The sequence below is a fragment of the Pongo pygmaeus genome, chromosome 14 (assembly GCF_028885625.2).
Source record: "Pongo pygmaeus isolate AG05252 chromosome 14, NHGRI_mPonPyg2-v2.0_pri, whole genome shotgun sequence".
NCBI classification, from domain to species: domain Eukaryota; kingdom Metazoa; phylum Chordata; class Mammalia; order Primates; family Hominidae; genus Pongo; species Pongo pygmaeus.
This window is the reverse complement of record NC_072387.2, coordinates 53419764-53986617: the sequence shown is the minus strand read 5'-3', so window position 1 is coordinate 53986617 and position 566854 is coordinate 53419764. Positions and strand designations below refer to the sequence as shown.

Here is a 566854-nt window from a genome sequence, read left to right as displayed (position 1 = left end):
GCTTACAGCTGGGTAGTCTAGGTAGAATGTGTGGAGTGTATGATTTCCATATTGGCATGTTGACAATTTATGCCTCTTGGATCAAAACCAAAAGCATAAACTTTTCCAACATCCAGTAATTCCCCTACTAGAAAACTAATTTATGGAAACACATAAAAAATTCAAAGATGTGTGCATCCCAGACATCATTAATAGTATAAAATAACTGGAGACAACCTAAATGTCCAACATTGAAGAACTGGATCAGGAATTTGTGGTACAGGCCAGGCGCGGGGGCTCAGGCCTGTAATCTCAGCACTTTGGGAGGCCGAGGTGGGCAGATCACCTGAGGTCGGGAGTTTGAGACCAGCCTGGCCAACATGGTTGAACCCTGTCTCTACTAAAAGCACAAAAATTACCCAGGCATGGTGGTACATGCCTGTAATCAGCCTGAGAGGCTGAGGCAGGAGAATCTCCTGAACCCGGAAGGTGGAGGTTGCAGTGAGCAGAGATCTCACCACTGCATTCCGGTCTGGGCATCAAGTGAGACTCTGTCTCAAAATGTATAATAATAATAATTTGTAGTACAGACATGTAATTCTACTCTACCATTAAAATCATATTGTAGATTTGAGCAACAAAATAAATAATGATAGTATTGGATCATAATTTACAGAATAAAATAAATACTCATGAGTCCATACTGCTATAAATAAACGATTGAATAAATAAATGGTGGAGAAGAGACAATCTTCTACCTTACAGAAGAATTCCAATCAGTAAATGTAGAAAGAGTGAGAGAAATAAAAAATCATCATTAGGACACCACGGTAATAATTGTAGCAGGCAAGATCTAAGGATGAATGCTAAAACGATTGGGTGAAACTTAAAGGAGAAACAAATTTGCATAATCCCAAAGAATCTCCCTGAGATATCTATTAATAACAAGAGGGAATAGTAACTTCATCTATTAATAACAAGAGGGAATAGTAACTTCACAGAGGAGAAACTTGACAGACACCACCTTAACCAAGTGATCAAAGTCAATATCATGAAACTCCTGACAATATGGGTTGAAGACAGGATATAACTTCTGTGGTATTCTTGTCAAACATGCAAAATGTCGTTCGAATCATGAAAAAAGATCAAACAAACTCAAATTGAAGAGCATCCTACAAAACAACTGACCAGTATTCTTCAAAAGTGTCAATGTGTCATAAAAGACAAAGGAAAGACTAAGGAACCATTGCATTTTGGAGGCTAAGAAGACAAGATATCTCGATGCAATGTGAGATCCTGAAGTGGATATTAGGACAGAAAAAGGACATTTGTGGGGAAAATTATAGAATAAAATATAGAAAGTCACATAAGGTCTGTAGCTAGGTAATAGTTTTGTACCAATGTTCATTTCCTGGTTTTGATTACTATACATGGTTAGGTAAGATGATAACATTAGGAGAAGCAGGGTGAAGAACATACCTGAACTACTCTTGCAAGTTTTCTTAAGTCTAAAATTATCTCAAAATAGTGTTTAAAATCTCATGTTATAGAAAATATATATTTGTTTGGAGAAAATGGTTCTGATATAATTAAAGCAAATGAAGCAGTATATGATCCTGTTGGCCAAAAGGAACATTTCCAAAACACTGACAGATGGTTGGAATTACTGATAATTTTCTTCTTTTCTTTTCTTTCTTCCTTCCTTTTTCTTTTCTTTTTTTTTTTTTTTGTAATGAGTTTTGCATTTCAGAATAAGAATTTTTTTTAAATATTCAACCCAGCTTCAGAGCACTGTTTCCCCATCATCAATCCACCACTATTTTCTAAAGAAAGTAATCTTGTAGATATGTGTAGACATATGACACTATTTGCCTAAATGCCTAAAACATAAATTCTCTTCTTCAAACCAGAGTGATCTTTAGTTCCACAATTCTCAAAAATAAGATTAATTCCATTGAATTTTGTGATGTCAGCTCTTTACCAAACATTATCCTTCAAGGGCCAAATGTAAGCAACTTCTCTCCCAAATGTGTTGCTACTGGAGATTTTCCTAAATCCTTGATCACTCCACTTTCTTCTAAGCATTATTTTCAGTTCCTTTTTGAGACAGGATCTCACTCTGTCACCCGGGCTTGAGTGCAGTGGCACAATCATGGTTCACTGCAGCCTTGACCTCCCCAGCTCAAGGGATCCTCCTGCCTCAGTCTCTTGAGTAGCTGGGACTACAGGCGTGGGCCACCACACCCAGCTAATTTTTTGTATTTTTCATAGAAACAGGGCTTTGCCGTATTACCCGGCTGGTCTCGAACTCCTGGGTTCAAATGATCCGCCTGGCTCAGCTTCTCAAAGTGCTGGGATTGCAGGCATGAGCCACCTTGCCCGGCCAAAATATTTTTACCAACTGGTGATTCACGGTGCTAAAGGGATGCAAGGTAGGTCATGATACCCGTGGAAAACATTTGGGCCAAGGCGGGAGGTTTAATCAGGTCAAATGAGGGGAGAGGAAGGAAGACACAATGATGCCTGATCTATTCTTGAATGAGGAATTGAGGAAGCCAAGGAAGACAGCCATGCCTGGAGGATCCAGCAGTCACCAGCTGGCTTATGAAGGACATGAGAGGAGCCAATGGAACAGACTAACAGCAATTTTTATGGGGTATTTTAATTGTGTAGAACAGTAGCATAGAAGTATATACATTTAAACAACGCAGTGTTGCTCAAAATCTAGTGGAAAGTGTGGTATACAAGATGCTGAACCTTCTACTTCATTCTAGTTTTCTTTTCTGTATAAAGAAATATTGTCTAGTCCTCCACCACCACCCAAAAGTACAAATTTCCTATAATGGATTCACTGTTATTCTCTGTACTACAAGTCAAATTTCTTCCTGTTTCTAGGTGATGTTTAGCTTACTCCCAGAAGAACTGGACAACATGACGAATACAATTGCAGTTCTTAAAATATGTTTATTTAAGTATTGGTAATTGTTCCCATAAAACCACTGAAATTGATAGAATAAACATATACATTGAGTATATCTATACATGAAAGGTTTAAATATATATTCATATTGTGTTTGAGAGAGAGTGAGAAAGAGCAAGAGAATGAGAGACAAGATTGCATAAAATATCTTGGGAAAGGGACAAAGATAGTCAAAAGAGTCTTATCCCCAAATGATTAAGGTCCCCATATCATAGTAGATGATACCTTGTTTGTAAGATCTTATTCAGATTTCAGTTTTGTTTGTCAAAATAGCATGTCTATGCATAAAAGAAAAAAACAAAATAAATTTTTAAAAACAGATTTCAGTTTTGATCTCTTGATCACAACCCTGTGCATAAGCAGGGTAGGGGTTATTATTTTCCGTTTAAAGATAAGCAAATGAAACACAGGGAGATGAAGTGAGTTGTCAAAGACTTTTCAGAGGGTGAAGGAAAAGGACACTTTTTTGTGGCAGATGTTGATATGCTCTCTTTAGAGGGAAATTTGCCAACACCTATCAAAACAGAGGCTAGAGAAATGGAGAGTGAGACAGAGAGAAAGAAAGAGGGAGATAATATAGTCCTTGGATCCAGCCATTCAATCATTCTATCACTGGGAAATTATTCTAGAGAAATTCTTATTTATGCAAAAAAGTACATTTACAGGGCGGTTTTTAATGGAGAAAAATTGGACACAACCTAAATATACATCAATAGGGGCATAGTTTTGTTCCTGTTGCCAATTGCTGTATAAAAAACTAACCAGGCCAGGCGCAGTGGCTCATGCCTATAATCCCAGCAATTTGGGAGGCCGAGGCAGGCAGATCGCCTGAGGTCAGGAGTTCGAGACCAGCCTGGCCAACATGGTGAAACCCCGTCTCTACTAAAAATACAAAAATTAGCCAGGTGCAGTGGCAGGCGCCTGTAATCCCAGCTACTCGGGAGGCTGAGACAGGAGAATCACTTGAACCCAGGAGGCGGAGGTTGCAATGAGCTGAGATTACGCCATTGCACTCCAGCCTGGGCAACAAGAGTGAGACTTTGTCTCACACACACACCAAAAAAACTAATCCAAAAATTGTGTGCTTAACAATCACCATTTTATTATTATCTTATGATTTTGTGGGTCAGGAATTTCCAAAGGGCACGTTAGGAAAGATCTGTCTCTGCTCACAATGTCTGGAGCCACAGCTGCAATGACTCACATGGCCACAGGCTGGACAGCTGGAAACTGACTGTGGATCTCTACATCCTCACATAGACTCACAGCCTCTGTGTCTGCTGTCTCCAGGCAGTCTCTCAAGCATAAAGACCTCAGGGCATTTGGATTTCTTTCAAACCTGGCTCAAGATTTGAAGAGGCTGTTCCCAGAGTCTTCTTTTGACCTTCATAGAAGGTCACTTGTGCTGACAGAGAGAGAGAGAGAGACCGCCCAGATCCAAGAGAAGGGAAATTGACTCCACTTCTGAATGAGAGCAGCTGCAAACAACTCGTAACATTTTTAATCTACCACAAACCTGATACTTTACAACAATTAAAAGGAAGTATTTTGTGGTTTCTGCTTCTATGTAATCTGTGGATTACCTAAAGTCATGAGAAAATTTTCAAAAGTGATTAAAAAGTTATTTTGGTATAATGATGGTCTCACAAGTATACACATATCCCAAAATTGATCAAATTGTACATTTTAAATATGTAGTATATACATGCACATGCAATGTACTTCAGTTATACCTTAATAGAACTGAAAGGGAGGGGAGAATTGAGTATATCTGTAAGTACTGACATGGAAGAAAGTTCACCATATATTATTGAATTTAGAAAGCAAGTTACATCAAGTACCATACGAATGTAATTTTGTTCCCGGAACCAAGCCGGGTTCGGCTGCGTTTTCTTGAGGCCCAATAATGAGAAGCAGACAAACTAGGAAAGAAGGGAATTTATTGCTGTAACTGGATACAGGGAGAAAGCTGGAGATAATTCCACCAGAACAACTCAAAGTGTTACAATTTTCTTAGTGCTTATATAGGTTGGGATTATGTGCCTACATGCAGTATAGCATTCGCCTAAGTCTACTGGTAACTAATTTTGTTTCAACTCAAAGGTCAGAGGCAAAAAATGCTTGCTAAGTCTGATTAAAAGGGCCCCAGTACCTTCAAGGCCTGGCTACTGTGGTACCGGACTGATTATTTCTATCTTATCTCCTTTACAGCTTGGTCCGGAGAGCTGCCTTAGACTCTCCAATGAATCTATTCAAACAGCTGCCTCTGTTACCTTGACTTGTCTCAGATTCTGTTGACCCGAGACGGGTCCTGGCACTAGGAATGTGAGACTGTCTCTATTATTTTGACTTGCTCCAGGTTAGGGAGAAGCCTATGCAAGGCTCCTACTGACCATATGTTTCATTTCTAGCTAGGATGTCTGGGCACTGGTTTCCCTAGGTTTAACTACTAGCTCAGTGTTAAGGCAGTGCTGTGGATATCTGTCTGTAACTGGAGTGCTATGCAGACCTGTCTGTGTGATTGTCATGCAGGCCTGTGTGATTGTCAGGGAGAACTGGCCTGCCACAATTCCATTTCTGGTACAAAAACACAAACACACAGAGTAAAAAGGTCTGAAAAAAACACGTAGCAAATTGTTATTTGTAGTTAACCTCTTCGGGTTGGATTGGCAGAGCAGGTAGAAGGGAGTAGGACAAGGTCTTCCATATTTTAAAATTATTGAAAAAGGCCGGGCGCAGTGACTCACTCCTGTAATCCCAGCACCTTGGGAGGCCGAGGCAGGTGGATCACTTGAGGCCAAGAGTTCGAGACCAGTCTTGCCAATATGGTGAAACCCCATCTCTACTAAAAATAGAAAAAAACTAGCCAGACGAGGTGGCACACACCTGTAATCTCAGCTACTTGGGAGGCTGAGGCAAAAGAATTGCTTGAACTCGGGAGGTGGAGGCTGCAGTGAGCCAAGATCACACCAGTGCACTCCTGCCTGGGTGACAGAGCAAGACCCTGTCTAAAAAAAAAAAAAATTATTGAAAAAGGGTTGTTTTTTAAAAATGAATATTGAACTGAAGATCAGAGTGAATTCTAGTTCTAGCTCTGCTGCAACTAGCTCTGGTTATGTAAATTAACTTCCTATAAACATGTATAAAATGTACATATTTATAGCAATACTTTATATCCTATTAACACCTATTCAAACCCACACATATAGTCCCCGTGCCCCAACTCTCCTTCCAGGCTGAGGTCCAGGGCAGATGGCCCACAGTCTGCTCTGGGCCAGTGGGCACAGGCAGTCACCTGCAGAAGGGGAGCTTTCTTCTGCTCCATCCTTAAGCACATTAGACAAGGTGTGTTTTTGCTCTGCTAGGGCCCCTCTTTATGGTACCTACCTTGTGTTCTAGAGGACTGTTTTAACACATAATACTATAAAATGTTTGCAATTATTATTGCTGGACTAATGCCCCATACGGAATCATTGCCGTAAGAGGGAGACACCCAACTCATTTGAGCCAACACAAGTTATGGAGGCCTCTTCCTGCTCCTCCCTGGAGTCAAGGCAGGTGGAAACAGCTTCGTAGCAATTTTGACCGTTGTCTGGGTAAAGTCTGCAGGCTTTATTCAGGCTTTATAGCACAAACCAGTGCCTGGCTGTGTTCCCAAATGAAGGCTCTGATCTTTTAAGAGCAGAATTTGAGGCCAGGTGCAGTGGCTCACACCTGTAATCCTAGCACTCTGGGAGGCCGAGGTGGGCAGATTACCTGAGGTCGGGAGTTCGAGACCAGCCTGATCAACATGGAGAAATCCCGTCTCTACCAAAAATACAAAAAACTTAGCTGCACATGGAGGTGCATGCCTGTAATCTCCTTGCATATACCAATGCATAACTGTAGTGATAAATTTATAGTTTTTTTAAAAATTGTATTTTTTAAACAATCCTTAAAACTGAAAAATACTATTATTGGAATTAAAATAGATAGGTAAATAGTTGAAGGGAGAATTACAGTAAGTTGGAAAATAGATATAAAGACATTTCTCCAAATACAGCATAAGACAAGAAGATGGAAAATAGGAGGTTTAGCAACATGGAGGAGAGAATTAACAGATTGTATTTGGTTAGGGTCCCATCAAGAAACAGAATGTATATTGTTCAAATAAAGAGACTTTAGTAAAGGAAATAATTACAGAGGTGTGGGGAGAGTTAAGGAGACCAATAATAGATGTTGAGGCACTGTATTAGTCTGTTCTCACAATGCTATAAAGAACTACCTGAGACTGGGTAATTTATAAAGAAAAGAGGTTTAATTGGCTCATAGTTCTGCAGGCTGCACAGGAAGCATGGCTGGGGAGACCTCAGGAAACTTACAATCATGGTAGAAGGTGAAGGGGAAGCAAGCACATCTTCATTGGCCAGCAGGAGAGAGAGAGAGAGCAAAAGGGAGTTGCTACACACTTTTAACCAGATATCGTGAGAACTCTATCACGAGACAGCACTAGGGGGATGGTGCTAAACCATTAAAAACTACCCCCATGATCCAATCACCTCCCACCAGGCCCCATCTCCAACACTGGGGGATTACAATTCATCATAATATTTGGGTGGGCACATGGAACCAAGCCATATCAGGCACCTACAGACTTAGCAACAGTGGGAAACCATTACCACCTGTAGGGTTGAAGAGACAACGTTAGAAAATAGTGTTAGCAGAGCCCAATGAGAGTTGTAGCTGTGGGGGAACCACAGCTAGCGCCAGGGACATGGCAGTGAAGCAGGGAAAGCATGAAAAAATACCATTTTCTCTCTCTGCCTCCAATTTCCTGCTAGTATTTTTCATTGGCTAAATGCAATTGGAAGCCAGAAGGTAAGGGAATCTGAGTAATGCAGTCTCTGAGTCATGCAAGAAGCCAGCATCCAAAAACATAGAGCAGGGCACAGAAGTTATAGATCTGAGGGCAAATGGAGATTAACCATCTTGTCCTTGATCATGGATTCAAGATTTCCAGTCCTGGAAGTATATACACACTGGCTGGAGTGCTAAACACTTGGAAGATTTTCTTTTCCAACTATTTTTCAGTGACACTCATGACTGGGGCTGTCACAGTGTGGCAATTCATTTCTATCTGGTGCCTATATATTGTTCAGAACCATCAATAAATGATGCCTCAGTTTTTTCTTTCTCTGTTGACTGGCCATAGGGAAATGCCTATGATGCTACAGGTGTGGTCTGAGGGAAAGGCAGCAGTAGATATCTGAGCCTTGACTCATGCCTTCAGGAACTGTTTGAGCTTGACACTGTATATACCATACCACCTCCATTTGCTGACAGAGTGCTGTTGTGCACACCCAGTTCATGATCAGGTCCCAAAATCAAATGTCCAGTTTTTAACCAGGACCCGGTAACAAGAGCTATTTTTCAAAGAGAAAAAAGTTATTTGCAAAAGATAACATGGATTTGCTGCAAACCCCCAGAGGTCTGCACTGTGATTCTCCTATCAGGGCTGGCTGAAGGCTCCATACAGTGTCTCTATCTGCCTTGGACACTTTAGGCATATGTGCCATATGTGACAGAATATCTTGCACAACAGCCTGAACTTGCTGAAACCCTTCTCTTGCTCTGGGCCCCACTCAAAACCAGCAAACTTACAAATTCCTTCGTAAATGGGCCAGGGCAGCATGGTCAAATGTGCTATATATTACCTCCTAAGAGACCCATCAAGTTTTTTTTTTAACTCTTTCCTAGCATAGGAGTACATGATGCAGCAATTTGTTTTCATTTGAAGGAGATAACCAACATGCCTCAGGCCACTGAACTCCTAGAAATGTCACATGCTCAACATATTGTCCATATAATGGACTAGTTCTGCATTTTATGGGATGTTGTGATTATCAAGATTCCTGAAGCCTTGCTTATGACAGAACAGGAGAGTTGCCATAGACCTGAGCTCAAATCGTGAAGATGTACTGCTGTCTCTGCCATGTGAAAGCAAACACCTTCCAAAAGTGCCTGTAACCAATACAGCAGGAAAAAAAGTATATTTTACATAAATAGCTGCATCCCAGATGTCGAAAGCCATTTTGATTTACTCTAGTAAGAATAACACATTTGAAACGGCAGCAGCAATCAATTAAATATTGATAATAAGCAATGGAGAGATAACAGGAAATCACATAGAATATACCATTGTTTGCCAAATATTCTGGCTCCTTTCCTACTGAGGAATCATACTTCCTTAACCCCAGTCTTGTCCACGTGACTTTCAAATGAAATGTGAACAAAAGTGACATGCGTCGCCTTTAGACAGAAGATCTAAGAGCTGATGTGTGCTTTGCTATGATGTATTTTCCCTCTGCCATAAGACTAAGCAATGTTCCAAACAGAGGCTGATCCACAGCCTCCATCTGGAGTGAAGATAAAATGGAAAAGAGCTTCACTCAAGCTGCAGCAGACACATAGCAAGAATAAGAAGTTAACTTTTGTTGGCCAGGCGCGGTGGCTCATGCCTGCAATCCCAACACTTTGGGAGGCCAAGGTGGGAGGATCACTTGAGGTCAGGAGTTCGAGACCAGCCTGGCCAACATGGTAAAACACTGTCTCTGCTAAAAATACAAAAATTAGCCAGGTGTGGTGGGGAGCACCTGTAATCCCAGCTATTCAGGAGGCCAAGGCTGGAGAATCGCTTTTACTAGGGAGTCAGAGGTTGCGGTGAGCTGAGATCGTGCCACTGCACCCCAGCCTGGGCGACAGAGTGACACTTTTGTTGTATGCCACTGGGATTTTTGATGACGCTACCAAAGCCTAAAATAGCCTGACCCAACACATACAGTCTCAGAGATTAGCAACAGGTCAGAGTCAGTGTTCAGTGATCCTGAAACAGTCCCAAGTATTTTCCTCTCCCATGACAATGGCCATGGGTCTCTTAGGGCTTGAAGAATGATTTTTAGTATATATTGCAGCAATGTCAGTGGGCTCCAGGACTGCAAAATTGTTTAGCTCCTAGAACTGGGGGAAGGGCCATGACTATTATGGTGATCCAAATTAGAACTCTACTTACCTGATAATTTCTAATTATGTAGATCAACGTATATTTTAGTAGGCTATTTTATTCCTAGAGATACTACCAAAGACCCTCACAAGTCAAAAACATTCATTTTACCACTGTGGCCCTGCTGCCCATGAAAGTAACTGTGCCCACTGTGTCTCTGGTGTTAAACCCTGTCACCTGGTCTCTGAAATAAGGAAGGCCATTTAAAGAGTAGCATTTCTTATTGTCACCCCCAGCAGGGAGAGGATACCCACTGCAAAGCTCCTAAAGGGAAATGGAGCTCTCCTCCGCACATTTTTTTTTTTTTAAGAGAAGGTCTCACTCTGTCACCCAGGCTGGAGTGCACTGGCATGATCACAGCTCACTGTGGCCTTGACCTCCTGGGCTCAAGCCATCCTCCCACTTCAACCTCCTGAGTAGCTGGGACTAGAGGCATACACCACCATGCCTGGCTAATTTTTAAATTTTTTATAGAGACAGGGTCTCCCTACATTGCCCAGGCTGGTCTCAAACTCTTAGGCTCAAGTGATACTCTCGCCTTGGCCTCCCAAAGTGCTGGGATTACAGGCATGAGCCACCACACCCAGCCTGCACATTTCTTAAAACCTCATTAAAGGGAGTGTCCTCTGGACCCTGAGGGACACAGTCAAAGGATGAATTTTTTTTATAATCTTAGTGTGAAGGTCCACATATGATGCAAAATAACAATGGCTGCATCAATGTGATCCCAACTTGTTCCCACCAGGGTCAGGTGGCTAACTTCATAGGATATTCTACCTGGCTCTGTGTGCCCTCCTACCTAGTGGTGAACAGAGTGCTGGCAAATGTTTAACAACCAGCTCTCCAGAGCAAAAACAAAACAAAACAAAGGCCTGATTTGTAGCATCTGTCAGTATCTGCAGTATAAGCACTCCCACTGTGTCCGGAATTTATTTCTTCTGGTGGGTTCTTGGTCTCACAGAATTCAAGAATGAAGCCAGCCGGGCACGGTGGCTCACGCCTGTAATCCCAGCACTTTGGGAGGCTGAGGCGGGCGGATCACGAGGTAAGGAGATCGAGACCATCCTAGCTAACACGGTGAAACCCCGTCTCTACTAAAAATACAAAAAATTAGCCGGGTGTGGCGGTGGGTGCCTGTAGTCCCAGCTACTAGGGAGGCTGAGGCAGGAGAATGGCGTGAACCCGGGAGGCGGAGGTTGCAGGGAGCCGAGATCAGGCCACTGCACTCCAGCCTGGGCAACAGAGCAAGACTCCATCTCAAAAAAAAAAAAAAAAAAAAGAATAACGCCACGGACCTCGCAGTGAGTGTTACAGTTCTAAAAGGTGGAGTGTCTGGACTTGTTTGTTCCTCTCTGTGGGTTGGTGGTCTGGCTAAGGAAATGAAGCCCCCGACCCTTGCAGTTAATGCTACAGCTCTTCAAATTGCTGTGGACCCAAAGACCGAGCAGCAGCAAGATTTATTAATTAAGAGCAAAAGAACAAAGATCTCTCGGCGTTGAAGTGGACCCCAGTGGGTTGCTGCTGCTGGCTGGGGTGGCCAGCTTTTATTCCCTTTTTTGGCCCCTGTCCATGTCCTGCTGATTGGTCCATTTTACAGAGTGCTGATTGGTCCATTTTACAGAGTGCTGACTGGTCCATTTTTACAGAATGCTGATTGGTGCATTTACAATCCTCTAGCTAGACACAGAGTGCTGATTGGTGCATTTACAATCCTCTAGCTAGACAGAAAGTTCTCCAAGTCCCCACCCAACCCAGAAGCCCAGCTGGCTTCACTTCTCACCATCATGGCCAATATCAAGCTATCAACAATGTTAACCTGCAGCTGGGAAGATGTGCAATAGCACATTTTACAGTATTTCTACCAGACAGATACAACAGACAGAAATAACCTCAAGAGCACAGACACTAGTGAATAATTAGGAAGTGGTGAAGTTTATTTATTGCCTCTGTCTTTAATATAATGTATTTAACTATGTTTATATAACTTAATTGTTAATAATGTCTGTAACAACCTGCTCACAAAATTCCTGAAAGCGTGACAATCTGCTCTCATACGCTGCTGGACCAGTTCCAGCACGCCACTGTTCCTGCCCCAGTTGTGGGATCTGCTCTAACCTCCAGCTGCCCCACGCCTCAGCATACAGTTACAGCGAAGGCATGGTGGGCAAACTTCTGAGTTACATGGCCACACCAGTTTTTTGTTTGTTTGTTTTTGTATGTTTGTTTGTTTAGAGACAGAGTTTGCTCTGTCCTCCAGGCTGGAGTGCAGTGGCATAATCGTGGCTCACTGCAGCCTCAAACTCCTGGGATCAAGAGATCGTCCCACCTCAGCTTCCCAAGGGGCTGGGACTACAGGCACATACCAACACACCCAGTTAATTTTTAAAATTTTTTTTATTTTAAGACAGAGTCTCACTCTGTCGCCCAGGCTGGAGTGCAGTGGCACAGTCTCTGCTCACTGCAAGCTCTGCCTCCCGGGTTCATGCCATTCTCCTGCCTCAGCCTCCCAACTAGCTGGGACTACAGGTGCCCATCACCACGCCCGGCTAATTTTTTGTATTTTTAGTAGAGACGGGGATTCACCGCGTTAGCTAGAATAGTCTCGATCTCCTGACCTCGTGATCCGCCCACCTCGGCCTCCCAAAGTGCTGGGATTACAGGCGTGAGCCACTGCGCCCAGCCAATTTTTTAAAATTTTTTGAGGCCAGGAACAGCGGCTCCTGCCTGTAATCCCAGCACTTTGGGAGGCCGAAGCAGGAGGATCTCCTGAGCCTAGGAGTTCAAGACCTGCCTGGGCGATAAAGGGAGACCCCATTTCTACAAAAAATTTAAAAATTAGCAGGGTGTGGTGGTGCACGCCTGTAGTCCCAGCTACTCGGGAGGCTGGGGTGGGAGGATTACCTGAACTGGGAGGTGAAGGTTTCAGTGAGCTGAGATCACACCACTGCACTCCAATCTAGGTAAGAGACCTTGCCTCAAAAAAAAAAAATTGAGCTCCTGGGCTCAAGCAATCCTCCTGCCTTGGCCTCCCAAAGCACTGGGACTTTTACAGGCACCACCAGTTATTACAGAACTCAAAAGCAACTGTGCACTGGACCACTCTGTATTGTGTTCGGTGAGGCCGTGCCTGTGTATAGATACAGGAATGCTGAGGAACAGCACTGAAGAACAACCTAAACAGCAATCATCAACTGCTGGTGTTTGGCTTTGTTCCTCATATGAAAGGATTCGAAGCCCAGGGAGTAGGCTGGTTGAATGAAAAATATTTGCTTGACACGATAGTTGCTATTTCTAGATCAATTCAGGGAACTGTGGGAGCCTCTCACAAGCATGAAAAATCCAAGTATTCAGATAGAAGTTGGGGCTCTTATTTTCCAGCTTGGGCCTGTAGCAGGGCTACAAGGACATACAATGCTAAATCAATTAAAAACCAAAATCTACTCAAAACCATTTTTTCAAAAAAGTTCTGGAGATGGATGGTGGTGATGGTTGCACAGCAATGTGAATGTGCTTAATGTCACTGAACTGTACGCTTAAAAATGGTTAGGATGGTAAAGTTTTATGTTATGTATATTTTACAAGTAAAAAAATTTTTTCACCTCAGCCTGAACTGAACACTAGCTGACAGATGTTTTGATTTCTTTGACCATCAAGGAATCTTGGCCAAGCACGGTGGCTCACATCTGTAATCCCAACACTTTGGGAGGTCAAGATGGGCGGATCGCTTGAATCCAGGTGTTTGAGATCAGCCTGGGCAACATGACAAAACCCTGTTTCTAGTAAAAATACAAAAATTAACCAGGCTCAAGCCATGATCATGCACCATTGCACTCCAGCCTAGGCGACAGAGCAGGACCCTGTCTCAAAAAAAAAAAAAAAAAAGAAAGAAAGAAATTTCAGCAGGCTGAGATGGAACTCATTCTTCTCATGAAGAACATGGCAAGCATTATACAGAGGGGCCATAGTCTGGAAAGCAGGGGATGCTTACAGACATATAAGTTGTTTGCAGTGTTTTGCTCTTGGTACTCATGGTTCCACTATTTACATCAACCTTTTGAGAAACAGATTTATACACTGTCTTATATTTCCCTCCTTGCTACAGAATGAATGTACTTGTAACCTACCAAAAATTTACCCTGTCACATTTCCCCAGCTGCTGGTTTAAAAATAAATATCCTGGATTTAAAGCCAATTGTGTCTAACAGGTGCCACCATCCAAGTGAGGATTTCACTGTTCACAGGCAGTTGAGACACACCAGCAGCCGGCGGTTCTCACTGCTCTTCATATGCAGGCAACCATATGTGGGTAAGTCATTTAGTCTCTTAGGTAGGAGAACTGAGGTCAATCTCCCCACTTTTAGGGCTGTGAAACTGTTCTGTATGATACAATAATGGTGGATATGCATCACTGTACATTCGTCCAAATCCACAGAATGTACAACACCAAGAGTGAACCCTACTGTAAACTATGGACTCTGAGTGACAATGATGCATCAAATAGGTTCATCAGTTGTAATAAATGCACTTCTCTGGTGCAGAATGTTGATGATGGAGGAGACAGGGGTACATGGGAATCTCCGTACCTTCCATTCAATTTTGCTAAAACTACTCTAAAAAATAAAATTAAAGAAAAAAAAAGCTCCCCTCTTTCCCCAGTTTTACCATTTATTTATGCTTTGTGAAATGGAGTCTCACTCTTGACTCCCAGGCTGGAGTGCAGTGATAGCTCAATGCAACCTCCACCTCCCAGGTTCAAGAGATTCTCCTGCTTCAGCCTCCTGAGAGGCTGGGATTACAGGCGCATGGCACCATGCCCAGCTAATTTTTGTATTTTTAGTAGAGATGGGGTTTCACCATGTTGGCCAGGCCAGTCTCGAACTCCTGAACTCAAGTGATCTACCGTACCCAGCCCCCAATGTTAGTTTTTAAATAAACGACTATGTTTAATTCACATGCTAAAACAGGCACCTAGAGAATACTTTCAAGTAAAAAGATTAATGAACCCACTTCGCATTGAGTTAGCTGGTTGTTTTCTGCCAACCAGGTGTCCCTGTTTGGTCCACAGTTGACCAAGGATCCCTGCATCTGCCTCTAGCAACACCCAACACTGTATGAAGGGCTGAGGGGGTCTGACAGTTCACATCATTGACATCCTCCCACTGGTATTTCAAATGCCAAGCCAGCCCTCAAATCAAGTTCACTGGCCTCAACTGAGCTGCCAGGTATTTCATACATGGGGGTGGGGGGGGGGAAATCACACAGGTGCCAGGCAATGAGTAAGATTATCCCAGCAACTTCTCCATGCAGAGAGAAATGTCTGCAGCTGCAACACTATTTCTACTCCAGCCTTCCAGACTCCATGTAGTTTGCCTTTGTTTGAATGTTTCTATTTATCTGAAATAACCAGAAATCATTTTTATTATTATATATTACTCCAGTTTATTAAATAAATGAAACAAGGCTTATGCCACATATTCCAACAATGTTTAAATAAAGAGCTTGAAATATAAAGGCTTATGAAAACTTCATACTCTTTATATAATGCATACTATTTCTAGCACATGAATAAATATAAAGGACAGGAGCCACTTTTTATATTACGAATCCACAAAATTAAGCATCAATGATTACACAAATCCATAAGCACACAAACAAAAAATCCCATTGGTTATAAAAACTAGAATTCCTTTTGGCATATTTAAGAACACCCAAAGGTGGGTAGGGACTTATAGCCAGACCCCTGAAAACAAGGGGACCAAGTCTCCCAATTCCTTAAGTTGTTTCTTGGTTAGAAGCTTCAACAATTGCATTAACTCTTTAAAAAAAACAGAAAAAGCAGGTTAAGATCCTGTTCAATAAGGCACTTAATAAGTCTACACTGAAGAAATACTATGCTTTTATCTTAAATCGTGCTTAAGTTTTACCATGAGGTTTGAATTTCTTTCCACCTTGGTAGGAACATGTATGCAATTTGAACAAACTGGTAATAATGAATACTGTCTGACATTCGCTCTTTACACGGTCATTAAAATGAATTTGCTTCTACTGTTTTAAAAACTGTATGCACATTTGAAAAACTAAAATTTTTCTACATTAAAAAAAAGAGTGTTTGAAGAAAAGCAATCTTTAAACTCAAAGAACTCAAAAGTGAAAGCCTCTCTATAGAAAGTCTTTATAAAATCAATGGAATGTTTTGGAAAGAAGAAAAAATCCTGAGGTGTAGTTTAGAACAAGCAGCAAGGCCTGAATGAGCTCTGGGGTCCTCTGCTGCCCTCTACGGTTGCCCAGGGAGAGCTGGACTTTCATCTGAGTCTAAGCAATTAACAGGTAACCCTACCCCACTGCACCCCCCCCCCACCCCACCTTCTTTTATCCTCTCTTTTTGATGACTTTGTCTTAGCTCGCACTTTTGGAAATAATATTCAAAGGGACCATTCATTCATAAGGAAGGCAAGGGAAAAATGCATGGGAGGAAAAATTATCTGATCCTCCAAAAAACCCTGCAGTCCTTCTATTCTGTCTCAACAAAGAGACTGGCCAAACTGGGAATCTGGCCGCACTACTGTGGAAGGAGAATGCCCTGGAGCCCCAGCTAGCATGTATTTAATGTTGTTCTCAAAGGGGGAACTGAAGGGACCCAAATAAATATGTTCCCTGTCCTGTGGCTGCCTCCCAGAAGTGGAAGTTCTTGGGGTTCTCACAGTCATCTTTTATTTTGAAAAGACTAAGATGAAGACAAGAAGGAAGAGGGCTCTTCCTCTGAAGCAGGTTAGAGTAAAGAATAAGAAAATAGAAAAAGAAAAAAAGAAGAGGGAGAATGACTTATTGTGTCTATAGAAGGAAACAAAAAGGGAAAATATTACATACCACCTATCAGAAACTAGCTAAATAGATGCACTAAAGAAATCATTTTTAAAATTTCAAGCAGATATTTTCCATCCAAACTAAACAGGAAGTCCAAGACAGGCACAACATAAACTAAAGTAAAAATTGGAAACCTGGAAAAATCAACTCTTTGATTCACTACCAACATTTTGCTAAGGAAAATGTACTAAAGCCTGAACTTATACAGTATTCTTTCTTCAACAAGACCTTAACAAAGGGCTTCATTCACAATTACCATGAGAAGCCCATGATAACATGCCCTTCTTCTACATAGACTGTTTAGAGCTGTTCCACAGCATGACATAAACACATTTACCTTTCCAGTCAAGTAGCAGAAGCTACTATTTGTTCTTCATTTGACCCTCTACATCAATAGATGTTATTATCCCGATTTTACACATTGGGAAATATATATGCTTTGCTAAAAATCATAAAGCTAATTACTAACATGACCTAAGACAGAACCTAAGCTGCTTGAAAACACCCCCCAACAATACAGACCTTGCAACCTTCAAAGCCAACACATAACACCACCACAAATTTAGAGATTATTACTTTGTAACAATTTCTCACAAATGTCAAGTCTTCAAAGCTTAAAATCACTTATTATAAGTGGAAGATCCTGCCAAAATAGGAAATTATAAAGCAGTGCGATATTCCTAGGATCCATTTCCTGCACCGTTTATACCTGGGGTTGAACAGTCCAGGTCTCCATACATGAAATTTCTTCAGTTGACAAGGAGCAAAAGCTCCCAGAAATTCAGAAACCATAATACCTTCTCGGAGGCTCCATTCCATGGTTCCAATGAGCTTTTCTAGAGCAGTCTGATGTTCTCAGTCATGAGCTGAGATGCATCAGGAGCTACTCTCCCTGAATAAAACAATACATCGCTCCTGATTTTCTTGCAAGTTTTCTTTAGCAAGAAACATGCATTTCATATATTATCTTTGATGTTGAAGGGCGCTTCAATGGTAAAGACTAGTGTTTGGATGTTAGTTTATGCCATTAAACGTTTGATGAAGAACATCCAATGCCAAGACACAGCAATCTCAACTAACCCAGTCTTCATCTGTTGCTCACATCCCAGAATCTGTGATGAGCCAAGCAGTGAGAAGCAGAGTGAAACACAGGAAGCTTTGCTGTTTCAGAAGTTACCATTTTCAGAAAGATGTCTCATGCAGCCTTGACTTGTCACAAATCCAATTTCTTCAACTGCTCGTATGTCACAAAGAACTGTGGTTATAGGTTAAGGATGACACAGAAAATGCCATCTTCACAACTCCAGTGCATAACAACGGACTTACAAATGGCACACTTAATAAGAAATAGGTACAGGCAGACCCAGGCTATAGACATGATTAAACAAAAGGGGTTCCATCCTTAACCACGTCAAACTTTCTGCCCATAAGCCTTCCAGGGTCAACTTGGAACAGAAAGATCACAGCTGAGATATGCCTCTTCTGAGATGGCATCTACACTGATTAGCTTTTGTGGCTTTGCTGTGGTGGAAAAACTTTCCAGCACAGTAAGCTTTTGAGAGAAAGAGAGAGACAGTTAGCAAGCCCTGGGAAGCTCTCCTCAAAGGCTTCCACTATGCATCCTTCCTTGGGAGGCAGGAGCCGATGAAGACCAACAAGAGGACAGCAAAAGCCAGCATTCCTGCTTCATCACTCTGCCCTTCAGTGTCTAATTAACTGCCTCACGGGCACAGTGGCTTACGCCTGTAATCCCAGCACTTTGGGAGGCCAAGGGGCATGTCACTTGAGGTCAGGAGTTTGAGACCAGCCTGGCTGACATGGTGAAACCCCATCTCTACTAAAAATACAAAAATTAGCCAGGCGTGGTCGTATGTGCCTGTAATCCCAGCTACTCAGGAGGCCGAGGCAAGAGAATTGCTAGAACCCAGGAGGCGGAGGTGGCAGTGACCCGAGATCACGCCACTGTACTCCAGCCTGGGCGACAGAGTAAAGACTCAGTCTCAAAAACAAAAAAAAAGTTAACTGCCTTTCCTTTCCTGCCTCCCACTGTGGCACATAGGAAGCGTGCTAGCCTGACAAACAATTCCGGAGCTAATTCCTGTTTATCTTCAGGCACTTTCTAAGATAAGCATTCTAAGACACTGTTGCCAACCACATCCTTCCCTAGGTGGCTAGGGCTATAAAGCCAATCCTCCTCTCTCTCTCTCTGAAATCATAAATACCCTCAGCTTCTAGAACAGACTCTAACTAAACCTTTTTAGTAGTATCATTACTTTTGAATAATACCACCATCAAAGCAAGATTCAGTGTCTAGCACAGAGACTTTACACTTCCTAAAAAAGAAACAAAGTAGTGACTTCTTAGCATCAGAGGAACTCAAAATAATCAGAACCTACTTCTAAATTATAATTAATAACATGAGAGTTTATACAAATAGTATTCTTTAGCTATATCTTTTTTCAGATCTATTGCAACAGAAAAGGATACAATGATATTCCAAGGACCAAGTCTCAACCAGTTTGGCCAAAAGCCTTTATAGAGAGCAAAAAACCCTTCATTCTTCCATGTCTGTTAAAAGAAGAAAAAAAAGTTAACTTCCAAGTTTCTAATTATGCCAAATGCATTAATAATTAGGGTGCGGTGGCTCACGCCTTTAATCCCAGCACTTTGGGAGGCCAAGGCGGGCGGATCACCAGGTCAGGAGATCCAGACCATCCTGGCTAATGCAGTGAAACCCTGTCTCTACTAAAAATACAAAAAAAAAATTAGCCGGGCATGGTGGCGGGCGCCTGTAGTCCCAGCTACTCGGGAGGCTGAGGCAGGAGAATGGCATGAACCCGGGAGGCAGAGCTTGCAGTGAGCCAAGATCATGCCACTGCACTCCAGCCTGGGCGAGAAAGAGAGACTCCGTCTCAAAAAATAATAATAATAATAATAATTAGTGGCCAGACTGATTTATTTTTCTTAAAAATAAAATCCTGTTTGGAAGGACTGCCTAAGAAATCTTTGCTCTTCAGAGGCTTCTGTGTGGGTGGAAGACTAAGGCTCCATGCCCAACAACCCCACATAAAGGATTGAATGAACTCCACACAAAGGACATAAACAGTGTTGAATGAGTAAAAAATTAGATTTAATTCCAGTTAGGGTCTTTTGCTTCCGTGCCATGTGGGCTCCTGAACAGGTCACAAATAAAGAAGCAATAGTGGTAGAGATATCATTCAGAGTACCACTATTTCCCAAGTTGTCAGGTAGATGAATACGATAAGTGTCTTTGCTTCATTAAGGCAACACCTGAAGCGTAAAATGTGCTAGTGTCATGTCGGAAAACAGGAACCACAAAAGTGGCCCCTGTAGCCATAAAAAAGAAATCACATTCTTTGCAGCAACATGGATGGAGCTAGAGGCCATTATCCTGAGCAAACTAACACAGAAACAGAAAATCAAAAACCACATGTTCTCACTTTTAAGTGGGAGCTAAACAATGGGTACACACGGACATAAAGATAGAAATAACAGACACTGGGGACTCCTAAAGGGGAGAGGCTAGAGTTGAAAAATTATCTATCTGGTGTAATGCTCACTATTTGGGTAATGGGTACATTAGAAGCCCAATCTCCACCACTACGCATGTGCCTATGTAACAAACCTGCACATGTACCCCCCGAATCTAAAATACATTAAAACTTGAAAATAAGTAAATAAATAAATATCACCTTAAAAAAAAAAAAAAAAAGTGGCTCCTAATCTGACTACTGGCAATCTAGTGGCAGAGACAGGTGAAAACTTTCACCTACTCATAAAACAGTAGGCCCAATTATTTAAACTGAGAATTAAAGTAAGATTGATGTGTTCCTTTAACAGAGATGTCTGAATGAGGGATATTCATACTAGTTTGACTCAACAGGAAGAAAGTACATTTTGGAAGGAGACCCAGTTCTTTTATAATCACAGGAAATATTTCCTCACCTTTCACAGCAGAATGGAGGTATAAAGAAAACAACATTGTATTTATAAAAGTTAAGCATAGTGTGGCAAAAATGGTCTCCCATATGTACATCTCAGGGCTTTAAAGCATCATTCATCTTAGTTTTAGTAGCTTTCATAATTTAGTTACTTCTTAGATCAAAAAAATATATAATTCACAACCCTGCAGAGACAGACATTTGCTCTTACCTGTAACAAGCAATCCAGGGTTCCTGTGTAGCCAGAGCATCTGCCATCTCGAAGGACTCTCTGATTCATCATACGTGTCCTCACAACATCAACAGGGTTTGAGGCCAGGGCCCCTGCCAGACCACAGGTGAAGCTTGAGCTATAAAGACGCCATTAGAAAAAAAAAAAAAGTTAACCACCACTGAGCTACAACCACCATCAAAGGCAGAAAACAGCTTCTGCCCCAACTATGGGGTTTTCTTGTTTGTGGTTTTCGTGTTTTGTTTTGTTTTGTTTTTGAGACGAAGTCTTGCTCTGTTGCCCAGGCTGGAGTGCAAATGGTGTGACCTTGGCTTACTGCAACCTCTGCCTCCCAGGTTCAAGCGATTCTCCTGCCTCAGCCTCCCAAGTAGCTGCGATTTCAGGTGTACTCTACCACATCCAGCTAATTTTTTTTGTATTTTTAGTAGAGATGGGGTTTCGCCATGTTGGCCAGGCTGATCTCAGACTCCTGACCTCAAGTGATCTGCCCACCTCAGCCTCCCAAAGTGCTGGGATTACAGGCATGAGCCACCATGCCCAGCCCCAAAACTATGTTAAACTAACATGTATCAACATGAAACATGTCAAGAAGGGCCATATCTAGAGAGCTTGATAAACTGCTTACATATTAGCACCGATTATACTAGCTGATAAATCCCAGCCACAGCTAAGAATACCTGACATTCTAGAATGTCAAAGGATCATAAAACATAAAGGAAATCCTCCAAGGATGATATTTTCCATCTATTTACCTGTAAGTGGACATCAGAGTAATTCTAGCCATAGCATAATTATATCATTTCCTAGAGATCAAAGAAAAAGATTTCCTTACTATAATGCCCCCCAAAGGTCTTAGGTTCTGCTATATTTTCAGTCCCACAAGACTACCACAGACCATACTTTATATCAATTAACCCAGAGCAAGGTTTCTCCGCCTCAGCACTAGCTATATCCCTGGTCTGTCCCCACTAGATGTCAGTAGTATTCCCCCTGGTTGTGACAATCAGAACAGTCTCCACACATTGCCCACCAATGGATTATGTATGATTTTATTTATATATATATATATGATAATATATATGTATGATATATCCATACAATGTGATAATCTGCAGCTATTAAAAATAAATGAAGGCCAGGCCTGCAATGGCTGACACCTGTAATCCCAGCACTTTGGGAGGCTGAGGTGGGTGGCTCACTTAAGTCTAGGAGTTCGAGACCAGCCTGGGTGACGTGGCAAAACCTCAGCTCTACAAAAAATACAAAAATTAGCCGGGTGTGGTGGCATGCGCCGGCAGTCCCAGCTACTTGGAAGACTGAGGCAGGAGGATCACTTGAGCCCAGGAGGTAGAGGTTGCAGTGAGCCGAGATCACACCACTGCACTCCAGCCTGGGTAACACAGTGAGACCCTGTCTCACATAAATAAATAAATAAAGTCTGTAAGTACTGACATGAAGTCTGTAAGCACTCAAAGATATTTGGAATATGTTGTTAAGTCGTATTTTATTTTAGAGACAGGGTCTTTCTCTGTTGCCCAGGCTAGAGTTCCATCGCCCAATCAAGGCTCACTGCAGCCTCACCTTCCTGAGCTGAAGCAATCCTCCTGCCTCAGTCTCCCATGTTGCTGGGACCACAGCCATGCACCACCATGCCCAGCTAATTTTTTAATTTTTTGTAGAAATGGGGCCTCATTTTGTTGCCCAAGCTGGTCTTGAATTCCTAGGCTCAAGTGATCCTCCTGCCTCGGCCTCCCAAAGTCCTGGGATTACAGGCCTGAACTACTGTGCCCAGCCTGTTGTTAAATTTTAAGAAGCAAATAAAAGAATGTAAAATATGATCTTATTTGTGTAATAAAGTTCATATGATACACTTTCGTAGACATATTTGCATACACATAGAAAACGCCTGGAAGATACATATCAAACTGTTAACAACAGCTGCCTATGTAGAGGAATAAGGACTTCTACCTGGTCCTGCTTCACTTCTGCATTGCAACTTTTCAAATATGAGAATATAATACTTTTATAATAAACTTTCTTTAGAATTTCTATAATTTTTTAAAAAGCCATAAACATACAGGAAGTGAGTATACACAGTGTCTCCCATCAGGCCCGAGAGAATAAGATGCTTCTTGGTGATGTCATAGACCGGCAGCTCCACACCAACAACAATAGCAGCCCTCTGCGCAGTAAGGGACACACCCTGGGTAAAAATATTAACAATAAAAATAATTCTGATATGCCTCTGTAGAACAAGCCTTGCAAATGTGCAAAGGTTCTAATCCATAAACTATGATCAAGGTTTATCTTTTCCTCTGGGGAGGCAGAAATGTAGAGTGACAGAGTGGAAAAGATCACAGGGCAAGAACTCAAAAACTCTGAAGTCTAATTCTGATGCTGGCATTAACTATATGACCTTGGGCCAGACTTTGGCCAGGACAAGTCACCTCTCAGAGCCTCCAGTTTCCTTGTATGAACTGAGAGATCACACTGGATGATCTTTAGGGGCTATTCTATGAACTGACAAGTCATTAGAATACTAGGAAATAACACTCTACACCACATGCTTGCCTAATAACACAGACTTCAGTTACAAGCCATGAAACTGTATGCATCAAAACACCCAATGGAACTGTAACCTAAAATCCTTCTCCATAAGAATTTAAAAAAAAAAAAAAAAAAAAAAGGGCAAAAGACCAAACAACAACAAAAAAAGTGCTTATCCTTCACACAACATCTTATACATAAATTATTCAAAAGGAACTTTAAAAATCATGACATCGGCCAGGCGCAATGCCTCACAACTGTAATCCCAGCATTTTGGGAGGCCAAGGCAGGCAGATTACCTGAGGTCAGGAGTTCGAGACCAGCCTGACCAACACAGTGAAACCCCATCTCTACTAAAAATACAAAAATTAGCTGGGTGTGGTGGCGCATGCCTGTAATCCCAGTTACTCAGGAGGCTGAGGCAGGAGAATCACTTGAACTCAGGAGGTGGAGGTTGCAGTGAGCCGAGATTGTGCCACTGCACTCCAGCCTGAGCAACAGGGCAAGACTCCGTCTCAAAAAAAAAAAAAAAAAAAAATGACGTATTCCTTATATTCCCATTTTGTAGATAGGGAAATAAAGAAAGATATTTTCATGGGCAGAAGATGCTAGTCTTCTTCCCTTACTCCATTATGACACTTGGATTAAAATTAAGCGATAGAAATAGAACAAATAAATTCAAAAAAGGAAAAAGGAACCAAATAAATCAGTTTGATCCATCCTTCTGGCTTACTTTCCACAGTCCTCTTGTCCCCTCTTGCTGGTAAATGTTCATGAAGTTGCCTATCATTCCTCCTTGAATGGTGTTGCTTTGCGCTTGCATCCGAATCTAGAGATTATTTTAAAGACCAACATCAGAAAGAAACTACCACAATCCCACCCACAACCAATGTATACCTCTGAGAGCCAGTCTGTCAGTCAGTTGCTTAATAACCATTAGCAAGGAAAAAACTGTCATATAAATACTGCTATGATGCTACCTTAAAATGACTAAAACATATAAAAATTTATTCTTAGGAACTCTGAGATCTCCAAAAAGCATCTACGAGAGTCCAGAGTCCTACGTACAGCAGTTCATTAAATGTCAAAAAAGAAATTGATTTTTGTGAAGAAAGTCTTTCTAGAAGGATAGAAAACAGCATACTTCCCTACTACTATATAGGTGAGAGAAAAGTTAATTTCAAAGGTTTAATATAATTAATAAGTTATCTAGTGTACTTGGCAGCACTAAGCACAGGCAAGCATTGTTCTTAAATCAGCTGCTCCAAGCCACAACAGTCTCCAACCAGCTGAACCAAAAGGTATGCAGGCAAGCTAGCCAAGTGAGAGCCACATGATACCTGTTACACTCTGTTACACTTTAATTAGTGGAATCCACATGACCAAGATTCCAACATAAAAATAATGTTTGATGTAGCTCTTTGCATTTTTAAGAATGAAAAAAGATTTTTTACTACAAAATGTGTACCTTATTTTTGTTTAGGGAGCAAATACATTACCACTAACTTCTAAAAGAACTGTTATTGCCACACTAACATGGAAAAATAAACCAAGATACAGGAACTGCCTTCCCATAAGGCCTAAGATATAATTAAGAAATTAATAAGAGTGTGAATATTTTTCTCTAGCTCTCTTACCCCAACACTGGTAAACTTATGGCACAGATACCTTGTATTTCTTCCTTACCCACGAGGTCCCTTTGCTACAATGCATATATAACTGTAGTGTACCCAGAACACTGCAGATGGCTATAATGCTTGTCAGAATCCTCTATTAGATTGAAGACTCTCTGAGGGCAGGGTCCTTGTCTTACTCATATTTGGATTCTAACCATGGCGTATACCAACTGGTACCAGATAGAAGCATAGAATATTAGTTAAATAGTGGGGCAGAAAAAGAAAAGAGAGGAGATAGGAAAGGAATACTCTGTGAGGGTTCAAAAAGTCATGCCAAATTTTTATTGTATTTAATTAGTTGCTTCCAAAAAAGGATTTAAGGAAGCTCTATTCCTACTATTTTCAATAAGGTCACCTAATGTGTTATGTAATCTAATTGTAGTAATTAAATTTTTTCATCTGTATTTCCTGAAATAAAATTTAACAAAGAAGATGCAGGCCGGGCACAGTGGCTCACGCCTGTAATCCCAGAACTTTGGGAGGCCAAGGCGGGTGGATCATGAGGTCAGGAGTTCAAGACCAGCCTGGCCAAGATGGTGAAACCCCATCTCTACTAAAAATACAAAAATTAGCTAGGCACGGTGGCAGGTGCCTGTAATCCCAGCTACTCAGGTGGCTAAGGCAGAATTGCTTGAACCCAGGGGGGCGGAGGTTGCAGTGAGTCGACATCGTGCCACTGCACTCCAGCCTGGGCGACAGAGTGAGACTCCATCTCAAAAAAAAAAAAAAAAAAAAGATGGATTCAAAAATAGTCGTTAATGAGCAGCCTAGATTTGTGCAAAACTTGCAGTCCATCTATATTTAATGAACCAATAAAACAAGGAAGATTTTCCATGAAAAACGAAAATGAAATGCAGTCCAAGCCTAAATATTTTTTCTCCTCAATCACCAAAATCTTTGTCTCCAAAATGAGCTCTACTTTTGAGCTCATCTGTGTCCACCTCGTGGACATTTAAAAGTTAGTCTTCATGGCACTTAAATTATAAACAGATTCACATATACACAGATGTTACATTCACAGATTCCATTACCCGAATGTTGTTCTCAATAAGAAAATGTAGAATGTGCCTATAAGATATAGATAGCACAGCTTACTTTCAAAACATCAGTTGGATTAGCAATGGTTGAAGATATGACTCCAGAGAGAATTCCACATATCACATTTATTGGCAGAGTTTCATCTGTAAACAATGACACATTATTTGACTCTACATATTTAGAGTTCTTCCCGTGAGAAACTCAACTATAGGTCTAACTTATTTACACATTACTTGTTCACCTTAAGATTTAAAAACATATGCTTCAGGCCGGGCATGGTAGCTCACATCTGTAATCCCAGCACTTTGGGATACCAAGGCGGGTGGATCACTTGAGTTCAGGAGTTTGAGATCAGCCTGGCCAACATAGTGAAACCCCGTCTCTACTAAAAATACAAAAATTAGCCGGACATGGTGGCAGCTGCCTGTAATCCGAGCTACTTGGAAGCTGAGGCAGGAGAATCACTTGAACACAGAAGGTGCAGGCTGCAGTGAACCAAGACCACGCCACTGTACTCCAGCCTGGGCAACAGACCAAGACACCATCTCAAAAAAATAAAAGTATGCTTCATGAATCAAGTGATTTTAAAAGGATTAGAAATTTCACTAATGAAGGAATTTTGCTTTGCAAAATTTATTGATATCTAAATGTGATTTTTTTTTCTCTTGAGATAGGGTCTCACTCTGTTACCTAGGCTGGAGTGCAGTGACACAATCACAGCTCACTGCAGCCTCGACCTCCTGGACTCAGGTGATCCTCCCATCTCAGCCTCCCCAGTAGCTGGGACTATAGGCATGCACCTCCACGCCTGGCTAATATTTTGTATTTTTTGTAGAGATGTTGTTTGCCAAGGCTGGTCTGGAGCTCCTGGGCTCAAGTGATCCGCCCACCTCAGCCTCCCCAAAGCACTGGGATTACAGGCATGGCACCAGCCACTGCACCCAGCCCCAATTCACATTTATGTATAAATTCAGACCATCATAATTAAGATGAGCTATATCCTATATCTGTTAGGACAATAATCCCTGTGAGATAACATGATGACTTATTTGGCACAGAAAGTTTTTAAAGCACATCATATGTATTTAGTTTGAAATATCCTGAAGTATTTCCAAAGCATCTTAGCTCTTGTTTGCCACTCTCACATAATAGTGTCTGGTACTCATCCCATTCTGAAAAGAGATGAAGATGGACAGTTCTATGGATCAAAACAAAGCCACAGAACCAAAAAGCCAGAATATTAGCATTCAGTGTTGTTAATATTAAGAAATGTATTCACGGTTTTCCTGAAAAATTGGTGACAATTCATATGATTTTAGCAAATTTTAAGTTGGATGGAATGGTAACAACACATCCCCTGGTCTAGGCATTTTGAAGATGGGGACAACTAATTAAAATGTTTGCAGAGATGGTTCCTTTTCATTATTTCTCCCCTCAATTGATCTGATAACCAACTTGCTTTCAGCACAATTAACTAAGACTTTACACCTAGAGTTCTTGTAGCAGTAGGAAAGTCACAAATAAGCTGAAGAAAACCTGCTCCAGAACCACTTGAATAAAAAGACAAACAACCCACCTCCTGTCCACAGTGGAAAACAGATTCCCCACTCACCTTCTGGGCGTTCAACAAATAGTCGCTTCAAGCTCTGGTAAGTGCCTATCTTGATGGTGCCATAGGATGCCTGGCGTAACATCGCGGGGGCAATCCTGTTAAACCAATGTACAAAGGGACAAAAGCAATCTAAAAATCACTTAACATCGGCTAGGCAACCCACATGCAGAGTGCCATCCATAATCAAACTACGTTCTCTAAAACAATTTTTTTTTTTTGAGGCGGAGTTTCGCTCTGTCATCCAGGCTGGAGTGCAATGGCTTGATCTCAGCTCACTGCAACCTCTCCCTCCTGGGTTCAAGCGATTCTTCTGCCTCAGCCTCCCGAGTAGCTGGGAATACAGGCATCCACCACCACACCTGGCTAATTTTTGTATTTTTAGTAGAGATGGGGTTTCACCATGTTGGTCAGGCTGGTCTAGAACTCCTGACCTCAGGCCTCAGCCTCCCAAAGTGCTGGGATTACAGGCGTGAGCCGCCGCACCTGGCCTCTAAAACAATTTCTTAAAATTCAAAAGCCAACAAAAACACAGGTGGGTCCAGATGTGCAAATTATTAGCTCACTAAGTGAAAGCCTGGCCCCTCATATTTACTCTCAATGAAAATGTAAGTAAACAAGTTCAAGACAGAATCAGGAAAAACAAGCCTACTTTCCTCCATCCGACATGCCTGTCCTATTATCCTCTCCAAACCACAACCACGCTGTGGCATCAACACTCCCCAGCTGTCTTTCTGCATTTCCCCACTTCCTTCTTGAATTGCAGTCAGGGTTTCTGCTGCCCTCACCCTCAAAACTCCCCTCTTCAAGGTGACCAACTGACGTCTTTGTTGCTAAGTTAAATGAGGCTTTTCAAGTAGGATCTTGTATAAGCTCTTTGCAGTGTGTGCCACTGTTTACCCTTTGTCCTACTTGTAGCTGTCTCCTCCCTGTTCTGCTGTAGCATCACCCCCTCTGACTTCTTTTCTTTTCTCTACAGCATCCTACCTGTGTCTGCTGGGGTTCCCCAGAAATCCATCCTATGCTGCTTCTCTCCTTACTGTACATGCTCCCTGTGTGAGTTCACCTACTCCCAAGGCTTCAACTGCCATCTAAAGGCTGGCCAGGCACAGTGGCTCCTGCCTGTAATCCCAGCACTTTGGGAAGCCAGGGCAGGCAGATCACTTCAGCTCAGGAGTTTGAGACCAGCCTGGGCAACATGGCAAAACCCCATCTCTATAAAAAATATAAAAGTAGCGCCAGACACGGTGGCTCACACCTGTAATCCCAGCACTTTGGGAGGCCGAGACGGGTGGATCACTTGAGGTCAGGAGTTTAAGACCAGCCTAGCCAACATGGTAAAACCCCATCTCTACTAAAAATACAAAAAATTGGCCGGTTGTCATAGCTGGTGCCTGTAATCCCAGCTACTCGGGAGGCTGAGGCAGGAGAATTGCTTGAACCTGGGAGGCAGAGGTTGCAGTGAGCCTGGACAACCGAGTGAAACTCCATCTGAAAAAAAAAATTGTGTGTGTGTGTTTGTGTGTGTGCAGCTAGGTGCGGTGGCTTGTTGTGCCTATAGTTCCAGCTATGTAGGGGGCTGCAATGAGAGGATCACTTGAGCCTAGGAGGTAGAGGCTGCTGTAAGCCATTTTGTGCCACTGCACTCCAGCCTGGGCGACAAAGCAAGACCCTGTCTCAAAATAAATAAATGAAAAATAAAATAAAAGACTGATGACTCCAAATCCATGCTTCCAACATGGATCCAAAGACACATTTCCAATCTTCCTAGATTCTCAATTTAGATGTCCTGTGTATACCTTCAGATAGGGTCCCACACTGAACTACTTCTCTTCCTTCTCCAAACAATCATCTCTCCTCTTGTGTTTCCTAGACCAGGGCATGGAACCTCCAGCTACACACTGGCAAAAACCACCAATTGAAACATTAGCCTTGGCTCCTCCTTCCCTTCTACCCGCTTCATGTATGGAAACCCCATATTAGGTCACGTAGTGCTATCGGTCCTACACCCTAGTTTTCTAGCCTGTCTTCTTTTTCCTCATCTCCAAAACCAATACAGATCCTCATCTAGTCTTCCTACATGACAGCCCTGCTTGTAGTGCTCCCTGTCTCTTAATTCTTTCTCTCCATGGCAGGCAGGTGATGTTTACAATGTAAAGCTGATCAGGTCCATCCTCCTACTTGAACACTTTCAGTGGCTTCTGTCTGCCATAGATATAGCAAACTCAAATGCTGACAGGTACCAAAAAAGCAGATGCCATGAGTGAATGATCCAGGTTGGGTCGAACTGCACACACATATACTATGTGAGTGACAGAGGTTTTGTAAACCAGAGACAGTATCCTTCACCCCAGCTACTGTTGTCATAACTGAATGAATATGGGCCTAATGTTGATTTCTCTCGAGAAGATGGAGTCCCAGATTTTTATGTGCAATTTCTCATTTTTAAAATATTGGCTCAATTAAAAAAACAAAAACCTTTGGGGATTGGTGGATCCATGGCAGGGCTATGGGTCACCAGTTTGTGGTGTGGTATACTGGAGAAAATCAAGATGCTTAGCATGGCATGAGGCTGTCCACGTTCTGTTCCTGTAGGTATTCTGATATAGGTCTCACTCACTTTCCTATCCAGTGCCTACAGAATACTGTTCATTAAATACTGAAAGACTGGAAAGTAGTTCACTGCAACTCTTATCAACATCATATAATTTTCATTATGGCAAAAACCTCCTTAATTCAGAATATCTAAGAAAAAGAGCTATTTTCAAAGAGTGAAAAACTGAACAGAATGTTTTTAAACAAACATAATTTTTTATTGTTGTCTGTCTGTACTTGAATATAGTAAAACAGTTTCATCAAAACATCTGCTACATAATATATATGCTTAGAAATTAGAGTTGAAATTAAAAGTGAAAAATCTATCATGCTATTTGCTCTTTTCAAACACACCTCAAACTTTTTACTTGTGATCTGTGCAGTCTTGGTCTGAAGTCTATACCCATGTGAAACAGTGAACAGTGACACAGAAATGCACAAAGGCCCACTCACCCCGAGTAGAGTGCTTTCAGCCCTTCTTCTCTGCCTATCCTCACTAATGCGTGCAACATTCCTCGATATCTAATTTCCTTAAACTTTGCATCATTCGTCTGGCCTTGAATCTGGAGCCGTGTCTTGGTTAAATCAATTGGAAATGTACCTTAAAATTTAAAAAGAAATTCACTCAATAAAAAGAAATTCCACTAAATAAAGGAAACGTAGTGATATATTACTGAGGAAACATTCAGACTGCAATGTGAACTAAGAAAGTGATTAAGAAATGGCATTTGCAATCTTGTTTATATTTTTAAAAATTGAGGAATCAAAAGATTAATAAAACCCAAAAAATGCATAGATACATTTTCCTTTCTTTATCTTTTTATTTATACCTCATCTTATTCTACATAGGATTTGGGTAGGCTGCATTGTTGTAGAAAGCAGATACATGGTATGATTTACCTAAACAGGAAATCCATTGAAAAACATAAGTTACTATTCTGTATATAAGTGAAGGTTAAAATGGGGTTGAATGTGAACAAAGAGGTAAAAAAAAGTTATTTTCTAAAGGGGTTTTCCACTTGGGAGAGTGTTTTATAGTCTAAAATTAATCTGGTCAGGCACAGTGGCCCATGCCTGTAATCCCAGCACTTTGGGAGGCTGAGGTGGGCAGATCACCTGAGGTTAGGAGTTCCAGACCAACCTGGCCAACATGGTGAAACCCAGTCTCTACTAAAAATACAACAATTAGCTGGGCGTGGTGGCAGGCATCTGTAACCCCAGCTACTCAGGATGCTGAGGCAGGAGAATTGCTTGAACCCAGGAGGCAGAGGTTGCAGTGAGCCGAGATCACGCCACCATACTCCAGACTGGGTGACAGAGTGAGACTCTGCCTCCAAAATAAGATAAAATAAATCTGATAACGCAGATAAATATGTTAAATACTGTACCTAACAAATAGTCCACCCAAATATATAAAACCCATCCTCAGAATCATCCTTGATTCACTGTGTCAACGGGAAAGCCCACCAGCACACAGAGCCTAAGCTGGTGAGTGGGTGGTTACCATGGCTCATCCAGCTTACCCACCTTGGCCTCAATTCTCCCCAGTCCCACAGGGGCAGTATTGTATCCTTGGACAGCAGTGACTGAGCCCTGGAAGCAATGATGTGTCCCGAGCCAAGCACAGGGCATTCAACAGCTGCTCAATCAGTGTTTGTTGAATGAATGATTCCAGAGAATAAACAAACAGGATCTGATGTGGAACCCAACCGATGAGGAAGTCACAAATGGGAACTGGATAATGTGCATCATCAGAAAGTGACTAGATAACTACAGTCCATCTCATCTGGCTCAAGAAACACCCTTGAGCTTCTCAAACCTCTTTACAGCCAAACAGGTTAACAGTGGCAAAGCTGGGGAAAGGACAAGGAAAATGGACAGACGCAATCCAAAAATGATTCATAAAACTTGTGTTTGGGGCTGAGCATGGTGGCTCACACCTATAATCCCAGCACTTTGGGAGGCCGAGGCAGGTGGATCTCTTGAGCTTGGGAGTTGAGACCAGCCTGGGCAACATGGCAAAACTCCATCTCTAATAAAAATACAAGAATTAGCCGGGCGTGGTGGTGCACATCTGTAGTCTCACCTACTTGGGAGACCCGGGTGAGAGGACCGCTTGAGCACGGGAGGCAGAGGCTGGAGTGAGCCAAGATCAGACGATTGCACTCCAGCCTCAGCAACAGAACCAGACCCTGTCTCAAAACAAAAAAGTTTTAAAAACTTGTGTTTGGTCAATAGGATCAACTTTCCACTAAACTTCGAACCGTAAACTGCTAATAGCAGCCAAAATGACTATTTTGTCTTAAAAAGCATTACCAAAAGAAAACTTTTTTTTTTTTTGAGACTGGGTCTCACTCTGTCACCCAGGCTGGAGTGCAGTGGTGCACACACGGCTCACTGCAGCCTCGACCTCCTGGACTCAAGCAATCCTCCCACCCTCTACCTCCCGAGTAGCGGGGACTACAGACCTGTGCCACCACACCTGGCTAATTTTTTTTTTTTAATAGAGGCGAAGTTTCACTCTGTTGCCCAGGCTGGTGTCAAACTCCTGGACTCAAGAGATTCCCCTGCCTCAGCCTACTAAAGTGCTGAGATTATAGGCGTGAGCCACCACACCCAGCTAACAGACATTTTGAATTCTGAGACAAACATTTCATCATCTCACATTCTACACTTGAACTACATTGACATCAAACACCATCACACACAGCAGGCTACGTGATCCACCACCTCAGGTCCTTACCGCACTCAGCAGTGATGGAGGCCAGCCCCCCGTACACAAACGGCTTCCAGTTGAGTGCTGACATTTTCACACTGTCTCTTCTTTGATTTATAGAAACATTGCCTCCAACGCAGTTTTTCCTGGACACAACAATAAGATATTATAAAGCTGTAACTTCTCACACAGGCAGTTTCTTCTCCAAACTCTTCCCCTAGGTTTTATTTGGAGAGTGCTATCACCAAAACCCCCTGCAGCAATTCCCAAGGGGAGCCTCCCCTTAATAAAGCAAAGCTCCCCTTTTTCCTAAACCTCAAATCAACAATTTCCAATCTTACTTTATCAGTGGTCTTAATTTTTACTGTGACCTCAAGAAGTAATCAGCTACTTTGATACCTTGGTATGCGTGTATGTATTCAGTGTAGTGCAGCAGAAGTTGTTCTCTGGGAAGTCTATTTTATCTTAAATCTATTCTTCATGCAATAAGTATCTGCAGCGGGCATGATGGCTCACGCCTGTAATCCCAGCATTTTGAGAGGCCAAGGTAGGAGAATTGTTTCAGCCCAGGATTTCAAGACCAGCCTCGGCAACACAGTAAGACCCCGTGACCAAAAAAAAAAAAAAAAGTATTTGCTATTCGTTCACTGCTATCTTAGTGAGTCCTTACTGGGCGGGGCATCACATCCCTCAGGTGCTCTGCAGCAGACAAATGTTGCAAACTTGTGTCATAAGGTAAAATGACAATTACTTGAAATTACAAGCTACTTCTTTTTTTGTTTTTTTTTAAGACAGGGTCTCACCCTATCACAAAGACTAGAGTGTAGTGGCACAAACATGGCTCACCGCAGCCTCAGCCTCCTGGGCTCATGTGATCCTCCCACCTCAGCTTCCCAACTAGCTGGGACCACAGGCACACACCACCATGCCCGCCTAATTGTTTAATTTTTTGTAGACTGGTCTCTAACTCCTGAACTAAAGTAATCTTCCAGCCCTGGCCTCCCAAAGTGCTGGGAATAGAGGTGAGAGCCACTATGCCCAGCCACCACAGACTACTTGTAGTCTACATTCTATAACTATCGGCTCACTCCTCTTAGCTTTATTATGTTACCAGCTGTGGGGCAGCTTGGCATGAGGAAAGAGGCTGACTCTGGGGTCAGAGCCGCCCCACACCCTTCCTAGAGAAGTTCCTGCTAAACTGAGTCTCGGTTTTTTTCTTCGCCAACACCATCATCACCACAGCGGGCAACACAACCAATTAGGGGTACATCCATACTTTTATTCACTAAGTTAAATAAACGTCAAGCTGTAGGCCTATTGTGGGGATTAAGCCATATATATTTTAAAGACACTCACAAATGTTGCCCTCCATCTTCCTTTTCCGTAATAGGACCTTGCTCACTGTGACATGTACTCACATGCCACAGCTCAGGCCCTTCACATTCATGACATGTTCTGCAGTTTTATGTAATTAGAGCTGGTAAATGTGGCCTCACACCCATTAACAGGAGACTCATATGACTAATACTTTTGTATATATACTATCAACTATAGTTACTGTTGGTTTAAAATAAAATTTCTAACTTTTCAGTCAGTCATTATTGGCAAGCAATATGCCAACATGTTTACTTTGCCTGTGTTTAGGAATTTCCCAAGTCTCCTTTTCCCAGGAGAGGACTACCACAAGTCACCACTGCCCAGAATATCAGTTTCCAACACTAGGACCTCCCATAGAGCACCTTGAATAAATCTATTAATCATTATTCCTTGTTTATGGATACTAACCAAATTCATAGCAGTTACAAATGAGTAAAATAGAAGGTTCTGTAAGAATGAAACATGAAAACCACTGTATGTTTTTAGCTATTTCAGTACTAAGGAGCAAGCCCTCTCCCAAAAGACTCCTCTCATCTCCCTATTATCCTTGAAAATATTTAATAACTACACTTAAGTAATTCTTAGGCTTATTAAATTCATAACTCATATAATAATTAAGATTGTAAGAGACTGTAAGAACCTATTAATAATAAATCCAATAATTCATTTACCACCCAGTACTAACTTCCTCAACCCATCCTTAGACTTAGCTGATTGCAGATTAAAAAGCAAAACAAAGCCAGGTGTAGTGGCACACATCTGTAGTTCCTGAAAGGATGGCTTGAGCCTAGGAGTTCAAGACCAGCCTGGGCAACAGAGTCAGACTCCATTTCTTTTTTTTTTTGAGACAAAGTCTCATTCTTGTACCCCAGGCTGGAATGCAATGGCGCAATCTCAGCTCACTGCAACCTCCACCTCTCAGGTTCAAGTGATTCCCCTGCCTCAGCCTCCCAAGTAGCTGGGATCACAGGCATGCGCCACCATACTCAGCTAATTTTGTATTTTAATAGAGATAGGGTTTCGCCATGTTGGCCAGGCTGGTCTCGAACTCCTGACCTCAGGTAATCCACCTGCCTTGGCCTCCCAAAGTGCTGGGATTATAGGCGTTAGCCACTGTGCCTGGCCAGCTAGTTACGTTTTAAGGAGATTTGGCTACTTTTTCCTCTGTCGGTTTTGATATTAAGTTTTCAGTTGGTTAGGTTAAAATCCAGAGGCTCTGGGTTAATACTAATATGCAAATTCTCAACTAGAGCTAAAAATGTGATGGAATTGCTTCTTCATAGTTTTCAATCACATGGGATGAATCACATGCCCATTCATTCAGAAGTACCACCAATAAAACTTTTCTACAAATTAGTATCCACTCCTGGATCAGCATCCTATAAGCAAGTACTTCTATTCAATTACGATTTTTAAAAGTTAGCTAGTCAGGAGGTAAAAACAACTTTTTGGCCTTTCTCTTCCTTTCCAAAAGCTAGGACTAGATCCCTAAGCAGTTAATATTACTGGAACTTATCAAGTTAATGTTTGCTGAGTAAAAGAATAATTTGGCTTAAATACAAACCAGAGAGCCGCAGTACATGGGCAAACATCCAAATAAGGAAAAGGGGTCAGGTGCGGTGGCTCAAGTCAGTAATCCCAGCACTTTGGGAGGCCGAGGTGGGCGGATCACCTGAGGTCAGGAGTTCAAGACCACCTGGCCAACATGGCAAAACCCAGTCTCTGCTAAAAATACAAAACTCAGCCAGGCATGGTGGCGGGTGCCTGTAATTCCAGCTACTCAGGAGGTGGAGGCAGAAGAATCGCTTGAAACCGGGAGGCGGAAGTTGCAGTGAGCCAAGATCTGGACACTGCATTCCAGCCTGGGCAACAAAAGCGAAACTTTGCCTCAAAAAAAAAAAAAAAAACACACACACACACACACACAAATAGGAAAACCGTTCTAGTTAGGACTGGAATAAGTAAGTAGATGTCCACTAAGCTGTACTGGCCACAGCAAGCTGTGACAGGGCTATAGGTATCTTAGGCTGAAATCTCTGTTCAGTAAACTAACCCATTTCTTTGTTTTGGTGCTCTTTCTGAAGGGGAGTCTCCTGAAACACTTCCTTAAATTCCAAACACAGTTGTTTGGAAAAATCCCAACTAGATCTACAGAAGTCCCAAGGCTGACAAACCAAGACAGTTAGAGAGATTAATGTGTCCTTAGCAGTCAATAGTGTCTGGGCAGCATCTTGGGGAAGGAATTACAACTTTGCGGAAATTCCAGTGTTAGGCAGTGGCTGCAGGTCACTTCTGTATTTACAGTCCTCTTACAGCCATGTTCTCTAAGCCACGCTAAAACCCAGTAATTCCTTACTTCTCCTTGCTGCATTATGAACATAATACTAACACTAGCAGTCATCCCTGAATACCTGCTGTTAGGCATTGCTATATATTTTCCTCACAGTCCTATGAAAGACGTATCATTATCCACATCTCACAACTAAGCAAACAGCCTCAGAGAAGAAAAGTAACTTTCCCTAGACAAAGCTACCAAATACTCAAACTAAGGTGTCTCTGAAGGATCACATGACCCTTCCTCTAGGTAGTACTTTGCAGACATTATCTTCCAAAGGCTGTTAAAAAAATATTGATGGGTGGCAGGGCAGGGAATTCTATACATTCAGAATAAATATAGAATTTTCCGGCAGAGGAAATAAAAAATTTTATTTTTAAAAATGTTAGCTGTTGGCCGGGTGTGGTGGCTCCAGCCTGTAATCCCAACACTTTGGAAGGTGGAGGAGGGTGGATCACTTGAGGTCAGGAGTTCGAGACCAGCCTGGCCAACATGGTGAAACCCTGTCTCTACTAAAAATACAAAAATTAGCTGGGCACGGTGGCAGATGCCTGTAATCCCAGCTACTCGGGAGGCTGAGGCAGGAGAATCGCTTTGAACCCAGGAGGCGGAGGTTGCAGTGAGCCAAGATGGCACCACTGCACTCTGGCCTGAGTGACAGAGCGAGACTCCATCACAAAAAAAAGAAAGAAAAGAAATAAAGAAAGCTGTTGGTGACTGGCTGAATATTTTTTTTTTTTTTTGAGACTGAGTCTCGCTCTGTCACCCAGGCTGGAGTGCAGTGGCGCTATCTCAGCTCACTGCAACCTCTGCCTCCCGGGTTCAAGCGATTCTCCTGCCTCATCCTCCTGAGTAACTGGGATTACAGGCACGCACCACTACGTCCAGCTAATTTTTGTATTTTTGGTAGAGATGGGGTTTTACCATGTTGGTTAGGCTGGTCTCAAACTCCTGACCTTGTGATCTGCCTGCCTCTGACTCCCAAAGTGCTGGGATTACAGGCGTGAACCACAGCACCTGGTCCAAATTTTTTTTTTAAGTTAAAAACAAAACAGGCCAGGCACGGTGGCTCATGCCTGTAATCCTAGCACTTTGGGAGGCCAAGGCGGGTGGATCACCTGACGTCAGGAGTTCGAGACCAGCCTGGCCAACACGGTGAAATCGTGTCTCTATTAAAAATACAAAAATTAGCCAGGCATAGTGGTGGGCACCTGTAATTCTAGCTACTCGGGAGGCTGAGGCAAGAGAACTGCTTGAACCTGGGAAGCAGAGGTCGCAGTAAGCTGAGACCGCGCCACTGCACTCTGGCCTGGGCAACAAAAGTGAAACTCCATCTCAAATAAATAAATAAATATATAAATAAATACAAAAAAAGTGAAAAATACAAATTAAAAAAACAACAACAAAAATGTTAGCTGGGCTAGTCACACATACCTGTAATCCCAGCTACTTGGGAGGCTGAGGCTGGAGAATAGCTTGAGGCCAGGGGTTCAAGACCAGCCTGGGCAACAGAATGAGACGACCATCTCTACTAAAAAAATCCAAAACATTATCTAGGTATGGTGGTACGCGACTCTAGTCCCAGCTACTCCGCAGGCTGAGGTGGAAGGGGCACATAAGCCCAGGACTTCAAGGCTGCAGTGAGCTAAGATCACGACACTGCACTCTAGCAGCCTGGGTGACAGCGCAAGACCCTGTCCCAAATAATAAATAAAGGTTAAAAACAAGTTTTCTGAATGAAATTGTCTATACAAATTAAGAATTTCAAAGGATTCTCCCTACACTTAGGATATATGCTAAGTCACACATCCTGTCTACATTTTCTCTTATATGGTTGCTTAGTATTTATTTTCACCCACCTGACCTCATGTGTACAGCTGTAAAGGGAGGTAATTAAATATAATACTAGCTGTTCGTACTTTTGAATGCTTTCCAAGTTTCTCTTACTTATTTATTTAGAGGCGGAGTTTCGCTCTTATTGCCCAGGCTGGAGTACAATAGCATGATCTCGGCTCACTGCAACCTCCGTCTCCTGGATTCAAGCGATTCTCCTGTCTCAGCCTCCCGAGTAGCTAGAATTACAGGCATCCGTCACCACGCCCAGCTAATTTTGTATTTTTAGTAGAGATGGGGTTTCTCCATGTTGGCCAGGCTGGTCTCGAACTCCTGACCTCAGGTGATCCGCCCGCTTCGGCCTCCCAAAGTGCTGGGATTACAGGCCTGAGCCACCGCTCCCAGCCATTTCTCTTATTTAATTCTTGGTAAGTTCTTTCAGTTTTACTTCCTGTTTCCTTTTTAGCCTGAAGTCTTAAAACTGTAATCGCACAGCCTTTCATGTGCTCTCATACATTTATTGTTCCTTGCTGGACTGACTGCCCTTTCAATAATGCCCTTTCATGAACTTTTCCTATTTCCTATTCATTTTAAAGGTGCAGAAGGAAAACTAAGCTCATCACAGACTTACAAAAAGCCGGGTTTAAAAGAAATCTTCGAAATCATTATCGCGTTTCACGTTAATTAACTGAGCCCGCGGTCACAAAGCTTCGCAACGGCAAAGCCTAAAGCAAAATTCATGCCTTTCAACTTTCTCACTACCCAAGTAGGACCGCAAGCCGAATCCGCAGGGCAGTGCCAACATTGTTTTGCTACTCGCGCAGAACAAAAATGCTAATCACTGCAACTGCTTTACATGAAATTGCACCTAGAAAGACTTCAAAACCTAGAGGTACATTAACTTTCCAGGCAATTTCCTCCCAGCCTGTGTGCCACTAGCGATTCCGAATGTGGTGTGCCCCTCCCAGAGTGCGAAGCTCGCGGGCGCTCAGGCTGCCGTTTGAATGAACCCACGAGTGGGAGGGACGCACAAGCAGGGTTGCAAGCCCGGAGCTCGCGTGCAGACGCGCAGATGCCAGGACGGGCTTCGCACTCGGATCTGAATGACCCCGGAACAGGAATCACCCCACGCCAACAGCGATGGGGGCCCCGCGGCACCGTCCCGACCCAAAGAGGCAGCAGCCCGAGAAGCAGAGCCCTGTCCCCAGTCCCTGGAACCTCGCGCCCGGCCGAGCCCGGCCCGGCCTGCGAAGTGGAGAGCACAGGCAGCCCCAAACACGCCCGGTTGCAAAGGAGGCTCCTCGGAGATGGCAGCCCAGCCCTACCCCAGGCCCGGGTTCCAGGAGCCGCAGAGAAAGGGGGGCCGGCGGGAGGAGGCGCGGGCCAGGACTTACCAGACGGCAGCGGCCCCGCACCTCCTCCAACCCGGACTCAGTTGGAACAAGAACCGGAGGCTGCCGGAGAAAAGGAAAAAATGCCGTCGCGGGCGGGGCGGACCCAGGAGCCTGCACTCAGCCCCGCCCTGCCCCGCCCCGCCCGCGCAAACACGCGACCTCCTCAGCTCCCATTGGTTTCTGCCAGCACTAGCCACGCCCCTGACCGCTCCAGATGGGGACACGGAGCGCCCGGGCAGGTCCCAAGTGCCGCTCAGGATCTTCCCCTGCTGCTGCCTGAGGAGGAAGCTGCCCGGGACTCGGTGACACCTGATGTGGCCTCCGATATCGACTGGGAGGTGGAAGAGAAATTTGGGGAACGCATCGAGAACCGTGGAAAAGCAACCTTCTCAGGGGGCGGTTCTCTGTGCCCGCGTGAACCTTCACAGTTGGATGGAAGTAAACTTGCCCTTATTTTTTTATACCCCAGCTTTTAGCTTGAAAATATACAGATTAGCCGGGCATAACGGCGGGCGCTATAATCCCAGCTACTTGGGTGGCTGAGGCAGAAGAATCGATTGAACCTGGGAGGCGGAGGTTGCAGTGAGCAGAGAGCGTACCACTGCACTCCAGCCTGGGCAACAAAGCGAGACTCCGTCTCAAAAAAAAAAAAAAAAAAAAAAAAAGCCGGACCTGGTGGCGGGCGCCTGTAATCCCAGTTACTCCGGAGGCTGAAACAGGAGAATCGCTTGAACCCGGGAGGCGGAGGTTGCAGTGAGCCAAGATCGCGCCACTGCACTCCAGCCTGGGCGACAGAGTGATACTCCCTCTCAAAAAAAAAAAAAAGGAAATGTCCAAACAGAACAAAAAATTAAAAGAACCGTACTATGAGTAGAAACCTTTACATATATAATATATATAATATACATATATGTAAATATTTATTTATATATTAATATATAACATTTTTAACGGTATGGCAGTGTTTGTGTTCAAGTATACCCAGGTATATTTTTGTTTTGTTTTGTTTTTTAGACAAAGCCTCACTCTTGTTGCCCAGGCTGGAGTGCAATGGCGCCATCTCAGCTCACTGCAACCTCCGCCTCCCAGGTTCAAGTGATTCTGCTGCCTCAGCCTCCCGAGTAGCTGGGATTACAGGTGCCCATCACCACATCCGGCTAATTGTTGTATTTTTAGTAGAGATGGGGTTTCTCCATATTGGTCAGGCTGGTCTCGAACTCCCAACCTCAGGTGATCCGCCAGCCTCGACCTCCCAAAGTGCTGCGATTACAGGCGTGAGCCACCGCACCCGGCCATGAACTCATGATTTAAACATAAAACTGGGGCAGGTGCGGTGGCTCATGCCTGTAATCCCAGCATTTTGGGAGGCCAAGACGGGCGGATCACCTGAGGTCGGGAGTTCGAGACCAGCCTGACCAATGTGGAGAAAACCCATCTCTACTAAAAGTACAAAAATTAGCCAGACGTGGTGATGGACATCTGTAATCCCAGCTACTCGGGAGGCTGAGGCAGGAAAATCAGTTGAACCTGGGAGGTGGAGGTTGAGGTGAGCCGAGATCGCACCACTGCACTCCAGCTTGGGTGACAGAGCAAGAGAAAGAAAAGGAAAGGAAAGGAAGGAAAGGAAAGGAAGGGGAGGGGAGGGGAGGGGGGAGGGGGGGAGGGAGGGGGAGGGGGAGCAGTGGGGGAGGGGGAGGGGGAGGGGAAGGGGAAGGGGGAGGGGGAGGGGAAGGGGAAGAAAGGAAAGGGGAAAGGAGAAAGAGGGAGGAAGGAAGGAAGGGAGGAAGGAAAATGCATATGTATAAAACTTGCATCTATTGATGCAAAGTGCTACTCCAGGAATCTTTACATCCCTTGGTTCATTCAAGACAAAGAAATGTTATTGACATTTTACAGATGAGGGAACAGAGGTTTCATGAGATAACTGGCCTGTTACAGAACCAGGGCCCAGGGCCATCTCTCTCTTATTTCCTTCTCCTGTGTCTCCAGCTCAGGCCCCAGGTTGAGCTTAAACAATCTCTTTTCTGTGCTCCAACTTGGACTCTAGGTGAGTACCTGGATTTTTGGCCACACACTGTTTTGAAATCAATAAAATTTGGACCCGTTTGAAGTATCCCCTGAATTCTGGCCATAAAAACAAATACAATCCCCAGCCTGTGGGGGAAAGTCATTGGAATGCTTGCCTTTCTAAGGCAGGGAAATAAGTACATGACCCTTTCTATCTCTCTCTCACCTCACCAAGTCCTTTCCAGACTCATGACTGTGTGGCACTACATACAAAGTACTGGATTCCTCCCTTTCCTGTAGAGCTTTTGGACACCCAAACTCTACCATTACCCTAAGCCCCACCAGCCCATGCTAATACTCACATAATACTTAGAAATACACAGGAATGGCCAACCTTCAAGTATGAAGATCCCTGTGTGGGTTTTTTTGTGCTTTTGTTTTGTTTTGTTTTTCAAGACAGGGTCTCGCTCTGTCACCCAGGCTGGAGTGCAGTGGCCCAGTCACAGCTCACTGCAGCCTCGAACTCCTATACTCAAGCAGTCCTCCTGCCTCGGCCTCCCAAAGTGCTGGGAGTACAGGCATGAGCCACTATGCCTGGCCAAAGATCTTTTTGAAAGAAAACTGAATTTTTTAAAAATCTGGAGTCCCTATAAAATAGATGGTAGTATTTTCAGTGTCCATTATGAAAATGCATATTGAATTTGTGGGGCTCCTGCAGTAACCTTGGGTTCCTCCAAGGGTCTTGGCCCAGGGATTGGAAACTATTTCTCTAGGGAATAGTAACTTGGTTGCAGCAGCAACATAACCAGTTTAGAAACAAGAATAACAAAAAAAGGCCAGGTGTGGTGGCTCACGTCTATAATCCCAATACTTTGGGAGGCCAAAGCAGGTGGATCACCTGAGGTCAGGAGTACAAGACTAGCCTGGCCAACATGGCGAAACTCCATCTCCACTAAAAATACAAAAATTAGCCGGGCATGGTGCTGCCTGCCTATAGTTCCAGCTACTTGGGAGGCTGAGGCAGGAAAATTGCTGGAACCTGGGAAGCAGAGGTTGCAGTGAGTTGAGATCGTGCTACTGCACTTCAGCCTGGGCAACAGAGTGAGACTCCATCTCCAAAAAAAAAAAAAAAAAAAGAATAAAAAAAAGTGGTAAGTCCAGAAATATATCTATGAACTATTCAGTGCCAGTCCCTGTTGGAAGCAACTTCTTTTTCGTCTATTCTTTGCCTTCAACTTCCCCCCTATTTGGCTCTTTGTGCATGTTTTTTATCTGACTACAGTTAGCACACCCAGGTAGCAATATGGAAATGAAGACCTAGGTTCTACTTAATTCTGGCCACAACTTTATTAGCTCTCTGGCCTTGAGTTAATTAAAGTCCTCAGTTGCAAAATGGAAACAATACCCTCCCTACAGAATGTTAAATGAGGCAACGTGTGCAAAAACATACTTTGTAAAATGTAAATGCTGTAGAAATATCTTTGAATTCATCTGGCCATGGCACTCACCAGCTTAAAATTCTTCATTGGCTCCCCAGTGTCCTCAAGATTAAGGCCCCTGACCACGTGGTCCTTAGAGCCCTCCAGCCATAAGAACCCAGTTCCCTATCCTCCTCACCCATGCACTTGCCTCTCAATCCTACATTCTAAAGTCTGGCCATATAGGCACTTCTCAAGTAGCTGGACTTTTATTGCCATTTAGGCCTTAGTTTGTTCTAACAGCAAACTGTTAGAACAGTAAGATCCACACAGCCAAAAGCCCTCACTACACTCCCTTAGGTGGATGATGCCAATCTCTATGAGGAGCTGGGCAGCAGGAACCATTTTTTACCCACATCATGGTTTTCATCATCTTGGCAATTGTGTGTGCACTATATAGTGGCAATAAATAACAAATGCTTTGGAATCAACCACAATTTGATAAATGTTTGTTTAATTACATTAAACTACAGGAATGATGCAGATAATATGGACCTGCATCTTGTCAAGAATGAGTCTCGCAGATTTTTCTGGATGGTTGGTGTTTGCAGAATGAAAGGGCTCAGTCAGACCTTTTAGGGGTAACATTTGGTGGTTGGCGGAAGGAGGAGGTTGTATCTGACTGAGACATCTGGTCACCTCCTCTCCTTGGCAAAATGGAGCAGCAGTGAGCCATTGCTACTCCTAAGAAGAACACCTGGATAGGCCAGTGTTCCTAGCTGGTGTACTGGGAATGAGCCCATAAAATTCTTTATCATTATATTTTATTGCAGCGGTTCTCAATCTGAATCAGATTTTGCCCTCCAGGAGAAATTTGCAATGTCTGGAGTTTTTTGGTTGCCTCAACTAGACGCTTGCTACTGGCAAGTTGGTAGGGACCTGGGATGCTGCTAAACGTTCTCAACAATGCCCAGGAAGATGGCAATAGTACTGAAGTTTTAGAAATTCTGTTTTATAGGAATGTTGCTTTGGGCATTTGTTTTTCCTGGTTACAGGTGCTTTGTTGAGAATGCATCTTTTGTGTAAGTCACTGAATGGTTGTATAAAATACTCACAGCCCCCCAAACACAGGGATACTCCCTTTTACCTCTGCAACTTGGCACACACTGCATTGCACCTGCTGAGTTATTTCTCTTGCTAAGCCCTTCTCATCCATCAGGCCTCAGTTTGGACACCATGTCCTCCAGGAAGTCTCTCCTAATCTCTAAAAGCTGGGCAAAGTGGGTGCCTGCCCACTTGGTGCATCCATGCTGCTATGAGAATAGTTACCGCACTTTAAAAGAATGAGCAGTTTTCTTGACAGTCTTCCCATGAAACAGTAAGCTCATTGGGGTAGGGACTCAGTCTTGCTCACTACTGTATTCTTAGTGCTCAGCATAGCACCTGGCACTGTGGGCCCCCAATAAATATAAGAACATTTGGAGAGTCTCTATAATTTGAGAGTTGGCAGGAAGACAGAGGTCAGGATGGAGGCTTTTTCAAATTGTCTGTCCCTTCCCATTGATATTACCACAGTTGTAAGGCCTGCTCAAAAGTACTTCTGCTTCCTTAGATGTGTTCCAGTAGACACAATAGTAAGAATAACAGTGCAGGGAAGCTCATGTGAAGTCTGGTGAGCTGTACTTAGAAATCTGGTTTATTTAATTTTACGTTACTCTCTGCATTTATTTATTTTGATATCTTTTTAATTTTTATGCCCAAGGGCTAGCAAATTATGGTCCATGGACCAATTTATCCAGTTGCCTGTCTTGGTATAGCCCCAGAATTAAGAATAGTTTATATATATATATATATATATATATATATATATAATTATCCTCATAGGGAATCTCACAGATTACCTTGCAATTTCAATTTAAAATGTGCAATTGATTTTATACTTGTGACTTTAAATTGAAGGTATAAGAGAATTTGATAAAGTGTATACATTGTACTGATTGTATTAAGAGAATCTTGTTACAAGAGTGTCCGGTAAGGCTGTCAAGAGGTCTTCCTGAAGGTCTAATGACAGTTGCTTGTGCTACAAATGGTTGTTATAGGCTGTGCCATTTCCCCTTTTACCAAATGAACCCCAACAGGCTCAGGAAACGAGCCTCTTATATATATATATATAATTTATATATTATATATTATATATTATATATATCAATTATATATATTTAAAATATATATTATATTTAATATGTAATATATATTTATATATAATATATAACATATATTATATATTTATAATATATAATATATATTATATATATTTATTATATATTATAATTATATATTATATATAATATATATTATAATTATATATTTATAATATATATTTATATATATTTATCTATTATAAATATATATTTATAATATATATTTATATATTATATATATATATTTATAATATATATTATATATAATATATATTTATATATTATATATTATATATATTTATAATATATATTATATATAATATATATTTATAATATATATATTTATATATTATATATTATATATATTTATTATATATATTTATATATTATATATTATATATATTTATAATATATATTTTATATATTATAATTATATATATTTATAATATATATATTTATATATATTATATATTATATATATTTATAATATATATTTTATATATTATATATTATATATTTATAATATATATTTATATATTTATTATATATATTTATATATTATATTATATATATTTATTATATATATTTATATATAATATATATTATATATAATATAATATATATTTATATATTATATATTATATAAATTATATAATATATATTATATATTATATATTATATATAATATATATATTATATAAAATATATTATATAAATTATATTATATATATTATATATAATATTATATATAATATACTATATAATATATATTTATATATATTATATTATATATAATATACTATATAATATATATTTATATATATTATATATTATATATTATATATATTTATAATATATATTATATATTATATATTATATATATTTATAATATATATTATATATTATATATAATATATATTTATAATATATATTATATATTATATATTTATAATATATATTTATATATTTATTATATATATTTATATATTATATTATATATATTTATTATATATATTTATATATAATATATATTATATATAATATAATATATATTTATATATTATATATTATATAAATTATATAATATATATTATATATTATATATTATATATAATATATATATTATATAAAATATATTATATAAATTATATTATATATATTATATATAATATTATATATAATATACTATATAATATATATAAATATATATTATATTATATATAATATACTATATAATATATATTTATATATATTATATATTATATATTATATATATTTATAATATATATTATATATTATATATTATATATATTTATAATATATATTATATATTATATATAATATATATTTATAATATATTATTATATATTATATATAAATATAAATATATATTATAAATATAATATATATTATAAATATATAATATATATAATATATTTATATAATATATTATATAATATATATTTGTAAATGTATTATATATAATAAAAATTATATATAATAAAAATTATATATAATAATTATATATAATAAAAATTATATATAATAATTATATATAATAAAAATATATAATAAAAATTATATATAATAAAAATTATATATATAATAAAATTTTATATATAATAAAAATTATATATATATATATATAATTTTTTTTTTTTTTGAGACTGAGTCTCACTCTATTGCCCAGGCTGGAGTGCAGTGGTGCGATCTCGGCTCACTGTAATCTCCACCTCCTGAATTCAAGCAATTCTTGTGCCTAAGCCTCCAGAGTAGCTGGGATTACAGGTGCCCGCCAGCATGCCCAGCTAATTTTTGTATTTTTAGTAGAGACGGGGTTTCATCATGTTGGCCAGGCTGGTCTTGAACTCCTGACCTCAAGTGATCCGCCTGCCTCAGCCTCCCAAAGTGCTGGGATTACAGGCATGAGCCACTGCACCTGGCCAGTTTATATATATAATATATATACATATAAAATATATAATGTATATACTTTATATATACTTTTAAATATATAAATATATATTTTAAATATATTATAAATATATATATAAATTTAAATATATTTTTAAATGTATATTTTTTTTTGAGCTGGAGTCTCACTCTGTCACCAGGCTGGAGTGCAGTGGCACGATCTCAGCTCACTGCAACCTCCACTTCCCATGTTCAAGCGATTCTCCTGCCTCAGCCTCCTGAGTGGCTGGGACTACAGGCGTGTGCCACCATGCCCGGCTAATTTTTGTATTTTTAGTAGAGACGGGGTTTCACCATGTTGGCTAGGATGGTCTCAATCTCTTGACCTCGTGATCCACCCGCCTCGGCCTCCCAAAGTGCTGGGATTACAGGCGTGAGCCACCGCCCCCGGCCCAGTTTTTATATTTTTTAAGTGGCTACATTTTAAATCGTTATGTAAGTATCGACAGAATCTCAATTTTGCCTCCTGGGCCCTAAAGAGTAAAATCTTCACAATCTAGTTCTTTACAAAAAATGTTTGCTGATCCCTACGTGAACCTTTAGCAATATTTGCATTTAAATATTCCAGTCTGGTCTCAGCTGTGCCTTATCGTTTCCTGAGCCTGTTGGGGTTCATTTGGTAAAAGGGGAAATGGCACAGCCTATAACAGCCATTTGTAGCAGAAGCAACTGTCATGAGACCTTCAGGAAGACCTCCTGACAGCCTTACCGGACACTCTTGTAACAAGATTCTCTTAATACAATCAGTACAATGTATACACTTTGTCAAATTCTCTTACACCTTCAATTTAAAGTCACAAGTATAAAATCAATTGCACATTTTAAATTGAAATTGCAAGGTAATCTGTGAGATTCCCTACGAGGATAATTTCTTTCTTTACTATTACACTTCGCATGAATAGCAGACACACACAGATTGTCTTACACTTAATGGTTAGTACTAAAAATATTAGTACTATGGGTTTGATTTAGCTCGTCGTTTCTATATTTAACTCTAAACCTTCCGGAGTTACATGATCATATAACAACAGATTTACTCAGATGAGCTGGGTAATTGGATGATGAAAAAAAAAATCAGGACATTAATGAGATTGTTTATCTTGAAGAGATCTGAGACTGGGACCCAGGACTAGGGAGCTATACTAGGCTGGGTCCCAAAACTGATACCCCAAAACACAGTGCTTTGACATGCTGAACTGAAGAAGAGGCCACATCTCTCTGACTTTCCTCCCATCTTCCTATCTCTCAATCCTCTGTCTCTCCCGAAGCATAGGATGAAGTTGTTCTCTGAAGTTCTTTGTCTGCCTAAAGTCTGGATCCACCAAAAAAGAAAACAATTACCTCTGGTCCTTTCCTTAAGTTTTCATTAACTGAACTCATTGCAAGAAGAAAGACTGAACTTGGTCCATACACCTGGATAGATTTTGTCACAAACCACTGTTTGCTCATTGGGCCCAAAAGAGTTTGTCCCAGGCCATTGTATATTTCAATTCCATTGACTTCCCCTGAAAATCATTTACTGCCTTCCTAAATCATCCACATTTCCCCATCTCCCTTTCACTCAAGAAGAGGATATATAATCATCTGTACCCTACTGCATGGTGAGGAAATCACTCTGTGATTTTCCCCCATGTACATTAATAAATTTGCCTGGCATTTCTCCTATTAATCTGCCTTTTGTGAATTTATTTTCAGCGAGGATTCAGACAGCAAAAGATAAGTTTTCCCTTGGCCCCCTACAATTTTTTTTTCTTTTCTTTTCTTTTTGAGACAGATCTCATTCTGTCGCCCAGGCTGGAGTGCAGTGGCGCCATCTCGGCTCACTGCAACCTCCGCCTCACAGGTTCAAGCAATTCTCCTGCCTCAGCCTCCCGAGGAGCTGCAACTACAGGCATGTGTCACCACTCTGGCTAATTTTTGTATTTTTAGTAGAGACGGGGGTTTCACCATGTTGGCCAGGCTGATCTCAAACTCCTGACCTCAGGTGATCTGCCTGCCTCGGCCTCCCAAAGTGCTGGGATTACAGGCATGAGCCACCATGCCGGCCCCCTACAATTATTATATGCCCCATTTTTATAGAGAAGTTGTGTCTGATCCATCAGCAGGGACTTTGAGGAGGGTAAGCCTTTCTGTTGTAATTGAGTTTTGCTACCTTCATCCCTGGGCATTTTTTCTGCCAGTTATACTCTTCTCCAATTTGTTCATGTTATTTCTTTCTTTCTTTTTTTATTTATTTATTTTTTGAGACAGAGTCTTGCTCTGTCACCCAGGCTGGAGTGCAGTGGTGCAACCTCCATCTCCCAGGTTCAAGTGATTCTCCTGCCTCAGCCTCCCGAGCAGCTGGGACTACAGGCGCATGCCACCACACCCGGCTAATTTTTGTGTTTTTAGTAGAGACAGGGTTCCACCATACTGGCCAGGCTGATCTCGATCTCTTGACTTCGTGATCTGCCCACTTCAGCCTCCCAAAGTGCTGGGATTACAGGCATGAGCCACCAAGCCCAGCCTTCTTTTTAACTTTTTTTTTTTTTTTTTTTTTTGAGGCAGAGTCCAGCTCTGTCACCCAGGCTAGAGTGCAGTGGCATGATCTCTGCTCACTGCAACTTCTGCCTCCCAGGTTCAAGCGATTCTCCTGCCTCAGCCTCCTGAGTAGCTGGGATTACAGGTGCGCACCACCATGCCCGACTAATTTTTGTATTTTTAGTGGAGACAGGGTTTCACCATGTTGGTCAGGCTGGTCTTGAACTCCTGACCTCATGATCTGCCCGCCTCAGGCTCCCAAAGTGCTAGGATTACAGGCATGAGCCACCATACCCGACAGGTGCAAGCTCTTAAAGAATTGACCTCTTTCATGTATGTGTCCCCAAGAAAGCTAATGGAGGATATTCTTCCCCAGAACTAAGGAAGAAACTGAAAAATGGGGTTCAGGAAATAAGAGACCAGCAAAGGAGTTTGGGGAAAGGAATTCTCAAGATGACACTGAAAAGAATTCTCAGGACAGCTGGGCACAGGTGGCCCATGCCTGTAATCCCAGCACTTGGGAGGCTGAGGCAGGAGGATTGCATTTAAGCTCATGAGTTCAAAACCAGTCTGGGCAACACGGAGAGACCCTGTCTCTACAAAAAAAAATTTTTTTAATTAGCTGGGGATGGTGGGAAGTGCCTATAGTCCCAGCTACTCAGGAGGCCGAGGCAGGAAGATCACTTGGGCCCAGGAAGTTGAGGCTACAGTGAGCTGTGATTGCCCCACCGCACTCCAGCCTAGGCAATAGAGCGAGACCTTGTCTTAGAAAAAAAAAAAACCAGAAAGAAATCTCAGGACAACAGCAACCAGACCAGATTGGAGAAGGAGTACAAAGAGATCCTGGAAATACATTGCCAATAAAAAAAAAATGAAACTGATACATCACCTGATGTTGGTGAAAATATTGATACTTTATACTTCTAATGGAGAATTTTGAAGTGAATTAGAAATAGGTACCCAGAAAATGAAGCTAATTTTTTTTTTAATGAAGGCAACTGTCAATTCCAGGAAAAAACAGGGAGTGATATTTTTAAAAAGAAATATAATCATAGTATACTATACGGCACAGTTATGAATAACATTTACAAAGTCAGAGTAATTAATACCATATATTGATTTAACAAAAAATGTGACGTAATTATAATGAAATGATAGTGAGGAACTCTGTGTGTTTGTGTGAATATGTGCAAGTGTGTGTGAGGATGAGTGATAGGAGTAAAGAGTAAGTCTTTACTTAAAGTAAAGAGGATGTTTCTGTAGAGACATGATATCTCTATAGAGATGGCAAAAGAAGAAAAGAAATAACAAATAAAAACACCATAAGAAGCAACTGAAAGAGTTTAAAGTAGTTGCCTCTGGGCATTGGGGTTGAGTAATGGAGAAGGATGAAGCAGATAACTGTTCTTTTCATTGCAAAAGCCCTGTAGAATAATTTTATTTTTAAGAATATAGGGCCTGGCATGGTGGCTCATGCCTGTAATCCCAGCACTCTAAGAGGCCGAGACGGGTGGATCACTTGAGCTCAGGAGTTTGAAACCAGCCTGGGCAACATGGTGGAACTCCATCTGTACCAAAAAAATACAAAAATTAGCCAGACATGGTGGTGTGCCTGTAGTCCCAGCCACTTGGGAGGCTGAGGTGGGAGCATCACTTGAGCCCAGGAGGCAGAAGTTGCAGTGAGCCCAGATCATGCCACTGAACTTCAGCCTGGGTAACACAGTGAGACTATGAATGTGTATAACTTTGTTTTTTTTTTAAATTTAGTTTTATTAATGAAAGAAATATGCCTTAATGTTTCTTCTTGGCCACTGTCACTGGCTAGCCCTTCTCATTCTCTCTATAAATCTCTAAATAGTGGATGCCTCAGGGCTCTATCATGAGTCCTTTCTCTTCTGAAAGCATATACTCTACCCAATGGTCTCACCTAGTTCTAGGGCTGTAAACACCACCCGACAATTGCACACTTCTTTTGTTTTTGTTTTTGTTTGAGACAGAGTTTCGCTCTTGTTGCCCAGGCTGGAGTGCAATGGTGTGATCTTGGCTCACCGCAACCTCCACCTCCAGGGTTCAAGCGATTCTCCTGCCTCAGCCTCCCGAGTAGCTGGGATTACAATCATGCGCCACCACACCCGGCTAATTTTGTATTTTCAGTAGAGACAGGGTTTCTCCCTGTTGGCCAGGCTGTTCTCAAACTCCTGACCTCAGGTGATCTGCCCGCCTCGGCCTCCCAAAGTGCTGGGATTACAGGCATGAGCCACCGCACCTGGCCAACAATTGCACACTTCTATCTCTAGACCTGCTCTGTTTGCTACTCCAGACTCACATATCCAGTGGCCTATTTGACACCTTCTCTTAGATGTAACTAGGCAACTCAAACTTAGTACACCTAATAGAGCCTCCTACTTTTGTCCCCGAAGCTTGTTCCTTTTCTAGTCTTTCTTGTAGTAAATGTCACCATCAGCTATTTGAGCTCAAACCAAAAACCAAGATGTCATCTTTAATTTTTCCTTTGCCCTTATCAATATCCACCCTGTATGTCCTGCTGTCTCTGCCTTTAAAATGCATCTCAGGGCCGGGCGCAGTGACTCATACCTGTAATCCTGGCACTTTGGGAGGCCGAAGTCGGTGGGCTACTTGAGGTCAGGAGTATGAGACCAGCATGGCTAACATGGTGAAACCCCATCTCTACTAAAAATACAAAAATTAACTGGGCATGGTAGCACGCACCTGTAATCCCAGGTACTCGGGAGGCTGAGGCAGGAGAATCATTTGAACCCGGGAAGCGAAGGTTGCAGTGAGCCGAGATCGTATCTCTGCATTCTGGCCTGGGCAACAGAGTGAGACTCCGTTTAAAAAAAAAAAAAAAAAAAAAAAAAAAAGAGTTATTTATCCTCTTTATAATTCTCAGTTTCCTTAGAAGTAAAATAAATAGACATACTCATTTCAGATGGTTTTTTTAGTAAGAATTAAAGGAAATAAATGGAATAATTTAGAGTGCCCTGTGCATAAGAAACATTACTATCATTATTATTACCATCATCAGGATTATCATCATTCCACATGTCTCTTTCATCTTCTAAAGATCCACCACATGTAGGCAAAGCCAGTATCACTAAATAGTTGGGTATAAAATTAAAACCTTTAATACTTCTCAGTAGTTTTGTCCTGAGGTTTATACTCAGTACTTTCAATTAATTTGTATTGAACAATACAGTTTCAAAAATACGATATTAATAGCAACCTAATGGATACTTACTAATCATTATGGCCAGGTACATCTATAGGACACTAAAAAAAAAAAAAATCAATTCAACATGTTAAAAAAAATAATCAAGGCCGGGTGTGGTGGTTCGCACCTGTAATCCCAGCACTTTGAGAGGCCGAGACAGGCAGATCGCTTGAGCTCAGGAGTTTGAAACCAGACTTGGCAAGATGGCAAAACACAGTCTCTATCAAAAAAAAAAAAAAAAAAATTAGCTGGGCATGATGGCACACACCTGTAGACCTCAGCTACTCAGGAGGCTGAAGTGGGAGGATCACCTGAACCCGGGAAGGCTTAGGCTGCAGTGAGCCGTATCGTGCCACTGCACCCCTGGGCAACAGAATGAGACTCTGTCTCAAAAAAAAAAAAAAAAAAAAAATTCAATCTGAACCCTAACTGGAATTGCCTGTATTATTTTTTTTAGCCCATCATTTGGCTAAATATTTCACTCTCTAACTTTCTGAGTTGCTGTCACACAGGTACTGCCAAAGCAAACTATCAGACTTGTTTATCATGGGCAAAATTTAAAGGACAAATTGTGACCTCCAAGAGAAGAAATAAATGGCTCTTTTCATGAAAAAGAATTTAGGGAACTGTAAGTGATCTGGGGCACTTCATGCTGAGAGGTTCAAGTATAAAGGGTACTAAACAGGTGGCTCCCAGGGGTAATTTTAGCCAGAGTGTTCTGCAGTGTGGCTTTTCAGAGTGTCAGGGAGGACAGTGCCCCAGCCTGTCACTGCAGAAACTCCCTCAAACATTCAAGTACATTCACAGAATAACCAAGGAGAGCAAAGCCAGAACTGACACTGGTTTAGGAATTGGACAATTGAAAGTTGCATGACCCTGTGAGGGCTGTGTTCTCCGTTCTTGGAACTTGCCCTAAGAACAGACTGTCATGCTCCATTTTTGCCTCTGATAAAGAGCATACAGGAGTTTAGCACAAGGACTCTGAACATAACCATGACATTTCCATCTGGTAATAGTGGAAGGGTCAGGGAAGCTGGCCAAGGCCTGAGGCTGGTGAAAAAAGTCTGAGCTGTTCTGACGGGGCCACAGCCATTTATGTCCATGGCTTTCAAACTCGTTAAACTGTAACCCACATTAAGAAATGCATTTTACATCATAATCCAGTACACACATATACACACAAACACACTACTGAGACAAACATTTCCAGAAGGAATACTTACTGTATCTGTAATGCACTGTATTCTTTATTATTCTATTTTATTTTTTGTTCATACTGTTCATAACCAACTAAAATGAAAATCCAGTGTGAAAAAAATACTGATTATAAAATTCCAATCAGGCTGGGCGCAATGGCTCATGCCTGTAATCCCAGCACTTTGGGAGGCCGAGGCAGGCAGATCACCTGAGGTCAGGAGTTTGAGACCAGCCTGGCCAAGATGGTGAAACCCCATCTCTACTAAAAATACAAAAAATTAGTCGGGGGTGGTGGCACATGGCTGTAATCCCAGCTACTCGGGAGGCTGAGGCAGGAGAATTGCTTGAACCTATGAAGCAGAGGTTGCAGTAAGCCAAGATCACACCATTGCACTCTAACCTGGGCAACAAGAGTGAAAATCCATCTCAAAAAAAAAAAAAAAATCCAATCAAACCATACTCTTTGTTTTTTTGTTTCTTTGTGTTTTTGTTTTGTTTTGTTTTGAGTGCAATCCCAGCACTTTGGGAAGCCAAGGCAGGCAGATCACTTGAGGCTAGGAGTTCGAGACCAGCCTAGGCAACATGGTGAAACCCTGTCTGTACTAAAATTACAAAAATTAGCTGGGTGTGGTGGTACGTGCCTGTAATCCCAGCTACTCAGTAGGCTGAGGCAAGAAAATGGCTTGAACCTGGGAGGCGGAGGTTCCAGTGAGCCAAGATCGTGCCATCGCACTCCAGCCTGAGTTACAGAACAAGACTCTGTCTCAAAAAGCAATAAATAAATAAATAGGTGTTCAGGTTGAGCAGCAGCTGACCCTCTGACAACTCATCTTGAGGCCTTATGCTGTTGAAAAATTCCTCTCCCAATGAGTGAATCAAAGGAGAGCTTCTGTTTTTATGTCAGACACAGCCACCTGTGACCTTGAGAGTGACTCGGTTTGGTCATCATTTGTTTGTTTTTGTGTAAATTTAACTACTATCTAAATAGCCATAAAATGGTTAAACAATAAATCCTCAGTGAACACACAGGGTCTCACTGCAAATTCTGCAGCTGAGGGCTGGCAGACCATGGAAGAGCAAGGAGTTTCTGAGAATTGGGAGAGTTGCCCTGAGACATTTGGTCAGGAAGATACCTTTTCCTTGTGCAAAGTCAAGAAAGGCGTTTAGGTCCATAAACCTATAGCACCTGGGGCCAGTCTGGCAGGCAACGTTGACAGAGTCTTTTCAATACAGGAGACAAGATCATCCCCAAAACTCATGCACACTTGTTCAAAAACATATCTTTTGGAACCAGGTAAAGGTGATGGTTGCACAACACTGTAAACACACTAAATGTCACCACGTTGTACACTTTAAAACCCGTAAATGGGTTGGGCACAGTGACTCACGCCTATAATTCTAACACTTTGGGCAGCCATGGTGAGCAGATCGCTTGAGCTCAGGAATTGGAGACCAGCCTGGGCAACACAGCAAAACCCCATCTCAACAAAAAATACAAAAATTAGCTGGGCATGGTGGCACATGCCTGTAGTCCCAGCTACTCTGGACGCTGAGGTAGGAGGATCGCTTGAGCCCAGGAGGTCAATGCTGCAGTGAGCTGTGATGGCGCCACTGCACTCCAGCCTGAGTGACAGAAGAAGAGCCTGTCTCAACAAAACAAAACAGTTAAATGTTATGCAAATTTCACCTCTCTCTCTCTCTCCATATATATATATATATAGAAATAAATATAAATATATATATAGAAATAAATACAAATATATATATATATATATTTTTTTTTTGGAGACAGTCTCACTCTGTCGCCCAAGCTGGAGTGCAATGGCATGATCTCGGCTCACTGAAACCTCCACCTCCCAGGTTCAAGTGATTCTCCTACCTCAGTCTCTAGAGTAGCTGGGTTTACAGGCATGCGCCACCACACCAGGCTAATTTTTTGTATTTTTAGTAGAGACGGGTTTTACCATGTTGGACAGTCTGGTCTCGAACTTCTGACCTCAAGCAATCTGCCGGCCTCGGCCTCCAAAAGTGCCGAGATTACAAGCATGAGCCACCACGCCCAGCCTATCAATATTTTTAATTAAAAAAAAAATATATATATATATATACACACACACACCACCAAAGCAATACAAATGTGACCTTTTTGGTTATTATTTGTTCTGGTTTTCTGGCACCTTGCATAGTCAAGGCAGAAAGGTTTTAGGGATTTAATTTCAAGAAAATGAAGATAGAAAGATGAATGATTGTGTAAATAGTGAAATAGCTGTAATTTTTTTTTAAATGGGCTTTTCAGTTGCTGCTGCCACCAGGAGCCTTGTACTATCAGCCACGGTCAACCCCACGGTGTTCTTTGAGATCGCCATCGACGGCGAGCCCTTGGGCTGAGTCTCCTTTGAGCTGTTTGCAGACAAGTTTCCAAAGAGAGCAGAAAACTTTTGTGCTCTGAGCACCGGGAAGAAAGAATTTGGTTATAAGGGTCCCTGCTTTCACAGAATTATTCCAGGGTTTATGTGTCAGGGTGGTGACTTCACACGCCGTAATCGCACTGGTGGAAGTCCACCTACGAGGAGAAATTTGATGATGACAACTTCATTCTGAAGCATACAGGTCCTGGCATCTTGTCCATGGCAAATGCTGGACCCAACACAAATGGTCCCCAGTTTTTCATCTGCGCTGCCAAGACTGAGTGGTTGGATGGCAGGCATGTGGTCTTTGGCAAGGAGAAAGAAGGCCTGAATATTGCGAAGGCCATGGAGCGCTTTGGGTCCAGGAATGGCAAGACCAGCAAGAAGATCACCATTGCCAACTGTGTTTTATCTTAACCACCAGATCATTCCTTCTATAGCTCAGGAGAGCGTCCCTCCACCCCATTTGCTCACAGTATCCTAGAATCCTTGTGCTCTCGCTCAGTTCCCTTTGGGTTCCATGTTTTCCTTGTTCCCTTCCATGCCTAGCTGGATTGCAGAGTTAAGTTTATGATTATGAAATAAAAACGAACAACCAAAAAAAAAAAAGGCTATTTCGATACAGCTTAGCAGATAGCTTAGAGCCAGGGTCCAGGACTAGCCATTGTTTCATTACCTCCTCCAAAGCCCTGGGGAACCCACCTCACCCACAGTCCCCTCTGAGTGTGATCAACAGTGGTTACACATGATCCATCACCCAGTCACACAGATAGGCCAAGGGAGACATGGATAGAGGCCTGAGGTGGCCTTGAGAACTCTGCCCTATAGTGGCCCCTCTGCTGGATGGTGAAGGCTGTCCCACAGGAACTCTTGGGACATTTGACATAAGGCACGAGTGAAAATCTGCTGATACAGACAAAAGCAGTAGAGTCAGAGGCAAAATATCTGAGTCCCTGTCATGGTGGAGACCCAGAGCAGGAATCCACAGTTGCCCAGTTCTGAAGAGTCACTTGCCAGGTATTGTGATGGTGCCACCAGAGTTGCTATCAGAGCAATGGGGCTACAAGTACATCCCAGACTACGTCCTGTATGGCCTAACCACGTGGCCTGAGACAACTTCCTGTGTCCTTTATTTCCCTATGTAGCCTTATAACTGGCCTTCATTCATGGAAATAACATGAGGATGTGCCTGCTCCTTGAAACCCTGAAAAATCTAATTTACATCTAAATGCCACAAAAGGAAGCCACTGAAAAGATTCTGGCCACATCCTCCTTCCCTAATGAAGGATTGGTGGGGACTCTCTAGAAGCCATTGGTAGGGCAGCTTATTTCTAATCCTCCTCTGTTGTGCCAGCCTCCACTATGGAAGCTGAAAATGTTAAATACTTCTTTCCCAGCTGGGCGCAGTGGCTCACACCTGTAATCCCAGCACTTTGGGAGGCCAAGGCGGGAGGATCACGAGGTCAGGAGATGGAGACCATCCTGGACAACATGGTGAGACCCCATCTCTACTAAAAATACAAAATACAAAATACAAAAATTAGCTGGGCATGGTGGCATGTGCCTGTAATCCCAGTTACTCGGGAGGCTGAGGCAGGAGAATCACTTGAACCAGGGAGTCGGAGGTTGCGGTGACCCAAGATCGCACCACTGCACTCCAGCCTGGCAACAGAGTGAGACTCCATCTCACAAAAAACAAAACAAAACAAAAAATCTTCTTTCCCAGCCTTTTTTGCAGCTAAGCATGGCCAAGTGACAAGTTCTGTCCAACGAGACAAACATGAAACTCTTGGGCAGCATAAGGAGGAGTGTTTGAGAAAGGCTTTACTTCTGTACAAAGAGAACAGGCCCAGGAGCAGTGGTCACTGGCACTGCCCCTTCCCCATTCTCGTGCCTTGAATACAAACATGGTACCTGCAGCTGTGGCCACAATCGCACTCTCACAAAGTGACAAGCATGTTAACAAAAGGCCCGCATGCTAAGAAAGGCAGGACTGAAAGAGAGAAAGAGTCAGGGTCTGATTGACATTGTCAGGCAGCTAAACCAATGCCAGCAACTTTCTACCTCCAGGCTTCTTGTTTCTTGAGAAAAAGACCACTTTAACTTGGTATCACTGCTTATGGTTTTCCTAACTGATAACACTGTATATGTAAAACTAATAACAAAATGTGCATCATAGGCTGGGTGCAGTGGCTCACACTTGTAATCCCAGCACTTTGGGAGGCCGAGGCAGGTGGATCACTTCAGGCAAGAAGTTCGAGACCAGCCTGATCATCATGGTGAAACCCCATCTCTACTAAAAATAAAAAAATTAGCCAGGCATGGTGGTGGGTGCCTGTAATCCCAGCTACTCAGCTACTCAAAAAAAAAAAAAAACAAACACACAAACAAAAAAAAACACAGGAGACACCTCCTGAGATGGAAGCCACTGCACTCCAGCCTGGGATACAGAAAAAAAAAAGTATCATAGATTTATAACTTATTTAAGTAAACTTTTAAGCAAATCACGTTAGTGATTCTGCAGCAGGATTCAGTCACTCCGACTATTTCTTGTACAACCTCAAGTGGTTTTCTTTGGTGTTTTTTTGTTTTCTGAGACAGAGTCTCGCTCTGTCGCCCAGGCTGGAGTGCAGTGGTGCAATCTCAGCTCACTGCAACCTCTGCCTCCCCAGTTCAAGCGATTCTCCTGCCTCAGCCTCCTGAATAGCTGGGATTACAGGCATGCGCCACCACGCCCGGCTAGTTTTTGTATTTTTAGTAGAGACGGGGTTTCGCCATTTTGGCCAGGATGGTATCAAACTCCTGACCTCAGATGATCCACCCACCTCAGCCTCCCAAAGGGCTGGGATCACAGGCATGAGCCGCCACACCCGACCACAAGTTTTAAAACCACTTTGGGTTTTAAGGAGAGTCCTGTGAGGGCCTCTGCATATGCCAGTGTCCAGGCTCTGCAGACATGCCGGAAAGAGAATGCTTTCTGTTTGACTGTGCCTCCTCTTACACAGACACTACTCATGTGCGTTGTTGTGGATGGCTTCATGCAGTAAGGGTATAAAGACCTGACTCAAATACACAATTAAGTACACTTTATATTGCTCATGTGAAAGGGAGCTACTATAGAATCAAGGCAGCCCTGCATGAAATTGTTAGGGGATGATTTGCGACAATACAGATGGACCTAAAGGACATTATGCTAGGTGAAATGAGTCAGTCACAGAAGCTTACATGAGGACTTTAAAATAATCAAACTTAGAGAAGCAGAAAATACAATAGAGGTTGCCAGAGGATGGAGGAAATGGGGAGTTTTTCAATGGGTATGAAGCTACAGTTATATAAGATGATTAAGATCTAGACATCTGCTGTATAACATAGTGCCTATTGTTAACAATATACCATGTTGTGCACTTAAAAATGTGTTAAGAGGATAGATTTCATGTTAAGTGTTCTTCCTCGCATACACACACACAAAAAGGCAGACAAAGGGGCACAACGAAACTTTTGGAGATGATGAACTTATTTGTTACCTTGATTGTGGCGATGATATCATAGGTATACGTGCATTATAACCAAAGTCATCAAATTTTATACATTTAAATATGTGCAATTTTTATATCATTTATACTTCAATAAAGCTATCAAAAAATTAAAGCATTGTAAGTTAAAGAAAAAGAAAAGAAAAAGCTGGGCATGGTGGCTCACACTGTAAAACTATAATCCTAGCACCTTGGGGAGTCAAGGCGGGTGGATCGTTTGAGCCCAGGAGTTGGAGACCAGCCTGGGCAACGTGGTCAAACCCTGTCTCTACAAAAAAAAAAATAATAATAATACAAAAATTAGCTGGGCATGGTGGCACACACCATGTGGTCTCAGCTACTCAGGAGACTGAGGCAGGAGGATCACTTGAGGCCAGGAGGTTGAAGCTACAGTGAGCTGAGATCACACCACTGTACTCCACCTGAAAAAAAAAAAGGAAGAAAGAAAGGAAGAAAGACAGGAAGGAAGGAAGGAAAGGAAGGAAGGAAGGAAGGAAGGAACCCTGTACAGAATCTAATATGAACAACATGCATCATGTGAAAAAAATTAGGGGATGGTTGTTAGAGAAATACATAGCCACACATACATTAAATGTCTTCCCAAAATGCTCAATGTATTTATGACCTAAAGAGCTGATACTTAGCTAACTCACATAACAGGAGCTCTAAATAGAACAGACACTCAGCCAATGCCGGTTAACTAACAAATTCCTCTGCAGAACGGCAGCTCAAGAAGCAGATGCATTTCACCCTCGTGCTTATGTTGGCACCGATAACAATGTCCTGCTGGGTTTCTCTCCTCATCATGTCCTTCCCCACAGGTCAAGGCCAGTTCTCAGTTAATGGTTTGAGTCACAAGGACATGCAGTCCTCTTAGAGTGGACAAATGCCAAACCTGCTCTATCAATACCACAGAAGGGTTTTTCAATGGCTAGAGGTCTCTATATGACCAGGAACTCCTAGCCTTAATATAGACTTTCCAATAGCCTAGGAAAAATTCTACAACCAGAGATGCAAGTACTCACATTACCACCATCACCCTTTCACCTACTTACCTAAAAAGGGATAACTAGACCTTGGCTGGGGCTTATTGATATAGGCAACAGAGTGCCCTCTGTACCTTGACATTCAGTCTATTTCCCAGATGTAATGTAATGTCCACATAAATAAACAGAATGACTCTGTCCCCAAATATGTTTCCTCTAATCAAAGTTCACTGAAAAACAAAAACTAAGGATGATTTAACAAAATAGTTTGTATGTGGTGTTCATTGTCCTCTTTCCATTTATACTAAAAAGATAAGAAGGCTGAGTGCAGTGGCTCACGCTTGTAATCCCAGCACTTTGTGGGGCTAAGGCAGGTGGATCACCAGAGGTCAGAAGTTTGAGACCAGCCTGGCCAAGATAGTGAAACCCTGTCTCTACTAAAAATACAAAAATTAGCCGGGTGTGGTGGTGGGCACCTGTAGTCCCACCCATTCTGGAGGCTGACGCAGAAGAATCTCTTGAACCCAGGAGGCAGAGGTTGCAGTGAGCCAAGATTGCACCATCGCACTCCAGCCTGGGCAACAAAAGTGAAACTCTGTCTCAAAAAAAAAAAAAGAAAGAAAAGAAAAGAAAAAAAGAAAAGAAACTTGATAGAATGGTCAGATGGCTTTTTCAGTTGTTACGTTCAACAACTTTCAGTTGTTCAGTTTTTCAGTTGTTACTCCATCATACACATCATAGCATGATATGAGTGCTAAATAAATGTTAGGCAAGTTATCATCAGTAAAGCCAATCTGGAAATTTACAAGATTCAGCTGAGAATTGTTTCTTGTCCTCGGTTTCTGTGAGAATACCAGGGGAACACTAACAGGGCTCGTCCAAGATGAATGTCTCCAACTTTACACCTTATTACTTGCTCTCATGCACTAGTGCTTCACCTTAAAATGAATCATAACAGCAAGTTATCCAGCAAGAACGGGATGGGAGGTGAACTGTCTAGCTGTGGTGCTTCCACAGCCAGCCGCAGGAGGGGTGTAAAGAGATTCTCTTGCCTAGGACAATAGCATTTCTGATTGCTAATTTTGTCTGACTGTGGTTTACAAATTCAACTTCCTTTGAAGATATGCATTCACTTAATTCTCTGGCCCAGCAAACTAGAACAGAATTTCTAGCTACCAATGTGAATCCTGAATATTTGTTTCCTTTCGGGTTTAGTAAAGTAGAAAATGAAACAATAAGAGGAAATATGCCTAGAAAAAAACCTGATTAAATCTGTGGAGAGTGGTTGGTAAAAATGGAAACATTTCACATTTCACCAAAAATCTTACATGTTGCTGTGGAAAATAAATGTATTTTTTATTTAAATGCATGCATTTAACAATCACCGATTGATTGCCATGCTGGGTACAAAAGGTGGGGAAATGCCTTTGCATTTAGAGATTTACAGTCTGATGGAAGAGGAAAAAAAAATCCAAAATTATATAATGGCCTGGAAAGGTTCTTAGAAGTCTTCTTGGGAGAGGCTGGGCGTAGTGGCTCACGCCTGTAATCCCAGCACTTTGGGAGGCTGAGGCAGGTGGATCATGAAGTCAGGAGTTCAAGACCAGCCTGGCCAGGATGGTGAAACCCTGTTTCTACTAAAAATACAAAAAAAAAAAATTAGCTGGGTGTGGTGGCGGGTGCCTGTAATCCCAGCTACTTGGGAGGCTGAGGCAGGGGAATTGAGGCTTGAACCCAGGAGGTGGAGGTTGCAGTGAGCCGATATCGCACCATTGCACTCCAGCCTCGGCGACAGAGCAAGAAAAAAGAAGTCTTCCTAGGAGAGATGACACTTAAAAAAAAAAATAGGGCAAGGCATGGTGGCTCATACCTGTAATCCCAGCACTTTGGGAGGCCAAGGCGGGTAGATCACCTGAGGTTAGGAGTTTGAGACCAGCCTGGCCAACATGGTAAAACCCCGTCTCTACTAAAAATAAAAAAATTAGCTGGGCGTGGTGGCGCGCACCTGTAGTCCAGTTACTTGGGAGGCTGGGGCAGGAGAATCACTTGAACCCAGGAGGCGGAGGTTGCAGTGAGCCAAGATTATGCCACTGTACTCCAGCCTGGCGACAGAGCGAGACTCCGTCTCAAAAAAAAAAATAGAGACAGGGCCTCACTATATTTGCCAGGATGGTCTCAAACTCCTGGCCCCAAGCAATCCTCCCACCTTGGCTTCCCAAAATGCTGGCATTACAGGTGTAAGCCACCATGCTTGGTCAAGATGACACTTGAGTTGACCAAGTCTTGAAGCATTAATGTAGGTTTCCCAGTGCAAAAGCTAAATTACAATAGTGGGAATGGGGACAATAGATTCAAGAGAGATTAAGGAGGTAAAATCCATGGAATTTGACTGATCTGCTATGAAGGTGGAGGAGAGGTAATTGAGGCAAACATCTGGGTTCCTGGCTTGTGGCAAAAGGTGTCTGGTGGTACGTCTCACAGAGCAGAGACTGAAGGAACAGGGGCTATTTAGAAGTCAAGGTGATGGTTCTGTTTGAGACATGTTGGTCTAAGGTGTCCAAGAGTATTTATGTGTAAGAGTATAGGAGTCAATGTGCTATGTGCTGGGTCTGAGCTCAAGAAATATGTATGAGCTAGAAACAAATGTAGAGTCATTGAAGCTACACCAGCAGTAGCTAAATCTACGGCTCTGGATGAGGCTCCCAGGGGCAGTGAGATGAGCATTAGGTAGGGAGCCATATTAGGAGGTGCCAACATGGGGGCATGAGCCAGACAGCTGGGAGAGCAGGGCCTCCAAATCCCAGGAGGGAGTGGTCAACACATCACAAGCCAAAAGGACTGCTACAGACTGAATGTTTGTGTCCCCGGCTCCCCAAATTCATATGTTGAATTCCTGATCCCTAATGTAATAGTATTAGGAGGTGGGACCTTTGGGAGGTGCCGGCTTTGGGAGGTGCTATGGTTTGAATGTATGCATTCTTCTGAAGTTCTTAAGTAGGAGCCTAATATCCAATGTAGTATTATTATGAGGTGGGGTCTTTGGGGATGTGATTAAGTTATGAGTACTCTGCCCTCATGAATGGGACTCGTGCTCTTATAAAAGAAGTTAAAAGGAGTATCCTAATTCTTTTTACCCTTCCATCTTTTCCACCATGTGAGGACACAGTGTTTGTCCCCTCTGGAGTATGAGGCAAAAAGGCGCCATCTTGGAAGCAGAGAGCAGCCCTCACCAGACACAAAACCTGCCAGTGCCTTGATCTTGGACTCCCCAGTCTCCAGGACTGTGAGAAATAAATTTCTGTCATTTTTACATTACCCAGGTTGTGGTACTCTGTTATAGCAGCAGGGACAGTCAAAGGAGGTAATTAGATCCTGGGGATGAGGCCCTTATGATGAGATTAGTGTCCTTGTAAGAAGAGACAGGGCCAGGCACAGTGGCTCACACCTGTAATCCCAGCACTTTGGGAGGCTGAGGCAGGTGGATCACCTGAGGTCAGGAGTTTGAGACCAGCCTGGCCAACATGGTAAAAACGCATCTCTATTAAAAATACAAAAATCAGCCGGGTATGGTGGCATGCATCTGTAATCCCAGCTACTTGGGAGGCTAAGGCAGGAGAATCACTTGAACCCAGGAGGCGGAGGTTACAGTGAGCCAAGATCACACCACTGTACTCCAGCCTGGGCGACAGAGTGAGACTCCGCCAAAAAAAAAAGAGAGAGACAGGAGAGAGCTTGCTTCCTCTCTCTATTCTCTGCCAGATGAGAATACAACGAGAAAGCAGCTATCTGTGAACCAGGAAAAGGGCCTTTACCAAGAACCAGCCTTGGCATAAGCAGAAATAATAGACACTGGTGACTCCAAAAGGGAGGAGGTTGGGAGGGGAGTGAAGTTGAAAAATTACCTATCAGGAACCATGTTCACTATTTGAGTAATCGGTACATTAGAAACCCAATCCCCACTGGTATGCAGTATGTCCATGTAAGAAACATGCACATGTACCCCCTGAATTAAAACAAAATAAAAGAAAGAAAGAACCTGGCCGTGCTAGCACTCTGATTTCAGACTTCCAGCCTCCAAAACTGTGAAAAACAAATGTTTGTTGTTTAAGCCACCCAGTCTGTGGTAATTTGCTACAGTAACCTGATCTAAGACAGGACAAATAGGATAAACTTTGAAATGAAGGATACTGCCTTTTCTTCTGAGAAAGAAGTGAAGGGGAAAGGGGGATAAAGAGATGATTTGAAGAGGAAGAAAAGACAAACGATAGCATCAGCGACACATGGAAGAGGAGATTACTGAGGATCGTTTCTGGCACACAGTTGGTCAGGGGCTGAACGATAACACGTTTCCACAAAAGACAAGAAAGCATGGTAGAGATGAGGGCCAGCTCTGTCACCAACAAGCCAGGTGATCCTGGTGAGCCTGGGTGATGTCTATGTTTCCTTCTTCCTTTAAGATGGGGGACTCCCTTCCCACTCATGCTGAATACCTGATAGGTTCTTCCTGCCTGCTGTACAAACAAAATCAACTCACAGAGACCATAGCACTGCAGTAAAGAAATCATTTAATTGACCTGAGGCCAGCCACACCATGTGGGAAACAGATTATCTCTCAAATCAATCTTGTCCAAGGCCTGTATGTTAGGAGTTTTTCAAAGGTAGTTTGGGGGAAGAAGTGGGTGCTTACTGCTGATTGGTTGGGGGGTGCCATCATAGGGGTGTGGGAAATGGTCCTCCTGCATGCTGATTCGCTTTGGGTGGGGCCACAGGAATGGTTGGTGGGTCCAGGTGGAACCATCATCGGTGTTAGACATGCAAAAAACCTGAAAAGGCATCTCAAAAAGCCAGTCTTAGGTTCTACAGTAGTGATGTTATCTGCAGGAGGCATTGGGGAAGTTGCATATCTTGTGACTTTCAGAATGATGGGTTGCAATGGTTTATGTCTACACCTTAGCAGAATTCAGGCTCCTCTCCTCTGCCTAGCCTGGTGGTCTCTCAGTAGCTTTACATAGGCAGTTGAGTTTTGGGGAAGGTCTATTACTAAGTATCTCCCACAGTTAGCTTGGCCCAGTAAAAACTAAGGCAGCTTAAAGGCTATAGGCAAGAAGGGGGTTGGCTAGATTAGATCTCCCCCACTGCTATAATTCTCTCACTGTTATAATTTTTGCAAAGGTGATTTCACTGGCCCTCTCTCTACCAGCCTTCTCAAAGCCAAGGTAAGTCCTACTGAGCCCCAGGGAACCGAATCTTAACAGGTGCAGTGGTGGCTGGAGAACCAGTAGGTTCTCCTTACCTGCTGCCTAGATAGAGCTGATTTATTGAGACAGGGGAATTACAATGGAGAAAGAGTTTAATTCATGCAGAGCTGGCTGTATGGGAGACCTGAGTTTTATTATTACTTACATCATGCTCCCCGAAAACTCTGGGGTTAGGGTTTTTAAGGATAACTTGGCAGGTAGGGGACGAGGGAGTGGGGGAGTCCTGATTGGTCGGGTGGGAGATGAAATCACAGGGAGGGAGTTGAAGCTGTCCTCTTGCACTGAGTCAGTTCCTGGGTGGGGGCCACAAGACCAGATGAGCCCGATTACGGGTATGGGTGATGTCAGCTGATGCATCAGAATGCAAAATATCTCAAGCACTGATCTTAGGTTTTACAACAGTGATGTTATTCCTAGAAGCAACTTGAGGAGGTTCAGAATCTTGGAGCCTCAGGATGCATGACTCCTAAACTATAATTGTTTTTCTGTTTGTTTTTTTTTTGAGACAGAGTCTTGCTTGTCGCCCAGGCTGGAGTGCAGTGGCGTGATCTCGGCTTATTGAAACCTTCACCTCTTGGGTTCAAGCGATTCTCCTGCCTCAGCCTCCCGAGTAGCTGAGATTACTGGTGCCCGTCACCACACCTGGCTAATTTTTGTATTTTTAGTAGAGACGGGGTTTCAGCATGTTGGCCAGGCTGGTCACGAACTCTTGACTCAGGTGATCCACCTGCCTCGGCCTCCCAAAGTGCTGGGATGACAGGCATGAGCCGCCACACCCGGCCCTAAACCATAATTTCTAATCTTGTAGCTAATTTGTTAGTCCTACAAAAGTAGACTGGTCCGTAGGCAAGAAGGGAGTCTGTTTTGGGAAAGGGCTGTTATCATCTTTGCTTCAAAGTTAAAGTATAAACTAAGTTCCTCCCAAAGTTAGTTTGACCAGTAATGAACAAGGATAGCTTGGAGGTTAGAAGCAAGATGGAATCGGTTCGGTCAGATCTCTTTCACTGTCATAATTTCCTCAGTTACAATTTTTGCAAAGGCAGTTCAGTGGGACGAGATCTATTCACTTGAGTCTCCCACCCCTACAGGACCCTGCAGCTCCTGGTGTCCTGGTTGTAACAGGAAAAGCCATCCCACCTCAGCAGAGCCACTGACTCCCTCAGTTGGAACCCAGGGTGTCTGGGAGGTGATGTCACTGGTGCAGGTCCCATGGTTGTTGATCTCAACACTACAGAGGGGCTGAGTTCAAAGCGGCATCATTCCCACTCTGCTCCCAGCTTTTCATTACGTGCCCCAAGCTTGTCCCTGACCTTTATCTTGCACATCATGCCAGGTCTCAGCATAACAGAGACCTTTTCTGACAAGACAGTGAAAGTAATTGAGCTTATTTGGGAGAGCTCAGAGCTGCTCTGTTAAAAATTAACAACCTCTTAACAATTCCCTTTCATTTCATCTCTTAAAAGGCTCCTGGTCCAGCAGAACCGTTGGGAAGAAAAAATTCAAATGATTTACACACAGTCCCATAAATTCATCTTGGAGTTTTCACACGGTCATTTCCCACTTTCTTCCTTTAACTTGTTATTGAAGGCCCAGCTGTGAAAGGAAAATAAATCTCTGGACCCTCAAATCACTAAGCCAAAGGGAAAAGTCAAGCTGGGAACGGCTTAGGGCAAACCTGCCTCCCATTCTATTTCGAAAAAAGATAGCTACTAAGATAAATTCCTGTGGACAAAGGACAGACAGAACTCAAAGTCATCCCTCTGCTTACTGACATAAATGCATATCTGATTGCTTCCTTGGAAAGGCTCATCAGAAACTCAAAAGAACGCAATTGTTTGTCTCTTATCTACCTATGACCTGGAAGCCCCCTTCCCGATTCGAGTTGTCTCGCCTTTCAGGACTGAACCAGTGTACATCTTACATATATTGATTGATGTCTCATGTCTCCCGAAAATATATAAAACGAAGCTGTGCCCACCTTGGGCACATGTCAGGACCTCCTGAGGCTGTGACACAGACACGTCCTTTACCTTGGCACTTTCTAAATTGACTGAGAAACCAATATCTCAGATATTTGGAATTCACACAGTCAAACTTCCCACCCTCTAGAAAGGCTCAACAGGCTGGGCGCAGTGGCTCACACCTGTAATCCCAGCACTTTGGGAGGCTGAGACAGGCAGATCACGAGGTCAGGAGATCGAGACCATTCTGGCTAACACGGTGGAACCCCGTCTCTACTAAAAAATACGAAAAATTAGCCAGGCGTGGTGGCGGGCACCTATAGTCCCAGCTACTCGGGAGGCTGAGGCAGGAGAATGGCGTGAACCCAGGAGGCGGAGCTTGCAGGCTCAACAAATTGTTCACCAAGAAACCTAGGGCTTAGATGCCTAGAACCAAGTATGTTATCAATGAATGAATCTAACTCCATAAAAGGTTTTATTGATGCTATTATTCAGTAATTAATATTGACAATCAACCTATCTTGGTACATCTCTTGTATTATTTAACTTTAATAAGTTTATATCTCGTATCTCAAATCTAGTGTTGATATCATGTCGATGCTTCTCTTTCACATCAGTGAGCACAATATTTTTATTTTATTTTATTTTATTTTTGAGATAGGGTCTTGCTCTGTTGCCAAGGCTGGAGTGCAATGACACAATCATGGCTCACTGCAGCCTCATCCACCAGGCTCAAGCAATTCTTCCACCTCAGCCTCTCAAGTTGCTGGGACCACAGATGGGCACCACCACACCAGGCTAATTTTTCTTTTATTATTTGTGGAGATGAGGTCTTGCTATGTTGCCCAGGCTGGGCTCTTAACTCCTGGGCTAAAGTGGTCTTCCCACCTCAAAATGCTGAGGTTACGTGCATGAGCCACACTGCTCGCCCTGAGCACAATATTTTGTACATAATTGCTGTCCAATAATACTTGTTGTCTGACAAAGACTCTAGAATTTTGCCAAAGAGCTTCCTTTTCCTCAACTCCCTCCAGATTCATCCTGACCTTGCATCTGTTCATCCTCTGACCTTTAACATTACCCTCCAGTACAAGTTCTTACCTCCAGAAACACCCAGAGCAGTCAAGAGAAAACAGCAAGACTCCAGGAGGGCAATGAAATGGAATTAAGATTCCCTGGGAAAACATTCCAGATGACTGAAGAAAATACCTTGAGAATAATTCTTCCAAACTGAAAAAGTCCCAAGGCCAAATAGCTACTTTGTACAGTAAACTGAACCATGAGCCACTATTCATTAGGAGGTCCCTGACGTAAGTAGTTAGAGCTGACAGAGGCAATAAAATGCAAATGCCACTGTGGAATTCAACTTATGAGGCTATTTTTTTTAACTTTTCCAGGGACTTAGTAGAAAACAGAGATCATACAATTCTAAGACTTAACACCAAGCATTACACTACACCAAGTAAAATGTGACCTCAAGGAGGATTTTATAGGACAGCTTGGATGGACATACGTGTCTTTTCTTAAGTGTTGCTTTTGTTGATCACTCAAAATTAACCTTGGTAAGGGTCTGATTTTTCTTTTTTTTTTTTTTTTATGACAGAGTCTCACTCTGTTGCCCCGGCTGGAGTGTAGTGGTGCGATCTCAGCTCACTGCAAGCTCTGTCTCCCGGGTTCATGCCATTCTCCTGCCCAGCCTCCCAAGTAGCTGGGACTACAGGTGCCCACCACCACGCCCGGCTAATTTTTTTTTTTTTTTTTTTTTTTTGTATTTTTTTAGTAGAGACGGGGTTTCACTGTGTTAGCCAGGATGGTCTTGATCTCCTGACCTCATGATCCACCCGCCTCGGCCTCCCAAAGCGCTGCGATTACAGGCGTGAGCTACCACACCCAGCCAGAGTCCAATTTTTCTAACTTCTGAACTAGTTAGTCTGGTTGCCAAAAGTTCGTTTCTCTCCTTGAAGTCTGGGTATTTGGTAAAAAAGAAAAAAGAAAAAAAAAAAAAAGGTTGGTCCACTGATAAAGCTACTTATATTGTTATTAATTATAAAATTATACATACTCCATTTAAAATGTATTTAAGGCCTGGCATTGTGGCTCACGCCTGAAATCCCAGCACTTTGGGAGGCTGAGGCTAGTGGATCACTTGAGCCCAGGAGTTCAAGACCAGCCTGGGCAACATATTGAGACTGTCTCTTTTACGTAGTATAAATTTTTAAAAATAAAAAAATGTATCTCAGCAATTAATTCTTGGCCCACAGCACATATATTAATGTCTGTGTGCTATGTGTGTTACATATGGTAAACCAAAAAGTATCTGAGACAGGTCTCAATCAATTTGGAAGCTTATTTTGCCAAGGTTAAGAACATGCCTGGAAGAAATAAACACAGAATCACAGAAACAGTCTCTGGTATGTGTCTTTCTTCAGAGATGATTTTGAGGGCTTCAAATATTTACAGGGGGCGAGTGGGCTGGAGGGAAAAGAGGGAGGTTGTAGTCACATTACTGAATCCACATGTTGCAAGAGAAAAGGAGCAGGTAGGGGAATCGTCAATTACATATTTACCTGGCATCAGTAAATCAACATTTTACAGAAGATAAAGGGAACATAGAGTAGCTACCTGTGGAGGTATTTAACCTTTATCTGTAGCTGTCTCCTTAGGAACAAAAGAAAAGGCAGCTTCTTTTTTGTTGTTGTTTTGTTTTGTTTTGTTTTTTAGAGACAGAGTCTTGCTCTGTCACCCAGGCTGGAGTGCAGTGGCACCATCAGCTCACTGCAACCTCTGCCTCCCGTGTTCAAGCAATTCTCCTGCCTCAGTCTCCCGAGTAGCTGAGATTACAGGCACCCACCACCGCACCCAGCTAATTTTTGTATTTTTAGTAGCAATGGGGTTTCACCATGCTGGCCAGGCTGGTCTCAAACTCTTGACCTCGTGATCCGCCTGCCTCAGCCTCCCAAAGTGCTGGGATTACAGGTTTGAGCCACCACACCTGCCTCCCCACTCCTTTTTTTTTTTTTTTTTTTTTGAGACAGGGTCTCACTCTGTTGCCCAGGCTGGAGTGCAGTGACATGATCTCGGCTCACAAGTGAGCACCACCACACCCAGCTAATTTTTGTATTTTTTTAGTAGAGATAGATTGTTGCCCAGGCTGGTCTTGAACTCCTCGGCTCAAGTGATCGGCCCACCTCAGCCTCCCAAAGTGCTGAGATTAAAGCATGAGCCACCACGCCAGGTCTGAAAGGTGGCTTCTTGCATTACTCAGCTTTCAGCTTAATTTTTTTCTTTTGGCATAGTGAGTTGGGGTCCCGAGTGTTTACTTTCCTTTCACAATACTTTATTTTGTTTTATCCTTGTAACAAACCATGGAAGATAGGAATCATTACCCCCATTTTCCAGACATGGAAATTGAGGCTCAGGATGTAGATTTAACAAGCACCCTAATGATGATTCAATAACCTGTGTAGCTTTGCTTATTGGGAAAGAATGCTTTGAGCAGCAAATACAAATTTCCCATCTATTCCATATTATTCATTGAATATAAATAAAGTAGTATTCTGGGCCAGGCACAGTGGCTCACGCCTGTAATCCCAGCACTTTGGGAGGTCAAGGTGGGTGGATCACAAGGTCAGGAGTTCAAGACCAGCCTGACCAATATAGTGAAACCCTGTCTCTACTAAAAATACAAAAATTAGCCAGGCATGGTGGTGTGCGACTGTAGTCCCAGCTACTAGGGAGGCTGAGACAGGAGAATTGCTTGAACCCAGGAAGCGGAGGTTGCAGTGAGCTGAGATTGTACCACTGCACTCCAGCCTGGGCAACAGAGCGAGACTCTGTCTCAAAAAACAAACAAACAAAAACAACACAAGCTTACTCTCTTCTAGTTCTGGAGGTCTGAAGTCTGAAACCAGTTTCATTAAGCCAAAATCAAAGTGCTAGCAGGGCTGGTTCCTTTTGGAGGCTCTGAGAGGAGAAGCCATTCTTTGCCTTTTTCAGCTTCTAGTGACGTCCCAATCCCTTGGCTGTGGCTCCTTCCATCTTCAAAGTACGTCGCTCTCATCTTGGCCTCCATTGTCGCACTGTCATCTCCTTTTCTACAGGCAAATCTCCCTCTGCCTGTGTCTTATAAGGACTCTTGTGATGACATTTGCGGCCTACCCGTGTAATCCAGGATAACCTCCTCATCTCAAGATCCTTTACTTAATTTCATCTGTGAAGTGTCTTTCACTATATGAGTTAACACTCACAGGTTCCAGGCATTAGCACCTGGGCATCTTTAGGGGCCATTATCCAGCCTCCCACAGCCTATATAGTCTTTTTGCACCCATACATTCAAGCCCAAGTGTAACAACCTGGTTACCTCTCAAAGAGTTCTCTGGAGTAGGTTTCTACCACAGTATCAGGCCTTTATGTAAAAATGAAAGGCTAGGTTTACCACATAATTCATAGTTAATTTGAACAAACATTCTATCTCATCCTCTCATTGTTTAAATAAATGAAGCCTCTGAGAATTCAATTGTCTCTGGTCATCACAACACAAAACAGAGAATTCGACCAATGTGGACAATCAGATGCCCCGATTTTATCTGGCTAGGCTGTTTATTTTATGCAATCTCTTCTTCCTTTACTGCTGGCGGGGGGCCCAGCTGACTTTGAGACAATAACTTTTCATGGTTTCTAATTAGAAATTAGAGCTTAATGCACTAAACTGATATCATACATAATCTCCCTTATGACCCAATTTTAAGACTTACAGGAAATTCACTAGGCACCAAAAAGAAATTGAATGCAGATCAGCAGATTACCCAGTTGTCTAGATCTCATTTCCTCAATACTTTATTCTCAAAAAAATCTTATTCTTGATTTAGCCAATTTAAGTATGTAAAACGGGGGGAAAAATGTGATCACAGCCTAGTTTTAAGGCATTGATTTGATTGTGTTGTAAAAAATATATTCTTTTTTTTTTTTTTTTGAGACGGAGTCTTGCTCTGTCGCCCAGGCTGGAGTGCAGTGGCACATCTCCACTCACTGCAAGCTTATGCCATTCTCCTGCCTCAGCCTCCCAAGTAGCTGGGACTACAGACGCTTGCCACCACGCCCGGCTAATTTTGTGTGTGTGTGTTTTTAGTAGAGACGGGGTTTCACCATGTTAGCCAGGATGGTCTCGATCTCCTGACCTCGTGATCCACCCGCCTTGGCCTCCCAAAGTGCTGGGATTACAGGCATGAGCCACCAAGCCTGGCCAAAAAATGTATTCTTTCAGAAAGATAACATGTTTGTTCTTTCATTCAGTTGATATATATTTATTAATGTTATTGCTATGCCAGTGTCTTAGTCCATTCGTATTGCTATAAAGGAATACCTGAGGCTGGGGTGGTGCCATGTTGGCTAGAATGGTGCCATATTTTCTGGGATAGCACCATGCTGATTGGGGTGGCGCCATGTTAGCTGGGGTGGCACCCGCCTCAGCCTCCCAAGTAGCTGGGATTACAGGCACCTGCCACCATGCCTGGCTAATTTTTTGTATTTTTAGTAGAGACGGGGTTTTGTCATGTTGGCCAGGCTGGTCTAGAATTCCTGAACTCAGGTGATCCACCCACCCCAGCCTCCCAAAGTGCTGGGATTACAGGCAGGAGCCACCACGCCTGGCCCAGATTTCTTTTATCACGCTCCATAGGCTCAATAGCAGGAAACGTGTAGAGATTCCTGTTGGTGACTGGTCACCATATCATTTGGATGAGCTACAGACAGACCTTCAATTATCCTGTATCTTACTGTTTTGCTATCTCTCTACACTGCAGTTATATGGACATGTGTCACCTCTGCCCCACTATCCAGAAATATGGACTCCTTTGTGCAGGGCCAGATCTGTTCCCATGTGCATCCTCATCACCTGGCACCAGGCCTGCCCATGCTAAGCCTCCATAAAATTGTTGGACTAAAAGGTGACATAGGATACTCAACTTCTCCCAGCCATACGTCTTCATGAACCAAATGGCAGTGCAGAAAGGGAATGTTTGCAGTTTCAGTGGGCCTTTCTGAGGGCACTGCAGGGCACACCTCTCCCACCAGGCCCTTGGTGGATAGAGTCGTGGGAGGTGCAGAATGGGGTCTCTTCAGAAGACACTTCCAGAGCCCCTACCAACGGTGGCTCAGAAGGTCTGGTTTTCAATGAGTCCACTAGGGAAGTCCACGTGTGACTGATTCGACCTTGATGCTTCTACCTCGCCAACTTTCCATCTGACTGACTCAGACCTAATAGTAGGGTTCTAGGCTGCTCCATGAGCCAAATAAATTTTCTGCTCGTTATAAATGACTCAGTCTGTGGTCTTCTGTTATAGTAGCACAAAACAGACTAAGACACCATTCCAGAGATATGCAAATATTCAACTGTGAGTCTCCAAAAATGAGATGGCAACTTCAAGTTCAGCTCTGACAGAAGTGACAAGAATGTACACACAATGAGCATCCCACACATCTCCCACCTTCTGGGCACATGTGGCCCACATCTAGCCAGTCTCCCTGAGCCAGCGCGTTCCAAAGCTGTCTTTGGATCATTGCTTCTCCATGACAATTTTTGCCAGTTCTTCACTGGCCTGCAGCGTTCCTTTCAAGTAAATTCCTGACCTGTGGGGGACAATCTGGGCCCAGCGTGCACCCCTGGCCGCGAGGACCACATGGCCAGAGAAGCAGAAAGGAGGCTTCAGGCACGAGAATTTAGGTTCTTCAGCTGTCACAAGTGAAGAGCACCACTTGTATTTTTTATTACTACCTGCTATGGACTGAATTGTGTTCAGTTCATAACACATAGTAATAAAAATGTATAGGTCGAAGCCCTAATCCCCAGTATGATGGTATTTGGAGTTGCAGGGCGGGGGGCTTTGGGAAGTGATTAAGGATAAGGTCAAGAGAGTGGGGTCCTCATGATGGGATTAGTGGCTTTACACCAAGAGGAAGAGAGACCAGAGTTCTCTCTCTCCCTTCCCCGCCCTCCCCCCACCTCTTTCTCTTTCTCTCTCTGCAATGTGAGGACATAGCAAGAAGGTGCCATCTGCAAGACAAGTAGAGAGCATCCTCCCCAGAAACCACGCCTGCTGCACCTTGATCCTGGATTTTCCAGTAAGAAATAAATGTCTGGGCTGGGCACGGTGGCTCACACCTGTAATCCCAGCACTTTGGGAGGCTGAGGCAGGCAGATCACCTGAGGTCATGAGTTCAAGACCAGCAAACCCTGTCTCTACTAAAAATACAAAAATTAGCCAGGCATGGTGGCAGGTGCCTGCAATCCCAGCTACTTAGGAGGCTGAGGCAGAAGAATCACTCGAACCTGGGATGCGGAGGTTGCAGTGAGCTGAGATGGCACCACTGCACTCCAGCCTGGGCAACAGAGTGAGACACTGTCTCAAAAAAAAAAAAAAAAAAAAAAAAAAAAAAAAAAAAAAACAGGAAACTCACCCAGTGCCATTCCCTCCCTTCAAGTATTGACTCCTTTCTGAGATTCTGGCTTTTGATCTCTCTTAGTGACTTCAGGTAATTTTTCTGCACTCCAGAGTTTAGAGTTGTTATCTATAGGAGGTCATTCTGATAGGTTACCTGGCTACCACTGGAAGTGGTCCCTGTTGAGGATATGATGAGTAGACCAGCTGATTGCTCATCATTCACTTTCCTCACTTTCTTCCAGCCTCCCAGGAAGTTCATTCCTTTGCTATGAAAACAGAATTTGTCTACCTGAGAAGCCCCGTCCAAGCAGTGGTCATGCAGCTCACATGTCAATACAATTTAATAAATTAAGGGACCAGTTTGCTAAGTGGCCCAATCTTGAATTCAACCACTCTGAAATGCTAAGGATTAAGACTCCAGAGGGATGAAAACAGAGCCAACAGGCCTGTGTTAGGCCCAGTTCTTCCAGGAACCAGCAGTGTGACCTTGAACAAGTCACTGACCTTCTCTAAGCCAGCAACATACAACGAGACCGTCATACCCGCCACACCCCACCTGCCTCATGGGTTGATTACAAAGATCAAATGAAGTAACATATGGGAAGCGTTTTGTAGACTGTGTCTGACATTGTGATTCTACTGTGACTTCCTGAAGTTTAAAGACAGAATTCTAGTCCCCAGGGCTTGACACCATAGTAGGAGCTTATGTACACAGAAGAATGAAGGGAATGAGTCTGTCCAGATTCTTTTCCATACAGTGTCTAGTAAGATGTGTAAGAGAAATGGTCACTCAACTAAGTCCCAAAAGGAACAGGGTCTGCTTTTCTTTCTTTTAGAACCCAAAGCTGAAGTCATCTGTTTGTAAAATGCAGAATGAAATACAATCCTAATTAAGTTGTGTCACAAGACATGCTGCTCAGGAGCCCCCTGCCCCTTGGGAAGCCATCCACAGGAAACACGAGCCTGAGGTGACTGGGAAGGCCAGATGGTGTCACTTAATACAAAGGAGAAGGAAACTAGGCACGAACTACTGATAGACAGTTACTCTAAAGGGAACTGGGTTTTAATTTCAATGGAAATAGAGCCCTGAGAACTCACAGGGAAAGCAAAAGGCACGGAGCGGGAATGCGGAGGGGCACGGAGGCAGGAAAGCGGGGGGCACGGATGCGGGAAAGCGGGGGGCACGGATGCGGGAAAGCGGGGGGCACGGATGCGGGAAAGCAGAGGGCACGGATGCGGGAAAGCGGGGGGCACGGATGCGGGAAAGCGGGGGGCACGGATGCGGGAAAGCAGAGGGCACGGATGCGGGAAAGCGGGGGGCACGGATGCGGGAAAGCGGGGGGCACGGAGGCGGGAAAGCGGGGGGCACGGAGGCGGGAAAGCGGGGGGCACGGATGCGGGAAAGCGGGGGGCACGGAGGCGGGAAAGCGGGGGGCACGGATGTGAGAAAGAGGGGGGCACGGATGCGGGAAAGCGGGGGGCACGGATGCGGGAAAGCGGGGGGCACGGATGCGGGAAAACGAGGGGCACGGATTCAGGAAAGCACGTGGCAGGGATGCAGGAAAGTGGGGGACACGGATGCAGGAAAACGAGGGGCACGGATTCAGGAAAGCACTTGGCAGGGATACGGGAAAGTGGGGGGCATGGATGCAGGAAAGGGAGGGGCATGGATTCAGGAAAGTACGTGTCATGGATGCAGGCAAGCAAGGAGCAGGGCTGGAAGGAAATTGAGATGGGGGCCATCATTCAGTGTGCCCTGGCTCAGTGCCTCCTGTGTGAAATGAGTTAAATGGCACCCACCTCTTAAAGTTATGCAACTATTTTCCATATCCCCCATCCCCCAGACCTCTCTGCCTCTGTGACATTTGTCCTGAGAACAGGGAAAGTAGCTCCCTGTGTTCGTATGGCCTGGGCAGGGCCTTACAGCAGCTTGACCAACCTGCAGCTGCTCTCCCTGTCTCTCCAGATGCAGCCTTTCCAGTTGGTGCTGGCTTTAGTTCCTGCTTTCTCTCTCCACGGGCTAAGAAGCCGGCTCCCTCTCTGCCCAGCACATGCTACTGGCCTCTCTTTCATGGTGTTCCTTCCTTCCAGTTCTCTGAACACACCAAACTCATTCCTTGGGGTTTTTGATGGCTTGCTTTTTCCTCAGCCCAGTAAGTTCTTCTCACCTGGAGGTGCAGTCAGCGCTTTTTCATTGTCCAGATCACTGCTCAAATGTCACTTCCCTGGAGAGGACTTCTTGGACCCACCAGCCTCAGCTCCCTCTTCCCAGCCACTTTCTATCACATTCCTGCATTCTGGCTTCCTCAAAGCTCTTATCTCTATGGGAAATTATCTTGCTTATTTGTGTGGTTGTGATTGTCAGCATCTCTTCATCAGAATGCATGTTTGCTCACTGCTGTATCCCCTGTGCCTAAGACCCTAGGATCACAGGCCACTATAAAATGATAGTAATTCATTTAGCCAAAGTGATAATTCCAAAATTTCTTTCTTTCTTTTCTTTTCTTTTCTTATTTATTTATTTATTTTTGAGACGGGATCAGGCCCTGTCGCCCAGGCTGGAGTGCAGTGGCTTGATCTCGGCTCACTGCAGCCTCTGCCTCCCAGGCTCAAGCTATTCTTGTGTCTTGGCCCCCCGAGTAGCTGGGATTACAGGTGCATGCCACATGCCTGGCTAATTTCTGTATTTTTAGTAGAGACAGAGTTTCTCCATGTTGGCCAGGCTGGTCTCGAATTCCTGGCCTCAGGTGATCCTCCCACCTCAGCCTCCCAAAATGCTGGGTTACAGGCCTGAGCCACAGGGCCTGGCCTGGCTCTATCTTTACCATTAGCTCCATTTTACAAGTTGTCATGGGGGGTAGTACACAGAAGGATTGCGCAGCTAAAAAGCAACAGGGTTGGGAGTGGAAACCAGGTTTGTGTCCTCCTCTCTCCTTCGGCTCCCCAGTCGCTTTGGGGAGTTCCCACCAATGGTCACCAAACCTCCTGATCATCAAAATCAACAGGAAACATTTTCAAGAGGGTCCAGGGCCCGCCCGATTCCTATGGAACCAGAATCTTTGGGAGTGCCGCACAGAAATCCGTGTTTTTCAAAAGCTCTCCAGATCCCAGTACTCAGCGGGAACTTGGAAACCATGCACTTTACCGGGGTATGAAGCCACCCAGCAGCTGGAAAGCGTCCTAGGAATGCGCTGATGCCTCTGACTGTGGTCATTGGGAACGTCATTCCGCTCTCCCCTGCCCGGCGGCTGGAGCGGCGTGTTAGCAGCGCCCTCTGCCGGACATTCGGCGAAACCGTAACTGCAGCCCAACCCCCTTGGCAGGGTGTGTAGGGGCGTCAAGCCGCGCTCACCAGCCCCATTTGCAACGCAGCTCCCTACCGCTAAGTGGAGGTCAGTACTAAATAATACCCGCTGACTGAGAAAGTGCAAGGTCATCCGATTTTATTAATAGGCCGGGCGCGGTGGCTCACGCCCGTAATCCCAGCACTTTGGGAAGCCGACTCGAGAGGATCCCTGTAGCCCAAGAGTTTGAAGCCAACAAGATAGTATAATCCCCGTCTCGATCTTGTAGATAAACATTAAACAAAAAGAAAAAAAAAGGCCGGGCGCGGTGGCTCACGCCTGTAATCCCAGCACTTTAGGAGACCGAGGCAGGTGGATCACCTGAGGTCAGGAGTTTGAGACCAGCCTGGGCAACAGGGCAAAACCCAGTCTCTACTAAAAATACAAAAAATTAGCCGGGCGTGGTGGCAGGTGCCTGTAATCCCAGCTACTCTGGAGGTTGAGGCAGGAGAATTGCTTGAACCCGGGAGGCGGAGGTTGCAGCGAGCGGAGATCGTGCCATTGCATTCCAGCCTGGGCAACAGAATCAGACTGGCTCAAAAAAAAAAATTATATTAAAGAACAAACAAATTAAGAATTTACTTCTAATTAGAACACTCCATTCTAGCAAAACACACATAGGTTAAAAAGATGGGTACATACATGGTTTATCCAGTAGCTTTGGCCACCACTAGGTAGAGAGCTGCATCTCAGGAGTTTCCTACACTTCATTTATTCGTTTACTCATTCTTTTTCTCCCCAACAACTATTTATTGCATGCTTAGTAAATACCATGCACTCTTATGGCAGAGAACCAAAACAAAAAATTCTCCCCTCCTGAAGTGTATAGCCTAGTGATGGAGACACATAGTAAACAGATAAATATCTACTTACAATTGGAGGCCAGTGCTCTGAAGGAAAAGAGCTAGGTTTTGAGAGCTAGGTTTTGAGAGCTCCTCCTTGGAGCTGACCTGTAGCGAAGATCTGAAATTGAGATGGAATGAGCCAGGCAAAGCAGAAAGGGATTCCAGGTGGCTTCATGAGTTCTCAGATGAGGGACTGGGAGGAAGCCGGTGTGTGGCACTCAGGAGTAGCGGGGTGTGAACTGTGATGCGGTTAAGGAAGCAGGAGTTAACAATAAGCACCTGGGCCGGGCGTGGTGTCTCACGCCTGTAATCCCAGCACTTTGGGAGGCCAAGGCAGGTAGGTCACTTGAGCTTAGGAGCTGGAGACCAGCCTGGGCAACATGGCAAAACTCCGTCTCTACAAATAGTACAAAAACTAGCCGCGTATGGTGGTGTCGCCTGTAGTCCCACCTACTTGGGAAGCTGAGGTGGGAGGATTGCTTGAGACTGGGAGGCAGAGGATAGAGTGAGCCATGATTGGACCACTGCACTCCAGCCTGAGCGATAGAGTCAGACCCTGTCATGGGAAAAAAAAAAAAGAAAGAAAAACGGAAGAAAAAGATTTAAACCCAGGCAGTCCACATCAGCAGCCAGCCTCATACCTATCCACTCCTCACTGCCTTCTAGGCAGTGCTGAGTTTGAGCTTTATTTTAAGTACAATGAGATATTTGTAAGCTTTTAAGTGGGACTCTGCATGATCTTTTATGTTTTAACAAGATGGTGCTAGATGATTACAGACTTTAGGGAAAAAGAGTAGAAGGGCAAGACAGCAGGCTGAGACAAGGAGGAGAGCTGCAGAGGTGGGAGACAGTGCAAGGATTTAAAACAAGTGACAGGACTGGTGACAGATCAAGTGAGGTGGTGTTGGAAAGGAAGGTGTCAAACAAGGCACTTAGCTCAGGAAACTGGGTTCTGGCTGAGATGGAGCAGAGTGCAAGTTTAGGAGAGTCAGTAGAATTCAGATGTGCATACATTGAGTTAAATGAGATGCCGGTGATACGGCTAAAACCAAAACCAAGGAGGCTGTTGGATAAATCACCAGCATTTCAAACTTAAGGTGTATAAAGGTGAATTCTTCATTTACCTTATTCTGAAATTCAGAGACGTCCAGGCTCGAAATGGAAATGTATTTTTTTAAGCATTATGAGTGCTATTTAAGTCACTTATGGATGATACTATCTAGAGAGAACACATAAACACAGAAGAGTTCCAAGAATCAAACCCTAAGGAACTCCAACATTTGGAGGGTGGATCCAGAAAGAGAAGGCGGGAGAGAGGAGAGAAAGCCAGTGCCTGAGGGGAGCCACGAAGGACTCACAAGACAAACACAGCCTAGAACTGTGCTTACATTGTGCCCGGAAAAAGAAATAGACACCAGATTCCTGCTTCCTGTTTCCTTATGTGAACCCAAAGTATCCGAGACAGGTCTCAACCAATTTAGAAAGTTTATTTTGCCAAGGTTGAGGACACACGCCCGTGACACAGCCTCAGGAAGTTCTGACGACATGTGTCCAAGGTGGTCAGGGCACAGCTTGGTTTTATACATTTTAGGGAGACATGAGACATCAATCAATATGTGTAAGATGTACGTTGGTTTGGTCCAGGAAGGCGAGACAACTCGAGGTGAGGGACGGGGCTTCCAGGTCACAGGTGGATAAGAGACAAACAGTTGCATTCTTTTGAGTTTCTGATTAGCCCTTCCTTGTGGAATTAGGAATTTCTTTGTGGGCAAATTATGAGCAAGGTATGTAGCTTTTTTTTTTTTTTTAATCTTTGTAGCTCTCTTATTTAGGAAATAAAACGGGGGCAGGTTTGCCTGAAAGTTCTCAGCTTGACTCCTTGGCTTAGTGATTTTGGGTTCCTTGGAAAATGATTTATTTTCCATTCACACTTGTGGGAGGAAGTGGCCCAGATTCATGGAGTTTTGGTGTCAAAGTCTAGGCTGGTATAGGGGGAGCCCATGTGCTTGTCTAAGTTTATTCATTTGTCTACACTGGCAGGTGACAGGTGGCTGGGCACAGTGGCTCATGCCTGTAATCCCAGCACTTTCGGAGGCCGAGGCGGGTGGATCACTTGAGGTCAGGAGTTCGAGACCAGCCTAGCCGAGATAGTGAAACTCTGTCTCTACTAAAAATACAGAAAATACGGCCGGGCGCGGTGGCTCACGCCTGTAATCCCAGTACTTTGGGAGGCCGAGGGGGGTGGATCACGAGGTCAGGAGATCGAGACCATCCTGGCTAACATGGTGAAACCCCATCTCTACTAAATACACAAAAAATTAGCCGGGCGTGGTGGCAGGCGCCTGTAGTCCCAGCTACTCAGGAAGCTGAGGCAGAGAATTGCTTGAATCCAGTGGTGGGGGTTGCCCTGAGCCTAGATCATGCCACTGCACTCCAGCCTGGGTGACAGAGCAAGACTCCGTCTCAAAACAAAAACAAAAACAAAAAAAACAAAAAACAAAAAATTAGCCAGGCACATGCCCGTAGGCCTAGCTACTGGAGAGGCTGATGTGAAAGGATCACCTGAGCCTTCATCACTGCAGTGAGCTGTGATGACTGAACAGGGTGAGTCAGCTCGGGGGCAGGTGCCCACAAGCCTTTGAGAGAGGGAGTCCACTCTGAGGACGGGTGGGTGGGGCTCAGGCATTTTTAGTCATATTCTTGTTCTCATTTCCTGTTGTTGTTTTTTTTAATCTCTCTCTGCCACTTCCTTTGATTTCACCCATTTCTCCTCTTTCTACCTTATTATCTTCCCCCGCCAGAAAGCTAATTATGATTTTAGCAATCATTTGTCCCCATAATCCCATGATAATAAAATGTCCTTGTCCTCATCAATTAATATGCTGATTTAATTTTTTTTTTTGAGACGGTCTCCCTCTGTTGCCCAGGCTGGAGTGCAGTGGTGTGATCTTGGCTCCCTGAAACCTCTGCCTCCCGGGTTCAAGCGATTCTCCTGCCTCAGACTCCTGAGTAGCTGGGATTACAGGCACGTGCCACCACGCCCAACTAATTTTTGTATTTTTAGTAGAGACCAGGTTTGACCATGTTGGTCAGGCTGGTCTCGAACTCCTGACCTCGTGATCCGCCCACCTTGGCCTCCCAAAGTGCTGGGATTACAGGTGGGAGCCACTGCTCCCGGCCAGATTTTTTTCTTTCACATCTCTTTTGAGTGCGTGAAAATCACTGCCAGATATTTTTGTTTGTTTGTATTTATTCTGAGGCAGAGTCTTGCTCTGTCGCCCAGGCTGGAGTGCAGTGGTGCAATCTTGGCTCACTGCAACCTTCGCCTCCTGGGTTTGAGCGATTCTCCTGACTCAGCCTCCTGAGTAGCTGTGATTACAGGCGCCCACCACCACGCCAGTCTAATTTTTGTATTTTTAGTATAGACGGGGTTTCACCATGTTGGCCAGGCTCATCTTGAACTCCTGGCCTCCCAAAGTGCTGGGATTACAGGCATGAGCCACCACGCCTGGGCTGTTTGTTTGTTTGTTTTGAGACAGAGTCTTGCTCTGTCACCCAGGCTGGAGTGCAGTGGCGCGATCTTGACTCACGGCAACCTCCGCCTCCTGGGTTCAAGCGATTCTCCTGCTTCAGCCTCCCAAGTAGCTGGTACTACAGGCGCCCGCCACCACGTCCAGCTAATTTTTGTATTTTTAGTAGAGACAGGGTTTCACCACCATCTTGGCCAGGCTGGTCTCGAACTCCTGACCTCAGGTGATCCACCTGCTTCGGCCTCCCAAAGTGCTGGGATTACAGGCGTGAGCCACCGTGTTTGTTTTTTGAGATGGAGTCTCACTCTGTAGCCCAGGCTGGAGTGCAGTGGCACGATCTCGGCTCACTGCAACCTCAGCCTCCTGGGTTCAAGCGATTCTTCCACCTTAGCCTCCTGAGTAGCTGGAATTACAGGCACATGCCCCCACACCCGGCTAATTTTTGTATTTTTAGTAAAGGATGGGGTTTCACCATGTTGGCCAGGCTGGTCTCAAACTCCTGACCTCCAGTGATCCACCTGCCTCAGCCTCCCAAAGTGCTGGGATTACAGGGGTGAGCCACCGCATCTGGCCTACTGCCAGATTTGTTTTGTTTTTTTGTTTTTGTTTTTTGAGATGGAGTTTTGCTCTTGTTGCCAAGGCTGGAGTGCAATGGTGCAATCTTGGCTCACTGCAACCTCTGCCTCCCAGGTTCAAGCAATTCTCCTGCCTCAGCCTCCCGAGTAGCTGGGATTACAGGCATGTGCCACCATGCCCGGCTAATTTTGTATTTTTAGTAGAGACGGGATTTCTCCATGTTGGTCAGGCTGGTCTCGAACTCCCGACCTCAGGTGATCTACCCTCCTTGGACTCCCATACTGTTGGGATTACAGGTGTGAGTCACCATGCCGGGTCCGGATATGTTTAAGAGGATTTTGTCTCCATGGTGGGGAGAAGGGAAAGATGAATCCTCACCCTAAGGCCTAACAGTAGTTCAGGGAGGTACAATTCTATGCAGAATGGTCTCCAGTGTCTAGCCTGACAGGCCAGAAATACAGGTAGCTGACTCATTGGGGAAGTTCTACCGTTTAAAAGAAACTATCCTTTTCCTAATTATAAATGTATATTTTGTAGTAGAATTGGATTCCTGAAATTTTAATGAACTTGTGGATCCCCTGGGGGGCCTCGTGAGGTTTCAGTATCTGACTTGGGAGGGCTGTGGTGGGGTTGGGATGCCGCATTTCTAACAAGCTCTCTGGTGGTGGAGATCACTGGCAGACAAACCACACTGGGGACTATCAAAGATTTAGCAAACAAACAAAAAATAGCTAGGATTACAAAGCCAGCTGTAAATCTGCCTTCTCAAATGGGACATTGCTTTCCATTCCTCTCTCCACGCCGGACTAGCTCAGGGCTCCGGGCTTCCCTCTCCAATGTCACCCAGAGCATCGAGAGAGGGAACAGATAGAGATGAGGATGTAGAGTCGCTGGGGAGGCCAGAGGTTTGGAACGAGTGAGTATGGGGTGGGGAGAGGTGGCCAGGGAGGGAGAAAATCAGAGAGGAGTCTCGTCCTGCTGCTGCCTGAGATAACTGACGCTTTGCCTCCTCGCCTGAGATGAGTCAGGCACAGGGATCTGCAGGATGAAAGGGAGAATTGGGGCAAGAGCTCTGAGTGGGTGAGAAGCTGAGAAAACAGGTGAGGTGGACCAGACCCAGAAATCCACTTCTCCACCCTCCCCTCCAAGCCTAAGTCTGGAGAATGATAATCCAAGGGATGCCCCCTGCCAACCCCCCATCATCTCTCAGTGCTCTCCCTGGAAGGATGAAGAGAAAGCCCTGAACTTGCTTCTAGGGTGGGAAGCCTTGGTGCCTGAGACTTTCCACTCTAGGGTGTGTACGAGGCAATTCTTCCATTGCTATATAAGAAAAAATATCGGCTGGGCATGGTGGCTCATACCTGTAATCCCAGCACTTTGGGACGCCGAGGCAGGCGGATCACCCGAGGTCAGGAGTTCGAGACCAGCCTGACCAACATGGAGAAACCCGTCTCTACTGAAAATACAAAATTAGCCAGGTGTGGTGGTGTATGCCTGTAATCCCAGCTACTCGGGAGGCTGAGGCAGGAGAATTACTTGAACCCGGGAGGCAGAGGTTGCGGTGAGCCGAGATCACGCCATTGCACTCCAGCCTGGGAAACAAGAGTAAAACTCCATCTCAAAAAAAAAAAGAAAAAAAACCTGAGACTGGGTAATTTATAAAGAAAAGAGATTTAATTGGCTCATGGTTCTACAGGCTGTACAGGAAGCATGGTGCTGGCATCTGCTCAGCTTCTGATGAAGACTCAAGGATCTTTCAGTCATGGCAGAAGGCGAAGTGGGAGCAGGCATTTCACATGGAGAAAGCAGGAGCAGGTATTTCACACGGAGAAAGCAGAAGCAGGGAGGGGGAGAGGTGTCACATACTTTTACATGACCAGACTTTTCAATAACTTGCTTATTTTCGCAAAGAGAGCATATGCGGGTCACTAACACTGGCCCCCTGGTCCAAACACCTCCCACCAGGCCCCACCTGTAGCACCAGGTATTACATTCTGACAGGAGATTTGGGCGTGGACAAATATCCAGACTATATCGGGGGTAACCCCCTCCCACCACAACCCACACCTCCATGACCATGTCACAAAAACAACAAACCATACAGAAGAGCCAAGTGGAAAGATCAGGGTAAAAAATATAATACTGAAATACAGAACAGAATTAATGGAATAAATTGACACAGCCAAGAAAAGAATTAGCGAAAATGAAAGATCAACTTGAGAAATTCTGATAGAAAGGAAGGAAAAGATAAAAAAAAAAAAAAAAAACAAGGAAAATAACTTAAAAACTTAGAATCATGGAGGACAGAAACAGAAATGTTAATATCCAGGTAATAGGAGTTGCAGAAGGAAGGGGAAAATATGGAAGGGAGGTGATATTTGAAGGCAGAATGGAGATTAATTTCCCAGAATTAAAGAGAGATGAAAGACCTCAGACTGAGAAAACCCATAGAGGCCACAGGGGAGAGATGAGGAAAATCTGACATCTACACATACTATTGTGAATCCAAAAATATCAAAGACAAAGTCCTTAAAGTTTTCAGAGAAAAGGAGCAGATCATTGACAAAGACACCCCACTACACACACACAGCTTACTAAGTGAATATATATCAGAGGGTCCTTACACAGATGGGGGCAGGGAGAGAGGACAGCAGTGGGTGGGAGGGCTGAGGGGGGCTCCCAAGGAACGCCTACTTGCTGGCACCACGAGCAAACCCCAGGATACAGCAGTATCCTGGGAAGGGCCGTATGGAGTGGAAGGGCCACCTCCTTACAGACCAAGACCGCACTCTTGGCTATTCCTGACATCAGTACCTCCTGGGAAGGGTGAGTGCTTATCTTTTTTAAGTTAGCGAGTGCCCATGTGGAAATGTCTCAGAGGCTGCTAGCTGCTCAGACAAGGCCCTCACTGAGGGTTACCACTGACAGGAAGCTGGTCCTCAGCTTTGCAAGTCAGGGCCCTGAAAGAGGATCCACCTCTGGGTGATTGGCACTTACTCGGGAGGAGCTGGGGATGGGCTTGCCTCTAGAGAGCCCCCTTCTGCTGGTGGCCCGGGACACCTTCCTTTTACCCCCAGCCACTAGCCTTTGCTGATTGGGGTGGGGACAGGGAGGATGGAAAATGAACACTTGACCCAAGTGAAGTGGGTTTCCCCTTCCTGGGGCACTGAGAGTTGAGCCCGTGGACTGCTTTGAGCTGAGCAGAACATGAGAAATGGGACCAAGATGGCGCCATGGCAAATCAAACACTGAGGAAGCCAATAAACAGAAAAGACAGTGGAGCAGATTCATGAAGGGAAAAATGAAAAGGAAGAGTTCCTCTAGCTCCCAAGACAGACAGAGAGCATCCTCAGATTCTGAGGATTCTCTGCTTCGCTCATTCATCAGGAAAGAGATTTCCTCATCATGTACCATGTGCTAGGCACTATTCTAGACTCTGAAAATGCAGCACGGAACCAGGCAGCCAGAACCTCTGCCCTGTCAGAGCTCACCTTCTAGTGGAGGCAGAAAAGAGATAAATATACAAGCAGACCCACAAGAACATGACAGCCTGTAATAGCAGGGGCCGTGGAGCAGCCACTGCAAAGGGTGGTCAGAGAAGCCTCTCTGAAAAGGGAGGAGATGGATGGACTCTGGAGCAGCAGGAATGGAAACAGGAAGAGCTGTTAGTGAGGACAGAGGTCCAGGGAGCAGTGGTGACGACTTCATCAGAATGTTCAGCCAAGACGGCAAGAAAGGGATGGATTTTCAATACGTGTGAATGGTCTGAATGACAGGACTTGCTGAAAGCTCAAACGCGGAGGCAAGAAAGAGGGTCTATTCAAGGATGACTCCTAGGTTTGAAGCCTATGCAACCAGGAGGAATATAATGCATTTACTGAGATGGCGAAGTTTGGAGCAGGGGAGAGGATCGAGAGTTGAATTTTGAGATGCCTCTTTGACATCCAAGAAGGGACATCAAGTAGGCAAATAAGTATATGACTCTATAGCACTTGGAAGAAATCAGGGCTGGAGGTGGGAATCTGGGCGTCACCAGCACATTGACTCACACTGAAAACTTAAGGCCAGATGATGTCATCTAGGAAGGGTGTGGCATAGAAGACTCCCCACACAGAGGTCTGGGGCATTTCAAGGCACCTGGAGCAGAGCAGGCAGAAGAGTCTGAGAGGAGAGGCCAGTGAGGGAGGAGGCAAACCAGAGGATGTATTTCCAAAGGAAGAAGAAAGTGTCCATCCTGGCTAACACAGTGAAAACCCGTCTCTACTAAAAATGCAAAAAAAAATTAAAAAAAAATTAGCCGGGCATGGTGGCAGGCGTCTGCAGTCCCAGATACTCGGGAGGCTGAGGCAGGAGAATGGCGTGAACCCGGGAGGCGGGGCTCAAGATCGTGCCACTGCACTCCAGCTTGGGCGACAGAGTGAGACTCTGCCTCAAAAAAAAAAAAAAAAGAAGAAGAAGAAGAAGAAAGTGCCTCAAGCAAAAGGGTGTGGGCTGGGGCAGTGCTCACGCTTGTAATCCTTACACTTTGGGAGGCCAAGGCCGGCAGATAGCTTGAGGCCAGGAGTTTGAGACTAGCCTGACCAACATGGCAAAACCCCATCTCTACTAAAAATATAAAAGGTAGCCAAGCATGGTGGTGTGCGCCTGTAATCCCACCTACTCTGGAGGCTGAGGCAGGAGAACTGCATGAACCCTGGAGGCGAAGGTTGCAATGAGCCAAGATTATGCCATTGCACTCCAGCCTGGAGGACAAGAGCAAAACTCACTCTCAAAAAAAAAAAAAAAAAAAAAAAAAAAAAGAAGGAGAGGGAAGGGGAGAGGGGAAGGGGATGGGAGGGCAGAGGGGACGGGGACGGGGATGGGGAGGGGAGGGGAGGGAGTGGTTAACTGTGCCACATCCCCAACATTGATTCATCAGCAAATCTGACTTAGGGTCTCTACCTTCAAAATGCACCAGAATGATCAGATGTGGTGGCTCACACTTATAATCCCTGTGCTTCGGGAGGCGGAGGGGGAAGGATGAGGCCAGGAGTTCAAGACCAGCCTGGGCAACATAGCCAGACACCCAATCTCTGTTTTTATTTTAAAGCATAGGCCAGGTGTGGTGGCTCACGTCTGTAATCCCAGGACTTTGGGAGGCTGAGGCAGGCGGGTCACCTGAGGTCAGGAGGTCGAGATCAGCCTGACCAACATGGCGAAACCCCATCTCTACTAAAAATACAAAAATTAGCCGGGCGTGGTGGCACATGGCTCTACTCCCAGCTACTTGGGAGGCTGAGGCAGGAGAATCACTTGAACCCAGGATGCAGAGGTTGCAGTGAGCTGAGATCATGTCATTGCATTCCAGCGAAGTGGCTCATGCTTGTAATCCCAACACTTTGGGAGACCAAGGTGGGTGGATCACTTCAGCCCAGGAGTTCGAGACCACCCTGGGCCACATGGCAAAACCCCGTATCTACAAAAAAAACCAAAAAATTAGTTGGGTGTGGTGGCGCACACATGTAGTCCCAGCTACTCAGATGGCTGAGGTGGGAGGAACTCTCGAGCAGGAGAGGTGAGGGCTGCAGTGAGCCATGGTTATGCACCTGCACTCCAGCCTGGGCGACAAAGCAAGACTGTCTCAAAAGCAAAAAAAAAAAAAAAAAAAAAGAAATTAAGGAAATTTTGATACATGATACAAAAAGAAACAAATACTGCATGATTCTATGTGAATTATCTATAATAGGCAACTTGATGGATGCAGAAGGTAAAACAGAGGTTGTGGAGGGAGAGAAGGGCAGAATGGGGAGTTACTATTTAATGGGTACAGAGTTTCTGTTTCAGGTGATGAAAACCTTCTGGAAATGGATAGTAGTGGTGGTTACACAACATTGGGAATGTAACTAATGCCACTGAACTGTCCACTTAAAAATGGTTAAAATGGCAAACTTTTTGTTATCTAGATTTTACGACAAGTTTTAAAAACAGAAGAAAAAAGAAGGCAGAAGTTGCGGTGAGCCGAGATCTCGCCATTGCACTCCAGCCTGGGCAACAGAGCAAAACTCCATCTCAAAAAAAAAAAAAAAAAAAAAAAAAAAGTATTAATAGACATCAAATAAGAAAACATCAACAAAATTAAGTTATACAAATGTATTCCAGAAACTAGTCTTTTAATATGTCCTCCAGACAAACTGGAAACAACGCAGCTCCTTCCAATGGTTCATCATATGACTTAGTTGTTTAATAAAGCAAGAGGCTTAACACCAAAGAAGAGCGAATCTCCAGAACACGGGTTCTGCCTTGCGTGTAAGACCTGTACCAACTCAGTGATGTCCACCTTACCTCCTGGGCTGCGTCCTCCTGAGTGACAGTGAGTATTTGTGTGCAGATTTCACCTCTTGAGATTTAACATCAGTGGAAATGCCAAGACAGCAAACAGGATAAAGAGCACTCTGGTTCATTTTAAGAACTGAATCTTGGCCGGGCACGGTGGCTCACGCCTGTAATCCCAGCACTTTGGGAGGCCAAGGCAGGTGGGTCACCTGAGGTCAGGAGTTTGAGACCAGCCTGGCCCACATGTTGAAACCCCATCTCTACTAAAAATACAAAGTTAGCCAGGCCTGGTTCATAAACACTTAATATCATATGCAAAATTTTGTGGATATATGCATTTTTCTGAGGAAAAGGTCAATATCTTTTATCAGATTCTCAAAGTGGTGTAAGATCCAGATAAAATCAAGAAACTTGGGCCGGGCGTGGTGGCTCACGCCTATAATCCCAGCACTTTGGCAGGCCGAGGCGGGCGGATCACTAGGTCAGGAGATCGAGACCATCCTGGACAACACGGTGAAATCCCGTCTCTACTAAAAAAAAAACAAAAAATTAGCCGGGTGTGGTGGCGGGCGTCTGTAGTCCCAGCTACTCGGGAGGCTGAGGCAGGAGAATGGCGTGAACCCAGGAGGCAGAGCTTGTAGTGAGCCGAGATGGCGCCACCGTACTCCAGCCTGGGCGACAGAGTGAGACTCAGTCTCAAAACAAAAAAAGAAAAAGAAACTTGAAGGCAATCTATTTCAGAATGGTGTCACACTGGGCTTATTGAATTGAATGTCCATCATTTCCTGTCTGAGCTAACACAGGAACTGTGCTTTACATTCTCCTCTGCCTCCAACCTTAATGTGGCTTCTATTCCCAATGAGAAGCACATCCTTTTACAAATATCCTTGGCCATGAATTCAGGCCAGATACCACGTTTTTAAAGTGCCCAGGTTGAGCCCTGCTCGGCCAGCCCTAAGGACACAAACATTCATACAGCACGCCAAGGCAGAGGTCCTCTTCAAGCTGCCTCTGGTGACTTGAGTTAGGGCCCTGATACTTAAAGTCAGGACATTCTGATAATAGAAACTCTCATAGGTATCACTGGTAGAGAAAACTAAATGAGATCTCTGAGAAATTAAAATTATGATCCTGTAAAGCAATCAGCTGTAAAAGTGTTTGTTTGATGTATTCCTTGATGAGTGGCCAAACTGGGGTGTGTGTGTGTGTGTGTGTGTGTGTGTGTGTGTGTGTGTGTGAAGGTGTGAAGTCCCATACAGAGGATTCTGGGAAGAGGGCAACAGGCAGGGGTGGAGTCATTTTTGTTTTTTTGTTTGTTTTGTTTTTTTGTGTGTGTGTGACAGGGTCTCACTCTGTTGCCCAGGCTGGAGTGCAGTGGTGCAGTCTCGGCTCACTGCAACCTCCACCTCTCAGGCTCAAGTGATCCTCCCACCTCAGCCTCCCGAGTAGCTGGGACTACAGGTGTGTGCCACCATGCTTGGTTAATTTTTATATTTATTGTGGAGATGGGGTCTTGCCATGTTGCCCAGGCTGATCTTGAACTCCTGGGTTCAAATGATCCATCCACCTCAGCCACCCAAAGTGCTGAGATTACAGGCGTGAGCCACCGCGCCCAGTGAAAAGTGTGCCTGTAATCCCAGCTACTCAGGAGGCTGAGGCAGGAGAACTGCTTGAACCTGGGAGGCAGAGGTTGCAGTGAGCCGAGGTCACGCCACTATACTCCAGCCTGGGCAACAGAGCGAGACTCCATCTCAAAAAAAATAATAATAAAAAAAAGAAAGCTGCCAGGAAAGGAAGTGGTAATTCTCATTCCTTAAGAACATCTGTATGGTCATTTGAGCTCCTTGGCCAGAAAGTGCTTTGGAAATACCATGTGTCTCAAAATTCCTCTCTTAGTGAAACAAATGCCTTGTGAGATGATGTCCCATTGCTATAAAAAATTGTCTACTGTTTTTCTTTTTTGAGACAGAGTCTCACTTTGTCGCCCAGGCTGGAGTGCAGTAGCGTGATCTCGGCTCACTGCAACCTCCGCCTCCCGGGTTCAAGCAATTCTCCTGCCTCATCCTCCCTAGTAGCTGGGATTACAGACCCACACCACCACGCCTAATTTTTGTATTTTTAGTAGAGACAGGGTTTCACCATGTTGGCCAGGCTGGTCTCGAACTCCTGACCTCAGGTGATCTGCCTGCCTCGGCCTCTCAAAGTGCTGGGATTACAGGCGTGAGCCACCACAACTGTCCCTTGTTGTTGCTTTTATATGCTTGACTTCAGTCACTCCTCACAACTACTGTGAAAGTCACACCCCATTTTACAGGTGAGGAAACAGAGGCTTGCAGGCTTCGTAGTCATGTAGCTAGTAAGTGGTGGTTCTTTCCACCAGACCACACTGTCTTCCCCAAGAGGCATTTGTTAACCCTGTGCAGAGCCAGCCAAACCACAGGCCCCATGACTACTGGGAAGGTAAGGGCCAGGTTCTAGTTGACCAGAACTGGTGAAGAAACTAATCTTTGCTTACAGGGAGAAACCACAGCGCATCTGCTTCCTTTGAGCAAGTGAAGCAGACACAGGAAAAGAGGTCCTGGTGAAAACATGACTTTCAGAAGTTATATCTGAGCCTTCCAGGAAGAAGTGGCAATCAGAGCCATAAGCTTGAAGTGTGGCGAGGAATCAGAAGGGCTGGACTGGAAGCTGGCTTCCTTATCCGGCCATGGCCTCAGGAACAAGGCAGCTGTAGGCTGTCTCGACCCCGGTCAGCAACGTGGCCTTGGCAGACTGAACATGGAAGGTGATTTGGGGAGGGCCTGAATTTTCCAGCATGCCTCTCTCCATGCCCACCCAAATCCACATGGTCAAGAATGAGCTTGGCACTCCACCCTGATAGCTTTAAGGAGAAAGAGCAGGTGCCCTGAAATTTCCATTAGCCATACCAAACCTGTAGCTATACCTTACATCCATTAGGATGAGAAAGTTGTAAAATCTGTTTTGAAATTCATGCAAAATCCATACATGTTTGTTTTTATGCTACAGTGTTTTCTCTGTACTTCATTTTCTTTTGTTCTCTGGTCATGTTATTTTTGAAAATTTTCAGCTTTTGCTTTACAGAAGGAAAAGGAAAGGGATTTCTGCAGATCTAGGCCAAGGTAGCTGGGGAGATGAGAATACATCAGGGGCCAGATAAAGCTTTATCAAGGGTGGCCCCCAGTTCTTGAGCTGGGAAGAGTCTTTGAGGTTGAGGCAAGAGGAGGATGAAAACCCAGAACTGGAAGCTGAGAGCTTCATTGCTTTCCATAAGTCTGTCCCCACCTCTCTCCATTCAATAGGTGATGGTCTTCTAGCAACTTGTTAGCCACATAGCATTCATCTGCAGTAGGCCACATTCTGCTGTACAATGCTACAGTCATCTCAAAGACCACACCATGAGAAACATTGTGGTAGACATGTGGCATGTTAAAATGCTAACTAGGCTGGGCGCGGTGGCTCATGCCTGTAATCCCAGCACTTTGGGAGGCTGAGGCGGGTGGATCACGAGGTCAGGAGTTCAAGACCAGCCTGACCAACATGGTGAAACCCTATCTCTACTAAAAATACAAAAATTAGCCAGGTGTGGTGGCACACGCCTGCAATCCCAGCTACTCAGGAGACTGAGGCAGGAGAATCGCTTGAACCCGGGAGGCGGAGGTTGCAGTGAGCTGAGATCGCGCCACTGCACACCAGCCTGGGCGACAGAGTGAGACTCTGTCTCAAAATAATAATAATAATAACAATAATCATAATAAGGCCGAGCGCAGTAGCTCACACCTGTAATCCCAGCACTTAGGGAGGCCGAGGCTGGCGGAACACTTGAGGTCAGGAGTTCAAAATCAGCCAGGCCAACAAGGCGAAACCCTGTCTCTACTAAAAATACAAAAAAAGTAGCCAGGCATGGTGGTGTGTGCCTGTAATCTCAGCTATTCAGGAGGCTGAGGTGAGAGAATCCTTTGAACCCGGGAGGCGGAGGTTGCAGTGAGCCGAGATCGTGCTACTGCACTCAAGCCTGGGTGACAGAGCAGGACTCCGTCTCAAAATTAATAATAATAATAATAATAATAACTAATAATGGTCTTCATCTAATCTAAGACATTATCAATCATAAGAAGCATCATTATTTTATGTATCACTTAGAAAAAAATTCTGACAAGTAATCATGGCATGCCATAAGATGCATCCCAAGATGAGAAATCTTAAAATCTGAAAAACATGCATCTCAGAATTGGTAATATGCTGATGTTTTCAATTAGTCTTCAAGCCATTTTCCAATTACAGTGTTTTCTACTCAAGTTTGAAACCCCCCATAAAGGCAGAAATGAGCCTCTCTTCCCCTGAAACCTCCCATTAAGGCAGGAATGAGCCTCTCTTTCCCTGAATTCCTAGAGTTCTACAAAAGAAATGTTAAATCCTGGTACCTCCATTCATTTTAACTTTGCCTCTGGGGAGAAGGTGCAACCCTTCCTATGGACTTTGCTTGTACTACCTTTGTGATCTATCATATTCTGTTGTTTCTGGTAACCATTTACACGTATGACAATAGATTTTAAGTTCATCAAAGGCAGGGATGGTATTCTATATATTCCCAAGTTTTAAGACTGCATTTAAAAAAATATTTGGACCAGGTGCAGTGGATCACGCCTGTAATCCCAGCACTTTGGGAGGCTGAGGAGGGTGGATCACCTGAGGCCAGGAGTTCAAGACCAACCTGGCCAACATGGTGAAACCCCACCTCTACTAAAAACACAAAAATTACCCAGGTGTAGTGGCACGTGCCTGTAATCCTGGCTACTCGGGAGGCTGAGGTACTAGAATTGCTCGAAGCTGGGAGGCGGAGGTTGCAGTGAGCCGAGATTGTGCCACTGCACTCCAGCCTGGGCGACAGAGTGAGACTCCATCTCAAAAAAAAAAAAAAAAAAAAAAGATTTGAAATTCCATGAGTTCTCACTCTAGGTATTTCTTTTTTGTGTCCTGCCTTGTTTCAAACAGGATCGTATGTGGTTTACAGAGCTACACCTGATAGCACAGCAAGTAAAATACATACGAGGAAAATCCTCGGTATAAAAACTGAGGCCGGGCATGGTGGCTCACACCTGTAATCCCAGCACTTTGGGAGGCTGAGGCCGGTGGATCACTTGAGGTCAGGAGTATGAGACCAGCCTGGCCAACGTGGTGAAACCCTGTTTCTACTAAAAATACAAAAATTAGCCAGGTGTTGTGGTGCAAAGCTGTAATCCCAGCTATTTGGAAGGCTGAGGCAGGAGAATCACTTGAACCCAGGAGGCAGAGGTTGCAGTGAGCCGAGATTGTGCCACTGCACTCCAGTCTGGGTGACAGAGCGAGACTCCATCTAAAAAAAAAAACAAAAAGCAAAACAAAACAAAAAATTGAGAGGGTGCCGTGGTTCACACCTGTAATCCCAGTACATTGGGAGGCCGAGGTTGGCAGATTGCTTGAGCTCAGGAGATGGAGACCAGCCTGGGCAACATGGCAAAACCCTGACTCTACAAAAAAAAAAATTAGCCGAGCATGATGGTGCACGCCTATAGTCTCAGCTACTTGAGAGGCTGAGGTAGGAGTATTGCTTGAGCCTGGGAGGTAGAAGTTGCAGTGAGCCCAGATCACACCACTAAACTCCAGCCTGGGTGACAGAGGGAGACCCTGTCTCAAAACAAAACAAAAGAAAACAAAAGCAAAACAAATCAGGACAAAGGGGAAATGAAAGTGGTGAAACTGGGTGTAACCAGGAGTAAGCTGTAACATAAAAGCATTCTGTAAGATCCTGTTAACAGAAATAAGCCCAGATTTGGCTCTGAGCTTGCTAGCAGTCAAAGAGAGAAGGGAAACATGATCAGTTATAAGACTGGGTCCATATAATAAAAACTAATTGCTCAAAAGAATCAGCCGATGGTATACCCTGCTTGTGTGCACCTGGCTAGTGTGTATTCCTTAACCTTTCATTTATTTGCATATTTCCAGATCCTGACATGGGGTTTGTATTATGGTAGGCCAGTAATTCTCAGACTTTTCGTCTTGGAAGTCTTTTACACTTTTTAAAAACTTTTTTTTTTTTTAATTTTTTTGAGACAGGGTCTCACTCTGTCACCCAGGTTGGAGTACAGTAGCATGAACACAGCTCACTGCAACCTCAACCTCCCAGGCTTAAGCAATCCTCCCACCTCAGCCTCTCGAGTAGCTGGGACTACACATATGTACTTCCACACCTGCCTAATTTTCAAAATTTTTTTTATAGAGAGAGGGTCTCACTATGTTTCCCAGGCTGGTCTTGTTCTCAAACTCCCGGCCTTAAGTGATCCTCCCTCCTCAGCCTCCCAAAGTGCTGGGATATCAGGCATGAGCCACACAGTGCCCAGCCTTAAAAACAGTGGCTCACGCCTGTAATCCCAGAATTTTGGGAGGCCGAGGCAGGAGGATTGCTTTAGCCCAGGAGTTTGAGACCAGCCCAGACAATATACTAAGACCGTGTCTCTATTGAAAAAAAAAAAAAAAAAGATTGGCCAGGTGAGATGGCTTATGCCTGTAATCCCAGCACTTTGGGAGGCTGAGGCAGGTGGATCACCTGAGGTCGGAAGTTCAAGACCAGCCTGACCAACATGGAGAAACCCCGTCTTTACTAAAAATACAAAATTAGCCAGGTGCGGTGACTCACGCCTGTAATCCCGGCCTGTTGAGAGACCGAGGCAGGCGGATCACGAGGTCAGGAGATCGAGACCATCCTGGCAAACACGGTGAAACCCCACCTCTACTAAAAATACAAAAAAAAAAAAAAATTAGCTGCACGTGGTGGCGGGCGCCTCTATCCCAGCTCCTCGGGAGGCTGAGGCAGGAGGATGGCATGAACCCGGGAGGCGGAGCTTGCAGTGAGCCGAGATCGCGCCACTGCAGTCCAGCCTAGGCGACAGAGTGAGACTCCGTCTCAAAAAAAAAAAAAAAAAAAAAAAATACAAAATTAGCCGGGTATGGTGGCACATGCCTGTAATCCCAGCTACTCAGGAGGCTGAGGCAGGAGAATCATTTGAACCCAGGAGGTGGAGGTCGCAGTGAGCCGAGATCACGCCATTGCACACCAGTCTGGGCAACAAGAGAGAAACTCCGTCTCAAAAAACAAACAAGGCCGGGTGTGGTGGCTCACGCCTGTAATCCCAGCACTTTGGGAGGCCGAGGCGGGTGGATCACAAGGTCAGGAGATCAAGCCCATCCTGACTAACACAATGAAACCCCGTCTCTACTAAAAACACAAAAAATTAGCCAGGCGTGGTGGCGGGTGCCTGTAGTCCCAGCTACCTGGGAGGCTGAGGCAGGAGAATGGCGTGAACCTGGGAGGTGGAGCTTGCAGTGAGCTGAGATTGCACCACTGCACTCCAGCCTGGGCGACAGAGCAAGACTCCATCTCAAAAACAAACAAACAAACAAAAAAGAATTTACGGAGAGTCAGAAAGATAGCACAAAGAGTTCCCATATACCCTTCACCCACTTTGCCTAATGTTAACATTGTATACAACCATAGTACACTATGAAACTAAGAAACTAACATTGGTATAATACTGCTAACTAATTTGGATTTCACTGGCTTTTCCTACCAGTGTACTTTTTTTTTTTTTTTTGAGACGGAATCTCGCTGTGTCTCCCAGGCTGGAGTGCAATGGCAAGATCTCGGCTCACTGCAACCTCTGCCTCCTGGGTTCAAGTGATTCTTCTGCCTCAACCTCTGGAATAGCTGAGACAACAGGCGCACACCACCACACCCGGCTACCTTTTTTTTTTTGAGATGGAGTTTCACTCTTGTTGCCCAGGCTGGAGTGCAATGGCACCATCTCAGCTCGCTGCAACCTCCACCTTCCACGTTCAAGTGATTCTCCTGCCTCAGCTTCCCGAGTAGCTGAGATTACAGGTGCCCGCCACCATGCCCAGCTAATTTTTTGTATTTTTAGTAGAGACAGGGGTTTCACCATGTTGGCCAGGCTGGTCTTGAACTCCTGACCTCAGGTGATCCACCCGCCTCGGCCTCCCAAAGTGCTCAGATTACAGGTGTGAGCCACCGTGCCCGGCCAGTTCTTAACACTTTTAAAAATTACTGAGGCCTTTATTAGCCAGGAGTGGTGGTAGGTGCCTGTAATCCCAGCTACTCGGGAGGCTGAGACAGGAGAATCGCTTGAACCTGGGAGGTGGAGGTCGCAGTGAGCCGAGATCGTGCCACTGCACTCCAGCCTGGGCAATGGAGCGAGACTCTGTCTCAAAAAAAAAAAAAATTATTGAGGCCTTCAAAAGCTTTTGTTTATCTGAGTGATCCCTATTGGTACTTTAGTATCATATTAAATACTAAAATGAAGAGAAAATTAAAATATTTATTAACAATAATAAGCCCATTTCATGTTAATATAAATACACTTAAATGAAAATAGGTATATGTTCAAAATAAAGACTGAAAAGAGTGACATTGCTTTACATTTTTTCAAATATCTCTAACAGCTGAATTTTATACCTGCTTCTGCATTGAGTCTATTGCAATATCACACATCATGTAGCTTCTGGAAAATTCCATGGAACATTGTGAGAAAATAAGAGTGAAAAGGGCAAATAACATCTTGGTATTAATTATGAAAATAGTTTTGATGTAATAGACCCCTGAATAGGTCTCGGAGACCACGCTGAGAACCACGGCGGCAGGCAGATAGCGTGCTTAAAATGTTCGTTCAAATGTTTATATTTCCAAAGTCTTGTTTTTCTTAGTCTGGCTAATTTCTTTCAGACTCTGGCCCCATCAGCATTTGATGTGAGTGTGTATAAAACTGTGGCTGCGAGCCTGAGGCTCCCAAAGCCCGAGTCACGACTGCTCCACCTCCCCTGGCACAAGGAAGCGTTCGCTATTCTCTGAGTAAGCCAGGTGTGATGGTTCATGCCTGTAATCCCAGCACTTTGGGAGGCCCGAGGTGGGCGGGCAGATCTTTTGTGCCCAGGAGTTTGAGACCAGCCTGGGCAACATGGCGAAACCCCATCTCGACAAAAAAACAGAAAATTTAGTGGGGCGTGGTGGTGCACACCTGTGGTCTCAGCTACTCGGGAGGCTGAGGTGTGAGAATCACTTGAGCCCGGGAAGTCGAGGCTGCAGTAAGTCGTGATGGTGCCATTGCACTCCAGCGTGGGTCACAGAGTAAGACCCTGTCCCAAAAACAAAAGCAAAACAAAAACCGGGATAAGCATCACAGATCGACCTGAAAGCACTAATGTCCAGTCCCAAGAGCTGTCCCCTTCTCGTTCTCATCTTCCTCACCACAGGCTCACAGCAGGTTCATGGCCACCTGGAACAGATTGGGCCCCAAGAACAAAAGTATTTCCCCCCACCACTGCCAGCACATACAGGATAGTTACCCTAAGCGAACTCCTCCACAACCAAAAGGCCCAGGGATGGGTACCAGCTAACTCCACTTTCATCCTGCATATATTCTTAATAAACCCAGCTTAATTGTCCAGCCAGATTTCCTAAGGTATAGCTACTCTCTCTAACTTCAAAAGGAGATCCTGTAAGGAATCAACCATACTCCATTGTGAGAATCTGCTTTTCCTATGGCCTTGTTCCCCTTGTCACCTATCTGGGGAATCTGGAAGGACAAACTGACATGTGTAGCCTCTTCCTCTCCCTTTTTCCTGTTAGGAGCTGGCCTACCACTCCCTCCTCTACTTAGTAAGGTTTATAGGCCTGTCTGTCTCATTTTAGGGTTAAGTCTTATAAATTATTAGGAAGTCATTTGCTCACAGAGTCTCTGACCTCTGCCAGGTGCAGTGGCTCACACCTGTAATCCCAACTACTCCGGAGGCTGAGGCGGGAGGATTGCCTCAGCTCAGGAGTTCAAGACCAGCCTGGGAAAAATAGTGAGATCCTGTCTCAAAAAAATTGTTTTTTTCAAAAAAAAAATAATCTCTGCCCTGCAACCTAGCCTTTGTCAGTAGCAAAGGTGACATTTTAGTCTCCATCTGTTGCCTCCCTGTTCTTATAACTAAATTGCTTCAGAACCCTGGTGAGGAATAAGGGCGTCATTACAATGCCCCTCAAAGACCCCAACATGGTCATATAGGTAAGCATTAGCAATTTTAGGTCACTGCTGAGAACACAGTTACTAAAGGTGTTCTAAAGTTTAAAAATTTGCTTTGACTATTCTCTTCAGAAACTTTTAACACTCTTTTTGTTTGTTTGTTTGTCTGAGACACAGTCTTACTCTGTTGCCAAGGCTAGAGTACAGTGGCATGATCTCGGCTTACTGCAGCCTCCACCTCCCAGGTTCAAGTGATTCTCCTGCCTCAGCCTCCCAAGTAGCTGGGATTACAGGTGCCCGCCACCACAACCGGCCAATTTTTCTATTTTTAGTAAAGATAGGGTTTCACCATATTAGCCAGGCTGGTCTCGAACTCCTGACCTCAAGTGATCCACCTGCCTCAGCCTCCCAAAGTGCCAGGATTACAGGCACTTTCCCAGGATTACAGAGGATTACAGAAGATTACAGGCGTGAGCCATCGCACCCAGCCGAGAAACTTTTAACACTGTAGAGGAAGGAACTGATATTGTGATTGACTTTCGTCAGGGTTAGTTGCTATCGGCAGCTCTCTGAGGAAGAGGCTGTAATTTGCATGCTTAATCTCACATCTATTCCACTTTTCCTTCAGGGCAAGGCCTTGTTCATGTACATCTAGTAGGAGTGAACCTGATACATCGTGATTGCATCATATGTATTTGCTGAATGAATTAATAAAAAACTAATACTACTCAATTTCTTTTTTTTTTTTTTTTTGAGATGGAGTTTCGCTCTTGTTGCCCAGACTGGAATGCAATGGCATGATCTCGGCTCACCATAACCTCCACCTCTTGGATTCAAGTGATTCTCCTGCCTCAACCTCCCGAGTAGCTGGGATTACAGGCATGCACCAACACGCCCAGCTAATTTTTGTATTTTTAGTAGAGACGAGGTTTCTCCATGTTGGTCAGGCTGGTCTCGAACTCCTGACCTCAGGTGATCCGCCTGCCTCGGCCTCCCAAAGTGCTGGGATTACAGGTGTGAGCCACAGAGCCCAGCCTAATACTACTCAATTTTTATCAAACACTCTGGCACTGGTAGACAATCTCCTTTAGGGAAAGAACTGCTTTCAGGAAAATATTTTAATAAGCTACCTGTAATAAAAGTGAGAGGCCTTGAAGGAAGGAAAAAGAGAATATTTATGCTGCCTCTTTATGGGAAAACAAGAGGGATTTGTCACTTATTTTTTCCTACTGATGGGGAGTGGGGCTAAGGAGGAAAGAGAGACAAGAGCCAGTGAGCTGGTCTGAGTTGGGGACTGTGGGAAGTCATGGTGGGTGACTGATGATATTTTAAGCACAGGGACACTCAGAGTTTAATCTGAAGTTCCATTGCTGTGATGTAATACACTCCCTTCCCATGTGTCATCAGTGCTTATGACAATATAAACATCAGCAGAAATCTTGGGGACGGTTTGGGATTCTCTAGAGGGTATGTGCCAACGTTCTCTGCCCTTCAAGTCTTTGTTCTGAAGCAATACTTGTGGCAGATTGCTGGAAGAATATTCTGTCCATTACAGATCATGAAATAATTTTACCTGTGGATCAATCCAGACCTCAGAAAGCTGTAAGTTATGACTTCGTTAGAGAAGAAAGAAAGAAAAAAAGAAAGAAAGAAAGAAAGAGAAAGCAAGCAAGCAAGCAAGCAAGCAAGCAAGCAGGCAAGCAAGCAAGCAATCAGGCAAGCTGTGAGGCAGGAGCCCTTTGTTCCGCCTACTAGTAGACTTATTTTTACTGAATTGAATATGAAGGTTAGGCCTACACTGAAGAAAGTTATAAGAAATGGGCTGGGCACAGTGGCTCATGCCTGTAATCCCAGCAGTTTGGGAGGCCAAAGTGGGCAGATCACGAGGTCAGGAGATCGAGACCATCCTGGCTAACACAGTGAAACCCCATCTCTACTAAAAATACAAAAAATTAGCCAGGCGTGGTGGCACGTACCCTGTAATCCCAGCTACTTGGGAGGCTGAGACAGGAGAATCGCTTGAACTCGGGAGGCAGAGTTGCAGTGAGCCGAGATTGCACCACTGCACTCCAGCCTGGGTGTCAGAGCGAGACTCCATCTTAAAAAAAAAAAAAAAAAGAAAAGAAAAGTAAAAAGATATAAACCGGCCGGGTGTGGTGGCTCACGCCTGTAATCCCAGCACTTTGGGAGGCCAAGACGGGCAGATCATGAGGTCAGGAGTTCAAGACCAGCCTGACTAACACAGTGAAATCCTGTCTCTACTAAAAATATAAAAATTAGCTGGGTGTGGTGTCACATGCCTGTAATCCCAGGTACTCAGGAGGCTGAGGCAGGAGAATCGCTTGAACCTGGGAGGTAGAGGTTGCAGTAAGCCGAGATAGCGCCACTGCACTCCAGCCTGAGCGACAGAGCGAGACTTCATCACAAAAAAAAAAAAAAAAAAAAAAAAGAAAGAAATAAGCCATAGGAAACCCATTACTAAATTCACTGTAGGGGTTTCGTTGAGACTAAATCACATAATGAGGGCCCATGAGAGAAATGCCTTGTGTGAAGTCCACCTCTGACAACTGTGCAGGACTTGATGACACATCCTTTGATATCATCCTTACCCCTGGCTTCACGTTACTGTCTTATTTGTATTTTCGGTTTGCACCAATGGCCTCCTTAATGTTTGAGGGAGCTGTGCTACATAGAACTCTAAAAGCTGCTAGCAATAATTTTTCAAGCAAGGCAAAGCATAATGAAAAAAATTAATATGCTTTCCAAATTCTGTTATCTCTAATTCCCACCTCACTATGCTCTTCACTTAAAAACGTGGAAAGTAAAAAGATAATTTATCTTCCTCCTGCGGCATGTTGGCAAGCATTCACCCAGCCCCTCTTCACTACTCCCAAATAAGGACTTGCTGATATTTTTAGCAAAACAATTTATGGGTCTATTTTTCAAAAATCGAGCTAGTTCACCCCTGTGTGTGCTCGTGCACACACACACACTCACACTCACATACTGCTTGAGTGATCAGAAAACCCAGCCACACAATTTATTCATTTATTTTTAAAAGTAGAGGCGGGGTCTTACTACATTGCCCGAGCTGGTCTTGAAACCCTGGGCTCAAGTTATCCCTTTGCCTCAGCCTCCCAAAGTGCTGGGATTACAGGCGTGAGCCACTGCACCTGGCCAACAATTTATGCATGGCCCTCCCTTAGCTTGTTTCAGGTATATATGCTTATTTCTTTGGTGCATTTTCCTTATATATTGTTTATATATGATATAAATACTTCCGCATACTTTATTTGCATTATTATGTTTGGTATCTATGAGAAAAAGAATATTTTGGATATTAAATATGAAACATTATTGGATATTAAATTGAAACAATTAATGCTATAGTTCCCCTTTGACCACACACTTTTCCCCAGCTGCCTCCCAGAATTAGCCACTGTTACCAGTTTGATGCATAACCTTCTAGATTCTCATGTTTGCTTTTGTAAATATATACACATAGCTAGAGCAGTCTATTGGTTTTTGTCATGTGTATCTGGGTGTTAAATGAAGGAGTGATGTTCTACAACTTGCTTTTATGATTTAACTATGTCTTAGGCCACTTTTCCTCCTCCCAGGGAAGAGCTCTTCTCTATGTTTTTTTGTTTTTGTTTTTGTTTTTTGAGACGGAGTCTTACTGTGTCACCCAGGCTGGAGTGCAGTGGCATGATCTTGGTTCACTGCAACCTCCACTTCCCAGGTTCAAGGGATTCTTGTGCCTCAGCCTCCCGAGTAGCTGGGATTACAGACACACGCCACCAGGCTCAGCTAATTTTTTGTATTTTTAGTAGAGATAGGGTTTTGCCATGTCTCTACTCCTGACCTCGAGGCTGGTCTCGAACTCCTGACCTGAAGTGATTTTCCCACCCTGGAATCCCAAAGTGCTGGGATTACAGGTATGAGCCACCGCACCCAGCCATAGGCACTGTTTAATGCACTGGGAATACAACTGTGAGCAAAAAAACTCTCTCAACCTCCATGGCACTTACATTATCTGGAGGGGAGACAGAAAATAAAGTAAGTATAAGAAAATAACATGTTGGGGCTGGGCGTGGTGGCTCACACCTGTAATGTCAGCACTTTGGGAGGCCGAGGCGGGCAGATCACCTGAGGTCGGGAGCTCAAGACCAAAGGTCGGGAGCTCGAGACCAACCTGACCAACATGGAGAAACCTTGTCTCCCCTAAAAATACAAAATTAGCCGGGCGTGGTGGCGCATGCCTCTAATCCCAGCTACTTGGGAGGCTGAGGCAGGCTGACGCAGGAGAATCGCTTGAACCCAGGAGGTGGCGGTTTCGGTGAGCCAAGATTGTGCAACTGCACTCCAGCCTGGGTAATGAGCAAAACTCCATCTCAAAAAAAATAAAAAAAAAGAAATAACATGTTGGTTAGTTAGTCCCAAAAATAAATATTAGGGATAAACGGGGCCAGGCACAGTGGCTCACGCCTGTAATCCCAGCACTTTGGGAGGCCGAGGTGGGCGGATCACGAGGTCAGGAGATCGAGATCATCCTGGCTAACACGGGGAAACCACATTTCTACTAAAAATACAAAAAAATTAGCAGGGCGTGGTGGCGGGCGCCTGTAGTCCCAGCTACTCTGGAGCCCGAGGCAGAAGAATGGCGTGAATCCGGGAGGCGGAGCTTGCAGTGAGCCGAGATCCTGTCACTGCACTCCAGCCTGGGTGACAGAGCGAGACTCCGTCTCAAAAAAGAAAGAAAGAAAAGCCAGGCATGGTGGCTCATGCCTGTAATCTCAGCACTTTCAAAGGCCAAGGTGGGTGGATCACTTGAGGCCAGGAGTTCAAGACCAGCATGGCCAACATGGCAAAACCCTGACTTTACTAAAAATAGAAAAATTAGCCAGGCATGGTGGCACGTGTCTGTAGTCCCAGCTACTCGGGAGGCTGAGGAGGGAGGCGGAGGCTGCAGTGAGCTGTGATTGTGCCGCTTCACAGCCTGGGCAACAGAATGAGATCCCGTCTCAAAAGGAAAAAAAACAAAAACACAGAGATTTCCAAGAGGCAGGGATTGTAATTTTAAATATGATGGTCAAGAATAGCCTGTGGAGAGGGTGGCAATTTGAGCGAAGTCTATGCCTTTTGTTTCTTTTTTTTTTTTTGGAGATGGGAGTCTTGCTCTGTCGCCCAGGCTGGAGTGCAGTGGCACGATCTCAGCTCACTGCAAGCTCTGCTTCCCGGGTTCACGCCATTTTCCTGCCTCAGCTTCCCGAGTAGCTAGGACTATAGGCGCCCGCCACCACGCCTGGCTAATTTTTTGTACTTTTTAGTAGAGACGGGATTTCACCGTGTTGGCCAGGATGGTCTCGATCTCCTGACCTCGTGATCCACCCACCTCAGCCTCCTAAAGTGCTGGGATTACAGGCGTGAGCCACCGCACCGGGCCACCTTTTGTTTCTATAGACAGTAGCTTCTTTTTCAGAGGGAGAGAAAACTGAGGTGTTTTCAATGATTTTTTTTTTCATAGAGATGGGGTCTCGCTATGTTGCCCAGACTGGTCTCAAACTCTGCCTCAAGTGAGCCTCCCACCTAGGCCTGCCCAGGCTGGAGTGCAATGGCACAATCTAGGCTCACCGCAACCTCCACCTCCCGGGTTCAAGTGATTCTCCTGCCTCAGCCTCCCGACTAGCTGGGATTACAGGCGCCTGCCATCACGTCTAGGTAATATTTGTATTTTTAATAGAGACAGGGTCTCACCATGTTGGCCAGGCTGGTCTTGAACTCCAGACCTCAGGTGATCCACCTGCCTCGGCCTCCCAAAGTGCTAGGATTACAGGCATGAGCCACCACGCCCAGCCGGCTTTTTTTTTTTTTTTTTTTTTTTTTTTAACTAGTCAAGGACAGTAGTGAAAAAGGGAGGGAAGAAAAATAAATTTTCTGCAATTTCTGTTTTTTTTTTTTGAGACAGAGTCTCGCTCTGTCACCCAAGCTGGAGGGCAGTGGCGCAATCGCGACTCGTTGCAACCTCCACCTCCCAGGTTGAAGCAATTCTCAGGCCTCAACCACCCGAATAGCTGGAACCACAGGCGCCTACCACCATGCCTGGCTAATTTTATTATTTTTAGTAGAGACGAGGTTTCACCATGTTGGGCAGGCTGGTCTCAAACTCCTGACCTCAAGTGATCTGCCCAACTTCACTTCCCAAAGTGCTGGGCTCACAGGTACGAGCCAGCTCACCCAGCCTATTTTCAGCAATTTCTTTCCCGCCATGCAGCCCTCCTGCAGTTGCCTCAACTTACTTTCAAGACCTGACTGTTGAGCAGTTTCCTGCTAATAGAGGGTCAGAATGATCACACTTCTCTCAGCCCCTACACAGCAAGCCAGATCTCCACTTGGCTGTTTTCTCCTTCTGGCAAAAACTGTTCAAATGAGCTAGAGTCAAATATAAGCACTGACAAAACATTGGGGTCATTTAAAAAAATCATTTGCTGAAGTTGAACAGTTTATGGTGCCAAGTAATATATTTGAAAAGAAAATTTGCCCAAGTCAATGGATTTCAAAACACTTGACTTATATCCACAGGAAGAAATATATGTGGGATCTAGTACATTCATACATACATAAATCTAAAACATGGCTGGGAGTGGTGGCGCGTGCCTGTAATCCCAGCTACTCAGGGGGCTGAGGCAGGAGAATCACTTGAACCTGGGAGCCAGAGGTTGCAGTGAGCGGAGATGGTGCCACCGCACTCCAGCCTGGACAACAGAGCGAGATTCAGTCTCAAAAAATAATAAAATAAAATAAAAGTTTCACAAAATAATACTCATCTTTACTGTGATTTGCTTTATACGTGATTTTTCTTTTCTATTCTTATTTCATTTTAAATAAAGTTGTTCACTATTCACTAAACTGTTTCTCAACTGTCTGTTTATTCTCGTTGGTTGGGTGTTCCAAATCTTTTCTTTTCAGAGCCCGCAATTTTTTTTTTTTTACGTATTTATTGATCATTCTTGGGTGTTTCTCGGAGAGGGGGCTATAGCACAGTCATAGGATAATAGTGGAGAGAAGGTCAGCAGATAAACACATGAACAAAGGTCTCTGGTTTTCCTAGGCAGAGGTCCCTGTGGCCTTCTGGCCTTTCGCAGTGTTTGTGTCCCTGGGTACTTGAGATTAGGGAGTGGTGATGACTCTTAAGGAGCATGCTGCCTTCAAGCATCTGTTTAACAAAGCACATCTTGCACCACCCTTAATCCATTTAACCCTGAGTTGACACAGCACGTTTCAGAGGGCACGGAGCTGGGGGCAAGGCCATAGATCAACAGCATCCCAAGGCAGAAGAATTTCTCCTAGTACAGAACAAAATGGAGTCTCCTACACCTACTTCTTTCTACACAGACACAGTAACAATCTGATCTCTCTTTCTTTTCCCCACATTTCCCCCTTTTCTTTTCAACAAAACTGCCATTGTCATCATGGCCCGTTCTCGATGGTCGCTGTCTCTTCGGAACTGTTGGGTACACTTCCCAGACGGGGTGGCGGCCGGGCAGAGGCGCTCCTCACTTCCCAGATGGGGCGGCCGGAGCCCACAATTTTATCAATAAAATTTTTCTTGTTGTTTGTAGTTTGAGACAGAGTCTCACTCTGCCGCCCAGGCTGGAGTGCAGTGGCGCAATCTCGGCTCACTGCAACCTCCGCCTCCCAGGTTCAAGCGATTATCCTGCCTTAGCCTCCCGAGTAGCTGGGATTACACGCAACCGCCACCAGGCTCGGCTAATTTTTGTATTTTTAGTAGAGACGAGGTTTCACCATGTTGGCCAGGCTGGTCTCAAACTACTGACCTCAAGTGATCCACCTGCCTCAGCCTCCCAAAGTGCTGGGATTACAGGCGTGAGCCACTGCGCCCGGCCAAAGGCAAGATTTTAATCTAGGGTGCCATGACTCTTCAGTACTTTTTTTCACCACGACTATATCTTTATAAAACTTAAAGAAATGTTTCGACCTGAATATGAGATTGGGCAGTTGAGAGTAATGTTTGAGAGTACTGCATGGGTCAATGATAGTATTTCTGAATAGTTTGGAAATATTAAAACTGAGGAAAATAATTATACTTGCCGGGCGCAGTGGCTCACGCCCGTAATCCCAGCACTTTGGGAGGCCGAGGCGGGCGGATTGCCTGAGATCAGGAGTTTGAGACCAGCCAGGCTAACATGGTGAAACCCAGTCTCTACTAAAAATACAAAAAAATTGCCTGGGCGTGGTGGCAGGCGCCTGTAATCTCAGCTACTTAGGAGGCTGAGGCAGGAGAATCGCTTGAACTCAGGAGTCAGAGGTTCCAGTGAGCCGAGATCACGCCACTGCACTCCAGCCTGGGCGACAGAGCAAGACTCCGTCTGGGCCGGGCAGGGTAGAAAATAATTATACTGTAATAATCTGGAAAAAAAATGTTCACACAGTATTAATGTGTGATAATCATCTCATACATTCCAGAAATGAGGTTTCAGAGAGCCTTCACTGACCATGTGTCATATCCATTTATTTTGGGATCCCTTTCACCCCATTTTTAGCTTCCTCCCAGTTGCCCAATGTCCTCTGGAGTTTTCCATCCAAGATCTCCATCTTCTTTTTTTGGGGGTGGGGAGAACGGGGTTTCACTCTTGTTGCCCAGGCTGGAGTGCAATGGCGCGATCTCGGCTCACTGCAACCTCCGCTTCCCGGGTTCAAGCGATCCTCCTGCTTCAGCCTCCTGAGTAGCCGGGATTACAGGCGCGTGTCGGGATTACAGGTGTGAGCCACCGCGCCCAGTCCCCCCATCTTCTTAAAGGGGTTAATTTCTTGGCTCTTGCATTTTGACTTTTCCATCATTCCAATTGCCATCCTGTGTCCTGCTCTTTCCCAAGGGTTGCATTCTTACTCTGCTGAATGCTATATTATTGGATTTATGAACAATTGTTAATGTATTATAATTGTCTGATACTTTGATTTACCAGAATGAACACTTCTATGAATAAGACTGGATCGAACTTGTTCACAATTGGGATCTTCGTGCAAATCCTAGTTTTAAGGGATACAAAGCACAAAATATTTGCTAAATCGAACAAGTTTTCAGACTTCATACTGGCATATATCTTTGCCTTATGCCAAAGATGTGAGGATGTGACTAAAAATGAAAGTTTTGTTTTGTTATTGAGCCAAGGTCTTGCTCTGTCATCCAGGCTGGAGCAAAGTGTAACCTCATAGCTCAGTGTAACCTCCAACTCCCGGGCTCAAGTGATCCTCCAGCTCAGCCTCCCTAATAGCTGGGATTACAGGCAGGCACCACCGCACCCAGTTAATTTTTAATTTGTGTGCGTGTGTGTGTGTGTGTGTGTGTGTGTGTGTGTGTGTAGAGACAGGGTTTCAGTAGTTGCCTCCCAAAGTTCTGGGATTACAGGCATGAGCTACCATGCAGGACCTGTTTTGCTTTAATACTTAGTAATTAGGTGTAAAGTCCTTCAAAAAACAGGTGGGGCAGATGGGAAACTCCCTTTGTTTGTGTGACCCTCTAGCACCAGGGATAAAATTTGAACTTCATCTTAAAGCAACAACATACTTTTCCAAGACCAAGTGCGAAATAGTAAAAGGAAGAGCTAGCTCCGTAGCCGTCCGCCACAGAATGCCACAAGCTTTCAATTATGGGACAAAATTGGAACACATGGAAACCCTGAGCAGACTCCCGTGACATCTTCCCTCCTCTCCAAGTCCCTTCCTACAGACCCTGCGCCCCACACGATTATTCCCCAGGGGCCGAGCAGGACAACTTGGGTCCCACTACCCGGACTCAGCGGTGCCCCCACAAAAGCGTCCGAAAAACTCCAGCTGGGGCAGCCCTGAGGCAGATACTGAAAAGTTGTCAGAGGCCCTCGGGCAGTCCCAAGATCTCCCCCAGGCCAGAGGGCCTGACCCTCCCTAAATGCAACGTTCTTCTACATAGGTTGATACTCAGGTTGCCAGAAAAGGGTGGAACCTAGACTGGACGAGGCGCAGGGCGAAAGTTTAATTCCTCTTAAGCTCCACCCAGCTCCCAGCACCTCTCCAGGCGGCCCCGTGGGGTACGGCGGAGCCGGGTCTAACATACTCGGCTTCTCCCGCTCCACCCACCCAGGGCTAGGGAGCGCCCCGAGTGTTGGCCTCCTCCCACGCTGCGCGCGCACCTCCCCGCCCACACCCCCACCCGCTGGCGTGCCCCGTGGAACGGAGCCTTGTGTGTCCGCGTCAAGTCCCCGGATGCTCACCTCCCCGACTCGCCCCCGCTGTGGCCCCGCCCCCGCGCGGCTCTTCGTGCCACGTCACCGCCTGCGTCGCTTCCGGAGGCGCAGCGGACGATGACGTAGAGGGACGTGCCCTCTATATGAGGTTGGGGAGCGGCTGAGTCGGCCTTTTCCGCCCGCTCCCCCCTCCCCCCGAGTGCCGCTCCGGCTGCACCGCGCTCGCTTCGAGTTTCAGGCTCGTGCTAAAGCTAGCGCCGCCGTCGTCTCCCTTCAGTCGCCATCATGATTATCTACCGGGACCTCATCAGCCGTGAGTTCTCACTTCACTACCCTTACTGCCGCACACGGGGATCTGGGGTGCGGGTGGGGGCGGGGAAGGCGCAGCAGTCGCGGGCCTAGGGGACGCCGGCGGCCTTAGCCGAGCGCGGAGGGGTCGGTGCCCGGGGCTCGCGCCCGGCTCTGGTGCTCTCGGGAGGGGCAGATGCCGCGTGTGGCCGCCGGCGCGGGAAATGAGGGAAATGGCGGCGCCGGGCGCGCGGTGATGGGCGGCTCTGTGTATCCGGCAGACGATGAGATGTTCTCCGACATCTACAAGATCCGGGAGATCGCGGACGGGTTGTGCCTGGAGGTGGAGGGGAAGGTGAGTCGGTCGGGCCTGCGCGTGGGGGAGTCCGGGCCGAGCAGGCTCGGGTTTCCGCCGCTCCCCCGCCTGAGGTTGTGCAATCCTCCCCGCCGCCTCCTGGCGGAGGAGACGCTCTTTCCGGGCTTGGGTTTTTCTAGAAAACTGGAGGCGGAGCTGATCCTGGAAATAGGCCCGCCACCTCGGCGCCCATCCTCCTCCCGGGGTTGTCCGGGACATGATGCGTCCAGGAGCCCCGAGCCCTTTCGTGTTTGCCCTGTCCCTACTTATCAACCAGAGGCACCACGTGCCCGCAACTGGAAACAACTTTTTAATGACCCCATTTTTTGTTCCGGCCAACAGACAACTCTTTTAAGTTAGGCCGTTTTGAGAAATCCACGGGTCACAACTTTATTCCCAAAATGGTGCTTTTTTTATTTTCAGCAAGAACTAAGAATACGTCTTATCCGTGACCTATTGGCGTGGAAGGTGCTTTGGATGCGTTTGTGTCTTTTGCAACTATACTGCTTTTTCTTAATGGCAGATGGTCAGTAGGACAGAAGGTAACATTGATGACTCGCTCATTGGTGGAAATGCCTCCGCTGAAGGCCCCGAGGGCGAAGGTACCGAAAGCACAGTAATCACTGGTGTCGATATTGTCATGAACCATCACCTGCAGGAAACAAGTTTCACAAAAGAAGCCTACAAGAAGTACATCAAAGATTACATGAAATCGTAAGTGATACTGGCAGTACCTAGCTGATGTCTAGAATCTTACAGGATTTAAAGATTGGCTAACTTTTGAGGTTCTTTCGCAGTGGATATACTTTTGTGAAAGTCCTTGCTTTTTTATTAATGAGTTCACTGAAAAGAGTGGTTGCTTTTCTCTAATAGCATACTGAAGGCTGCAGTCTGTTTCCGTTTAGAATTAGAATAGTATTTTGAAAATAGTCAACAAGAAATGTAAACATTCTTGAAAGATACTTTCTGTGAACTAGTAATTTCTTAACAGCTGGTTGTCTTTTTCAGTGTTTTCTTTTTTTAAGCTTGGATATTTTTTACTTTAAAAATTGATTTTACTGAAAATTCAATACTTCAACCTGTTAATGAAATGTTGTTTTAGAATCAAAGGGAAACTTGAAGAACAGAGACCAGAAAGAGTAAAACCTTTTATGACAGGGGCTGCAGAACAAATCAAGCACATCCTTGCTAATTTCAAAAACTACCAGGTAAATACCTTAAGTATCTGGATCAAAGGATTGTACAATTTTAACTGCAAGAGCAAAAATTAAGTTGATTAATCTTCAATTCTATATTAGTATTCCAGGTGTAGAAAGTGGCTTTCCCAGCTCTCAGGTGTTTCCAAATCTTGTCTTCTGATTGAAAATTTGCTTCCCAGATGACATTTCTCAGTTTCTCTTTTCGTGAATTGCTTAACCACATAAGTGTTCTTTCAGTTTTCTGCTTACAATTCTAATGTGTCTCATTGCTACTGGTCCTCCTCCTAATGTATCTGAGCTTGTTAAGTCTACTTTTGAAAAATGTCAGTGGCTTTCCCTTTCCTCTGATTTTCCAGCTTCATGCATCCCCTGGCCATAAGATACTTCCAGACTGTATGATATATTCTATCACTGTCAGCCTATGTTCCCTGTGGGTGACTATATAAGCACGCTTTAGGGTTCGGGATTGTATTTAGGACTGAGAGAGTAAAGGTTTCCTGAAAGGCTAGTGTTCCTGGATTGCTCTGTACATTATTTTTCTATTTAGGTCACTATTAAGGTGCCTTAATCTAGTGAACAGATGTCTATGATAAGTGAGCATCAGAGCTTTTGGGTACTGGAGTTTTGATTTTTATGGTGGCCTAAACCTTCCCTTGTACTGTAGTTTGAGTGGCATGTATTTGTATGTAATGGTCTAATTCTAGGTATCTTGTTTGCTTCCCAAGTTCTTTATTGGTGAAAACATGAATCCAGATGGCATGGTTGCTCTATTGGACTACCGTGAGGATGGTGTGACCCCATATATGATTTTCTTTAAGGATGGTTTAGAAATGGAAAAATGTGTAAGTACAAGGGAGTGGGTTAAAATAAGTAATGTAAAAAAGATACTTTAGATGTGAGTTGCAATTGTTTTGTGACACTGAGATTGAGTTTTACAGCGTTCTGAAACATGGTTTTAGTTTTTGGGGATCAAGAGAATTGTGTTTCATATGTAAAAAGGCTTAGAATCTTATTTGTGGAAAACGTTGAGTGCAGATGGGGCATAATAAAGTACAGTTTAGGCTGAGCGTGGTGGCTCACACCGGTAATTTCAGCACTTGGGAGGCCGAGGTGGGTGGATCACCTGAGGTTGGGAGTTCGAGATCAGCCTGGCCAACATGGCGAAACCCTGTCTTTGCTAAAAATACAAAAATTAGCCAGGCATGGCAGCGGGCACCTGTAATCCCAGCTAATCGAGAGGCTGAGGCAGGAAAATCACTTAAACCTGGGAGGGGGGTTGCAGTGAGCAGAGATCCCACCACTGCACTCTAGTCTGGGCGACAGAGTGAGGTGCTGTCTCAAAAAAATACAGTAGAGTTTAAATGCTGAAGGAGATCAGAGAACACCATTGATCTTCCTCTAGATATGGCCTCACTTTCACTTCATAATTACGTTTTGCTGTATACGTATGGATCAGTATCACTTTGGTTTACTGATAACGGGCAGCTGATCATTGAAAAGCCTAGTGCAGTACTAGCTTTTAGTAAATAGAGCTGACTGCTGAACTGGCATGCAAATTGCTTTACTAATAATAAATAACTCGGTGTCTGCTATGGAAGGAACTGCTGGAAGCTGTACAGAAACAAAGGCATTCATTATCCTAGCTTTCATAGGCTTCTATATAAGTTAGGAAGAAGATAAACATAAAGCTATACTGAACAAGCAAGATTAGAGTCAACAGTAGACAGAAGTTACTTAGAACAGCATAAGATGACTTACCAAAGGGGTTATTCAGGCAGTATCTGAGGTTTTTGTTGGTAGAGCAGGGTGTGGGTGGTACATGCCACAGCCTTCTGGAAAATGAGCTATTGCTGATTTGGTAAGGGTGTTCTGCATCCACTGATAGACCTTGAACAATTTACTGTTGTTCTTTTGGTTTGCACTAGGATGCAAAAGAAAGAAATCCCTGCGCTTTCTGTCTGTCTTTGTGGCGGCCCAGATTGAATTGGGGAATACATCTATAGCCTAGAAATGTAGGCTGCATGTTAATGGCAATGTAACTTTTGCAGTGTAACGTTTGAAAAATATTAATGTAGTTTTTGTTTTTACAGTAACAAATTTGGCAATTATTTTGGATCTATCACCTGTCATCATAACTGGCTTCTGCTTGTCATCCACACAACACCAGGACTTAAGACAAATGGGACTGATGCCATCTTGAGCTCTTCATTTATTTTGACCGTGATTTATTTGGAGTGGAGGCATTGTTTTTAAGAAAAACATGTCATGTAGGTTGTCTAAAAATAAAATGCATTTAAACTCATTTGAGAGAATGCCTTTTAGTTTAATGCATATTTAAACTAAATTCATCCTGTAGTGTTCCTGGAGAAGCTAGAGCCTGGTTGTAGGCTACTACTCATCAATTAACTTCTACAGTGGAGACTACTTCTGGGACTGGAATATAAAAAAGAATCAGAGGTTTTGATTTTGAGTTGCAATAAAGGGAAAGACCATGCTTATAGCAGTGCCAACATCTGAAGTGTGGAGCCTTACCCATTTCATCACCTACAACGGAAGTAGTTAACTGGAAGAGATTACCAAGAGAATAAAAAGAGACTCATTCAGTGGAAGCAACTTTGTCTCAGCTTATTTCACATAAAGAGAGCCAAGTCTCTTGGGATGAATGTTAAACTCCCTGGTAACTAGAACAGGGACTGGCAAACTAGCCTGTCCGACCACCTGTTTTGTACACTTGAAGGTGGTTGGTTGCCGTTTTAAATGGTTGAGGGGAAAAGAATACCTTGTGGGATATGGAATTTAAGTTCGAGTCCAGTTTTATTGGAACGTGGCTATGCTCATTCATTTATGGATTGACCATGGCTGTTGTCAGGGCATGAGCAGAGTTGTGTCTAACAGACTAGAACCTGCAAGTTTGCCAGCCCCTGATTTAAAAGATGAAGGTACACAGAATGTGGGCTGGCTGGTGGGCAAAGGGGTAAAAATGTTCTCTATTTTGTATCTGAAAAGACGGCGTGTCTGAATAAGAAAATGCATCTATTTGACAGACCTGGAGCAGTTGCTATCTGCTGCTAAGGTTTCCGCCACAGATGCAAGAAAAACGTGTCCTTGCGCTTTCCGTCTGTCTAATTGTGGCAGCTGAGATTGAATAGAGGAATACAGGGGAAAAAAAAATCGGAAGAGAGTTTTTGAGGCAGGTCGGTCACCCAGGCTTGTAGTCCAGTGGGCACAAGCAACGCACTGCGTTCTCTGCATCCTGTGCTCAAGCCATCTTCCCACCTCAGCCTCACTAGTTGCTGGGACTGCAGGCATGCACCCCTATGGCCAGCTAATTTTTGTAGAGACTGAGTATCGCTTAGTTGCCCAGGGTGGTCTCAACTACTGGGCTCAAGGAGATCTGCCCACCTCAGCCTCCCAAAGTGCAGGCCCACCCTGGGAGGGGAATTTTCAAAAAGTGAGGTTTGGGAAATAGTCTCTACCAGCCTTACCTGGTTGATTACACTTGTAAAAGAAAAGATTAAAAGCAAGCCGGTGACTCTGGTCTGCTTGAACATGTGAATGTAGTGGTTTGAGCAATCTGAAGTTTGCCCTAGTGTCCAAAACCTGAGGCAGATACTAATGTTAACCCCCAGCCCCCTGTGATTGGAAACAAACCTAAATACGTATTGGAAACTTAATAGCAATTTTAACCATTCTGATAGTTTTTTTGTAGGGACTGGGTTATGCCATGTGGCGCAGGCTGGTCTGAAAACTCCTGGCCTCAAGTGATCCTTAAGCTTTGGCCTTCTAAAGTGTTGGGATTACAGGTGTGAGGCATTGCACCTGGCTTAGCATTCTGATTTGACATTGTAATGAAAAGTGTGAGTCTACAGGGGCTTTTGTCCTCTGAAATGATAGCAGGAAGGGAATTTTCAGGCAGTGGTCAAAGCTGGGGAAACCAGGATAGTGGAGAGGGCCTTGAGGTGAGAGATGGAAGCTAATTGGTGAACTAGCCTTGGAAGCCTGAAACAGACAAGTAGCAATTCAGAGGCTTTGTGGGCTCCACTGCTCCAACTTGTTTTGAAAATTTTCAGTTCCGCAGAAGAGCTATTTCCCCAGTTGTCCTTTCAGTGCTCTTAGCTGTTTTCCCAGCATCCAGATCCAATCAAGTTTGGGACATAGCATTTTATCATGTCTGTCTAAGCCAGAAGTGATCAACCCCAGCTGTTTACCTCACGGTAAACCTTTGAAGATTCCAGATAGAATCTTCTCAGACTTTGAAGACTGTCTCATTTTATATCTTTTTCTAGTTATTCCTAGGGTCAAGACGTTTCTGATGTCAGAAACTCGTAACATTTTGTCTTTGATGCTAAGTTTAACACAGGCATGCTTTAGTAGCCTGTGGGCCCTAGGGTTTGTTAACGTGTGGAGAACAACTGAGTGGAGCAAGAGGACTTTTCTAGGAAGGTCCTTGTAATGTGACATTTGAAAACAAATGAAAGTGTGGAAGTAGGCCATGTGGATATCAGGACAAACCATTCCAGGCCAAGACAACAGCAGTTAGTCTGGAGTGTGATGTGTTCTGGGAAAAAAGTGGCCACTTTGCTAACCCAAGAAGACAGGAAGGGTTGTAAAGCAGTGTGAGTGCACAAGGAAGGAAGACCAGACCTCAAGGAAACCACAGGCGCTCTGAGCAGAGGAGTTACATGATATGACTCAGATTTTTAAAGGATCACTTTGGCTGCCAGGTAGCAGGATAAAAGCATAGAATAATTGTGTATAATGTGTTTTTAAGGCAAAGATGATAGTGGCTTAGTCTAGGGTAGTAGACTGAGGTGGTAGGAAATGAAGATAGAGACAACAGGATATGCTGATGGGTGAGAGGATGGATTTAATGTTGATACAAGTATTTTGGTCTGAGCATTTGGAAGAAAGTTGGCACTGAGATGGGAAGTCGAGTTTAGTTTTGTTAGTTTTGGATGTGTTAAGTTTGAGATGCTGATTCTTCAGAGAAGTCTAAGCTGGAGAACTATATAGAGAGTGGAAAGATACCAATAGACATTGAAGGTCATGATACTGGATAAGGTCATTTGGAGAGAGGATAGACTGCATTCCAACATGAGATTGGTTGACAAAGAGAAACCAACAAAGGTAATTAAGAGGTGCTCCCACTGTACTTGTACTCAAAAGGCTGAGGTAGGATTGTTTGAGGCCAGCCTGGGCACCACAGGGAGACCCCATCTCTAAAATTTAGCCAGGAACCATGGCTCATGCCTGTAGCCCCAGGAATTTGGGAGGCTGAGAGGGGAGGATCGCTTGAGGTCAGGAGTTTGAGACCAGCCTGGGCAACATAGCGAGACCTAAAAAAATTAACTGCGCATCTGTAGTCCCAGCTACTCAGGCGGCTGAGCCGAGAGGATGGCTTGAGCCCGAGAGATTGAGGCTGCAGTGAGCTGTGATCATACCACTGTACTTCAGCCTGGGCGACAGTGAGACACTATCTCAAAAGTAAAAGTTTAAAAATTTTAAAAAAGAAAGAACTGCCCCTGAGGTAAGAACCAAGGGAGGGCCTCCCAGAGGTCAGGTGGAAAAAGTTTTAGGAAGGAGGAAGTAGTCAACAGGGTTACCTGTTGCAAAGTACTTAAGTAACATGAGGCCTGATACTGGTAAACTTGACTATCATTGGATTTCACTAGTGGGAAAGGAAGTCTAATTAAAATGCACTTGAGACTAACAGTTGCAGGCATGAAGTACAATACAGGTACATGGTTTTTTATTATGTGTGCATCTGCTTCAGTAATAGGTGTGAATTACTCATTTGGATCATTAGGAGTTTCAAAATCTAGTTAAATCACTAGATTTGTGTTATAAATTCTGTCATTCTGAACTGCAGGGATTGTCAGTAACTTAACTGCAAACTAAACTGGTGATAATTACGGTAAAATTGCAATAAATCTCAACCAACTTGAGAGAACACTCATAACAGCATCCTTAAGGTTATATGTGTGTGCACACAGGTGGAGTGGAGTGACTGGCTGGCAGCAGAATACTCAGTAAAATGGAACTAAAACCAGGAGGATTTACTAATTTACAACTAGTATAGTGATCAGTAATTTACAACTAGTAGGTCACTACTGAAGAGCTCCAGCTTTGTGGCAATTGGCATGTGTTTCTAGAGACTATCCGTAAGAACTGAGTGCAACTTGAGGTTTCTGGAAACATTTAATATTTCATTATTCCAAAGGAAAAGGCCTTGACTAAAGTGTTTTTAACATAAGCAAGTAAAGAAAAAGGTACCATAGCTAGGCAGTGGCTCATACCCGTAATCCCAACTACTTGGGAGGCTGAGGAGGGAGAATCGCTTGAGCCCAGGAGTTTGAGCTTGGAGCGAGTTAATGGCTGCAACACTGCACTCCAGCCTTGGTAACAGAGGGAGGTCTTGTCTCTTGAAAGAGAAAGGTACCACATACCTTCCATTGAATAAAAGTTGGCTGCTATGCTAGCCATCTCAATTAGCTACACTCTAAATGTGGAGCTTGCAGATAAGTTAAAAGTCATAATAATGCTGATAGTTTCTATTTACCCCACTGAAATCCTCCAAGTCTATCCCTTAATCAATGCAGCAATGATAAATCAGGCCCCTGTGCATGTCAGCAGTTCAAAACAGATTTTACTACTGTAGGGGCATATTTTTTAACTACCAGAACATTCCAGTTTATTTTTTGAGAGCCTGTAGATTTGTGTGGTTACACATAGTTTCATATAATTGAGCCTGGAAGTTGGCATTGAAGTTTCTTCCATATGCTGGGCCATGAGAACCTTTGGGATTGGATGTGGCTTTAGCTGGAGTCAATACAATTCAATGAGAGAAACGTCAGGTATGAGTTTAGGGGAAGATTCTTTCCAAAATAACCTGTGCAATGATGTTTCCCTCAATTACTTTCTCCTCCATTCATTTATATATGCATTCCACTCTTCTCTGAGTCCAGTGGTAGAGCAAGGAGCACAAACTAGGGAGAACACTGCAGTGCTGTTTTGTGTGTGAGTCACAATCTACAGACAAAGGAAAATTGAGACATCAAGGGACTCACTGGAGGGGCCCTCTGGGACACAAGCCACAATTATTAGTCAAGAGTTATAACACAGTATTTTAAATAATAGGACAGTAGAGCTACTAGCTACCATTTAGTCCTGAGTTTCTGAGTTTTTTGTTTTTTTGTGGGGGGAAGTCAGGGTCTTGCTATGTTGCTGGAACTAATTTCAAACTCCTGGCCTTAAGTGATCCTCCTGCCTTTGCCTCCCAAACTGCTGGGATTACAGGCATGAGCTACCACACCTAGTTACTAGAAATCTAGTTGTTGGCCAGATGTGGTGACTCACACCTGTAATCCCAGCACTTTGGGAGGCTGAGGCGGTCAGACCACTTGAGCTCATGAGTTTGAGACCAGCCTGGACAACATGGTGAAAGCCCATCTCTATAAAAAATAGAAAAAAAAAACTACTTGTATAGTTGTCGATTTTCTCCACATGTAAACGAAGCAGATAAGCCGTAGTTTATTATCAAATGCGGCTTGCACATGACCTCATCTAGAGCACAGGGTTATCAAATTATTCTACTGTTCCCTAAGCAGTTGGTAGAAAATTGGCATTTTCTGGACATCTATTCAGAACAGCTATACATGTAATTTCCTTTTCCTTGAGTATATTAATTTGGGAGTTATCCTTAAGAACTACCAATTCATCATGTAAGTCAAACACCCAAACTAGTATTCAATCTGGGGGTGGAAACTGGCAGTTAAAGAGGAAAATTCCTGCACATGAAATTAGAAAGAAAAAATGAATACCTCTTTTGACTACTTCAATGAAGAATGTGCATCAACAGATGGCAAGTATAAAATTGGAAGCTAAGCAAACTCAGATCTTGAGCGTGATGCACTGTAACCTTTTCATTATGTTCCTAGCACCCCATCCTTCCTAAGCCTCTCCCATTGTATTAGCTTGAAGGGACTCAATCCACAGTGGTGGATTTTGTCAGATGGAACACAGGCTGTGTGTTATTACCGTTGGTGACTGCCATTATATCAGCATGATGGTAACACCAACTGCTGGTATCTATTAAAAGTAAAAGTGACTAAGCTTTTGAAATTTGGTTAAGTAATGTGCAACCTGTTCTGTATTCCATAGACCAGGGAGGAGGAGGACTGGGTGTGAGTGTGAGAGCAGCAGAGATTTTCATGTAGGGGAGGAAAAATTGCTTTCCACACCCATTGCTAAGTTCATGACTGAGGCCCCTATAACAAAAGACAAATCGACAAAAGCAAAGCATACACTTTGTTTTGTTTTTATTTTTTGAGACAGTCTCGCTCTGTCGCCAGGCTGGAGTGCAGTGGCACGATCTCAGCTCACTGCAACCCCCACCTCCCGGGTTCAAGTGATTCTCCCACCTCAGCCTCCCAAGTTTCTGGGACTACAGGCACGCACCACCACGCCCAGCTAATTTTTGTATTTTTAGTAGAGACGGGTTTCACCATGTTGGACAGGACAGTCTTTATCTCTTGACCTCGTGATCCACCTGCCTCGGCCTCCCAAAGTCTGGGATTACAGGCGTGAGCCACCATGCCCAGCCAGCGTACACATTTTTAAAATGTTTTCTGTGACATGGGAGCCTTCATAAGGAAATGAGGCCCCAAAGAAACAGGTGAGCTTGTGTATTTTTCTGTTTTGGTTTAATGAAGAGTGAACAGTTGTGCAAAAGTATTGGACAAAGCGGATGATCTAATGGTAAACTGTGGGGAACTTAGCAAGTCCTGTTTGTTCAGATTCTTCTCTGTTTCTGTGTCTTCAGAGATGAGGATATTTATTCCCCCTGGGTATATGGAGGGTACGTCTCGAATGAGAGTCATTTCTTTCTTTCTTTCTTTCTTTGAGACGGTCTCACTATGTTGCCCAGGCTGAAGTGAAGTGGTGTGATCATAATTCCCTGTAGTCTCAAACTCCTATGCTCAAGAGATCCTCCCACCTCAGCCTCCCAAAGTGTTATGATTACAGGCGCAAGCCACTGTGCCAAGCCTACACCACACCTATTGAAACAGAATATTCAGCATTTAATATTTCGGGTTTTTTGTTTGTTTTTTGAGACAGAGTCTCACTCTGTCACCCAGGCTGGAGTGCAATGGTGCAATCTTGGCTCACTACAACCTCTGCCTCCTGGGTTCGAGTGATTCTCCCACCTCAGCCTCCTGAGTAGCTGGGATTACAGGTGCCCACCACCAAGCCTGGCTAATTTTTGTATTTTTAGTAGACACAGGGTTTCGCCATGTTGCCCAGGCTGGTCTTGAACTCCTGGTCTCAAGTGATCTGCCCGCCTCAGCCTCCCAAAGTGCTGGGATTACAGGCATGAGCCACCGTGCCCAGCCGGAATATCCAGCATTTTAAAAACCCTTCTGGGATTTCAGCTCCCTGCTGGGGATTGAGGAACCACTATTGTAGCAGGAACCATGGGAAGGAAATGAGCTCATGAGATAAAGGAAAACAGCTCAGGCGGCTGGCTTGTGGTTACTGCCCTCTTGCTAAAGCGACATATAAAGCGCCAGAGTGGAAAGGAATCTAATGCGCCTGTCCAGTGCTCAGCACCCTTGACTTCCATCCCTCTTAACCACAGTGCCGTGAAGGCCCTGCAGTTCCTCAGGTGTGGCTTGGCCTCGTTTTCCACATTGTATGTTAATGCAATAATTTTTTTTGTTCTTTGTTTTTTGAGACGGAATCTCGCTCTGTCGCCCAGGCTGGAGTGCAGTGGCGCGATCTGGGCTCACTGCAAGCTCCCCCTCCCAGGTTCACGCCATTCTCCTGCCTCAGCCTCCCGAGTACCTGGGACTACAGGTGCCTGCCACCACGCCCGGCTAATTTTTTGTGTTTTTAGTAGAGACGGGGTTTTACCATGTTAGCCAAGATGGTCTCGATCTCCTGACCTCCTGTTCCTTGCCCTCAGCCTCCCAAAGTGCTGGGATTACAGACGTGAGCCACCGCGCCCAGCCAATGCAATAATATTTTAATGCAGCCTAAACTGACATTTGCTTTTTTTGGGTAATATCAGACAGGAGTCTTGTCTTGAATTTCTGCCAGCTAAAACTTGTCTTCATGCTTGCTGCTGAAACCAGGTCTGCCCCATCCACACATTGCTGCTGTTGGATTTTGGACTCACACACAGGAACTTACACTGTGATACCTTTTTCTCACTTTGCATACCAGATGTCTCAGCATCTGATGTGTACTTTAGACATTTTCCTTCCTAATTCCTTTTTCTTTTTTTTTTTTTTTCATTCTATTTTAGCTTGGCTAAAACAAATAAAAGATAAGCATCTGCATCAATTTGGCAGACTTACAAGAAAAAAAGGCATTCTTTCCATTTTGGAAGAAGGCATGTGGAATTAGTACTATGCAGTGGTGGTATTTTGAAATCTGGGTTCTAATAAAAGCCCGACCACTTGCTGTAAGAACTCCAGCATCTTAACCTCTCTAAGCCTCAGTATCTCCATCTAGAAAACAGATACTCATACTTACCTCATCAGCTGATTTGGTAAGTAGAGGCTATCATAGGAGTGCCTTTACCATGAGAAATTCTTACAATACTGGTCTCTACTATGAATCAGTGCAAAATACAAGATGCCTGTTCACATTCTCGACTTTTGTGTAGCCTTGGGAAACTGCATCATGAATATGTTTTAAGGGCCGGGCGCAGTGGCTCACGCCTGTAATCCCAGCACTTTGGGAGGCCAAGGCGGGCGGATCACAAGATCAGGAGATTGAGACTATCCTGGCTAACACGGTGAAACCCTGTCTCTACTAAAAATACAAAAAAATTAGCCGGGCATGGTGGTGGGCGCCTGTAGTCCCAGCTACTCGGGAGGCTGAGGCAGGAGAATGGTGTGAACCCGGGAGGCAGAGCTTGCAGTGAGCCAAGATCGTGCCACTGCACTCCAGCCTGGGCAACAGAGTGAGACTCTGTCTCAAAAAAAAAAGAATATGTTTTAGGCCGGGCACAATGGCTCACGCCTGTAATCCCAACACTTTGGGAAGCCAAGGTGGGCGGATCACAAGGTCAGGAGTTTGAGACCAGCCTGACCAACATGGTAAAACTCGTCTCTACTAAAAATACAAAAATTAGCTGGGTGTGGTGAAAGGTGCCTGTGATCCCAGCTACTCGGGGGACTGCAGTGAGAGAATTGCTTGAATCCAGGGGGCAGAGGTTGCAGTGAGCCCAGATTGCACCACTGTACTCCAGCCTGGGCAACAGAGCAAGACGAGGTCTCAAAAAAAAAAATTTATCTATCCCTAGATTCTTCTTCAGGGTTGACAAGCAGTATGATGTCACTTTAAAATGGGCAACTCATACCTTCCCTGTACCACGTGAAACTTTGTGTGCCTATATTCTTTTTTTTTTCTTTTTCCCCAAACAAACATTGCAGGGTTGATCCTAGTCTTGAAAGTTCGGACCTTTCCTCTTGGCCTGTTTCTGGAAGAAATGCTCATGAGGTGGGTGAGAGGCGGATGATATCCTGCTGCTCTGGCCTCACCCTGGGGATGCCAGATGACAGCACCGCAGCATTTTCAATAGGTGACCTGCCTGGGAGGAGGAAGGAAAAATGTGCCCAAGGCCATTATGGAGAACAAACACCTATGCAGTTGGAGAATGCTAAAGACACCCAAGGGTGTTGTCCTCTCCCTCCTGAGAGAAGCTAAGAAGATCCAGGCTTAGAGTGCTACAGAAATAGAGATTTAGGATACAAAAAAAGGAAGGATTTCCTAACTACCACCAGGGCTATCAGGCACTGATATGACTTACTTGTGAACACAGTTGTATAGAATTGTTATGTGGCAAAGACAAAGATCATGCTGCAATGTCTTTCCTGTATCCCTTGGTGGAGGCAGTGGGCAGCATAAAAGTACAAGATGGCAAGTGGAATCTTTAACCTTGTGGTCTGGAGGCCGCACGATAGGGTTGCAGTGTATTTTCCTTCTCTACACGCTTGAGCCCTCATTCTGTTTTCTCACATTCACTCCATCCTAGTGTATTCTTGGATCCTGTCTCCCTCCCCTTGAGATTCTGGCTCTAACTAAAGTCAAATATCAGACCAACTTTACTTGTCTCATTAGACCAATCACAGGCAGATTCTTTATTTTTCTTCTTCTTTTTGAGACAGAGCCTTGCTCTGTTGCCCAGGCTGGAGTGCAGTAGCACAATTACAGCTCACTGCAGCCTGAAACTCCTGGGCTCCAGTGATCCTCCCTGCTCGGCCTCCCAAGCAGCTGGTATTATAGGTGCGCTGCACCACGCCTTGCTTAGTTTTTTTATTTTTAGTAGAGACGAGGTCTGCTATGTTGCCCAGGCCAGTCTCGAACTTCAGGGCTCAAATGATCCTCCTGCCTTGGTCTCCCAAAGTGCTGGGAATATAGGCATGAGCCACTGTGCCCAGCCTACATTTATTTTTACTTTTTTTTTTTTTAGAGTCTCACTTTGTTACCCAGGCTGGTGTGCAGTGGTGCAATCTTGGCACACTGCAGCCTCGACCTCCTGGGCTCAAGTGATCCTCCCACCTCAGCCCCCTAAGTAACTGGGACTACAGGTGTGCACCACCAGGCCCAGCTAATTTTTTTTTTTTTGTATTTTTTTGTAGAGACGGGGTTTTGCCATGTTGCCCAGGCTGGTCTTGATCCACTCACCTCGGCCTACCAAGGTGCCAGGATGACAGGTGTGAGCCACCCCACCTGGTTGGCTACATTTCTTTTTAGAGAGAAAAGATGGTTCATCAAACTTCAATATAGCCAGGTTGAAAATGTTTCAGACTGGCTGGGCACGGTGGCTCACACCTGTAATCCCAGCACTTTGGGAGGCTGAGGCGGGTGGATCACAAGGTCAGGAGTTGGAGACCATCCTGGCTAACACGGTGAAACCCCGTCTCTACTAAAAATACAAAAAATTAGCCGGGCGTGGTGGCAGGCGCCTGTAGTCCCAGCTACTTGAGAGGCTGAGGCAGGAGAATGGCGTGAACCTGGGAGGCGGAGCTTGCAGTGAGCCGAGATCGCACCACTGCACTCCAGCCTGGGTGACAGAGCAAGATTCCGTCTCAAAAAAAAAAGAGAAAAGAAAATGTTTCAGATTTGGGACATGTGATAAACTGGTTGCACTGATGGCCAAACAATCTCCTTGTATTTCTGCCTTTTGCAATGTGGCTTTGCAGCTGCTCCCACCAAGTGGGAAATCTACTTCCCCGTCCTTCACCACCAGCCCTGGGACTTGCTTTGACCGTGAGAATGCGACAGAAGTGTCGATGTGACAGTTCCAGGCCTAGGCTTCCAGGGGCCTTGAGCACTCCTCTCTCTCCAAACACTGCCTCCACTGGGAACACAATCCTGGACTAGCTGCTGGAAATGAGAGACTGGGTGAAGCAGGGATGAATCATTCCAGCTAAGGCCATCCTAGAACAGCCAGCTGCGCTGACAGCTGACAGCAGAGGCATGAGAAAGCCTACCCCAAACGATCCAAGACCAGAACTCCCCAGCTAATTAAACTCAGCCTACATTGCTGATCCCCAAAATCGTAAGCTAAACAAATGGTGGTTGTTTTAAGCCACTAAGTTTTGGGGTGGCTTTATGTAGCATAATTCTGGTAGTAGGTAACTGTTTCAGGAGAAGACAGGAATGGTTCTGATAATTAGAACCACAATGACTCCCATATTTATGTCACCAGCCAACACTTCTCTCCCTTGAGTTCCAGACCGAAGTATCCAGCCACCAACCCAACATTTCTATGATCAGAACCAAGCTCTTGATAACACCCTAAAATTTACTCCTTAGCCTATAGCCACAGTCTTTACTATTTTGATAAAATGAATAACTTTCTGTTTCCAGTTGCTTAGGCCTAATCCTTGCACTCATTTTTAAGATTTCTTTCTTTTACATTCCGTGTCCAATTTCTTAGCAAATCCTGTGGGCTCTGCCTTCAAAATATATTCAGAATCTGCTCACTTTTCACTAACTCTATGGCTACTACTCTGAGCCACGCCCCCACCATCTCTTGACTGGATTGTTCCAGCAGCCTCTTAACTTATTTCTGTTTCCAAGTTAATTAGGCACCTTGTATGTTACCTGGCAACCCTAATCAGGCATGCTTCCACTTCACAGCTTTTGCATCTGCCCAAATGCTCTTCCCAGATAGCTGCATAGCTCACTCTCTGACCACCTTTAAGTTTCTGTTCAGATGTTATCTTGTCAATATCAAGAGGCCTTCCTGGCCAGGCATGGTGGCTCATTCCTGTAATCCCAGCACTTTGGGAGGCCCAAAGTGGGTGGATCACTTGAGGTCAGGAGTTTGAGACCAGCCTGGCAAACATGGTGAAACCAGCTCTCTACTAAAATACAAAAATTTGCTGGGCATGGTGGCACGTGTCTGTAGTTCCAGCTACTCGGGAGGCTGAGGCACAGAGAATCACTGGGAGGCAGAGGCTGCAGTGCACCACGATCATGCCACTGTACTCCAGCCTGGGAGAGACAGTGAGACTCCATCTCAACAACAACAACAACAAAAAAAGGCCTCCTGGACCACCACATGTATTTATTTATTTAATTTTTTGAGACAGAGTCTCGCTGTGTCGCCTAGGCTGGAGTGCAGTGGTGCGATCTTGGCTCACTGCAACCTCTGCCTCCCGGGTTCAAGCAATTCTCCTGCCTCAGCTTTCTGAGTAGCTGGGATTACAGGTGCCCGCCACCATGTCTGGCGAATTTTTGTATTTTTAGTAGAGACAGTGTTTCACCATGTTGGCCAAGCTGGTCTTGAACTCCTGACCTTGTGATCTGCCCACCTCGGCCTCCCAAAGTGCTGAGATTAAAGATGTGAGCCACCGCTCCCGGCCCACTCAGCTAATTTTTGTATTTCTAATAGAGACGTGGTTTCACCATGCTGGCCAGGCTGGTCTTGAACTCCTGACCTCAGGTGATCTGCCAGCCTCGGCCTCCCAAAGTGGTGGGATTACAGGCGTGAGCCACCACACACAGCCAACCGCCATATTTAAACCTACCTTCCCATCATGGTATGCCCAACCCTCTTATTTATTTTTTTCTCCATGGCATTTATTACCATGTAACATACTATGTATTTTACTTACTTATTTGTCATCAATCTCAAGCCCAATCCCATGCAAGCTTCAAGAGGGTTTGGTTTTGCTCTATTTTGGTTTGCTCGCTGCTGTATCCTCAGTGTTTAAAACAGCTCCTGACACTTGGTAGGTGCTTGTGGTGGTTGATTTTCTGTGTCATCAGAAAATCTGGGCACCAGGGGGTGCCCAGATTAACTATTGTTTCTGGTTGTGTCTGTGAGGGTGTTTCCAGATAAGATGAGCATTTCTGGCGGTGGACTCAGTGGAGTAGATGGCCAGTGTGAGTGGGCAACATCTAATCCATTGAGGGCCTGAATGGAACAAAAAAACAGAGGAAGGAGGAGTTACTCTTATTGCTGCCCGCCCACCTGCTTGAGCTGGGACATTGGTATTTCCTGCCCTTGGAATGGCATTTATACCACCAGCTACCCTGGTTCCCAGGCCGTTGAGCTTGGACTGAATTACACCACCAGCTTTTCTGGGTCTCTAGCTTGCAGATGCCAGATCATGAGACTTCCTAGCACCCATAGTTATATGAGCCAATTTCTCAGTCACCTGAATGCCATATCCCCTTTTTCCATCTTAGTGAAACAGCTCTCTAACAGTTTATTGAGAAGCTACTTTTTTGTTTTGTTTTTTGAGACATTGCTTGTATAAAATATCCTTATTTTCTCCTTACACTTGATTATTTGACTAAATATGGAATTCAAGATTAGGAAAACTTATCAGAGTTTTGAGGGCCTTGCTTCATTGTCTTCCAGCTTCCAGTGTTGCTGTTGAGAAGTCTGATGCTATTGTAATCGTCAATTCTTTGCTTGTGACTTGCTTTTTTTTTTTTTTCTCTCGTCTCTGGAAGCTTTTAAGATCTCTGTTTCTGGTCCTGAAATTTCATCATGTTGTGCCTTAGTAGGTGTCTTTTTAAATTTCTTGTGATGGATACTTGCTCAGGCATTTCAACTTGAGAACACATTTTTCATTTCTTGGAAACTTTCTTGAAAAAAATTTGTTTCTGGTATTTGCATTTTCTCAGCTCTTACCTTCTGGATTCACTGTTAGCCAGATGTTGGGTCTTCTAGACCTACTCCTTGAGGGTGAAATTCAGCATAATCTGGGCATCACGTAGGCATCAGGCTCACCAAGGAAGCCAGTTTATGTCCAGGGCATCAGGAGGCTAATGCTTGACTGCAGCCTGTGCCAATACCTCTCTGCTGTTTCATGAATTAAATGAGAAGTGACGAGTAGGCCGGGTGCGGTGGCTCACGCCTGTAATCCCAGCACTTTGGGAGGCCGAGGCAGGTGGATCACGAGGTCAGGAGGTCGAGACCATCCTGGCTAACATAGTGAAACCCCATCTCTACTAAAAAATACAAAAACAAAATTAGCCAGGCGTGGTGGCGGGCGCCTGTAGTCCCAGCTACTCTGGAGGCTGAGGTAGGAGAATGGCGTGAACCTGGGAGGCGGAGCGTGCAGTGAGCTGAGATCGCGCCACTGCACTCCAGCTTGGGGGACAGAGCAAGACTCCATCTCAAAAAAAAAAAAAAAAGAAAAAAAAAAAGAGAAGCGACCACCTTGTTAACCCACTGTATTAGTCAGGGTTCTCCAGAGGGACAGAACTAATGGGATAGATGTATGAAAGGGAGTTTATTAGGGAGAATTGGCTCACACAATCACAAAGCGAAGTCCCGTGATAAGCCATCTGCAAGCTGGGGAAGAAAGAAGCCACTGGCGGCTCAGTCCAAGTCCAAAAGCCTCAAAAGCAGGAAAGCCAATAGTGCAGCCTTCAGTCTGTAGCCAAAGGCCCAAGAGCCCTGGCAAACCACTGGTCTAAATCCAAGAGTGCAAAGGCCAAAGAACCTGGAGTCTGATGTCCAAGGGTAGGAGAAATGGATAGAAGCATCCAGCACAGAAGAAAGATGAAAGCCAGAGGACTCCGAAAGCCAGCTTAGCCCACCTTCTTCCACCTGCTTTGCTCTAATAGCCCCACTGGCAGCCAACTGGATGGTGCCCACCTACATTGAGGGTGGGTCATCCTCTCCCTTTCCACTGACTCAAATGTCAATCTCCCCTGGCAACACCCTCACAGACACACCCAGAACAATACTTTACCAGCTATCTAGGCATCCCTCAATACAGTGAAGCTGCCATCTAATATTAACCATCAGACCCACCTTGTGAGCATGTGGGTATGTGTTGAAAGTCTGCAGGTTATGTTGAGAAGCTTTGTGAGGAACGAATACATGGAAGCTTCCGGGGGTTAAAGAAAATCAGAATACTGGCTGGGCACAGTGGCTCAGGCCTGTAATCCCAGCACTTTGGGAGGCCGAGGTGAGCGGATCACTTGAGGCCAAGAGTTCAAGACCAGCCTGTCCAATATGGTGAAACGCCATCTCTACTAAAAATACAAAACTTAGCCAAGTGTGGTGGTGCGCACCTGTAGTCTCAGCTACTCTGAGGCCCGCCTCAGCCTCTCAAAGTGCTGGGATTACAGGCGTGAGCCACTGCACCCAGCCTGTCTTTTTGTCTTGAGAATATGTCTGCATTCCTATTTCTTGGTGCATCCTGCACTGTCACCATAGGCCCTGGTGCATTCTGCCCTGCACATGCACCATGTGTATTGTAATAGCGAGGCAGCAAGGCACAGAACGAGGGTGTGTGTTATTACATAACATCACGTAAGCCCAAACCCTGCCACCCAACCCAGATGGGAGTTATTATACAGTGACATTTCCATGCAGTGTCTTGTAACATTAGACTTCCCTTTTCTTTCCTAGAATTCTTTAAAACACACTTCCCTTGTATATAAATAACTTCTTAAAATATTGGAAAGTAGCTATCCTGCCAGGTTATAGCAGGAGGTTAGCATAAGAAGAAAGCTTCAATTTCCCCCCCGATTATTTTATTCTTCATTTATTTAACAGCAGCCTAGACTTTAATCTGAGAATAGTACAAGGTTTGGGGAACACTGCAGGAGTCTGAAATCAATAGTGATGTCATTAAATTGCCACTTTAAATTCGCTTATCCTGGCTGCTGACACCCCTTCCACTCCCTGGGCAAACTACAAGCTTTTTAACAGCCAACATTTAGCGTGCTCTCTCTCTCTCTCCATAAACTAACCTAAACTATAAGAGAAAACTCTTGTCTTGCATTATTCTGACTCTAGTCCAGTGCTTTCCAAAGTATCTGTGGTAAAGGACTGGTTTTCTTTTCTTTCTTTATTTCTTTCGAGACAGAGTCTTGTTCTGTCACCCAGGCTGGAGTGCAGTGGCGCGATCTCGGCTCACTACAACCACTGCCTCCTAGGTTCAAGCGATTCTCCTGCCTCAGTCTCCTGAGTAGCTGGGATTACAGGCATGCACCACAACGTCTGGCTAATTTTTGTGTTTTTATGTTTTTAGTAGAGTCGGGGTTTCTCCATGTTGTCCAGGCTGGTCTCAAACTCTTGTCCTCAGTGATCCACCTGATTTGGCCTCCCAAAGTGCTGGGATTACAGGCGTGAGCCACCGCACCCAGTCTCAGGACTGGTTTCCTTTAAATTTTCAATCTGTTTGGACTGGTAACTTTTGTAAAATATAATAAATATGAATTACTATAAATGTAAGTTGGAAAGAAAAACATGCAAAATACAATTCCAAATAACTTTTTTTGTTATTACATTGTATTTTTAGATTCAATAAACAAAATTATTCTATCATATTGCCTGAAAAGCTCCCTTCCTTCCTTCCTTCCTTCCTTCCCTCTTTCCTTCTTTCTTTTTTTTTTGAGATGGGGTCTCGCTCTGCCGCCCAGGCTGGAGTGCAGTGGCATGATCTCAGCTGACTGCTGCCTCCTGGGTGCTGGGATCACAGATGTGAGCCACCTCACCCAGTTTCTAAATGTGTGCTCTCAATCTCTGTCCCACACTGTGGACCACATGTTGAGTCACTATGCTTTAGTTGATACTGGCCTGAACATTACATAGTTTTGAGTTCTGAACTTGCAGTCAAATACTTTCACTCTTCCCTTTTCACAACCTTGCAAACTTTTGGCCTTTCTCCTTCCTTCCTTCCTTCCTTCCTTCCTTCCTTCCTTCCTTCCTTCCTTCCTTCCTCCCCTTCCTTCCTCCCCTCCCCTCCTCTCTCTCTCTTTCTTTCTTTCGACAGTCTCGCTCTGTCACCCAGGCTGGAGTGCAGTGGTGCGATCTCAGCTCACTGCAACCTCTGCCTCCAAGGTTCAAGCATGCCTCAGCCTCCTGAGTGGTTGGAATTACAGGTGTGCACCACCACACCCAGCTAATTTTTTTTTTTTTTTTTTTTTTTTGAGATGGAGTCTTACTCTGTTGCCCAGGCTGGAGTGCAGTGGTGAAATCTCAGCTCGCTGCAACCTCTGCCTCCCGGGTTCATGCAATTCTTCTGCCTCAGCCTCTTGAGTAGCTGGTATTACAGGCACCTGCCACCACACTGGGCTAATTTTTGTATTCTTAGTAGAGACGAGGTTTCCCCATGTTGGCCAGGCTGGTCTTGAACTCCTGACCTCAGGTGATCCACCCACCTCTGCCTCCCAAAGTGCTGGGATTACAGGCGTGAGCCACCGTGCCTGGCCTGCATTTTTCTTTAGTAGAGACAGGGTTTCACTATGTTGGATAGGCTGGTCTCAAACTCCTGACCTCAAGTGATCCGCCCGCTTGGCCTCCCAAAGTGCTCGGATTACAGGCATGAGCCACCATACCTGGCCTGACCTGACTTGCAAAACCTTCACAATGTGCCCCAAACCTACTTTTTAAAAATCTGGGCCAGAAGGCCCAGTTTTCTTTTTCTTTTCTTTTCTTTTTTTTTTTTTTTGAGATGGAGTTTCACTCTTATTGCCCAGGCTGGAGTGCAGGGACTCGATCTCAGCTCACTGCAACCTCTGCCTCCCGGGTTCAAGTGATTCTCCTGCCTCAGCCTCCTGAGTAGCTAGGATTACTGGCACCTGCCACCACGCCCTGCTAGTTTTTGTATTTTTAGTAGAGACAGGATTTCACCATGTTGGTCAGGCTGGTCTCAAACTCCTGACTTTAGGCGATCCAGTCACCTCGGCCTCCCAAAGTGCTAGGATTACAGGCATGAGCCACCGCACCCAGCCTCTAGTTTTCTTTTTCTTTTCTTTTTTTTTTTTTTTAAAGATGGAGTCTCGCTCTGTCGCCCAGGCTGGAGTGCAGTGGCACCATCTCGGCTCACTGCAACCTCCACCTCCCAGGTTCAAGCAATTTTCCTGCCTCAGCCTCCCGAGTAGCTGGGATTACAGGCATGCGCCACCATGCCTGGCTAATTTTTGTGTTTTTAGTAGACACAGGGTTTCACCATGTTGGCCAGGCTGATCTTGAACTCCTGACCTCAAGTGATCTGTCCGCCTTGGCCTCCCAAAGTACTGGGATTACAGCCACTGTGCCTGGCCAATAAATGTTTGTTGAATAAAGGAACATAATTTATAAAGTTTGGAAAGGGTCAGCATATACGGTTTTTGAGAAAAGGAAATGGGTTAATGAACTGCAGAGAAGAAAGCTAAAGATGGGTACAGTCGCTCACTTGGGCCAACTGTATATGAAAAAAGACTAAGAACTTGTCTACCTTATATGATGTGAAGTGTTATTTTAAAGGTGCCAAGATCACCTGATTCTCTGTACCCCCAAAATAGCCCTCCCCTCATTGACCTACTTGCACACCTGAAATTCCATTATTAACTGTACATTCTTTTTTTTTCTTCTCTTTAGACACAGGGTCTTGCTTTGTTGCCCAGGCTGTAGTGCAGTGGTGCAATCATGGCTCACTGCAGCCTTGACCTTCCCTTGACCTTCAAGCAATCCTTTCACTTCAGCCTCCTGAGTAGCTGGGACTACAGGCATGCTTCACCGTGCCCAGCTAATTTTTTAATTTTTTTGTAGAGATGGAGTTTCACCATGTTGCCTAGGTTGGTCTCAAACTCCTGGGCTTATGCAATCTGTCCACTCTGACCTTCCAAAGTGTTAGGGTTACAGGTGTGAGCCACCAGGGCCCAGCTCTACGTATCCATTCCTACCTGGGTATTGAGTATCAATGATTGTTAATATCATAAAAAGAGAGACAACCAGGTATCCGTTACATACTTCCTGATGGAAGAACACACCACCAACTATGAAATGGCCTTGTCAAAAGATCAAACCTAAAGCTGATTGACATCCATATACCAAATTATGGCAACTGTAGGGACAGAAGGCATATTATATGACACTACAGTGATGCCATTGCTGAAGCCCTGACTGGGGAATTCTAAAGGACAAACAACTTGAGTTTGTTTTTGTTTTTAACAAATAAATCAAAAGAAAAAAGAAAGAGATAAATTCTAGATTAATAAGAGATTTAAAAGATCAACCAATCGCAATGTATAAATCTTATTTGTGTTACCGGAAAGGGGTCCCAATCCAGACTCCAAGAGAGGGTTTGTGGATCTTGTGGAAGAGAGAATTCAGGGCAAGTCTGTAGAGTAAAGTGAAAGTAAGTTTATTAGGAAAGGAAAGGAATAAGGAATGGCTACTCCATAGAGCAGCCCCAAGGGCTGCTGGTTGCCCATTTTTATGGTTATTTCTTGATTATTTGCTAAACAAGGGGTGGATTATTCATGCCTCCCCTTTTTAGACTATATAGGGTAACTGCCTGATGTTGCCGTGGCATTTGTAAACTGTCATGGCGCTGGTAGGAGTGTAGCAGTGACGACGACCAGGCGTCACTCTCATCGCCATCTTGGTTTTGGTGGGTTTTGGCCGGCGTCTTTACTGCAAGCTGTTTTATCAGCAAGGTCTTTATGACCTGTATCTTGTGTTGACCCCCCAGCTCATCCTGTGACTCAGAATGCCTTAACCTCCTGGGAATGAGGCCCAGCAGGACTTAGCCTTATTTTACCCAGCCTCTATTCAAGATGGAGTTGCTCTGGTTCAAAGACCTCTGACATTTGATCCTGATTGAAGCAAACTATAAAAAAAGAAATTTATGACATTGATGATATTATGGTTATTTTTTCTAGTCTTTTTTACCTTTAGTTTCTTTTTTTTTAACTTTTATTTTAGGTTTGGGGGTCCACATGCAGTTTTGTTATATAAGTAAACTCGTGTCACAGGGCTTCGTTGTATAGATTATTTCATCACGCAGGTACTAAGCCTTGTACCCAATAGTTATTTCTTCTGCTCTGAAGTCTTAATCTTTTAGAGAACATTATCTCTTAAGATTTGTTTTAAAATAATATAGCAAGGGAGAAGTGAGTGGTGAGATAGATGAAACCAAATGGGCTCTGATTGATAATATTGAGGCAGGAGGATGGGTACACAGGTTATTCTTGAAATTTTCCATAATTAGAAAAGTTAAAATTAAAAAAATAAAACAGACTGCCCCTCAGCCAAGTCTTCCGGGCTCCAAAGGGCCTTTTGAAAAACTGTCAGCCTTCGCGGTGGGTTAATATAGTAACAAATGATTAATCATTAACATTTTAGTCTGTGATGGTTTCCAGCAGCTTCACTGAAATGCCTGCCTTCCGCAGCCCAGCCTTTCACCCTTCAGCCCACCTCTCCAGCTTCTCCCTCCCTGAGACCCCTGCAGCCCCAACATACCCTCCACTTCTCTGCACCCAACCCCTTGCTGCTGGTGCCATTTTGCCTCCTGCAATGACCCCTCTGCCATCCTCGACCTGGCCGAGCCTGCTTATGTTTACCAATCCAGATAAATGCTGCTTCCTTCGTGAGAGCTTCCTCCTCCTCTTCCTCCTCCTCCTCTTTTCTCCCACTTTTCTTCCTCCCCCTACTTCCCTTCTTCCTCTCTCCTCCTCCCCCTCTTCCTCCTCTTCCTCTGTCAGAATCCATCACTCCCCCCAAAGAGCTCTGATTCTACTGCTCTTTCTATGTACTTAGCACCTTATGTTACATTTTCTTTCTTTCTTTCTTTCTTTTTTTTTCTGGAGGGCAATGGCGCGATCTCAACCTCTGCTTCCCGGGTTCAAGCGATTCTCCTGCCTCAGCCTCTCAAGTACCTGGGACTACAGACACATGCTGCCATGCCCAGATAGTTTTTTGCATTTTTAGTAGAGACGGGATTTCACCATGTTGGCCAAGCTGGTCTGGAACTCCTGACCTCAAGTGATCCTCCTGACTCGGCCTCCCAAAGAGCTGGGATTACAGGCGTGAGTCACGGCGCCTGGCCTTTATGTTACATTTTCACATAATAGTCTGGGTTTTTCATATAATATTCCAACTTAAATTAAGATGGACAGTTTTGGCAGATTAACTATTTGGGTTAATCTGTCTACTCTAATCTCAGTCAAGGCTGGACAACCTTCATTTAAAGGCACTTTGGCCTTTGGCCAGAGTTCAGCAGGCCACACTCAGGCTGGATGGGCTGCAGGGCTGCAAATTTGAAACAGCAACAGGTGCTGACAGGCCGAGCAGCTGGGGAGAGACTGGCACAAAGGAGTGCACATGCCCTGGCCCAAAGGCGCACCCACCTCCCAGCTACAGGGGACTGTGGACCCTAGGTTAAGGGCTCCTTTAAATATTCATTCTCGCACCTCATTTTGGATTCATTATTTTATATTCATTTCCTTAACCAGGGCTTCACAAATGGTATCAGTTTAGGCCCCAGAAAGCCTGGGCCCTGGGGCTGGGTGCGGTGGCTCATGCCTGTGATCCCAGCACTTTGGGAGGCCGAGACAGGTGGATCACTTGAGGCCAGGAGTTCGAGACCAAGCTGGCCAACATGGTGAAACCTCGTCTCTACTAAAAATATAAAAATTAGCTGGGCATGGTGGCGCACGCCTGTAATCCTAGCTACTCGGGAGGCTGAGGCATGAGAATTGCTTGAACCCGGGAGGCTGAGGTTGCATTGAGCCAAGATCGCACCACTACACTCCAGCCTGGGCGACAGAGTAAGACTCTGTCTCAAAAAAATTGAAAAAAAGAAAACCTGGGCCCTGCACCCTGGCTGCACGTTCCACCTTTTCTTGCTGATTTGGAGTTGAGCCCAATCTCTCCCCCACTGGGGAACAGTCCTTATATGTACGGTGACGGTCCCCTGACTAAAGTCTGCCATTCCACTTTAACAAGTGTCCGTAGTGACCTTCCCCTCAGCTCCCCTCCCCTCCCCTCCCGTCTCCTCTCCTTTCCTTTCCTTTCCTTCTTTTTGAGATGGAGTCTTCCTTTGTCGCCCAGGCTGGAGTGCAGTGGTGTCATCTTGGCTCACTGCAACCTCCGCCTCCTAGATTCAAGCGATTCTTCTGCCTCAGCCTCCTGAGTAGCTGGGATTACAGACATGTGACACTACACCCAGCTAATTTTTGTGTTTTTAGTAGAGACGGGGTTTCGCCATGTTGGCCAGGCTGGTCTCGAACACCTGACCTCAAGTGATCTGCCCACCTTGGCCTCCCAAAGTGCTGGCATGAGCCACCACGCCTGGCCATGAGTAATTTTTTCTGTAGCACACATCTGGCACGTCCCCTCTCCCTCACTCAGCTCCAATCGCTCAGGCCTCCCCAGTGCCCCTCAAACATCCCCCTCAACTCCTGACCTTATGCTCGCTCTGCCCTTGGAGCCCCATGTGGCTTACACTCTCATTTCTTTTTCTTTTTTCTTTTTTTTGAGATGGAGTCTTGCTCTGTCCACCAGGCTGGAGTGCAATGGCACAACCTCGGCTCACTGCAACCTCTGCCTCCTGGGTTCAAGCCATTCTCCTGCCTCAGACTCCCAGGTAGCTGGGACTACAGGCATGTGCCACCATGCCTAGCTAATTTTTTTTTTTTGTATTTTTAGTAGAGGTGGGGTTTCACCATGCTGGCCAGGCTGGTCTCGAACTCCTGACCTAATGATCCACCTGCCTTGGCTTTCCAACGTGTTGGGATTACAGGCGTGAGCCACTGTGCCCGGCCTACACTTTCATTTCTTAGGGTCTCTGCTCTCTTATCAGGAAGGCCTTTCCTAACCAACCATCTAAATAGCAGTGCCCGACACTCTATCCCGCCTCCCGACTGACATACCATTACCTTCTGATAGGTGAGACCCTGACTTGCTGTTACCGTAGCCCCCAACAGAATGACACCCATTAGAATAGAAGGACCATGAAAGCAGGGACAAGGGCTCTATTTTAGCTTTCACATTAAGAACACACTTTGTGGGTACTTCATTGTGGATACTTCATAAATATTTGCTTTATAAAGCACAAAACAAAAAATCAGATCAGAAAACAATATAGGCTTTAAAACCTAACAAGACCAGGCATGGTGGCTCACGCCTGTAATCCCAGAACTTCAGTAGGCAACATGGTGAAACCCCATCTCTACCAAAAATACAAAACAAACAAACAAACAAAAAAAAGCCGGGCATGGAGGTCATCACCTGTAGTCCCAACTACTAGAGAGGCTGGGGTGGGAGAATCGCTTGAACCTGGGAGACAGATGTAGTGAGGCAAGATCATGCCACTGCACCCCAGCCTGGGTGACAAAGTAAGACCCTGTCTCAAAAACAAAAAACAAACAAAAACATCTAACAAGAATGTTGGCATCAAGCAAAATGTTTCATCTGAAAATAAGAAATTCTGTGTATGGCCGGGTGGGGTGGTTCATGCCTGTAATCCCAACGCTTTGGGAGGCTGAGGCGGCAGATCACTTGAGGTCAAGAGTTCAAGACCAGCCTGGCCAACATGGTGAAACCCCCGTCTCTACTAAAAAAAAAAATAATAATAAGGCCGGGTGTGGTGGCTCACGCCTGTAATCCCAGCACTCTGGGAGGCTGAGGCCAGCAGATCACGAGGTCAAGAGATCGAGACTGTCCTGGCCAACATGGTGAAACCCTGTCTCTACTAAAATACAAAAATTAGCCGGGCGTGGTGTAGCGGTAGTCCCAGCTACTCGGGAGGCTAAGGCAGGAGAATTGCTTGAGCCTAGGAGGCAGAAGTTGCAGTGAGCCGAATCCCACCACTGCACTCCAGCCTGGGCGACCGAGAGAAACTCCGTCTCAAAAAATAACATAACAACATAACATAACATCACTTCACATCACATCACATCACAACACAACACAACACAACACAACACAACACAACACAACACAACACAACATAACACATAACATAACAAACATAACATAACATAACATAAATAAAATAAAATAAAATATAAGCAGGGCATGGTGGCACCCGCCTGTAATCGCAGCTACTCAGGAGACTCAGGGAGGAGAATCGCTTGAAACTGGAAGGCAGAGGCTGCAGTGAACCAAATCATGCCACTGCACTCCAGCCTGGGAGAAAGAATGAGACTCTGTCTCAAAAATGAAAAAGAAGGCCGGGCGCCATGGCTCACGCCTGTAATCCCAGCACTTTGGGAGGCCGTGTATCTTCAGTAGAGATAGGGTTTCACCATGTTGGCCAGGATGGTCTCGATCTCTTGACCTCGTGATCTGCCGGCCTCGGCCTCCCAAAGTGCTGGGATTACAGGCGCGAGCCAGCGCACCCGGCCTTATTTATTTTTTTTTTAGTAGAGACGGGGGTTTCACCATGTTAGCCAGGCTGGTCTTGAACTCCTGACCTCAAGTGATCTGCCGCCACAGCCTCCCAAAGTGCTGGGATTACAGGCGTGAATCACCCCACCAGGTCTGCAGGCGATGTTCTTCAGCCTCCCCCAACCTTCTAAACAGGGTAAAAGGCCCCTGGGGACTATCCCATTGCTGCTTGCCCCTAGGAGCCACACATTTCAAGACTTTTGGCTGGAAAGATAACCGTTTTTACGGTGATACTTCTAAGGTGTTTATCTGTGTGCTTTTTGGTGTAGTGTCAAATCTTATGGTAAACATGCGATGAACACATACAGACTTTTGGAGGGGACTTATGGCTTGGCTCCCTCTGCGGATCACCCTAGAGAAAATGCAAATATTACCGTTTAGAGCCGCACCCGCAGAGCTAGAAGAGTTTTCTGTGTGAGGACCGGGAGGGGCTGGAAAGTGCTGCGCCCAAAGACCCCCCGGCCTTTGTCTCTGGCGGGCGCGGCTGCCCTGCCCGCCCAGGACTCGCCCCTGCGCCCCCTCTGCGAGGCTGCGGAGAGCAGAGGAGGCCGGGCTCTGGCAGCAGGAACTGAAAGACAGCGAGCGCTCCCCGGACGCTGAGGTCCCTCCGCGCCAATCCTGGCCTCGCCTGCAGGGCGCGGACGCCGGGGCAGGCTCGTGGCGCCCGCTGCGGGGTCCCGGGGACCGCAGCTCGCTCCGCGCGGATGCTGCTCGGCAGGCGCCTCCTTTCTACCTTCTCCTCCACCGCCATTCAGACCAGAATGTACTCGAACATACCCAAATTAAAAAAAAAAAAGTAACTTATCAGCATTATCCATTTCCTCCTCCTCCTCCTCCTCAACCCTGTTTTCCGGGGACCATGACAAGAGGCAGCATTTCGTGATGACAGTGTGGGCCACTGCAGTCGTTGCTATTTTATAAGCCAAACGGCTGCTCGCTTTGCCCAGGGAACATAAAAATGACCACCTCTGCCCCTCAAAAAAAAAGACGCTTTGTGGTTTGCAGTCCGCACAGCTGAAGAGGCCCTGCCTCTGGCCTCCTCCCGCGCGCTCACAGCCGGGAGGTGTCGCCGGGAGGGGGCGCCCGCGCGCCAGAGGCTCTGAGATGCACTGAAGCGCCAACTTGTCTCTATTGGGAGCTGTTCAGGGAAGGAGAAAAAGAACAGGAGGAAGCAACCATAAAGAGCATGTTTGGGGGAACGGTCACGTTTCCTTCAGAGCCAGGAGAATGAGGCTGACATTTGTACAGGTGTAGTCTGGCGAAGAGCCCCAACGTGGTACGTTGCTTAGCGATGGAAGCCAAAGCGTTAATAAAAACCGTTAAGGTGAACGCTTACAATAAAAGACAGGTGGTACAAAGTCAATGGATGCTGCCGCATCTCATTATTGAAATTCCTGCTGGCTAAGTGGAAAGAGAGGCAGTCTTGCTTCCAAATTTGCCCTTGCAGAAAGATACCAAACATTCCGCTGGGGTTGGAAGTGGGGCTGTTGGTATATTAAGTCTGATGCGGTTATTATTGTGTAGGCATTCTGACATGGCCAAAGTTGTTAGCATGTGTTTACTATGAACGTATTCTTTCAGCAGTTAAGTAGGTAATGTGCAAAACACATGTGCATCATCACAGATTGTCTTCATTTAAAGTTCTTCATGTATGCATCTGCAGCCACCCTTTTGTATCTTCTTGTGAATACTTTGCCCTGTGACTGCCCTCTCCTACCCAAAAGACAGACAAAGGCAGGGAAGATGATGAAATAGTGGGTGCTAGGTGGGGAGGGTAAACAACTGATAGTTCCTACCTGAAATCTTGCCTCAGGGGCTTCTGAAACCAGCAAACATGAAAACAGGAGTTGAGTCAAGCATTGGTATTCTAGCTCTCAAGTGAAATTTAACAAATTTTGCAGCCACTTCTCTAAGGCTTCCCAGAATTAGACTGAGTGATGAAATTGTAATGGTTCTATTACAATTTGTACAATCAATCAATAACCATAACCCATTAGTTGCACCCTGCTAAGGTATAGATAAAATAAATGCGGTAAAGAATGAAAAATATCCCGGCCAGGGGCAGTGGCTCACGCCTATAATTCCAGCACTTTGGGAAGCCAAGCTGGGAGGATCGCTTGAGCCCAGAAGTTCGAGACCAGCCTGGGCAACAAAGGGAGACCCCATGTCTATTAAAAAATTAATACAATAAATAAAAAAGAAAAAAAGAAAAATATCTGCAACTGGCTAAAAAAAGTATGTAGGTACAGTTTTTCTTTTCGGAAATCATACTCCCAGCTGCTGCATCTACCGTGTATGTACAGAAAAGGGACTTCAGTAATTTAACTCATAGATGACTAACCTGTTTATAAAATAATTGTAATGTTTGGGTGGTGTAGTTCATCAGAAGGTCACCAGAGGGCGCCCAAGTTTGCTTCCCACAGAACCCCAGGGTAATTTGCAGTTCAAAAGGCTGGCACTCAGCTCAGCATGGTTTCAACACCTGGAGGTCCTGTTGCTGGAAAGCATTTTGGAAACACAGGACTGATAACTTCCGTTCCACTGGTATGAACTGGAAGATGGCTAGGCTAATGTTCACTGTTGGATTCGAAGTCTTGACCTTGTTTTCAGTTGTGTTTGGGGCTGCTTTGTAGGAAGGCCCGTCTCCCAGCTCTCAGCTTGTCTCCCACCCTCAGCATTTTTATAATGATAGTGCACAATGACAATCCCTGGAATAGTATAATTACAGCCTAGTGCATAGAGCAGTATGGATGAGGGGGATGTGTACATTCACAGAGAACAGTGAGTGAAATCAGCCCTACCTAATCAACAGAGCTTTGTCATATGTTCTTTTCTTTTTTCTTTTTTTTATTTTTTTTTGAGACGGAGTCTCACTCCATCACCAGGCTGGAGTGCAGTGGCGCGATCTCGGCTCACTGCAACCTCCGCTTCCCAGGTTCAAGCAATTGTCCTGCCTCAGCCTCCCGAGTAGCTGGGATTACAGGCGCGTGCCACCATGCCCAGCTAATTTTTCTATTTTTAGTAGAGACGGGGTTTCACCATGTTGGTCAGGCTGGTCTCAATCTCATGACTTCGTGATCCACCCACCTTGGCCTCCCAAAGTGCTGGGATTACAGGCACGAGCCATCGTGCCCGGCCTGTCATATGTTCTAAAGGTTAAAAATTCTTAATACGGGGACTACCTTTTATTTCAAATCCACATCTGAATCGCTTTCACCTTGTTTACTGTGAGTCACTGAATCAATTATCTACTGCTGTGTTACAAATAACCCCCAAATATAGTTAAGAATAATAAATACATATTATCTCAAAGTTTCTGTGGCTCAAGAATTCAAAGCCTCTTGGCTAGATGGTATGAGCCTGGGGTCTCTTTGATGAGGCTGCTATGAAATGGTGGCTGGGTCTGCAGTCATTTGAACACCTGACTGGGCTGAGTATCCACTTCCAGGATGTTCACTCACATGGCTGCTGGGAGGAGGCTTCAATTCCTCACCCCCTGGATCTCATCATTGGACCGTTTCAGTCTCTCCCACGATATGGTAGCTGCTTCCTCCAGAGTGAGAACTCCAATGGAAATACAGTGGAAGCCACAATATGGTTTATGATCTAGTTTTGGAAGCTGCACATCATTTCCTCAATGTCCTAATGGTTACATGGTTAGCCCTGGGACTGACTACCCAAGGTCATGAATACCAGGTGCTGGGGATCATAGGAGACCCTCTTGGAAGCTGGCTGGAGTGCAGTGGCGCAATCTCAGCTCACTGTAACCTCTGCCTCCCAGGTTCAAGTGATTCTCCTGCCTCAGTCTCCTGAGTAGTTGGGATTACAGGTGTCTGCCACCATGCCCAGCTAATTTTTATATTTTTAATAGAGATGGTGTTTCACCATGTTGGCCAGGCTGGTCTCGAACTCCTGACCTTAAGTGATCCGCCCACCTCAGCCTCCCAAAGTGCTGGGATTACAGGCATGAGCCACCGCACCTGGCCCAATTTACCTTATTTAATGGAATCATTCCTGTTTTAAGAATGCTAACATGAATCACTTTTTACACTTGATCTTAACCAAAAGGCCAAGAAATAATACATGAACCATTTTTTAAATGCATACCAGAAGTTTATTTTCCTCTGAGTACAAATTGCTCCCTCTTCTGTAGATCAGAAAATAATTTCTGAAGAGTTGTGTGTTGGGGGTGGGGAGAATGTCCTATCTTTAATAATATATACGTGTTATTAAACATATTTGTCTCTCACAACTGTAAAATTGATGTGTTAAGGAGAAGCTTTCCACCTTCTGGTTGGGAATGTTTTCCTCATTTCTTTCTGCAAGCAGACTTGCTAGCAAATGGCAAGTTATATCAAACAGTAAGAATCAATAAAAGTCATCAGGGAGTTACTGGATCACTTTGTTTTAAAATTAACAATCCCAAGCCCTTTTCTTGTATGACCTGACACTAGCCGACCCTAAAAGGGAACTGTGATGATTGTTTTATTCATTATTTCTTCAAAAATAAGAGCTCCAAGGCAGAAAGGTTTGAAGCAACCTCAGAATTGGAAAATGGCTGCGAACTCAAAGTTCTAACCTGCTGAGTGACCTTGGATGACATCAGAAACTTAAGAGAAGGGTTCTGACACTCACTCAGCAGCCTCCCTCCATTTCTGTCAACAGCAGAGGCAGCGCCCAGGCATCCTCCTGCCTTGGCCTCCCAAGTAGCTGGGATTCATATGGCTTTTGGAGTTAGAGAGATACGAATTTAAATTCTCCCTTCACTTCTCATTGGCTGTGTGACCCTGGATGTTTTATTTAACCTCTCTAAGGCTCAATTTACCCTTGTGGAATATAGGGATACTAGTATTTACCTTCCTGGGTAGTTGTGAGGTGATCTGTGTCAAGTATTATAGTTCCTGGGCCTCCTAGGTGGTCAACATTTGGAGGCTGTTATGGAAGGGGGAGGGGATGGAATGTGGCACCACAGTGATGTGCAGAGGGTGTCTATAAGCTGTTTCTCTCTAGGTGAGATCATGTAAAACATAACATGACATTCCATAGTATTTTTCTCTTTAGAAAACTGAATAAGCTTTCTGGGGAAAATCAGGGAAGTGAGAATGTGTGGTGTCCCAAATTTAGGTCCTCCACATGCTGGCATTTCAGGATTCCCAGAACCATGGCTGGGTTCCCACCTGCTCACCCAAAGCAAAGTCTGTTGGTGACAGATCCTGCCCACACAGAGAACTCTTAATCAAACATTTCATTTCCTCATTAAAAAAATGTGAACAAATAGGCAAGAATCACCAACAGAGCCTTCAGCACGAAAGAGAAAGACCAAGATGAACAAATAGAAAACAGATATAATGCAGGGTACAAAAGAGTACAACAAGACCACTAATTAGCATTCTAGAGAAATCTACAACAGTGGATCTATAAAAGAAGAACAAACATGATACTATAAAATAAGAAAAATCAGGCAGGTGACTAACACCTGTAATCCCAGCACTTTTGAGAGGCCAAGGTGGGAGGATCACTTGAGCTTAGGCGTTCGAGACCAACCTGGGCAACATATCAAGACCTTGGCTGGGCATGGTGGCTCACACTTGTAACCCCAGCACTTTGGGAGGCCAAGGCAGGCGGATCACTTGAGGTCAGGAGTTCAAGACCAGCCCGGCCACTATAGCGAAACCCTGTCTCTACTAAAAATACAAAAATTAGCCAGGCATGGTGGTACACACCTGTAATTCCAGCTACCCAGGAGGCTGAGGCAGGAGAATCGCTTGAATTTGGGAGGCAGAGGTTGCAGTGAGCCGATATCGCACCACTCCACTCCAGCCTGGGCAACAGAGCAAGACTCTATCTCAAACAACAACAACAACAAACAAACAAACAAACAAAAACAAAGACCTTGTCTCTACCAAAATAAAAACACTAGCTGGGCGTGGTGGCATGCACCTGTAGTCCCACCTACATGTGAGGCTGAGGTGGGAGAATTACTTGAGCTTGGGGAGGTAGAAGTTGCAGTGAGCTATGATCACGCCACTGCACTCCAACCTGGGCGACAGAGCAAGACCCTGTCTCAAATGAAAAAAAAAAGAAAAGAAAAGAAAAATAAATAAGAAGCAGCTGATTCCTTCATGAAGGAGTTGGTTCTAGAGCAAAATTGTTAAGAAAAAAATATAAAAAATAGAAACAGAGAGACTTTGAGCACATTTAAACTCTGAGAGAGAAGAAAACTTATTTAAAAAGTAAAAATCTGGTTTGGGCATGTTGGCTCACACCTGTAGTCCCAGCACTTTGGGAGGCTGAGGTGGGAGGATCGCTTGAGCCCAGAAGGTCACGACCAGCCTGAGCAACATAGCAAGGCCCCCATCTCTAAAAATAGAAAATAAAAATAATTTTTTTTTTTTTTTGAGACAAGGTCTCACTGTGTTGCCCAGGCTGGAGTGCAGTGGTACACTCTCGGCTCGCTGCAACCCCCATCTCCCAGGTTCAGGCAATTCTCGTGCTTCAGCCTCCAGAGTAGCTGGGACTACAGGCATGCACCACTACGTCTGGCTAATTTTTGTATTTTTTGTAGAGATGGTGGGGGTGGGGGTGGGTGGTGTTTCACCATGTTGCCCAGGCTGGTCTCAAACTCCAGACTTCAAGTGATCCACCTGCCTCGGCCTCCCAAAGTGTTGGGATTACAGGCTTAAGGAACTGCAACCGGCATAAAATAATTTTTTAAAAGTAAAAGTCTGACCTTGAATAGGTAGAAATAAACCTGTTTCATGTCAGAAAATTTTCTTTAAGTGTAGAGAAAGTTCACAGCACAGATATTGGAGGTGAAAATTTGTTAAACAGGAGTTGAAGAGGTTAGTAATCCCTAGTGTTTATAGAAACTTGGTTCCTCAGGAATTTTCACAGCAGATTTGCAAATGCCTTAGCTCCTAAAACTTGAGTAGAATCAGGATAGAACTCAGGCCTGAACATACCACGACTGAGGCTGCCTGATGATGCTGGCCTCTCTCTCAGGGACAGGGCCTCCTAAAATGGGTGTGGCCACACAAAGCGCAGGGATCTATGGGCAGAGGTGTTCCTTCCAGCATTGTTACAAAATGAAGCAGAACAGAACAAAACTGAAGTCTGGAAACAGCCTAAATGTGTATTAGGGGAACATTTAAATAAATTATGGTTTGTTCATATCATAAATCCTATGATGGCTGTTAAAAAAGATGAGGCTGGCTGGGCGCGGTTGGCTCACTCCTTTAATCCAGCACTTTGGGAGTCCAAAGCGGGTGGATCGTTTGAGGTCAGGAGTTTGAGACCAGCCTGGCCAACATAGTGAAACCCCATCTGTATTAAAAATACAAAAAAATAGTAACAGGGCATGGTGGCGCATGCCTGTGGTCCCAGCTACTGGGGAGGCTAAGGTGGGAGGATCACCTGAGCCCAGGAGGTGGAGGCTGCAGTGAGCTGAGATTGTGTCACTGCACTCCAGCCTGGGCCACAGAGTGAGGAGACCCTGTCTCCAAAAATAATAACAACAACATCATCATCACCAACAATCAACATCTATTTGATGGTTTCTGTTTACTACCAATCTCACTCCTCTGGCCCCCTCCCCCAGTTCCAAGAACTTTGTCATCTCCATCGCTAAGTCCAGACCTCTAGTCTGTAGTCCCACGTCTTCAACTTTAGAGACTGGACCGCAGTTTAAACTCATTATGTCCAAATGGAAACGGTCAGTGCTTCCCTGTATCAATTCATTGGAAATAAATAAAAATCCGTTTCATTTGGGATCTTTCTTCTCTATCTCACATACGCATTATTAACTCTGGTCATTTCTTCCTTCAGAACATCTTTGTTCTACCCTTCTTGTCTACTTCTACCTTAGTTCACAACATTGTTATTTATCGGTGTATTCATTTAGCAAGTATTTATTAAGCGTCTCTTGTGTGCCAAGCGCTGTGCTACCTAAAGGGGACAAACACTAATTCCAAGCTCTACCTCGGTAGGAGGAGCTCACAGTTTAATGGGCCTCCCCACGTGGTAGCACGGTGTCTCCCCTCCATCTTCCTGCTCTTGCACCCCTGCTGACCTGCCAGGCTTGGCCTGCACCTCTAGGCAGTTCCAATCACAATTCCCAAGGGCCTGTGAGTTTCAGCAGTGCTACTATTTCATAATTCTCACATTTTCCTATAACCTGTTACTCTAGTGCCATTTCCTAAAGAAGAAAATTTAAAATATCCGCAAGAATTCTCACGAGTCTCTTCCTACAGAGCATGTTTGCTAGCAGAGCGACACCACGGAGGAGGCAGGGTTCTAAAAGCATGGAGGATGCTGAGACTGGAGAAGACCATGTAGGAGACATGCTGTCACCAGGCCTGCAGGTTCTCTAAGCTCAGTACTTGCATCAAATCAGTCTCAATGGCTGGGCGCAGTGGCTCACGCCTGCAATCCCAGCACTTTGGGAGGCTGAGGCGGGCAGATCACTTGAGGTCAGGAGTTCAAGACCAGCCTGGCTAACATGGTGAAACCCCGTCTCTACTAAAAATAGGAAAATTAGCCAGGCGTGGTGGCAGGTGCCTGTAATCCCAGCTACTCGGGAGGCTGAGACAGGAGAACTGCTTGAACCAGGGAGGCAGAGGTTGCAGGGAGCCAAGATTGTGCCACTGCACTCCAGCCTCGGCAACAGAGGGAGACTTCGCCCCAAACAAACAAACAAACAAACAAACAAAAAATCAGTCTCAAGATGTGCTGTTCTGGAAGTACAAGCTGAGTTCTTTATTGGCAAGCCTTCATTAAGTTATATTGTAATGGAATCAGTAATCAACAAATGGGCCTATATACTATGTCTTTGCATTATTTATCCCTAATATTAAGGTCCATGGTGCAGATTTATTCTATTTTTTGCTTAGGCCTGTCTGAGTTTCCATCATTTGCAACTCAAGGGACCTGCGCTAATAAAAATAAATAACAACAGCTAATAGGTTTATCTTTACAACATCTATGTAACATGGTACTTTGGTTGTACCCTTTATAAGGAAGAAGAAACAAAAACTCAGAGAAGCTGTTCCCAAACAGCTGAAATTTGAGCCAGTGTTCCTGCCCCAGAGCCTACGTCCTTTTCACTAGAAGTCCTTTCATCTGTATAGGAAGTTTTAAGTAATCTCAATTTTTTTTTCTGAGAATAGGTGTGGTTCACATTGCTTGTACATGATAAACTGAAGTAGAGTGATTAGAAGTTATGTTTTCATTAAATTATTTCTAGTCTCTTTTTCTTTAGATCCTTTTAATTTCTTTCAAGTCATTGACATCGGGGCCTGAACTAAACAGTAATTTGGTGAGACCCCCCGACTTCTCTTTACACAGTCAAAAACCTTATGGTAATCACTAATAGCCCAGCCATCCATCCTTCCCTGTCCCCCGAGTCTAGAGGAAGGAGCTGTTTCTTCACCCATTATCAAGTCTCCTCGAAGCCAAGTGAGGGACCGTGTCAGCTATCAGAAAAAGTAAACAAAGCTCCTGCAGATCTGACTGACACAGTTTCTGAATTCCTTTTGCCAGATCCCAGAGAAAGATGCTTAGAAAGACAGCCCCCAGGCTGACCCTGCTGCTTGCTCTCAACTGTATGTAATGCTAATTTTCACCACCCAAGCTGGAGGTCAGTCAGAGTGACTTCAACTCACCCGCGGGGATTGTATTCGGCCCAATTTAAATTAATTTGGCAAGTCAGCCTTCATGCGCTGTGGCATTAACCACCCTCTCCAAGCCCAAAAGTAGATCCTGTGTAGGTGTAGCCTCCACTTTGAAAAATAACAGAGTTGTGCATTCATTTCAGCTGAGGAAGGAAGGCAGCAAATAGTTGTTTTCAAAATAAGGTTTATTCATCATTTAAAAAAAAAGATACAGGGCAAGACCCTGACTCAAAAAAAAAAAAAAAAAAGAACACATTCTCATATCAAGCTCGTAACGTATGACTACCCAACTGTTACAGAGTGAATGTTTGTGTCCCTTTTTTTTTTTTTTTTTTTTTTTTTTGGAGACAGAGTCTCGCTCTGTCGCCCAGGCTGGAGTGCAGTGGCACGATCTTGGCTCACTGCAACCTCCGCCTCCCAGGTTCAAGTGATTCTCCTGCCTCAGCCTCCTGAGTAGCTGAGATTACAGGTGCGTACCACCATGCCCAGCTAATTTTTGTATTTTTAGCAGAGACGGGGTTTTGCCATATTGGTCAGGCTGGTCTTGGAACTCCTGACCTCATGATCTGCCTGCCTCAGCCTCCCAAAGTGCTGGGATTACAGGCGTCAGCCACTGTGCCTGGCTGTTTGTGTCCCTTCTAAAATCCACGTTGAAATCCTCATCCCCAAGGTGATGGCATTAGGAGGTGGAGATTGGGTAGGTGATTACGTCATGAGGGTGAAGCCCTCATGAATGGGATTAGCGCCCTTATAAAAAAGACCCCAGACAGCTCTCTTTCCTTCTTTCTACCACATGAAGACACAAAGAAAAGGCAGTCTGTAACCCAAATAAGGACCCTCACCAGAACTGACTTCCAGCCTCTGGAACTGGGAGAAAAAATTCTGTTTATAAGCTGCCCAGTCTATGGCATTTTGTGAAAGCAACTCAAATGGGCTGAGACACCAGCTGCTGCACCAAAACAAAAATGTGCCTGGATTTCTCATTATCCTACAAAGTGAGGAGCTGCCAACTCAGAGACTTCTCCTTGTATGTCACAAATGCTAAGGTACAAAACCAGTAAGGAGAACCCTGAGCGTGATCCACCTTTATTTTGTTGCCAATACGCACTCTAAAGCATACCTAAGAGTGTGACTGAAGTGCTTGTCTTCCCGCGAGCGACCATGAAGAGGCACTTGCTTCAGCTACTCCCAGTGCTGTTATCGCCTGCAGAAATCACACCCTGAAGGGCAAAGAAATCGGAGCAGACACTGTAAGAGAAGGAACCAGGGGAACTATAATTTCAACCAATTGGACTGTTTTTTTTTTTTAAATTTTGAGATGGAGTCTCGCTCTGTCCCCCAGCCTGGAGTGCAGTGGCGCAATCTCAGCTCACTGCAACCTCCACCTCCCGAGTTCAAGCAATTCTCCTGCCTTAGCCGGCTTTTTTTTTTTTTTTTTTGACAGTTTCACTCCTGTCACCAAGGCTGGAGTGCAGTGGCGTGATCTCGGCTCACTGCAACCTCTGCCTCCAGTTCAAGCAATGCTCATGCCTCAGCCTCCCGAGAGGCTGGGATTACAGGCCCCCGCCACCACATCCGGCTGATTTTTTGTATTTTTAGTAGAGACGGGGTTTCACCATGTTGGCCAGGCTGGTCTTGAACTCCTGACTTCCAGTGATCCGCCCACCTTGGCCTCCCAAAGTGCTGGGATTACAGGCGTAAGCCACTGCACCTGGCCTGGACTGATATTTCGAAGGGTAAGTTATACACACGGGGGCAACAAATACTTTCTCCTTTCCATTTTTCCTATTGGGACATTCACCCCAAGGAGGGACACAATCAGGAAAACCTATAGTCAAGCAGTGGGAGGTCCAGGTCTGGCTGTGTAGGGGCTGACACAGCTGGTTTGCTGGCTCTGATGGCTTTGAGTGGGGTACAGTGGAGACATTTGAACACACAGGACTCTAAACTAGTTAGCAAGGGCCCCAGGGCCAATCAATATTTACCTTTTATTCCAAACTGGAGTTACTGTTTAGTGTGTTTGACAAAGACAACCTTCTTTACTCAGTATGAGATTTCTTTGGTCCCCGGCTTTTCATACCCGTTAATGGCTTTATGGCCATTTCCTGTGAGGTAGCTAGAAATGTGTGAAATGCAGGTTATCTTTACTACTGAGTGGCAGTAGCTCTGAAAACAGTCAATAATAAACACTTACTGAACATCTACTATGTGGCAGGCACTGAGTGAAGCCACTTTATACTATTCTCATACGCCCCTCCCACCGCTATTCTCATCCTTGGTTTTCAGGTGAGAGAGCAGGGAGGCCTCCTAAGGCTCACACTGTCAGAGGATTCATTCTCAAGTTCTCAGGGCAGGGTGCGTGGTGTGATGTGTAGGTGGGATGTCACCGTGCTTTTTCAGGAAATTCTTGAACTTTCCTACAAGCTGTTTGTTCATGGCCAGGAAAACCCCACCACCAAACAGCCGTTTTTATTAATTTTCTGGTTGAAAATGTTTTATGAGTGCAATGGTTTTCAGACCTGCTTGATCATCAGAAATAACTGTGGAGGCGTGGTATGGTGGCTTACGCCTGTAATCCCAGCACTTTGGGAGGCCGAGGCAGGAGGATCCCTTGAGCCCAGGAATTGGAGACCAGTCTGGGCAACACAGGGAGACCTTGTCTCTACAAAAAAAAAAAAAAAAAAAAAAAAATTAGCTGGACGTGGTAATCCATGCCTGTAGTCCCAGCTACTCAGGAGGCTGAGGTGGGAGGATTGCTTGAGCTTGGCAGGTTGAGGCAGCAGTGAGCCATGATTGCACCACTGCAGTTATGAGGGCCTTTCCCTCATAATTGTCACTGTTATCTTGAAATTCACTGGTGAACCTTTTTTTCAGTGCTCTCTTTAGTTGTGGAACTCAGACCTAGGCACAGGTTCTCACCAGAATGGAGTACGATGGAACCTCAGGGCTCATATTCTCAGAAGAGCATTCCCGAGGAGCTATCGCAGTCTGAGGATACCGTGGTCTTTTTCTGGAGTGCCCAGCTAGACACGAACCCTTCCTTGGGAATCACCCCAACCCCACAATTACAGCTCCTACTGGCTGTGAACACACATGTGCCCTCCTGCTTTCCTCTCTCTAACCCCTCTAGCCCCACTGACCTGACCCAAGAGGGACAACAATCAGATTGGTCTGGGAAACCTGGAAATGGGACCTAGAGTGAGTCAGCCAGTTATGGGGAGCTAAGCTGAGAAATCATGTAAAATTGAAGCCAGAGTTGGCACCATATCAAGACAAAGCACAGTGCACGCCAAGTTATGAGGGAACTCGAACTGCATGGACCCAGGGAAGCCAATCTGTAGAGAGCAGGATGCCGCAGATACACAGAGGCAGGCCACCAGCAAAGACCCTGCAGCCCAAGAAAGGGAGGGCCGGTCTCTGTGAGGACTATGCCTCCTACCTTTGAGCCACCTTGAATGGACTTTTTAAACTTGTGTTTTGTTTTTTCAGACAGGGTCTCAGTCACCCAGGCTAGAGTGCAGTGGTGTAATCTCAGCTCCCTGCAACCTCCACATCCTGGGTTCAAGTGATTCTCATGCCTCAGCCCCATGAGCAGCTGCAATTATAGGTGCCCAACACCACACCCGGCTAATATCTTGTATTTTTGGTAGAGATGGGGTTTCCCCATGTTGGCCAGACTGGTCTTGAACTCCTGGCCTCTAGTGATCCATCGTGCCTGGCTGGACTTTTTAGTCATGGTCTTGCTCTGTCGGCCAGACTAGAGTACAGTGGTGCAATCATAGCTCACTTTAATCTCCAACTCCTGGGCTCAAGTGATCCTCCCACCTCAGCCCCCAGAGTAGCTAGGACTACAGGTGTGTGCCACCACGCCCAGCTAATTTTTTATTTTCTTGTAAAGATGGGGTCTCACTATATTGCCCAGGCTGGTCTGGAACTCCTGGGCTCAACTGATCCTCCTGCTTCAGCCTCCCAAAATGCTGGGATTATAGGCATGAGGCACCGTGCCCAGCTTTGAATAAACTTCTCTTTCTTACAACTGAAAGGGCCTTGAGTAGGAGGGAACTGAGTAAGGATTAAGTGATAAAGACAAGCATTTTTGAGTGCGTGCAAAAGTGTGTGTAGAAGCAGGTGGGCCTGCAGCAGGGGGGAGGTGAGACTGTTGTGAAGCCAATGCAGGGAATGGTCTTTTCTGAGAACACGCACGCCTGTCTGGTGCCTGCCTCCTGTCCACAGTGGGATGTCCATGTTTAAAATTCAGTGTGGGTGTTGTAGCTGGGCCTCTGCCATGTGCAGAGCCTCTGGGTGAGAATAATAATACAGCAAACCCCTCTCCAGTCTTGAGCTGGGCGAGGCTGACAGGATCTTCAAACCACAGCAACATTAAAGATCATTTTCACCAATCTCCTGCCCAGTACAAAGATACCCTTTTCTTTGTACCCAGTACAAAGATACCAGCCTCACCTCAACCACTTTCCCCAAACCAGGACAAGTTTCTCCATCCCCAGTTACTGATGACAACAGCTGTTTAAAAACACCCAGCAAAAATAAATATCACATGTGATGCAGGGCGTGCAACCCCAGCTCTCACTTCCTGGCTTCTTTTCTAGTGCATGTGATGCCCTAGTCTTGATTGACACACTCATTTTTTTTTTTTTTCATGTGGCAATCAATCGAGCCCAACAGAAAGCATTGGTTTTTTTTTCTGTTAATTAAAATAATCCTGTTTTTTCTTTTCTGTCCTTTCCCAGTTGATTACTTGGTATCCATGTGCAACATCAGTTAAATCCAGCTTGAGAAATCAACATGTCGAGGTTCAATTTATTTAGCTTGCAGGCTAAGGTTTGTGGAGCTTGGGATGACTCTGTGTAGGTGGGTAACAGAATGTGATCTCAAAGCTGAGTGTTTCACGTTGTTAAGGTTTCACTTGCTGATGCTGTCTCAAGGTGATCAGGAGTTTTATTTTCGAAGTGGATAGGAAGATTGGTGAGTAATAAAGATTCACTACCTCCATGAGCTGTGCTTGAACAGAAAAGCCTCTAGCAGCTGTTGGTGCTGCTGTTTTCCGTGTGTAAGGCCCTGGGCCGAGGTGGCTGAGCCATGCCAACAGTACAGCATGGGGAGGGAAGCGGGCACCCACCCTCCTTTCAGATCCACGACTCCATCAGAAACAAGAAAGGAGACGTTGTGGGACTAGTAATTTAGCAAAAGCTTTGGCTCAAGCGGACTTGAATTCTAGCCTTAATTTTTTTCATTTGGGCCATGGCATGGTCAAGAACTTACCTTGGTTTTCTCTGCTTTTATTATTATTATTATTGTTTTTTGAGATGGAGTCTCACTTTGTCACCCAGGCTGGAGTGCAGTGGCACGATCTTGGCTCACTGCAACCCCTGCCTCCTGGGTTAAAGCAATTCTCTCAGCCTCCCAAATAGCTAGGATTACAGGCGCCTGCCACCACGCCCGGCTAATTTTTTCCTATTTTTAGTAGAGACTGGGTTTCACTGTATTAGCCGGATGGTCTCAATCTCCTGACCTTGTGATCTGCCCACCTCAGCCTCCCAAAGCGCTGGGATTACAGGCATGAGCCACGGCACCCGGCCTTCCCTGCTTTTAAATCAGTGTATCTCTTACCTTCCCTCCTTCAGTAGGAAAGTTACTCAAAATTGCTTTCTCAAACATTTGGTGAATCATCAAAGCAGAAATGGCTTCTCCTTCTTCAGTGACACTCATTTCCCAAATTTACCATAGGCATACATATGCCTCACTCCATGCGTGCATCCTCTTCCAGCTGACTTAATTCACAGCCTCCGTCACTGTACGGACCAAGCACTTTCTTCCATTTTGAGATGGAACTTACCTCTGTTGATTCCAGCAGAACCTGCAAGGACTCCAACTCTGTAAACAGATCCCAACCCACTTCTCTCCCCACTTTCCCTGACTGGAGCCACCTGCAGACTCCTGGGTTGTGGAGGACACAGGTGTGTGAAATTCAATCCATGTCTGTCCAATCACATCTATCCTCTCGCCCACCTTTAGTCCTCTGGGGAATGGTTCCTCCTTCATGTCAGAATTTCAGGTGTGCTTGAACCCAAATGTCCAATGGGGCACAAATAGAGCATTATGTATTTCTTGGAGAGGCCTTTAGTTTACCTTATAAAAGGCATGCTCTTCTTTTGGGCTTGATTTTCATATATATATATGAAATATATATATGTATATATGTGTATATATGTATATATGTATATATATGTATATATGTGTATATATATGTATATATGTGTGTGTATATATATATATGAAAATACCCAAAATCATTCACATATGTATTCTCATTGTAAAAATATACACACAAAGAAAATTCCCCTTGTTTTGCTTCCTATTCTAGTCTCCTCCCCAGAGGTGGCACTGTTAAGAGTTTGGTATGTTTCCTGTGTGTTTGTATATGTATAAGCTCATAAAGCAATAGATATTGTTTCATTTTTATTAATTTAAAGGGGGGTGCTTACTGTTAACATTGTTTTGAAACTTTTTACACTTAAGCATGTGGAACTCTTTCCCTGTCAGATACACTGATGTGCCCCCCTTTTTTTTTTTGGAGAGAGTCTTGTCCTGTCGCTCAGGCTGGAGTGCAATGGTGTGATCTCGGCTCACTGCAACCTCCGCCTCCCAGGTTCAAGCGATTCTCCTGCCTCAGCCTCACGAGTAGCTGAGATTACAGGCACGTGCCACCAAGCCCGGCTAATTTTTGTATTTTTAGTAGAGGCGGGGGGGGGGGGGGGGGGTGCGGTTCACCATGTTGGCCAGGCTGGTCTCGAACTCCTGACCTCAGGTGATCTGCCCACCTCGGCCTCCCAAAGTGCTGAGATTACAGGCGTGAGCCACCGCACCTGGCCACTGATGCGCCTTTTTAACTGTTGCAGACATTCCATGATACAGACAAGTCATACTTTATTTAACCTGTCCCTGTTCATTGACATTCATTTCCAGTTTCCATCCTATTTAATTTTCTAGAGTCAGTTTTACCGAGATATACTGTCGTGAAAGAAAATAAGTACCGAGGACTGCACTCACACCTGCTGAAGGTCAAACCACAGAATGTTCCAATAGACTTGGATAAACAACTGCAGTCAGCACTCGCAGCTGTCAACATCTCTCAGCTGGGAATAGCCTAGTTAACTAACCAATCAGAACAGGTTTGCCATTTAGGATTTCTGCCCAGCCAATGAACTGCCTCTGAAAACAGCGTTTTGTGGAAACTCCCTATAAAAATCCTCTACTGAGCTTGCCTTACAGGCTACTATTCAGGACTGCCTTGCTTCAGTGTACACAAATTGCAAATCTTTATTTCCCAAATAAAAGCTATTTCCCTCAACCTCTTTTTTTTTTTTTTTTTTGAGACGGAGTCTCTGTCACCCAGGCTGGAGTGCAGTGGCACCATCTTGGCTCGATGCAGCCTCTGCCTCCCATGTTCAAGTGATTCTCCTGCCTCAACCCCCCAAGTAGCCGGGATTACATGTGCATGTTACCACACCTAGCTAATTTTTGTATTTTTAGTAGAGACGGGGTTTTGCCATGTCGGCCAGGCTGGTCTGGAACTCCTGACCTCTGGTGATCCTCCTGACTGGGCCTCCCAAAGTGCTGGGATTATAGGCCTGAGCCACCGTACCCAGACACTCTTTTAGTTAACACTTTTATGCAGTAAAACTCACAATATTTAAGTTTTAACATAGGCAGTGTCATGTAGCTGCCACCACTATCAGGATTTCCACTGCCTGTGAAGTTCCCTTGTCTTTCTTTGTAGTCAGCCTCAGGCAAATACTGTCCTGTGTTTTTATCCCTCTGGTTTTGCCTTTTCCAGAATGCCACATACACGGAATACAGTACATACCACTAAGAGTCTGGTTTCTTTAAACCATTCCATTGTATGACTATACCACAGTTTGCTTTATCTAGTTACAAGTTGGTGGACATTTGGATGGTTTCCTGTTTTTGGTGATTAGAATTAAAGCTGCTATAAGCCAGGCGCAGTGGCTTACACCTGTAATCCCAGCACTTTGGGAGGCTGAGGCGGGTGGATCACGAGGTCAGGAGTTCAAGACCAGCCTGGCCAACTTGGTGAAACTCCATCTCTACTAAAAATACAAAAAAATGGCCAGGCGCGGTGGCTCACGCCTGTAATCCCAGCACTTTGGGAGGCCAAGGTGGGCGGATCACCTGAGGTTGGGAGTTCGAGACCAGCCTAACATGGAGGAACCCTGTCTCTACTAAAAATACAAAACTAGCCAGGCGTGGTGGCACATGCCTGTAATCCCAGCTACTCAGGAGGCTGAGGCAGGAGAATCGCTTGAGCCTGGGAGACACAGGTTGCGCTGAGCCGAGATTGTGCCATTGCACTCCAGCTTGGGCAACAAGAGCAAAACTCCATCCCAGAAAAACAAAACAAAACAAAACAAAACATTAGCCAGGTGTGGCGGTGGGCACCTGTAATCCCAGCTACTCGGGAGGCTGAGGCAGAGAATTGCTTGAATCTCGGAGGCAGAGGCTGCAGTGAGCCGAGATCGTGCCACTGCACTCCAGCCTGGGTGGCAGAGCGAGACTCCGTCTCAAAAAAAAAAAATTAGCTGGGTGTGGTGGCACATGTCTGTAATCCCAACTACTCGGGGGGCAAATCTGGAGAATCACTCGAACCCGGGAGGTGGAGGCTGCAGTAAACTGAGATTGTGCCACTGCACTCCAGCCTGGGTGACAAGAGTCAAACTCCGTATCAAAAATAAATAAATAAATAAATAAAGCTGCTATAAATCCTTCTATACAGGCTTTTGTGTGCACACATGTCTTCATTTCTCCTGGGTAAACATCTAGGAATGGGATTGCTGGGTTGTGTATGGTAGTGTGTTTAACTTTACAATAAACTGCCAAACTGTTTTCCAAAGAACCGGTATCCTTTTGCATTCCATGAACCATGTGTGCGTTCCAGTTGCTCTGCATGCTCGGTAGCACTTGACACTGTCAGGTTTCTAAAGTTTTAGCTATTCTGGCTGGGGGCGGTGGCTCACGCCTGTAATCCCAGCACTTTGGGAGGCCGAGGTGGGCGGATCATCTGAGGCCAGGAGTTCGAGACCAGCCTGGCCAAGATGGAAAAAAAAACCCATCTCAACTAAAAATACAAAAGTCAGCTGGGTGTGGTGAAGAACGCCTGTGATCCCAGCTACTTGGGAGGCTGGGGCAGGAGAATCGCTTGAACCAGGGAGGCAGAGGTTGCAGTGAGCCGAGATTGTGCCAGGGCACTCCAGCCTGGGTGACAGAGAGACATACTCCGTCTCAAAAACAAAACAAAACACCCCCCTTCCCCACCAAAAAAAAAAAAAAGTTTTAGCTATTCTGATAAGTATGCAGCATTCTTTTGCAGTTTTAATTTGCATTTCTCTAATGACCAATTATGCTGAGCAGCTTTTCATGTGCTTGTTCATCTATACCTTCTTGATGAAATGTATGTTCACATTTATTGCTTAATTTTTTTTTCTTTTTCCTATCTCGCCTGGATATTGCCTGTTTTAAAACTGAATTGTTTTATTATATTATTAAAATTTTAAGGGACCTTTATATAGTCTGGATACAAATCCTTTATATGTGTTTCACAAATATGTTCTCCTTTATATGAAGTTTCCCTTTTAGCATCACTGGTGAGAGAACATTATTTCTGAAGTGCTAATTGGCAGTTTCACGCCAGTCGTGTCTCTTGGAGGTCAACATCTGACAAATGTTGTCTGAACATATGGCTGAGCGAGTGCTCACAAATGTCTCAGCTGTGTCCTTGGGACAGGGGTGGAGGTAACTGGTAGTCCAGAGGGGAATCTGGGGGAGTAGGCAGGCTTGAAGGGACTTGGATAAGAGTTCATTTGGTAGCCTGCTACTATTCAATCATTTGTGCCTTTTCAAAAGTCCATCTTTTCTATGTCCACTAAGTTAACAAACATTCCTTAACAATGTATCAGGGAATTTTGACATGGTTAGGTTCATCCATTTCTCATTCTGTGTTTGCTGTGTTCTTGAACCCCTATGTCCACTCCCACAGGGTGTGCACACTAGGCTGTGATACCTTTGGGAGACCAACTACTCCAGATTTTTCACCTGCAAGTGGTAAGTCAGGCCAACTTCCGTTGGTGACCAGTTATCTCTACCTGAGGAAAAAGATAAGGAGATTCTCCACTTTGGCCTCAGCTCTTAGCTAGGTTCTTTCCAGCTAGGAGTTACTGAGCCTCCACCAAGAAGGTGAATCATTTGACCCCATTTAGCTCCTGCTCCTTATTTATCCTTATTAGAGCTTGCAGTGATGGAGAGTAAGTGATTGGGATCTCAAACTTCTAACACATAATTCTCTCAGGTTGTTCTGGACTGCTACTCTAATTAGACTATATTAAAGAAAAGTGTTCAGGGATGAATCAACAGGAAAAAGCCTGCTGCAAATAAAGGAGTCATTGAGTTGTTGGCATCAGTTTGCACCTGTGTGCAGAGCTGACGGAGGTTAGCCCTGCCTAACTCCTCATCCATTCTACTTGGGCCCAGGGTGAGATTACCTGATTCCAAGTTGCTCTATTAGACTGAGAATGTACTTAACTTGTCAAGTCACAATCCTTTACAATCTGATGTATCTGCAGGTACACCGAAAGTGTGTGCAGGTTCTCATTCAAACCACCTTGGGAAGTAAGGCTATTTGAATTGTCTTGCACTTGCTCTTTCTGTATTTCCTGCTCTTTGACTTTTATGAACTCCTAGACTTCTTTAAAACGCAGTTCAGATACCAACTCCTAAGAAGCTTTCCTGATTCTCCAAAAATGTAACTAGTTGTTTCATTCTCTGTGCTACCCCATATTTTATATAATAGCCAACCCTGATAAAGTACTTTTTATGTGCCATGGAGTGTTCCATATATGAGCATTAAATTGACATTTAATTTTCATCGCAATTCTATGAGGTAGACACTCTTTAACATTTCTGTTTCACAGACAAGTAAACAGGCACTGATGGTAGGCAACTTGTTCAAAGTCCCAAGCTTTGAATGTAGGTAGCTCTTAAAACATTCTCCCATATATTTCTACTGCTGCACTTAAGACACTATGCTGCCATTTATTTGCTTCCCAGTCTTCTTCAATACCACAGCTCCCTAAATGCAAGGACCTGTCTTATTTGTTTGTCTCTGTATCCCCATTACCTGGGAGTCTCAAGCTGATGGACTTCCTTTGTGCTCACTGGGCCATGGCAAAGACCCCCAGCTGTGACCACCCAAGCCAGCAATTTTCTCATGAGCCTGGCATTGGAGAGTCATTGAGTCTTGGATGGAAATAAATCAAATACACTGGCCATCTGTAGTAATTAATGGGAAGTATCTCCTCATTTGAATCTACAGCAAAGAAGGAACATCATTCCATAATAAGAAACTCTACAAAAGAAATAAACACTGGAAACGCAATCTCTAAAGGCAAAGCAACTGAGGCAGAATCCTGAAGCAATTATTTTTGGTTCAGGAAAGGTAACTCTTGAGACTTTGCCACCAGCATTTAGTGAGGAGTCATTGAACCCTAGGGAGGTGAATGATAGCTGTGGGCACTGAGCAGTGCAGCACCCATTATCTAACACATGGTGGCCAGGAGCCTATGTTCCACAGTGCCATTCTGGGATTTGATCTGCCTCCTGCCCTTGGCTAGACCTGACGCAGGTTCTACTGTATATTCTACTGTATGACCCAGGGTAGGTTCTTTAACCTTTCAGTGCCTCTGGACTCACATTGATAGAACACAGATAATAACAGAACCCAGATTACAGGGTGGCTGGGAGGATTAAATTAGTTATATGAGTTAAATGTTTAGCATGGTGCTGGACACACAGTAAGGGTCCAAGATACATGAGCTATTATTCTTCCTGCTTATTTAGTAAGACAGGCAGAGAACTGGTAGTATGTAAGGTCCATTATCACAGATATGTATCACCTCTACCCCTGTGCCTGGCACACAGTGGGCAGCAATGCTTTTTTGAGACAGAGTTTTGTTCTTGTTGCCCAGGCTGGAGTGCAATGGTGTGGTCTCAGCTCACCACAACCTCTGCCTCCTGGGTTCAAGCAATTCTCCTGCCTCAGCCTCCTGAGTAACTGGGATTACAGGCATGTGCCACCACGCCTGGCTAATTTTGTATTTTTAGTAGAGATGGGGTTTCTCCATGTTGGACAGGCTGATCTCGAACTCCCGACCTCAGGCGATCCGCCCACCTTGGCCTCCCAAAGTGCTGGCCACCGTGCCTGGCAGCAATGATTTTTCACTGAATAAATAAATGGCAAAGTGGTTGACAGGCTTTTGTTCAAGGAAATACACTGGAATGGTAATCAGAAGTAAAGCTTAAATGTCAAGAGGACCAGCCCAGTAAGCTCTTAATTCAACATTCTATTGAGATCGTTGTATTACAGACATCCACTGTGTGTTCATAATAGATCAGCCTGAGGCACTGTATAAATCCTTTTGTGTCTTAAGAATTATCAATGATTAAATTATATTCAATGAAGTTTTAAAATTAAGTATACGTTACTGCATTCAAATACTTGAAACACTGGAAATCCATGAAGAGCACAAGTGGCAACAATGAATTAACTAGAGTCTTCTCATGGAGAGCAACACTTCATTCGCACCTCTGTACCTACACGGTATTGTTACCCATCCACAGCTGCATTTCCCACTAGATTGTGAATGCTTATGTCTAGTGCTTTTGTATCTCTAGTGCCTGAGATACAGTCATGCTTAGTAAATACTTACCAAACAAATGGCCATTGTGTTTCATGACCAAACCACATTATAGTTTTTAGTCCAGAAACATATTCTTTTGGAGAACTTACACTTCTACAACACAATAAAAAAACTTATACCCTTGAGACCACTTAAATATAAGTTTCAACATTTAAAAATACGGTACACAAGAAAATCATTCTTGAAAGCCCTAATATTTTAGACCAAATGACTTAATAGAACCCAGTTAAACTGAAAGCTAACGCATCTGCAAAGTCCTTTTAAATTTACAGTTTCTAGGCCGGGCGCGGTGGCTCACGCCTGTAATCCCAGAACTTTGGGAGGCTGAGGCAGGTGGATCATGAGGTCAGGAGATCGAGACCATCCTGGCTAACACGGTGAAACCCCGTCTCTACTAAAAATACAAAAAATTAGCCAGGCATGGTGGCTGGTGCCTGTAGTCCCACCTACCTGGGGAGGCTGAGGCAGGAGAATAGTGTGAACCCGGAAGGCGGAGCTTGCAGTGAGCCGAGATGGTGCCACTGCACTCCAGCCTGGGCAACAGAGTGAGACTCCGTCTCAGAAAATAAAAATAAAAAAATAAAAATTTACACAGTTTGTAACACAATTAGATAAAAGCCCCTGCTTTTCTTTCTTTCTTTTTTTTTTTTTTTTAGATGGAGTCTCCCTCTGTTGCCCAGGCTGGAGTGCAGTGGCACAATTTTGGCTCACTGCAACCTGTAATCACACCTGTAATCCCAGCACTTTGGGAGGGCGAGGTGGGTGGATCACAAGGTCAAAAAATCAAGACCATCCTGGCTAACATGGTGAAACCCCGTCTCTACTAAAAAAAACAAAAATTAGCTGGGTGTGGTGGTGGGTGCCTGTAATCCCAGCTACTTGGGAGGGTGAGGCAGGGAATTGCTTGAACCCAGGAGGTGGAGGTTGCAGTGAGCCGAGACTGTGCCACTGCATTCCAGCCTGGGCGACAGAGTGATCCCGTCTCAAAAAAAAAAAAAAAAAAATGACATTAAGTCGGGCACAGCGGCTCATGTCTGCAATCCTAGCACTCTGGGAGGCTGAGGTAGGAGAATCAATTGAGCCCAGGAGTTCGAGACCAGCTTGGACAACACAGTGAGACCCCATCTCTACAAAAAACGTTTTAAAGAAGTAGCCAGGCATGGTAGTGCATGCCTGTAGTCCCAACTACCTGGGAGGCTGAGATGAGAGGATTGATTGAGCCCAGGAGTTTGAGACTGCAGTGAGCCATGATCCTGCCACTGCACTCCAGCCTGTGTGACATAGTGAGACACCATCTCTTTAAAAATAAAAAAGAAAATGATTTTAGGCTCAGGAACTTTCTCTGGACTCACGTCAGAGAAACTAATCTGAGCACTTTGGGAGGCCGAGGCAGGCAGATCACTCGAGGTTAGGAGTCCAGCTTGGCCAACATGGCGAAACCCCGTCTCTTCCAAAAATACAAAAATTAGCCAGGTGTGGTGGTGGGCACCTGTAATCCCAGCTACTCAGGAGGCTGAGGCAGGAGAATCACTTGAACCCAGGAGATGGAGGCTGCAGTGAGCCGAGACTGCACCACTGTACTCCAGCCCAGGCAACAAGAGTGAAACCCTGTGTCAGGAAAAAAAAAAAAAAAAAAAAAGAAAAAAGGGCAAACAAAATAAAAAAGAGAGCTACTTTATCATCTCCTGGACTGTCTCACACAAATGCTAGGGAAAATGGCCAATGTGGTGAAGGTGATCTGCAGCAGGTGATGTCTGCAGCTCCCCTCTCAGCTCAGCACCCCTCCCCTCAACACACTGCATTGGGAGCCTCAACCATGCAGAGGTCTAAATCAGAGTCCACTCTAAAGCTGCACTCTCTACAAGGTACTTTCTTTTGTGGCGGGATGGAGACTCGCTCTGTTGCCAGGTTGGGGTGCAGTGGCGTGATCTCGGCTCGCTGCAACCTCCGCTTCCTGGGTTCAAGTGATTCTCCTGCCTCAGCCTCCCAGGTAACTGGGACTACAGGCACGCACCACCATGCCCAGCTAATTTTTATATTTTTAGTAGAGACGGGGTTTCACCATGTTGGCCAGGATGGTCTCAATCTCTTGACCTTGTGATCCGCCCGCCTCGGCCTCCCAAAGCGCTGGGATTACTGGTGTGAGCCACCGTGCCGAGCCTCTACAAGGTATTTAAGTGTCACAGAGATTACATTGTTAGCGAAAGGATCTTGACTCTAAAGGTGGAAGTTTATTCTTCATCCTGTGGATAGGAGGAGTTTGGGTGTCAGGATTTAAGGAGGGTGGAAGTTTAGTCTTCATCCTGTGGATAGGAGGAGTTCGGGTGTCAGGATTCAAGGAGGGGTAACAAAGACAAACTCCCATTCCTTCACAATTTTGCTGGGATCAGCTCCATTTTCTTGGTTTGGAGGTGAGATGGGGTGGGGAGAGAGAATTCTGGGAAAGTAGACTCTGATTTTGGCCATGGGTAGAATTCCTCCAAAGAGGAACCAGTACTCACGATGGTATGCTAGGCAGGAAATGGTTCCACAAAATGGACATTACTTACCACTCAGCATTGTGAGGATCAAATGAGATAATATTTTAGACTACTTACCATACGATTAGGCATATACGGCCTGATAAGTGTTTACTATTATTTCACTGATATGTACCAACAATGATGAAAATAAGCTTCCAAAGAAATTTGCTCACAGACCATTAGAAACAGTTGTACTTGTGCTGAAATCCGTAAGAACTGCTCATGATATAAAAGAGTGCAATCTGTTCCCTGTTTAAAGATCTACCACTTTTATTTTTTATTTTTTTTTGGAGATGGAGTCTTGCTCTGTCACCCAGGCTGGAGTGCAGTGGTGCCATCTTGGCTCACTGAAACCTCCCAGGTTCAGGTGATTCTCCTGCCTCAGTCTCCCAAGTAGCTGGGATTACAGGCGTGCACCACCATGCCCAGCTGATTTTTCTATTTTTAGTAGAGACAGGGTTTTACCATGTTGGACAGGCTGGTCTTGAACTCCTGACCTCAGGTGATCTGCCCGCCTTGGCCTCCCAAAGTGTTGGGATTACAGGCGTGAGCCACTGCACCCAGCAGATCTATCACTTTAGAAGTTACTGTGGTACCTGGGTGCAGTGGCTCAGGCCTGTAATCCCAGCACTTTGGGAGGCTGAGGTGGGCAGATCACCTGAGGTCCAGAGTTCGAGACCAGCCTGACCAACATGGAGAAACCCTGTGTCTACTAAAAAATACAAAAAATTAGCTGGGCGTGGTGGCATATGTTTGTAATCCAAGCTACTTGGAAGGCTGAGGTAGGAGGATCGCTTGAACCTGGGAGGTGGAGGTTATGGTGAGCCAAGATTGCGCCATTGCACTCCAGCCTGGGCAACAAGAGCGAAACCGTCTCAAAAAAAAAAAAAAAAAAAAAAAAAAAAAAAAAAAAAAAAAAAAAGAAGTTACTATGGTAACATGTAATTTCAAATCTTTCCAATGCCCAGCAACTATATCTCCCCTCTCGCCCATCCAAGACGGAGTCTTGCTCTGTCACCCAGGCTGGAGTGTAGTGGCGAGATTTCGGCTCACTGCAACCTCCGCCTCCTGGGTTCAAGCAATTCTCCTGCTTCAGCCTCCCAAGTAGCTGGGTTACAGGTGCCTGCCACCGCACCTGGCTTATTTTTGTATTTTTAGTAGAGACGGGGTTTCATCATGTTGGCCAGGCTTTTCTCAAACTCCTGACCTCGTGATCTGCCTGCCTCAGCCTCCCAAAATGCTGGGATTACAGGCATGAGCCACCATGGCCAGCCACAACTATAATCTTATTAGATTTTGTCAGTTAAAGCATCCCCTCAGTGTGTGTATCAGTTGAGTTTAACAATATCATTTATTAAATATGGCCTTCCTTGCCGGAAGCAGTGGCTCACGCCTGTAATCCCAGCACTTTGGGAGGCCAAGGCAGGCGGATCATGAGAACAGGAGATTGAGACCATCCTGGTTAACATGGTGAAACCCTGTCTCTACTAAAAATACAAAAAAATTAGCTGGGTGTGGTGGCGGGTGCATGTAGTCCCAGTTACAAGGGAGGCTGAGGCAGGAGAATGGTGTGAACTCAGGAGGCAGAGCTTACAGTGAGACCAGATCGCGCCACTGCACTCCAGCCTGGGCGACAGAGCAAGAATCCGTCTCAAAAAAAAAAAAAAAAAAAAAAGGCCTTCCTGTCTTATGATGTGACATCTTACTAGAAGTGTGCATCTCCTTTATCTGTCTTCCTCTCACTCTCACAGTTTATAAGGGCTTAGGATTCCTACTTATTGATCTTTGTCAAAAGTCTGTTTGTCAGAGTAAGAGAGTCCTGAAATAAAGGAATAAGGGAACCTGGGTGGAAGGGAAAACCTCCTCCATGGCCAGCACCCACATTTTAACATTAAATAAGATAGCAATTTAAGCCAGGTGTGGTGGCTCACACCTGTAATCCCAGCACTTTGGGAGGCTGAGGTGGGCAGATCACTTGAGGTCAGGAGTTCAAGACCAGCCTGGCCAACATGGTGAAACCCTGTCTCTACTAAATATGGGAACATTAGCCGGGCATGGTGGCATGTGCCTGTAATCCCAGCTGCTTGGGAGGCTGAGGCAGAAGAATCGCTTGAACCTGGGAGACGGAGGTGGCAGTGAGCCAAGATCACACCACCACCGCACTCCAGCCTGGGCAACAGAGAGCAAGACTTTGTCTCAAACACAAACAAACAAACAAAAACGTAATCAGAAATGGCATCAGTCTAGCACCTAAATTATGTATCCTACTGAAGAGATAAGTGTTTAAGAGACTCAAGCTCACACAATCAGGTGTGCTGAGGTAACAGGCAACTAAAAGAAGCAGAAAAAACCAGTTTACAAAAACACCAAAGCACAGCTTCAAATAAGACACAGCTCTGCCCTGGGAACTCCTGTGGCACAGCCACTTCGTTCAATATGGCAGGCACTGTCCCCAAAACAAAAGACATCAGCAGAGGAGACACAGTCTGTTTCAGGGCAGTACCAAATATATAAAAAAACAAGGTTTTGGGGAAGATACATGCTATGAACCAAGCACATGGCAGGTATCCAGAATTCTCAGTTCTATATAGATTTATCAGACCATTATCCAGGGGCTTCCTGACACGGAGCTTCCAGTCATCAGGAACTAGAAGATGATGGGCATACCACATTTGGTGCCTGTACATAAGAAAATCTGAGGTGGGGTGGGGAATGGGAACACCCTCTTTACTCAGAATTTTATTTTTCAGTGTGTACACAAGAATAAAAATCTTAGTGCTGTAACAATCTCAGAATTCTAATGCTTTGCTGCTAAAAGCAAATAATATAAAAATTGTTTTTCTCAATGGATAGATATCTTCTTGCTTTAATTATATAACATTTTCTTCAATTTTTGGCATTGCTCCTTCCTTATTTTTATTATTTTTTCTCTTTTTTTTCCTGCAAACACTATGGCAACTTGGGCATTTGCTACCTCTTGGTTGCAGCATCTAGAAGCAGATGACAAAATGAAGGAGTGAAAAAACAACTTTTCCCTGTGCTTAGTTCACTTAAGCTTCTTTGTTTTGTTTGATGGTCTTGATAGTATGATTTTGGATTGCTTAATATATAATATTGTGTTCTGCTAGAAAAAACTAACATTTACGTGTATTGTTTTCATTTAAAAATTAACTAAAGAGAAAGAGAAAAGCAACATTTTAATGCCCCAGGAATTGAAACTAACCTTTTCTGTCTCGGCTGGACCCCTACGCCCCTCTTTTGATTTGCTGATATCATTTGCCATGTGATGGTCAATACATGTCTGCTGGGTAAGCAGTAAAATTCTGGGGGCAAGCCAGTTTTGAGAAGCTTATAATCTGACTGGGGGAGGCATATCTTGAAATTTTGGAAAGATATTTAATTTCTAATTATCTTAAAAGCAAATAAAAGAAACATCAATTGACCATGATTCTGCATATTTCTCATCTCAGCATCACTACGGTAAAATAAGCTAATGATGAACACTGCCATTTCACTACAAACTCTCTCCTTTTATTAATGTTGAGTATGAACATGAAACATCATCACCTGTTTAAATGAAAAACACTGCTTTGTTCTTTGACAATTTCAAAATAAGGAACTTTGGGTTTTTTTATTCCTTTTAAGAGTTTCTGTAGTAGACTTTTTTTCTTGCTATACAATTCTTCTTGGATCTGTATTACCTCAGCTCCTTAGATACGGCAAGGGTAGAGAGTCCTCATTTAAAAAACATTTCCTAATTGTACACATTAAAAGCTAATATTTAAGAAAAACCCTCTTAATCCTCCAACCCCTATTCCTATTGTGAATAATCTGGTTTAATACAAGTTAAGTCTATAAATAAATTTGTTCTTTCTCCTCAAAAAAACAGTTAAGAAACTTTACAAGAATTACAGGTTTAAAAAATTTGCCGAGAGAAATGAAAGTACTGTCACTTAACCCCTATTAACATACAGTGTTCAAGCCTTCCAGTATCAGCGCCTTTTGCATAGCATCGCCGCTAGTTGTTTCACTAGCATCCTGGCTAGGAGTCTTCTTAGTCACTCTTTTCTTCTCCTTGATAGTGTCTGTACTCTGGCTTCAGCTCCCATGTGTTTTTGTGGATCCCTTTTACATTCTGAACACCAATTTCTTTTAAGATTTCCTTCAGGTACACCTAAAACAAAAACAAAACCCCTAACAAATGAGATTATAAAGGCAGGGAACAAAACTTAAAATAAGATGATATGCCAAAGCACATATGCAAGCCATAAAAATTATGATCCTAAAAGCTCAGCAAGATTTCTCTATAAGGAGGTTCAATAAACTGCCTTTTGATTCTACATGTGCGACATGGTAACTGCACTAAATGTATGATCATGTGCATTAAAGGGGTTGAAAGCCCTGAATGCCAACAACTTAAAAGCTAAAACAAACAAACAAAAAAACCACAAAAAACACTAGATGAAATACATGAAAAAATTACTGGTCCTCACTCAATGTGACACGGTACACCAAAGGTAATCTGCCCTTGAGTTCAGTGGCCTCATGGACTCAGTTCACAGATTGAAACCAGTAGTTTCAGGAGCAATAGCATACATAAAAAATGAGTAACATTTTTGAGAATATTCTATCAAGCAAGCATATGACAGGTATTCAGAATTCTCAGTTCTAAGGTGAGTTCTCAAATTTGTTATTAGGCCACCCACTTATTTTTTCCTATGTGAGAAGGAGAGTTGTTATTTGTATTTACTACTATTTGTACTTTAGCCAAGCTTGCCAACACAGATAAGGGAGTAAGAAGTGATAATAACGCCGGGCTTGGTGGCTCACGCCTGTAATCTCAACACTTTGGGAGGCTGAAGTGGGCAGATCACCTAAGGTCAGGAGTTTGAGACCAGCCTGGCCAACATGGTGAAACCCTGTCTCTACTAAAAATACAAAAATTAGCCGGGCATGGTGGTGGGGACCTGTAATCCCAGCTACTAGGGAGGCTGAGGCAGGAGAATCACTTGAACCCAGGAGGCAGAGGTTGCAGTGAGCTGAGACTGTGCCATTGCACTGTAGCCTGGGCAACAACAGTGAAACTCTGTCTCAAAAAAAAAAAAAAAAGTGATAAGAAGACATCCCCTAAAACTATCAGGGATGCAGCCTTGTGTTTGGCTTCTCCAAAGAAAAGAGTCATATTATGGTGTTTTAGGTCCCTAAAAATTCAATAAACATTTACTAAATGATTACTATGGTCATGGAAATGATGGCTATGTTAAGTGTAATATGAAACTCCACCTTTGCTTGCCAATGCTGAAGGCCAAAAAGCATTCCACAATAAGCTGACCAATATAAATTACAGAATTTCCTTCTTGGAGAAGAAAGGAAAGATAATAATAATTATTATCATTATTATTTTGAGATGGAGTTTTGCTCTTGTTGCCCAAGCTGGAGTGCAGTGGCATGATCTCGGCTCTCTGCAACCTTTGCCTCCCAGGTTCAAGTGATTCTCCTGCCTCCTCCCAAGTAGCTGGGATTACAGGCGCATGCCACCACGCCCAGCTAATTTTTTGTATTTTTAGTAGAGATGGGGTTTCACCATGTTGGCCAGGCTGGTCTCGAACTCCTGTCCTCAGGTGATCCACCCACTTGGGCCTCCCAAAGTGCTGGGATTACAGGCCTGAGCCACCGTGCCCAGCCAAGATAATTATTTAAAAGCGACTCTTTGTTGTTGTTGCAGAACAAAGCAATCCAACAATAACTTGTGTGCGTGTGCTTCAAATAACTAGTTACGGTATGATGATGACTCTTCCCATTGATGGAAGATGTAATTTTTCTTACTGATTGAAATGAGGCATTAATAAGAAAAATGGCTGAGAAGCTCTTGTCTGTATATTTAAGGTAGTGCTTTTCTCTAGCATGGTGCTAGACTACCTGCATCAGAACCCTGTGGGGAGCTTGTTAAATAAGACACAGCTTGGGCCTACTGAATCAAAGTCTCTTGGGCTAGGCCCAGGAATCTGCATTTTAACAAGTGCCTAGGCGACTCATGTAATTATATGCTAAAGTTCCACCACATCTGGCTTAAGGTTCTTCCAGTTCTGATACTCTAGGATCTTTGAGTCCTTAGTGTGTTGCTTCGTTGTCTGAGCCTCATCATTGCTGGAGAGTACGTGTTACCAACATAATCTAATGCCACTTTACACTGACTGATATAATGCTCTAGAGTTCATGAAGTCCTTTTAGTTAGGGGTAGATTGTTACCTAGAAACATAATAGCTAATTAGTACTGGAACTATACAGAGGTTCCTTCAGGATGGCTTAGCTCTCTCATGGGCAGCCGGAAATTCCCATTCCAGCAGCCAAACCCCAGCAGATGGCAGCAATGAACCAAATGAGCCCTGGGTTCCCCCGAGGCTTGCCTGCCTCCCACACCTTATACAGTTGGCTTCACTAGCAGACCCGTGTGAATGAGTAAGCATAAAGGCTTGAGATATCCAGGTAATATAAAATGCAAGTCTGCCACCTGCTATTTCAAATTACATTTAAAAAACAGGACACTGTTCATAAACTACTTTCTAATTGAACAGGATTCATAAATGGAAAATGATTGGCTAGGCACAAATGATTCTCTGTTTAGGTGCCAAGAATGACATCTTTGTAAAATTCCAAAGAATGGTTTATTATGAGACTGGCTAAGAAGATGTTGCACAAACAACCATACAATTGTGGATGCACTGCAATGGGTCAAAAACGAAAAGAACAATTGCCAGGAGCATTTTAGTAGCTCCATAGAAAAGAAGCTCTCCTGACTTCAAGTCTAGTGTGCCCATTTATAATCTAGGCCCAGAAAATGAAAAGCCTAAAAAGGGTTAAACAAAAAAAATAAAGTCTGAAGTGTACAAATTCAGTTGTTTTCATGTCCACCCTCATTTTGGCAATCTAGTAGAACATACGAAATTCTTTTTATAAACGAAGGTGTCATTCTTTTTTCCTTGTAACAATAAGAATGGAATGAGATGACCATGTCAATTTCTCAAGCAACAAAATGCAATCAGGGTCACAACGTACTGTGATCAGGGGGTAGGGGACACAAACTTCCTGATTTTTAGGATGTTCTAAACTGCAACCTAAGACCATTTTACTCTAATCAAATAAATTAGCTTGGCAGGGAAGTAGGTACAAAACATTAGCAGAGAAAGTAGTAGTGACGATAGGGAAAAACAAGGTCTCTAAAGGGAAAATCTCTAAAGGGAAGACATGGACAGAGAACAGAAAGAGCACATGTCCTTCCTCTGTCTAAAATATTCTAATGACTTCCCTGTTTGGGCTACACATTAAATTCCAAACGCCTTTGTAGGCATCCACTCAGGTCTGCCTTCTCCCTTTAGCCTCATCTTCCAACACTCCCCCTTACACATACTTCCCATTTCTACATCTGCGTGCTTCTGAGTTTTTCCCATATGTTGTTTCCCTTCCTTGTAACGTTTATCTCCCTTCCTCAAATCTGGACCGCTCATTCTTTAAGACTAGGCTCAAATGTTACTTTCTCAGAGAAACTTTCTCTAACAGCCTTACCTTAGATTTACATTTCACACTGCACAATCTTCGATGGTAGCTCTTATTATATTATAATCCTTTATTTATATGCCTTGCTCTCCTCTTAAATCACATGCTCCTTTTGGCGGCGGGGGGGGGGGGGGGGCGGGCAGGGACAGAGTTTCACTCTTGTTGCCCAGGCTGGAGTGCAATGGCGTGATCTTGGCTCACCGCAACCTTCGCCTACTGGGTTCAAGTGATTCTCCTGCCTCAGCCTCCTGAGTAGCTGGGATTACAGGCATGTGCCACCACGCCAGGCTAATTTTGTATTTTTAGGAGAGATGGAATTTCTCCATGTTGGCCAGGCTGGTCTTGAACTCCTGGCCTCGTGATCCACCCGCCTCGGCCTCCCAAAGTGCTAGGATTACAGGCATGAGCCACCGCGCCCGGCCACATGCTCCTGTTACAGTGCCTGCGTGCACATCACAGAGATTCAGTATACTTATGCAAAGTGAATAAGGTGTGCTTAAGACTAACAAGGCAGCTAAGAGGACTGCTGGGTGGTGGGGGGGGATATTGCTAAGAAGGTCCATAAAAATAGACCATTCAAATTCTAGTTCATTTTTAGAACTCAAGCAGTGATCTAGTTTGAGAAACAAAAGTTTACTGACTAAACTGTACTACATGAATTTGAATATCATTTATTACTAAAATCTGCATTTTAGTGCTAAAATATTGTTGGTGACAAAGCCAACTGAAGAAGAGGTTTTAAAGGTTCTACCAGGATTGAAAATTACTTGGTAATCTTATTTCTCTTTTTAACATTCATATATTCACTCAAACATTTATTCCAGCACCTACAATGTGCCAGGTGGAATGATAGACACTCAGTCTTCTTCTCAGAGTTCACAGTTTAAGATTAGTGCAGAGGATGGGGGCAAAGAAAAAGGTATATTAGGCCGGGCATGATGGCTCACGCCTGTAATCCCAACACTTTGGGAGGCTGAGGCAGGTGGATCACCTGAGGTCAGGAATTCAAGACCAGCCGGCCAACATGGAGAAACCTCGTCTCTACTAAAATTACAAAAATTAGCTGGGTGTGGTGGCAGGCCCCTGTAGTCCCAGCTATTCAGGAGGCTGAGGCAGGATAATCACTTAAACCCAGGAGGCGGAGGTTGTGGTGAGCTGAGATCGCACCACTGTACTCCAGCATGGGCAACAGAGCAAGATTCCATCTCAAAAAAAAAAAAAAAAGAAAAAAGAAAAAGAAAAAGGCAAATTGGCAGGTAATCAGAAAATATAACAGAGGCATGTGTACAGGGTATTATGAGACCACTGAGAAGGGGCACCTAACACAGCCCGCATAGAGATGTTAGGTTCTTTGAGGATAGATATTTGATCATTCGATTTGAACAGCAATTCTGTGTAGAGATCTAGAGAAAGGAGTTCTCCTCTTACTTACTCTAAACACTGAGTGACTTTCCAATTAAATCTTTTGTCTAACCACCTGTATTTGAAACAGAGGATTCTACAACTGAGTAGATCGTTTTTATGTCACATAGGATTGGGGATATGTCTTATTACAGACTATGTGCCGAGCTGCAGCACAAGATCTGAATAAACTGGCTCAGGTCCAGAATTCTTCATCAAAAGGATGTGTGGGAGAGAATTTACGGCAAGTCTGAATGCAAAGAAATAAGGGATAGAATATCACAGCTTTCTTGGAAGGAAATAGCAAGGCACATACTTGACCAAAGAGGTGAAGTGATTAGGATGTTTGTTTGCATTTGTGGGTCAAGTTAAAACTGTGGTGGGCAAAAAGCCAAAAGTCCGTGGATCAACTTCCTAATTGGCCCCCAAGACTGAGACAAACCTATATAGAGTCGTAAGGCACAGTAGCCTATTATTTTAGTCTTCTGCTCCTTCCTTCCGTCCCTCCACCCCCTACCATTTCTCATATCATCTTTTCTTCTCCTGCTCTGTCAAACAAATGGAGGACTTAATCTGCATTTCATCTTATCAGGCATTTCAGTGATAAGCATAATAATAAATCAATTATATCTAAATTTGTAGATGTTCATTAAAAACATACACCTTTGACAGGGAGATGACTTATTGCTTTAAGTAAGTTAACTTAATGCTTTAAGTAAGTTAACAATATGACCCTGTTAGTCTTCTAGTCACAAAATCTTCCCAAAATGGTGAGACTGAATATGCAATATGCAAACTTACACTGATGATGGCACCGATTAATGCAGCCGACAAGGGGAAATGCATTATATGCTTTTTATAAAGTGATCCAACCACAAGAAGGGCATTATCGATTCTGTGATAATTTCAAAGTATCATTTCATCTTTACATGATTTTTGTGTGAACGACTGCAACTCCTTTAAGAGATATCAACAGAATGAAAACTTACTGATGAAGATGTTAGTGACTTCAAGGCAAAAAATTCTTCTGTTAAAATATAAACTACACATTAGGAAGAAACTGTGATCAAACGTGATATAGTTTGGATGTGTGTCCTCATCAAAATAACACATTGAAATATAACCCCCAGTGTTGGAGGTGAGGCCTGGTGAGAGGTGATTGGATCATGGGGATGGAACTCTCATGAATTAGCACCATCCCTCTGGGTACTGTCCTCGCCATAGTGAGTGAGTTCTCCCGCCATCTGGTTGTTTAAAAATGTGTAGCATGTCCTGCCTCACTCTCTCACTCCTGCTTTTGCCATGTGACATGCTTCCACCATGACTGTGAGTTTCCTGTGGCCTCCCCAGAAGCTGAGCAGATGCCAGCATCATACTTCCCATACAGCCTGCAGAACCACGAGCCAATTAAATCTCTTTTCTTCATAAATTACCCAGTCTTGGGTATTTTGTTATAGCAATGCAAGAATGGCCTAATACAGAAAATGCAACAGACATTTTCACTCATTTAGAGGGAAGGTGATGCTAGGAGACTTCTCTGAAACACAGACCATTTCTGCATTTTTCTTCTTTTCTCCTGGTTTCACTTCTCTTCCCCACTAGATCCCGCCTCCTATCTTCTACTCAGGGTCTCCACTCCTCCCTGCAAAAACTCTAAGCAGCACACAGATGGGTGATGAAATGCTCAGGGTGCAAACCCTACTCCACCTTCCCCCAGCCCTACTTTACTGCTTAATCCAAATCTTGAAAAAGCAATTATTGCGTTAATATTTGTGTGGTGGTAAATTATTTTACTTTAGTAACATCTCCTCTGTCCGGCACTGACAAATGCTTCACATGTTTGAATATTTCAGGTAAACAAAATTTACTTTCTTTAGGCTAAACCTTTTAACTTTGTTTAAAGACATGCTTCTAAACTGTATTAGGCCGGGCGCGGTGGCTCTTGCCTGTAATCTCAGCACTTTGGGAGGCCGAGGCGGGTGGATCACCTGAGGTCAGGAGCTGGAGACCAGCCCGGCCAACATGGCGAAATCCCTTCTCTATTAAAAAAAATACAAAAAATTGGCCAGGCGTGGTGTCAGGCACCTGTAATCCCAGCTACTTGGGAAGCTGAGGCAGGAGAACCACTTGAACTCGGGAGGCAGAGGTTGCAGTGAGCCGAGATCATGCCATTGCACCCCAGGATGGGCGATAAGAGCGAGACTCCATCTCAAAAAAAAAAAAAAAAAAAAAAGTCTACCAGTTCCTCAGAAGGCTAAACAAAGTTACCATGTGACCAAGCAATTCCACTCCCAAGAGATATGAAAACATATATTCATATGAAAATTTGTAGGCAAATGTTCATAGCAGCCTTATTCATAATAGCCCCAAAGTAGAAACAACGCAAATGTCCAACCCAAATGTACCAATGTATAAACAAAATATGGTATATACACACTATGATATATATTTGCAAATAAAAAGAAATGAAGTACAGTCAGCCTTCCATATTCTTGCATCACACGTCCATGGATTCAACTAATGGCAGATCAAAAATCTTCTGATTCTTTTCTTAATGCATTTGTACTGAACATATACAAACTTTTTTGGGTCACTATTCCCTAAGCAATATAGTATAACAATTATTTACATAGCATTTACGTTGTATTATATATTATAAATAATCTAAAGATTTAAAGTATACTGGAGGATGCATGTAGGTTATGTATTAAAAAAGATGCTGGAGAGGATGTGGAGAAATAGGAACACTTTTACACTGTTGGTGCGAGTGTAAAGTAGTTCAACCATTGTGGAAGACAGTGTGACGATTCCTCAAGGATCTAGAACTAGAAATACCATTTGACCCAGTGATCCCATTACTGGGTATATACCCAAAGGATTATAAATCATGCTGTTATAAAGACACATGCACACGTATGTTTACTGCAGCACTATTCACAATAGCAAAGACTTGGAACCAACCCAAATGTCCATCAATGATAGACTGGATTAAGAAAATGTGACACATATACACCATGGAATACTCTGCGGCCATAAAAAAGGATGAGTTCGTGTCCTTTGTAGGGACATGGATGCAGCTGGAAACCATCATTCTGAGCAAACTATCTCAAGGACAGAAAACCAAACACCGCATGTTCTCACTCATAGGTGGGAATTGAACAATGAGAACCCTTGGACACAGGAAGGGGAACAACACACATTGGGGCCTGTCGTGGGGTGGAGGGAGGGGGGAGGGATAGCATTAGGAGATATACCTAATGTAAATGATGAGTTAATGGGTGCAGCACAACAACATGGCACATGTATACATATGTAACAAACCTGCACATTGTGCACATGTACCCTAGAACTTAAAGTATAATAATAAAAAAAAAATACACCATTTTATATGCAGAACTTGATCATACTTGGATTTTGCTATTTGCAGAAGGTCCTGGAGCCAATCTCTCATACTGAGGACGGCTGTACTGATATGTGCCACAACATGGATAAAACATAAAAATATTATGTCTAAGTTAAAGAAGCCAGGTGTAAGAAATCACATATCCATATATATTAATATCCACAGAAAATCTACAGAGACAGAAAGTAACATTAGTGGTTCCCTGTGGGGGAGAGAAAGGAAATGGGGAAAAGACAGGAGTGACTAGTAATGGGTATGAAGTTTCTTTTTAGGGCGATGGAAATGTTCGAAAATTGATTATGGTGTTGGTTGCACAACTCTTATGAATATACTAAAGTCCACTGAACTATACCTTTTTTTTTTTTTTGAGACAGGGTCTCCCTCTGTCATTCAGGCTGGGGTACAGTGGCACGATCTGGGCTCACTGCAACCTCTGCCTCCCAAGTAGCTGGGGACTACAGGCACACGCCACCATGCCTGGCTAATTTTTGTGTTTTTTGTGGAGACGGGATTTTGCCATGTTGCCCAGGGCTGGTCTCGAACTCCTTGACTCAAGTGATCTGCCTGCTTTAGCTTCCCAAAGTGCTGGGGATTATAGGTACGAGCCAACACATCTGGCCTGAACTATACACTTTTAAGAAAGTATAATTTGGTCGGGCGCAGTGGCTCGTGCCTGTAATCCCAGCACTTTAGGTGGTCAAGGTGGGCGGATCATGAGGTCAGGAGATCAAGATAATCCTGGCTAATACAGTGAAACCCGGTCTCTACTAAAAATACAAAAAAATTAGCTAGGTGTGGTGGCATGTGCCTGTAATCCCAACGACTCAGGAGGCTGAGGCAGGAGAATCGCCTGAACCTGGGAGGCGGAGGTTGCAGTAAGCCGAGATTGCGTCACTGCACTCCAGCCTGGGTGACAGAGCGAGACTCCATCTCAAAAAAAAAAAAAAAAAAAAAAAAGTATAATTTGTACTAAAAATAAACGGTTTTAAATTGAGAGGAAAAAGGGAGGCTGCTTCAGCTTATAACAACAAATTAAGATGACTATTTTTATTATCCAATTATCTAGGTAATGTAATATATCCAATAAACAGTGGCTGGCTCTGTATGTTAATCTATAATTGAATTAGCTGTCTTGGGACATTTGAAAAAGAAGAAATGGTTCTGTAATGCTGCAATACAGAAGTGAAGAAGGCCAGTGCTGGCACTACAAGGTCCTCTGCCAGTTGGTTTATCCTCTGGTATCTGAATCCACCTGCTCAGAGAAATGGGAGGCTTCGAACACCAATCCAACACCACAGAATAATGTTTTCTTAAATGCAGAGCCCAACACAAAGAAAATTCTTTCTTTCCTGAGGGAAATTATTTCCATAGAGATGGCAAGCCTAAAACCAAGTCTTTCTAGCGTGTTCAGGAACTAAATGAAGAAACCAGCAGCAGACAGTTAATAAGCTTAAAAATTTTAGCTGGGCATGGTGGCGGGCGCCTGTAATCCCAGCTACTCAGGAGGCTGAGGCAGGAGAATCGCTTGAACCTGGGAGGCAGAGGTTGCAGTGAGCCGAGATTGCACCATTGCACTCCAGCCTGGGCCACAGAACAAGACTCCGTCTTAAAAAAAAAAAAAAAAAAAAATTTTACCGCTCTTTAAAATCAAGTGGGACTGGAAGGATGGTATGGAGATTTTATTGGTAAGGGCATTTTTCAGAAAATATAATTTTTGTGGCCTATTGCTTAATTAAAATTTCAATGTAAATTCTATATAAATAAATACCAAATTTTGTTTACTGGGTACCTATCTCAGATATTGCTCTTATCCATGTAATACCTTACATAAAATTCTGACTCATTTGTTTATATTACTAAATTCACCCCAAATTTCACCTCATTCAGGATGAGGTAAAAAACAAACAAGGGCCAAATGCTGTGGCTCATGCTTGCAATCTCAGCACTTCTGGAGGCTGAGGCAGGAGGACTGCTTGAGGCCAGGAGTTCAAGACCACAGCAAGCAACATAGTAAGATCCTGTCTCCACAAAAAAAATTTTAAAAAATTAGCCAGGTGTGGACTGGGCACGGTGGCTCACACCTGTAATCCCAGCACTTTGGGAGGCAGAGGCGGGTGGATCACGAGGTCAGGAGTTCAGGACCAGCCTGGCCAAGATGGTGAAACCCCGTCTCTACTAAAAAAAAATGAAAATTAGACAGGCGTGGTGGCGGGCGCCTATAATTCCAGGTACTCGGGAGGCTGAGGCAGAGAATTGCTTGAACTCGGGAGGTGGAGGTTGCAGTGAGCCGAGATTGTGCCACCGCACTCCAGCCTGGGCGACAGAGCGAGACTCCGTCTCAAAAAAAAAAAAAAAAAAAAAAATTAGCCAGGTGTGGTGGGGCATGCCTGTAGTCCTAACTACTCAAGAGGCTGAGGTGGGAGAACTGCTTGGGCCCAAAGGTTGAAGTGACAGTGAGCTATGATCATGCTATGAGCTATGGAGCTATGAGCACTCCAGCCTGGGTGGCAGAGCGAGACCTTATCTCTTTATTATTTATTTGAGACAGGGTCTCGCTCTGTCACCCATGCTGGAGTAGAGTGACACAATCTTGGCTTACTGCAACCTCCGCTTCCCGGGTTCAAGCAATTCTCCCAACCTCAGCCTCTGGAGTAGCTGGGACTACAGGTGTGCACCACCACTCCCAGCTAATTTTTGTATTTTTTTGTAGAGTTGGGGTTTCACCATGTTGTCCAGGCTGGTCTTGAACTCCTGAGCTCAAGCAATCCTCTCTCCTCGGCCTCTCAAAGTGCTGGGATTATTCACATGAACCACCTCACCTGTCCAGACACAGCTTTTTTTGTTTTTGTTTTTGTTTTTTATTTTAAAAAAGCCAAAACAAAACCATATAAGAAGTTAAAAGGGAAAATGTTACTGTTCCATAATAAAGTTGGTAGTAGATCACTGGTCCTTCTATTAGAATCACTATTCAAAAAGAAAGTATCAAAATTTTATAAATGTGTTTAAATTTCACCCACTTATAGTCAACATAGTTAGTAGTTTATTTTACATCATATTTCATATTCTAAAACTTTTAATTAAGGCTCTATTTCATAAGTTAACAAATAATTATTTATTAAAAGAGAAGTATTAAAGAGGGCTGTCATTAATATGCTCTGTTGGGAAATTGTCTTTTTTTAAATATAAAAAATTTATATTTAAAATATAAAAATATAAAAATTTAAAAATAAAAATTTCCAGCTATAGGAAAAAAGAAAAGATGAAAAAAGGAACCAAGTGAATATATGTCAGTGCAAAGCATTATAATAAAAACAGCAGTTATTAAGCAGCAGTAAATTTGGAAATAAGCTTCAAACATTAAAAATACCTATTTTTCCTTTTGGAGTAGAAACTGAACTAAGATAAAGCTTAAATTCTACCCTCTACATACCTGGCTTAGGATTAATGATGATGATTCTTAATAATATAGAAATTAGAAAGCAGCCTGCCTGATGGGCAGATCACCTGAGGTCAGGAGTTTGAGACCAGCCTGGCGAACATGGCAAAACTCCCATCTCTACTAAAAATACAAATATTAGCCAGGCATGGTGGTGCATGCCTGTAGTCCCAGCTACTCGGAGGGCTGAGGCAGGAGAATTTCTTGAACCCGGGAGGCGGAGGTTGCAGTGAGCTGAGATCGTGCCACTGCACTCAAGTCTGAGGACAGAGCTTAGATGGGTGTGGTGGTGGGTGCCTGTAATCCCAGCTACTCAGAAGGCTGAGGCAGAAGAATCGCTTGAACTAGGAGGCAGAGGTTGCAGTGATCCGAGATTGCACCACTGCACTCTAGCCTGGGTGACAGAGCAAGACTGTCTCAAAAATAAAATAAAATAAAATAAAATAAAAATAAACTTCTCTGAATCCTGACCTGAAATTGGGTAGGTGGTGCAAAAGGAAATTAAGAGGTCCAGTTATAATCAGCGATAGTTTTCTTTCTTTTTTTGAGATGGAGTCTTACTCTGTCGCTCAGGCTGGAGTGCAGTGGCGCAATCTCTGCTCACTGCAACCTCCGCCTCCCGGGTTCACACCATTCTCCTGCCTCAGCCTTCCGAGTAGCTGGGACTACAGGGGCTGGCCACCACACCTGGCTAATTTTTTATATTTTTAGTAGAGATGGGGTTTACCGTGTTAGCCAGGATGGTCTCGATCTCCTGACCTCGTGATCTGCCCGCCTCGGCCTCCCAAAGTGCTGGGATTACAGGCGTGAGCCACCGCGCCCGGCCAATCAGGGCTAGTTTTCAATGACACTTTTTAATACAAGTATGCTGTAGAGGAACACTGGTAAATGAATGCTGTTAGACAGAAAACGGAGTGTTGAAGCTCAGAGTGGTATTGGCAGTTTGGTGTTTCCAAGGGAGCAATTAGATAAAGTTTTTAATGGTTTGTATCTTCAAAGAAAATGCTATATATGCTTCTATCTGACAGATAAAATATGAAAAAAGCTAGACATAACTCATTCAAGGTTAAAAATCAGAGTATCAGGGAGAAATAATAGGCCTCCTGTAATCTTCTGTTTTTGAGGGGGAAAAAATCCAGAAGTTAAACCATATAAAAATACCTGCTATGGTTTGTATATCTGTCCCTTCTAACACTCATGTTAAACTTAATTCTCAATGTGGCAGTAGTAAGAATTGGGCCTTTGAGAGGTTGACTAGGTCATGGGGGTTCTGCCCATTCATAGATTAATGGGTTATCATGGGAGTGAAATTGGTGGCTTTATAAAAAGAGGAAGAGGAAGAGAGACCTGAGCTAGCACGCTCAGCCTCCTCACTAAGTGATGCAAAAAGCCTCTCACCAGACGTGGCCCTTTGATCCTGGACTTCTCAGCCTCCAAAATTTTAAGAAACAGATTATTTTGCTTTAAAAATTGCCCAGCTTCAGGTATTCTGTTGTAAGTAACAAAAAACAGACTAAGATAATATATCTTTGAATGGATACTATGTCCCTGACTTTATATCAGTTACCAAAGCTTGGCCTCCTTGATGAGTAACTTTCACTCTTTCTAGTTGCTTATGTAAGTCACATACTGGCAAACAAGAGAAAAAGACGGGCCCTAAGCAAAGTTTCTCTAGCCAATAATTTTGCTTATAGAAATGAAGGTTTTGGCCAGGAACGGTAGCTCATGTGTAATCTCAGCACTTTGGGAGGCTGAGGCATGTAGATCACCTGAGGTCAGGAGTTCAAGACCAGCCTGGCCAACATGGTGAAACCTCGTCTCTACTAAAAATCCAAAAATTAGCCAGGTGTCGTGGTGGGTGCCTATAATCCCAGCTACTCAGGAGGCTGATGCAGGAGAATCACTTGAACCTGGGAGGTAGAGGTTGCAGTGAGCAGAGATTGTGCCATTGCACTCCAGCCTGGGCAACAAGAGCAAAACTCCATCTCAAAAACAAACAAACAAAACCCCCCACCCCCCAAAATAAGTTATAATTTGCACATATTGGTAAATTTTATATTATTATATATGTTAAGTGAACTAAATATTAAATATATAAGTAATGTATTAAATGTATTTAAGTACCCTGTCTAGGACTATTTGGCTAAATGGTAGAGCTGGGACTTGAACTGAGATCTCATACTCCAAATCCAGATTCTTTCTATTATACCAGAACACCCCCTTTCCTGGACCATTGATCTTCATGCTAGAATAGATTCCTCAAGTCTCTTGGGTACTGATGACCATTAGTACAGATTCACTTATGTCCTGGAATCCTTTTAAAGGGGGATAGTTGCCTACTTGGGGGAGAGCTAGACTTTGGCAATTTTCTTTCCCAGTCAATGGACTGGAATCCATGCTGACCACTTCCTGCCCTCTCTTCTAGGTGGAGGTAACTACCTCTGGCCTACCCCCAGCCTGAGGAAGGCATTCCACACTTTCTTGGCACTGGCTCTTTCCCCCAACCTCAGTATAAATGACGTGAGAGGCCTGCCAAAATCCATCTGAAGAAAACATGGTGGCTCTTGGAGACTGAGGATTTTCTTTTTTCAAATAAATTCATGAGATATTTGCTGAATTTTTACCATCTTTTACACTATGGGGTATATGAATATTTAGGGATAGGAATATTTAGGGATAGGAATAGCATACAACTCTGGCTTCAATCTTATGCTTATTGAGGCAACTTAGTCTCTAAATAATAAAACTATTATTAAAAAAGTTTCGAGATCAGTGGCTTCTATGAGAATCTGATACGAACTATGGACGATATGTTCCCCAGAAAAATCCATACATTTTTGCATATTTTCAGGAAGTTAATGGATCCCCTAAAGTCCATCCACTGGTTAGGAATTAAGAAGCTCTGTTGTAAGAGATTCACTGAATACTACCATATAAAAAATATCTTAAGAACCAAAACCAAAAGACACACTAGTAATCCTTGTTCTTTGATGCAAAATGAACAAACCTTATATCCCACGTGAAGGCAAAGAAACTGCTTTCCCTAGTATCATCTGAATGCCCCTCTACAAGTGATTATTTTCCATATCTAATTTTCTGTGTTTAATTCCATGAGAATCTCCTGTCTGTTTTCAGAGTTTCTGGAATGGTCTTTTCATACAGATATATTTATATATATAAATACAAAGATAAATTTCATTAAAACCAGAAGAAACACAGCTTAGCTAATGAGTTATTCTATTTCAAAAAAAATTTTAATCTAGCTTAGAATGCTGTTTCTAAGGCTTTGATGCCAAAGGGAGTGAAGTCATTGGGATGAATTGATAATACTGCACCATGAGCACTTTCTTCTTATTAAAAAGTAAATCTTTTGGAATTTAAATTAATTTCTTAACAAAAAGTTAAGGGTTGATATATAATAGTAAAGAAATCTCTGCAGGAGAAACTGTATTATGAACATTAAAATTTCATAAATCATTTCCTAAAGCTTTGTATAAATAAAAAAAAATCAAGTCCTTTCACAAATAGGTTATTTGGTTATGTTAAGATGTTTTTTAAAATTGGTTATTGTTACATATTCTGAATCCAATAAATGGAGCAGCAAGAATCAACATATTCTTGAGTATACCGGCAGAGTAGACAAAATAGTAAAGGAAATGAGATAAAAGGGTTTCCATTCAATTTTCTTAAACCTATAAGTAAATACTCAATCTGATACTTTGGTGACATATGGTGGAGAAAGTTAAATGGAAAACAATGTGACTCAAAGACTAGAAAAAGAATTTGGATTTCTTATTGTTACCATCATTTTAAATGGATTATTAATGCAAATTACTAGTAAATGCACAAAAGCCTAGAGAAGAGATAAAAATGACTATTTATAAAACAAAGATAAACTTTCTAAAATACGAATTTGTTAAATTTGTCCTTAAAAATGGGGAACAGGCCAACCTAATCACAATCTCTGCAAGCATAATTTGAAAGTGCAGTTCAGCTCAGGTTTAAAAGGACCTACACAGATTCTAATTAAAAAAAAAAAAAAAAAAGTCCACAGAGAACAATTCACAAGACAGGGATAAACCCTCCCACAATGACAAAACAGTATAATTCTTTAACGAATGCGATTTTTCTATGAGGCATGTTTTCCAAAAAAAGGGAAGGAGTTAAGCTTTTTCAGAGGAAGATAGGGAAACAAAATAAAGACCAGAAATGGTATCAACAGATTTCAGGCTTAATGTCAAGAATAAATGAACATGAGGATAATTTCTTTTCTTCATAAATAATTATTCAGAGTACTAAAATGTAAAATAAAAGCTGATGTTACCAAAAAATGGCTGCATTAAGACATCTTTTCTGAGTGTTGTCATAAAATTAGTCATTAGCATAGGTAAATGTGAACTAAATCATGTATGACACACTTTCAGTAATGTCGTGTTAATGAAGGAGGGCATATTCAAAGGATCAGTATGAACATATACTTACCACAGGTTGTTTTGTGATGTCCACCAAGTCCTTAAGATTATAGTATTGATGTTTCTCAAAGGCTGAAAATAGCATGTCTAAAACATGTTGTTTATCAGCTCGAGCTCGCTTTCCGTCTTCTTTCTTTTTCCTTTCATATTCAATCTATATGCAAACAGCAAAGGAAATAAAAGCATCAATTCAACATGCTCACTCTGAAACACAGGCATTCTCTTTTTTTTTTTGAGACAGAGTTTTGTTCTTGTTGCCCAGGCTGGAGTGCAGTGGCATGATCTCAGCTCACTGCAACCTCCACCTCCTGGGTTCAAGCGATTCTCCTGCCTCAGCCTCTCGAGTAGCTGGGATTACAGGTGCCCACCACCACGCCTGGCTAATTTTTTGTATTTTTGGTAGAGACGGGGTTTCACCATGTTGGCCAGGCTGGCCTGGAACTCCTGACCTCAGGTGATCCACCCGCCTCAGCCTCCCAAAGTGTCGGGATAACAGGTGTGAGCCACCGCGCTTGCCCAAGCATTCTCTTTTGAGTCATCCATTAACGACTAGATTGTAAGTTTCGAGGCAGCAGGCCTCTGAACAGTAGTTCAGAACCTGGGACCTGTTACTCCTGGGGTCCCCATATCTTAAGGCTCTAAGTTAGTAATAATTCCAGTCACTTTCATTATCCCCAAAAGCTTTATGTAATGCATAATGTGTCCATTTCCCCCCCAAAAGGCCTTTTGCCAAAACTGTATCAATTCAGTGTGGTTAACTGGTTATCTTGTGTTGATCGAAAACTCTAACTTGCAGTGCTTTTGTTTTTGATTAACAGTAAAACGGTTTATCTAACAGATGCAGTTTCATAGGTAACATCTTTCAAACGTGGGGTTCTTGGAGGCAGGCAGATTATAGAACAGGTTCTTTATGGAGTGAAAAGTTTGGGAAGCATTGGTAAAAAGGAAAGGACATGGACCTTTTCTCATCCTGACCCTGTGCAACCTCCTTGAACCTGTTTCTCTTCCCATACAATAAAGTTAGTTTAACAAGAGAAAGGGGTAAGTATATACTTACCACCTCAGACACAAGCAAACCATTTTTCTGAAATTCACATTTAAAACTTCATGTGACCTCTAAATTCACCTGTATAATACATCTTTATTTTTTAACATGAAATAAAAAATACAGTATCTACTATCTAAATAAAAATGACACTTCAGGACCATGTGTTATGTTTATCCTGCAGTTTTGTGTACCTCCATGCATGCCAGCTTAAAAAGCAGTGGCACTAACCCAATGAAGAAGTTCCCTCCTACTGTTACCATCCTGGGACTGTTCAATTGTAAAACATCACCCTTTTTACTAAAAATATGCAAGTTCTGTTCTATTACTTAGTTAACTGAGATATTTGTTTGTTTCTTTTTAGGAACACTTCACTTGTATAAACCATCAAAAACTTGTTGAAGGGGCCAACCTGGTGAAGAAAGCATCAGTAGGTTGGGTGGAAACTGCCAGAGAAGAATGTCCTGTGCGTCAGCTGGAATAATTATAATCTGGGGACTAGCTTCGAAAACAATGGGATACATTTAAAAATTTACAAATAAATTATTCCACAAATAGCCTCAGGTAGTTAGGCTTACTCTATTTTAACAATAAAGATTTGTTATAAAAGGATAAAATTTAGTTTCTATTCATTTATTGATATTAAAACTAAAAATATGACTTATGAGAGACTGTCAAATTAGTGGTAAAAGGTAACTCTCACAACCTTGAGTATCTACTTTTCAATTAAATAAAGTTGGGAGTGAGACAAAGGGAAAGGACTCAATCATCTTCATTTTTTGATATGTACGAAATGGGAGTAAAACTCAAACTCCACTGAGCTTCAGCAGATTAAGCATGACTATATGCTAGGCACTGCGCTAAGATATGGAGAGAGTAAGACAGCTTTTTCTTTCTAAAATGGCTTTAAATGGATTAAAATGATTAGAGAGGGGAGGGCCTTGAGCGTTTTAAATGCAGTAATGGACAAAGAGCTACCTAGGACAAGATCACCATGCTAAAAAAAAATGCAAATGAATGACACAGATTGTATTGTTAGGGAAGACTGAAATCCAGCCAGTCTCAAATTTTTTTTTTTTTTTTTTGAGATGGTGTCTCACTTTGTTGCCCAGGCTGGAGTGCAGTGGTGCAATCTCGGCTCACCACAACCTCCACCTCTTGGGTTCAAGTGATTCTCCTGCCTCAGCCTCCCAAGTAGCTGGGATTACAGGTGCACACCACCATGCCCGGCTAATTTTTGTATTTTTAGTAAAGACAGGGTTTCACTATGTTGGCTAGGCTGGTCTCGAACTCCTAACCTCATGATCCGCCCGACTCAGCCTCCCAAAGTGCTGGGATTACAGGTGTTAGACACCACGCCTGGCCTCAGTCTCAAGTTAAATTCAGGAAATAGCAAAGAGAAGTGATGGTATACTCAGTTTCCACCTTCAGTAGGTTGTTTCTTGTGTAAAATGACTGGAGAAGCTAGGAAGCTTAACATGAAAAATGTTTTCAAATAAGCCCACTGGTAAAGTAAGATGACCTACTTTACAGAGGGCACACATTCTAGTTGGCTGTGGAGAGAAAACTTAAGTGTTGTTATCAAGTTGTCCCAACCCAGAGTCACGTATGTGTCAGATGCAAGACGACCTGAATCAAAGGTAAAAATTAATAAATTAGAAAAGAACTTTAAAATCAACACTAGGGATAAGAGTAAGGGTCAGATTAAGTTGTAATTAGTAACATTAATGAGTAGTAAGAAAATTACTGAATTCTACCCAGATTTTTCAAAAAATCATGGGGCCAGGCGCAGTGGCTCACGCCTGTAATCCCAGCAACTTTGGGAGGACAAAGTGGGTGGATCATTTGAGGTCAGGAGTTCAAGACCAGCACGGCCAAGTCACTGCTAAAAATACAAAAAAATTAGCTGGGCGTGGTGGCACACACCTGTATTCCCAGCTACTAGGGAGGCTGAGGCAGCAGAATTGCTTGAAGCCAGGAGACAGAGGTTGCAGTGAGCCAAGATCGTGCCACTACACTCCAGTCTCAGCAACAGAGTGACTCTGTCTCAAAAAAAAAAAAAATTCTTGGTTTAGATGTTTCAATCTCAAATTGAAGTTAATATTGGTGCTTTCTCTTTAAAATCAGAAAAACAGACTAAAAATATATGCTTATCTTTCTGTGTTAACATGTATATCACTGGTTCAGTTCCTGGGGGCACTGCAGCCTACCTCTACATTTGCCTAGTGAACAAAAACTGTTTTTTTTTTTTTTTTCCTGCCCAAAGTATTTGTTAATTGTTTACTTATCAAGACGAACTCTTTCTCAGCCTAGACATTCATGTTTCATAGTTCACGAACACAAGTCAGTGATGAACTTCCATGTGATTCAATCCAAGCAAATTCTTTATATTCCCAAACCACTTTGCACTCTGAAAGATACCAGCCTTCCTCATCTCCTCAATATCTTTCATGGAATCCTAATTTCGGAAGAAATCTGCATATGCCTTATTTCTTGGTTCAGCACAGCAAACTTACAGAGAGCTGCAACCCCCAGGGATGCAATGAATGCTCCAACAACATAAAACCTCAGATGCATGGCGTTTGGTTTCATCAAACCACTGGAAACCATGGTAGTTATTGTCCCTGACAGGCATATGTCAATCTTAAGTAATGAGATTCAGAAAATAAAATTAACTATATAGTTTATTCGAGCCCAAAGCTTGAGGATAGCCACCTGGAAGCACAGTTTCAAGGTACCCTGACTATACAATCTGTAGTAAACAAAAACTCTTAAAAAATGTAGTCTGTAAGCCGGGTGCGGTGGCTCACACCCATAATCCCAGCACTTGGGGAGGCCAAGGCGGGAAGATCACGAGGTCAGGAGATCGAGACCATCCTGGCTAACGTGGTGAAATCCCGTCTCTACTAAAAATACAAAAGATTAGCCGGGTATGGTGGCAGGCGCCTGTAGTCTCAGCTACTCGAGAGGCTGAGGCAGGAGAATGGTGTGAACCTGGGAGGCGGAGCTTGCAGTGAGCTGAGATCGCGCCACTGCACTCCAGCCTGGGTGACAGAGTGAGACTCCGTCTCAAAAAAAAAAAATTTAGTCTGAAAACCCAGACATACAAAATAATGATAGCAAGAACAAAACAGAAACATTCCTCACTAGAGAAATTTAAGTACTTTAAATTTAATCCTACATTTATTTAAATTTATTTAAAAATAAAAACAGAACATCTCTTTAATGTACTCAGGGACTGTATAACTATGGGATAATTTATAGAAGATTGTTTTAAAACAAAATTTATGGCCACACATGGTGGCTCACACCTGTAATCCCAGTGCTCTGGGAGGCCAAGGTGGGAGGATCACTTGAGACCAAGAGTTTGAGACCAGTCTGGGCAATAAAGTGAGACCCATCTCTACAAAATTAGCCATGAACGAGCCTGTAGTCCCAGCCACTCAGGAGGCTAAGGCAGGAGGATTACTTGAGCCCAAGAAGTTGAGGCTGCAGTGAGCTATGATCATGCCACTCATGCACTCTAGCCTAGGCAACAGAGTGAGATTCTAAGACAATAAATAAATAAATAACAAAATAAAGATTAGGCCGGGCGCAGTGGCTCACACCTGTTATCTCAGCACTTTGGGAGGCTGGGGTGGGTGGATCGCTTGAGCTTAGGAGTTCAAGACCAGCCTGGGCAACATGGCAAAACCCAGCCTCTACAAAAATTACAAAAATTAGCTGGGCGTGGTGGTACTCACCTATAGTCCCAGCTCCTTGGGAGGCTGAGGTGGGAGGGTCACTTGAGCCCAGGAGGCAGGGGCTGCAGTGAGCTGAGAATACACCAATGCACTCCAGCCTGGGCAACGGAGTGAGACACCGTCTCAAAAATAAATTAAAGATTTAACCAATACTGTACTACAAAAATATTATTGTTTTATTTTAATTAGTTAACTAATTTTAGAGATGGGATCTCATTCTGTCGCTCAGACTAGAGTGCAGTGGTGTGATCATAGCTCATTGCAGTCTCAACCTCCTGGGATCAAATTATTCTCCTACCTCAGCCTCCCAAGTAGCTGGAACTACAGGGGCATGACACCATACCCACGCAATTTTTAAAATTTTTTTGAAGAGATAGGGTCTGGCTATACTGCTGAGGTTGGTCTCAAACTCCTGGCCTCAAGTGATCTTCTAACCTTGACATCCTAAAGTGCTGGAATTACAGGCATGAGCCACTGCACCCAGCCAGTTAAATTTTTTTTTTTTTTGATAATGTCTAAGACAGGCTCATAATCCAAATTCTGCTCTGTGGTATCAGATAAGTAGTTCCAGTGTATGTGTAATTATCGAAGGGGATTTAAATAATTTCCATGGCCATTAAGTTATTAATAACTTATAGTTAGGACAAAACCAAGGTCACTGAGGTAATTTTTTAAAACTAAACAGTGCAGAAATGGTAATCTTAATACCATATTCACAACTTGACACTACGAATAAAATTAACTGTACAAATAAACTACCAATGATATGAACTATTCTATTTAGGAGAAAATTACAGTTTTGAGATAATGTTATTTCTTCTCTTTTTAGCTCTTTGCCTTTTGGGCATTCTGTTTCTCAGTGGAGCTCAGGCACTGTAAGGAAATGATATTAAAGCAGTCAGATATCTAACTTGTTGGCAGCCACTACAAATCTTAGTAAGACTGGAGTAGAAACAGCTTTTATATTGTGTGAATTTTAATTACCAATCTTCTATCCAATGATCACAGATCACTGCGCAACTGACTATATAGAAATAAATGTCAATTCAGAAAGTACTTTAGTCTTCAGTTACAAATTTTTACCAAAAAATCCATCATATACAATTAATTTTCACAACAGAGCACAAATTATTCTTTTTTTTGGTTTTTTTTTTGAGATGGAATCTTGCTGTGTCGCCCAGGCTGGAGTACAGTGATGCTATCTCGGCTCACTGCAACCTCCGCCTTCCGGGTTCAAGTGATTCTCCTGCCTCAGCCTCCCGAGTAGCTGGGACTACAGGCGCGTGCCACCACACCCAGCTAATTTTTTGTATTTTTAGTAGAGAAAGGGTTTCACCGTGTTAGCCAGGATGGTCCTGATCTCCTGATCTCATGATCTGCCCACTGCGGCTTCCCAAAGTGCTGGGATTATTGGCTTGAGCCACTGCACCCGGCCCCCAAACCTTTTTTTTTTTTGAGATGGGGTCTCACTCTATTGCTTAGGCTGGAGTGCAGTGGCGCAATCTCACCTCACTGCAGCCTCCGTCTCCCGTGTTCAAGTGATTCTCCTGCCACAGCCTCTTGAATAGCTGAGATTACAGGCGTGTGCAACCATGCCTGGCTAATTTTTGTATTTTTATTAGAGACAGGGTTTCACCACGTTGGCCAGGCTGGTCTCGAACTCCAGGAACTACAGGGGCATACCACCATACTCAGCCAATTTTTAAATTTTTTTTGAAGAGATAGGTCTGGCTATACTGCCCAGGCTGGTCTCAAACTCAAGGCTGGTCTCAAACTCAAGTGATCCACCTGCCTCAGCCTCCGAAAGTGCTGGGATTACAGGCGTGAGCCACCACGCCCAGCCTATTCTTGACTAAAATGCAACCAAATGTTGAAAATCCTTTGTGGATGTGGTATATATATGTTCAACCATCATTACTGAAACTGTAATCATTGACTAAAATTATAAATGCCATCCACTACCAATTAAAATTTATAATACAGACATCTATAAACTTCTAGATTACTGTTTGCAGAAATACTTTGTTTTGTCAAGGCAGTCTTTGTAAAGGCTTTTAACTTTTGAAGTGGGCATGACAGCTTTGAATATCACGGTTCTGCATGTTAAATCCTTATGAGATATTATTCCCCCTCCCCTCAACTAATGCTTCTATTAGTCTATTTCTTTAGAATTGGGCAGTCCTTTGTGTGCAAATTCAAATGGACAAAGCATGTAGTATACTTATACTATATATTATAACAGGCAAACATTACTGAAAAACCCTCATGATATAGTCCTACAAACATCCTTTTTATTTAGGAAAATTCAAATTTATGCATAGAACTTTAAAAGATCAACCACTCAAACCCCAAATCTTAGTTCTGCAGACTAACACAGTCGGCTGCCACACTGAAGGAAATAGAGCATATATGCATAAAAATGAATTTCCTTTCTAGTTCCTGGGGGTTTACCTCAACAACCAGTTTACTAAGTAAGCTTTTCTCTCTATTACCCATCTGAACACAGTTAAGGTTTTCGAGTTCTTTCTGGCCAAGAGCTTTTACCAGAAATAAGAAAAAAAAAAAAAAATGAGAGAGAGAAAACTTATTTTTTCAAACTGTGGGGCAGAAATTCTAACAAAAATAATAAATATTAATTCTTTTTAAAAGTTCTAGGTTTGGCTGGGCATGGTGGCTCACGCCTGTAATCCCAACACTTTGGGAGGCCGAGATGGGCGGATCACGAGGTCAGGAGATCAAGACCATCCTGGCTAACATGGTGAAACCCCATTTCTACTAAAAATACAAAAAAATTGGCAGGGCGTGGTGGTGGGAGCCTGTAGTCCCAGCTACTTGGGAGGCTGAAGCAGGAAAATGGCATGAATCCGGGAGGTGGAGCTTGCAGTGAGCCGAGATTGTGCCACTGCACTCCAGCCTGGGCAACAGGGCGAGACTCCGTCTCACACACACACACACACACAAAAAGTTCTAGGTGTGCTAGAAAGAGGTTTCCTTCTAAGTACCATTACTGAACACCCCACGCTCAACAGGAGATGGCAGAACTATAAAAAATTATCACCTCTTTGGTTCAGTGGCTGCATACTAGAATTACCCAAGAAGCTTAAAAACTTAAGATGGCTGGCCTCCCCATTAGATTAACCAAATCAGTTTTCTGAGGGTATTTTTCTGTTTTTTTTTTTTTTTTGAGATGGAGTTTCGTTCTTATTGCCCAGACTGGAGTGCAGTGGCACGACCTTGGCTCACTGCAACCTCTGCCTCCCGGGTTCAAGCAATACTCCTGCCTCAGCCTCCCAAGCAGCTGGGATTACAGGCATGTGCCACAATACCCAGCTAATTTTGTATTTTTAGTAGAGACGGGGTTTTACCAGGTTGGTCAGGCTGGTCTCGAACTTCTGACCTCAGGTAATCCACCTGCCTCGGCCTCCCAAAGTGCTGGGATTACAGGTGTGAGCCACCGCACCCGGCCTATTTTTCTTCTTTAAAAGCTTCCCACACCAGCATGGCACATGTATACATATGTAACTAACCTGCACATTGTGCACATGTACCCTAAAACTTATAATAATAATAAAAAATTAAAAATAAATAAATAAATAAAAATAAAAGCTTCCCAGGTGATTTTAGTATACAGCAACACCAAAAACAAATGTCTAGACAACAGAGGACATGATTCCTTATGAGAAGAAAAGGAATTCCTTATGAGAAAGTTTATAAGAGGCCATGAAATGCATAAAAGAATGCTATGAAATTTACATAGGCTAGATACGATGTTCACAAAGTCAACCAGAACACACATACAGAGTCACCCTTACTTGGATTCAAAGTTGGAGGGAGTTACGCATCAGCTGACTCTATACTTTGATTATACACCTTTGTGAGTAAAAAATTTAAAGCATGAACTATGCATATATCTCTTTATAAACTGGACAAACGTACTACTGTATTTATAAATAGATATAAGCATACACAAGATAAAAAATTTTAAAGGGATGAAAGAATATACATAATTTTAAGAGTAAGTTTTGTCAAAACTACAAAATACCTTTTCGTTTTGCTCTCAAAATACAGTGATTTGTCTTCATGTTCTGTATGCTTAGTTTTTAAATACATTGCACATCGTGATAGCTTTGTATCAGCAATAGCTAAGCTAATATAACAAGGTACAACACTCACAAAGGTCAAGGGCCACTTTGCCAGTTATTTTGCAACAAGTCTTCAACTCTAGCCTTGGTGGTAAAGGCAGGGCGGCAAGAGGTCTGCAGGCTACATTTCCAAGATTCCCTTGCTAGCGGGTTTCCAGCTGGGGTTCTGCCAATAGGAGAATGAAAGTGGGAGGGAGGCAGATTTTTCTTCTTTTTTTTTGTATTGCAGGAGCACCTCCCCAGCAGCTTCCTGATCTCTTCTCCCTTTTGCAACTCCAGCCCATCCATTTGGTATTCCTAAATCATTTGTAACCAACTCCCTACATTACATTCTTTTCTGCTTGGAATATCTAGAGTTGTTTTTGATTCCACCATACACACTAACTGAGTCATCATTAAAGACAGGGCATGACAAGCCATATTTAAAATGATACTGATAATTTCCTTTTTGGAAGGGCCAAGTTCTTTTCAGATCTGAATACGTCATCACTATTTGTCACCTCAAAGATTGACTGATAAACCATTTTTAGAAGCAAGAGATGTTCAGTTTTTTCACTTTCTTGTTCACATATGCTTGGTTTATTAGTATTATCTCTAATTGACAGTTTCTCTGCAGAAATCATTTGTTGAGACTGAGTTTAGTTAATAATAGATACTATAATCTGTAAATCTCTGAATTGAGCACCAATGCTAAAAAGCTGAAAGCAAATGAAAACATGAAGGCACAACGCTGAACCCCTCTGTCCTGTCCCATTTCCGCTCTTCTGCTGAAAAATGACCGACTAGCACAGGGGCTGCAAAAAGATGCCAGGGTCAATCTACATAGTATTTCTAAAGCTCAGTTTCTTTCCTTTATTAGGTGCCAAACAAGATAAATATAAGTTTTATAATAATATAAATATAATAACTTTCCCCCCCACCCAGTGGGCCCTCTTATAAACCATACTTTGACATCTCCGTTATTTCCCAATGTCTGCTTTCACTACTTCAAAAAATGGGGGAAATTTGATGTTCAAATGTTTGTAAATGCAGGATTAAACAAATTCCTAAAGCTTCCTAATCTTGAGTATATTAAAGTGAAGTGTCAATTTAAGAGGAGGATATAATCAGAAACTACAAGTTTTTTAAACACAGAATCCTTTTTACATGACCTTCTCACCTAGTTAATGTTACAAAAAATTTACTGTGGAAAATGCTGACCTATGTGAACTGATTCAAGTTTCAGATACTTAATGAAGATTTAAGGTATAGGAAATGCCACTTAGGGAAAAAAAACCTGACATGTCATATCCTAGTAAGAAGATGGTTTTCAGGGGTGCGATTTCAATGGAGTATTCTAAGAGATAAAAATAATCATATAATTCTTTTTGGCCCAGTAGATGGTTTCTGAATGACAAGTATGATAGACATTATACCCAGATAGTTTGTGAACTAAAAAGATAAATCTGAATTTAATTCTTAGAATAGCTCCAAGAACAAAATTGAATATTTTCTGTATATATATACAGGTAAATTCATCTATTTGCCATAGGTGGGTGAAAAAGCTGTGGGTAAATGCAAGGTAGTTTCTTTCTGACCAAATGTAGGAACATTGTTTTTCAAATACATATGCAATTTCCCAGTCCCTCTTTCACTTTTTTGTACAAATTTTTATTTTTATTTTTATTCTGAAAATTGCATTCAAAGAAGCTCAACTGTTAGAATGAAACACTGAGCTTCATGTTTATATAACTTTATCTGGCAAGACTTTCAAAACATTTCAACATTATATCAAGTTAAAATTTTTTATTAAAAGTCATTATGTTTCCTCTAAATCATTCTTGCTGACCTGTGTTCGTTTATGTTTCTCAATCTTTTAAAAGTCAATGTCCTCTTCTAATAAATAACAAAAATGTTATACTCTTTCTATAGTTGGTATTACACTACAATACTGAATATGTTTTTTAAAGCTATGCAGGTGCCTATCCTGGTTTACTCCCAAAAGAAATAATGATTAAACATTCAAATGCAATGTGGTAGATTATAGTCAATCTTTGTTTGTATGTAAAAATCTTAATAAAAGATTCATTACTATAATAACTCATTTTCACTATGACAACCTTAACAAAGGTTGATATCTTGAACTAAAATGTCACTTAATGTTAATTATCTTTATAGAGGGTGCTATAGCTTTATATACTAAGGAGTTCAGAATACAACATGTTTGTACTTACTTTATTCACTAGGGTTATGTATCTAAGACACGAAGTGGATATTTAAAAAGTACTTGTTTAAAGAAGGTAAATCTTAGACAATCAGTAGGGTACTATCATGGCTTTCTTCCCTGGCTTTCTTTCCTTTCCAATCTTCCCCTTCCCAACATAACTTTATTGCTTACCAACAATTCAGGCAATACGTGCTCACTGTGACAATTTCAACAATTGGAAAAGATTTTATAAAAAAGAAAATTAGGATAAAATCACTGTAGATCCTACCATCCAAAAATAATGACTTAAAATATTTATTTAATGAATCCTCAATTTGGGACACTTTTTTCCAATCTTTTCCTATCTTAAATAATAGAGAGAAACATTACTGTATATATATCATTGAGCACTGGTCTCACTATAATAAATTCCTAGACACAAAACTGCTAGGTCAAAGGATATATCCTTTTATAGTGCATTTGACATAAATTACCAAACTTCCCTCCAGAAAGGTAATAACTCTTACAGCCTATGAAAGTGCGGTCTTTCTTATACCCACTGTAATAAAAACATACACAAGGGTAGAAACCACAGAGAAGCCTGGCCCATAAAAGGATAAAAAAGCTGAGTCAGGAGCTACAGGAGCAGCACACCAATGAGGAAGAAAGGCAAAAAACAACTAAGATCTATACTGTTTTACAAAGTAGAATAGAATCTCTACACGTAGCTCCAGAAAACTGTACGTATTCCCATCCAAGAGTAGAAAAGACTACAATGGAAGAGGACAAAGACGTGGACTTTAATCTATTTATCTAAGTCAGAAGACAACAGAAAAATACCTCTTTTGGATCATCTGAAACCTTACCTGTCCTTTTCTTTAGTTTACTTTCCTCCTAAAGCATAACCAGAGGCTGTAAAATCAAAGCTTGGCTGGATGCAGTTGAACTTTTACCTGGTTTGTTTAACTCACATAGCGTAGCAATTTCAAAATGTGAATGTATTTATATGGGTCATGTGCACTCCAGTTCACACAGTCTCTAACACTGACTTTCTTAAATTTCATTGTTCCACTCATTTAAGATATCTACTTAGCCCTAGTGACATTTGCTACTTTCATATAAAATAACCATTCAAATATCATAAAGTAGTAGTTTGGTAGATGCTATCCTGTGTCACTTAATAAATGTTGATACTAAAGGTTAGTCTTTTTTTTTTTTTTTTTTGAGACAAAGTCTCACTCTTGTCCCCCAGGCTGGAGTGCCATGGTGTGATCTCCGCTCACTGCAACTTCTGCCTCCTGGGTTCAGGCGATTCTCCTGCCTCAGCCTCCCGAGTGGCTGGAATTAAAGGTGCCTGCCACCACTCCTGGCTAATTTTTGTATTTTTAGTAGAGATGGGGTTTCACCATGTTGGCCAGGCTGGTCTTGAACTCCTGACCTCAGGTGATCCACCTGCCTTGGCCTCTCAAAGTGCTGGGATTACAGGCGTGAGCCACTGCGCCCCGCCAAGGCTAGTCTTAAAGAAAATTTTCTTCCTAAACTCAGTATCAAAGGTAATCTTAAACAACGAAGTGGGATACAAAATCCCAACTGTTAATTGCTATTTGACTTAACTTGGGTATTTTATTTTCAGGAAACCATCACACTTATTACATTACAGATATTTCAAAACCCAAAACCCTTAGCTCTTTTAGCAACTGCTAATCACCAGCAGCAACATAAACAGTGGTTAGCAGTAGGGCTCCTAAGCTAGACTACCTGAGTTCAACACCTGGATTGATAAATTACTGGCTGCACCACCTCAGGTAAGCCAGTCTCTCTGCCTATTACCTTATCTGTTGTAGTTTCTTCATAGGGTTGGTATGAAGATTAAGTGTCATTACTTACGAAGCACGCAGACCAATACCGGGCACAAAGTATACATAATATGTATGCAATAAATGTGTATATTGTATAATACATATAGTACATATAAGATACACAACAATAAAAAATGTCTTGAAATATAAATATACAATACTTTCCCCTTATTGGCAGGAGATACGTTGCAAGACACCTCCCTGCCCCACTTGGTGCCTGAAATTGTGGATAGTACCAAACTCTATATATTATGGTTTTTCCTATACATACATATCTATGATAAAGTTTAATTTATAAATTAGGCACAGTAAGAGATTAACAAAAATAACCCATAATAAAATAGAATAACCATAACAATATACAGTAATAAGAGCCTGTGAATGTGGTCTCTCTCTCTCTCACTCTCTCAAAATATCTTGGTGTTCTGTACTCACTCTTCTTTTTTTTTTTTTTTTTTTTTTTGAGACAGTCTCGCTCTGTCACCCAGGTTGGAGTGCAGTGGCGTGATCTCGGCTCACTGCAAGCTCTGCCTCCCATTCTCCTGCCTCAGCCTCCCCAGCAGCTGGGACTACAGGCACACGCCGCCACGCCCGGCTAATTTTTGTATTTTTAGTAGAGACCGGGTTCACTGTGTTAGCCAGGATGGTCTCGATCTCCTGACCTTGTGATCCGCCTGCCTCTCGGCCTCCCAAAGTGCTGGGATTACAGGCATGAGCCACCGCGCCCAGCCTCTTCTTTCTTTTTATCATGTGTCGATAGATCTGTTAACCAAGAGGGCTACTAAGTGACTAATGGGTGGGTAGCATATACAATGTGGATATAATGGACAAAGGAATGACTCACATCATGGATGGGATGCAGCAAGATGGTGCTAGGTTTCATCATACTACTCAGAAGGTTGCACAACTTACAACTTTTGAATTGTTTATATCTGGAATTTTCCATTCAATATTTTTGACTGTAGTTGACTGTGGGTCACTGAAACTGCATAAAGTTTTGAAACCGTGGACAAGGGAGTACTACTGTACAGATGGTCCTCACTTTGCATGGTAGTATGAGACATTTAAAATGCCTATGAAAGCTGAAACCAGGCAAAGTGATCTTAATAATCAATGAGAAAAATTACCGCTGTTCCATGACCTTTAAAATTTCTTGTTAACACATTAAAAACTTTCTTATGGTTCATCACAAAGGTATAGAATAATTTTTAAAAATAGTAAAACTAATATTTAGTTAGTACACTGTAATTTAAAACATCAGCAACATTGAGAATTGAAGGGTTTTACTTCTTTGTAAAAATTTATCAAGGGTAGTTTAAACAGTGGTTGCCTTCTTTTTGTCATGATATAACTTGCAATGTAGAGTGAATATCTTTTCTATACTTTTAGCAAATTGTCATATTCCTTACTAAGTCCAGATCAGGTACTGTAATTCAAGCACCTGATGGCAAGGTGCGTAAATTCTCAGGTTCTTTGGAAACCTAAGACTCTACGATACAGAAAAGAATGAAGATATAAAAGAATGAAAAGAGACAAGCAGAAGACTTACATTGTATTGATGATTAGCAACAGGTTTGTAATTGGTTGTTACAACTTTGTCCAGCTGTTGTGACAGCCTCACAGGTTTGGAAGACTCTTCTATTTGCAATCTGAAAAAAATATATAAGGCATTATTAACACTCTTGTTTAGCAGAGTGAAATATGAAGAGTTATTATTTCTATAATTCTTATTCAGTGAAAACTAATATATAAAAAGGTAACCTCAGAGGATACACTAGCCTTAATACTTTAAAAATGCACTGAATATACGTGACTATAATGCAGAAACCAGTACACAAGCTAAATATACAAACTAACTCATTATAATGCCACAATGTACTTTTCACCCGCTTATTATATAGGCAAATCTTAACCACTAAAACCAAGAAGCTAATCAGCCTTAAATTTCTGGGGAAAAAAAATCTTCATGTAAAAATAAATCATCTTAAATTACATGTTCTAAAATCAATCAAGTTATTAATTCAAAATGTCTACTCAGCTGATAAAAGATAAAGGTAAATAAAGAGAGAATACATCAACACTCAAGGTTTACTGAACAGCACAGAGAGAGAACATTTCTATCATCACAGAAACCTCTATTAGACAGCACTGCTCTAGAACTACTGCAGGACACCATCTAAACTGATCCTGTCTCTACAAAAAATTAAGAAAAAAATATTAGCCAGGCACAGTGCCTGTAGTCCTAGCTACTCAGAAGGCTGAGGTGGTAGGATCACTTGAGCCTGGGAGGTCGAGGCCACAGTGAGTTGTGATTGCGCCACTGTACTCCAGCCTGGGCAACGGAGTGAGACCATGTCTCAGAAAATAAAATATAACTCAAAACACTGCTTTTGAAAATATATGCCACCATGTATAGTATATTATAAAACATAATAGTTGACTAGTACATGTATATTTAAGTAGCAATCTTAGGATATTTTGTTTTATATTAAGTATAGCAAGACTCATAATCATTTACTTATTTAGAAAATTAATTCACTTGGTATATCAGCACAGTAAATTTAAAAAACTGTTTTAAGGAAGGAAAAGTACAGCTTTCTAAGCCAACTATTTTTAATGATGCAAAAGTTATCATCTGTACCTTTTAAATTCATCAGCAAGATATCAAAATATAAGATTGTAATTTTTTAAGAAAATTGCCTAACATATCTAGTTAGATTACAATTGAAGAGTAAGTGTAAAACATAAGCATTTTTGGACAAAAGCTTATGTTTATTATTTACAGATCCTCACTGAGAAACTACTCAAGAATTTATTTCAGTAAGAAGGAAAATGAATCCAATAGGAAGCAGTGAGATGCAATGGTTACAGCAAAAAAATTGAAAACCATGTTAGAAAATTGCCTTTAATTAAAAAAAAAAAAGGCAGTTTTTTAAAAATGGTGAAACTAACATGAAAGATTGGGAAGAAAGAGATCAGACTGGATGCATTTTAAGTTTGTTTTCTAAATGTTCCACGATAAGTATTTATTACTTTTATAACCTGAAGAAGTACACTTTCTTAAAAAGAGAAGAAATACTATAATTTCTTGGATGGTTCATTTGAAAACCACAAAAATGCTGGCTATTCAAAAATAATACGAGTTTAACATTATGTATTATTTTATTTGAATGGGACTTTAAATTCTTTGGTTCAATAAAATAGAAATTAAAAACAATTTCCATTTTAAATTCCTTCAAAAGCAGAATTAAGTATAAAAGGTGTTTGTATAATGTTCCTATTATATTACTTCTGCTTATTTTCAGGTATATACTATCAAATTTCCGAGAAGAGATAAGATATCTACCAATTGCCTTTTCAATTTGAAATCTAAAAATGCCATAGGTTTTGTTTTTACCAAGATCCCCAAATTCAGTATACTTATTTCTGTATGGAAATGTAAATATTTAAATTTTTCCAGTTACATATAAATCCATACTAACCCTTTAAATATACAAGATTATTTACTTTATAAAGCACAAAAAGTTCTCTGGAAGTGTCTTTAGAAACTTACTGGATATGTAACCATAAATAATACTTACAATTATACTTTGCTTTTTATGTGCCACATAGAGTTTCTATGAACATGGATTAAATTTTCTTGCTAAGACTGAGAAATCAACTAGCTAGAGTCTAGAAGGGAGATGTGCAACCCAAGGATGGATTTAGATTAATGATTCTTTGATGGCCTCTTACTATTCTCGGGGTGCAGCACAAGTTCCTTCATAGGACTTTAAGACTCTTTGGGATCTAGTCCCTGCGTATCTCTCCAGTTCTCTCTACCATTCTCCCGTATCTGCCTCTGGCTGCAGCTGTGCCACAGCCAGACTCTGGAAGGAGCCTCTTGCTGTCAATCATCCAGCAAGTGTTTACTGGGTACCCACTTCTGCCAGAAACTGGGTTAGAGGCTGGAGACACAGCAGTAAAGACTTGCTCTAGTGGAAGACAAGCATTTAATACTATAATTAACTGCAGTACTGAAGATGAACCAGGGTGATGGAGGGATGGTAGGACAACTGACTGCATACTGATAAAAAGAAAAGATTAATCCCAAGGTGTGCATTTTGAGAGTAAACTGGAGCAGAGCTGCTCATGCTTATAAGAGATAAGGCGGGCTGGGTGTGGTGGCTCACACCTGTAATTTGGGAGGTGGAGGCAGGCAGATTACTTGAGGTCAGGAGTTCAAGACCAGCCTGGGCAACACAGTGAAACCCCGTCTCTATTAACAATACAAAAATGAACTGGGCATGGTGGTGCATGCCTGCAATCCCAGCTAGTCAGGAGGCTGAGGCACGAGAATCGCTTGAACCCAGAAAGCGGAGGATGCAGTGAGCCAACATCGTGCCACTGGACTCCAGCCTGGGTGACAGAGAGAGACTGTCTCAAAAAAAAAAAAAAAAAAAAAAAAGAGATAAGGCAAAAAGATTACGTGGAAATGATTCCTCCAAGGAAAGTCAAAGCTTCTAAGAGATAAACCTTTAGAGAGAGAAAAAAGATTGAAGACAGATATGGGAATGTTTACAAAGTGTCAGGACAGCTAAATGTGTTAACTTGGTGGGGGGTGGGAGTGGGTGGGAAACACAACTAAGTGTCAGCCTGTTTCTGAACACACCTGTGTCCTAATCTTAGCCCCCAATCCCCCTCTAATGCAATCAGCTCTCAGGGGTTTGGCCTCTCTAAATAGTAATCTGTTATGTTGCCGCTAAATTATCTTCCCTGTTTCAGCCATCTCCACGATTTGATCTTATGAGACATTCAAGGAAGGAGGCATGCACTAGCTCCTTCCTTCCATATTAAATGATTGTTCCCATTACTTCATCATTCGAAAATTCCTCAGGGTTTCAGTTTGTTTAGTGAAGTGCTTCTTTATAAACGGTAGCTTATTCTGGTCACACTCTTACACTTGAATTTATTTGTAGCCACTGCATCCAGACTCAGGTTTATGTAGCATACTTTCCTTTCAATTTTAATTCTACAATTCTAAAAGCCAATTTCATCACTCATACAGTGTCATGCAGTTTTTACCCTCAAAACAGAGGTTGCAGTGAGCTGAGATCGCGCCATTGCACTCCAGTCTGGGCAACAAGAGCAAAACTCCGTCACAAAAACCAAAAAAAACACCAAACAAAAACAAAAACAAAAAACAAAAAAAAAAAAAACAAAAAAACACAAAAAAAAACTTGGTGCAAATTCAGAATATAAATATATATTCTTCAAATGCCAGGACTAACCATGCCTTCTGGTGTTCCCCATAGACATAGAGAAAGTGCTTGGAAACATACAGTACATCTATAAAATAATTGCTATTCTAGTCATAAATCACACATATCTATTTGTCACAATGTAAGACTATAAAGTATCCAGTAACAAATTTAGTCAAGCTTGAACTAGTATTCATTCCAATGAAATAAAACTCCATTTATTTAAAAAAATCAGGCCAGGCACGGTGGCTCACACCTGTAATCTCAGCACTTTGGGAGGCTGAAGTGGGCGGATCATGAGGTCAGGAGTTCGAGACCAGCCTGGCCAACATGGTGAAACCCTGTCTCTATTAAAAATACAAAAATCAGCCAGGTGTGGTGACACGTGCCTGTAATCACACCTACTCAGGAGGCTGAGGCAGGAGAATCGCTTGAACCCAGGAGGTAGAGGTTGTGGTGAGCTGAGATCTCGCCACTGCACTCATGCCTGGACAACAGAGCGAGACTCCATCTCAAAAACAAATGAACAAACAACAACAACAACAAAAACTGCAATTTTAATTTTAGGTAACTTCAGAATGGTATTCTTGGAAATTCAAGTTGGTGAAGTTTGAAAGTAGTCCCTAAATTATTTGCCTGAGTTATAACATCAAAAACACCAAAATACTTGGGAAAAAAAAAACAAAAAAACAGGATACAGGTGGCCGGGCACAGTGGCTCACGAGGTCAGGAGATCGAGACCATCCTGGCCAACACGGTGAAACCTTGTCTCTACTGAAAATACAAAAAATTAGCCGGGTGTGGTGGCACACACCTGTATTCCCAGCTACTTGGGAGGCTGAGGCAAGAGAATTGCTTGAAACCAGGAGGCGGAGGTTGCAGTGAGCTGAGATCCGGCCACTGCACTCCAGCCTGGGTGACAGAGACTCCATCTCAAAAACAAAACAAACAAACAAACAAAAAAACCAGGTATCTGTCTAACAGAATAGCTTATATTCAGGAAGCTGAATTTAATTTAAGACAGTCTCTCTCTGTCTCCCAGGCTGGAGTGCAGTGGCGTGATACCAGCTCACTGCAACCTCTGCTTCCCAGGTTAAAGCGATTCTTGGGATTACAGGCATGCGCCACCACACCTGGCTAATTTTTATTTTATTTTTTGTATTTTTAATAGAGACAGGGTTTTGCAATGTTGGTCAGGCTGGTCTTGAACTCCTGTCCTCAAGTGATCTGCCCGCCTTAGCCTTCCAAAGAGCTGGGATTACAGGCGTGAGCCGCCGTGCCTAGCCAAGAAGCTTAACATTTTTTTTTTGAGACAGAGTCTTGATCTGTCGCCCAGGCTGGAGTGCAGTGGCGCAATCTCGGCTCACTGCAAGCTCCGCCTCCCGGGTTCACACCATTCTCCTGCCTCATCTTCCTGAGTAGCTGGGAATACAGGGGCCCGCCACCACGCCCGGCTAATTTTTTTGTATTTTTAGTAGAGACGGGGTTTCACTGTGTTAGCCAGGATGGTCTAGAGCTCCTGACCTCGTGATCTGCCCGCCTTGGCCTCCCAAAGTGCTGGGATTACAGGCGTGAGCCACCACGCCCAGCCAATGAAGCTTAATTTAAAAGTGAATTTACACAGAATAAAATCTAGGAAGGCAAGTAGGAAATATACAGGCTGTCGTAAGTATTTTAAATCCTAAGATTAATGAAAAATCAGAGAATTTTTAAGCAAGGAATTAAATTTGTGTTTTAAAAATGTTCCTCTGGCTACTATTTGCAGAATAGAATGGGGCAGAAACGGACATCACTGATTAGGAAAGCTACTGTACCAATCCAGAGGAAAGATAATATTCACTTGGAACAGGGTGATGGTAAAGGAGTGGGACTCAAGTTAAACAAATTTAGGAAATATTTTGAAAATAGATTCAATAGAAAGTGGTGCTTAAGTAAGATAAAGGAGAAATAAAGGCATCAAGAATAACTGGGCTCAAACAATATGATACCACCTTACTCCTGCAAGAACGGCTATAATTTAAAAAATAAAAAAATAGGCCGGGCGCGGTGGCTCACGCCTGTAATCCCAGCACTTTGGGAGGCCAAGGCGGGCAGATCACAAGGTCAGGAGATTGAGACCATCCTGGACAACACGGTGAAACCCCGTCTCTACTAAAAAAAATACAAAAAATTAGCCGGGCGTGGTGGTGGGCGCCTGCAGTCCCAGCTACTCGGGAGGCTGAGGCAGGAGAATGGCGTGAACCCGGGAGGCAGAGCTTGCAGTGAGCTGAGATCTGGCCACTGCATTCCAGCCTGGGAGACAGAGCGAGACTCCGTCTCAAAATAAATAAATAAATAAATAAAATAAATAAATAATAGATGTTGGCGTGGATGTGGTGAAAAGGGAATACTTTTTTATTTTTTTTGAGATGGAGTCTCACTAGTCGCGCAGGCTGGAGTACAGTGGCGCAGTCTGGGCTCACTGCAAGCTCCGCCTCCCAGGTTCACGCCATTCTCCTGCCTCAGCCTCCCCAGTAGCTGGGACTGCAGGCGCCTGCCACCACGCCCGGCTAATTTTTTGTATTTTTAGTAGATACAAAAAAGAGTGGATACAAAAAAGAGTGGACAAACAAAATGTGGTGTGTGTGTGTATATATATATATATATATATATATTTTCACACCATGGAATACTACTCAGCCATAAAAAGGAAGAAAATAATGGCACTTGCAGCAACCTCGGTGGAGTTGGAGACCGTTATTCTAAGTGAAGTATCTCAAAAATGGGAAACCAAACATCGTATGTTCTCACTTGTAAGTGGGAGCTAAACTATGCAAACTCATGAGAATGATACAATGACTTTTGGGGACGTGGTGGTGGGAGAGGTAAGGAAAGGGGGGATGAGGCGTAAAGACTATACATTGGGTACAGTGTACACTATTTGGGTGATGGGTGCATCAAAATCTCACAAATCACCACTAAAGAAATTATCCATGTAACCAAACACCACCTGTTCCTCAAAAACCTACTAAAAATTAAAAAAAAAAATTTTTTTAAAGAATAACTGGGCTCAGATTTCTGGCTTCAGCAACTATAACCTACGCAGGGTAGACAGACTACATCTCTGTAAAACTGTTTCCTATGGGATTCACCACATTTTACTTGAAAATTTGTAAATTATGTGTTCCATTTTCAGATGCAGAAAAATTATTCCAGTTGAAAATAAGAGAAGAAAAATTACCACCTTCTATTTTGAATTCTTAATGTTTTACATGAAGATATCAGTTTCTCTTTCTGTCTCACACTTACATTAAAATAGATACAAACATCTGATGTAGAAAGCTTCAAGAGTAACTCATTTCTCCGGACAAGAAATAAGGACCAGCTGGGCACGGTGGCTCATGCCTGTAATCCCAGCATTTTGGGAGGCCGAATCACTTGAGGTCAGGAGCTCGAGACCAGTCTGGCCAACATGATGAAACTCTGTCTCTACTAAAAATACAAAACATTAGCCAGGCATGGTGGCTCACATCTGTAATCCCAGCTACTCAGGAGGCTGAGGCAGGAGAATCGTTTGAACCCAGGAGGCGGAGGTTGCAGTGAGCCGAGATTGTGCCACTGCACTCCAGCCTGGGCAACAGAGTGAGACTGTCTCAAAAAAAGAGAAAAATAATGACTAACAATGACTATCATTGTATAACCTTGGTCATATAAAATTAAATAGCTTTGTTACTATTATAAGGAAACAGTCAAGATCAACTTCTTTCTTTCTATTATTATTATCTAAAGAGTAAGTTTTCGCTCATATTTTTTCCCATCAAAAAAACAAAACTCAAGGGCTACCTAGCATAGAAATACAACAAGAATAAAATGACAACTGTAACAAAAATAAAACATTTAAAGAACACTTACTATGTGCTGGAAACTGTGGTAAGAACTCTTCCTATATCATCTCAATATCATTTTTTCCTCATAGTAAGCAAAAACAAAACAAAATTGGATTTTTCTCTTTTCAATCTAGGGTTCATGCTATTAATCCTAACTCTATATGGTCCCATAAAAGGCCATATAACAGAATAAAAAAATCTAATAAAAACTTCACGGAACTTAGTTCAAAGTAATTTCTCCTTGACAGTCATCAGCCTCCCTACAACTAATACAATCTATACACACACAGAAAAAGCACATTCTCCTTTACAACACTGAAAAAAAGACTCCTAGTAACTCAGTGTCACTAAGTCACTGGGACATAACCATGGTTCATAATTACCCTTGTCAAAATTACAGTTGGGCCACTGTATATGCATATTGGGTATTTGCAGATTCAACCAACTGTGGATAGAAAATATTTGTTTAAAAAAACAAAAAACTGGCAGGGTGCAGTGGCTCATGCCTGTAATCCCAGCACTTTGGGAGGCCAAGGTGGGCGGATCACTTGAGGTCAGGAGTTTGAGACCAGCCTGGCCAACATGGTGAAACTGTGTGTCTACTAAAAATACAAAAATTAGCCGGGTGTGGTGGCAGCTGCCTGTAATCCCACCTACTCAGGAGGCTGAGGCAGAAGAATCGTTTGAACCCAGGAGGTGGAGGCTGCAGTGAGCCAAGATTGTGCCACTGCACTCCAGCCTGGGTGACAAAGCGAGACTCCGTCTCAAAAAACAAACAAACCCCCCCCCCCCCAAAAAAAAACAATAAAACAAAATGGATTGAAAAAAAAAAAACAGTATAACCACTACTTACACAGCATTTACATTGTGTTAGGTATTGTAAGTAATCAAGAGATGATTTAACATATCGGTTCCCCAACCTTTTTGGCACCAGGGACTGGTTTTGTGGAAGACAATTTTTTCACCAACAGCGTGGAGGGTGTGGCAGATGAAACTGTTCCATCCCAGATCATCAGGCATTAGTTAGATTCCCATAAGGAGCACGCAACCCAGATCTCTCGGAGTTGCAGTTTACAACAGGGCTCATGCTCCTTTGAGAATCTAATGCCACTGCTGATCAGACAGGAGGCGGAGCTCAGGCAGTAATGTTCACTTGCCCTCTGCTCACTCCTCCTGTTTGGCCTGGTTTCTAACAGGCATGGACCAGTATGCGGCCCAGGCGTTGAGGACCCCCTGATTTAAAGTACACAGAAGGATGGAGGTAGGTTATATGCAAATACAACACCATTTTATATAAGGGACTTGAGCATCTGAGAATTTTGGTATCTGAGGGAGTCCTGGAATCAATCCCTTGGGGATACCGAGAAACAACTGTACTTCATTATTACACTTTGTGAAAAGTTATGTACTATACTGAGAATTTAATTTGCAAATTACTGTGTATATTCTGAAAATACAAAATTCATGTAATAAAAATAATAGTAGCATATACATCCTCCAAGTATTTTATAGGATGAACACTGGTAAGACCTAACTAAACTAAAGAATGCCAAACAATCTAAACTGCTGGCAGATTTGGAAGAGAAATCTGTAAGTTTTAGTCAATAAATCCTCCATTTATCTCATTTGTAAGTACAGCATTTCTCACATAATAGCAACTCAATAAATATTCTTTAAGCAAATGAATAAATGACACCTTTATTAGACAATTAGATCACAAAGAAAAAGGCTGAGTCCTATATTAACAAATACTATAATTCTGCCTAATTTAATACATGTGGACTATTTTCATGTCTAAGCAAAAGCCCTAATACTGCCTTGCTATGCTAATCTCGTTATCAACGGAATTAAACAACTACAAAAACACTAAACAACAAATGTTTCCACCAGCAACTGTCAATGTAGAAGTCACTTAAAAACATAAATATATCACTTCAGCATTCATCTATCTTTTGTGCATTTGATTGCAATTTGTTATTTTTTAAAGGATAGGTTCTACAAAAGAATGTGTATTTTCTAAACATGTGTATTTCATTTTTGAAAGGGGGAGACGGAGGCTGACATTTGCAGGGTGAAACGAGGAAAACAGTTTTTATGGCAAGAAGCAGGAAGAGCAGTAGAGTTACTGAGACTGCCCGTGAGTGAGAGCACACACACTTGGCCCAAAGTCAAGTAAAAAAAAAAAAAAAAGAAAAAAAAAGAAGTGCCATCAGAAGACGCAGCTTGGAAGAAGACAGAAGGCCGGGAGAAAGGCCAGGTGAAGTAATAGGGTGAGGGTTGAGCTGATTTACTAATATGAAAAAGATATGAAGAAGCCTAGCTTTAAAACAGCACCTTTGTAGGAAGTTTCAATATTTTGGGAGTAAGATGCTTTTCAGAGGACTGCAATAGTAAGTATATGTCAATCTATTAGAAAGTGAATCTAAGTGGCAATGAGGAAATTTTAGGGCTTGGAATTAACAAGTAAATGTATTATATCCTTATCTGGCAGGGCTACTGAAGGGATTACAGATAGTAAATATTAAATTACTTGGGCAAGCATCTCTTACAAATATTTATTAATTATCTGTAAGCTTCATGAAAACAGGGACCATGATCATATGCCTAGGGCCCAGAACAGGCATGTAAAACCCAGTGCGTTGAATAAATAAATAAGGAGGAAAAAAGAAGAAAAGTCTCAGGCTCCATTTCATCAGAGAGGGTTATTTGGTTTTCAAATCATAAAGGCTTACAGTAATATATGCTAACATTTAGATTCAGCATTTAAAAGAATAGATATAAAATGCATTAAGGCTTGCTTTTCACTCTGTAGGAAATAGCCAATAAAGGAAAATACTCCATTATTGACCTGAACTGTCCAATATGGTAGCCACTAGCCATATGTGTCTATTTAAATTAATGTAAAATAAATAAAATTAAGAATTCGCCTCCTCAAGGACACTAGCCACATTTCAAGTGCTTAATTGCCACATGTAGCTAGTGGCTATCATACTGGACAACAAAGATACAACACACTTCTACCATTGCAGAAAATCTATTGGATGGTGGAAGAGAATCACAAACTCAAATGTCTGCAGGGGCCTGTCCAGTGCAGTAGAACATAAGAGAGAGAGGTTGGGGCTAGAGTGAACCAGAAAATAGAGAATATGCTCCACCCCAGGTGGGTAGCAAGTACTCAGCTCTAGCTGTTTATCACTCTGTAGGGATGTAGGCACAGTGTTTATTATCAGATCTTCTAACTATTTAAGAATGCATATATATATATATTTATTTATATATATTTATTTACTTTTTTTAAAGGCAAGGTCTCATTCTGTTGCCCAGGTTGGAGAGTGCAGTGGTCTGTGGTATGATCACGGCACACTGCAGCCTCATCCTCCTGGGCTCATTCGATCCTCCTGCCTCAGCTGCCCTAGTGGCTGGGATAAAAGGTGCATGCCACCACGCCCGACTAATTTTTTGTAATTTTTTTTTTTTTTTTTGTAATAACAGGGTTTTGCCATGTTGCCCAGCTGGTCTCAAACCCCTGAGCTCAAGTGATCCGCCCACCTGGGCCTCCCAAAAGTGCTGGGATTACAGGCATGAGCCACCATGCTCAGACAAGGATTTATAATTTTCTTTCCTTTTTTTGAGAGGTAGTTTCCCTCTTGTCACCTAGGCTGGAGTACAATGGCGCGATCTCAGCTCACTGCAACCTCCACATCCCAGGTTCAAGGGATTCTCCTGCTTCAGCCTCCTGAGTAGCTGGGATTACAGGTGCCCACCAACATGCCTGACTAATTTTTGTATTTTTGGTAGAGACAGGGTTTCGCCATGTTGGCCAGGCTGGTCTCAAACTCCTGACCTAAGGTGATCCAACCACCTTGGCCTCCCAAAGTGCTGGGATCACAGGTGTGAGCTGCTCTGCCCAGCCAGTAATTATAATTTTCTGTGAAATCACTTAACAAACATTGCTAACTAATTCAATTTTTAAAATGAGCAATTCTCCCATACCAAACCAAACCAACAAAAAACCCTTTCAAAACCAAAAAACATACACTAGCTATACCAGGCCACTAGTTGGCTGTCCTGATCTATATATATCTATATTCCAGGGGTTTTTAGTTTTAAACAAAGCAGCAATAAAGAGTTATTACTAGAAGCAGCAAAGTCATGACACAAATGGGAAATAACCACTGGCATCAAGACTACAGTCTTACGAAAGGAAAAGCAATTCCCTTCCCCTCTATCCCCATGCTCCCATCCTAAGGTGAATCCATGAGTTGGCTGATGGGCTCTCCTAGATTGTTCTTAGGAGAGTGCATGGCAGTTGGTGTTCAGGCTAAGAATTAAAAAAAAAAAAAATCCCTCTACATAATACAGAAATTGGATCATTTTTGATATGTAAAACTAGCATCTTCATAAGATTCAACCTAATAGCTCCCTCCTAGTGAAAGACTTAATACTGAGTTGAATTCTTCTATATGAGAATATAATTCAAATCCCTAATTAAGTCCCAGCAGAATTGTGACATGCCCATGACCATAAAGCTTGTAAGGGGCAGAGTGGGGGAAAAAAATTCAGGATTCCTTGTTTTGTGTTCATCACCTGTATCATAATTGCATCTTAGATATAATGAAGCAATGCAGGCATTTTTTAAAGCTTATTAAATATATACTATCCCAACTTAAAATATTTATAGCTATTTAAGAAAATATAATGTACACACTATGTCCATTATATGCCATAAAAATATGGCAGCTTACAGTTTCGGGTTATTTCTTATACATCTGATTCAAATGTGTTCTGAAGGGGCCTATGCCCAGTGAGGGAATGATGATTCACACTGGACTTTGTTTTCTCCAAAATTTTTGTTAGAAACAACAAGCACCCACAAGTTTTTGGTATGTGTTGACTAAGGTCAAATAGATGACAGACTAATGGAGTCTTTTTGTGCCTGTCTTGTTTTATTTTTTTAAATTACCGCCCAACTTCTGTTTTTCAAAGAAACACTGTAAGACTGTCAATCCACTGCCTAACTTTCACTTCTTTAGGAAGAGTATATCACCAGCATTCCAGAGAGTCACTATATTACCTCTGTTAGCTAGACAACATAAGATTTCCACTAAACAGTCCAAAATACAAATATCTCACCTTATGATCAGAACATTTCTACTATCTTACGTAGTTTCCTTATCTCTTAGATTCTTTCCTTTTGAAATCTCTTTATCTGGAACTTGAAGGTATGTTCAGGGGATACTTTCACCTTATAAGCAATGGCATTACTTCTAAGTCACCAGCACTCTGGTTGCAAGCAAGCACACAGATGCCCAAACTGGGTAGGGGCCAGGGAGGCAGGCAGCTCACCTAACAACTGCTTCTCATGAATCTGTGAGCAACAAGATACCTAAGACTGTACTGCGTGGAGATTTTGTCCAAATAATTATACATTTTGGTTACTTTCAATTTATTCACTGCAATATATTTTTTCTTTTCCTTTTTTTTTTTTTTTTTTTGAGATGGAATTTCACTCTTATTGCCCAGACTGGAGTGCAATGGCGCCATCTCGGCTCACCGCAACCTTTGCCTCCCAGGTTCAAGAGATTCTCCTGCCTCAGCCTCCCAAATAGCTGAGATTACAGGCATGCGCCACCACACCCGGCTAATTTTGTATTTTTAGTAGAGACGAGGTTTCTCCATGTTGGTCAGGCTGGTCTCGAACTCCCAACCTCAGGTGATCCGCCTGCCTCAGCCTCCCAAAGTGCTGGGATTACAGGCATGAGCCACCGTGCCCAACTATTTTTTTTTTTCTTTACTTCAAGTCAGGCGTGATGTGTCATGCTACTTTATGAAAGCAAACTGCTTTTCATCTCGAAAGTTCGGATTCCAAAATAAATGTGTGTGTGACAGGGAAGAGGAACAAGGGAGTGGGAAGAGGGAGGGGAGGCAGAAGGGACAGCATGTGATAGAAGAAACTCTTTACTGCTAATGCTTTTCCTGTTAATCAGGCAATCTAGACACTATTTTAGTACAGGCATAAAGCAGAAATATATGAGGGGAAAAAACGTTGAGCTGATCAGGGACCATTTATTACTCCTCAATACATGACCAAGTGGCTAATTCTTTCCATGATAGAAATAAAATCACCTTAAACTCCAATGGATGATGAATGAGAACATACTTGAGTTTCATTCTTTAAAAACTTTTCAGGCCGGGCGTGGTGGCTCACGCCTGTAATCCTAGCAGTTTGGGAGGCTGAGGTGAGTGGAGGTTGGGAGTTTAAGACCAGCCTGGCCAACATGGTGAAACCTCGTCTCTACTAAATATACAAAAAATTAGCTGAGTGCAGCGGCATGCACCTGTAATCCCAGCTACTCTGGAGGCTGAGGCAGGAGAATGGCTTGTACCTGGGAAGCGGAGGTTGCGGTGAGCTGAGATCACGCCACTGCACTCCAGCCTGGGCTACAGAGTGAGACTTCATCTCAAAAACAAACAAACAGAAACCTTTTCAAACTCCAACTCCAAATAAAGTGCCTAAATAATTTGATATGGTTCCCAGGAGTGGGGATGAAAGCTTGTCTATCAGAAGAACCAGTAATGTTTATAACTCAATATTAAAGAGAGCAAAAATGAAGTATCTTTTGTTTTCAATCCATGCCAGTAATTTTGCATTAAAAATCAGAGACTAAAGCAAATTTATGGCATACAGAATAGCCTTAAATAATACTTAGAGTAAAAGAATGTATCATGGTATGGCAGGTCTGAAACAAAGCTCTGGTTTTAAGTTACAGTTCCATCCCTAGGTGTGACCTTGGTCAAGTTATTCAACTTCTTTAGTCCTTTGGTGCTCTCATGGAAAACAATGAGAATTATAACAGAAATAAGTGAGATAACCTTTATAAAACACTTAGTAAATGGCCTGTCCCATAGTATGTATTCAGTATATTTTAGCTATTATTGTACATCTTATTATCACTCCAGTACCCATATTGAACAGAAATGTATGGGAGTTATTTGAATAAGCAAAATTTTTAATATTTATTTAGTTTACATATTGGATTTTAGAATCAAGACTTTTAAAATCCGTGTTCATCCTTTATGTATTCTGATAGGGGATATTTAGCTATATTAGATCAAAAAGTACTTTATCTCTTCTGATGTTTTCAAAGATTAAAAAAAATTCTTCCTAAATGTCATTCAGCTGCAGGTAAAACATGCAATGTTCATGGAAGTGCTAATTATAATCAATTATAATTTAACCACGGCACCAAAAAACATAAAAATATGGCAGTTTACAGCTTTGGGTAATTTCTTATATATCTGATTCAAAGAATTCACTGATCTTTAGGTATAATATTTTTTAGATTTAATCTTTTAGGGTACTCAAATCAATTTGTCATATGACTTTCAAACAGTAGTGAACAGAATGTCTGAGTTTAACAAAAGTAGAAAAAATCATTTCATTGGAACATCTCCTGAAATTATACAGATTACTCATGATAACCATTTTTTTAACTAGTCTCAAAAATTATTTTTCTCAATATTCCTCATCATATTAAAATATGACTCAAGAAGGTTATATAATTTTCTTCACAGGAGACAGGGTCACTTTCAGACAAACTGCATAGTGGGTGCAAATGAATAAAAAGTAACTGTTTTATTCCTCTTCTGCTCTTTATCATACCATAATTATCTTACTTAGACTAGTGTCCCCATTTTTCACTTCCTCAACCCTTTTGGTTGATTTTCTATACAGCTCTAGATTATTTCATATGCATTATTTTACCTCAACAGTCAAATAGGCTAATGCTTTTAGGGAACACTAAACAGTAACACTTAGGCACCTTTCCTCCCATAATCCCAAAAGATTAGATTTTTATACTCCACACTTATCTACACTGAGCCTCATAAACTTGTGTGTGTGTGTGTGTGTGTGTGTGTGTGTGTGGCAGGGGGTGAGGAATCAATTTAGAGAGCACTTAGCAATCTTCTTGACACCATCATTTCACTATACACAACTCAGGAGATTTCACTATCCATTTCTTCTCCCAGATTATTTTCATAAATATAAAGTCAGTTATGCCTAAGTACTAATTCTAGGGTCTCCTACAGCTTAAACTCTCCCATTTAGATAAATAAGTCATTCCTGCCTTTTGGTTCCTTGCCAACTCCCCATCTACAAGAGTCCACAGAGTCCCATGATGGTATGTATGACTCAGAGGAATTAATAGTTTAGGGGAACTGCAGGCCATAGACAGTGGGCCAGTTCAGTGTGATGTATTTGGGACTGCCAAGCCCTTGAATATTCTCAAGTCACATCATATACATTTTGATTAGAAATACTTGGGAAATGAATTCTTTCTCTAGAAAACAATTAAATGCATCTAAATAATGGCATCAGGCACAAGACTACTACAGTAAGACCTCCTTTCAGTCCCTCTTTTCTATTTTTGTAATTGGTTTTTGTACTTTTTGTGGTAAACAGTAAAGACTTACGGCAAAGGTTAATATAGAAAATAAAGTATCTGGCCATGCGCGGTGGCTCATCCCTGTAATCCCAGCGCTTTGGGAGGCTGAGGGGGGGCCGATCACCTGAGGTCAGGAGTTCGAGACCAGCATGGTCAACATGGTGAAACCCCATCTCTACTAAAAATAAAAAAAAATAAAATAAATAAAAGCCAGGTGTGGTAGTGGGTGCCTGTAATCCTAGCTACTCGGGAGGCTGAGGCAGGAGAATCACTTGAACCCGGGAGGCAGAGGCTGCAATGAGCTGAGATCACGCCACTGCACTGCAGCCTAGGCAACAGAGCGGGACTCTATCTCAGGAAAAAAAAAAAAAAAAAAAAAAGAAAGAAAGCATATGGACATAATTTCAAATTTTACTTCATCAAATCTCCATTTAATTTGCTAATTTCATTAGCATTTCAAACTGCTAATCAAACATTAGAAACAAAAAAAAAGATAAGTGCCTCCCACTACATATGTCCTTAAGAAGTCAGAAGAAAACTCAAGCCTATCCTGTGCCAAAATGATGAACTATAATGCATTACTTGTCAGAAAACGTAACAGCTTTTCCTTTTCATAAAGAATTGATATGTATTCATTAAGGATGAAGTTTGGTTTTGAGAATTTAGTCTCACAAATATTAATTTTTAAATAAAATTGTTTAAAAATTAAAAGAGAAACTGCTGGAAATTACCGGTAATATAATAAAATTAATTCAGTTTCATAACACTCACACTAATGTTTATAAGTTTACCATATTGAGAAAGTGTTGACAATAATTACTACTGTAAGATTTTCTATTTTCACAATGTTGTCAGTTCATGTTATTAGCCTTCTCAATAAACATTCAACTATGACCACCTTCTTTTTTTTTTTTTTTTTTTTGAGTTTCCCGCTCTTGTTGCCCAGACTGGAGTGCAATGGCACAATCTTGGCTCACTGCAAGCTCTGCCTCCTGGGTTCAAGCGATTCTCCCACCTCAGCCTCCCGAATAGCTGGGATTACAGGCATGCGCCACCATGCACGGCTAACTTTGTATTTTTAGTAGAGACGGGGTTGCTCCATGTTGGTCAGGCTGGTCTCAAACTCCCGATCTCAGGTGATTCGCCTGCCTCAGCCTCCCAAAGTGCTGGAATTACAGGCATGAGTCACCGCACCTGGCATGACCACCTTTTTGTAAGCTGCCCAAAGTGCATATTTACTAACTGATACATAGGTTTTTGGTCTGGTATAGTCTGATGAGGAATTATGCAACTCTGACACTAAGTTACCTGGCCAACATGCAAGTTTTTCTTTTATACTGAACCCATGGATAGATTAAGAACTTAATACATCATTTTAAAGCTTTAATAAAATAAATATTTTTGTTATTAGTAGGAAAAAGGCATTATAAAAATGTTTAAGCCAGTTTTTTTCCTAAATATATAAAATATCTGATTCCATTCAAACGATTTTGTTAAAAAGCTAGTCTTAGTACAAAAGCAATTAAACTTAGCATACAGGAAAAAGATTTGCGAACAAGATGCTTGTGAAAATAGTTGATGATTTACAAGTCTAGACTGTATATTATTTTATGTGCACTGCTAGCTCTATTTACAAACAACTTTATATTTCAGTTACTTATTTTATATCCTATAACAACTACAAAATGCAAGGGATATCAGATTATTCTTCACATAGCTCTGGTTAGTCACAGAATGACTATTATTATAGGACCAAAACAAATGTATAAAAATGTTTTCTGTATCATCAACATACATGGATGGTAAAAATTATAATACAGGCTATTAAAGCCATAATGCATGTTCAAGAAGTGATGGACAGAATCTGTTTTATTTTTTTAAGCTGTTAATATGATGATCTGGGTTGCTTATGGCCATCTTTGCAAATGTTGCTTTGGTAGACATCTTTATAGTGGGAGACGATGAGGTTGATTCATCAGTAGGAAAACATAAACTCCTATATTATTTTTTTCCAACTGTGGCAATGGTTTTGTTTTTCATTTTTGTTTTTGAGACAGAGACTCGCTCTGTTGCCCAGGCTGGAGTGCAGTGGCATGATCTCAGTTCACTGCAACCTCGGCCTCCTGGGCTCAAGTGATCCTCCCACTTCAGCCTCTTGAGTAGCTGGGACTACAGGTACACACCATTACACCCAGCTGACTTTTCTATATTTTGTAGAGATGGGGTTTGCCATGTTGCCCAGGCTGGCCTCAAACTCCCAGACTCAAGGAATCCTCCTGCCTTGGCCTCCCAAAGTGCTGGGATTATAGGTGTAGGCCACTATATCCAGCTAGCAATTGTTTTATATTAAGTTGTATTCTCCTGTTTCCTCTATGACTGGCTAAAAGTTCATTCACAGTGTTGCTAGCTGAGGCAAGGGCAAAATCTGTGTCCATGGAACAGTCTACAGTGATATGCTCAATTGACAACCAAACCTACAGCCTTGGTTTCCTAGTAATATCCATTCAACAACTGATTTAGGTAGGAATAAATGAAACATACATATCTGAATGAACACGTGCCCATGTTTCTTCTGGTTAATTATGAAATTAAGAAGGATTTGAGCCTGCTGTGTTTTTATACAGATCAAAATGAGAATACAGATGACTAAACGGAAGTGGACTTCTATGGATTTAATTCATTATTATTTTAAATTTTTTTTTTATATTGCAGAGATGGGGTCTCACGATGCTGCCCAGGCTAGAATGCAGTGGCTTTTCGCAGGCACAATCATAGCATATTACTGCCTCAAACTTCTGGGCTCAAGCCTCGGCATCCCCAGTAGCTGAGAATACAGGCATGTACCACTGTACTCAGCTTTGTAGATTTAATGCATGTACAAGGTAGAGCTTAAAATATGGAGTATGTTTCATAAAAGCAATTTAGATATAAAATGAACTTGGTAGTTTAAAGTGAGCCTTTACAAATTTTGTAACAGATGGTCAAGTGATCATCTTTACATCATTTAAGATTAGATCAGATTCTTGAAAATGTAAACACTATAACCGTGAACAGGCTACACTAACTTCTCCAAATAATGTCTATCAAAGAAAATGTATTTTCTGCAAAGTACACACTTACACTATGTGAAATCTGAAGGAGATACATTTAAAAAGTAAAAATATATTTATGTAACTGTTAGTTTCAGTAATGACTAAAGGAACTTATGGTGGGTGGGTAGAAGGGAATGAGGTAATGCAGTTCAAGAAAGCTGACCTAACAGAAATTATAGAATAAAGACTGGAAAAATTACTGTAATGGGAAGTATTTTTCTTTCTTTCTTTATTTTTTTCTGAGACAGGGTCTTGCTCGTCACCCAGGCTGGAGTGCAGTGGCGTGATCATAGCTCACTGTAGCCTCAACCTCCTGGACTCAAGTGATCCTCCTGCCTCAGCCTCCTGAGTAGCTGGGACTATAGGCACATGCCACCACACTCAGCTAATTTAAAAAAATTTTTATTTTTAGTGGAGATAAGATCTCACTGTGTTACCCAGGCTGGTGTTGAATTCCTGGGCTCAAGTGATCCTCCTGCCTCAGCCTCCCAAAGTGCTGAGATTATAGGCATAAGCAACCATGCCCAGCCAAGAAGTATTTTCAATTTTCACATTATACTAAAAACTGAAGTCTTAAAACCAGAATTATTTATTTAAAGCTAAGCACCCAAGATGATTAAGCAATCTCAATTTCTAACCCTCTGATCATCGACTTCTTTAACTCCTAAAAATGTTTAGGTTAGAAATTCAATAAGCTGCTTATGATGATGGAGGCCATGTTTCTCCAGCCAGCTACTCTGATATATATAAGTATGAATCATTTTTTCAAATTAAAATTTCTGTAATCCTATGACTATGTGATAAGTGCCAATGGAATACAATGGTGGGATCAAATAACTTCTATTCAGCAAATTTAAAAATACTATTCTGCAAAATTCCTGTTGCCTCTGAGTAGAAATCAGAATTATTAGCTGCATATCATGTCAAACTGCAGGAAGCTACCCAGGCATACACTAACCGAGACAATGTTGCTATGGTGACTAAGTAAATATAGCAAATGGCTACTTCATTAGTGACTCCATGAAACTTTAAATGCTACAAAAATAGATGGGAAATACCTGGCAGTATGTGGCTACTAATGTGAGCTGGAATTCAGAGAAAAATTCTTAAAAGAGAAGGTAGTTTTTAATATGCTGTTTGAAAATTAAGAAGAGGGATTCTTGTGCTAACTAGAGCCAAATCAAGCCAGGAAAAAAAAATGAGAGAAAGAGTAGTCACCCTTTCAAGGAAAAGACCTTCATTTACGACCAGCTGTGGTGCTGATACTGATGTTAAAGAGTGAAAGCCATTGGGAGTATCATTTAGGACTGCAAAAGAGGAAAGGAGGACTCCCTATTGATTCATTGCTCTGTGGACATGGTTTCAGGCCATATGGTCTCTCTCTCCATTGAGAGGATGAATAGGAGTGAGACAATTTCTGTACACATTTCAACTTTGAATAATTTAACTGTAAATTCAAGAATGAAAATAGGCCGGCGCAGTGGCTCATGCCTGTAATCCCAGCACTCTGGGAGGCCGAGGTGGGCAGATCATGAGGTCAGGAGTTCAAGACCAGCCTGGCCAATATGGTGAAACCCCATCTCTACTAAAAATACAAAAATTAGCTGGGCGTGGTGGCACACGCCTGTAGTCCCAGCTACTTGGGAGGCTGAGGGAGAAGAATCTCTTGAACCTGGGAGGCAGAGGTTGCAGTAAGCCAAGATTGTGCCACTGAACTCCAGCCTGGGTGACAGAGCGAGACTCCGTCTCAAAATAATAAATAAATAAATAAATAAATAGAAGAATAAGAACGAAAATTAAAAAATAAAAGCTGGATATGAACTTCTGTGATACAATGACAAACAATTAATACTAGAATTGAACCTGAAGAAGTTAAATTATCTAGCATTCTACATACTTCCACTCCAATCTTATAAAAAACAAAAGCTGCAAAAAAAAAACCCCCACAAAAGCTGCAAACTAAAAAAAACCCAAACCTAAACACTTCTGTCTTATCCTTATGAATTTACATTGTCACTAAGAACTTCTAGCTGACACCGTGTAGGAATTAACAAAAGATATTCTTACATTTTAGTAGATGGTAGTGGTATTGTGACCTTTTGATGTTACAACGGCACATAAATAAAAACCCTAGTTCAAAGTAAAGTTATAATTACATGACATGTAGCTAGTTATGTATAACATATCACTGTAAACAATTTTATCTAAAAATTGACAATATATAAGCAGTACTAGTTTTAGTTAGACTTTTCATAAAACTACCAGACTATTTTAAAAAAAGACTGGCAATATACTCAACTTTCTGACTTGTAGTAAATACAAGACAATGCTATGGTTATTTCTGTCATTGCTTTTATATGTGTAAACCCTGAGAGGAAAAGCCATGCTTACCAAGTACCTCAATGTATCCTCCCATATTTCTCCTATTAAAGTCCTTGTAATCCTGTCCACTTTACCCCAGTAACTTGTGCACACCACCACACAAAAGATTCTCCTCCAACCACCCTTTCCAGTATTTTCCAATACACCCTCTGCCTTTCCAGTACTTTGTATCTGAATGGCTTTCTCATCAGCATTGCTTAACTCCAGTACCAGTTAGTACTGGAGTTACCTCTCCTACCATCCTTTTTGTTAATTTTTTTTTTTTTTGAGATGGAGTCTTGCTCTGTTGCCCTGGCTGGAGTGCAGTGGTGCAATCTTGGCTCACTGCAACCTCCGCCTCACGGGTTTAAACGATTCTCCTTCCTCAGCCTCCGGAGTAGCTGGGATTACAGGTGTGTGCCACCATGTCTGGCTAATTTTTGTATTTTTAGTAGAGATAAGGTTTCACCATGTTGGCCAGGCTGGTCTCAAACTCCTGACCTCAAGTGATCTGCCCAACTTGGCCTCCCAAACTGCTGGGATTACAGGCGTGAGTCACCGTGCCAGGCCTCTCCTACCATACTTAAGCACCCTAACCACACATAGGTTGCCATTATTAAACTTTTACTCTATTTTTTTATGTATTCCACTTTCCTTGTTAAACTGAAAGTATGGGGGTGGGGGAGAGGAGAAAAGAGGAGGGTGTGACCTGTATCTATTAGTCCTTCTAAGTGTTCTGAATATTTCTCAAATAAAATGTAAGAGATGACAAAATGCATCCTTACATCACTACATTTTTTCTTCTGGCCAGGTTTCCTTTCTGTCGACAGCTCTCTAACATCTGGCCTTCACCATCTTTCCTACCTCACCTTTTTTCTTCACACTGGATTCTTCACAACCTCTCTAATTTCTATTAAATATTAATACATATTTATACTATCTTCTCATGAGCCTCCTTCTATCCCCAAAAAAAGCCTCTAATTTCAAACCAATATCACATCTCTACCATCTCCCAACAGCTTAAAGAGATAAGTATAATCACAGTGTGTAGGAAGAGCTGCCATGGAGAGACAAGTGAAGCACACGGGAAGAGGGGGCAGCTGCCTGGAGGAGGATAGGGAGGCTTTTCCGGAGGTGATGGCCTTGCTAGGAATTTGCTGTACAAAGAAGGCGGTGGTGGGAGGTGGGGGGAAGTAAGGGGCAAAAAAAGGGTGGTAAATTTCAGGAAGGGTGTGCAATCCACAGAAGCTCAAGAAGAGACAGTGAGAGAGAAAGTGAGTGAGGGGAGTGGAGGGGAAGGGAAGAGCCGGGTGCGGTGGCTCACTACTGTAATCCCAGCACTTCGGGAGGCCAAGGTGGGCAGATCACCTGAGGTCAGGAGTTCAAGACCAGCCTGGCCAACATGATGAAACCCTGTCTCTACTAAAAACTACAAAAATTAGCCAGGTGTGGTGGCAGGCACCTGTAATCCCAGCTACTCGAGAGGCTGAGGCAGAGTTCATTTAAAAATGAGGATTAGTTGGGTGTGGTGGCTCATGCCTGTAATCCCAACACTTCAGGAGGCCATGACGGGCAGATCATCTGAGGCTGGAAGTTCAAGACCAACCTGACCCACATGGAGAAACCCTGTCTTTACTTAAAATACAAAATTAGCTGGGCATGGCAGCACATGCCTGTAATCCCAGCTACTCGGGAGGATGAGGCAGGAGAATTGCTTGAAACCGGGAGGCGGAGGTTGCGGTGAGATGAGATCATGTCATTGCACTCCAGCCTGGGCAACAAGAGCGAAACTCCATCTCAAAAAAAAAAAAAAAAAAGATTAACTCTGGCAGCAATAAGGAGAATGAGGCGAGATAAGCAGAGACTAGTGTTTAGGGAGAACAATACCCAAGGGATGAGGAGAAGCTGCTCAGTGCCCGTCGGTTAAAGGGAAGAACGGTGTGTGAGCATGGTAAGCGGACAAATGCCACTGGTCTCAAGAGGTTTCTGGGGGGCCTAATCTAAGTCTGGCCCAGTGTCAGGTACTGCTCGAGAAATGAAAAGGAAAAAGCTACAACCTACTGGAGGGGGGGGCAAGACAGACTAGTATCTAAATGAAAGAGCTTCTGGAATGTCAAAGGATTCTTCATTGGTAATTCCTATAATTTGTCACCTTGTTTTCTAGCAACAAGAGTGAAACTCCGTCTCCAACAAAAAAAAAAAAAAAAAAAGATTAACTCTGGCAGCAATAAGGAGAATGAGGCAGGATAAGCAGAGACTGGTGTTTAGGGAGAACAATACCCAAGGGATGAGAAGAAGCTGCTCAGTGCCCGTCGGTTAAAGGGAAGAACGGTGTGTGAGCATGGTAAGCGGACAAATGCCACTGATCTCAAGAGGTTTCTGGAGGCCTAATGTAAGTCTGGCCCAGTGTCAGGTACTGCTCAAGAAATGAAAAGGAAAAAGCTACAACCTACTGGGGGCGGGGGCAAGACAGACTAGCAACCAAATGAAAGAGCTTCTGGAACGTCAAAGGATTCTTCATTGGTAATTCCTAGGATTTGTCACCTTGTTTTCTAGCCTTCAGTCCCCCTTCTTTGTATGGCAAACTCATCCCTTGGGCCATCACCTCCCCAGAAAATTTTTCCCTTATTCCCTGGGCATTTGTGCCATTTCCCCATGCACTTTACTCATCTCTCTACTGCAGAGGACTCAGGATTCCCACAGCCTCCAAAAAAGTGAGCAAGAGCATGGTGTTAAAGAAGGAAAAATTACCCAATATGTCATTTAATTACATTCCATTTAATACATTCAGAATGTCTGTCACCTATCAGGGACTACATTAACTACTGATCTATATTCCGTTTAAAATACATTAGTAAAAACTTTTAAAGAATTCTTCAATGAAAGCAAATAAAGGCAAGACTATCAGAGAGAAAGCCTAACTCAAGCAAAAGTTTTGCGATATTTGTTTTTTAAAAAAGTTTTGAGGTATAAGTGACATATAAGCTTTAGATAAAAGTATACAATTTGATGTTTTCACATACGTATATGTCTGTGAAATCATTTGCTATTCTTAGAAAAATTGTCCAGCCTTATAACTTAGGTTCTTCAATGCTGAATTTTGCTCTCCCTGTGGATAAACTGAAGCAGAATATATAAGTTACTATCTATCTCTGATCAATAACCTGGAAATTTTTATCTTACATTTTTAATTGAATATGAAAATATATATTTATATAAAACTCAATATGCTCTTCTAAATTTCATATGCTAATAAATACCTTTAAAATGTCAACATACTTTTGCAGGCAATATAATTATATACCTTAAAGAAAAAGAAGAAATTGAAAAATGAAATAATACAAATATACGAAAATAATTTTCCTATAATCCAGCTATATAATATTTTTTATTTTTGAGACAAGGTCTTACTCTGTTGCCCAGGCTGGAGTGTAGTGGCATGATCACAGCTCACTGCAGCTTTGACCTTCCAGGTTCAAGAGATCTCCCACCTCGGCCTCCTGTTTCTTCCCAGTAGCTGGGACTATAGGTGTGCACCACCATGACGAGCTTATTTTTAAATTTTTTGTAGAGACAGGGTCTTACCATGTTGCCCAGGCTTATATTTTTTAAAGAAACACATTTACAACAGCAACAAAACTATAAATACACAACCCTTACCAGAAAAAGGTTCAACCCTCTTAGAAGAAAACTATATACTGTAACTGAAAGATATAAAAGAAGGCGTGAATAGACAGCTGTGTTTTTGAATGGGAAGATTAAATATTCTAAGAAGTGAATTCTTCCCAACTAATTTTATAGATTTAGAGCAAAAAATTTTTACTGGAGATTTTTGAACCTGGGAAAAAAAAGTGTTCTAAAATTTGGACAAGGAAGACCAAACAGGTAAGAAGAATTAAGAAAAACATTTAAATAGAAGAACAATAATGGGGAATATAATATTCTAAGGCATTAAAATATATTAAGCTACAATAATCAAAATAGTATGTCTCTGATATAAGATTGGAATGATAGAAAGGAAAAAACTGCTTAGAAACAGACCCTATGATGTATAAGAATGATACTTTTAAAGTGCCATCTCAAACCTCTGAAGGAAAGGATTACTCAAATAAAGTGCTTACAAGAGGAAAAGGCCCACTCTCTAAGATATGGTGATGGGGAAAGTTACCAAAAAGAAAGTTAAGTTAAGAGACAGCTACACAAATTACAACCAATAGCATAAGTTTAGAGCTATAGTTACAACATGATACATAGCCTCAAATTTCCTTTTGGTTAGGTAATACAGTCACATGGTACTGAATTCGTATCATACAAAAGGATACAGGATTATAAATAAGTCTCCCCTACCCACCCAGACCTTCTCTTTGGGGGCAACCACTGACCCAATTTCTGGTGCATACTTCAAGATATTTTCTATGACACTGCTTTTTTTTTTTCCTGATATAATCACCATTTATTTTACTATCACAGCCCATAAAAGGAAGAAAACAGATGCATTTTTCCTAATTCCAACAGAATCTGCCAATTCTTTCATACTTGTTGAGTTAATTACAATAAGATTGATTATAAAGCTGATGAAGAAATTCAAATTGAACTTCCTGTAACAAACAATGAGGAAATAAAATTTATTGAAACAAATAAGTAAAACAGGCACCACTATCCCAATATTAAGGGTTATATGACAATAATCCATTGTAGCAAAATATCAAGATATAGCTGGGAAACTTCTTAAATGCATTTGAAGATACGGTCTATGACATTTCATTTTTAAAGAAGTACTTGGGTGGAAACATTTTGCCTTTGCTCTGGCTCTCTAATCACGGTTGTCTTTGGGAGACAGCTTGTCATAGGCCAATGTTATTCTTTTTTTTTTTTTTTTTGAGACAGAGTTTCACTCCTATTGCACAGGCTGGAGTGCAATGGCGCTACCTGGGCTCATTGCAATCTCCATGTCAAGCGATTCTCCTGCCTCAGCCTCTGAGTAGCTGGGACTACAGGCGTGTGCTACCATGATGCCCAGCCAACAGGCCAACATTATTCTTATAGGAAAGATTAATTATTGGTAGAGTGTTTAAGAAATAAGAAATGATATTTAAAGTCAACCAAAGCATTTATTCATTTTATCTCAACATGAGGGTCAAAAGGAAAAACAATAAGTGATTGATTTCAAAAACAGGGTTTTGAGATAGTTTAAATTACAGATGAAATGGCAATCAGGTCGAATATGACATTATATTGTTCTTGTCCATATATTATCCGAAAGTTGTACCTCCTTGTTAAGAATTCTTTATCTGCCAGACTACAGAATATATTTCTCAAAATATGTTCTAACGACCACCTACATCGGAATTGTCAGGCTGCCTATTAGCAATGCGTATTTCTAGTCCCAACTCAGACCTGTTGAGTCAAAATCTCTGGGGGCCAGGCCATGGAATCTGTAGTTTAGTGAAGGCCTCAGCTGATTTGTATACACACAAACATGAAAGTTTGAGAACAACTGGGTACTATGTTAGCCCCATAAATACAGAAATCCTGTCTTTCTTATTCACTGCAGGGACAGTGCCTAGCACAATGCCTGACAAAGATGGTATCCCACAAAACATGTTGGAGGCTTCATGAACATACATTGGGATTGACTGCAGAATATCTTGATATGTTGTCAACACTGAACTGATTTTGAAACTGCATGCTTCATCCATGATAGAGATTTGAATAAAAATCAGAAAAACAAGCTCTGGCAATCAACAGCTTAATAGAGTTCATTTACTTGCATGATTCACTTTCACAGCAAAACACTTGGAAAGATGTCAGGAAATTTAATTAGCAATACTTTATTATATATCTGAGTTTCAGATAGATGGTACAAGTGTATCACATTAACAACAAAGACCAAGTGACCCAAAGGGAGTGCTCCTCCAACTAAAATGAGATATTCTACATATTTTCTATTTTGTGATTTATTAAACGCAATGACATCTGCCCTAACTAGAATCAGAAAAGAAGAAGGGAAAAAAGGGCATCTCAGCAACCAAAACAGATGTCACAGGGCCAAACATGACAGCTCTGAACACTTGACTCACAGGCAAGCCCATCAGACCTTCACTCAGAGTCTATTCAGTCTTCTTTTACACACACTATTCATTCTAGTGGAATTTTTAAACTGGATTCTTTGCTCACAGGAAATTAAAAACACTAAATCAGAAGGAAGAGAGAGGCTGCAACAGACAGTAACACAATCAACATGACAAAATGATAGCTGATAAGAGGGGACTGAAGAACTACATATAACTCTCAAAGGACTTGCAAAGCAGAATACTCTGGGGCCATCTTGTAAAGGGGCAAATAATCCTACTCTTCTTGATGGTGTATGAAGGCATCGGCCACATAATCAAAAAATGGGTATTCATATGAAAAACTAAGTTACAGAGAAAGCTAGATTATGTTCTCAACAAACTCTTTATGAAGTATGGATATAGTTTAATATATAATATAGCTTAGAAAGGTATTCATTCATTAAAGTGAATTAAAATTTTTAAGTTACAAACTTTTAAAGGAGTTTAATAACTATTTTGAAAACTCAACTACTAGAAATAACTTACTCCTCTAGAGTTTCAAGAAGGGAAAATGGTATTAATGTACCAAACCAACAGAGATAATTTTCAAGACAAGACGTCCTTTAAGATTTTTAGTTATTTCTTTGTTAACATGCTTAGCAACAGTTCTTATTTTATGTATTTGAAGGACTGTATAGCACAGTACTGTCATTTATTCACCATTTAGAGCTGACATGGGGGATTACTTCTAGAAAAGTCATACTGCAGTATTCTATCAGTTATTTTCATCTTGAATAATTTTTTATGAAAAAGGAATATCTAAAGTTTTATATTTTAAAAATGTGCTACTGAAATGCGTTAATGATAACACAAATAGAAGTATAAACTGCTAGTAATTTAATGAACTACAATAAAACACCATATGGCATTCAATATAATTATGTAATAAGAATTGAAAATTCTGTGAACAATCGCATTTGGCCATCACCACACCCACTCCCTCCAAAATTGGTGTGCGTACCCGACAGGATTGGTAAACAACAGATTTATAAATTAATTTTATGTATTTCTTGTTCATATTAGCCTCATAAGGGGTGCATGCATGCGCACGTGTTTTGTTTCTCCTATACAACTGCATCATTTTGGATTACAAAAATCAACTTTTTTTTTTTTTTTTAATTGAGACAAGGTCTCCCTCTATTGCCTAGCCTGGAGGGCAGTGGCACCATCTCAGCTCACTGCAAACTCCTGCACCTCCTGGACTCAAGTGATCGGCCCACTTCAGCCTCAGGAGTAGCTGAGACTACAGGCATAGCTGGGACCATAGGTGTACACCACCCTCAGCTGCTTTTTTAAGGTTTTTATAGAGATGAAGTCTCTATAAAATTATTCAAGATGAAAATAACTGATAGAATACTGCACTATGACTTTTCTAGAAATAATCCCCCATGTCAGCCCAGAATGGTCTTGAACTCCTGGGCTCAAGCAATCCTCTTGCTTTGGTCTCCCAAAGGGCTGGAATTATAGGCATGAGCCACCATGCCCAGCCAAAATCAAGTCTTAAAAGCTAAAGGATCTAGCCATAGGTCATGAAGCAGGTTTAGTACTTATCTTTTTGAAACTACACAGGATGTTGCATGTCAAAGAACAAATTATCTACAGTGAACAACTCAAGGGCAGGAAAAATGTCTTATTCATCTTTTCATTCCTGAGTGTCTGTTATATAATAGATGTTCAAGGTTTACTGAATGGGTTTACATGCATTTCTGAAGCTTGGGCTGTAAAACCCTTGGTATTACAATATTGATTCTGAGGGAAAAAAAAATGTGCTCATCCTATAGTATTAACCTTAGTTCTAACAGGAAATGACATCTTTAATTCCTTATCCAAGCTAAAGTACAGTTATGTATCATGATATGTTATACCAAAGACATGCCATTTTAAAGAGAAGGGGGCTTCTTTCATTGAGATTCTAAAATTAACTTGGAATATATTAAATAAAAGTCAATTCAATTTTATAAGGACTCAACAAATAAAAAACTTAACAAGGGAAGGGCCCTTGTTAAATTCCCAAATAAATTTAACAAAATCCCAAAGGATTTTGTTTGTATTGTATGTATTCCTTTTGTTAACAGAAAAACACTCTGTTAACTTCAGATAAATCTCCTAAAATGAAAGGGGCTAAAAAGGTTATGATAAACATTGATTCGTGCAACGAATACTTACTGAGCACTATTATGTATGAGGCACCATGCTAGGTGGTGGAGATACAGTCAATATGTCATAATTAATTAATTAAGGTAGTCACACAATGGTAAGTGTTAAGAATACAATAAACCTGAGTAATGTCACAGCACATAATTAGGTGGTGGTGGTGGCGGTGGTGGCGGTGGTGGCGGCGGTGGGGAGAAGTCTATACTATTTCACCTAGCAGTGGTCGAGAAAGGCCCATCTGAGGAGGTTCCATATAAACTGAGAGAACTGCATGGTTGGAAGGGGGCTACCAGTTGAAGATCTGATGAAAGGTATGTGTTTAGGCAGAAACAAGGGCCCTGAGATGGGACTATTCTTGTTCTTTTTGACAGACAAAAGGTGGCAACTATGGCTGCTGTCTAATGAATGAGATGTGTAGTGGAAGAAGAGGTTGAAAAAGCTTCAGGATCAGATCAAAGTTCTGAAGGCCAGATGATGCAGGATTTGTACATTTTATTTTAACTGCAATAAGCAGGGAAGTGGTATGACTAGATCTACACTAATGAGTCTGACCTATGAGGGATGGTCCATGGGGGAAGGAAGGAGCTACTATTTAGGAGGTTACTGCAGTAGTGGAGGCAAGGCCAGCTTCATGGAGAGGGAGCCTATGCAGTCATACTGGACCCCCACTTGGAAGGGCCCTGAGCTTGATTTAATGCTCCACTGTCACTGATTTGATTTTTATTAAAATTTCAATAGTTTTGGGGGATACAGATGGTTTTTGGTTACATGGATAAGTCCTTCAGTGGTCTTTTTGAAATTTTTAATAATGTATGAACAAAAGGCCCCATATTTTCATTTTGCATTAGGTCCTGCAGATTATATAGTCAGTCCTGAACTTATATTCTGGAGCAAAAATGGCAGCTTAGATTAGTGTAGTAGGATTTAGGGTGTATTGTGTTGGTACAACTAACAGGACTTGGTCATTGACTAGATGTGTCTTGTCAAGAAAAGAAGAATCATGGATAACTCCCAGGTTTTTTACCTGAGAAACTGCGTAAAAAATGGGTAAGACTGGGGGCAGGGAGGACACTGCACTAGAGGTGGGCTAACAACCAAGAATTCAATTTTACGCATGTGAAGTTAAAACACGAAGGAGACATCCAAGTAGAGCTCTGAATGGTGTACATGAGTATAAAGCTCAGGAGAGAGGTCTAGAGGGGTCTAGGCCAGAGATACAAATTCTGGAGTTTCTCTCTCTCTATATGCACACAGACACAAACACACACACATACATTTTAAGCGGATGGGATCACTTATCAAGATAACGTCGGAGGCACAAAGTTCAGACGATAAGTAGGAGCCTACAAAGATGACTAAGGTCAGTAACCAAAGGAGGATAATTGTACCAAGGACAGAGCCCTGAAGGAGACCTAGGAACCCCCCTCGGAGTAAAATACACTCAATCAGTGACTCTTACTAGATCAAGTCTAGCCCGTTCAGTCTGACACAAAATACACTACCATAAGCCCAACTGACCAGACAATTCTATGTATTCCTTTTTCTGTCCATCTCTGCTTTACCAGGATGACCTCTACTAAGTTTCCCAGAACACTGCTATTGTTTTATCCCTTCCCTGGTTAGGCTGTGCCAGTCCTGCCTGGGAGCCCTCCCTCCAGTCTTTATCTAGTCAAAGTCTACTGATACTTATATGGTAGTATAAGTATGGAAAATACTTATATGATGAAGTTTGACTCCTGAAATCTAGTATTTACTGCCTGTGCCAACTTCTCACACAGCATAAAACAATACCCTAAATTATTAGTTACATTAAATTAGTATGATCAATTTTCCAAGAAACATAAGATCTGGTTGCTTTTTAATGTTACACTTCTTAGTATACACTAGATGCTCAGTAAACATCTGTTAAACAAATGAGTAATAAATGGCATTCTGAAGCTATGAAATATAGGGAAGTAACAAAAGCAGATAAATCAACTTGGCATGCAATAGCTTAAAAAAGAATGACTCATTGTGATCAAACCCTGGGCAGCCTGTAGGACACAAATGCATAAAACCAAATCACATGCTTTTCATTTCTTTCTTTATTTAACAAGTATTTATCACGCACCTACTAGGTGCCAGGTACTCTTCTATTCATGAGACACACACCCATAAATGAATCAGACAAAAAAGGTCTTTGCCCTAATGGAGCCGCGTTCTACTGGGAATACCGTTCATTGGCATATTTTGTTTTATGTAACCTCACTACTACGCCCATATATGTCATCCTTTCCCATTTTTCTGACATGTACTATTTTTCAGTTTGAAAAGTTTCTGCCTGAACATTATTAATTCCTTCCTTTGGGATTTCCTCAAATATATAACACATTAAAAGAAAAAGGTTTTAGACATTTTGAGGCTTTCAAGTCATAAAAACAAAAGTGTACAATATATGACAACAGAAATATCTGGGGTACATTATAGATTAGCAGATCTTCAAAACAGCACAACTACTAGTTCATTAAAACTACCCACACACAGCATTAGAGATTTCACATAAACTTCAGAAAAGTAAACTTCACAGACTTGTAAAATCATTTAATGTCCTACCTCTCCTGCAGAAATATGGAGCTTTGAAATTCAATTCAATCATGCTATCGAAGCTCACTTTTAAATTAAAAAATCAGAAATTAGATAAAAATTCCAAACTAAAAGAATGAGACCATTTTACATCTTATATGAATCTTGTATTTATTTTATAATGTAACAGAACCATGGTACTAACAATGTTGGTTTAAGTTGTGGGGCTTTGAAGGTCATTCAATAAGAGGGAGGAGAGAGAGAGTACCAGCTGCTACCTTCTCTTTTCCTACGAATAAGCCAGGCAACCTTTTGAAACTGAAAGCTGAAAGAGGTAGCTTGTCATCTGATTCCTTTGGAATCAATCAGATGTGGGTTCCAATTCCAGCTTTGCCATTTACAAATCATGACCTTGGGCAAATCACAACTTTTCTGTGATTCAATTTTCTTTTTTGTGAGAAAGGAAATGAGATTTTTTTAAGGATAGTCACTAAAAAGAACTTCTAATTCATATAATATGAAGCCATATAAAAGTGAGGGACTCACTATGCAGGCTGAACCATTCTAGCTGAAAGTCATTTCCTTTAAGCAGCCTTTTTTTTTAAAAAAACAAAACAAAAACCCAACATCTTCTCTTTCTCTACTTATAAACTCAAAGATTCCTTAAATAATTCAAGTTTTCTTTACAATACATCCCCCATAGCAACTGCATTACAGTCTCAAGCAAGACAGATAGAATGTAACACACTTAGGAGTCAGGTGTTCCTGTACTGTCAGTGACAAACTACTAGGAATATTTAAATCCTGATCATCCCAAAGTCTAAATTAGTTCTTCCTAATAGTAAGCTAAAGACTTGATTAACAGCATTTAACAATCCCAGACCATTTGGCACCCCATCAATTCAATTCCCTAAATGAGACCCTTTTTCTTGAACAAAGAACATGTGGTATCTTTCCTGCATTTCCAAATGTTTCAGAAAAATCAAAGACCAAGAATTGAAAATTCCAGTGCCTGCAAGGACAGGCAAGTTTATTTGAAATTACTTAAATTTTAAGTAAACTGGTAAGAAAACAGGACACATTGGCCTGCAGCAAACTGGAGGGTGCAGCCCCCTCCTAGATCAGCCTGTTTTATAGTGCACAATGATGTTGTGTTAAACGGGCACATTCACATGAGAGACGGCAATTACCGTGTCAATTTTCTGACAGATGGCAGTAATTTCTTGTTTAACAAAATCTGTAAATTACCACAATTTTCTGACAGATAAAAATAAAAACACTTGAGGACGGAGCACCTTTTTCTAATACGTACAAACGATGCCATATGGACTAGTCAGTGACCATCCTGCTCCTGCCTAAGGGAATTTGGTCACTTCTGTGGGTTACCTTCAGCACCCATTTTAAATCCTCAGAACAGATCTCTAACAAATGCAGCTAGGTCAGATCTGCCCATTTGGCCCACGAAGCAGAGATGGTTGTCCTGGTGACAAATCCTCCAGCAAACTAAAACGATTCCTTAATTTTGTGTTTGGGGCCAATCTATAAATGGTTTAATTTCAGTGAGTTCTCTTTCTTTCCCATGAGGAGAAAAAAATCTGCCTACTCAAATTACTTGAACAGGCAATCTAATGGCTTTTATTTCACACTTAGTAATAAAAGGTTTAAAACCAAATACCCAGTTTGACTTATGCCCATTCATTCTTAAAATATATCCAGAATTGACAGGCTAGAAAAGATCAGAACAAGATAAAAAGTAGACACCTAAAGACAGACATTGCTAAGGGGAGTGAAAACAGGAGATGCCTGGATAATAAAGACAAACTTTCCATACTTCATAGTTTTGCCCAAGGTTAACCCTGTTGATTTTCAACTGTGAGTGAACAAAGAGAAACTGTATGCTGAGGTATTTTTATTCTGCAAAGCTGTAAGGCTTTGTAGAAACACCACCACATGCCAATACTGCTTCTCAGGACTTATAATTTGAATTTTAAACAAGGTAACTAAAAAAGAATATCAATTCTGGAGATTCATTAACCAAGGTATAACTATAAATCCTTAACTTTAAAATGCTCATCTTTGGTTGCTCTACTAGTGTTAACTGAACATAAAGCTGTTAGAATGAAGATGAACAAGATACAGTCCCTGACCTCAAGGGGCTCACAATCTAGCACAGACAGAAACAAAAGTAATAAAAGTAAAATAAAAAGCAAAATGTGATTAATGGTTTATTTTAAAAAGCGTAGCAGGAGTTTGGTGGACATGGTACTTATTCTGTGTGAAGAGAAACGAGAGAAACGGTCAGGGAGATTTTCCATTTGAGCTGAATCTTTACTTTTTTTTTTTTTTTGAGATGGAGTCTCGCTCTGTCACCTAGGCTGGAGCGCGGTGGCGTCATCTCGGCTCACTGTAACCTCTGCCTCCCAGATTCAAGCAATTCTCTGCCTCAGTCTCCCGAGTAGCTGGGATTACAGGTGGCCACCACCATGCCCAGCTAATTTTTCTATTTTTAGTAGAGACGGGGTTTCACTCTCTTGGCCAGGCTGGTCTTGAACTCCTGACCTCATGATTCACCTGCCTCGGCCTCCCAAAGTGCTGGGATTACAGGTGTGAGCCACTGCGCCCAGCCCATTTGAGCTGTATCTTAAAGCAACCAAGAGCACTGCAGACATTTAGGGACATGAAAGCACTTGATGCACTTGGGGAAGAGTGAAAATGGCTGGCTTTGATATGGTGCACACCTGAGTTAAAATGGCAGCAGAATAAGATGAGCTCAGACCCCCACAAGGAACTTCCTGTTCTATAGCCTTAAAAACAAAAACAAACTTTGGGCCGGCACAGTGGTTCATGCCTGTAATCCCAGCACTTGGGGAGGCCGAAGTGGGTGGATCACTTGAGGTCAGGAGTTCGAGAGCAGCCTGGCCAACTTGGAGCAATCCTGTCTCCACTAAAAATGCAAAAAATTAGCCAGGTGTGGTGGCGTGTGCTTATAATCCCAGCTACTCTGGAGGCTGAGGCAGGAGAACTGCTTGAACCCAGGGCACAGAGGTTGGGGTGGGCTGAGATCACACGGCTGCACTCCAGCCTGGGTGACAGAGCAAGACTCTATCTCAAAAACAAAAAAACAAAAAAAACAAACACAAGACTTTGATTTAAAAAGATTTACAGCCCCACATATTAAAAATCATACATTTGGGTATGTCAGGAGAGTCACTAACCACAGAACACAAGAGAGCAGGCAGAAGAGATGGGGAATTCCAAAGAAAACAAGAGATGTTCAGGGTGAGACAACACTTAGCTACTGAAAAAACTCCTCCGCTCCCCCTATCTTAAAGTGAAAATATCAGAGATCACAAGAAGGAAATATACATATATACGTATAACCTTTGAGTTTTTAAAATTATTCCAGTGCTTTCTTTTTTTTCCTCTCGAGACAGGGTCTCGCTCTGTTGCCCAGGCGGGAGGGCAGTGGTGCAACCTCAGCTCACTGCAGCCTTGACCTCCAGGCTCAAGCCATCCTCCCACCTCAGCGTGCACCATCATGCTTGGCTAATTTTTGTTGTTGTTGTTGTAGGGATGGGGTTTCTCCATGTTGCCCAGGCTGGTCTCAAACTCCTGGGCTCAAGCCTCAGCCTCCCAAAGTGCCGGGATTACAAGTGTGAGCCACTGCACCAGGCCTCATTCTTTATACATATTCCCAAGAGCTTTTACAACCATTTGGAAGTCCTTGTTTCATCACAATAGTAAATCTTCAGGGGCAGTCTACAGCTCAAGGCTGTGAAAGAGACAGCTGCTATGGCTCTTCAGAGGAAAGAGGGTGATCTCTACCACTGAGTTTCCCTAAGGAGTCTTTCTTGAAACCAACAGTTTTAGTCTTTTTCTTTTGAGACAAAGTCCCGCCCTGTCACCCAAGTTGGCGTGCAGTGGTGCGATGGCTCACTGCAACCTTTGCCTCCTGGGTTCTAGTGATTCTCGTGCCTCAGCCTCCCGAGTAGTTGGGATTACAGGCACCCGCCACTACATCTGGCTAATTTTACTGTATTTTTACTAGGGACGGGTTTCACCATGTTGGCCAGGCTGGTCACAAACTCCTGACCTTAGGCGATCCACCCGCCACCTCAGCCTCCCAAAGTCCTGGGATTACTAGCATGAGCCATCACGCCCGGCTCAGTTTTAGTCTTTTAAAAAATTCTGGGTAAAACACCTTGCCTAGTTTTCTGTTATAGTTGTATCCCAAAAGTATTTTTATACTTTTATTACAACCATTTATAAAATGTTTTACATTATAAATTAGTGCATTTTAATGGAGGCATCTAGCTTCTTTGACAAAATCCTTCACTTTAAAATAGGTAATTAAAAAGGAGCATTTCGACCAAGCATGGTGCCTCACACCTGTAATCCCAGCACTTTGGGAGGCCATGGGTGGGCGGATCCCTTGAGCTCAGGAATTCCAGACCAGCTTGGGCAATATAGTGAAACTCCGGCTCTACAAAAAATACAAGAATTAGCTGGGCGTGGTGGTGAGTGCCTGCAGCCTCAGCTACTTCGGAGGCTGAGGTGGAAGGATCACTTGAACCCGGGAGATCAACGCTGCAGTGAGCTGTGATTTTATCATGCGCTCCTGCCTGGGTGACAAAGTAAGACCCTGTCTCAATTAAAAAAAAAAAAAAAAGAAAGGAAAAAAAAGAAAGAAAAAGCATTTCAAGGGGAAAGAATGTGAGAACAAGGATGGACTTATGGCAGAGACAGTTGCCTTCTTTAATTGGTTTAGTTCTTCAGAAGGACTTCTTGTTCCCTGAACTTTAAATTTTTTTATTTTAAAAAAAGAAAAGAAAACAGCTGGGTGTTTTATTTTTTTTAAAAAAAGAAAACAAAACAGCTGCGTGTGATGTCTCACGCTTGTAATCCCAACACTTTGGGAGGCTGAGTTGGGTGGATCACCTGAGGTCAGGAGTTTGAGACCAGCCTGGCCAACATGGCAAAACCCTCTCTCTAAAAATACAAACATTAGCTAGGCATAGTGGCAGTCGCCTGTAATCCCAGCTACTCAGGAGGCTGAAGCAGGAGAACTGCTTGAACCCGGGAGGTGGAGGTTGCAGTGAGCCAAGATCGTGCCATTGCACTCCAGCCTGGGCGACAAGAGCAAAACTCCGTCTTAAAAAAAAAAAAAAGACAAACAAAAAAACAAAAAAATTAAAAAAAAAATTCATCCAGAGTGGTTTGCTTTAATCTAGAATTTCTAGTATGAATTTTCTAACTGGCAGCACTTTCACTATTTGACTCTTATCTTTTATTTCTTGTTTTAGATTAGTATTTTCATTTACCTGAGCTACTTATATAGGGGATGACCATATGTCTCAGTTCATCTGGAACTGTTGTCTCAGTGTAGTATCCTCCCTGGTTAGTGCCTGCTTTCATTCTCAAAAGTATCCTGTTTTCAATGATAAATTATATGATCATCCTATTTATAATTCAGCTTATACTTCTTGGAACAGCAGTGTTTCTGATTTGGGGATATTTGCATTAAACTTAGCATACTTAACATCTGAAATCTGAAATGAGCACTTCTCAAAGCATTTACTCTGAACATCATGTCAGTGCTCAAGTAGTTTGGATTTTGAAATGATTTCAGATTTTTGGACTTAGGATATTCAACCTGTAACCCATTCAATAGTTGAGCTAGTATTTGAATGTTTTATAATCATATGGGAACCTGTGTTCCTGCAGGAGAAGGGTTTTCTTAGGTTTTTGAAAAAAATCCACAAACACTGGAATAAAAATAGAAACTTTTAAGACAAGTATTTTCAGATGAGTTAGTGACATAAACATACAGAAGTCAAAAAGCCATATGATTTCATATTTCTATGATTTTCCTATATGAAAATATGTTAGGATGATTGCCTTATATTTATGTTCCTTTATACTTAACAAAGTACAATATGAGTTATAGAGTGGGCACATAAGCCACCATTCAAAGACTAGGGAAAAGCTCAAGAGGCTGAAATAAAAGTTACACTTAAAACAATCCAAATTAAATCAGTTTAATACATAAGACATGATGTGATATTAAGTATATTTATATTTACCAATTCAAAATAATTTTTCTCCTAATATTCAGATTAATCCAAACTAATGTCAGATAAAGAAAAAGTAAGAGAAGTAGTAGAACACTTTTTTCTTCTCAATATGAAAAGTTAGGCTGTTACAATTTTAAGACTAGCAAACAAAATCATTAGGTTTTTATTTAGTTAGTTTTAGATTTTCTTGGTGGCTAACTGGAGTCTTGCAGGATTTTTTATTATATGAGGGGATCTGATGAAAGAAATCATTTCCTTCTTGGCCTGAATTTCATCGATTGAAGGTCATTTCTTGGGGTTAGTGTATGTATTTACTAGTATGTAAGTATGTATTTAATTTCCACCTTTATCTAAATGAATGACAGAATCTTACTAACTTACATTTGATGAATATGGTTATAATTCTCATAACATCTGGCTAATTTATCAGCCAAAATTTAACAGCAGAGAGCTGTAAGAATTACTAAAATTAAATTCCCGCTAAAATAAGACTAATCATTCTTAAATATCATTATTTATAAATGTTAAATACACTTTATGATAGTCATTTATGTTTCCAAGAATGTAGTTCAGCTGCTAGTTACTAAAATATAATACAGTAAAAACTCACTGATTAAAGAAAAGCGACTCATTGACTTAAGAATAGGTCTTTTTTGATGAAAAGGCTTTCTCTTCTAGTCCTCTATAAACAGAAGATTCATTTCTTTATATTTTGAAAAACAGATTTATTGTTGATGAAATGTTTTTATATTTATTTTGAAATCACTTTCTCCTTCTCAAAGCAAGGGACATGTGCTCACGTGTGCACAGAAATATGCATATACACAAAACTGAAAAATAAAGTCCAGGTTTCAAGTAAGTCCAAATAAAAAAATTATTAATAAAGAAGCTGAATGCTGATGATTCCCATATTTCTGTACCTACCTTTGCCATTTCTATTTCAATCCAATAAATACTTTTGGATATTTATACAAAAAAAAAAAAGAAAGGAAGGAAAGGAGACAGGGAGAATAAGAGGGAAAGAAGAAAGAAAAATAAAACTCATAGTCTCTGCTCTCATGAAGTTCATAATGTTGTAGAGGATACAACTATGAATTCCCAAAACACTGAAGAAGAATAAACATTTAAATATGTGGGAATGCAGAAAAGAGGAATAGAAGATCCTAAATGGGGTGGGGAGTAGAAACTATAAGGAGGTTTTGCTGAGTAAGTGATGCTGGGTTGGTTTTAAAGGCTCAGAAAGATCACGGTAGGAGGTAGATAAGAAATCCTAGGTAGAAGCTGGGGCCTCGTGGCTCATACCTGTAATCCCAGCACTTTGAGGGGCTGAGGCGGGTGGATCACAAGGTCAGGTGATTGAGACCATCTTGGCTAACACAGTGAAACCCCATCTCTACTAAAAATACAAAAAAATTAGCCGGGCGTGATGGCAGGTGCCTGTAGTCCCAGCTACTCCGGGAGGCTGAGGCAGAAGAATGGTGTGAACCCAGGAGGCAGAGCTTGCAGTGAGCCCAGATGGCGCCACTGCACTCCAGCCTGGGCGACGGAGTGAGACTCTGTCTCAAAATAATAATAATAATAATAATAATAATAATAATAATAATAATAATAATAATAATAATATAAATAAATAAATAAATAAATAAATAAAATTAGCCGGGTGTGGTGGCTCACACCTGTAACCCCAGCACATTGGGAGGCTGAGGCGGATGGATAACTTGAGGCCAGGAGTTAGAGACCAGCCTGGTCAAAAAGGTGAAACCCTGTCTCTACTAAAAACACAAAAATTAGCCAGGCATGGTGGCACATGCCTCTACTTCCAGCTACTCGGGAGGCTGAGGTGGGAGAATCACTTGGAGGTGGGAGGCGGAGGTTGTAGTGAGCCAAGATCGCACCACTGCACTCCAGCCTAGGCAACAGAGTGAGCCCGTCTCAACAACAAAAAAAAGAAACTACAAAAATTAGCCAGCCGTGCTGGAGGATGCCTGTAGTCCCAGCTACTTGGGAGGCTGAGGCAGAAGAATCGTTTGAACCTGGGAGGCAGAGGCTGGAGTGAGTGGAGATCGCTCCACTGCACTTAAGCCTGGGAAACAGAGCAAGCAAGACTTGTCTCAAAAAAAAGAGAGAAAGAGAGAGAGAAAGAAAGAAAAAGAGAGAAAGAGGGAAAGAGAGAGAGAGAAAGAGAAAGAAAGAGAGAAAGACAGAAAGAAATCAATCAATCAATCAATCAATCAATCAATCAATCAATCCTAGGTAGAAGATGCAGCATTTAAGCAGCAAAGGCATAAGATGGGAAAGTGCCAAGCATATGTGGGATAAGAACTTGTAGTGTGCTATAACTATATAATGCCTATGTAAAAGAGAATAGCTGAAAACGAAGACAAGTAAGACAAGAGCCAGATAATCAAAAAACTTGAATATGACTAAAAACTATGCAGTCAGAAGGAGGCCCTGAAAAATTGTGAGCATGTTTATGAAAAATCTAGGTATAGACTATCTCAGGCTTACCAATTCTGTTCTCAAACACTTCTACTTTAATGTTACCTACATCTGAAAACTGCCTTTCCATATTACATTCAATAGCACTACCACATTGCTATTCCTTTCCTCCATGACATTGTCTGTAAACAGATCCTTTAGGTAGCAGGCTAACTGTGTGTGTGTGTGCGCACATGTGGGGGTGTGTGGTATGTGTGTGTGTGTTTCTTCAGGTTCAAAGACTAAACTATCTGGAATAAGAATAGTATCTTACGATTCTTTAAAATTTTGAGCCTGGGCTGGCACGGTGGCTTACGCCTGTAATCCCAGCACTTTGGGAGGCCGAGGTGGGCGGATCACCTGAGGTCAGGAGTTCGAGACCAGCCTGACCAACACGGAGAAACCCATCTCTCCTAAAAATACAAAATTAGCCGGGCATGTTGGCACATGCCTGGAATACCAGCTACTTGGGAGGCTGAGGCAGGAGCATCGCTTGAACCCAGGAGGCGGAGGCTGTGGTGAGCTGAGATTGCACCATTGCACTCTAGCCTGGGCAACGAGAGCAAAACTCTGTCTCTCAAAAAAAAAAAAAAAATTTTTTTTTTTTAGTTTGGCCGGGTATGGTGGCTCATGCCTATAATCCCAGCACTTTGGGAGGCTGAGGTAGGAGGATCACTTGAGCCTAGGAGTTTGAGATCAGCCTGGGCAACATAGTGAGATCCTGTCTCTAAAAATAAATAAATAAATAAGTAAATATTTAAAAATAATTTCAAACCCATGTTGTTCACAGTTTAAAAAAAAAACAAAAAAATTTTTGAACCTCACCTTAGTGATAATGTTGGGTAATTGTAAATAAAATAATTCATGACTTAAATTAGTTTGCTATTTTGATAATTTATACCTTGGTACCATTCTTACAATTTTATGTATTTTCTGCTTCAAGTCTTTTATGTAAACTGCCAAATGGGATTAAATTATAACGGACACGGGGACTACAAAAACTTCCCTATCCCTCTCCTCTCATCAGTGTAAATTTTCCTTGCAATGCACAGGACAGCAGGGATCCAATCTGGGATATTCACAGCTAGGCCACAAGAGCCACCACCAACCAGAAGAATCTCCCATTCCACAACCAAAGAAGTCTGAAGCAAGTTCATTAAGTCCTATTGGCTCTACCTCCAGCTATCCTCAAAAGAGACTCTCATCTCCCTTCTGACTAGAACCACCTTGTTTAGTCATTGAGACATTTTGAACCTGGATTATTATATCTGCTTCAAGCTTATCTCCCAGCTTCTAATCTTTATACTATGGCCAGAATGATCTATTTAAAATACAAATCCCTTTAGATTCCACCGAGCTTAAAATTTTTCCATACCTCCTTAATAGTTATAACACTGTCCAAATTTCTTACGATAGTATCTAAGACTCTTTAACATTTTAAACCTCATCTTGTGCCATTCATTCACTCACCAAATATTTACTGACTAGCTACTATGTGGAATGAACTATTGTAGACAAGTGTGTGTATATAAATGAGTGAGCCAAATAGACATGCACAAAAAATAAAGTCAAAAAAGAAAAAAACAAACTTTGTTTTCATGGGAACTTAACTTGCAGGAGGGAAAACATGGCAATAAATATAAGTAAACTACATAGTTTAGTAGGAGGTGATGTGTGCTATGAAGAATATACAAGTATAGAAAGAGGTACGGTAGTCAAGGTAGGCTTCATGAAAACGTGGTATTTTGAGAAGAGACATGAAAGGGGTGAGGCGGCAAGCCATGCATTTATCTGGAGAAAGGCTGTTCCAGGCAGAAAAGAATGTCTGTGCAGAGGCTGCAGTGTGGATGTGTGCCTGGAGGGCTCATAGATTGTTAGGAGACAGGTGTGGTTGGAGCGGAATGAGTGGAGGGGAGGGAAGAAAAAGATGAGGATGGCAAGAAGGTGTAGACAGTGGTAGGATGATCACATAGGACCCTGTAGATCATTATTAAGGACTTAGATTTTATTCTGAGTAATATAGGAAGCACTGCAAGTAACACTTGAACAGACATGGCATGATCTGACTTAGATTTTAAAAGAACTTCCCTGGCTACTGTGCTGAGAAGAGACTACAGTGGGGCAAGGGTGGAAGCAGGAACTCTGGTAGGAGGCTACTGCAGTAATCCAGGTGAGAAATAATGGCAGTTCATGGGGGTGATCAGACTATGGATGTGTAATATTTTGAAGGGACAGTCAACAAGATTCTTCTGACACATTGGATGTGGGGTGTGAGAGGAGTCAAGAACTAAGACTAAACCAAGGTTTAACTAAAAACCAATATTTTTGGACTGAAAAAATGAGAGGACAGAGTTGGTATTAACTGAGACAAGAAAAGTGCTAGTAGAGCGGGTTTTGCGGGAAAGATCTGGAGTTCAGTTTTTTACAGATTTGAAATGTCTATCAGACATTCAACCCGGCTTTGGTATGTATGTTTGATGTTGAAGAAAGAGGTCTGGGCTGGAGCTTCTGCCATCCTCTCAAACAATTCCTCCATTCCAGGCTTACAGAACCACACACAGGTCCCTAAAGTCTTCCCCATGTCTTTGTGCATGTCTATTTTGAATGTTCTTACCCCATCTCTTTTCTCCATTTGGTCAAAAAAAGCTGTCTTCAAGACTTATGTCATCTATCATCTACTTCATGAAACTCACATGATCCTCCTGAACCACTTGTTTCTTTTTCTAAGTCACTTAAGTAAAGATTAAAATACAGTCATGCATGGCTTAACAACGGGGATACTTCATGAGAAATACATTGTTAAGCAATTTCACTGTTGTGCAAACATTATAGAGTGTACTTACACAAACCTAGATGGTATACTCTGCTACACATTACTGTAATGAATACTGTAGGCAACTGTAACACAATTTTAAGTATTTGTGTATCTAAACACAGAAAAGGAACAGAAAAAATACAGTACTGTAATCTTATGAGACCACTAAATGTCCTTATATAGTACATGACTATGTAACAGCTGATCTTTCAGCACACTTGAAAGGCTAAATAATTTTCACTTCTTTTTTGGTAGGAAAAAAGCAGCCATTTTATAAACACAGCAGATGACCTGCCTGATCTCATCATCAGAAATCTTTAGAACACTTTAAAGAAAATTACGGCCACAGAAAAAGATCTTGGTAAGCAGCTTGGTAACCAGATTTTGCATTTTTTCAATTTCAGTAGTTATATGAAGAGATAAATTTTCAAAAAGACTTCAAAAATGTACTACTATACATAAATTTTATAAGCTAAAAACAATAAAAGAAACATCTTCTACCTGTTTTCCAAAGCTATTCTCTGTTATAAATATTTTTCATTTTGATTGTCATTCTTTTATTTGCCCCAAGGACACATTTAAATTAGAGGAATTATTTGACAAGAGAACAAGTCTATGTCATTCTCAGGAGATAGAGTCTAATCTAATTGACAAAAGAAGGAAACTTTTAAAGATGATGCAAAATTTCGAGATGATCCAGCTCAACTGGCCTCCTATATAGATGAGAATGCTGATATCCAACAGGCCACTACCACTACTTCAGCAGTGTCTTCTCCACTACCGATTCAGTGTACCTACAATCTGTGACAATGGAAGGTCCACGAATGCAGAGATTTTTGTCTGCTTTGTTTACTGCTATTTCTCTCACTCCTAAGAAAGCACCTGGCAGATAGTAAGTCCTAAATGAATGAACAAAAAAAGTATAATTCTAAATCACATGGGGCTAAAACACATTAAAAATAAACTATGAAACAGGTATAATATATTTCCTCAGGACTTAAAAAATTGCTGACTCTTTGAACGTCATAAAATTTGGGGGTATCAAGAATTTGCAATCAGCAACTTTAAATACTAATTACAAAATGTTAACCACATAAAAAATTTAGGGGGCAGGGGAAGATCCTGAAACAAACTCTCTAACGAAGTGTACATGTTTATAAAAATTTCTCTATAGATCAAGAGAATAGGATGATATTCTGGCAACTACACTTGCTTTATACAGTACAATTTTTTTTCTTTTTTTTGAGACAAGGTCTCACTGGGTCACCCAGGCTGGAGTGCAGTGGCGTGATCTCAGCTCACTGCAGCCTTCACTTCCCAGGCCCAAGCAATCCTCACACCTCAGCCACGCCCAGCTAATTTTTCTATCTTTTTGTAGAGATAGGATATCACCATGTTGCCCAGGTTGGTCTCAAACTCCTGGGCTTGAATGATCTACCTACCTCAGCCTCCCAAAGTGCTGGGATTACAGGCATATGCCACCATGCCTGGCCCAGTTACAGTATTTTGGATACATATTTATTATGGAAAAATTACAGCCCTGGAAAATAAAATAGTACAAAGATCTTATTACATGTCTTTAAAGAATCAAAATTTATAAAGACAACTAGAAAATGTAGTTTAAAAACTTTGATTCCAGGGTGTATTAACAAAGTGGCTTAAAATACCTCAAATAAACAGCCCAGATACTGAAATTTCTTTAGTGCCAAAGAAACTGTTACTTGCTTTTAAAACCAAACAGCTTTTGAAGCAAACACTCAACAATACCACAGTTTTAATGCAGTCAACAGGCGATATAACACACGTATCTCAGTCCCCAAAGGGAAATATCAGGTATCATTCTGGAGTTACAAAACACCAACCTTTTTAATCGCATGTAGTTTTCACTGGCAGCTGGTCGGCACTCAGCTCTTTGTACCACTATTCCTTCCAATGACAGCTTATCTTGAATGGAAAAAAAAAAAAGGATTCAGAGATAATACTTATCATTTTCAAGACTGTATTTTGACACACTAAACACAGTAATATGACAATCAAATATAATTAATACCAAAAATCAAGAAAAAATCGTTAAGTTTTAGGAATCTCATTAGTCAGAATAGAGAGAAACGTTATTCTTGGCTTAGTAACAAACTGGGCTCCTGTCAGATTTGTTTATTAGGCTGCTGCGGCCCTTTGCCAGGAACAGCTTTTATACACTCTGCTCCTTCTAAATAAGGTAGCTTAAAAGGGCATAAAATCAAATTAAAGAGTATAAAGGCTATCGTCTTTGACAAAGAAGTAACTTCTGAAAACAGAGCTAGTCTGAACCACTAAATCAAAGACCGTGTGTGTGCGTGTGTGTGTGTGTGTGTGTGTGTTTGTGTATGTGAATAAAATTCTTGAGTACCTTGTGACTAGAACAGTCAGCCCAGAAAATACTGTGACACTGGGCAGGTCTACTGTCTGGGTTATACTGTGTACCAGTTCAGCCTGCCAGCTGCTCTGACTTCTGTTTTCCTGCAGAATTCTAAATCTGGGCATGTCAAAACAGAATCTTTAACTGCTATGAATATTTGTCCAAACAGAAAGGCAATTTCCCCTATCCTTAGTAATTCTTATAGTGACTCTGACATAAAACCTAGGAGAATCAGAAAAAGGAAACAAAGGCTAGCATCTATTGTGTGCCTACTGGCCACCAAGCATTGTGGTGTGGTCACTTGACAGACCTTACCTTATTATATAATACACACATAAATGTCTCATAATGGTACCAGCTTTATGATACCCTGGAAATGTATGACTGTGGTTAGAAACAGTTAAGGTTCAGTCATATTTCCACAAGAATTCACCTGGGTTTTAAGAAGAGACTCAGGAAATTCCCTGGCTCATGAGTAGTGCATTTATGATTCATCTTTTCAGAGAGAATTACTTCATTCCACTAACATTAGCAAAATGTCTGCTATGCAAAAGGCCCCATCTAGGCATTGTGGAATCAAGATGATTAAGACACAGTACTGTTTTCAAGAAGCATACAGTTCACTGGGGGGACAGATAAATTGATCAAAATGCAGAAAGTGTATAGAACCATGCCTACATATTTACACTAAAAAATCTTTTTTTAGTGATCTTTGGATGTCTCCAAAATCTAGGAGACTCTGTACGAACTAATTACAAGCACACTGTATATAATCAATGTATCCAGGGTCCCTTAATGCAACATATGCAACAAATTTCAAGAAGATGCAGAAAAAGCAATGATGAGAAGCATGACTACCTTATACCAAAATATGGCAGGAAGAAAATATTTTAAAAGCCATAATTATTTTATAGTAAAGTTTAAATTCTAAAAATAATTTCCTCTCATTAATGTCTTTAATAAAATTAAAATTTGAATTTTCTTAAAGCAAAAAGCTTATATTCAAGTTTGGCTCTTGCTGAAGCTGAAAGTTCTATCAAGAAAAATTCTTTAGTCATCACAACAATAGCAAGATTTGGGAAAATCTGATATATTAAATGTCTTAAATGCATAAGGAAAGTCCAATAAAGGAAGACAATTAATCCTTTAAAAAAATAAATCTAGGCCGGCCATGGTGGCTCACAGCTGTAATCCCAGCACTTCGGGAGGCCGAGGCAGGCAGATCACGAGGTCAGGAGATCGAGACCATCCTGGCCAACATGGCGAAACCCTGTCTCTACTAAAATATAAAAAATTAGCCGGGCATGGTGGCACGCACCTGTGGTCCCTGCTACTCAGGAGGCTGAGGCAAGGGAATCGCTTGGACCCAGGAGGCAAAGGTTGCAGTGAGCCAAGATAGTGCCATTGCACTCCAGCCTGGCAACAGAGCAAGACTCCGTCTCAAAAAACTAAAAAAAAAAAATAATAAATAAATAAACCTAGACTACTATCCCTGCAAATAATTTAGTCACATATCCACGTGTTTATTAATGTTGCAACTAAAAGAGCTACTGATATGGTCTGGCTCTGTGTCCCCAGCCAAATCTCATCTCAAATTCTAATCCCCACATGTCAAGGGAGGGAAGTGACTGGATCATGGGGCAGCTTCCCCTATGCTGTTCTCGTGATAATGAGTGAGTTCTCACGGCAGCCTTTTCCTGCGCTCTCACTTCTCCTTCCTGACACCTTGGTGCCTGCTTCCCCTTTGCTTTCCACCATGAATATAAGTTTCCTGAGGCCTCCTCAGGTATGCGGAACCGTGAGTCAATTAAACCTCTTTCCTTTATAAACTACCCAGTCTCAGGCATCTCTTTATAGCAGTGTGAAAACGGACTAATATAGCTACCTTTTACTAAGTGAATGCTCCCCACTTATTTAGCAGTACCTACTCCAGGTGGACAGGCTGAATTTAACTTTCAGTTAAAGGTTTGTGCTATCAACTTTCTCCATATGACGGCTCAAGGGTAGAAATCAGGTCCACAGCAACTGCCCATTACAACTTGGCCACCACTCTCCTCACTATTCTTCAGTCAAGGTCACTCACACAGAGCAATAACATTTACTTCCTCAAACCATAATTTTCTATCATATCTTCTTTTCAAACCTAAAATAGCTTTCAAATGCTACTCAAAGTGAACGGAAAAGTCTTCATCAGCAACGAATTTTCCCATCCACTGTATGTTCCTAAGTAACCTGACATCTCTGTTCACTTCCTTTCTCCCCTTCTCTTCTTAAATACATTTTTAAAAGGCCAATTTACTCCTGATGCAGCCCCCTAGGCATGATTTGCCTGCTCTCTTTTTAAAGCCTCATAGGAACACATTCTCTTATTCTTTCCACTAAACCACACTTCTTGTCTTTTTCAAAATACTGCTTAAGATTTCAAAGGAAAGGTATTAAATTTATTTTAAAAGTATTTAAAAGCACCCACTTGCACATTACTGTTGTTAATTATAGATCCTATTCATTAATACACAAACCTTTACTTAAAACTAGTTTGTTGACCCAGTTTAAAACACCATAAATACTTGAAAAATAATTCACTTTATTCTCACACATTTCTTAACTATTTACTGAGTGCCTACTATGTAAAAGACAATGCAAGAGCACATCAGGAATAACAAATGAAACACGGCTCCTACCCTCAAGGAGCGCAGACTTTCTCAAACGTTCTGTGGCATGTATTAGTTAAAAAGTACAGATGTGAACAGCTTGATTTAGCCATTCCACACATATACATATATCAAACCATCACGTTATATACCATAAATATACACAAATTTTACTTGTCAATTAAAAAATAAACTTAAAAAACCTAAATTTAAATGTTTTTAAAAGGAAAAATGTATAGAACCCCAAAAAACCTGTTTATAAGTTTTAACTGCTGGTATCTACCATATTAGAAACTAAAATTAAGAAATTTCTAGAGAATGAGAGTGAAACAATAAAAAAAGCCGTTAGCATTATTATAGAAATGGTCTTGACATCATTGATCCCTTGAAAGGATCTCCAGGACCCCTCTGCCCAGTGGTTCCCAGACCACATTTCGAGAGCTGCTTGTCTCGCAGGATAAGACAGGTATATAAATAATCTTAATACACCAGAAGCACTTTTGATACACCTCTACTTAACTCACCTCTAGATTAACAAAGGCTCTCAATAGCCTGCTATTAAATATAGCGACAGATGCCCACAGCTCACTATATACTAGTGGGTAATAGGTTAATCTCTAGTACTCCCACACACTGCTGCTCAAACGATGCTAGAGCTTATCTATATTAGTATAATAATTATGTAATCTGATTATATATTACAGAAGCCCATTAAATTACAAGTATGAGGGGAGTTTGGGGGGTGTTTCTATAAAAACTATGTAGAATGCTTTGGTAAGATGATATAAAGGTAAGTTGTAACACAATACTGTCAAATTAGGTACAGGTGAGATAACTGGAGACTGAAAGGGAAGCACAGGAGTCTAGAAAGAGTCTGCATTTAGATAGTTTCACAGTGTCTAAGTTCTTGCTCCTTTTCAAAGAAACCAAAATGGAAAATCTAAACTAAATCATGGGGCCAGGTGTAGTGGCTCACGCCTGTAATCCCAGAACTTTGGGAAGCCGAGGAGGGCAGATCACTTGAGGCCAGGAGTTTGAGACTAGCCCAGGCAACACAAGGAAACTGTGTCTCTACTAAAAATCCAAAAAAAATCCAAAACAAAAACAAAAAACAAAAGCTGGGCGTGGTGGTATGTGCCTGTAATCCTAGCTATTTGGGAGGCTAAAGCATGAGAATTGTTTGAACTCTGTAGGTAGAGGTTGCAATGAGCTGAGATCACATCACTGCACTCCAGCCTGGGTGACAGAGTGAGACTGAAAAACTAAATGATGGGTTTAATTTTTGAAAAACAAAGAAAGCAGATGGTCAGTCAGTATCCTATATTCAAAGCAAAGGCCCTGTCTTACATATATATCAGCAACTAAATGTACATTTATTTTATTTATTTTCTGAGATGATGTCTCACTCTGTCACCCAGGCTGGAGTACAGTGGTGCAATCTCAACTCACTGAAACCTCCGCCTCCCAGGTTCAAGCAATTCTCATGCCTCAGCCACCTGAGATGCTGGGATTACAGGCGTGCGCCACCATGCCCAGCTAATTTTTGTATTTTTAGTACAGCCAGGGTTTCACCATGGTGACCAGGCAGGTCTTGAACCCCTGACCTCACGTGATCTGCCCACCTCGGCCTCCCAAAGTGCTGGGATTACAGGCGTGAGCCACCGTGCCCAGCCAACTAAACGTACATTTATAAGTTTTAAGATAAAATGTTTAAGGCAGATAGGAACTGCATATTAATATCATTTTTATGATTTCCCATCTTTTAATGTAACTGACCAATTACTGGTTATTCCACATGTGCTGTAGGATTCTTCTCTCAAGTCGAGTATGTTAAAGGTCATAAAATAGAAACATACAAGAGTACTGGGATTAAACACACACGCACTTGCGCGCGCGCACACACACACACCCACTCAGATTATGTCTAGCTAGAGATCAAGAAGAGTTTTTTGTTTTGTTTTGTTTTGAGATGGAGTCTCGCTCTGTTGCCTAGACTGGAGTGCAGTGGCGCGATCTTGGCTCACCACAACCTCTGCCTCCTGGGTTCAAGCGATTCTCCTGCCTCTGCCTCCTGAGTAGCTGGGATTACAGGTACGCGCCACTGTGCCAGGCTAATTTTTGTTATTTTTAGTGGAGATGGGGTTTTGCCATGTTGGCCAGGCTGGTCTTGAACTCCTGACCTCTGGTGATCCACCCACCTCGGCCTCCCAAAGCACTAGCATAACAGGCGTGAGCCACCACGCCAGGCCAAGAAGAGTTTTGAAGAAAAAGCAATGATGGTGCTGGACCTTGAAAAATGGGTAGGATTTAGACTGGGGTGGGTGGGGGTAAGAAGGAAGAGCACTGAAAGTGGTGGGAATGGCCTCTATGTGTGTCTGTGCTTGCTCGCTCTTGTGCTTGAAATGTTCAACTAAGGGGCTCACACCACAAATTACTAGAAGGACATGGTCTTGCCAGCACTCTGCAGAGAAGCCACACAAACTCATCCTACCAAAGGCTTTGGAATGGCTCAATTCATATCTTTTCCTTGGCCATTTGCTCTTCTTTGGATTCTGGGAAATAGTATGGGATTCTTTCTAAGTTCTCCCCCGCACTCCTTTTTTGGCTAGATTGGTTTGTTGACTGGTTTCTGCTACTTGCAACCGAAAGAATCTTATTGAGTATGAACACATATCTTTGATGATGGTAATTTATTTATGTATATCCCACCACCTAAAATCAGAAAAAACTCGAGAGAAAATTTTAAAGGTTATGTATATAAAGCACATCCTATAAAAAGAACTGAAGGCTTCTAGTTATGATTCTGTCACTAAACAGCAGTGTTACTTTGAAGAAGTTATTTTACATCTCTGGGACTCAGCATCTATAATAATGATATTACTAGAATGTCTGAGATTTCTTCTAGGTCTCTTTCACTAAATAAAAATGCTAGCCTTCCTCTCCAACTGGGGATGTTTTCTTATCTCATTAGTGTTCATTTTGTTTGCTCTAGTACTTTCCAAAAGACCTAGATATAATTAAATTTTCTTTGAGTAGAAAGAGAATAACAAAATGTTAAGCTGCCCAAGGCTTGACAATATTTAAATTTGTGCTCTATGCTGGATTGTCCTGCCCTATATCTGAACTTGAGATACACTCTATGTCAAAGAACTGAGGAGAAATGATACTGGCACTTTTTAAAAAAAGTTAAGGGCATCCCTAGTTTGAACAAGTTAAAGGAATAAGCAAGCAGCAACACTGCTTATTAGCATTGGCATGTAGGTAATGAAATCAGGTATGTTAGGAAGTCTTAGGCATCAGGAAGTTACACTCATTCATTTCCACAAGACCTTCTGGATCCAGTTGAATGTGGAGGCCTTTAAGAGAACTTCCAGCTCCTGTAAAAACACAGACCAGAGGACTACCGACCAACATTTCAGGCTGATCCTCCAGACCTCGAAGTTACTCTCCTGACTCTTAATTACATCACACCTGTGTCGACACTCTCTGAGAAAAGACTGAAGAAATAATCTTTTCAAGAAGCAGGTACATTTAAAAGGTAAACCATTTTTAATATTCCTAGTAGTCTCCTTTCTTCTCATTTAAAATATGTTCCTAGAAGTTTTTTTGCCTGTGGTTCTCAGGTGAGGTCTACTAATAAAAGGTACTAGCATCTTAACAAACCAGTTAGGCAAACTTTCTATCCCTGTATTATTAAAAAGCTGCTCTTTATTCAAACTTGTGAAGTAATATTCTGATCTCTATTTGATCTTCAGGAATTTTGCCACGCATGGTGGCTCACATCTGTAATCCCAACACTTTGGGAGGATGAGGCAGGAGGATAGCTTGAGCCCAGCCTGGGCAACAAAGTGAGACCCAGTCTCCACAAAAAAATAAAAAAGTCGGCCAGGTATGGTGGGGTATGCCTGTGGCCCCAACTATATGGGAGGCTAAGGCAGGAGGATCACCTGGGCCCAGGAGGTTGAGGTTGCAATACACTCCAGCCTGGGTGACAGAGAAAGACCCTGTATCAAAAAATAAAATTTAATTTTATAAAAGTTATAAAATAATTTGCCTAATTTTAACATCAAGCAGCCACATTGTTTTGTCTCTCCCTCTCTCTCCTCCCTCTCTCTCTCTCATCTCCCTGCAAAATTCTTTCCCTCTTCCCTGTCTGTTAATTTTACTTTCTTGTGATACGGAGGGAATAGCTCACAGAGCTGCTTAAATATTTCATCAACTATAAGATGCTATCATTTGTAATATCAATCATTATTTTACGTGCCACCAAGACAAAATACTGCTGCTAAACTTTGACAAGCTAACGATATTAAGATGTACCTCAGTTACAGAAATGGCAAATATGAAAAAAATGTGTGATATGATAGAGTTCTCCATCCCTAATTTACAACTCCTCCCTACTCTGTAAGAAACCACATTTGCTGCCTTGAGCCATCACATCCTGTTCTCCTGTTCAGGTCCTCTTCTCTCTCCTCCACACCACCTCATCACTGAAGACACAAGGGGACGTTAAGCGATGAGAAAATCAGAAGGAACAGTGGCAGGCGCTAGCATATGGGAACAGAGACCCTCTTTAGTCATTTACTTCCTAACTGTAGTACCTTTACAAGACTTTTCAAAGTTATGCCCCTCATTTTGCGATTGTAGATAATGGTTATTAGCTTAAAATATCTTCTTACCAAAGAGAAAGTAAAATTGCATTTTGCCAAATAGCACTATAAAAATGAGTTCTGTACAATATTATAATTTTAATGTTCATTTGATGGCTTACATAAGTGCTATGCTCATCTGGTTACAATAGAATTTTCCAGTAAATAATAACGCACAGGTTATATTTCAAAAAAAAAAACTTCATTTTAAAAAACCTAAGGTATGACTTCTGCTTACAAAATTATAAAACACAGGTTTCCCTGAAATACTCATTTTCCAAAGTACATGTAAAACATGAATTAATATGATTTATAAATTGTCAAGATTGCCTCTGTAGTTAAAATCAATGAAATGTGGAATGGAATTTCACCTGAACTTCTGAGCTAGTCTGTTGTCTTTATTTGCGCTCCTTTTGACACATAGTGCCTTATGTTTTTCTACACTCCTCAAATGAGGCTAAAACATTTACCAATGTAGGCAATTTTCCTGGGTTTCCTTGAAGATGCAGTTCAACACTGCAAAATATTTACAGCTGTATTATTTGGACTGCAATGACATGTTCACATGACCTTCTGGCCAGAGGTTACATCCTATTAGTCCTAGGAAGGTTCAAGTACTTTGCACAGTTTGTGAGATACTGTGGTCAATTTACATAAAGTGGCTGCCATAGTACTTTTGTTAGTATAATACCAGTAGCAGACAACATTTAGAGCAGATAAATTTTATATTTCAAAATAGAACTAAAATTTGGACACTCAAAAAGAATTACATTAACATGGGAAAATCCTTGATTCTTAAAATATGTCAATAATTAGACAATGTAATTTTTATTTTTAACACATAAAAGAAGCCAACACAAAATATTCATACCTCAATATCAAAATGAATGTTTCTTACATTCAGTGCTATTGACAAGAGGCGATGAAACAAGTACATGTTAAAAAAAAAAGAAACTCAGCTTGTGAAAGGCAGAGGAAGGTCAAAACACAGATCAATAAACAAACAAACAAAAATGTGGGCAAGTCCAAGGCAGAGATATAGTGTCAGGTTTAAGTAAAAAATTGACAGCAGCTTCTCTAGCTTTTACTTTCTTTCTAAGGTAATGGGAACAAAATCCTTTTAAAAGACAAGCAGAGAAGCATGCAGCTGACAACAACCAAGATTTGATAGCAGGGGAGAATGTGGAGACAGAAGCTCCCTGTTCTTATCAAAGGCAGCTTCTGAAACCATCCCTTTTCCTTGAAGAGTGTTTGAATTTTACAGAGGAATGACCTGTTAAGTCTAGGAGAATTATCCTACTTTTTGTATCTTCCAGTCAGGAGAGAGAATCTCCTGGTAAGATTCCACTTCCTTCCATGGCATGGGAATATCTCTGGCATATAAATGGAGCAAGTTATATATTACAATGATGTCCTGCATCAATCACGGGATGAAAAAGACCTCATTTCCCACAAAGAGTTGGTAAAAAGATGGGAATTCCTGCTGGAATGAGTTCTGCCTTATGCAGACAGTAGGACATTAGCATTACCTCATAGTGGAAGGTTCTGCCAGAATTTAGTTAGGCATTGGACCCAATTAACTATAGGATATACTCATATTAAGGACCAGTTTAAATTCTCAAAGTTGGTTATGTATGATTAAAGATGTCTAAGACAGAGGTGATCTAACTCTAATAAAGAGTTAAGGTACTGAGTAGGAAACAGGACCCCAATCTTTCAAAATTTTATATGTTTTTGCCTGCAAAGGCAGATAAAATCTTCAAATCTAGTGGCCAAGTGGATCCAGGTAAGCTAATCTTTGACATGTGTGGTTTAAACCCTTCTGCTGAAACCACTAAATTGAGCAGTTCCAGTTTGTATCTGCAACGAGGCAGAGAAATATAGTCCCATGATCCAGGGATGTCTCCCTTGGTACAGGTACCGAAGCACCATTTTTATAGTTTTAAGGCTGTGGAGACCTTACTGATACTACCTTGGACAAGCAACACCCACTCGCCACTCCCTAGCAAGTAAATATAAATTTAGAATAGACTAAAAAGAGATAATCTGGCTTTCTCCTAAGGGGCATGTGTACCACCACAGGCAGCAATGATCAATGAACTCCTATAATTTCCATGAATTGCAGTCATCTTGCTTTGCTGGAGGTAATATGGAGTAACAGGCATACAGTGGGGCCTACTGGGTGCTTTTTTTTTTTTTTTTTTTTTGAGACAGGGTCTTACTGTGTTGCCCAGACTGGAGTGCAGTGGTGCTATCTCCACTCATTGCAACCTCCACCTCCCGGGCTCAGGCGATTCTCCTGCCTCAGCCTCCCAAGTAGCTGGGACTACAGACATATACCAACATACCCCAGCTAAATTTTTTTTTTTTTTTTTAATTTTTGGTAGACAAGGGATTTCCCTATACTGGCCAGGCTGGTCTCAAACTCCTGGCCTCAAGTGATCCACCCGCCTCAGCCTCCCAAAGTACTGGGATTACAGGCATAAGCCAACATGCCCAGCCTACATTTTTCTTCCTTAAGTCTGCAAGTTGGGCCAAAGAGGACACAAAAGTCCTATGGATTTGTATAAGCCAGGCACTAAGACAAGGCTTCAGTCACACTACTGTTGCCAGGCCATGGGTGGCAAAGAAATCACACATGTCAACTTTGCAGAAGAACACCAGAGTGAAGTCTAGAGTGAGAAAAAACAATCAAGGAGAAGAGGCACAAGATGGAATGGTTCAGGGTCTGTTCAGGCAAGCCTGCAGAAACGAGCACTTATCAGTGGTTTTGAAAACCTGGCAGCAGAAACCAGAAGTGAGTGAGTTACGAAGTGTAAGGTGGCCCTGGAGCGATGACTGAAGGTCAGCAGTCCCACTTCCAGCTGTCCTGACTCACTCCTGCCTTCTCATCACCTCATGGAAGCCTATCCTCCAACAGCAATAACATTGGGGCTTCCCATGAAGGCATCTATAGACAGGCCAACAGGGTGTAAGGAAGCAGACCCAGAGTACATAGTATCTATCCACATCACTTTATTTAAACAAGCAAGAACATGCTAGCACAGTCTCCATCACTATACTACAGTTATGTTGTACTAATTCTGGTATCCTGTAAAGTTCAAAAAAAGAGGACTATACCTATAAATGAAATTGTTATGTCTTTTTGATTTTGCTATTATATGATGCTACTCATGTGCAGTGACTATTTGTAATGGTAACACAAGAATTCCATGAATATACTTCCAAAGTTGTATCCCTTCTCCCTCAAAATCTATTCAGTATTTCTTAAAAAGTTGTATTGACAGAAAAGACTTAATCTAAAAAAGCAAAATCAAGACAAACATGAGATTGTGAGAATATAAGAGTAAGTCTTAAGTGCTGCAGGACTAAAGGAAGTTTTAGTCAAAATGTTGGCTTTGCTGTAAAGTCCGAGATAAAATACTAAAAATTCTCTGGAATGCAATTTTATCTTTGGTGAAATGAGGAAGCTGAATTTCATAGTCTCTAAGCAAAAACACAGCTCTAAAAACATTATGCCTTAGTTTTCTAGTTCGATTTCAACGAACTTTTGATCTCAATAATACATAAATGTTAACTTCAAGATCACTATAAGAATATAATTTTTTATACCTGAAAATCTAATATTGTTTAAAGAAAATAAGAAGTATGCATTTTAGAAGAATCTCTTCCAATATTCCTATGTCAACATACAGTTAAATAATTTTAAAATACTTTTAATGCAAGAGAAATATAAACTAAAGTCTAACTTTTAACAGCGTGGCCCAGCGCAGTGGCTCATGCCTGTAATCCCAGCACTCTGGGAGGCTGAGATGGGCAGATCACCTGAATCCAGGAGTTTGAGACCAGTCTGGGCAACATGGCAAAAACTTGTCTCTACAAAAATAAATTAAAAATTAAAACAAAAACAAAGAACAATGTAGTTTCCCAGAATAATTTAGCAGATAGGCCAAATAATAGTGTACTGGGGACAATGTTTACATTTCTTACCACTGAGCCTTTAAATGTTAGAAGTGAAAGCTCAGAACCCTAAATTGCTTTGGAAGGGAAGTTATAGGGGAAAGAGGAAAAAGATGTGAGAAGTGGAGGGTGACATCATTCACACTGTTCCAGCTCCCAAGTTGAAAAACAAGGTTAGGCTTTGGTGGTTTATTTTGCCCACTGTGAAACCAACAAACAAACAAGCAAGAAACAAACTAACTTACCCATGACACTATTTTGTAGTAGGTATTCTGAATCTAGATCTTTCCCCTATCTTCCTACGGCATATATATGCATACACATACACAGTCACAGTATTTTCTAAGCAGGCTCCAAGTGAAACAAGTTCAGGAATTTTCCACAGAAAATCTTAACCAAAAAAAGTAAGTGATTACTGTAAAGCCTGTCTATTTGATTTTTTTTTTACTTTTAGGGTAAATAAAATAATAAAAAATAAAAAATAAAAAAATTTCTTAACATCCTTTAACAAAGATCTCCAAACCAGAATCACATGCAAATCCAATTAAATTCAAGTGCAGTGTCACAAGTAGCAGGTTAAGTATTCTTATTTGTGTCTCAAAAATGACTACACTACTGTGAAATGTGTGACTTTTTCCGGGAAAGAAAATTGTATACACCTAGAATTTTCACCTTATGTTTCCTACTTAAATTTACTTTAAAAAGATGACACTAAATCAATATACATTATTTTCCAAAAGATGACAATATTATTCAATATTAAGCCTGCCTGATTAAAAAATAACTTAGGCATTTAGAAATAGTTAAACATTCACATTCGGATGAAGAATTAAACATTTGGATCTGCTTAACTGACAAGAGGAAATTCAATTTATTCTGAGTAACTCTTCTTACTTCAAAGGATAGACATGAAAATCCTTTCACAACAAATCCCTTCCCTGATACAGTTAAATGCAAATTCTCTTTTCCGTCTTACTCCAGAAAGCTCCTGCATACATAGGCTGATACGCCACCTACTGCAAAACCGAGCTGACAGCGCAGGCGATGCTGCCAGCGTTTCCATTCCATCACCAGACTGGGGCTGAATAAAGGCGTGCTTGTGTGGTAGTGTTTCTTTTTAAAAAATCTCAAAGCCAAGAAGAACAAGCTGAAATAGCATCTTCAAAAAATGGAGCGTAAAATAAACAGAAGAGAAAAAGAAAAGGAGTACGAAGGGAAAGACAACAGCCTGGAAGATACTGATCAAGGAAAGAACTGCAAATCCACACTGATGACCCTCAACGTTGGTGGATATCTATACATTACTCAAAAACAAACACTGACCAAGTACCCAGACACTTTCCTTGAAGGTATAGTAAATGGAAAAATCCTCTGCCCGTTTGATGCTGATGGTCATTATTTCATAGACAGGGATGGGCTCCTCTTCAGGCATGTCCTAAACTTCCTACGAAATGGAGAACTTCTATTGCCCGAAGGGTTTCGAGAAAATCAACTTCTTGCACAAGAAGCAGAATTCTTTCAGCTCAAGGGACTGGCAGAGGAAGTGAAATCCAGGTGGGAGAAAGAACAGCTAACACCCAGAGAGACTACTTTCTTGGAAATAACAGATAACCACGATCGTTCACAAGGATTAAGAATCTTCTGTAATGCTCCTGATTTCATATCAAAAATAAAGTCTCGCATTGTTCTGGTGTCCAAAAGCAGGCTGGATGGATTTCCAGAGGAGTTTTCAATATCGTCAAATATCATCCAATTTAAATACTTCATAAAGTCTGAAAATGGCACTCGACTTGTACTAAAGGAAGACAACACCTTTGTCTGTACCTTGGAAACTCTTAAGTTTGAGGCTATCATGATGGCTTTAAAGTGTGGCTTTAGACTGCTGACCAGCCTGGATTGTTCCAAAGGGTCAATTGTTCACAGCGATGCACTTCATTTTATCAAGTAATTACCTGTGTCACGAACAAAGGCAACAAGCATGCAGCCAGCAAGCTTCGGAAAACCACAGCATCAAAGGCATCCCAAATAACATTCCCAGCTAGCTCTGTACTACAGAGCCCTGCTACTAATCAATTACTGTGAGCTAACGGTATGTAAATTCTATCGCTAAAGATGTCCTTCCTCTGGGGTGTTCCTGCTGATCAGACTCTTCCACCTAAAATGAAAACAGTAACCTTCTATATACTGTAAATAAAGACTGAAAGCTTTTGCTATTTATTTGTCCTTAAGCTGTCTTTCAATCAGATTGTCTTGGGTATTTGCACAAAAAACAAAGCATGTACATTATCTATCGTTCATTTAAGTAAATGGTAATAAAATATTTTAAGGGGCTATTAATATTTAAAATCCTTTTCTACTATGGCAAAAATCTACAGAGAAACTGAACTGGCAAAATTAACCACCTGGAGCAAAACAGATGTGCAGATCTAACTAAAACAGAGCTATAGTGAAACAAAATGAGATTGTAAGAAGACATTAAAGCTATTGATTTGATTTTTCCATAGCAAGCACCAAAATCTTATATTCACAGTTCCTGTGTTTCATATTAGACTTATAGCTGAATTGGTATTTTGCTAAAAATTCCTAGAAAACTGCTTGATGACAATAAAAAGTAAATAAAAGCACTGCTACCTTCTTTGATTGTATTAATGATTATAATAAAAAGTTACATGTCACTTTAAAAGCAAAGAGTACCACTTGATGATTTTGCACAAAATTATGCATTGATGTAGTCAACCGGCAGGCTACAGTAACCCTGGCTGGTCCTGGAAGTGACAAAAACCAGCAAATTCAATTCTTTGCAGGCTGAGTTCCCACAAAGCATGGGTAACTTAGTCTCAATAAAGTATCTGTTATTAGAATAATAAAGGAGTTCATTTTCAGAATCACCCTAAGTATCTGTTCATTTTTCAAGCTCAAAAACATTAAATGAACATCACTAAACATTATTCTTATGAAAGAACTTTGATTGTTTTCAATACCTTTTTGGATGCTAAATCTCAGACTCAATGAGTTAACATTACTTCATGCCAAACAAAAAATTATTTTTAAAAATTACATTTTCCGTATGGCCGTGTCAATGAAGTAATCTACAAACTTAACTTTAAATGAGTGTATTTTGCCCCTGCAAAGTACAGCTAAATCATTTCACTTGTTCTTTAACTTCTAAGAACAAAATATATTTAAATTTGCTCCTTTAAAATTGAACGATTAAATCTGGTAACTAAATCTTAATTTTAATAATCTCAAGAAGATGTCTGAAAATCTTGACTGAGGTTACATAAATTAGCATATATGCCAAAAGTTTGATTACTCATCAAAACTTAGAATAAGTAAAGCTAATATTCATTTCCAGAACTATAACTGACTTCTAGTTATGTCTAATGTAATGTAAAAGTTGGCTGTATATACTAAAAGAAACCTTTTAAAATCTGTTCTACAAAAAAACTCCTTCAAAAATCACATTTAAAAACCAAATTCCACATTAGCTTCACAATATTTTTATATATACTAAGAAAAACAGATTTCTACTAAAACATTATCTTTTACATACTTTAAAACAGCTTAATCAAGACTGAACAAAACTATAAAAACAGGAAAACAATTGTAAAATTTATTTGAATAGCCACTATAATTGAACTGTTTATATGCCTCTCCAACTTAGGAGTTGACTTTCCTTGGCATTTGGACTTTGGTAATGAAAAAAAGGTAGTGATTTACTGTCAGAGCAAGATTTTCTCTTAAAAGATTTCATTACAGATAATAAAAATAACCCTGACATATCTTTTTACAGGAGATATAGCTGAACAGATCTCCTTAGAAACATTACAAGTAAGGTTTTTCATCAAATCCAAAGAGGAGAATTTAACTATCTTAACAAAGTTATTATTGATAGAAACCATTACAAATATCAGATTCATTTTTATGTAGCATCTTTTAGAACTTGTATCTGGACACATTTAATTCCTCCTCACACTTCTAATAAATCACAATGTTCTAAAACAATTTAGTAATCTAGAAGGAAATCTGACCAGACTGACCACCCTTGTAACTTTTTATAAATGTACCTTTTTAAATTCCAAATTACTTGTACTTGGATTTATATATTCAAATGCCTAAATATTGTACTCTAAGTATATAGAAAATATCTATATTTTAATGTTAGTATTTTCTAAATATATTCAGAAATACTTTCCATTCAAGAAACTCAAGAAATCATACAAAATGTCAATTATAAGTCAGAGTGAAGCTTTCAGAGTATTTCTGTTCCCAGTCACTGAAAAATTTATTTCTCAAATTTTTTCTTATAAGTAAATACTGTTCCAAAAAACAAATCACAAAGTGACTATCTTTCTCAAAAGTAAGGTAATAAAAAAGTAGGTTACTATAGTTGCCATGAGCCAAACATATATTCTCTTATATTTGGAATTACCCCATGCAGTGACTCTAGCACCATCCTTAAAATGTGAGAAGATTATGGCTTTTACTATACATATATATATATATATATATATATATTTTTTTTTTTTTTTTGGTATTTTTAGTAGAGACGGGGTTTCACCATGTTAGCCAGGATGATGGTGATATCCTGACCTCGTGATCTGCTCACCTCGGCCTCCCAAAGTGCTGTGATTACAGGCGTGAGCCACCACGCCTGGCCGGCTTTTACTATATTTTTGAAATGTATATATGGTGGTATACAGAACAAATGAAACAAGAGACTTTTCAAATAATTCAAGGAAGATGACTACCATGCCAGACTGAAGATGATGTTACTGAATCAGCTTATTCCGTTTTTTTTGTTTTTGTTTTTGTTTTTTAAAGAAAATTACTTGTATTTCAATTAGCCACGCGTGGTGGCATACACTTGTAATCCCAGCTACTTGGGAGGCTGAGGCGAGAGGATTGCTTAAACTGAGAGGTGGAGGTTGTGGTGAGCCAAGATCACACCACTGCACTCCAGCCTAGGTGACAGAGCGAGATTCTGTCTCAAAAAAAAACAAAAAAACAAACAAAAAAACCCCACAAAACTTATTCTTCAAATGTTACTTACTTTTAGGGTGATAATAAAAGCTAACATTTATTTAAGCATTTTACTACATACCGGATACCATGCTAGGAACATACATTCTCTCAATTAAACCTCAAACAATTCTAAGAAAGGTATTAATTATTCTTTCCTTTTTACTGATGAAGAAATGGAGACTTAGGGGGTTAAGTAACCTGCCCAAGATTACATAGTTATAAAGAGGTGGAACCAAGATTTGAAGCCCAGGTATACCAGTACCAGAGCCAACAGAAACCATGTCTGATTTTGCAAGCCACTTATATCCCTAACACCTAGAACGTGGCAGAAAACAGGCATTCACAAGGTAGGTGTTGAATACAGAATACCAAAACATAGGTTTGCCTCACTTGCTACAACCTTATAATGCAAGTATTCCTAAAACATTGAGTGAAAAACTGAATTTTAGAAAAGTAATATTTTTAATGTCATGTCATTTAAAAAACAGGTGAATCATATGTCTGTTGGCTGCATAAATGTCTTCTTTTGAGAAGTGTCTGTTCATATCCTTTGCCCACTATTTTATGGGGTTGTTTTTTTCTTGTAGATTTGTTTAAGTTCTTTGGAGATTCTGGGTATTACCTCTTTGTCAGATGGATAGATTGCAAAAATTTTCTCCCATTCTGTAGGTTGCCTGTTCACTCTGATGACAGTTTCTTTTGCTGTGCAGAAGCTCTTTAATTAGATCCCATTTATCTATTTTGGCTTTTGCTGCCATTGCTTTTGGTGTTTTAGTCATGAAGTCCTTGCCCATGCCTATGTCTTGAATGGTACTGCCTATGGTATTACCATTTGCAATACCATCCTGAATGGAATTGCACTCCATCCTGAATGGTATTGCAAATACCATTTTTAAAGTATAATTTTAAAGTATAAAATTGAGGAAGTCTACTAATTCTTAATTTGCAATCCATTGATTTTTGATTGCAAGTCAAAACCACAATGGCCTTTGCCCATGCCTATGTCCTGAATGGTATTGCAAATCAAAACCACAACGGCCTTTGCCCATGCCTATGTCCTGAATGGTATTGCAAATCAAAACCACAACGGCCTTTGCCCATGTCAATGTCCTCAATGGTATTGCAAATCAAAACCACAATGAGATACCATCTCACGCCAATTAGAATGGCAATCATTAAAAAGTCAGGAAGCAACAGATGCTGGAGAGGATGTGAAGAAATAGAAATGCTTTTACACTGTTGGTGCACGTGTAAATTAGTTCAACCACTGTGGAAGACAGTGTGGTGATTCCTCAAGGATCTAGAACTAGAAATACCATTTGACCCAGAGATCCCATTACTTGGTACATACCCAAAGGATTATAAATCTTGCTGCTATAAAGACACATGCACACGTATGTTTATTGCAGCACTATTCACAATAGCAAAGACTTGGAACCAACCCAGATGTCCATCATAACAGATTGGATAAAGAAAATGTGGCACATATACATGATGGAATATTATGCAGCCAAAAAAAGAGGAATGAGTTGATGTCCTTTGTAGGAACATGAATGAAGCTGGAAACCATCATTCTCGGCAAAATATCACAAGCACAGAAAACCAAACACCACATGTTCTCACTCATAAGTGGGAGTTGAACAATGAGAACACTTGGATACAGGGAGGGGAACATCATACACTGGGGCCTGTGCGGGGGTGGGGAGTCGGGGAGGGATAGCGTTAGGAGAAATACCTAACGTAAATGACAAGTTGATGGGCAAACCAACATGGCACATGTATGCCTATGTAACAAACCTGCACATTGTGCACATGTACCCTAGAACTTAAATTTAAAAAAAAAAAAAGTGAATAATCCATCTCACAACAGTAAAGAGTATCACAAATTTGTCTGCTGGTGAATCTAAGATTTTCACATATCAGGTTTGCTGAAAAATAGGTTAACTTTTTATGACTGTATAATCCACAGAACTGACATATTAGGAGAAAAAAGCACAGTGAAACACACATGGGCTCTGGAGTTAGACTTGGGTTCTAATTCCATTAACTTCCACTAACTTGCTTACATGATTATAAGCAAGATCCTTAACTTTTTAAAATTTCAACATCCTCACAGTAAAATAAGGATGATAATAACTATTTGATAGGGCTTTTGCAAGGTTTAAATTAAATTCTAAATTGTATGTAAGGTACTTCACCTTCATGAACTTTTGATAAAGCACTAATTATTATCTTGTCCAGTAAAAGGTATTTTCATGGCATAACCATGAACAGGTCTCCCCAAAATGCACATTTACATTAATTAGGCTTTCTACTTACACATGAATAGAATGGAGAACTTTTAACAAGCACATGTTTAATTCTGTGATGAAATACTACAAAACACAAGACTGTACTTTAAATTGCTATAGGCAAACATGGTTTTCATTCTATTCATTTAAAATAGATATGATAGGTTTCTTGGGACTTTTATTTTCTAGCTTCATGTCAAAATCTACAATAACAAAATAATCATAGCAGCTGTTTTGTCAGCAATATAAAATCAGTCGGGGCCAGGCACAGTGGCTCACACCCGTAATCCCAGCACTTTGGGAGGCCAAGGCGGGCGGATCACTTGAGGTCAGGAGTTCAAGACCAGCATGACCAACATGGTGAAACCCTGTCTCTACTAGAAATATAAACATTAGCTGGGCATGGTGGTGCGTGCCTGTAATCTGAGCTACTTGGGAGGCTGCGGCATGAGAATCGCTAGAACCCAGGAGGTGGTTATAGCAAGCTGAGATTGTGCTACTGCACTCCAGCCTGGGCAACAGAGTGAGACTCCCATCTCAAACAAATAAATAAAATCTGTAAGGAGTAATATATGTGATAATGCTATTTTAAAGACACGCCTATCTAATAAATTATGAATATTTTAAACAGCAATGCATATTAGTCAAGGTTATAATTACAGCATCTGAATCATAATTATCCTTGCTAATAAAGCAATGATGTAATATGGAGGACTATCCAAAACAGCATGCAACTTAGAAATCATTTATATTTAGCTTTAAAATATACAATGGCTTCTTCTGTAGCCGACTTATTGTCCTAATCATATTTTGCTTAAGATAATATTATAATTAATTTGTTTCTGTTAACAAACACCAAGGGAGTGGTGGTAAAGGAAAACAGGCTGGACAGAGAGAAATATTTAAGATGAATATAAAATATGGCTAAAAAAATTTATGAAGAGGTGCACTGTATTTCTACTTCTTCTCTTAACAAAGATACATAATGGTTCAATATTTTCTAGCAAACAAAAATCATGAACACATATAAGTTGTTATAAATGACCTCTATTTAATAAAACTTTTCTAACAATCCAGAAATGTACATTAAGCATTGTATAATAAAATACAGAAGTTCTAGTTTTATTTCAACCACCAGTTATATTAGAAAAGATACTGAATTGGATATTTAAAAATAAGACAATTAAAACATACCCCTTTTAAATTTTTAAAATATAAATTTAAAAAAATACATACTTTCATAGAGATGGAGTCTCACTTTGTTGCCCAGGCTGGTCTCAAACTCCTGGGCTCAAGCAATCCTCCTGCCTTGGTCTCCCAAAGTGCTGGGATTACAAGCGTGAGTCACCACGCCTCAGCAACATATCTCTTTGTAAATGTTTTTAAAACCTACTCCATATTATAAAATATAACACATTTAACCTAAAACCATGACAGGTTTTTCCAAAACCATAATTCCAGAATATTCAGTTGCATTTAGAAGCAAGTTTTAATAGTAATTTTATTTTAAAAACTAGTTAATTTTTGAAAATTCCTTTTTAAAAACAGGCTCAACTTTTCAAAAGTAATTTTGATTATTGTCCTTTAGAATGTTTAGCACATATGTTTTGACATTATTAAAGTATAAAATTGAGATAGTCTACTAATTCTTAATTTGCAACCCACTGATTTTTGCCTCGTTAAAACAGGTATTTATTAACTATTTTTAAGGTTCTTAAAAAATGTTGAGTGATACTAATTTTGACTTGATTTATCTTCTATCACTTAATGTTATTTTACAAAGAATTAGACCAATTATCATTTACATTAGGTATCACAGCATTTGGTAAATTTTTATTTATTTTTAAAACACTAAAAATAGGCTGGGCGGCCAGGTGGCCGGGTGCGGTGGCTCACGCCTGTAATCCCAGCACTTTGGGAGGCTGAGGTGGGCGAATCATGAGGTCAGGAGTTCGAGACCAGCTTGGCCAACATGATGAAACCCCGTCTCTACCAAAAATACAAAAAATTAGCAGGGCGTGGTGGTGGATGCCTGAAATCCCAGCTATTTGGGAGGCTGAGGCAGGAGAATCGTTTGAACCTGGGAGGTGGAGGTTGCAGTGAGCAGAGATTTACCTATTACACTCCAGTCTGGGTGATGGGGCCAGACTCTGTCTCAAAAAAAAATTAAAAAAAAAAAAAAAAATAGGCCAGGTGCCGGGGCTCACACCTGTAATCCCAGCACTTTGGGAGGCCAAGGTGGGCAGATCACTTGAGGTCAGGAGTTCAAGACCAGCCGGGCCAACATGGCAAAACCCCATCTCTACTAAAAATATAAAACTTAGCTGGGCATGGTGGCGCATGCCTGCAATCCCAGCTACTAGGGAGGCTGAGGCGCAAGAATCGCTTGAACCCAGGAGGCGGAGGTTGCAGTGAGCCGAGATCGTGCCACTGCACTCCAGCCTGGGCTACAGAATGAGACTCTGTCTCAAGAAAAAAAAAAAAAAACCATGTTAAAAATATGAATGAAGATACCATAATCCTATATCCTAACAAAATTATTTTGATTTTTGCATATTTTTTCTATCTACGCAAAGATATTTTAAGAGAAATCCATCTAGAAAGAAAAAAGAAAGACTGTGCATAGCTGTGTATGGAAATAATTACTAATAAAGGTGAGATAACTGGAGAGAAACACCAAACAGAAGAATCCAAAAGTCATAAATGATTTTTTAGTGCATTTTCTTTCTTTCTTAAAAAACAATCTTTAATTGATAAAATTTGTATACATTTATGGTATACAACATGTTTTGGAATATGTCTATATTGTGGAATGCCTAATCAAACTAATTAACATATATATTACCTTATATACTTAGTTTTGTGGTAAGAACACTTAAAAGTATATAATACGTTGTTATTGGGTATATTCACCATGTTGCACGATAACTAAAGGTCGTGGGTGATGGATTTATAAAACAACAAAACCAAAACTAAAACCAAACACAACCGCAGGCATTTACAACATGTGTAAGTCTACATGTGCTTACCATATGTATAAGTTTACAACATATTATAAGTTGGTGTTACAACACAGCCAAAATCTAACACATTGAGATTTAGAACATAAAATTCAGCTACTTTGAAAAGTGGAAGCAGGCTATATTAAAATACATTTTGGTTCCCAGTTGTATTTCCTTCTGCTTTTTCTTTGTGTCTTAAGGAAAATTTGGATTATCTGGATATCAGGCAGATTGTCCTTAATAAGAGACAAGAAAAAGGAGCTTCAAATATATTTCTTGCTGTTACAGAATACAACATTGTTAGGTATACTATAAAATTCACTAGGTGACAGGTATATAGAAAATAATGGGCTAAGCGGGGTGGCGCACCTACAATCCGAGCACTTTCAAAGGCCAAGGATGGAGGATCACTTGAGCCCAGGAGTTCAAGACCAGCCTAGGCAACATGGCAAAACCCTGTCTCCACAAAAAATACCAAAAAAAAAAAAAAAAAAAAAAAAAATAGTTGGGCGTGGTGGCCCACACCTATAGTTCCAGCTACTCAGGAGGCAGAGGTGGGAAGATCGCTTGAGCACAGGAGATTGGCTGCAGTGAGCCATGACTATGCCACTGCACTTCCTGCCTGGGCGACAGAGCGAGACCCTGTCAAAAAACAAAGAAAATAACAACCTTGTGCTTGTATAAAATATATACAAATTTGGCAGTTAACACTGAGGTGTTTAGTGAAGCAAAAGGCACCCTAAGTAAAATCCTTCCTAACTTTCCGAAGACTTTCCATTTAACTAAAGGATGTAATAAAAGAAAAAAGTTTAGGTAGAATCTTAATTCACTTTGTCTTTTTAAAAATGAATATGCATCAAACAGTGGTGTTTTAGCTCAAGGCAGTGGAAAAGAAAAGCAGGTGAGGATTTCACAATTAAAGGGAAAAAAGGCTAGCTACAGTGGCTCACATGGTAATCCCAGCACTTGGGGAGGTCGAGGTGGGAAGATTGCTTGAGCCCAAGAGTTCGAGGCTGCAGTGAGGTAGGATCATGCCACTGCACTCCAGCCTGGGTGACAGAGCAAGACCCTGTCTCAAAAAAAAAGGGGGGGAAATAAAATTAAAAAATACTTCACCAATCAACGCCACCCATGTTAAAAACTACTAATGAAGTAAAAAGCTAAAACCTCTTCTACAGAAACTAACGGTTCCCCAATAAGGGAACAGCTACACTCTATCTACCTCTTTCCTGCGAAGAAATCATCTATGGTTGTTTCCATACAGAAACAAGTTTCAGGTATTACAGCATTATAAAAAATCACTCTTCTGGGAAAGTATGTGAATGAGCCAAAAGAATAAGAGGCCAGGTGCAGTGGCTCACTTTGGGAGGTTGAGGCGGGCAGATCACTTGTCGGGAGTTCAAGACCAGCCTGGCCAACATGCTGAAACCCTGTCTCTTCTAAAAAAAATACAGTAATTAGCCAGGGTTGGTGGTGCACACTTGTAATCCCAGTTACTCAGGAGGCTGAGGCAGGACACCTGCTTGAGCCCGGGAGGAAGAGGTTGCAGTGAGCCAAGATTGTGCCACTGTACCCTAGCCTGGGTGACCAAGAAAGACTCTGTCTCAAAAAATAAAAAAAAAGAAAAAAGAAGTGGTAAATGCAGATAATCTGATCCTTTAACACAGGAAATCATTTCCCAGTGTTCTATGGCTGCAAAGTGTGGCCAAGTTATCAAGTTCTGACTAGTGGAATATAAGCAAAGTGACTTCTGGATATGCTCCTGCAAAGAATTAAAAAGTCCCTTTACCTTCCCCGTCTTGCCTCCCTTTTGGTGCCTGAGAGGTAGATATGACAGTAGTAACTCCAGCAGTCATTCTGGATCCCTCTGAGGATGGAAGCCACAGTTAAACAATGGCAAAGGCCTGCTGATGACCTTGGAAATGCCATAGCAGACAAGGACTTCTTACCTAGGAACTTCCCTTACAAGGGAAAACAATGTGCTTAAGTCACTGATATTTTGCTAGCGGAGTTAATTCTAACAGATAGAGGTAGGCAGTATTAACACTATTATTTTATAGATGAAGAAACAGGGATCCCCAGAGTTAAGCAATTTGCCTGCAGTCACACAGCAACCAAGCAACCTTCAAAGTGCAAAGCTCTTAACCACTATGTGATAATGCCTTCAGACCAGATCCTGGAACTCAGTAAGAGACTTACTTGACCAAGGACATGAACCTTGAAAATGGGCAAAATAATACTGAAGGAAGGGGGTGCCTCCACTCATTCATTAGTCTAGGTCAAGACCTAGTTAAAATAATGGAAGAAGTCACAGTTAACCAAAAGCGAACCCAGCCTGCCTGATGAGTGTGCTGCAAGAAAAAACTAGTACAGAGAATCCATTTCTGAGACTTGTGGGGCCTCAACCACAGAAAGAAAAAGGGGGACTGGCACGTGAGGGATAACCAGGAAAGAAGCCTCTGTGAGCTAGGCATATTTTCTTCATTCATGTACAGAATTATTAACAAATTAAACCTGAAGAATAGCTACCAATAGGGAACAACCAGCAAAATGATTTCTAAAAATGAACTAAAAATTCTTCCATGGGACCATCTAAGAAAAAAGTAGACTACCTTTAAGCAAATGGGAGGAGGGAGACTATTTTTACATCAAGTAAGCAAAGGAACGACTTCACAGATTTTTGAGATATAGTAAACTCTTGTACTGCCCTGCTCTGGAGATGGAGGAAGAGTATAAACATAGAGAGAGAAAGGCATAATTCTGTTTCCCCAAAGTACCAAGCAATTTTAAAAAACACTTAAGATCACAAAGCATCTTGAACGCTATTTTAGAGTCATCTGGGAAGGAGTGAAGTAAGAACACTGGGAAAGTGGCCGGGTGCAGTGATTCATACCTGTAATCCCAGCACTTTGGGAGGCCGAGGCAGGTGGATCACCTGAGGTAACAAAAGTTAGCCGGGCGTAGCAGTGGGCCTCTGTAATCCCAGCTACTCAGGAGGCTGGGGCAGGAGAATCGCTTGAGCCCGGGAGGCAGAGGCTGCAGTGAGCCGAGATTGCACCACTGTACTCCAGCCTGGGCAACAGAGCGAGACTGTCTCAACAAACAAACAAACAACACTAGGAAAGTGAAATGTAGTCTAAAAAACTAAACTGGTGGAAGCTGGAAGAGAGACATGGTCAAATTCTTAGAAATGGCAGGGTATGAAGAAGAAGGGGCTACATAAGGAGCTACGTCCAGAGACAGGGAGGAGTCTAAAGCTGTAGCCAGCAGGGCAGCCATTTGTTACCTAAGGAGCTAGCATTAGTCTCTCTAGTTTTCTAAATTAATAAGCTTGTGGTAGACTATTCAAACAATTAGGCATTTTCCCCAATACCATATCAACAGAAGCATCAAGAAAAGCTACCACTAGCTTTTTGTACACTTAAGCTAACATAATGTGCTCAAGCTCACAAAGTTTTTTAAAAATTAAAAAACAGATGAAAAGTAACCCAAAAGACAATGCTTTTGGATGAGACATTTTCTCAACCTAAACTCTCTCTCTAGCTTTCAAAAGTGACCCAAAGACAATACTAAGTTTTTCTGGCTTATATAGCCGAAATATGAAGATCACTTAAAAGCAATACTCACTCATTCACAGGTTAATAGATTTATTTTATATTTACTTCTAAATACATACTAATTGTCTTTGTATTATACAGCTTTATAAGATAAAATGTAAAGTTGCTGTTGTTTAAAACCTAAAAATTGTCTTTAAGAACATCAGAGAGAAATGTTCACATACAAGTAATTGACATGCTTAAAATGTTCTTGGTTATTCATTTAAGGAGTCCCTAAAGGATCTCTATTGACTAAGCTTTTTTACTCTGACTCATTATTTTACAGCAAAAGCAATGACTCCTTAAAATTACTGTGAAAAATAAAATTATATATTTCAAGGTGCCACTAGTTGAAATGTATGACCCTTTCCTTTTTTAAGGTAGCCAGCAAGAAGAAGAGAGGGAGGTATATGAAGGGAATTGATGCCATGATATCTGGATATCACTTTTGGTTTTTCCGGGTTTTTTTTTTTTTTTTTTTTTTTTGTCTTTTGAGACAGGGTCTCACTCTGTTGCCCGGGCTAGAGTGCAATGGTGTGATCTTGGCTTACTGCAACCTCCACCTCCTGGGTTCAGGCAATTCTCCTGCCTCAGCCTCCTGAATAGCTGGAACTACACTACCGGCACGCAGCACCATGCCTGGCTAATTTTTGTATTTTTTGGTAGAGACGGGGTTTCACTGTGCTGGCAGGCTGGTCTCGAACTCCTGGCCTCAAGTAATCCTCCCGCTTTGGTCTCCCAAAGTGCTGGGATTATAGGCATGACCCACCACGCCCGGATCACTTTTGTTTTTGGATGACTACATATGACAAAGACCACATCAGAGACTAGCAATTTACCAATACAAAAATATACTTCTTTTAAGGAAAAATCCATGCTTTCTTCAAGTCACTATACCCTTCTAAAGAAAACATTAGGACACAATGAAAAATTAATTAAATAAATTTTTATTGGATAAAAATTTATTAAAGCAACAAAGTAAGGTAACTTAGATGACTGACATGAAGTATGATAAACATGTAGAAATAAAAGTACAATTCATTTGGCTATAAACACACAAAACTTCAGAAAAACAAAATGAGCAATCTTTTCCTTATACAAGCAGTATGGGCCAAATTAGATCAGAGTTTATAGTTACAACAAAAATACTCACTTAAACATTTGCTGACCAGCCAAAACTCTGCTTTGAGGAAGATATATATACACACACATACACAAACGCATACTGAAAAAAATGAGAAAATTATAACTGTCTAACTAAAACAGACAAAAAATACACGAGTCTATAGTATAGACTAAAATTCTACAATGGACCTGAAAAGAAACTATGTATATTTTGTAAAGCTCACCTATGAGTGCTTTTTAAGAAAAGAGATGTAACAGTGAAATCTAGACAATATAGAATAAAAATAAATAATTCAAGAATAAGATGACATGATCAAAAGCCTAGAAGAAAGTACAAACTTATTTATAATTTATACTAAGGTTAAACAGCAGGGAAATTAGTTGTGGAATGTTAGTCTTTACAGCCTTGATGAAGTGATAACACAACTAAATAAAAATGAGAAGTTGTTTTGAGGATTATAATTTTCAAAATTTTCATAACAGAGAATCAACTGATTGTCAAAAAGTGAAAAACATGGAGTTTTTAAAAAAGGTAATATAATGACTCCGATCCTTTAATTCTTCACCCACATCTACACCCCCACCTCCCAACTTAAAAGAAACTCTTGGGAACTTGTATTTCTTGTGAAAAAGAGGCATTTATTTGATGTTAAGAAATTCCTTCAGTTCTTTTCATCTGTTATTTCGAGTAAATTAACTATGCTGGTCTATATTCTCTGTAATGGTGGGCTAACTTAATTTAGATAAAATCTCCCTCTGAAAACAATTAAAAAGCTTAATAAAATCTTAAAAGTATCAAAAAGACCACAAGATAGTAAGAAATTACAAGCCCCAAATACGGGGAAAACGAGATTCCCTGTGGTCATGAGCCAATGCAAGGAAAATGGGACTCTTTGTTTAGACAGCCTCCCAAGGCATGGGGGACATAAATCAAAGTCCAGTGCCTATACAAGGTAGAAAGTCTAACAGGAGTTCATTACCACAAAAAATTAAAATCCCAAAAGACTATACCTTCAGGGCAGTGATAAGAAGGAAATTTTAAAAGCTCCTGATAAATTAACTAGGGTGACCAAAAGTCCTAGTTTGCCACAGACAGTCTAGTTACACCCGAAGTATTGGCATGCTTAAAAACAGTGCTCCATTTTACTCTCAAAAAGATTCTACCTTGTAACCAGGTAAGCTACATGGTCACTGTAATGATCACCTAATTTCAATCCCTGGATACCCCATCAAAGAAATCTCAAGCTTTGAGCATGGTTTAATGTGATAATGGCAGACTATCTCTGAAGATGACTGAAAACAATCCCTTCCTTCCCTGTACTTGCACACTGCTAGTTTCATCAAGAGGTGGGGTCTATTTTATTTTCCCTCGCTTTGAATCTGAGCGGTTCCTGTGACTTGCTGTGACCAACAGATGCAGCTGAAGTGATGCTGCACCAGTTCCAAGCCCAGTCCTTAAGAGACTTAGCAGCTTTTGCTTTTGCTTTCTTGGAAAACAGCCACCACGTAAAGAAGCATGGGCTAGACCTACTAAATGACGAGAGCACTAAAGAGAGACCACAAAGGACAGAGCAAAGGTACCCCAACCCACATGCACCAAGTCTCAGGCAATAAGTGAAGCAGTCCTGGACACTGCACCCTAGCCAATTCCCCAGCTGAATGCAGATGCATGAGTAACTCCAGTCAACATCATGTGAACAGTGGAGCCCCCAGCTTAATCCAGCCAACTCACAGATTCATGGAAATACGACATCATTGTTGTTTTAAGCCCCCAGTTTGGTGGTGATTTGTTATAAATTACTGAAACAGCGGATCAAAACTGGTAGTGGTCTGTAGTGCTTGGGTGAGAGTAGGTACATAACTTTCATTTAAAGTCACATGTTTGGTAAATGGAATTTGAGGAGAAAAAGAAAAAAAGAAAAAAAATTTTAAGAAAGTCATGTTATTCCTATAAATAAATATAATGCCAAACGTGAAGCTTTGAAACTAGATTCCTTGACCAAGTACCAGTAAAAGCATCAACATAAAGGGACTCTAAAAGACTTCGGAGATTGGAATACTCAGATACACACTATAAAACAACTGGACTGTGATTAAAAAAAAAAAAAAAAAAGACAAACTCAGAAATACCTACAGGGAAAATTGTCACAGATTCAAAAAAGAACCACATAAGACATCTAGAAATAAAAAAAAATAATAATAATAAGCATAATTTAAACCTCACCGGACAAGTTTAATATCAGACTAGACACAAGTGAAGAAACCATTAGTGAGCTGGTATATAGGAAAAATAAATTTTCCAGAGTGTAGTACAAGCAGAAAAGGGGCAGAAAAATCATTAGAGAGACACAGAAGATATAAAGAAACTGTTGGCCATACGTTTAAAATATTTGTTTCATCAGAATCTCAGGAGGAGAGAAAAAAATAGAGGTAACATTTAAAGGGCAGGTGTCAGAAAGTTTTCCACAAATGAAGGAAGACAGCAATCAACAGACACAAGAAGCTCAATGAATCCCAGGCTGCTTAAATAAAGAGAAACCTACATGTAGACATATCACATTAAAAGCAAAGATAATCAAAAAAAATTTTATATACTCACAGGAAATAAAAAGACATTACCCTTAAAGCATCAGCAATAAAACTAACAGTAGAATTCTCCACAGAAAAGCAAGACTGTGGACTCTTTCAGCAATAAAACTAACAGTAGAATACTCCACAGAAAAGCAAGACTGTGGACTTTTTCCTTCTTCACAATTTTACGAATGAAAGATTCGTTTTTACTGTAGATCTTAGCAACCTCAACATATTTTTTTCCTTTTCTTATTAAGTTAGGAACTCTTACTTTTTCATTTAGAGGAGGCACTTTAAGGTTTCTTTTTGGCATATCTGAGTTGCCAGCATCACTACTCTCATACTTTGGGGTCATTATTAAGTAAAATAAGGGTCATTTGAACACATACACAGTGATATTAAGACTGTCTGATATCCAAGACAGTTACTAAGTGACTCATGGGCAGGTAGCATATACAGCATGGGTATGCTGGACAAAGGGAGGATTCACATCCCAGGCAGGATGAACTCAGATGGTCCGAGAGTTCATCATTCTACCCAGAACAATGTACAGTTTAAAACTTTTGTATTATTTCTGGAATTTTCCATTTAATATTTTTTGGACTTCAGTGGACCACAGGTAACTGAAACTGTAGATGGGAGGTGGTAGGGGGATGCAACTGTATAACTTTGAAACCAAAATAAGGCTAGAGGATATCGACCACTGGAGAAGAGAGCGAGCCTAAAAGCAGACCTGTACTTCAGTAAATAGTTGATTTATGGCAAAGCTGGTATTGTAGAACAGTGAGAAAAAGATGGTCTTTATTAAAAAAAATACATCATTCTCATTCATACGGAAAAAAAATACAATTTGACCCCTATATCTCACACCTACAGAAAAAACAATTCCAGGCTGGGCACAGTGGCTCACGCCTGTAATCCTAGCACCTTGAGAGGCTGAGGTGGGTGGATCACTTGAGGCCAGGAGTTCAAAACCAGCATGACCAACATGGTGAAACCCCGTCTCTACTAAAAATACAAAAAAAAATTAGCTAGGCATGGTGGCGGGCACCTATAATCCTGGCTACTCGGGAGGCTGAGGCAGGAGAATCGCTTGAACCTGGGAGACAGAGGTTGCAGTGAGCCAAGATTGCGCCACTGCACTCCAGCCTGGGTGGAGCGAGACTGTCCCCCCTTAAAAAAAAAAGAAGAAAAGAGAAAGAAAAAACAATTCCAGTTAAACCACAGTCCAAATGTGAAGAAAGACAATACAAAAAAGCTTAAGGAAGATGACAGAGGAAAATAACTTTATGATCTCAATTTCTTAAAGAGACACAAAAAGCACAAGCCACAAAGACAAGACTGACAAACTGGACTATTAAAGATAACTTCTGTTCATCAAAAAATACCTTTAAGAGAGTAAAAAGGGAAGCCACTGAATAAAAGGTATTTTAAAACCACATAACTAAGGGCTATACCCATAATATATAAAGAACTACAACTCAAAAAGAAAAAGACAACTCATAAAAAATGGACAAGAAATCTAAACAAGCATCTCTCAAAATAAGAAATCCAAATGTAAAACAAACACAAGGGTAACTTCATTTAAAAAAGAGACGCATGTCAAATCAAACCACAGTGAGAAATCACTACAAATTCACCATAACAGTTTTTTTATAAATATAATATCATTAGAGAGGAGTTAAAACAAAAAGAACTTACATACACTACTGATGGGAAGATAAACTAAGATGGCTTCTTTGGAAAACAGCTGGGCCTTATCAACTAGAATTGAAGATATGTATCCTGTGACCAAAGTCCACACTTAGAAATTATAGCAGTATTGTTAATAAGCTAAAAATTATAAACAACATAAATATTCACTAACAGTAAAAATGAGTAAACTGCAGTAAACAAATACTCTGGAATGCAACAAAGAAATGGAATGAACTACTGCTATATACAACGCGGATCAGTCTTAGAAAACAGTGCTCCATGACAACTGCAATAAAATATATACTAAGAGGAATAATTCAGGCAAAACCAAAATGCTACTAGATAGAATTTGGCAACTGGGCCAGGTGCGGTGGCTCATGCCTGTAATCCAACACTTTGGGAGGCCGAGGCAGGCGGATTACCTGATGTCGGGAGTTCAAGACCAGCCAGACCAACACGGAGAAACCCCATCTCTACTAAAAATACACACAATTAGCCAGGTGTGGCAGCACATGCCTGTAATCCCAGCTACTTAGGAGGCTGAGGCAGGATAATCACCTGAACCCAGGAGGCGGAGGTTGCGGTGAGCTGAGATAGTGCCATTGCACTCCAGCCTGGGCAAAAAGAGCGAAACTCCGTCTCAAAAAAAAAAAAAAGAAAAAAAGAATCAGGCAAATCCAAGAAGGAAGGAAGAGAACTGAAGAGTACATACATATTTGGATAAAGATACTGATGCTGTTTAAGATAATAACAAAAATGTTTTACAGGACATAAAACATACATAAAAAAGAACACTAAAAAATAGAACGACCATACAATCCAGCAATTCCACTACTGGGTGTATATCCAAGAGAAAGGAAATCAGTATGTTGAAGAGATATCTGCACTCCTATGTTTATTGCAGCACTATTCACAATAGCCAAGATATGGAATCAACTTACACGTCCAATAGATGAATGAATAAAGAAAATGTGGTATATATACACAATGTAATACTATTCAGCCACAAAAACCAATGAAATCCTGTCAAACAAGGCAACACGTATGAGCCTGGATGATAATACATGAAAGCTAAAAAAGCTGATTTCACAGAAGGAGATAGAATAGTGATTACTAGAGGCTGGAAAGTGTGAGGCATGATAAGGAGGGATTGGCTAACAGATGCAAAATTACAGCTATATAGGAGAAATAAGTTCTACTGTTCTATTGCACTGCAGGGTGACTATAGTTAACAATAATTTAGTGCATATTTTCAAAGAGCTGTAAGATTTTTAATATTTCCGACACAGAGAAATGATAAATGTTTGAGGTGACAGATATGTTAATTACTCTGATTTGATCATTATACATTGTACATACGTACCAAAATCATACTGTACCATAAATGTATACAATTATTGAGTGTTAAAGAAAAATCTCCCAGTGAGAAACCTGTTTGGATAAGGCCCTAGACCTCAATGAAGGCATCAACCTGTGGATCTTTCTCCCTCTCCTTCCCTCTGAAGTCCTCCCTGACCTCTGTGTATGGCCTCCAGGTATGTCATGTATCCAGGACCTGTAAGTAATAAAACTATTATTTCTTAAAAAAAAAAAAAGAAAAAGAAAACAGAAAACAGTGCTCCATGAAAAACTCATACCAAAAAAATGGTGCATATTCATTCTATTTATATAACACTAAAAAACAGGCAAAGTAAAATACATTACAGAGGAATAAAGGCTTAAATGCTAAAATTATAAAAGAAAAAGTTACTATCATTAATGTCAATGATGGTTTTCTCTGTGGATGAAGGAGTTGAGCTGTGATAAAGGAGGGATACCTGGCAGCTTCTGAGGGGCTGAACATGTTTTATTTCAGCTATTTCATGTTAATAACATCTTTTCTGTATGTGGCAGTGGTCACATTTTCAAGTTTTAAAAAAATTATCTATACTTTTACTTTTACTTTTAAAAATAGCTTCTCTGGAAAAGTTTGGTGGTTACATATTAAATTTAACTTGCAATTACCACATTACCCAGCAAATGCACTCTTGGGCATTAATCCCAAAGAAATGAAAACTTGCACTCACACAAAGATCTATACACAAATGTTCACAACAGCTTTATTTGTAGTAGCCAAAATCTGGGAACAACCCAGATATTCTTCAATGAGAGACTAGTTAGATGTACTGTGGCACATCCATACCATGGAATACTCAGCAATAGAAAGGAATCAACTAGTGATTCACATAAAACCTTGGACGAATCTCTAGAGAATTTATGCTGAGTGAAAAAAGCATTTATATAGTACTTGTTTACATAACAGTTATATGACACTTTTAAAAAGTGACAAAGTTGGCCGGGCACGGTGACTCACGCCTGTAATCCCAGCACTTTGGGAGGCCGAGGCGGGTGGATCACGAGGTCAGGAGATCGAGACCATCCTGGCTAACACCGTGAAACCCCATCTCTACTAAAAATACAAAAAATTAGCTGGGCGTGGTAGCGGGTGCCTGTAGTCCCAGCTACTCGGGAGGCTGAGGCAGGAGAATGGTGTGAACCCGGGAGGCGGAGCTTGCAGTGAGCCGAGATCACACCACTGCATTCCAGCCTGGGCGACAGAGCTAGAGTCCGTCTCAAAAAAAAAAAAAAATGACAAAGTTTTAAAAATACAGAACAGATCAGTCGTTTCCGGGGGCTAAGACAGGGTTGGGGAAAGAGGTGGGAAGTGGGGGTGGTTAGGAGGAAGGTGGCATGGTTATAAAAGGGTAACCTGAGGGATTCTTGTGGTGATAGAACTGTTCTGCATCTTGAGTGTGGTGATGAGTATATGAAACCACGTGACAAAACTGCATGAAACTAAACAACACACACACACACACACACACACACACAAGTAAGTACAAGTAAAACTAGAGAAATCTGAATGGGATCAGTGGACTATATCAATGTCAATATCAATGTCAGTGGTTTGTATAGTACCATGAATTGCAATATTACCACTGAGGAAAACTGAGTAAAGGGTACATCCAATCTCTTGGTATTATTTTTTACAACTACATGTGAATCTACAATTACCTCAAAATAAAAAACTTAATTAGAAAAATAGAACACATTTTTTCCTCTCTGTACACTTTTTTCTATATCTATGTATCTCTATATTGCATATTTTGTAATGCTGTCCACCAAATAATACTGTTAAGATGGCAATACTCTTCAAATAGATGTATAGATTCAATATGATCCCTACCAAAATCCCAGCTGGACTTTTTACTTTTTGCAAAAATTAAGGAACTGATCTTAAAATTCATATGCAAACTTGAGGGACTCAGAATAGGTCAACAATCAACAATCATGAAAAAAAAGAAAGGTGGAGGGTTGGAGGGTTCCTGCTTCCCAATTTCAAAACTTACTACAAAGCTACAGTCATCAATCAAGACTGTGTGGTACTGGCATGAGGATAGATACATTGAGTAATGGAATAGAACTGAGAGTCCATAAACAACTCCTGATCAACTAATTTTCAACAAAGGTGCCAAGAGAATTCAATGGGGGGAAAAATAGCCTTTTCAACAAACAGTGCTGGAAAAACTGGATAGCTGCATGGAAAAGAATAAAGTTGGCTTCCTATTTCGTACCATATACAAAATTAACTCAAAATGGATCAGAACCTAAATCAAAGAGCTAAGATGATAAAAATAAAAAAGAGACATTAGATTATATCAAAATTAAAAGTTCTGTACTCCAACGAATACCATCAGAAAAGTGAAAAAGACAACCTACAGAGTGGGAGAAAATATTTGCAAATCATATATCTGAATAAGGGATTTGTGTATATATATATTGAACTCTTACAACTCAATAATAAAAAGATAAACAACCCAGTTTAACAATAGGCAAAGAGTCTGGAATAGGTATTTGTCCAAATGAGATATACAAATGGCTAACAAGCACATGAAAAGATATTCAACATCAATCATCAGCTATCAGAGAAATACAAGTCAAAACCACGGGGAAACGCAAATGAAAATCACAATGAAATGCCACTGCACACCCACCCACTAGGTTGGCTATAATCAAAGGGACAGACAATAACAAGTGTTGGTGGGGATGTGGTGAAATTGGAAACCTCACACACTACATTCCACTCCTAGGTATATATACAAGAGAAATAAAAACTTAAGTTCCCACAAAAACTTGTATACAAATATTCATAGCAGCATCATTCACAATAGCCAAAAAAAACGGAAACAATCTAAACGTCCATCAACTGATGAATGGATAAACCATGAAATATTCAGACGATGGAATACTGTCTAGCAATGAAGCAGAATTAAGTACTGATACATGCTACAACATGAATGAGCCCTGGAAACATCATGCTAAGTAAAAAAAAAAGTCACAAAAGACCAAGTATTTTAGGATTCTATTTATATAAACTGTCCAGAATGGATAAATCTATAGAACCAGAAAGTAGACTATGGCGTGGGAGGTTGCCTATGGTGTGGGAGGTTGGGGTGAGCGTAACAGGTGACTACAAATAGGTGTGGGTTTCTTTTGAGGTGATGAAAATCTAAACCTGTGGTGATGGATGTACTAAAACCATTCACTTGTATACTTTAAATGGGTGAATTGTATGGTATGGGAATTTTCATCTCAATAAAGCTGTAATTTTTTAAAAGGCAATATAATGTAAATACTCCTTTTCATTTAAAATACCACTAAATAATATTAGGTTTACTTCTCTCCTAACTTCAGACAGAAAGAAAACTCTAAAGTGTCTCAATAGGGATCCTTCTTACTGATTGCAAAGGTACAAAATGGTATCAGAATGCTTGGCAACACCATGCAGAACCCTCAAATTACTTAAACCTGTTTCTTTTAAAGTTGAATTAAAGTCAAGATATGGTTTAAGGCCGGGTGCTGCAGCTCATGACTGTAATCCCAGCACTTTGGGAGGCCAAGGTGGGCGGATCACCAGTTCAAGACCAGCCTGGCCGACATGGCAAAATTCCATCTCTACTAAAAAATAGAAAAGTTAGCCAGGCCTGGTGGCATGCACCTGTAGTCCCAGCTACTCAGGAGGTTGAGGCAGGAGAATCGCTTGAACCTGGGAGGCGGAGGTTGCAGTGAGCCAAGATCAAGTTACTGCACTACAGCCTGGGTGACAGAGCAAGACTCTGTCTCAAAAAAAAAAAAAAAAAAAAAGGGTTCTAGACACTAGCATTTTCACGGCTATGTCACCTCATGCAAGCAACATTGCTTTCTCTCTACTAAATTGCTGCCTATTTAATTTCTGCTGCTGCCTGAGCCAACTGTCTGTTACCATTCTGACTGACCACCATGATCTTCCTCCACTCTCTCTGCTACCCTCCCAGTACGACAGACCACACTGCTACTACCTTCACTGGGCTTTCATTACAATCCCCCTCAGTCAGCTGGAAGCCACATCCTTTTCATTCCAACCCTTCTCTTGCATCTAGACTTCTCCAGTTCCTCCAGGAACCATTCTTCTGATCTCATGATGGTTGTCTCAGATACCACCTCCGATCCTTTCTCTGACTGCAGCCCCCTAGTCTTTCTTGTATGCAGATTCTCTATATTCTCCAGCTTTCAGGAACAACTACTTCAAAGCCACAGAACCTTTCCATTAGAATATAATTTACTCAGAAAGACAGTTTCAAGGGGAAAATATTCTGTGTACAGAGTACCTCACTAGCTGAAAAAAAAAGTCATTTGTTGGAGATGATTTCAAGACTGTAAAACTCATGAAAAGTAATTCAAATAAATTACCTGCATCACTGACTCAACTGACACTTTCCACAAAAGCTTTTATTTGCTTCTAAGCCTTGTCAGAAAAAAATTTTAAAAGATGTTAAGTGGGAGAAAGAAAAATTAATTGGAGCCCATGTAATGATAAATTTACCAGACTATGTGTCTTACAAAGATAACCAGTTTCAGCTGGGCACAGTGGCTCACACCTATAATCCCAACACTTTGGCAGGCCAAGGCAGGCGAGTTTGAGACCAGCCTGGCCAAGAAAATGAGACCCTGTCTCTACAAAAAACTTTTTAAAAAATTAGCTGGGTGTGGTGGTATATGCCTGTAGTCCCAGCTATTTGGGAGGATGGGGTGGGAAGATCGCTTGAGCCCAGAAGTTAGAGGTTGCAGTGAACTGAGATCGTAGCACTGCAGTCCAGCCTGGGTGACAGAGCAAGACCTTGTCTCTAAATAAATATATAAATAAATAAATAACCAGTCTCTTATTAAAAATAAAATAAAATAAAATAAAATAAACGTTGGAACTATAACTCTCTGGTTGGTTTGTGTTAAAAACCTAGTTCTTAAGAAGCTTAATATTTCTAATATTGCAACATTTCTAAACAATGCTGGTTGTGTCCATGTAAAACTTATGCTTGAAGGTTAAAAAATAGTAATCTACATTTAAAAGGGAATAAGTTACTGAAGATATGTAAAAAAATTAGTCTAGAAAATTTGATACTGGATCCATGAATTCAAAAATCGAAGCATAGCTGACAATGTTCTTTTGTTAGCTGGGTGGTGGTTACAGGGATGTGTTCACTTTGTGAGAAATCAACAGTATAAACTTATGATTTGTGCTGTTTTCTTAAATGTAGGTTATGTTTCAATTAAAATTTTAGTAACAAAAAAGCAAAACACAAGAAGAAAATCAATTTTTCTAAAAATCCTCAACTAGACTTCTTAGTTCAAAAAATTAAATCACACTGCATTAGTTTGCTAGGGCTGCCATAACAAATTTCCACAGACTGGGTGGCTTAAGCAACAGGAAGGTATTTTCTCATAGTACTGGGGGCTGAAGTCCAAGACTGAGGTGCCTACAACTTCGGTTTCTTCTAAGGCTCAGCTCCTGGGCTTGGAGATGGCCACTCACTTGCTGCCTCCTCACATGGTCATTCCTCTGTGCATGTGCACCCCCATTCTCTCCTGAGTGTCCAAATTTCCTTTTCTTATAAGGACACGAGTCAATTGCCACTGCCTCTTTTTAACTTCATCACCTCTTTAAAGGTCTTATCTCCAAATACAGTCACATTCTGAGGTACCTCGGGTTAGGGCTTCAACCTATGAATTTGGAGGGGGGACGGGCACGGTGGCTCACGCCTGTAATCCCAGCACTTTGGGAGGCCAAGGCAATCGGATCACTTGAGGTCAGGAGTTTGAAACCAACCTGGCCAACATGGAGAAATCCCAGCCTGGGCAACATGGCGAAACCAAGCAAGGAGGGAAGGAGGGAAAGAGGGAAGGAGGGAGGAAGGAGGGAAGGAGGGAAAGAGGGAAAGAAGGAAGGAGGGAAGGAGGGAGGGAAGGAGGGAAGGAGGGAAGGAAGGAAGGAGGGAGGGAGGGAGGGAAGGAAGGAGGGAGGGAGGGAAGGAAGGAAGGAAGGAGGGAGGGAGGGAAGGGGGAAGGAGGGAGGGAGAGAAGGAAGGAGGGAAGGTAGGAGGGTAGGAGGGAAGGAAGGAGGGAGGGAGGGAAGGGGGGAAGGAGGGAGGGAGAGAAGGAAGGAGAGAAGGTAGGAGGGAAGGAGGGAAGGAAAGAGGGAAAGAGGGAAGGAAAGAGGGAAGGAGGGAAGGAAAGAGGGAAGGAAGGAAGGAAGGAAGCCAGACAGCCAGGTGTGGTGGCACACACTTGCAGCTCCAGCTACTCAGGAGGCTGAGGTGGGGAAATCACTAGAGCCCCAGAGGTGGGGGGTGCCATGAGCTGAGATCGGGCACTGCACTACAGCCTGGGTGACAGAGTGAAACCCTGTCTCAAAAAAATAAATAAAGTTCAGGTAGTTTATTTGTCAGAAAACACTAAGGGTTGGAAAAAAGAGAGAGGAAGAAGAAACGAGCCTATAAAATGATTAGTGTAGAAAACCAGTACCAGCCGGATACTACTAAGGACAACTGTTGCTTAATATGTGCCTTAGTCACCCTACCTGAGGATTAAAGGAGCTGGGTGTTTATCCACTAACAACTCCTGGCAGATATTGGCTGAACGCCACTCCCAAAGTAAGTGTTAATATCCTGGCATTTCTGGCCTGCCCTCCAGGCAGCCAGAGTAGTTGGCAGCAAGAAAAGCTCTTAGGCAGACAAAGGTGCCCAGTTGTAGAAGTTGGCTAGTGTGCACAGTAATGGCAAGGCCTTGAGAGGCTATGGGTGAACACTGACAGCACCTGGGGCATCTATGCCACAGCCCCTAATCTATAGGAGTCTGTCCCAAACTTGTGAATGTAAAGACACATCAACCTTCACCTAGAAGCAGCAGAAAAGGGGTTGAGAAGTGCTCTAAACCAGACTTTTTTCTTTGCTAAACGGTACAGATCTTTCTCTCAAGAAAAGTCTAAGTATGACACATAACACATTATACAGTAAGGAAAAAAATGTGTCAAATCATCATAGTCATTAAGTTCTGCATGGTTATATAAAAGAAACTGAAGCTGTAAACAACACTGGGTGGTGTACTTTTTTTCCCTCTATCAACAGAAAATGCCACAACTTTCAACCATAAAATATTCTCAAGCAAGGTTCTTTTAGAGTGGGGGAAAAAAGTGAGGCTGGGTCTGGTGGCTCATGCCTGTAATTCCAGCACTTTGGGAGGTTTGGGAGGCCTGAGGTGGGAGGATCACTTGAGGTGAGGAGTTTGAAACCAGCCTGGCCAACATGGTGAAAGCCTATCGCTACTTAAAACACAAAAATCAGCTGGGGGGCCTGGCACGGTGGCTCACGCCTGTAATCCCAGCACTTTTGGGAGGCCCAGGCAGGCAGATCACGATGTCAAGAGATCAAGACCATCCTGGCCAACATGGTAGAACCCCGTCTCTACTAAAAATACAAAAAAATTAGCTGGGCGTGGTGGTGCACACCTGTAGTCCCAGCTACTTGGGAGGCTAAGGCAGGAGAATCGCTTGAACCTGGGAGGTGGAGGTTGCAGTGAGCTGAGATCGCACCACTGCACTCCAGCCTGGTGACACAGCAAGACTCTATCTCAAAAAATAAAAATAAAAATAAAAAAATAACTGGGTGAAATTAGCTGGGCGTGGTGGCAGGCGCCTGTAGTAACAGTTACTTGTGAGGCTGAGGCAGGGAGGCGGAGGTTGCAGTGAGCCGAGACTGCAACACTGCACTCCAGCCTGGGCAACAGAGCGAGACTCCATCTTTAAAAAACAAAACAACAACAACAAAAAAACAGTATAATAGTATGTATAGTATGTGTCTGTAGGGCTTTTTACCTTTTATTATTTTCAAATAGCTAATGATACAGTCTGCATAAGCAAGAATTTGTGGGCTGATACACACACATGAAGTTCTTTAGGAAAAAAAAAAAAAGACTTCAACTGAATTTCTTTTTAAACAGAGCAGTCTTTCAAAGTGTGCTGGCCACTACCAGAGTTTTGCTTCTGGGCAGGCCACAGCTGTCTAATAGCTGGTAGGAACATACAAGAATAAGGTTTTCTTTCAGAACTTAAGCATGTTTAATTAGTCATTTTTGTATTAAAGATATATAAACAGACCTAACTTTCAAGAGATTTTAAACTCAAGACAAATTTGGTTTCTCAATTATTGATCAATATTCCAGGTAAGAAATTCATACTCTAAATTGAGGCTTGTATACAAGTTGTATATTATGTCCCTACTGGGATATACCAATATAGTCCCTATTCATATTCACTCTATTACGTTAAATAACATTTTTTATTCCATTCATCATATGAATTCTCATACCACCTACTTCTATTTTACTTTAACTTTTATTTTAAAGCCGCCTATTCCCTAGAGTCTGGTCATAGCGGATGGACAAGATTTTCTTTCTAAACTTATCTGCTTGTTAACTTTAACTTGATGCAATCTGAAAACAATCCATATGATGCTCAGTGAACACAGCATTCGCACTTTCCCTAACACTGGCTCCAGTTTGACATCAGTACCTCAGTACTATTCTAGAAATAATTTTCTATTCTGTCATTTCCTTATCAGCCAAATCCCTCAAACGGTTCTGTAGAAAGACTGCATCATGTCTTCATAGTAATATGAATGACTTGACGAATTATATCTTCTCCAGGGGATGCTATAACCTATATAACTGCAATCCATGGTGACTTCTGATAGAGTTGGACCATAAACCAGAAAACAGAATGTATTTAAAAGGGAAAAAATATCAGAAAACACTGGAATTTAAGCATCACATAGTTCCCAGTGACTAGATCTACCATGATATTTTGGAATTGTTAATTTTTTTAGGTATCATAATGATCTTATGGTTATGTATTTTTCTAAAAAGGAATTTGTATGAAGAATGTACTGAAATAGCTGGGTGCAGTATTTCAGTACATTCTTTGGCTCACGCCTGTAATCCCAGCACTTTGGGAGGCTGACGCTGGCAGATCACCTGAGGTCAGGAGTTGGAGACAAGCCTGGCCAACATGGTGAAACCCCATCTCTACTAAAAACGCAAAAATTAACCAGGCGTAGGGGCAGGCGCCTGTAATCCCAGCTACTTGGGAGGCTGAGACAGGAGAATCGCTTGAACCCGGGAGGCAGAGGTTGCAGTGGGCCGAAATCACACCACTGCACTCCAGCCTGGGTGAGAAGATTGAAACTCCGTCTCAAAAAAAAAAAAAAAAAAGAACGTACTGAAGAATTTAAGGATGGAATGATATGTTCTCTGAGGTTTTCTTTAATATAATCCTGTGAGGTACACAAAGGCAGTGACTGGGATATAGCTGAAACAAGAATGACTATTTGCCATCTTCACAGGAAGATGAATGATAGGTATATGGAAGTTCACTGTACTATTTCTCTACTTTTGCATATGTTTTGAAATTTTCCAGAATGAAAAGGTTAAAAGCGGGGGCAGTGGGGGCGGCAGTGGAAAGAAAAGTTTATTTTCTTTCCTGGTAAGCTTTTATGATGAAAAATCCTACAAGTAAATCTTCTCTACTAATATACAGCTGAGAAATCAGTCACACTTCAATTTTATACTTCATTTTTCTCTTTGCTGTATATGAATCTTTAAATTTGAACTTAAAGAATTAAATTAAGCTTTAATTAAAATGGGTGAGGTAGAAGAGAAGATATCTTTCCAAATGTAAGAATTTTTAAAAGAGCAGTAAAACAACCATATGTATTGTTTAAAGTCATGTTTAAAACAACCGTATGTATTGCTCTTAGAATTTTCTTCAGTCAGGGCTGCTATAGAATAAAAATTGCTTTTGTGATAATCCCAAATTGTTTTAAAGAAGTAATCTGACAAACAGCTAGTGAAAAAATAGAGTGCTTAAGATTTTTTTTTTTTTTAATCAGGGTCTTCTGTTGCCCATGCTGGAGTGTAGTGGTGTGACTACAGCTCACTGCAGCCTCAACCTCCCTGGCTCAAGAGATCCTCCCACTTCAGCAATCCCGAGCAGCCAGGACTACAGGAACACACCAGCACACCACGCTTACTTTTGTATTGTTGTAGAGATGGAGTTTCACCGTGTTGCCCAGGCTGGTTTCAAACTTCTGAGCTCAGGTGATCTGCCCACCTCGGCCGGTCTCCCAAAGTACCAGGATTATAGACCTGAGCCACCGTGCCCAGCCAAGAATAAATTTTTTTAAAAATCAGTAAAGATAAAACTTCAAGAGTAATCTAAATTTCTTCTTTTTATTTTTATATAAAACAAAACACTAAAATAGCGTGTCCACAAAAATAGCTTCACCTATACTGGACCAAGGTTTCTCTACCCCAGCACTACTGACATTTTGGGCTGGATGATTCTTTGTTGTGGGCTGTACTGTGCATTGCAGGATGTTTAGCAGTGTACCTGATCACTAGAGTCGGCAGCATGTACCCACTGTGACAACCAAAAATGTTTCCAGATGCTGCCAGAAGATGCCCACTGCATTAGATAACATATAAATATACATCTAGAAAGTGGAGGTTAAAAATAATATTGATAATTTGCAAATAATGATTAGACAGACATAATTTTTGTTTCTTCAGGGCAAACCAAACAGACAATTTACAAAGGAATTGAGTTCAATAATAAGTGAAGAAACTACATGTCACTTTGATGTATCACTTTGATATATTTTGACTTTATCAAGTGATATATAGCCTTATAGAGCCTTAGGAGATAAAATTTACCAAGACTATGGCCAGGCATGGTGGCTCACGCCTGTAATTCCAGCAGTTTGGGAGGCCGAGGTGGGCAAATCACCTGAGGCCAGGAGTTCCAGACCAGCCTGGCCAACAAAGCGAAACCCTGTCTCTACTAAAAATACAAAAATTAGCCAGGCATGGTGGTGCACGCCTGTAATCCCAGTTACTCAGGAGGCTGAGGCAGGAGAATCACTTGAACACAGGAGGTGGGGGTTGCAGTGAGCTGAGATTGTGCTACGGTACTCCAGCCTGGGCGATAGAGCAAGACTCTGTCTCAAAGAAAAAAAAAAAAAAAAAAAAAAATATATATATATATATATTTTAGATCTATATCTAATGGATAATGGATATATATTATATATAAATATATATTTTCCATTCTATTTCTCCATTTTTTTCCATTCTATTCCACATATATATCAATATATAGATATCTATCTATATTTTTTCCATTCTATTTCTCTTTATTTCTTAATGTTGCCTAGTACCTCACAAATTGATTCTGCATCCACACTGTGTAAGTGCTCACCATAGCAAACAAAATAAGTGCTCAATAGGTTACCTGTATCTGTCTGCTTAATAAAGTAGCTATAGCGTAACAAAATCATTGCTTAATAAAGATGTAAACATTGTGTATCTATATGCCATAATTAAAACTTCCTTCAATTCTTCCAAAACAAATAGTTATGAGAATGTAAAATGGTTCTAGGCACTTTGTATCAGAGCCAATGTAATCAAGAACACAGTTCAAGTGTAGGTCTCTAATCCATTTTTTGGTAACCCTTCCTATTCTGCTGTGATGCAACTTTTTGTTGTATAGCCTTTTTACCAGCACTGGGTACCCCAAAAGTGGCACTAGTAATGCTGAGGGAGAAGGAACTACAATTTTTTTTTTTCAGACAGGGTCTCACTCTGTCACTGACACTGGAGTGCAGTGGCACAATCACAGCTCACTGTAGCCTCAACATCCCAGGCACAGGTGATCCTCCCACCTGAGTCTCCAAAATAGCTGAGACTACAGGTGCACGCCACCATACCCAGCTATCTTTTGTAGAGATAGCGTTTCACTCTTTTGTCCAGGATGGTCTCTAACTTCTGGGTTCAAGCAGTCCACTCACCCTGGCCTCCCAAAGTGCTGGGGTTACAGGCATGAGCCGCTACCTGGCCACCAGGGCTGCTACTTCTTTACTTGAAAACCTTCAGTAAATCGACATGTTTTATTGCTTTTTAAAGAAATAAGTCAGTTTTAAAGTCTTACCTTCTTTTCTTCTTTGTTCCAAGGGAATTACTATACTAGTGCTATCACCCTATCAGCAGACTACCTTTCTCTTTTTTTTTTGAGACTCTGTCTCACTCTGTTGCCCAGGCTGGAGCGCAGTAGCATAATCCCGGCTCACTGCAACCTCCACTTCCCGGGTTCAAGTGATTCTCATGCCTCAGCCTCCCAAGTAGCTGAGATTACAGGCATCTGCCACCACGCTGGACTAATTTTTGTATTTTTAGTAGAGACGGGGTTTCACCAAGTTGGCCGGGCTGGTCTTGAACTCCTGGCTGGAATTACAGATGTGCGCTGAGTAGCTGGGATTACAGATGCGGACCACCACACTTGGCTAATTTTTGTATTTTCAGTAGAGACGGGGTTTCGTCAGGTTGGCCAGGCTGATCTCATACTCCTGGCCTTAAGTGATCTGCCCACCCAAAGTCCTGAGATTACAGGCGTGAGCCACCACACCCGGCCCTCAACAGACTACATTTCTAAGTGATAAAAATACAAAGGCAACCAAATAACCTGTCTCTGTTTTTATAATGTAATGCTATACTGCAGAGAGAAAAATCAGTTACATGGCATTTTTTACATTTTAAATTTTGATAATGGTACCCTTATGCTCAAAGAACTAGAGAAAAAATCATGCTACTATAACCTTGAATGAGGTTTTTAAAAATAGTGGCAATAATGTTATTTGAAAAAGGCAAATGAAATTTTTTAAATTAAAATATTTTAAAATTACAATTGTTTCAATTCCTTAGTTTTAATACCTGGACTAAGTAATTTACTTTTTTTTTTTTTTTTTTTTTGAGACAGAGTCTCACTCTGTAGCCCAGGCTGGAGTGCAGTGGCGCTATCTCGGCTCACTGCAACCTCTGCCTCCTGGGTTCAAGCAATTCTCCTGCCTCAGCCTCCAGAACAGCTGGTGCTGCAAGTGCGCGCCACCATGCCTGGCTAATTTTTTTTATTTTTAGTAGAGATGGGGAATCACCATGTTGCCCACACTGAAGTAATTTACATTTTAATTGATTTTACTAAGGTTTGGTTTTACAAAGAAACCAAGTTCTTCCTAAGATCTTAAGTATACAATGAATCAAAACAAAGAATCAACTTTATAAACTGGAAGCTACAGAAAATCAAAAGGAAGAAAGAGAAATATGTTTGTATAGCCTGTCATTTTCTCCAGATATGACAAGAATTTCCTAAGTTCTTCCCAATTGTTTTATCAAATATGAAATGGACAGGTTTGATCAAAGCTGAGTATCACAAAATTTTAGGAATAGGCAAATACGACATACAATAAAAGTAAAAACTTGATGATGCTTTCTGACATTCTCCATAAAAATCATAACAAAGATATACAAAACTCGGGGGGAGGGATAGCATTAGGAGATATACCTAATGTAAATGACGAGTTAATGGGTGCAGCACACCAACATGGCACATGTATACATATGTAACAAACCTGCACGTTGTGCACATGTACCCTAGAACTTAAAGTACATAAAAAAAAAACTCTGAATAGAAAAAAAAACAAAAAAACAAAGATATACAGAAAACAGAGATCCTAAATAAAGATGTTTATTTAGTAGAATCACGATCCAAACTTCAATAAATTTGAGACCATAAAATTTAGGTGGAATTCATGAACACTGGAACTAAAAGTTTAGGTCACATTAATACATTCATAGCAATAAATAAAACTGAAGAAAAAAATGTGTCAATATTCCTTGCATAAATTAGAGATCAAGTCTTCTGAGAAAGAATACTCTAAATACTATTTCATATTCAAAGCACTGTCAGTGGCCGGGCGCAGTGGCTCACTCTTGTAATCCCAGCACTTTGGGAGGCCTAGGCGGGCAGATCACTTAAGGCCAGGAGACCAGCCTGGACAACACAGTAAAACCTCTACCAAAAATACAAAAATTAGCCGGGCATGGTGGCACATGCCTGTAACCCCAACTACAGCTACTCGGGAGGCTGAGGAATGAGAATCACCTGAACCCAGGAGGCAGAGGTTGCAGTAAGCCAAGATGGCGCCACTGCACTCCAACCTGGGCAACACAGTGAGACCTTGTCTCAAATACAACAACAAAAACACTGTCAGTGTGATTATTACAATACAGATGAAGAAGAAGAGAAACTATATTACCAAAATAACACAAGGGTGGCAAGGCCAAAACAATTTAAACATCTTTTATCCTTATACTCTACTGATCATTCGGTATTTCACTAGAAACCATGGGACTGAATTTTTAAGTTTCTCACTGATAATTACTTTTGATCATCTAATTTAGGTTAAAATTCCAGAAAAAAATTTAATTAATGTACTATAGAAATAGAAGAAAAAAGGCTTGTCAAGATATAACCTACACTAAAAAATCTCTACTCAAGCTAAACACTGGACTTCCACAATTGCTAGAAATTTGGAGCACATTGCCTAACACATCTCCAAGGAACTTGGTTGGTTTCCACCAGTTAAACTATAAAGATTTTGTTTTGAGAATTGCAGACTAGTCATAATGAGTCACAATAATACACACCAACTCCAGGACAACAGTTACCTCTAGCAAGTGAGGTAAGGGTTAGGGGGTGGGGGCGGGGGACGCGGAGAAATCTAAAATGTTTTCAAGCTTTAAAGAAATATGGCAAATGTCAACACTTATGAAATATAGCTGTTAGGCATAGGTTAAACTATTCACTATACTTTTCTGTAGGTTTGAAATATTTCATAATTAAAAAACTGGAGAATAAATCATCAGTTTTAATAAGTTTGTGATTCCAAACCTTAATATTATCCTACACTGAGGTTTCTTTTAATCCTCCTCATCCCATCCTCAGATTATTAAAGCTACCACATATTTATGAATGAATACCTGAATATGAAGAGTACAAACATTGTTTTTACAAATCTCTTTCTAGCCACTAAATAAAGGAACATTTTCTGCTATTAGGTTTAACTTTTCACAGAGCAGACCTGGCTCAGGCAGTTGGCAGTAAAATACAAAACTAAATCTCTGCAGTCAGCCACAACCTTGGTGGCAGTTCAGGAAATAAACACTAAACTCATATATTTTTGTTTCTGTTTGTTCCTCCTCACAAGTATAAGATTGTCAGAAGCTGGTATAATTCCAAATGTTCAACGGCAAGGCTGTTAGTCAAAGGAGTAAGCAAAAAACACAGCTCACTTACTCCTTCTGTAGGGCCTTTACTAGGGGAGTGAGAAAGAACCACTAGCTGCCAAAGTGAATGGGACTTGAAGATGGCTGCCCTGTGAAATGCAGTGATGAAAAGAGGCAAGCTAGAGTCACCACAGAGCATCTATCCAGGCAGACCTAGCAGGATTTCTATTACCTACTTAAAGAGACTGTTTTAACAATATATTTCTAAATATCAGGAAATAGGGGCTAGTCACACAATCTCTTAGAGCTTCTGTCATATCATCTGCAAAATGAAGATTTTTTAAAAGTCCCTCCCTCGTGGAGTTGTGAGGAGAATTAAATAAGATAGTAAATACAAAGACAGGTTATCCACCAACAGAAGTGTAATAAATACATACCTAAAAGAAATATTTTAAAAGTGGTTCAAATCTGGTTAAAAAAATATGTACTGCATTCATTTTTTTCTTTTTTCTTTTTGAGACAGAGTTTCGCTCTTGTTGCCCAGGCTGGAGTGCAATGGCGTGATCTCGGCTCACTGCAACCTCTGCCTTCTGGGTTCAAGTGATTCTCCTGCTTCAGCCTCCCGAATAGGTGGGATTACAGGTGCTCACCACCACACTCAGCTAATTTTTTGTATTTTTGGTAGGGATGGCGTTTCATCATGTTGGCCAGGCTGGTCTTGAACTCCTGACCTCAGGTGATCCGCCCACCTCGGCCTCCCAACGTGCTGGGATTATAGGCCTGAGCCACGGTGCCCGGCCCCTGTATTCTTAAAACAAACAATAAACACTGAAACAGGCATGCAATTCAATGATACGGATGAGGTTCCCCTAAGAAGCACTGGGGGGAGGAGTGTCTCCATTACGTAGGCCATCCCAATAAAAAGTGATCAACACTTCACCAGGTATTTTAAAATGGAGCTTGCAATCTTTTCACACTACAACACACTAAATTAGCATTCTTCAAAGTATGGTCTATAAATCCCTAGGGGTCCTCAAGATCATTTGGGTGTCCACAAGGTCAAAATATTTTCTTAAAATATTTAATTACCTTTTTCACTGTGTTGATACTTGCCGATAGTGCAAAAGCAACGGTGGGTAAGGCTACTGGTACCACCACAAATTGAGGCCAAATGGTACCAAAACTGTACCACTGTATTCTTCACCACCTAGCACTTGCAATTTTTTAAAAAGTCTGTTTCACTTCACAATGTCCTTGATGAACAGTAAAAACTGTTTTTATCAAATTTCAACCCTTGAGTACGCATCCCTTAACATCCTGTGACACCAAATGGCAAATGCACATGAAATACTTCTGCTGGACACTAACGTAAGATGATTGCCTCAAAGAAAAGCACAGTTGCAACTGTTTGAGTTGAGTGCTGAGCTAGCTACTTTTGTTGTGGAAGATCATTGTTACTTGAAAGAATGACTGACGGACAAAGCATAATTATTCAGATCTGGGTATCTGAAAGATATTTTTTCAAAAATCAATGAAAAAAGCCCATCCTTAAAAAAAAAAAAAAAAACAGCTGACAGGATTTGTTGTCATTAATAAAATTCAACTTTTTAAGTGAAAATTAAAGTCTGAAGAACTTGTACCTACCACCATAAACTTAACAGCTCCCCTATATTTAAAGACTTTTCTGATAAAATCAGTAGTGATGCTAATGAATGTAAATTTTTGATATTCCATAATGAAACGTGTCAACATTCAAAAGAACTACATAATTCAGGGAACCAATAGTCTCCAGATGATGGATGTATGATGCTACAAAATCATGTCTGGCTAAGAGATTCATTCCAAATACAAGACAGACCTGTGAATTTAATGTAAGAGTAGAAAAGGTTTGCTAATAGAGTTTCAGATTCTATACTGCAAGTGACCTTTAAGAAACCACCACTTGCAGAGTTTTAGTGCAGTAGCAAAAGAAGAATGTCCACAACTATCTGAAAATGCTACTAATTACTCCTCCCTTTTCCAACTATGTATTTATAAGAGGTAGATTTTCTTCAGATACTTCAACCAAAACAGCAGATCTTTATAGATTAAATACGGAAGTAGAGATGAAAATCCAGCTTGTCTTAAGCCAGACATTAATGATGCCTGCAAAATGGCACTCATCCCCCTATTTTTTTGGAAAATCGATTTTTAAATAAAAATGTTAGCACATAATGTATAAAGGAGCCCTGAGACCAAAAAGTTTAAGAAATGCTCCATTAAAGTGATAACAATAATTAAATTATGATAGATAAGGTAAATAAAGCCTCAGAAAGTCCCACTGCATATGCACCTGGTGACAATTCAGGAAACAGAGTGTAATTCATGTTTTAAACCAGTAACAAGAAAAAAAGTTCAATGAAAAAGTACTTTGAATGCTTATAAGCACACATATAAAGAAGGCTTAATTCAAACCTCTCAAAATCATATACCTGATATGATACTCCCCCCAAAATAAGGGAAATGCATCAAATTAATGTTTCCCATAAGCACCCAACAATCCAACTTAAAAATGAAAACATGGCCAGGCATGGTGGCCAACGCTTGTAATCCCAGAACTTGGGAGGCTGAGGCGGGCAGATTACCTGAGGGCAGGAGTTTGAGAACAGCCTAGGCAACATGGCAAAACCCCGTCTCTACTAAAAATACAAAAAATCAGCCAGGCGTGGTGGCGCATGTCTGTAGTCTGTAATTTTTTGTATTTTTAGTCATGTTGGCCAGGCTGATCTTGAACTCCTGACCTCAGGTGTATTCTGCTACTTGGAGTATTCTGCTACTCGGGAGGCTGAGGCAGGAGAATCACTTGAACCTGGGAGGCGGAGGTTGCAGTGAGCTGAGATCGCGCCACTGCGCTCCAGCCTTGGCGACATAGTGAGACTAAGTCTCAAAAAAAAGAAAGAAAAAAAAACACTTACCTTTATTTTTCATTTACTATACTTGCAGGACAGTACCATACAGGACAGATGATAAATTCTACAATTTCAGTCAAGTTTTCAAAAGACTGGTAATTTAGCATCTTCAAAGAGCATTACCATTGCTATACATTCTTCTTCAAATACAAACTAGTATGTTCTTAGTCATATGTGTAATTGGTACATGTTACCAAATTCAAGTTTGAAAGTAAATACGTACCATCAGTGAACTCAGCTGCTACTTTATCTGGGGAATATGTCCATGACAATATGTAGAGTGGCTAACCAAGTGTCACAGAATATGGTACTGAGCTAATCTGATTAGCCAAGAGAAAGTTTAAAAAATCATCTGTGCCAAAATATAATGAGCAAAAAATAAAGTGAGGAACAAAGGGATTTAACATTCGATTCTGAACCTCAAGTGTCTTAAGAAAACCACTTTGAATCAAGAATATCTGAAGGGAGACTAGCCATCTCTTGAGTAACTAAAACAAGCTATCCCACTTGAAAACCATTCTAAAAAGTACCATTAGAGTACTAGTAATTCTTAGGAGGAAATAAATGATTTCAACATGTTTGCTTTAATGAACCCATCACTCGGTGCTCAATCCCAAGCCACAGATGTGCTCAATGCTATACTAGGCACCATGGAGATAAACATGAGATACAGTCCTCTGCCCACAAGGTTTAATAACAGGACAAAACGAGCTAACCTACTACCATACAAGTCTAAATGAAGGAAGAATCAACAAAGGCTGGATCAGAAAGGGAAGGCTGATTATGACTATAGAAGACAAATCCCTGACAGAGGAAAAAGAAGGGGAAAAACAGAGGTCCCTGTGCAGGAAGGTATGGTAAAGGTGAGAGATTTCCGCAGATGGGGCTGGAAAAGGGCTGGGGATGATGGGTGGAGTTTTCAGAGGATTGCTTTGGATTAAGTGATGTATTAGTCTGTTTTCACACTGCTGATAATGACATACCCAAGACTGGGTAATTTATAAAGAAAAAGAGGTTTAACAGACTCAGTTCCACACGGCTGGGGAGGCCTCACAATTGTGGCAGAAGGCAAAAGGCATGTCTTACATGGCGGCAGACAAGACAGAATGAGAGCCAAGGGAAAGGGGAAACCCCTTATCAACCCATCAGATCTCACGAGGCTTATTCACTACCACAAGAACAGTATGGGGGAAGCTGCCTCCACGATTCAATTATCTCCCACCAGGTCCCTCTCACAACACGTGGGAATTATGGGAGCTAAAATTCAAGATGAGATTTGGGTGGGGACAGAGACAAACCATATCAAGTGGTATCCAGAAATGTGTATATGTGATTCCTACTACAGAAACGACAAAACGACCAAATAGGAGAATAAGAGGAGGCTAAGAATTATGATGGCCAAGGCAATAGAAGAATAATGTATCACTGGCAGAAACACGGATATATAGAGAATAAGGAAATGGATAAATGAATTTGATTTTCTATCTCCTGGTTTCAGGTAATAAATCCAAGTGGCAGACTGGGCACAGTGGCTCATGCCTATAATCCCAGCACTTTGGGAGGCCAAGGCAGGTGGACAGCTTTGCACGCAGGAGTTCGAGACCAGCCTGGGCAACATGGCGAAACCCTGTCTCTACAAAAAAAATACCAAAAAAATAAAAAACTAGCCAGGCATGGTGGCATGCGACTGTAGTTCCAGCTACTCGGGAGGCTGAGGTGGGAGGACTGCCTGAGCCCAGGAGGCAGAGGTTGCAGTGAGCTGAGATTGTGCCACTGCACTGCAGCCTGGGTGACAGGATGAGACCCATCTCCCCCCACCAAAAAAAGAATCCAAGTGGACTGTCTGTTAAGACAACTAAAGATATAAAGCTGGATATCAGGTGAGCGAGTAGATCTCTGTCACTGCTACCACTCTAATCCAAGCTTCTGTCATGTCCCCCCTGCATTACTATAACAGCCTCCTGGTTCCAGCCCTGCCCCGACTCCATGGTCTCTTCTCAACCTACCAGTCAGAGCAAGTCTTTAAGATGTAAATCAAATTATATCACTATTCTGCTTAAAACTCTCCAGTGACTTCCCACTTCACTAAAAGTAAAATCCAAAATACTTTTCATAGTTTAGAAATCTTTTCATGATCTGCCACCGCCAACACCCACCCTTCTTCCCTAGCCTAATTAGCCCACTACTCTTCCCCCTTGCTCATCTGCTTTATCCACACTGACCTCTTGGCCACTCCATGAACATGCCAGTCTTGTTCCCAACTTGGAGCATTTAGTCATTACTGTTCTCTGTCTGCCTTAAAAACTCCTAGCTGGCTAACTCACTCCACATGGCTACCCCTTTTGCCTCCTTCAAGACTGTTCAAATTTCACCTTCTCAATGAGGTCCCACCACCAACCTGATACTCCTGAGCCTACTTCTCACTTTATTCCTAGAAAATTTATCAACTTCTAGCCAGCAATATAATTTACTTATGTTTATTGTTATCTCCTCTTAGTAAAATGTAAGCACCACAAGGGCTGAGCCTTTGCTTGCTAAAGTATCCCAAGCCTAAAAGGGGGTCTGAAAAAACCAGGCACAAACATTAATTTATTGAATTAATGAACTGCTACAAAGGCATCAAAGATAATGAAAAATGAAAGCAAAAAAGTCACTGCATTATCAGCTCTAAGCCTGCCCATTTCTTTCAATATTTTCTAACTCAGTAATGGTTTCACTATCCCTCCAGATGCTCAGGCCAAAAAAAGCCTGGAAACCATTCTAGGCTTCTCAATCCTCCAATTTCCTTATAGCCGATTCATCACCAAAAGCTGTCAAAATAACCTCTAATTCTGGTCGACTTACCTGATGGCAAAAAAGATTTTTAAAAAATTACCTCTATTATCCCTTGAGTACGTTCTATATTTTCCACTCCCATTGCACCAATTCAAACTTTTTTCATCTCTAACCTAGACTATGACATCCACAACTAAGTTTTTTGCTTTAACGAATTTTTATTTAATGAATTTTTAGATAGCTATGACAGAGGATGACAGATAAAAGAATGCCAAGTGAAGAACTGGATCCTTGAAGGCTAGAAAAATGAATTTATCCTTACTATCTTTCATCCTATTCATATACTTCCAGGTCCAGCTCAAATATTATCTCCACTTCTGAAGCCAGTTCCCTCAGGCAAAGTACACATGCTTTTTTCCTCTTTGTACATAACTCCATTAGAGCATTTGTAGCATTTATTCACTTACCAGTTGCCTCAGTGCACAGGAGGCTAATCTTATTCTAGCACAGGGCTTAGCACCAAAAATATCTATTGAACAGATGAATGAACATTTTTGTCTAGAATTGGCAGTTATAAATAATAATATCTAAGAGCCAGACATGGTGGTGCATGCCTGTAGTCCCAGCTACTCAGGAGGCTGAGGTGGGAGGATCACTTGGGCCCAGAAGTTCAGCCTGGGCAACACAGTGAGACACTGCCTCTAAAAAAAAAAGAAGAAAATCTAACTTTGAATAAAAGTAGGAATGCCAAAGAGGATGCCAAAGGCAGAAAAAATAGAAATGATCTATAGTTACCAATAAATAGTAAATACAAATACTAAACTGAAGACCCAAGGCGGGGAAATATAAGGCCAAACACATGAGGTATTTCCACAGAGATAAGGGTAATGGATAAGCGAGCTCCATGAAAATAACAGAAAAATATTAATAGATCATTTTGAATTTCATAGAGGAAAGCAGAAGTGGAAGAAAGGGTAACCCAAAATAGCCCATAAAAATAAAATATATTCTCTCAGACAGGAACACCGAATTAGAAATAAATTGAGTTCATAAAATGTTGATGACATGCAGATTATTTTAATTAATGAGAAAACACTGTATAACTTAATCATTAGTCTCCTCTAATTCCCTCTCCCTAAAAGATACCCAAATGTGCCAAATTCGATCATTAGGAAAATGGGCTCAAAGGAGGCCTCTCAAAAACCAGCAAAATCACATTAATAGGAGTAAAGTTATTAAAACTAAAACTCCTGACACACTGAACTAAAATGTGGTTTCAAGTTTCCTTACAAACTCTACATTTTATAGACCTGTGCACTAATAAAAAGAAACGAAGAGCCCAGAAAAGCAGGTACAGTCCTATGCTTGATAGAAAATGTAGAAATATTCCAGATAATGCCTACCTCATTTATATTTCAATGTAAAATCAACAGCTTACTCCCTATAAAATGGCTTAGTCACTTATACTTTGGCAGGTTCATGACTAACCAAGGTTAAAACTAGGGTAGTGGTTCTGTAGCTTTTCTGGGCCACAGATTCCTCTGAGATGCCAATGAAAGCTCTGGTACCATCCTATAGAAAAGAATGCACATATACAACATACATCTAACATTTTAAATATGTCACAGCAGTCACAGAGCCCTTGCTACTATTTATGACTTCCAAGAGATCCAAGGAACCCACTCGTAGAACTGTTGCTTTAATGACTAGAAAGAGCAAATACCTAACTAAGACTCCTCAGAGGAGATAAACTACTAACAATTCTAGAGCTTTTTTCTTGGTCATGCAGGCGATTGAGAAACATTTAACATAAAAATCCCTACTGGCTGAATTCTACCAAGTGATATACATCCAGATTGAGCTAAAATGCATGCACTTGCCTTAAAATAAACTTAAAACCTAAAGTGTTTAAAAATAAGGTGTAATATTAACAACAACAGCTAATATTTGAGCATTCATTATATACTGAGCATTGTTCTAAGCATTTAAATGTATTCATATTTATATATAAATGTCAATGAATTATCCTCATTTCATAAATGAGGAAATTAAGGCACAGAAAGGTGCAAAGAGAATCAAGGAACAATGACTTGAAACAGAAATAATGAGGTTAAGAAGCAAAAAATTGTTATAGTGTATTACAACTAATAGCAACTTAGAACTGCATTTGTATTATCACAGTTCTACAAAGCAAGAACATACTGTCCAAGCCCCAGAATAAGGATGACAATCTTAATTCTCTTCCATATCCCTGCCAAGATAATCCTTATAAAACCACATTCCCTTTAGAGTACACTGTAGCCAGAAATGTGAACACGAAATGTTCAAAAAGAGCACAACACTAAAGTATTTTTAAAATGTAAAATGGAAGACTAATTTTGAGGCTAACAAATGTTAGCTTTCTAAATCACTGTCTTTGTAGAAGTACCAGAAATAAATCACGCTTTCAAAAAATTAGTCACTTAATAAGATGTAAAAAATCTGAAATAGGGTACTTTTTCCCACAAAAAAAAGTTCAAGTTTCTCTACCTCAAACTTTTATCAAGGCGAAGACTCCTTTTTACTATCTTGTTGCCATGCCTCTTCCACTCCAGGGACAATCACAAAAGTAGAGAAAACCTCATAGGTTCAACAGATCTTATTAAATCTCATCAATCAAAAGGAATAGAGTTGTTGAAACTAAAACTCTTTAACTCTTTTTTTTTTTGAGACTGAGTCTCCCTCTATCGCCCAGGCTGGAGTACAGTGGTGTGATCTTGGCTCACTTCTACCTCCACCTCCTGGGTTCAAGCGATTCTCCTGCCTCAGCTTCCTGAGTAGCTGGGATTACAGGCACCTGCCACCACGCCTGGCCAATTTTTTATTTTTAATAGAGACAGGGTTTCACCATGTTGGCCTGGTTGGTCTCGGACTCCTGGCCTCAGGTGATCTCCACCTTGGCCTCCCAAAGTGCTGGGATTATGGGCATGAGCCACCGTGCCCCGCCAAACCTAAAACTCTTAACATACTGAATTCAAATGTGCTTCTAATTTCAGACAAATTTCAGATTTTTAGATAGGCCTATACTATGCCCTGAACTATGTAGCATGCAATAAATATTTGTTGAAGGGTTGAATCTTCTCCAGTATAAAATGGATGTATTGAAGATACTGTTACTTTAACATTTTATGCCTCCCATACTACTACACTACTAATTATTAGAGCATCAGAAAACTGCAATGAAACCAACCTTCTACCTTCAACTATATAACTGAAGAGTTATAATTTACCATTTTGTTATACTGTACATCCAAGGAAAAAAAGAATAATTTTTTAGATCATTTTATGTAGCTATTGGTAATCTAAGATACCACAAAAAAAATTCGACCGGCCCGGTGGCTCATGCCTGTAATTCCAGCACTTTGGGAGGCCGAGGCAGGTGGATCACGAGGTCAGGATGATCGAGACCATCCTGGCTAACACGGTGAAATCCCGTCTCTATTAAAAATACAAAAAAATTAGCCGGGCATGGTGGCGGGCGCCTGTAGTCCCAGCTACTCAGGAGGCTGAGGCAGGAGAATGGTGTGAACCCGGTAGGCGGAGCCTGCAGTGAGCCGAGATCTCTCCACTGCACTCCAGCTGGGCGACAGAGCAAGACTCCGTCTCAAACTAACAACAACAAAAAAACTTACGAGGATGTTCCTTTTTTTAAACAATGGTGTTCTTAACATACTATAATTTCTTATAGCTTTCTTTGAAATGCTTGATGAAATACAACAAAATCACAAATGTTTTCTTTTGTCAATAAGCTTTTTGAACTAGATAGAAGAAAATTAGCTCCATTAAACTAAGGTGGCCTGTTGCTTTAACAGTATTCTAAACTCAGTGACAGATAAAAATCCCAAAACAAGGAAAATATACTCACACTGAGTGTGTGCAACAAGAAAGTTCTCTCTGTATTTAATTCACAAATGGAAACATTTGCTTCTGATTTATTGAACTGTTAAAATATCTCATTGCAAACACATACAATCTTAAAACCCTACGCAGAAACTTCTTGGAAGCCAATATCAACTAAAAGTTACCTCTATGCAATAAAAAGGCCCTCTTGGTATACAAAGCATACAAGATGAAAAATTCAGACTAAAATATTCCCTAATATCAAGCTGTATTTTTTAAGTACAACTCATACTTGCAGAATATCAATTTACTAAAACAAGTAAGGATGACCTTATCTTGGCAAAATTCAGAATACTGTTTCTTCAACATCTTAAAAGGCAGCTTGATGAACCACATTCTTCCATCTGCTTTGTTCTACATCTTCATATCCCAAATGGAAATTAAACCCTTCTCAAGTAATGGCCAACATTTCATAAATCACAAGAAAGTACACAGAGCAGAGAGGTAGCATAGTATGAATAACAGAGGTAGACAAAATGAGAGATGGAACAGTCTTGGTAATGACCTTAAAAAAGCAAACAGGAGGCTGGGCGCGGTGGCTCACACCTGTAATCCCAGCACTTTGGGAGGCCGAGGTGGGCAGATCACCTGAGGTAGGGAGTTAGAGACCAGCCTGACCAACATGGAGAAACCTCATCTCTACTAAAAATACACAATTAGCCGGGTGTGGTGGCGCATGCCTGTAATCCCAGCTACTCGGGGGGCTAAGGCAGGAGAATCACTTGAACCCAGGAGGTGGAGTTGGCGGTGAGCCGAGATCGTGCCATTGGACTCCAGCCCGGGCAACAAGAGCGAAACTCCATCGCAAAAAAAAAAAAAAAAAAGCAAACAGGAGTGTATGTTGAGACAGAAAATCTATACAACATGTACAGGAATCACATTAAATAATTCCATTCCCACTTACCTGATGAGCTCTCAGTAAATACTGTTAATGTCTGTCCTCCAACACTTTGCAAGACAAATGGATGTTCTCTAGGAGCACTGACTGAAGCCGGTTTTCCACCAATATCATGAATATTTGCAAGATCCTCATTCAAAGTAAATGACACCTAACAGACACATTAACCAGAGATTATAACAGACTTCTGTATTCAAATTATATATAAAAAAATTTTAGTTATAAATCAAATTGTTTTTAAATGTGTTTTCCAGTCATTTCATTAAACACTTTATTAAAAACTCCTTAATACTTGGTCATAAAAAGAGAATATAAACTGGACACATTGGTGCACACCTATAATCCCTGCTACTTGGGAGGCTGAGGCAAGAGGATTCCTTGGGCCAGGAGTTCCAGGCTGTAGCTCACTATGAACAGCCATTGCACTCTGACCTTGGCAACACAGCAAGACCCTGTCTCTTAAAAAAAACAAAAGGGAGAAAGACAATCTATTCCCATTTGTCAGAATAATGGGGCTAATAAAAAAATAACAAAATCACATCCTTTGCAGCAATGATGCAGCTGGAAGCCATTATCCTATGTGAATTAGTGCAGAAACAGAAAACCAAATACCACGTGTTCTCACTTACAAGTGGGAACTAAACATTGGATAGACACAGACCTAAAGATGGGAACAACAGACATTGGGGACTCCAAAAAGAGCGAGGCAGAGAGGAAACCAAGGGTTAAAAAACTACCTATTAGTTACCATGTTCACTATTTGGGTGAAAGAATAAATATCAGCCCAAATCTCAGCATCATGCAATATACCTATGTAACAAACCTATACAGGTACCCCCGAAATAAAATAAAAATTACTAAACATAAGAAAATAAAAAACAAAAACAAAAACAAATAGAATAATGGGGCTAATCTATTATTATAAAAAAAGACAGTTTTCATGTTTTCTCTGGTCTGTAGCTGAAGAAGTCTTTACAAAACAGGAGTAAGATTATTTTTTCCAGCTGGGCGCAGTGGTTCACACCTGTAATCCCAGCACCTTGAGAGGCCGAGGCGGGCTGATCACTTGAGGTCAGGGGATTGAGACCAGCCTGGCCAACACGGCAAAGCCCTGTCTCTACTAAAAATACAAAAATTAGCCGGGTGTGACAGAACGAGACTCCATCTCACAAAAAACAAAACAAAACAAAAAAAAAAAAGATGATTTTTTTCCCTAAAATCTCTGAGGTCTGAGGTCAAGGGATCATGTCTTACTATCTTGTATATCTTTAAGATCTAGCAGAGTGCCTGGCATATAGAAGGAAAATAATATTGCTGAATAAGTGAATATTTTAAGAATATTAAGAAAGCAATTATACTTCAGATGCGGGGGTATGAAGTGAACTATTTACTCTGAAAAGCTTAAACACTCCCATAAGCAGAGGATGTATTTATTTTGTAGGTCTTAATGACAACTGTATGAGTACATGGTATTATTTTTTAATGTTTTAACAAATACAACTCAACAGTTACAAGGATAGCTCAATAACAAGGTTTAGAATAAAAAGACATACATACTAGGTGTTCTTTCAAAATGCTTTTTATTATATACCAGATCTCCCCAAAAGAACATCACATTTTACACTAAACAGACTTATAAACAAAATTACTCATCTCCCAAGCATGTAGGAAGATCACGAAGTATTTATTAAACATCTCTACTATGTGGTAAGTACTGTAAATCACAAACTGGACTCAATGGGTCAGAATCTAAAGTTCTCAAAAAATCCATATCAAATGCCTTTGTCACACTGAAGTAATACTAATGTATTAGTAAAGTATTACAGAAGTTTTACTCAGTTTCATGGTACCAAGAGAGGGGAAATGTAGGTCAAAGAAGAAAAATGCTGAGAATGAACAACTAGAAAAGAGTCCATTCATTCACACAACGGTGGCATTTATACCTTTATGTGTTCCTAACCATCAGTCATGCACTTGATGTGGAGTTTTCCAAAATTCAAACACTCTTTTTTCACTATTATTAATGAAAAGATAGTCTCATATTTTAACTAAAATTTCCATATAAATAATCTTACCTCAGTCCTTCCTTGAGTCCTAAAGGAGAGGAAAAGAAATATTTAAAATTATTTAGATTTCATGTTGTTTTCAAACGTGAGTTAAAAGCTTAAAAAAAAAACCTTCATATTTACATAAAATATTACATTTACAGAGATTAACCAATATTTACCCTTGACTCCCCACAACTATCCCATTTACAATCTTATGGGAAAAATAAACTCACATTAGTCACACATCATTATTTTGGATATTATGAGTTTATGTCACTTAACACTATTATAACTTCTGCTAGTTCTATTTTGTGCAAATAATGATCTTATTACAATTCTTTTTTCTTTTTTACATTTTCTTTTTCCTTTTTTTTTTTTTTTTTGGAGACAGGGTCTCCCTCTATCAACCACAGTGGCCCAATCATGGCTCACTGCAGTCTTGACCTCCTAGGCTCAACTGATCCTCCCACCTCAGCCTCCCAAGTAGCTGGGTCTACAGGTGCATGCTTTCACACCCAGCTAACTTCTGTATTTTTTTTTTTTTTTGTAGAGACAAGGTCTCACCATGTTGTCCAGGCTGGTCTTGAACTCCTGGACCCAAACAATCCACCTGCCTCAGCCTCCCAAAGTGCTGGGATTACAGGTGTGAGCCACTACACCCAGCCTTATTACAATTCTTATCTTTATTTCTAAGCATTTTTGGCATTCAGCAGCATGTTAATATGTATACAGTATACATATCTGTATACATGTTAATATGTACACAGATCTATACAGTACTTCATCAAATTTTACTATTCATTTTATCTAGCTGAAGAGGTTTCATTTACCTAACAAAATCTTAAAGATCAAGTTATTACATTTAATAATTTAAATTACGAGCAATTTTCCTCTATTATAAAACAATATATGCCCACATATGAATATTTTTAATACAGACGAGCAAAAAATAAGTTTTAAAATAGCCACAATTCCATTGTTAACATCTTGGTGCAGTATCTTTCCACACTATTTTCTATATACTGTATTTGAATTACATTTTTAAATTTTAATTTTTTTTTACAAAGCAAAATCAATGTACATCCTATATAAGAACTTAATTTTTTAAAAGCATGTATTAAATACCTCTTACATGCAAAGTACTGAGTTAACCCTGTCCCAGCCAGCAGAAGGAATAAAAGGTACATCCATAAACTATAAAATGAGATAAATTTTAATGTTCAATTAAGGGAGCCGCAATGCACCAGGATCGGACAGGAAGAAGCCATTTCTTCCATTTTAAGAGTTGAGGAATGATCCAACAAAGAGGGAACTCTGAGCTCAGCCTTAAAGGGTACTAAGATTGCAATAAGTTGAAGTGGGGAAATACAGTACCAGAAGTGAGAGTTGAACAAAAGTCACAAAAGGGTCTGATCACAAATGAGTGATCAGATTTGGCTAAAAGGGAAAGGCAAAATAAGAAAGGGGAGGAGATAAACTCTAAAGCAAGTGGGGCTCAACCATAGAAGCTCTTGAATACCACAGTACAAAGTACAGACTTTATTCTTTGGGCAATGGAGATCTGTAGATATTGTTTGACCAAAAGAATAACAAGTACAAACATTCCCTACAGGAAACTTGCACTAGAAAATATATACAGAATAGACTAAAGGTGACTAGAGATAGGAAGACTCAATTAGAAAACCACTGTTTCTCCATAACATTCAGTTTGGTTCCAACCTGCCTTCATTCACTAGCTCAGTTAATCACTAATTCTATTATGAAGGGTCTACTATACCATCCACTATGCATTGTGCTAGGTACATAGTACAGTATTGAGTGTGGATCCTTGACCTCAAGGAAGTCTCAGTTTAATGAAAATAGACACGTCCAATCCATAAACAACTACAAATAAGACAGTTATATCTTGCCATAACAACAAAAACTTTATGGCAAAGGTATAGATCATAAATGTACCTGTCATGGAAATGCAAATTGTAAAGCCAGGAAAAGAAGTGAGTGAGGGATGAAATCGAAAACATGGGGGATTTCCAGGCTAAGGGAATAGCCCAAATAAAAAAAGCAGGTATCTAGCACATTCTTTCTGACACTAGTGAATGGCAGCCCAGAGTCAAATGGTAAAGAATCACTTAGGACAGACTAAGGATTCCAGATTTTTCCACAGATTTGTTTACTGTAGGACTTCTCAGTCTTTCATATATTAAAATGCAATGTCAATCTCTTTTTTGTTGAGGAAGTATCTTAAAACGAGACGAGAAAATTTTAAGATTTCACATAAAAATATGAATTTCCAGCTTCTCTTACAAGAATTAGAGATATGGCAAAGATTGGCCCCCAATTCAGCATGACAACAATACCCTCAACTTGCATTTTGAGGCAGGCACTAAATTCACCACAGTCCCTTCTCTAGCACTCCTGAATTTAGCTTCTAGAGCTCAATTTAACGTAACTGCCTTTAATTTAGCTACCCATGTAAGGCAGAGGTGCTGTAGACAAAACAAAGGAAAAGATGCAGAAGACACTTCCATAATGTTTACAGAATTCTACTGAGGCTAAGGCAAACACCCACATAGAAAGTAAAGAAAGCTTGAAGCAGCTAGTGGTAGAATGTACGGAAGAGATACATAGCAGGTCATTAAATTGTTAAAACTAAGAGAAGAGGAAATGACTGGAAGTGGGCAGCATAGGAAAAAAGATGAATTAAAGATCATGTTGACATTTTCAGTCTTGGTAACTAAATGCAATCAGGGAACACAGGAGGAGAGGACAACTTTATTTTCACACATATATAATTATAACAGCATCTTAACTGGAATGACAGATTGATGAGCTCTAGATGAGTTAATACTCTCTAGAAAAAAAAGCTAATCCTTGAAGACTTAACACTTATTTAAAAAGAATGACATATTCCCTTGTCTTGGTGTGTGAATGTATGAAGTACACATAAGCTTTTGTTATTCTACATTACAACTGTAATATACCCTTTGTATGATGACCTGTGCGCAAAATTTTAAATGCTAATTATTGTACAATACAGTGCTATCTTCAGAAATTAATGAAGTAAACATCTGGCCATCCTTTCATTAAATTTCTCAGAATGCTGTGCATTTTCTCCTTTACTACTCTGAGACTATTTCTCAATACCCCACGGCTACTTTTTTAGATTCCGGTCTCATTCCTTTTGCCTTTCTTAATTTGTATTAATCATGTCTTTCCTTTTTCTTACACTTTTAAAATACTTCTTGGATTTGGTACCAATGGGGCCTGGCTTTTCACTAACAGCCAGTAAGCAACACCTTTTCCAGGTTAAGAAAACCAATAAAACAATATCAATATTCAACTGTTGGCTCTTGTTGGTTTGGTTTGGTTTTCTTTTTGTGACAGGGTCTTGACCTGTCACTCAGGCTAGAGTGCAGTGGCATGATGATGGCTCACTGCAGCCTTGACCTCCTGGGCTGAAGTGATCCTCCCACCTCAGCCTCTGGAGTAGCTGAGACCACAGGCGCTCATTACCTTATCTAGCTAACATTTATTTTTATTTTTGTAGAGACAGGGTCTCACTATGTTGCCCCAGCTGGTTTTGAACTCCTAGACTCAAGTGATCCTCCTGCCTTGGCCTCGCAAAGTGCTGAGATTACAGATATAAGCCACCGTTATTCTTTTGGTCAAAAAAAAAAAAAAAATAGGAATTTAATTCCCATTCATACTTCCTCTAACTGAACAACTGAGCTCAAAAACCATTAGGTGAAGCCAAACAACGTTGGTATTTTCTTCAGAGTGGGTTGGATAGGTCATAGTCCAAATGGGGTGAAGAGGATGCCACTGGGGTGAAGCAGGCAAGCAGGGGCAAGGTATCAGAGCCCAGTCAGGTAAGGAGGGCATCACTATAAAGGAGTGGCTCAGTAAGAAATGTGTCAGAGCCTAGCAGGTGAGAGCATCCACATATAGGAGGACAACCTGAAACAGCATGCTGGACCCTTAGTGGGGTAAGGAGGCATTCCTATGGAGGAAGGGAGAAGCCTCAGAACAGGAATGAAAGCCTGAACAGGGTGAGGAGGGTGTCCCAGTGGAGGACAGCGAAAGTGGCAGTACACTGAGGGGAGCTACAGCCCAAGCAGGGTGAGTAGGGTATTCGCACATGGAGTTGGGAACGGACTGAACAAGTAAGAACAGAGGCCCAAACAAATAAGTAACTATATTAAGGACAACAGGAACCAGGTTTCTCACTTTTGGAAAAGAAGTACAAGTAAGAGAAGGAAGAAAACTGGAACAAAGCATGTGGTATTTTATTGGAACTGGATATATTAGTGCAAACTCATTTCAATATATGTAAATATAGAAATATAGATGTAAAGAGGGATGTGTGTGTGGGGGGGGGGTGTGTGAGTGTGTGTACATTTGCTCCCTAGCTCTGTTCACTGAGAAGGCCTTGGAAGCAGCAATAAGCATTTGGGGTATCCAGATCTTAGTTTCTAAATATCATTCTCCCCTAAATATCATTTAGTTTCTAAATATCATTCTCCCCTAAAAGGAACCATGGCCAACTCCTTGGAGAAATGGCTAACTCCAGGGCTTAGGCAGAAATATATAAGATGAGTCTAAAACACCTCTCTATGTCAAAAAAATAACAAGTGCTCAAAGAATGATGAAGACATGTCAAAAGAGCATAAATATTTTACCATTAATTTATCCTCATATATTAATCTTTCCATCACTCACCTATTACTTCCATGGGATAAGTTCCTAGCAGTTGATGGAATTAAAGAAACAAAGAGAAATTTACAGAATTGCTGGGTGAAAGGCATGAATATTTTGTTATTAATTTTTATAGCTTTCTCATTATCCCAGTCCCACTCTACTGGATGAGCTCATTTGTCTGTCTCTCTAGATAACGGCAGCATCAAGAACTGAATAAAATGCTTGAGCTGTGAGCTAACTGGCAGAGAAAATAGTGGGATTGTTATACTATGTTGTTTTGAGCAGGAATATGTGTGCATGTTGTGTAAGGTATACACAAACACATATATGTTGCCAGACCGCCTTTCAGAAAGTTTGTAACAAATTAAACTCCCATCATCATATCATCAGTATAACACTGTTCTAAACTCAGTTAATTTTATAACAGAAAAATTGTGTCCCATTAATTTTTTGTTTCCATACTTTTTATTATTAGTGGGTCCCCACATGACCCAGAATGTTAAACGTGTTTAGAAATAAAGCTAGAAATAAGCACTTTGGGAGGCCGAGGTGGGTGGATCACAAGGTCAGGAGATTGAGACCATCCTGGCTAACACAGTGAAACGCCGTCTCTACTAAAAATACAAAAAATTAGCTGGTTGTGGTGGCGAGCACCTGTATTCCCAGCTACTTGGGAGGCTGAGGCAGGAGAATGGTGTGAACCCACACCGAGATCGCACCACTGCACTCCAGCCTGGGCGACTGAGCGAGACTCTGTCTCAAAAAAAAAAAGAAATAAGCTAGAAATAAAAGTCTCAGGGAGAAGCCATATTATTAGTACAGGCTACGTGATTATCAATAAGATACAACATATATCAAACATTTGGACAACTGAAGTATTCTGAGGCAGGATGGTGATGTACAATCTAGAAGGTTGCCTTTAAAATTAAACAAGCTAAAGCAAAACTATAAACTAATTTTTTTTTTGAGACCGAGTTTTGCACTTGTTGCCCAAGCTGGAGTGCAATGATGAGATCTCCGCTCACTGAAACCTCCGCTCCCCCGGGTTCAAGCGATTCTCCTGCCTCAGCCTCCCGAGGAGCTGGGATTATAGTCATGCACCAACACATCTAGTTAATTTTTGTATTTTCAGTAGAGACGGGGTTTCACCACATTGGCCAGGCTGGTCTTGAACTCCTGACCTCAGGTGATCCACCTGCCTCAAGCCTCCCAAAGTGTTAGGATTACAGGTGTGAGCCACCGTGCCCAGACCAGCAAAACTATAAACTAATTAAAATGTGGCACACATCAGATGTCCAAAGATACAAAAATAATCCAGGTACATTGGTTTAGAAATATCATATAAATTGTTTGATAAAAATGGTCCAAATGTTACCAACTGTCAGAACAAGCTGTTATTCTCATCTTATTCACAACTGGACTCTCCTTTTTTCGAGTATTAAGACAGAACCAAATTCAGGAAGAGCTGCATTCCAAGCTGCATGTCTTTTCCCTCCTCTCTGCCTCTCCCAATCTCTCCACCCACAGCCCTGTCTTCTGGAATGAGCAGTCACGCCATACAGATCTCCTAGTTTCTGGCCTGCGCCACACAGCAAGCTGCTGCTGAGCTTCGGAAGATGTGGTAGGGCGGGGAGGTCCTCCCACACCACATTAGACACAATGCAGTATCTACTATCTGGCCTGTGTAGTATGCGTGGTTACGACAGCAGGAGAACTCTTATTAACTATGTATTTTACATGCATTTGAACCTATGAGGTATTAATATCATCTCCTCAGATGAGGAAACAGAGTAAACAGTTTACCCAAAGTCACATAGCTAGTAAGTGATAGGGTAAGGACTAAACCTCAGGCTAATTCCCAGGTCCATACTCATAACCAGTATGCCACACTGCCTTTCTAAAATCTTGGTTGTTTTCATTTTTTACCCAAATATACGTTTTTTTAAACCACAGGTAACCTATAACCTATAAACCTACAAACTTAGAAGTTAATCTGCCTCTAGGAATGAGTAGTTGATTCTACATTTAAAATATGTGAGTACAGTTTACCTGGTCTGCCCTACATCTTCTCTTAACAGCCCTAGACTTTCAAACGTTCCTTATAAGACATTAATTTTTTTTTCGGCTTTCTGATTATCCTAGTCTCACTCCACTGAATGATCTTATTCATCCATGTCTCTCTTTAAGTGCAGCACTAAGAACTGAACATAATGTTTTCACTGTGAGCTGACTGGCAAAGAAAGGAGTAGGATTATCATTCCACTTCATTCTAAACAACAGACATCTATCAATGGAGCCTTTTGTTTATAGGCTCATAAATTTGATGACTCATGTTGAGCTCAAAATCAACTAAAATCCTGATAACCTAGTCACGTGCACTGTAAGACATTCCCCACCCATCCTACACTTGTTTAATAGTGAATTTAGTTAATTCAGTAACAGCAATGAAAACTAAGTAAATTAGTAAAGTAAACAAGACAGCCTGGAGAATATAGCCAGGAGACCAACTAGGGAACAAGCTGTTTTCAAGCATTTTCATAGCAGTCTTAGGGTACTAATTACTATAAGTCTGTTCGCATCACTAGAAGTCTCTAGATCTTCTACAAGACTGATTATGTGTTACGTTAGGTAGAAAATCTGCTAGACCTGTTGCCTACATATAAAACATACAAACACGCACAATTTGCTCCTTATTTGTCTCTGATATTGGCATAGATAGAAACCACTAGATTCCCTTTTAAGAAATTCTGAGAGCCAGACGTGGTGGCTCATGCCTGTAATCCTAGCACTTTGGGAGGCCAAGGCAGGCAGATCACTTGAGGTCAGGAGTTCAAGACCAGCCTGGCCAAGATGGTGAAACCCTGTCTCTACTAAAAATAAAAAAAATTAGCCGGGCATGGTGGCAGGCGCCTGTAATCCCAGCTACTCAGGAGGCTGAGGCACGAGAATTGCTTGAACTCAGGAGGCGGAGGTTGCAGTGAGCCAAGATCACGCCACTGTGCTCCAGCCTGGGCAACAGAGCCAGACTCCGTCTCAAAAAAATAAATAAATAAATAAAAAACTAAAAAAAATGTTGGGCTTAGTTTTTCCTCAACTGTGGTTGAGGAAACTGATTTGAATGAAATAATTTCAACTCACTTCTACTGAGGTTTTACTTTCAAAAGAATTCAAGACTAAAATGAGAAAAACAAGGAATGTAAGTACCAGCCAGGTACTCTAGAGAAGAGATCAAGATGCAACAAAGTAAATCAAAGCCTTAGAACTACATATAAGAGAGAACAACAAAGAAAGCAAAATCAGACTTCTGTGCTATGTTCTGAAATTAGCAAAACTAAGCCTAAAGGGGTTAGAAAAATACCTCGCTCTGGTTAGTGGATTTAAAACATAACAATGTTTTAAAACTTTGTCCATATTAAACACCCAAAATGATTTTTGTATGGAGAGTAATCTGGAGGCTTACATACCAAGCAGTTACCCGTGGCCACCTCTAAAGCATGTGAATGGGGAAAACAGAGACCTTTTCATTTTGTAAAAATTTAAAAGGAAAAAAAACAAGGAAGTAAGTATTACTTATACACTAAAACACACACACATAGTATTTCTAAGGAACTTTGGTTGGATTCCTAGAGAAATCAAACAATGCCAGCTCATAAATCAGCCTAGTAATGCACAGAACAACTACCCACCGTCCTCACCCCTACCCCTACACACACATCTGCCAACATTTAGGACAACTATATTATCAAAACCAGGACACCCTGGAGAGTGGAAAAGGGGATGCTATTAATAATTGCATAGGGAAACACATAAACTGGGAGGGTTCCAGGCAAACCTGGAGGTTTAGCCACCCTATGGGGATTAGATGCAACTATGTGGACCATCTGTTTTAAACTAAGAAAAAAAAAGACCTTGACATTTTCTACCAAGCAAGGATTCATAAGGAAAAATTGCAGCATGCCCATTATTGCTTATTTAGCATGCTATCTTTAATATTTTACTTTAGTGATCAAAGTGGTACTTGAGATTTACATGGGTTTCTCTCAGCCTTGTTTCCTTTCACTCTTTTTCCTGTAATCTTTTCCCCCTGCTCCCAAAAAGAGATATTATATTTCTGAACCAGGTATTTTCTTTACATAGAGGTTTTCAGGAATGTATTATTCATGGTGGGACATGAATATTACATGGAAGGAGAACATTTGAGTTTACAAATATTTTAACAAATGCTAAGCTATTTAATGTTTTATAAACATTCTATGGGTTGGGAAGGCATTATTATCCACATTTTACAAACAAGAAGTGTAAGGCCCAAAGACAAACAACTATCAACAGCCATTCAGGACTAGAAGCCAGGTCTTGAGCTGTATTGTGAAGGCACTCCACAATACCATGAGGTTCATCATCTAAGTACTTTCTTTAGCCTGCCTTTCTTCAGTGACATACATTGCTGAGATTTTATCTTGGTTGTGGCTCCCATTTCAGTAAAACCTAATATAAAAAACTCTGAAGTTCATTACAGAACAGTAGCTAATTAGGTGCATTACAAAGAACTTCACATTGAGGGAAAAAAAACCCCGTAGATTTCAATATTATTTTTCTCTTTCAATAAAAGTATGACAACTCATAAAAATGTGATACATCTACAACTTTCCAGGAATATGTTCATCTTATAAACTTAAATATGCAAATAAATAACTATTTCCATATTATCTTAATGGATTCATATAAAAGCCCTGCAAAAAGGCAACTTTTAGAATAAGAAATCTAAAGTCAGAAGATTCAGTGACTTGTACAAAGTCTCACTCATAGTAAATGATTGAACTAGAACTAAGACATGCTGGAGTTTTCTGACCAATAAAAGGCCAGAATACAAGCCTGACTCCACTATGAACATATACTCAATCATTCCTTGAGAAAACGAGATATTACAGTTGGCCCCCTATATCTGAGTGGTCAATATTCGTGGAGTCAACCAACTGCAAACTGAAAATATTTTAAAAACTGGCTGGGCGTGGTGGTTCATGCCTGCAATGCCCACACTTTGGGGGCTGAGGAGGGAGGATCCCTTAAGCCCAGGAGTTTGAGACCAACCTAGGCAACACAGGGAGACTCTGCCTCTACAAAAAAAAAAAAAAAAAAAAAATTAGCTGGGCATGGCAGTGCTTGCCTGTAGTCCTGGGCAACAGAGTGAGACCCTGTTTCAAAAAAAAGAGAAAAACAAAATAGTAACAACTATTTACATAGTTTTTACACTGTATTAGTTATAGGTAATCTAGAGATGCTTTAAAGTATACAGAAGGATGTGTGTAGGTTATACGTAAATACTGTGCCATTTTACATAAAGGACTTGAGCATGGTAGATTTTGGTATGGGAGATGGGGCATGCCAGATACCAATCTCCTGCAGGCACTGAGGGACGACTGTACTTGTCCCCACCTAACTTTAGAACACAGTGTCTACTATGCCAAGCATTGTTCTAGACAATGGAGACATAGTAATCATCAAAACAAAAATCCTGACCTGGTAGAGTTTATAATTTAGTAGGCGATATGAACAACACACAAACAAATATACAGTATGTCAGATGGGTATAGTAGAAAGAGAATAAATAACAACACAAAAGAACAGTGAATAATAAGAGGGTAAGGGAGATAGAGCCTACAGGGTGCTATTTTACATATGGTGGCCAGAAAATACCTCAGTGAGCTGAAATTGTGAACAGAGACAGAAAAGAAATGTGGGAGCAAGGCATGGGGATTACCTAAAGGAAGAGTGTTCCAGAGAGAAAAAACAGAAGAATAACAATTATTAAGTTTGAGATGCTTCTGAAACATCTGAGGACACAGTCCAAACATCAATGACACAGTCAGAATTATGAACGTGGACAGAGAGAGAGGTGTGTAAATACATTTTTTGATTTTTACTTATTTTCAGTTGAAATGAACATTTATTGAGCCCATATTAAATGAGACACAGCTAAGAAATGCCCCTGCCCCATCCATGCACAATTCACACCACCCAACCCAGGATCAATGTCTTGCTGTTTCTCCTCAGCTGGGTACATCCTATATTTCACTAGTTTTCTACCATTATGCAATCTCCTATAGTGGAGTGACAGGCTTGTCTTAAAGCTCAGAATCTTCTTAGAAAGTAGTGGATAACAGAGTGATAGTCACAGCTAACAAAAAATTTGCTTTATTTAAACATGCGCTAAGATGGACTCATTGCTTCCTGTGAATCTGCTAAGCTTGTCTGTCACTCTAATCATGGGCTCTTTGGAATAAACAGCATTCATAATAATCTTCAGTCGCAGCCAGGCACAGTGGCTACCGCCTGTAATCCCAGCACTTTAGGAGGCCGAAGCGGGTGGCTCACTTGAGGTCAGGAGTTCAAGACCAGCTTGGCCAACATGGCGAAACCCCATCTCTACTAAAAATACAAAAATTAGCCAGGTATGGTGGTGCACATCTATAATCCCAGCTACTCAGGAGGCTGAGGCAGGAGAATCGCTTGAAACTGGGAGGCGGAGGATGCAGTGAGCCGAGATCACGCCACTGCACTCCAGCCTGGGTGACAGAGTAAGACACTGTCTCGAAAAATAATAATAATACTGATCTTCATTCACATCACAATCATCACTCACAAGCTCTCTGAAATGGATTATAATCAGCTGTGGCCTCAACAGCTTCTTCCACAAAGCTAGAGTTGGCTGACTCCATAACAGTAGAGAATTCCAGAGCCTGTGTGTTCTGTGGTTGGCTCTAGGTCAATAGTCAAGTCTAGGTTAATGGTTAAATCTTGGTCTGAGGTTAACTCTAGATCAGCGGTCAATTCTAGTAGGTCAGTGGTTGATTCTGGGAGTAGTGTGGAGAAAGTCACAGCCAGGGCATGGAACACAAAGAAAATCAGGACCTTCCTGAGCACGGTGCCTCCACGGAGGGCAGAAGCATCTTGAACTGTATATTTAAATACCACCTGGTACTTAAAGCCATGAGACCAAATGAGACCACCCAGGAAGTGAAAAGAGAGAAAAGGAAAGAACTAAGGACTGAGTCCTGGGGTCACGTAACATTTAGAGACAGAAGATGAGATGAGGCTTAGCAAGAAACTAAGAAGGAACAGCCAATGAGGGGAGAGGAGAAGAGATGTGTCCTAGAGTAAAGTGGGGAAAAAAAAAGTCTCAGGAAAAAAGTGATCAACTATGTCAAATTCCACTGAAGTTCAAGTAAGAGAGCTGCTAGTTGACTCTTGGATTTAGGAATGTGGACGTGGCAGATTATAGAAAAGGAACATGTGCTCGCCTCAGCAGCATATACTAAAATTGGAACAATACAGAGAGGATGAGCATGGCCCCTGCACAAGGATGACATGCGAATTCGGAAGTATTCCATATTTTGAAATAAATAAATAAATAAGGAGCACAAGTTTTTTTTTGCAGCAGCTTCCATCAAAAGGTGGAGTCTGTTTTCCCACAACTGAACCTGGGCTTGGCCATGTGAGCTGCTTTGGTCAAAAGGACTTTAGCAAACGTGACACAAGCACAGGCTTTCAAAGTGCTTGTGCACTGGGGCTTCCTTTCTCTTTTGCTACTAGAACTCTTTCACCATCATGTGAATGAGCTTGCTAGAGATGAAATAAATAGCTGTTGCCCCTGCTGATGTCAAATCTACCACCACACACAAGTGAGGACATCCTCGCCAGGAAGGCCACCCAGGCCAGCCCCAACCAGAATTGATCCATAGAATTATCAGCAAATAAAATGACTTTTGTTCTAAGCCACTAAGTTTTGGGATGGTTTGTTATGAAGCAAAAGCTAATTGATAAAGAGGAAGATACCAGTAACAGACAAGAGCTATTTCAATGGAATCATGGACATACGAATCTGAATGGAGTTGGTTAAGAATGAATGGAAAAAAAAAAAAAAAAAAAAAAGAATGAATGGATAGAAAGAATGGAACACAAGGCCTCCAGCTGACACTAGCTGAGCTTTAGAGGCTTTCCTTTCTAACAAGGCCATTTCCTCAACCAGAAAACTATATTGTTACACTGTTTTCTAGATACTCCCCACCCACTTCCAAAGCCCCTATAAGTAGGCCCAGTGGTACAGTGGCAAAGTCCTGCTGCAAGTACTTTCCTTGGTGCATCCAGTTATACCCAACCCAAGCACACCTGCTCATGGAGGCAGACAGGATGGAGGGGTGAAAGAACTACATTATCTGCTGCTTCACCGCTTTTAAGGTAAACCAATAAACTTGATATTATATTTATACCACCAATCACTAGGAGTGTGGGTGTGGGGATATGTGTGTATGTGCAAGGATGTCTCCTTACAGGGCACCTAACCATCTCCTGACAAGCCTTGACATGCTCATTACTTGTCATTTTCCAAGTAAACTCTCTGATCAGAAATTATAATCACTTTTAAAAGCATTTATAAAAATTTCAAAAATAGCTTTTTAAAATGTCAAGAATATGTAAATAACTTACTTGGCAATCCGCAGTTTCCCAACTTCACCTCTTCCAGAGGCTTTAGCCCATTGCTGTGACAAATATTTAGGAACCTAAAACAAAGTAAAACACTAATAAGTCTATTTTAGATGCTAACAGATCTTTTCAAACATAAAATGATATATTGCTTCTATTTTTATTTTCTGCCTCTAATAAGGCATCATTATCAAGTTATCACTGTATGTTTTACACTACATGAAATACTAAGACACGTAAAAAATGATTTTGGCTCTCAAAGAACTTAAAGTTAATCGAGGTGGCAACACAAAACTAACATAGGTCAAACAACCTAACAATAATAAAGCACCAACTTATCTTCCCAAATAAGTCCAATTAAAGGTCACAGAAGAGAAAGGCTACCAGAAAAGGCTTCTCAGAAGAGAACAGCACTCACTATAGTAACAGCATTATTTAGAAACACCACTGGGCTTAAGATTATTTCAAAAGTCAAGTTTTATTATGTAGAAAATTGTAACTTCGACTACTGTGAAGAAGAAGCTGCTAATATAAAAGGATTATTAAACAGCATAGCTAACATTTATATAATCCTGCCTTCCTGACACTGTTGTAAGCACTTTATATAGATTGACACATTTAATCCTCACATCTCTATGGAACAGGTACTATTACCCCCATTTTACAGATGATGAATTTGAGGCACTCAGGGACTATACAATTTACTCAAGGTTATACGATTAGTAAAGATGGAGACAGGATTCGAACCCAGGCAGTCTGCCTCCAGGGTCTGTGTTCTTAACCAATACACTATATTGTGTTGTAACTGGATACATGCAATAAGAAGGACTTTAATTCTCAAAAAGGAGAAGTGGATGATATATGCTGAATCCCTATTATATACCTTATCTCATTTCTTCTAAAAAGTAATTTGGACTCTGGAATCAGGGCATACCTTGAAAGCTATCCTATTATTAGGAGTAAATGAGATACATCAAGTATAAAGCATAATACCTTACACACTCAGGTAACAATTAATAACAATTAATAACAATTAGTAACAATTAATAACTCAGGTAGCAATTACTCAGTAAGTGTCAAGTGTCGTTATTTTTTCATGATAAATTTGGAGTGACAGTCCAGCTGCCAAAGCTAAGGAAAGAAATTCTACCTAGCAGTACTTCATGTGCAAAAAAACACGACTTGACCACTAGTCAAATAAATTGCAGTACCTTGGTGCAGCAAAAATTCAGGAACAGAAGGGTGAAAAGAAGCCCCTGATGGCATTTGTTCAATTATGTATGCACTCTTCATATTAGAAGTTACTGAACAGGGCTGGGCACGATGGCTCACGCCTGTAATCCCAGCACTTTGGAAGGCCAAGGCGAGCGGATCACGAGGTCATGAGTTCAAGACCAGCCTGACCAACATGGTGAAACCCCACCTCTACTAAGAATACAAAAATTAGCCGGGCATGGTCGTGCGTGCCTGTAATCCCAGCTACTCGGGAGGCTGAGGCAGGAGACTTGCTTGAACCTGGGAGGCGGAAGTTGCAGTGAGCCAAGATTGCAAGACTCCGTCTCGAAAAAATAAATAAATAAAGTTACTGAACAACTATTAAATATTATGGGTTCACGGGGTGTGGTGGCTCGCTCCTGTAATCCCAACACTTTGGGAGGCCAAGGCAGGCAGATCACTTGAGGTCAGGAGTTCTAGACCAGCCTGGCCATCATGGCGGAATCCCATCTCTACTAAAAATACAAAAATGAGCTGGGCGCAGGCACATGCCTGTGGTCCAAGCTACTTGGAAGACTAAGGCATGAGAATTGCTTGAACCCAGGAGGTGGAAGTTGCAGTGAGCTGAGATTACACCACTGCACTCCAGCCTGGGTGACAGAGACTCTTGTCTCAAAAAAAAAAAAAAAAAAGTTAGACAATATACTAGAGTCAGTCAGGTACCATGCGAAACATCCATTATCCCGTTTCATCCTTCCAATCACCCTGCAAAATCACATTCTCCTCATCCTACAGATGAGAAAACTGAGGTTCAGAGGGTTGAAATAACTCAGGTAGCCAGGATCAGATTCAAGACTCAACTCCAGACTGGTCTTCTGCTCTCTTCACTAGACCATACTCCCTCTCACAAGGGTATACGTGCTAAAGAAGAATATGTAATAGATCTAAGGGAAAGAGGATTTTGAAGATTCCATATCAACAAAACTTCCACTACACTGTACTCCATCCAAACAAGCTTAGAGGATTTGGCAAACTCCTTATGATGACTGTATCTACCCATTCGGTCTCCTTTAATTACAGGTGATAGAAAACCCACTTAAAGAGGATTTCATGTGCCAAATAACAAAAAATTCCAGAGGTAGCTTTAAGGTGGCTTCATTAAGGGCTCAAATGATGCCCTCAGGACTCTTTCACTATTTCTTATCTATCCCTCCCCCATGTTAACTTAGTTATTTGGCAGACCCCCACCTCAGGTAGCAAGATGGCAGAGGCAGCTCCTGAAGAGCACAAGTCTTCTTCCCAGAAGTCCCTAGCGAAAATTTGTCTTTCATGAAGCTGACAAGGGTGTGTGCCTTTCCTTGGACCTATCACTGTGCCCAGGGATGAGATACTTCACTGGCCAGCCTGAGTCAATGACATCTTTGGGGAAGGGTAGTCAATACCATTAAAATCACACAGATTGAAAAGTGGAAACAGTGGTTTCCACAAGCACAATCAAGATTCTGCAACAATGTAAAAGTAAATGGATACTGGTTAAAGAAGCAAATGTCCACGACATTATCTGCTAGATATACTATGAACTTCTCATTCTTAACAACAGTATCCCTTTCATAATCTGTATTTCAAGCAACCATCCTGAGCACCATCTCCTAAATTCCTAGCTGTCTCCTTATTACTTTTGTTGCGGAATCAGGAGGACCAGAGAGAGACCATGGGGTGTATACAGGAGGATATCTTTAATGAGTGCACTCAGACCCAGTGGACTTAACATCCAAAGACTGGGCCCAGAACAAAGACAGCACTTGACTTTTATACATACTTTAAAAAGGGGTGGGCTAGCTTCAAGCAGGCTTACAGTGGCGCAAATGCAGGGATACAGAGGCGGGACAAAGACAGTTAATCAAATTGTAACAGGTTCATAACTCAGGATTACACGTGACCGTTGCTATGCAGCCCAGATGTCCATTATCTAGGTTTGCCTAGTGCCTAGCATGGCTTATTCCATGGCCTTCACTATGGCGCCCAGGTGGCCTGCTCAGACGGTTTATGATCACTCCACTGCTTAGATAAAACAGAATACTTGAAGTCACCGGTTACAGAGAACGGAATTTATAAACTCATACCATAAAACAAAGGAAAATTTGTTTTTCTTCTCCCTATGTTGAGGGAGTGCTGGGAGAGTCTCCAGAGCACATTCCTTTGTGTCCTGGCTTCTTAGATAGATAGTATTATCAAGACTTTCCCTGGGTCTGGGCTGTGCCCGTTACTGTCTCTGGGACAAGTCAGCCTAATATAGGAAAGCTTATTTCTCTTTTTAATTTTATTTTTCTTTGTTTAATTTCCCGCCTCACTTTGACTCCCAACAATTCTTCTAACCCTTCAATTCGCTGACTCTAATTAACATCTTCTCACTGTCCCCCATCTGCTATGTCCTCGTTTCTCTCTTTAATGAAACTAGATTCCATGGCCCATCATTATAATCATTCTCTTGCCCCTATCTTCCTCCGTCATACTAGTGTGGCAAAACCTTAATCCTGATTAAAGCCAATCTCTACTTCTCTTTATTAATTTATAATTTATCTGTGGTTTTATTTTATTGTGTTATACCTCTTCTCTGCCACACTTGCACCTGAGCAGCTGAAGGAAAGCTCTCGATCATGCTAGCTGGTCTCACATTAAACACATGGCTACAAACATCAAGTGAGCCCTTAGTGACACCTGGCAACTTAACTACATCTCCCTAGTCAATTCGGTCCCTCACTCCTGATTATTCAAATGTTCTCTTTTCACTTCTGGAACCTAGAACACCTCTTCCTTCCTCCTCCCTCTGACTTCCTCTTCCACCGAGAAAAAGCAAACCATCAAATCTAAACTTCTACATCTACCACCTAGCCACAATTGGATCCTTTTACTTGCTTTACCCTCTTTAAACAATGGATAAACTATGGCCAGTCTCTCCACTTGTACACTGAATTTCTTTCCCTGTTATGTAACCAAGGACATCTTTCCTTCAAGTACACCCTTAGTATCTGTGACTCAGGGCAAAAGTGATGGGACTTCACTTCTGTAATTAGGTTACATAAGATTATGACTTCTGTCTTCTCTCATTGCTTTCTCAGTCTGCACACTCTGATTTAGAAATCTGCCATACCGAAGAGGCCGATGTGGCAAAAACAAAACAAAACAAAACAAAAAAACACTAATGACAAGCTTTAGCCAAGAGTCAGCTAGGAACTTGGACTCTTAAGTCCAACAACCCTGGAGGAACTGAATTCTACCAACCACATAAGCTTGGAAACAATATTTCCCCAGTCAAAACTTCAGATGAGAATCCAACCCTGGCTGACACCTTGACTATCGCCAGTGAGAGACTCTGAAGCAAAGGAGCCAACTAAGCCATGCCAGGAGTCCCAGCCCACAGAAACTGTGAAATAATAAATGCATATTGTTTTAAACTACTAAGTCCGTGGTAACAGGTTATATACCAATAGATAATTAATACATTAAGCAACAAGCACTCTTCTAAATGCTGTAAATATATTAATCATCTACTTCTCACACAATCCTATTAGTGTCTTCATTTTACAGATAAGGAAACTAAGGCATAGGGAGGCTTATAAATTTGCTCAAGAGCATGCACCTTGGAAAGGGCAGACTTAATAATCATTCCCACCCAGTATCTGATTTCTCTACCTTTTCTTTTTCTCTTTTTTTTTTTTTTTTTTTGAGACAGGGTCTCATTCTGTCACCCAGAGTGGATTTACAATTTTGGCTCACTGCAACCTCCACCTCCTGGGCTCCAACGATCCTCCCACCTCAGCCTCCCAAGTAGCTGAACTACAGGTGTGCACCACCATGCCCAGCTAAGTTTTGTATTTTTTGTGGAGATGAAATCTCACCACATTGCCCAGCCTGGTCTCAAACTTCTGGACTCAAGGGATCATCCCACCTCAGACTCCCAAGGTGCTGGGATTACAGGCATGAGCCACCGTGCCTGGTCCTCTGCCTCTCTTTATGGCAAAACTCCTTGAGAGAGTTCTCTATGTCAGCTGTCTACACTTACTCCTCTGCCACTTTGTTTTGAACTTACTCTAGATAGGCTTTCTTCCCTACCACGCCACTGAAACTGATCACAGGGTTATTAGGATCTCCAAATTGCCAAGTCAATGTTTAGTCCCCATCTCTCATACTTATCAACAATATTTGAGAATTATTTCCTATTCCTTCAAATACTTTATTCACTTGGCATCTGAGTAATCACATTCTCTAGATTTCTCCCTCTACTTCTCTGGACTCTCCTTTTTGGTCTCCACATCTAGATTCTCATCTTTCTGGCCTCTTAACTTCAGTGGGCACTGGATTCAGTCCTTGGATCCCCCCTCTTCTCTGTATACTCTTTTTTTTTTTTTTTTTCCTGAGACAGAGTTTCATTCTTGTTGCCCAGGCTGGAGTGCAACGGCGCGATCTCGGCTCACCACAACCTCTGCCTTCCGGGTTCAAGCGATTCTCCTGCCTCAGCTAATTTTGTATTTTAGCAGAGACGGGGTTTCTCCATGTTGATCAGGCTGGTCTCGAACTCCTGACCTCAGGTGATCCACCCACCTCGGCCTCCCAAAGTGCTGGGATTACAGGCGTGAGCCACCGCGCCCGGCCCTGTATACTCTCAATCTTATGTAACTTCATCCAGTCTCGTGGCTTTAAATACCATCTGTATGACAACTCTCAAACTTACAACAAGCTCAGGTTCTCCCCTAAAGTCTCAATTTATTTATCCAACTGCCTACTCAAACTCTCCATCTTAATATTCAGTAAGCATTTCAAACTTAAAATCTCCATACTAGAACTCATTTCTCCCTCGTAAACCTTGCTCCTGCTGCAATTTTCCGTATCTTAATAAAAGGCAACTCCATTCTTCCAAGCACTCAGGCTGAAACCTTGGAGTCATCCTGAATATTTTTAATCCAGTCAACTGATACATCCTGTCAACATCTTCAAATTATATCCAACTCCAGCCTTTTCTCACCAACTCAAGTTACTACTCTAGCCCAAGCCACCGTCATCTCTTGAATAATTATTATTTTAACAGCCTCCTGATTTCCTTGCTTCCACTTTTGCCCATGTACAGTTTATTCTCAATAAAGCAGCCAGAATGGTCATCTTAAAACCTAAGTCAGATGATACTGTTCTGCTCAAAACATTTCCATTTATTTAACAGACGTCTACATAGTGCTTACTATGTTTACCAGACACTTTTCTAAACACTTTACAAATATTACTACATTTAATCCTTATAACAGCCCTATCATCATTCTATTTTGCAACTGCAGAAACTGAAGCACCAAAAAGCTATTATTTGCCCAAAGTCTCACAATCACTAGCGGTGAAGCTAGGATTCTAACCTAAGCAGTCGACTCCACAGTCCACGATTTTAGTCACCATGCCATGCTGCCTCTCCATGGCTACTGGCTTCCCATCACACTCAGAAGAAAAATCCTATAATGTCTTAGGTGACCCAGTCCCCTGGATGATCCTATCCCATATCTTCAACTCCTACTCTCCCTCTCACCTTACTCAAACCACACAGACCTGTGAACATTTGCGGTGACATCCCATCTAAAGACCCATTTGCTGTTATTTCTGTCCAGAACACTCTTCCCATGGGTATCTGCAAGGGCAAGCGCATAAATTCTTTACGTCTCTGCTTAAAGACCATCTTATCAGTGAGGTCCTTTCCCGCCCTATTTAAAACAGCATCACCAGTTACTTTATAGATCCTTGACCTTGTTTTATTTTTCTTCAGAGCACTTATCATCTGCTTTAAATGTATTTGCTTATTGTCTATTCTCCCTCCTCATTAAAACGTAATCTAATTAGAACGTATCTGAATAGGCAGATATTGTAATTTTGTTTACTGTCATATCTCTAGCATCTAGAATAGAAGAATAGTTATTTTAATGACTGGATATTGAAGAAACACTAATGTAACAGCAATGATGGTCAATACTGGAATATACCTAGGATATATAATTTACTACACTTCATTTCATTCTCAGAGGGAAGTCTCAGTTCAGAGATCCACCTTAAAATAAGGGGGAAGGGCTGGGCATGGTGGCTCACGCCTATAATCCCAGCAGTTTGGGAGGCTGAGGTGGGTGGATCATTTGAGCACAGGTGTTCGAGACCAGCCTGGGCAACATTGCAAAACCCCAACTCTACAAAAAATACAAAAATTAGCCAGGTGTGGTGGTGTGTGCCTGTAGTCCCAACTACTCGGGAGGCTGAGGTGCGAGGATCGCCTAAGCCCAGGGAGGTCGACACCGCAGTGAACCATGATCGTGCCACTGCACTCCAGCCTGGGTGACAGTGTAAGACTCTGTCATAAATAAATAAATAAATAAATAGGAAGAGGACAAAATGCAAATAGTGGAGTAGGGCATTTTCTAACCTACTACTTTGCCCTAACTGCTATACTCTGAAATGCTCTTAAAGAGAACACAAGAATGTTTGGAAGCTTTGGAACTCTTAAATGAGATCATACTTCTTCAACATATTAACCAGATCAGGATTTTCTGTGATCAAACTACTGGGGACTACAATTTAGGCCTTCAAACAAGAAAGCACTTCAAGGGAAAGTAACTATATATCATACATTAAAGCAAATTTAAGAATCAAATTCAGTACAACAAATTATACCTAATACAAGCAATTGCCAACTTAAAAACATTGTGTCAGGCATGGTGGCTCACACCTATAATCTCAGCACTTTGGGAGGCTGAAGAGGGAGGATCACTTGAGCCCAGGAGTTCGAGACCACCCTGGGCAACATACAGGGACCCCATCTCTACAAAAAATTTAAAAATTATCTAGGCATAGTAGTACACACCTGTAATCCAAGGTACTTGGGAGGTTGAGGCAGAAGGATCGTTTGAGCCCAGGAGTTTGAGGCTACAGTGAATCATGATCACATGCCACTGCACTCCAGCCTGGGTGACAGAGCGAGACTCTTTCTCAAAAAATAAAATAAAATACAATTTTTTTTTTTTTTGAGACGGAGTCTCACTGTGTCACCCAGGCTGGAGTGCAATGGTGCGATCTCGGCTCACTGCAACCTCCGCCCCTCAGGTGCAAGCGATTCTCCTGCCTCAGCCTCCCGAGTAGTTGGGATTACAGGCACTCCCCACCACACCCACCTAATTTTTGTATTTTTAGTAGAGATGGGGTTTCACCATGTTGGTCAGGCTGGTCTCGAACTCCTGACCTCAGGATCCGCCCACCTCGGCCTCCCAAAGTGCTGCAATTACAGGCATGAGCCACCGTGCCCGGCTGCAAAAATAATTTTTTAAAAAGGCCAGGGGGGAGGCCGGGCGCGGTGGCTCACACCTGTAATCCCAGCACTTTGGGAGGCTGAGGCGGGTGGACCACGAGGTCAGGAGATCAAGACCATCCTAGCTAACATGGTGAAACCCCATCTCTACTAAAAATACAAAAAAATTAGCCGGGCATGGTGGCGGGCACCTGTAGTCTCAGCTACTCGGGAGGCTGAGGCAGGAGAATGACGTGAATCCAGGAGGCGGAGCTTGCAGTGAGTCGAGATCGCGCCACTGCACTCCAGCCTGGGTGACAGAGCAAGACTCCGTCTCAAAAAAAAAAAAATGCCAGGGGTGCCAGGCACAGTGGCTCATGCCTGTAATCCTAGCACTTTGGGAGGCTGAGGCGGGCAGATCACAAGGTCAGGAGTTCGAGTCCAGCCTGGCCAACATGGCAAAACCCCGTCTCTACCAAAAATACAAAAATTAGCTGGGCGTGGTGGCAGGCGCCTGTAATCCCAGCTACTCAGGAGACTGAGACACGAGAATCACTTGAACCCAGGAGGCGGAGGTTGTAGTGAGCCAAGATCGTGCCACTGCACGCCCAGCCTGGGCAACAAGAGCAAGACTCCATCTCCAAAAAAAAAAAAAAAGGCCAGGGATGGCAGCTCATGCCATAATCCCAACACTCTAGCACTTCGGAAGGCCAATGTGGGTGGACTGCTTGAGTCCAGGAATTTGAGATCAGCCTGGGCAACATGGTGAAACCCTGTCTCCACAAAAAGAAAAAAAATTAGCTGGGCTTGGTGACACATGCCTATATATAGTTCCAGCTACTCAGGAGGCTGAGGCAAGAGTATCACTGCAGCCCAGGAGGCAGAGGTTACAGTGAGCTGAATTCACAGCACTTCACTCCAGCCTGGGAGAGAGAGAGACCCTGTCTCAAAAAGAAAGACAAAAAAAAGAGCAGATTGTGTTCCAGAAGTTAATGGACAAAAACAAGTTTGCAGCTCATATTGCACTGTCTTCATTATTATAATAAAACTGTAGATTCCCAGGTAAGCCCACCAGCTTATTTAATTCAAAGGTTCTAAAATACTATACCCTTGCAATAAAAAAATAATAATAATAGCACATTAATTATATATAACTGTCTACACCATGAACTTACAGAAACTGGCTTCCCAGAAGTCCCGGCCTATTAAGTCTGAAAAGAGGGAGGGAGAGGAAGAAAAAAATGACAGTATATATGGTTTCAAGGCTCCAAACACCATTGTCAACATATCATTTACGAGGTATCTATGTTATTTCCACTATCTTACTCATTACTGAAAATCAGATGGAGACAAGGTAATAAATACAACAGGGTATGGTTGCTTAGATTTCCCAATACCAGAGAAAGCGACAGAAAATAACTCACTACAGCATAATTTCCTCAGGGAAACCTCCCTTGACTTCCTAGACCAGGACAAGTCCCTTGTTATTCACATGCACAGAACAATATTCCTTGCTTCAGTGTCCTTCTCTGAAAATAATTGTTTTTGCTAAGACCAATATTTGACTGATGTCTGTCTCCTATACTGGGCTATAAGTCGTAGTTTACACAGTATATACCATGTCCATTTTGTTCACTGTGACATACTCAGAGCCTAGCAATCACTGAAAGCTTGTGGGATGAATCAATCTGCCCACCCATTCACTCAAACTGGGCAGCATAAGAAAGTCGTTCTTGTCACTGGGCACGGTGGCTTACGCCTGTAATCCCAGCACTTTGGGAGGCCAAGGCAGGGGGATCACGAGGTCAGGAATTCGAGACCATCCTGGCTAACATGGTGAAACCCCGTCTCTACTAAAAATACAAAAATTAGCCAGGAGTGGTAGTGCATGCCTGTAATCCCAGCTACTCAGGAGGCTGAGGCAGGAGAATCGCTTGAAGCCGGGAGGCGGAGCTTGCAGTGAACCAAGATCACACCATTGTACTCCAGACTGGGCGACAGAGTGAAACTCCATCTCAAAAAAAAAAAAAAAAAGAAAGAAAGTCGTTCTTGCCTTTGAAGCCAAGGTGCTTCTTTGCCAACTTTGCTTCATCAAATACCCAGTTCCCCAACTGCTAGCCTCTAAAGCCCTGTTTCTCCCAGAAAATTAAAAGCACTGAAGTGGACACCATGATGTGACACCCAGATTCCCCCTTCAGCACTGAGGGCATTATTCCCACAGCTGCTGAGAGTGTGGCCAGCAGACAGCCCTCAGCTATTAGGCCTCTTTGAAATTGCCTCCACTAAAGAAAGACCCCTTGCTCAAGGTCACGCCCACTTACTGGGGCAAACCATATCCACTGACTGGCTGGGACAGAAGGACAGCTCTGGAGGGCTCCCTGTGGAATCGTCCTGGCTTTTCATTGAGACTGCCTTACATGCTCTACCCAATCTTGCTTAAATCCTTTTCCTTCCATACGTGCTGATCCCAAGAGTACTCGCTAATAAATCCCTGTCTCCATCTCAAAATCAGCTGCTCAGGGAACCCAATCTATGACACGCAGCATTTATTCCCATGTTTCCTTGAACTTCAAGATACAGAGCTGACAAGACCAAAGACATAAAAATGAAGTCCCCACCTCACCTCTGAATCTCTAGGGAGATAACCCATTGAACAGACACAAAGGGGGCTGGGCACAGTGGCTCACACCTGTCATCCCAGTACTTTGGGAGGCCGAGACGAGCAGATCATGAACAAGGTCAAGAGATCGAGACCATCCTGGCCAACACAGTGAAACCCCATCTCTACTAAAAATACAAAAATTAGCTGGGTGTGGTGGCCCGCGCCTGTAGTCCCAGCTACTCAGGAGGCTAAGGCAGGAGAATCGCTTGAACCTGCAAGGTGGAGGCTGCAGTGAGCCAAGACTGCGCCACTGCACTCCAGCCTGGCAAAAGGGTGACACTCCGTCTCAAAAAAAAAAAACAAAACAAAACAGGGAGACACAAAGGGGAAAAAAAATGTCTATGGCAAAGCTTTTCGCCTAACAAATTTGAATCACTATTTCCATGCTTAGGCAAGATAATTAACCTCCCTAACCTTAAATTTTATCATCTGAAAAATACAGATAATTAGTACCTACTTTATAGGTTTGCTTTGCAAAATACTCACTACACAAGAAATGTTAAGTTCCTTTTTCTCCTACTATCTGCAAGGCTTTAGGTTATCACCCATTCCAGTTTCATCTCTCCCTTGTATATAACTTTCTCTTTGGCCACCAACGTCCAGGTGCTTGCCTGTCTGTGAAAAAATGAAAGCTAGCCGGGAACGGTGGCTCACGCCTATAATCCCAGTACTTTGGGAGGCCAAGGTGGGTGGATCACTTGAAATCAGGAGTTCAAGACCACCTTGGCCAACATGGTGAAACCCTGTCTCGGCTGGGCACAGTGGCTCATGCCTGTAATCTCAGCACTTTGGGAGGCCAAGGCAGGCAGATCACAAGGTCAGGTGTTCGAGACCATCCTGGCCAACATAGTGAAACCCCATCTCTACTAAAGATACAAAAAATTAGCTGGGTGTGGTGGCGCATGCCTGTAATCCCAGCTATTTGGGAGGCTGAGGCAGGAGAATAGCTTGAACACGGGAGGCAAAGGTTACAGTGAGCCAAGACTGTGCCATTGCACACCAGCCTGGGTGACAGGGTGAGACTCCATCTCAAAAACAAAAACAAACTAACAAAAAAAATAAACCCCATCTCTACTAAAAATACAAAAATTAGTCAGGCATGGTGGTCAGGCTGGTCTGGAACTCCCGACCTCAGGTGATCCACCCCCCTCAGCCTCCCAAAGTGCTGCGATTACAAGCGTGAGCCACCACGCCTGGCCGTAAAAATAATTTTTTAAAAAGGCCAGTGGGGAGGCCGGGTGCAGTGGCTCACGCCTGTAATCCCAGCACTTCGGGAGGCAGAGGCGGGTGGATCACGAGATCAGGAGATTGAAACCATCCTGGCTAACATGGTGAAACCCCGTCTCTACTAAAAATACAAAAAATTAGCTGGGCATGGTAGCGGGCGCCTGTAGTCCCAGCTACTCAGGAGGCTGAGGCAGGAGAATCGCTTGAACCCAGGATGTGGAGCTTGCAGTGAGCCGAGAGCGCGCCACCTTAGATGCTGGGGCTGGCATTGCCCTCAACGACCACTTTGTCAAGCTCATTTCCTGGTAAGACAATGAATTTGGCTACAGCAACAGGGTGGGGGACCTCATGGCCCACAGGCCTCTAAGGAGTAAGACCCCTGGACCACCAGCCCCAGCGACAGAACAAGAGGAAGAGAGAGGCCCTCAATGCTGGGGAGTCCCTGCCATACTAAGTCACCAACCACACTAAGACTCTCCCCTCTTCACAGCTTCCATGCAGACCCCCTGTAGAGGGAGGGCCCTGCCTTGTCATGTGCCATCAATAAAGTCCCCTGTGCTCAGCCAAAAAAAATATATATATATTCAAAATTCCAGAAATAGCACTTCATTAGGTCAGAACAGTACAGGTCCTGGATATTTTGTTATTTTGGTAAACAATCTACTACTATATTTGTTTTTTCCTAAACACACTATTTATCCTCAGTCCTGCCCGCAGGTTTTGGTTTTTTTTTTTTTTTTTTAGATAGGGTTTCACTCTGTAACCCAGCCTGGAGTACAAGGGGTGTGATCTCAGCTCACTGCAGCCTCAACCTCCTAGGCTCAAGTGATCCTCCCACCTCAGCCTCTCAAGTAGCTGGGACTACAAGCGTACGCCACCATGCCCAGCTAACTTTTTATAGTTTTTGTAGATAAAGGGTTTTGCTATATTGCCCAGGCTGGTCTCAAACTCCTGGCCTCAAGCAATTCGCCCACCTCATCCTCCCAAAGTGCTGGGATTACAGACACGAGCCACTGCACCCGACCTTCCATAAGCTCTTCTTGAAAGCTTCTTTGGAGGTTCTAGCAGGGGAGTACAGCCATACATATATCCTTGGCTGAAGACCAGTCCTCCTCTATCCAGATGGTCATCCTCTTTGGTCATGTGTGCAGCTTCGGGAGGGACATACATGGAGCAGTGTGGGAGGAAGGGGACACCCGCCTAGCCAGCCAGATTAGCCAAATCAACCCTGGTGATTAATGTGGTGACAGATGTCCCAGCCAGATCACACTTACATCCTTTTTTTTTTTTTTTTTTTTTTTTGAGACAGGGTGTCACTCTGTCACCCAGGCAGGAGTGCATGCAATGGCACAATCTTGACTCACTGCAACCTCCAAATAGGCTCTTCTTAAACGTCACCTTCTTTATGATGTCTTCCCAGTTCTGGTGAAGCATTAATTTTTTTCCCGCTCAAAACTCTCAGAGATCTTGTATGTATAGTTCTTATTATATTTACTCAGTTCTATACCTGTCTAGTGATGGAATTAAACATGTACAGGATGATCTATAAACCCTGGGATATCCTAGGAAGAAACATTATTTAGCAACAAAGATCAGAACTCAAGGTATTATTTTTAATAGGAAATATTAATGGAAGGAGAAAAAACTTGAAATCAATATGTACTTCAATTCAAATTCTGATTAGATGAGAATGAAGATACACTTTCTAAGCAACAAATTACACTTTTTAAAAATTTATTTATTTTTTTGAGATGGAATTTTTGCTTTGCTGCCCAGGCTGGAGTGCAACGGAGCAATCCCGGCTCACTGCAACCTCCACCTCCCGGTTTCAAGCGATTCTTCTGCCTCAGCCTCCCAAGTAGCTGGGACTACAGGCACACACCACCACGACTGGCTAATTTCTGTATTTTTAGTAGAGATGGGGTTTCACCATATTGGCCAGGCTGGTCTCGAACTCTTGACCTCATGATCCACCCGCCTCGGCCTCCCAAAGTGCTGGGATTACAGGCATGAGCCACCACACCCAGCCCGATCCTGTGATAATTTTCTAATTGTGACTCTGGTTACCCTCCCCTCTAATTCGTACTGCACACTGCCAAACATTTTTTTTTTCCTGAATAAATATCTGGCATCTCTACCTCACTCAAATCCTCCAAAAAGTTCGTTACTTCCTTGTAAACTAAAGTTAGAACATCTCTGTTTCATGATATGACAATCTGAGTATATGGTCCCAATCTTCATCTACACAGATCTTCTGCTCTAGGTTCTCTCTGTTTTCCACAACACGCCATGCTGATTATATATTTTGAGTCTTGCATTTCTGTTCCATTCCCCATAGTATACACTGTGTCCACCCAAATCCTGTAAGGCAAACATTGAGCATTTACCATGCTCCTAGGACAATGGCACCATGCTCCTAGGACAATGGCACCATCTCAAGTCACACCATTTTTTCAAGCTTTTTCCTTCAGTCCGTAAGGGCGATCTCCTCCTTAGTGACTCTCCCCCAAGTAACATGCTGCTGGAGAGAGAAATGCCTATTTAATCCACCCTTTTAAGTCACACTGAGCTTGGAAATAAGTCAAATGAGTGCCACAGACTAAGGCGAGGGCTTAAGAATGAGAGGTCATCCATTTATTCCTCATCTATTTGTTGAGTAATTACCATGTGCCAAACACTATTCTGGGTATGACAGGCAAAGATCTTGTTCTCATAGAATGTGATTTTGTGTTGGAAAGATAGAGGTAACCAACTTTGAACATATGAACACAAAATCACTCTACACTGTGAAAAGTGCTTTGAAGAATGTAATACAGATCTGTCGTGTTAGCAAATGATCATAAGGGAGCTGTTTTAGGAAGGCCGACAAGAAAGACCTCTTAGATTTAATTGACGAGAACTCAGCCATGTGATAAAACAGTTAAAGCATTAAGAAATCAAAAGTCCTTACATTTTAAGTTTCAACGACTTTCAGGATCACATTTTGAATATGCTTAAGTATTATGAAACTCCCCTAGGAGAAAACACTCCCCAACACGAAACAATTAAGCACAAATAGTGCTCACTGTGAGCTAACCAAAATTGCTGTCTTCACATAAAACGTTTATTGACGGCCAGTTTCACGAGTCCCAATTCTGCTCTAAAAGAATACTCCAGTCCAATGACCTCTCCTGACCTCTCCTGTGAGAGTTCAGGGCTCTCTCGCCTCTTTTGAGAGCTTCATTAAGGACCATCAACCTAAGAGAACACTTTTAAGAGTAGGCAGGGACCAGACCTACTTTCTGGCCGAGAAAACTGTACAGAAAGTAGACATTCAACTACCTCACACAGGCTCATGGCTAAAACCAGTTTCACCAAGGGAAGATATAAGGAATTCTCCAGTCTGGGATAAAATGCACCGTCCAAATCTGGGGACACCAAGACAAGACTCCAGGAAAGCCGTGAGAAAGAGATCTAGTCCAGGCAGATTCAGACTAGTAACTGGCTGAAAGACACTTTGCGTCCCTAAACTAATTTCCTCATCTGCAAACAGATACAACAATGACTCCTGCCTCTCAAAATATGTGAAGCTCTAACGAGATAGCCGTAAAAGAACTTTAAGAGGCGCACGGAGCGGGATAGGTTCGAGTTACTTAAACTATACTTGTGTTAGGAGGAGCGCAAGTGGGAGACTCGCGAACATTACCTTGACTAGCCACACTCCTGTGTTCTGTTTGGCGCCGGTCAAGTCGAGTTCCCCGCGCTCAGCCATGGGTCTGTAGCCGGTGGAGGCGTGCGGGCTGTAGCAGCGACCCCAGGAGCCGCAGGACTGAGGAGCGCGCGTCCGGAGCAAAGGACAAGACGCGCTGACAGGCGAAGAGCCGGCGTTCCTTTACCTGCCAGAACACTGGGAACCGAGGAAAAGAGGAACACGCCGCCAGGAGCCGGGACTGCGCCTGCGCACTGCTACGTCAGTACGGCGCGCTGTTGCAGACAAACTTTCTGTTTCGGAAATTTCTTGGGTGGGCGTGGCTGTCAGCGTTGTCTGCCTCTGAGGGATTAAAACGTGGGGTGGGATGAGCTAAAACGTTAGCAATGTATTTAAAGACATGGTCAGCATAACTGAAGAAAAAGATTATCAGAACGGAAAAATGGGGTTCAAAGAGACGAAAGTTGTCAGAACATGTCCAACCCTAGCCCAAGAGAGAGAGACAATATTTGAAGGACAGGGTCAGGGTAGTAAATTGGCGTCCCTGGCCAACGTCATTAGCACAAATGGGCACTGGGATCAAACTTAGTAGCCCTGGGTATATTGAAAACATGCCGTTTCTAGACCTGAAAAAAAAAAGCCGTGTTTCAGCTCGGAGGCTGCCTGAGCTGTTCTGATTAAGCAAGCAGAGCACCTCAGTTTCCAAAACCCGGAGGTCTGCAACGAAACGAACAAGTAAGAGACAAACCTGATCGTTTCCTCCCCTGCTTAAACAGTTTTCTCTTTCTCTCATTGCCTCTAGAATAAAATTCAATCCTCCTGCTTCAACTGGGCCCTCTCAGTTTCATCCCTTTACACCTCCCACCATCACTCCACCATGCACCGAACCACACCAAACCCAGCAGACTTCCCTGAACACGTCAGAATCTTCGTCGGTCATTTCAGAGCCTCTGCACACTGGATTCCCTTCCCTCGGAAGCGCTATTTTACCCTTGCCCTCACTCTCACCCCTGTCCTTTGGTTGGCAAACTCCTACTTATGGTTCAAGACCAATGAAAATGTCACTTCCTATGAGATCTTTTGTCAACTTCCCTAGAAGAAATTAGTTTTTCTTCACATCACAGTGTGATACTTAGCACTCTGCACTATATTTGTTTACATATCTGCCTTTGCTTTCCAGACAATGAACTCCTCCTAGGCGGAAAGAGCTTTATTGAGGTATAATTGACAAATAAAAAATAGTGCTTTATTCATTTTATATCCACAATGTCTAGGACAGTGTTTAACACATTGTCAGGTTTCAGTAGGCTTTGGGTGAAAGAACATTCGCTGAAGAGAAACAAACAGTAAGGTATTGTTAAGAATGGCAAGTAATTTATTGAAGCACACATCAGAGCCTTGCACAAAATTGAGGAAATTTTATGTGTGTTCAGCATAGGGCCAGGAAAAGCTGTCAGAACTCTGTGGTTAGCTAGGAAAACTAATAGGAAAGATGGGAGAGACCAGGAGTGTGTTGAAGATTAAAGTTTCAGGCTAGGCTCAGTGGCTTAACCCTGTAACCCTAATTTTGGGAGACTGAGGTGGGAGGATTGTGTGTGCCCAGGAGTTCAAGGCTACAGTAAGTCATGATCGTGCCATGCACTCCAGCCTGGGTGACAGAGCAAGGTCCTGTCTCTAAAAAATAAATACTAAAAACAAAATTTTTTTCGCCAGGCGCAGTGGCTCACACCTGTAATCCCAACACTTTGGGAGACTGAGATGGGAAGATCACTTGAGGCTAGGAGTTCGAGACCAGCCTGGTCAACATAGCAAGAACCCTATCTCTAAAAAAAAAAAAAGAAAAACAAAAACAAAAAAAAAATTTAAGCAGAAAATGAAGGTGTCTTCTTGTGCAACAACTTGGAAAAGGGCCTTATGAAAACATATAAAGGGTAAGCAGATGAAGGGAACTGCTCTAAGCTTTAATCAAGTAGAAGGAATAAATTGAAATATGAGACCATGGGAGAAGACAAGCAAAGTCTAGAGCACCCCAGGAATGGACTTTAAAGATTGGAACCCTGGCTTTGGTCTCTGGGTCATGGGAGGCCTTAAAATGTGTATGTGGTGTGGGTATGTGTGTATGTGTGTGTACACAGAGATTGAGAGAGAAAAAAATGGCTGATGAAAGGGCTAGCGAAGAAAGGAAAAGTGGAGATTTAAAAATGATATATAGAAGAAAGAAAAAAACAACTTATTGAGCATCTCTTCCTTGTACGCTGTTGAACAAAGAGAAAGCTTCTCCTGTCTGTCCTTTTCAAACCCCTTCTAGCTTGAAGAGGGATGTTTACAGAACCCTGAGAGAAAAGGAGGGCATGGCCCCTGTGAACCAAATTCACAGATTTACTGTGGAGACCCTTAAGGTGATAGATACTACAGCCAAATCCCTCACCTTCCTAAGGACTCATTATATGCCAGATCCTCGGCTAGTTATTTTCTGAATTATCTCATTTAATCCTTATAACAATTTGCCAGAGTAGGTATTATTTTTCCTCAATATAGCCCTATATGTCATTAAACATATCAACATCTAAGAGCTGAGACCATATCCCAGGATGGGGCTCACAGAGCATAGGATGCAGAGGTCAGTGCCCCAGAAAAGGTAACACCAAAATTTTTTACTCCCTCAGATGATTAACTAGTCAAATTGTTATCAAAATTTTTAAAGTGCAAATGCAATTCTAGGACGGAGGGCCCAAGAACTCATTGCTGGCAGCAATTTTTCCAAAAAGTCTAGTAGTGCTTAGGCCAACTTGAAGCTCCATCTTTATCTAGGGCTTAGATTCTAGGTCAGACCTCAAGGCCACCCAACCTTCTTTGCTGCTTTTAGTTTTTTTTTTTTTAGATGGAGTCTTGCTCTGTCACCCAGGCTGGAATGTGCAATGGCATGATCACAGCTCACTACAGCCTTGACCTTTCAGGCTCAAGCTATCCTCCCACCTCAGCCTTCCAAGTAGCTGGGACTACAGGTGCACACCATCACACCCAGCTAATTTTTGCATTTTTTGTAGAGACGGGGTTTCACCATGTTGCCCAGGCTGCTCTTGAACTCCTGGACTCAAGCAATCCACCCACCTCAGCCTCTCAAAATGCTGGGATTACAGGCATGAGCTACCGTGCCCAGCCCCAACCTGCTTAATAGGCAGAACTACATTCTTTGTTGTGGGTCTTCTAGACTAGCTGCAGCAAGAAAAACCCGTAACACCACACCCACCACAAAACACGCTTCAGACTAGATGAGTGTTCTCAGCCTCTGGTTCCTGTACAAGTTGCATTAGAATTACCTGGGGGAAATGTGTTTTAAAATGAAGACATCTGAGCCCCAATCCAGGCAAACAAAATTAGACTTTCTGGAGGTGAGTCTAGAAATTGACACTTTTAGCAAGCTCCCAGAGTGTTTCTTAGGCACACCAAAATCTGAGAATCATTGTTCTAAATGATAGAGTTCTAATCGATAGATTTCTAATCGATATTTTTCTAATCAATATAGTTCGTTAGAACTGGGCCAGTTTCCAAAGTCTGAGACATGTGAAAAAGTTTACCAGAAAGCCTTACAGCTAGAATTCCCTCGTGCCTTGTTAATTCAGAACACCACAATTCTATCAGGTAGCTATTAGAGAATAAGCAGCAAAGCCATTAGGCGAGATGTTACAAGTGAATTGAGGGAATTAGAATGACTTTAACAGATAGCTGAGTTCACTTTCAGATTTTGTCCTTGTCTATCATACACAGGCCTGATCTCTCCAGGCCAGAGATTTTCTTTGTTCACACTTACTCAGAAACATTCTAGCAAGAGAAAGTATTACCTCCAGGGAGTTCATATAGGCAAAAAATGCTACTACCAGGTCTTTCTTAATAAACCAGACTCATTACCTATTGGTTACTAAGATAAACGTTGTCATTCAAAAATTACAAACGAATACGGCATTGTGGTAATTCATTCAATTTCCCTGACATTAGTGATGTAGTAGGTAGATAATTTTGCTTCAATATGACACCAAGGCTATAAAACTCCTTCTCTGAATTATCCCTGCCTTTCCCTTCAACCCTAACAGTTCCCTCCTTCATAGAATGCCCAAATTCCTGGGAGATCCCTTGTTTCCCCAGTTACACACAAACAAAAAGAAATACGTCCTAAAATAGTTTCCATATTGTTTAGTATAGAGAGAGAGCATGAGCTTTGGAGTCAAACTTTTTACTATTTTTTTTTTTTGAGACAGAGTCTTGCTCTATCACCCAGGTTGGAGTGTAGCAGCACTATCTTGGCTCATTGCAACCTCCACCTCCCAGGTTCCAGCAATTCTCATGCCTCAGCCTCTGAAATAGCTGGAACTACAGGCATGCACCACCATGCCCGGCTAACTTTTGTATTTTTAGTAGAGATGGAATTTTACCATGTTGGCCAGGCTGGTCTCAAACTCCTGACCTCAGGTGATCTGCCCACCTCTGCCTCCCAAAGTGCTGGGATTACAGGCGTGAGCCACTGCGTCTGGCCAGTCAAATATATTTCCAAGTGATACCTCTGCTGCATACCAGCCTAATTATGTTAATCTCTCAGCACCTGTTTCCTTGCTTATATAATGGAATTATTATACTCACTTTGTAGAGTTATTATGTCACTAAATTAGAAAACATATTAAAAGAATTTAACATTGTGATGTGGAAATTATTTTGTAACTGCATTAATTATATTGCAGTTATATATATTGCATTTATATAAATAATTGAAAGGAAACATAAAAGTTTTATTATAGGCAGCAGTATACTGGCAAATGTTTAACAGCTGGGCTCCCTAAACTCCCCTACCCCCAGGAAAGCCCTGATTTGTAGTGTTTGCCAATTTCCATGGTGTAAGTACTTCTGCAATAGCTGATTTCAAGCTGCCAAGAAGAGATCACTGAAGGCAAAGTTGGAAGAGATGCACTGTATATTGTATAGTATATAAACTCTATAGGCCAGGCGCAGTGGCTCACACCTGTAATCCCAGCACTTTGGGAGACCAAGGCGGGTGGATCACTTGAGTACAGGAGTTTGAGACCAGACTTGCCAAAATGGAGAAACCCCGTCTCTACTAAAAATACAAAAATTAACTGGGCGTGGTAGTACACCCCTGTAATACCAGCTACTCAGGAGGCTGAGGCACAAGAATCGCTTGAACCCAGAAGGTGGAGGCTGCAGTGAGCCAAGATCATGCCACTGCACCCCAGCCTGGGTGAGAGAGCGAGACTAAGTTTCAATAAATAAATAAATAAACTGTATAGTATTGTAATACATTGTATAGTATTTTCACTAGGTAGATACATTAAATATAACTTTAAGAGCATGGATAATAATAAAATACAGAAAAATAATTAGGAAGTGATGAGTATTAAGTGTTTATTACCTTTATGTTTAATATTATTTATTTCTTCAGCAGTGTTTTAGGAAAAGGAAGTAGCATCTGCAAACCCTGAGGAGGGAAGCTCCTGGCATGTTCGTATCTGTGGGAAAGAGAGGATGCCAGTGGGCAGGATATAGTGAAACTGTGGCAGTGCCATTGGCTGAAGAGGGAGGGAGTGGCTAGACCATGCAAGGCCTTGGAGACCTTGTACAAAGCAAATGTAAACTGGAAGGAGAATTTTTTTTTTTTTGAGATGGAGTCTCACTGTCGCCCAGGCTGGAGTGCAGTGGTGCGATCTTGGCTCACTGCAACCTCCGCCTCCCAGGTTCAAGCGATTCTCCTGCCTCAGCCTCCTAAGTAGCTGGGATTACCGGTGCATGCCACCACACCCGGCTAATTTTTTGTATTTTCAGTAGAGACGGGGTTTTACCATGTTGGTCAGGCTGGTCTCGAACTTTTGACCTTGTGATCCACCCGCTTCATCCTCCCAAAGTGCTGGGATTATAGGCATGAGCCACCATGCCTGGCCAACTGGAAGATTAATTTAAGCTTTTTTTTTTTTTTTTTGAGACGGAGTCTCGCTCTTTCACCCAGGTCGGAGTGCAGTGGTGCTATCTTGGCTCACTGCAAACTCTGCCTCCCAAGTTCACGCCATTCTCCTGCCTCAACCTCCCGAGTAGCTGGGACTACAGGCGCCCGCCACCACGCCCGGCTAATTTTTTGTATTTTTAGTAGAGACGGGGTTTCACCATGTTAGCCAGGATGGTCTCGATCTCCTGACCTCGTGATCCTCCCGCCTTGGCCTCCCAAAGTGCTGGAATTACAGGCGTGAGCCACCGCGCACTGTCAATTTAAGCTTGAATAGAAAATAATATTTACATTTTCAAAAGATCCCTGTAGTTGCTGTGGAAAAAATGGATTGGAGGAGACCAGAATGAAAACCAAGAGACCAGTTGAGACACTACTTTACTAATCCAAATGGAAAAGGATAGTGGTTTTGATTAGGAAAGTGGTAGTGAAGATGAAAGGAAGTAGATCAATTTGAAAATATCAGAGATAGGTTTAGGAGGCAGAATTGACAAGGCTTTGTAATTCTTTGCTGTATAGCAAAATAGGAACAGGACCATCTACCAAGTGATAACTCAGAACGAGAAAACAAAACAAAACATACACACACAGCATTGCTCCTTCTGGGAGATCAGACAAGACTCTGCATGTATTTTGCCTGATGGATGACCTGATTCCATTGAATTGCTTCTGTTCAGTGCCTTATGTCTGATGTGACATATGGCTGCTGTGGCCTGCAAGAAGCCTTCACTCTCAGTGAGTCACTTTAATTGCTCATTAGGTATTGCTGTGGGAATAAAGTGTTAAATAAAGCATGAGAGAATTCAATTTATCATTACTGTATTGAAATCCAATTTATTTTCATATGTAATTTACCAAAACATGTATATCATATTTTATATATTAAATAAAATTATAATTAGGAAACAGCACTGAAATACTTGATCAAAGTGCCCAAATAAAAACCACAAATAAGAATAAGCTCTAAAATACCATATTAAACAGACAGATCCTCACTAGTGTTCAGATTTCAAAGCCAGAGAAGCCATGTGTGCTGAATATCAATGAGCAATTGTGTCCACATTCCACTAAGGGCAAAAGCTAGGGGCTTCCTTTTTGATGGATTTCCTCCCCAAATACACAAGCATCAGGGGAGGACAGTTTTCACATCCAGGGGTAGGTGAAACTATTAGATAAATATCAATGGGTGGAGTCAAGGAATGTTCAGTTTAAGGACCCTTTCTATAGGTCGAGCTCTTGTCATAGTTTTGTCAACATAATTCACTTCCCTCGTGTGTAAACAACTGAGCCGACATGGTGGCTTTGCTGCATATAAAGCTGTTGGGGACTACGGTCCTTCCATCTCATTATTTTACCATCCCTGTGTGGTGCCCTTGTCTGCATGGGGGACCATAATGTCTGCATTTTTCAGCCAAAAGGAAAAGCAAAAGGATAAAAAGAGTGTATATGACTTTGATGACTTTGGCCTTTTTTCTTTTCTTTTTTCTTTTTTTTTTTTTTTTACAGTGTGTTTAGATTGGAAGCCAAATAAGGTCCATACATTGTAGTTGGTTTTGATGTCTCTTAGTCCTCTCCTTTCCTTTCTCCTTGCCTTCCCTCTGTTCCCCTTCTCTCTCCTCTCTCTCTCTGTTTCATACACCACTCTCTGTCATTGTTGTTGATGAAAAACTAATTTACTTGTCCTATACAGTTGTTGTGTGTTTTTTTTTTTTTTTTTTGAGACGGAGTCTTGCTCTGTTGCCAGGCTGGAGTGCAGTGGCACGATCTTGGCTCACTGCAACCTCCACCTCCCAGATTCAAGCGATTCTCCTGCCTCAGCCTCCCGAGTAGCTGGGACTACAGGCACGTGCCACCACACCCAGCTAATTTTTGTATTTTTAGTAGAGACGGGGTTTCACCATGTTGGCCAGGATGCTGTCGATCTCTTGACCTCATGATCTGCCTGCCTCGGCCTCCCAAAGTGCTGGGATTACAGGCGTGAGCCACCGCACCCAGCCCTGCTATACAGTTTTCTACATTCTAGAGTTTTCTGATTGCATCTCCAAGGTCTCATGTATGACGTTACTTCTTCCCTTGCTTTTTTTTTGTTGTTTTTCTTTTTTGAGATGGAGTCTCACTCTGTTACCAGGCTGGAGTGCAGGGACACAATCTCAGCTCACTGCAACCTCCGCCTCCTGGGTTCAAGAACTTCTCCTGCCTCAGCCTCCTGAGAAGCTGGGACTACAGGCATGAGCCACCACACCCAGCTAATTTTTGTATTTTTAGTAGAGATGGGGTTTCACCATGTTGGCCAGGCTGGTCTCGAACTCCTGACCTCAGGTGATCCGCCTGCCGTGGCCTCCCAAAGTGTTGGGATTAGATTACAGGTGTGAGCCATCACTCTCGGCCTTTTTTTTTTTTTTTTTTTTTTTTTTTTTCTTTTTTTTGAGACAGAGTCTCTCACTCTGTCGCCCAGGCTGCAGGGCAGTAGTGCGATCTCGACTCACTGCAACCTTTGCCTCCTAGGTTCAAGTGATTCTTGTGCCTCAGCCTCCCAAGTAGCTGGGACTACAGGCGCACACCACCAGGCCCACCTAATTTTTGTATTTTTGTTAGAGACTGGGGTTTCGTGATGTTGGCCAGGCTGTTCTTGAACTTCTGACCTCAAGTAATCCATCCACCCACCTTGGCCTCCCAAAGTGCTGGGATTACAGATGTGAATCTGCGCTCCTGACCTTCCCTTGAGTATTTTCTAAACATGGTAGGTAGATTTCAAGGTATGATAAGACTCAGGTCGGATTTTGGTGGAGGGGAAGACTATTTAAATGGTCTTGTGCACTTCTAGCATGAGATATATAACGTCTGGTTTTCTTTCTTTCTGTAATATTAGCAGCCATTGATGAATGTTGCCTAGACCCAGTAATTCATTAGGCATTGCAAAATTGTTATATTCTAATTCTGTCATTCCTTCTTTGTAGAAACTTCCTCATCATTTTCTCTATTAAATATAGCATTAAAAGTTGATTCTGGCACAGACCTGAGCAAAGGTAGTGTGACGTTTTCACACTGTGAATGTGAAGTAGTTGGTCAGCAAGTACTTGGATTCAAAAATGCATCCTTTCTCATTTTATATTAAGGAGAAAAAAAGAAAAAGGAAAAAAAAATGCACCCTGAGCAGTGTAAGAGTACCCCAGACAAATCAGCGCTCAATCCTCTACAATACTGATTCCCATGCTCACAATCCTCTTTGTCAACCTCCACCCCAAAGCCATTGTCTTTTGAGACGGAGTCTCACTCTGTCGCCCAGGCTGGAGTGCAGTGGTGCGATCTTGGCTCACTGCAACCTCTGCCTCCCGGGTTCCAGCGATTCTCCTGCCTCAGCCTCCTTAGCAGCTGGGATTACAGGTGTGTGCTACCACACCCAGCTAATTCAAAGCCATTGTCTTTTTTGTTTTATTTTTTTCCACAGCATCTTTTGATCACCCATCAAGAAAAGCCTTCATAGCCCATTAAAATTGAAGCTCCGAAATTCACAGTTGCTTGATTTCCTAGTTGCTTTTATTCCTAGATATAGTGGATTTCTACAGCATTTTCCTGGGAAGCAACCAGAAAGAAAGGTATGATCTTTCTTCTGGAGTGCCAGGAAACTGGTCTGTCTGTATATGTGTTCAACTCTGTGGATGTTAACACCTTGCTGGCTGGCCACCAAGTGAAGATAAACTGGCCTGGGTCACAAGTCTTTTTTCTGTGGCTAGTTGCCCAAGGTGGACACATCTCTGTAATGTCTCAGGACCAGTAAACTCAAGCTATGCTTGGAAGGACAGAATTGATCAAGATGGAATGAGTCCTGAGAGAAGACAGTAGTGATATTTCTGCTCCATCGCTATTTATTTTTCTGGCTTCAAGGTTCAGATTCAACCATGGCAGGAGAGAAAGCCCTTAGCAGTTTCTTATTTTATATTTTTTTGTTCCTATGTACCCCTCATTAATAAAATAATCAGCCGGGCATGGTGGCTCAATGCCTGTAATGCCAGCACTTTGGGAGGCCGAGGCGGGTGGATCACCTGAGGTCAGAAGTTCCAGACCAGCCTGGCCAACATGGTAAAACCCCGTCTCTACTAAATACACAAAAATTAGCCGGGTGTGGTGGCGGGCGCCTGTAATCCCAGCTACTCAGGAGGCTGAGGCAGGAGAATCGCTTGAACCCGGGAGGCAGAGGTTGCAGTGAGCCGGGATCATGCCATTGCGCTCCAGCCTGAGCAACAAGAGCGAATCTTCGTTCCAAAAAAAATAAAAAATTAAAATAAAAAAATAAAATAATCAGAATTTGCCCATTTCCTGAATCCGGACAGCATTATGTGAATCACATTTTAAAACTGATTATTGATCTTTTACAGTTCCTTCAGCTTTCAGAGACCTTGAGCAATGAATGTTATTTTGTGAAAGGGATGTTAATTGCTTCCCTGGGGTCAAACATCCTCTTTGTAAATCACAAATCCAATAGCCACAAAGAACCCAGACAAAAAATTGACCATTAGTTTTATGAGAGTTATAATTTAGCCTTTTAAATTTAATTCTAATGCAAATTTTTTTTCAGTATTTTTTTTCTTCTAACATCTTTAACATGAAATAATTACTGTGACTCTTTAGACTCAGCTTATTCATTATTTTGGTTAACTCTATGAGGCTACCTTCCAAGAATCTCTTCGCTCTGTGAAGAAAACATCTCTCTCTCACTCTTCTATTTTTTTTTTTTTTCATAAAGCATGTGTCTCTGATGATTTTCCAAAGGGTGCACCTAACATCCTTGATTTTCTGTATTGGTTGTGGTGGTGGGATTGCCAAATGGCAGAGAGACAAATACTAGGATAAAATTCCTCTCTATATCCAGACAGATTTAACCAATATCTTCTTGTGTGAGGCGGCAGACTAGAGTAAATATGTTGCACCTGCTATAGTACTATTTGAATTTAGATGAACTCTATATTATTTTAATTCCTCTAAGCAAGAAAAATGAGGACAGTAATACTTACGCTGAGAGAATGCTAGAACAAGCTGCTATTGGACCTGAGTTACTGCCTATCTTCCTGGGCAACTCCTTCTACTGCCATTGGATATGACCATCAGGTGGTTTCAAAATATGTCCCAATACATCTGACACTACTTTCTTGAAAATGTGAAGCCTAGTACACTCCCTTATGATGTGGGCTAGACCCCTGGTGATTCACTTCAAAGAAATAGAATGTGGTGAAAGTGAGGTTACAGGATTTCCACAGCTAGGTCATAAGGATAGCTTGTGCTCGTTCGTGCGCTCTCTCTCTCTCTGTCTAAGGAGATGATCTTTTTCTGGCTACTGCACTCCAGAGTGTCTTAAGGTGGTTTTACCTTAGACATTTTTTTTTTTTTTTCCGGTGGGGAAACAAGTTACAGATGGGGTGACTTTTATGGTTTGGGTTCTTTTGCAAGCAGGGAAAGTCTCAGTAATCTGAAGAGGAGAGGGTATTCTCTGTGGTTAGCTGGTTTCAGGGGGACAAACTGTTCTAAGCTTAACTAATTAACTGTAAACCAAAAAGTATCTGAGGTGAGTTTCAATCAATTTAGTTTATTTTGCCAAGGTTAAGGACATGCCTATTGCGCAGCCTCAGGAGGTCCTAACAACATGTGCCCAAAGTGATCGGGCTACAGCTTGGTTTTATACATTTTAGAAAGACATAGACATCAATCAATATGAGACAGCCGGGTGGGAGGGGTCCGGGAGGGGTCCCTGGCAAAACTCCAACCGGCCTGCGCACTGGGGTGGAGCTACAGAAGTTCACGCCGTTGGCAGCGGGGAGGAGCCTGGCCCCTCCTCTTCCTGTGTGGAACCTAAGATTCAAACTGCAAGGCGGGAAGCGTACTAGAGTAACTCGGACCTTGCGGAGAGTCCCTGTTCCCCCTTTTATTCCTTTTCACCCAATAACACCCCGTTTTACTCACCCTTCAAACCATCTGCACGCCTAAACTTTCGCGGCTGTGGGACAAGGAACCCCGTCTTTAGCTGAACTAAGGAAAGGTCCCACAACAAATCCATGTAAGATGTACATTGGTTTGGTCTAGAAAGGTGGAATAACAAGAAGTGGGGGCTTCTGGGTCATAGGCGGCCTCAAAGATTTTCTGATTGGCAATTGGTTGAAAGAGTTATTATCTAAAGACCTGGAATCCGTAGGAAGAACTATCTGGGGCCAAGTGTGGTGGCTCATGCCTGTAATCCCAGCATTTTGGGAGGCCGAGGCAAGAGGATTGCTTCAGCCAGAAGTTCTAGGCCAGCCTGGGCAACATAAGCAAGACCCTGTCTCTACAAATAAAAAAATTATTAGTTACTTGGGAAGCTGAAGTGAGAGGATCACTTGAGCCCAGGAAGTTGAAGCTGCCATGAGCCATGATCTTGCTGCTACCCTCTAAAAAAAAAAAAAAGAATAGAAAGAAAAGAAAATTTAAAAAAAGATAAGAGGTTATGAAGACCAAGGTTTTCTCTTTTTTTGAGATGCAGTCTTGCTTTGTCACCCTGGCTGGAATATAGTGGCCCAATCTCAGTTCACTGCAACCTCCGCCTCCCAGGTTCAAGCAATTCTCTTGCCTCAGTCTCCCTAGTAGCTGGGCTGCTTGAGTGTCAGTATGCTGGTCAGAAGAAGCACTCCTCCAGAATGAGTGAGGAGACATGGACAAACACAGACCCTTTCCCCTTTGCCTGAACCCACTGAACACATGCTCCAACATGGTCCTCCAACTTCCGGTTTTTTTGTCTCATGATAATGTAAACCAAAAATAAAATTCTATGCACCTCAACCTACTGATGCCTGCCCCCTGCCTCAGCCAAAGGCATTCCAAAGTAAACCTGAAAATCTAGTTCAGGTCGTGATTGGAAGGGGGTTGTCTGATATCCCTCATTTTACTTTCCTCCCTTTGAAATTCAGGCATAGCTAGGCAGTTTTAACATTACAGCAGAAATCTTAAGATTGAAGAAACAGACTTTTTGTAGCATTAAGACACCAAATTCCTGCCTGACTTTGGTATAACATCACATGACAGAGAGCAGGCCCTGAAAGAAATAAAAATATTTTACTCCAAAATGTATTTCTTTGACATATTTTGAAATGACCCTGCAAAGCTGCCTCTTGTGGGGAAAATCTACATTTTGTAAAAAAAAAAAAAAAAAAGGCCACTGTTGCTTTCCAAGTCTTTTTCCTGATCTAGGAGAGAATTCACTAAGAGTCTGGCACCTTTTCAGGTCTGATAAGAACTCTGAAACTTGCTACAGGGAGGCTTGATCTGCATCATAAAACCTTGGTCCTTGGTCTAGGACTGGATGAGGTGGCTCATGCCTATAATCCCAGCACTTTGGGAGGCTGAGGTGGGATCATTTGAGGTCAGGAGTTCAAGACCAGACTAGCCAAAATGGTGAAACCCCATCTCTAATAAAAATACAAAACTTAGCTGGGTGTGTTGGTGTGTGCCTGTAATCCCATGTACTTGGGTGGCTGAGACATGAGAATCTCTTGAACCCAGGAGGCAGAAGTTGTAGTGAGCTAAGATCATGCCACTGCACTCCAGCCTGGGCAACAAAGCAAGATTCTGTTTCAAAAAAAATTCTCATTTTAATCATACCCTTTGATAGAGGCAGGAAGCAGAGAAATTCTAGGCAGACATGTGGGTCCCTGGCACAACCCTACCTTTGAGGCCAAAAGCCTGAAATCTGCATCCAAAGTGAGAATGTCTATCCCCGTTTGCCGGCTCTCTTCCGATCGGTTCTTTCTGAATAATGTCTTTTTACTGATTGAATGTTGCCTTTTCTGAAACTACCTATGGCCCACCCCATGCCCCTATCCTGTGCCTATAAAGACCCCAGACTCAGTCAGTAGAGGGAGAGAAGTGGCTTGACTGGAGGGAGGTGACTTGCCTTCAGAGAGACAGATGGGCTTCAGAGGAGAGATGACTTAATTTCAGAGAGACGGCTTGACTACAAGGAAGAGCCGGCTGGAGACAGCCGGATTTCATGGGAAGATTACCTGCCTGTCTTGTCCCTTCTCTGGCTCCCCTCTCTGCTGAGAGCCATTTCCCATTGCCTAACACAATTCTCCACCTTCACAATCCTTCAAGTGTCTGGGCTATCTCATTCATCTTGGATGCCAAACAAGAGCTCGGGACCCACTGAATGTGGGTACCCAAAAAAGGCTGTCACACTGGCCCTTTGCGCTCACTGGCAGAGGGCAGCCACCCCACATGATGAGGCAAGGGGCTCACTGAGCTGATAACACACCGCTGTCCACAGATGGAAGAGCTAAAAGAACACTGTAACATGCCCTCTGGAGCTTCCGGGGTTGCAGGCACCCCAAACTGGGCACTGCTGCCAGGCCTGCATGCAGTCTGCTCCTGGCAGCACCCAAAGCAGCCATCCAGATCCTGCACTTGCTCACTCATGTGCTCCCTCCTGCAAGGAGTTGAGCGTGGCAGGCTAAGTAAATGGGGTACCCCCGTCGCAAGTCTGACAAACGGGTTGAGAAAAATCCTGCATCACCTTGGTAACTGGATAAGTCAGTTCACTTAGTTTACAATCTCCACATACTCATTTTTGATGCAATAAAGGCTGATTGTAACATAACCCAGTTTTAAAATCTCAAGTTTAATGAGTAAAACAAAATACACAACTGGTAAAGGCAGTTGTATATTTTTTTTAAACATGGGAATACTTAATGAGAAGTTTGAGCTAGGGATGGTGGCTCATGCCTGTAATTCCAGCGCTTTGGGAGGCCGAGGCAGGTGGATCATTTGAGGTCAGGAGTTCAAGACCAGCCTGGCCAGTGTGGTGAAACTCCATCTCTATATTTTTATATTTCATAAAATATAAAAGTTAGCTGGGCATGGTGGCACATGCCTGTAGTCCCAGCTACCTGGGAGGCTGAGGCAGAAGAATCATTTGAACCTGGGAGATGGAGGTTGCAGTGAGCTGAGATAGCGCCACTGCACTCCAGCCTGGGCGACAAAGTAAGACTCCATCTCAAAATAATAATAATAATAATAATAATAAAAAGAAGTTTGAAATGTGTGATTAGAACCTTGCTATTCAAAGTGTGGTGCCTGTGGCCGAGCATGATGGCTCACATCTGTAATCCGAGAACTTTGGGAGGCTGATGTGGGAGGATCACTTGAGGCCAGGGGTTCAACACTAGCCTTGGCAACATGGCTAGAGCCTGTCTCTACAAAAAAATAAAAAATTAGCCGGGTGTAGTAGCACATGCCTGTGGTCCCAGCTTCTTGAGCAGCTGAGGTGGGAGGATCCTTGAGCCCAGGAAGTCAAGGCTGTAGTGAGCCCTGAAGGCACCACTGCACCCCAGCCTGGACAATAGCGCAAGACCCTGTCTCAAAACAAAAAACCCCAAAAAGTGTAGTCCCAGGACTAACAATATTAAGTTATCTCAGCGCTTTATTAGAAATGTAGAATTTAGAGGCCCATCTCTGACCTACTGAAGTAGAATTTGCATTTTTTTTTTTTTTTTTTTTTTGAGATGAAGTCTCGATCTGTAGCCCAGGCTGGAGTGCAGTGGCACAATCTCGGCTCACCACAAGCTCTGCCTCCCGGGTTCATGCCATTCTCCTGGCTCAGCCTCTCAAGTAGCTGGGTCTACAGGCGCCCGCCACTACGCCTGGCTAATTTTTTGTATTTTTAGTAGAGACGGGGTTTCACTGTGTTGGCCGGGATGGTTTTGATCTCCTGACCTCGTGATCCACCCGCCGTGGCCTCCCAAAGTGCTGGGATTACAGGCGTGAGCCGCCGTGCCTGGCCAGAATCTGCATTTTAAAAATATCCCCAGGTGATTGCTGTGCATATGAAAGTCTGAGAAGCCTGGTTTAGAATTCTGGCTCCCCCAATTTCCTGTGAAACTGTAGGTACATCATTCATCGTTGTGACTCCAGATTTCCCATCTGTAAAATGGGAAAGAGTGATGCTTCACTCATGTACACATTCGATAATTACTGATTGAATATTCATTGCTCTGGGGATAGAGCAGCGAACAAGACAAATAGTTTTTCAGTCCTCTTCTAGCTCTAAAGTTTCACAGCTCTTTAATCTGATTCCTTGATATAATTATTTTTCCCTAGCCTTTCACTCCCTGCCGCACCTGCAGATCTCATGAGAGTACTTACCGCATCACGCAATTTTGCATAAGAAGACAGGTGCCAGAGAAAATGGGAGAAAACAACTCCCTCAAGATGGGAAACCCACTTAAAATTGGAGTAAGAGAATGAACACATACATTAAACGCCCACCGCTGCTGCCAGCTTGCTACAAATTCCCTCCATAAGGAGTCGAAGGTTCCTTGACTTGTCTTTCAAAATTGCTCCACAAATCATGGGAGATTTCACAGTATTTTACAAACAGCATGATTCTGACAGCTTGTCAGGCATCTACTGTTGTGTCTTTCTAGTTGTATCTCTAACAACAAACCCACAGGGCATGCTAGAAAAAGTGACAGAGGAGATTCAGCTATAATTATAAAGCCCAAACTTGCTGATATTTGCCACCAGCCAAGGGGCTTGAAACCTTTTTAAATTCGATTAATAGGCTATTAGGCAGAACAAAACAAAATGGGGAGGAGAATAAAAAGAAAATGGCCATCCTGGCCAACATGGTGAAACGCCATCTCTACTAAAAATACAAAAATTAGCTGGGTGTGGTGGTGCACGCCTGTAGTCCCAGCTACTCAGGAGGCTGAGGCAGAAGAATCACATGAATCCGGGAGGCAGAGGTTGCAGGGAGCTGAGATTGCACCACTGCACTCCAGCCTGGGTGACAGAGCTAGACTCCATCTCAAAAAAAAAAAAAAAAGGAAAGCAAAAAGAAAGAACTGCAATACCATCAGGACTAAACTCCGTTACTATTCAGTGGCACCAGGTACCTTGGGCCTTTGGTCTGGTGCCTTCATTTAGCAGCACCAGCTCTTTACAGCTCATTTAGAGCTGTAAAGGAAAAGCCGCAGCTATCATTTTAAAATGGCACTCTTTTCCATTCAGAGGTTAGATTTTCAAAGTGACTCTTTTCAAAAGCTTAAGGAAAAATTGATTTGTAAGACAAGACACTAGATTTTACAAAATTGCTCATTTATTGGCCCTTGAAAATAGTGTGACTCTTTTTTATGCATATGAGAAACAGGGCGCTATTCTGCCAGTAACATCTCTAGTCTTCTATATTTGCAGAAACGGGTTGAAACAACATGGTTCAGATTATTTGTTGGTAAAGAAATTTTGTTAATTAATTATACCACTGTGTATCTGTATTTTTAAGTCTTAATGAGTGCCCGACACATATTAATATCAAAAACATATCAATAAATATTTGGTAAATTAATAAATAAAATAGTGTTTGAAAGGCAACAGAAAATATAATTTAGACCCGCAACTGTCAAGGACTCAGCAGTTAGTTATATGACCAGTCACCACCTGCTTCTTCAGCAAGGCTGTTTTAATGAAAAAAAAAAAAAAAAGAAAGCCATTGATTTATATCCTTTAGTTCCACTTTGACCCCAGGACTGCTCAGTATTATGGTCTTTTAGGAGGCAAGCTCATTAAAAAGCAATGCAGGGTGAGGCAAACACATCACAGTCAAATGGCTATGTGACTGCAAAATCCTCCTGAACCAAACATTCACCTAATGAGCTCGGTTTGTGAGTTTTGAATTATAATGAATAACAGGCAGCGTCTGAAGCCCTAAAAAGCGTGTGTGTGTGTATGTGTGTGTGTGTGTAAGCAATGGCTTCTGAAGCACACCTTAACAAAGTATGTGCTTTAAAGAAGCCAGCTGAAGGTTTTATGTTCACTGCGTGCTCATTAGTAACTGGTCTCATTTCTGCTGTTTACTTCTTTTTTTTTTTTTTTTTTTAAAGAAATCATAAGGATACAATTAAAATCCCAGTGACTGGTGGTTTCTGCTAGAGGGATGAACAGTACCTGACCCCATGTGATCTGTTGCATGAATAGATCAGGATTTCATCTTCAGGCAACTTGATTTTGGATGGTTGCTAAGGAGACTATTGGCATCTCTGTGTCCTAGGTGCCCCATTGCTTGGAGAGAATAACAGCAGATTTTGCCTGTTATTTTCCCAGAGAGAAAACCTAAAAACTCATTAAGGCAGTCAACATTTTAAGATTTTGCTGGTCTCTTTAATGTTTTGAGTGTTTCTGGCCTTGGAGTGTAACTGGTGAACATGTTGGCATCTAAATGCGTATGCTTTCAGAAATGACAGTGCAGCTTTGTTACAGAAAAGAGGCGTAAGTAGTTAGCGTTTGGGTATCAAACTCTGTGACTCAGCTCGTGGCACAGGCCTGTATTTGTTTCTTTGTTTTCTTTTGTCAGAGTCAGGAGATCAAGATTAAATCCCAGCTTTTTTTGTTTTTCTTTTCTTTTCTTTTCTTTCTTTTTTTTTTTTTTGAGACAGAGTCTCACTCTGTTGCCCAGGCTGGAATGCGGTGGGGCAATCTCAGCTCACCGCAACCTCCCCCTCCTGGGTTCAAGCAATTCTCTTGCCTCAGCCTCCTGAGTAGCTGGGATTACAGGCATGCGCCACCACATGCAGCTGATTTTTGTATTTTTGGTAGAGATGGGGTTTCACCATGTTGGCCAGACTGGTCTTGAACTCCTGGCCTCAAGTGATCCACCCACCACAGCCTACCAAAAAGCTGAGATTACAGGTGTGAGCCACCGCACAGGGCACCAGCTTTTTTTCTAATAAGCAATATGGCAATATTGCTATGGATATAAGCAATAATATCCTCTTGACACTCAGTTTTCTTATCCTAAAAGCAGAAAAATAGTTAATGTCTCACAGTGTTGTTTGTGAGGATTAAAGATGATAGTGAGAACATGTCAAAAGCTACTCATAAATTACAAACAGCTGTCAGTTACTGCCCTAAGTGTGGTTCCCCTAGGGCACAGACTTTCAGGAAGTTACCCTCCAGCATGTTTATTAAGGAGTCCTAGGATCAGTGATCCTGGAAGGAAAAAGAAGGAAGCAGGATAAGTAGAGGAAGAAGCCGAAAGGTGAATAAATGCAGACCCAACAACAGACTCAGCTAACCCTACTGGTGGGCTCTGACGCTAGAATGGCCCTTCAGGATTGTCTTGAATAGAACAAACCTTTTTTTCTCCCTGCAACCCTACCCCCATTCATATGTTGAAGCCCTAATCCCCAGTGTAATGGTATTTGAAGATGGGGTCTTTGGGAGGTAATTAGCTTTAGATGAGGTCGTGACGATGGAACCTCCATGATGGGATTAGTGTCCTTATAGAAGAAGAAGAGACCAGAGTGCTCTGTCTCCACCATGTGAAGTCACAGTGAGGAGGCAGCTGTCCGCACACCAGGAAGAGAGCCTTCACCAGGACCCCAACCATCCTGGCACCCTGATCTTGGACTTGCAATTTGTTAAAAACCTGTTGCTAAGCCAGTGCACACCTGTGCAGATTATCTCCAACACCTGCCCTGCCAGCTTAACTTTGTCCCTTCCCTTGCTTTATGGAGGTAGAAACTATTTTCCAGAAAAATCGAAAGGGGAGAGACTCTGAATCAGAGGCTACAGGGCTCTGCAGAGGGCAGGAGTAAAGATCCAGACTGAAAGGAAGGGGTTTGCATGTGGAGCAGTGGCACGCTAGGGAGATTGCCCAGCTCCTCGCATGCCAGCAGCCACGTATAACATCCAGGCAGGGGCCCCAAGGTTCCTTTCCCGAAAAAAGGGGATATCCCCAGAGAACAGACTTCCTGATACTGGTTATCACTGTCATTTTTATAAGTCTTAAGATTTGATGAAAAAGAAAAGTTGTCATTTTAGTGAAACAACTTGACTGAGATTTTAGCAAACCAAATCAGGTCCCAGTTGCAAAATAGGCTGTTTAGGATGTGCTGAAGAGAAGGTGTTCAGGACAAATACTCTGAGGAAAAAAGACTAGAGTTGAAGAAATTACACCCTTTCTGTTTGGTCTGGGCCAATCATTGTAAATTTCCTGATATAACAGCCTATAATAAGGGACCTAACTGATTGGGTGATAGATTAGAGAATCACCCTGCAAGGGCCCCTCAGGCACTCTGTCCTCAGTCCTGAGATGTCAATGGTCAACCTGAATCCACAACCTTGGCCTGTCTGATAATAAACACTCCTTCTCTGGGTTAAATAATTAAAACTGTATCCTTAGGAAGAAATAAAAACTAAAATTATGCTGTAGATATGGAGAAGGATAAATAAACGTAGATGAAGGCCAGGCACAGTGGCTCACACCTGTAATCCCAGCACTTTGGGAGGCCAAGGTGGGCAGATCACTTGAGCCCAGGAGTTCAAGATCAGCCTAGGCAACATGGAAAAACCCCATCTCCACAAAAAATATAGAAAATTAGCTGGGCATGGTGGCACAAGCCTGTAGTCCAGCTACTCTGGAGGCTGAGATGGGAGAATCACCTGAGCCTGGGAAGTTGAGGCTGCAGTGAGCTGTGATCAAGCCATTGCACTCCAGCCAAGGTGACAAAAATAAAATAATTAAATAAAATAAAAACATAGATAAATAAACATAAATATAATTTTAAAAATAATTAAATCAGGCTGGGCACAGCGGCTCACCCCTGTAATCCCAGCACTTTGGTAGGCCAAGGCGGGTGGATCACCTGAGGTCAGGAGTTCGAGACCAGCCTGACCAATATGGTGAAAGCTGTCTCTACTAAAAATACAAAAATTAGCTGGGTGTGGTGGTGTGCACCTGTAATCCCAGCTACTCGGGAGGCTGAGACAGGAGAATTGCTTGAACCCGGGAGGTGGAGGTTGCAGTGAGCCGAGATGGTGCCATTGCACTCCAGCCTGGGCAACAGAGCAATCTTGGCTCACTAAAACCTCTGCCTCCTGGTTTCAAGCGATTCTCCTGCCTCAGCCTCCCAACTAGCTAGGATTACAGGCACCTGCCATCATGCCCGGCTAGTTTTGTATTTTTGGTATAAACGGGGTTTCACCATGTTGGCCAGGCTGGTCTCAAACTCCTGACCTCAGGTGATCCATCCGCCTTGGCCTCCCAGAGTTCTGGGATTACAGGCATGAGTCACCGTGCCTGGCCTCTGATCAGTTTTATAATCATTGAAATATATAAATGTTTTGCTTACTTTCAAAGTAATTACTACATTTAAAGAACATTTAAAGAAATCGAAGATATTAGACTTGCAAAAAAATTTAATTGACAATTTGCAATTAGTGTTTGCTTGGAGACAACTCATTTGTGAAATTAGGACTTTGATTAATTAGTGTCTAAGTAGTTTGTAAATAAAGGAACACTAATTGTTTACATATTAATAAATTCAGGATTAGACAAAGTATAAGTAGCAGTGAATATTCCTCTCTAAGAGGAAGATCCCCAGACAGTCCAACAAAATGAGGCTTTGAATAAACTTGTACACACAGAGTATCCAATCAACATTTTTTTTTTTTGAAACGGAGTCTTGCTATGTCACCCAGGCTGGAGTGCAGTGCCACAATTTCAGCCCACTGCAACCTCCACCTACTAGGTTCAAGTGATTCTCCTGCCTCAACCTCCCAAGTAGCTAGGACTACAGGTGCATGCCCCTGTGCCTGGCTAATTTTTGTATTTTTAGTAGAGACGGGGTCTCACTATATTGGCCAGGCTGGTCTCGAACTCCTAGCCTCAGGTGATCTGCCCACCTCAGCCTCCCGAAGTGCTAGGATTACAGGCATGAGCCACTGCGCCTGGCCCCAATCAACTTTTTTTTTTTTTTTACAGCTTTACTGAGGTATAAGTAATGAACAATAAGTTGCACACATTTAAATTGTATAATTTAATTAGTTTTTGCATACTTAAATACTTGTAAAACCAACTATCAAGATAACGAACATTTTGGCTTAGGCTCGAATGATTCCCTGTGCTCCTTTGTGATCCAATACTTCCTCCTTAACACCCCACCCCACAGCCCAGACAAAATTGGCCTGCTTCTGTCCCTATACATTAATCGTATTTTCTAGAATTTTACATGAACAGAATCACACAGTATGTACTCTTTTTGTCTTGCTTCTTTTAACTACTATAATTATTTTGAGATTCATTCATGTTGTAGCATATACAACAATTCATTCATTTTTTTTTTTTTTTTTTTTTTTTTTTTGAGTCAGGATCTCCCTCTGTTGCCAAGGCTGGAGTGCAGTGGTGCGATCACGGCTCACTGCAGCCTTGACCTCCCTGGGCTCAGGTGATCCTCCTTCCTCCTCAGCCTCCCAAGTAACTAATTTTTTTTTTTTCTTTTTTGTAGAGATGGGTTTTGTCATGTTGCCCATGGTCTGGAACTCCTGGGCTGGAATTCCTGGGCTCAAGCCGTCTGCCTGCCTTGCCCTCCCAAAGTCTGGGATTACAGATATGAGCTGCCACAGTCGGCCCATTCTTTTCTATTGCTGGGTAGTGTTCCATTATATGGATATACCACAATTTGTTTAACCATTCACCAGTTGATGGACACTTGGGATATTAGATATAAAGTGCTAATAACATTTATGTACAAGTCTTGGTGAACATATGCATTCATTTCTATTGAATAAATACTTTAGGATTGGAATGGCTGTGTCATAGGGTATGTATATGCATAACTTTTAAGAAACCGTCAAGCTGTTTTCCAAAGTGGTCGTTTCATTTTACATTCCTACCGACATAGTAAAAGAGTTTCAATTGCTCTATAGCCTTGCAACACTTGGTATAATCAGTCTGTTTCCTGCAAATTATTCTAGTGGGTGTTTAATTCTATTTCATTGTGGTTTTAATTTGTATTTTCCTAATGACTAATGATGTTGAACATTTTTTTGTGTGTACTTATTTGCCATTCATATATCTCTTGTGAATTGCTTGTTCAAATATTTTGCCAATTTCTTATTGGATTGTTTGTCTTGCATTATCGAGTTGTAAGAGTTCCTGGTATATTTTAGATACAAATCCTTCATCAGGTATGTGTTTTGTGACTATTATCTCTCAGTCTGTAGTTTTCATTTTCATTTTCTTTTCGTTTCTTTTTTTTTTTTTTTTTTTTTTTGAGGCGAAGTCTTGCTCTGTTTCCCAGGCTGGAGTGCAATGATGCGATCTTGGCTCACTGCAACCTCTGCCTCCCGGGTTCAAGCGATTCTCCTGCCTCAGCCTCCTAAGTAGCTGGGATTACAGGTGCCCACCACCACGCCCAGCTAATTTTTTTGTATTTTTAGTAGAGATGGAGTTTCACCATGTTGGCCAGGCTGGTCTCGAACTCCTGACCTCGTAATCTGCCCACCTCGGCCTCCCAAAGTGCTGGGATTATAGGCTTAAGCCACTGTGCCCGGCCTTGCATTTTCATTTTCTTAACAGTGTCTTTTGAAGAGCAAGTTTTAAATTTTCATTAAGTCCAATTTATCAAAACTTTATCTCATAATTCATGCTTTGTCTCTTCTTCAAGAAATATTTGCCTACACAGTATCATTAAAATTTTCTGGCAGGGTGTGGTGGCTCACACCTGTAATCTCAGCACTTTGTGAGGCAATGGAAGCAGGATTGCTTGAGCCTAGGAGTTCGAGACCAGACTGGAAACACAGGGAGACCCTTATCTAACTAAAATATAATTTAAAAATTAACCAGTTGTGGCTAATTACTTGGTTACTTGGTAGGCTAAGGTGGGAGGATTGCTTGAGCCTGGGAGGTCAAGGCTGCGGTGAGCTGTGATCATGCCACTGCATTTCAGCCTGGGTGACAGAGTGAGACCCTGTCTCAAGGGAAAAAAAAAATTTAAATGTTTCTCTTACATGTTCTTTTTAAGCTTTTTAACTATAATAGTTTTAACCCCTACATTAGGTACATGATTAAATTTTCTCAATTTTTTTTTCTTTGAGACAGTCTTGCTCTGTCACCCAGGCTGGAGTGCAATGGTGCGATCTGGACTGACCGCAACCTCCCCCTTCCAAGTTCAAGTGATTATCCTGCCTCAGGCTCCTGAGTAGCTGGGATCACAGGTGTGTGCCACCATGTCTGGCTAATTTTTGCGTGTGTGTGCGTTTTTAGTAGAGATGGGGTTTTACTATGTTGGCCAGGCTGGTCTCGAACTCCTGACCTCAGGTGATCCACCCACCTTGGCCTCCCAGAGTGCTGGGATTACAGGTGTGAGCCGCCATGCCCAGCCAAATTTTGTCAAAGTTTATTTATGGTGTTAGGTAAGGGTAAAGGTTCATTGTTTTTTGTGTTTGTTGAGTTGGTTGGTTTTTTGCATATGGCAAGTCTTTTGTTTCAGCATCATTAATTGAAAAGATTGTCTATTCTGCTATTGAATTGTCTTGATACTTTTATCAAAAATGAATTGACCAGGCTAGGTATGGTGGCTCACACCTGTAATCCCAGCACTTTGGGAGACTAAGGTGGGAGCAACATAGTGAGACCATGATTCTACAAAAAATCCAAGAGTTATGCATGGTGGCACACACCTGTGGTCCCAGCTACCGTCTAGGGAGGCTGAGGTGGGAGGATCATTTGAGCTTGGGAGATCCAAGCTACAGTGAGATGTGATCATGTCACTGTACTCCAGCCTGGCTGGGCAACAGAGCAAAACCATGTCTCAAAAGAAAAAAAAAAAAAGACTAGGTGAGGTGGCTTACTCAGGTAATCCCAGCACTTTGAAAGGCTGACGTGGGAGGATCGCTTGAGCTCAGGAGCTCGAGACTAGCTTGAGCAACAACCCCGTCTCTACAAAAAATACAAAAGTTAGCGTGCCTGTAGTTCCAGCTACTCAAGAGGTTGAGATGGGAGGATCATTTGAGACAGGGGCTGTAGTGAGTTGTGATCATGCCACTGCACTCCAGCCTGGGTGCTAGAGCAAGACCCTGTCTCCCAAAAAAATAAAAATCAAAAGACACAGGATCTCTATGCCGTCCTTGCTGGTTTTGAACTCCTGGGGTTGAGTGATCCTCCCACCTCAGCCTTCAAAGTAGCTCAGACTACAGATGTGCACCACTGCAGCCGGTAAGGCTTGTCACTTGGGAGGCACTCATTCTCAAGTGCATGCTCAGGATTTACCAGAATCTACCTCCCCAGTGGCTGGGTGGGTGGCCATCTATCACTCCTCTGTCTTCTCACTGTCTTTTTTTTTTCTTTTTTTTGAGACAAAGTCTTGCTCTGTTGCTCAGGCTGGAGGCAATGGCATGATCTTGGCTCACTGTGGCCTCTGCCTTCCAGGTTCAAGTGATGCTCGTGCCTCAGCCTCCTGAGTAGCTGGGATTATAGGCGCGCACCATGATGCCCAGCTAATTTTTGTGTTTTTAGTAGATATGGGGTTTCACTGTGTTGTCCAGGCTGGTCTCGAACTCCTGACCTCAAGTGATCCACCTGCCTCAGCCTCCCAAGTGCTGGGATGAGCCACGACGCCAAGTCTTTTTTTTTTCTTGAGACATGGTCTGGCTCTGTCACCAAGGCCGGAGTGCCGTGGTACGATCATAGCTCACTACAGCCTGGAATTCACTACACGTGATTTTCCTGCCTCAGCCTCCCGAGTAGCTGGGATTACAGGCCTGGGCCACTGCCTCACCCTTCTCACGGTCTTTATTCCTGCTTTCTCATGTTCTTCTCCTATGATGAGCTGAGGCACAATGGGAGACAAATGTGTTTCTTTTACAATTTACATAATTTTTTTGTTTTTAATTAAGTTTTGGGCATGGGTCTATCTTTTAAAGTTCTAATAGAGATTTCTTTATGTTTTGTGAGGCCAAATTTTAATTTGAAAGTACAAAATCAACTCGCTCACCTCAGAATTTTTTACATGCAAGAAAACCTCCAAAGGTTTTCATTTCATTTCACTGTTGTAAATAACAATCATTTATGATCCATGCATAATAAAGAACAGAAAAAGTATAAAGAAAAGAAGAAAGTGGTGGAAAAAATAAAGTATTCAAAATACATTTTATCATTACAAGTCCAATAAATTATACTGTTCATTGAAAAAAATTTCTATTTCCAAAGTTTAAGGACAGTGTTTTCTCAAGCAATTGTGTGAGGCTACATGTGCGTACTAAAATATTAGAAACAGAAGAGCAAAAATCCCCACAACTGTCTCAAGTCTGTTTCTGAAAATGTGCAGAAGCATTTTCAAGTGGTTCACAGAGCCTCTGTTTGCGAGATCGCTTCAATGAAATTGCTTTATCACAATCTACTTATCTCCAAGGCCAGGAGTTGAAAATAAGTCCTTACTTTAGTCAATTCTGATTAGAGTAGAAGTAAATTTCATACTGCAGTGGTAACATCCCCATCAGCCAAAGACTCTATTGGCTGTGCTAGAAAAAAAGTCTCGCTACTCTTCCAACTTCGCAGGAAATTGACCATTTAGTAACATTCATGTGCAGTGTGGTGAGGACAGACACAATCCAGGGGCTAACAATGTTGTTCTTTACTATATCAACTTTTAACATAGACCACCAAAATCTATCATAATAAATTTATAACAGTTATTGAGGCATTTTGATAAAATACCAACTTTATTCCTATATTTCAGAAATTCATTCTATGTATAGTAATACTTAGCCTTGATCTTGCCTTTGTTAAATAATTGATTTTCGCCAAGCACTATGGCTCAAACCTGAAATCCCAACACTTTGGGAGTCCCAGGCGGGTGGATCACTTGAGATCAGGAGTTCAAAACCAGCCTGACCAACATGATGAAACCCCGACTCTACTAAAAATATACAAAAATTAGCTAGGTGTGGTGCTGGGCACCTGTGGTCCCAGCTACTTGGGAGGCTGAGGCAGGAGAATTGCTTGAACCTTGGAGGTAGAGGTTGCAGTGAGCTGAGATTGCACCACTGCACTCCAGCCTAGGTGACAGAGCGAGACTCTGTCTCCAAAAAAAAAAAAAGGAAAAGAAAAAAGAATTGATTTTAACATTAACACTTGGCCACTAAGCATTCAGCCAATATCTGTACCTATTAACTCTATTAGTAGTATATTTTTTATGTATTAACATGAGTTTTCCTCTTTTCACCCCCACTCCCTTTTCGCTTACCATTTTGTATGTGTTGGTTTGGTTAATTTTCAATTTAGTCCACAGGTTGCAGTATATCAAGACGAAATTTGACTAATCTAGAAGAATTAAAAGTCTCCCAGAGGACTGCCAGGAACTCCTGTGACTTTGGGCTTCCCATTTTAAAGAGTAGGAGAGGGCTTTTTGTTTATACAGAAGGTAGTTGCTTTATGCAAAGCAGGTGTTTTGCTGTACAGAAATTGAAGTATATGGCTGGGGTGGTGGCTCACTCCTATAATCTCAGCACTTCAGGATGCTGGGAAAATTTTTTTTTTCTTTTGAGACGGAGTCTCACTCTGTTGCCTAGGCTGGAGTGCAGTGGTGCAACCTTGGTTCACTGCAACCTCTACCTCCCAGGTTCAGTGATTCTCCTGCCTCAGCCTCCCAAGTAGCTGGGATTACAGGCATGTGCCACCATGCCCAGCTGCTTTTTTGTGTTTTTAGTAGAGATGGGGTCTTAGCATGTTGGCCAGGCTGGTCTCAAACTCCTGACCTCAAGTGATCCACCCACCTCGGCCTCCCAAAGTGCTGGGATTACAGGCATGAGCCACCATGCCTGGACAAAAAAGAAGAAATTTAAATATAGGAAGAAACCTCAGAGATTGAGTAGCTACAGTTGTGAACTCTTGCAGATACTGACTGTCTCCATGTCCATTGCAACCATGGCTTTCTGCATGGCAAAGCCTGGAAAACTAAAAATGACATTCCCAGAATCCTCTGCAGCTAGGGGATAGAAGTATTTTGGGCTTCCCTGATTAGATAAACTCACATGAAGTTTTAATTTGGAATGAAAATTCTGGAGAAAGAGGCAGGCTATGAATCATCTCTTGGCTGGCACGGATGATGGCAAAGACGGCATAGTCAGACAGCAGCTGTGGTTGTGGTTTCCATAGTCCTTAATTTCCTACTTGTGGCAGGGGTAGCAGCTCTCTTGGCAGGCTAGTTTTTTAATTGGTGTGGTTTTGTTCTGTGAGTCCAGGTTTTTGCCCCTCGCAAAAGTTCTGTGAGCTCTTCAGTTCCCTCAATCAATGCCTTTATACTTAAATTAATGAGAGAGGATTCTGTTTTCAACTATTTGTGACTTCACCAATTCAATTTGTCTTGTAACATGCCAAGCCCTTAAGCTACATTAATTTAGTAATCACAAGACCAAGAGATAATTACTATTGTTTATTTCTATTTTTTTTTTTTTTTTTTTTTTTGAGATGGAGTTTCGCTCTTGTTGCCCAGGCTGGAGTGCAATGGCGCGATCTCCAGCTCACCGCAACCTCCTCCTCCTGGGTTCAAGCGATTCTCCTGCCTCAGCCTCCCAAGTAGCTGGGATTACAGGCATGTGCCACCACACCCGGCTAATTTTGTATTTTTAGTAGAGACGGGGTTTCTCCATGTTGATCAGGGTGGTCTCGAACTCCCAACCTCAGGCGATCTGCCCACCTCGGCCTCCCAAAGTGCTGGGATTACAGGCGTGAGCCACTGCACCTGGCTGTTTATTTCTCTCTTTTTTTTTTTTTAATAAAAAAAAGCAAAGTCTCACTCTGTTGCTCAGGTTGGAGTGCAGTGGTGCCATCAAGGCTCACTGCAATCTCTGCCTCCTGGGCTCAAGCAATCCTCCCACTGCAGCCGCCACATTTCCTGGGACTACAGGCACACGCCACCATGCTCGGCTAATTTTTGATTTTTTGGGGGAGAGATGGGGTCTTACTATATTTCCCAGGCTGGTCTCAGACTCCTGGGCTTAGATGATCCTCCTGTTTCCCAAAGTGTTGGGATTACAGACATGAGCCACCATGCCCAGCCTTTATTTCTGTTTTGCAGATGAGGAAACAACTTTTTGATTCTCTTCAAAAGATACAGAAGGGATATTGGAGAGTAACTTTTTATTATAGAAACTTGCCAAAGGCCAGGCGTGGTGGCTCACACCAGTAATCCTAGCACTTTGGGAGGCTGAGGCAGGAGGATCACTTGAGCTAAGGAGTTCGAAACCAGCCTGGGCAACATAGTGAGACCTTGTCTCTACAAAAAATTTAAAAAATTAGCCAGATGTGGTGGCACACATCTGTAATCCCAGCTACTTGAGTGGCTGAGGTGGGAGGATCACCTGAGCCTGGGAGGTCGAGGCTGCAGTGAGCTATGATCATACCACTGCACTCCAGCCTGAGTGACAGAGCAAGACCCTGTCTCAGAAAAAAAAAAAAAAAAAGAAAGAAAATTGCAAGAATAGTAGAAAGAACTTTTCACTTATATTCTCTAGTTGTAAATATTTTACCACATTGCTTTTTCTCCTCACATTTTTTTCTCACATTTTCTCTCTCATAATATCCACGAGTACATGTATCTCCCAGATATACATAGTATTTTGTATATGTTTTGTATGTAAACAAAATATGCATTGCAGACATGATGCAGACGTGATGCCCTTTGCCCTTAAATATTTCAGTGTATATTTTTCCTAAGAATGAGGATATTCACTTACATGACTACAGTGTAATAATCAAAATCACTAACTTGGCATTGATACAACACTATCTTCTAACCTACAGACTTTATATTTTGCCAATAATGTCCTTTGTAGCAAAAATGTTTAAATTTTTTTTCAGTCCAGGATGTAATCCAGACTTGTCCATTGTATTGTCAAGTTAATTTAGTCTCCCTTAATTGAAACAGTTCCTCGTCTCAGTCTTCCATGACCTTATCATTTTGAAGTATAAAAGCCAGTTACTTTATTTCATAGAATGTCTCTTAATCTGGGTTTGTCTGGTGTTTCTTGAGTAGATAGTTATATACATATCTTTTCCCCTGTGTGTAAAGTAGAAAGTAAAAATGTCCTCTTCTCCATCTCCCTTGCCATAAATCACTGTTGGTAACAATTTTACTTTTAGAACATTTTAGAGCCTGGGTGCAGTGGCTCACGCCTGTAATCCCAGCACTTTGGGAGGCTGAGGTGGGAGGATCATTTGAGCTAGGAGTTTGAGACCAGCTTGGGCAACATAATGAGACCCTGTCTCTACAAAACATAAAAGAACATTTTAGAATTTCAAAATGTTGCTTAAAAATGCATTTTTTGGGCTGCTCTGCCTATGGAGTAGCCATTCTTTATTTCTTTACTTTCTTAATAAACTTGCTTTCACTTTAAAATAAATAAATACATAAATAAAATAATAAATGTTGTGGCCAGGCACAGTGGCTCATGTGTGCAATCCCAGCACTTTGGGATGCTGAGGCAGGTAGATCACTTGAGGTCAGGAGTTCGAGACAACTTTGGCCAACATGGCGAAACCCTGCCTCTACTAAAAATACAAACATTAGCCTGGCATGGTGGAGCGCGCTTGTAGTCCCAGCTATTCCTGAGGCTGAGGCACGAGAATCACTTCATCCCAGGAGGCGGAGGTTGCAGTGAGCTGAGATTGCGCCACTGCACTCCAGCCTGGGCGACAGAGTGAGACTTTGTCCCCAGAAATAAATAAATAATTGTTCGTTTGTACAGCTGAAAGTTTAAGAATATGGCTGTAACAACGTATCACCTTAAAATCGATCATAATCCTTTTTTTTTTTTTTTTTTTGAGACGGAGTTTCGCTCTTGTTGCCCAGGCTAGAGTGCAATGGCACAGTCTCGGCTCACCGCAACCTCTGCCTCCCGGGTTCAAGCGATTCTCTTGCCTCAGCCTCCCGAGTAGCTGGGATTACAGGCACATGCCACCACGCCTGGCTAATTTTGTATTTTTTTTTAAAGTAGAGACAAGATTTCTCCATGTTGGTCAGGTTGGTCTCGAACTCCCGACCTCAAGTGATCTGCCCGCCTCAGCCTCCCAGAGTGCTGGGATTACAGGCGTGAGCCACTGCACCCAGCCACAATTCTTTAATATTATCTAATACCTCAGTCCACATTCAATTTATTTCCATTGTTCCGGAAATGTCTTTTATGGTTCATTTGTCCAAACCAGGATTCAATCCACAATTGGACATTTGTAACTGATTGCTATGTCCTCTAAACCTCTTTTGTCCCAGAATCTATGTTGAACAGTAAGAAACAGTATCATGTAAGGAAGGAAACACCAACCCCTGACATTGACTTTGGGATTCTGTCAAGAAGAAATGTTTGGGCCCAGCTCGGTGGCTCACGCCTGTAATCCCACCACCACTTCAGGAGGCCAAGGTGGGTGGATCACTTGAGGTCAGGAGTTCAAGACCAGCCTGGCCAACATGGTGAAACCTCATCTCTACTAAAAACACAAAAATTAGCTGGGTGTGTTGGTGTGATCTCTAATTCCAGCTCCTTGGGAGGTTGAGGCAGGAGAATTGCATGAACCTGAGGGGCAGAGGTTGCAGTGAGCTGAGATCATGCCACTGTACTGCAGCCTGGGCAGCAGACCAAGACTCCATCTCAAAATAAATAAATAAATAAATAAATAAATAAATAAATAAATAAATAAATAATAATAAGAAGAAGAAATGTTTGGCTGAGGTTCCAAGGTTCCAGAAGTCATTCTCATGCCAGGAGTGAGAGCCCTCACCACTGTAGACCAGGACAGGATTTCAGGTGACTCAGAACCTGGCTCTCTGAGCAATTCTCTGTGGCCTTGTCTAGTTACCCTAGGTCCTCAGCTTCTGCCTCATCAACTATAGCCAAGACTCAACTCTCTGAGCTCTGGTTTTCTTTTCGCAATGCCAGTAAGAAAGTACCTATTCCCAGCAGTTTCTAAGACAAAGGCACATTGGCTCAGGCCTGTAATCCCAGCATTTTCAGAGGCAGAGGCGGGAGGTTCACTAGAACCTAGGAGCTTGAGACCAGTCTGGGCAACATAGCAAGACCCCATCTCTACAAAAATGTTTTAAAAAAATTAGCTGGGGCTGGGCACAGTGGCTCATGCCTGTAATCCCAGCACTTTGGGAGGCCGAGGCAGGTGGATCACCTGAGGTCAGGAGTTCGAGACCAGCCTGGCCAACATGGTGAAACCCCATTTCTACTAAAAATATAAAAAATTAGCCAGGCGTGGTGGTGGGTGCCCAATCTCAGCTACTTGGGAGGAAGCATGAGAATCGCTTGAACCTGGGAGGTGGAGATTGCAGAGCTGAGATCACACCATTGCACTCCAGCCTAGGTGACACAGCAAGACTCTGTCTCAAAAAAAAAAAAAAAAAAAAAAGCTGGATGTGGAGGTACCTGTGGTCTGAGCTACTTGAGAGGCTGAGGTGAGAGGATTGCTTAAGCCCAGGAGGCTGAGGCTGCAGTGAGCTGTGTTCCACCACCACACTCCAGTCTGGATGAAAGATCCTATCTCAAAAAAAGAAAAAATGAAAGAAAGAAAAGAAAATGCTCATCATTTATCATATATAAAGTAGTAATACAAATATACTTCCCATAAAAAAATGTCTAAAAGCAAACAAGAAGAAAACTTCAAGCCACAAGGAATTGGATAATGAATGCTCTATTCACACACAAAGGAAGACAAGTCTGTAGTCTGAAGATGTTTTGATTTGTTTTTCAATTTTTTTCTTTCAATGTTTTCTATACAAATGGCAGTAAAAGGTGAGAATTGATTAAATTAGATACTTTAATTGGAAGCAATGGAATAACATTATATTTATAGATCTGAGTGGAGTGGGAGTGAATCTCCACCTATGATACAGGAAAACAAACACTAAACAACACTGCGTAAATGTTAGCTATGGTCTGAATATTTGTGGCCCCCACAGCTTCCTATATTGAAGCCTAATCCCCAGTGCAGTGGTGTTGGGAGGTTGGGTCTTTGGGTAGCAGAGCTCTCATGAATGAGATTAGTGCACTTATACAACAGGCCTGAAGGAGCTTGTTCACCTTTTCTCCCATGTGAGGATGAAGGAAGCAGGCCTTGTCCTTGAGGTAGAGGGCAAGCCCTCACCAGACACCAAATATGCTGGTGCCTTGATCTTGAACTTCCCAGCCTCCAGAACTTTTTTTTTTTTTTTTTGGAGATTGAGTCTTGATCTATCTCCCAGGCTGGGGTGCAGTGGCACGATCTCAGCTCACTGCAACCTCTGCCTCCCAGGTTCAAGCGATTCTTCTGCCTCAGCCTCCTGAGTAGCTGGGATTACAGGCGCGTGCCACCACACCCGGCTAATTTTTGTCTTTTTTTTTTTTTTTTAGTAGAGACAGGGTTTCACCATGTTGGTCAGGCTGGTCTTGAACTCTGACGTCGTGATCCGCCTGCCTCGGCCTCCGAAAGTGCTGGGATTACAGGCGTGAGCCACCGAATCTGGCCAATTTTTGCATTTTTAGTAGAGACGCGGTTTTGCCATGTTGGCCAGGCTGGTCTTGAACTCTTGACCTCAACTGATCCACCCGCCTTGGCCTCTCAAAGTGCTGGGATTATAGGCACGAGCCACTATGCCTGGCCAGAAATATATTTCTATTGTTTATAAATTACCCAGTCTAAAGTATTCTGTTACAGCAGCCCAAACAGATGAAAACAGCATTCTTTCATGTCAGTAAAATGCCCTGACTATTACTTCTAAAAAGGTCAGCTGGGTGTAGTGGCTCAGCCTGTAATCCCAGCGCTTTGGGAGGCTGAGGCAGGGACAGATTGGTTGACGTCAGGAGTTCGAGACCAGCCTGACCAACATGGTGAAACCTCGTCTCTACAAAAAATACAAAAATTAGCTGAGTATGGTGGTGCATGTTTGTAATCCCAGCTGCTTGGGAGGCTGAGGCAGGAGAACCACTTGAACCCAGGAGGCGGTGAGTGCATGTTATTAACAATCATGTTAATAAGCCTATCAATAAGTCATATTTAATGGTGACTAATGAACATTTGTACTGGGTTGAATAGCATGCCTCCAAAATTCATATTTACCCAAAACCTCAGAATGTGACATTACTTGGAAATAAGGTCTTCACTGATGTAACTAATTAAGTTAAAGTGAAGTCATACTGGATGAGGATGGGTCCTAATCCAATTAATGATGTCTTTGTTAGAAGAAGGAAATCTGGACACAGACACATTGGGAGAAGGCTGTGTGCTGATGAAGGCAGAGATTGGAGTGATGCATCTGCAAGTTGAGGAATGCCAGGGGTTGCCAGTAACCACAAGAAGTCAGGAAGGGGCAAGGAAACATCCTCCTTTATAGCCTTCAGAGAAGCACAGCCCTGCTGACACTTTTTTGTTTTGTTTTGTTTTGTTTGAAGCGGATTCTCACTCTGTTGCCCAGGCTGGAGTGCGGTGGCGCTATCTCAACTCACTGCAACCTCCGCCTCCCAGGTTCAAGCAATTCTCCTGCCTCAGCCTCCCGAGTAGCTGGAACTATAGGCGCATGCCAACACACCTGGCTAATTTTTTTATTTTTATTAGAGACGGGGTTTCACCATATTGGCCAGGCTGCTTTCAAACTCCTGACCTCGTGCTCCACCCTCCTCGGCCTCCCAGAGTGCTGGGATTACAGGTGTGAGCCACCGTGCCCGGCTCCCCTGCTGACACGTTGATTGGAATTTCTGGCCTCCAGAACTGTGAGGAAATACATGTCTATTGTTTTAAGCCATACATGTTTATGATAATTTGTTACAGCGGCCCTGGAAACTGAAAAAACATTGCAATGTCACATGCAACTGGGCTTTGGGGAGCTGACTCGTTGTAACCAGAACTCTCCAGCTGCTTTATAAACTTGAATTCAGTTTATTAATCTACAGTGGGAAATAGCTGGCAGGATAATAAGCATTCCCTCAGCGAATACCAACCTGGTTGACAGGCCTAAATTATAAATGAGAAAGAAGAAGGAACTAGTATTTATCAAACATCTGATATATTTCAAGTACCATATGTGTCACAAATACATATAAAATTACAACTGTGGTAAGAGATTTGAGGGGAGATATATTGTGGCACATAGTCGAGGGAAATTGGAATGTCAAGGAGATAAAAGATGAGGACTGTGGGGAATGGATTTGGAAGAATAACAGAAATTAAGAAAAGGAATGGGACACAGTGTGGGGGCAGGTGGTGGATGGCAAGTCCAAAAGCCGTACACATCCAAGGAACTGAAAGAAGGGCCAGGTGCATCAAGGAATGGGGTGGGGTAGTACAAGGTGAGGGAGGAGAGAAAGTTAAGGGTAACACATGCAAGGCCTCCTAGATGGTGTTAAGCTTTGTGTCTTTCTCCTAGGCACAATGAGGAGGTGTTAAATTTTACTCTACAAAGGAGTGACATGATTAGATTTGCAGTTTTGTTTCTTTTTATTTATCTACTGTTTTGAGACAGAGTCTTGTTCTGTTGCCCAGGCTGGAGTGCAGTGGTGCCATCTCGGCTCACTGCAACCTCCACCCCCCAGGTTCAAGCAATTCTCCTGCCTCAGCCTCCCAAGTAGCTGGGACTACAAGAGTGCACCATCATGCCTGGCTAATTTTTTTTTGTATTTTTAGTAGAGACAGGGTTTCACCATGCTGGTCAGGCTTGTCTTGAACTCCTGACCTGAAGTGATCCGCTTGCCTCGGTCTACCAAAATGCTGGGATTACAGGTGTGAGCCACCGAACCCGGCCTAGATTTGCAGTTTTGAAAGCATCACTCTGGCTGCAATGGGGACTACAAATTGGAGGGAGAGGGAGAGTCTGATGCCAGCTGAAGGCCCAGGGATTATGACTGAATACACCACACCCCAGCAGAGACTGCTATCCCCCATCACCTGCAACAGCCAGCAGGAGGTCAAGCCCCCTTTTCCCAGTGCCAGGAGGTCCTCCAAGCCACAGCCCTCACCATAGACCCAGATCTCCTCTTTGAGAGAACTAGAGCTGAATATTTGCCTGAATTAGCCAAGCAGAGAAAGAGTAACTAAAATGGTATTGAGATCATTGGATTGGTTTAAGACTGTGATATTGGACTACCTTTTTACTCTGGCTACTGCCCCAAATGATGAGAGTTCATAAGATGCAATCTGTAACAGGATATAATGGAGTAAGATTCTATTTATACACCTGAGTACAGTGTGAGTGAATTTACAACCCTGACAGGTGAATAATAAACACTCAACAATGTATTATAAACATACTTTCAGGTCAGAATATACTTACCTAAGGCATTCTCTAAAATGGCTGCAGTACTCCTTGCATGCCTGTCCTATTATTTAATCATTTTCTTATTAATTGGTAAGCAATCTCTCTGTGGTATTTTGCTATATTACACCAGTATATTGCATGTGTATTCATGTACATTTCTGAATGTACATTTAGGAATAGTCTTAAAAATTTTTTTTGAGTCAGGGTCTTGCTATGTTGCCCAGGCAGTGAGTGCAGTGGTGTGGTCACAGCTCACTACAGCCTCAACCTCCTGGGCTCAAGCGATCCTCCCACCTCAGCCTCCTAAGTAGCTGGGACCACAGGTAGATGCCATCATGCCCGGCTAATTTTTTATTTTTTGTAGAGACAGGGTCTTACTATGTTGCCCAGGCTGGTTTTAAATTCCTGGCTTCAAGCGATCCTCCTGCCTCGGCCTCCCAAAATGCTAGAATTACGGGTATGAGCCACCGTGCCTAGCCAGAATGGAGTCTTGATAGGAGGATTTCCAGGTCTAAGAGAAAGCATATTTAAACACTGACAGATGCTGGCAAATCAACTTCCTAAAAGATTCTTCTGATACATAACTCCATCAATAGTCAGGCTGTGTATTAACAACACTTGTTTCTGTCTGGGTATGGTACACATTAGATAACATTTCACACATTATTTAATTTTTTAAAGTTTATTTTTCTGATTATAAAATCTATATGTTTCAGGAAATGGGGAAAATTTCTTTCCCTTGCCTATCAAGGAAAGCACCGTAGGAGTCTGAATGAAATACCTGGAGAAGCTGCTTGTGGTGAGGGATAATTCTCACCTGTGAATGTTCCAGTGAATAGAGCTCTCCAAGGAGGATGGGCTTCTTGCCTTGCTGAGCTTGCGTTTCAAGATAAGCCCTGAGACACAACTGAATCTCCCCCATTACACAGGGGAAAATTTGAAGTTGGGAGGTGGGGTGAGGTGTCTGAGAAGAGGGCTCCAGAAGCCTGTGTCACCAAACCTGGGAAGGGGAAGGACCGAGAGGTAAATCCCGGACACACAGCAATAGAAAGGGATTTTTTTTTTTTTTTTTTTTTTTTGAGATGGAGTCTTGCTCTGTCACCCAGGCTGGAGTGCAGTGGCGTGATCTCGGCTCACTGCAATCTCTGCCTCCTGGGTTCAAGCCATTCTCCTGCCTCAGCCTCCCAAGTAACTGGGATTACAGGCACCCACCAACATGACCGGCTAATTTTTGTATTTCTAGTAGAGACAGGGTTTTGCCATGTTGGCCAAGCTGGTCTCAAACTCCTGACCTCAAGTGATCCACCCGCCTCGGGCTCCCAAAGTGCTGGGATTACAGGAGTGAGTCACCACGCCCAGCCTAGAAAGGGATTTTGGAAGCCAACACACCAGTTCCTAGAGTTCATTAAATTCCATTCTTTTTGTGTCAATTATACCTCAAATATGTATTTAACCTTTTATTAGAGATTTTGTGAGATGATTAATTCTGGCCTTCCTCCCAGGAAGGCAGCTGTACGGCTTTCATGAGTTGTTTCAACAGAGGGAGAAGAAGCCAGGAGAGCCAATTTCTGATGGCAAGTGTTAAAGAAGGTAAGGAGAGGTTGCTGCTGACGGATAACGCTGAGTGTCCTAAGGCTTGCTCTGGGTACTGTTTTAGGTAACAAATCTATAAGTCTGTTTTTACCCTCCTGTCAAAACTCAAGGGAACAAGTGTAAGGGGGAGGGGGATCACTTAGATGTGAGGCTGAGTTACAACTTTTAGCCACACCTTTGGGAAGGGACCTGGGAATCCTTGAAGACAGACCCTGCAGGGCTTAGGCATTGTGCCAAAGAGAAGGCTAAGGGCAGGTGGGTGTTACCAGAAAATGAAACAAGAACAATGGGAGAAACCCCATGGCAAGTGAGAACCACTGCGAAAGACACTGGGCAAGTTGAGAGCAAGAAGGGCCCCCTCTACCTGAGATGATCAGGGGGCCCTCATGGAGAACATAACACCTGAGTGAAGACTGAAAGATGAATAGCAGATCACTGGGAGGACAGAGTGTGGGAGGGTGGATTGGTTTCCTATGGCTGCCATAACAAACCGGGTGGGTCAGAGCAGCAGAAATTTATTCTCTGTTCTCTGTTCTGGAGGCTACAAGTCAAAATCAAAGTGTTAGCAGGGCCACGGTCCCTCTAGAAGAGACTCCATTCCTTGCCTGGTTCAGCTGCCAGGGGTTGCTGGCTTCCATGGCTTTGGCCCTCTCTGCCTCCATCTTCACATGGCCTTCTCCTCTTTTCCTCTATGTCTGTTTTCTTCTCCTTTGTCTTTTTTGTTTTTTTTTGAAACAGAGTCTCGCTCAGTCGCCAAGGCTGGAGTGCAATGGTGCAATCTTGGCTCACTGCAACCTCCACCTCCCGGGATCAAGCAATTTTCCCGCCTCAGACTCCCGAGTAGCTGGGATTACAGGCACCCGCCGTCGTGCCCGGCTACTTTTTGTACTTTTGTAGAGACGGGGTTTTACCATGTTGGCCAGGCTAGTCTTGAACTTCTGACCTCAGGTGATCCACCCGCCTTGGCCTCCCAAAGTGCTGGGATTACGGGCGTGAGCCACTGTGCCTGTGCCTGGCCTGATCCACCATGCCTGGCTGTCTGTCTTGTTGTTTTTTTTTTTTTTTTCAGATGCAGTCTTGGTCTGTCGTCCAGGCTGGAGTGCAATGGCGCAATCTTGGCTCACTGCAACCTCCACCTCCTGGGATCAAGCGATTTTCCCGCCTCAGACTCCCGAGTAGCTGGGATTACAGGCACCCGCCGTCGTGCCCGTCTACTTTTTGTACTTTTGTAGAGACGGGGTTTTACCATGTTGGCCAGGCTAGTCTTGAACTTCTGACCTCAGGTGATCCACCCGCCTTGGCCTCCCAAAGTACTGGGATTACAGGCGTGAGCCACTGTGCCTGTGCCTGGCCTGATCCACCACGCCTGGCTGTCTGTCTTGTTGTTTTTTTTTTTTTTTCCAGATGCAGTCTTGGTCTGTCGTCCAGGCTGGAGTGCAATGGCACTATCTTGGCTTACTGCAACCTCTGCCTCCTGGGTTCAAGCGATTCTCCTGTCTCAGCCTCCAGAGAAGCTGAGATTACAGGTGCCTGCCACCATGCCTGGCTAACTTTTTGTATTTTTAGTAGAGACTGGGCTTCACCATGTTGGCCAGGCTGGTCTTGAACTCCTGACCTCAGGTGATCCACCTGCCTTGGCCTCCCAAAGTGCTGGGATTACAGGCGTGAGCCACTGCATCTGGCCTTGTCTTTTCCTCTTCTGTCTCTTTAATGACATTTATCATTGGATTTAGTGTCCACCTAGGTAATTCAGGATGATCTCATGTCAAGACCCTTAAATTAATTCCATCAGGGAAGATCTACTTTCCAAATAGAGTCACATTCACAGGTGGCAGGGGTTAGGGTGTGAACACATCTTTTGGGTGATCACCATTCCATCTACTACAGAAGGTGCTCCATCCTGAGGATCTCTGGGACAGAACCCACTCTTCTTAACAAAAGGCCTTTGATGAATAGGTCTTTGATGATCACTGTCTTTCAAATCCCATCATCCCCATCTTCTCTGACTTCAAGGTGTGATTCTTTTATTTCCACAAATGAAAGGTGTTTTTTTTTTTCATGTCTCTCTGCTTCCATGCAGTTCCCCTTTCAGTTTTAATTAATCAAGTCAGATGCTAGAAGGGAAATCAATAGGATGAAGGGGTTGTTGGGAGCAGGTTTGCAGAATGAGAACAGACTTTCTGGTTCCAAATGTTCATATCTCAACAATAAAAGCTTCTTTTGGGCAATTTAGCTAAGCTCTGGAGGTCCTTTCACTATTTTGCCTGACTTTATGTAAGTAGCAGTTAGAGGGTTTATTTGTGTGAAATGTGAAAACTTCATCTCTGAAATTTGATTTCTGGTTTACTCATGAATAGCAGCTGCTCTCAAAAGTTGTTCACTTTTTGAGTAAATGATAAGTTTGCCTCTGAGCACATAAATATCCTAAAGGTTTATTTCATTTTGTGTCTCAAGAGAAGGAAGAGGAACAAAATGAGCTGGATATTCATGAGGTTGCAGATAACTTGTTTTGGACGCTCTCAGTAGACTGAGGAGCAGCGGTTGATGAAGAGAGATGTTGAATTTCAATGGGAGTCGTCAACATGAAGTGAATGACAAAGAGTCAGCCACAGATTAATGTATTCATATCCCTCTGTTATTGCCTCATTGCAATTGAAGCCTAAAGTAGATTATGAAAATATAAAAACAAATATCTTCCACCCTGGATTTCCTCCTGGCATGCTATGAAATTGTGGTGGGATATGGTTGACATTATGTAGATTTTACTATAATGGAGGGACTATAGTATGTAATGGAGTTTCCATGTGATAAAAATATAAGTCTATCAACACAAAGGCAGACATAAAGGGTATTGTTTATTAAAGATCTTAACCAGATCTGGGTGTGGTGGCTCACACTTATAAAATCCCAGCACTTTGGGAGGCAGAGGTGGGAAGATCGCTTGAGCCCAGGAGTTGGAGAACATCTTGGGCAACACAGCGAGACCCCGTCTCTACAAAAAGCAAAACACTAACAGACTAGGAGAAATTAAGGGGCAGAAAAGAAATAGAAGGCATCGTGTGCCAGACACATAGAAGATGTAGAATATCTAGTGCATAATCAAAGGGACCTGGTGAAGGAGTGACTGGGAAGCAGATCAAAGGAGGACCCTAGTCTATCACTCTTCTCTCACTCTGTCACGAAAACATAAATAAATAAAAATAAATAAATAAAATAAAAATACATTTTGTATTCCTCATTATGTAAGGGGACAAAAACTGCCCTTCTGCCTATGACAGGAGGAAATCTCAGTGGAAAAAGAAATGAAGAGATGCTTTCTGGCCTTCTATGTGCAGAAGGGACAAAGCTGTGCATGAAGAATCTAAATTGTCTTATGCTCCTGCCTACCACCAATGTATTGTTCTTGCTCTGTTTTTTCCCCTTTTATGAACCTTGACTATGCCTCAGCTACTTAGAATTGCATAATGAAATAAAGTTCTGCTCCAGCAACTGTCTGCCCATGAACTGTTGTGGTATTAGTTTAAACAAAGATGGACTATAAGAAGAGTTCACAAATGCATAGGTAGTATTATCACCATAGGGATATTATTGGCTAGTCAAAAGTAATGGGCTGTGAAACTTAATTGAAACCAGATGTTAGTAAATTACCTAAGTTTGGAAAAATGAGCACATACAGAGAGCATGTTACCTTAATAAGCGGATTAGAATGAAATGCTGGTATTCATACAGAAGAAGTACAGCACATTGAGAGCATCTTGCTTCAAGTATGGCTTGTTCATATCACTTACTTTCAGAGCATCTCCTACTCATGGTCCATAAACAAACTGCATGGTATTTGCAATATGCTAACTTTTCCCGTGAGGCATGATGAAGCTTCTTCGTGGACTCTTTGTTTATAGTGTCCTCTAACTATGCTGGGGTGAAGGTGCATGTTCTCCTTCTGTTCTGCAGGTGGTGAAGAGGAGGATTCTGTGAATAAACTGCATATTTACTGGCCAAGGGCAATGACTGCTTAACAACTTCTCTGATTTATCTGGGAGATATTTGCCAATAAATACAAACTAGGTTGAAGACTAGATTAAATCCAAGAAATAATTTTAATCACCGGAGACTATAGGTTTTAGTCATTTAACGTTGGTGGTTACACTAATGCTTTGTCCTCCGCATTGCTGTTGGATTTATTTTTGTAAACTGTACATGATATCATGACACTTCCATGCTCCAGAACCTTCGGTTTTCAAACCTTTCCTATTTTTCAAACCAAAGTTCAAAATGGCTGGCATACAAACCCTTGCACAATCTGACTCTATCAAATCTGCGTTTCTTTCCTCCATTTGGGATCCCAATATGGAATCTGTGCAGTAGTCACAACAGGGGTCCAGCCATTCCTGTTTTTGTTTTTGTTTTTGTTTTTGTTTTTATTTTTATTTTTGACACACTCTGTCGCCCAGTCTGGAGTTCAGTGGTCGGTTCACTGCAATCTCCGTCTCCTGGATTCAAGCGATTCTCCTGCCTCAACCTCCTGAGTAGCTGGGACTATAGGGGTGCACCACCATGCCCGGCTAATTTTTTTGTATTTTTAGTAGAGATAGTGTTTTACCATGTTGGGCAAGCTGGCCTCGAACTGCTGACCTCAAGTGGGAGGCCGGCCTTGGTCTCCCAAAGTGCTGGGGATTACAGGCATGAGCCACTGCGCTTGGTCCAGCCACTCCTGTTCTGATGCACATATTTTTTCTTCCTTGTTTGTAACTGTGGTGCTTCCTCTGTCTAGACTGCCCTGCCACTTCACATGGATCACTCCCCTGAGTCTTTTAAGAATCACTCCAAGTAGGTTGAGGGTGTAGACAAAATGACTGCACTTGGAAACCCAGATTTAGGGAGTGAGTCAAGATCCTTGTCCTTTGATCTGTACATGAATGTCAGTTTAATACTTGCATGGGTCATTTGCAAATAGATACCTGCCCAGCTATCAGGATTCCCTCTTTCGAGGGTTGCCACCTGGATCCATAGGTTACAGGAGTAGACCTCTGGCAGCTGAATTTGTTCCATATGATCCACAGTTTGGGGGGCAACTGCTTGACACTCTGTAGAATTCTTTTTTCGGGAAATTTTAAACTGGGACCTAGGAAGAATTAGGTCATACTCATCACATGGTTAGAACCACAACTTAACACATTTAACAAGTGTGAAGCAGTTGTCCTAACTGTGAACCTGCAGAAGATACAGAGTAAATAAGTTTATGGAGAGAGAAAAGTATAACAAATCCATACGGAGTAGAGATGAGAGATGGAGAAAGAGACCTAGAAGCTTCCTAGGTGTTAATTTTAGTTCCTTGGCTACATTCCTGTCTTTGGAGTCTATGAAATAACAATGTATCCTTATAATAAATCCTTGTCTTCTAATTTCTTTCCTTCTCACTTGCAGAGAATAGCATACTATGCTCACTTGACATGCAAGTCACTTCTCTTGGTTTTAACGAATTTTTCACTTTCATCTTTGACTCTTACTTTTTTTTTTTTTTTTTTTGAGACAGGGTTTTTGCTCTGTTGCCCAGGCTGGAGTGCAATGGTGGGATCTCAGCTCACTGCAACCTCCACCTCCTGGGTTCAAGTGAGTCTCCTGCCTCTGCCTCTCAAGTATCTGGGATTACAGGTGCTCGGCACCATGCCCGGCTAATTTTGTATTTTTAGTAGAGACGGTGTTTCACCATATTGGCTGGGCTGATCTCGAACTCCTGACCTCAGGTGATCCACCCACCTCAGCCTCCCAAAGTGATGGGATTACAGGTGTGAGCCACTGCACCCAGGTGATCTTTGACCCTTACTTTCTTTCCTGCAACCCCACTGCTGAACAGCATTCCGTTGTGTGATTGATTATAATACAAGTTATTTATTCATGTTCCTGGGGATGGACATTTGGGTTACTTCCTTTTTTTTTCCTTAGCTATTTTAAAGACAGCTACTAAGAACATTCTTGTATATGTCTACAATCGTACACAAGTACATTTTGCTAATCTTAGGGCATACTACTTGGAGTGGAATTGCTGAGTTGGAGGTTATGTAAATGTTCAAGTTTACAAGATAATGTCAAATTCTCTTCCAAAGTTGTAATGGTTTACATTTTTCTGCCATTATTAACAGCCTATAATAATAACTAATACTTAACATTTATCGCATGTCAGGCAGTCACCCACGTGTGGAGTTTTTGTTTGTTTTTTTGACACAGGTTCTCACTCTGTCACCCAGGCTGGAGTGCAGTGGCGTGATCACAGCTCACCACAGCCTCCACCTCCTGGGCTCAAGTGATCCTCCCATCTCAGCCTCCCAAGTAGCTGGGATTATAGGAATATGGTACCACACGTGGCTACTTTGTAGAGACAGAGTCTCATCATGCTGCCCAGGCTGATCTCAAATTCCTGTATTCAGTGGATCTGCCTGTGTTGGCCTCCCAAACTGTGGGACTATAGGTGTGAGGCACTGTGCCCAGCTCCATGTGGAGAGTTTGATGCTGCCCTACACTTGCATTCCTACGACAAACGCTATTTGAGCATGATGTACTTTTTTTTTTTTTTTTGAGACAGAGTCTTGCGCTTTAGCCCAAGCTGGAGTGAAGTGGTAAGATCTCGGCTCACTGCAACCTCCAGCCCTCCAGGTTCAAGTGATTCCCCTGCCTCAGCCTCCTGAGTAGCTGAGACTACAGGTACCTGCCACCACGCCCAGCCGATTTTTTTTTTTTTTTGAGATGGAGTCTTGCTCTGTCACCAGGCTGGAGTGCAGTGACTTGATCTTGGCTCACTGCAACCTCCACTTCCTGGGTTCAAGCAATTCTCCTGCCTCAGTCTTCTGAGTAGCTGGGACTACAGGTGGGCACGACCACGCCCAGCTAATTTTTGTATTTTTAGTAGAGTCGGGATTTCACCATGTTGGCCAGGATGGTCTTGATCTCTTGACCTTGTGATCTGCCTGCCTCGGCCTCCCAAAGTGCTGGGATTACAGGCGTGAGCCACCGCACTCAGCCTAATTTTTTTTTTAACTATGAAATATTTGTAACTTTCTGTTGGATTCAGCTGGTTAATATTTTATTTTGATTTGTACATCCGTGCTCACAAGTGCAAAGGACCCATAATTTCCTTTTCTTGTTCTGACACTGTCTGGGCTAGAAATCAAATTATCACAGCCTTAAGAAAGGAGGCTATCCTTCATTTTCTATTTTCTGGAATGCTTCACACATAAATGGTTATTTTCTGTCCTTGAAAATTGCCAACTCAATAGTAAAACCACTTTGAGCAGGCGCTTTTATGTTGGGAGTGAGGTTGGGGATGTTCTTGATAATCACGTCAATTACTTTAAATTATTAGTCTCTTCAAATGTCTTTTCTTTCTTGTATTAATTTTGGGATTTTATGATTTTTTCTTTTTTCAGAAATTTACCTCTTTTATGTAGATTGTCAGATAGTTGCTCATTTTATTTTATTTATTTATTTTTTGAGATGGAGTCTCACTCTGTTGCCAGGCTGGAGTGCAGTGGTGCGATCTCGGCTCACTGCAACCTCCGCCTCCTGGGTTCAAGCGATTCTCTTGCCTCAGCTTCTCGAGTAGCTGGGACTACAGACGCCGGCCACCACGCTCAGCTAATTTTTGTATTTTTAGTAGAGATGGGATTTCACCATGTTGGCCAGGATGGTCTTGATCTCTTGACCTTGTGATCCATCCACCTCCACCTCCCAAAGGGCTGTGATTACAGGCATGAGCCACTGCGCCCAGCCTCATTTTATTCTTTTATTGTTATGTTAAACTCTGTCATGTTTGCATGGTATTTATTTTTCCATTTCGTGATTTGGTGACTTCTTGTCTGCCGTTTTCTTCATTAGTTTTGTCAGTTCTTTTTTATAAAACAGCTTTAATTTTGTCAATGTTCTCTATTGTGTAATTGTTTTGGGTGTTCTCTTTAATTTCTGCCTTTATTTTTATGGATTTTTTTCTTCTATTTGTGACTTGTTACTTCTTTCTGATTTCTTTTCTTTTTCCTTTTTTTTTTTTTTTTTGAGATAGAGTCTCACTCTATTGCCCAGCTGGAGTGCAATGGTGCGATCTCGGCTCACTGTGATCCCCGCCTCTCAGGTTCAAGCAATTCTCCTGCCTCAGCCTCCTGAGTAGCTGGGATTACAGGCATGCACCACCATGCCTGGCTAATTTTTGTATTTTTAGTAGAGATGAGTTTCACCATGTTGGCCAGACTGGTCTTGAACTCCTGACCTTGTGATCTGCCCGCCTCGGCCTCCAAAGTTCCGGGATTACAGGCGTGAGCCACCGCTCCTGGCCTTGTTTTCTGATTTCTTACGTTCATTTGTTTTCAGGATTTGGTTTTTGCTTGTTTCTTTGTTTTCTTATCTTTCTGCTTGGAATCATTGTCCTCCAGACAGCTTCACAAATGTTCTTTCCCTCCTTCCAGATGTCATTTGAATGACACCCTCTCAGCCCTGCCTTCCCTGCCCACTCTATTTAAACTTCCCCCTCCACCTCCCTCTCCAGGCCCCTTCCCTGGGTTATTTTCTCTATAGCATTTGTGTGTGCATTTTACTTACTATTTATTGTCTATTTCCTCCCAGTAGAAGAATGCGAGTTCTTTTAATTTCAGTAAATTTATGGAATTGTTCAATCATGATTGTGTCTAGAACATTTTCATCACCCCAAACAGTTCGCTGTGCCCCTTTAGCATTAATTTCTGTTCTACTCCAGTCCTAGGCAACCACAGATCTGCGTCTGTCTCCATAAATTTGAGAGATAGGAATTTTGACTTGTTCACTTCTGTACCCCCAATATGTAGAATGCATCTGGCACATAATATGTGATCAATAAATATTTGTTAAGTGATTATTTCAAATAATCTATTTTTTTAACTGGGGGAAATTCAGCCCCCGATATTTCAACGTGGGTTCTTTTCTATTTCCCTAAGTGTTAGTTGGTCTGAGAAATAAAGGGAAAGAGTACAAAAGAGAGAAATTTTAAAGCCAGGTGTGGTGGCGGGCACCTGTAATCCCAGTTACTCGGGAGGCTGAGGCAGGAGAATCACTTGAACCTGGAAGGCAGAGGTTGTGGTGAGCCGAGATCGCACCATTGCACTCCAGCCTGGGCAACAAGAGCAAAACTCTGTCTCAGAAAAAAAAAAAATTTGTTTACCCATCTGTTTATCTCTGTGATTCTGTTCATGGATGCTTTATATATTTTGGAGCTGTTGTTGCTCATATGGTTTGGATCTGTGCCCCTGCCTAAATTTCATGTTGAATTGTAATCCCCAGTGTTGGAGGTGGGGCCTAGTGGGAGGTGATTGGATCATGGGGGTGGTTTCTAATGGTTTAGCACCATCCCCTAGTGCTGTCTTGTGATAGAGTTCTCACGAGATCTGGTTGTTTAAAAGTGTGTGGCACCTCCCCGCCCCCCTTTCCTCCTGCTCCAGCCATGTAAGATGTGCCTGCTTCCCCTTCACCTTCCATCATGATTGTAAGTTTCCCGAGGCCTCCCCAGCCACGCTTCCTGTACAGCTTGCAGAGCCTCTTTTCTTTATAAGCTACCCAGTCTCAGATATTTATAGCAGTGAAAGAACTAATACAGTTGCTGTATGTAATGTATTCATGATCTTTAAATCTTCCTGATCTATTGTTCCGTTTTTCAATATTTAATGTCCTCTTTATGATACTTTAACTTTGAATCCTATTTTTTCTAATATTGAAGTTGTGGTCTGTGTTATTTTGTCGTTTCTATGCCTTCATCTTTTTCTACCTTTTTATGTTTTACCTGTCTATATCCTTTTTGTTTTAAGTGGGTCTGTTGTTATATAGTTTACACATTACTAGATCTTGTTAATTTAAAAAAACTGAAAGTTTTTATCTTCAGACTGATGAATTCAACTTTTATTTCTCTCTGCTTTTTTGTCATTCATTTTTGCCACTTATTATATATATGTGTGTGTGTATATATATATATAGACACATATATATATGTTTTTTTTTGAGATGGAGTCTGGCTCTGTCATACAGGCTGGATTGCAGTGGTGCACGATCTTGGCTCACTTCAAACTCTGCCTCCCAGGTTCAAGCGATTCTTCTACCTCAGCCTCCTGAGTAGCTGGGACTACAGGCATGTGCCACCATGCCCGGCTAATTTTTGTAATTTTAGTAGAGACAGGGTTTTGCCTTGTTGGCCAGGCTGCTCTCAAACTCCTGACCTCAGGTGATCCACCTGCCTTGGCCTCCCAAAGTGCTGGGATTACAGGTGTGAGCCACCGGCCTTGCCTTATTTTATGTTTTTTATACTCTAATTTCCAGCTTTCTCTTCTTTCCAGCTTTCCACTAGGTAGATTGAATTAGGACCTTTAATTATGTTTATTGTTCCCTATCATTGTTTTAAATGGATTAAAATATTTATCTTCTCTGCATCTAAGACAAGTCTAACAGCATCGCCTCTGTCTCCAACCAACCCTGCTTCCCTTCCCCAACATGCTGGTATCATCTAACTTTAGTTCTGAATTGTAATCATCTGGAGACAGAACAGCACCCTCCCCCAGCCTGTCCCCAACACCAGATTCCAACCACTCTCTCTTTCTCCCTTGGAGGAAGGGGAGAAGAATTCTTGCAGCCTTTGCAGTTTCCTAGGTCCATACACTTTTTCTCTGTAGCATTTATTACCATCAGGCATCGTATATATTTTACTTATTTGTTATCTGTGTTTCCCTACTAGAACATAGGTGTTAAAAATTTATAGAATTGTTCAATCATAATCCAGTTTTCCTGGGGCAGGGCTGGGCTGGGAGAGGGGAGCCAGCAGCCTTTGCTAGTTTGCCGACTTCTAAAGTTCCATCTTTCTGCTTGGGCTATTGCTATGGTCTGCATGTTTATGTTTCCCCTAAATTTGTACTTTGAAACTCTAATCCCTAATGTAATGGTATTTGGAGATGGAGCCTGTGGGAGGTGATTAGGTCATGAGGGTGGAGCCCTTGTGATGGGATCAGTGCCCTTAAAAGAAGAGACATAAGAGGCTGAAATGGTGGCTTGCTCCTGTATTCTCCTGTAATCCCAGCACTTTGAGAGGCCAAGGTGAGAGGACTGCTTGAGCCCAGGAGTTTGAGAACAGCCTGGGCAATGTAGCGGTACCTCATCTCTACTGAAAAAAAAAAAAGAAAATAGCCAGGTATGGTGCCACGTGCCTGTGGTCTCAGTTCCTCGGGAGATTGAGCCCGAGAAGTTGAGGCTGCAGGGAGCCATGATCTCACCATTGCACTCCAGCCCGGGTGACAGAGTGAGACCCTGTCTCAAAAAAAAAAAAAAAAGAAAAAAAAAATTTACATGTTATACTCACATCCAGGAATATAAAAACAAAAAACAAACAAACAAACAAATAATAATAATAATAATAATAATAATAAAGAGGCTGGGCGCAGTGGCTCATGCCTGTAATCCCAGCACTTTGGGAGGCCTAGGCAGGTGGATCACCTGAGGTCGGGAGTTCGAGACCAGCCTGGCCAACATGATAACCTTGTCTCTACTAAAAATACAAAAAATTAGCTGGGCATGATGGCGGCTACCTGTAATCCCAGCTACTCAGGAGGCTGAGGCAGGAGAATCGTTTGAACTCAGGAGGCAGAGGTTGCAGTGAGCTGAGATCTCATCATTGCATCCCAGCCTGGGCAACAAGAGCAAAACTCCATCTCAGGAAAAAAAAAAAAAAGAAAAGAAACAAAAGAGCTTGCTTGTCTTTCTCTGCTCTCCACTGTGTAAGGGCCCAGCAAGAGGACAGCCATCTGCAGATCAGGAAGCAAGCCCTCACCAGATACTGGACCTGCCACAACCTTCATCTTTGGCTTCTCTGCCTCCAGACCTATGAGAATTAAATGTTGTTTAAGCCATCCAGCCTGTGGTATTTTTGTTATAGCAGCCTGAACCAAGATAGCTAGCTTGAGTTGGTTCTTGCTAATTTTATTTTATTTATTTATTTTTAAGACTGAGTCTCGCTCTGTCACCCAGGTTGGAGTGCAGTGGTGTGATCTCGGCTCACTGCAACCTCCGCCTCCTGGATTCAAGTGATTCTCCTGCCTCAGCCTCCTGAGTAGCTGGGACTAAAGGCGCCCACCACCGCTCTTAGCTAATGTTTGTATTTTTAGTAGAGATGGGGTTTCACCATGTTGGCCAGGCTGGTCTCAAACTCCTGACCTCCAGTGATCCACACGCCTTGGTCTCTCAAAGTGCTGGGATTATAGGCGTGTGCCACCACACCTTGCCTGCTCTTGCTATTCTTAGGCACAAGGTCCTAAGAAAATATGTCAATAATTGTGCTATGAGAATTAAATTGAATATTTTAACAGGGTAAACTATATACTGTTTAAAAAGGACCCTCTTTAGAAATACATAAAATACCACAATGCGGATGCAACCATCAAAATCCACAATGTGGGAAACTCTGTAGGACAAACTCTCCAGTTTTTTAAAAAAATTAATTTCATGAAGAAATAAGGAGAGGAAGAGGGAACCTATAGATTAAAAGAGACTTAACGGTATTGCATAAATAAGTAAATAAAATAGAGTAGCTATATCAACCAATTGTAATGATTTTTTAAAAATTAAAAATGATTATGAGTCGATTCAGGAAATTTGAATATTGACTGGATATTTGATGATTAACATCAAATATCAATAATTGTTAATTTAAGAAGTATAACGATATTATGGTTATGTTTTTAAAAAGATAATTCTCTTCCTATTTTATTTTATTTGTTTTTTGGGACGGAGTCTCGCTCTGTCGCCCAGGCTGGAGTGCAGTGGCACAATCTCGGCTCACTGCAAGCTCCGCCTCCTGGGTTCACGCCATTCTGCTGCCTCAGCCTCCCAAGTAGCTGGGATACAGGCGCCCGCCACCACGCCCGGCTAATTTTTTGTATTTTTAGTAGAGGCGGGGTTTCACCGTGTTAGCCAGGATAGTCTCAATCTTCTGACCTTGTGTTCCGCCCGCCTCAGCCTCCCGAGGTACTGGGATTACAGGCGTGAGCCACCGCGCCCAGCCTATCTTCCTATTTTAAAACAATTTTTCAGGCTGGGCGTGGTGGCTCATGCTTGTAATCCCAGCACTTTGGGAGGCCGAGATGGGAGGATCACCTGAGGCCAGGAGTTTGAGACCAGCCTGGCCAACATAGTGAAACCCCGTCTCTACTAAAAATAGAAAAATTAGCCAGGTGTGGTGGTGCATGCCTGTAATCCCAGCTATTCGGGAGGCTGAGGCAGGAGAATCACGGCAACCTGGGAGGCAGAGTTTGCAGTGAGCCAAAATCATGCCATTGCACTCCAGTCTGGGTGACAGAGTGAGACTCCGTCTCAAAAAAAAAAAAAAAATTCAGACAGTCTCACTCTGTGGCCCAGGCTGGAGTGCAGTGGGGTGATCGTGCCTCACTGTAGCCTCAAACTCCTGGGCTCAAGTGATCCTCCCACCTCAGCCTCCTGAGTAGCTGGGACCACAGGTGCAGGCCACTATGCCTGGCTAATTTTTAAATTATTTGTAGAGATGGGGTCTCCCTATGTTGCCCAGGCTAGCCTTGAACTCCTGGGCTCAAGCAATTCTCTCCTGCCTTGGCTTCCCAAAGTGCTGAGATTACAGGTGTGAGCCTCTGCGCCTGGTCAGAATTATCTTTTTGAAACATTTCAGATGAAATGATGTGTGGCCTGTGATACACTTTAAAGGAACTGGGGTTGGGTAATGGGTGGGAGTATAGATGAAGGAAGAATGGCCATGAATTAATAATTGCTGAATCTGGATGACAAGTAATTACATAGAAATTCATTATACTATTCCCTCTGCTTTTGTACATGTTTAAAATTTTCCATAATAAGTTTTTCTTTCAAAGTTCTTCTTTATAATTATTGACTTGGAGATGTAAAAAAATTAGTGAGAAAAGAAAATTGCAAAAACCACTTATGTAAAGATTATACTAATTGCTGTCATGGTCTAGTAGTGGAGAACGGCAAGTAAATACGCAATTAAAATACAATGCAATTAACTGCTATAATAGAAGTATCACAGGGTAGAATGTGTGTAGGTGAGGGTCACTCAACCCAGCCTGGAATATCACAGAAGGAGAAGGCTTTGGAGGACGGTATGCTGCCCAGGTTGAAAAAAAATACAGTCTGTTTGGCTTCCACAGTGACCGAGACCCAAGTGTACCTCCACCTACTACCAGCCTCTGTTTTAATCATTCTTTTTATGTCCTCTAAGATGCCTGTCCATCGAAAAACACAGTCTCTTAGTCTGTACCCTCTGCATCTCTCTGCCTCGAGACTTGCCTCTCTCTAGAGATACTGCCTTTCTGGTGGCCCTCCGAGAGGCTGTCCATGCTCCCATACCTGACTCTTTGTGGCTGTGGGCAGGCAGGAGATTGGCTTTGTCCCACCAGATACCATCTTTCTCCTGCCTCCTCAGCACCCTGCTTCTCTTTCTCCTCTTATGTCCTCAGCCACTTCACTACATTGGTTCTTTATTGTTCAACCGTGTTCAAGTTTCCTGCATCCTAAAAACAGGAACCCTGACTCTCCAGGGGCCACTTCTTTCCTTTAGTAACCACATCTCTCTCTTTCTCTTTACAGCCAATCTTCTTCAAAGAAGATAACTTACATGAAATGCACAAAGAAGTGAGCTCATTTCTATTCCTTCTTGAGTCAATGTTGGTAGTTTCAGTGTTTCTAGGAATCTGTCCATTTCATCTAAGTATTCTGTTATGCATATGCATATATGCCACATCTTCTTTATCCAATCATCCATTGATGGATGCTTAGGTTGATTCCATACCTTTGCTATTGTGAATCCTGCTGAGCTTGCAAATTAAATATATATATAATAAATTAATATATATATAATAATTATATATATATAATTATTTTATATATATATTATTGGATTGTCTCTTGTTCTCAAACTTATTTGGAGAGTCACTGTCATGTACTGATGGTCAATATGCATCAAATAAGGCTGCTATTATTGACACTGCCTCTTGTCATGAAAAGCACTCCTGAGACAATAGAGGTTTCAGGGCTATGAGCCACCTGGTCATAACAGAGCAGCACCTGCCAATTTGATCTTGTTGAAGGCACCAGGTTCATGGGCAGGAAGTCATCATGGAAGTACATAGTGCACTTTTTGTTGTACTTGGCAAGTATTCATTGACTACAGTCTTTAGCTGTTGGCGTATTTTATCTGCCCACCAAGGGAAATTTGTAATGAATGTACCCAGACTTCCAAGTAGACCCCCTTTTCTGATACTTTTACTTTAAAATACCCAAGGGAAGAAATTATGGACTTTTCTAGATCTTGGTCCACAGCTCCTCTCTGTAAAATTTATGGAATTTTGAAACTTTCTTCCCAATTTCCTAGAGTGGTGACACCTAAGTTCCGAGTAATTACTGAAAAAAGTTGAATTTGGATTTAAGGGTTTAACTTTCCTAGTCATTCTTTAGATAAGTAACACAGAAAAATCAATAAATGAAAGCTTGACAACAACGAAATTACAGTGAGGATCCTATGCACAGTGGTGGGAGGGTGGTGATAACCAACCATCTGGAAACATGGAGCGAGTGCCTGTGTCCCAAGTACTGACAGGAAAGGCACAAGAACAAAACATGGTTCCTGCCTTTGGATGGCTTATGATCTGGTGAAGAATGCATGTGGGCAGCAGAAGTTAGCTATTGAAGATAGCTCTCAATATACCTAGCCCCAAATGTACACACACTTTCTCCCACTTAGTAAACCAAAGAATAATCTAGGCATTGCTGTGAAGAGATTTTGAAGATGTAATTAAGGTCCCAAGTCAGTTGACTTTTAAGATAAAGAGATTTTATCTAGATGGGCCTGACCTCATCACATGAGCTCTTTAAATCTGTGTCTAGGTCTAGAGGTCTGAGACAGGGGAAGTCAAAACTTGAAAATGTGAGAGGGGGCCAGGTGTGGTGGCTCATGCCTATAATCCCAGCACTTTGGGAGGCCAAGGTGGGCGGATCACTTGAGGTCAGGAGTTCAAGATCGGCTCGGCCAACATGGCGAACTCTGTCTCTACTAAAAACACAAAAATTAGCTGGGCGTGGTGGCATTCGCCTGTAATCCCAGCTACTCAGGAGGCTGAGGCAGGAGAATCACTTGAACCTGGGAGACGGAGGTTGCAGTGAGCCGAGATCATGCCACTGCACTCCAGCCTGGGTGACAGAGTGAGATTCCATTTCAAAAAAAAAGAAAGAAGAAAAAAGAAAATGTGAGAGGGATTTAATGTGACGAAGACTCTTCATTGAAGATGGAGGGGTCATGTGGCCAAGAACGTGGGTGGCCCCTAGGAGATGAGAGTGGCCCCTGGCTAACAGCCAGAGAGGAAAGAAGGACCTCAGTTCTTCAACTTCAAAGAACTGCATCGAGCCAACAACCTGAATGAGCTTGGAAGAAGTTTTTTGTTTTTTGTTTTGTTTTGTTTTTGAGAGCTTCCAGCAAGAAATGTAGCTTGGCGAACATCTTGATATCAGCCAAATGAGACCATGAGCAGAGAACTCAGTTAAATCTGCCCAGACTTCTGGCCTATAGAACTGTGGGCTCCGAAATGAGTGTTGTTCTAAGCCACTAAGTTTGTGTAATTTGCTACAAAATAATAGAAAACTACTACATGCATGAAAACATAATACTATAAAAAAACTTTCATGTCAGACATGCTACTGTATTACAAGTGGAGCTGCCTCTATCTCTAGAGCGGGTTATATGTGCAGATAGTGTGAAGGAGTATGGAGGATTTTTTTTTTTTTTTTTTTTTTTAGATTGGGTGTCTATGTTATTTTGCCCAGGCTGGACTCAGCTCCTGGACTCAAGTGATCCTCTTGCTTCAGCTTCCTGAGGAGCTGGGACTAGAGGCATGCACTGCCGCACCCTCTGGAGGATATTTTTGAGAGTCTGTGTTTAGTAATTAAGAGCTCAGGCTTGAAGTCAAAATGAGCAGATTTAAACCCTGACTGCACCTCTTACAAGCTGCTTGATCATCTATAAACTACATAACATCTAGGAATATTGTGAAAGGTAAATAAAATGATGTTTACAGAACGCTTAGGTAGTGACTGCACAATACATATAAATATATATTTTAAAAAGAAACATTTGTGGTGCAATCATGCTCACTGCAGCCTCGACCTCCTGGGCTCAAGCCATCCTCCTACCTCAGCCTCCTGAGTAGCTGGGACTACAGGTGTGTGCCACCATGCCTGGCTTTTTAATTTTTTCTTTTTTTTGTAGAGACAGAATCTCACTATGTTGCCCGGGTTGGTCTCGAACTCCTGGACTCAAAGGATTCCCCCACCTCAGTCTCTGAAATTGCTGGGATTATAGGTCTGAGCTGCCGTACCCAACCAAAAACATTTAAGTGCCAAATTATTGTTGTTTGCTAGAATTTCCACCATATGGTCTTTAGAACACTCATCGTGAAAGATAGGCTGGGCATGGTGTTTCATGCCTGTAATCTCAGCAATTTGGGAGGCCGAGGTGGGAGGAACGCTTCAGCCCATGAGTTTGAGAACAGCCCGGGCAACGTGGTGAAACCCCATCTCCACAAAAAAATTTAAAAAAATTAGTCAGGTGTGGTGGCACACACCTGTAGTCCCATCTACTCTGGAGGCTGAGGTGGGAGGATTGCTTGGGCCTGGGATTTGAGGCTGCAGTCAGTGAGCTGTTAATTGTGCCATTGCACTGCAGCATGGGCAACAGAGTTAGACCCTGTCTTGAAAGAGAGAGAGAAAGAGAGGAAGAGAGAAAGAGAGAAAGAAAGAAAGAAAGAAGAAAGAGGAAGGAAGAGGAAGGAAGGAGGAAGGAAGGGAGAAAGAGAAAGAAAGAAAAAGAAAGAGAGAAAGAAAGAAAAAGAAAGAGAAAGAAAGAAAAAGAGAGACAGGGGCTAGGTGCAGTGGCTCACGCCTGTAATCCCAGCACTTTGGGAGGCCGAGGTGGGTGGATCACCTGAGGTCAGGAGTTCGAGACCAGCCTGGCCAACATGGCGAAACCCCATCTTTACTAAAAATACAAAAATTAGCTGGGTTTGGTGGCGCGTGCCTGTAATCCCAGCTATTCAGGAGGCTGAGGCAGAATTGCTTGAACCTGGGAGGTGGAGGTTGCAGTGAGCCGAGATTGCGCCACTTCACTCTAGCCAGGGCGACACAGTGAGACTCTATCTAAAGAAAAAAATAAATAAGAAGACAGTAAAATAAGGATTCTATAATGTAACTTGTTTGAGAAACATCACATACACTTCCCCTTTCAGGTTCTGTATTCACAGTGTTCCTTGATAAATTATAGGCTCTGAGATGTCCTGCAGTACAGAAACCTGTTGAACTTTGTTTAACTCAGTTATTTAACAAACTTGTTTGACCGCAGAACTCTTCTGTCTAGAAACATATATTGTCATCCAAGAGAATGATTTCTGTGGCCCTTACTTTACGAAACACAGATATGGACAATTCACTCCTTCATCCAACAAATCCTGAGCCCCTGCTTTGTCATAAGCACTCTGCTGGGCACTGACAGCAGGAGCCAGGGTTCCTGTTTCCTCCACACTCACACATGGGCTGGGGGGCCAGGCAATGCACGGGCAGTCCTCAGACACACCGTGAAAAACTGTGATGAGCACTGTGACAGAGAAGTATGGGGACAGGAGAGAATGCCATTTGGATTGAGAGAGGGTCAGGGAAGGCCTGTTTGATAAAGTGACATTTAAGCTGAAGATAGACAGAAGCCATTCAGGTAAAGAGTGGGAGAAGTGCATTGTAGGCTGAAGGACAGTGTGTGTGGTGCCTTCCAGAGTCCAAAAATAGAGCAAATGGGTGAATATTGATAATATTTATCAATATGAGAAGATTGGTGGAAAAGCAGATTTGAAGAGAAAGATCAAGAATTCAGTTTTGGACGTAATTACCTTGAGATGCTCATGAGAAATTTAAAAGATGTCAGAAGGTGGCCAGGTGCAGTGGCTCACACCTGTAATCCCAGCACTTTGGGAGGCCGAGGTGGGCGGATTGCCTGAGGTCAGGAGTTCGAGATCAGCCTGGCCAACATGGTGAAACCCCATCTCTGCTAAAACTACAAAAATTAGCCGGGCGTGGTGGCTGGCACCTGTAATCCCAGCTACTCAGGAGGCTGAGGCAGGAGAATCGCTTGAACCTGGGAGGCAGAGGTTGAAGTGAATTGAGATTGTGCCACTGCACTCAAGTCTGGGCAACAAGAGTGAGACTCCGTCTCAAAATAAATAAATAAATAAATAAATAAATAAATAAATAAAGTCAGAAGGCAATTGGATTTGGGAGTTTGGAGCTCAGAAAATATTAATAGATTTAGGCTAAATAGTTAAATTTTAATTTGCTGATGTTTCAATTAAGAATTACTAAAATTATAGTAACTGAAAAAAAACCACTAGTGGGTATTAGGAAGTTAATCACCAAATTCTGTGCCTCTTCTAAGCAGGAGAAAAATACCTGAGTTTGTCTTTAATTTAGTCTTTTAGATGGGGGGGGGGTCTCACTATGCTGCCCAGGCTGGTATTGAACTCCTGACCTCAAGCGATCCTCCCACGTCAGCCTCCTGAGCCTCTCAGATCACAGGCATGAGTCATCATGCTCAACTTAATTCAGTCCTATTTTCCTTAAAAAAGAACAAAGCATATTCTGGTGATTAATGCTCTTAAACCTCCTGGGAATCCCAGCTGGCAGCCATAATAGCTGTTCTAAAGGCAAAGAGGAAAAGTATTTGCTTAAAAGTGGAGTAATTAATGATGTGGGAAAATATTTTTCCTTCATTTGCTACTCAACATGGTAGATTTATATGGCGAAAGGTGGAGTATTATGGTTCCATATGAATACTATGAGGGGAAAATATGTGAGTTGATATGCCTGAGTTGTATGAAAATGTTTAGATGTGTCACAGATACGCTGCAAAAATCAAGATGGCATCTTAAAACATCTAGAGAATTCTCAATATAGGCTAGGCACGGTGACTCATGCCTGTAATCCCAGCACTTATGGAGGCTGAGGCTGGAGAATCACTTGAGTCCAGGGGTTCCAGACCAGCCTAGGCAACAATGTGAGACCTCATCACTACAAAAAATACAAAAACTTATCCAGGTGTGGTTGTGTGCACCTGTGGTCCCAGCTACTTGAGAGGCTGAGGTGAGAGAATCGTTTGAGCCTTGGGAGGTCGAGGCTGCAGTGAGCCGAGAAGCGCCACTGCACTCCAGCCTGGGTGACAGAGCAAGATCCTGACTCAAAATAAATAAATAAAAGAATAAAATAAATAACAAATAAGAAAGAAAATTTTCCACGTAAAACTCTTAGAAAATGATAACATCCATAAGACACTTTGGGCATCTAAGAATTGAGAAACTAAGGCTATTGAAAGGAGATGTGGCTGGGCAAGTTTTCCTGGTAACAAAGTAATGGTGGGAATATTTTGTGGGGGGGGGGGAAAGAACATGAGAATGTTAGAGCTAAAAACACTGGAGATGAGATACAACTGCTTGGATCACATCCTTCGTCAAGTTACTTCATATTCATCCTTGAGATCTGAGCTCAAATTCAAGGAAGCCTAACCCAATCGCCTGCTGCCCCCTTTTCTCCCAAGATCAGATGCCCATTACAGGCTCTCATGAACGCAGTCCTTCTTTCACAGAGCATAATACCATTATAATACACTCATTAACTGTATATAGGAGTAGGGGTTTCAGTTCACCTCAGGTGAGCAAGAAATATAACTTAATTTATATTTGAAGACCCCATTCAGCCAGGTGCGGTGGCTCACACCTGTAATTCCAGCACTTTGGGAAGCTAAGGCGGATCACGAGGTCAGGAGATCGAGATCATCCTGGCTAACACGGAGAAAGCTCATCTGTACTAAAAATACAAAAAATTAGCCAGGCGTGGTGGCGGGTGCCCGTAGTCCCAGCTACTCGGGAGTCTGAGGCAGGAGAATGGCGTGAACCTGGGAGGCAGAGCTTGCAGTGAGCCGAGATCGCACCACTGCACTCCAGCCTGGGAGACAGAGCCAGACTCCGTCTCAAAAAAAAAAAAAAAAAAAAAACTCATTCAACCATGGTGATAGAATCATAATTTCAGTCAATTTGGGAGTCCCAAAGGTTATTTTTTTGTTTTTTTGTTTTTTTGTTTTTTTTTCTGAGACAAGAGTCTCACTCTGTCGCCCAGGCTAGAGTTCAGTGGCATGATCTCTGCTCACTGCAACCTCTGCCTCCCGGGTTCAAGCGATTCTCACCTCAGCCTCCCAAGTAGCTGGGATTACAGGTGCATGCCACCACAGCCAGATAACTTTTGTATTTTTAGTAGAGATGGGGTTTCACCATGTTGGCCAGGCTGGTTTTGAACTCCTGACCTCAAGGGATTTGCCCACCTCAGCCTCCCAAAGTGCTGCGATTACAGGCATGAGCCACAGCGCCCAACCCCAAAAGTTTCTATAGTTAAGTAGGACTAAGCCTCTATAGTTGGAGTGAAGAGGAGAAGAGCGGAAGGTATTGGGGGTGCCCACCTTATCGTCAGCGTTACCTGTCTATAAAGCTGTCGGTTAAGATAATCTAAAGTCCTATATGGTTCTACTTAAGTACCTAGGCTATTGGACGCCATGGCCAGAGAGACCCTTGGAAAAGGCTTTTTACTGCTAACACCTCCTCTGAGCAGTGAACATGGCCTCACTATTTTTTTTTTTTTTTTTTTTTTTTTTTTTTTGGAGACAGGCTCTCGCTCTGTGGCATAGGCTGGAGTGCAGTGGCATGATGTTGGCTCACTGTGACCTCTACCTCCCAGGTTCCAGCGATCCTCCCACCTCAGTCTACCTAGTAGCCAGGACCACAGGCATATGCCACCATGCCTAGCTAATTTTTTGTATTTTTTGTAGAGACAGGGTTTCGCCATGTTGCTCAAGCTTTTTTATTTGGTAAGAGATGAGAGTCTCTTACCAAAAGAGATGAGACCAGCCCAGGCTGGTCGCAAACTCCTGGGCTCAAGAGATCTTCCTGCCTCGGCTTCCCAAATTGCTGTGATTACAGGTGTGAGCCAGTGTGTCTGGCCAGCCTCACTATTTAAATGGGGAGAACACAGAGAGAGGAAGGAAATAGCTAGAGAGAAAAAACAATGGTTAATATTTTAAAAATAGTAGGTCAAATATATATTTACTCTGTCTGGGAATGTGCGGTTAAAGTTATGTGAGAGGAATAATTTGCCAGTGTTTACTGGCTCTATAAGTCTAGTGTGGAAACTTAAACCTCTTTTAAAAATTTTTAAAATACCTCTTTTTCTTTTGAGACAAGGTCTCACTGTTTCCCAGGCTGGAGTGCAGTGACACAATCATGGCTCACTCGACTTCTCTGGGCTCAGGCTCCCACCTCAGCCTCCCAAGCAGCTAATTTTTTTTCCCGTATTTTTTGAGAGCTTGAATGGAGGTTCTGGTAGGGGAGTGCAGCTACTCATATACCCTTGACCGAAGACCAGTCCTCCTCTGTTGGGGATGGTCGCCCCCTTTGACTGAGCGCACAGCTTCCGGAGGGACGCACATGGAGCCGTGAGGGAGGACGGGGACACCCTCCTAGCCAGCCAGATTAGCCACATCAACCCTGGTGATCAGTAGGGTGACAGATATTGCAGCCAGATTGCCCTTACATCCCTTTTTTTGTATTTTTTGTAGAGACTGGGCCAGCTAATTTTTTGTTGTTATTTTTTGTAGAGATGGGGTCTCCATATGTTGCCCCACTGGTCTCAAACTCCTGCACTCAAGCGATCCGCCCACCTCAGCCTCTCAAAGTGCTGGGATTACAGGAGTGATCCACCGTGCCTGGCCAAAAATAGCTTTAAAATATTATCCAAAAAGTGGAGGCGACCCAAGTGTCCATTAACAGTTGAATGGATAAATAAAATAGTGTATGACTACAATGGGATTTTATTCAGCCTTCTAGAGGAAAGCTATTGTGACACACAGTTCAACATGAATAAACTTTGAGGACATTATGCTAAGTGACATAGCACAAAAAGACAAATACTGTGACTCCGCTTGTATGAGGTACCTAGAGTAGTCAGTTTCATAGGGATGGGAAAGACTGGTGGTTACTAGCAGGTGGAGAGAGAGGGTGGTGAGTTACCATTTAATGGGTACAGAGTTTCAGTTTTGCTAGATGAAAAGAGCTCTGTGGATGGATGGTGGTGATGGTTGTACTACAATGTGAATGTGCTTAATACCACTGAACTGTACATCTACAAATGATTAAGATAGTACAGTCTATGTGTATTTTACCCCAATTAAAATAATATTATCCGAAAGCATGCATAATTTGTTGTTCACTATTTTTTCCTTCTACTAGGCATTCTGTGAGAATGGGATCTTGTCCATCTTATTCCCTGGTATGTGCCCCACATCTAGTACAGTGCCTAGCACATAACGATAGCTGTATAGATATTTGCCAAACGAATAAATCATCCTAGGAGTGGGATTTGGGGGCAGAGGATTCTCCAGAAAAGCAATATCTCGTATAATTAATTACCTAGGAAACTTTGGCAGGGGACTGCATAATTTGCTACTGATAATATTCAGTTACCAAAGTGTTTGAGAATTTGTGAATATATCTTTTGATTAACTATGAAAGAGAGGAAAAATAGGTATCATATTACAAACCTGTAGTCGCATTGTTGATTACTTGGTCTCACGCAGAATAGGGCTTCTTTCTTTAAGTCTTTTAAAACAATGGGGATTTCTTTATTATACAATATTTATTGCATTTTTATATAGTAGCACAATTGTTTTACATTTTAGCCTGTAAGATTGACCTAAAATAAAACATTTCAGCCTTTTAATTTAATTATAGAAAATAGAAGCAAGAAAGGATGTAGCAGGGAAGAGGGGAAAATGGAGAATTGTACGAAGCCAGGGAGAAAAAAAGGATGATGTGAAGGAATCAAGCCATTGCAATTGAAGACAATGTTGATTAAAATTAAACATTCTTATGGCTTTTGACCCAGCAAGCTCACGCCTGGGAATCTATTTCACAGAGATAAAACCACTAGTTCACGTGGATGCTATTGCAGCATTATTTGTTGTGACAAAAAGCACAAAACAAAGCCCATGGCTGAATAATTTATGGCATACCAATATAATGAATTATTAATCAGCCATTAAAAACAATGAAATAAATCTAAACCAATGGATTTAAACAGATGTTTATGAGGTATAGTTGAATGAGAAAAGGAAGATGCAGAAAAGTGTATATAATATGTTCTCACTTTTTTTTTTTTTTAATGGAGTCTCACTCTGATGCCCAGGATGGAGTGCAGTGGCACAAATTTTGCTCACTGCAACCTCCGCCTTCTGGGTTCATGCAATTCTCCTGCCTCAGCCTCCCAAGTAGCTGGGATTACAGGCATGCACCACCACACCTGGCTAATTTTTTGTACTTTTAGTAGAGACAGGGTTTCACCATGTCGGCCAGGCTGGTCTTGAACTCCTAACCTCAAGTGATTCACCCACCTCGGCCTTCCAAAGTGCTGGGATTACAGGTGTGAGCCACTGTACCCAGCCACGTTCTCACTTTTATGAAGAAGAAAATGTCCAAACTCCCCATTTCTACACAAGATTTTGTAAGTATGGAGAAAAATACAGGAGTGTGCATACTTGGTTGGTGACCTGGCTTGTTGTGTGTGTTAGTAGAGCAATGGCTGCTGCTGGAGAGGAGAAAGGAGAAGAGAAGGGGGAAATCAAGCAGAAAAAAAAAGAGGAAGCATTGCGCCCAAATAGCCAATGATGTGCATCTATGTAAAATTATATGTGGCCAGGCACGGTGGCTCACGCCTGTAATCCCAGCACTTTGGGAGGCCGAAGCAGGTGGATCACTTAAGGTCAGGAGTTTCATACCAGCCTGGCCAACATGGCAAAACCCCATCTCCACTAAAAATACAAAAATTAGCCGGGCATGATGGTGCATGCCTGTAGTCCCAGCTACTTGGGAGACTGAGGCAGGAGAATTGCTTGAACCCGGGAGGTGGAGGTTGCAGTGAGCTGGGATCGTGCCACTGCACTCCAGCCTGGGCGACAGAGTGAGATTACGTCTCAAAAACAAAACAAAACAAAACAAAAAACAAATAAAATTATATGTGAAACAGAAAAAAAATAAGTTATGCAGAAAAGGCTAACTACTTGCTTCCTGATATCAGGAGGCTTCTCTTTAGCTTTGGTTCCACCAAACTTATAGCAGTGGGGTGGAACAGCCTTGAGTGATGCTGGCCTCCAAGAAAGATCAGGACTCTCCATCATGGTCAGCTTTCCTTTCTCCTGAGTGTGATGGGGCAGGGGTGAGGGCATGCTGGGAACCAAGTTACTTGTTAATAATAATAGAAACAAAGGTGGTCCTGAGGACCTTATCAGAGACTCTCAGGGGTAAAAACATAGATGGAAATGGAGTGAGAAGGAAAAAGTATGTCAAACATACAACGTGGCTGGGAACAGTGGCTCACACCTGTAATCCCAGCACTTTGGAAGGTCGAGGTGGGTGAATCACTTGAGGTTAGGAGTTCAAGACCAGCCTGGCCGACATGGTGAAACCCTGTCTCTACTAAAAGTACAAAAAATTAGCCAGGTGTGGTGGTGCATGCCTGTAATCCCAGCTACTTGGGAGGCTGAGGCAGGAGAATTGCATGAGTTGGAGGGCACCATATTCACTCTGGGATCTAGTACAGATCCAGGAAGTTAGCGCCACGTTCATCAAAGTGGTCTGCTATATGATCTGTGAAATGTAAGATGTATACGTAACATGTATAATAGAGAAGAGGCCCATGGTGTGGAAAACATCATGTGGTGGTCGTTCAGAGCTTGGATTCTGAGATCAAGTGGCTCTGGGCTCCAATCTGCATTTGCTAGATATAGGCTACTTTCATGAGACTCAGTACGGTGGCTTAAACAGGAAAGTCATGGCCAGGCGTGGTGGCTCACGCCTGTAATCCCAGCATTTTGGGATGCTGAGGCAGGTGGATCACTTGAGGCCAGGAGTTTGAGAGCAGCCTGGCCAACGTGGCAAAACCCTATCTCTACGAAAAATACAAAACTTAGGCTGGGTGCGGTGGCTCATGCCTGTAATCCCAGCATTTTGGGAGGCTGAGGTAGGTGGATTGCCTGAGGTCAGGAGTTCGAGACCAGCCTGGCCAACATGGCAAAAACCCGTCTCTACTAAAAATATGAAAAATTAGCCTGTGTGGTGGCAGGCACCTGTAATCCCAGCTACTCGAGAGGCTGAGGCAGGAGAATCACTTGTACCCAGGAGGTGGAGGTTGCAGTGAGCCGAGATCGTGTCACTGCACTCCAGCCTGGGTGATGAGAAACTCCGTTTCAAAAAACAAAACAAAAAACAAAACTTAGTCCGGCATGGTGGCACGCGCCTGTAATCCCAGCTACTTGGGAGGCTGAGGCAGGAGAATTGCTTGAACCTGGGAGGCAGAGGTTGCAGTGAGCCAAGATCACACCACTGCACTCCAGCCTGGGCGACAGAGACTCCGTCTCCAAACAACAACAACAACAACAACAACCACCACCACCAAACTAGGAAAGTCGTGCAGTTCTCAGGTTCACAATCCAGATAGTGAGTGGAGCTAGTCTGGTGGATTGATGGTGATGGACACCCAGGCTCCCTTTGTCCCTCTGCTCTCCTGTCCCTTATCAGTTCACCGTTACATTTGGCTTCAGGCTGTTGAAGGGAGAAACAGAAAAGAGGAGGCTCCCCTCCTTTCCTTCTAAGTGCTACACTCAGAAGTTGAATGCATGTCATTGGCCAGATTCCAGTCATGAGGCCACACCTAGCTGCAAGGAAGGCTGGGAGATGGGGTTTCGGACAAGCAGCCACCCAGCCAAAACTTCCAAGACTGAGTAAGACAGGAGTTGGCCTTAATCCCCAAATCACACAACAATAGCCTTATAAGCCTAAGAAGGAGTGGCAGCATGAACTCTGAAAGCATGTAACAGGGAGCCCTGATCCAGCCACAGGGGTTGGGGTAAGGAGGTTTAGGGAACTGACTTTTTCCAGAGGAAATGATTTTGAGCGGAGATCTGACAGAGGTCACTGGATGAGGAAAAGAAGAGGGTTCCAGAAGGAGGAACACTGCACAAAGGCCCCAAAATGGGAAGGACAAGGCATGTTTGAGGAATTGAAAAAAGGCTTAATTTAAGGAGAAGCATAGATGGGGTTTCTTCCCAAGGAATGGAGCCTGGCTAGTGAAAGATATTCCAACATGAGCACCAGCTCTCACAGATACCATTTGTTTTCTGTGGCTTGGAAACATCCCACGGTGGTTTGTCTGGCAGCCCAGAGAAAGCTGACATTGGTTTGAGAAGGTCTAATTATTCCTCGTCTAAGACTTGGGTAAATGAGTAAAGTCTTTGTGTGGGTTGCTTTAGAAGAATTTGGCAAAATTGTGCGCTTCGTTTGTGTTATTTATAATTTTAAGAAAGCATAGGAAACAGTCTTAGCATCTTGTCTATAATATATTGAAATGCAGTGGCTTTGAAAATCATTTGCCTTTTTGAATTAAAGGAACAGATCGGCAATTGAGTAATGGATCCACCCTGGGACGTGGGAGGTGAGAGCAAAAGTAGTTGTTGACTCATCTCCATGTATGTGTGGTAACACATGAAAATCAGTTTCATTACTTTATAGCTTCACCTCCTATTAAAGCCCTGTAAAGTGTGAGTCACAGGAAACTTGAGGTACTGGAATTTGAGACAGCCCAGTATAAAAATTCATGAAATCTTTCTGCACCACTTACTCTACTTTTAGTTATTGCAACTGGGTAATCATTTTTTTAAATTTTAATGTGCTTCTCCTTCGCTTTCCCAAGGACACAACCTGTACTTTAGCTGGCTCCAGGCGTCTGTCTGATTGGAGAAGATGCACATCTGTTATGGGAGGAAAGCCGAGAGAAAGACTGGGTAATTTCGAATTTTTGGCACTCAAAACCAGGATCAGGCAGCTGGCTTTCATCTTGAAGGTGGATTTTGCACTTCAGCATCTTTATCACACCCAGAAACCGGGGCCTGGCTCGGTTTAGGAAAGGGCAGTGCAGCGTAGAGAAGATACTCCTAAGGCGAGCTGCCAGAGAAGATGCAGAATGCCCAGTTAAATGTGAATTTTAGATAAACAATGAATAATTTGTTAGAATAAATATGTTCCAAATATTCCATGGAACATAATTACACTAAAAAATTTGCTGCTTATTTAAATATAACTGGGCATCTTGTATTTTTTTTTTTGATAGGGAGTCTCACTCTGTCACCCAGGCTGGAGTGCAGTGGCACAATCTCAGCTCACTGTAGCTTCCATCTCCTGGGTTCAAGCAATTCTCGTGCCTTAGCCTCCCAAGTAGCTGGGACCACAGGTGTGTGCCACCATGCCTGGCTAATTTTTTGTGTTTTTAGTAGAGATGAGGTTTCACCACGTTGGCCAAGTTGGTCTCGAACTCCTGAGCTCAAGCAACCTGCCTGCCTTGGCCTCCCAAAGTGCTGGGATTACAGACGTGAGCCACTGTGCCCGACCCGTATTTTTCTTTGTAAACCTGGCATTCCCACCCCTTAAGGCTAGGACAGCTGGATAGATAAGTACCACTCTATCTATAGTGGGAAAATAAACCAGGAGGGAAGAGTAGAGTGTGCTAGTCACACTGACAGGCCAACCTTGAAAGCCCCTTTCTCTATTTGAGCAGAACCCATTCCCACTAGAGAATCAGAAAGTACTAGATCTTGCTTTTCCAGCTCCTTGAGCACAACTGAAGGCCCATGCCAGTCAGGGACATCTTCCCTAACCTTGATTGATGAGAAATCAGGGATTTGGAAGAAGCAGGTGCGGTGCAGAGCAGATGACGGCAGTGACCGTAGCCACATTATTCATCCTGTGTTGTCAGTGGTGGAACCTGTGGGGTCTAGCACAGAAGTGTTTCTAAGGCTTTCTTGTGGGCAATTATTCCTGGCTGCAGAACCTCAGTGCCTGGCTCTGGGCCTCTCAGGTTCCTGAAAGCCATCTAATATCCTTCTGATAAATTCCTTTGCTCCTTAAGTCCAGCAGCGTCGGTTCTGTTCCTTGCACCTAAAAACTGAGTGATAAATGAAATAAAAGCCTTTTGAGGTGTGAGGAACTGTGGAGAGAACAAGAGGAGTGAGGTGGGAGAACAGAGTGAGCAGAAACGTGCCTGGAGAGCAGGTAGTATACAGTGAATCAGGGGAGGATAGGGGCCTTCTTACAGGACGCCCCTGTACCATCCTGCACTCACAGAGCCACTTGGGGAGGTTGCAGCCAATTTTGATTCATAAGGACCAGTTTCCATGCTGATTGTATGGTGCTTGTACTTTACTGGCTTTTAAGTATTTCAAATGACTCCGGGTGCACCCATTTCATCTTGGAGAGTCTCTGAGAGTTAGTTGTTTAAAGCTTCCCTTGATGCCAGTATGTTACAGATAAAATCTAGAGTTTAGCTGAGGAGATTGACATGGTGGAGGAGAAGTAGTTCCACAGCAAAGAACTGTGCAGTGAACAGCACTCATGCCAGGGTTGACTGTGTCTGGCACAGTGAACAGCACTCATGCCAGACTTCACTGTGTTAGGGGACCCAGTAAGTGTTCATAGTCCAGGCAGCACCACTGGGCCAGGTCAAGCTAAGTTAGACTAGGATAGCCCTGGACTTTCAGCCTCAAATGCCAGCCCTGCCAGGAGCACTCTGGAGGAAAGAGATGCTGCCTATGTTCTTGAAGTCCCCAACTCTTTTTGGCCATCATGAGGTTATAAAAACCGTAATCTTCCATGCTCCCTTAGGGAGAGAAGCAGATGGCAAGGTGGGCATAAGACACACACACGGACATAGGTGACCTACATGGATGGCCAAATTATTGTATTAAATATTTAGTCACTTCTGTGGCCCATGCCTGTAATCTCAATACTTTGGGAGGGTGAAGTGGGAGGATCTCTTGAGGCCAGGAGTTCAAGACCAGCCTACGTCACATAATGAGACCTCTGTCTCTACAAAAAATTTAAAACTAATTAGCTGGGTGTGGTGGCACATGCCTGTGGTCCAGCTGTTCGGGAGGCTGAGGTGGGAGGATTGATTAAGCCCAGGAGTTTGAGGCTGCAGTAAGCTATGATCAAAACACTGCACTCCATCCTAGGTGACAGCAAGACCCTGTCTCAAAAAAAAGAAAAGAAAAGAAAAGAAAAGAAAAAAATAGTTTACTTTCTGCACACCTGAATAATGACATGTATTAACCTTGGTGACCCTGGTTTCTCCACTTCTGAACCCACATCTTGTGCCCCAGCCATCATTCTCCAGACCCAGCACACGTCACCTGTGGGGCTCACGAAGCCGATGTTCTCATGTGGAGTTCGGGATAGTGGCTCAGCTGCTGCTGCTTGTGGCCCGGGAAAATCAATGGTTTCCAAGGTGCCTCAGCGTTGGAGCCTATGTCCTCCTTTTCATTCTGTTCCCTCACTGTGGAACTCTCTCTTCTACACTTGAAAAAACCCATTAGCCCCTCAAGAGCCAGACAGAATGTTATGACTGAGAAATTTCTTAAGACCTGCCTTCCCTTTCTAGACAGAATTAATTGCAGCCCTCTTTCCTTGCCCTTTGCGTTTGAAGGCTGTGTGGCTGTCTGCCTTGCTGGGCCAGGAGCATATAGAGGACAGAGACCACATGGTTTTCATTGTTCCACCCAGCTTCTGACATTGACCCAGCAAAGAGCTGGGCCCTGACAAATGTCAGCTGAGCTAATTGAATGAGTATTCTCCTTTGTCTTCTCCTATTTACCTACCCAGTCTCACTGAAATGGCCTTTAATTGTATTTGCCTTTGATCTAAATACTGGTAAGTGTTCATTCCTATCCATTTATTACAGCATTTAGTGCAATAGTTTGTGCGTCATAAGTGTGCACATGGTGGTTGATTTAATTGAACGTCTTGGTTTAATGCCTCCATTCACAGGATGTGACTTTGAAGAGACCTTAGAAATCATCTAGCACTAGCCAGGCGCGGTGGCTCACGCCTGTAATCCCAGCACTTTGGGAGGCCGAGGCGGGTGGATCACCTGAGGTCAGGAGTTTGAGACCAGCCTAGCCACCATGTGAAACCCCATCTCTCCTAAAAATACAAAAATTACCTGGGTGTGGCAGCGTGCGCCTGTGATCCCAGCTACTCGGGAGGCTGAGGCAGGATAATTGCTTGAATCTGGGAGGTGGAGGTTTCGGTGAGCCAAGATCACGCCACTGCATTCCAGCCTGGGCGACAGAGTGAGACTCTGTCTCAAAAAAAAAAAAAAAAAAGTCATCTAGTGTAACCGCTCACCTGGTCTGTGCATTGATGAGATCTGTATACCAACGAGTGTACGTCACACATGTGGGGATACTATCTCTACTCACTTGTTCTAACTTACGACACGGTCAGGTCTGTGTTCGGTTACAGAGGCGTTTGGTGTGTGCTTTCTGATGTTGATGGTGGTGACGATGATGGAAAGTGTTAGCTGCCAAGGCAGTTTCTCTGCTGTCTCCTTGATAACAATATTAATATCTAATATTTAGTAAATATCTACTGTTGTCGAGAAATTTTGTGGGGCACTGACGGGAAAAAAAATACAAGGACAACAAATAAGTAGTACGTGTCCTTGAAGAACTAGTAAGTCTAAGAAGGAAAATAGATGAGTCCAACAATTATAGCACAAGCAGAGAATTGTTAGATGAGAGTATGTCAAAGGCACAAGGAAAGCCAGGCCTGTGAGGGAATGGGCGGTGGCAAAGAGGAAGTAGAGAATACGGGGGAGGAGTCTGCCGGATGAACACCCTAGGGAAATGTTCCAGAAAGAAGGAATGGATGTGCCAAGTGGGGAGGTGTGAGAGACATGATTGGGGCCATTCCATCTGGCCCAGTACTGTAGCCACGGTGCTAGAAAGGCAGGGGTTAGGGAGGTGGCCAGACAACTGGTGAGGCTGGAGAGAGAGATGGGACTCAGGTCATATGCAAAGGAATTGGTTTCATTATGTTGGCATTAGGGATCTTTTGGTTTTGTGGAATGGAGTGAGATGCATTTTAGAAAGAAATCACTGGTATCCTTACGGTTGAGGCTTAAGGAAAAGGGAGACTGGTGAGGTGATTTTAATATTTTAGGAGAGAAAGGATGACTAAGACAGTGGTAGAGGGATCAGGACAAGGAACAGAAAGCTACACATGAGGGGTCATGGAGATGCCTGTCAGAGGGATGAAGGACTGGAGAATGACTTCAGATATTGTGACTTGGGCTTCTGGGTGGATGCAGTGTTGAGTTGAGGATGGGGAGTCCACAGATCACGCAGCTGAGATAGTCAATTGCCATTTTTATCCATTGATGTGAATTCAGAATGGAGGCTTAGTTGAAGATACAGACATGATACTGACAGTGCCCAGAGAGAGGAAGAGCAGGTTTAGGGTCCAGAAGCATACCCCAAAGTAAGGAATAGGCCATGAGGGAGGAGCCAATAAAGGAGACAGAGAAGGAAAATCCAGAGTGGAAGCACAGAAGAAGGTCAGGCCAAGGGAGGCGAAGGTTTTAAAGGGGAGAAAGTGATCAATAGAGTTAAATACTGCAGAGAAGAGTGGGACTGAGACTTTTAAAAAACCATTTATCATGAACCCGGGAGGCGGAGCTTGCAGTAAGCTGAGATCGCGCCACTGCACTCCAGCCTGGGCGACAGAGAGAGACTCTGTCTCAAAATAAATAAATAAATAAATAAATAAAAATAAAAAATAAAATAAAATAAATAAAAAGCCATTTATTTTAGCAACCTTGGGGGCCACCAGGAAAGCAACTGCAGTAAAGTGAGGAAGCCAGACCTCAGAGGGTGCAGCACCCATGGGACATGAAGGGGTGGAGACAAGCATAGACAACTCGAGCCAGGAACTTGGCTGTGGAGAGGAGAGAGGACAAGCAGAGAGACTCAAGTGGTGTTGAAAAAAGTAAGGTAGGGGCTGGGCGTGGTGGCCCATGCTTGTAATCCCAGCAGTTTGGGAGGCCGAGGTGGGCAGATCACTTGAGGTCAGGTGTTCGAGACCAGCCTGCACCACATGGTGAAACCCTGTCTCTACTAAAAATACAAAAATTAGCTAGTCATGGCAGCGGGTGCCTGTAATCCTAGCTACTTGGGGGAGGCTGAGGCATGAGAATTGCTTGAACCTGGGAAGGGGAAGTTGCAGTGAGCTGCACTCCAGCCTGAGTGACAGAGTGAGACTCTGTCTCAAAATAAATAAATAAATAAATAAATAAATAAAATCAACAAAATAAAATAAAAAAGTAAGGTAGGACATTTCAGTCAAGTTCAAGAATGGGGAAAAAATATATAAGGCAGGATGGGCTTGCACCTGCTGACATACTGAGAGGAAGGTGCTAAGTGAGAGGAAGGATTGGGGATCAGAAACAGAGGAGTAATTGAGGGAGCAAGGAACTTGAAATTGGGGTGGGAGGATTAGAGGAAGGCTGGTTTTTTCTTCTGAAACATGGACTAGGGGCTGATGAAGATGCAGGTTAGTGCAGGCAGATGTTGGCATTGAACAGGAGACATCTGAGGGAGTTCATTCATATCATTGGACTCTTAATTCACAGTGAACATTATCACTGGAGAAAGCCTGACTATTGAACAGTGGCTGAAAGTGCAGACTTTGGGGGCACTACTAGGGTTCAAATGCTTTTTCTGCCATTCTGTAGCTTATGACCTTGGGAAATTTCCCTAAACACCTTGTGCCTCAGTTTTCTCATCTGTGTAATGGAGATGACAATAATCCTCAATGGATTGTGGTAAGATTTAAATGAGTTAAAATATGTGAAGTGCTTAGAACAGTGTCTGGTATATAATAAGCCTCATATAACAACTGCTGTTGTCATCATTGTCTCCATCATTTTCTGCTGAGACAGACGGTTGTTTGTTTGTTGTTGTTTTGAGATAGGATCTCACTCTGTTACCCAGGCTGGAGTGCGAAGGTGCATTCTTGGCTCACTGCAACCTCCACCTCCCAGGCTCAAGTGCTCCTCCCACCTCAGCCTCCTGAGTAGCTGGGATTACAGGCACACTCAGCTAATTTTAAAATTTGTTTTGTAGAGATGGGTTCTCACTAGGTCTCACCCAGGCCGTCCTCAAATTCCTAGCTCAAGCGATCCTCCCACCTTGGCCCCGCAAAGTGCTGGGATTACACACATGAGCCACCATGCTCGGCTGGTTTTGAACGCATTGTTGGAAGTTGTAAACATTTAGACCTCCTGTTGAGTAAAATAGGAGAAAGAGCTAAGAACATGAAAGACTGCTGAGTGATATTGGGAAGTAAAGATAAAACCAGAAGATAAAACTTGGTAGCAATCTAAAGTTTCACAGTTGTGTGAAGTTGTCACTGAATAACCTAAAGACTGGTTTTATTTCCCCTTTATAGATGAGGAAACTTGAGGCTTAGGAAGGTTTAATAGCTTGTCTAGGGTGACACATGGGTAAGTGGCAGGCACAGGTGATTTGACACTGCTCTCTACCTTTTCACCACACTGGTGTTCAAAACACACAACAAAGCAGCTCCCCCGACAAACTGTCATCAAGGCCTTTGAACCTGTGGTTGCCGGAGGAGTGATGGGGTTGTAATGCACACAGGGAAAGAAGAAAAGAAATGGGACGGAGAGAATGGTCTGACTTTGTGAAGGACTTCTATGACATTGGAATAATGAGCATTTCCTTCAAAATGAAAGAAGTCTAGTTCTCATCTCACTTACTGAAAGCACAAACCCAAATTCTGTGAGATTCTGGTAAAGAAGCGTTCTGATAAATGGACCCTTTTATTCAGGATTTGCCTGGGCATTAAAGCTGCTAGGACAGACAATGTATATGAACTGGGATATATACAGATAATGTATATATCTGTATATACACCATATTATATAATGTATATGATGGGATCCAGTAGTGCCCAGCACACCAAGGTGATTTCAAGGTAATTAGCATGTGTCTGCTGAATGAATGACTGATTAAGTCATGACTCTGGAGGTGTGGTAAGAGGGTTGGGGAGAAAGATGTGGAGGATCCTTCAGAAATTAGTCTAACATAGGAAGCCCTACGAAAAGGCCTTCTCTCGAACATTTTAAAGCGTTAGCAGTAGCCAGAAATTACTTAAATGTCTGTAAAACACTCACCTAAACAATTGACATCACTTGACCATATTAACTAGGGCTAACAGTCCTTCTAATTGCCACAGCCCCACCAGCTTCTAGATGGTAATGGCCCAGCCGGTTTCAATGGGTCTCCATGGTTACACTCATGCTCTGGTTTCCATGGTTACATTTCCAGGTCTCTCATAGGAATTAGATATATATTTGAAATTTAAAAGGATTTTTTTTCTTTCTTGTCAGCCTACACAGAAATCTAGGGTTCAGAGGTCCAGGATGAAAGTTTCAGTGACCTCTTGGGAGGTTACCAAGGAGGAAATGGTAATATTTGTGACAGCTGTGATCTATCATGGAATAAGGAAGAGAGCACTCAATTGGGAAATACTGTGGAGCTAGAATGATAACCCAATATTTTATGAGCCTTAGTGTTTTGCTTAATTAGAGGAGGCGGAAAAACTGGGCTGAGAAAACAATACCCTATTGTTTGGATACGTGGCTCCCAGCGCTGGGAGTAGGATGTTGTCCAGAGGTGGGGGTGGGGGGTTTTCTATTGAAGTCTCTTTAAAATGATCATTTCTTTACCATAACAGTGTTGTGGCCTCCCTGCACTCATTCCTCCCTCAGTCCTCATTCAAATCATCTTTGTTGGTTTACTCGGCTAAAGCAGGTATCTGCTACAAGGTACCAGCCGGGGCAAGACTTAGTTGGCTCCGGCTTTTCTCCGCAGAGGGAGACAGGTGGAACTCTAGTGCCTCCTTGTGGAATCTCTAACATTTCCAGGTCTACCTCACCTAGAAAAGAACTCAAGTTTGTACTGTTAGGATTTAAGAAGTCTTTCTCCATTTCTTTTGATGTATCCATCCCTCCCTCCCTCCTACAAAGCAAAGTTCGCTGAGTATCTATTATATTTCAGCTAGGCCCTAGAAATAATACTAATAAAAAAGATAGGATATTGCCTTCACACAGTTCATAATCCGTTGCAAAACAAGTAAACAGCTCATAACAGTCCCAAGAGCTAATGGAAGAATGACAATGGGGTGACCTACTGGCTGGGAAAGCTGTGTAAGCTATCGAGCAAGAGGTTTGTTTGTTTTTTTTTTTTTTTGAGACGGAGTCTCACTATGTCTCCCAGGCTGGAGTGCAGTCGCACGATCTCGGCTCACTGCAAGCTCCGCCTCCCGGGTTCACGCCATTCTCCTGCCTCAGCCTCCCTAATAGCTGGGACTACAGGCGCGCGCCCGCCACCACGCCTGGCTATTTTTTTGTATTTTTAGTAGAGTCGGGGTTTCACCGTGTTAGCCAGGATGGTCTCGATCTCCTGACCTCGTGATCTGCCCGCCTCGGCCTCCCAAAGTGCTAGGATTACAGGCGTGAGCCACCGCGCCCGGTGCTAGAGAACATTTTTGAGCTGGGTGTTCAAGGATTGTGTCCCTCAAGGTTGAAAGATGAAATAATGCAATGTTTTATCAGTAGGGGGACTTTGTCATCAAAATAAACCAGAGAATAACATGTAGTAATTCCTGTCTTCATTTGGGTTCATATGCTTGCTACCTTCCAAACAGCTCTTCAGGCAGAAGCAGGTACACAGACAGTGCTGGTGGAAAACCCTGAGAAGCAGCTATCAGTATTAGACCACATACGAAAGCCTCTTCGGGACATTTGCAAGCATCCAGAGCGGAGATGATAGGCACCTCCTTGCAGGAACAGGCTCTTCACTGGGCAGGGGGAGGGAGGGAAGGGGTGTGAGGAGGGTGGCAGAAATGAATGACTTTAAGTAGGTGAGTAATGTCATCAAATTTGAATTTTACAGATTTGTTTCTATGGCATTACGTTCATAACCAAGTTCCAGAATGACTCTCCGGCCCTGGATTGGGCGACTTCGTTGTCTGTGCTTCTGATTCACAGAAAGAGGGAATATTAGGGGAAGAAGTTGGAACATGACAGCTACACTTACTGGTTTCTTGTGCCTTCTCCCAGAGATATTCTTTGCTTCTATAGGCAGATTTTGATTTAAAGCAAATATTGAATTCTCCTTTGGTCCTGCTGTGTGTGTTTGAAGTGCTCGCGGATCATCCAAGTGGAGAGAGCACCCAGTAGGCCCTTCTTACTTTTTTTTTTTTTTTTTTTAATGGTAACACATGATTCTACACTTCAGTATTCTTATTATATCTTGGAGATGGATATATAGAACTGACTCATTCTTTTAAATAGCAGTGTAGACTAGAGGTAGAATGGAGGTAACAATGTATTTAACCAGGCCCCTTTTAATGGGCTTTAAAAGCCACATCACCAGGTGTGGTGGCTCACGCCTGTAATCCTAGCACTTTGGGAGGCCAAGATGGGCAGATCACGAGGTCAGGAGTTCAAGACCAGCTTGACCAATGTGGTAAAACCCCGTCTCTACTAAAAATACAAAAATTAGCTGGGTGCGGTGGCGCGTGCTTGTAGTCCCAGCTACTCAGGCGGCTGAGACAGGAGAATTGCTTGAACCTGGGAGGCAGAGGTTGTGGTGAGCAAAGATCACACTACTGTAGGGAGACAGAGCGAGACTCCATCTAAAAAAGAAAAAAAACAAAAAAGCCACACCAGTTTATATTTGACCAGCAATGCATGAGAGAGCCAATTTCCCACCACCTGCTTCTGTGAATCGTGTTCAGATTCTTTGCCCATTTATCTATTAGCTTGCTGGTTTTTTTATTTTCTTATTTTTATCAGCTATTCAAATGCTAAGAACTTAGGCTTTTGTCTGTGATGTGAGTTGCAAATATTCATGTCTTTTGATTATGTTTTCTATGCAGAATTTTTCTTTAATATATACCAATTTATCAGTTTTATTTTTAAATTTATTTTTATCTTTATTTTTTGAGACGGAGTTTTGCTCTTGTTGCCCAGGCTGGAGTGCAATGGCATGATCTTGGCTCACTGCAACCTCTGCCTCCTGGGTTCAAGCGATTCTCCTGCCTCAGCCTCCTGAGTAGCTGGGATTACAGGCATGCGCCACCATGCCCTGCTAATTTTGTATTTTTAGTAAAGACGGGGTTTCTCCATGTTGGTCAGGCTGGTCTCGAACTCCTGACCTCAGGTGATCTACCTACTTTGGCCTCCCAAAGTGCTGGGATTACATGCGCAAGCCACCCTGCCCGGCCTATCAATGTGTTATTTTAGGCTTCTGGATGTTATGTTATTCTTAGAAAGTTCTTGCCAGTTTCAACATTACCAAAAAGACTTTTATTTTGTATCATATATATATATGATACAGTTGCAGTGGCTCCGCCTGTAAACCCAGCACTTTGGGAGGCCAATGCAGGTGGATCACTTGAGGTCAGGAGTTTGAGACCAGCCTGGGCAACATGGTGAAACTCTGTCTCTACTAAAAATACAAACATTAGCCAGGTGTGGTGGCATGCGCCTGTAATTCCAACTACTGGGGAGGCTGAAGCAGGAGAATTGCTTGAACCCGGGAGGCGGAGGTTGCAGTGAGTTGATATGGCGCCACTGCACTCCAGCCTGGGAAACAAAGCGAGACTCTGCCCCAGGGGAAAGAAAGGTTTAATCTATCTGGAGCTTATTTTGATTTACAGAGATCTAATGTATTTTTTTCCCCCACATGTCTACCCAGTAGTCTCAACACTATGTATTGAGTAATCTATTTTTTTCCCACTGATTTGAAATGCTATCTTTATATATATGTCTGTTTCAGAATTTTCTATGGCAGATGAGTCTTTTGTTTGTTTGTTTTCGGGTGGAGTTTCGCTCTTTTTGCCCAGACTAGAGTGCAATGGCATAATCTTGGCTCACTGCAACCTCCGCCTCCTGGATTCAAGTGATTCTCTTGCCTTAGCCTCCTGAATAGCTGCGATACAGGCGCCCACCACCACGCCCAGCTAATTTTGTATTTTTAGTAGAGATGGTGTTTCACCATGTTGGTCAGGCTGGTCTTGAACTCCTGACCTTAGATGATCCGCCCGCCTCTGCCTCCCAAAGTACTGGGATTACAGGCATGAGCCACTGTGCCTGGCCAGCAGATGAGCTTTAATTCCATCCAACCTTGTCCTTGAAGGAAGGTTCATTGTTTCTGTTGTTTTGTTTTTGAATGTGGGAAAGCCTTGAGCATGTTTGCATGTGGAGGGAGAAGAGCAAGTGGTCAGGGAGAGGTGCAGAAGAGACGCAGATGGGATCATGAAGGGAAGATGGGTTATGACAATTAGTGACAGATCCAAAGAGCTGACAGGTGTGCCTACCTCAGCAAGGGAGGAGGTAGGAGCTCTGCATTTTTCCAGGAGTTTTTGGTGTAATGTGAGGTAGCATCCCTTCCAGCTCACAAAGCCCTCTCTCCCAGTTTGTCAGTCCCCTCCTGGGCTGTCTTCTTCCCTACCTGCTCTGGAATTCATGTTAATCACTTCAGTGTTCCTAATGGGCATTCTACTCTCTTAAGTTCCCAGCCTGGATCAATGCTGCAACTCACCTTGGCACAGTTATGCTGACAGACATGTCACACTACTGTTTCTAACCCAGGCCAGGAACTTTAGCTCTGTTGTCTGCTTGTCTTTGTTTTGGTCCCTCTCACTTGGGCTGCAGTGTTTATTCCAAACCTTTAAGCACCCTCTGTCCCCGCAATTCCTTACTATCAGCAAATGACCTGTCTTGCATGGGTAGAATGCAGGCTCTCTGCCTGGTGTCTGTGGTTAGGATTCAGCAGGTTGAGAAACTGAAATTATATGTTAAAATTTGGGTAATTTTTTTTTTTTGAGACAAGATCTTGCTCTGTTGTCCAGGCTGGAGTGCAGTAGCATGGTCTTGGCTCACTGCAGCAGCGTGGTCTTGGCTCACTGCAGCCTCTGCTTCTGGGTCTCAAGTGATCCTTTCACCTTAGCTTCCCAAGTACCTGGGACCACAGGCATGCACCACCACCCTCAGGTAGTTTTATTTTATTTTATTTTTTTGTACAGACGAGGTCTCACTATATTGCCCAGGTTGGTCTCGAACTCCCAGGCTCAAGTGATCCTCCTGTCTTGGCCACCCAAAGTGCTGGGATTATAGGTGTGAGCCATGGCTCCCGGCCTAATGTGCCTTTTTGAGAGAAAAATATCTGTAGTTTTCAACAGATTCTCAACATCCTGAAAGGTTAAAAACCTCTACTTTAACAAATTGAATATGCCAGGTCTGATCTCCCTTAACTTTCTGGCCCTCTACCTCCAAGCTTATCACTGCCCATAACCATCTTTATCTGCTCTTCTCTGGGTTTGGAGGAGGTTGGGCCCCTCTCCCTGTTTATTCTGGGCCAACCCACTATACATCATCCCATAACTCTAGCCTTCCCGTTGGATCTGTTTTCTCTTTTAGTTACTCCAGCTCTCCCCTTCCATTGCTCCTTCTTTTCAAACTGGCTTCTCTCACTCCTAAATGTACACATAACAACAGCAGCAACAACACCCACAGGCCACTTTGTATTCCTCTCTCATTCTGTCTGTTTTCAGCTCATCCCTAGCCATTCCTAGTGCCTCCCCTCTGTGACCTCAATCAGCGTCCTGCGCATATCTCTGTTCTCTGCTCACCACATTGCATAATTAGAGCTATTTCTGTGTCTCTGTCTCTCCCATTAGACTGTGAAGCTGAGGACCATATCTTTTATATTTATCTCCAGACCAGTCTCACACATTGTGGAAGCTTGATAAATATTTGTAGACAAGAACTACTAATCAATTTAGTTGTTCTTCTCTAGATCTTCTTTTCTTACCATGTTTTTTTCTTGAGGTATCAAAACTAGAATAATAAACAGGTTTTTGTTTTTGTTTTTTGAGACGGAGTCTCGTTCTGTTGCCCAGGCTGGAGTGCAATGACACGATCTCAGCTCACTGCAACCTCTACCTCCTGGGTTCAAGTGATTCTCATGCCTCAGCCTCCTGAGTAGCTGGGATTACAGGCGTGAGCCACCATGCCCACCTAATTTTGTATTTTAGTAGAGATGAGGGTTTCACCATGTTGACTAGACTGGTCTCAAACTCCTGACCTCAGCCAATCCACCCACCTTGGCCTCCCAAAGTGCTGGGATTACAGGCGTGAGAAACTGCATCCGGCCAAGAAACAGTTTTCTAGATAGATCCACCATAGGTTTGTCCAAGTGTAGCACATTTTTTTTCTTTTGTATTTTTCTCTATTATCCAATATTCTACTAGCTTTTTTTTTGGCTATAGCTACCCACCCCCCCCCACCCTTTTTTTTGCATTATTACTGAGAACTCAAAACTCACACTCTAATAGGTATAATTTGTATTATTAAATGCCTAAATTAATGTCATTATCGCTCATACTGAAGTTCAACTGCTTACTAGGCAGTATAAACAAAGCTCATTTAGGAATATTTACCTATGTAAGAAAAAAAATACCTTCACCTTTTTTTTTTTTTTTTTTTGAGACAGAGCCTTGCTCTGTCACCCAGGCTGGAGTGCAGTGGCGTGATCTTGGCTCACTGCAACCTCCGCCTCCTGGGTTCAAGTGGTCCTCCTGCCTCTCAGCCTCCCGAGTAGCTGGGACTACAGGCACGTGTTACCATGTTTGGCTAATTTTTGTATTTTTGGTAGAGATGGGGTTTTGCCATGTTGGCCAGGCTGGTCTTGGACTCCTGACCTCAAGTGGTCCCCCCGCCTCTGTCTCCCAAAGTGCTGGGCTTACAGGTGGGAGCCACCACGACTGCCCTTCTATTCTCTTTAGAATAATACATTTACAAGTTATCTAATGGCCATGTATGGGAGGCCAGCAGAATTACAGCATCATATTTGATTGCTAATTATAAACAACAATTTATTAAATACCTACCTCTCTACAATGCTTTAAGAATTCCTTTTCGAACTACTCTATGTCTGGCTTTTTACTGATTGTAGTTTCTTCCTTCCTTTTTATGTTTTTGCCTACCCAGAATACATTATCTTCTTTTGGTAACAATACCTCCAGTTTCCTTTAGGGAACCATTACGGTGCACAGAGGCTAGAGAACTGCAGAGCAAGCTGAGGAATGCAGTGGCTTACCAGTGCCCTCAACTAATGATAATGGTTAGCTGGGAGCTGCTAACTCTAGGCCCCTTGGGCTTGAGGTGACGGCAAATCTGGTTTCGACTTTGGTTAACCTCTCTCCAAGCCTCCTGTCATTGGACATCTCATATCCAAGAGACATGATTAATTGGCAGAGTCAGGCAGGCTTCCTTGCTATTGATTGGGTTGGAGCTGGTAATCCTTCATATTTTTTTCATTTCTCTTTCTTCTTCTTTTTTTTTTTAGATGGAAAGGCTGAATAAATCATTTTGAATTGTACTGTGATTTATAAATTGCAGCAGAATGTGGTGAATAAACTTTGACAGCTCATTTCTCATCTACCTTGTTTGTGCTAAATGTACTTCTTGATGTCAGAGGATGTGATGGAAGCAAATCAGGAGGGAGGAGCAGGCATTTTAGAAACAATGCCATCTTACTGGGCGGCACCCACCCTGGCTGAGTCATCTCTGAAGCATGTCTATGTGTGCATGTGCCCCATCCCCTCTGCACATGAAAATTCATAACCATGAGACAGGACTAGCAGATATCTAATGAAAAGGGGGTTCACAATGGCCAGATGCTAACATTGGTAAACCTGAGATGAATGGACAGGTTAGGTGGGTGAGACCCCAGTTTGGTAAACACAATGTTGGTATTCTCATTAGAAAGCTGGTGGGAATCAAAGGTGAGACGGAGCCATAGCATCAGATGTTTTTGCCTTTATAGTATGTTAATCTTTGTTTCCAGTGATAACATTTCCACTTTCTTTTAGGGAACTACCCTGCCAAGTTTTTGTTCTAGGTGGTTTAGATAGAGTTTAACCCACCCTTTGGCTCCATGGGTGGAGATAGGAACTAGCCTGGGCTATCGGGTGTTTTATTTCCTGTCCATGTGATTGATTTAGGGTGAACAAGTGACCAAAAGTGGGCCAATCAGCATCAGTTCTTGGACTTTGGCAGGAAAGAGCAGCTTTCTTTTCACTGGTTGGTTAAGTTGGCAGAACGTCACTTCAGACATGCTGCTATCCAGCTTATCACTGTCCAGGAAGCCCACGTGAGGATGAAGTCCACACAAAGGAAGGCAGGCTGGGGAAGCGACAGAATCCTGTGACACATTTTGGGCACCCAGATCCAGCTGTGCCTAAAGACAGGGCTACAGTCTGGATTTTCATTACATGAGTGAATAAATCTTTATCTTCTTTTTTCTTTTTTTTTTTGCTTCTTTTTTTTCCTTTTAACTTGTTTTTGTTTTTTATTATTTTTATTTTTTAAAAAAATCTTTTATTTTTAATTAGTTTTTTGAGAAGGGGTCTCACTCTGTCGCCCAGGCTGGAGTCCAGTAGCGTCAACATGGCTCACTGCAGCCTTAACTTCCCGTCTCAGTCTCCCAAGTAGCTGAGACTACAGGCTCACACCACCATGTCCAGCTAATTTTTGTTTTTGTTTTTTTTTTGAGATGGAGTCTCACTCTGTTGTCCAGGCTGGAGTGCAGTGGTGCGATCTTGGCTCACTGCAACCTCCACCTCCCTGGTTCAAGTGATTCTTCTGCTCAGCCTCCCAAGTAGCTGGGACTACAGGTGCCCACCACCACGCCTGGCTAATTTTTTGTATTTTTAGTAGAGACAGGCTTTCACCATGTTAGCCAGGATGGTCTCAATCTCCTGACCTCGTGATCTGCCCACCTTGGCCTCCCAAAGTGTTGGGATTACAGGCGTGAGCCACCGCACCCGGCACCCAGCTAATTTTAAAAATTTTTTGTACAGATGTGGTCTCCTATGTTGCTAAGGCTGGTCTTGAACTCCTGGCCTCAAGCAGTCCTCCTGCCTTGGCCTCCCAAAGTGCCAGAATTACAGGTGTGAGCCACTGTGCCTGGCCACATGAGTGAATAAACTATCTTTTTTTGATTAAGCCTATTTGAGTTGAGTTGCTATCACTTGCTGCAAAGAGTCCCAATACAGGAATCTTCTGAGGTCATAAGAAATAAGTGAGCCTGTTTACCAGAGTTGTCTGAGTGCATCTAATAGCCAGGGAGCTACAATAACAACCATCATTTATTGCTGGACTTTGTGCTAATTATTTAAATATGTCATCTCATGTAATCCTGGTAACATCTTGTGAGTTATTATTGCCCCATTTAAGAGACAAAGAAATTACAGTTGAAATAGGTTAAGAAACTTTCTCAGGCTTACATAGCTAGTGTTTACATAGGACTTGACTGCAGGCTGCTGTCTCCAAAGTTTATACCATGGTTAACTGGCATGGTATAACTTCCATATGTTAGTCAGGGCTTAGTTGCAAACAAAGTAGTATACTCTGATTAGTTTAAGCTGACCCAGAAGTTATACAAGCAGGAATGTGTCCACCCACACTGCAGTGCTCCTCTAGAGAAGCCCCAGTCTCACAGTCACAGCAGTCGACACCACTGATGCTTGGGACTGGGTGCCAGACTTGCTGCCTCTGCTGCTGTTGAAGATCTGTCCACGTCCACTAACATGCCCATCAGAAGATGATTCTGGGAATGCCAACTTCTTCCCTTTTCTCTTGGAATACCAATTGCATGTGGGTGCATCTGATTGGCGGAGGCCAGGCCACATACTTGTGCTCTAGCAGCAAGGGAGCCTAGGAAAATGAGTTTTGCCTTCTATCTTTTGAATCAAGAGGCTCAGTGGCCACAATCTGACAACCATCCAACATCTTTGATTCTAGAAATCTTAATCTTGATTCTATTAATCTTAATGTTACATTCTAAACTGTGGTTTGACTGCAAACATTTTAAGCTTTAAGAACCTCTAGAAATGTCATGTTCAGACCAAACCAAGTTGGATTCTCATACTTCAGGGTATACAGAATCACCTGGGCAGCTTGCCCAAAATAGATGGCCCAACCATCTATTGGGCCCAACCCCAAACCTATAGATGGAATCAAAACTTCTGATTGGCTGGGCATGGTGGCTCACACCTGTAATTCCAGCACTCTGGGAGGCCGAGGTGGGCAGATGACTTAAGACCAGGAGTTTGAGACCAGCCTGGCAAACATGGTGAAACCCGTCTTTACTCAAAATACAAACAATAGCCTGGTGTGGTGGTGCATGCCTGTAGTCCCAGCTACTCAGGAGGCTGAGGCAGGAGAATCGCTTGAGCCTGGGAGGCAGAAGTTGCAGTGGGCCAAGATGTGCACCACTGCACTCCAGTCTGGGCAACAGAATGAGACTCTGTCTCCAAAAAAACAAAACAAAACAAACAAAATCCTCTGGAAGGTTAGGGCATCTATGTTTGTAATAAGCTCCCAGGGGACTCTGATTCACATCAAAGTTGGGAAGGCATTGATTTTGCTGACTATATTGGTCATCATTTTTGTTCAACTATCACCTTCCATTCACCTAAGCCTAGATATTACTCAGTTCTGGTAAATACTCAATAAAGATGCAGCCCCACTGTGTGTTCACATATGCTCACTGGAAATACTATAAATGTGATTTTAAAAAGCTCTTTATGATTTGCTGGTAGAAAGAAATATTCTGAAACCATCTTTTCATGCCATTTTCTTAGAGGCAACACAGTATAATGGATTGATTAACATCTTACAAACTGACAGGTTAAAAGATAGTTTTAAATCTTTATTGATAAACTGTCATTTGACTGCAAACATTTTAAACTTTAAGAATCTGTTTTCAAATATGACAATTTTATTAAGCAATATACAAGGCTGTTAGGGAAAAACATTAATTTAAATTCAGTTGAAGAGTAAATAACCACAATTTCTAGATTTATTTGCTGGTCAATATTAAATTAATTATGTCTGTATCTGTTATAAAAATTAGCAATCTTAGGCTGATGATAAATTGCTTTTGTTAAGTGTGTAGTGTGAATTAGGTATTATAGTATTATTTATCCTTAGGTGAGCAAAATGTGTTGCTTTCAGCCTTTACCTAAAAAGACAAAAATCATCATATTATATACATAAGCAACTTCATTTGTTCTTTTGTACCTAGTGATAAAAAAGGAACAAGTTTATTTTCATCTCAGAGCTCTGACTGTATGAAGATAAAACTAGGACTAAATACTTTATCATATAGCCTGTTTGGCCAACATCACCCCATCATAAAGAAAACAAATGGAAGTGCTTTAAAGGGCAGGACAGTGGTAAGTAATCAGAGATATGAAAATGAACTTTGAAATGTTTTTCAATATTCTTGAATAGGTTCTTGAAATTTGTCCAGGTCTCAAAACAATGATGCACCCTTGTAGATTTTATTATTTGTCTTTCATACCTGGTTCTGCAGAATTTTGTTGCTTTTTTTTTTTCTGTTTTATAGACGGTGTCTCTCTGTCTCCCTGGCTGGAGTGCAGTGGCACGTTCATAGCTCACTGCAGCCTTGAACTCTTGGGCTCAAGTGATCCTCCTGCCTTAGCTTCCTGAGTAGCTGGGACTACAGATGCATGTCATGCCACCATGCCCAGATAATTTTTAATTGTTATTTTTTTGTAGAGACAGGGTCATGCCATGTTGCCCAGGTTGGTCTTGAACTCCTGGCCCTCAAGTGATCCTCCTGCCTTGGCCTCTTGAAGTGCTGGGATTACAGATGTGAGCCACTGTGCCTGGCCTTTTGTTTCTTTTTAACATTCTACTGTTATCTTTTCTTTGTCAGCAAATACAGAAACTGGTACCTAAAAGTAAACTCAGTTGCTTCTCAAGTTAATACCTTAGCTGCCAAAGCACAGTTATCTAAGACCTCAAAGTAACATTAACTGGTTAATTCCCCCAAGGAAAATAGTCATAAGGTAGAGACCATCCTTTGCAGATCATCTATAGCCCACCAGTGCTCCCTTTTTGTGCTCCCTGCCTTTTCAATGTTCTGCATTCCTGAGGCATTCAGTCGTCTTATATGGCCCCAAGTCAGCCAGGGACAAGGAACTACAATCTGACTATTCCTCTTAGGGACTTATCTATTTTAAAAGGTGCTGAAGAGAGGGAAAAGTGCAATGAAACTGAATTCTCATTGGCAGTAGAATCTTGAGCACTGTAGCAGCTGGCTGGTAGATGTTTGAAGGGTGAATGCTTTTAGGCATTCACTCAACAGAAGTGACAATCCATTCTTCAAGAGGCAAGTATTGCTGGTACTGGTGTTTGTTGCTATGCAACGTAAAGTGATTATGTATTTAGGAATATATAATGGGAAAACAGAACATATAACAAAGGAGAGGGGATTGTTTATAGGAACACATGTAAGTGCAGTGGTTATTATTTTTTTAAATTTCTTTTTAGAGTCAGGGTTTCACCATATTGGCCAGGGTAGCCTCGAACTCCTGGCCTCAAGCAATCCTCCCACCTTGGCCCTCCAAAGTGCTGAGATTACAGGTGTGAGCTACTTGTCTGCCCATAAATGCAGTGGTTCTTAAACTTGAATTTACAAAGAATGGCCTGGGATAATTGTTAAAAGTGAAGATTCTCTGATGCTAACCCCAAAGATTCCTATTCAATAGGTTTGGGCCTGGAGATCTGCATTTAAATGAACTCCTAGGTGATTCTGATAGAAATAGTTTAAGGATTACAAATTAAGAGACAGACTGATCTACTGTATTTTTTAGTCCCTAAGTAAAAACATTCTGCTATGTCCGGAATTCTAGAGACTTGACTAATAATTGTTGAATTCATCTGGTGCTATTCAGTTCTTAAACAGAATGTAAATAACCCTCAATAATTAGGCCCAGGAGGAAACAAGTAATTTACAACAACTTCTTAAGAAAACAGCTATTCTTAAATATTTATGGTTTTGATGATAAAGTATAGGCTCAATGTTCAGTTCAATGTATTAATGTTCTGATAACTAATGACAGTTATTAGTGGAGTTACATACAGGGTGTTTGCAGAGCAAGGGCCTAAGAGTGAATTCAGACACATTTGGGCAATTCTGGAAGGCCAGCAGAGTAGACCTTTGGTGTAAGAACCATCTGGCCAACTCCAATGTCATGTTTATAACTTGGTTAAGAAGTATTCTCCATTGGAGGCCCGGGGTGGTGGCTCACGCCTGTAATCCCAGCACTTTGGGAGGCCAAGGCGGGTGAATCACCTCAGGTCAGAAGCTCAAGACCAGCCTGGCCAGGCAGGGCGCAGTGGCTCACGCCTGTAATCCCAGCACTTTGGGAGGCCGAGGCGGATGGATCACCAGGTCAGGAGATCGAGACCATCCTGGCTAACACGGTGAAATCCCGTCTCTACTAAAAATACAAAAAATTAGCCAGGCGTGGTGGCGGGCTCCTGTAGTCCCAGCTACTCGGGAGGCTGAGGCAGGAGAATGGCGTGAACCCGAGAGGCGGAGCTTGCAGTGAGCCGAGATGGCGCCACTGCACTCCAGCCTGGGCGACAGAGCGAGACTCCATCTCAAAAAAAAAAAAAAAAAAAAAAAAAAAAACCAGCCTGGCCAACATGGTGAAACCCCGTGTCTACTACAAATACAGAAATTAGCCGGGTGTGGTGGCGGGTGCCTGTAATCCCGGCTATCAGGAGGCTGAGGCAGGAGAATCACTTGAGCCTGGAAGGCGGAGGGTGCAGTGAGCGAAGATCGTGCCATTACACTCCAGTCTGGGCGACAGAGCAAGACTCTGTCTCAAAAAAAAAAAAAAATAAATAAATAAATAAATAAAAATAAAAATAAAAAGCTTCCTTTCACCTCCCAGGACTGGGCTAGATGTTCCTATATAGGCTCCATAGTATCAGTAGACACTATGAAGACCCAACCCTGATCCATCATATTTCTCACAATATACCCGCTACACTGGTGCAGTTCTTCAAACACCAAAGAACTAAAGCTTCAGGGCATTTGCATATGTGATCAGTCACTTTTCACACTGCTAGCTTTTCATTTTTTTAGGTTTCAGCTTAAATGACACATCTTCAGAGACTTCTTATCACCCTAACTAGATAGAATTCCCATCCTCAACTATTTGTTCTAGTCTCTCACTACCCTGTTTTCTAACACCTATCAACAATGTGCAATTACTTGATCTTTTTTACTCAGATATTTTTCTGCTCTCCCACTAGAATATAAAATCACAAATCAAGGAATCTGCTTTACTTATCTGTGAATACCCTATAAGTGACCAGCACAGAATCTTCTCCCAGGGAGGAAGACTATGCCTGCCTGGCTCACCATTGTGTTCTTAGCACCTAGCATACACTTGCATTTAATAAATGTTTATTGAATAAATGAACAAACATATAACTTCCTCAAGAAATACTTATTATAGGGAAATGATCTGAGAAAGCAAAGGCTCTCTTTTTGACCCTACATGTTCAGATTCCTATCATTCAATGCTTAGCTTTGATGTTGCAAAGCATCTCTTTTGGTCACTTTCAATTTGGGAGGTAGAGAGACCAAACCAAACCAAAGAAACTCATACTCAAACAATCCAGAAAACACCTACCCACTGTTACAGGTCCTGTGATAAGAAGAACAATGGAATCTTGGTTATAACCCAGTGTTACAGTGCTCTCAAGAACATTTCCAGTTTGTCTGTCTTGTGTTTCTAAATAAACAGATAATATCTGTATAGTTATATTAGGATAATGAAAACCTGGCAAGCGAGTTGGAGTTAAAGTTGTTGTTGTTGTTTTTTACAATAGCCTACAATGATCTGGTTGGCCGGAATAAACCTTTACAGAATATTCTCTTTACCAATACTGCCTGCTTCAGAAAAGCTAATAATGTTAAAACAAAAATAAATACTACAACTTCTCAGATATAGATAAAACTTTATTTATACATAAAAAATTACACTTTAGGAATTCTGTTCCTAAAAACATTCTCTTAGTAAAGCTCAAAATGAAAAGGTTGAAAGGGGCAGTGAACAGCTTTTTAACTGTGTACATACTGCAGTCACCAGCAATTTTTTAAGCTGCAAAAATCACCTCTTCTAAGTAGCATGAGCTTTTGAAACTGCAGACTTAAATCTCACGATGGCATCAAAAGCCAAAGCAAAATAAATCAATATTCTGAAATAGAAGACTTGGCTGTCGATGTTAATTGGGTGCTATCTCCAACCACTTTCCAACATGTTACTTCTTCCTCTTAGGTGTAACTCAACAAATAACTTTTTTCTAATAATACCTATCACTGCATGGAAAAAATGAAAAGAGAAGTGATAAGGGCCTCCTATTAGTAGTTTAATATTAACATTATCTACCCTCAATAAGAAACAAAAAATGTCATAATGTTTTAGGATAAAATTATTTATACAATAACCACTGATCTATTCTAAAGCATGTAAGCCTTGGTACCATGCCAATCTCAACCTCACTTCTTTTTTTTTTTTGGAGATGGAGTCTTACTCTGTCGCCCAGGCTGGAGTGCAGTGGCGCGATCCTGGCTCGCTGCAACCACTGCCTCCTGGGTTCAAACAATTCTTCTGCCTCAGCCTCCTGAGTAGCTGGGACTACAGGTGCATGCCGCCATGCCCAGCTAATTTTTTGTATTTCAGTAGAGACAAGGTTTCACCGTGTTGCCCAGGCTGGGTCTCGAACTCCTGAGCTCAGGCAATCTGCCTGCCTCAGCCTCCCAAAGTGCTAGAATTATAGGCGTGAGCCACCACACCTGGCCAATCTCAATCTCACTTCTAAATAAATTGTTAATTCAAAGAATCATTCAGGACAGGCGCGGTGGCTCACGCCTGTAATCCCAGCACTTTGGGAGGCCAAGGTGGGCGGATCACCTGAGGTCAGGAGTTCGAGACCAGCCTGACTAACATGGTGAAACCCCGTCTCTACTAAAAATACAAAAATTAGCCAGGCACGGTGGCAGGCGCCTGTAGTCCCAGCTACTCAGGAGGCTGAGGCAGAAGAATCGCTTGAACCCGGGAGGTGGAGGTTGCAGTGAGCCGAGATCACGCCACTGCACTCCAGCCTGGGCAGCAAGAGTGAGACTCCATCTCAAAAACAAAAAACAAAACAAAGAATCATTCAATGTTAAGATGATAAATTAAATATCAAGTGGTTGCTACATCTAAACAAGATTAAAAACTCTTAGATCAGGGCTTTTCTTTTTTCTTTTCTCTTTTTTTTTTTTAGAGCAAGACTTAATTTACTATGTTGTGCCTAATACAAAAAGGATTTCATTTACCTGGTAAGGCAGTCTTACTAGGGGTGTAGCCACCATCTCTCGTGTTTTGTTCACCCCTCCTTACTTCCCCACTTGCTAAACCCAATAACCCCAGCATTTACTTACCAGTAATGTGGTTACTATTTATAGAAGCATCTAAATCTATTGGAGATGACAATTTAGAGAGCTGGACAAAAATCATATAATTTCAAGTATAACAAACTTAAATGGCACATTCAACGGTAAGAACATTAAAAGTATCTGCTCTATTATATGAACTTAGTGTTGCTCTTTTTTTCTTCTTCATTTTTAAATTTCAAGAGGCCACATTCCTATGACACTTGGCCAAGAAATGTAGGAAATTAAAAAGTCCTTATTAAAATGTCTCCTGCCAGATGGAAAGGAGACGACTCAATTAGGCCTTTTGCATCTTTGGAAGTGGGGAAGGGATGAAATAAAGACACCTTTCCATCCTGTGCAATAACTACTTTGTCCTTTTGTTGTCAATATTCTTGTATTGGGATTAGTCTCTCTGTGGGGCAAAACAACCTCTGAAACTGGCCTTACATTTTGTTAAAATTATCCTCAGGTTGGCACAAAAGAGCATTAGCTCCAAGGCCAGTAAGGTAATAACTCCTGGAAGCATTAGGCGGAAAGCAGAAGTTTCTCTCCTTCATGCCAAGGTCATGGTCACTCCAAAGGGGAGGGATGAAACAGTAAATACATAATACAGAAATATCCCTATTCTCTTTAAATGAGGAAAACAAAGAAAAGTAAGTATTCAAAGATAACAATTTTACTTTAAAAAATACAAATTTCTCAAAAATATATGTTAAGAATTAACATAAGGAAGAGGAGCTAGAAAATACTTTTTCCTTTCATTGGGAAAAATTATAACAAAATTAAATTAATGCAATGGAGACATTCTTGTACAAAATTTTGTGTTCAGAAAATACTGCTCATTAAAAATGACATTTTTAGTCAAAAGGTAGCTCTGTTCAATTTTGAGTACACAAGAAGCTTTTTCAATTTGCTTAGGAGAATAATTCATCTATTTATTTATTTATTTATTTAGAGATGGAGTTTCACTCTTGTTGCCCAGGCTGGAGTGCAATGGTGTGATCTTGGCTCACTGCAACCTCCGCCTCCCAGGTTCAAGTGATTCTCCTGTTTCAGCCTCCTGAGTAGCAGGGATTACAAGCACCCGCCACCAGGCCCGACCAATTTTTATATTTTTAATAGAGACAGGATTTTACCATGTTGGTCAGGCTGGTCTTGAACTCCTGACCTCAGGTGATCCACCCACCTCAGCCTCCCAAAGTGCTGGGATTATAGGTGTGAGCCACTGTGCCCAGCTAATTCATCTTTTTAATAGCAATGCTCCTTTAGTTTGCTATGGTTTACACTGACGCTATGGAAAAAATATATTGTACTGCTATTATTAGAGGAAGAAGAATTTGTACCATCATAAACAGTATACTCAATTTTCATAAAGCTTACATGAACTGGGAATCAGAATCTTTTTCCATTAAAAATTTGTGTCTTGGCCAGGCGTGGTGACTCATGCCTGTAATCCCAGTACTTTGGGAGGCCGAGGCAGGTAGATCACCTGAGGTCTGGAGTTCGAGACCAGCCTGGAACAATATATAGTGAAACCCCATCTCTACTAAAAAATACAAAAATTAGCTGAGCGTGGTGGTGCACACCTGTAGTCCCAGCTACTTGGGACACTGAGGCAGGAGAATCGCTTGAACCCAGGAGGCGGAGGTTGCAGTAAGCCGAGATCACGCCACTCTACTCCAGCCTGGGTGACAGAGCAAGATTCCACCTCTCAAAAAAACAAAAATAAACAACAACAAAAATTTGTGTCTCATCAAAACTAGAATACTAGTGGAACAATTGGGATTAACCTGCAAGAAAATATAACTTATAGAATTGGCATTTATTTAACAATAGTTTAACAGTTTAAATAGAATTTCTCATCTTATAAATTTATCATCTTAAGAGGCAGTGCTTAAAGCATTACAAACATAATACTCCCAATTAGGGGGGTTATGATTATAAATTTTCCATTTCCATTTTTGTATTCAGGGATTATTAAATTTTTAAAAAAGGCTATTCATGATTGATATGACCCCCGTAAATTAGCTAAAAAAAAGAGATGACCCCGTAAATTAGCTACAAACTGTTAAGTACAGCATATAAATGAGTAAAGTAAAGTTGTCCCAAAGCAAAGTTCCAGGACTCAGAAAGCTTTGGTTGAGATCATAGAGATTGAGTCTTACAGATTTCACACTGCTAACAGTTAATGGTATATCTAATCCTGATTGCCTCCCCTAGAAATACTATTAAAGTTGGAAAAACCAAAATAGTTTTTCCTTAGCACATGAGATAACCCAGAGATCTTTCTGACTTAAAAACAATTAAAAAAATTAAATAACAAATAAAAAGCCCTGAGTGCTAAAACAAGCAAACTGATTACAAAACAGGCAAACCCCCATACCCTCTATTTTCAAGTAAATTTGTATTCACTGGCTGCAGTTTAAAGGGAAAAAACAACAAATTTCAAAGTCATGGATTTACAGGAAGGACTTGACACACTGACTCTAGCGCAGGTTAGGTATATTTCACGAGGCTGTCCAGGCTGTGGTAGGGATTTGGTGGTCAGTCCTGACCAGACCTTAGAGGGTACTTGTGAGACACCACAAAAATCAGGGGAAATGGAAGCCTCTTAAAATAATTATTTGAAGAAAAGCCCATAATTCCCCATACTTCCACAGAAGCTAAAGGCACATAGAATATTCTGTTCTACATAAAAAACGTTCGTTTTATGTTTCCACATGACCTTAAAAGAACACACAGAACAAGGTAAATTTGTATGTTTTTTAAGATTAAAGTAATCTCTAATCTTAAGAAGCCAAAAACAAAGAAATAAAGATGGACAAAGAGTATTCTTCAACTTTTCTTCATTGCACAGGGAAATCCCCCTGAGGTAAGAATAAGAAAACTCAGTAAGTTGGAAAATATTTCTAAATTTAACTATATTTTCCTCAAAAATCACATTTCAATATTGATACAGGTTTCATACAATTAAAAATCATGAAGATTTTAAGAAGCAACCTCAGCTTCTATGTAATTTCTTTTCTTCTCTTTTTCTTTCTTTTTTGAGACAGAGTCTCTCAATCTTGTCACCCAGGCTAGAGTGCAGTGGCACTATCTCGGCTCACTGTAACCTCCGCCTCCCGGGTTCAAGCAATTCTCCAGCCTCAGACTCCCAAGTAGCTGGGATTACAGGCGCATGCCACCACACCTGGCTAACTTTTTATATATATATATTTTTAGTAGAGACGGGGTTTCACCATGTTGTTCAGGCTGGTCTCGAACTCCCGACCTCAGGTGATCCACCCGCCTCAGCCTCCCAAAGTGCTAGGATTACAGGTGTGAGCCACTGGCCTCTTTTTTTTTTTTCTAAAGAGACGAGGTCTCACTTTGTTGCCCAGGCTGGAGTGCAATGGCACAATCACAGCTCACTGCTGCCTCGAATTCCTGGGCTCAAGGGATCCTCCCACCTCAGCCTGCTGACTAGCTGGGACTATAGGTGTGCTCCACTGCACCTGGCTAGTTTTTTGTAGATATGGGGTCTCACCATCTTAAGCAGGCTGGTCTCAAACTACTGGGCTCAAATGATCCTCTCACATTGGCCTACCAAAGTGTTGGGATTACAGGCGTGAGCCACTGCACCCAGCTTTATGTAATTTCTTAATTACCATTCTGAACCCTTGTCAGATTGGGCTATGGATGAATATTGGAATAGTTTTGAACCTTAACTTACAGGGGACCTTTCTAAGCAACAAACATTTCCTAGTTGGGATTTTGTTTAACATACAAACTACCAGCAAGCCTTTCTTCATCTTTAATAAAGCATGCATATTTACTCAAGTACCAAACCACACCTTCCTTTGCCATTTCTCATAAGCTGAATTTTTATTTTAGCATTTTTAATAGCAATGCCCTATTAGGTTATTATGAGGGATTTTTCCAGTAAGCCATATTTTTCATCCCACAAGGCTGACTTTTCAAAAATCACTGTTTACTTATAAAAAATATAAAATTTTTAATCTATTATAAAAGGAAATATATTTCAGCACAATTATTAAAGACAACAGAGTATTTAGAAAAGTTCACATTTATCAGTATTGAAATATACCTCACTGAAATATACTTACTTATAAAAACATATTGCCTTTGCCATGTGAAAATCTGGTGTTTAGTTCTCTAGATTTTTTTATTAGGGCTTTTTTCTGAGCTTCATCAAACCGATTAACCTTGAGATCTTTATCACGATCAAATGGTATTCTCTCTTGAGGCTTATTTTTGTCTTCAGCAGCCTTACTCTTTAACTTTTTATGATGTATGTCCATAAGAGATTCTGATCTTTTTGATTCCTGGAGAGAGCAGGAGAGCAGAAATAAAAACTATAGTTTGTATAGATTATTGACAGAATATGACCATGAAACGGAATAATGAGATAGTAATGGTGCACATTAAGGAGGGCTATTTACAAACCCCAATAGTTTTTTTTTTTTCCAAATCCAAGACAGCATTTATAAAGAAAATATGTAATGAAAAGCATTATGGTTATTTAAATACTAAACATCAGAGTACAAACCAAGAACAGAGGTGTGAAAGAAAGAGCAATCATATTGTCAGAGATGTGCTGGTCTTTGAAGGCTAAATGGATGGATAGGAAGGGAAGGCACTGTCAGGCTGAAGCAAAACCAAAGGTAAAAGAAAAGTAGTAAGAACACAGATGTGGCAAAATTCAAGGCCTGTGCAGCATATGTTGGCATGTTCCATAAGCTAAGATAATTTTTGTTCCTTTCAGTTTTCTGTCTTTCTCTTTTTCCCTTAATTCCCTCATTTTTTTTTCTTCTTAGCTAGGGTAGGTGTTCACATTTTCAGATGTATCTAGTAAGACAAGGTCTGAGCAAAAACAATTGATTTAATAAACTAGGGATTGATTACAGACCACTGAGTATTGACTAAGGTAAAGGAAAGAACAGTCCTGGATGGAAGGAGCAGGGAGGGAGATGGAAAAGGAGATGCAGGTAGTACAGACCAGCAGCCTTCAATCTGGGGTATATGTATCCCTGGGGGCTACAGAGAGTACAGTCTATGGAGTATGAAGCCATGGGTAATTTTAAGGTTATTTTTCCATGATTCTCTACTTCTTCATGTAGTCTTTCTTACAATTGATTTGGCCTAGACTACCTCTTGTGAAGATGCCATCCCTTTCATTAGAGCCCTTTCTCATTTAACAAAGGAGACTATAGAATATTGTTTAGGAAAGCAAAAGTCTTCAGGGTATGAGACAAAAAACCTAAAATACCAGTATGATTGAAACTTCCTTTAATCAAGAAACTGTAAACACAGGAGGGTTCTGTGTCCTTCTGTGTCTGAAACACATTTCTCCTAAGAGTGTAGTGTCCTTTAGAAATGGGTATTTTACCTTTTATTGAAATGTTCTGAATTCAGATATATTGAAGAGTGGGTAATGGAAGAAAAGACAATTTTTGCTTAACAACCATATCTCTTCCAGGCCCTTCCTACTGCCAAAGAATGTACTTGAGGGGGAAGGAGTGAAGAAAGCTCAGTAAAAGCAAAATAACAAGGCACTAGTAAAAAATGCTGAAAGTGACAGTATCTTATTTTATCCAGAAGGTAAAATGGCACCTAGATCAGAATTCAAAGTGTCATAGGAATGGTCATTAACACATTTATTTGAATGGAAAAAGTGAATCAGAAAGTAAGTCTGGTCTGGCTGATCTGACAACCAGAAATGACTTTGTCAATTAGATTATGTGACAGACACGTCTCATAAATTAACTGAACTCAATCTGGAGCCATAAGGTTTTAGCAGAATGTACAAAAGATACATTAGTAAATATGTATTTAAATTGACACTATTTACATTTTCCTATTTCTGCTCAGTATACTGGGTTAAGCTAAGTACTTTTTAAGTATTTTATAAATATTGATAAAGTCTTTAGAAACAAACTGATTAGCAAATCAAGTGCTTTCCAATTCTTTAGGTGCAACAAAATTGAAGGAGGTAAAAAAAAAAAAATCATCAAATATTGCTAAGAAAAATTAGGTAATCAAGGCTGGGCGCGGTGGTTCACGCCTGTAATCCCAGCACTTTGGGAGGCCAAGGTGGGTGGATCACCTGAGGTCGGGAGTTCGAGACCAGCCTGACCAACATGGAGAAACCCCTCTCTACTAAAAATAGAAAATTAGCCAGGCATGGTGGCGAATGCCTGTAAACCCAGCTACTCAGAGGCTGAGACAGAAGAATCGCCTGAACCCGGGAGGTGGAGGTTGCAGTAAGCCGAGATCGTGCCATTGCACTCCAGCCTGGGAAACGAGCAAAACTCTGTCTTAAAAAAAAAAAAAAAAAAAAAAAAAAAAAGATAATCAATACATGGAGCATGGAGAAATAAAACTTAAGTTCCAAATTCAGAAAAATCTGCATTGCAATGATGGTCCTGCTGCTTTCAACACTGGTAACAATGGGCAAGTAATTTAAGTCTCATTTCCCCAGCTGTAAAATGGTAGTAGTCATAATAATAATTTCTAAATATTTGAGGGAGGGAGGGAGGAGTAAAATGATCTAATGAATACAAAGGATTTAGTACAGTGTTGGCTATATAAGAAACAATAAATAAATGCTAAATGTTAGATATATTGAGCATTTACTATATCCTCACAACATCTCTGTAAATTAAATGTTGTTATTCTCATTATACAGACTTGGAAAGAATGAGAAAACTTATTAATAGGATCAATGTGGAAAAAGAAATCAAACGAGATCCTAATGACTTGACAGTTAAGAGGCTATTAATAATCGTTTTTGTAAATAGATCAATATGAGGTTTAAGAGAATAACTCAAATTGTTCAAAGAACTGAATGACATCACTATAACAAAATGGGTTCATTCTCATTTACTTCTTTATAAAAACCTGGTTTCTTAACTCTTAGAAGTATAAAAAAACACAATTGATGGTAAAATCTGTCTTAATTTTTTTTTCTTTCTATTTTTATTTCAATAGCTTTAGGGGTACAAGTGGTTTTTGGTTACATGGATGAATTGTACAGGGGGTGAAGTCTGAAGTTTCAGTGTACCAGTCAACCAAGTAGTATACATTGTATGAAACCTGTCTTATTTTTGCAATAAGTAACATTCATCCAAAGACCAGGAACTAACTAGAAAAAAAGTCTTTCACTAAAAGAGTAAATTAAATTTACGTTTTACTTTTTACAGAGTCTTGCTCTGTCACCAGGCTGGAGGGCAATGGCGGGATCTCAGTTCACTGCAAGCCTCCTGAGTTCAAGTGATTCTCCTGCCTCAGCCTCCTGAGTAGCTGGGATTATAGGTGCCCGCCACCACACCCAGCTAATTTTTGTATTTTTAGTAGAGAGGGGGTTTCACCATGTTGGCCAGACTGGTCTTGAACTCCTGACCTCATGATCTGCCCGCCTCGGCCTCCCAAAGTGCTGGGATTACAGGCATAAGCCACCATGCCCGGCCCTTATGATGAAAAACTTTAGATGTCAAATTTAAAAATACACAGTTTTAGGGCCAGGTACTGTGGCTCACACCTGTAATCCCAGCACTTTGGAAGGCCAAGGCGGGCAGATGACCTGAGGTCAGGAGTTCAACACCATCCTGGCTAACATAGTGAAACCCCATCTCTACTAAAAATACAAAAATTAGCTGGTATGGTGGCATGTGCCTGTAGTCCCAGCTATTCGGGAGTCTGAGGTAGGAGAATCACTTAAACCCAGGAGGTGGAGACTGCAGTAAGCCGAGATCGTGCCACTGCACTCCGGCCTGGGCAATGGAGCAGAGCGAGACTCAGTCTAAAAACACACACAGACACACACACACACACACACACACACACACACACACACACACACAGAGTTTTAGGGGATACCAAGCAAAAACACTTGAAGACTGCTGGTCTCCAGCACTGATGGGTTGAAAAGAAATACAGATTGCCTGTCCTATCATAAATTTAGTGAATCAAAACTGCCAACTGTGGGTCTCAGAAACCTTGCTTTTACCACCCAAGTTCTGATAGAGGTGATCCACGGGATGTGGAACCTACTTGTGGATCATTCTTTCTAGTAGTTTGGTATTAATAGGAGATAGGATGCCAATACAAAGGAGTGTAGTAAGGTGAATTTTAGGATGGAAAACCATATATGTAGCATTATATGTATGTATAAATGTAAAAAAGCTACACTATCAAAACTTGATCTTTTAGCTCCATTTCTCCACATTTCTCCTCCCTTCCCTTGCTTTCACATCTTTCCTTGCTAGTGAGATAATAACTCCTTAGTGAGGTAGTAATGATGAAGGCTGACAGGCTAACAAGAATTGGAAGGGGAAGGCCTAAATATATAACAAAGACCTGGAGAAAATAGAGAACAAAGTTTGAGCAGATGTGTGGAGATGTGAGAAAGAATGGAGTTGTAGGGATCTTACTACTTTACCTAAAGCCACTACTGAGGAAAATGATTTATAATGATGAGCAAAATTGTACATAAGGTAACAAAAAGCAAACAAAAATGGAGAAATAAAGATGTCAGGTTTCAATGTACTGATTCCTTATATTAGTAAATTAAACATCAATAGAGACAGAGGAATACATAAAATCACTGGACTATTATTATATAATCAATCCAAACAATTCAAGTGCTCAAATTCATGGTGATAAAAGAAATAAACTTTTATATCAGTTGTTTCAGGTGTACTACTGTTGGTCTGATTTAGGATAATTTGCACATTGTGACACACAGGACCAAACTAGTGCTAAAATATAATAAAATAATAAGTAACACCTAGAAGCAGTCAATTTACTGAAAATCAAAAGCTGAAAGCCAGTTGATGTAAGAGATTAATCTGCTAAATGACTAATTTGCTGACTTACCACATTTAATCATTTAACACAAATGTTTGCATTTTCTAACAATACACAATATTTAGAGCATTTTTTATTTATTAAAAAAAAGTCTTTTAGAGACAAGTCTTGCTCTGTGTAGACCCTGCAGTGGAGTGCGGTGGTGTGGTCATAGCTCACTGTAACCTCAAACTCCTAGGCTCAAGTGATCCTCCAACCTCAGCCTCCCAAGTAGCTGGGACTTTGAGTGTGTGCCACCAAACCTGACTAATTTTTCACCTTTTTATTTTGGTAGAGATGGGGTCTTGCTATACTACCCAGGCTGGTCTCTATCTCTTGGCCTCAGAAGATCCTCCCGTCTCAGTCTCCCCCAAAGTGCTGGGATTACATGTGTGAGTCACAATGGTTGGCCAAGAGCAATTCATTTTTGAATAAGATGGGTTTGTAACAGCTTTTGAAAACTAATGCCAAACTTCTACTTGATTGGCTTTTGTCTTCATTAAAGTATTTTAAAGACTGTTCGATTTATCAAAAGCTAAGGTTTCCAGAGTGGCTTAGTCTTAAGACTATATTAATACTTTGAATAGAAAGTATCTGGAATTTCAGCTTTCAGGGTTCAGATTAGAACCCTAATTTTTTGGATGCATTTTAAAGTAAACTGTAAACATCACTACATGTCCCCCTAAATACCTAAGCATGCATTTGAGTTCAATATTTGTTTTTCATATATACATATATATTTAAAATAAATATACATATGATAAAATGCATAAATATTAAGTGTATATTCAATGAGTTTTATAGTTCACATTCCAATCAAGATCTGGAAGCTTTCTATCACTTCAGGCATATGCTGTTTTCTAGTCAAATTCCACACCCCTATTCCGACTATTAGCATTCTGATTTTTTTCCCACCATAGATGCATTTTGCTTATTGGACAGCTCCATATAAACATAATAAGAAGTATGTACTTGCTTGTTTAAGATTTCTTTCACTCAGTATGACTTTGAGATTCATCCATGTTGTATTTATTTGTAATGTGTTCCTTTTTATTGGTGAGTAGTTTCATTTATACGACAGTTTGGTTTTCTTTCTCTTACTGATCAACATTTGAGCTGCTTACAGTATTTAACTATTATGAATAAAGCATCTATGAACATTCTTGGATAAGTTTTTTTGAGGCTATTAAGAATAACATGGTCAACTCTTTGTGTGGGTATGTTTTCATTTGTCTTAGGTAAATACCCAGGAGGAAAATAGCAGGGTACATGTCTGTTTAGTTTGATAAGAAATGCCAGTTTGGAAAAAGGCTTAGTTATTTATCTTCAGCCATTGGTCTTACATAACTCATTATGGCTCTAAATTTTCCCTCTAAATACCACTTCATATGGCATCTCACACATTGTGATATGTTGTATTTTTGTCATTCAGGTCTACATTTTTCTAACTTCCATTATCATTTTTTCTTTGATGCAAAGTTTAAATTTTGAGTTTTTCTGATTTCCAGTTTTTTTTTTAATCTTTTTTTTGAGACAAGGTCTCGCTCTGCCATCCAGATTGGAGTGCAGTGGCACAGCCATGGCTTGACTCAACCTATCTGTCCGCCTCAGCATCCCAAAGTGCTGGGACTATAGACATGAGCCACTACAACTGGCCAGAGTGGGTTTTTAAGTTATTCTGAATCCAAACTTCAATTCTTTGTGGTCAGATAATTTGGGTTGAATGAAGTAATTCCTTTGATTTTGTTGATATTTGACTTCTAAGCTGGTCAGTTTTCATAAATACTTCAAGTGGCTAAGTTTTTGGTCAATTTCCCAAAATGTTTTAAGCATGCTTCACTGTGGTACTGGTCAACATATATAAACTAAATCAAGCTAACTATATTTTAGAGCTTATGGAATTTTCTTTAATACACTGGGAACAGAAAATAACTTTCCTAAACACCTTTCAGGGACCAATGGGTTTAGTAATTTACATTTATTCTTTGAGCGGGGACATTTATCATTTTTTCTTTTTGTGCAGGCACCATCCAACATTTACCATTTTTTTTAAAGACAGAAGATAACAATACGCCAAATGAATACTGACTGTTTAGTTTATAAATTTAGATTGAACTACATTCAAAAAACATTTTTTCTCCCATATTTAAATATTTACATCCAACATTCCAAATCTGTTTATAATTTAAACATTTATAAATGGAAGATCTCCATGAGTGAGTAGGGGTCTTGCTTTCTCTCATCAAGTGCTACCTATCTCTAATAATTAGATTTCTGCTAATTTAATACGTAAAATGTGAATTGGAAATATTCATGAAAAACACAGAAGAATTTTATAAAAATATATATATATGTATGCAACATAGTGTATTTCAGGATAGATGTATAAAAAGTGTATGGTAAAGAGGTAGACATATAAAAGAAAGAGAAATAAGTAAAAGAGAAAAAAATAAACAGAGAACTAAAAGATAGGGGAAAAAAGGCTATATATTTTGTTTCTGGCTTCTTTTTTTTGAGACATTAGGCAGGGAGGCCTTCAAGTGATCCTCCCAACTCAGTTGGCTAATTAAAAAAAATTGTTTTTAGAAATAAGGTCTTGCTATGTTGCCCAAGCTGGCCTTGAACTCTTGGCCTCAAGTGATCCTCCTGCCTCAGCCTCCCAAGTAGCTGGGATTATAGGCAAGAGCCATCACACCTGGTTCTATATATCTTATTTTCTTACTTACATTGTATGAAGATACCTGCTCAGCCAGTCTCTTATCTCTTCCTGATAATATATGTTCTTCATCTTTCTTACTGGATGACTTCCTTGCTTCTTGTGTTTCCTGAGAAATGAACACAGATAACACATTACTGAATCATAAAATTAAAACAAAAAATAAATATCATTTTTACTTAGATTAAGTAACAAGAGACACAACTAAGCCAGGTTTGTGAAATCCCTTCTGATTAGAAAAATTAACATACTTGGCCAGGCATAGTGACCCATGTCTGTAATCCTAGCACTTTGGGAGGCCAAGATGGGTGAATCACCTGAGGTGAGGAGTTCGAGACACCAGCCTGGGCAACATGGTGAAACCTCATCTCTACTAAAAATATAAAAGTTAGCCGGGCATGGTGGCGGGCACCTGTAATCCCAGCTACTGGGGAGGCTAAGGCAGGAGAATCGCTTGAATCTGGGAGGCAGAGGTTGCAGTGAGCCAAAATTGTTCCACTGTACCCCAGCCTGGGAGACAGAGTGAGACTCGGTCTCAAAAAAAAAAAAAAAACAAAAAAAACAAAATATTAACATACTTGATAAGGGATCAGTTACTGCTCTAGTCTATATGATTTTCTTGAAAACAAGGAAAAAAAAAACCCACCCCACTCAATCAACGTATTTACTGAACTCAGGATGAGTTTGACTAACAGTGGTGAGATGTAGAAGTGAAAATAAGGCTTAAAAAGATATCCTACATTACTGTTTTCAAAAATAATAAAATCACCCTGGAGGGGGAAAAAAACAAAGAAAAGGAAATAAAAGGTGTACATTTTGAGAAAAAAAAAAAAGAAAAATTGTGTTTATTCACAGATCCTAGCACTGTGTAGCAAACTGTGGACTGTGTAGCAAACTCCAAAGAATTTACCAAAAAAACTCCTGGAACTACTAAGCAAGTATAGCAAAGCTGCAGGATACAAGATCAATATACAAAATATAGCAGCAAGAGGCTGGGTGTGGTAGCTCACGCCTGCAATCCTAGCACTTTGGGAGGCAGAGGCAGGCAGATTGCCTGAGCTCAGGAGTTCGAGACCACCCTGGGCAACATGGTGAAACCCTGTCTCTACTAAAATACAAAAAATTAGCTGGGCGTGGTGGCGAGTGTCTGTGGTCCCAGCTATTCGGGAGGCTGAGGCACAAGAACTGCTTGAACCTGGAAGGCAAAGGTTGCACTGAGCTGAGATGGTGCCACTGCACTCTAGCCTGGGCAACAGAGCAAGATTCTGTCTCAAAAAAAAAAAAAAAAAAAAAATATGTATTTTATATATATGTATTATATATGCATTTTATATATATGTATTATATATATATGTATTATATATGTATTATATATATGTATTATATATGTATTATATATGTATTATATATATATGTATCAGCAAGAAACAACTGGAATTTGAAACAAAACTATCATTTATATTAGCGCGCACACACACACACACACACACACACACACACACACACGCGCGAAGTGCCTAGTCTAACACATTTTAATTCGAAAAAATGTTACAGGAATATTCTAGAGCATATGCTCCCAAACAGGAATGGGGAAGGCCCATATAAAAACTACTGAAAACCACTGGTCTCTAAGCATATTCTTATATTGTTTTTATTTGCTTAGGTGGCCTCATGGACTAAAACAACACTGTATTTAATAAAGTAAGTTAAAAACATAAAAATAGCTCATTTCTACATTTTTCCAGAAAATAGATGTTTTACTTATAAAAAAAGAAAAGTGATGTTATGGTACAATGGAGATAAAAACCTAACCATTTAATATTAAGAGGTAGTAGATATTGTCAAGACTGGAAAGTGAGGACGTAACTGATCTATTCAATTAATGCATGTAAAACATTTTCATTACTTTCTAAAGAGCAATCTTCTTTTTTTTTTTTTTTAGATGGAGTCTTGCTCTGTCACCCAGGCTGGAGTGCAGTGGCACGATCTCGGCTCACTGCAAGCTCCGCCTCCTGGGTTCACACCATTCTCCTGTCTCAGCCTCCCGAGTAGCTGTGACTACAGGCGCCCGCCACCATGCCTGGCTAATTTTTTGTATTTTTAGTAGAGACAGGGTTTCACCATGTTAGCCAGGATGGTCTTGATCTCCTGACCTTGTGATCCGCCCACCTCAACCTCCTAAAGTGTTAGGATTACAGGCGTGAGCCACCGCGCCCAGACAAGAGCAATTTTCTTTTAGGCCATATTGGCTAAATTAATGTGAGAACAGTAGAGGTGTAAGAGGTATGCTGGAAAATCAAATATAAGAAGTAGGATGGAGTGGAGGGAACCTATCAAGAAGGAAATATGGCTAAGATCTGTTATAAAAATTAGTCATGAACTTTACATAGGATCAGAGACAACAGAAAATGAATAGCTCTGTGATACTATATAGTTTGTGAAATAAATATATGTGTGTGGTACTATATTCTGTAATGTAGTATTATATAAAATTTAAGACTTATTAATCCCTTTATGAGTCCACAGTAAATACTAAAAACATTTCAGCACAGAAAAGAATGACCAGGTCTAAAGAACTCAGTCACAGGGATTAAAATCTCTTAAGTTCAAACAATATAGCCTGGTTTCCATGTGTTCCATTATTCCATGATATTTTCCTCCAAGGAAGACTCCCTACATATCTGGCTGTAAGCTAGACATCTATTCATCTACAGTGAGCAACAGGATATAAAAAAGAACAAATAAATATGGACACAAATAAAAAGGCATATAAGCAAGGGAATTAATTGTCTTTTTGGAGACAATCTTACAGGCTAAATTATAAAAACTCCAATAAATAATTATTATTTCAAAACCAGCTAAGAAATAATAGGCATTCCAACACCACCCCTTTCAAGGTTTTTGTGGCTCTCTTGGATCCACATCCTTTGCTGCCTCTCTTGCCCCTATGTATGTTGGTTCACCTCACCTTCCTATTATAACTCTCAGATTCTCTTTAATCTTAGGACAAAAAAGAAATTATGTATAATGTTGCCCAATATGCAGGCAGGGTGCTCAAGTGTGGAGACTGAAATATGCCCTCCACACTTTAAGGGTACCACTGTTTATTTCACAGGCAATTCTCCACTAAAATGGAAAGTCCTTAAGGAGCTCTTGACTCTTTCTATCACCTGCAACCAAATACAATTCCTGACAAAACAGGAAAATTGATCATTACAGATTGAAAACAGAAATCCTGACAATTCTAGGTACTGATGAGTAATATAAACAGAGCTAGTGGAATGAACTAAGTGTGGAACTGCTTTAGTCAGAACTGATGAATTTATAATCATGAGGTGACAATTAGTCAAGCATTTGAGAATTGAATGGGATGTCTTACAGAAATTAAAACCTTTAGAGAGAGGCTGCGCACAGCGGCTCACGCCTGTAATCCCAGCACTTTGGGAGGACTGCTTGAGCCCAGGAGTTTGAGACTAGCCTGGACAACATAGCAAGGCCTTGTGTCTACAAAAATAAAAATTAAAAAAATTAGTTGTGTGCCTGTAGTCTCAGCTCCTCAGGAGGCTGAGGCAGGAGGATCACCTGAGCCCAGGAGGGTTGATCCTTTGAGGCTGCAGTGAGCTATGATTGCGCCACTGCAGTCCAACCTGGGTGACAGAGAGACCTTGTCTCTTAAAAAACAAACAGCCAAACAAAAAAAACAAAAAGAAAAAACCAAAACCCACAGATGGATTAAACTGAAGGAGTAGTACTGGGGATACTGGTTTAATTCCTAATATACAATGAAATATTTTGTAATAAACAGAAAAAGATTCAAGAAGAGAAAATTAAAAATAATGTATTTTATGCATACAGATTTTTGTTTTTTTGTTTTTTTTTTGAGATGGAGTCTTGCTCTGTTGCCCAGGCTGGAGTGCAGAGGTGCAATCTTGGCTCACTGCAACCTCTGCCTCCTGGGTTCGAGCGATTCTCCTGTCTCAGCTTCCCAAGTAGCTGGGATTATAGGCGCATGCCACTGCGCCCAGCTAATTTTTTTATTTTTAGTAGAGACAGGGTTTCACCATGTTGGCCAGGCTGGTCTAGAATTCCTGACTTCAGGTGATCCACCCTGCCTTGGCCTCGGAAAGTGCTAGGATTACAGGCGTGAGCCACTGCGGCCGGCTGGTATTTTTTGGATAACTTAATGTATTAATGACAGTGGTTCTTGTCTATCTTGACAGTAACATGAAGCTTTGTGCACCTGAGATATGGTCATTTTGAGAGAGATTCTCTAGGCACCATTTAATTTGCTAGTTAATCTGCAGCTTTGCTTTTTTTTTTCTAAAATATTTTAAAAGATATATGTTTATAAAGATAGTATGGTATAAAAAGACAAGGGAATCTGGAGCTAGAAAGGTCTAAAATGAAATTGTTTTTCATCACTTACTAGCTTTGTGACCCTAGAAACGTTGACCTCATAGAGGATAGTTTCTCCATCTATAAAATAAGGACATTATACCTATGTCTCAGAGTTTTCTTGAGGTTTAAATGAGACTGTTTATTGGGAAATAGTAAGTAAACAGCAAGCAATTCGTGTCACTTTCCTTCCTCATACTCTTCCTCCAGAGGAAAATCTGCATTATCCTTTTGGAATCATAATTTTAAAAAATAGTACCCTTAAATAATTTTGCATTATATCTTTTCAAAATCCAGCCAACATGAACAGAAATACATGAACAAACAAACAAAACCTCTCACCTTAGCTTTCCTTTCCCTATCAGCTGGAGTATCTGTCCAGACTGATCGATCTCCAGATGTGTCATCAGCTCTTCTCTTAAAAGTCCTTGGCCCAAGACCAAAGTCTTTCATTTCTGCAGGAAGTTCAGTCATCCATGACTCTCTTACAATGGGTTTAGATGAATCCTTTAAGAGAAAAAAAAATAACGCAGCATGGAAAGTATATATTGTGTATAAGATGAGTACATATATATGTACAAGCAACTGTGTCATGCAATTGAAGTTTTAAAGTTACTTAACAAACTCTAATATAAAGGATTGATGTTTTTGTCACATATATTTGTCATATACGTTACAAAGACTTTCATCCAATTTGTTATTTTTCTTTTAGAGTTTCTGGGTTCTAACTCCTAAATTAAAAAAAAATGTTATACATAAAAACAAAACATATTAAAAGTTATATAGTTTAGTGTTTATTTCCAAAATTCAGATTTTAAACCTATTTAGTGTATTTCTTAAAGTGTTTTTAAAACTTACATCATCTCCTTTGGTCAGTTTTTCTTTCATTCTCTGGGCCCTTTTTTCAAACTCTGTCGTTACATTATAGTTAACTGGTCCTTTTGCAGGCATTGGTCCAATAATATCCTCATCTTCACTGCTGTCTGTTTCCTTTTAAAACAAGACATTACCTTTAAACCAAGAGCAGAGCTACAGGTTATAAAAAATAATTCTAAATTACTTGCATTTAACTGAAACTTATTATCCATAAAAAATAAAAAAGTAAACAATGCATTGCTGGCTCATCACTGAACCATGAGGACTTTTTCCTCACCTTCCTCAAGTGCCTAGCACAGAGATGACAAATCCATGGTATGCAGACTCTCTCCCACCTCCCACCTCTCCTCCTGTGTCCATGACAGACCTCACTCTCTTCCTGAAGGACACAGATGTAGACTTAGAGCTCTTTTCAACATAGTACAATAATTAGACCATTATATACTGTCTTGTGGCTTACTCTAATACACACACACACAAACACACTCTTAATAACTATGGATTTTGGCATACACCTCATTTGATCTTTGTAACAAAACTGTAAAATGGCACTATTTCTGATTTCTTTTTTTTTTTTTGGAGGAAACTTAGGCTTAGAGTGTAATAAAACTATTATCTAAGAATCAAGTAGTCCAAGATCAAGGCCAGTATATTTTTTCTATGTATACAACAGCGGCCTCTCTATTGTTTTATCTCAACTGTTAGTGATTTAGCTTTAAGTGTTTCTAGCTCATATCTACAATAGAAAGCTTTCTGATGTTACAGACATTATGTTAAACATATTTATAACCCCCTACAGATATAAATATTTGGTGATGCAAAATGTTCAGATGTAAAAGCTATGATGAAATTTTAAAACCATGAGACATGAAAACAAAATAAAACACAAACTCTAAGAGTCATGGTACCAATACAGTATTAGTGGAATAAGCTAATGATAGTCTCACTTCCATCTTAATAAGAGATGGTTTAATAAAGGTAGAATTTCAGCATGTCCTGGTAGGATGATGCCTGCAATTTTTAGAAATAAGTATCACTTATGTTCAGGGGCAAACAAAAGCGGGGATGGAGAAGCAAACAGAAAATTAGGCCAAACACACTAAACTGAAAATCAGAAACAGAATAATATGCCCAATTCCTATCTATGGGTATTAAATTATCTTGGTGTCCTGGATGAGTTATTTCTTTTAATAAAAAAATGGTGCACATTTTATCCAGAATTACAATAGAAATTAGGTACCCTACCGGTTTATACTTTGGGCTGACTTTGTTGAAGGCCTCATTTGCCATTGTACTAGCCCTGTGACTTCAGGCATGTTATTTAACCTTTCTAAGCCCTGGTTTTCCTGTCTTTGACATGGGAATTATAATAGCTTCTACCAATAACTACTCTATTGCCAAGAGAAGCCTGCATTTTCTTTATCCTCTTTAAAGCCACACCCTTCTTAGGGAACTGGGGCCTTCTCTATCACCTGGGGAAAAATACTGGTAATTCTAGGCCAGTCACTAAAAAAAAGTAGTAACTATTGCATGGACATGTTTACAAAATATTACAAAGTAGTCACTTTAGTCTTATTCTTCTTGCTCAGCTGACTGGTTTAGGCATGGACACATGACACAATTCTTGTGAAATAAACACAAAAGGTCTGTAGGAAACTGGTAGAGGTTTTCCTTTCTCTATAAAAGAGGCACAGGGAAAGACCATTCCTCTTCTGTGTCTGGACACTGCCAGCTGCTTATAAGTCTTAGAACTTTGGCAGGCTTCTTGGTACGATGAAGGCAGTCAGCCTAAGTCTTAGAACTTTGGCAGGCTGCTTGGTACGATGAAGGCAGAATTAACATACTGTTAATTCTCTTATAGAGCAGGAAGGTAGAAAAACTGGAGCCTTTGATGATATCATGAGGCGAATGAATTAATCAAGCCTGGGATGATCTTACCTCTTGACCTCTTATTATGTATGAAACATATTTTCCTTATTTTGAGAATACAAAACATACATCACCAAGTAAATTAACCCATTTTCTAACTAAGTAGGTTAAGATAAAGTTCGATTTTGAGTTGGATTTTCTGTTATTTGTAGCTGAAGGCATTCAGCTGATACACTATCTCCCTGGATTGTTGTTTGGATTAAGTTAAGTTTATGCTGCTGTTGCAGTGTCTGGCTTGTGGTAAGTGCTCAAAAAATGTCAACCATTAATATTATTGTGTATGTCTTAATTTGGGGGTATATGCCAGGAATGAGGCTAAGAAAAGTCCATCTTTGAGAAACGAAAATCTCAAAACTGAAAAAGAAAGGTCTTTTGAAAAAGGTTCAATTAAAGGGAAATTATAAGGCAAACAATCAGAGCAAGAATACCTCACATATGGACCTACAGTGTAATCTCTGTCCCAGCCTGACCCTCACCTTCTACCAAAAGAAGCTAGGGAATGTAGAATGTGTACCACCTAGGAAATGATGTAAGCTACTCATTTGCTAACTAGGTAGGTTAGGACAAAATTCCAAGTGTGAGTAATGCTGAATTATGCTACTCCTTTGAAAATTTTTTTCCCCAATTTTTTATTTTGAAAAATTTTGAACCTATATAACAGTGCTAAGATGAGTGCAATAAACACCAATATGTCATCACTCAGCTTTACCAACTGAGTGGCACATTACATTTTAACACATTCATTTTTTTTTGGTTTGTTTTCTGTCCCTCTCCCCATGAGATAGACACACACACACTTTTTTTCAGAACCATTTGAAAGTAGGTTACAGATAGAATGACAAAGCTCTAGGCAAAAGTAAATTTCCTTGCCACCTTCCTAGGGACAGTGGGTTACATTTCTCTAGTCCTCTAGTCCCCTTGTCCTCCTTTTACAGACAGAGCAGAACTTTGAGGCTGCAGGTTTTATGCATGGTGCTCAATTCAATCTCCTCTGGCTGAGTGAGCCAGAAGCCAAGGCTCCTGTTCCCAGATTCTCTAGGGTTTATGACTGGGTTCTCTAAAATGACTGTGGTCCCCTGCTGTGTAAACCTGTGTCTGGCTTTGAATTCCCTCAATGTTGTTAGTATGTGTGGATTTTCCTTTCTTCCTTTTGAGCTTTGCTGTATTTTAAACTGGTTGTTATTTTATTTCTTCCCCTAGCACTCCTTTGTGTTCATGGCAGGGAAAGCCTAGCCTGACGATGTCATCTCAGTCTTCCATATGGCTGGAAGTCCTTCCTCTGGTAATTTTTTCTTCAACGCCCTTATTAGAAAGGAGTCCTCATACTTAGCCTAAATTCTTCAGTTACGCTCATGGCATCCATAGTGGAGGCAATAAGAACAATGGTAATAATGAGAGCTATTTTAAGTTGAATACTTGCTGATATGGTTTGGCTGTGTCCCCACCCAAATCTCATCTTGAATTGCAGTTCCCATAATCCCCTCGTGTTGGAGGGACCAGGTGGAGATAATTCAATCATGCGGTGGTTTCCCCCATCCTGTTCTTGTGATAGTGAGTTTGTTCTCACAAGATCTTATGGTTTCATCAGGGGCTTCCTCCTTCGCTGGGCACTCATTCCTCTCCTTGGTGCTGCCATGTGAAGATGGACGTGTTTGCTTCCCCTTCCACCATGATTGTAGGTTTCCTGAGGCCTCCCCAGCCATGCTAAACTGTGAGTCAATTAAACCTCTTTCCTTATAAATTACCCAGTCTTGGGTATGTCTTTATTAGCAGTGTGAAAATGGACTAATACAACTACTATTCTGATTTAATCCTTATAACAACCCTATGAGGTAAGTGTAATGACCTGCATGTTACTGCTCATGAAGCTAAGCGTACCCAAGCTAGGCTCAACGCAAAGCTTTGAACAGCTCTTACCTACTTTCCTCACCTTCTCTCTCACCATTCTCCCTGCATTCTCCATTCTAACCATACTGAACTTCTTTAACCCTAACTTTCATCCTCTCCACACTCTCTTTTGCCTTCAAATAAACCATCTGCTCTCTCTGGAACAATGTTCCTTGCCTTCTTTGCTGAGCTAGCTCCAATTCATCAAACTTCAGGTTAGTAGACATTCACTCAGATAAAAAGACCTTTTCTTTTTTTTTCTTTTTTCTTTTTGAGACAAGGTCTCGCTCTGTCACCCAGGCTGGAGTGCAGTGGCATGATCTCAGCTCACTGCAACCTCCACCTCCTGGGCTCAAGCCATCCTCCACCTCAGCTCCTAGGTAGCTGGCACCACAGGCATGTGCCACCGTGCCTAGCTAATTTTTTTGTATTTTTGGTAGAGATGCGGTTTTGCTATGTTGCCCCGGGTGGTCTTGAACTCCCGAGCTCAAGCAATCCACCCGCCTTGGCCTCCCAAAGTGTGGGATTACAGGCATGAACCACTGCACCTGGCTGAAAAAGACTTTTTCTCATTTTCAGATTACATTCCCCCATCATGGTTCCATTTATATTTTGTCTCATCTTTTGAATAATTGACAATGTTAGAAACTGATGTATGTATTCCCCACTACCTTGTAAGTGTGATGAGGGCAGGCACTGTGTTTGATTCATTCATTCATTCAACAAATACTTCTGAATATCTACTATGTATAAGGCACTGGTGATAAGATAAAAAAAGTCTCTGTTCTTATGGAGCCACATTCTAGCAGAAAGAGGCCAACAATAAACAAAAAGAAGCAGTAAAATTAATGGTATCTTCGGTGGTAATAAATACTATGGGGAAAATTAAAGAAGGGAAGAGGAGGTTAGCATATTTTAATTTGGAGGCCAGAGATGACTGTATTGGAAAGATAATATTCCAGCAAAAAACTGAAGGTCTAGGAGGCCAGCCACATAGATATGTAGGAGAAGACCATTTTGCATAGGCTTGGACAGCAGGCATAAAGGCTCAGGAGTAGGAACTGGCCTGCTGTATTTGAGGAGGAACAGCAAGGAGCCCAGTGTGGTCACATCAAAGCAAAAGATAAAATCAGAGTGCTAATGGAGGCCAGACTGTATAGGGCCCTAAAAGGACTTTGGTTTTGACTTAGGGAGAGGAGGAGTAATTTGGTGGTTTTGAGTGTTAGTGACATGATCTGACTTTGATCTGCCTTTGTTTCATCTGGACCCCTTCAGCTGTTGTGTTGAGAAGGGGTAGTAGATGAGAAAGGGCTACATAAAGCATGAAGACCAATAAAAGGGGTGAAATTTGATGGTTATTTGGACCAGGCTGGGAGCAGAAGTGGCTGAGTCCTGGATGTCTTATGAAGATAGGAACAAAATAATTTACTGACAGATTCATTTCTGTGACTATGTGCCTGCCACACTGCGGGTGTTCTATGAGCATTTGTTGAAAGAATAAGCAAATGACTCTGAAATTCATAATTTCAACCACTGCATTATACATCCTTTGAGTAACAACCTCAGTGTAACTGTTGAATTCTTAGTGGAGATAAACAGGAGTCTCTGGAATATATGAATTCATATATAGGAAGGCACTGCAGTATAACAGATTGAACAAGTGATTTAAAGTCATAAGAACTGGGTTTGTGCCATGGCTTTGATCAGTAAAAATTGTGTAATCTTGGGTAAGGTACCCAATTTTTTTGGTCTTTAGCATTTGTAAGGTGCAGATAATATCTATTTCATGAAACTGTGGAGAAGATAAAATAAGGTCCACATACGGGGAAAATGCATTACAAATTATAAAGTACTCTACAAATCTCAACTCTTGTTAAGGAGAAAAACAGCCTCTATACTTTATTCCAAAGTCATTTGGTCTATCTTTTCCTAAAATCACTTATCCACCAGTGCATTTTTTTATACACAGGTACTAGAGCTCAGTTAGGAGAAAGTAAATTTCAAGGTAAAGACCATTGTTAAAAAGCTCTTCAATCTTCTCTCCTAAAGGCCAAATCACAATCATTCCTTAAACTTTTCTTCATGTTCCATCCTTCTAACACCTTAAAGTCCCCCTTCAAAGATAAGAAGTATGAATAGGTAACACCCCGTCAACCCTGTTATTTTCCTAACAGAATCTCAGGTTTGTGAACAGCCTTTTATTTCATCTACTTATGTTACAATCTTAAATTAATCTGAATATAACTGAGTCTTACATTACAGTTGAGTCCAGTGGTTGTAGTAACTGCATGCATAAAGTTTGGAGTTTGTTACAACACATCTTATTCTTTCAATGATAACTTTCCAAACCTTAGAGTTGAAATGGGATGATGATACCTGTTGTCCTGGATCATCTCTGCCCTTGTCACTTTTCTGTGTAGATTTAATGAAACCAGGTGGCAATGCAGGACCTATTATGGGCCTGAAAAATAAAATGTACTTTTATCATTCTCCCTGACTTTAAAAAGCAGTTTTCAGAATAAAAGTTCACAAAAATAATAAAGGCAAATAGTGACAAATGTTGAAAATAAAAATTTTATTTAACACTTTATTTTTACTAGTATTACCTACTATCTTTCTGCTAGATGCCTTGGCTTTCCTTCAGTTTTGAGATTCATTATCCCGTGAAAGATACTTTAGGGGCATTATAATTATGGTCAGAACTACTGAAGTAGAAATTGAGTTCTTCTAAGGACATATATAGCATGTGCAGACAATGCCAGCAATCTGCAGTCTATACAACATGGCAGTATTAAAAATCTATACACTGTCCTCAGTAATGATGTGGAACTGTAGAAGAATGCAGCTAGTTCATTAAGACCCACAGAAAGGGAAAAGGGTACTGTGCTAACCACATTTCAAGCAGTGCATCTGTTTTCTTAAAACAATCCTGGTCAGTGAGTCACTCCACTTTTAAGATGAGCAAAATCATGTCCAAGATTAACACAATTAGTAAGTGGCTGAGCTAGAGTTTAAACCCTGGTCTACTTGATGTCAAAGCGTGTTTTCTTTCCAGCTGCCCTACTGCCACATAATGAGGCAACTGTCATCACTTCAAAAGAGAGACTTGCCTGAATACTGGGTCTTAAAAGGAGACAGCCTTACTTTATGAAGGAAAAAACTAAAAAGATAAAAATAAAAAAATGCTCTCTTTCACACTTTTAAGATTCTTCATCCTTGCTTTTGTACAAATGTTTTTTCCATAGTTGTCACTGTGCCAGTGTTACCAACCCAGATGGCACTGAAGTCCTAAGCTAAAATTTCCAGGTTGCACCATGTTCTATCAGAACCCCACAGACAGGCATCCTGGCAGGGGAAAAAACAGTACTGACAGTCAGAAAGTCTGGGTTCCCATCCTGACCATTTAATAATCTCTTGTCTTGATTCATGAAACTTCTTTGAGCAAAACAATTTGCTTATGAAAGACAGGGAAGTTTGGCACTGTTAAAAAGATAAAATTAGGTATCATTTATAAGCTATGAGTACAGCATAGGTTTTTTCTGAGTACAATTTTTAGCAATCTACAAATGCAATTATAGCTTAACTTTCTGGCCTCAGGGGATTGGTGGTGATAAAATTACTGGTATATAAAATCATAAAACATAGTAAAGGAATAAAACCATGGCATGTTATGATACTATAAAAGGTTTCTAACTCCAATATATAATGCCAGCTGTTTATTTTACACATATATTTTATTATTGCCAAAATAATATTCTGAAGAAAAAAATTGCTATACATTTAAGTAATGTGTTTTCTTAAAAGGAATGTTACATCCTAGGGGTCAGCAAACTTTCTATAAAGGGCTAGATAGTAACTCTTAGGCTTTGAGAGCCACATGTGGGTCTCTGTGGCATATCTGTCTTTGTTTCTTTAGCTACTCTCAAAAATGCAAAAATCATTTTTAGTTTGGGGACTGTAGATTGCCTATCCCTGTATATCTAAAACAACTAAAGTTAATGGAAGTTAGGAGCTGCCAAATGTGATTATAAACTTTGAATATAAAATAAAAAGCCTCTTCTGCTTGTTCTTGCATATTGGTATACAGTATTATGAATTATAAACAATTTGATGCGCAATCTTATATTTGGCATTTAAAAATTTTACAATTCTGGGAAGAAGACAGGAATAAATATTTACTATATACTTACTCTGTGCCAGGCTCCATATAAATTAAACACACACACACAAAGTCTAGGTATATAACTATGAAACCTCAATCATCACAATTCTGTAAAGTACATGCTGTTATCCTAGCTTACAGATAACAAATTTAAGATTCAGAGTAGTCCAATTATCTAATATGGCACATGGGGAATTGTTTCTTCTATTGATAAATAATTAAGAAAACAACTGAATTAAAAGTCAGAACACCAAGATTCTAGCTCTAGGTCTGTTACTATGTGTGTGACCTTATCTGTTTATAAAGTGGGGAGAGGGATGATCCACCTCATTTACCACAAAACACTTTTGTGAACATCAAATAACAGATGTGGAAGTTTTTTGTAAACTATGAAAGTGTCATAAACATGTAAATAATTATTTTTATTGTAGGAAACAACTTCTTTTCCCGGTGAATGACCCATTTCAAAATGTTGTATGAATATTTCAGTTAAAACATAATTTCAGACAATTCTTTAATTCATTAAAGATTCATTAGTTAAAATATTTAAAAAAAGACTAGCCTAAAATATTACACATTATCACCTTGGAGGAGAATCATCCTGCTTTTTAAATCCAGGAGGAAGGGCTGGTCCAAAAAACCCATCATCATCATCATCATCATCATCATCATCATTGTCATCATCCTGATTTTTCCTCTGTTTTCTGAAAACACAGTAGTATAACTTTATGCATATATGTCAAAATTTTTTTCACAAAAACACATTTTAATTTTTTTAAAAAAAGCATTAAATCTAGTTGTATAAACACTGCAACAATAAATTAATCTTGCCAAATAAAAACTGGATACTACGATAGTTGTTTTTGTTTTTTTATTTTTTGAGAGGAAGTCTTGCCTTGTTGCCCAGGCTGGAGTGCAGTGGCGTTGATGTTGGCTCACTGGAACCTCCCACTCCTAGGTTCAAGCAATTCTCCTGCCTCAGCCTCCCAAGTAGCTGGGATTATAGGCAAGCACCACCACGCCCAGCTAATTTTTGTATTTTTTAGTAGAGATGGGGTTTCACCATGTTGGCCAGGCTGGTCTCGAACTCCTGACCTCAAGTGATCTCCCCACCTTGGCCTTCCAAAGTGCTGGGATTACAGGTGAGCCACTGCACCTGGCCTATGACAATAGTTCGTAACTAGTCTTTTCCTGGAATTTATTTTTGGCCTAAAATACAGATTGGTTATTTCTTTACAGCAGTAATATATCACTATTCTATGTTTTCTGTGGTATTAAAGATTCCCCTCAATGAAGTTTCAAAGTCTATTGGTCAGACGTTTCTCAGTAAAAAGTTTATGACTGTGACTTTTATTCTCATTTAAGGAAGGGTTTTAAGTTGCTATTTCCACCTGATAATATTTAAAATGAATCAAAAAAGCTTGTTACTCAATAATAAACAAAGATTTGACTTCTCATTTACATAGACCCATAGTGGGTAAGGCCAGATTAGAAGAAAATCATTCAGCTGAGCACGGTGGCTCATGCCTGTAATCCCAGCACCTTAGGAGGCCGAGGCGGGCGGATCACTTGGGGTCAGGAGTTCAAGACCAGCCTGGCCAACATGGTGAAACCCTGTCTCTACTAAAAAATCCAAAAATTAGCCAGGTATGGTGGCACACACCTGTAGTTCCAGCTACTTGGGAGACTGAGACAGGAGAACCACTTGAACTTAGGAGGCAGAGGCTACAGTGAGCCAAAATCGTACCACCGGATTCCAGTCTGGGCTACAGAGTGAGACTTCGTCTCAAAAAAAAAAAAAAAAAAAAAGAAAACCATTAGTTTATTTAAAGAAAACATACACTGCATATATAATTTTAAGAAGAAATTCTATGGTTTATGTAGCCTATTTTGTCACTTCAATGACATCTTAAGAAAAATCATTTATGTAGGAATTTTATTGGCCGGTGTGGTGGCTCATGCTTGTAATCCCAGCACTTTGTGAGGCTGAGGCGGGCAGATCACTTGAGTCCAGGAGTTTGAGACCAGCCTGGGCAACATGATGACACCCATCTCTACAAAAAATACCAAAAAATCTACAAAAAATACAAAAATTTGCCGGGCGCCTGTGGTTCCAGCTTCTCAGAAGACTGAGGTGGGAGGATCGCTTGAGCTTGGGAGGCAGAGGCTGCCGTGAGCCAAGATCGTGCCACTTCACTCCAGCGTGTGCGCCAGAGTGAGCCCCTGTCTCAGGAAAAAAAAATATATATATTGAAATTCTAGATATCTCTATAGCTGCATACTACTAGGATAAATTTCTTTGTAAAAGGTATAGTTCAGGATGAAATGCCACACAAAATGATTTCTCCCTGTGCTGTATAAATGGAAATATGATATCCCCTTACTAGCTATCTGTTCCAGCCAACTTATACTAGCTCTGAAGTTTGGTCTATCATTTAATTTAATTTAATGACTGACCTTGCAGTTGGACCAGTGTCATCTTCTTCAGATTCTTGATTTCCTTCTTCGTACAAAGAACTACTGTCTTCATCGCTGTCTGATGAATCTGAACTACTGCTTTTATAATTAGGGGGCAGAGCTGGTCCTGCAACTAAAGAAGACTTGTTGTTTGTCATCACTAGCCACTACTGTTTCAATGAACCCTTCTAGCTGATATTTTCACTTTCTTTTCTGAAATAAACAGCACTGGCTGTCTATCATTTATTATTCACTTTAATCTCACTTGCTGTTGTTTGTGTACAGTGGTTTTGTCTTTCCAGCTCTAGGAAGGCAGAAATCATGTCTTACACAATCTCTTTTATGAGATTCATAAAAGCTTTGTTAATATCTGAACTTATAAACCCGAACTTATAGATATAGCAATAGCATGTAATTTCCTTGATAATGTGCAGTTTTTGCATTGGTTGGTGCATCTGCCAAAAAAACCCAAAAAAACCAAAAAACAAACAAAAAAAACTCCAACGGCTTCATGAATTTTTTTTTTCCTTACAGTTCACGGTAGAACCACTACTTTAAAAAAAAAAATCTTTCCTGGCATCCCCATATTTCTTGGTTAGTTTTCTTTTTGAGATGATTTTCCAAGCAGATATAAAATTAGAGTCACTCTAAGTTTTACTGCTTGCTAACAGAGACACAGGGAAGAGAATGAGGCTGCACTGTAATGGGGATGTTAGGGAGAGTGGTAAGGTCTTCTAGGTCCACTTATCAGAATGACTTGCTCTCACTTTACGTCTCGCAAAATTACAAATTACTACATGGTGTCACTGCAGTGTCATGATGTCACTGATGATGTCACACAGACACAACTGTCCAGGTTGATCCTAAACAGTGATGCTAAAAGGCTACTGTCATAGTTCCCAAGGTTGGATATTTATCAGACTCCCTAAAATATATATATTTTTAAAAGATTCACGGGCCCTTTTCTCAGGTATTCTAATCCAGTTGGCCTGGAGGAGGGCCTGGAAATATGATTTTCCTAAGAGTATTCTGGGTATGCCATTCATTCAATATTATAGTAATAGTAATATTTGTTATTACAAAAACTTAGGTGTAATAAATAAAAAACAAATAACATGGTTTGAGTTCTTAGGTGTTATGAATTGTTTTAAGAGACATACACATTATTCTATTTAATTCTGATAACAATCCTATAAGGGAGGTATTATTTCTATTTTACATATGAAGAAACTGAGGCCAAGAATTGTTAAATGACTTGCCTAACTTCATACAACTAAATAGTGGGACTGGGATATGAACTCAGGAGTCTGATTTCAAAGCCTATATCCTTAACCATTATACTAGCCAATACTCAACAGTCAGCAACCATCCATCCAACAACAGTTATTAAGTAAATACTTCTAGAGAAACAAACATTAAAAGAATTAAGATCAATTCAGATAATGTAAATGCTGCTATGAAAATAGGAAAAAGGTGACACTGTATATATGGGAGGGCAATTTTAAAGACAGTGGTAAGGCAAAAATCTCTCTGAGAAAAAGACATTTGAATGGAGACTTAAATGATGAGATGACAGAGGAACAGCCAGTGCAAAACTCCTATGCAGGGACCAAGCCTGATGTGCTTGAGGGACAAAAAGGCCAGTGTGGCTAAAGAAAAGCAAAATGATGAGATCAAGTTGGATGGTATAAAGGGGCCAGACTCTTGCTTTGGAGTCAGACTCTGTGCTTTGAATTCCAGGTTGGCCACTTACTAGCTGTGTGATTTGGATAAGTTACTTAACCTTCCTTTTATACTCTTGCTTTGTAAAATGAGATTAATAATAGTTTCAACCTCACAGGACTGTTGTGAAGATTACATCAGTTAATATATGCAAAGCACCTAACAAAGTCTTTGGCATATAGCAAGTGCTCAATAAATGCTAGTACAGGCTACAATAAGGAGTTTGGACTTCTCTTTCCCTTTCCCTTTCCCTTTTCTGTTCCCTTTCCCTAAGAGGCAAGATCTCACTATGTTGTCCAGGTTGAAGTACAGTGGCTATTCACAGGTGCCATCCCACTGCTGATCAGCACGAGAGTTTTCACATGCTTTGTTTCCGACCTGGGCTGGTTCACCCCTCCTTAGGGCAATCTGGTGGTCCTTCACTCCTGGAGGTCACCATACTGATGTTGAACTTAGTGTGTACACCAGATTGCATAGTGCACTATAGCCCAGAACTCCTGGACTCAAGCGATCCTCTTGCCTCAGCTTCCTGAGTACCTGGGACTACAGGCATGCACCACCACATCCAGCAGGAGTTTGGATTTTAATTACAACAGGCAGTCATTGGGAGGTTGTGGGTCAGGACAGACATGATATGAATTACCAAACAAACAAAAAACTGTCTGCTTGTGGACAATAGACAAGAGAGATCAGCAATAGGGGATATGCATTAGAAAGCTGATAAAAAATGGTTTGGGCCAGGTGTGGTGGCTCACGCCTGTAATCCCAGCACTTTGGGAGGCCAAGGTGGGCAGATCACCCGAGGTCAGGAGTTCGGGACCAGCCTGGGCAACATGGTGAAACCCTGTCTCTACTAAAAATACAAAATTAGCTGGGCGTGGTGGCGTGCGTCTGTAATCCCAGCTACTCGGGAGGCTGAGGCAGGTGAATTGCTTGAATCCCGGCAGTGGAGGTTGCAGTGAGCCGAGATCATGCCATTGCACTCCAGCCTGGGCGACAGAGCAATATTCCATCTAAAAAAAAAAAAGAAAAAAAAAAAGGTTTGATTTGCAACATACTCTGATGTAAGGGCAAAGAGGACTGCTAATTGTTTGGATGTTAGAGGTGAGAAGAAAAAAAAAGGAACCAAGCATAGGTCTTAGGTTTTGTGCCTGACTAGCTAGGCAGGTGAATGGCAATGCTATTCTCTAACATGGGGAAGGCTGGGAAGAAAATAGGCTGGGAGGGGAGAGTTGAGAGTTTGTTCTTCACATTTTAAGTTTCGTACAGCCTTAAAAATTTAGGTGGTGCTATCAGTGGTACTTGGGCATACTAGGGTGTATAGGGTGTATAAGTCCGTTCTCATGCTGCTATGAAGAAATACCTGAGACTGAGTAATTTATAAAGGAAAGAGGTTTAATTGAGCCACAGTTCAGCATGGTTGTGGAGGCCTCAGTAAACTTACAATTATGGTGGAAGGGGAAGCAAACACATCCTTCTTCACATGGCAGGAGAAAGGAGAAGTGCTGAGAGAAAGGGGGAAAAGCCCCTTACAAAACTATCAGATCTCATGAGAACTCACTCTCTATCACGAGAACAGCATGAGGGTAACCACCACCATGATTCAGTTACCTCCCACCGGGTCCCTCCCACAACATGTAGGGATTATGGAAACTATAATTCAAGATGAGATTTGGGTGGGGACACAGCCAAACATTATTACAGTGTAAAGCTCAGGGGAGAAACTAAGGCTAGTTTTGGAATCGTTGGCCTATTTCAAAAAAATTTTTCCTATCTCTCTTGGTGCATTACTATAGAACAGGCACATAACATGCCTTAGAAAAGAATAACTCTAAGGCATTCTGCATTACAGCAAAAAGGAAAACATCAAGCATCATGGATGGGATTCCTATCTCCAACTGCTGTTTAGGGTTTACTGAAGAAGACTTAATGTCTTAGTATGTAAGTGTTCCCCAATTATAAATAGAGACTCTATGTGACCTCTAACCTCATGTGTGACCCCATAGGAGTGATTGGCTCTTTTCATCTTCTTGATTCTAAGTACATTAAAGAGGGAAGATATGTTTTTTCCTCTTCTGCTTCTTTCTCTTCTTATATGTGACTGCTATCAATGTAATTTATCAATTGTATACTATTGGCCAATTTTGGATAAGTTTGTATCAAGAAAAAATTTTATTATTCTTTTATATATTTTAAGCAATTAGATGTGTAATATGGTCTAAATATGTGCTGTTCTTGGTATTATAACATACATACATACCTTTTATTTATTTATGTATTCATTCACTCATTTATTTATTTAGTGATGGGGTCTTGCTCTGTTGCCTGGCTTAGAAAGCAGTGATCATGGCTCACTGTAACCTTGAACTCCTGGCCTCAAGCGATCCTCCCATCTCAGCCTCCTGCATGGCTAGGACTACAGGTGTTTGCCACCATGCAGAAATAATTTTTAAATTTTATTTATTTTTTTGAGACCAGGGTCTCACTATGTTGTCCAGCTTGGTCTTGAACTCTTGGCCTCAAGTGATCTTCCTGCCTTGGCCTCCCAAAGCACTGGGATTATAGGCATGAGCCACCACACCTGGTGCTATTACAACTAAAAAGTTGCCTTGGATTTTTAAAGAAACAAATGGGATATACATTTTTTAAAAAGATAACAAGCAGATGAAGATAAAACTCATCTAAGAAAACCTGGCCTTCTAAAAATAATCACAGGAAAAATAGTATAAAAAAGTAACATTCAGCACATAGTACCATTAATTTCTATTTGAGTTGTTCAAAATAAACAACTATTTCATCATGAAATGACAGAATACTGAGATGGCGATATAAAAAAGAAAAAAAGGGGCCAGGCGCAGTGGCTCATGCCTGTAATCCCAGAACTTTGGGAGGACAAGGCAGGTGGATCATGAGGTCAAGAGATCAAGACCATCCTGGCCAACATGGTGAAACCCCATCTCTACTAAAAATACAAAAATTAGCCGGGCGTGGTGGCACATGCTTGTAGTCCCAGCTACTCGGGAGGCTGAGGCAGGAGAATCACTTGAACCCGGGAGGCGGAGGTTGCTGTGAGCCAAGATCACGCCACTGCACTCCAGTCTGGTGACAGAGCGAGACTCTGTCTTAAGAAAAAAGAGAAGAATATTAAAAGTGTCAGTCAGTATACGCCACAATACAGACCTCCTAATAAAAGTAAGGACATGTCTGGCTTCACTTTTTTATAGATATCCTTCTGAACTATGAATAATCTCAAAAAATTATTTTGGGAACATGTAATGAACTATTCCATATCTCTCCTAAAGCAGTGATGCTTGTCGTCATTAAGGAGGCTCTCCTATTGCAATGATAATTTTCCAAACAGATTATAAATTCCATGAGAACAGGAGTTATGCCTTCCTTATATTTCACTTATTTCCCTTTTCATATCACACAGAATTATGCATATAAAAAAATGAACTCAGTATAATACATAAAATCTCATTCCAGATCAGCATTAACAGATGAACATCCACAACTGATTTTGATGACTAGGAACGCTAACTTGAACCCCGATGAAATGAAATGTTACTCCTCCAAAACCAATTCTATTCTTCTCATTAGTAGACCTGTATTACAAAAAAATTATATGGTATTATGTTTTAGATTGCAACAATAAAATTTTGTGAAGTTTGCTTCCTTCTTGTTGTACACATACTTTCACAATAATCTTGATTTTGCCTACTGACCTGAAAAGTCAAAAGTACAGCTGTCCCTCAGTATTCTCGGGAGATTGGTTCCAGGACCAACTCCCCAGTTTGCAACTACCAAAATCTGTGGCTATGGCCTTGGTTCCACTTCCCTTGAATATTGTACTTTCAATCTAGAGTTGGTTGAATCTGAAGACTCAGAACCTGCAGATCTACAGGGTCAACTGTATTTACTATCTGGTCCTTTATAAGAAAAGTTTGCTGACCCCATGACATGGTTAAGTCATGCAAATATAAAGAAGGGGCACCCGACCCATCTTTTACAGGCAGTAGGTAGTTAACATCAAAGAATGTTTCCTAGAAGCAGTGATGTAGGGGTGGGACCTGAGTTAGCTGGGCAAAGAAGGTGGGGACTGGAGGAAGAGTAGTCCAGGCAGAAAGAAAAGCATCTGCAAAAGCCTGAAAGCAAAAGAGTCATCACATTTAGAAAACTGAAAGGTGTTCAGGATGCTTGGAACCAAGAGAGGATAGAAAGAGGGGCCAAATGTTGCTGTGAGGTCAAGGAAGGCTGGGACTGAAAAGGGAGCCTTGAATTGGTGAGGGTCTCAGTGCACTGGTGAGGGCAGAAATGCAATGGGTTAAGGAGAAAATGGAAGACCCAGAGACAGTGAGAAAGAAAAAGAGGCAGTTAGAGGGGGATATGAAGTAGAGTTTTCTTCAAAGATGGGAAAGAGTTGAATGTTTTGGTTAAATGCTAAGGGCAGGCGGCCCTAAGGACAGGGAAGGCAGTCAGAGTAAAAATGGAAGGATTAGCTTTAGAAGGAAGCAGTATACCTCTTCCATTGTTACCAAAGGGCAGACAAAAAGCTTGGCATGGATTTAGGAAAGTTTTTAGATATAGTAACAGAAAATTGAGGAAGTTCTCTTATGATGGCATCTACTTGTTCAATGAAGTAGACGGAAAAATAAAAGTTTTAGAAAGAAAGGGAAAGTTTTAAAAAGCCAAGGTTGCAGATTGGGGAAGAGGAGGGAGGTGAAGCCTGTGAGGATTACTGGACAGACCTATGGACCAGTTAGGGAACAGGCTATCTTTTAGCAGCATTAGCTTGTGGAGGCATGAGGTTTCTTCTAGTAGCATTAGGCAGCTTGGCTGTAGGCTCATAAGGGGTAAACACTTGCACTGATCCAGGGCTGGGCTTTTGTTAGATGGGTTTGGCAGAATACCCAATGGGATAAAGAAGTTGAGAGCACCAGCAAGAGAGTGGATGAATGGATGGACCATGGAGTCTAACAGGAGTAGGGATGTAAGCACTCCTCTCAGATGGAAGTACTTAGGGATAGAAGTACTTAGGGACGGAAGGCTCAATGAGGTTAAAAAACAAAAATAAAAAGCAAATGAAATGGGAGTAACTTGAGTGAGAACAATGAATGAATAAGGGGTTCTTGCTGAGAATGAGATTTGAATTTGAGTTTTTGGAGCTGGAGTAGGGTAGACTCCCTACTCCAGCTTAAAATGTAGGTGAAATTAGTGGAGGTGAAGGTCACTGTAGATAGTAGACTGGAGTTAGAGTCAAAATGGCCAAGGCTCCACTCAGCTTCCATAGAACAGCATATGGAGTGTGTGGACCGCTCTTGAGAAAATATTTGTACCCCAGGGTTTCTAATGACATGACTTCGGGGGACATTTCCCAGCAGTCAATTTTCAGAGTATTCAAATGAAGTTAACTTGTTCCATCTCAGACCTGTGTGCTCCCTCACTCCTCTTTACTCTGGTCATGCTTGTCAGATCTTTCTGGGACAGCAGAGTGTGAGGAACACAGGGCAGATAACAGACTGGATTCAGAAATCTTCACTTGAAGGTAATCCTGACACCTGCTACCACATGCATGAACCTTAAGGACATTATGCTAAGTGAAATAAGCCAGTCCAAAAAAAAAAAAGACAAATACTGTATGATTCCACTAAAATGATGTACTTAGAGTAGTCAAATTCATAGAGACAGAAAGTAGAATGGTGCTTGTCAGGAGCTGGAGGGGGGAATGAGGAGTTATTACTTAATGAGTACAGAGTTTCTGTTTTACAAGATGAAAAGAGATGTGGATATGGTGGTAATAGTTGCTCAGTCATCTGAATGTATTTAATGCCACTGAACTGTACATTTAAAGATGGTTAAGACGGTACATTTCATGTTATGTGTATTTTATCACAATTTTTAAAAACTGGAAAAAAAAAAAAAAAAAAGAGGCTGGGCACAGTGGCTCACACCTGTAATCCCAGCACTTTGGGAGGCTGAGGCGGATGGATCACTTGAGCCCAGGAGTTCGAGACCAGTCTGGCCAACATGGTGAAACCCCATCTCTACTAAAAATACAAAAATTAGCCAGGTGTGATGGTACATCCCCGTAATTTCAGCTAGTCAGGAGGCTGAAGCAGGAGAATCACTTGAACCAGGAGGCAGAGGTTGCAGTAAGCTGAGATCGTGCCACTGCACTCCAGCCTGGATGACAGTGAGACGCTGTTTAAAAAAAAAAAAAAATAATCTCCTTCCCAGCCAGCCATTAGGTTTCTTCCAGACTCCATATAAAGGATTATGGTTAGCTGCATTCATGCAGGTCCTGGCTTCCCCAACCCCCATAAATCCTGGGCCCCTCTTAAGGAATTTTTTTTTTTTGAGACAAGGTCTTGTTCTAACACTCAGGCTGGAGTGCAGGGGTGTGATCACAGCTCACTGCAACCTCAAACTCCTGGGCTCAAGCAATCCTCTTGCCTCAGCCCCCTGAGTAGTTGAGACTGCATGTGCATGCTACCATGCCTAGCTAATTTTTAAATTTTTAGTAGAGATGAGGTCTTACTATGTTGCCTAGGCTGTTCTTGAAGTCCTGGGCTCAAGCGATGCTTCCACCTTAGCCTCCCAAAGTGCTGGGATTATAGGCACGAGCCACTGCGCCTGACCAGGAATTTTTACTCTGTCCTCTACTTGGCCAAAAGGAATCTACTGAGTACCCAGTTTGTGCTGGGTACCCTGCTATATTGGGGATTACAGAGGCTTAGGACGTGATTCCTTTCCTCATGGTTTAGTGGGGCAAACCAGCAAACAATCCAGCACAGTAACTACAGATAGAGAAAGCCACGTGTGCTCCCATCCCTCACCACAAACACTGTGGTCTTGGCACCAGCAGGACCAGCAGTAGCAGCAGCAGCTGGGAGCTTGTCAGAAATGCAGAATCTCAGGCCTCACCCAGATCACCTGATCAGAGTTGGCATCTTAACAAGATCTCTGGGTAATCCATGTACATGTTCAAGTTTAAGCGGCACTGCTACAGAAGACAGAAATAGGGTGACCAATTGCGCTGGTTTGCTTGGGATTGAAGGGCTTCTTGGGATGTGGGATTTTTACTGCTGAAACTGGGACAGTCCCAGGGACTGAGGGGGTAATTTAGTCTTTGCTCCTGAACTTGGAATACATTAAAATCCTGTCAGGGGAGGAAAGAAGAGACTGGCTAGAACATTGAAAGATTTTTTTTAGAAGTTCATATCCTTTTTTAAAGATTCTGATAGGAACTCTCATTGGGAATCATTAAACAAAGATGTTAGATAAGCATCTAAGTTCTTATATAAAAACCTTCAGCCCATGGGTGGGAATATCATCACTTAAAAGAGAGAATAGGGTATAAAAAAAAAAGAGGGCTTAGGAGTCAGCTTTCAGAATCTTTAACACCTGAAGGTTTAATCGAAGATAAACTATTCGAGATGAAGAGGAGCTGCCCAAACAGAAGACAAAAATGAGGGGAGTATGGTATCACAGAAACCTAAAGAAGAGAAGGGGTGTGTGTGTTTAAAGATAGGGGCTTGCGTCTGGGTGCAGTGGCTCACGCCTGTAATCCCAGCACTTTGGGAGGCCAAGGCGGGATCACCTGAGGTCAGGAGTTCAAGACCCGCCTGACCAATATGGAGAAACTCCCTCTCTACTAAAAATACAAAATTAGTTGGGTGTGGTGGTGCATGCCTGTATCCCAGCTACTTAGGAGGCTGAGGCAGGAGAATAGCTTGAACCCAGGAGGCAGAGGTTGCGGTGAGCCGAGATCATGCTATTGCACTCCAGCCTGGGCAACAAGAGCAAAACTCCGTCTCAAAAAAAAAAAAAAGCTCTCTCTCCAATGCCTCACATTTCTAATTATCTAATGATATATATGATGTGATACTCTGAACAATGACCCTAAATCAACAGCAACAACAAAAAACCATGAATAAATAATTTCAAGAATACTTTTATTAAGAAAACCATGTATTTTGGAAAACTGTGTGACTTTATATTTATCACGTGAGGAGGCCCATAACACCTGAATCCCAAGATTAAGTTTTGTACTGAGCTCTGAAAACTAGCAAAATGAACGAAACTAAGGGATGGGAGGGAGCACTCAAACCGAGGGAACAACATGTATGAAGACTTTAAGGTAGGATGGGACATGGTAGGCAGCAGGAACAGAGAAGACCAGGTAATTCAATTCTCCTGCCTCAGCCTCCCGAGTAGCTGGGATTACAGGCATATACCACCACACCCAGCTAATTTTTGTAATTTTTTAGTAGAGACGAGGTTTCTCCATGTTGAGGCTGGTCTCGAACTCCTGACCTCAGGTGATCCGCCCGCCTTGGCCTCCCAAAGTGCTGGGATTATAGGCGTGAGCCACTGTGCCCGGCCACGAGAGAGCATTTTTTTTTTTAGAAATTAGACTCTAAATTCAAGTTTCTTTCTCTCTCTTTTTTTTTTTTTTTTGAGACAGGGTCTCACTTTATCACCCAGGCTGGAGTGCGTGGCATGATTGTAGCTTACTACAACCTCCAACTCCTGGGCTCATGCGATCCTCCCACCTCAGCCTCCCAAGTAGCTGGGACTACAGGCATGCACTACCTGTATTTTTTGTAGAGCTGGGGTTTTCCCACATTGCCCAGGCTGGTCTTGAACTCATGGGTTCAAGAATGCCTGCCTCAGCTTCCCAAAGTGCTGGAATTACAAGCGTAAACAACCATGCCTGACCCAAGTTTCTTAAACCTAGATGCCCAAGCCAATAAGCATATGAAAAGGTGCTCAACATCACTAATCCTTAAGGAAATGCAAATCAAAGCAATGAGATACCACTTCACACCCATTAGGATGACTATTATTAAAAAAAAAAAAAACAAAGACAAACAGAAATTAACAAGCACTGGGAGAGGATGTGGAGAAACTGAGACCCTTGTACAGTGCTAGTGGTAATGTAAAATGGTGCAGCTGCTGTAGACAACAGTATGCTAGTTCCTCAAATTTTTTTGTTTTTTTTGAGACGGAGTCTTGCTGTCACCCAGGCTGGAGTGCAGTGGCGCGATCTCGGCTCACTGCAACCTCTACCTCCCAGGTACAAGTGATTCTCATGCCTCAGCCTCCCCAGTAGCTGGGACTACAGGTCCCAGATCACCTGAATCAGAGTTGGCATCTTAACAAGATCTCTGGGTAATCCACCACGCCTGGCTAATTTTTGTATTTTCAGTAGAGATGAGGTTTCACCATGTTGGCCACGCTGGTCTTGACCTCTTGACCTCAGGTGACGTGACCTGCCTTGGCCTCCCAAAGTGCTGGGATTACAGGTGTGAGTCACTGTGCCTGGCCTCTCAAAATGTTGTAGAATTACCACATGGTCCAGCAATCCCATTTCTGGGTATACGACCAAAAGAAATGAAAGCAGGGACTTGAACAGATTATTTGTACACCCATGTTCATAACAGCATTATTCACAATAGCATACATAGCAACCCAAGGGTCCAGCAATAGATGAATAAACAAAATGTAGTCTATACAGTATATACATACACGGAATATTGTTGAGTCTTAAAAAGAAATTCTAATGTGCTACAATAAGTGAAACTTGAAAAAATTATGCTAAGTGAAATAAGCCAGTAACCAAAGGACAAATACTGTATGATTCCATTAAATGAAGTACCTAAAATAGTCCAATTAACAGAAAAAGAAAGTAGATGGTAGTTACCAGGAACTGGGTCAGAGGGGAGAACGGGGAGTTATTGTTTAATGTATATAGGTTTCAGTTTTGCAAGATGAAAATAGTTCTAGAGATGGATGGTGGTGATGACCACACAATGATGTGACTGTACCTAAGTGCCACTGAACTATATGCTTACAAATGGTTAATATGACAGATGTGTATATTTTACCAGAATAAACAAGAAAAAAAACTAGATGCATATATATGGTTGCCTGATTTATAAGGAAGGTGATAGTGGAGAAAGGATGGTCTGTTCAATAAATGGTGCCAGGATACCCTTACAGGGGCAAAAAATTTTCATCCCTATCTCACACCACAAACAAACATCAATTCCAGATGAATTGCAAATATAAATGTGAAAGCTGAAAGAATAATGCTTTTAGAAGAAAACACAGAACAGCTTTATAACCTTGGGGTGGGCAAAGATAGCTTAAATAGGATGCAAAAAATTCTACCATAAAAGAAAAAAATGAAAAGTCAGAATATATTAAAATTAAAAACTTATGTTAATCAAAACATACCAACATGAGTGAAAAAACAACCACAGAATTAGAGAAGACATTCTGATACACCTATCTGGAAAATGACTCATATCCAGACTATAAAAAGAACTCTATAAATCAATATGAAGACAGACAACTCAATGGAAAAACAAGCAAAAGACTGAACACAGCATGTATTCATACGGTCAAATAACACATGAAAAGGTGGTCAATTTCATTTGTCACCAGGGAAATACAAATTAAAACTACCATGAGATATTGCTACAAACCACCGGATTTAAAAGAGAAAAACTAAGTATTAGAATGTGGAACAACTAGAATTCTCATACATGCTGAGAACTTTGGTGACTTTGGAAGCTGGGAGTATCTACCATAAGACATATACTACAATGCATAGCAGCACATTTTATAACAGCCTCCAAATGGAAATTACTCAAATGTCCATCCAATGTAAAATGGATAAATTGCTGAACATTCATCCAATGGATGACTATATAGCAATGTAAAGAAACAACCTATAATAATTCTATTTGTTTAAAGACCAGATTATGAACTTCAACAATCTATAATAATGCTAATCTACATGACTGAATCTCACAAAGTAATGTAGTACCAAGATAGGAAGCCAGTTGCAAAAGAGAAAACATGCAAAACGAATCTGTGATGTTATAAATCAAGAAAGCAGTTACCCTTTGGTTGTAGGAGGGGTGGTGATGCAGGTAATAACTGGAAGATGGTCTAAGTGTAGCTTCTATGGTGTGATATAGTGGATGTGAAGGCCATTGGTACTGGCAAACTTCTTAAAAATCCAGATAGATGAAATAAAAATGATATAGGAAGATTTTTTGGCAACTGTTTTAGGTTCAGCCATCTAGGCGTTTATGAAGGGAATGGAATTATAGCAGGGGAGATTATGTGTTAAAAATGACACACTACATGTAAGATATTGTGCTTGACGAAGAGAAGTCATTCAACAAATACATACGAAGAATCTTTCTTTTTCTTTTTTTTTTTTTTGAGACGCAGTCTCACTCTGCCGCCAGGCTGGAATGCAGTGGCACAATCTCGGCTCACTGCAACCTCCACCTTCCAGGTTCAAGCAATTCTCCTGCCTCAGCATCCCAAGTAGCTGGGACTACAGGTACGTGCCACCATGCCTGGCTAATTTTTGTATTTTTAGTAGAGACAGGGTTTCACCATGTTGGCCAGAATGGTTTCGATCTCTCGACCTCGTGATCCTCCTGACCTAAGGTGATCTGCCCACCTCGGCCTCCCAAAGTGCTGGGATTACAGGCGTGAGCCACCATGCCTGGCCCCAAGAATCTTTTATGTGCCAGGCAGGTTGTAATACAACTCCTTCAAGTAGAGGGCAATATACACATTACACATGCACAGCCTTAAGTGCTGGGGGGAGTGGAGAACGAACACACAAAAGAAACAAACAGAAGAGAGTAGACAAAGATGTACTTGACATAAAAGCTGGTAGAATGATGGAAGCAAACCATAACAGAATTATCTATGCAGGAGATGGTGGTTGCTTATCTGCAAATCCTGTGTTGGTTTAAAATCAGGGAATATGGGCCGGGTGCAGCGGCTCGCGCCTGTAATCCCAGCCTGTAATCTGAGGTGGGCAGATCGCCTGAAGTTGGGAGTTGGAGACCAGCCTGGCCAACATGGGGAAACCCGGTCTCTACTAAAAATACAAAATTAAGTCGGGCGCAGTGGCATGTGCCTGTAATCTCAACTACTCAGGAGGCTGAGGCAGGAGAATTGCTTGAACCCGGGAGGTGGAGGTGGCAGTGAGCTGAGATTGCACCACTGCACGCCAGCCTGGGCGACAGAGTGAGACTCCGGCTCAAAAATAAATAAATAAATAAATAAAATAAAATGAAATAAAAAATAAAATAAAATCAGGGAATATGGTGAACCAGAAACAACACACACATAGGAACCCAACAAGCTAAATTGGTTAACCACACCTTTCATCAACGTTGGTCGAATGGAACCTTTCTTGCTAAAATAAAATCATTATTTTTTAATTAATTAATTAATTTTTTTTGGGACGGAGTCTCGCTCTGTTGCCCAGGCTGGAGTGCAATGGCACGATCTCAGCTCATTGCAACACCCACCTCCTGGGTTCAAGCGATTCTCCTGCCTCAGCCTCTTGAGTAGCTGGGATTATAGGCGCGTGCCACCACGCCCAGCTAATTTTTGTGTTTCTAGTAGAGATGGGTGTTTCACCATGTTGGCCAGGCTGGTCTCGAACTCCTAAACTCGTGATCCGCCCACCTCGGCCTCCCAAAGCGCTGGGTTCACAGGCGTGAGCCACCACACCTGGCCTTATTTTATTTTTTTAAAGCTATCTCCTACAGGAAGGAAAGCATAATTTTTCATATTTACTTTTATTTATTTATTTTTTGAGACTAACTCTCGTTCCGTCGCCCAGGCTGGAGCACAGTGGCACTCTCGGCTCACTGCAACCTCCGCCTCTTGGGTTCAAGCGATTCTCCTGCCTCAGCCTCCAGAGCAGCTGGGATTACAGGCGCCTGCCACCACGTCCGGCCAATTTTTGTATTTTTAGTAGAGATGGGGTTTCAACACGTTGGCCAGGCTGGTCTCGAACTCCCGAGTTCAAGTGATCCGCCCCGTCTCGGCCTCTCAAAGTGCTGAGATTACAGGCTTGTGCCACCTCGCCCAGCTGGAAAGCATAATTTTTAAAGTGGTTATGACAGAAATTAGATTGGAAAGGGGCCTGTAGTAGAAACATAGCCTCCGGGTAGACCAGGAAGAAAAATTAGATTCAGAAATGGCAGGGTTACTCTTTCAGCTTTACTCTTCTCCAACTGGGTTGTCGGTGCTAGTCTACAAATGTGAACAAACATTAAAGCAGATAGGTATGCATGTCGGAATCCGAGAAGCATTCGTTTCGTATAGACCAAGTGCCTGTTGCCTGTTCAGGCAGAAGACCATAGTGCAATGGTGGAGACAGATTATGTCCACAAATTATTCAAATACAGTGTACTAAATATGCAATGTAATTAGGAAAAAACCCGAGGGCAAAAAGAACGGCATGACAATGCTTCGGGGAATCTGGAAAGGTTTTATTGGTGGGACATTTAAGTTGGGCCTTGAAAGATGGGGAGAAGTTTGTCAGTTATGTTTAGAAATGCAACCAGAGGAAGCCCAGAAGCCTAGAGCGTTAAGGAACTGCGCAGCAACTGTCAGATGCAATAACAGAATGAGAGGCTAGGAAGGCAGGTCGGGGGCTGGAGAGAACAGGATCTGCAAGGTTCTCCTAATCAGAAGGCAATATGGCACAGAGGTTAGGAGAACCGCTTCCTTCTAAGTCGCGCTCCATCACTTGCTAGCAGTATGATCTAGACACTGACATGGGCTTGGGCGTACCCATTTGCAACATGGGAAAATAGTTTTTTTCTTATACGGCTTAAATGACTGAATGGGTATCAGTCAGTTAGGGCAGCGTGCAGCTCATATTAAGGCTAAATGAGAATGTATTGTCATCACGAAGCCAAACCATGCCAAAGCTCGTTTCTAGGAGGGTCCCCCAGCCTCCTCCCCCCTGCTACTGTTTGGGAAGAGAAAAGTTCTCTCGGGTCGGGCCGCGCCCACTTCCCACTCCTCCGCCCTCCTAGGCCTCCGACTTTCTTCAGCGAGCAGGGCCCGGCCAGGGAGGGGGTAGATGGGCCTGGTGGGCAGCGGAGACGCCGCCGCTTACCAGGGCTCGGGTCCCGCTCTTCGTCCTCCGCTGTTCCGCGGGCCTTGAAGCCGGGCGGCAGGGCCGGTCCGATCAGGTCTCTTGCCATCCGCGGTGGCGGACACTGGTCTCAGATATGTGTCTATCCACGAACGTCAAACCTATCCAAAAAGAATCCCGCGATCAGCAGCGAAGAATGGCAGGTTTCCCGGCGCCGACCAATGACGTAAAGCCTGTGGTTGGCTGAGCTGCGTAGCTCACGGTAAAGGAAGTGACGCCTAATGCTTGCTCCACAGTCGCGTGCTAGACTCTGGACCCGGCAGGTGGTATGGCTGAGCCGACTAGTGATTTCGCGACTCCTACCGGGTGGCGTGCGTCTCCCGAGCTGACTCCCGGGTTAGGGCCCCTGAGCGACCCTGCCCCGCCGCGGGACAGCTGGATGTTCTGGGCAATGCTGCCGCCACCACCACCGCTTACGTCCTCGCTTCCCGCAGCCGGGTCAAAGCCTTCCTCTGAGTCGCAGCCCCCCATGGAGGCCCAGTCTCTCCCCGGGGCTCCGCCTCCCTTCGACGCCCAGATTCTTCCTGGAGCGCAACCCCCCTTCGACGCCCAGTCCCCCCTTGATTCTCAGCCTCAACCCAGCGGCCAGCCTTGGAATTTCCATGCTTCCACATCGTGGTATTGGAGACAGTCTTCTGATAGGTTTCCTCGGCATCAGAAGTCCTTCACCCCTTCAGGTAGGCTATTTTTCCACGTGAGTCGACCCCTTTACCTTTTTCCCCCGTTCTTTCCTCTCCCCTTTCTCCGTTTCCTCTTTCCACGCTGCCTTGCCTCTGCACTCTTGGAGTCTGCTCATTAGTATCTCAAAACAAAGTGAGACCCCCGTCTCTACAAAAAAAATAAAATTAGCCAGGCATGGTGGCATGCCTGTGGTCCCAGATGCATGGGAAGCTGAGGCAGGAGGATTCCTTGAGCCCAGGAAGTCGAGGCTGCTGTATTAACTAAGTTTATATAATATTGTAAATCCTTTGTTCTCAAAATATGTCTGACTAGAATGTTTTCCTGTTGCCTGTTAATTCCATTTAGCAGTTATTTATTGAATTCCGACTATGTACCAGAATCTGGGTATATAGCAGTGAGCAGAACATACAAAAAATATTATGGACCTTAATATCTCTCGTGTAGGAAGACAGACAATAAGCAAAATAAAATATTGTGCATTAGAAGGTTATGAGTGCCGTGGAGAGAGATAAAACAAAGAAGAATGGTAAGTAGTGCAGGGTTTTCTTTTTTTTTTTTTGGAGACAGAGTGTCGCTCTGTCGCCCAGGCTGGAGTGAAGAGTAGCGCGATCTACTTCACTCCAGCCTGTGCAGTCTCTGCAGAGAGGCTCACTGCAACCTCTGCCTCCTGAGTTCAAGCAATTCTCATGCCTCAAACTCCCGAGTAGCTGGGACTACAGGCCCGCGCCACCACACTCGGCTAATTTATATTTTTAGTAGAGAGGGGGTTGCCCCGTGTTGGCCAAGCCTGTCTCAAACTCCTGAGCTCAGGCATCCGCCCGCCTCAGCCTCCCAAAGTGTTGGGATTACAGGCATGAGCCACCACGCCCGGCCAGGTAGTGCAGTTTTAAATGTCATTGTTAGTCATAAGGAAGGTGACATATAAGCGAAGACTTCAGGGAGGTGAGGGATCACAGCCATGCATACAACTGGGAGAATACGGGTACAGGCAGAAGGAACTGCAAGTGCAAAGGTCTTGAGGCTTAGAAGCTGTACATCAGAATGGGAACCAGTGTGGCTACAGAGGACTGAGTCTGGAGTATATAATTGTAGAAGATGGAGGAAGAGGGTAAGACCTGGTATGTCTTTGTAGATCGTGGGACTTTGACTTTTACTGTTGTGAGGTGGGTAGTACAGGAGATTGACATGATCTGATTTACGTTTTAAGAGGATTAATGTGTCTGTTGGTGGGAACTGACTGAAAGGGAAACTGCTTAGGAAGCTATTGTAGTTACTTTTCTAAACAAGAGATATTGGAGACTTGGACCAGGGTGAAGCCCAAGGGATGGTGAGAAGTAGTTGGATTCTAGATCTAGGGATACCTTGGAGCTCTTATGGGTTCAGTTACAGACCACTGCAGTAAAGCAAGTCACACAATTTTTTTTTTTGGTTTTCCAGTGCATGTAAAAGTTATGTTTTCCTGCAGATCATATGGAGCAAAAAAGGTATTTTTACATTATACCATAGTCTAGTAAGTGTGCAATACCATTATGTCTTAAAAAACAACTTACATACCTTGATTAAAAAATACTTTAGGCTGAGCAGGGTAGCTCACACCTATAATCTCGGCACTTTATTTATTTATTTTTTTAATTTGTTGAGACAGAGTCTCTGTTGCTCAGGCTGGAGTGCAATGGTGTGATCTTGGCTCACTGCAACCTCCACCTCCCAGGTTGAGGTGATTGTCCTGCCTCAGCCTCCCGAGTAGCTTGTCCCGAGACAAGGTTTCACCATGTTGGCCAGGCTGATCTCGAACTCCTGACCTCAAGTGATCCGTCCACCTTGGCCTTCGAAAGTGCTGGGATTACAAGCATGATCCACTGCACCCAGCCTAATCTTAGCACTTTGAGAGGCAGAGGCAAGAGGATTGCTTGAGCCCAGGAGTTTGAGACCTGCCTGGGCAACAAAGTGAGACCCCCAGCTACAAAAAAAAAAAAAATTAGCCAGGCCTGGTGGCATGCCTGTGGTCCCAGATGCGTGGGAGGCTGAGGCAGGAGGATTCCTTGAGCCCAGGAAGTCGAGGCTACTTTATCAACTAAGTTTATATAATATTATAAATCCTTTGTTGTCATTTCAACAGTGTTCACAGCATCTTCACCAGGAGTAGATTCCTTCTCAAAAAAGCACTTTCTTTCCTCATCCATAAGAAGCCACTCCTCATCCATTAAAGTTTTACCATGAGATTGCAGCAAATCAGTCACATCTTGTGGCTCCACTTCTTTTTTTTTTTTTTTTTCGAGATGGAGTCTTGCTCTGTTGCCCAGGCTGGAGTGCAGTGGCGCGATCTTGGCTGATTGCAAGCTCCGCCTCCCAGGTTCATGCCATTCTCCTGCCTCAGCCTCCCTAGCAGCTGGGACTACAGGCGCCCACCACCACGCCTGGCTGATTTTTTTGTATTTTTAGTAGAGATGGGGTTTCACCATGTTAGCCAGTATGGTCTCGATTGCCTGATCTCGTGATCCACCCACCTCAGCCTCCCAAAGTGTTGGGATTATAGGCGTGAGCCACTGCGCCTGGCCCCTCCACTTCTAATTCTAGTTCTCTTGCTGTTTCTACTACATCTGAGGTGACTTCCTCCACTGAAGTCTTGAACTCCTCAAAATCATCTATGAGGGTTGGAATTTTCTTCTTTCAACTCCTGTTAATGTTGATCTTTTGACCTCCTTCCATAAATCATGAATGTTCTTAATGGTGTCTTGAATAGTGAATCAAAACCTCCTTTCTAGAAGGTTTTTAATCTACTTTGCTCAGATCCATTGGAGGAATCACTATCTATGAATCACTGTGAATTTCTTTCAAGAATTTTCAGCCAGACACGGTGGCTCACAGCTGTAATCCCAGCACTTCAGGAGGCCAGAGCAGGAGGATGCCTTGAGCCCAGGAGTTTGAGGCTGCAATGAGCTATGACTGCACCTTTATATTCCAGCCTGGCTGACAGAGTGAGACCCTTTCTCAGTAGTTGCATTCACAACTTGGCTAGCCGTTTGGCACAAGAGGCCTGGCTTTTGGTTTGTATCAGCTTTCAACATGTCTTCCTCACTAAGCTTAATCATTTCTGGCTTTCGATTTAAAATGAGAGACATGCGACTCTTCCTTTTGCTTGAACACTTAGAGACCATGATAGGGTTATTAATTGGCCTACTTTTGAATATTGTGTCTCAGAGGATAGGGAGGCCTGAGGAGAGGGAGAGGAGAACCACCGGTTGGTAGAGCAATTAGAACATACACAGCATTTATAAAGTTCACCATCTTATATGGCCATGATTCATGGTGTCTCAAAACAATTACAGTAGTAGCATCAAAGATCACTGATCACAGATCAGTATAACAGATGTAATAAAAATGAAAAAGTTTGAAATATTTCGAGAATCACCAAAATGTGACACAGAGACAGCACATTGTTGTTGGAAAAATGGTGCTGATAGACCTGCTTGATGTAGGGTTGCCACAGACCCTTAGCTTGCAAAAAGCTGTGTAAAACAAAGTGCAGTGAAATGAGGTGTGCTTTTATACCTTAAAGGTGGGGACTGCATGATTTACTGAAAGGTAGGATATATGGGATGCAAGATAAAGAGGAGAGAAGGATAATTTAAAGTTTTTTTGCCAAACAATTGGAAGGATGGAGTTGCTATTAATTGAGATGGGTAAGAATGTGGATGGAGCAGATTTGGAAGGAAGTCCAGGAATTAAAGTTGGAATATATTTGTGTCAGGTAGAGATATTGAATAGGCTTTTAGCTATTAGTCTGTACTTTCAGGGGAGATTTGTGGCTGGAGCTATAAATTTGGGTGTTGACACATATAGATCATATTTCAAGCTACAAGATTGTTCACTTAAAACCATTCTCCAACTTTGCATAAAATTCAGTTCTGCATTAAACTGAATCCAAACAATTAGTGTTTTATTTATTTTTATTTTATTTAATTTATTTATTTTTTTAAATAGAGTCTCTCTCTGTCACCCAGGCTGGAGTGCAGTGGCACCATCTCGGCTCACTGCAACCTCCACCTCCTGGGTTCAAGGGATCCTTCTGCCTCAGCCTCCTGAGTAGCTGGGACTATAGGCACGCACTACCACACCTGGCTAATTTTTTGTATCTTTGGTAGAGACTGGGTTTCACCATGTTGACCAGGCTGGTCTCGAGCTCCTGACCTCAAGTGATCTGCCTGCCTTGGCCTCCCAAAGCACTGGGAATACAGGAATGAACCATCACACCTGGCCCAAACAGTTAGTGTTTATTGTATGGCAGATGCTGGAAATACAGACTTGGCTAAGTCAGATGAGATATGTTATAAGTATGAATCAAAATACAGTGTGACTAATGATAGAGGCATATAATAGCTGATTTCAGAATGTAGAGGAAATTGGGAAAAGCGTTTGGAAGAAGTGTCTTAGGAGATGTATAGAATTTGGGAAGAGATATTTCCTAGGTAGAGAAAGAGGTGTCAGTACAAGGCAAGTTCTGGAGATTGCAGGGTTCTGGTGTGACTGAAGCAGAGTATGTGAAAGGTATGGGGGAAGGGTAGGGTAAGAAAATAAATTAGAATCTCATGGAAGGTCTCTAGGAAGCTGTCTTAGTCCCTGTTGTGCTGCCATAACAGAGTATGACCTGTTGGGTAATATATAATGAACAGAAATTTATTTGGCTCATAGTTCCGGAGGTGAAGTCCAAGATCAAGGGGCTGTTGAGGACCTTTTTGCTGCATTGTGACATCAAGAAAGGCATCACATGGTGAGAGACAGTGGGAGAAGGTCAAACTCATCCTTTATTATTATTACTTTTTGAGACAGGGTCTTGTTCTGTGGCCCAGGCTGGAGTGCAGTGGCACATATATGGCTCACTGCAGCCTCAACCTGCTGGGCTCAAGTGATTCTCCCATCTCAGTCTCACAAGTAGCTGGGACTACAGGCCCACACACCACCAAGCTTGGCTAATTTTTGTATTTTTTGTAGAGACAGAGTTTCACCAGGCTGCTCAGGCTGATCTCAAACGCCTGGGCTCAAGTGGTCTGCCCACCTTGGCTTCCCCAAGTGTTGGAATTATAGACGTGAGCCATCATGCCAGCCCCTCCCTGAACCTTTTTTTTTTTTTTGAGACGGTGGGGGCCAGGTGCGGCGGCTCACGCCTGTAATCCCAGCACTTTGGGAGGCCGAGGCAGGTGGATCACTTGAGGTCAGGAGTTCGAGACCAGCCTGGCCAACATGGTGAAACCCTGTCTCTACTAAAAAATACAAAAATTACCTGAGCATGGTGGCACATGCCTGTAATCCCAGCTACTCGGGAGGCTGAGGCAGGAGAATCGCTTGAACCTGGGAAGCAGAGGTTGCAGTGAGCCAAGATTGTGCCACTGCACTCTAGGCTGGGCAACAAGAGTGAAACTCCATCTTCCCCCCCAAAAATAAATGAATAAATAAATAAGAGACAGGGTCAGCTGGGCATGGTGGCTCACGCCTGTAGTCCCAGGACTTTGGGAGGCCGAGGCAGGCAGATCGGTTGAGCCCAGGAGTGTGAGATCAGCCTGGGCAACATAGTGAGACCCCATCTCTATAAAAAGAATAATTTTTTAAAAAGAGACAGAGACAGGGTCTTGTGCTGTTGCCCAGACGGGAGTGTAGTGGCATGGTCATAGCTTACTGCAGCCTCAAACTCCTGAGCTCAAGTGATCCTCCCACCTCAGCCTCCACAGTAGCTAGGACTACAGGTGCATGCCATCATGCCAAGCTAATTTTTAAATTTTTTTGTAGAGATGGGGTCATGTGAGGTAACCCAGGCTGGTCCTGAACTCCTGGCCTTGAGCAGTCCTCCTGCCTCAGCCTCCCAAAGTGCTAGGATTATAGGCATGAGCCACCACGCCTGGCCCATATGCAAGTTTTTGAGCCAGGTTGTGACAGGATTGGAGAATTTTTTTTTTTTTGGTGTCAGTATGCAAGGTTTGTTGGAAGAGGGGTCTTAGGAACTGGAAGACAATATAGGAGTAATATGGTGGAAGATCAGAATTTCTGACTTGGGGCATGGTGATAAGAATGGAAAAGTAAAGTGGGATTTGAGAGGAGATATATTTCACAAGGTTCTGTTTTCCTGGTGCGAAATTGATGCTGAAAGAGCAGTGTTGGGGATTTTACTGGTTACATTTCTAATATTTGAAATAACCGAAGGAATTTCATCAGGTTAGGTTGTCCATTTCTGCACTTTGACGCCTAAAATTTCTGTGGACATATAATCACACCAGTCTTTCTTTGTTTGAAAAATAGTCCTTTGGTAGACTAATCTTAATCTTTGTTATTTTGTTTGAACTACTATTCTTCCTAGAAGGGTGGTTTACTAGTGTTTTTACTGAAATATTTGTAACGTGCTGTAGTAGATAAAATTTAATTATAATTTAAATAATTACATTGTTGCAAACATTTATGGATCTCTTTTTTTTTAGTTAAAAATTCTTATTATCCACGAAAGTATGATGCAGAATTCACAGACTTCAGCTTACCTCCCAGTAGAAAACAGAAAAAAAAGGTATTTGAAAGATGTTCTTGAATTTGACCCCTTGGTCCCTATGTTACTGTTTCATATCTTGCATTTCTGTCATGTCTTCAGTGTTTTGCTTTCAGTAGTGACACAGTGGAGCCTTGCTATAAAAAGGAATTTTATGGTTAAACATGAATATAGCAAATTGGGATTCAAAAATAATATTTACCTAATTTTTTTTTCTTTTCTGTGGTTTTAAAAATAGATATATATTTGATACTTTTATTTTACCTTATTTTTTTTGAGATGGAGTTTCACTCTGTCCCCCAGGCTGGAGTGCAGTGGTACGATCTTGGCTCACTGCAACCTCCGCCTCCTGGGTTCAAGCAATTCTCCTGCCTCAGCCTCCCAGAGTAGCTGGGACTGCAGGCACGCACCACCATACCTGGATAATTTTTGTAGTTTTAGTAGAGTTGGGGTTTTACTGTGTTGGACAGGCTAGTCTCAAACTCCTGACCTCAAGTGATCCGCCCACCTCCGCCTCCCAAAGTGCTGGGATTACAGGCGTGAGCCACCATGCCTGGCCATATAGTTGATACTTGAACTACGCAATAGTTAGGGGTGCAGTCAAAAGTTTGTGTGTAACTTTTGACTCCTAAAACTTAACTACTAATGGCCTACTGTTGACTGGAAGTCTTACCAATAACGTAAATAGTCGGTTAATATATAAATAGAATGGTGTCCACATATATTTTATACTTTCATGACATACTTAACTGTTTTTTTTTTTTTTTTTGATATTTCAAAGGCTATGTGGTTTATCTGTGAGTTTTTCCAAATTGTCACAAATCTCCAAAAAAATTTTCCAATATATTTATTGAAAAAAATACTTTTATAAGTGGACCCTTGCAGTTCAAACCTGTGTTGTTCAAGGGTCAGCTGTAGTTATTTTTTTTCTAAAAGATGAGCTGCTGTTTTTATTCTATTTATTTTCAAATCATTTCAACATATTCTGTACTGAGTCTTAATTAGATAACCAATTTGCAATCTGCTCATAATTTATATTAGCACTATTTGGATTAAAAAATTTAAAATTATGCCTGGGTTTCACTAATATATTTGTTAAAAACAAAATGAAAGAAAGAAATAGAATAATCTCTTCATTGGAAATATACTCACAAGCTTCTCCCACGTGAAAGGGTTATTGGAAACATCAAAGTGTGTATTACTAGAATGATAGTTATGTTTTTATTATTGATTAGAGATTTTTCACCAAAAGCCTAATTCCTCTCTGTTTTTGTTTGCAGAAAAGAAAGGAACCAGTTTTTCACTTTTTTTGTGATACCTGTGATCGTGGTTTTAAAAATCAAGAAAAGTATGACAAACACATGTCTGAACATACAAAAGTAGGTTTCCTTAGTTGTCCTGAAACTGATGTAGCAAAGTGGCTTTCTTCTGTCTATTTGGTAGAAATGCCAAGCTTCTTTTCCTTTAAACTTTATAGTTTCCGTAGAAATACAGTTTGACAACTTGACAGATAGGGGCAGTGACCCTGGGGTTTGAAAGTGGGGATCCCACTGCTTCGGGGACGAGGTAAGGTGGTAGCAAAGAAGGGAGCTCTGGCAGCTTTTTGTATGTGTGTACCTCTACTGCTTGGGAAGAGGCTGCCTCTCCTCTAGTTACCTTGTGCATCTTGATGAGTTCTTTCCCCTTTTAGTCTGCCCTTGACCATTAAACCATACTGCGTAATGTGGCCGTGCCTATCACCCTCAAAGGCTGGTCCACACCTTGTCAGGTGCTATCTAGAAAACTTTAACCAAAATGTTTAAAAGGTTAAAAAGGAAGCCTTTGGTTTTGAAAGGTTCTTTTTCTGTTTTTGGGAATGCCCCTCAACTTTAGGAATTAAGAACATTTCACAGGTTTATTGATGTATGCCTTTGCTCAAATGGAGAAGTAAATAAGATGTATTATTGTGCCATGTACTCTGAGAGTGTCATTCCTTTGCCTAAAGGCAGCCCTGTTTTGGAGTCATTTTTGTATGCAGAGATAATACTATATAGATTGGATAACTATGAAATATAGCCAGAATATGTCTGTGTATGTATAGTGGGGTAAATTTAACATGGAAACCATTTATTAAATAGTTTTTTTTTTTCTTTTAAAAACTCATAGTGCCCTGAAGTAGATTGCTCTTTTACTGCACATGAGAAGATTGTCCAGTTCCATTGGAGAAATGTAAGTTCTGTTTTTTATCTTATTTTTAAATACATGCTGTTTTTATTGATCTGTTATCTTCACAACTGTTCATTTATATACCTAATAATAGGTAACACTAATGGAGTACTTTGTAAGGATTTTGACATCATTTATTCAACTTTTTCCTCACAAACAACTATGGTTGTTTATATTGGCCCCATTTAAAATATTTTAAAAAATGAATTGCCCAAGGCCTGAGAATTGATTCTTGGACCTCAGTTTCTTGACTCCAAATTGTATACTGCTTTACTACACCATGCTGCTACAGATTGTCATGTCTACTCATATCTTTAGTGGCCTCTCTAGGTTTTGATTGTTAAGTCATTCATTTGGGTGTTTAATGTCGTTTGAGAGAATGGGTGACATACCTACTTTGTAATCAAAATTATGTTACCCCTTTTCCCTCTATTAATAGCACTAATTAAATACATGATAGATTCTTCTTCCTTTAAAGGAAAAGTTATAATACAGATAGATATAACCTGCTTACTTAGTTTTAAAATTGTATCCAACGTAAGTTTACTTGTAGAAACAAAGTCTCCAAATAAGTCAAAAGCATATGATATTGCCTCCTGATGTTCAGCAGGCTTTTTCCCCCTAGATGCATGCTCCTGGCATGAAGAAGATCAAGTTAGACACTCCAGAGGAAATTGCACGATGGAGGGAAGAAAGAAGGAAGTGAGTAGAGTTCAGAACTGGTGAAATAACTATTTTACTGTGACAAGGCTTATTAATGTAGTTAAATTCATTGAATTCCCTTAGAATGTTGGAACTAGGGAACAGGACCATAAAGCATATTATATAAGACTATTATTGAATGTAGTTTTAGGAAGACCTGATAAGAACTCTTAATTTAAGTGGCAAATGTGTCATAATGGGACTGTATGTTGCTCTTTGAGGGGGGCTACTGCATGTCACCTGTTAGATGTTCAGTGGTTGAGGCAATAATGGGTGGGTACTCTTACCAAAAAGTGTATTATACAGAAGTGTATTATCACATAACAGTACATCAGGCACATCACCACCCATGTCAGTGTGGATTTAAACTGAAACCTTAAACTAAGGTGAGCTAAGTACAAATGTAACCTGCTGCTCAAAAGAGTTTGAAGTATCTTTCTTGATCTTTAAGGATTGTTCTTCTTGTTTTCATCCCAGGCTTACCTCTAAATAAGATATACAGGTGCTAAGGATAAGAGATACAGGTGCTTGTTCCTAACAATGAGAAGATCAGGAATTCATTCCTATAATTAAAGAAATTTGAGCATCACCATGTAACTTGTGGTTTTACACTTACTAAGGAAGAAAGTTTAGTTGATGTCTAGCTGTAATATACTTAAAATTCCACTAGGGCACTGTTACACTGCCTTCTCAGAAAAGACTAGAACACTTCATCCTGAAGCAGAAGACTATGCAGAACTACTGTAATGATCAGTTGCACTTTTAAAGTCAACTGCTCTTTTCCTGGAATTAAAAAATGAAGAGAGCCTGGGATGAAAACAAGAAGAACTATCCTTAAAGGGCAAGAAAGATACTTTAGACTCTTACGAGCAGCAGGTTACGTTTGTACTTGGCTCACCTTAGTTTAAGGTTCAGTTTAAATCCACTGTCATGGGTGGTGATGTGCCAGATGTACTCTTCTGTGAAAAAGTTAGATGCTGCCCTTTAAGGCTTTAGAGGTAATTCTGAGGCAGACCAGCAGAAGCACGAAGATTCAGAACTAACTGAGAATAAATACAATTCAGCAAAAGTGTATCAGGTATTAATACTGTGTACAAAGGAAAGAGTTGGATAAGGGTGAAGGGACAATTAGAGGAATTCAATTTTTTTTTGAGTCAGAGTCTCACTCTGTCACTCAGGCTGGAGTGCAGTGGCGCAATCTCAGCTCACTGCAACCTCCACCTCCTGGGTTCAAGTGATTCTCCTGCCTCAGCCTCCCAAGTAGCTGGGATAACAGGCGTGGGCCCCCACATCTGGCTAATTTTTGTATTTTTAGTGGAGCTGGGGCTTCGCCATGTTGGCCAGGCTGGTCTCAAACTTCTGACCTCAAGTGATCTACCTGTCTTGGCCTCCCAAAGTGCTGGGATTACAGGCATGAGCCACCACACCCAGCTGAGGAATTCAATTTTTAAACAAGTCGGGTCCAACCAGTCAATGGGGACTTGGTGGACATAATACAGCATTTCAAGAGCATCTGTGGCTAGCAAATGAAGGAATCTAGGCCACCTGTAGTAGAGTATATTAGAATGCCTTTTTCCTTTGATCTCTTTGGCAAAATCTTACTTATCTTGTAGGCCTGTTTTAAAGGTTGCCTGACTTACCACTGTCTCCTTACTTTTCACCTCTTCTATGTCAGTGCTACCAGAGTGCCAGTCTATAACAAAAGAGCTTGTACCAGAATGTAAATCAGTATATTACTTCCTTTATTGATAAGAAAAAATGAAAAAATACCAGCTGGACTAAATATCATGCTAGTGATGTAGTTGATTTCTACTCTGGTGTGTGTGGATTGGCTGGTTGCCAGTCCCTGAAACACACTACCCTAAAGCATTGTTTACTACCTCCTTTGCAACTACATAGCTTATTTATACAACCATGGTACATTTGTCACATTACATTGTAGTTGGCCCTGGTCTTATACATCTTTGATTCTGCTGTGCTTTGCACAGTGCCTAGAATTTAGTATGTGAGAAATACATATTTGTTGACTGAAGTACTTAAATAGTGTAGTGTGGGAATACTTAACCTTGGCAGTGATAAGGGAGCCTTAGCCAATTGCAAGGTCAAACTTAGAAGTTGAAGGAGTGTGGACCATGCTGTGGTTTAAATGTGTCCCCCAAAAGTTCATTTGTTGGAAACTTGGTCCCAGTGTGGCAGTGTTGAGAGGTGGGAACCTTTGGGAGGTGATCGGGTCATGAAGGCAGAACTCTCATAAATGGATTAATTCATTCATGGATTGGTGGATTAATGGATTAAAGGAGTAGTGAATTATCAAGGGAGTGGGCTTGTTATCATCAGAGTGAGTCAATTATAAAGATCAGTTTGCCTGTCTCCTGTGAGCCCTCTTGCCCCTCTGCTGCCTTGGGCCTCTACAGAGAGTTCCCACCCAGCCACCAAAACTGTAAGAAATAAATTTCTTTTCTTTATAAATTATCCAATCTTATGATATATTCAGTTATAGCAACATAAAATGGACTGAGACCATGAAGTAGTTTGACATAGGAATTTTGAAGCACGGTATCTGAAGTTCCTTGGCTTCTGTAGGTAGCTTCTTTATAGATACAAGGTTTTCTCCTCATGACACCACTCCCCAAGTAGCTGGACTTTTTAAAAAATGTTTTGTTCTGCTTGTTTCTTTTCTATCTGTTGGTTGTTTCTTCTTCCTGCTTCTCTTGTTGTTGTTGTTCCTCTTCTTTTTCTTCTTCCTCTTCCTCCTCTTCCTCCTCCTCCTCACCTTCAGCTTCACCTCCTCCTCCTCCTCCTCCTCCTCCTTTCTTCTCCTTCTCCTTCCTTCTTCTTCTTTCATTTTTTGCATAGAGCAGTAATCAAACAAGAAGTTAACTCCACTTCCTTTCTGATATATGCATTATAAAGAGCTGATGACGATGGTATGGAAGATTGTATCCTGCTGGATGAGATGGAAATGGCCTAACTGCTAAGACACTAGGTTTTTTCCCCCTACTACTTAGCCTGGACTTTGATCAGTTAGAGGTTGGTTCAACTCATTGGTGTCAGTCCCTTTTATAAATGTTTAATTCTCTTGAGGGGAATGGTAGTGGTTACTAGTCAGCATTGATTGTAAAGCAACTTAAAAGTTATCTAACTAAACTGTTAAATTTCTGAAGCTTTGAGTTTACTGAAGGGTATAGGGAAGGTCTGAAGTGACTTCCTGATTTGCCAGCTTTGGTTCTTCTATCTTGTGGTTGTATAAATTAAATCACTTAAACTGGGAAATGTGGAACTGCTATTAAATTAATGGTAACCAACTTTACTCTTTTCTACGATGTCTATAGCACTTTCACTCTCCCACTATCCTCTGCTATTCCCTAGCTCAGCATATAAGAGGCAGGGGACTTCATCTAGTCTGGAAGATTAGGGTGTTTCATGACAAAGGCAGGGGTAGCTGAATTCAGAACAACTAGGAGAAGATAAGGGGAGGCAGGGATTAGTGGTCAGACAGAGGTTAGCATGTTCAAGGAACTGTGAGTATAGGTAAGAGAAAATAGAAGCTTTACAAAGATGGCAGTTGTGGGGATGGAGAGAACTAGGTAGATGTAGAACATTTGGGAGGTGAAAATGGGCAGTGTTTGGGGATTAAATGATTGTGAGGTTGAAGAGGAGAGAGGTTTTAGGAGACTTCCAGGTTTCTAGGCTGAGCACCTCTATGAAAAGTGGTTCCTATTACTGAGGTGGGGAACACTGGAAGAGGATGGGGTTTGGAGGTATTGGGTTGGACATTGTTGAGTCTGAGGAGATCCTGAGGCATCTATTTGAAGATGTTGAGCAGGCATTGGGACTTGGACCAGACTAGACTGGAGATAGTTTTTTGAGTCATGAAACTGGGAATGTGGAAGAGATTCCCCACAGAGACAGGGTAGAGCGAAAAGAGAAAGTAGCCTAATATTGAACCTTGAGCCCTTCCAACATCTGAAGGTCTAATAGAGAATAAAATTCAACAAGCCTGCTGAGTGGGAACCACAGAGGTAGAAGAAAACTTCCTCTGGAAGCCAGTGGAGGGGAAAATTTTGAGAAGGAAGATATGGTTAGCAGTGCAGATTGCGATGGAAAAGTCAAATAAAACAAAAACAAAAAGTGACTGATGTTGTGACATACACAGGGCCTCCTTGATGAGGATTCCAGATGATTACTCCTTGGCCCTTCTCCTTTGAGCTCTGTGCCATCTGCCTTCAATTCTCACGCCCTCCTCAGGGATTGATTGCCTTTGTCACTTGCCCTTGGCATGTTAGATGCTGCAGTGGAATTGTGTATATTTTGAATTCATTCAGTACCTTTTCACTTTCAGATTTCTAACGGCCAAGCCTGAGCAACCAAGTGATACCCTGTATCTACAAAAATAAAAAATTAGCCAGGTGCAGTGGTGGGCACCTGTAGTCCAAGCCGCTCAGGAGACTGAGGCAGGAAGATCCCTTGAGCCCAGGAGTTTGAGGTTGCAGTGGGCTATGATCACGCCACTGCGCTGCAGCTTGGGTAACAGCGAGACCTTGTCTCAAAAAAACAAAACAAAATAAATTTCCAGTGCCCTTCATGCAGTTTCAGCCACTTACTTTCATGGCCACATCCTGGATTCTAAAGTTGGACATACTCCTCTTTCCATCCGTCCAGCTCACTGTCACCTCTACCAGGGCTTGGAATAGTTGAGGCTTCCCATCCTCTTTACCTTGTTTTTCTTTCATCTTCCTTCTTCCTTCACTTCCTTACCCAGCCTAGTTCACTTCAGCTGCTCTTGTCGATATCTCAGCTTCCTTCTTCCGTTATCCTCCATTGCACTCATCTGGCAAAATCCCAGCTCTGGCTCAGTTGCTACATCCTGTTCAAGAAAACCACACAATTGAAATGTAGTCTGCAAGTGAACACTTGGGCAGTGCTTTCTGACTTAAGGAGTTGACTTGACCAAAGAGAAGTTTAGGGTATTTTCTTTGTATTTGTTGTTTTGTGGTGCAAAATTAGATGTTCAATATGCATATGTTTCTTAGTTATGTAGATGACTGTGCAGTGTAAAATTTAAAAGTTTGTTAAACTGATTTTGTTTTTAAGCAGCTAAAATGCCCATGAGAATACAACTCCATAGAACTGGCAACCAGAATCCTATAATGTGGGCTTAACTTGTCTTTTCTGATTATTTCCACATTATTTGCTTATAGGGGTTTTTTTGTCTCAGTCAAACTTGTTATTTATCATATCTCATACAGGGTTTGTGAACTTTCGCCCTTTTAGTTTTGTTCATGGTGCTGCTTCTAGAAGATCTTACCTTCTCCATCTTTAAAGTTCTGCTCATTGCTCTTAGCTCATCTGAAATCCATCCACTTTTGCGGATATTTTTTCTCATCTGTCTAGAGAAATGTCTTGCCCTTCTTTGAATATGGTATCTCCTTTCTGCCTCTTTAGCACAGATATCTTTTATTATGACCCTGTTGGTGAACTTCTTTGCATATGTGTCTTTTATTCTTGAATTAAGTGTGAGCTCTGAAATGTAAGAACCAACTTTTACCTGGCTGCTTCTATCCCATAGTGCCATAGTTATAGGGAATGCTTGTAAATGTTAGTGTGTGTAAATGGCGCTTGAAGATATTTTTCTTATGGGTATAATTCTGTTTTGGTACACACAAGTAAGTGGTTGGAGAAATCTTACTGAGACTTGTATTTATAAGTCATGTTTGAGCTGTATCTTTGTTGTTTTTAGAGAAATTGGGCAGAAATGTTTTGATATGATTAATAATTATGCTTGGAAATTATAGTGTAACTAATAGTACTTAAACTGCTGTGGTTTTGAACATTAAATTCTTACTACATAGGGTAGACCATCACCGGGACAAACCAAATTCATCCGTATTTTAAAGTATTAATGGCTTTTCCCTACACGATTGTGAACTATGCCCCCTTGTGGTTTTGTGAACAAACGATTAAAGGAAAAAATTTCCACTGGCTAGAGAAACTTTAGGAATATTAATATTTGAAGATGAAAACTAGCTTAGGCAGCATGTATTAAAGTTCCTGGTAGAAGACTAGTTTGATTTTCTACTGCTAGCAAGAAATCTCAGCAACCTTTCAATATATGTTAACAGACATTTTGCTTATCTTTGAATAACTTCTTGACAATAGTTTAGTTTGAAAATTAGAGGTAAACATTCAGTATTTGAAAGGACAAAGATTTTGCTATATATGGCTGAGTTCACCAAAAACAGACACGAGTAACTTCTTGCCTTTAGGGTTCTCACTGTAGTGTGAAATGAATAAATATACATGAGGTGACCATAAGACCACAAGTAACTGAAGCATTAATTTTAGCTATGTAGGGACAATCCTGACTGGTCAAGGGATATTTGAGTTTTTGGAGGGGAGGGCCGTCAATTTGTTTTTCAGGACTTCCTATAAGAGGTGATGTGCCTCCCTCCCCCAATTTATCTTAATGTATATTGTACATATAGTGAAATTCACCCTTTTTAGTGGATAGTTCTGACAAATATATACTGTCATATAAATACCACCAGAATCAAGATATAGAACAGTGTTTCTTCACCTGGAAAAATTGCCTTATGCCCTGATGGCAGCCTCCCCTCCACCTACTGGCAACCACTGATTTATTTTTTGTTCTTATATTCATACTTTTGCAGCAACATCACATAAATGGAATCATACAGTATGTGGCCTTTTTAGTCTGACTCACTCATTTTTAGTCTGCATTTGAGAGTTATCCATGTGGTTGCATGTAGCAGTTGTTTGTTTTTTATTGCTGAGTATTACTCTTTTCCATTGTATGGCTGTATCTCAGTTTGTTTATCCATTCTCAGTTGAGTGTTGTTTCCAGTATTTAGCCTTTATATAAAGTCTTCATAAACATTCATATATAGATTTTTGTTTTGAATATAGGGTTTTATTTGGCTTGGATAAATATCTAGGAGTGGGATTGGTTGGTCATGTGATAAGCATATGTTTAACTTTATGAGCAACTGCCAAACTGTTTAGGAGGATAGTTTTAAATCCAGATATGCCTATTTGAGCATGGAAAGTATTCAGATAAAAGGAGATGGTAGGGTGCAGCGGTGCTTGCATCAGCTAGTCATGTTCTAGGAAATGGAATGGCAACCTTACTACCATGGCTTAGTGCAAAGAGGTGTCATTTTCCCAAGGTTAAAAAAAAAAAAATCCAGGGCTACTGTTGCTGCATGACAGTACCATGGACGTAGGCTGTCTCTTGTTGCACCGGAGTAGGCGGCTCTCTGCTTGCCTGTCACCAGAATGTTCTTGCATATGCAAATATTAGGCCACAGAATAGGCAGAAAGAAGAGAAAAAGACAAAAGGTACATGTAGCCTAGTTTCCCCCCTTTTCATTGGGAAAACAGTAGCTTTGTTTTTAGTTCCAACCAGGAGATAATTTATATGGATCTCATTGGCTAGAAGTGGGCTGCTTGACCACCTTCAGTGGCAGTGGAGTTGATGGGATGCCCGAAACAAAATTGTTAAGGAATGGGGGAGAATAGGCAATTAGCAGTGTTTGCTTTAGTTCTTGGTGGCACAGTGGAATTTCAAAACTATAAGTGAATTTTGGAAGCAGCTCTGTCCTTCTGAATAAAGGATTGACTTGAGCAAGCGTTTAATAGGCTTGCTGGTGACTCTTTTTATGTAGGACAGGTGGGGGCTGAGGGGATAGAGTCTAGCTCTGGTTTCCAGAGGTATGCTATGACAGCAGGCAGAAGTGCCTTGGAAGAGGAATGGGCAAAATCTGTTGAGGGAACAAGTGAGGTTATAGGTTTGTGAAATTTAGAGGTGTTTAAAGAGAATGAGGAAATGGGGTGAAGATGGCAATTTTGGATGAAGTTTATTTGTACCTGTGATGTTGCTTTGTTTAGTAAGTACTCTGAAAATTCTTTGGGCACTGGCTGAGTTCATCTGAGGTTCTTCCATAGTTTGTTTCTCAGGTTCTTGCTCTTTAATATATTCTGAAGAGTTCATATATATTTTTTCTGTATGTATATTTTATTAGAGGATATGGGAAATACTGCTCTTCTTTTGGTATGTTTGATAGATTTCTCAAAAATGCACAAATACTATCCCCACTAGCAATTTTTTAAAAACCTATTACGGGCCGGGCGCGGTGGCTTACACCTGTAATCCCAGCACTTTGGGAGGCCAAGGCAGGCAGATCACTTGGGGTCAGGAGTTCGAGACCAGCCTGGCCAACATGGCGAAACCCTATCTCTACTAAAAATACAAAAATTAGCTGGGCATCATGGCACGCACCTGTAATCCCAGCTACTTGGGAGGCTGAGGCAGGAGAATTGCTTGAACCCGGGAGGCGGAGGTTGCAGTGAGCCAAGATCGCACCACTGTACTACAGCCTGGGCAACAGAGTGAGACTGTCTCAATAAAAAAACAACAAACAAAAAAAACCTGTTATGAAAATATACTTACTTTCTACATTCCTGTCATTCTCAATTTTTAAAAAATATTACTTGAACTCCTAAAAAGAGTAAGTTCCACATTGGTGTGGCAGAATAGTCCTTATTTCATGAATTTAATCTTTGTGTGAGAGCTACATTCTTTCTGATGTATTTCCACTATATTCTTTGACATGCAGGAAAAATAAGGTCTTTATGTAGTTGCTCTGTTAGGAAAAGCTTGTGAAAGATTTCACAGAGTAAGAATTTTAAAGCTTAAAGAAAACTGAAGGTTTGCTTGGCATATGGCTTCCTTATCTTTGACAAAAGTACATCTTTGTCTTTACTTCTACATCTCTGTATTTTTCAGGTTAGTCAGACTCAGAGGTACCAAGTGTATTTAATTTAGTAACTTTTAAGGCTTTCCACTAATAACCTTTCCCCTACCTCCCCAAAAAAGCCACCAAAAAAAGTGATTCTTTCTTAATTCCTGTCCTATGCAGTACCAATGCTGTATGATTTGGCTTTAGGGAAAATGAGTGGTAGAGGTTTGTTTCCAAAACCTTGCTTTTATTATAGAAACAGTGGAACATTTTCTATAATTTCCCAGCAGACTGGGAGTCCACTAGGTGGAGTAGTTTTACAATTTATTTCAATGCTTACTGTGGCTCTGAGGAAATCCTTTTGTTTCCCTGGTTCATGCAGAATTCCAGCACAGGAGATCTGCTCCTAAAGAATGCTGTATCTTTTTGATGTTCAGAAAGAAAAGTACAATAGTGTAGCTTGTGTGGAAGCAGTTGTGGTTCAGTGAGAGTGGGAAGAGTAACTATGTTTTATAGAACAGGCAGAGGGGAAAAGCCAATAAATGGGTTGTGATTTGAGCATAAGGAAAAAATTGGAGAGAATAATGTGACCAGAATGGTCTGTGCTAAGATAATGGTTAGGACGGTTTGCCCATGTGTTGGCTCTGTAGTGCTTAAAGATTGTCACTGGAGGCATAAGGTATAGGCAATGGGGAAGGTGAAGAAGAGGTAAAAAATGAAAGAAGAGAGGAAGGAAAAGAGCATAGTTTCAGGACCATTTCCTCTTAGTGAACTGAGGAAAGATAGAAGTACAGGGAGAAAATGATTTTAGTAGATAAAAATATAGAAAAACCAACTGTGAAAATTTCTCTTGTCACGGTCTTTATAACTTCATATTACCCATTCTCTAACAGGAGATATTGGACTAAGCTTTACATGTATGTAACTGCAATGTAAGACATAATTTATGTTTTTTTCAATAGTCTTTGGATTTGTTATTTCTTGTACTTTAGGAACCTGATCTCCTTCATCAGAACTCTTTTTTTTCGTTATTCATTTATCTCAGCTTCATGTTGGTGGAGTGGGGCTTCCTACTGTTGTTTATGTGTGTAATTAGGTCTTGTGTTTCTGATTTTTCTTTTTTGGGATAATTTGCTTTCTAGCAACCGTTTTTCCCTCTAGTTTTAAATATCTGGATTCTGTGTAAATAAGAATGTAATAAATTTTGGAAGAGGATTTTACTGATTTCAGCACCAAGAAAAATAAAATCTTACAACTTTTTAAAACTCTAATCTTACTTTTAGGAACATGATACTAAATTTTAGGAAGACAAGTTTCCTTACCTTTAGGAACATGATACTTAATTTTAGGAAGTTAAGTTTCTTTACGTTTAGGAACATGATACTGCAGTCTGCCTGAAAGAGAAAATTAGAAAATTAGCTGTTTTAAAAGGCTTCCATCAAAGGAATTTCTACACATCACATCTTTGATGTTTCACTTAGGGAACTCTTTCTTATATCTTACTTAAAATCCACTTGCTATAACAAGTTTAAATTCTTTGCCAATGAAAGCAGTTACCTAGCATCTGCTCTCTGGTACGTAGTACACTGTAGTGCCAAATTTTATCATGTAACATGTATCCCAACATGGTAAGAGTCTGCAATACTCTGCAAAAATGTTGAAGAAACTTAAGTAATAAGTAAATTTGAGAATTGTGGAGGGTGTTGAGTAGCTGTGAGTTATGTGTCTCGCCACTGTGAGGCCTGTGAAAGTCATTACTGTTTTTCTCATTTCTACTTCTGCATATTCTCTTCAGTTTGAGAACAACTGGACCATCCTCTCTGTAAAACTATTTTTATTGTCGCTTCTCATCTTCTTTTAAAGGCTGCAAATAGTTCCTTTCATCTTTCTTTGGAGGTTTTATTTTTCATCCTATTAATCATCTTTGAGTCTCTTCTGAATCCCTTCCAAGTCTTTTTTTTTTTTTTTTCTCAGTGTTCCTGTAGTTTAGAAGTACAGAACTGGACACAGTGCCCTGAGAGTATCTGACTGCTTTTGAGTATCCTGGAGGAAGATTTCACACTCGTACAAGTGCCAGAGTCTACTTCATATAACCTTAGATTATGTTTGCTTTCTAAAAATGTAGTCATGTATTGCTGACTGACTGTCAGATTTTTATCTGACCTTGATCTTTTCCTTTTATGTTTATAGTTTGTACATTAATCATCTTTTTTTTATGGAGTCTGTTTTTCTTGACTGGATATATATTGCTTCACACTGTCCTCATTGAAATTCATTGTGTTTTTTTCTGATTACTTAACCACTTACCCAATGTCATTTCCATTCCTGTCTTTCCGTATGGCCCACCCATAGGCTTTCTATATTGTCTGTGCTATTCAAGTCAGTAATGCAAATGTTAAAAAAAAAAAGGCAGAAGGTAGAGAAGTGTCCTAGAAGCAATGGCAGAACACATTTGTTGATGTTTCTCCAAACGTACTCTGATCAGCAGCCAGACGGGGTAGTAGAGAGCTGTGTTCCCTTCCTTCTATGTTTTTTACACTCCTAGAATCTATTGCCCTCTTCCTGAAAGTTTGGTGTCTGCATCTCCACACAGCTATGCAGAGAAACAAAGAAAGCAATTCATCTTGCACACTTCTGTCAGATTTCATCTTAATCACTGCTTTGTACATATCTCTCCCTGTTCCTAACTTTCTGTGGCTCTCTATCACCTGCTGAATTAAATATAAACTTTCTAGTTTGGTATTGAAGACACATTTTGGCCTAAGTCTCCCTTTCCAGTCTGATTGCTTATAACTGTGTTTCATACCATATTAACTACTTGTCATTCTCCAGATATCTCTTTCACTTTTTCTTTTTTTTTTTTTGTGAGACAGAGTCTTTCTCTGTCGCCCAGGCTGGAGTGCAGTGGCGCGATCTCAGCTCACTGCAACCTCTGCCTCCTGGGTTCAAGCAATTCTCCTGTCTCTGCCTCCTGAGTAGCTGGGATTATAGGCATTCGCCACCATGCCCAGCTAATTTTTTGTATTTTTAATAGGATGGGGTTTCACTATGTTGGCCAGGCTGGTCTCAAACTCCTGACCTCCCAAAGTGCTGGGATTACAGGCGTGAGCCACCATGCCTGGCCTCTTTCACTTTCTGAAGTCTTGGTTTGTTTGCATTGTTTGGCCTACTTAACACACTCTGATTTCTGTTACCATTTAAGACCAATTTCTTTCACTTCTTTTCTTTATGGATTTTTCCAATTAGATATAGTCTTTCCATTCCACCCCCACCCCCCAATCTTTATACCCTCTTGGGTACTTTTGTCTTATGTTATCACTATTTATGTGCTTTTCTTATCCTCCTGGTAGACAGTATATTTTTTATTTTATTTATTTATTTATTTATTTATTTATTTATTTATTTATTTTTTGAGAGGGAGTGTTGCTCTGTCACCCAGGCTGGAGTGCAGTGGCACGATCTCAGGTCACTGCAACCTCCACCTCCTGGTTTCAAGAGATTCTCCTGCCTCAGCCTCCCGAGTAGCTGGGATTACAGGCGCCCGCCACCACACTTGGCTAATTTTTGTAGAGATGGTATTTCACTACGTAGGTCAAGCTGGTCTCGAACTCCTGATCTCAAATGATCCGCCCACCTCAGCCTCCCAAAAGGCTAGGATTACAGGTGTGAGCCACTGTGCATGTTTTTTGAGAACTATCTCCTTCTTATCTTGGTAACTTCGATATACCTAGCATGTATTTGCATAAGAAATTGAATAGACTTGGCCGGGCGTGATAGTTCACGCCTGTAATCCCAGCATTTGGGGAGGCTGAGGCGGGTGGATCACCTGAGGTCAGGAGTTCAAGACCAGTTTGGCCAACATGGTGAAACCCTGTCTCTACAAAAAATACAAAAATTAGCTGGGCATGATGGCAGGTGTGTGTAATCCCAGCTACTTGGGAGGCTGAGGCAGGAGAATTGCTTGAACCCAGGAGGCCGAAGTTGCAGTGAGCTCAGATTGCGCCATTGCACTCCAGCCTGGGTGACAGAGCGAGACTCCGACTCAAAAATAAATAAGTAAATAAGAAAGAAATAAAAGGTAGTGACTAGAATAAATTGAATAGACTTAAAAAATTTTTTTCAGTATTTATAGGTACATGCCATATAGATGAATTAGATCAGTTTGAGCACATTGTATGATATATTTGATTTAAATTCCAGTGTACACTTATCTAGTTGCAGACTGCTAGCAAAGTTTGTGGATCAGCAGGTGGTCCACACTTTGAGTAACATTGTTATAAGTACTTTTTTCCCTCTTAAAAAATTGTAGAAGCAGTTAAAGGTTTATAATTTGCTGTGTTAGTTGTTAAACAAAATTGCTAAATTCAGCAATTGCTTGATTGCTTATTTAAAGTTGTACTCTAAAAGCCCTATTATGATTAACTTTAATTATTTTCTAGAAACTATCCAACTCTGGCCAATATTGAAAGGAAGAAGAAGTTAAAACTTGAAAAGGAAAAGAGAGGAGCAGTATTGACAACAACACAATATGGGTAAGTTCCTTATGCTTATGAATAATGAAAAGGAGCACAAAACAAAATCTTAAAACCCTTATGTACTCAATTCTGAAATCTTTGCTTTTGTAACTTATTTACTTAAAAAGACAAATTTATTTATTTTTATTTTTATTTATTTTTTTTTTGAGACAGAGTCTCGCTCTGTTGCCCAGGCTGGAGTGCAGTGGCGCCATCTCGGCTCACTGCAAGCTCCACCTCCCGGGTTTGTGCCATTCTCCTGCCTCAGCCTCCCGAGTAGCTGGGACTACAGGCATGCGCCACCACGCCCAGCTAATTTTTGTATTTTTAGTGGAGATGGGGTTTCACCATGTTGGCCAGCATAGTCTCGATCTCTTGACCTTGTGGATCTGCCCACCTTGGCCTCCCAAAGTGATGGAATTACTGCACCCGGCCCCATGCCTGGTAATTTTTGATTGGATACTTGACACTGGAAATTTTACATTATTGGGTGCTGTATTAGTCCATTTTCATGGTGCTGATACAGACATAACTGAGACTGGGCAATTTACAAAGGAAAGAGGTTTAACTGTACTTAGAGTTCCACGTGGCTGGGGAAGCCTCACAATTGTGGAGGAAGGCAAGGAGGGGCAAGTCACATCTTCTATGGATGGCAGCAGGCAGAGAGAGGAGAGCTTGTGCAGGGAAACTCCCCTTTTTAAAACCATCAGATCTCATGAGACTCATTCACTCACTATCACAAGAACAGCTCAGGAAAGACCCACTCCCATATTTCAATCACCTCCCACCTGGTTCCTCCCATGACATGTGGGATTGTGGGAGTTAAAATTCAAGATGAGATTTGGGTGGGGGCACAACCAAACCACATCAGGTGCTGTATATTTTTGTGTTTCTATAAATGTTCTTGAACTTTTTTCTGGGAACACAACTGAGTTACTTAGAAACAGTTTGATCCTTCTGGATCTTGCTTTTAAGATTTGTTAGATGAAACCAGAGCAGTGTTTAGTCTGAAACTAACTACTCACTACTGATGTAAGATCTTACTGGGTATCTTACCCCATGCCCTATGAAATACGAGGTACAAACAGGCCCTAGTTATGACTCCAAGTGAAGATGAGGTGCTGATAACTCTGATCCTTTTGGGTGGTTTTTTTCTCCCCAACCTTGGGTAGTTTCCTGACAAATACATGCCAGTCAGTCTTCTGATAAATAGTCCAGGGTAATTCCTCTGCAAATCTCTAGAGTTCTCTCTCTCTCTCTAGTTTTTTCCTCTCAGGTATGTCCTGTAGCTCTAGATGTCTTGCTCTCTCTGGTGTCTCAACTCCAGTTCCTCAACTCAGGGATTCTACCAGGTCCCATCTGGATTCCTCTTCTCCGCAGTCTGGAAACTCTTTAAGGCTGTAAGCAAGGGCAGTTGCAGGGTTCACTATTCATTTATTTTCTGTCTTTCAGGGCTCACTGCTCTTGTTGCTTCATGCCCTGTGTCATAGAGACCGTTGTTTATTCATTTTGGCTAGTTTTTTGGTTATTTCAGGTAGGAGGATAAATTCAGTCCCTGTTACTTTATTTTGGCCAAAAACAGAAGTTCTTAATCATGTCTTTTATAAATAAAAATTTCAATTTTCATGAAGTCTGATTTATTAATCTTTTATTTTTATGGTCAGTGCTGTGTGTGTTCTGCCTTAAAAAAAACTTTTGCTTACTTGGAGATCATAAAACTATTTCCTTATGTTTTCTTTTAGAAGATTTATTGCTTTGCCTTTTTGGTATATGTCTAGAATTAATTATTGTACATAGTGTAGGGTTTAAGGGCCTTTAAAATTTTTTCACATGTGAATTACAGTTGATCCAGCACTAATTGTTATACCATGCAAACCCCAACCAAAAGTAACCTGGTATAACAATATTAATGTCAGACCAAATAGATGTTAAAGCAAGATGTGTTATTAGGGATAAATAGGAATATTTTGTAATGTTAAAAGAGTCAGTGCAACAAGAAGACATACCAATTCTAAATCTATATGTGTCTAGAACATAGCTTTAAAATATGTAAAGTGAAAATTTTGAAACAAACACAACTCTTGAGCAGAGAGACAAAAATCCTATACAAAATGTTAGCAAATAAAATCTGGCAATATGTAAAAAGGATATAACATCATGACTAAATGGGATTTATTCCAGGATCATGTTTATTTATCACATTAACATAGTGAAGGAGGAAAATGCTATTAACTTAATGAGTAAGGAAAACAGTTTGATAAAATGTACCACCAGTTCATAAAAAAGACATATCAGCAAACTAGTAATAGAAAATAATTTCTTTAATCTAATAAAGGATATCTATCAATACTCTGTAGCCACATCGTACTTAATGGTGCAGTAGTGATCACTCCCCCACCTCCCCTAAGATTAGAAGCAAGATAAGGATGTCCAGTGTTACCACTTTTATAAATGAATTTAGCAAGGTTGCCAAATACATGTAAGATCAATATTTTTAAAATCAACTCTATTTCTATAAAGTAGCAACAAACAATTAAAAAGTAAAAATTTAAAAGATACCATTTAGAATAGCATCAAATACCTACGAATAAACCTAACAAAAGTTTTGTAAGATTCTACACTCAAAACTACAAAACATTGCTCAGAAAAATTCAAGGCCTGTATAAATTGAGCAATATATAATATTCATGGACTGGAGAACAATATAATTATCTTAATTCTCTCCCAAATCCAATTAATTACAGTCAAAATTCCAGCAAGGTTTTTTTTTGTTTTTTTTTTTTTTTGGTGGAGGAGGGATGGGGGAGATTGATAAGCTTTAAAATTACAGTGTGTCACTTAATGACAGGGATACATTCTGAGAAACAGGTTAGGCAATTTTGTTGTTATGAACATCATAGAGTATACTTAAACAAACTTAGCTAATATAGCCTACTACACACCTAGGCTGTGCAGTAAAGCCTATTGCTCTTAGGCTACATCCCTGTACCATGTGTTACTGTATCCAGTTGTAACACAATGCTAAGTATTTGTGTATCTAAATATAGAAAAGTTTCATTAAAATGCACCATTAAAAGCAAAAAATGGTATACCTGAATGGGACACTTAGCATGAATAGAACCTGCAGGACTGGAAGTTGCCTTGGGTGAGTCAGTGAGTGAGTGGAGAGTGAATGTGAAGGCCCGGGATGCTACTATACACTACTGTAGACATTACAAACATTGTACATGTAGGCTACACTAAATTGTTTTATAAAAGTAATTTTTTACTTTATGATGTTATGATATTACTGGGAATTATTTAGCTCTGCTATAATCTTACAGGACTACTGTCATATATGTGGTCCATTGTTGATCAAAATGTCATTATGTGGCGCATGATTGCATATGAAAATACAAAAGATCTAGAACAGCAACTAAGAAAGCTAGAGTAATGAAGATAATTGTGGTGTTGTCCAAGCATAAATAGATAAATAGAGCAGAATAGAGCCCACAAACAGATCCACTGAGAAACAATCACCTAACTTATGATAAATCTGGCAGTATAATGCAGTGGAGAAAGGATCATGTTTTCAACAACCTATTCCTTTTAAACTTTTTGTGTCTCTATTTAAAGTGTATCTCCTATATATTATGTAATTTTGTCTTCTTAGTAATCTGAACTGAAAATCTTTGCCTTTTAACTAGTGCTTAGTTCATTTACATTTAATGTAATTCCTAATGTAGTTGGGTTTTTAATTTGTTCTTCCTTTCTTGCCTTCTTTTGGATGGAATCTTTTTTTTATTACTTAATCTCTCCATTTTAGGTACATCTACATTTTTATTTACATTATGCCTTTTGTAACTATTTTTAGACGGTTGATTAAATGAACTTTTCTTTTCAAATGATTGTCAAGTCATAGTATAACAGAACTACTCCCTTGAAGGTGAAATAGAGTGCAAATAACAGATACACTACTTTCTCAATTAAGTCTTATAGATGTCATTAGTGAAGGATCTTCTTAACTCATTACTTATTAGTGAATACCTTAATGATGATCATTCAGAAGCTAGCTGTGGTCAGATGCTATAAGAGAAAAATACAGAGAAGGCATCTGTGAATGGGAGCTCAAAGAAAGTGGCATCTCTTCATTATCCTTATGGGGCCAGTGGGCCGGAGGCAGAAACTAGGCCTGTTTTCTTTGCAGTGACACTGTTAGGTTCTTAGCCTGACATCTGTGGATGGACATAGGAGATTGGTCCATGGCTTTCTGCAAAATTTGGACTATACATATATATTAATTTTTGTAATGAGATTCTCCAAGGGTTATTATGACCCTAAAGGGATTAAAAATCTCTGGATTGCAGATATATAAATTAAACATGTTGATTTAACAAATTATTTCAAAAATGTTATGATAGTAAACTACCATTTATTAAGGGCTTAATGTGTTATCTTACTCTGTGAAGTACTGTATTTATATTATCTTAATTCTGTGTCCCCGTAATTCCCATTCTGTTTAAAGGAGTAAACAGGCTTAGGCATACAAATATTTGTACAACAGACACAGCCTATAAGTGACAAAGTTGAGATTTAGATGCAGATTTCTAATTATTTACTGCATCCTCCATTATTAATGAAAAATGAATTTTGCCCAATAAATGGCAAACTGTCAAAAGCCTATCTTTGCGAAAACTCATTCCCACCAATGAGTACCTTGTGTTATTGTCTACTATGAAGGAACCTTTTTTTAACTGTCTTCCCCGCCCCCGCACACACACACATAGTTTAAATTAGAAGATGCTCGCATAATTTTTTTTTTTTTTTGGAGACAGAGTCTTACTTTGCCCGGGCTGGAGTACGGTGGCACAATCTCGGCTCACTGTGACTTCCACCTCCCAAGTTTAAGCAATTCTTGTGCTTCAGCCTCCCGAGGAGCTGGGACTGCAGGTGCCTGCTACCACGCCCAGCTTATTTTTTGTATTTTAGTAGAGACGAGGTTGCCCAGGGTGGTTTCGAACTCCTGAGCTCAAGTGATCCGCCCACCTTGGCCTCCCAAAGTGCTGAAATTAAAGGCGTGAGCCACCGCACCTGGCCAATACTTGCTTTCTTTCTAAAAGTAGTTGTAGCTGTTGAGAGGGCACTTGATTTGAGCTGGCTGTGAAATTGCAATAGGCTTATGTGTTGTGATAGGCCTATAAAGCAGAGAAAATAGTACCTGTCTTACCTATTTCAGAGGGTTCATGAAGGTTCAACAAGTCATATTTGTAAATGCTTCAGAAACTTTAACTCCTTAAAAATGAGTAGACAAGGCCAGGTGTAGTTGGCTCATGCCTGTAATCCCGGCACTGTGGGAGGCTGAGGTGGGTGGATCACCTGAGGTCAGGAGTTCGAGACCATCCTGGCCAACATGGTGAAATCTTGTCTCTACAAAAATACAAAAATTAGCCGGGCTGATGGTGGATGCCTGTAATCCCAGCTACTCGGGAGGCTGAGGCAGGAGAATCACTTGAACCCAGGAGGTGGAAGTTGCAGTGAGCCAAGATCATGCTATTGCACTCCAGCCTGGGCGACAGAGTGAGATTCCGTCTCAAAAGAAAATAAAATGAGTAGACAAGAGTGAACATACTTTATAAACTCTAAGAAACACTTTCAGCTGGGCACGGTGGCTCACACCTGTAACCCCAGCACTTTGTGAGGCTGAGGTGGGCAGATCACGAGGTCAGAAGATTGAGACCATCCTGGCCAACATGGTGAAACCTTGTCTCTACTAAAAATACAAAAATTAGTTGGGTGTGGTGGCACGTGCCTGTAATTCCAGCTACTTGGGAAGCTAAGGCAGGAAAATCGCTTGAACCTGGGAGGTGGAGGTTGCAGTGAGCCAAGATCACGCCACTGCACTCCAGCCTGGCGACAGAGCAAGACTCTGTCTCAAAAAAAAAAAAAAAAAGAAAAGAAAAAAGAAACTTTCATGTACAATAGAAGAATGAAATAATGCTGCCAGTTAAATTGACCTTTTTTTTTAATTTTAATTTTATTTTTATTATTATTATACTTTAAGTTTTAGAGTACATGTGCACAATGTGCAGGTTAGTTACATATGTATATATGTGCCATGCTGGTGTGCTGCACCCATTAATTCGTCATTTAGCATTAGGTATATCTCCTAATGCTATCCCTCCCCCCTCCCCCCACCCCACAGCAGTCCCCAGAGTGTGATGTTCCCCTTCCTGTGTCCATGTGTTCTCATTGTTCAATTCGCATCTATGAGTGAGAACATGTGGTGTTTGGTTTTTTGTCCTTGCGACAGTTTACTGAGAATGATGATTTCCATTTTCATCCATGTCCCTAGAAAGGACATGAACTCATCATTTTTTATGGCTGCATAGTATTCCATGGTATATATGTGCCACATTTTCTTAATCCAGTCTATCATTGTTGGACATTTGGGCTGGTTCCAAGTCTTTGCTATTGTGAATAGTGCCGCAGTAAACATACGTGTGCATGTGTCTTTATAGCAGCATGATTTATAGTCCTTTGGGTATATACCCAATAATGGGATGGCTGGGTCAAATGGTATTTCTAGTTCTAGATCCCTGAGGAATCGCCACACTGACTTCCACAATGGTTGAACTAGTTTACAGTCCCACCAACAGTGTAAAAGTGTTCCTCTTTCTCCACATCCTCTCTAGCACCTGTTGTTTCCTGACTTTTTAATGACTGCCATTCTAACTGGTGTGAGATGGTATCTCATTGTGGTTTTGATTTGCATTTCTCTGATGGCCAGTGACGATGAGCATTTTTTCATGTGTCTTTTGGCTGCATAAATGTCTTCTTTTGAGAAGTGTCTGTTCATATCCTTTGCCCACTTTTTGATGGGGTTGTTTGTTTTTTTCTTGTAAATTTGATTGAGTTCATGGTAGATTCTGGATATTAGCCCTTTGTCAGATGAGTAGGTTGCGAAAATTTTCTCCCATTTTGTAGGTTGCCTGTTCACTCTGATGGTAGTTTCTTTTGCTGTGCAGAAGCTCTTTAGTTTAATTAGATCCCATTTGTCAGTTTTGGCTTTTGTTGCCATTGCTTTTGGTGTTTTAGACATGAAGTCCTTGCCCATGCCTATGTTCTGAATGGTAATCCCTAGGTTTTCTTCTAGGGTTTTTATGGTTTTAGGTTTAACGTTTAAGTCTTTAATCCATCTTGAATTAATTTTTGATAAGGTGTAAGGAAGGGGTCCAGTTTCAGCTTTCTCCATATGGCTAGCCAGTTTTCCCAGCACCATTTATCAAATAGGGAATCCTTTCCCCATTGCTTGTTTTTCTCAGGTTTGTCAAAGATCAGATAGTTGTAGATATGCGGCGTTATTTCTGAGGGCTCTGTTCTGTTCCATTGATCTATATCTCTGTTTTGGTACCAGTACCATGCTGTTTTGGTTACTGTAGCCTTGTAGTATAGTTTGAAGTCAGGTAGCATGATGCCTCCAGCTTTGTTCTTTTGGCTTAGGATTGACTTGGCGATGCAGGCTCTTTTTTGGTTCCCTATGAACTTTAAAGTAGTTTTTTCCAATTCTGTGAAGAAAGTCATTGGTAGCTTGATGGGGATGGCATTGAATCTATAAATTACCTTGGGCAGTATGGCCATTTTCACGATATTGATTCTTCCTACCCATGAGCATGGAATGTTCTTCCATTTCTTTGTATCCTCTTTTATTTCATTGAGCAGTGGTTTGTAGTTCTCCTTGAGGAGGTCCTTCACGTCCCTTGTAAGTTGGATTCCTAAGTATTTTATTCTCTTTGAAGCAGTTGTAAATGGGAGTTCACTCATGATTTGGCTTTCTGTTTGTCTGTTATTGGTGTATAAGAATGCTTGTGATTTTTGTACATTGATTTTGTATCCTGAGACTTTGCTGAAGTTGCTTATCAGCTTAAGGAGATTTTGGGCTGAGACAGTGGGGTTTTCTGGATATACAATCATGTCATCTGCAAACAGGGACAATTTGACTTCCTCTTTTCCTGATTGAATACCCTTTATTTCCTTCTCCTGCCTAATTGCCCTGGTCAGAACTTCCAACACTATGTTGAATAGGAGTGGTGAGAGAGGGCATCCCTGTCTTGTGCCAGTTTTCAAAGGGAATGCTTCCAGTTTTTGCCCATTCAGTATGATATTGGCTGTGCGTTTGTCATAGATAGCTCTTATTATTTTGAGATACATCCCATCAATACCTAATTTATTGAGAGTTTTTAGCATGAAGGGTTGTTGAATTTTGTCAAAGGCCTTTTCTGCATCTATTGAGATAATCATGTGGTTTTTGTCTTTGGTTCTGTTTATATGCTGGATTACATTTATTGATTTGCGTATATTGAACCAGACTTGCATCCCAGGGATGAAGCCCATTTGATCATGGTGGACAAGCTTTTTGATATGCTCCTGGATTCTGTTTGCCAGTATTTTATTGAGGATTTTTGCATCAATGTTCATCAAGGATATTGGTCTAAAATTCTCTTTTTTGGTTGTGTCTCTATCTGGCTTTGGTATCAGGATGATGCTGGCCTCATAAAATGAGTTAGGGAGGATTCCTTCTTTTTCTATTGATTGGAATAGTTTCAGAAGGAATGGTACCAGTTCCTCCTTGTACCTCTGGTAGAATTCGGCTGTGAATCCATCTGGTCCTGGGCTCCTTTTGGTTGGTAAGCTATTGATTATTGCCACAATTTCAGCTCCTGTTATTGGTCTATTCAGAGATTCAACTTCTTCCTGGTTTAGTCTTGGGAGAGTGTATGTGTCAAGGAATTTATCCATTTTTTCTAGATTTTGTAGTTTATTTGCGTAGAGGTGTTTGTAGTATTCTCTGATGGTAGTTTGTATTTCTGTGGGATCTGTGGTGATATTCCCTTTATCATTTTTTATTGCGTCTATTTGATTCTTCTCTCTTTTTTTCTTTATTAGTCTTGCTAGCGGTCTATCAATTTTGTTGATCCTTTCAAAAAACCAGCTCCTGGATTCATTAATTTTTTGAAGGGTGTTTTTTGTCTCTATTTCCTTCAGTTCTGCTCTGATTTTAGTTATTTCTTGCCTTCTGCTAGCTTTTGAATGTGTTTGCTCTTGCTTTTCTAGTTCTTTTAATTGTGATGTTAGGGTGTCAATTTTGGATCTTTCCTGCTTTCTCTTGTGGGCATTTAGTGCTATAAATTTCCCTCTACACACTGCTTTGAATGTGTCCCAGAGATTCTGGTATGTTGTGTCTTTGTTCTCGTTGGTTTCAAAGAACATCTTTATTTCTGCCTTCATTTCGTTATGTACCCAGTAGTCATTCAGGAGCAGGTTGTTCAGTTTCCATGTAGTTGAGCAGTTTTGAGTGAGTTTCTTAATCCTGAGTTCTAGTTTGATTGCACTGTGGTCTGAGAGACACTTTGTTATAATTTCTGCTCTTTTACATTTGCTGAGGAGAGCTTTACTTCCAACTATGTGGTCAATTTTGGAATAGGTGTGGTGTGGTGCTGAAAAAAATGTATATTCTGTTGAATTGGGGTGGAGAGTTCTGTAGATGTTTATTAGGTCTGCTTGGTGCAGAGCTGAGTTCAATTCCTGGGTATCCTTGTTAACTTTCTGTCTCATTGATCTGTCTAATGTTGACAGTGGAGTGTTAAAGTCTCCCATTATTATTGTGTGAGAGTCTAAGTCTCTTTGTAGGTCACTCAGGACTTGCTTTATGAATCTGGGTGCTCCTGTATTGGATGCATATATATTTAGGATAGTTAGCTCTTCTTTTTGAATTGATCCTTTTACCATTATGTAATGGCCTTCTTTGTCTCTTTTGATCTTTGTTGGTTTAAAGTCTGTTTTATCAGAGACTAGGATTGCAACCCCTGCCTTTTTTTGTTTTCCATTTGCTTGGTAGATCTTCCTCCATCCTTTTATTTTGAGCCTATGTATGTCTCTGCACGTGAGATGGGTTTCCTGAATACAGCACACTGATGGGTCTTGACTATCCAATTTGCCAGTCTGTGTCTTTTAATTGGAGCATTTAGTCCATTTACATTTAAAGTTAATATAGTTAAGTGTGAATCTGATCCTGTCATTATGATGTTAGCTGGTTATTTTGCTCGTTAGTTGATGCAGTGTCTTCCTAGTCTCGACGGTCTTTACATTTTGGCATGATTTTGCAGCGGCTGGTACCGGTTGTGCCTTTCCATCTTTAGTGCTTCCTTCAGGAGCTCTTTTAGGGCAGGCCTGATGGTGACAAAATCTCTCAGCATTTGCTTGTCTGTAAGGTATTTTATTTCTCCTTCACTTATGAAGCTTAGTTTGGCTGGATATGAAATTCTGGGTTGAAAATTCTTTTCTTTAAGAATGTTGAATATTGGCCCCCACTCTCTTCTGGCTTGTAGAGTTTCTGCTGAGAGATCCGCTGTTAGTCTGATGGGCTTCCCTTTGTGGGTAACCCGACCTTTCTCTCTGGCTGCCCTTAACATTTTTTCCTTCATTTCAACTTTGGTGAATCTGACAATTATGTGTCTTGGAGTTGCTCTTCTCGAGGAGTATCTTTGTGGTGTTCTCTGTATTTCCTGAATCTGAATGTTGGCCTGCCTTGCTAGATTGGGGAAGTTCTCCTGGATAATATCCTGCAGTGTGTTTTTCAACTTGGTTCCATTCTCCCCGTCACTTTCAGGTACACCAATCAGACGCAGATTTGGTCTTTTCACATAGTCCCATATTTCTTGGAGGCTTTGTTCATTTCTTTTTATTCTTTTTTCTCTAAACTTCCCTTCTCTCTTCATTTCATTCATTTCATCTTCCATCACTGATACCCTTTCTTCCAGTTGATCGCATGGGCTCCTGAGGCTTCTGCATTCTTCACATAGTTCTCGAGCTTTGGCTTTCAGCTCCATCAGTTCCTTTAAGCACTTCTCTGTATTGGTTATTCTACTTATACATTCGTCTAAATTTTTTTCAAAGTTTTCAACTTCTTTGCCTTTGGTTTGAATTTCCTCCTGTAGCTCGGAGTAGTTTGATCGTCTGCAGCCTTCTTCTCTCAACTCGTCAAAGTCATTCTCCGTCCAGCTGTGTTCTGTTGCTGGTGAGGAACCACGTTCCTTTGGAGGAGGAGAGGCGCTCTGCTTTTTAGAGTTTCCAGTTTTTCTGCTCTGTTTTTTCCCCATCTTTGTGGTTTTATCTACTTTTGGTCTTTGATGATGGTGATGTACAGATGGGTTTTTGGTGTGGATGTCCTTTCTGTTTGTTAGTTTTCCTTCTAACAGACAGGACCCTCAGCTGCAGGTCTGTTGGAGTTTGCTAGAGGTCCACTCCAGACCCTGTTTGCCTGGGTATCAGCAGCGGTATCTGCAGAACCGCGGATTTTCGTGATCCGCGAATGCTGCTGTGATCGTTCCTCTGGAAGTTTTGTCTCAGAGGAGTACCTGGCCGTGTGAGGTGTCAGTCTGCCCCTACTAGGGGGTGCCTCCCAGTTAGGCTGCTCGGGGTTCAGGGGTCAGGAACGCACTTGAGGAGGCAGTCTGCCCGTTCTCAGATCTCCAGCTGCGTGCTGGGAGAACCACTGCTCTCCTCAAAGCTGTCAGACAGGGACATTTAAGTCTGCAGAGGTTGCTGCTGACTTTTTGTTTGTCTGTGCCCTGCCCCCAGAGGTGGAGCCTACAGAGGCAGGCAGGCCTCCTTGAGCTTTGGTGGGCTCCACCCAGTTCGAGCTTCCCGGCTGCTTTGTTTACTTAAGCGAGCCTGGGCAATGGCGGGCGCCCCACCCCCAGGCTCGCTGCCGCCTTGCAGTTTGATCTCAGACTGCTGTGCTAGCAATCAGCGAGACTCCGTGGGCATAGGACCCTCCGAGCCAGGTGCGGGATATAATCTCCTGGTGCGCCGTTTCCTAAGCCCGTCGGAAAAGCGCAGTAATCGGGTGGGAGTGGCCCGATTTTCCAGGTGCCGTCTGTCGCCTCTTTCCTTGACCAGGAAAGGGAACTCCCTGACTCCTTGGGCTTCCCGAGTGAGGCGATGCCTCGCCCTGCTTCGGCTGGCGCTCGGTGCTCTGCACCCACTGTCCTGTGCCCACTGTCTGGCACTCCCTGGTGAGATGAACCCGGTACCTCAGATGGAAATGCAGAAATCACCCGTCTTCTGCGTCGCTCACGCTGGGAGCTGTAGACCGGAGCTGTTGCTATTCGGCCATCTTGGCTCCAAAACCAGTTGGCCTTTAATGATAATACAACGCATCCCAATTTCAGAGGGATAACAATATGGGTAGAAATTTGCAGCATAGCATCAATAAGGTGTGGTATATTGTGGGGTACTGTCCTTCTAAAGTTCTATCATAGGCTTCCCTGTCTTTGAAAGTCACTGGAATTTGTTTTATTTTGGTCTCTTTAATGTACTAGGCTACAAGTGATCAATTTTACAACTAGGTTTCTTTTGTATCTAGTAGTCTTTTTCAAAATTTTCTTGGAAGGTCAGTGCCTTTTATATTAAAAATTGCCATTTTCTTACTCCAGCAAGATGAAGGGGATGTCCAGACATTCACAAATGGCAAAGATCAGAAGTCCTGGCAAGAATCACAAATGGAAAAACGACAATTCTAGACAGAGAGCAGTCACTGGATCAGGCAATCACTTGTGTGATTTGAAGCCAGAAGGTCCACCTGAGGCAAATGCAGATCCTCTTAGTGTTTTGATAAACAGTGATTCTGGTAAGCTAAACAGGAAAATAACGTATTTATAAGTGTATAGACAATGATGCTGAAGTTGATTATTCACAGCCTTGTTTGTGGAAAGTTTAATATCAAATGTATAACAGTGCAGAATGATGCTTTTGTTTTTGTTTTTAATAGGAGCATCTTGTTTAAAATGTCATTTCAGAACATCTTTTGAGTCTTGGGTGGGTACATGGGGCAGGGAGGCTATAGGAGAAAGACTGTATTTGCTGGATAATTTTCATTAGTATGATGTAATCTTAGAAATTTCTTAAGATTGTTTTGAATGTATTAATGCTGTAGATTCAAATTTGCCCAAATATGTGGATTTTCCCTTTACCTATAAAGCAGCAATTCTAATGGAAGTCAGTATACTTTATGCTACTGAGCATGAGCATGATCTCGGGCAGAAAATACTAATTCATTATGTTTGATTAGTACTGTTCTTCTTCAGAGCATAGATTATATTTATATATGTTTGTCCTTGAATTTCCTCTAAAACGTATAGGGCTAGTTAACTTGGTTATTAGTTGAAAAATAAAAGCATTAAAATGCTGCTGTCACATATAGATATCATTTAGCCTTTGAGACTCCATTTCTCTTCCTGAAAAATGAAATGTATATGTAAATATTTTTACTACCTTTTTCTCCAGTAACATTGTGAGGCTTTATCTAATTGCATATGCTTTGTACTGCAAAGAAATACCCAAAGATTATTAGTGAGTGAACTGACATTAGTGACATTGTAGATTTGATTGTAGGCTGTTTAGCTTGGATGATGTTGGCTTCTGTGATAATCACATGGCAAGTTTTTGAACTTACGAATGGCAAGAAAAGAGAGGATAACTAATTCGTTGACTGAATTAGGATGGAAAAAGATCATTGCATAAGGGAACATTAGGCTAAGTAGAAGATAAAATTTAATAACATTAATGATGATAAATTAATATCAACTAACACTTATTGAATAAGGCACTTACTGAGTTCTGTATGCTTTATATAGATGAAGTCTTCTTATGACAGCCTTTTACACATATACCATTACTGTTTCCATTTTAGAAATGAGGAACATAGAGACTAAGTATGTTTATGCCATTGAAAGTAATAGTAAAAAATGCAGTTACTTTTGCATCAACCTAATAGTTTATCTTAGTCATTCTGCTCATTAGTGGAAGAATGAGAATTTGAACATATGAGTCTCACTCCGCCAGTACACTACACATCCTCTAAATATGAAGTCTGAATTTGTGTAAAAAAAAGTACTGTTTGAGTCTAGGATCGTTGAGATGTGAGAGAGAGCAAGAAAAAGGCAGATGATATTTTGAGCCAGTGCTGAGTTTACTCTTGGGCACTGATTTTTTGTTTGTTTTCTTTCAAAAAATTTTAGAGAGAGCTCACATGCTTCTTCAGACTTGTAATGTGAGGCCTTGATGACAAAAGACCATCTGTACTCAAATATAAGCTTTTATGTCATTAAAACACTTAAAACACAAATGTGAAGACTACCATTATAATCAGTAAGTTACTAATTTGAAAATTATGTAATTCTTTTACTTTGTGCAGTTTTCTAAATGAACACTTGAAGGACTCTAAGACTGATATTGGATAGTCTTTGTTGTTCTTCATTTTGTTAACTTAGCTTTGGTAGATGATTAATTCTGTTTTCCCTTTTTTTTTTTTTAAAAAAAAGTAAAAAGTATTTCAATATATACTAATCTGGTAAAACACCAACTAAAAGACGATTGTATCTTGCTTCTATTTAAGCCTGTCTTAGTCCTCAGTAGATGCCTTAGACATGAGAAACAGTGGTAAATCCTCTCATCCTTATTGGTAGAAATAATTCAGTTGGCTTCTGAGGAGCAGTTGAAAGAGAGATCTCAGGCTGGGCACGGTGGCTCACGCCTTGTAATTGCAGCACTTTGGGAAGCTGAGGCAGGTGGATCAACTGAAGTCAGGAGTTCAAGACCAGCCTGGCCAACATGACGAAACCCCGTCTCTACTAAAAATACAAAAATTAGCTGGGTGTGATGGTACATGCCTGTAATCCCAGCTACTTGGGAGGCTGAGGCCGGAGAATCGCTTGAACCCACAAGGTGGAGGTTGCAGTGAGCTGAGATCGCACCATTGTGCTCAAGCCTGGGCAACAAGAGCAAAACTCGGTCTCAAAAAAAAAAAAAAAAGAAAGAGAAATCTCAAATAATTTTGTTTTGGTTTAAATGTTCAGACCCTTACCTATAATGAGGGTCAAGGATGGGAACATGCCTGTTTCGAGTGTCAAAGATGAGAACATATATCTTGAATATAAAAATTACCCATATAAACTACAAATTTATAATTTTGAATATTTAAAAATTTATTAATTTTTATAATATTGTATTATAACCAAGGAAATCACAATGCCAATGATCAAATTATGGTAGCTTAAGTTTGTAGGAAAGCTGTCATTTAAATTCACCTTATCCTTTACCTGGGATTTCCTCTGGACTTTGACATTTTCCAAATCTGTTTTAGACAAGGGGTTCTTAACCCCTGGGCACAGACTGGTACCCGGTACAGTTCCTTAGCCTGTTAGGAACCCCAGCGGGGAGCGGGGATGGGGAGGCGGGGAGCAACGAGCAAGCATGGCTTCATCTGTATTTACACCCATTCCCTTTTGCCTGTCTCACTACCTGTGAGCTCCGCCTCCTGTCAGATCAGCAGCAGCATTAGATTCTCATAGGAGCGTTAACCCTATTGTGAACTGTGCACATGAGGGATTTAGGTTGTGTGCTCCTTATGAGAATCTAATGCCTGATTATCTGTTGCTGTCTCCCATCATCCCAAGATGGGACTGTCTAGTTGCAGGAAAACAAGCTCAGGGCTCCCACTGATTCTACATTATGGTGCATTGTACAATTATTTTATATATTACAATGTAATAGTAAGATAAAGTACACAATAAATGTAATGTGCTGAATCATCCTGAAACCATCCCCAATCCACCCCCCACCCTCTGTCCTTGGAAAAATTGTCTTCCACAAAACTGGTCCCTCGTGCCAGAAAGGCTGGGGACCATTGTTTTAGGCCATAGGTTCTTTAACTTTTCACTGCAGGTATCGCTACGGACAGTCTATCCCCCTGTTTTCATATGTCCTAAGTCAGGCTTGTCCAAACCATGGCCCACAGGCCACATGCAGCCAAGGATGGCTTTGAATGCAGCCCAACAAAAATTTGTAAATTTCCTTAAAATATGAGATTCTTTTGTGTGATTTTTTTTTTTAAGCTCATCAGCTGTTCTTAGTGTATTTTATGTGTGGCCCAAGACAATTCTTCCAGTGTGGCCCAGGGAGGCCAAAAGACTGGACACCCCTGCTCTAAATATTCTCCACTCTCCAATACGTGCTTTCCACTTGTTTGGAGGCAGCTTCTCTTACCTTGGGCAAGAGCCAGCCAACCTTAAAATCTGGTTATTCAAGTTGTCAGTGGCAGGCCAGCCGCCAGCATTGTGATAACATGACCCACTGTTCTCATATGGCAGTTGATACTTTTCAGCACTAGCTCACTTTAATAATAAAGTTCTCCCTATTGCTTCCATTTTTTGCCTTTTTCTGGCTCAGAACTTAATCCAGACATCAGCACTCACATTTTAAACAAGATTCAAGTTTTAGAGGATCTTCATAACTTTCAGATCATGCTTGGAAAATCATTGCCTGGGTTCACCTTTTCTTTATTGTGTTTGGTGCCATGTGTACTCTCAGTAATTGTGCAGCTACTTTGAATTGAGAATTGACATTGTTTTGATGGGAAAGCCTTTTATTTAAAGAAGTCTCCCAATCGATCAGTTTTGAGTGTGGCTTATTGTCTGTCATTAGATTTCCTTACTAGCATATTTTTTTATTTCCTTGTGTATTCTGCTGACTGGCCTAACTTAAGGATTGTTTTTTCTTTGTTTATTTTGGTATCTCATTAGTTAGCATACAATTCATTTTGTTGCCATTGTTTAAATATATATGCAACAAGTTTATGGCTTTCTTAGCCTGTAGTTTTACACAGTAAGTCAGTTGTTTCAGCTAGGAAGAAAGCGGGTCAGTAAGGTGGCATTGAGCATCTGTGACTGAAGTGCCTCAGTATCCACAAGACAAAGGCAACCCAACTTATTAATCATTTGTTGAAATATAGCTATTGTCATAGAACACTGGGACATAAGTCTAACTATGCACTCACATAACCCAGGTTGTTTTAAAGGTAGGCATTAAAATAAGAAAATAAGCTGGCCCAGCACATCAGGTGTCATGGATACCCATTGGTAACTGTCTTCTTTGAGAGTTGGAGACTATAAAGCAAAGTCCCTATTTTTGAGGGTGACTTTGAAAATATATTGCATTTTTTAAAGAATACTTAATTGCAAATCTTGGGCTAGAGCATATAATTGTGCTTTGCTCCATAAAGGCAATAGGAAATCGTGGGATGGGGGTTGGTGGGCGGGGGGTACGGAGAAGTAAGTAAAGAAATAAGTTACAGAAAGAAGCCAGATAGGAAGCTTTTACAGCTGGTGTTTAGAGTGGACAAGGCATTCAAAGGGCAATGTTATTTTGCTGCTTTCCTTTGAGTGGGGATTTATAAGGTCCTGCGTTTGGCTTACCCAGCATTGTAATTCACTACAATGCCGAGGATTTCAAAGGAGTCTCCCTGCCTTCCAGAAACTCATAATCTAAGAATAACTTTTAGATCATTGCATTAGATTTTTTGGTGGGGGGGGATGGTGGGAACATGATGTGTATATACGAGAGAGAGAGGTGAGATTTACCCTAAGAAAAGTGTCGCTAATGTTTTAATGGTAAGAGAAATTGTTTGAGCTCGTATTTTATAAAAATGCTAAAGTCTGGTTCTATCAGATCAATTGCTGCTATCTCTATACTGGTATTTTCAGTTTAGAAAGATGTTTTAGCTGTTTTTATAAAATGAAGTTTCTTGAGTGTTTGTCAGCCAGTACAATGCCTTCAGCATAGTCTTTCCCGATAGGTGCTAAAAATGCCTGCATTAGAATTACTAGGTAGATCCCAGGGACTTTTCTTTCTTTTTTTTTTAAGATGAAAAGTTATTGTAGGAGATGTTCTGAGAGTGCCAAAAGGACAGTATTTTTCAGTGTTATTACATGTGGTTTGTCCCTTAAACATTTAACTGAGTGGAGAAGAAAAAATAGGGAAAGAGTTGTTTATTTGTGTGAATTTGTAACTTACCCTTTAGATAAGTCAAGTATAGTGAGCTTTGACACTCCTAGGAACAAGTACACCTAGCACTCTAATTGTGGTTTCCAAATACTATTCTCCAGGTAAAGGAACCACAGCCTGTTGGAGAAATGGCTGATTCTGGGGTTGGGACAAGGAAAATATAAGCTGAACCTAGAGCATCTCATAGCACCAGAAAGTAAGAAAATGCTCAAAAAATATGAAGATGTGGGTATGTCAGAAGGATACTAGAAAGAGTTCCCAAGGGCCAAAGTTGGAACAATTGGTGCCACAAAATAAATAATAATAAATTATAACCCTCAGAATAGAATAAATACCCATGAGTCTATACTGATATGAGTGCCTAAATAAATAAATAAATAAATGTGGGGGAGGAGAGATAAGTCTTTCTTACAAAATAATTCTAATTATTAAATGTAGAAGAAATGAGAGAAATAGCAAGTCAGCATTAGAGCACCACAGTAATAATTGTTTTTGGCAAGATCCACTGATGAATGGTAAAATTAGTGGTGAAACATTAAAATGAAACAATATTTGTTATAGCCTCAAAATATCTCCTCCCAAAATATTTATTAATTACAATAATTATTAATTACCATGGTTTTAACATATGTCCAAAATTCTTTGATATTCCTTACTTTAGAGTTGAAGCTTAATTCTTCTTCCCTGGAGTGTGAGCTAAACTTAGTAGCTCATTTCAAGAAATAGAATAATGAAAGAGAAAAATAGTAACTTTGTAATAGAGAAAGCAGGCAGACCATCAGGTGGTCAAGGTCAACATTACCAGTAATAAGTCCTACTGATATCATGGACCTGGGTTGTGATGAGAAGGGCACATCTCTGTGGTATTCCTCCCCAAAATCCATAGCCTCAGTCTAATCTTCAAAAATGTCAGACAGACCCAAACTGAGGGACATTCTAAAAACACCTGACAATAATCTTCAGAGTATCAAGTTCATGAAAAACAAGGAAAGACTGAGAAACTGTCACAGATTTAGAGAAGATTAAGGAGTCATGACAACTGAATGCAATGTAGTATAGCAGATTGTATCCTGGAACAGAAAAAAGGACGTTAGTGGAAAAGCTGGTGAAATTACATTACAGTCTGTAGTTTAAATACTAGCGTGGTACCAGTGTTAACTTCTTAGCTATCATAAAGTACTTTGGTTATGTCAGATGGTAACATTAGGGAAGCTGGATGAAGGATATATGGAGACTCTGTACTATCTTTGCAACATTTATATAAATCCAAAATTGTTTCAAAATACAAAGTTTAAAAAAGAAGGGAGCAGGGAAAGGACATTAAAGCCTTGCCCTTGGCTTCATGAATTGGATTGTGAAGAATACAGTTTTCCAGAGTCAATTTCCCTGTGTTTTAATTTTTTTCTGTTATTTTCTGATTATAAAAGTAATACAGAAAATGTGGGAGCTGGGCATAGTGGCTCACGCCTGTAATCCCAGCACTTTGGAAGGCCAAGGTGGGCAGATCACTTGAGGTAAGGAGTTCGAGACCAGCCTGGCCGACATGGTGAAACCCTGTCTCAACTAAAAATACAAAAATTAGCCCGGTGTGGTGGCAAGTGCCTGTAATTCCAGCTGCTTAGGAGGCTAAGGGGAGAATCGCTTGAACTCAGGAGGTAGAATGCACTGCACTCCAGCCTGGGCAGCAGAGTGAAACTCCGTCTCAAACAAAAACAAAAACAAAAAAACAATTATAAAGATGATTGAAGCTGAGTAAAATAATAGAGAATGGTGGTCAGAAAAAGGGGATATGCGCTTTTATCTGAAGTGATCAGTAAAAGCATCTCTGATAAGGTGACGTTAAGACATCTGAATGAAATGTGGGGCTGATACCTAAGGGAATAGCAGTCAAGGCAGAGAGACTGTCACAGTCACCCCAGCCTTTAGTGACTACAACCCTCATCAGTCAGCAGCCAGCAACATCAAGACAATACCCTCCATCAGCAAAAATATCACAACCTCCTGAAGTCTCAGATGAGTTTTAGCATTTTTTAGCAATGAAATATTTTTAAATTAAGGTACATTTTTTAAGACATAATGCTATTGCACACCTCATATGCTGCAGTGTAGTGTAAACATAACTTTTATATGCCCTGAGAAACCAGAAAATTTGTGTGACTTGCTTTATTGCCATATTCATTTGATTGCAGTGGTCTGGAACCAAATCCACAATATCTCCAAGGTATGATTGCATATCAAATAACTGTTTGGAGTTTTACTATAAAAGGGAGGAAAGAAATGGAGCTATAACTGGGAGACATTATTAGCATTATTGTGGACCATAAAAACACTTTGATAGGATGGCTTCATTTTAAGAAGACTTTATTTGTCTGTGGGAAGCATTCTAGCTCACTGATAACAATTTGGATTTGGAGTCAGATAGCCAGGCTTTAAATTTGACCCAACTGATTTAGTTATCTTAAGGAAAAGTTACTCAAATTCTCTGGATTTTTATTTCATCACTCATCACATACCTCATAAGGATTAGGTCAGATCATGCTTTTGAAGAGCATAATATTCAAGTATTACTGTACTTTTTGTTACCTCTCTTTGAGTCTTGGAAATAAATGCTACAGTTTGGTCTTTCATCATTCAACCAATGAATGGAAAGTCTCCATACTAACACTGTGGTGGATTTCTGCTTAATCTACTAGTAATTCACATAAACTTCATACTTTCCTTTCCCTTTATTAATCAAGGAGAAAAGGTAATTTAGCTTAAAATTGACAAGGAGTACTTTTATAGGTGTGATGGTGTGTAGTGAGGAGAGAGGATTTAGCTTCATCCAGCAGAAGGTGGCAGTTGAACATTCACATAGAAAGATATTCCCATTTCCTACTGGCATGCTTTGGTTTCCCCTAGACTGACTTGGTGAACATTAAATGCTTAGTCTTGAAACATTTTATATTGGTTTTGGGTTGAGTTGGTTAATTAAATAGACAAATTACTTATTGTCTTCAATGAGGCCTTATTTTTATTGGTTGTCTAGAATAGAGTTAATAGATTTTTAGAGCTGCCAAAAAGAAATGTAATAGGTGGTGTCCTGGGGCTACAACTAGGCTTGCTGGGCCTGGATCAAACACTTTACATTTGGCAGGCACTTTAGTATTATGCTTGGTAAATTCTCATGGTTGCCTTGTTTATTTAAGTTCTTAGAAGTTTTAAATAATAAAAACTTTGGGTGGGCTGGTCACAGTGGCTCACACCTGTAATCCCAACACTTTGGGAGGCCAAGGCAAGCTGATCAACTTGAGGCCAGGAGTTTGAGACCGGCCTGGCCAACATGGTGAAACCCCATCTCTACTAAAAATACAAAAAATTAGCTGGGGATAGTGGCACACGCCTGTGATCCCAGCTACTTAGGAGGCTGAGGTAAGATAATTGCTTGGGCCTGGCAGGCAGAGGTTGTGGTGAGCCGAGATTATGCCACTGCACTCCAGCCTGTGTGACAGAGCAAGACTCTGTCTCTAAAAAAACTTTGGGTGGATTAATTTCAGCATTACTGTTTGACTAAGCCTATAGAATGCTTTGAATATTATTTGGATCCCAAAAAGCAGTCTTAAAAACAGTTAAAAGCATAGGTATTTTAATACTTCATTTATTTCTAAACCTAATTTTCAGAGGCAGTGATCCCAATCCAGTGAAGTTAAATAAAGTTTGGGCCTTCCTACTACCTGTAAATGAACAGCAAAGACTACGTAATTAAGTTAATTAGAGTATACTCAGATTGTATAACCTGTGAAGCATGCTAAGTAACTGAGCTCTATATAGCTTCCTTTTCCCCCACTGTCTCCTCTGGGGCAAATGGTTTCTTGGCCCATGAAGATGTCTAAACCAAGGGGAAGTGTTTCTGGCCCCCTAGAATTAGTTTTTTGGAAAGATTAAGGAAATGATCAGAAATTACTTAATTTTCACTAACAAATGAGGGAGTGGGGGATGGTCAGCTTTTTTATGGTGGTAGATGTTTTGAATCTGACTTCTTTTCCCTTCAGAGTCTGATAAGGAGGAGAAACCACAACGTTCTGTGATACCCAAGGAAGTGACACCAGCCCTATGCTCACTAATGAGTAGCTATGGCAGTCTTTCAGGGTCAGAGAGTGAGCCAGAAGGTAAGTCATGGTGTGTGTTGTTACAGGGTTTTGTTTTGTTGCTTTTTGCCTTTGGTGCATGCTGCGCATTAATAACATCCAGGATGTGCATTCTTTATTTGGTTTTCAAATTCCTTTTCCATTTGAATCAGAAGTAAAGTTAACATGGGTTAAAGGACCTCTGGAGTAATAAAGAAATGTGTTGCTACTCTGGGAATAAAAAAGCAAAAAATACAATATAATGAAAGAATAGGAAGGAAAAGAGAAAATATCCACTAACAGAATTGAAGAAAATTCTAAAAGAAATGGCAAAAAGAAAATTCATTTTTTTCTCTCTGCTCTCAAGAACCCTTGTTATAACGTGTTTATAGCATCTTTGGTAGATGGTGAGAGATCCTTTATGACAAAGAGTGTGATACAATTTTTTTAATGCATATAGGGCATTGTTCTTCCTAGAGCATATTTACATAAATTATCTCATTTGGAAAACACAGCAACCTTATACTTTTGTCCACATTAGCTTGTGCATTTTAAAGGTCGGAAGAAATTGAATCTTTTCAAGAGTCTTTCTGAGAAGTCAGTAATGTTCAGGATACATGTCTTACCTTTAAAGATGATGTTACAGATGGTAATGTGTGAGGCTTCATTGTGAAATTTAATTGTGATAAACCAGTTTAATTTCCTTCAGCATCTCTTTCAGGGCTACCTGAAAGAGCCGTGAGTAGGCTCTTGATCTGATGCAGTGTAGCAGTTTTTAATCCAAGGTTTATATCAATAATCCAGCATATGTTTAATGAATAAATCTATGTTCCACTATTGTGGACACCTGGCTCTGTGTGGTCATTTTATTTAGACTTTACTGGCCGTGAGAGAATTCATGTGTATGTCTCAGGACAAGATGTGTAATCAAAGTAGGAGCTGTACTGAGGATAAGAATACAGGTCTAAAAGTGTTTATATAGAATGAAGAGAAGATGCAAATGTAATTGGATGGGCCGGGTACGGTGGCTCACGCCTGTAATCCCAACACTTTGGGAGGCTGAGGAGGGTGGATCACCTGAGGTCAGGAGTTTGAGACCAGCCTGGCCAACATGGTGAGGCCCCATCTCTACAAAAAATACAAAAGTTAGCCGGGCATGGCAGTGCGTGCCTGTAGTCCCAGTACCCAGGAGGCTGAGGCAGGAGAATTGCTTGAATCCAGGAGACAGAGGTTGAGTGAGGTGAGATTGTGCCACTGTACTCCAGCCTGGGTGACAGTGAGACTCTGGCTCAAAAAAAAAAAAAGAAAAGGAAATGTAGTTTGATGGAGATGGCAGCACTTTTAATGTTGACTAGGCTAGAGATAATCAATGTTTATGTATTTGGAAGATGTTGAATAAGGAGCCGTTAGGCTTTAATATGAAAAATGATGTTTATATGTATCTGTAACATGGGAAGTTTTTTCTTTTCTAAGTGGGCCATGGCTTACTATGGTAGCTTCTTAATAGCTACTTGAATTTTGAAATATAAGCTACTTTGGCTTTATCAGAGTATTCCTTAACAGATGGTTGCCTCATTTTAATTTTAAGAAAAACAGCATTTTTTTGTGCTCTTGTTTCTCATACGTTGGTATGAAGATGGAGTTATTCTTTAAACACATATTACATTTCCTACTTATCAGTTGTATTCATAACAGGTGATAGCAAAGAAAACTATTACCAGAATTACAGAATCCCATAAAAACAGGCTGGACTAATGCTTGCTTCTCTGTTTCTTAAGATGGAACAGTATTTTTATACTCATGTCTTCATTTTGAGACTGGCATCATTTTAAATTGGAAGAAAGGGAGGAAACTGGAAGGGATCTTTGAGATCACCTCTTTATTTTATAGAACCTTAAGCATGGAAAGGATAAGCTTGGTTGGGCATGGTGGCTCATGCCTGCAATCCCAGCACTTTGGGAGGCCGAAGCAGGTGGATCACCTGAGGTCAGGAGTTCAAGACCAGTCTGGTCAACATGATGAAACCCCATCTCTACTAAAAATATAAAAATTAGCCTGGTGTGGTGGGTGCATCTGTAATCCCAGCTACTCGGGAGGCTGAGGCAGGAGAATTGCTTGAACCCAGAAGGCGGAAGTTGCAGTGAGCCAAGTTTGCACCACCGCACTCCAGCCTGGGCGACAGAGTGAAACTCCATCTCAAAAAAAAAAAAAAAAAGGAATAAGCTTGGCAAGCTGGTATGTAGCAGACCTGACATATAGGTTTGGAGTCTTAAAAGTCCAAAGAAGCCAACTTTCATTGCCTTCCATTATAGTCTTTCTCTCTTTGGCATTTACTGTCATCCTGCACAGTAATGCGTAGACTTTTCTCTTATAGATAACAAATGATATTATCTGTTAAACTATATATAAGATTTTGTATAAATATATTTTGACTAATTGTTAAAATGTCCTGCTTTAAGGAAAAAACCCTTGCTTCACATTCCTAAGTCTTAAGAATTATTTTATATAGTTTGAATTCAGCTTTATTAAGCCATCCAGGTCACTAGCAAATTTCTAGCTTTCAGTATTAATTCTGGGCTCTAGAATGGGATATTGACACATAGGGAGTTTTAAATAAATAAACCAAGGAAACAAAGTGGTCTTTTAACCATGAAATAGTATCTGGAAGGCTGCTTATTTACCTGGATTCTAAATATATAGGAACAATCTGTTTCTTCCTAACAGAGTTTAACAATTGTGTCTTCATAATTAAGATCTGTCTTGACTTAAGAATTAGCATGAGAGTGTTTGGAATCTTAAACATGGATAGCATTTTTCTGGAAAGATATTTAAACAAGGAAAGGGTCCCTCAAGTAAGACTGAAGCAAAGGAAGAGGTAATACTCACATCAGGGTCTGTAAGAATCACTAAGATACAAATTTAATAAGAAATACTTCCAAATGGGTTGGTTTAGTATCTATTCTGCATGTTAGCATTTTAGCATTTTTTTAAATGTATTAGAATTTAAGCACAGTTTTACAACTCCCCAAAATTATGTTTCCTCAAACTGATTTGGCTATGATGGGGAGATTTCCAAATTAAAGACTATTTCAGAAGACCACAAACCAAAAAGGGTGTTTAAATGTTTGGTAGAACTGAATGAGCTATATTTAAAATTTAATTGGTGAACATTACATTAATATATGATACTTAGCTGGGAAATGTAAATCTCAAGAAAGAGAAAAATATAAATGTTAGTCCCCGTCCTCATTTCTTAGCAGAAAATTCACAATTATAAGCTCTGATTCATTTGACTTTGTGTTCCTGAATTGAGTGATCGATACTTGAGGGGAAGGAAATAATAGAAAATAGTGTCCTGGTTTTTCTTATTTATCATCTCTATTTTATAGATGAAGAGATTTAGGTAGAGATAAGTAGCTTGCCCAAAGGTCACACAGCTGGTAAATGATGGAACTAGAATTTGAACCTAACAGTCTGGCACCAGAGTCTGCTTTTAACACTTGTCCCTGTACTTCTTTTCAAATATAATTTCTACATTCAGTCCTATGTAATGTTTGAGTATTATGGGTTTTGCCACTCTTGTCTAGGCAATTGAACCCTGTCTCCCAACTTCTAGAATAGAATTCTTTACATCATATCATACTGATTTATAGTAAGTAAATAGTATAACCATTGGGGAGTGGGGAGAGGTGAAGATTCTGAGCTTAAAATTTGTGAATTTTCAACTGTTCATATGGTTTTTCTCCTTTATTCTGTTAATAATGGTGAAATGTCAATTGATTTTCAAATGTCAAACCAGCCTGTATTCCCAGGATAAAATCTACTTGGTCATGGTCTATTACCCTTTTAATACATTGATGGATTTGATCTAATATTTTATTAAGGAGTTTTGCCTACATGTTCATGAGGGATATTGGTCTATGGTTTTCTTTTATTGTAATAGATTTGGTGTGAGTAGGGATCTATTTCCTCCTCTTTTTTAAGGGTTTGTGAAGGATTTCTACCAGTTTTTCTTTTTGTTTCTTGTTTGTAGAGTTCAGTGGTGAAGCCCTCTGAACCTGGCATTTTGTTTTTGGGAAAGTTTTAAATTATGAATTAAATTTCCTTAATAGGTCCAGAGCTATTCATATTTTCCTATTTCTTCTTGAGTGGGTTTTGATGATTTGTGTTTTTCAAAAGAATTTGCTTCACATAAGTTGTTAATTTTTTGGTATATAGTTCATATTTCCTGTGATATCCGTAGGATCTATAATGATGTGCTCCTCTTTTATTTCTCAAGTTGTTAATTGATTTTTTTTCTCTTTTTCTCAAAAAGTCTTGGTGCATTTATTAATTTTATTAATCTTTTCAAAGAACCAACTTCTGGCTTTGTTGGTTTTTCTCTGTTGTCATTGATTTTCACTCTAATCCACTGATTTTCACTTTTTAGTATCTCCTCTTTCCTCAGACCCTACCACATTACAGTAGAAGCTTAGATAATTGATTTTAGACTTTTCTCATTTCTAATTTAAGCATTGAAAGCCATAAATGTACTTTCATGAACTGCTTTAGCTGTAGTCCACAAATATGATACATTATGTTTTCATTTTTATTTATTTCAAAATATTTCCTAATCTCTCTTAAGATTTGTTCTTTAACTCATGGATTATTTAGAAGTGTGTTGTTTAGTTTCTAAATATTTGGGGGTTTTCTAGCTAGTTTTCTGTTAATGATTTTAGTTTAATTCTGTTACAGAGAACATAACTCTATACTTTCAATTTCTTCAACGTATTGATACTTACTTTATGGCCCAACACAAGGTGAATGTTCATATGAACTTGGCAAGAAAATGTATTAGGTCGGGTGTTCTTTGTCAATTTGAGTTAATTGTTAGCGGTATTCTGTATCCCTACGAATTTTCTGTCCAATTTTTCTTTAATTACTGAGATTGGAATGTTCAAGTATTCAATCATAATAATGGATTTGTCTACTTCTCTTCTCAGTTCCATCAGTTTTTGCTGCAACGCATATTGAAAATCTGTTCTTAGGTGTTATTCTTTGTCTTATTGATGAATTGACCCCTTTAGCATTATGAACTGTTCCTCTTTATCCCTGGTGATGTTCACTGTTCTGAAGTCTTTTTTGTCTTGACATTAATACAGCCTTTCCGGCGTTCATGTGATTGGTATATGCTCGGTATCTTCTTTCATCCTTTTAACTTCTTTGTTTTACTTTTTAGGAGTTGGTCTGCAGTTTATAGTATGCGGCTTAACTTTTCATAGTGTACTTTCAAATGATATTATCTACTTCACATGTAATTTAAGATTTTACAGTGTATACTACTTACATATTCCTTTTGCCTTCCTTTTTACTATTGTTGTCATAGATTTTATTTCTATAGATGTTATAAATTGCACATACACTTAATATTTTTGCTTTAGTTTTAAAATTTTTCCAATGAGGAAAAAAAAGTCTTTTATATTTATTCACATATTTACTTTTTCCAGCACTTATCCTTCCTTTGTATAGATCCAAGTTTCCATCTGGCATTATTTCCTTCATAGAGATCACTTTCTGTAGCTCTTCATGGTAGTCTCCTCAATTTTTGGTAGTTAACAGCTTCCAATTTGAAAAATACTAGAATACATTATAAATGCCTTGCAAAAATCTTTCATGGTTTTAAATTATTAAGTGAACAATATTATGGCCAGGAGGATTATTATGGATTTGTTGGTTGCTTTTGAAAGGTCTGTTTTGTTTTGTTTTGTTTATTTTTGTGTTTGTTTTTCATCACACTTAGAAACTCCCATCAAGACTGAAGCAGACGTTTTGGCAGAAAACCAGGTTCTTGATAGCAGTGCTCCTAAGAGTCCAAGTCAAGGTGTTAAAGCAACTGTTAGAAATTTTTCAGAAGCCAAGAGTGAGAACCGAAAGAAAAGTTTTGAAAAGACAAACCCTAAGAGGAAAAAAGATTATCACAACTATCAAACGTTATTCGAACCAAGAACACACCATCCATATCTCTTGGAAATGGTAAATTATTTTTCTTTAGGTTCTAATCTTTGTGTTCTCACGTCATAAAGATAGAGCCACTGGAGTGTGTGTGTGTGTGTGTGTGTGTGTGTGTTTTAAGGTTACCAGAGACACATTGACCTTGGAGACTTTGTATCTTAATTCTGCAGCTACATTTGGCATATAGCTGGTATATTCAGTGAATGTGGAATAATGTAATTTTTACAACCACTTAAAATAAATTTAGGTTTCACTAGTTGGTAAGGAAGTATCTATTGAGGTTTATTGACTTTCTTTCCAGTGAAAGCACAGCTAAAAGTACAATGGCAAGCTGAAGGGAAAAAAAGATTTTTAGTACAAATGTCTATTGAGAACCATACAGTAACAAAAAGGAAAAGCCTAAGGTTTTCTGACAATTCTCATTTGTTATTTTCTGGGATTGTCTTCCTTCCCTCCTTCCTCCACCTTTTTTTTTTTTTTAGAGTTGAGGTCTTGCTTTGTCACCCAAGCTGGAGTGTAGTGGCGTGATCATAGCTCACTGCTGCCTCAAATTCCTGGGCTCAAGTGATCCTACTGTCCCAGCCTCCCAAGTAGCTGGGACTATGGGCATGCACTACCATGCTAATTTTTTTTCTTGTATACCTTTATTTATTTGTGTTTATTCTGTGCATTCGTGGCTTTATTCTCAGCATTATGTGCTCAAAAATCTAATAGCTTTCTTCAAATTATAAAGAGGAAGCAATACATCTTCAAGTTCTCAGTAGTGGACATGAAGCTGTTCAAAGATCAAAGATTTTCATGTCTAAGCAATAGAAGTATTTTACATTTTTTAGTGAAGTTATAAAACTGTTGACATTCTGTGAAAAGTCTGGTTGGTTTTGACTTACAAGTTAAGTACTTATTTTGTAGCTAAAGTGTTCAGTGGCTACACTCTTGAGGTGCTACGTGTAGCACAGTTGCTTCCTATTAAAATGGATCTGAAATATACGCTCCATTTTGTATATATAGCAAATTACATTTTAAAAAGTTACCTTATAATTGGTAAATTAAGTGAGCTTTCCACTGAAAGTTTCTGTATGATGTTTCTGAACTCTATCAATAACATCAGAAAATAAAATAAATTCCTTTTTGGCAAACTACATGTGATTCCTTGATTATGTGCTTGTTCTAAATACCAGGGATTTTTAGCTTTCTTTTAATTACAATAAGCACAAAAATGGAAAGTTATAAAAGTCAAGGAATGTTGGAATTTTTTACTGCTATTTTCATTGTTACATGTAAATAGATGTACTTACCAATTTCTAGACTGCTTATGAATTTGGGTTTGGGCAATCCTCTTTGACATAATTTTAGATTAAAGAATTGCAGACTTTTTAGCCAGGTGTGGTGGCGCATGCCTGTAATCCCAGCTACTCTGGAGGCTGAGGCAGGATAATTGCTTGAACCTGGGAGGCGGAGGTTGCGATGAGCTGAGATCGCACGATTGCACTCCAGCCTAGGCAGCAAGAGTGGAACTCTGTCTCAAAAAAAAAAAAAAAAAAGAATTGCAGATGTTTAAACCTATTTTCCTGTCCTATGCTAGATACTCTTAGAGAGGACTCCAAATATAAGCGTTAGTACTGTTTAAAAAGCTGGATAGTCTTGGCCGGGCACGGTGGCTCACGCCTGTAATCCCAGCACTTTGGGAGGCCGAGGCAGGTGGATCACGAGGTCAGAAGATCGAGACCATCCTGGCTAACACAGTGAAACCCCGTTTCTACTAAAAATACAAAAAATTAGCTGGGCATGGTGGCGGGCGTCTGTAGTCCTAGCTACTTGGGAGGCTGAGGCAGGAGAATGGCGTGAACCCGGGAGGTGGAGCTTGCAGTGAGCCGAGATCTCGCCACTGCACTCCAGCCTGGGCGACAGAGCGAGACTCCGTCTCAAAATAATAAATAAATAAATAAAAAGCTAGATAGTCTTGATGTAAATTAAAAGGACATGTTCTTGCATCGTTTTTTAGCAAAATAGTGAATATAATACATATTTCTTATTGTTCTGTCTTCTTTATATGGAGAGGGTACATGCAATATTTTAGATTGTATTTCCCAGATATAATTTATTTACCAGCTCATCTTTTTTTAAATTGTGTTTTAGCTTCTAGCTCCGGACATTCGACATGAAAGAAATGTGATTTTGCAGTGTGTTCGGTACATCATCAAAAAAGACTTTTTTGGATTGGATACTAATTCTGCGAAAAGTAAAGATGTATAGGCGTCTGGTGTTTCAGCATACATAACTGAAGCATGTGAAACAGTATCATCCTCGTTAGTAGAGGAAAACGAAACCCTTTTTTCCCTCAAAACTGGATTTGTAACTAAATTGTAAGCCTCGTAGGATGTATGTTGGAATTTTAAGTCTTTCCTTTGGTTCTATGCAAATAAATACATAACTGATTTTTTAAGACTGTGTCTGTATTGTTGGGATTGAATCTAGTATTTGCCGGGAGAATTTTTTCTTTGTATTTATTTTAATGTATTGTTCTCATGTAAGAATGACTGATGTTGTGTCAGTTAAGAATTGAAGATAAGTTTAGCAGTAAAGAAGAAAGCTTTTAAAAGGATTGATTCAGCTAAGCAAAGTTGGGCAGAGAAATACAGCCATTTTGTTTTTAATGCTGAAAAGGAAGATGTTCTGTAGCAAGGGGGAATATTTTAAAAATAAACCAGATCAAATTAATACAATCAGAAGGTTTCGAAATGTAAATATTCCTTGTTTAAGACATGTTTAAATTCACCTACTAGCACGACTTACATAGCTCAAATATTGAATGTTTAAAATATTAATACAGGTGGGGCCTCTGTTTATGTTTAGATACAATTGAAGTACTTAATTGAAGCTTTTTAAAAATTGTAAATGAAAGCTATTGAGATCTTTTTGTCTCCTATAACACCAGGGAATTTGAGCTTGTGTTCTAGTCATTGTACTAGCTATAGCTATTGGTCTGCCCTTTTGACATACAGCTAAAAGGGACTAAATTTTTAAAAAATTAGTCTGTTCTAGTTGAAGATTAACTTTTCCTAACATTATGATTATTGAAGTTCATGAATCTTGCTGTCAAGGAAGAAAGGTAAGAAAGCTGATAGCTCCTCCATGTTGATAAAATCCTCTCCAGAATCTTGGAACACCTGGCCTGTGACCCTAGTGATGTCACAGACCTGAGATGAAGATTATGTTTAGCCAGTGTTTTCCAGCCTTGTACCCACCATACAGATCTGTTTTTTCTGTTTCACCCTACTCCTCCAGTGAGCCCCATATTTTGGGAAATTATCTGCCTCATACATTAACTAATTCAATTCATATAAAACTGTTGAGTGCTTACTCTGTGTACCTCTATTGTGCCTATATTAAAGGTATACAAATAAATAAGGCCATGTCTGACTTCAAGGAACTGTTTAATTTTGATATATTCAAAGATGTGATTCCCAGCCAACTCAGGATGAAGTAACTAGTGTTACAACTGAGTTGGTATTCTAAAATATAACACAGTTTGTACTTTTATTACTAGTTAGCATACACATTTTGTAGGCTTATGGTTAATAAATGAATTCACGGACTCCTGGACTACTTTCATTGATGACTATATCTCCAGGGATGTTGTTGATCCCCACACTGCCTTAAGGTGTATTATATAAACAGTTTTATTTTCCGTTCTTGTTTCCTGATAATGAATGTATTTAGGACTGAAAATACTCCTGAGTACTCCCTTGGCTGTATGTCTGACAGTCTTTAGCTATGGTGACTATTGTTTATTTTTAATGAGTATTTCAGATTCCAAGTGTATTTAAAATTTCTAAGGAGATATAATATAGCCTGTATGGTTTCTACTTTATGGAATTATATGGTCAATATTTGTAAATATTCTATGAGTTTTGGGTGGGTAGAGGGGTGCTTTGCCTGTTTTGGGTACAGGTTTGTTTGGATTTAGCTTGTTAATTGTTCAAACTTTCTGCCTTCTACATTCCTATCTTATTGTTCGTTTAATCAATTTCTGAAATGTAAGCATTACATGACTATTGGTGAGTTGTGCCTTTTATAACTGAAATACTTTACTTTTTCTCATATCCTCTATAATTGACTTCTATTTTCCTTAATCAAACCAGCTCTGGGAAATTTAATACATTTATATTAATTGAGATTATTAAAACATTTGGACTATTCCTGGCTGTCTTACTTTGTATTTTCTATATTTCATGCTTTCTTGTTTTTATTTTGTCATCTTACTGGCTTGCTATTTTTTTCTCCTTGTTTTTCCTCCAGTGGTTTGGAAGTAATTAAACCTATTGCTATTTCTTTAGTGATTACCTTTTTTCTTTAAGTTTAGAGTTAATTAGTAGCCATATCTTCCATCCATCTCCCAATTAAGTCAGTAACCTTAGCGTTGTTTCACTTCCCCACCTCAGCCTCTTTTTGTGATGTAATCAGATACGATTTTAGTTTTAGATTAATCTCTGGGATCTTGGTGTGTATGTGTAAATAGTTATTAGGCCACTATGAGTTTTACTATTTTCTTCTGATTGCTTTCTCTTGCATCCCAGGATTAGTTTTCTGGTGTGCTGCTGCATATCTTCAAGTAATTAAATGTTGAATCTTCAATTTAAAATTTTTTAAATTGAGTTATGGTTTTAGACTCAAAATCATTTTCCTCTGGAATTTTGAAGCTATAACACAATCATTTGCTATTATCCAGTATTGCTGATTAAAGTCACACCAATCTGATTACCTCTCTTTATTTATTGATAAGTAACCTATTTTTTCCTCATGAAAAACTTTTGGGGTTTTCTTTTTATGCTTGGAGTCCTAAAATTTCACCAATTTGTGTCTAGATCTCTGGGACATTTGTCATTCATGCTGCTTACCCCACGGTCCTTTCATCTGAGTCATTGTACCATTCTTGTACTAAAAGGCAATTTTAAATAAGATTTTTAAAATTATTTTTCTTAGGTGGATGTCAGACCTATTAACTTACCTCTTCACTATACTTCTGTATTTTGTCTTGATCTATTTATTCTGAAAGATTTCTTCAGATATCACCTTCCAGACCACTAATTCACTCTTTGAACATATCCATTACCTTATTATTCAGCTCTTCTATTTCATTTTAAATTTAGTAATTCTTTATTTTTTAGAGACAGGGTCTCACTCTGTTGCCCAGGCTGGAGTGCAGTGGCATGACCATAGCTCACTGTAATCTCAAACTCTGGTGCTCCAGTGATCCTCCCACTTCAGCCTCCTGATTAGCTGGGACCACAGGCACGCACACCACTATTAGCCTGGCTACTTTTTAAATTTAAATTTTAATTTTTTGTAGAGATGGAGTCTCACTATGTTGCCCAGGCTGGTCTCGAATTCTTGGCCCCAAGTGATCTTCCTGCCTTGGCCCAAAGTGCTGGGATTACAGGTGTGAGCCACCTCGCCTTGCTAGTAATTTGTATTTACTTATTAAAGATTGCTGTCTCTTTCTAATTCTTTTTTCTTTTCTTTTTCTTCCTTTCTTTCTTTTTTTCTTTTTTGAGACAGAGTTTCACTCCTGTTGCCCAGGCTGGAGTGCAATGGTGCGATCTTGGCTCACCACAGCCTCTGCCTCCTGGGTTCAGGCGATTCTCCTGCCTCAGCCTCCTGAGTAGCTGGGATTACAGGCATGCACCACCATGCCTGACTAATTTTGTATTTTTAGTAGAGACGGGGTTTCTCCATGTTGGTTAGGCTGGTCTCGAACTCCCAACCTCAGGTGATCTGCTCGCCTCGGTGCTGGGATTACAGGCGTGAACCACCATGCCCAGCTCCTCCCCCCCCCGCCCTTTTTTTTTTGAGACGGTCTTGCCCTGTCACCTAGGCTGGAGTGCAGTGGCACTATCTCGGCTCACTGCAACCTCCACCTCCTGGGTTCAAGCGATTCTTCTGCCTCAGCCTCCAGAGTAGCTGGAGTGACAGGTGCGCACCACCACGCCCAGCTAATTTTTGTATTTTTAGTAGAGATGGTGTTTCACCATATTGGCCAGGCTGGTCTCAAACTGCCAACCTCAGGTAATCCACCTGCCTCGGCTTCCCAAAGTGCTGGGATTACAGACGTGAGCCATCACGCCCATCCTCTAATTCTTGTTTCATACATGTAGTACCCTTACATGTCAGAGGAGATCAATCAGAATTTTCACATTTTCTGTTCCTTGTTTTCCCCTTTGATTATCATTGGCTCTGTGTGCTGTCTGTTGTCCTTAAATGTTCCCTCTTAGCTAGGAAAGAGGGATTCCCTCTTGGTAGTTGGTGTATGTTTTCCCTGCATTTGTATAAGCTGTCTTTCTGCATTTAACCTTGACTGAGAAGGGAGCTTGTTAACTGGCTGAAGATTTAGAGCAGTGGTCCCCAACTTCTTTGGCAGCAGGGACCAGTTTCATAGAAGACAATTTTTCCATGCACAGGGCAGGGGGATGGTTTTGGGATGAAACTGTTCAACCTCAGATCATCAGGCGTTAGATTCCCATAAGGAGTGCACCTAGATTCCTCGCATGCACAGTTCATAATAGGGTTTGCACTCGTATGAGAATCTAATGCTGCACTTAGATTCATGTGCAATCTAATGGCGAAACCTTGTCTTTACTAAAAATATAAAAGTTAGCTGGGCATGGTGCATGCCTATAATCCCAGCTATGCCGGAGGCTGAGGTATGAGAACCACTTGAACCCAGGAGGCAGAGGTTTCAATGAGCTAAGATTGCGCTTCTGCACTCTAGCCTGGGTGACAGAGTGAGACTCTGTCTCAAAAAAAAATTAACAACAACAAAAAAGTTTGAGAAACAGTGTACTAGAGCATTGTCAAACAAATTCACCTAATGGGTAATTGACATATTGTGACTATGATTTAATGTTGTTAAGGCCCAGACTCTAGAGCTAAATGTTAACTTGTACATCGTTTGATAAGCTGCAAACAATGATCTGGTAGAGTGGTATGTTATTTTTCTGTGATAGAAAAGAGGTTACAGTTTTTTAGCCTTGTAGAACATTAACCACATTAGCATTTAACTATGAGATCTTATTCCAGCATTCTTGTGTGACATTCTCTTTTGTCATCTTGCGGGGTCCTTTCGTAATAAGTTTAATAAGTTTTTTGATCTGTGCTTGCTTTGTTATGTTTTTTACTTTCTGAAAATTATTATTTGACTAGTACATGAGAATTTCTTTTTACCCATGTTCTTACCAATGTATTACAAATCTTTTTACTAGTTTTGCCAATGCGTGAAATATGCCAGTGTGTAAGATGCATCCTAATTTAGAAAAAAAAATTTAAATTTTCCTCAGAGTTCAGCTGGGGCTTATCATTCAGGTGCTTCAGGAGAGTGAGAGACTGGAAGAAGGACCAGGTAGTGTCCAGGCCTCCTTTTTCATACCCCACATGGCTTTTGGTTGGGGAGTTGTGCCTTTCCTTCTGGAGCACCCTCTACCCTGAGGACTGATCCAGTCAGTCAGCAGCCCCCAGTCCAGAACAGTAGTGCAGGGATCCCAGTGTCGGACTTTTCAAACGCAACACAGGTTACATTTAGATGACCTTACTGAGAGTCAAGAACATCCCACAACAGCAAATATGGTAATGTTACTCTGTCAGGTGAGAATGCCTTTTTTTTTCCTTGCATTTCCCTGACACTAGTGAAGCCATGCATTTTTTCAAATATGTATATTTTTGGCCCTTGTATTCTGTGACTTGTGTGTTCTCATCCTTTCTCTATTTTCCTGTTGTTTTGCCTTTTATTCTTGATTTGTACAAATACTTTATTATAGATCTCAATCTTTTGTTAAATATTTCAATTTCTTGCTAGTATTTTAACTTTTGCAGAGGTTGGATCTATTACTTTGGCTTTGGGGCTTTGTGTCATCCCTAAATACATATTTTTTTCTATTACTTTTGTGATACTACATATCAGTCTTTAATCTGTTTTCCATATGGTATGAGATAGGGATCTGTCAGGTTTTTCTTTTAAATTCTCTATTTTATAGTAGTAGAGAAGAGGACCTTCAACTTTTTTTGTTTGTTTTTGCTCTAATCCCCTTACTTTTACAGGTAACATGGACTGTCTTCTTGATAATGCCTTCTAGGTTTTGTAGGGTTTTTTTTCCTTTGAACATGATAATACCATATACCACAGCAAACAGTTCATTATTATTATACAATTTTACATTTAGTGTTTTTTTTTTTTTTCTATCTTCAGGGGCAGAGTAATTTACTCAAGCCTATCTTTTCTTCCTTCCTATGCTCTTTTCCATTTTCTTAAAACTATTAAATTGCTTCCTTGTTTTATTAGAGTCATAGCAGCAGCCACTTCATAAATTCTGATTTTATGTACTCAAAGGTTGCTGCCTGTAACCACTAAACTTTCTGAAACTATCCTAACCAATAATTAGACACTTTTTACATGTTAAGGTGACCACTCATTTTTTTTTTTTTTTCACTTCTTACCAGGGCTGTGGCCTTCTTAAATCTTGTGGGACGTGAGTCACATATCATTGTCTTGCTTAAGAGCTTCTGAGAAATGTAAAATTACCTCTAAGAGACCAGTCAATATTATTTGTAGATCAGCTGCATAAATTTCAGCATATGGGAAAATTCTTGAAACTGCTGATACTTGAAAATGAATCTGTGATATTATCTGTTCTTTCAGCTCTGGAAGGTTTTTTGTTTGTAAACATAATATTGTCTTAATTCATCCCATATTTATTTGTATATTTATTTAAAACAGTGCTGAGGCTGGGTGTGGTGGCTCACACCTGTAATCCCAGCACTTTGGGAAGCCAAGCTGGGCAGATCACTTGAGGTCAGGAGTTTGAAACCAGCCATAGCCAACATGGTGAAAACCCATCTCCACTAAAAATACAAAAATTAGCTGGGCATGGTGGCAGGCACCTGTAATTCCAGCTACTCCGGAGGCTGAGGCATGAGAATCACTTGAACCTAGGAGGTGGAGGTTGCAGTGAGCTGAGATCGTACCACTGCACTCCAGCCTGGGCAACAGAGTGAGACTCTGTCAAATAAATAAATAAATAAATAAATAAATAAATAAAAAACACTGAGTCACAGTAGTAGAAAATCCATTTCCTCGCAGAGGCAGAGAAAAGAAAAAGTTCTGAATTGGATGCGGCTGGATGATTTTCTTTTTGATATTTTGAAACGGACATTTTCCAGAACAGATTTTTAGACTGCAGCTAAAAGCATAATGCTTGAATTTGGTAAGCACTTATTAAGTCTCATACAGTTTGTGGTGGCTGTGATGATATGAGACTGAGAGACAAGGAGAAATTTCTCAATAAATGTCAAAATTGGAAGTGTCTTATATTGTTTTAAAATTGGGAAGAGCTAAGGAGATGGAAGATATCAATCAAATAATGTACTGAGTTTGACTGGCAGAGCCTGAGGTACTTACTATCCTTAATTACTTGGCAAGGACAAACGACACTTGAAATTAATTGCTCACTGTGTCAGACAATGTGTTACTTCGATATAGACCAGTGGTTCTCAAACCAGGATGAACATCTCAATATAGATTCCCAGGCCTTGCCCTGAGATTTCAATTTTTGTAGGTATTGTGGTGTGGCCCAGGAATATTTTAACAAGCTCCCAGTTGCTTCAGATGATCAGACAGGTTTGGGAAGCACTGATTTAGACTATTGTCTCTGCAACAGGAACCCTTTTTATGGGGCTTTTTGCATGTTAAAATTCAGATTGCTGAGCTCCACCTCCCATATTTCTGATTCATAGGTTTTGAGTGGGGCCTTTGAATTTGCTTTTCTAATAAGTGTTTAGGAGACGCTGATGTGGCTGGTCCTGGGACCACACTTTGAATACCACTGACATAGGCCATCCCCAAGACTCCTGGGCACACTCAACAAAGAAAAATTCCATAGCGAGGTCTCCAGTTTTTGTGGCTCTAGTTTTTGCATTTCCTTTTTATGTTCTACTTCGTGATTTCTTTTTTACTCTGGAATGAGCATTAACTGATGGACCTCTGTCCCAGGGGAAGGTTTGGAGAGGAAAGAAAATGAAGTCTGTTGACTAGGAAGGTGGTAGTATAAGGAAAGTATCCCAGAAGTTGTGTAGCTGTGGGCAAAATCCTCGTTCTGTGACCTCGGTTTTACTGTGATCTGGCAGGTCTCCTCATCTTCCTGAGCTCCAGCCATGCTTCCTCAGTGTGCTTCCGCCTGCCAGGAGGTGTTTGCTCTTCTCTAAGTCTGGAAAGCTCTTCCCGTTTCCCTATTGTCTTATTGCTTGCTTAAACTTGAGTCTCTGCTTGCTCATCGCTTCCTCAGGAAGCCTTTGCTGACCTCCCTCAGTGGGTCAGGTCCTCCTTTTATACACACTCAGCACTGTGTACTTGCCTATCTCAGCAGTTACCACAGTGGCAGTTTTTTATTTCCTTGCGTGATAATTTGATTTGTCTCTCTCCACTAGACTGTAACCTCTGTGCTTTACAATGTAAAAAACCGTATCTGTTTGTGTTCCTATTGTGTTCCGGCCTCAGGCACTGTGCCTGGCACATAGTAGCTGAATGAGCAGCAATGAATGGGGTCACACTGTACAAACAGAGTGGCAAGGGCAGGGTAGGTATTCCAAACTTGGCTGCATTTCTGCCTGCGTGTTTCTAGAAGATACTGCTATTCTTATAATTTCCTATTTTTTGCTCAGATTCATTTCTCTTATTTTCCAGAGTCCTGACAGTACGACTACTATTTATTGAGTGCTGACTACATAGGCCAGGCATCAGCTATGATCTCACATTTGACACTGATTTAGGAGGTCAAGAATCTTAGTCTACTAACATTTAGGATAGCATTTTTTTCCCTGAGATTCTAAAAGCCACGATGTGTGTTGTAAAGATATAATCTATAGATAAAAGTAATTTTTTAAAGTTTTATATTAAGGAAAAACAGCAGAAAGCAATTTTATTTTTAAACTAAGGCTTTTTATGGAATTGGGGATAGGTGGTGCCAAAGGATAGATAGTAAGGTAATTTCCAGCGAACTGGAAATAGGACTGCCCTCTAAATCTCATAATTGGTAATGTCCAGAAAATGCACTCACTTTATAGAGACAGGGTAGTTTGGTTACTGGCTAGAACAAGGCTTGACTAACAATACTTAAATATCCAAACCATATGTATGTCAGTAAGAAAGGGATTGGGGCGTGGTGGCTCATGCCTGTAATCCCAGCACTTTGGGAAACCAAGGGGTGGGCAGATCACCTGAGGTCAGGAGTTTGAGACTAGCCTGGCCAACGTGGTAAAACCGCATCTCTACTAAAAATACAAAAGTTAGCCAGGTGTGGTGGTGCACACTTGTAATCCCAGCTCCTGGGGAGGCTAGGCCAGGAGAATTGCTTGAACCTGGGAGGCAGAGGTTACAGTGAGCCAAGATCGCGCCACTGCACTCCAGCCTGGGCAAAAGTGCAAGACTGTCTCAAAAAAAAAAAAAGAAAGAAAAATTGGGGGGAGTTGATATGCTAAAAAAAAAAAAAAAAAATCTAGATTCAGAGAGTCACAATGGCACTAAATAAGAAAGGATCGGGGGGACCCCGGCCCAAAGACTCAATTACTCTAGTTCCTGTAGATAGATCTTTGCTATGGAAACCAATTGAATTATCCAACTAATTACCCTCACTGGAAGTCCATGTTTACTTGCAAGCTCTAGATGAGTGTTGGGAGATAGTTCTCCAAGGGTCCCTCATGCTTCCTTTGTGCTGGACTATCTTTTCAAGGATGTTTGTGTAGCACACAGCCTTGGAAAAGAGACATGGTGGCTCCCTATGGAGCACAAGGCAGGCAGGCTTACTGCCCATTATAAAATATATGAGTTTCCTAAGAGCAGGGTTCCCTTTGTAACTCGATCCACTGCATATGCAGATGTCACCTAGTCCTCTTCACGGTGTCATGTGGCAATTGGGGCTTGAGGAACCAGTACAAATACTGAGACTCTGGCTACTGCTAAGGCCATGAATAGAAAGCCCTTTGTCTCTGACTCAGAGGTTTTGTGCCTTCCAGCATCCATGAAATTGTGGCAGGCTAATTGTGGTCATGCTGGCCCAGATATCTCTCTCCTCATGACAGTGACATGAAGGACAGATTTCCTTTTGTTTTTTGCTGACACAGCCAATTTCTGAGCCTAACAAGTTGACCAGCCCCTGGAACAGGAATTAATAAAGATAAAGACCTCCTGGGAGATTGCAACAGCAGCTGTGTTCTTAATTGTTCATAAGAAGGCAGATGGAAAGAATTCCTATAAGGGACTTGTGTCGGTCTGAGTCCGGTCAGGAGACAGAAACCATGACAGGAATTTCAACAGATAACTTAATAGAAAGGATTGTTAGCCAGGTATTAGGGAAGAGAAAGGCAAAGTGGGGATACTCAGGTATCACAGAGGTAAGAATAATAGGAAACAGGTTGGGTGCGGTGTGGTGGCTCACACCTGTAATCCCAGCACTTTGGAGGGCGGGGGTGGGCAGATCACTTGAGCCCAGGAGTTCGAGACCAGCCTGGCCAGCAAGGTGAAACCCCGTCTCTACTAGAAATACAAAATTTAGCTGGGCCTGGTGGTGCATGCCTGTAATCCCAGCTACTTGGGAGGCTGAGGCTGGAGAATCACTAGAACCAGGGAGGCAGAGGTTGCAGTGAGCTGAGATCATGCTGCTGCACTTCAGCCAGAGTGACAGTGTGAGACTGTCTCAAAAAATAGAAAAGAAGAATAGGAAACAGCAATCACCCTTGGGGCTGGGTGAACAAAAGTCAGAAAAAAGATTTTTTGAAACTTAGGGGCTTGGAGCAGGGCCCTGCAGGGTGAGGACTCAGCCCTCTGGGCTAGGAAGGTCCCGCTTGGCTGGCCCCGATGCCTCATGCTGAGGAGGGGATGCCAGCCAGTAGGTGCTGGTGTCTCTGAGCAGAGAGAGATGGGGAGGTGGTGGTGAGGCTGATTCTGGAAATGTTGGAAAAACTGGAAGCAACTGCTGCTGCCGGGATGAGGTGGTGTGATCATGGTCACTCTTAGGAACAGGAAGCCAACAGTTCCCTTCCTCTAGTACCCCTCCTGGCAGAGCCAAAGAGACAGCCAGTTGCCAAAAGAAGCTTGGGCTGCAGAGTCCCAGTCCCAGCATCCCAAAGGATAAAAAATAATCAGCACAGGATTTTTAAAGGCTGTTTGACTACAGGTTAGAAAGTGGGAGGAGGGAATGGCCTGGGAGGGAGTTGGGCAGTTGCCTAGGGGTCTCCAGCATTAACTTGAACTTGAATCTTTCTTTAGGTCGGGGAAGGGAGCAGCCATGGACAGCTGACTTGGTAACATGGGCGATTACCGGGACTATTTTGTAGTGCAGGCTGGAAGGAGGCAGAAAGAAACATGTTCATATGCTGCAGGGAAGATGGCCCCACTGGCTACTTTATAAGATTGCATACAATTTTATGGGCTTTGCAGAGAACTGCGCAAATTCCCGTGTCTGTCCCCCACCCTGATAATGACTGCCATATTGTAAGAGAAAGAACTCGGCAGATGTTTGATTATGCCTCACCCACCATTTGTGGCCCACATGACTTTCACATGAACTGATTTGTAAACTATAAAGCAGGATGCAAATGAGAAGTGGTATTTATTATTTGTATCCTTTCTAGCCATTGGCTGAGTTCCAGGCAGATGATGGGGTTCTGTCTTCAACAGAGGATTTCAGAGGAGATCAAGATTACAGAGAGTAAACACTCAGAACTTACAAATTTTTTTGTTGTTGTTTTGTTGTTTTGCTTTGTTTTTTGATTTGTTTGAGATGGAGTCTAGCTCTGTCACCCAGGCTGGAGTGCAGTGGCTTGATCTCAGCTCACTGCAACCTCCACCTCCCGGATTCAAGCTATTCTCTTGCCTCAGCCTCCCAAGTAGCTGGGATTACAGGTGCCTGCCACCACACCCAGCTAATTTTTGTATTTTTAGTAGAGATGGGGTTTCACTGTGTTGGCCAGCTGGTCTCGAACTCCTGACCTCGTGATCTGCCTGCTTTGGCCTCCCAAAGTGCTGGGATTACAAGCGTGAGCCACTGTGCCCGGCCAGAACTTGTAAAATTAACAGGATAGTTTTACACTCTTCGGATTCGGTGTTTACACATAATGGCCCTCCTGACCATTCTTTTGGAATCTAGAATTTGAACGCAGATAAACTGGGTGAATATCTTAAAAAAGAGTGGTAGTGCATGTATTGTTGCAGTTTTAAAATAGCTGTGAACTGATTTTGACCATATATGTATTTGAAAGCTTTATGATGAGTGGTTTAAAAATTTATTTATTTTACTTTTTATAAATTTTTTATTTTTTGAGATAGAATTTCACTCTTGTCACCCAGGCTGGAGTGCAGTGGCACCATCTCTGCTCACTGCAACCTCCACTTCCTGGGTTCAGGGAATACTCCTGCCTCAGCCTCCCCAGTAGCTAGCTGGGATTACAGGTGTGCGCCACCATGCCTGGCTAATTTTTATATTTTTAGTAGAGATGGGGTTTTGCTGTTGGCCAGGCTGGTCTTGAATTCCTGAACTCAGGTGATCTGCCTGCCTTGGCCTCCCAAAGTGCTGGGATTACAGACGTGAGCCACCGTGCCCGGCCATACATTTATTTTAATTGAATAGAACTTATTATAGTGCTGGTACTGAGTACTGGACAAAAGCTCAGGCCACATCAGGCTTTCCTGGTGGATGATCCGAGGTGTTTCAGGAGCCAATCTGAATCTAGGTAAAGGGCGTTGTCATATTGCGATGCTGTTATGTTCATCTTTACTATACTTACTCAATTTATTTTGTAGTTCTGATTGTAAATGTGGAAGGCTGATTTCATTCTTGTTATTGCCATGTGGCTTTAGTTTAATAGCTGTCATAGGTGAAAATTTAATTAAATCAGTACCTGGATTTCGTTTACAGATCCAGATACTGATTTAATTAAATTCTCACCTATGATAACTATTAAACGTTATTTAATATTTATATACATATAATATTGGGTGTTATATATAATTTTACCGCTCCTCAAACAGAGCTGGGAAACTGTTTTTCCAAATGTAGAGGATGCACACAGTTCTGAAATGCCTCTGGTATGTATCTACATTTAAAATAAAAGAAGGTCTGAGGAGAAAAGCTATCACCCAGGGTCAAGCAGATGATGTGAAACTCTTCTGTCTGGTTGACTGGCATTGCTCTCGGTTTTTCCAAGGCATAGCTCTGTCTTTTATCCTTCAGAACCATTTACTAAGCACTTCCCTGGCACTATCCCAGGCTCTGAGTAGTCTTGGGAAACAAACATAGCCACTGTTATTTATGTTAATACCCCATGATAAGTGTGTGTACCTGTAAATAAATAATGGACCCATAAACACTGTAGAGAGAAAAGGGGAACCGGAGTTTTTTGGGAGGGGGCTGGTATCGGAGACTGCATGAAGATGATTTTCTTTCTTTCTTTCTTTCTTTTTGAGATAGAGTCTTGCTCTGTCGCCCAGGCTGGAGTGCAGTGGCGTGATCTGGCTCACTGCAACCTCCGCCTCCCAGGGTTCAAGTGATTCTCCTGCCTCACCCTCCCTTGTAGCTGGGATTACAGGCGCCCGCCACCACACCCGACTAATTTTGTATTTTTGGCAGAGACGGGATTTCACCATGTTAGCTGGGCTGGTCTGGAACTGCGGACCTCAGGTGATCCGCCCGCCTCGGCCTCCCAAAGTGCTGGGATTACAGGCGTGAGCCACCGCACCCGGCTGAAGGTGATTTCAAAAGGATTTTAAATATAAAAGAGATATCTTGCTCAAATAGGTGAGGTAGGAGAGATGCTACAGTGAGGAAAAAACGAAGGGAAGATTTAGCATTGTTGGGCCTTAGGAGAGGGGCGCAGACTGGTAAGTGGGAGGAAGAAGTGAGGGGACGCTGGATTATATCTTGTCGTGCAGAGGAGTTTTGAAGCTGCAGTGAGACTGCTGATCCTCTTGGAAATAAGAGACTGTGTACAATATGGGCAATGGCAGGACCACATGTAAAAATGGAGCTCTGGCCTGCAACCTGCAGCAACCTGCCCAGGAAACAGCCCCATCTCCATAATAAACAGCCCAGGAAACCAGCCTGCTGTAAGTCAGACTTGGAGGAAGTCACACTGCTATCTCTAGAACAATCCAGGAAGCTAAATATAAGCTTCTGTAATAAGAAGCCCCAGGACTTGATTAATAACTTACAGCTCCTTTAATTTTTTGAAATAGGGTCTTTTTTTTTTTTTTTTTTTTTGAGACAAGGTCTCCCTCTGTCACCCAGGCTGGAGTGCAGTGGCGCGATCTCAGTTCACTGCAACCTCTGCCTCCCAGGTTCAAGCGATTCTCCTGCCTCAGCCTCCTGAATAGCTGGGACTACAGGCATGCGCCACCACAGCCAGGCTAATTTTTGTATTTTTAGTAGAGACGGGGTTTCACCATATTGGTCAGGCTGGTCTCAAACACCTGACCTCAGTTGATCCCCCCACCTCAGCCTCCTAAAGTGCTGAGATTACAGGCGTGAGCCACCACGCTCGGCCTGATATAGGGTCTTGCTCTGTCGCCCAGGCTGGAGTGCAGTGGCACAATCTCGGCTCACTGCAGCCTACGCCTCCCATGTTCAAGCGATTCTTGTGCCTCAGCCTCCCGAGTAGCTGGAACTATAGGTGCGCGCCATTGCGCCCAGCTATTTAAATTTTTAGTAGAGATGGGGTTTCGTCATGTTGGTCAAGCTGGTTTTGAACTTCTGGCCTCAAATGATCTGCTTGCCTTGGCCTCCCAAAGTGCTGGGATTACACGGCGTGAGCCACCGTGCCTAGCCTCTAATTTTTGTTCTTACTTTTAATTTAGGACCAACCAGAGAAAGCCAGATATGCCCCCACTAAAATCCCATAAGATGTTCCTCTTCTAGTTAGCCTGCTCCCATGCAGACAGCCTCCAATCAAGGCACACCTGAAACCTTCCCTGTTTCTCACTTTAAAGCTTTCCCGCTCCTCTGCCTGCCTTGGAGTCTCACCAAAACACAAGCGATGGTGGCTGGCTCCCTTGCTATGGCAAGTTCTGAATAAACCGCTTTTAACTTTTCTCATTTAGTTGTCTTTGTTTATTTCCATAGGAATATTGCTGCTGGTGGTTCTGATTCATCTGCTGCGTAGCTTCTCTCTTGCATTTCTGCTTCTACTTTGGCAAGCACTGTTCCTTGCTCAACGTTTTGTCCAGGGAAATAGGGGAAAAGATTAATAGCAATGCAGATGGGTGTTTGCAGGATCACTAGGAAATGCTGTTGATTAAACGTTTACTTGTAGGTAGAGTGGAAAGACCCTGAGCTTTAACAGAACGGGAAATGGAAGATAGTGCTGTTCTGATGTAGTCTGAATAGCCTTTTAATTTTAAAGGATTGCTAAGAGGAGATTCAGCAACTCTCGCGCCAGTAATCAGCAGCTGACTTAACCTGTACTCAGTAGTACATCTGAGTCCCTTTATAAAATTATTATCCTCAGAAGAACTCCAAAGAAAGATATTATTGTTCAACAGTTTCTCATGATAGGGAACTGTCTATCAACTGCTCGGAAATTAACTACATGTTCTAATGAACGGCCCCTCTCCAAATCTGCTTCCGAGTTATGCTCATGTTACATCCCGCGTGCTAGGTTCTGTCCACCACCTAGAGTCCTACCTTCTTTTTGACATTTCTGTGACTGCCCTCACCAGAAGTGATCTTGATTCTCATGGAGAGAATTCAGAATTAATGCCTCTTAATTCTCATGGTGGTCATTATCACTCAGCATAGCCTTGAATGCTGTCATTTGTGTTACTGTCCTCATTCATTCATTTGTTCAACAAATATTTATCGAATGTCTACTAAATTTCAAGTTTTGTTCCAGGCAGGGGATATAGTAGTGAATGAAACAGCAAAAATGTTTGTGCCATGGTAGAAAAGACAGACAACAAGCAAGATAAATGTAGCACACACACAGTATGTCAAATATCAGTATGCGCTAGTGAGAAAGTGAAAAGCAGGAAAACTGCAGGACATTTGCTGAAGCTTCAGATAGGGTAAACAGAGATCTCACTGAGAAGATAATTTCTAAAGGACCTGGGGAAGGTGAGGGAGCAAGCCATGCAGGTGGCTGGAAAGCTCTTTCCTCCCCACACAAGTGCAAAGGCCTTGAGGTGAGGACATAGCTAGAGGATTAGAAGAATGGCAAGCGGAGCCTCGGTGCATGGGAAGGGAGGAGAATGAATGGGAGGGGGTGGTTGTCACGCAGGACCTTGTAGATTATAGTCAGGATTTTGGTTTTTATTCTGAGTGAGATGGAAAGCCACTGGAAGATTTTGAGAAGTGGCATGAGCTGATTTGTTTTAAGATTCCTTCTGCTTGCCTTGTTGAGAATAGGCTGCAGAGGTGGGGAGGTGGTGCACAGTCTAACCCGGGTGAGAGAGGATGGTGGCTCAGACCAGGGGAATGGGAGAAGTGATCCAATTCTGAGTCTATTTTCATGATGGAGCCAATAGGATTTTCTGAGGGGTTGGAGGTAGGCTGAGAGAGAATGGAATCAAGGGTGATTCCAGGGTTCTGGCTTGGAACAACGGGGAGAATAAAGCTGCTATTAACTGGAATGGAGAAGATGCAGAGGGAGCTGGCTGGGGAGTGGGGTTGGGGATGGACTCTCAGGAGCTCAGCTTTAGCTATGTGAATCCTGAGGTCCTCATTAATTGCCCATGTGTGGATGCCAAGAAGGTTGCAGCTTTAGAGGGATAGGATGTTTTATGCCTCATGAATCTTCCAGCCTGGTTTGTTGATTGCATGAATCAATCAATTAACCAATCAGTGAACAATAGTGAAGCTCTTTCTGAGTAGAGGTTGCTGGGGAAAATGATGAGATTTCTGTCTCTAGACTGGGTTGAGAGAGAGAAACATTAGTTTATTTTTGCACTGTCCCTATTTCTGAAAATGGATAGATAAGGAGGGAAGAAGGGACCAGGGACAGACATCTTCTCCGTTCCAATGTTAGCATCTATGAAGTCTTAGATCACAAAATGTTTGTTTTTATTGGTTTAAGAAGAGCCCATAACCTCTTCCTCATTCTCCTTTGAAGATGCCGTCAGGCTTCAGAATGTATGCTGCCATTGTTGCTGAAGGCATTATCATTATGATTATTTATGACAGTGCCCTGTTTTATGCAATATGCTTATAATAGTAGGGGTAGATTTATTAAGGTATATGAAGATACATTAAGACTCCAGAGATGAAATGCCTGGGTTTGAATCCTGCATCTACTATTTATAAGTTGTCAGACTTTGGGCAAGTTACTTAACCTCCCTATGTTTCAGTTTTCTAATTTGTAAAATGGGAATAATATTGGTACTTATCTCATTGGGTCAGTGTGAGAATTAAAATTGTTAATTATTAAAGTGTTTAGAATTATCTGGCACATAGTGAATCCTATATGTGATAGCTATTGTTTTTATATCAAGCACTGTCAAATATATATCGGGTGTCATGATGAACATTAAACTTGGCATAATCCCTGGCCATGCACCTATTGAAGGTTGTTGAGACAGATCATCTCACGAGGAAAGAAGAAAATGAGTTTAGAAAGCTCACTCCACTCTGAACTGCTGCTGAGAAGTCCAGAAATGAACCAGAAATACCTTTAACCTCCAATACAAGGTCCAACTTGATTTCTACCTAGCACCTAAGGAGCAAAGCAAATTAACTGAGGGTCCCAGCGGGCCATAATTTCAATATTTGAGCAACTGCAACATGGAACAAGAAACTACAATGGTGGGCAAGTTTTCCGGATGCCCGGCCATGAAGTGCTTGGACTCACAATTCCTGAGAGTGTTCTTGAAGAAAAACAAGAAAAACACGTGTCATCCCAGGTCTGAGCCCTGGTAGGAGCACACAAACGAGGGTGAGTATGACGATGGGCTGGTAGAGCTCTTCCTGTCTTGTGCTATCAGATCAGGTGAAGGGAAGGTAGGGGAAGAAAGAGAGTGTGTGCCAGCGATATTAGGAGACAGGGATGTAGTTTTTTGTTCTATGTTGTTGTTACTTAAATATTAAAATTATGGCCTTCTGAGACTCTCAATTAGTTTGCTGTGCCACTTCGGTGCTAGGTAGAAACCAAGACTATTTCTCTGAGATGGATTGATTCATTATTGGATGAATGAATGAAGCAAGCGATCAATCATGCAAACATGCACTGAGTGCTGATGACGTGTAAAGAAAGATGCTGTGGAGATATTTTCACCTAGCTGAGGAATAGTTCTCTCTTGTTATATGCTGATTTAATGGAAAAAGTTACTTTTATAGGAGGATCCCCAAAGAACCCAAGATATTTTAAGAGACTCATAAAGTTGGTGCAGGAAGTCTTACATGAAAAAAATATATATATTAAAAAACGATTAATTAAGTAATTATGCCCAGATGAAATGCCTGGATTTGAATCCTGCTTCTGTAACTTACTTAATCTCCTATGTTTCTATTTTCTAATTTGTAAAATGGGAAGAATATCGGTACCTATCTCATTGGGCCATTGTGAGAATTAAATTGTTACTATATTAAAATGCTGATTCATTAAGTCATTATGTGTGCCAAGCACTGTGCTTGAAGCTGGGAATACAACAGAGTAAGACCCAGACTCTGCCATGAGGGAGCTTACTGTCTACCACAGGGAGGGAAACAGGGAACTCCATCCAGCCTAATGATAATCCAGAATGAGCACCTCACCCAGCACTGAGAGTTCAAGGATGTTTGCCCTGAGTCATAGAACAAGTAGGAGTTGCTAGATTTGGCACAGAGGGGAGGGGCAGAATTCTATGATCTAAATAAGCCCTCGAGGAAGCTCTGTCATTCCAGTGGCCTCCTGAGATCAAACCCTATTTTAGAAACTGAACCTAGTGTTAGGCCATGAAGATTAATTCACACTGGTCAGCAGGGGCAGGTGCTGTTACTCAAGAGAGCTTTGAGGTTAATCTTGTGCCATACGCTGAGTTTGTGCTGGCCAGAGCTGTTCTTGGGAGAGTGGAATTTAATTGGTGCTTATTTGTGATGGCCTTATAAAGGATGACTCCTGGGCCTACTAAAGTGGAAACCATTCTAACTCCTAAATGACTGGCAAACACAAGCCTGAATCACACCCCAGATTGCTTTGGCTAATGGAGATGCCTGGCAAGTACAATGTGTTTGGGGCTTTTTTCCAGTATCAAATGGTGGATAAAATGGGACAGTTGCCCACTGAAAATCAGACCTAGATGCATGGGAACAGGAATAACTGTTTCTTGTGTCAACAAGAAGGCTTTTTTGTGTGTGTGTGGAACTAAAGAAATGCAGCTCACTTACTGGTCTGGCCAAACTTCAAAAATTCATGTTTTTTTTTTTTTGCCTCCTCCCAGGAACATTTTATTCCTGCTGGTGGTTAAAAGGTGGCAGCTTTCATATAGAAGTACAGCAGGAAGTATTTAAGTTAGATAAAAGGAAGGACTATGTGACAGAATGATTGAGTGCAGGACTGGGTTCCCAGGGGGATTACAAAATCTGATTTTTATTCATGGACTTTCCTACTAAATAACTGAAATAATAAGGGTGGCAAGACGTAAGCTTATATCACCATTTTTTAAAGGTCTGTGCTTTGGGATTCAGAAGAAGCGGGAGGGAGTGCCTTGTGAACAAGAGGACCTGAGGTGACTTCAAAGGCTGAGCTGGCCTTGGGATTGAGGTCGGGCTTGGAAAGAAGAATGGGAGGGTGGTGTGGAGCAAGGTGGAACAAAGGGGCAGGAAGGACAGAGCAGGTGGGGTGATCTGGAATGTGGCTCCTCTGAAGAGGGCCGCGGCGGGATAGTATTAGCAGGCTATGTCAGGGCTGGATTATGGAGAGCCTGGAAAGCTTGCCCAGAGAATTTAGATTTTACACAACAAGCAATGAGATGCCATTTTTCCAGGCTTTTGAGCAGGAACAGGAAATGATAGAAACCGTGCTTCAGGGATCATGGGCTTTTAGCGACTGAAGGGGATTTATTGTTGTGTGGTTCAGTGTTGCTCAGACTCTACTGGCATCACAATCATTTGGAGGGGGAAGTCCTTGTGAAAATTCAGATTCTCATTTGTAAGTCCTGGGTGGGTGGGGCTGGGAATCTGCAGGTGAACAAAGCCACCGACGATCCTAATACCAGTGATCTGAGGCCCACACTGGGCAAACACTGCTACCCCCTTCTATAAGGCCCTGTCCAAGAGGCCCAGGGAAGCCTTTGAGAAACCCACGGAGTACCACTGAGAAAAGGAGTCAGCCCTAAAACAAGTTTAGGCCCAGAGAGCTGGAAGCTGACATTGGACAATGCCAGTTGAGTAGGAACTTCTGTGCCCCACCCCCACTTTTTTTTTTTTTTAGACAAGGTCTTACTCTGTTGCCCAGGCTGGAGCGCAGTGGCATGATCTTGGCTCACTGCAACCCCTGCCTCCCCGGTTCAAGCAATTAACCTGCCTCAGCCTCCCAAGTAGCTGGGATTACAGGCACCTGCCACTGTGCCCGGATAAATTTTGTATTTTTAGTAGAGATGGTGTTTCACCATGTTGGCCAGGCTGGTCTTGAACTGCTGATCTCGGGTGATCCACCCACCTCGGCCTCCCAAAGTGCTGGGATCACAGGCGTGAGCCACCACACCCGGCTCTGTGCCCCTTTTCCTTCCCCTCCCCACACTCCAATCTTGGAGGACCCCAGAGCCTCGAAAGGCAGAAGGCCAAAGAAAGAAAGAAGTGGATCATACCTGGTGTGATATTTAACCAGCACATCGCTATTTTTTGACCAGCACACTGGCTTTTCAGGGAAAAAGCCCTGCCTTGTAGCATTTACCTGTTTCCATGGGGTAAATACTCCCAGTGTGGCCATCTCAGGCTACCAATGCGATGTCACTGAACACAGAGTTGGAAGAAAAGCCCACCATGGGCTCCTGTGAGGCAGTAGGAGCCTGCTCCAGCAAACCACCAATTCAAGCTGGAAATCATGCCCAAGTTGGGCTGGGGCAAACTATTTGAGAATGAGAACTGAGCTGTTAAACAGTGTATTGTGCTGGATTGTATTTTATTACTTAAAGTGGCCACAGGGCTCCCAGCACTTTGGGAGGCCAAAGTGGGCCTCCTGAGCCCAGGAGTTCGATACCAGCCTTGGCAACATGGTGGAGCTCCGTCTCTGCAAAAAAGACAAGAATTAGCTGGGCTTGGTGGTGAGTGCTACTAGCAGTCCCAGCTACTTGGGAGGCTGAGATGGGAGGATCACTTGAGCCTGGGAAGTCAAGGCTGCAGTAAGACGAGATCAAGCCACTGCACTCCAGCCTGGGTCACTGAGTGAGACCCTGTCTCAAAATAAACAATAAAAATAAAGTGACCATAGGGCTTTCTGCTACTGCTTGAGTTTTCCTCCACTGGTAAGGAGAAAAATGGAAGAAATTTCAGTTTAGGGATCATGAGAAACCAAAAGTAAATTCACATTTTGGTTACATCCCAAGGATGGTGCCCGTCCAATGGATGGGTTACTGTGAGAAATTAGATCTTGAAAACCGGTAAGATGTCTTTTTTAAAAAGAATTATCATCAAAGGGAAATATAAAACTGAAAAGTATTTATGAAATCTGAGCCCTCAAATTGAGAACCACAGATGTCAGGTATTCCGTAGTTGAGGGCGTTTGTTTTGGAGAGTTTTCTTTGGTGTTCCAAAGCAAATATCCTCAAAAGGAAAGCAGCTGTCTGATTAAGAAACTCTGGACTCTGTTCAAAGATAGTACAGGAAGAACCAACTAAAATGTAGGTAAGACCTACCTCATAGGTACACTATGAGGATTAAATAAACACATTTGAATGTCTCTGATACACAGAGTAGGTTTGCTGTCAATGCTTCTGGTTTTTTTCAGAGCCACATTCCCATTTCTTTTTTCTTTTTTTAAGACAGAGTCTTACTCTGTCACCCAGGCTGGAGTACAGTGGCATGATCTCAGCTCACTACAACCTCCACCTACCCGGTTCAAGCGATTCTCCCTGCCTCGGCCTCCCGAGTAGCTGAGATTACAGGCGTGCGCCACCACGCCTGGCTAATTTTTGCATTTTTAATAGAGATGGGGTTTCGCCATATTGGCCAGGCTGGTCTCGAACTCCTGACCTCAGATGTGAGCCACTCTCCTCAGCCTCCCTAAGTGTTGGGATTACAGGCGTGAGCCACCGCGCCCAGCCCATATTCACTTTTAGTTATGTTGGGTTACGTTCCTTCCCTGTTGGGGAGCTTCATCGTGGTAATGAGTGCAAGGCAGAACAATTTCTATTTCCAGTCTATTCTCGCCCCTCCTCTGTTGAGGATGAATGTCACAGATGAACCTTAGCCTCAGAGGGAGAAGGAGGACCTTCTAAGTCCCTGCGGTAGTTGGGGGAGTGAGGAGTGATAGCTTTTAAATGGGCTTCAAAGTGTCCTCTGCTAGTTGAACTCTTTGAAACTTCCACAATTTGTCCCCAGACTTCCATTAACACAGTTTCTGCTGGTAAACACAACTTTTGTGTAGCTTAAGCCACTGAGGACACCAGAGCCACAGCTCCCCTCCGCCGGCTATCCCCAGTGGCTGACTCTTTGCATTTCCCTAATTCAAACAGTAGACTGCTAAGGCATCAACCGCTCCCTTGAAATGCTTCAAATCGAGAAGGGCCTTGGAAACCACACGGAGTTTCCATCTATCATGAACGCCTGCAGTAAGAGACTTTCTCCACTTTTCAAAGCTACATTTACAGACCGCCACTGGCTGCTTTCGGTGACACAAATCCTGCCTTTAGCCGCTGGGTCATCAGAACCTGGAATGTTCCAGGCTTCCGGGCAGTCCTCATTCCTGTTTTTTCACAGGAAAAGATCCACTTTCAGGGACGGGGTGGTGCCTGTGGCCAGCCTGGACCAGCGCTGCGGGGAGGGACAGATTCGGGCAAGGCACTGAGCGTCTGTGGCACACACCCCGTCGGCGGACACCGGCCAGTGCAGCGTGGCCTCCACTGCGCGGTGTTATGACACCGATTGAAGAAGGATTCAAGGGCCCCTGCAAGGAGAGAAACAGTAGAATGCGAACCTGAACGGTTTAAGCGGCTGCAGACTCCGCGCAGGCGCAGGAGCAGGTTTGACGCCCACGGATGAACACGATGGAGCGGGCGGAAGCCAACTGAGAAGACTCAATTTGCCTAGGCTCGAAGTCGCTGTCGTCGTCTCCCACATGGTCTAGCGGTTAGGATTCCTGGTTTTCACCCAGGCGGCCCGGGTTCGACTCCCGGTGTGGGAAAATCAAGATTTTAGACTGGCGTCTCTAGTCAATTTAGATTCTTCCTAAGTCGAAAAAGGCATGTTTTTAGCCAAAACTGTAATTCCATTTCAAAGCACGCAGGACGCATCGGGGCTGAAGGGAACCAAGGAGCTACCCCTGGAGCGGGTGTGAGGGTCAAGCTTACTCAGACCCCAGCCACCTGCAGCAGGTGGCGGAAGGGACGTATCTGGCAACAGCGTGAAGTCAGCTTTTGAAATGAGAGATTAGGTCTGAGGTGAAGGAAAGCGGGGGAACCAAGCGGTCGCATGCCGAAATACACCCGCTGGTTTTTCTACAGTATTTTCTCCTTGTACTGTGAAGATGAGCAAATGACCAAAAGAGTGCTCTTTTTTGAAAGAAAAAGGAAAGATGCAATTTTAGAACATTATAGGGTTTTTTGTTGTTATTAGAGAGGAGGATGCTGGGAGAGGGAGGGAGGCATTGCAGGGCTTCTAAGTTATCTAAAGTCATTCTAGGACAAGATTTCTAGAAAATACATATTATTAAAGGCAGGGTAGTTCAATGTACAATGTATTGTGTTTGTGATGCAGAGAGCTAACTAAACCAGTTTGGAAGGTGGGGAAGAAAATTAGGTTATAACAAATACTGAGGCTCTAGCCGATGGCAAAACAAAACAAAACAAAACCAACACATTTTCCTCTTGATATATTTATTTGACACATTGTGTTTTAAAAAAACTTTAAGAATTTGTGATATGCTAGATTAGAATTAGAAGTCTTAGTATTGACGTGTGACAGTTTCCAATTGTTATGCAAATAAATGCATCCCTTTGATATTAGATGAGATTATCTAAAATTAAGACTATATTTAAAGACTAAAATAAAGACGATATATATATATATATATTTTTTTTTTTTGAGACGGAGTCTCGCTCTGTCGCACAGGCTGCAGTGCAGTGGCGCGATCTCGGCTCACTGCAAGCTCCACCTCCCGGGTTCACGCCATTCTCCTGCCTCAGCCTCCGGAGTGGCTGGGACTACAGGCGCCCGCCACCACGCCCGGCTAATTTCTTGTATTTTTTAGTAGAGACCGGGTTTCACCGTGTTAGCCAGGATGGTCTCGATCTCCTGACCTCGTGATCCGCCCGCCTCGGCCTCCCAAAGTGCTGGGATTACAGGCGTGATTTCGCTCTTGTCTCCCAGGCTGGAGTGCAATGGCAGGATCTCGGCTCACTGCAACCTCTGCCTCCCGGATTCCAGCGATTCTGCTGCCTCAGCCTCCTGAGTAGCTGGGGTTACAGAGGCCCACCACCATGCCCAGCTAATTTTGTATTTTTAATAGAGATGGGGTTTCCCTATGTTGGTCAGGCTGGTCTAGAACTCCTGACCTCAGATGATCCACCCACCTCGGCTTCCCAAAGTGCTGGGATTACAGGCATGAGCCACCGCACCGGGCCTATTTTTATTTTTTGATTATTATTTTAGATTATTTTACTCTCAGATGATATTATTATCCCTGTATCAGTCAGGGGCCCTGTAGGAAACTCATGATATATTCTTAGCAGAGTGCTTAATCAGGGATTATTTAAGTTTTTCTTAGGGTTTAGGGAAACAAGAAGGGGTAATGCAGCTCTCATAGCTCCTGAGCCTAAGGTGCAAGGCCAGGGAGGGTAGCTGATGCCGGGGGCTGCCAGACAGAAGCTGTGTAGTTTTTGTTTGTTTTAAACTTGTTTTCAGGCCAGGCGCAGGGGCTCATGGCTACAATCCCAACACTTTGTGAGGCCGAGGTGGGAGTATCGCTTGAGCAGGAATTGGAGACCAAGACCAGCCTGCACAGTGTGAGGAGACACCGTCTCAAAAAAAAAAAAAATTAGCCGGGCAGTGGTGAGTGCCTGTAGTCCTAGCTGCTCAAGAGGCTGAGGTGGGAGGATCGCTTGAGCCCAGGAGTTCGAGGCTGCAGTGAGCTATGATTACTGCTGCACTCCATTCTGGGCTAGCGAGATCCTGTCTCCAAAAAGCAAGACGAAACTGCTTTCAGATGGCAGGTGAATTCCATTTATATAAAGGCTGTGATGTCTACTCATCCTATTAATCATTCATTTTCATAAAATAGAGTTTTGACCTCATGGATTTGACAGAAGCTTTCTTGAGATGGCTGTAATATTTAGTGGACTCAGAGCATAGTAGATATTTCTGAAGACAGGTACTTAATAATATGAAAGGGTTTAACTTTGTGGGGAGATGGTTACTTAAGTTATATTTGGCATTTTATGGCTTTGCCTTTTTGTAAAACATTTTGCCATAACTTCTATTCATCATCCTCATAGTCAGTCTTTAGGTTCATAGACTATTTGAGCTGGAAAGGCCCTTAGCAGTCGTTTAACTTAGACCCTCGTTTTACCCGGGAAACATCTATTCTGAGATTTTATTTCTCTGATTCCCTACTATTGGACTTTAGATTGTATCCACAAAAGATTGACTTCCTGCCTGGTGCTCTAGCCAGACACCACTCCCTCCAAATCCTGGCTTCAAGGAGGGGGGCTTAGGGGGATTGAGTGCAGAGAAGATTCATTTATTTTTATTTATTTATTTATTTATTTATTTATTTATTTATTTATTTATTTGAGATGAGCTCTCCCTCTGTCGCCCAGACTGGAGTGCAGTGGTGCGATCTCAGCTCACTGCAATCTCTGCCTCCTGGGTTTGAATGATTCTTGGGTCTCAGCTTCCTGAGTAGCTGGGATTTTGGGTGTGCGCCACTGCGCCCAGCTAATTTTTATGTTTTTAGTAGAGATGGGATTTCACCATGTTGGCCAGGCTGATCTTGAATTCCTGACCCCAAGTGATCCGCCTGCCTCAGCCTCCCAAAGTGCTGGGATTACAGGCATGAGCCACCGTGCCTGGCCAAAAAAATATTCTTTTGTATTTTTGGTCAGTGTTCACAGTATAGCTACATAAACACAGTACTAATTTTTCTGCTTGAAGTTTTTTTTTTTAAAAATTCATCATATATAATCATTTCTAGAAAGTGATGAGCTTAACCTGTTTGGGGTATTTGAACTAACCATGTGTTCCTGTATGCTTGCATTTTTGCATATAGTCATAAACTCTGATGGATTCTACATGAAAATTGCTTTGTGCCCCTCAACAAGTGTATTTATAGTCATGCAGATTCATATGTATGTTCCCTCAGAGTATATCTGATGCCGCATGCAAAAATATCCTAAATAATTACAACATTAACACTTCATATATTAATATGAAAGCAAATATGAACTTTAACTCACCCACACTGTAAAGCTGAATAACTTGGAAAAACACTGACTACTTGGAAAATCACTGGAACAAATAATCAAAAAATCAATTTGCAAACTTCTAGAAGACCACAGGGCACTGGGTAATCATCCCACATTACTTTGTGAAAAACAAAGCTTATCAGATGAATCTAATTTCCTTTTGTCACAGAGTGACAGCCATGGTAGATGGGGGAGCAGTCAACATAATGTATCCTGATTTAAGAAAGCTTGGGATTTTGCACCTTGTTGTGTACTCATTAAGAAAATGTAGGTATGGCCGCCACGGTGGCTCATGTCTGTAATCCTAGCACTTTGGGAGGCCGAGGCGGATGGATAGCTTGAGCTCAAGAGTTCCAGGCCAGCTTGGGCAATAAAGTGAGACACCCTCCCAACCCCTACACCGTCTTCTACCCCTCCCCGCTGCCTGTCTCTACAAAAAACAGAAATCTCTTCCTCCTGCCCCTCGTCTCTACAAAAAACACAAAAAATAGCTGGCTATGGTGGTGCACGCCTGTAGTCCCAGCTACTCAGGAGGCTGAGATGGGAGAATGGCTTCAGCTTGGAAGGCAGAGGTTGTAGTGAGCTGAAATTGCACCGCTGCACTCCAGCCTGGGTGACACAGCCAGACTCTGTTCCAAAAAAAAAAGAAAGAAAGAAATAAAAAAAGAAAGAAAAGAAAATGTAGATAAGACTATTCCTGTTTCATAGAGATACATTCAAACCGAAGTTGGGGGCTCAGCTTTATGCAAATAGGCAACTTCAACACAGTATGTGCAAAAGTTACCTCTTTCTCCTTCCCAAGTCCTTTTCTACCTGGATGACTTATTTTTTTAAAGTGTCATCCAGGTTCTTCTTGTTTGAGTTACTTAATCTCTCTGTTCCTCAGTTTCCTAGAATCTGACATAGGGATAAGAATGGGACCTACTTCATAGGGTTGTGAAGATTAAATGACATAATGTGCATAAAAGGCTTAGCCCAGTTTAAGGCCATCACCGTCATCATCACCATCATCATCATTGTCATCATTGGCATGTTTAGTCCCTCTTTCTCCTCCACTTGCACCACGTCTAATTAAAGCTTATTTTATTTTAGTATTTGTTTATTTTATTATTTTATTAAATCTTATTTCGACCTCTTCGTGATGCTCACATATATTCTTATCTACTTTCCTGGCTGCTCTGCTGGTTTAAATCGTCTTGTTCTCTGGACTATTGCAATAGGCACCACACTGGTTTCCCTGACCCCATCTTGCCCATCTTCTCTGTCTTGCATTCTCCTGGCTGTTACAGTGCAGAGCTGAGCATGCTGCTTCCCTGCCCTAAACCTGAAGAGCTTTGTCTTGCTGAGTGCTCCCAATCTGCCTTTGCAGCCTAATTCCTATCTCTTCCCTCCATGTATCCTAGATTCCTGTTAATTTCACACTGTTTCCTGTATCTGGCCTTTACTCAATTTTTCTTCTACTTGAGACGCTCTTATGCCCTTTCTCTAAATATCTACATCTCATCCATCCTTTAAGGCTCAATTCGAACACCACATGGTTCCTATAGCTTCCCTTACCTCTCCTGTGGATGCTGGTTGCTTCTGATTCCCATGGCATCTTGTGTACTTCTCTTCCTATACTTATTCCTTTCTAAAGTTAGGTCCTAGCTTAGGTGTCATTTCTGCCCTGACTGTGGGTGAGATGCTTTCTCTGCACATTTCCCTCTCGTTGCATTTACCACACTTGTTGTGGCCCTGCTAGATTGTACTCTCCAAGGCCAGTGCCGTGCACACAGTAAACACTTAACAAGCATGTGTTGAAGGATGTGTGAGCAGGACAAGGACTTTATTGATTGGAATACCTTAAGTTTCAAGTTACAGAAAGCCATTGGAACTCTACTAGGGGAGGATTGTTGGCTAATATAACCAAACTGTGTGAAGTAGAATGGGATGGCTGGCCTTGGGGACAACCAGAATCAGTGTTTTCTCTCTGTGTCTGTGTGTCGGATTTATTCTTAGCTATCATGGACCAACTGCTTCCACATGGCAAGGGATCTGGGCACCCTGGCTCAGTACTCATTCCTCCCAACTTCCCCACCCGAGAAGGAAGGTCTTTCTTAGTTTCTGTTGGAAAGTGCTGGGGGAATGTGACCTCGCCTAGGCCCTGGGCCCTGCCTAGGGTTGATGAATGTGGGGTATTATGATTGGCAGCTCCTATTAGAACCACAAGGTAGAGAGGAAGGGGGAACTGGTATTAAAGTTAAGCCAGAGAAATTAAAATAGTGGTAGTTTAACATAAAGAGTGGTGATTTACCATATTTACAAGGTTGCACAACTTTGTAAACATACTAAAAAGCCCTGAATTATAAAAGACTGAATTGTATGGAATCTGAATTATATCTCAATTAAGAAAAAATTAAGCCAGAGATGAAATCTTGCTGGCAAAAATAAGCATTTCTATATTCTTTATATTTGGGCTATTCATGTATTCAGCAAACATTTACAGTGTGTCTCATATGTGCTGGCAGTTATCTAGATTTACATTGTAGTGGGAAATAGCACACGCACAAACACACAAAAAGGGTAAGAAGGTTGGATTTCATTCTAAATGTGATGGGAAAGCTCTGGAGGTTTAGGCGTGGAGAGAGGTCCACCCCCTGGATGAGGACCTTCTGGACTCTAGGGCCTTCTGGCTGTGCTCTGCTGTGGTCAGCACAAACCACACCTTGGAAGGAAGATGAGACTGTTTTAAGAGGTCTCTTGAGATGGATTCCAGAACCCTCATTTTCAGAATTTGGCAACTTTGTCCTAAAATAAAGTTTTCCTTGTGGACTAACCCAGATCACATTATGCTTTGCTTTAAGGCTATTTGCCCAGATTTAGCAAATCTGCAATATTTGAGGGCACAGTTTCAAGACTGCCCTCACTTCTAACACCAACTGCAAGTTTGGGGGGGTTTCCAATACCACCCTCAGGTTTGATGATGTTCTAGAAAGATTTCAATAACTCAGTGGAAGCTGCAATATTCACGGTTATGGTTTATTGCAGGGAAAGGACAGAGACTGAAATCAGCCAAAGGAAGGGACAGAGTCTGGGAGGGTTCTAACTGCAAAACTTCTGTTGCCCTCTTTCCCTGTGGAGTGTGTGGACCCTCCTGATATTGATGTGTGACAAGATACATGCAGTATTGACAACCAGGGAAGCTCACCTGAACTTTGTTATCCAGAGTTTTTATTGGGGCTTCATTACGTATGTATGATTGATTGATTGTCCGTGTGATTGAACTCAGCCTCCAGCTTGACTGATACCATGTGACACAAAGCCCCCACTCTAAGGCACATGGTTGGTCTTTCTAGCACGAATACCACCCACCCTAAGACTACTGAGTATGGCCAGCCCACCCTACAATCTGAAGTGATCAGCCACTGCCCTAAACAAAGATACTCCTGTGAGAAATGACATAGATTTCATCCCAGAAGCTGAAGGCAAAGGCCAGACCTCTCTTTGGGCAAAGTCAAATTCTTTTTTTGTTTGTTTGTTTTTTTGAGATGGGATCTCACTCTGTCACCCAGGCGGGAGTGCAGTGGCGTGATCTTGGCTCACTGCAACCTCCACCTCCTGGGTTCAAGCGATTCTCCTGCCTCAGCCTCCTGAGTAGCTAGGATTACAGGCATGCACCACCACACCTGGCTAATTTTTGTGTTTTTTAGTAGAGATGAGGCTTCACCATGTTGGCTAGGCTGGTCTTGAACTCCTGATCTCAGATGATCTGCCTTCCTCAGCCTCTCAAAGTGCTGGGACTATAGGTGTATGCTACGACACCTGGCCTACCACTCATTATTTCTTCCAGTTTTCTTTTCAGTAGAGGTGAAGGAAGAAGGATTGTCTATTGCCACAAACTGTTTGCCAAAAGATAGGTAAGTGTTCAGAGCAGCAGCTCAGGGGAAACCTGGAACATGCTGGTTCTGACCTCTCTCCATCTTTTCTCCAGACTTTCCAAGGGGAAGTTCCCAAAAGAGGGGTAAGGAGGGGCTGGGAGGAGCAGCAGATTTTATGGGAGGCCTGCCCTATGTGCCCTGAATTTTAAAATGGAAACAGTAGGTCCTTGGGGTGAATTTGATGCTGGGGATTTCTGCCTCATCAGAACGGCAGGTTAGGTGGGGGGATGACGCCCGCATCAGGATTTCCACTGGAAGCTTCAAAGCAGTTGCAGAATTGGAATGCTGCTGTGTGCAGCAAAGAGGGGCCTGTCAGGACTTTGCCTGGATGTTGCAGCACTTAACAGTGGACCTGGGGAGCTCACCTTGCTGTTGTCAGGGAAGCCCCCAGTGGGTTTTGTCTCTGTTGGCTGAACACCTGCAGCCCGTGCAGTTGCACCATCTTCCACCTGACTCTGTCATTATGCATAAGCTTAGCGAGTCTAAGCATTGACCTCACCATTTATTTCTTGCCCCTGGGTGCCTCTCCATCCAGGGCTGTTTTCCACTGTAAGCACTCATACAGGGGGATTGTGTTCAATGTGTTCATTGAGTCTAAGGTAGGAACAGTAAACTTGACAGCTATCAGAAGTTGGAGTAATTTTCCATAACCTGTGCTCGTTAATGTCCTGATTGGGGTTAATTGATTCAGGGGAGGCGGAGAGAGAGCGAAACACTAAGAGAAGTGAAGGAGGAATAATCAGAATTTGGCAACAGCTTGGTGGTGGGGTGTGAAGGGAAGGGATGATTTGTTGACAACTCCAAGATGATAAGCATCCCCAGAGAGACAGAGAAGTGGGGCAGAGAGAATGAGATTTGTCTTCTCTGACAAATTTGAGGCACTGCCGGGATATCTAAATGGAGCAACCTAAGAGGGCAGGAAACACAGGCTGGAACACCTTTGAAAGCAGACACCACTGGGGGCAACTGTAATTTCCAGGCAAATAGGAGGCTTAGGGGTTTTCTAACTGAGCAGTGCCTGGCTGTTGCAATCACGGAGTGGTGGAGAAAGGAGGAAGACTGAGTGTGTGCACCAGCAGGTGTGAGAGGTTCTGTCGTGTATCTGGCCTTCAGTGACAGAGATAAACTTTGGCACACAATCCTCTAGACCTGCAGTGGCAGACATCTTGAGAGTAGCAAATGTGCACCACATGGCTCAAAAGACCTGCCTGTCCATCGCAGTCATCGTAGATTTGATATTTATTATGATCATTTTCCGACAGATGGAGTAAAGTGCCTTGAGGAAGATGTGATTTTTAATGTGTGCAATGTTACACTATGAGCTAACAGGGGGTCTGGGGTGCTTGTTACTCCATTTTTCACAAGTCTTGGTCAATAAAGGCTGCAAATTTTCCAATCCCTTCTGATCTTGCTACATTATGTGAGGAATCAGTCAAAGAACCTGACTCCCCGAAGACCCTGTAATAATTTTGTAAATGGGATGCTTTAATGTTGGCACTTAGTATCTTGCAGGCTCTGTGTGTGACTGTGGGATACACTGGGAAGGTGAATTGGTACACATTTCATGGAAAGTTGTTTAGCATGTAATACATAGTAAGAGCCATAAGCATGCCTTTCCTTTCACTTGGTAATTCTACTTCCAGAAATCTACATCGTTGATACATCAAGTATCAAAGAAGGGCAAAGATACAGATTATGAACAACGATGTTTTTCCTTACAGCATCACTTGCAATGATGGCAGAGAAGGGACAAGATTCCAAGCCAGCTGTGCTGCACCACTTCCTCCCCTCCCCCAGGGTGAGGTGGGTGGTCCCTCTTCTCACCCTGAAACAAAACCTAGATGCCCTGGGCCTTGCACAGGAAATGCTATTTTGGTTATAGGTGACATTTTTTAGTAAACCAAAAGTGTCAACCATTCACAAAATGCTCTTCTCTAGCATTTGAAGACTTTTTAAGCACATAATCTAGATCCTGTTGATCTTTTTCTTCTGGGTAACTTCCCCCTTGTCAGAGTGCACCTTTCTTTATTCTCTTACAAATGAAAATTGAAGGCGTTTTGTTTATTTATTTATTTATTTATTTATTTTTTAAACTTAAATTCTTGTAAGGTGGAGTTTTGGTCTGCTATTCCTTAGCCGGGTGTGGAAGGCCCTGGGGAGATTTATCAGAATGAATTTCTGTATTGAGAATTACAATAATTTGAGCTCTTATTTAAGGGTTAGCAGAAACAACTGGTACTTTCACAAGCTGGAAAGAGGCCAATGTCAGATATGACAAATACGATAATAAAAAGGGAAAATAAAATTCACTTCCTAGGAGGCTCAGCAATAATAAAAACAGAATGAAAACTTGGATATTTAGACAGAGGTTCTGTCTCTCACATATATATGTATGTGTGTGTATAGTGTGTGTGTGTGTGTGTGTATTACATATATATATATGGATTTCTTCTCCAGAGTGGTTGTCTCTCACATATATATGTGTGTATTCATATATGTATATAAATATATATATAATCATTCTGCTTGTAAGAAAGTTAGACCCTAAGCGTTCATGAATGTCTAGTCTCCTGTTACTCTTGTCCTCACATTGTGTCCTCCGTAGAGCAAACAGACCTCCAAGAAAGGAAGATACGGTGAGTAAGACCACAGCTCTAGGCCTAGCGTGGTGGCTTTCATCTGTAATCCCAGCACATTGGGAGGCCTGGGGCAGGTGGATCACTTGAGGTCAGGAGTTCGAGACCAGCCTGGCCAACATGGTGAAACCCCATCTCTACTAAAAATACAGAAATTACCTGGGCATGGTGGCGGGCCCCTTAATCTCAGCTATGTGGGTGGCTGAGGCAGGAGAATCACTTGAACCCGGGAGGCGGAGGTTGCAGTGAGCCGACATTGCGCCACTGCACTCCAGCCTGAACAAGAGAGCGACTCTGTCACAAACAAACAAACAAACAAACAAACAAACAAAAACTACAGGTCTTGTCTCAAGTAAATTATTGTTAAATTTTAAGAGTTCTGCAACTTCTTGTGGGCCTATTATTATTTCAAAACAAAGTTTTAAAAAATTTAGTGAGAAGAATAAACATAAGGAACCTATAGATTATGTGGGTTCAATACACTGACTACCACAACAATCTGCCAGTGGACCTAAGTGCATGGCACAAAGGTAAAGGTAGGTCACTGCTGAATGAAGGTGATTGGCTTGGGAGTCAGTGGTAGAAAGGAGTCAGAGGGCCTGGAAGAGAATACCTATGCTTCCACTGCTCCATCAGCACATAGATGAAGCAGCTGCTGTATTCTGTTGGTTCTTTAGTTTTAAGTGACCAGGTGTAGATGCGAGTCCCTGGCATCACAGTTCTCTGTTCCTTTCCTCACCACCAATTGCTTCCTTGTTTCACCCAAAGTTGAACTGGTTGAAACAAGTTCAACAACCCTTGGAGATGTTCTGAGGGATCAACCGTGCAGCCAATGCAAGATTCTTTTTGAAGTTCGTGTCGCAGATTCATTCTCCAGCTTCTGCTTGATCCATAAGTCCCTGGCAAGCAAAATGAACTCAATAACCAGACACCAAGCAAAAAGCCTGATACTGGGGCATTGTTACTTCCCCAATTCTGGCGGCCCTGATGCTCCTCCTAAACCCAACCTTCTCTGGTGAGTTTTCCAACTAGTCCAAATTATAAAAAAGCCAGCAGATCTGGGCATAGAGCCTTGGCTACTTTCACCAGCCTTTTTGAGTCCAAAAGCTGGTTCCTCGTTGTAAGTGGTTGCCCAGCACACGGCTCTGAAAGGAAACCTTCATAAATCCTTTTCACTTGGCCTTGTAACTTGAGCTCACGCTCCCTTTCTGGCAAGGACACTGTGGAAAATTCCCTGTGCATAGAGAGCTGGCTCCAATTCCCAGCAATTCTACGAAGTTCTCTGTAATGGTAAAAATTGGAGCAGCTTAAACATCTCCAAAGCACAGAGATCTAAAAGAGTACCTCAGGCACTGATGACAAGAAACAGAGTCCTGCTTTTCAGGATGGAGCTTTTAGAAGTCAGAATACATTTGCCATCAAAGGTTGTCACAGTGACTGATTCAGCCTGGAGAGTACTGCACATTAGCAGGCCCCTAATATTTGGAATTTCTTGGCAGAGCTGTCCCAGCCCATGTTACCTTTCTTTAGGTTACCTTTCCTATTTTCTGTAATCATATGCAAACAGCTACAAGTTTGCAGAGAAATAAAGCTGGTGGGGAGGGGAGAGAGTTAGTTAGCCCTGGGGAGCAGCTTCAGCCTTGATGCATGACTTGGGATGACTCTGCCAATGTGTGACCTTGGGGAAAGTTCTGTATTTTGTTCAAATCCCGGCATCATCTATAGAAAGCAATAGAACACACAATGCCTGCCTGATAAGGTTAATGGGATGATGGCTAAATAAGCTAATGTGTGTGTGTGTGCATGCCGCCCAGTCGGCACACCTGTATTCCTACCCCTCCTCCCTCCTTCTCCTCCTGCTATTCCTCTTCTTTTCTCAAACTGTGATTTTCAAAGTGTTTTAACTGCTGGAACTTTCAAAAAATTCAATCAAATATGCATGTAGAATCACACACAGAAAACAGATAAAAACTCAAGCTGCTGCAAATGAAGCACTGATTCTGCTCCTTCTTCCTCCCCTTAGTGCTGGCTTCCACAATTGACGAGCCATAGAGATGGCTTTTCTCACTGCCTGGGAGTCCCTGCAGGGCACATGGGATTGGATCGCAGGCGCCTGGCTGCTCCCTATCTTCCATGGCCCCTGCCTCCCAGACATGGGCACCTGAAACCTTACCGTAGAGGGCTCTGGTGTGTTTGGGGTTTAAATAAAAGCCCTCTGGACTTGAGTCCTTTCCATTCCAAGTGTTTTTTCCGATGGACTCATTTTCCAGAGGAACGGCTGGGCTGCCTGAGAGCTCTTCCCAAGTCTGAGACTTCTTTGTTCTTGTTTAGCAGTTTGAAGAGAACTGTATCCATTCTTGTTTTATGTCCGTGTGTCAGGAAGCTGGGAGGCACTTGGTGTGCACAAGCCTTTTACTTGGGCTTATGTGTTTACCAGGCTTTTATTGGCACATGGAAAAGAGTGATGGAATGAGGTATGCTGGTGCACGAAGGGGTCAAAGGGTAAATCAGAAAACACTTGAACGTGAACTTGAACTTGCTCTCTCGGGATCTGAAGGCCTGTCTCTGGAGCATGGCCTCAGTGTGAGGCTGTTCCTGCAGGGCCAGCCTCAAAAGGCAGCCACCCATAGCTAGAATTAGGCAGAGAAACCCCTAGAACTATAATGGCTACAGCACTTCCCCACATAACTCGTCCCTATCCAGCCTCCCTCTCATTTTGGCCTACTGTTTCTTGCAGGACCATCCAGAGCCTTGATGGAAGCGGCATATCCCTCACCCCCAGGGAGGAGCAGGCCAGGGCTGGGAAAAGGGCTTCTCTCCCTTGCTGTGGCTGTGATTATAGATGCTGGACTTGGAAGATGAGGACGGGCTGGAGTCCTGCCCTGAGCTGGGAGTCGGAATGTACAGTAGTGCTTTCAAGATCTTAGTCATCAGTAAACAGAGCTATTATGTGCTGTGTCTGGATGTGTTCTTTCTTCTGCTGTGTGGCCTGTGGTTGCCATGGATATGGCTTTGTCTTTGGAGGCCCATAACCAAGGAGGATTTAAGTAAATCCTGATGGGTCAATATTTCCATAAAACAAAACAAAACAAAACAAAAAAAAAGAAAGAAGAAAAGGGGCCACTTTCTTAAATAACTCCAAGAAAATCCTTAAACAATTCCGAAACCGTGACCAAAACAACAACAAAATCCTCAGGCTTTAGTTGCCAGAACCTAAACGGACACACTTTTTAAAAAGTACTCAGAATTAAAAAAGATGAGGGCTATTGATGGCTCTGATCGCAGCAAGTGAAAATGATGGCATGTCCCCATTGAATGTTTTGGATAATATAAAGTTACATTTTTTTCCCAGCCAGTGCTTATTTTTCAGAATGCTTCTCCATTTGCCATTTGTAAGATGTGTCATATTCCAGCATACAAATGAACCTGTGTTTCAAGCAAACAATTGTTGTTTCTGTCTGACACAGGGGATTCAGTGACATTTGGTAATGAGTATGGAAGATGGGTAGATTGAATTAAGGAGGCTAAAAAAAGGAAAGAAAGAAGAAAGACTCATTCCTGCATAGTAACCAAACAGCTCTGCGTTTTTGTTTGAAAACACAGGCGTACCCTCTGAGATTCCTCATAAGTCACTCTAAAGAGAGGTGCTTGGTAAAGCAAAGGTCAGAGGCTGGGAGCTGGGGTACAGCCACCACTCTGCCATGATTGGGCTTTTTGCTCAAGGACCATATGCGTTTTACTGGGATGCTCTTTGGTTATGTTTCTCTATGTTTCCAGAAACCACGCTGCCGAGGCCAGGAAGAAAGCTGTGGATTCTAGGATGAGAACCCCAGCCGAAGTGTGCTGGGTCCCTGGCTTGTTTGCCCACAGCTTTGAAGGACCTGCTTCCATAGTGTCTTTGCCAGCATCATGAGGGTCCCCCCTCCCCTCCCCTTAACACCTCAGCATTTTATCATCCATCTTGCTTCCTTCCCCAGTCACTGTCGCTGGCTACAAGGCACCTCTAATGAAGGAGTTGCATCTGAACTGTGATTATCCAGAAACCTCTTTAAGTGAAGTGGAAAAAAGTGATGTTAGTTTCCTTTCTGTATGCTTGAGTTTTCCCATGTTTGTACTTAAACACCGGCTTAATCCGCAGATTCTGCTTCCCTGCCTGCCTCAGGACTTCTCCCCAGTCCCCTCCTATGATGCCACCTGGCAACTGCTGGAGCTTCCCAAGCGGAGGATTAGGACATTCTTGCTCTAACTCCAAGAGCTTCAATGCAAAGGCCTCTGTGGTTGTTAGGAACAGAAAGGGCAGTAATGCGGCTGGCCAGCTGCCACCAGGGTCAGTGGTGGCCAGCCTGGATGAAGAAAGGAAGCTCGTGCTTGAGCTGACTCTGGTAGGTCCTGAGAGAAAGGACCTGCCTCCCAGACCAAGTGTAAATCAGCTCTCAAGCTTGCCCCAGCTGCTGCAAACTGCCTGGGAGGCTGAGGTCATGCTCTGCAGTGAACAGAGACATGGCAGCCAGCAAGGCCAGGCTGAGCAAGTCTTCTTGGTTTGACTGGGCCTGATTCACGGCAGGTCTGGAAGTGCCAAGAAAACTTTGAGTGTGAGGATGAACATTCTGGTCAAGTGAGGCTCTGAACCACCATATCAGACCCCGAAAAGGAATTCTGGCTCCCTGGCTTCTGTAGAGTTCCTCCCGGAACACAGCAAATAGGACAGATTTCATGGACAAGCCCAGGGCTTGATAGATCTTTACTTGACACCAGTCTGAGAGAGACAACTCTGATCTGGATTGAAAGGAATTTTCTGATTTTCCAAGTTGGTAAAATGGAATAGGGGGGTGCCTGGGATTTGGATTGGAGGATGACTCTGAAAGGCCCCGGGAAGGTTGTGAAGCCTGCAATGACAGCTCATCTGGAACACTACAGAAAATAACAACAAGGAAGAAAATAAGAGAGGCAGTTAAAGGAACCAGCATGGCGCTGAGGGAAAGCCATTCTAGCTTGGATTTTAAATGAACACAAATAAAAGATGGAAGGAGGGGCATATAATGAAGGGTGTCACAAAAGAATAGCAGGAATCTGTATCTGAGTGTCAGGAAAAGCTGAAGTCCAGAATACGCTACGACTTGTGGAACAGCAGCTGACATGAGAATAATGCTCCATGGTCTGCAAAGCATTTTCATGTAAATGATCACATTGATCCTCACAATAACCCTGTGAGTGGGGATGGGAGTTATCCTCGGAGTGTGGAGGGGCTTCTCAGAGGCAAAGCTGGGATGAGAGCCCAGATCATCTCAGGCCAAATGCTGGCCTTTTCCCACCATTCCACATCATTTTCTGTGTTACATCGCCCATACTTTGATGATGTTTGGAGTAAGAAAAATGGGATGGGGTCATGCTTTGGGAGATAGGGTAATGGAGGCAGATGCTAGAAAGCAAAACTAGTTGCTCCTATTTTTTTCCTCCAGTATACATCACAAAGCAAAACGATCTCTAAAGGACAGAACAAATGTCTCAAGATGGGTGAGACCTTTAAGAACTCACCCAAGGTGAGAACTCACCTAGCTTTCTAGGCCCAGGGCTGGACATTGAAGACGGTTGTTTGCAAAGAGACCTGATTTTCTCCTCCCTAATGCTTCTCACCCCAGACATTACTTGCTCAGTATCTGTGTCCACAAGACTTGAGGGACTGTGGCCAGTCCATATGCTTTCCCCATTGACAGCACAGGCAATGAATAACTGAACACAGACAGGACTGCCGTGACTTCTGTGAATTTATGGAGAATGACAGGTATGCCACAGAGAGAGGAAGAAGTTATCATGATTTACAGAAAAAGAGAAAAAGTATATTCAATAATTTACATACCAATTAGCTGACATTAGTCTCTGAGATACTTACGATCATTTCAAAGGTAAACCTGAAGTCTGAAGACAGAGTCATATGAGCCCATCTCATCCATCCCAGAGACCTGACTGGAACTCTTGTCTTGGGTGGCTCAAAGCTGAGATGGGGCTATCTGAGCTGCCATGTCCTAAATGCAGAGAAAAGGGGTTTCAAGGCAAGATTCTTTGTCACTCTCAGCCTTGCTTTTAGGATTAGTTGTTCCATTAAACATTCAGCCTTAATAAAAAGGAGGTTTTACAATCTGAGTGTGCTGAAAGATATGTATCTTAGAGGAGTTGGAATTGGAAGAGGAGGATACACTCAATGTGGAAGTTTAGCGATGCTGTCAATTACCAATACTTACTGTCACTATCAGAATTACCACACATACAAGTGTAAACACTGCAGGCAGAGTATTCTTTAAAGGACATTGAATAGATGGGGACTGGGCCCAGGACAGAGGTTTCTTCAGCTCCTCTCTTCTTGTTGGGAAGAACAATAGTTAAAGGTGGGCATCTCACTGCTTCTTTCCCTGACCTTTCCAATGTGTGAAAAGAGGGGCCGGAAGGAGTATGAGCTGACTCCATCTCATGCCCTTCACCCCTTATTCACTGCATTGTAGCCATAAGGGTCTTGATTCTTCCCCTCAACACATCCAGTGTGTTCCCACCTGGGGGTTTTGGCATCTGCTGCTCCCTTTCCCGGACCAACAACTTCCTGTCATTGGAACTTCAAGTCAATCAGTGTCTCCTGGGAGAGAGACTTTCCCTGATCCATACCCATTGTGTTTTCTTCATAGCATGCTGAATTTCTTCCTAGCAGTCTGAAATTGCTCCATTTTTCTTCTTCCCATTCTCTTTCCCCTTCTCCTCTCTTTTTTTCCTCTGCTCCTCCTTCTCTTCTTCCTTGCCTGTCTCTCTCCAGCTAAAATGGGAGATCTGTGTCCTTGACTGTCTGTTCACCAGTGTATCCCCAGTGCCTAGGATGGTACCTGAGCAGGTGCTTGACAAACAATTGTTGCAGGAACAAGTTCACTTACCCCACCTTTTTTCTTGGCTGCTTTCATTTAGACTACTTACAGACATGATGATCATCTCTGTTCAACAAATGGTGAATGGGCTTTGATATTTTTGATGTCTAAGGGGGTCTCTAATAACCTGAAAACAATCCACAGTGACAAGCTCAGATCACATGTTCTGGAGGCATCTCTAAGGCGAAAGAAACTGTGCTTCTATTTTGGTACAGTAAATGAAACCTCAGAGAAAGCTGAGAAAAAGGAATGGGGCAAATTCCATCTGGGAATGTAAGAAATATTGCTAGTAGGAGATAAGCCTGCTTAGTGTCTCTCAAAGTACCCATTATTCAGATCTGTTGTGCAGGCTGATCAATGTCCCCAGGCAAGATCAAGACAGGATTTGAGAGAAGGTTAAGGATAGGTCAATGAAGAGAAGAAGCTTGGGTGGCCAAAGAAGCTGAGGAAACGCGTCGCAGGAGACGGTGGCTCAACATCTAGAATTTCTGCTGATTTCACTGAGCAACAAACAGGGGCACACCCTATCTTGACCTCGGTTTGGCAAAATGGGGGTGGTACTGCTGACTTTTCTTAATGGGGAAGGTAGAAAAGTGTGGGGCCTACAAAGGCATCTTTTTAAAAAAGATCCCAAATAACAGTCACTTAAACAAAATAGAAAGTTCTATCTTGTGGAACCTTCTGACCCCTCATCCGGGCTGCATGGCAGCTATGAGGTTGTTGACCCAGTTGCCTTCTACTTTGTTGTTCCGCCATCTTTGGATGTTGTTTTCATTTGCATGGCTGGCACTACCACAACCACATTTAAGCCACAGAAGGAAAGAAAGGGAAGACACTCATTTTTCAAGTGCATGATCTGGAAGCTGCACACATACCTTCCATTCGCAACCCACTGGTCATAACTTTGTCTCCTGGCCATGCTTAAGTGCAAAGGAGTCTGGGAAATGTGGTTTCTAACTAGGTGGACCAACTGAAAATTCTACAGCCATGAAAGAAAAGGAACAGGGATATCAGTAGACAGCCTCTCTGTCACAGGTGATGGAGGAAATTATGGCAAAATGCCATGTAAATACAGTGAAAATTCTCCTTTGCATCTGCCCCAGGGGAGGAAAATAAAATGGGAGTGGAAGGCTCTGTCAGGTCTTTGCAGAGCAAAGAACTGGATAGATTTTTGACAAGCAGACCGATGGAAATATATTCCTACAATAAAGCCCAGTGATAATATATGAGGTATACTAGTACCACTAAACAGCACAAGTGTAGCAATTTTATTTTGTTTTGTTTAATTTTACTTTAAGTTCTGGGATACAAGGGCAGCATGTGCAGGTTTGTTACAGACGTATCGTGTGCCATGGTGGTTTGCTGCACCTATCAACCCATCATCTAGGTTTTAAGTCCCGCATTCACTAGCTGTTTGTCCTAATGCTCTCCCTCCCCTTGCCCCTCACCCCACAACTAGCCCCGGTGTGTGATGTTCCCCTCCCTGTGTCCATGTGTCCTCATCGTTCAACTCCCACTTATGAGTGAGAACATTCGGTGTTTGGTTTTCTGTTCCTGTGTTAGTTTGTTGAGGATGATGGCTTCCAGCTTCATCCATGTCCCTGCAAAGGACATGATCTTATTCCTTTTCATGGCTGCAAGCAATTTTGAAACTTCATTAGAATGTAGCGCCTACCAGGTAATTTACCTAATCAGTCAGAATTCTGCTTCAGGCTCCCACCATCAACCATATGGAATTAACTATAAAGCAGGATCACTGTGGAGTCTAAGTCTAGAAACACTCGAATGTAAGCTCCGTAGATATTAAATTTGTGGTAGGCACTTATTCATAATTATAAGATACCTACCCAATGCATAACGCTGTGCTAGTAGGCAGGCAGCTGTGCTCTTGAGAATAAGAGAGATGTACCCTGAGAGTTCAATAACAAATCACCTACTTATGAGTTAAGGTACTCATTTTTTCATTCATTTATCAGATAGAATACTTATTGGAAATCAGACTCATGGTATTGTGAAGGGGCTGGGTATATTGAGGAACAAGGTAGACAAGATTCCTGTTCTCAGTGTGAGAAAAAAGGCAGGGAAGGAAGTTGAGTTAAATAGACAGGATACTCTACAGGGTCAAGTATGAGGATGGAACCAAAGAGAGCCATGACAGAGAACGTGGTGAGTAAACAGGAGGTCAGTGAGGGCCTCCCTGTGTCGATGACATTTAAGCTGAAACCTAAAGGGTAAGAAGCGGTCAGCCACACAAGGAGCCAGGAGAAGAGGAGAGGTAGAAGAAGAGGTAACTTCCTGTGTTAGCTAGGCAGTGCAGTGACCCACGTGGCTAGAGATTACTGAGAGAAGGGGAGAGGGCTGGTCCTAGACAGTTTCTAGAAGGAGGTGGAGCTTGGGCTGGTCCTTGAAGTACAGGTGCGGTTTGAGATTGAGGCAAGGCTGGAAGGAAACATTTTCAAAGCAGAGTGATCTGTGAGGGGTCTGAGCAGTGTATGTGCAAGCCGGGGCGGGGGGAGGGTGGGGGTGAGCAGGAAAGGTTCATGTTAGGGAGTAGTAAGAGAGAAGGCTGGTAGCAAAGGCATGTAATTAACCTAAATGCCCATCAACGGTAGAATGGATAAAGAAAATGAGGTCTATATACACCATGGAATACTATGCAGCCATAAAAAAGAATGAGATTATGTCCTTTGCAGGGACATGGATGGAGCTCCTGGAAGCCATTATCCTTAGAAGCTAACACAGGAACAGAAAACCAAATACTGCATGTTCTCACTTACAAGTGGAAGCTAAATGATGAGAACACATAGATATGTAGAGGGGAACAACACACACTGGGGTTTTTCGGAGGGTGGAGGGTGGGAGGAGGGAGAGGATCGGGAAAAATAACTAATGGATACTAAGCTTAATACCTGGGTGATGAAATAATCTGTACAGAAAACCTCCATGACAAAAGTTTACCTATGTAACAAGCCTGCACCTGTACCCTTGAACTTAAAAGTAAAAAAAAAAAAAATAGTCACTGAACCCGGGAGGTGGAGGTTGTAGTGAGCTGAGATGGTGCCACTGCACTCCAGCCTGGGAGACAGAGTGAGACTCTGTCTCAAAAATAAATAAATAAATAGAATAAATAAATAAATAAAAGAGAGAGAGAGACAAGGCTGGAAAGAGAACCCTGGGGAAAATTCTGGAAGGTTTGAAAGGCCAAGGAGCTTGAATTCTCAAAGATAATGTGCAGCAATTTGAGTAGGAGAGAAATGTGATCAAAGCTTGGTTTTAAAGAGATTTTCTACATGCCAGATCTGAGCTTCTCAACCTCGGCATTATTGATGTTTTGAGCTGGATAATCCTTTGTGTGAAGGGCTGACCTGTGCATTGTAGGATGTTTAATAGCATCCCTGATCTCTAGGTCCCAGTGACACTCACTCAGTCACGACAAGGAAAAATGTCTCCAGACATTGCCAAGTGTTTCCTCGGAGGCAAAAATTGCTCCTGGTTGAGAACCAATGCTTCTTATTTTTTTAAAAATTGGTTTAGTTTATTTTTACCACCAAGAAATTAAAATATATCGTTTTATTGCTTTCCTTCTCCTCTAGAGGATATATGAAAGCTATGCAAGAGAATATGAAAAAAAAACCAAAACCCAGAGAAAATGCTTTAAAATTTTGTTTCTCTTCCTATGTCTTTTAAATTGTGTATTGGGTTGAACAGTGTCCCTCCCAAATTCTTGTCCACTCAGATTTGGAAACAGGGTCTTTGCAGATGTAATTAAGATGAGATCATATTGGATTAAAGTGGGCCCTATATCCAATGACTGGTGTTTTTGAAAGAGGTGAGGACATTCAGAGACAGATACAGAGGAAAGACGCTCAAGTGAAGACACAGGCAGAGATTCGAGTGACAACTCTACAAGCCAAGGAATGCCAAGGATAGCCAGGAGCCATCGGAAGCTAGGAGGGAAGGAAGGCTCCTCCCCAGGGAGCATGGCATGTGGCACGTGGTGTGTGGCACCAGCCTCCGTAACTGTGAGAGAATACCCTCTTGTTTTAAGCCACCCAGTTAATGGTAATTTTTAGTAATTGCAGCCCTAGGAAACTGATACGAATGGTAATTTTATAATTGCTTTTAGTTTTTTATTAACATGTGGGCTTTCTGCTCAGACTCCCTGCTTTTCAGAACTGGTGTCCACTTCCAGCCAAAGGTTAGCCTTTGCCCCATGCTTCTCTATCACTGGAGGGACTTCAAACACCACCACCTAAATAAAGCTCAGTTCCCACTGCGCCAAAAAGCCACACCCGAGAGTTCCGTGCAACAAATGCGTTTCCGAAGGGAAGCCTGAACATAGCAGTAATTCCAGGACAAGACAGTTGGACAGCCCACTGGGGTGGGGGTGAGGAGGAATGGATCCCCAGACTCCTAAACAGAGGATGGTGACCCAATCAGGGAACACGTCTCAACCCAACATTGAAAGGACAAAGGTGAGGCTTTTGGTTAGATTCCAGAGAAAAATACTGGGAGTCCAGTCCATGGATAACGGGTATAGGAACAAAAAGGAGGAGGAATCGGGAGGATGAGGGAGGGAAATGGGTTGGGAGGGAGGGAGGAAGGAGGATGGGAGGAGAAGCTGGACAGCTGAATCCTTTCAAGGCAAGAGCAAAACTATCTTAATTTACCATAGGCAAAAACAAAAAAGTAAGATTATGCAACATCTTTAATGACAGTGTTTCTGTCACTCACCCTGATAATAGTAATTATGTCTATTATGCAGATATGGTGGTGGGGGTGCTGTCCCGGAGCCACACACCCCGAGGGGATTGATGGGGGAGGTTTAGCCTCCCCACATAGAGCCTGGGAGGTCTGGACGTTCTCATTTATAATCCTACAAATACAGTTTCTTATAAAATAAACTCCCCAAATGAGCCAAAACGGGCAGACATTTTCTCCTCTTGAAGCCGCATCCTCACTTCATCCTGTGTTTGTTTTTCTGACGTTGGAGGGGGCTAGGTGTTTGCCTGGCTTGATCTTTAGCCAAAACAAATGATTCACACACATGTGTTTGGAGGGGAAAGAAGTGAATGTATTCCTTGTCAAGGGAAAAACTCAGAAATTCATGTAAATCTTAGATGAGGGATGAGGGTGTGGGGTGGGAGTGCCCAATTCCCAGGGCAGCCAGAGAGCAAACAGTGCCTGCTGCTGGCGTCAGAAACTTTCGCTCCATTCAAAAAACATTTAATCATCACGTAGTGTGTGCCAGACACTGCTACAGGGCCTGTGGATATAAAAATAAGTTATTTAAAGGGGTATATGGTTTAGTAGGAAGATGAATGATTAAATAATCATTCATTTATTCATCCAACCTTCAGATAATTGAGTCTCTCCCATGTGCCAAAGGCTGTTCCAAATACTGAGAGTCCAAGGGTAAACAAAGCAGATGAAGGCCACGCCCTCTCTGGATATAATAGGGGAGGTAGGGGTTGCGTGGATGGAGGATGCTTCATTCTGCCTGGAGGAGTCAGTGAAGCTTTCTTAGCACATCGTTAAAAGCTTGGAAGGCACGGAGGAGCCACTGCTGACTATTCTTTTAGCTGTGACTTTAGAATTTTTGCAAACTTTTTATGTGACAGTTCTCACCATTGTCCTTCCTGATAATCCTAAAGTGATCTGGCACTGGAAACACAGCATCTCATCTGTGTTGAGGAGGAAATTTTACTATGATGTTTTTTGTTATCCGTCTTCTCAGTCTACATGCTTCTGCTATACAGACTCTAAGTCTAGGCACTCTCAAGGTGTCCATTCTTGGGCTGAGCACAGTGGCTCACACCTGTAATCCCAGGACTTTAGAAGGCCAAGGCGGGAGGATCACTTGAGGCCAGGGGTTTGAGATCAGCCTGGGCAATATAGTGAGACTCCCTGCCTCTAAAAAATACTTTAAAAAATTAGCTGGGTGTGATGGCACATGCCTGTAGTCCCAGCTATTTGGGAGGCTGAGGTGTGAGGATCACTTGAGCCCAGGAGTTTGCTATGATTCCACCACTGCAGTACAGCCTGGGTAATAGAGCTGTCTCAAAAATAAATAAATAAATAAAAACCAAAAAAAAAAAACCATATCCCAAGCCAAAACAAAAACCAATGTCCACTTCCCACTGCTTACTCATGATCCCTGAGCTCTACGCCCTCTGTCTACCTGCAGGCGGGATGACTCCCAGCCACCTTGCCCAGCCAGGAGCTATGTGACATTCCAAAATTCTCTCCATTGCTTGCAACAGACTCCCTGTTACTGTGACCAGGAAAGAAGCCTGTGCTTACCTAGCTTGACCTTTGTATTTGCACAGGACTTGAGGAGCCGGGGGAGGAACTGGGTGGCTTCTCAGATCCACTGGGCCATAGTCCCACATGGAGTTTGTGGCCAGGCAGCAGGAGGTGGGACATGGCCTATGGTGGAGGCAGAAAGAGGGAGAGACTCCTTTTTCTGGCTATTCCCCAGGGGTTTGTCCTTGAGTTCTCCAACCCTCTCTACCACAAAGCTCAGATAAGTTTCCGATTCTTAGGCTCTGAGGATCCATTAGAGGATTCAAAACAGAAACGACTGGACAGCAGCTGGCCTAGGGATCAGCAAGAGAGAGGGAGAGCGAGGAAGGATGCCCACGCTACAAAGTCCTTCCTATCTCCAGAGGTCACTTGCTCCTGGCAGGAGGGACAGGCCTCTCTGCTTCAGGGCTCCCGTTTCTGACTGTGGTGTAGCTGTCTTCTGTCATGGCCTGCAGGCTTCGAG

At 41.8% G+C, this 566854-nt stretch overlaps 7 protein-coding genes, 1 long non-coding RNA gene, 4 other non-coding genes and 1 pseudogene across 23 annotated transcripts; 10 read left to right on the top strand and 3 right to left on the bottom strand.

The window, feature by feature from the left end:
* Window positions 1-15411: 15411 nt before the first annotated feature.
* On the bottom strand, window positions 15412-40314 carry SLC25A30 (solute carrier family 25 member 30). Of its 4 annotated transcripts, none has more exons than XM_054446771.2 (10): window positions 40177-40314; window positions 33265-33383; window positions 30975-31122; window positions 27930-28024; window positions 26375-26460; window positions 24337-24432; window positions 23135-23259; window positions 21036-21174; window positions 19350-19430; window positions 15412-18117 (listed from the first exon to the last, which is right to left on the bottom strand). In XM_054446771.2, exons 2-10 carry the CDS (start codon window positions 33326-33328, stop codon window positions 18076-18078), a joined length of 876 nt encoding a protein of 291 aa, XP_054302746.1. In that variant the 5' UTR covers window positions 33329-33383; window positions 40177-40314; the 3' UTR covers window positions 15412-18075. The 4 variants fall into 4 exon arrangements, with proteins under 4 accessions (XP_054302746.1, XP_063506895.1, XP_063506896.1 ...); XM_063650825.1 differs by having other exon boundaries at window positions 39814-40252; XM_063650826.1 differs by lacking the exons at window positions 33265-33383; window positions 40177-40314 and adding an exon at window positions 32049-32468.
* LOC129011311 (uncharacterized) lies at window positions 39855-42289 on the top strand. The gene is made up of 2 exons (XM_054446164.1): window positions 39855-40614; window positions 42166-42289. Exons 1-2 carry the CDS (start codon window positions 39855-39857, stop codon window positions 42180-42182), a joined length of 777 nt encoding a protein of 258 aa, XP_054302139.1. The 3' UTR covers window positions 42183-42289.
* Window positions 42290-57008: 14719 nt separating this feature from the next.
* LOC134738016 (peptidyl-prolyl cis-trans isomerase A-like) lies at window positions 57009-57550 on the top strand (annotated as a pseudogene).
* A 53687-nt stretch (window positions 57551-111237) lies between these two features.
* Window positions 111238-115381, top strand: TPT1 (tumor protein, translationally-controlled 1). Its single transcript, XM_054446621.2, has 6 exons — window positions 111238-111550; window positions 111807-111880; window positions 112404-112594; window positions 112983-113088; window positions 113805-113921; window positions 115170-115381. The coding sequence occupies exons 1-6, from the start codon at window positions 111523-111525 to the stop codon at window positions 115170-115172; spliced, it is 519 nt and encodes a 172-aa protein (XP_054302596.1). The 5' UTR covers window positions 111238-111522; the 3' UTR covers window positions 115173-115381.
* Window positions 114949-115078, top strand: LOC129011999 (small nucleolar RNA SNORA31). The gene has a single exon (XR_008493508.1). It is a non-coding gene; the product is annotated as a small nucleolar RNA SNORA31 (small nucleolar RNA).
* Window positions 115382-116106: 725 nt separating the features above from the next.
* LOC129012000 (small nucleolar RNA SNORA31) lies at window positions 116107-116240 on the top strand. The gene has a single exon (XR_008493509.1). It is a non-coding gene; the product is annotated as a small nucleolar RNA SNORA31 (small nucleolar RNA).
* Window positions 116241-168219: 51979 nt separating this feature from the next.
* GTF2F2 (general transcription factor IIF subunit 2) lies at window positions 168220-407537 on the bottom strand. 3 transcript variants are annotated; one of them, XM_054446660.1, is made up of 11 exons: window positions 345538-345707; window positions 341109-341291; window positions 339941-340037; window positions 334519-334863; window positions 318430-318503; window positions 305275-305293; window positions 303206-303350; window positions 245015-245096; window positions 199500-199599; window positions 184987-185130; window positions 168220-168884 (listed from the first exon to the last, which is right to left on the bottom strand). In XM_054446660.1, exons 4-11 carry the CDS (start codon window positions 334582-334584, stop codon window positions 168765-168767), a joined length of 750 nt encoding a protein of 249 aa, XP_054302635.1. In that variant the 5' UTR covers window positions 334585-334863; window positions 339941-340037; window positions 341109-341291; window positions 345538-345707; the 3' UTR covers window positions 168220-168764. The 3 variants fall into 3 exon arrangements, with proteins under 3 accessions (XP_054302635.1, XP_054302636.1, XP_054302633.1); XM_054446661.1 differs by lacking the exons at window positions 341109-341291; window positions 345538-345707 and adding an exon at window positions 407437-407537; XM_054446658.1 differs by lacking the exon at window positions 341109-341291 and having other exon boundaries at window positions 345538-346280.
* On the top strand, window positions 208230-227943 carry LOC134738059 (uncharacterized). The gene is made up of 4 exons (XR_010123571.1): window positions 208230-208317; window positions 209101-209313; window positions 223121-223300; window positions 226511-227943. It is a non-coding gene; the product is annotated as an uncharacterized LOC134738059 (long non-coding RNA).
* On the top strand, window positions 257269-259415 carry KCTD4 (potassium channel tetramerization domain containing 4). Its single transcript, XM_054446657.2, has one exon. It carries the CDS (start codon window positions 257979-257981, stop codon window positions 258756-258758), a length of 780 nt encoding a protein of 259 aa, XP_054302632.1. The 5' UTR covers window positions 257269-257978; the 3' UTR covers window positions 258759-259415.
* Window positions 317238-317339, top strand: LOC129012058 (U6 spliceosomal RNA). The gene has a single exon (XR_008493553.1). It is a non-coding gene; the product is annotated as a U6 spliceosomal RNA (small nuclear RNA).
* A 14630-nt stretch (window positions 407538-422167) lies between the features above and the next one.
* Window positions 422168-466807, bottom strand: GPALPP1 (GPALPP motifs containing 1). Of its 4 annotated transcripts, XR_010123570.1 has the most exons (10): window positions 466601-466807; window positions 450919-451051; window positions 449046-449165; window positions 446676-446760; window positions 440466-440597; window positions 439950-440114; window positions 435223-435321; window positions 427756-427974; window positions 425440-426516; window positions 422168-424661 (listed from the first exon to the last, which is right to left on the bottom strand). XR_010123570.1 is itself a non-coding variant. In XM_054446376.2 (9 exons), exons 1-8 carry the CDS (start codon window positions 466686-466688, stop codon window positions 427756-427758), a joined length of 1041 nt encoding a protein of 346 aa, XP_054302351.1. In that variant the 5' UTR covers window positions 466689-466807; the 3' UTR covers window positions 422168-426516. The 4 variants fall into 4 exon arrangements, 3 of the variants coding, with proteins under 3 accessions (XP_054302351.1, XP_054302350.1, XP_063506894.1); XM_054446376.2 differs by having other exon boundaries at window positions 422168-426516; XM_054446375.2 differs by lacking the exon at window positions 425440-426516 and having other exon boundaries at window positions 422168-422548; window positions 466601-466740.
* Window positions 466792-520449, top strand: NUFIP1 (nuclear FMR1 interacting protein 1). Of its 4 annotated transcripts, none has more exons than XM_054446372.2 (10): window positions 466792-467316; window positions 473788-473870; window positions 475130-475228; window positions 475995-476057; window positions 476680-476756; window positions 489955-490047; window positions 502503-502696; window positions 511941-512057; window positions 517795-518027; window positions 520143-520449. In XM_054446372.2, the coding sequence occupies exons 1-10, from the start codon at window positions 466908-466910 to the stop codon at window positions 520257-520259; spliced, it is 1485 nt and encodes a 494-aa protein (XP_054302347.2). In that variant the 5' UTR covers window positions 466792-466907; the 3' UTR covers window positions 520260-520449. The 4 variants fall into 4 exon arrangements, with proteins under 4 accessions (XP_054302347.2, XP_054302348.2, XP_054302349.1 ...); XM_054446373.2 differs by lacking the exon at window positions 466792-467316 and adding an exon at window positions 468242-468438; XM_054446374.2 differs by lacking the exon at window positions 466792-467316 and adding an exon at window positions 468243-468428.
* A 22829-nt stretch (window positions 520450-543278) lies between these two features.
* TRNAE-UUC (transfer RNA glutamic acid (anticodon UUC)) lies at window positions 543279-543350 on the top strand. Its single transcript has one exon. It is a non-coding gene; the product is annotated as a tRNA-Glu (tRNA).
* Window positions 543351-566854: the final 23504 nt, after the last annotated feature.

Excerpts from the sequence above, each read along its gene's own strand:
- TPT1 (XM_054446621.2), top strand. The coding sequence starts at position 111,523 with ATGATTATCTACCGGGACCTCATCAGCC. Across the intron at positions 111,881-112,403 it reads GCCTGGAGGTGGAGGGGAAG|ATGGTCAGTAGGACAGAAGG; the intron begins GTGAGTCGGTCG and ends TCTTAATGGCAG. Across the intron at positions 113,089-113,804 it reads CTAATTTCAAAAACTACCAG|TTCTTTATTGGTGAAAACAT; the intron begins GTAAATACCTTA and ends TTGCTTCCCAAG.
- GPALPP1 (XM_054446376.2), bottom strand. The coding sequence starts at position 466,688 with ATGGCAAGAGACCTGATCGGACCGGCCCTGCCGCCCGGCTTCAAGGCC. Across the intron at positions 451,052-466,600 it reads AGAGCGGGACCCGAGCCCTG|TTGCAGGACCAGCTCTGCCC; the intron begins GTAAGCGGCGGC and ends AGTCTTCTTTAG. Across the intron at positions 427,975-435,222 it reads AGCAGGTATCTTCATACAAT|GAATCAAAAAGATCAGAATC; the intron begins GTAAGTAAGAAA and ends TGCTCTCTCCAG.
- NUFIP1 (XM_054446372.2), top strand. The coding sequence starts at position 466,908 with ATGGCTGAGCCGACTAGTGATTTCGCGACTCCTACCGGGTGGCGTGCG. Across the intron at positions 473,871-475,129 it reads GTAGAAAACAGAAAAAAAAG|AAAAGAAAGGAACCAGTTTT; the intron begins GTATTTGAAAGA and ends TTTTGTTTGCAG. Across the intron at positions 476,757-489,954 it reads TGGAGGGAAGAAAGAAGGAA|AAACTATCCAACTCTGGCCA; the intron begins GTGAGTAGAGTT and ends ATTATTTTCTAG.
- KCTD4 (XM_054446657.2), top strand. The coding sequence starts at position 257,979 with ATGGAGCGTAAAATAAACAGAAGAGAAAAAGAAAAGGAGTACGAAGGG.
- SLC25A30 (XM_054446771.2), bottom strand. The coding sequence starts at position 33,328 with ATGTCAGCACTCAACTGGAAGCCGTTTGTGTACGGGGGGCTGGCCTCC. Across the intron at positions 26,461-27,929 it reads ATTTGTTGAACGCCCAGAAG|ATGAAACTCTGCCAATAAAT; the intron begins GTGAGTGGGGAA and ends CATTGTTTACAG. Across the intron at positions 24,433-26,374 it reads ATCCAACTGATGTTTTGAAA|ATTCGGATGCAAGCGCAAAG; the intron begins GTAAGCTGTGCT and ends AATAATCTCTAG.
- GTF2F2 (XM_054446661.1), bottom strand. The coding sequence starts at position 334,584 with ATGGCTGAGCGCGGGGAACTCGACTTGACCGGCGCCAAACAGAACACA. Across the intron at positions 318,504-334,518 it reads CAGGAGTGTGGCTAGTCAAG|GTTCCTAAATATTTGTCACA; the intron begins GTAATGTTCGCG and ends ACTTTGTTTTAG. Across the intron at positions 168,885-184,986 it reads ACATCACAAAACAACCTGTG|GTGTACCTGAAGGAAATCTT; the intron begins GTAAGTATATGT and ends TTTTTGTTTTAG.
- LOC129011311 (XM_054446164.1), top strand. The coding sequence starts at position 39,855 with ATGCCAGGACGGGCTTCGCACTCGGATCTGAATGACCCCGGAACAGGA.